The 570339-nt window shown below is 43.8% G+C and overlaps 8 protein-coding genes, 1 long non-coding RNA gene and 1 other non-coding gene across 33 annotated transcripts; 6 read left to right on the top strand and 4 right to left on the bottom strand.

The window, feature by feature from the left end:
- The first annotated feature begins 25159 nt into the window (after positions 1 to 25159).
- On the top strand, positions 25160 to 72909 carry TLR5 (toll like receptor 5). Of its 4 annotated transcripts, XM_050948487.1 has the most exons (4): positions 25160 to 25251; positions 65072 to 65153; positions 69297 to 72309; positions 72340 to 72909. In XM_050948487.1, the coding sequence occupies exon 3, from the start codon at positions 69304 to 69306 to the stop codon at positions 71881 to 71883; it is 2580 nt and encodes an 859-aa protein (XP_050804444.1). In that variant the 5' UTR covers positions 25160 to 25251; positions 65072 to 65153; positions 69297 to 69303; the 3' UTR covers positions 71884 to 72309; positions 72340 to 72909. The 4 variants fall into 4 exon arrangements, with proteins under 4 accessions (XP_050804444.1, XP_050804443.1, XP_050804442.1 ...); XM_050948486.1 differs by lacking the exon at positions 65072 to 65153 and having other exon boundaries at positions 25168 to 25251; XM_050948485.1 differs by lacking the exon at positions 25160 to 25251 and having other exon boundaries at positions 65071 to 65157.
- A 61065-nt stretch (positions 72910 to 133974) lies between these two features.
- DISP1 (dispatched RND transporter family member 1) lies at positions 133975 to 315487 on the bottom strand. 10 transcript variants are annotated; one of them, XM_050948412.1, is made up of 12 exons: positions 315380 to 315434; positions 308908 to 308976; positions 308087 to 308483; positions 306677 to 306854; positions 296559 to 296681; positions 191063 to 191602; positions 154468 to 154497; positions 148245 to 148368; positions 146675 to 146802; positions 146111 to 146208; positions 142902 to 142999; positions 133975 to 137592 (listed from the first exon to the last, which is right to left on the bottom strand). In XM_050948412.1, exons 6-12 carry the CDS (start codon positions 191569 to 191571, stop codon positions 133984 to 133986), a joined length of 4596 nt encoding a protein of 1531 aa, XP_050804369.1. In that variant the 5' UTR covers positions 191572 to 191602; positions 296559 to 296681; positions 306677 to 306854; positions 308087 to 308483; positions 308908 to 308976; positions 315380 to 315434; the 3' UTR covers positions 133975 to 133983. The 10 variants fall into 10 exon arrangements, with proteins under 10 accessions (XP_050804369.1, XP_050804366.1, XP_050804376.1 ...); XM_050948409.1 differs by lacking the exon at positions 315380 to 315434 and adding an exon at positions 315126 to 315332; XM_050948419.1 differs by lacking the exons at positions 191063 to 191602; positions 315380 to 315434 and adding an exon at positions 315126 to 315332.
- On the top strand, positions 195132 to 196682 carry LOC127048768 (uncharacterized). The gene is made up of 4 exons (XR_007773765.1): positions 195132 to 195298; positions 195896 to 195999; positions 196265 to 196368; positions 196532 to 196682. It is a non-coding gene; the product is annotated as an uncharacterized LOC127048768 (long non-coding RNA).
- LOC127050389 (U1 spliceosomal RNA) lies at positions 221947 to 222109 on the top strand. Its single transcript, XR_007774206.1, has one exon. It is a non-coding gene; the product is annotated as a U1 spliceosomal RNA (small nuclear RNA).
- A 22596-nt stretch (positions 315488 to 338083) lies between the features above and the next one.
- On the bottom strand, positions 338084 to 353725 carry FAM177B (family with sequence similarity 177 member B). The gene is made up of 5 exons (XM_050948645.1): positions 353530 to 353725; positions 351819 to 351977; positions 349770 to 349836; positions 343118 to 343215; positions 338084 to 339045 (listed from the first exon to the last, which is right to left on the bottom strand). Exons 1-5 carry the CDS (start codon positions 353554 to 353556, stop codon positions 338827 to 338829), a joined length of 570 nt encoding a protein of 189 aa, XP_050804602.1. The 5' UTR covers positions 353557 to 353725; the 3' UTR covers positions 338084 to 338826.
- Positions 353726 to 358635: 4910 nt separating this feature from the next.
- BROX (BRO1 domain and CAAX motif containing) lies at positions 358636 to 383609 on the bottom strand. 3 transcript variants are annotated; one of them, XM_050948596.1, is made up of 13 exons: positions 383469 to 383609; positions 378087 to 378226; positions 376799 to 376905; positions 374733 to 374829; positions 373424 to 373519; positions 372345 to 372417; positions 371812 to 371917; positions 371202 to 371291; positions 370214 to 370299; positions 368936 to 369017; positions 363641 to 363791; positions 362132 to 362291; positions 358636 to 360856 (listed from the first exon to the last, which is right to left on the bottom strand). In XM_050948596.1, the coding sequence occupies exons 2-13, from the start codon at positions 378185 to 378187 to the stop codon at positions 360770 to 360772; spliced, it is 1236 nt and encodes a 411-aa protein (XP_050804553.1). In that variant the 5' UTR covers positions 378188 to 378226; positions 383469 to 383609; the 3' UTR covers positions 358636 to 360769. The 3 variants fall into 3 exon arrangements, with proteins under 3 accessions (XP_050804553.1, XP_050804556.1, XP_050804555.1); XM_050948599.1 differs by lacking the exon at positions 383469 to 383609 and adding an exon at positions 381380 to 381591; XM_050948598.1 differs by lacking the exon at positions 383469 to 383609 and adding an exon at positions 381409 to 381591.
- Positions 383610 to 383771: 162 nt separating this feature from the next.
- AIDA (axin interactor, dorsalization associated) lies at positions 383772 to 434931 on the top strand. Of its 3 annotated transcripts, none has more exons than XM_050948613.1 (11): positions 383772 to 384032; positions 397206 to 397275; positions 404237 to 404290; positions 408569 to 408623; positions 411682 to 411777; positions 420822 to 420885; positions 421383 to 421489; positions 427214 to 427336; positions 429986 to 430108; positions 430683 to 430800; positions 432206 to 434931. In XM_050948613.1, exons 1-11 carry the CDS (start codon positions 383923 to 383925, stop codon positions 432300 to 432302), a joined length of 1017 nt encoding a protein of 338 aa, XP_050804570.1. In that variant the 5' UTR covers positions 383772 to 383922; the 3' UTR covers positions 432303 to 434931. The 3 variants fall into 3 exon arrangements, with proteins under 3 accessions (XP_050804570.1, XP_050804572.1, XP_050804571.1); XM_050948614.1 differs by lacking the exon at positions 383772 to 384032 and adding an exon at positions 390977 to 391155; XM_050948615.1 differs by lacking the exon at positions 411682 to 411777 and having other exon boundaries at positions 383778 to 384032.
- A 1509-nt stretch (positions 434932 to 436440) lies between these two features.
- MIA3 (MIA SH3 domain ER export factor 3) lies at positions 436441 to 475907 on the bottom strand. Of its 4 annotated transcripts, none has more exons than XM_050948399.1 (29): positions 475737 to 475907; positions 474018 to 474151; positions 467007 to 467096; positions 463064 to 466046; positions 461472 to 461762; positions 457698 to 457831; positions 454986 to 455117; positions 453664 to 453685; positions 452240 to 452328; positions 451920 to 451997; positions 451723 to 451833; positions 450342 to 450413; positions 447880 to 447984; positions 446656 to 446778; positions 446425 to 446542; positions 445467 to 445522; positions 445287 to 445377; positions 445039 to 445177; positions 442130 to 442231; positions 441986 to 442046; positions 441781 to 441816; positions 441531 to 441598; positions 441132 to 441229; positions 440874 to 441005; positions 439634 to 439693; positions 439427 to 439503; positions 439207 to 439278; positions 437860 to 437989; positions 436441 to 437335 (listed from the first exon to the last, which is right to left on the bottom strand). In XM_050948399.1, the coding sequence occupies exons 1-29, from the start codon at positions 475882 to 475884 to the stop codon at positions 437031 to 437033; spliced, it is 6057 nt and encodes a 2018-aa protein (XP_050804356.1). In that variant the 5' UTR covers positions 475885 to 475907; the 3' UTR covers positions 436441 to 437030. The 4 variants fall into 4 exon arrangements, with proteins under 4 accessions (XP_050804356.1, XP_050804357.1, XP_050804358.1 ...); XM_050948400.1 differs by having other exon boundaries at positions 451723 to 451821; XM_050948401.1 differs by lacking the exon at positions 439207 to 439278.
- A 13238-nt stretch (positions 475908 to 489145) lies between these two features.
- On the top strand, positions 489146 to 520539 carry TAF1A (TATA-box binding protein associated factor, RNA polymerase I subunit A). Of its 4 annotated transcripts, XM_050948575.1 has the most exons (11): positions 489149 to 489512; positions 490054 to 490231; positions 497552 to 497721; positions 501097 to 501210; positions 505266 to 505464; positions 506441 to 506565; positions 508023 to 508181; positions 513479 to 513545; positions 516105 to 516228; positions 517722 to 517882; positions 520200 to 520539. In XM_050948575.1, exons 2-11 carry the CDS (start codon positions 490084 to 490086, stop codon positions 520340 to 520342), a joined length of 1410 nt encoding a protein of 469 aa, XP_050804532.1. In that variant the 5' UTR covers positions 489149 to 489512; positions 490054 to 490083; the 3' UTR covers positions 520343 to 520539. The 4 variants fall into 4 exon arrangements, with proteins under 4 accessions (XP_050804533.1, XP_050804535.1, XP_050804532.1 ...); XM_050948576.1 differs by lacking the exon at positions 516105 to 516228 and having other exon boundaries at positions 489146 to 489512; positions 520200 to 520397; XM_050948577.1 differs by lacking the exon at positions 489149 to 489512 and having other exon boundaries at positions 490134 to 490231; positions 497617 to 497721.
- A 27322-nt stretch (positions 520540 to 547861) lies between these two features.
- HHIPL2 (HHIP like 2) lies at positions 547862 to 568653 on the top strand. 2 transcript variants are annotated; one of them, XM_050948517.1, is made up of 9 exons: positions 547866 to 548415; positions 552867 to 553519; positions 556492 to 556635; positions 557930 to 558261; positions 559382 to 559508; positions 559911 to 560056; positions 561766 to 561847; positions 565554 to 565636; positions 567634 to 568653. In XM_050948517.1, the coding sequence occupies exons 1-9, from the start codon at positions 548038 to 548040 to the stop codon at positions 568014 to 568016; spliced, it is 2328 nt and encodes a 775-aa protein (XP_050804474.1). In that variant the 5' UTR covers positions 547866 to 548037; the 3' UTR covers positions 568017 to 568653. The 2 variants fall into 2 exon arrangements, with proteins under 2 accessions (XP_050804475.1, XP_050804474.1); XM_050948518.1 differs by lacking the exon at positions 565554 to 565636 and having other exon boundaries at positions 547862 to 548415; positions 567634 to 567712.
- The last annotated feature ends 1686 nt before the right edge of the window (positions 568654 to 570339 follow it).

The raw sequence follows: 570339 nt of genomic DNA, 5'->3' as shown, positions 1-570339 counted from the left end.
AGAGAGGGTCAGTTAATTGCCAGACTGGTGCTAGAGACAACACTAGTTGTAGCTAATACAGTGGCCCGCCTGCTCTCCATGATCGTAATACTGAGGTGGGCTTCTTGGCAATGCTTTTCTGGGTTGCCCAAAGAACTGCAGAACACTTCCAATTTGAAAGGCCCAAACTCTTTGCGGAGAAGACAGATTCTTCTCTCCACATCCTGAGGGATTCCTGGGGTACATTACACTCCCTAGGAATCTGCACTGAGACAGAAGAGAAGATGTGCCTCTCAGCCACTGCACAGGTCACAACCTCCTCAATATTCAACATCTCAGTGCTGTTAGGAGCTGCAGCGTAAGAGGACCAGGGCTCAAAAACAGAATCAGTTCGCACCCCAATCCATGATTTCTCAACCTGCCTCCTTAAGCACTTTTGATGGGCTGGTCGAGCGCCCAAACAGTTATACCTTGCAACATCAGCTGCCACCTACACACATGTCACGCCGCTTCAGAAATTGCCTGGCCCTTTTTCACAGCAGTTAGGAGAATATCACCTCTGACAGATGGGTCCTGGAGCGTATTTGGAAGAGTTACACCATTCAATTCATGTTGTTCCTCTTCCCCCCCATTCCAACCCTCCTTCCCTGTCCCACTTCAGGGTCCCTTCTCACAAGAGCCTACTTAATCAGGAAATATATCATTTGTTATGCCTAGGGGCCACAGAACCAGTCTCTGTGGAACTCAGGAGCAAGGGGTTTTACTCCCGTTATTTCCTGATTCCCCAAGGCAAAGGGAGGTTGGAGGTCCATTCTAGTTCTAAGGGCATTAAACAAATATGGGAAGGCGCAGATGTTCAAGATGGTCATGCTAGCAGCCATTACTCCAGCTCTAGAGCAAGGATGGAGATTGATTTCCGGCCCTAGACCTACAAGATATCTACTTCCATATCTCAACACAGCCATCGTACAGGAGATTTCGTACAGTACACCTGCTCTGCCTGGAACTGCTCCCTTGACGCGGGAGACATTAGTTCCTTGCTGGGTTGTGGACTTGGGCGTAGTCCCAATGGAAGTGATGCAAGTGATAGGGATGTCTCTGTTGATGTGAACCACTCTCCGTGGGTGCACTACGTTGTATTTCAGGCTCCAGTTGAGCTTCTTGCGCTGGTTTAGCTGCTGCTGCTGCAGGTGCAGGCTCTGTGTCACCCTTTGGTACTGGCCCCCCTGACTCTGGTGGGGTGGCAAACACGGGCCTGGTGCTGACTGCTCCCCCAGTTCCAGTCCTTGAGCTGGTTCTGGCTAGGTCCCAGGAACTGGATCTACAGGTGTTGCCATAAACTCTGGTCTGGGGTCTGGTTCCACACCACTCACTGGGTCCCCATGGGACATAGACTGGGTCCTTGTAGGAGGCTCAGGAATGTTTAGCTTGTTTAGCCTGGCTGCGGGTGACCATCTCCATCCTTCTTGTTAGCCTCACATAGTTGGCTAAGTCTTCTCTCAGTAGCATAGGAATGGGATAATCATCAGAGACTGCAAAAGTGCATATTCCTGACCAGACCTTGTACTGGACAGGCAGCTTGGCTGTAGGCAAGTTAAGAGTTGGCCTTAAAGGGTTGCATTGTCACTTGAGCCTCTGGGTCGATGAATTTGGGGTCCATCAGGGATTGGTGGCTAGCTGACACCCATGCTCCAGTGTCTCTCCATGCAGTAATTTTCCTCCTACCCACACTCTGTTTCCCTTTGCTCTGGGGGTATTTGCGAGGCATCTGGGTGTGACAGCTCTCGGTGGGATCCCGGCGTGATGAGTTGCAGTTAGCTGGTGCTCTTGGGGCAGCTGGCCTTCACATGCCCCAGCTCATTACATTTAAAGCATTGCCCAGCTGACTGTGGTCTGGGGCGAGGTGTGTGGTTGGACAGTAGGGTGGTGGGACGAGCGGACATCTGGGGTCTTCCTGACCGTGTGGAGGGCTCCTCCTTGTGAGGTGGGGCCTTGGGCTGACTCCAGTGGTGGATGTCTTTTCAGGTTGCCCCTTCTGGTATCCCCATCAACTGCAACTAGCTTTCTACTTCTCCGCCACCTCCACCCATTTGGCTCCAATTTCCCCCACTTTGATTACAGTTTTGGGTTTCCCATCTATGATATACCTTTCTGTTTCCTCAGGAACACTCTCTAAGAATTGCTCCACTTGTATTAGGAGAGACAGATCTTCCAGGGACCTAACATTTGCTCCTGATATCCAGGTGTCCCAATTTTTTACTCTGTGGTAGGTGTGTCAGGAAAATGCCATGTCTGATTTCTACCTTAGGGCTCTGAACTGCCGACGGACATGCTCTGGTGTTAGCCCCATCCTAATTCTGGCCTCTTGTTTAAAAAGTTCATACTCGTTCATATGTTCTCTAGGCATTTCAGCTACCACCTCTGCTAAGGGTCCATTGAGTTGTGGCCTCAGCTCCACCATATCTTGGTCTGTAGGGATGTTGTACCCAAGGCAGGCCCTTTCAAAATTTTCTAAGAAGGCTTCTGTATCACTGCCTACCTTGTATTGGGGGAATTTCTTGGAATGGGGAGTGATACCTGGAGGAGGACTGATAGGGCTACCTGGCTGACCCAGCTTAGCCCTTTCCAGTTCTAAGTGTTTCCGCTCTGTCTCCGCTTCTAAGTGCTTCACCTCCATTTTTGCCTCCAAGCGCTTCATCTGTAGGAAGAAATTCCTGTCTTCCACAGTTAGAACTCGGTCTGGTTTAAGGGCATCCCTCCATCTGGGCACCTGGATCTCGGGTTAGGGATGGCTGACCATTCCCTCTAGGGAAATCTTCGGTCCTCCATCCCCTCCGTGCATTTCTGTCATGGAGCTGGATGTCTGGGCTTGATCTGGGTCAGTCTTCTCGGTAGCGTGTGAATTTGGGAACACCGGTTGCTCTAGGGTTTAGGTGTCTGACTGCAACCTCATGCACCAGGCTGCCCTACTCTAGCCTAGCTATTTTGTTGCCACAAAACTAGAAAAAAAAATAAACTGCTTGTTGGACTCCCTGGCTTTGCAGGCTGAACCTTTTGTGTGCCTGTTCCCCCTCAGGCAGAAAAGAAAAGAAACTCCCTGGCTTTGCAGGCTGCCAAAAGGAAAAATGTGTCCTTTTAAAATCCTGAGGTCTGTGCCTCTCGTTCAAAGTGATCTCATCACTGCCATAGGCGCCAACTTTCCCCAGCACCGGTGCGTGCTCGCGACCCTCCGTCTCTGGCCGCATCCCGTCCCCATTCCAACCCCTTACCCAAAGTCCCAGCCCCAACTCCGCCCCCTCCCTCCCCTTATTGGACCCCTTCCCTAAATCCCCATCCTGGCCCCGCCTCTTCCCCGAGCATGGCGCAAGCACTGGGAGCTAGGGAGGGAAAGTGGGCACGGGCACACTCGGGAGGAGGCAGAGCAGAGGCAGGGGTGGGGTGGGGAGCTGCCAGTGGGTGCTGATCACCCACCAATTTTTCCTCATGGGTGCTCCAGCCCCGGAGCACCCACGGAGTCAGCGCCTATGACTATTGCCACCATGTCAAGGTTAATTCCCTACTCTGGCACTTCAAGTGCAGAAGGTGGGGGCTCGCGAGGATTTTTAAAATTAATTCTGGCCACTCCAGGCTGGTATTAAACTCCCAAGGTTACAGCTTCTCTCTGACCTTGGATTGGTAGATGCTGCCACCACTCAAGTGCCCAATCCTCTCTGCTTCCTAATGCAGCAGTTAGCACAGCATGGCACATTAAAAGTCAAACCTGGACCTAGGAGGGGAGAGCAGCTTTGAGAGACCAGGAAGGCACACTTGGGAATTCCTTCCTGTGGGGTACCCTTAAGCCCTTTCACTCCTCGCCTCTGGGGAAGAGCTGAGAAGGGGGATGGGGAATCAACTGTTGCTAATAGGGCTCACTGTATTAATTTTTGTAAAGGCACCCACTATCTTCCTCTGTGAATCAGTTCTAGCTGGGTAATGTGGTTGCTAGGATGACCACAACGTAGTACCTGCTGGTGCATTGCATACAAGAAGCTGCTGCAGCCCCTAAGTGACACTGAAAATTGTGCAACCTACAAAAAATAAAAAGAATATTTTAACTACCCTGGCCTTTGGACACATTGAGGTTCCCAGAGGCTTTGGGGCAGAGATGCACTATAAAAAAGTATCTATTGTTTTGGTACAGGTGAGGGAATTTTGCAAACTCAATTTTATAGTCACCTTTAAAGAAATAACATCAATGTTGAAATCTAGCCAGTTTCAAAAACTGGTTAAAAGTAGTTCCAGCAGCTACATCTCCTGTGCAGTCCCTCTGCCAGCTTCCCTGGTTTGATAATGTCCTATTTTGAAAAAAAAAAAAAAAGTTTCTCTCCTGTGTCAACATGTGAAAGACCCACCTAGTGAGAGGAGGAATGCTGGTGCAGACGGCACACACAGTGCTGCCAAATGTAGACTGAAAAAACAGAAACATGCTCCTGTCATGTCCAGTATGAGATGTTCTCATTAACCATTTGGAGACAGAAGTGTAGTTGCTTATAGCAGACAAACCTCTCTTTAAGGATATTGCAGCATATATTGGTACTGAAGTGTTAACTAAGATGTCAGCCGTTAACATAGAAGTATGAACAGGAGATCCAACAAGTTTGGTCAGAAGACTATAGACAGAGGTGTTCTGAGGCCTCATTCTGAACCAGTGAGCATCTGTATCTCTGCGGACATCATATCTGCCCCTGAAAAAAAATGCTCAAAAATAAGCGTCAGGCAAATTTGACTGGCCAACTCTCAGACCTTTCCAGAAGTGTCACAGATGCACTGGCTCAAAGGATTTAGGAGAAATAACTGGGCTTAGCCCAGATCTTATCATTTCAGCCTGTTTTCAGAGTTATTTGTATAGTCATGTATCCTGTACATTGTCTTCTGCATGTTCGCCGTCCCTTTGGTGTTTGCACAGATTCCAGCCAGAGCTGTTCTCCAGTCCAGCAGTGGAAGTACTCCATATACTTGGGCTCCACTCAGAGCCTCTTGAGTGTAATCTGAGCCCCACTGCTGCCAATGGGAGCTTTGCCATTGTCTTCTATGACTTTCACCCTGTATCAAATCGGAGATTGTGTTCATCTGCTCTTCACTTCTAGCTTTGGCTGTTCAGTGGGTGCAGGGCTCTTTACTGGAAACTCCCTGTGCACTTTGCGAGGTCATTCAACCTCCGCATTTAGCTGAAGACAATAGTTTCTGAGTGCAGAGCTACAGAGAAGGCAGTAATTTTATTACTGACATGGTCAGATTGTCAGGTTCATGCAGAATATTCCTCCCCTCAGCATTGTTCTGATTCCACAAAAGGAATTTCATAAGGCTGCCCAATCCTCTCTGCTTCCTAATGCAGCAGTTAGCACAGCATGGCACATTAAAAGTCAAACCTGGACCTAGGAGGGGAGAGCAGCACACCTGTGGCTTTCTACACGTGGAACTCCTGTCTTTTGGTCTCTCTTGGATTTTGGTCTCTCTTGGAGCAGACAGATACAAGGAGGAACCAGAGAGCAGCTTCTCTGGTTCTCCAAGGGCACATCTGCTCCAAAACTAATACTGGTTGAACCAGTAACAAATCCCACTGTGCAGCTGTAACACCCACCCCTCCCAGGCTGCTTCTGAGGGAGTTACGCTGCCATAGCAGAGAGACAGGGGCTGTGCTTTGCCCTGTCCTGTTTCGGGTCATTTTATGCATGCTCCTTCCCTCTGCAGGTAACGTGAGGGAGCCATCCTAGAGGAGCAGCCAAACCCTGCCGCTCTCCTGTCTGTGCCCCAGAATAATTGGTAGACAGCTCTTCAGTAGGAACTCATGTAGCGTCCTTCATGCTCGTTAGGATTTTACCCATACGGAAGCAATGTGGCCCAGACTTTCCAGACACACCTTTTCCATGAGCGGAGGAGCCAATATTTAACAATGACAGAAAGTGTGTGTGTGTGTGTGTGTGTGTGTGTGTCCCCTGCATGTTAACACAGCTGAGACTCAAACTAGCCACCTTGTGATCTGATGGTGGCAGCTTTCCTTGGCGAGTCAGAAAGAAATCCTCTTCTGGATAAGGCAGAAGGATCTGGGCTAAGATCCATTCAGTCATTATTTGATAACTAAAGGAACATGAGATCCATACAATAACATAATTGAAGCAGAAGCCTGCAGAATAGATGGGTTAAAAGCAATGAAAGCCAGTGGAAACACCCTCACAGGCGCTATGGGAAGGCCTTGGAACTGATTCAAAATGAAATAAAGGCACAAAGAGAGAGATTCCACAAGAATATGCTTCAGGTACCTTGGGCTGATTCTGTTCTTCACTCTTGCCTCTGCACTTCATGGTGCCTGAATTAGCTCTGCTTGTCTCTTGTCTGCCATAGATAAGACTTTCTTTGTGCTCAGATGAATTTCCTCAATCTTTCTATATTTGCTTTTTACTTCCCCTCTGCTTTTTCCTTCTTCTTAGTCTTTCCTCTTTGTTTTCTCTATCCACTCTTCACACTGTTACTTGTCTCTCTCAGACAAGATGTTTGGATGTGAAATGAGTGGTGATATCAATCCATTTCCCCAGCTCCCCGGCTGGAGCTGGGTCACGCTGCCACTGCTGCCACCATACAGCTCAGAGCACTGGGTCAGGCCAGGCTCTGCAGCTTCACTGTCCCGGGAGCCAACAGCCCTGCCACCCAGAGCACTACACTGGTGGCGGAGCGAGCGAGCTGAGGCTGCGGAGAAGGGGGGACGGCAGGGGAGGGACCTGGGGCAAGCCTCACTGGCCAGGAGCTCAGGGGCTGGGCAGGACAGGCCTGCGGGCCGTAGTTTGCCCACCTCTGATATAATTGCTGCCTCTCAACAAGGTGCTTGGGACAAAAGGTCTTCCTAAGAACATTGGGATGGTGGCTATTAAGAGTCAGGAATTTCAGAGTTAGCAAAACCATCAGTGAAATGTATTTGTAATAGAAACTGCCCACCATCTATGAGTCTATGATTCCAAGAGGTGGGCAGTTTCTATTACAAATACATTTCACTGATGGTTTGTGGTATGGGAGTCTCTCTCTTTTATGGGATGGGGAAAGAATTGCCAAGCAAAGCTGTGCTGTTCTGCATCCTCACCACTATGACACACGGTGCATCTTCATGCAATACATTTCTTTCTTATGTAGATCTGATAATACCTGCAATTTTAAATCCAGTTTTTATAGGAAACAATCAGAACTGTTACAGTCTGTGGTTCCACTAGGAGGAAACCAAACAGGCCTGAGCCTATAAGGGGCTGAGGGCCATTCACCACTGACCATGTGCTGCTCTGTACTGTGCCACTAACACTGCTTGTTTAATAAATGGAGTGTTACAATCCCCAGTGAAATTGTTTGTTTACATTATAGTTTATGGATGAATTGGCCTCCCCATTCTATGATTCCTAATGGATCCTTTTTCCTAAGCTGCCCATTTAAATCTTGCATCAGAAGTGCACTGCACCCTCGTCAACAAATACGCTGAATGGATTCTTCAGGCCAGTCTGACAAGGTGCTGAATGCCTTCAACTCCCATTGACTTCTCAGCACCTCTCAGGAGGGCCCTGAACTGGTTACTTGGTTAAAATAACCAAACTGCACATTAGACATTGAGATTGAACCTGATCTTATTACCCTTCTTTTTCATTTTGTTTTTTAATTTTAAATTTAAAAATTAATATAAAAACAGTTAAGTAGCTAAGGAAGCCCACTTTAAAGCAGATCAGACTCATGGTCAAAATTAGAGCCCAGAAAGAAAGAGTCACTGGTTAAGAAGAGTTAGTACTAGCCCTTAACTGTACTGAAATCTCAAAGCTTAATGCAAGCTGTATCCCTGCGTTAATTGCTAGTGTTTATAAGTGCTTTTGCTGGAAAGATACAACTTCTGCAATGCAGTTACATATTTATACTCTGTACAATAGATCTGTACACCTACAAAGGTGGGCCTGTGTCTTTGGCCACCAGTCAGAAGGGAACTGTGTGTAATATTCACAAGTGCAGTACAAATAAAACACATTTGTCAACTTTGACATTTGGTGAAATTTTTTTTCTTTTACAGAATGAATAGAATTACTTAGAGCTTCAAGGAAAATGAGTCAAGAGATTAGTAGTTTCGGGAGGTGGGGGAAAATAAAAGCAACTGTGCGGAGGGTGATAAGTATGTTTTGAAGGATGGTAAAGGGGCTCTGTCAACTTGGATTTTTTTTAACTACCTAATTTTAGAAGTCAGGTTTCTGATAGAGAACACTTTAAGCAGCTTGTTTAGTTTCTTTAAAATATTACTGTACTTGAGTCATCTGCACCCCTGCAGATCACTATCACTTACAACAATCTTTGTTACACTGGTATTAGAGTTGCTGCCATACAACCATGCCTTCTGTTCCCTATATCGTTCTGGAACAGGGGACTTCTAAATCCCAAACCAAACATTTGCAAACAAGCTAAGGTCTCCCCACATATTCCGAAAAGAATATTTAGTTCCATAAGAACATAAGAATGGCCATATTGGGTCAGACCAATGGTCCATCTAGCCCAGTATCCTGTCTGACAGTGGCCAATGCCAGGTGCTTCAGAGGAAATGAACAGAACAGATAATCCTCAAGTGATCCATCCTCTGTCTCCCATTCCCAACTTCTGGCAAACAGAGGCTAGGGATACCATCTCTGCCCATTCTGGCTAATGGCCATTGATGGACCTATCCTCCATGAACTTACCCAGTTCTTTTTTGAACCCTGTTATAGTCTTGGTCTTCACAACATCCTCTGGCAAGGAGTTCCACAGGCTGACTGTGAGTTGAGTGAAGAAATACTTCCTTTTGTTTGTTTTAAACCTGCTGCCTATTAATTTCATTTGTGACGCTTAGTTTTTGTGTTATGAGGAGTAAATTGTTTCCTTGTTTACCTTCTCCACACCAGTCCTGATTTTATAGACCTCTTATTCCTCCATAGTTGTCTCTTTTCCAAGCTGAAAAGTCCCAGTCTTATTAATCTTTTGCACTGGTTTTACACTATTGCAGTTCACATGCACTGGGGGTTGCATTGTGTAGCAACATCAGTGCAAAAATCTCAGAGACAGACCCTATAAGGCTCTTTTGCCAGTAGAGAAAAACAGGTGGTCCTGAGAGTAACACCACCAAATGTGTTTGCCCTACTCCCACCTTCCCTTCTGTGCACTCCTCTGGCTACAGCCTCTTCTGTTTCAGCTTTGCTGCTGCAGTTAACTGCAACCCACCCTTGTACAGAGTAGTTGCATGAGGCAGGGAGGGCAACCGAGCATCAACACTGCAATGAAAGTGACTATACTCAAAAACTCTCAAATGCACAAAATAAAGAAACTAAATTATCGATCTGGGCGGCTACTTGTAATAGCAGGCACATAATTTTCAGGCAAATATGATTTCCAATTTGATTCTGACTTTTAAAATAATAGTAGGTATCTGTCCAGTGGAACTTGGGCTCCATGGTCTCTCTCATGACCCCAGTCAAGCCCAGGGCTGCCGGGGGGTGGGGGGGCAATTTGCCCCAGCCCTAGGCCCCGTAGGGGCCCCCACAAGAATATAGTATTCTATAGTATTGCAACTTTTTTTTTTTATGGAAGGGGCCCCTGAAATTGCTTTGCCCCAGGCCCCCTGAATCCTCTGGGCGGCCCTGGTTAAGCCTTCACAGGGCAACAGGAGGAAATGGAACAGATGTGAGCAGTGTTTGTGGGGCTTAGACCAATTGTCCAAAGGGTATGTCTATACTGCAATAAATCACCTGCGGCTGATCCATGTCGGCCTCGGGCTGCGGGGCCATAAAATTGTAACGTAGACAATCCGGGTTTGGGCTGAAGCCTGGACTTTGGGACCCTCTTCCCATCACAGGACATTACACTACAATTTTATAGCCCTGCAGCACAAGTCAACTGACATGGACCTGCCATGGGTGTTTTATTACAGTGTAGATGTACCCAAAATCTGCAGAGACTGGCAGCAAGCCCCGGACGAGTCGACCTCACTCTATAGTGTAGGGGCAGTTTCCAAAGCATGCTCCAGTCTGGCTCCTTAGAAGTCATCACCTGGGGGCAAAGTTTACAACAGCTTCCTGGCTATTCTAAACTCAGATGTAAGACTGACTCCAGGATCAGGGAAACGACCTCCTTGATGCCCCAGCCCCCACTCCATGTGGTGTTCCCTGCAGCGATCTGGACCACCATCTTCATTTTACAGCCTCATGAGCTCTTGCTCTAAGTATACCTGATCAGTGATCACTTACCAAAATATGAGAACCTCTGGAAGGGAGCAGGTTGGTGTTTGCAAAGGTAGTGCTTAGGGGAGGGGTCAAATGGACACTGGATGAGATGGAAGGAAGTGAAACCCTGGAAGGGAGAGGGCTGAATGCAAAGGCCCACAAAGGCAGACATGAGGCAGTGCTGTCCTTCCTGCTGAATTTTGCATGCAAATCCCACTTGCTTATGGATGGAAATGTGGTTTAGCAGCTACACAAGGGGAGTAGGGGACTGGCAGCCAGGATTCCAAGCCTCTATTCTGAACTTTGCCAGTATGATCCTTGGCAAGTCCCTGTGCCTCAGTTTCCTCAGCTCTAAAACTGGGATTATGTCATTGCAGGGTTATGCGCTCATTAATTAGAATTGATAAAACCCTAGATAAAAAAAGAGGAATTGACGTGCCAAATGTGACCATCTCTGCAATTTTTATGCTTTGCCATTTCATACGTGTACAAAATGTTACTACTTCTGCTACAGTACAGCATCTCTTCCACTATTTCCACACTTGAGGAAGTTGTCAGAGTGAAGCAATACAGCCATACCAGTGGGCTGTTTTTCATAATTACAGCTCTCCTCAGTGACTTGTGAGGCACAAGGCTGTCTTGAAGGTGCTGAGTTTAAGCCACAGTTGCACTGGAGTTAAGCGTGTGCCAGTGTGTGCAATTTATAATTTGTTTCACAGGGCATTTCTTTTGGTATTACTAGTGGCTTGGCTTTGATCTTCATCCCTGCTTTTGTTCACACGCTGCCGATATCACTAGCTGGCTTATTGACACTGCATAGAATGGGAGATTCAGGGGGATGCAATGGGTAGGGACCAACAGGTCAGTCCGCGTATGTTTATGTGCAAACTTCTAGACACACCAATATGATGAAAGCTGTTCAGGTAGATTTAACAGGGTTCATCAAGCTTGTATGTTGTTTAGACTAGTTTAAAAATAGAGAGCGGTCTGAGTGTCCAACTTTTAATCATATGAGTAATTCCACTGAGACCATTTTAAATTGGGACTATTGGGCCCTCGAACATTAACCCTTATCATTTCCCTCCCTCTTGGCCATAGTCTCTAAAGCACGATGTCTAAATTCTGAGCCATTTTACCAGGATCTGATAGTAACTCAAGTAGCTGAAACTTTGGCCAACCAGATGCTGCTTCAGTTGTCCATAATCATAATGTAGGTATTTGCAAGTCAAAATAAAACATGCTAGGAGCCCCATGTCTGAAGGAATGTTCTATGTTTTGATCAGTGAGATTATTTGGTTTAATCAGACTGCACTGTCCGACTGTCATTACTTTTCTGTTCCTTTGTTCATATTTCCATTGAGCCAGATCAATCCCCAGTGTAACTTCTTTGTGCTGTGGTTGCAAGATTTTTGACCACATGAGAATGAAAAAATACTCTTTGCAGTTTCAGAGTTGACTCAGAACAAAGCACACAGAAACCCATGGCTGAATCCAAGCCATGTGAAATTGGAAGGTGTTGGCTTGGAGGATCTTCTTTGGGCTCACCTCTACTTTCTAAGGGAAGAAAAGATGTCCAAGCACATACTGTAATTTTTTTTGTGTCTCCATAATTTTGGTGAACAAACTGTTGGCTGTGTAGCTTTAATAAAAGCTTTCCAAAAAGCCTGGAGAATATCCTGGAGTCACCTTCCATTCCCCTCCCAGCCTGTGTACACATCTGGGCTCTTCAGAATTTGTGAGTTTATTGAAAAATGAACAGATTTGTCTATACGTCCTGTGAAAATCAGCTGGAAAAATTCAAATACTTGGTATTTTAAAACCTTTTCCAGGCTGATCTTTTAAATGCTGAGACACAAGAAATAACAGGAACTGTGCCTTATTATTACTGGAGCATATCCAAATGAACACAGTTCTTTATTATGGTGCAGGCCTAGAGAGGACACCAGAAGCAATGGCTTTGATTTTACATGGTTGGGGACCCATTATAGATGAGACCATTGTGTCCCCCAAGAAGATTTAACCTGCCTGTTGTACAATATGCAAGAGGCCAAAGGTGCAATCAGAAATACATTTAGTCAGTGCAATACATGAAATAAATTGTCAATTAATTTATGAATCACCAAAGTGCAATTAGGGGACTTCACTTAGAAAGTATTGGTCGTTACCTTAGATCTCATCCATGGCTATTCACATTTCGTGGGTTCGGTTAAGTTCATTTTGACCTGATCCTGAGCTGAGGACAAATCCTTTTTGCAGTATAAATCCAGCGCTAGTCCTAGTTAATTTTTTTTTTCATGCGTGCAAGAAAATGTCTGGTTTTGGTCATCTTTCAGTAACTATTCTGGTCACACTTTATATGAAGATTCCATTTATAAGTGGCTTAGCAAGGCTTTGTATGTTATTGGTACATGTTATAATCATGTTACAGACCTGAGCGGTATCAATGGTCAGCGTTATAAGCCATGGTGATAAACAACCTATTGTCCTGTTGGAGACTATAACAATATATATAAACAACAGGTTAACCAGTCATTAATCATCTATTAACCCTTTATAAATGTACAACCAATACCCTTGATGTGGTTTTCCCCCTAAATTACAAATAATTATGTGTCTTACTGTTCCACCTCAATGCTTTAATTGATCAATGCTTTGATCGGGGGGACACAGGCAAAATAAAGGAAACTCCACAAATAGGCTTCCTCTTTAAGCTTTTCAGTGTTTTTCGCTGGGGTGGGGGAAGTACCCCTGGTATTTCCACTGTAGTCGCAGTGGAAACCGCAATATGGCATTTAGAAGTGACAAATTTGTGGTCACAAAAATGTGCCTGCAACTGCATGTGAAAAGCAGGGAGTTGCATGCAAAAACAGCCAGCGAGGGGTTTAACTCACTGTGTGTGTGTGATAATACTTGAGATAACAGCTTGAGATAAATGTAGCAACTGAAACAACACAGTGGTTACCCAGTCCCTGCCACAAAGGCAGCTTCTGGTTTAGCTGCCACATCCATTTGTGTCCTTGGAGAATGACAAATTAATACAGCAAAGTGATTTTTCTTGGTTTGTCAAATACAGCAGCTGCAATATAGCCTGAGGTGTTGATGGAGGTGTTAGTTTGGTCATCAGGGTATATCTTCTCCTACAGTAATCTGGCACTAATCACCCTGGATTTATCTTGAGAGAAGCATAAGCTTTCTATTGAAGTATCTCATATTCATAACCTGACATCATCCCAAAATAATTATCATGTTAGAAGCATCTCCTTTAAAAAATGCTCAGATGCAAACTAGGATGGTGTCAACTCTGTTTATACAAGGGCCGTAATTCGAGGTGAATTCAGAATAGGGTCAGAAACCCCAGTGATATTCAAGGAGTATGTCCCAGTCTGGCTTGTAAACAGCATCCACACAGCAGATAAGGAAAAGAGAGTGGACTAATATTCAGAACTGCTGAGTACCTTCAACTCCCATTGGCTTCAGTCCCACATCAATTTCAGTAGTGGTTGTGAGTGCTCAGAATTCGTAGGTGAAACGCAAATCCATTTATCAAACACCTTTCATGTAAGTATTTTAAAATACTTCACAAAGAGGCAAGGAGAGGTCAAGTAACTTGTTCAAAGGCATAGACCAAGTCTGTGGCAAAGCCCTGGATAGAAACCAGGTGTGCCAATTCACGGTCCCCAATTACTGCAACTAGCTCACGCTGCCTCTCCTATGCAGTGTAGCAGTAAGTAGTTTCTCCTTTGTAGCATGTTTATACAATCATATTGTTAGGATGAGATGCTTCTATTATACCTTGATATGCTGGTACCCATGTACTGAAAGCACGGTTATGTTTGTATTTTAAAGATGGAGCTGCTTAATAATTAACTATAAAGTTTTTATTCAGCAGAGGCTTTTCAGCTGTAATAATAGTTTGTGTGGCTGCTGAATATCTTCTGTTTATTGTTCAGTGACAACCTGATATCTTTGATTTATATATGGCAGGTTTACACACACACACAACCCCCAAAAGCTTCAGGTTGAATGTGCTGTCATAATCTGGCAACGGCTTTTATAAAAAATCACTCTGTAAATTAGAGTTCCTTTGTTAGGCATTGGAAACTGATTATGCAACTAGAGACTCATGCTCTTCTTTCCTTTGTGAGCCAGAACTCTGTGTACTGTACAGGATGTTGCTTAACGCTGTCTTGTAAGAGGACAGGAAAAAAGTCCAGCTATAGCGGATATTTCCAGCAGCACTTGATGCACAAGGCTGTACTCAAAGGCAAACAGTGACATTTTAAAAATCTCTCCTCTTGCAATGACAAATTAGCTCTCGCCATCGCTGAGGTTCTCATCACCAGGTGATTTATGATCAGAAACATGCTGGCCTGCAACAAGTAAGCCATGTCTGTTGTTAACCTGCAACAAGTAAATAGCAGTAATAATGTACATGTATTATAGCACTTTCTATCTCTGGGTCTAAAAAAAAAAATACAAAGATTGATTATTTGGAAGCGATTGTTGGCCAGAACCTTAAGCTAATGTAAATCGATGTAGCTTCATTGACATTAAAGTGCAAAAGTGCACCATGGTGCCTGAACAAATATGAAAACACAGCAGTGGACAACCACCCCCTAGCATGGCCTGCACTGTCCAGAGTTGCTTCACAACCTTGTTGTGCTAGCTGTTCTGCCTGGTGCTAGCACAGCAGCCTCATGGTTAGGAGAGTAGCCAGGAGGCTAGGACCGAGGTTGGCCAATCCACTCAGTTTTGCTGTAGCTGTATGCACTTGACACTTCCTGACCCTACAGCTGAACTTCCCATGCAAGGACAGGACTCCAGTGCAGCATCAGCACTATTAGTTTGAATCCCACTGTGTGTTCATATGGAGCTCTCCCACCATCGTACATTGATAGGGCCCTACCAAATTCATAGTCCATTTTGATCAATTTCAAGGTCATAAGTTTTTTAAATAGTCAGTTTCAGAGGTTTACATCTGAAATTTCACAGTGTTGTAATCATGGGGGTTCTGTATAAGGGGAACTGCACGCTCCCACCACCCTCAGTTCCTTCTTGCCGCCAGTGAAGGTGCGTCGGAACTGCTCAGCTCCAGCCCTGCTGCAGCTTGTCCCCAGAACTGTTTGTTCAGTAGTACCTGTAGTCAGTTAGTTTTCAGTGAAGTTTAGTTACTTAGTGAGCCCAGGCCGGGGAATGCCCCATGCCCCGGGATTTAAGTTGTGCGGCTCCTGTAGACGTTCTATGCCAAGGAGTGACCCACACACAGACTGTCTGCGCTGCTTGGGAGAAACCCACATCAGCGAAAGGTGTGAGATCTGCAAGTCGGTCAAGCCCCAGACTGAAAAAAATAAAAGAGACATTAGACTCCAGGCCATCCTGATTGAGTCAGAGCTGGCTCCGACCCTGGCAGCGCCAGTGCACGGAGACCCTGAGGTACCCTCGACTAGTCGGCACCGCTCCCCTTCCACAGGACATGTCAGGAGGACTGGAAAGACTCCCTCTTTGCAACAGCACTGAGGGAAGTCTGGGACAGAGGCTGGACCCATGTCGGGTAGTCCTTGGTCCCCTACAGGCGACTAAGGGCGTCATGTCCATGCTAGTGCCAGGTGCGCTGCCGATGTCGGCCCCACACTCCAGAGGCAAGCCGCTGCTGGGATCACCGCAGTCACCGCTGGCCCAGTATTGGTCTCGGTTGACCTAGTGACCATTCAGGGCTCAGTCCATGTGGATCACCCTCAACACTGGCCAGACTGTCTGGGTGGGTGCCATCCAATCGGGACTCCAGGCACCGCTCGTCTTCAGGGAGTGAACCCAGACGGGACTGTGGCGGATGTCGCCAACGGTCCTTGACTCAAAAGGGTTATCACAGTCAGTCACGGCGTGACCATCGACACCGTTCCCACTAGGAATCCTGCTTGAAATCTCCGCCAAGGCACTGTAGTTCCGGGCGTCAATCGCCGGCTCCCCACCGTCGTGGGTCTGCCCATAGAGATCACTCATGGAGCAGCTACTACTGTCGGTACCATTCTCCTGCTTCGAGGTTGCGGTCCCATGGTGGACGTAGATCCCGGCACTGCCGCCACTCCTGGTCCAGAGGCAGCAGCATGTTGTATGCCAGCCTGACCTCCGCTCACAGTCGCCCATCTACAGGCCAGGCTAGCCAGTCTGATCGGAAGGCCTCACTGGTGCCTCAGCAAGTGCAATCGCACCATGCATTGTGGGTGGCCCAGTGATACCAGTGGGCACTGTGGCCTCCAGCGCAGCCCCTGGTGGGGGCTCACTCAGTGGCCGGGGCATTGGAAGCACCATCAGCCTCCATTCCTAGACTGCCAGGAAAGGAGTTGATGGGCCCTGCTTCCTTGGGTCCGTGCCTGGAATCCGACCATGTGGTAGATCCTCCGGTGCCAGCCGACACCCGAAGTACTGCACCAGCCTCCTCACTCCGTCCAGAGGAGCAGATTGTGACCCCGCCCCCCTCTGTCCCACAGGAGGACTACCGGGCCCATCAAGACTTACTAAAAAGGATGGCAGTGAGCCTCCATCTCCAGGCTGAGGAAATGGAAGAGCCCTCAGACTCCCTGTTCAATGTGCTATCCCCCTTGGCACTTGGCAGTGTGGCCGTACCACTCCATGAAGGAGTGGCGAAAATGTCAAATGCCTTGTGGCAAACACCAGCCTCGTTGGCTCCCATCTCTAAGAAGGTGGAGTGCAAGTACTTTGTACCCACTAAGAGGTATGAGTATCTGTATTCCCACCCAGTACCCAGCTCCTTGGTGGTTAAGTCGGTCAACCACAGGGAGCAACAGGGCAGCCAGCCCCGACCCCAAAGAACAAAGACTCTTGGAGGCTGGATGCTTCCAGGAGAAAAATGTATTCATCGTCAAGCTTCCAGCTGAGGGTAGCAAACCATCAGGCTCTCCTGGGTTGCTACAAGTTTAATTTCTGGGGATCCCTTCCCAAGTTCGAGGACTCCCTCCGGGAGCGCGATAGAAAGGAGTTTAAGGCACTGATGGAGGAAGGGGCAGCTGCTGCAAGGGCATCTCTGCAGGCTGCTTTGGATGCAGTGGACACAGCCACATGGTTCATCGACTCAATCGTAAGGTTCCCGGTGACAACAGCCAGGTCCTGCCTGCAGCTGCTAGGTCACATGTCGGTGTGCACGTACATGATCTGCCACGCCAGGCTCAGGATGAGGCCCCTACAACTCTGGCTAGCTTCGCAGTTCTCCCAAGCCATGGACAGGCTGGACAAGGTCCTCACGGTGCCGGACTCAGTGACCGCCTCCGTACGGTGGTGGTCCACACTGAGCAACGTGTTCCAAGGGGTCCCGTTCGTGGAGCTGGTGTCTGATGCATCGGACCTGGGCTGGGGAGCCCATGTGGGGAATTTTCAGACCCAAGTTCTATGGTCTCTGCGAGACCTGACCCTTCACATAAACGTCAAGGAACTCAGGGCAGTGCGACTGGCGTGTACAGCCTTCCAATCGTACCTGAAGGGCAAGGTAGTCAGGGTTCTCATGGACAACACGGCCTCGATGTTCCATATCAACAGGTTGGGTGGGACCTGATCCTCCACCCTCCGCCATGAAGCCCTCAACTTATGGGACTTCTGTATAGCCCATGACATCCACCTAAAAGCTTTTCACCTACCAGGCACCTGGAACGTGAGGGCAGATCGCTTGATCAGGACTTTTCCTCTCAGCACGAGTGGTCGCTACAGTCAGAAGTTGCCCTCCAGCTTTTCCGGAGGTGAGGAACTCCCCAGGTGGACCTGTTTGTGACCTGACAGAACTGACGATGCCCCCAGTTCTGCTCCAGGTGGGGTCTGGGGAGGGGTGCTATCTCCGATGCCTTTATCCTGCCCTGGTCAGGCCAGCTTCTATATGCCTTTCCCCCATTCCTGTTGATCAGCAGGGTCCTAGAGAAAATAAAAACAGACAAGGCCAGAGTCCTCCTCATTGCCGTGGTGTGGCCCAGGCAGCACTGGTACGGGACCCTCTTGGGCCTGGCGGTGGCTACGCTGTGGCCATTGTCGCTCTGCCCGAACCTGCTTTCTCAGGACAGGGGCCATTTCCTCCACCCCAACCTGGCAGCTCTTCACCTCACAGCATGGCTGCTCAGTGGCTAGGTGGTAAAGAGAGGAGAGCTCTGGTTCAGCACATCCTCCTTGAGAGTAGACGGCCCTCCACTCGCTGCTCCTACATGGTGAAGTGGTCTCGTTTTGCTAGGTGGGCGATGGACCAAGGTGCATCCCCAGTGGTTGCCCCGATCCAGCTTATCCTCAATTACCTCCTCAGTCTGAGGGCCCAGGGCCTGGTGCCCTCATCCGTCAGGGTACATCTGGCAGCCATATCAGCTTTCCATCCCCCGGTGCAAGGACACATGGTGTTCTCCCATGCTATGACCGACCGGTTCCTTAAGGGGTTGGACCAGGTTTACCCATATTCTAAGCCTCTGGTCCCACAGTGGAACCTGAATCTGGTGCTGGCTCAGCTCACGAGGCCCCCGTTTGAGCTGCTGACCACGTGCTCCTGGTCTCACTGGCCTTCCTGGTGGCTATCATGTCAGCCAGGAGGGTCTCGGAGCTCAGGGTCCTGACCTCCGAGTCACCGTATACTGTGTCCCATAAGGACAAGGTCCAGCTCCGCCCATACCCTGCGTTCCTCCAGAAGGTGGTCTCCGCTTACCACATGGGTCAGGACATTTTTCTACCCGTCCTTTGCCCCAAACTTCATGCGACTACTGAAGAACACTGCCTCCACACGCTCGATGTGAGGTGGGCTCTGACTTTCTAGCTCGAGCAAACCAAGCCGTTCAGAACGTCTTCGCAGCTGTTTGTCACCTCGGCTGAGCGCGTGAGAGGCCAGCCAATTTCCACTCAGCTGCTGTCCAACTGGATCACTTCGTGCATCGGCTGCTGTTATGAACTGATGGGTGTTCCCCTGCCACCTATTGTTAGGACACACTTGACACGGGCACAGGCCTCGTCAGCTGCCTTGTGGCCCATGTCCCCATTCAGGACATTTGTAGGGCTGCCACGTGGTCTTCGATTCACACGTTCACCTTGCACCATGCAATAGTCTCCCAAACCAGGGATGATGCCGGGTTCAGCAGGGCAGTACTCCATCCTGAGAACTCGTGAATTCCTACTGACCTCCAGCAAATACATCTTGGAATCACCTACTGTGGAACGCACATGAGCAATCACTGGAAGAACAGACAGTTACCTTTTCTGTAACTGGTGTTCTTCGAGATGTGTTGCTCATGTCCATTCCACATCCCGCCCTCCTTCCCCTCTGCCGACGTCTGGCAAGAAGGAACTGAAGGTGGGGGGAGTGCGCAGCGCCCCTTATACCGTGCCAGGCAGGTGCCACTCCAGGGGTTGCGGGGGGCATTCCCCCCCTACGAGTACTGCTAGGGGAAAAACTTCCAGCACCAGTGCACGTGGCGAGCATGCACACCTACTGTGGAACGGACATGAGCAACACATCTCAAAGAACACCAGTTACGGAAAAGGTAACTGTCTTGTCAGTGCTCACATGAGGTGGGGACAGGGTGTAAAGTGCAAGCCAGCCCTGCACAAAGATGTTATTTGGCTTGCCCAAGGTCATCCACAATGAGCTACTGGCAGTGTCAGGTAGAGAACATGGCAGCCCTCAATTTCAAGCCCTGGTTTTAGCCCCCAGACCACACTATCTCCAGACCACATGACTTGTTCTCTTGGAGTTGTCTGGCTCCAGCCCAGCTCTTGAAGCACATCAGTTTTATTGCTGAACACTCAGGTCAGTGTGGACCTATGTTTAAACCAAGTCAGGGATGCAATTGTGAACTAAAAACCTTACACCTCCCGGCCAAAGATGATAACTGGAAGTCAGCACAGTCTTAAACATAACTGTTACAGCCTAGAGAGTAGGAATGTATGCTGCTGGACTACATCTGATGAAAGGTATCAATTCTTGAGCTACCCACTGGGGCGAAGAACAGAGATCAAAGCTAGCAGCTGGCTTGACAAGCGACAGCCCTGGGAAGAACTAGTTCTCTCCCTCTAGTTCAGGACTAGCTGTCAAAATATAAGCATTCAAGCAGTATTTGTAAGAAAGATGCACTGCAAGCAGAATCCTACTTGAACTATATAGTCTCCTACATGGCTTTCTTAAGACCCTCTCAGTCCACATTTTGATCTCCATAATTCTACCTGGAAGTAGTTTGCTAATGTGTGTAATTTGGGATTTTAAAAAAAGAAGTTTCCAACAGCTGGATGGAAATCAGCCTTCTAGACCAGCGGTTCTCAAACTTCATTGCACCATGAGCCCCCCTTCTAACAACAAATATTACTACACAACCCCAGCAAGGGGGCCTGAAGGCCGAGCCCACTCCAGCCTGTGGGGGCCAAAGCTGAAGCCCAAGGGCTTCAGCCCTGAGTGGCGTGGCTCGGGCTGTGGCTTCGGCCCTCGGCCCCAGCAAGTCTAACACTAGCCTTGGTGACCACATTAAAATGGGGTCCTGAGAACCCCTGTTCTAGACTCTGCCAAGAACCAGGCAATGGACACCTGTAGCACAAATGGAGTATGTTATATTGTTGATAAAGAGGGATTTTTCTCATCTATAGAGCTCCTCACCAGCGGTGATCTAGTGGTTGAGGCATGGGACTGGGAACGAGTACTGAGTTTAAATCTCTGCTCTGACGCTTGACTACACACATGGCCAGGGGCATGTTTGCTAATGTTTGTTGTTTCTTCCCTATCTGTAAAATGATGATTATAATAATGACGTTCTCCTGTTCATCCTCAGGGGACGGACAGAGGATGAACTGGAGAATGATTGCAGAGTACTTTGAATATGACACATGCTGGGGATAATTATTACAGTTTTATAAGGAGAGGAAGCCAATCATCCCTTAGGTTAGGCCACCTACCCTTGTAGCCACTGGCCCTGTTATTGGCTGTTCATTTGTCACTCTGTTAAACAGTGCTGTTGTAAATTGCTTGTAAAGGGCTGGGCCCTGCCAGAGCCTGAATTTTAGTTTCTTTTCTCTAGCTGTTGTCGTTCACCCTCTTAATTTGTGAGCGGTTAAGTACAGTAACCAATTACAATTTAGCAGTGGTGGCTCCTGCAAAATTACCTTTGCCAACTCTCAGATCCTTCTGCCTATTTCAGGGGACTGACTTTTTGTTCCTCCTGTTCTTGAAAGGTTCTGTCTAATCTTGTGTGCTCTTCATTTTTATTCCCCACATTCACATTTTGATTAAAAGACTAAGGTCCATTCTCTGCCCTTTCCAGCTTTCCCCTAACATTTCACACCCAACAATTATCTCATTCTTGCCTTCATCTTCTTTTTGCCCTTTCACCTTGCATAACACCGGTCTTCTCTTACTATAAGTCTCTTGAGGTGGAAATGCATTCCTGTACGACTTAAACCCCATAGCCTGGCTTGCCAGGGGCTTTAAGGAGATATAGTCTGTTTCAAAAACACATTTCTGTCTACAGATGTTTTACCCTCTATTGTTACAATTAACACCTAAAATGACTATAAGATTGCAGGGGAAAAGTCTTTGCTTTCATTTTATTCACTGTGCGTTAGGTCACAAGGCCCAGATCTCACAAAGGTATTTAGACTCCTAACTTCCATCAACTTTTGTGGAGCGGGGCCAAAGTGTTGTCAAGTCACTTCAGTTGTTTCACCTGCACAGTTAAATTGTCCCTTGTAGATTTTACAGAAACAAGGGAGGAGATGAGAAAAAGCAGTTGTAACATTCAGGGCCAGGTGCAGTGTTTGGAATTACTTTCACTTTATATATATGAAACAGGACTAGTTTTCAAGGCAATGATAGCCCTTTAAATTGTGGAGAGGGCCTTAAGTTTGCCTTTTGCACTGCTAGGCCATCACTCAGATTTAAATGCTTTCATGATGGTTGAAATGGCAAAAGCTACAGTAGTGTGGATGGGACATCAGTGCCTTTTGCTAGCACTACGCTCACTGTAACTGGGGCTGCCAAACAGGCTTTGTGACTGACGCTGGAGAATTCAAATGTTTCTGCTCAACTTCAGTTGCTTTTCCTGACCCTGCATGTTGCTTTACCTCATTACTTGTTCTTCCCCCCGGTTTCTTGTCCCTGCACTAGTTCCAATAATAAATGGTCCCTGAGCAAAATCTCATTCAGAGGAGGAGATAGTGGGTATCTATCACCTTTATGAGGCAAAGAGACCTTGCAGCTTCTGCTGCCACCTCTGAAGTCTTGCACTTTGAAGCAGTGGGAAAGGCAACAGCAAATATCTTTCCTAGCTCTGTCACACTCAGAATTAATCCATTCGATGACTGACATTCATTCTTTCAATCCAGGCCTGGTTCTGACCTACTGTGAAACCTCCAACAGCAGAGAGCCTTTACATGAAAGGGGCTCCCACAGTGTGCACCTCGCTCCTCCTCCAGCCCAATAGCTGGGCTGCATACTGCCTTGTGGAAATACTGTTGTGAAGGTCAAGACTATAACAAGATTCCAAAAAGAATTAGTTAAGTTCATGAGGATAAGTGCATCAAAGGCTATTAGCCAAGATGGGCAAGGAGGCAAAACTATGCTCTGAAGTATCCCTAGCCTCTGTTTGCCAGAAGCTGGGAATGGGTGACAGGGAGTGGATCACTTGATGATTACCAGTTCTGTTCATTCCTTCTGGGGCACCTGGCATTGGCCACTGTCGGAAGACAGGATACTGGGCCAGATGGACCATTGGTCTGACCCAATATGGCCGTTCTTATGTTCCTAATGCATGAGATGATTCCAGGCCTAATAAGACAGCCAGAACTTTTGAAGCCAATATATCTAGCCACGCAGCTAAGATTTTCATAGCACAACACACTCCCTAGTTGGTGGTCTGGCCTGGATTTAAAATCACCACCTGTTTACAACCCTGGTGAGAGACTGAGGGCAGGGAAGTTGGGGATATTTGATGTGTGCTGGGAAGTGGGGTGAGGGGGGAGGCGGTGGCTGGCCATCACTCCTATCTTGCCTTTCTGCCTGCTACCTCTGACTTGGATACATCTCCAAGGCATCCTAAGGGCTGTCACTGGCTTTCCCACCTCCGCCTGTGGATCAGTGGGACCTCCCTTAGTCTCTGCTGCTGCCTACTCTCCTCTGGTTGGGACTGCATATCCTTCCCTGAATGTGTGTGCATGCATGCATGCGTGTGAGGCCAGGTCTACACTACAAACCACTGACAGCATAGGTATGTTAGGGATGTAATTCCCTGACTGACATACCTGAGCCAGCAAAAGTCCCTAATGTAGACACACCAGTTTATACTGGCAAAACTGTGCTTTTAGCAGTATAGCTGAAGTTTTGCCTGTATAAACTGCATCAACACTAGCATCACTTTGATGGTATAAACTTGTCTGAGTGTGTAAATGTAAGTAATTTAGTGATTATGAGAGGGTCAAGAGTGGGCCATGGATGAATCTAAACTGGTCCTGTTCCCATCCAATCTTATCTACAATTTTCTTAGCCTGGGAATAAATCTTGCAGGAGCAGAGACCATATTCCATCTGCTAATCCTAATGATTTATTAATTAATCAGTAACTAATCTAAATCATGCCAGTGCTCTGAAATAGCACAGGCTGCAAACTGAACCAAACCCACATTTTTTTGTTACATATGTGCTGCTAGTTTTTGCTATTTCTGATCTGAAATAATTTGTGTTCACATAGACTAGTTTATCTGGCCTCATATTCCTCTAGTGTGAAACTACACTGAAGTGAGGGGGGGTGGGGAAGCAGGATCAAAAATGAAAGTAGCAGAAGTGATCAAAGAGAAGCCTCCAATGAAAAGAGGACACTGCCAGATTCATTGAAGATACTTTTCTACTGAACATTTACACTGAACAATCTGGAGTGTTTTCAACAAACCAGCTGGTATGGTAGTGTGAGGAGATGGGTGAGGTAATATTGTTTATTGGCCCAGCTTTTGTAGGTGGAAGAAAGGAGCTTTCAAACTATGCAGAGCTCTTCCCTGGGATTGGTCCAATAAAAGATATTACTGCTCGGTCCACACACCCACCTTGTCTCCTTTTAATATCCTGGGCCCAACAACACTGCAAACAGGCACTATGGTATCTCCTTGTGTACATTGACAGGGCTGAGTCACCAAACCTTTGGCTTGTAACCAAGACTGAAATAGCTATAAAGTGGCCAAACTTTTCCAAAGTGGCCACTAATATTGTGTGCCCTCGTTCAAATGGCCAGATGGCCCCATTTTGGGGGTCTTTTTCTTAGATAGGCTCCTATTACCCCCCACCCCCTCCCCATTTTTCACATTTGCTGTCTGGTCACTCTACTGACACCTCCACCCCCCCCTCCCCCCGCAAAAAGGAGACACCTAAAATGCAGGGCCCCTGGAAAGGCAGGGGTTAAACGGCAGGGGTTAAGGGGGATGCAAGGGCGTCGTAGGCCTGTCAGCCCCAGGATATTAGCCAGCCAAGGTCGGTGAGGCACTACCCTGTAGCGGCCCAGCTTCCGCTGGGGAGCGAGACAGCTTTGGAGCCACACGGAGCCTCTTGCTCGCTGGAAGCGTGTCTCGCACCCGCCGCCGCCGGGCCCGTACAGGCTTGTCTCGCTCCTAGCACTGGGTTAAGGGCGCGCGGGCTGGGGCCGGGCTGGGGCTGCCCTGAGCTTCGCTTGATGGACGTGACTTCGTAACTGGGTTTTGTTTGGTACCGGCCCAGCCCCCGCCCCCCCGCGGGCTGATGGCCGCGGTGCTTTCCCGCCGCAGGCAGCAGCGAGGCAGGTGGCACAGGGCTCAGGCCGGGCTAGGCGAGCCCGGCGGAATGTGCCCCCCTCCCTCCCCCCGTGCCAGTCGGGGCGGAGCAGGCCCGGGGAGGCGCGGGGAACCCGGGCACGGAGGTTCCAGGCGGGGTCGGGGGTGGAGCCATGGCCGGGGGTGGGGGCGGCACGGAGCTGCGGGGACATGCCGCCGCCTGCAGCGCAGCCCTTTTGCAGGGGCTGCATTGGCTGAGCTGCCCGCGGAGCAGGACCCGGGCGGAGGTAAGAGGCGCTGGCAGGGGGCAGGCTGGGCTCGGGGATGCCTGGGCTCTGTGCCAGCCCTGCCACGGACCCCCCGCCGGCAGGCAAGCGGCTCCACCCACGCGAATGGGGGTGGGACGGGGCGGCTCTGCGCCCACACGGGAGCTGGGGGCTCCCCGCGCTCTTGCAGCACCGCTGCTCCCCTGCCAGGTGTTGGCCCCGCGGGGGGACACTACACCGCGCCTGGCAGGCGGGCAGCGGGAGCCGCATGCGTTGGTCTGGGCGCCAGCTCTGCTCGCTTGGCAGGGAAAAGTGCAGCTTGGCTCTGGCTGAAGGTGACAGGTCCTGGGAAGTCAGCGGAACGTATTTTGGCACATTCCAGCCACAGCACCTTTAAAAGAGGCAGCCTGGGGTTTTCAAACATGCTCTGTCTGGACAGATTGTTCACCTGATCTCAAGGGTCAGCCCCATTCCTTGCCAGGGGAGCAGAGGGACTCTAACACTACTTGCTTTTGGAAATCCCAGCAGAATTATTTAGTCCTTACAATACCCCTGTGAAATAGTTTAGTCCCATGTTATAAATGGAAAAACTGAGGCACACAAGGCTCATTGGAGGCGGGGGACTTAAAGTGATTTGCCAAGGTCACACAGCCAGTCATGAATAGAGCCTAGGATTCCCGAGTCTACGTTGTAATTAAAAACTCCGACCTGTGCCAGCTGACACAGGGCTTGGGCGAACAGGCTGTTTAATTGCACTGTAAACCTTCTAAAAGTCTATCCCACGAGTAAACAACCACATAGCCGGAGCTCCGTGTGTCCAAGTCAGCTGGCATAGCCCAGCTGCAGGCGTCTAATTGCAGTGTAGACATATCCCCAGTTTCTTCTCTCACACCATTCACACTGCACAACACTCCAAGCAACTATAACATTTGTAAACTTCGAATTCAAGCTGTGAGCTGTGTTGTTCATAATATATGGATTTAGCACTGATTTTAGCTGCAAATTGTCACATGGTGATTAATAGATATTAGATGGCATGAGAGTCCATAAAAACCCACTGAGGTAGCTGTTCACATTGCACAAAGCAATTGTTTTAGAATGACATTGTCTAAGATTTCTGGACATTGGCCTGCCTGGCACAAAATCAATCAAAGCAAATATGGAGTGAGTGATTTTGAGTTGTTTTAAGACCCTGCTGCAGGGGAGATAACAGAGATCCCATGTCACTACTGTCCTATCTCAGTTCAGCAACAAGCAGTGATTAAGACCTGTGTGCTGAGCACCATAGTGGATACAGAGGGACATCAGCAGCCTGAATTTCAAAGAGGTGGAGCGTTGACCTTGGGGAAGTGAGGATGTTCAGCCCTTCTAAAAACCAGGCCAAATCAGTGCTGTAACGAGGGCGAGGGAAGTGAGGCACTTGCATCGGGCACAGAAAGCTGAGGGGCACAGAAAAAAGCCTTCCCTGCCAGAAGGAAAGCTGCGGCTCTCCCAGCTGCTGCCTCTATGGCAACAAGAGACACTGGCCGGCAGAGGGCTGAGGGTGAGCAGCCAGCTGCACCATGTTGGGGGGGGGGCACACACGTGCTTTGCAGCCCTCCCGTCCCCCATCACCCACCTGGAGGAGACGCTATGGGGGCTTCTGGTGGGAAACAGGATCATCAGCAGTGGGCCTCACTCACCTGAGCGGCTGCTGGGGCTTCCAGTGAGTGTTTATCCTGTGATCCACTCCTCCCCCCACCACTCCTGCAAACTGGGCAAGGGGCAGCCCCATCCCCCACTCCCAGTGAAGTTATGGCAAGGGGCAGCAGGGGAGGAAGGAAGCCACATGTGATGGCAGTCCCCTCCCCCCCTAACATCCACCACCATCTCTCTGGCCCCCAAACTCTGTCCCAGAGCCTGCACCCAGCCCTCCACACTCCCTCCCAGAGCCTGCACCCCTCCACCCATCCTGCACCCCACCCTGTGCCCGCAGGGCTGGTGCAAAGACGTTGTACCCTAGGCAAAAGTTCCACCTTGCACTTCCCACCCCCACCCCTCCCCCTGAAGCATCGCTTATTATGAACTTTCAAAAATGAATACTGCATAATATGGCATTGTACATTAGAATTAATTCATGTTCGTCTTGAAGATTTATTAATTTCATTATTTAGGCTACATATTTAATGAAAATAAATGAATAACCTGACAGGGTGTGGGACTGGCTGGCTTCGGGCAGGAGGTTGCGGCAGAGGCTAGCTGGAGACAGGGGGCGTGGGGCTGGCTTCAGGCAGGGATGTGTGGCAGGGTTGGCTGGAGACGGGGTGTGGGGCTGGCCGGAGGCAGGGCAGGGGAGGGTGCGGCAGGGGTTGGCTGGTGGCAGGTTAGAAGGTACGGGGCTGGCTGGAGGCAGGGCAGGGGGTGCAGCAGGGGCTGGCTGGAGATGGGGTCTGGGGCTGGCTGGAGGCAGGAGAGGGGGTGCAGGCGTGCAGCAGGGGCTGGCTGAAGACAGGGGAGTGTGGGGCTAGCTGGCTTTGGGCAGGGGGGTGCGACAAGTGTTGGCTGGAGACAGGGGTGTGGGGCTGGCTGGAGGCAGGGCAGGGGGTGTGGGGCTGGCTGGAGGCAGGGCCGGGGCTGTGGCAGGGGCTGGCTGGAGATGGGGTGTGGGGCTGACTGGAGGCGAGGCAGGGCAGGGGAGGGAGGAGGTGAAAGGAGGCAAGTGGTGGGTGGGGGACTGACTAGGAGGGGTGCAGCAAGCCAGCAGGGGGTTGGGGTGAAGAGGGGTGTGATGGTGGGGCTGAGTGGAGAGAGGGTGGGTCCTATTTTATTGCTGTGATCTGGTCACCCTATGTGTGCCGTTTCTCCCCCCCCACCTTCCTATTTGGCCCACATGTTTTGGGGGGGTGGCCCTGGGGAAGGAGGGTTTGTTTCTGTGGGGCAGGCAGCACTGGGGGTGGGGGATAATTTCCATGGGGCCAGGCGGGTATGTGTGTGTTTCAGGGGGACTGGGGAGGGGGCACAATTTTCTCTTCTTGTCTCAGGCGCAAAAATAGCTAGTTACGGCTCTGGGCCAAATATCTGAGAGCTTTTCTCTTTTCTGTGTATAGCTCAGCAAAGGAAGGTTACCCCTTCTTAATCTACACCCAAACTGATAAGAGAAAAGAAGCGCTGACATCTGGCATGATGGATTTGATTTAAATCATGATTTAAATCGCTAGTCAGGAAGACTCAATTTACTCATGGTTTTTCTCCATAAAAGTGCATTCTTGTTGGTTGTTATAACCTTAATACATATTCTTCACAACTCAGAGATAGATGTAGGTTTCATTTTTAGAAGGTACACACTATACATTTTTAAACCTGATTTATTTTGAAAACTTTTCAGATTAGTTTTACAGCTATATCAGAAAATGAATGCTTGTTTGGTTATTTCATTTACCAAAGGTAATTGAAGCAGATATTTATGAAGTCATTGAGAGGTGAACTAGCTCCAATTCAACAGGTTAATTATTAATATTTGGAGGATTTTCTTATCATGCTGTATTAGGAGGTGATCATCACCAGACAGACATTTAAATTGTTTTATTTAACTAAACCAACAACGTTAAGTATTCTGGATTTTTTTTCTTCAACAGCAAACATATCATATTTTAACAAAATAAGTGCATGTCCCTCATTTCTCACATTTATCTCCAAACTTCTTCTCCTTGTCCAGATTTATTCTGCCCCCAAAAATCTTCTGTTCATTAAACTTTTTGAAACTTTATACTTTTAGAGAGAGGTAAGGGATTGACTCTGTGTACACAAATTTGCAGAGGGACAATAGAGTTGAGGTCTGTTATTTCTCTCTTCTATATATTTATTTATTTATTTAAAAACATTTTTGCTGTTAACAAGCATGTTACCTCTGGAGAACAATCCACAGTTTGAGACCTGCAAAACTAAGCAGCTCTGACAGTATCTTCTAGACTGAGCACTGAGTTCTTTGGGTAGATAGAAAGATTAACCTAAATAATCTATACAGAAGCCTGTGGAACCCCATAAGATTGGGCCCCTAATCCATGAACTATTGGAACTCACTTACAAAAGTTTTCTTAAACATTACATGAATATGTTGTCTCATACTGTAGAATTACAATTTATAATCCCTATTCCATGATGAGATATCTTTGAGCTATAATGTATCTTAATTAAAACTATCGTTAGATAATTTTTTCCTCAAAAAGCATTTTTTTAAATGATTTTTATCCATCCTGGCATCTGGACATGTAAGAATTCTGGACACTCTGCTAGCTCTTTACTAAATAATGCTCATACGTTGCTTTGAAAAATGTAATCACTCCTTCCACCACCATTGTAAGTATTATTATTCCCCTTTTACAGAGGGGCAAACCAAAACCCAGAGTGCCAGTGCTGGAAATCAAACCCAGGTGTTCCTATGTCTTCGTCTTGCTCTTAGTCTACCACTATGTCTTTTTAACTTTTTGTTTGTTTATCCCATTTTTAATCTAGTAAATAAAGCCAATTAGACTATATGGTTTAGCTAAGAAAGGCATGGCAAACAGTTATTCACATTATAAACACTTAGGGAAGCATTCTTAAAAGCACTCAGCATTGATCAGCTCCTGCTTCCACTGACACTAATGCTAAATCTCTCATTATTTTAATGGGAGCAGTCAAGCCATCACTTCATGCTTTCAGAAATTCCACTCTTAATTTACTTTTTCTTTATTTACAGACTGGGAACAGTTAGGTGAACCTTCCTCCTCTCTGCCCCTACTCCCGGGAATGCTGGGGCATTATGTAAAATGGGGTCTGGTTTGGAACCAGCTCATGTATGAGCATTATAGAGAGGGGTCCAAACTAAAATCATTCAGCCATTGGTTAACCTTTAATTGGATTAAAGATTATATCTATTTGGCTCCTTTTCGTATGCAAAGCTGACTTTCATCCTGGTTATTCAACTATCATCTACAGCAGCTGCCTGCTATAGTAAAAGCAAGTAAGTTACATGTACGTAAACAATTGATACTATAAATTCTGTAGATAATTGGGAGTGGGAAGATTTTAAATCTAGACAAAAGCCTCATTGTTTTAGTACATTGATTATGATGTTTATTGGAAGCTAGAAAGTATAATGAATACAGAATGAAACATGCAGATAAGCTTGAGAAGCTTGTCCATCAACTCACTGGGGAGATAATTCAGGGGAATGCATACTTTTAATTCTAGGAGCTTAATTTTCAGTTATATATTAATTACAGCCTCTAACTGCACCTTTTTATTTGATGAAGAAACTATAATAAACTTATTTTTATAGACAGTCATTTTCCAAGCCATCATTGCTGAGGTGTAAGTGGAGGATTTGTTGTAAAAAAGATGTATTGATCCAAAGTCATCTTCAGGGTACATTGGCTATCTCTGAGGCAGAAGATGTTGAACCTGAGTTTTCTGTATGCAGTCTTATTCAAGGGCTGAGAAGAGAGTTAGGGAGGTTATCTGGTGCTGGCTTTTTGCTCTAAAGCAGGGGTTCTCAAACTGGGGGTCGGGACCCCTCAGGGAGTCACGAGATTATTATGTGGGGGGTTGCAGGCTTTCAGTCTCCACCTCAAACCCCACTTTGCCTCCAGCATTTATAGTGGTGTTAAATATGTAAAGAAGTGTTTTTAATTTAAAAGGGCGGTTGCACACAGAGGCGTGCTGTGTGAATGGGTGACCAGTATAATCTTTTGAAAACCACAGCTTTAGAGAGCAACTACATGAGGGACAGGCTCAAGTGGTCATAAGTGGATGATAAACAATAACAGTCTATCTCCAGTGAATGAAGGCATGGCCTGTAAAAAGGAACTTAATGTCAACATCAGTAAGTGTTCAGGCAATATTGCTCTGAAAGAGAATTAGTTGGTTTTGACGATAGGCTCAGTTACACAATTGGTATATCCCTAAATAAGATTATGAGTTAGAATGGCCTTGCAGGTGTAGTCCTGGTTCTCAGTGAACTCAGGTTAAAGCAGGAACATGCATGTGAGTCTGGGCATGCCCTGTGTTGTGGCAGGTGAAGAGTGCCAGATAGCTTCCAGCTGCTGGAGTGAGTACTGGGGAGCCTCCTGTGGCCACCACCACCTCCCCAGACTCAAAACATTTCGTCTTGGTCGGGGGCAGCAGTTTTGACAGAGGCTTAAGGTTTGGCCAGGGTTTTCTGTGTATTGACTGGAACCTAGTGGCCCTATTTGTAATTTGGTGCGAGACTTTGGAACCTATAGAAAATTGGCTACTCCCCAAGCCTATTGCGCTCCTTCATTTCTTTTGTTTTTATCTTCCTTATATTGGCTAGTTGACTTTCTTGCAGTGAGTCTATACTGCCACAGATATCTTTTTATACCATGTGAGTTGACTTCTCTTTGCATAGGGTGAGTAGATACATGTTTATCTGTCTCTATAGTTAAGATTTATAAACTGTGATTGGCTTAAAAATCATGAAATTTTTTAAAATAATACCTTTGGGGTCTTTTTATTTGAATTGTAGAGTTGAACCTTTGGGTGGGGGGAAGTCCCAGTTCTTTGAGTGCTGGTCCCTATGTGTATCCCACACGTGGCTGTGCATGCTTATCATGCGCCCGAGTCTGGAAATTCTTCAGAGCAGTGTCCGTTGACCTGCACATGTGCAGTAGCTTCCCTTGTGCTCTTGACCAGGGGCATACACAAAGCAGTGCAGGTCAGCGCCTCTCCAGTTCCTTCTTACTGCTGCATAGCCTGAGTCGGAATCGTGTCCTGTGCATAACCTGCAAACACAACTCCTTGTAAATAGCTTTATATCTAGTTTAGTAGTTATAGTTAGTTAGTATAGGATAAGTCCTCCTTTCCCCTCAAATCGGGGACTGTGCCCAGAGTCCCAGGATTCAAGAATTGTGTCTCCTGCTCTTGCTTCTTCTCCATCAGTGATGGGCATCAAGATTCAACAGTGCCTGTACTGCCTGGGTAGGGCATATATATCTGCAAACTGCTGTATCTGCTAATCTTTTCCACCCAGAACTAGCGAGGCATGAGAGCTCTGTATTAGGAAGTTTCTAATGGGGGAGGCTAAAAGGCCTCGCTCCAACCTGGGCCTGTGAGACATCCCTGTACGGCAGCCTCAACTGACTAACAGCACGCCTCCAAGCATGGGCCTTAGAGCAAAGCCCAAAGATGACTCTTACTGGCCTTTGCATGAAAGGTGCATTCTCATGGGCACAAGGATAGATCCCCACAGAGGACTGTCCATAAGAAATGCATTTCCTCCCCAAGTCAGTCTAGGTCAGGTGAGATTTCGTAGATGGATCCCATGGAACCCGCTCCACCAAAGATCCTCCCAGGTTGGAAAGTGAGGCGTGAAAGAAAAGGGATCCAGGTAGTTCAGGTAATGACAGCAGGACCGAAGCGAAAAGACAGATACTTGCCAGTTCATCAATGAATGTAAATCAAGACCTATCATCAGTGCAGAGCCATTTATCCAAAGACTGAACAATAGCAACAGATGAGCCAGGTTCTTCAAGCATCCCAGCTGGAACTCCCTGGACTCTGGGCCCTACAGAGACCTTCGTAACCCCGAAGAAAATATATGTGTGTTATCCACAGTCTCCACTCTTCGTGGGCCCTGCCCTCCTGAAAGAAATCCTTTAGCCAGGTGGAGGAATCGTTACTGATGTCTCAAGAGCAGTTACATCCCCCGGGCAGGAGCGCTGCAGTACCAACAGTGCCACCGCTACCAATGGAATTGGAATCTAAAGAGCTAGAGGAGATGGAGGCGCCAGTATCTCCGAGAAAGCACAGGAGTCCTGACAGGCATTCAAGAGGCTACCTACTAGCACTCTGGATGCAAACCTCTAAAGAGACTCGGTACAGATTGGGACTACCAAGGCTGATGGACCCCTCTTTCTTACCTTATTGGGGTCTTGGGACCTTATGGCAGACACCCAGACCCCTCTCACATGTCATACCACTCTTCTTCCTCTCGGCAGCTGGCTCCATTGGTGTATGAAGAAGAAGAGCTGGAACTGGTTCCGACAGTACCAACAGTTCCAATGGGGACTTCCTTATCATCCCTGGATGATGCTGTCACTCCTTTGTTGTCCTCTCTGCTGGATAACCATGAGCAATACCAGGAGCTGTTGCAAAGGGTAGCTAATGATCTATAGATCCCATTGGAAGACTCAACACTGGCTCTTGGACATTTTACAACCACAAGGCCTGACCAGAATAGCTCTTCCAATTAATGAGCCGATATTAGATCTGGCCAGCACAGTTTGGCGCATACTTGCATCTTGTGCCTCATGCCAAAAAGACGCTACTTTGTTCCTGCCAAGGGAACTGACTTTATATTTTCCCATCCTACCCCTAACTTGCTGTTGGTACAGGTGGATGTGGAAAGAACTAGGTCACAGAAATCCATTCTGGCAGAGCAGGGCCCAAAGACACTGGACCTCCTAGTAGGAAGGTCTTCTCTGCAGATCTGCAATTTCTTATAGCTAATTACCAAGCCTTATTAGCAAAATATGGTTTCAACACCTACATCTGACCTGCAGATTTCAGAGACAAACTCCCAGTGGAAGACTGAGCCCAATTCCAGTCTTTTCTGGATGAATGAAAACTAGTGACAAACTTGGCTCTCCAAGTTGTGGTGTATGCTGCAAATACTGTGGAGATTATATGAGCATTTCCCAATTGTTACCCCCAAGTTCCTAGTTTAAAGCTCTTTTAATCAGTTGTGCCAACCTCCATCTCAGAAGTCTATTTCCCTCCCTCCACAGGTGGTGTCCATCCCATGAGAACAGTCCTCTGCCTATGAATGTCTCCCAATGGTCAAACATCCCAAAACCCTCCTTATAGCACTGATCATCATAATCTTGTCTTGCCCTCATTCTCCTCCCCTAGGGACAGACAGAATCCCACTGAAGATCACCAGAGCCTCCATTTCCTTAAGCGTCTTCCCCAGTCTGGCATAGCTTCCCATGATGTATTTCGGCAAGAATCTAGCTGTGTCATTTGTTCTCACATGAAGGACAATCATTGGATTCTTGCCTGCTCCCCTTAGGATCCTCTTCAGTCTCAGGGTATGTCTACAGTACGAGATTATTCCGATTTTACATAAATCGATTTTGTAAAACAGATTATATAAAGTCGAGTGCATGCGGCCACACTAAGCATATTAATTCGGTGGTGTACGTCCTTGTACCGAGGCTAGCGTTGATTTCCGGAGCGTTGCACTGTGGGTAGCTATTCCGTAGCTATCCCATAGTTCCCGCAGTCTCCTCCGCCCTTTGGAATTCTGGGTTGAGATCCCAGTGCCTGATGGGGCAAAAAACACTGTCGTGGGTGGTTCTGGGTACAGCCTCACCTCACCCTCTGTGAAAGCAGCAGACAACCGTTTTGCACCTTTTTTCCTGGGTGAACTGTGCAAACGCCATAGCACAGCAAGCATGGACCCTGCTCAGATCAAGACCGCAATCGTGGATGTTGTAAACACCTTGCGCATTCTCGTGCAATTTATGCTGAACCAGGACCTGCAAAGCCAGGTGAGGAGGAGGCGGCTACGGCAGAGTGGCAACGAGAGTGATGAGGACATGGACACAGAATTCTCTCAAACCGTGGGCCCCTGCACTTTGGAGATCCTACTGGTAATGGGGCAGGTTCTAGCCATTGAACGCCGATTTTGGGCCCGGGAAACAAGCACAGACTGGTGGGACCGCATAGTTTTGCAGGTTTGGGACGATTTGCAGTGGCTGCGAAACTTTCACATGCGTAAGGGCACTTTCATGGAACTTTGTGACTTGCTTTCCCCTGCCCTTAACCACAAGAATACCAAGATGAGAGCAGCCCTCACAGTTGAGAAGCGAGTGGCAATAGCCCTCTGGAAGCTTGCAACGCCAGACAGCTACCGGTCAGTCAGGAATCAAATTGGAGTGGGAAAATCTACTGTGGGGGCTGCTATGATGCAAGTAGCCAAAGCAATCATTAAGCTGCTGCTACGAAAGGTTGTGACTCTGGGAAACGTGCAGGTCATAGTGGATGGTTTTGCTGCAATGGGATTCCCTAACTGGAGGGGCGATAGATGGAACCCATATCCCTATCTTGGCACCGGAGCACCAGGGCACCCAGTACATAAACCGCAAGGGGTACTTTTCAATGGTGCTGCAAGCACTGGTGGATCACAAGGGACGTTTCACCAACATCCACGTGGGATGGCCGGGAAGGGTTCATGACACTCATGTCTTCAGGAACACTACTCTGTTTAAACGGCTGCAGCAAGGGAATTACTTCCCAGACCAGAAAATAACAGTTAGGGATGTTGAAATGCCTGTAGTTATCCTGGGGGACCCAGCCTACCCCTTGATGCCATGGCTCATGAAGCCATACACAGGCAGCCTGGACAGTAGTCAGGAGCTGTTCAACTACAGGCTGAGCAAGTGCAGAATGGTGGTAGAATGTGCATTTGGCCATTTAAAGGCGCGCTGGCGCACATTACTGACTCACTCAGACCTCAGCCAAACCAATGTCCCCATTGTTATTGCTGCTTGTTGTGTGCTCCACAATCTTTGTGAGAGTAAGGGGGAGACCTTTATGGCAGGGTGGGAGGCTGAGGCGCAGCCAGACACCAGGGCGATTAGAAGAGCACACCACAAAGCGGTACGCATCAGAGAAGCTTTGAAAACGAGTTTCATCACGGGCCAGGCTACAGTGTGACTGTTGTCTTTGTTTCCCCTTGATGAACCCCCCCCCTTGATTGACTCATTCCCTGTAAGCAACCCAACCTCCCCCTTCGATTACAGCTTGCTTAAGGAAATAAAGTCACTATCGTTTAAAAATCATGTATTCTTTATTAAAAAGTCATTATAAAAAGAGGGAGAGAACTGACAAGGTATCCCGGGTGTGGTTTGGGAGGAGGATAGGAGGGAAGGAAAAGGCCACTAAAAATATTTCAAAGTAATGACAGCCTTTTGGTTGGGCTGTCCATGGGGGTGGAGTGGGTGGGTGCACGAAGCCTTCCCCCGTGCGTTCTTACACATCTGGGTGAGGAAGATATGGAACATGGTGAGTGGTGAGGGTGGTTACACAGGGGCTGCAGCGGCACTCTGTGACCCTGCTGCTCTCCCTGAAGCTCCACCAGACATCGGAGGATGTCAGTTTGATCACGCAGCAGCCCCAGTGTTGCATCCCACCGCCGCTGATCTTCCTGCCTACACCTCTGATCTTCCTGCTTCCACCTCTCATCTCGAGCATCTGTGCTCTCCTCACGTTGGTCCCTCCTGTCCTCACGGTCACTGGCATCTTTCCTGTAATTTGATACCACGTCCTTCCACTCATTCAGATGAGCTCTTTCATTGCAGGTTACTTTCATGATTTCCGAGAATGTTTTGTCTCGCATCTTTTTTTTCCTCCGCCTTATCTGAGATAGCCTTCGGGATGGAGTAGGGAGGCTTGAAAAATTTGCAGCTGCATGAGGGAAGTAAAAAAGGTAGGGAACTATTTAAAAAGATACATTTTACAGAACAATAATTATACTCTTTCACAGTGAACAACACTATTCACCTTACATAGCACATGTGATTTCACTACAAGGTCGCATTTTGCATCTTAATATTGAGTACCTGCGGCTCTGGTGTTAGAGATCTCACAGACGCAGGTCCGGGCATCAGAATTCAGCTTGCATGCGGCCATGGTAAGCCATTGTCTTTTGGCTTCTGCAGCCTTCATATGCACAGTGCCCTCCTTTCCCAAATACCAAGCAAATCCCATTCAGTGCTGCTTCTTTCCTGTTAACATGCAGCAGCAGAAACCACCCCCCATCCAATTCTCTGGGATGATCGCTTTACCCCTCCCCCCACCACATGGCTGGTATCATGGAAGATCATGCTAATCACCCCCCTTTCCCCCCCCCACCGCGTGGCTGGTAGCAGGGAAGATCCCTGCTAGCCAGACGCGAAAAAGCTCAGCGCCATTACCCCCTCTCCACTCCCCCTGCTTGGCTACCTTCAAGGAAGGATTTCTTTTAAGCAACAGGCAAACAGCCCAGTGGGAATGGCCATCTCTGTCCCCTTAATTAAATTCCTGAATTTCAACCAGGTTACCATGAACGATATCACTCTCCTGAGGATAACACAGTGAGATAAAGAACGGATGTTGCTTGAATGCCAGCAATCACCGGGACCATACGCAGCTAGGCTTTGTCATGCAGTGATACCAGATTACTTGCTACATGCACGGCGTGGTCAAGTGTCCTACCATGGTGGACAGAATAAGGCTGCCTTGCCCAGAAACCTTCTGCAAAGGCTTTTGGAGTACCTCCAGGAGAGCTTCATGGAGATGTCCCTGGAGGATTTCCGCTCCATCCCCAGGCATGTTAACAAACTTTTCCAATAACTGTACTGGCTGCGAATGCATCCCAAGTCCTCAGGGCAAATCAATCTTTAAAAAAAGCTTGCTTTTAAACCATGTTTTATATTTACAAAGGTACACTCACCAGAGGTTGCTTCCATGGCTTCTTTGTCTGGGCTACTGGCTTGGGAGGGCTGGGAGGGTAATTCCATCTGGGTGAGAAAAAGCTCCTGGCTGTTGGGGATAACGGAGTGCTGTGTGCTCTCTGCAAGCTCGTCCTCCTCTTCCTCCTCCTCATCTTCCCCGTCCGCAGAATCCTCAGCAATGGCTGAGATTACCACCCCCACCTCAGAATCCACGGGCAGGGCTGGGGTAGTGGTGGCGGACCCCTCCTAGAATTGCATGCAGCTCAGCGTAGAAGCGGCATGTTTTCAGTCCTGCCCCTGACCTTCCGTTTGCTTCTTTGGTTTTCTGGTAGGCTTGTCTGAGCTCCTTAACTTTCACTCTGTACTGCACTGAGTCCCTGGTGTGGCCTTTCTCCATCATAGCCTTGGAAATTTTTTCAAATTTTTTTCATTTTGTCTTTTGGAACAGAGTTCTGTTAGCACAGAATCCTCACCCCATATAGCGATCAGATCCAGTACCTCCTGTGCGGTCCATGCTGGAGCTCTTTTTCGATTCTCAGGAGACTGCATTGTTACCTGTGCTGATGAGCTCTGTGTGGTCACCTGTGCTGGTGAGCTCTCAACTCTGGCCAGACAGGAAACGAAATTCAAAAGTTCACGGGCCTTTTTCTGTCTACCTGGCCAGTGCATCCGAGTTCAGATTGCTGTCCAGAGCAGTCACAGTGCTGCACTGTGGGATACCGCCCGGAGGCCAATACCATCGATTTGCGGCCACACTAACCCTCATCCGATATGGTAATACCGATTTCAGCGCTACTCCTCTCGTCGGGAAGGAGTACAGAAACCGGTTTAAAGAGCCCTTTATATCGATATAAAGGGCGTCGTTGTGTGGACGGGTGCAGCGTTAAATCGGTTTAACTCTGCTAAAATTGGTATAAACGCGTTGTGTAGACCAGGCCTCAGGTCCACATCCCCTATCTTAGCTCCTGTCAGACAGCACATTCTTCTGTTCTCCAGATCAGCTCTGGTGACTGGCCTGTCTGTTCTTCTTAGTAGGAAGTCACCAATCATGTAGACCTACCTCTTCCTGGTGCATTTCTACAGGTTTCCTCCTGTTCTTTCTGACTGCAAGTCCTCTTGTCTTTCATTCTCATTTTCAATCTCTGCAAGTCATCCTGCATCCCTCTGGGGCTCCGAACTTTCCCCATCTTTGACTCTTTGCCCTCTTCTTATAAGACTAGACATTCTTCTCTTCTTCCCTGTCCTCCCACCTTCTGTTACGGCCTGCTGTGCCCCTTCTTCATTTTCCAGCTCCGCAAACCTGTTCCTGAGCTCTATTTCTCCTTCCGTAGCTGGTCTTTTCCTTGACCTGGTTCTTATAGTCATATGCTTCCACTGGCCACTTCCTCACCCAGTAGTCTGTCTCCGTGTAGAGTTCTTCAGTCCAGCTTGCATCTGCAAGTCTTGATTTTTCCCTTCAGTCTCCTCTCGCCTTCCCTCCATCATCTGTTCAAATCCCCTTTGAAACTCAACCAGAATTTCCACCTGCATCTCCAGACCTTGGATCTTCTCTTCCATCAGCTCTATCAGGCACTTCATACAAACGAAGCTATCACAAGGCAAAAATACAACTAGTTTTATCAGTGAAGACCAGACACTGCTTTGAAGAATTTCCACACTTGGGCACGTGGTATGCATGTGTACCACGTGTGGAATACAGATAGGGATCACACATCTTGAAGAATCTTCAGTTACACTAAGTCACCTCTCATTTCAAGTTTTTCTCTGTAAGCATAAGAGAGCAAAATTTAGTGTGGTGGGGTTTTCCCCCTTATACTCACATGAATTCAGGCTTTAAGAAAAAGAACACTTATTGCAAGGGGTGACCACACTATCGCTTAATGTATAGCAAGACACAAAAGCACTGCTTTTCCCCCAATGGGTGAAGTGATTCTTAGCTTCTGAGATCTCATCTTTAGTTGCCCCCTCTGCGTGTCCCAAGCTCTACCACTTGGTGAATCTTATCTCTCCTTCTGACAAGTAACTCCTTCCATTTTCTCGTGCCTAGAACAGCCTTCCTTGCCCAGTACATCCTGTACCTCCGTATAGCTCCTCAGAACTCACCAATCAGCTTTCTGTGGTCACTGCTTCTTCACCCCCCTTTGGACAGTGCACCTAACTGTTACTCCGTTTTTTTAAATTCAGAGGAACTAATGAGATGCTCTACACAATAATAGACCTCTCTCATGAGCTTTCTCACTCCCTCTACTCCTGCTTTTCACCCTATATTCCTTATGTTTCAACAGAAAGTTCTGTAGTGCAACAACATGAACAGAAAGTTCTGTATTGCAACAACATGTCACTTGTAGGTGTCTGTACAATTCCAGTCCCATTTATGATGCTGTATGAACAAGATACAGCAAGTTTCAAGTGTGTTCTGTCCTAGGACTTACTTCAGAAGAAAGCTAAGCCAGTGTCTCTCAAAATCTGACTTTTCTGTATCTTCGTTCCAGGAGAAAATGGAGCTATGCACATGGCTTTGCCACAGACACTTCTTTTGTAAGTTGTAAATTGTAAGTGTCATAAACAGATAAGTAAGAGTTAATAGAACAGAAGTGCTTCTTATCTCTTTGCCTGGAAAGGGTTAACAAGAACAGTGAGCCTGGCTGTCACCTGACCCAAGGACCAATCAGAGGACAGGATTCTTTCAAATCTTGAGGGAGGGGAAGCCTGGGAGAGGCAACGGTAGGGAAAAGAGTTTACTTTCCTTGTGTTAAGATCCAGAGGGTCTGGGTCTTGGGGGTCCCCAGGCCAGGTTTTGAGGGGACCAGAGTGTACCAGGCACTGGAATTCCTGGTTGGTGGCAGCACTACAGGTTCTAAGCAGGTAATTAAGCTTAGAGGAATTCATGCTGGTACTCCATCTTTTGGACGCTAAGGTTCAGATTGGGGATTATGCCATGACATGGTGTGCAGCGTGTGGGATAGATAGATAAGATAGAATCCAAAAGCCAGTGAGGTTTTTATTTCTCTCCCTGCTAGCTATCTGCAGGCAGACTGAGAGGTTTGGGTTTAGAAGCAAAAGCCAGTAGGATTTTTTCTTTCTCTTTTCCTGCTAGCTGTGTGTAAAGCAGACTAGAGGAGATTGTTTTTAAAAGCAAAAATCTGCACTTTTTTTTCGTCTCTCCCTTTTGAGTACTCTGAAGGCATAGGCATTAAGTTTAAAAAGGGTCTTTTGTTAAACAAAGGGACTCCAGTTGTGAGTCACCATACACCAGCAAAACACATTTGCAAATGAATGGTTTTTTTTCTTTCTAACTCTGTCGGGAATAGCTAGGTAGAAGGAGTTAAAAAAAAAGACTCTGTAGCTAAGCAACCTGAAGAAGGCAACAGAAAAGCAGCATTTCAAGCAGTAAACAGCAGAGGGCGTCCCAGCACAAGGAAGCTGGAAGTATGAGTTCCAAGGAACTGGAGGCAGAGGAACAAATCAAAGACGCAGACCACAGGCGAGACATGAAAAAAAACTACAAGAGATGGAGCTGAGAGAAAGAGAAAGAGAGGCTGCCCACAGGAGAGAGTTGGAACTCCTGAGGGAGGCCCACCGGCAGGCCCTGGAATTAGAACAGGCTAAGCAGAAGAACGCAGCCGATCCTAGCAACCCTTCGCCAGTTATTGTTCCACATCCCAAGAAATTTCCCACCTACAAGGCAGGTGATGACACTGAAGCCTTCTTAGAGAATTTTGAAAGAGCCTGCCTTGGGTACAACATCCCTGAAGACCAGTACATGATAGAACTGAGGCCACAGCTCAGTGGACCCTTAGCAGAGGTGGCGGCTGAAATGCCTAAGGAGAACATGAACGATTATAAACTTTTTCAAACCAAGGCCAGATACAGAATGGGGATAACACCTGAACAGGCCTGTCGGCGGTTCAGAGCCCTAAAATGGAAACCAGATGTGTCATTTCCCCGACATGCCTAACACATTGCAAAGAATTATAATGCCTGGATATCAGGAGCCAATGTTAAATCTCTGGACGACATGCACCTCCTAATACAATTGGAGCAGTTCTTAGAGGGTGTTCCGGAGGAAATCGAAAGGTACATCCTAGATGGAAAGCCCAAAACTGTAACTGAGGCGGGGGAGATTGGAGCCAGATGGGTGGAAGTGGCAGAAAAGAAAAGAGCTACTATCAAGGGGAGCGAATATCACAGAGGTCACCCCGACAATAAAGCCTATACCCAAGGGCAAACCAAGACCCCACCTACAACCCAAGAAAAGCTGTTGACTCCCTATTCTCTCACCTCACCAATCTCCAGTAACCCACCTTGGCCCAGTGACCAGTCAGCTGGGCGATGCTTCAAGTGTAATGAACTGGGACATATAAAGGCCAGCTGCCCCAAGAAGCCCAACCGAGTGCAGTTCATTTTATCTCCATCACTCCAAAGATCCCCAGACCCAGATGCCTCTCAAATACCCTCGGAGCGAAGGGAAATTTTGAGAGTGGGCGGAAAGAAGGTTATCGCGTGCAGAGACACGGGGCACAAGTGTCAGCTATCCACCAATCCTTAGTGGACCCCAAATTCATCAACTCAAAGGCCCAAGTGACAACTTACCCCTTCATGGCACAAGCTGTAAACTTGCCTACAGCTAAACTGCCTGTCCAGTACAAAGGCTGGTCAGGAATATGGACTTTTGCAGCCTATAACAATTATCACATCCCCATGCTACTGGGGGAAGACTTGGCCAACCAGGTAAAGTGGGCCAAGACGGTGGGAATGGTTACACGCAGCCAAACCAGGCAAGCCTCCAGATCCATCCCTGTTCCTGAACCATCCACAGAGGCCCTGTCTGTGTTGGCAGAGACCCAGACAAAGATAGTGGACCCGGATTCGCTGCCAACGACTGCAACAGCCACAGTACTTCCAGTCCCAGACCCACACCTGGAAACGCAACCAGCGCCAGAATTATTGCCAGCACTGACGCCAGCGCTTGCAAACACATCTTCAACCCCAACGCCAGAGGGCGCCAGCGAGCCTGAACTGGCAGAAGCAGCAACCAACCAGACCCAAGAGGCTCAGCTAGAGCCTGAAATATCACCTGGTGCACCAGCGGAGAGCGGTTCACCAGCCACGAAAACAATCCCATCACCTACATCGCTTCCTGAAGGACCAAGCCGAAGTCCACAGTCTGAGGAGGAACTGGTGTCTCCAACCTCCAGGAAACCATTCCAGACTGAGAAGGAAGCAGATGACAGCCTTCAGAAAGCTTGGGCGGCGACATGGAGCACCTCACCGCCTCTCAATTCTTCTAACAGATCTCGGTTTGTTATAGAACAAGGACTTTTAGATAGGGAGACTCTTTCTGGTGGACACCTGGAAGACTGGCATCCACAAAAACAGTTGGTGGTTCCAACTAAGTACCGGGGGAAGCTCTTAAGCTTAGCCCATGATCATCCCAGTGGCCATGCTGGGGTGAACAGAACTAAAGACAGGTTGGGGAAGTCCTTCCACTGGGAGGGGATGGGCAAGGATGTTGCCAAGTATGTCCAGTCTTGTGAGGTATACCAAAGAGTGGGAAAGCCCCAAGACCAGGTCAAGGCCCCTCTCCAGCCACTCCCCATAATAGAGGTCCCATTTCAGCAAGTAGCTGTGAATATTCTGGGTGCTTTCCCAAAAAAGACCCCCAGAGGAAAGCAGTACATATTAACTTTCGTGGACTTTGCTACCCGATGGCCGGAAGCAGTAGCTGTAGGCAACATTAGGGCTAAAACTGTGTGCCAGGCTCTAATAGACATTTTTGCCAGAGTAGGTTGGCCCTATCATAACCTAGTCCCAGATTTGGACCTTAGCGTCCAAAATATGAGAGTTAGCATGAAAACCTCCACGCTTAGTTACCAGCTTGGACCTGGTAAAGCTGCCACCACCCAAAAAATTAGAGTGTTTTGGGGCACTCTGGTCCCCCCAAAAACCTTCCCTGGGGACCCCAAGACCCAAATCCCTTGAGTCTCACAACAAAGGGAAATAAACCTTTTCCCTTCCCCCCTCCAGGTGTTCCTGGAGAGATACACAGAAGCAAACTCCGTGAATCTAAACAGAGGGAGTCCACCCTCTCTATTTCCAGTCCTGGAAACACAAGCACTTCCTCCTTCACCCAGAGGGAATGCAATGTCAGGCTAGTAAATCTAACACACACAGATTTCCCCCTGACTTCTTCCTCCCACCAGTTCCCTGGTGAGCTGCAGACTCAATTCCCTGGAGTTCCCCACTAAAGAAAAACTCCAACAGGTCTTAAAAGAAAGCTTTATATAAAAAGAAAGAAAAATACATAAAAATGGTCTCTCTGTATTAAGGTGACAAATACAGGGTCAATTGCTTAAAAGAAATATGAATAAACAGCCTTATTCAAAAAAAATACAATTCAAAGCACTCCAGCAACTATAGACATGTAAATACAAAAAGAAAAACAATAGAAACCTTACTGCCTTACTATGTTGTACTTACAACTTGGAAACAGAAGATTAGAAAGCAGGAAACAGAAATCCTCCCATAGCCAAGAGAGAGAGATTCAAGACAAAGGACTCAGACACAAACTTCCCTCCACCCAGACCTGAAAAAGTCTGGTTTCCTGATTGGTCCTCTGGTCAGGTGCTTCAGGTTGCTTTTTTTTTTTTAGGTGAAAGAGACATTAACCCTTAGCTATCTGTTTATGACACGCCCCCCAAATTGCAGACAGTGGGGAAGCTCACTGGCAGCAATTTCCTCCTAGAACTTTAAACTAAACAGATTAATACAACGCATGCACCGTTACATATACCACTAAGTATATAACTAACAGACTTCTACAGTTTAAGAACACTTTTGAAATACTGGATTCTGGGAAACTCTCATGGGAGAGTGCATCCGCTACTTTGTTAGAAGCTGCTGAGATCTGCTCAATTTCAAAATCAAAATCTTGGAGAGCTAAACTCCAACAAAGAAGTTTCTTGTTGTTCCCCTTGGCAGTATGAAGCCACTTTAGTGCAGCATGGTCAGTTTGTAGCTGGAACCGCCGTCCCCAAACATATGGGCATAGCTTTTCCAGGGCGTACACAATGGCATAGCATTCCTTTTCACTGACTGACCAGTGACTTTCCCTCTCAGACAGTTTCTTGCTGAGAAACACGACAGGATGGAAGTTGTGATCCGTTGCTTCCTGCATGAGAACTGCTCCTATACCACGCTCAGATGCATCCGTGGTTACTAGGAATGGCTTGTCAAAATCCGGGGCCCTGAGTACAGGGTCAGACATGAGCGTCTCCTTAAGCTGGGTAAAGGCCTTTTGACACTCATCAGTCCAGTTAACTGCATTTGGCTGGGTCTTTTTGGTCAGGTTGGTCAGTGGGGCAGCGATTTGGCTGTAGTGTGGTACAAATCGCCTGTAGTACCCGGCCAAGCCTAAGAAGGATTGGACCTGTTTCTTTGACCTTGGGACAGGCCACTTTTGGATAGCATCCACCTTGGCCTGTAGGGGGTTTATGGTTCCTCGACCCACCTAGTGCCCCAGGTAAGTCACTCTGTTTTGGCCTATTTGACACTTTTTGACCTTAACAGTTAGTCCGGCCTGCCTGATGCGCTCAAAGACCTTTTCCAGGTGTAGTAGGTATTCGGACCAGGAGTCTGAAAAAATGGCCACATCATCGAGGTAGGCAACTGCATATTCTCCCAGTCCTGCTAGTAGACCATCTACCAGCCTCTGGAAGGTGGCGGGTGCATTTCGAAGGCCGAAAGGAAGGACATTAAATTCATACACCCCCGCATGAGTGACGAATGCAGACCTCTCCTTGGCAGGTTCATCTAGCGGTACTTGCCAGTACCCCTTGGTTAAGTCTATTGTAGAGATGAACTGGGCACGTCCCAACTTCTCCAATAGCTCATCGGTGCGTGGCATTGGATAGTTGTCCGGACGAGTTACCGCATTTAGCTTACGGTAGTCCACGCAAAAGCGTATTTCCCCATCTGGTTTGGGTACCAGAACCACTGGAGATGCCCATGCACTGGTAGATGAGCGGATTATACCCATCTGTAGCATGTTCTGGATCTCCTGTTCTATAGCAGCTTGGGCATGAGGAGACACCCGGTAGGGTGGGGTTCTAATGGGGTGAGCATTACCTGTGTCAATGGAGTGGTATGCCCGTTCAGTCCGTCCTGGGGTGGCTGAGAACAATGGGGCAAAGCTAGTGCACAGCTCCTTGATTTGTCGCCACTGCAGACGTTCCAGGGTGGTTGAGAGGTTCACCTCTTCCACGCCACCGTCTTTTTTCCCGTCGTAGTAGACACCGTCAGGCCACTCAGCATCATCTCCCTGGACTGTAAACTGACAAACCTGTAAGTCTGTGGAATAGAAAGGCTTGAGAGAATTAACATGGTACACTCTGGGCTTTAGTGAGGAATTAGGAAATGCTATGAGGTAGTTCACAGTTCCCAGGCGCCCTTGGACCGTGAATGGCCCTTCCCATGATGCTTCCATCTTATGGGCCTGTTGCGCCTTTAAGACCATAACCTGGTCTCCTACTTTGAAGGAATGTTCTCTGGTATGTCTGTCATACCAGGCCTTTTGCTCTTCCTGAGCATCCTTTAGGTTTTCTTTAGCAAGGGCTGAAGAGTGTCGGAGGGTGCTTTGTAGGTTGCTTACAAAGTCCAGAATGTTAGTTCCTGGAGAAGGCGTAAACCCCTCCCATTGCTGCTTCACCAACTGTAATGGCCCCTTAACCTCGTGACCATACAGAAGTTCAAACGGTGAAAACACTAAACTGGGATGTGGTACAGCCCTGTAGGCAAACAGCAACTGCTGCAACACTAGGTCCCAATTATTGGAGTGTTCGTTGACGAATTTACGTATCATGGCCCCCAAAGTTCCATTAAACCTTTCCACCAGGCCATTGGTTTGATGGTGGTACGGGGTGGCAACCAAGTGGTTCACCCCATGCGTTTCCCACAGTTTTTGCATGGTCCCTGCCAGGAAATTAGATCCTGAATCAGTAAGGATGTCGGAGGGCCAACCTACCCTGGCAAAAATGTCTGTTAGGGCCAGGCACACAGTGTTAGCCCCGTGTTGCCTAGAGCTACTGCTTCCGGCCATCGGGTAGCAAAGTCCACAAAAGTCAGTACGTACTGCTTTCCTTTGGGCGTCTTTTTTGGGAGAGGACCCAGAATATCCACAGCTACCCGCTGAAATGGGACCTCAATTATGGGGAGTGGCTGGAGAGGGGCCTTGACCTGGTGGTCTTGAGGCTTTCCCACTCTTTGACATACCTCACAAGACTGGACATACTTGGCAACGCCCTTGCCCATCCCCTCCCAGTGGAAGGACTTCCCTAACCGGTCCTTGGTTCTGTTCACCCCAGCATGGCCACTGGGATGATCATGGGCTAAGCTTAAGAGCTTCCCCCGGTACTTAGTTGGAACCACCAACTGTTTTTGTGGCTGCCATTCTTCCCGGTGTCCCCCAGAAAGCATCTCCTTGTATAAAAGTCCTTGGTCTATAACAAACTGGGATCGATTAGAAGAGCTGAGAGGTGGTGGGGTGCTCCGTGCCGCCGCCCACGCTTTCTGAAGGCTGTCATCTGCTTCCTGCTCAGTATGGAACTGTTCCCTTGAGGCTGGGGTCACCAGTTCTTCCTCAGACTGTGGACTTGGGCTTGGTCCCTCTGGAAGCGATGTAGGTGATGGGGTTGTTTCCGTTGCTGGTGAACCGCTCTCCGCTGGTGCACCTGAGGGTATTTCAGGCTCTGGCTGAGCCTTTTGGGTATGGCTGTCTGTTGCTTCTGCCAGTTCTGGCTCGCTGGCACCCTCTGTCGTTTAGTTTGAAGATGTGGTTGCACTTGCTGGTGTTGGTTGCTGTTCCAGTTCCGGGCCTGGGACTGGAGGCGCTGTGGCTGTTTCAGTGGTTGGCAGGGAATCCGGGTCCACTACCTCTGTCTGGGTCTCTGGTAACACAGACGGGGCGTCTATGGACGGCTCAGGAACAGGAATGGGTTTGGAAGCTTGCCTGGTTTGGCTACGTGTAACCATTCCCACTCTCTTGGCCCGCTTCACCTGGTTGGCCAAGATTTCCCCCAGTAGCATGGGGACAGGATAATTGTCATAGACTGCAAAAGTCCACATTCCTGACCAGCCTTTGTACTGGACAGGCAGTTCAGCTGTAGGCAAGTCTACAGCTTGTGACATGAAGGGGTAAATTGTCACTTGGGCCTTTGGGTTGATGAATTTGGGGTCTATGAAGGATTGGTGGATAGCTGACACTTGTGCCCCCGTGTCTCTCCACGCAGTAACCTTCTTTCCGCCCACTCTCAAATTTTCCCTTCGCTCCAAGGGTATTTGAGAGGCATCTGGGTCTGGGGATCTCTTGGGTGATGGTGGTGTAATGAATTGCACTCGGATGGCGTTCTTTGGACAGTTGGCCTTGATATGTCCCAGTTCATTACACTTAAAGCATCTTCCATCTGATGGGTCACTGGGTCGAGGTGAGTTACTGGAGACTGGTGAGGTGGAAGAATAGTGTGTCTGTGGCTTTACTTGGGTTGTAGGTGAGGTTTTTGGCTGCCCTCGGTTGTAGGGTTTATGGTCGGTGTGCCCTCTGGGGTATTCGTTCCCCTTGACAGTAGCTTTCTTGCTTTCTGCCACTTCCATCCATCTGGCTCCAATCTCTCCCGCCTCGATGAGATTTTTGGGTTTTCCATCTTGTATGTACCGTGTTATGTCCTCAGGAACACCATCCAAGAACTGCTCCATTTGTATGAGGAGGTGCAGTTCTTCCAAGGATTTAACATTGTGTCCTGATATCCAGGCCTCATAATTTTTCCAAATGTAGTAGGCGTGTTTGGGAAATGACACATCTGGTTTCCACTTTTGGGTTCCGAAACGCCGACGGGCATGATCCGGGGTGATCCCCATTCTGTATCTGGCCTTGGTTTGAAAAAGTTTATAGTCGTTCATGTTCTCCTTAGGCATTTCAGCTGCCACCTCTGCTAAAGGTCCACTGAGCTGTGGCCTCAATTCTACCATGTACTGGTCTTCAGGGATGCTGTACCCAAGACAGGCTCTTTCAAAATTTTCCAAGAAGGCCTCGGTGTCATCACCTGCCTTGTAGGTGGGAAATTTCCTGTGCTGTGGAACAATCATTGGCGCAGGGTTGTTAGGGTTAGCTGTGTTTTGTTTAGCCTTTTCTAATTCCAGGGCCTGCCGGTGGGCTTCCCTCTGGAGTTCCAGCTGTTTCTGGTGGTCTGTATCTTTGGCTGCTTGCTCTCTTTTGTAAGCTGCCTCTCTGTCTTCTTGTTCTCTTCTGTGGGCCGCCTCTCTTTCTCTTAGCTCCATCTCTTTTTGTTTTATTTCTAGTTCCTGTATTTTTTTTCCACATCTCGCTTGTGCTCTGCGTCTTTTATTTGTACCTCGGCTTCCCTTTTTGCCTTAGAAGTCATGGTTCCTGTTTTCTTGTGTTGGGGTGCCCTCCGGTGTTTGTTGTCTGAACTGCAGGTTCTCTGTTGCCTCCTGGGGTTTGCCTAGCAACAGTGCCTTTTTCCCTTTCTTCCTCTAGCTAATCTTTTCAATGTAAAGTAAACCAGAAAAACCACTTTATTTGCATGTGTATAGTGCTGGTATTTGCCTCCTAATGGGAGTGCTATTGTGTGACAAAAGACCCTTAATAGTCTCTTAATGGTTCCTTGCTTAATATGCAAGCCAGAAACTGCAAGAGAGAGCAGAGAAAAAAAATTTCTCTCTGGTTCCTTTTTAAAACCAAACTGTTTCTCTCTGCTTAAAAGCCCCTAGCAGAGAAAAGAAAAATATAATATTCCTACTGGCTTCTGGATTCTATCTATCCCACCGCTACCACCATATCATAACCTAGTCCCAGATTTGGACCTTAGCGTCCAAAATATGGGAGTTAGCATGAAAACCTCCAAGCTTAGTTACCAGCTTGGACCTGGTAAAACTGCCACCACCCAAAAAATTAGAGTGTTTTGGGGCACTCTGGTCCCCCCAAAAACCTTCCCTGGGGACCCCAAGACCCAAATCCCTTGAGTCTCACAACAAAGGGAAATAAACCTTTTCCCTTCCCCCCTCCAGGTGTTCCTGGAGAGATACACAGAAGCAAACTCCGTGAATCTAAACAGAGGGAGTCCACCCTCTCTATTTCCAGTCCTGGAAACACAAGCACTTCCCCCTTCACCCAGAGGGAATGCAATGTCAGGCTAGTAAATCTAACACACACAGATTTCCCCCTGACTTCTTCCTCCCACCAGTTCCCTGGTGAGCTGCAGACTCAATTCCCTGGAGTTCCCCACTAAAGAAAAACTCCAACAGGTCTTAAAAGAAAGCTTTATATAAAAAGAAAGAAAAATACATAAAAATGGTCTCTCTGTATTAAGGTGACAAATACAGGGTCAATTGCTTAAAAGAAATATGAATAAACAGCCTTATTCAAAAAAAATACAATTCAAAGCACTCCAGCAACTATAGACATGTAAATACAAAAAGAAAAACAATAGAAACCTTACTGCCTTACTATGTTGTACTTACAACTTGGAAACAGAAGATTAGAAAGCAGGAAACAGAAATCCTCCCATAGCCGAGAGAGAGAGATTCAAGACAAAGGACTCAGACACAAACTTCCCTCCACCCAGACCTGAAAAAGTCTGGTTTCCTGATTGGTCCTCTGGTCAGGTGCTTCAGGTTACTTTTTTTTTTTTTAGGTGAAAGAGACATTAACCCTTAGCTATCTGTTTATGACAGGCCCTCCGATATCCTTACGGATTCAGGGACAGATTTCCTGGCAGGGACCATGAAAGAACTGTGGGAAACTCCTGGGGTGAATCACTTAGTTGCCACGCCGTACCACCATCAAATCAATGGCCTGGTGGAAAGGTTTAATGGAACTTTGGGGGCATGATCCGTAAATTCGTGAATGAACATTCCAATGACTGGGACCTAGTGTTGCAGCAGTTGCTCTTTGCTTACAGGGCTATATCGCATCCCAGTTTAGGGTTCTCACCGTTTGAGCTTGTGTATGGCCACGAGGTTAAGGGGCCATTACAGTTGGTGAAGCAGCAATGGGAGGGGTTTATGCCTTCTCCAGGGACTAATATTCTGGACTTTGTAAGCAACCTACAAAGCACCCTCCGACACTCTTTAGCCCTTGCTAAAGAAAACCTAAAGGATGCTCAAAAAGAGCAAAAGGCCTGGTGTGATAGACATACCAGAGAGCGTTCCTTCAAGGTAGAAGAACAGGTTATGGTCTTGAAGGCGCAACAGGCCCATAAAATGGAAGCATCATGGGAAGGGCGATTCACGATCCAAGAGCGCCTGGGAGCTGTTAACTACCTCATAGCATTTCCCAATTCCCCACTAAAGCCCCAAGCGTACCACGTTAATTCTCTCAAGCCCTTTTATTACAGAGACTTACAGGTTTGTCAGTTCACAGCCCAGGGAGGAGATGATGCTGAGTGGCCTGACGGTGTCTACGACAAAGGGAAAAGTAACGGTGGCATGGGAGAGGTAACCCTCTCCACAACCCGGAAACGTCTGCAGCGGCAACAGATCAAGAAGTTGATGCACTCTCCCGTGAAAGTTTCCTAACATCAACTGGTTAAAAATTGTCCTTGCAATGTGAAGAATCTTGTAGTTTTACATAATTAGTGGCATATGTAAGGATGCATGTTTATTGATCTGTTTACTTTAAAGTTCTAGGGAGAAATCACTGTGGTTCCACACTGTCAGCGATTTGGGGGGCGTGTCATAAACAGATAAGTAAGAGTTAATAGAACAGAAGTGCTTCGTATCTCTTTGCCTGGAAAGGGTTAACAAGAACCGTGAGCCTGGCTGTCACCTGACCCAAGGACCAATCAGAGGACAGGATTCTTTCAAATCTTGAGGGAGGGGAAGCCTGGGAGAGGCAACGGTAGGGGAAAGGGTTTACTTTCCTTGTGTTAAGATCCAGAGGGTCTGGGTCTTGGGGGTCCCCGGGCCAGGTTTTGGGGGGACCAGAGTGTACCAGGCACTGGAATTCCTGGTTGGTGGCAGCGCTACAGGTTCTAAGCAGGTAATTAAGCTTAGAGGAATTCATGCTGGTACCCCATCTTTTGGATGCTAAGGTTCAGATTGGGGATTATACCATGACAGTAAGTTCCTCCACAGTTGCTCCCAAACGTAGTTCTAGCCAGAATTCCAGAGATACCATACCCCAAACACAGGTCTGTCTGCTTTTTGACCCTACCAGAGAAACAGAACCTTTTAATTTTCTGAGGTAGGAAGAGGAGCATTCTCATCTTTGGTGTTTGTGGATGGTGTAGATCCTATGACATGATTTTTTTTAATGTGAGTAAGAGATTACATCAATGGGCTGTGCCAAAATGTTCCCTCTTCTTCTTTCCTTCTTCTGTGTGCTGTGCGTCTAGGCCAAAATGTTCAAACTTGGGCATCTAAAGTTAGAGACCTAAATAAATTACCCGATTTTTCCAATAGTGGTTAACATCCAGCAACTCCCATTGGTTACATCATAAGGTTTTGTCAGCTAGATCCAAGGGCAATAGGGTCTTTGAGAAGCTAAGAAGGCATCAGAGATGGTTTGGGATTGTGAGGTAAGCATATTTAGCTGGATATTTCTTAAAACAATCAGCAGTGAAATAGTTAACAATGTTAACATTTAAATGCAGCAAAGAATCCTGTGGCACCTTATAGACTAACACACATTTTGGAGCATGAGCTTTCGTGGGTGCAAACCCACTTCGTCACATGTATCTGATGAAGTGGGTATGCACCCACGAAAGCTCATGCTCCAAAATGTGTGTTAGTCTGTAAGGTGCCACAGGATTCTTTGCTGCTTTTACAGATCCAGACTAACACGGCTATCCCTCTGATACTTAACATTTAAATGGTCATCTTTAGGTTTCAGAGTTAAAACTCCATTGATCTGTTCATAGCTCTCAAAGCTAGTGTTTCAGGCTGGCTGCAGACTCATGCAAACTTCACTGCATTGTTTTACACTCAGTTCATGTTTTTAAAGATCTCTTAACATGATATCTAGCGCCCTGGAGAGCTTTTTTCACCTTTGTTACCCTTTTCTGTACTCTCAGTATTTCTTAGCCTCACAACTGTACACCATATTCCAGGGGTCATTGTGTCAGCTTCTTGTGCTCTTTTTCTGCTAGTGATACAAACCTCTGTTCTCTTTGCACTCTTAACTCCTTCCAGACATTGAGAATATGGGGTTTTAGCATCTCTTCTCATCAGTCCCCTGCCTTTTTTTCATCAGGGTCTTGCAATCTCTTATCACCTTGAATATGTCTTTTTTGTTGTTTGTCCAGTCTTCTCCTAGTTGCTTCGCATTAAGTTGCATGAGCCTCCTCAACCCCATTTTTCCTAATTACCTGTAGAAGTAGATATCAGCTGTCACTCTTAGTTCTAGTAGGCCTGCCTATTCCTTTTGCCAGCTCCTTGATGTATAGCATAAACAAGTTAAGCATAAAGGAGTGAGTGTTGGTCCTAACATGTCACTCACCGCCTATCTGATCTGTAGCCATTCAGTGCTGGTCTTCCCTGACAAAACCATGTGTGTTTTTGTGGTAGCTAATGCACATTAGCTATCCTACTGTAAAAACACAGAGGAGACCGGTCACTTTCATTTTATTGAGGTAAACTAGGCAAGGTCATCCATGGTTCAGATGGATGACTTGTTTCCATTTAGGCTTTTACAGCAAATTAGCTGTTGCGTTTGTTAGATTGCTGTAAAACATCACTTTGTTAAGTAGTGAAGACAAAGCCTTAGCCAATGTTCTCTGCCTTCTGTTACAAAGCCAAGTTGGTTAGGGTATTTTTTTTTTTTTAGTCAACTCATTTCACCATTATACTTGTGCTTGTTAACTTTATACAAACTTTAACCTTGAAGACAGTACTCTATTGAAACTCTACTTGAAGCTCTAGAGGACATTCTGTACATTACTCACCATCTACTCTTCATTGCCATTCCCTCAAAGATTTTAATCAGTTTTGTCAACCCTGACCTCCCTTTTGTAAATAAGGGCTGTCTCTAGCCAGCCTATAACTGCCCAAGTTCTTTCCTGTTACCTTTCTGATCCTTCCAGGTCAGAGTTTTGGTCTTGGCTGCATTTCTAATTAACTTGTGAGAGTACCTAAGGATCCCTCATCTCTATTCTAAATGCTGCTTTGTTTCAGACATGGTTCAGCGTAACTATTAATCTTCTTGGTTGCTCAATGACTAGATAAGAAAACATATTTAAAAACACATAGACTCTTCCCTGTCGCACTTCCTATTCTAATCAGAGCAATTAAAATTCTTCTCATGTGGGAGTTTTCAAGGAATATTGAGAGTCAACACAGACTAAGTTTGGGTTTGTGAGGCAGGAGCAACTGAGCTCTAATCCTGGTTCTGTGGCTCTGGGAAAGTCCTTTAACATCTCTTCCTCAGTTTCTCCGGAGGTAAAATGAGGGTAATACTTGTCCCCACAGGAGTGTTGTAGAGATCAATTAGTTGTCTTAATTGTTTGTCTTAAATGCTTCAAATGAATCGCATTGATACTATTAGCCCTTTTCAAAAAGGCCAGATTCTCTCCAACTTCACTGCTGCTTTGAGAGACACTAACAACGCAAAGGGACGGAAACTGACCCATCTGGCCTGCTGAGAAATTTCCCCACTGTGGCAGAATCTTCAGCTGGAATAACCAGCAGAACCAGCTCCTTTGTCCAGTAGACGGGACATGCCAGTGAGGGGGAAGAGATGGTTTGTGGTTGGAACACTCAGACTATGTTCAAATAGTGGATAGCTCATCGGGAGCTGTAAACATTGCTTAGGGCAGTGGTTCTCAACCTTTCTGGGCTCAGGACACAAATGTTTATGACATATTGCGACCCAGTAAATAGTCAGGGGGTTGAGGCCCTGGGGTGGTTTCAAGCAGGTCCTGCCGCGCCTGGAGGGGTTGGGGCCTGCCCAGAGGTGAAAGTAAGCTGGTACATCCAGTATGGCATACCAGCAAGAGCCAGTATGCCGTTCCGGACCGTACCGGCTTCCGCGGTGGGGATTTAAAGGGCTCTGGGCTCCCCACCGCAGCAGGCAACCCAGAACCCTTTGAATCCTGCCCGCAGCTCCAGTGGCTGGGCTAGGAACGGATTTAAAGGGCTCAGAAATCCCCGCAGCGGCAGGAGCTCCAGGCCCTTTAAACCCTGGCCCCAGCCCGGCAAGGCTCGGGGCTCCCCACCACCGTGGGAGCTCTGGGCCCTTTAATTTGCCCCATAGCCCCGGGGGCTCCCAACCACCTCTGCAGCTGAGAGCCTCAGATTGATTTAAAGGCCCTGGAGCTCCCAGGCACAGCCGGTGCACCAGGGCCTTTAAATCTTGAGAGGCCCTGCCTCTTCCAGATGAGGCCCCACCTCTTCTGGATGAGGCTACGCCCCCCTCAGGACTCCGGCAGTACAGGTAAGTCCTGTAAGTTACTTTCACCCCTGGGCCTGCCCTGCACTCACCCCACAGTGGCAGCTCTGGGGCTGCCTGGGGTTGGCTCTCCACTCTCCGGGTTTCCAGCACTGCTCAAATTTGGCCTCACCCCCCCCCACCCCTCAAACTGGACCAAATTTGTGTGAGTGGAGTTGTGACCTGGCTCATGGGGTTTCAGTGCCACTCACTCAAATTTGGCCTACTTAGACTCACATCATGAAAGCTGGGCCAAACCTGAGTGGCGCTGGTACCGCAGACGTTGCAGTATCTGGAGCAGGGAGGCAAACCCAACTGGCTGCGTGGGACAGGAGCCACAGGAGCTGCCATGGAACTGTTTGAAACATTCTGGTGACCCAATTTTGGGTGATCCAACAGTTGAGAAACCCTGGTTTAGACCATCCTCCAGTCTGGGGCCAGCCTGAGAATCAGGGAGCCAGGACTTATGCCCACTGCCAGCGGAAACTGGGCACAGCAGAGCCTTAGTGCCATTGTGCCTGTGTTGGGTCGCCCCCCTTCAAGATACCACCTGATGTGCTGAGATACCACTGACCTTGCCTGTTCTGCCTGCATGGGCCCCCTTAAACCTGTCTTGCTTACCCAGGCTGTTAAGCCTCCTGTAGCACACACATAGGCAAGGTCACACCCCGCTGCAGAATGACACAGACACTGAGATCGGCTCTAGGAAGACTCAGCACTCTGGTGTCTACCTCCCTTGAAGTGCAGGCCCAAAAGTATGCTGTCTTGGGCTGTAGAGAAATCTATACAACTTAAGCTCATAAATTCTTCCACCCCCTCACTGTGGAGGAAGATACGCACAACTTCTTGCCCTCCCCCTAGTTAGAAATTACATAAACTGGGTTTAATAATAAACAAAACAAATATTAACCATAGAAGGCAGAGTTTAAGTGGTTACAGTGATAGCAAACCGTTTGCGTGTTTTGTTTTATTTGCTTAGTAATCTGTTTTGTTCTAAGTTTTATTCATTAAAGAAATTGTCTACAAATAGTAATTTCTCACTCTAAATATGGTCACAGGTAGATTACAGGAAGTCTTGAAAGGCAGCTGCAGTTGACTGCAGTTTGAGTTCAATCCTTCTCCGCTCAGTTCAGTTCTTGCTTCCAGGTGGTCTTCAGTGCCCCTTGGGTGGGGAGGCAGAGGAGAACCTTGGTGATGTCATTCCCCTGCCTTATATAGCTTTTGTATATGGCGGGAACCCTTTGTCTTCCAGTGGTAAAACACTGGCATTCCAAAGGGTGGGTCCAGTACCACGTGACTCAGATGCATATCTCTGCAGAGCTGTGGCAGCCATTACTCGTAGGCTGTCTGGACGGTCCACAGAAAGGCTAAGCTCTTTCACAGTCCATTGTCTTTGCTAATGGGGCATTAGCTCTGTCTGGCTTTTCCATTGCTGTATCTGAAGGACTAGTTGTGGGTGACATCCAGAGTAGCATATTTGAAATACAGATACATGGTCAAGATTCTTAACTTCAGATACAGAAATGATACAGGCATTCAGATTTGATCATTACATTCAGTAAATCATAACCTTTCCAATGATATATTACATGAGCCATCTAGCATAAAGTAGATCTGTTATGTCATATCCATATCATAAGCATATTTTCATACAGAATATGGAGTGAAACATCACACCTTCTCCCTGAGTTTACTGCCAAAGGGTTGTCACTGACCAGTGCGGAGGCAGTATATCTAAAATCCCATTTTTGGCTTTGGCTATGCAACCTCCAAGTGTTACCAAACATGGTAATGTTATCCATAGGCATTTTTGCAAAGTTCTGGGTATCTGTTCCCAGGGTGCCAGGAAACATTGTGGTGTATAGCATTGTGTACATAATGCAGTTATCAATATCTTTTAAAATGTAGGTGTAAAATGTAGCCATTAATGCCATGAGGTGATGTGCCTCAGTTTCCCCTTCCATCCAGCAGTCAAGATTGGTTATACTTTCTCTGCTGTTCCAGGCTCTAAGCCCATTTACAGATACTAACTGAGAAGCAATATTCTTATAGGACTTTTTTGTTACCACTCCTAGTTTGTACCAAAGCTTTTCCCAAAAATCATGCATAAAGAATATGGAGTAAAACGTCACAGTGCCCTTGTAAGTAACCCAGTAATAGAATTAGACTTTGAAAATACACTTTAAACTTTATTTCTCCTACCTGGGACCACTGCTTTATTTTAAATAGCTGTAGGAGTATAGAAAAGGGTGATGGAGAACTTTGGCTGCCTTTGAAGCATGTATGCATCTCATTATACAGAGGGCTCCAGGGAATTAGAATGGAAGGTTGTCATGAACTTTTTAAAAAGTGCTAAAAATGTAGACAGAAGAAAATAGACAACCTACCTGACTTCTTTTCACTCCAATTCATTGTGCTGTGTGTCTGCTATGTGATCTAGGTGAAGTAACTGCTCTGTGCCTCAGTTTTCCCAGGTATAGAATGCGGATCACGTTGCCTCCGTAGCTGTATAAAGTGCTTTGCGAGCTCTGCATTGCAAATGCTACAGTAGAACCTCAGAGTTATGAACACGTTAGGAAAGGAGGTTGTTCGGAACTCTGAACAAAACGTTACTGTTCCTTCAAAAGTTTACACCTGAACGTCAACTTAATACAGCTTTGAAACTTTACTACGCAGAAGAAAAATGCTGCTTTTAACTATCTTAATTTAAATGAAACAAACACAGAAACCATTTCCTTATCTTGACTGAGGTTTTTTTTTAATTTTAATGTTTTGTAGTTCACGTTTAACAAGGTACAGTACTATATTTACTTCCCCCCAACCCCAACCCCTGCCGTTGCCTGATTGTGTACTTCCAGTTCCAAATGAGGTGTGTGATTGTCCGATCAGTTCATCACTCTGGTGTTTATAAAGTTCTACTGTATATTAGCGTTAAACTCAGTATTATGAAGCCCATTTAAGGAGAGAGTAAGGAATCACATTCAGTACATAGCCCAAAACACTGTTAACGCCAATAATTTTTTTTCAGATTGTAATTACTGGGATGAAATTCAGCTCCAGAATATTCAAAGCAATTTAACAATATTAATGCACAGGTGACAGCTCAGAAGGGGGAAAAAATCTTAGCACTTTATTTTTGTTAATAAATAATTGAATCTGGTCTAATCAGAGGAGAGCAGCAATGCAATTAGTCATGAGGGCAAAGATGTCGACAACCAGGCTTTTCTTATCTGGCCAGTATAACAACCACGTAAAAGCAATTTTACTGTACATTGTACCTTATTTTCAAGAGATTTACTATGGCTTAGGTCAACATAATAAACAAGCCCCTTGTCAATAGCCTTACTAACCATTTAAAAAAGAGAGATTAGGTTGGTCTCGCATGGTCTGTTCTCTTAGAAGCGTTGCAGACTTCCTTATTACATATAATGCCTTTATCAGCTTCTGTCATCAATATTTTATCATGTTCTCTAGAATTTTATTTGGGAGTGGAGTTAGATTAATTATATTATAATTTCCTGCTTCTCCATTTTCTCTCTCTTTTCCAGTCCCACACCTAACAGCAAGACGAGGTTGACTATATAATGGTAACAGAAGGGGGAGAGCCTTTAATATTCTGGGAAATAAAGCAGACAGGATTAGGGACTGAGTCAGATTCAAGTTTTATGAGCACAGTAGTGGTGAGGATGCTATCACCACCTTCTCCCGGTACATTTGTGACATTGATTTGGAGACATTCACCATCTGGTCACTGCATCACGGAATTTGAGAACTTTATTTAATTCCCCTCAGTTTTCCCTCCCTCCAAGGTCCACTCTTGATTTGCCTCATAGCTTCTTTGATTCACTAGCCTCAGAGGTTGCATGACTTGGTCTCACCAGAGCTGTTCAGTTCTCAAAGTAACTCAACAGCTCAGCAATGAATCTGTCCCTCTGTTTTAGGTACATTTAGAGTGATCATCATGGTAGTATTAAGTAACTCAGTTTTGCATAGGGTTGTCCAGTGTGAACTCAGCTCTTCGACTCTTCTAGCTTTTGCAGCTCTGCTTCAATGTTTTTGGGTTTGTCCACTTGGACTCAATGGAGAGAGAAGAGGGAGCAGGAGTGGTTTGAGAAGTAAGCATGGGATGGGGTGGGGGCTGACAGGGAGGAAGAACAATGCAGACTGAGTTTATTTATCTTCCATCTCAGTCTCAGTTTAGGAGCTCAAAGGTGAGAATACATGGCCTAAGATGTGTATGAACTCATGCAACATATTCCTGGATCACTTCTGAGTTTGTCTGTCAGCATTCGTTGCCCGTCACAGCTTAGCAGTATGGGAATTTTTTATTTCAAAAGGGCTAACTTTAAAAATTAAGGAAATTAGTTAGGGGAGTGGATTGGACTGAAGAACTTGTGGATCTAAAGGCAAAGGAGGCCTGGAATTACTTCAAGTCAAAGTTGCAGAAACTATCAGAAGCCTGCATCCCAAGAAAGAGGAAAAAATTAATAGGCAGGAGTTGTAGACCAAGCATCTCAGAGAGGTGATTAAGAAAAAACAGAAAGCCTACAAGGAGTGGAAGATGGGAGGGATCAGCAAGAAAAGCTACCTTACTGAGGTCAGAACATGTACGGATAAAGTGAGAAAGGCCAAAAGCCATGTAGAGTTGGACCTTGCAAAGGGAATTAAAAAAGTTCTATAACCATATAAAACAAAGAAAGAAGAAGTGGGACCACTAAACACTGAGGATGGAGTGGAGGTTAAGGATAATCTAGGCATGGCCCAATATCTAAACAAATACTTTGCTTCAGTCTTTAATGAGGCTAATGAGGAGCTTAGGGATAATGGTGGAATGACCAATGGGAATGAGGATTATGTAGGTAGATATTACCACATCCAAGGTAGAAGCCAAAATCAAACAGCTTAATGGGACTAAATCAGGGGGCCCAGATACTCTTCATCCAAGAATATTAAAGGAACTGGCATATGAAATTGCAAGTCCATTAGCAAGAATTTTTAATGAATCAGTAAACTCAGAGGTTGTACTGTACGACTGGAGAATTGCTAACATAGTTCCTATTTTTTTTAAGGAAGGGAAAAAAAGTGATCTGGGTAACTAAAGACCTGTTAGTTTGACATCTGTAGTATGCGAGGTCTTGGAAAAATGTTGAAGGAGAAAGTAGTTAAGGACATTGAGATCAATGGTAATTGGGACAAAATACAACGTGGTTTTACAAAAGGTAGCTCGTGCCAAACTAACCTGATCTCCTTCTTTGAGACGGTAACAGATTTTTTAGACAAAGGAAACACAGTGGATCTAATTTACCTTGATTTCAGTAAGGCATTTGATGCGGTTCCACATGGGGAATTATTAGCTAAATTGGAAAAGATGGGACTCAATATGCAAATTGAAAGCTGGATAAGGAACTGGTTAAAGGGGAGACTACAACGGGTCATACTGAAAGGTGAACTGTCAGGCTGAAGGGAGGTTACTAGTGGAGTTCCTCAGGGATCGGTTTTGGGACCAATCTTATTTAATCTTTTTATTACTGACCTTGGCACAAGAAGAGGGAATGTGCTAATAAAATCTGCGGATGACACAAAGCAGGGAGGTATTGCCAATACAGAGAAGGCCCAGGAGATGATACAGGAAGAGCTGGATGGCCTTGTAAACTGGAGTAAAAGTAATAGGATTAAATTTAATAGTGAAAAGTGCAAAGTCATGCACTTAGGGATTAATAACAAGAATTTTTGTTATAAGCTGGGGATGCATCAGTTGGAAGTAACAGAGGAGGAGAAGGACCTTGGAGCATTGGTTGATCACAGGATGACTATGAGTCGCCAATGTGATATGGCTGTTAAAAAAGCTAATATGGTCTTGGGATGCATCAGGTGAGGTATTTCCAGTAGAGATTAGAAGGTATTAGTACCGTTATACAAGGCACTAGTGAGACCTCGTCTGGCCTACTGTGTGCAGTTCTGGTCTCCCATATTTAAGAAGGATGAATTCAAGCTGGAACAGATTCAGAGAAGGGCTACTAGGATGATCTGAGGAATGGAAAATCTGTCATATGAAAGGAGGCTCAAAGAGCTTGGCTTGTTTAGCCTAACCAAAAGAAGACTAAGGGGAGATATGATTGCTCTGTATAAATATATCACAGGGCTAAATACCAGGGAGGCAGAGGAATTATTTAATCTCAGTACCAATGTGGACACAAGAACAAATGGATATAAACTGTCCATCAGGAATTTTAGACTTGAAATTAGACAAAGTTTTCTAACCATCAGAGGAGTGAAATTCTGGAACAGCCTTCCAAGGGGAGCAGTGGAGGCAAAAGGCATATCTGGCTTCAAGACTAAACTTTGTAAGTTTATAGAGGGAATGGTATGATGTGATAGCCTAATTTTGGCAATTAATTGATCTTTGACTATTAGTGGTAAATATGCCTAGTGGCCTGTGATGGGATGTTAGATGGGAGTGGGATCTGAGTTACTACAGAGAATTCTTTCCTGGGTGAGTCTTGCGCACATGTTCAGGATTTAGCTGATAGCCATATTTGGGGTCAGGAAGGAATTTTCCTCCAGGGCAAATTGGCAGAGGCCCTGGGGGGGCGGGGTTTGACTTCCTCTCTAGGATGGGGCACGGATCACTTGCTGGAGGATTCTCTGCACCTTGAAGTCTTTAAACTATGATTTGAGGACTTCAGTAGCTCAGACATAGGCTAGGGCAGAGGTGGGCAAACTATGGCAGCCCGTGGGACTGTCCTGTCTGGTCCCTGAGCTCCTGGCCTGGGAGGCTCACCCCCAGCCCCTCCCCTGCTGTCCCCCCTCCCCCACAGCCTCAGCTTGCTCACTCTGCCACGGGCGCAATGCTCTGGGTGGTGGGGCTGTGAGCTCCTGGGGCAGTGCAGCTGCAGAGCCCAGCCTGAGCCAGTGCTCTGTGCTGCACGGTGATCGCGGCAGCGTGGCTTGGCTCCAGCCGGGCGGCGTGGCTGTAGTGCCGCCAGCCACCAGTGCTCCAGGCAGCACGGTAAGGGGGCAGCAGGCAGGAGGGTTGGAGAGAGAGCAGGAGCATTTGGGGTGGTGATCAGGGGGTAGAGGTGTAGATAGAGGTTGGGGTGGTTGGGGGGGAATAGGGGGTTGAATGGTGGCAGCGGTCCTGGGGGGTGGCAGTCAGGCAGGAGGTGGGGTTGGATGGGGTTGCAGGGCACAGTCAGGGGCAGAGGTTCTGGGGGCAGTCAGGGGACAGGGAGAAGAGGTAGTTGGATGGGGCAAGGGTCCCAGGGGGGCAGTCAGGAATGAGAGGAGAGGTTTGATGGGGCAGCGGCGGTCCAGGGGCTGTCAGAGGACAGGGAGCCAGGGGTGGTGGATGGGATAGGGGTCCCAGAGGGGCCTTCAGGGAAGGGGAGTTGGATGGGGCAGGAGTCCCGGGGGGAGGGCAGATAGGAGGTGGGGGCTGGGCCACGACCTGCTCCCCTAACCGGCCCTCCATATAATTTATGAAACTTGATGCGGCCCTCAGGCCAAAAAGTTTGCCCGCCCCTGGGTTAGAGGTTTGTTATAGGAGTGGGTGGGTGAGATTCTGTGGCCTACGTTGTACAGGTGGTCAGACTAGACGATCATAATGATCTCTTCTGACCTTAAAGTCTATAATTCTATGATTTTTAACCATTTCTAATGTACAGCACAATGCCAGTCATTGTTACTGATCTAGCACAATGCATGAATTGTTTCTTACTTCATGTGTTATTGTCCAAGTGTTGCACGTTACCACAGCCCCTGCCAGTCCGCTGCATCTGACCTTCCTTCCTTCAGCTCGTACATCCTCCTAGCAATTTTAAGTTCCTTATACCCAAGTTAGCCAAATATGTTAAAGATAAAAAAAAACACCTGAAACACCTTCCCCTGTCTTCCCCTTTACCTATAACAATCTGGGATCTTTTTCATACACATGCCCCAGTTACAGCAGCATTCATACAGCCCCAGGGCAAACTCACACTGTGTCTATCTTTGGAACTAAAGAAAAATCTTCCAAGCTTACAGTAGGGCGAGGGAATATCTTTTATTGGACCTACTGGTGTTGGTGAAGTTTTTTGATGTACACAGAGCCCTTCTTCAGGTCTGCGAAAGGTACTGAGAGTGTCGCAACTAAATACAAGATTGAACAGATAGTTTAGCATAAGTAGTTAGGGACCATTCAAGGCAAAGGGGCCCATTAACACCCCCTGCATAGGACAAAAAAGGGGGTTAGAGGGTTACAGATTGTTATAGTAAGTCAGGGGTCGGCAACCTTTCGGAAGTGGTGTGCCGAGTTTTCATTTATTCACTCTAATTAAGGTTTCGCGTGCCAGTAATACATTTTAATGTTTTTAGGTCTCTTTCTATAAGTCTATAATATATAACTAAACTATTGTTGTATGTAAAGTAAATAAGGTTTTTAAAATGTTAAAATTAAATTAAAATGCAGCGCCCCCCCCCAGACTGGTGGCCAGGACCCGGGCAATGTGAGTGCCCCTGAAAATCAGCTCGTATGCTGCCTTCGGAATGCGTGCCATAGGTTGCCTACTCCTGTAGTAAGCCATAACACCAGTGGCTTTATTAAGACCATGCTATTTAGTGTTGAGCAAAATTACAAATTTCAGCTCCCAGGCTTGTCTTCTGAAAGTGTTGTGATAAGTCTGACCTATCGGTTCTCATCCTCAGAGAAAACCTGCCCAATATGCAGAGAATAAACATTCTGATGAATGCTGAAGCTGCACAAAAGACTTGCCAGTATTTGCAGGCTCTGGGAGATATGCAAAATTTACCCTGCACTTCAGACAGCAAATGTGTTTCCCTTCCTGTCTAAAAAAGTGAGCAAACATTCTCAAGTATTGGCAGGGACAATATGAATCCAAACAGGATGACAACATCCTTCCCTGATCTAATTAGCTTTATTGGCAGCACTTGGCAAAAGCCTCAGGTCTGCACTGCTTAAAAAACAAAACAAACTGTTGAACAAATGCTTTGGTTATAAATAAGCTGTTTTTTTAAAAGAGGGGAATGGTGAGTGCTTTGCTTCAGTGGATCTAAACGGTTCTTTAGATTAGCTAGTGCTCCTCTCAGTATCCCTCCCCTTCTCCCACCAATGGGATTTCTTCATTCACCAGATGCCCTTGGGAGAACACTGAGGTTCCACAAAGGGCCCGGCCTACTGCAAAATTCACCCTAAAACTACAGTCAGCAGGAGTGCTTCCTTCCATCTACACTGGGAAATCTTCTAACCAGTTCACCTCAAAGGAGTTCTAAAAACTGCTTAGAGCTGTAGAGTAGGCCAGTTTTAGGCTAAGGAAACCTGATCTGTTTTTACTGAGACAGTTTAACCCCTGCTGAGAGGGAACTCAGAGCCTGGAACTGGTATACTGAGATAGAGTCTCAACATACACACTAACTGGTTGGTCATAGGGGCAGATGAAGCTCCACTTCTCATTATAGACATTCCCTTCCTGCTACACTGAGAGCTGTATGGTGGGAGGACCCCTCTGTTATAATTAAGCGTACATTACTCACTAGAGCAAGGCCTGGGAGTCATGTGAGCCTTCCCAATCCCAACTCCCTCGGTCACTGGTTTTTTGTTTTTGTTTTTTTTTTTTGTTTATTTTTTAATTTCCTTCTGATGCCTAGGCAGGAAAATTCTAAATCCTGCAGCCGAGAATCTGGAACTTTCAAATGCCATGGTTCTCAATAACATTTTAACCAGTTACCTAATCCCCCTTCTCAACAAGGCTGGTGTGGATACAGCCCAAGTGACTGGGTAGTGTACTTAGGATTTCTGCAAGATTATTTTGGCACAGGAACATGTTTGCCCAAAACATCTTAGGTGCTCAGCTGCTACCCTAATGCGGCAATATAAGTGCCCAAACAGATTTTTTTAGGTTAAAATGCCATCTGTTTTCATATCTCACTCTAGAGACACGATGGGTCCCTGGCTGCCTTCTCGCTCTACACGTCTGTGTACCCAGAAGAGAAATCCTGATTATATGCATTGGTCTGTCAGTAAGTTCTGCATACACTAAATCTTTGGTCAGATCACATTGCACCAGTAAAGGGCAAAGAATAGATTCTTGTTTTTGCTTCAACAACAGAAAGGGTAGCCTGGTCTACATTAGGAAGTTGAACCAGTATAACTAGCTCAGTTAAAGGTGAGATTTTTTTTTTTTACAGAAGTAGTTATACTGGTATATCCCATAGTCTGGACGCAGTCATTCTGGTATAAAGGTCCTTTACACTGGTAGAACTTATTCCCCATCCACCATGGGATATGCCAGATCAGGGTATGTCTATACTGTAAGTGCTGTAGCATAGACACTAGCTACAGCAATGGAAGGGTTTCCCATCGCTGTAGTAAATCCACTCCCTTGAAAGGCTGAAGCTAGGATAATGGACAAATTCTTTCATCAACCTAGTGGTGTCTTAGGTTGGCCTAACTGCGTCTCTCAGGATGTGAATTTTTCGCACCCCTGAACAGAATAACTCAGTTGATCTGTGTTTTAGGTGTAGATCAGGCCTTAGCATATGCACATACACGCTAGGGTGTTGTACCAATTTAACTATCACAGTATAGGTAAAGCAATCCAAGTTTTAATCTGTAGACAAGACCATTGCACACAAAGGCGTAAGTTCTCAGGAGGACACTGGCGCCACGAAAACATTGGAGGAGAAAACAGTTTATCCATTAGCCTGATGGCTACCTCCTTAAATCTGATAGCAGCCAAACACCTAACTATAAAGGGTTGGAAAATTTTTCAACAAAACGTTTTTCTGATGTAAAAATGAGATTTCTTTTTCCATCAAAAGTTGCCCCAGTTCCCCTCCATTTTCTGAGATCCTCAATCTGAACCTGTTGCAGTTCACCTAGTGCTAGGTTTATATTGCTTGCCTGCACCAAGGCCGTTATTTTACTTGGGGCTTTGTTTTGTTAGTTCTGTGATTTTGCTTAAACTTAAAAAACAAAAATGTTTGGACAAATAGCAGGCATAGAAGTGTTCATCCTGAAAGTGAAAGACGAATGTTTAATAAAATAATAGCATGTGATACTTGGAGATCATTAGAGACATTCTATTTGCAGCATCAAATATAGTGGTGAATATAAGCACCACCACTGTAATAAATAAAAGTGAAACTCACCAGTCTATTTTAGGGCCCAACCAAGTGAAGTGGAAAACAGAGTCTAAATGGTGAAATGTATAATTTTTTTTAATAATCTAAGGAGTTTTTAGTAACAAATACAGGTTTTTTAAAATATATATATTCTCTGTTGACAGTGTATCTCTTAAAAGGCAGGTTTGACCAAACCTCTGGGATAGAAAAGAGAAATAGTAAAAGAGCCCTTTGCAGATTAAATTATTGAGGATAATTCCCTATAGATTTTGTCAAAATCTCCATTAGATTTCTTTCAGAGTAGCAGCCGTGTTAGTCTATATCAGCAAAAACAACAGGACACTTGTGGCACCTTAGAGACTAACAAATGTATTTGAGCATAAGCTTTCCTGGGCTAAAACCCATTTCATCGGATGCATGCAGTGGAAAATACAGTAGGAAGCTATATACACACACACACACACACACACACACACACACACACAGAGAGAAAACATGAAAAAATGGCTGTTGCCATACCAACTGTAATGAGAGTAATCAGTTAAGGTGGGCTATTACCAGCAAGAGAAGAAATCTTTTGTAGTGATAATCAGGATGGCCCATTAGATTTCTGTTGTCCCTGCCTGCAATTTACTTTCTTTGTCCCAAATCCGGAATTCCTTACTCAAGCACACTATGCATTAATCTTAGTGGGTATTTTGCTTGAGTAAAGACAATATGTAGGGCAGGGATAGGCAACCTATGGCACAGGAGCCGAAGGCGGTACGCGAGCTGATTTTCAGTGCCACTCACACTGCCCAGGTCCTGGCCACCAGTCCGGGGGGCTCTGCATTTTAATTTAATTTTAAATGAAGCTTCTTAAACCTTTAAAAGCCTTATTTACTTTACATACAACAATAGTTTAGTTATATATTATAGATTTATAGAAAGAGACCTTCTAAAAATGTTAAAATGTATTACTGGCACGCGAAACCTTAAATTAGAGTGAATAAATGAAGATTTGGCACACCATTTCTGAAAGGTTGCCGATCCCTGGTGTAGGGTCTTCAGGATGTGGCCTCTTCTCCAGAATTGCCAACATCAGTCCTGTTCAAGAATTATTGGTGGATTATTTTTATGTGCTGTCTAGTGTTTGAGCATTTAGGGTACATATTTTCGAACTTTTCTCTGCAGCCATGACAGCTAGAAACTTTAAAATAAATAAATAGGAAAGCTGAGATTCTCATGTAATCATATGACTGGAGGAACATGGGGCTTTAACAGAAAAACTACCAAATATTGTGAGATTCACGATAAAATTGCGAGACTTGACAGTGCTGCAATATCACTGGAATCCCTATTGTCCAGTCTGTGAATTAAACTGGGTAAGTGTGTAATTTACTGTTTGCAATGTGCATTTTTTTATTTTACTGCCTCAAAAGTCTGCAAAACTTGTGAGTACTAAACAAACAGTATACATGGTTTCAATACTACAGAGCTGAGTTCAGCATAGAATCTTGAAATCATTTACTCTCACTGTGATGCTTCTGGGCAATCTGTGCCATTAGTGAAACAGTACAGTCAATCGATAATAACAATTAATGGGATTGACCTACTTGTTAATTACTGGCTCAGGGCCTATCTTTTTCTCTATGAAGTAAATTTATTTAACAACCACTATATGGCCAGCAGGGATTTGGTTTGACAAAAACTTATGCTTATTAAGTTTGAACACACTGGGGTACAAAAATTCTTGCTCTGGTTGTCAGCCAAGTAAACATTTTAGTGAATGCTTTTTAGAAAGGAGAGGTGGGTAGTTGCAATCTAGTAAATACATATTGAACAAAAGCATGCAAGTAGTCCTTTTAGTGCTGACAGCTTGCTCTGTTTTATGCAGTAGGCAACAATAAGGACAGTGATTGCTCTGAAGAGATTACAGTTTAAAAGAGAGATGTTTAGATGACAGGATGCATGAAGAAATCCAGAGTGGGGAAAACCCGGAAGTATACATCAGTTAGATGCATTCATTACATTCACGCATTGCTATGCAAAATCTAACTGTCTACCAATACATCAGATGTAACCTTTTAATAAGCAGTAGGCTGTAAACGGTATATTTGTCTCACACAATAGATCAGTGACATTAATACCATGTGCTAGATCTCTTGTGTACTGAAGAATATTTTAAGATGACTAATAGCAATAAGAATGATTACTAAGGACTATTTAATTACTATATCCTCCTCATCAACCTTTTTCCTGTGTATGCTTTTAAAGCATTGCTCTCACCCTAAAAAACAACTTCACATTACTGGAATAGTCCCAGAGATTCTGAAACTTCAAATGAGCATTTTCCTTTTAAACCTATAGCTGAGTCAAACTCTGCTTTGTTAAATTCAGAGTTACTCTGCTGATGACCAGAAATCTCATGAGTGCTCCAAGAAGAAAGCATGCCATTTTTTTAAATACTATTTTTGGAAGTGCCTTGTCTGTGAGACTATTGTGACATGTCATTGTTAGCCATTGGGATTGTCTTACCTAGTCCCACTAGCAATGAGGAGTGGGGAGGAACATGGCAGTGATTACACTGTTCAGAAGCGTAGGTGATTATCTCAATACTTGTGTTAACCTAAAGCCTCTGACCATACTATCCAAACTTTTAAAAAAGAAAGTCTGGCTAACTTTGAATAAGGAATGAGTTTGAGGGTAATGTACCAGTGTTGTCACACCAGGGGTGCAACTGTTAAATATTTGGACCAAGATTTTCAAAAGTGACCAATGATTTTTGGGTGCCCATCTTAAAATACTTTGCATGGAACTTGATATTTAGAGTGGGTTGCTCACCATTTTCTGGAGCCCATCCACTGAACATCAGGTCCCTTTAAGGTGTTTCAGATTATGTACTCAAAAACACATGCACCCAAAATCCCTCATGATTTGAAAATCTTGGCCTTGGTTTTTTATTCTGTTGCATTAAAACTTTGCTACAAAACTTTATTGGTCAGACAGCCAATTTCATATTTTGTTCTTACAACTTTTTCTCTCTTTTCATGCAGCATCACAATGTTACATCATCTAGTATTTCTCTTAGGAATGTCGCTGGTAGCCAGAGAAATATTTGCACTTACAAGCTGCTATTCCAATGGCCAAATTGCCAATTATTATTTTTGTAACCTCACTGAGGTTCCACCTGTGCCCAATAATACAGTTATACTCTGGCTAAGTTACAACAAAATCAGGCAAGTGAATGCATCCTCCTTCCCTCTGCTGGAACAGTTGCAGATTTTGGAAATTGGAACCCAGTTTGTCTTTACTGTTACCATAGGGAAAGCAGCTTTTAGGAACCTGCCAAACCTTCGAAACTTAGATTTAGGAGACAATAAGATTCTTCATCTGGATCCTGATGCTTTTGTGGAGTTGTCAAATGTACATACACTCCAGCTATATCACAACAGTCTTGAGGAGTCCATTCTGGAAGAAGACTATCTTCGAGATATGATCTCCTTAGAATATTTGGATCTTTCTGGAAACAAGATCAAACGCCTTCGCCCTCATCGCTTATTTTACCATCTAAAATCCTTGCAAATTGTGAACCTGAAAAACAACGAGATACCCATCTTATGTGAAGGAAACCTTGCTAGCTTCCAGGGAAAATTCTTCACATTGTTTATTCTCAATTCTAATAAATTATACTACCCTATTTCTATGGACTGGGCCAAGTGTGGAAATCCTTTCAAAAACATAGCCCTGGACACCCTGGATCTTGGTGGTAATGGCTGGGGTGTAGATATAATGCAACACTTCTGTACAGCTGTGAATGGGACTTCAATTATTTTTTTGAAGCTTAGCTATCACATAATGGGTCCAGGATTTGGCTTTAAGAACCTCAAAGATCCAGACCAAGATACATTTGCAGGGCTAGCAAGAAGTGGCATTCGCTTACTGGATATTTCACATGGTTCCATTTTCTCTCTCAATCCTTATGTATTTCAGAGCCTTGGTGACCTGGAATTGCTGAACCTTCACAACAACAAGATAAATCAGATCCAAAAACAAGCATTTTTTGGCTTGGGAAACCTAGGAACTCTCAACCTGTCATATAACATTCTGGGGGAGCTGTACGATTACACTTTTGAGGGGCTTCAGAATGTGATGCATATTGATTTGAAACAAAATCATATTGGAGTAATTGCTGGGAATTCGTTCAGGGATTTAAGAAGGTTAAAGTTGGTGGATCTCCGGGACAATGCCATTAAAACTCTCCCTTCTTTCCCAGCCATGATTACTCTTCATTTAAGTGACAATAAGCTAGCATCTGTAGGTAACCAGAGAATAAATGCAACATTCCTTGTCTTGGAAAGAAACAGATTGGACAATCTGGGTGATCTTTATATTCTTTTACAAGTTCCAAATGTGAAGTATATCTTGTTAAGACAAAATCGCTTATCTTATTGTGTTAAAACTGTTAATGTTATAGAAAATAACCAGTTAGTCTACTTGGATCTAGGAGAAAACATGTTAAAGCTTGTGTGGGACAGAGGTTTATGTTTGGATGTGTTCTGGGCACTTTCCAGACTAGAGGTGCTCCACCTGAATAACAACTACCTTACTACCCTTCCACAGGGTATTTTTAGTGGTCTAACATCATTAAACAGACTTAATTTAGCCTCCAACCTGTTGTCTTATCTTTCTCCTGGTGTTTTCCCTGAGAGCCTAAAGACACTTAATATGTCTGAAAACCAACTTCTTTCACCTGCCCTTGAGCTCTTCATGACTTTGAGTATCCTGGATATAACAAATAACAGGTTTTACTGTGATTGCACTTTAAACACCTGGACAGCACAGTTAAATCAAACCAATGTGACCTTAGCTGGCTCAGAAAATGACACATACTGTGTCCTCCCACCTTTTTTCACAAGGGTTCCACTCTCTTCAGTGGCACTTGATGGCTGTAATGAAGACGAACTCCAGAAACCTCTACAGTTCTCACTGTTCATCTTCACTTCAGTCACTCTGATAATGTTCCTAACAGTAGTCATCATTTTTAGTCATTTTCGAGGGACTTGTTTTGTCTGGTATAAAACCATCAAAGGTGCTCTGCTAAAAGAACGTAAGCAAGCAATAGATACAAGTACATATAAATATGATGCATATTTATGCTACAGCAGCAAAGACTTTGAGTGGGTCCAAAATTCACTGATAAAGCACCTGGACTCTCAGTATTCTGAGAAAAACAGATTTACTTTGTGCTTTGAAGAGAGAGATTTCCTGCCTGGGGAGGAACAGATCACCAACATCCGTGATGCCATTTGGAATAGCAGGAAGACCATTTGCATTGTGACAAGGCAGTTCCTCAAGGATGGTTGGTGTGTGGAAGCCTTTAATTTTGCCCAGAGCAGATACTTTTGTGACCTGAAAGATGTCCTCATTATGGTTCTTGTTGGGTCACTTTCTCAGTATCAGTTGATGAAATACAAACCGATTAGAGTCTTTGTGCAAAGAAGTCAGTACATGCAGTGGCCTGAAGACCATCAAGATGTAGACTGGTTTTTAAATAACCTTGCTCACCAAATTCTGAAAGAAAAAAAAGTGAAAAAGAAATCCAGTGTTATAGAAATGCAAACTGTAAGGACAATCTCATAATTAGGAGGGTTGCTCATGGTTCATATTATTAGTGCTATAAAACAGACTTTTGTAGTTAAATTTTTGCTTGTGGCTTGACAGTTACTTAAATATTCTAAATCCTTTTCCACCTGTGGCATGGCAGGAAAGAAACACAGGCCATGCTTCAGCTTTCCCTGACAAATGGGTAGAATATAACTTCCTTGGTTTAAGTTTTAATAAATATGGCGTCAGCTTTAAAGTCACCAGCAAATGGAATTAACAAAATTCAATCACTCTAGGAACTATGGCCCATATTTTCAAAAGAAGTCACCAAATATGAGTGTCTCAAATTTGAGTGTTCAGATTAGGACACCCTGGGTCTGATTTCCAGAGATGCTGAGTGCTCACAGGTCCCCATGACAATGAGAGGAGTGGGTACTCAGCAATTACAAAAAACAGGTGCATGTTTTTGCAAGTTAAGCACCAAATTTATAGGATACTTGAAAATGTGGGTCCATGTGCTGAAAGCCCCCACTTACCAAACCGAATGGGCACATTAACTGATGGCAGTGCCACATTAGGGTCTCGCAATGTCTGGTCCTACCACTCACCACCAGGTCTCCTACTCAGAATATTTTAGTGGTCATCATCCTTGCTTGTAATGTTGCATGATCTAGATAGCGTAGGTGTGGGGGAAGTCATGTACATGTTGCTCACACACACACACTCTCGGGTACCATTTTTCACAGAACTTCATAATTTTGTAAAGCCACACCACATAGTATTTTTTTTTTTTAAGGCGAGGATTTACCTCTTCCTTAAAGCCAGGCTTGGAAGGATCACATTTTTATCAGTAAATGTCACTAAACATCAATTTCACTGTACATGTACAAACCAACCCAACATTTCCATTAATAATAAACAACATTTAGAAATAGGCCAAGAAAGAAAAATGCTGCTTCAGAACTTAATAGAGTTTGATTTAAGGATATTTATTTTGTATATTTTGATATGTGATGTTGACAATTTGTGTTTGATCAGTTATAAAGCTTTAATTTTTTGAGATCAGTGTCTACTGTCATTAAATAATTACTGTCTGCCCCACCCTGTTGTCTGATATTCCCCCCCTCAATTTCCCACTATTGTGAAAATTTAAATGGATCAAAATAGAAAAAATGCTTAAAAATAAACATTGATATTGTCCATTGAAATTATAAAAACAAATTCTGCCAAGCCTACTTATAGCAGACACTGAACAAATAATATATATTGGTAATTAAAAGCTTAGACACTACATGAAGGTCGTAGTCTAACCTTGATCTTTGGGCACATATTCCACTGCCATCACTGGGAGAGCCTCTGTGGATTGAGGGTAGTGTGTGTAACCCTACATTTATAGCCCCACTTGGCCATGCACTCATTGAATGAACAGTTCCTGGACCTTGTGCTTTCTCAGCTCAATGACCTTTTAGCACTAATGTCAAAGAAAAGTATAAATGCTTTGAAATGTGTCACTTTTTGCCACTGTAATTGCTGTAGTGTAGTTCATGTTTACTTTTACCTGTGTGTTTGTTAAAACAACAAGCACAGTTTGCATAGGACTCTTAGATTTAGCTGGCACACATAGAGCCCTGGATTTTTACATACCTTAGACTTTCCATCCCCTAATACCTATTCCTGTAACTGCCCTAAGTTACAACTGCTGCTGTTTTAATGTGACGATTCTTCAGCGTAGCTGCATCAAGGACTGAGGTGGATAAAGAGAGATTTGAACACCCAAATCACTGAACAAACTTGAAGCCAGTCTTCTGTGCAGTCTACGGCCTGGTCTACAGTGTGGGGGGGGGGGGGGCGGGGAATTGATCTAAGATATGCAACTTAAGCTACGAGAATAGCAGAGCTGAAGTCAACGTATCTTAGATCGAATTAAAATTACTTCGCGTCCTCGCGGCGCGCCCCGGCTTCCCTGTCGACTTTGCTTCTGCCTCTCGCTGAGCTGCAGTTCAGCAGTCGACAGGAGAGCGATCGGAGAGCGATTTATTGCGTCTACACTACACGCGATAAATCGACCCCCGATAGATAGATCGTTACCTGCCAATCCGTCGGGTAGTGTAGACATACCCTACCTGACTCTGCAGGCAACTCTAAGGGAATGCCTTGCATGAGATGGAATGTGGAGCACCTTACAACACCTACTTTACTATATTTCAAACAGCAAACTACCTTGTTGACATGAGTGTTGTCAACAGGCATTCTACAGGTTTCCCTGAAGCAGGTGTTCCCAGCCTGCACCCACCTTCTGAGAAGGGGAAATAAAGATCATTTCAGTATCAGCTGAGTAACTGTCTGCACATCTTTTTCCTGATTTAGCTCTGAGGCTGCCTCTGCTCCTGTTGAAATAGCTTCACTCATAAGGGCCTGGAACTGACAGTATGCATCTAGAAAACCAAATTTTAGAAGTGATCAGTTTGCATGATATCAGCATCATAAGAATTAAGGCTGCGGTTCTCAGACGTGTCAGAGAGATTTAAGAGTTCCAAATCCTGTTCAAATTTGGGAGGGCTAGAACTGCCTTTCCCATAAGAGTCTTTGAAAAATCCCAGTCTAAGGGTACGTCTACACTACAGGATTCCGATTTTACATAAACCGGTTTTGTAAAACAGATTGTATAAAGTCGCGTGCACGCGGCCACACAAAGCACAATAATTCAGCAGTGTGTGCCCATGTACCGAGGCTAGCGTCGATTTCTGGAGCATTGCACTGTGGGTAGCTATCCCATAGCTATCCCATAATTCCTGCAGTCTCCCCCACCCATTGGAATTCTGGGTTGAGATCCCAGTGCATGATGGTGCAAAAACAGTGTCGCGGGTGATTCTGGGTAAATGTTGTCACTCATTCCTTCCTCCGTGAAAGCAACAGCAGATAATCATTTCATGCCCTTTTTCCCTTGATTGCCCTGACAGACGCCATAGCACGGCAACCATGGAGCCTGTTTAGTCTTTTGTCACTGTCACCATATGTGTACTGGATGCTGCTGACAGATGCGGTACTGCAGTGCTACACAGCAGTATTCATTTGCCTTTGCACGGTAGCAGAGATGGTTACCATCTCTATTGTACTGTCTGCCATGCCATTGTAAATTGGTGATGAGATAACAGTCATTCTGTACCGTCTGCTGCTGTCATGGGTGCGCCTGGCTGGCCTTCGCTGAGGTCGGCCGGGGGTGCAAAGACAAAAAGGGGAATGACTCCCTGGGTCATTCCCTCCTTTATGTTTTATCTAAAAATAGAGTCAATCCTGCCTAGAATATGGGGCAAGTGTACTAGAGAACCAGAGAGCACAGCCGCTCCGGGTCAGATCCCACAGAAATGATGAGCTGCATGTCATTCTAGGGGGTGCCCCGTTGCTTCCCTCCTCCCCCAACCCTCCTGGGCTACTGTTGCAGTGTCCCCCCATTTGTGTGATGAAGTAATAAAGAATGCAAGAATAAGAAACGCTGACTTTTTAGTGAGATAAAATGAGGGGGAGGCTGATAGTCCAGGCAGGACATTAAACGGTGGGGTGGAGAGGAGCCCAGCCTCCCACTGCTATGATAGTCCAGGCAGTACAGAATCTTTTCTTTAGACATGAAGGGGGGAGGGCTGATGGAGCTCAGCCCCCAGTTACTATGATGAAGACGGTTATCAGCCGTTCTGTACCATCTGCCGGGAATGACCAGGAGTCATTCCTATTTTTACCCAGGCACCCCCGGCCGACCTCACCGAGGCCAGCCAGGAGCACTCACAGGATGATGATGACAGCTATCAGTCATTTTGTACCATACCGTCTACCACCGGGGAGGGGAGGGGAGAGGATGCTGCTGTTCACTGCCGCAGCACCGTGTCTGCCAGCAGCATGCAGTAGACATACGGTGACATTGAAAAAAGTAAAGAAACAATTTTTTTTCCCTTTTCTTTCACGGGGGGGGGCAGGGGGGATAAATTGACGAGATATACCCTGAACCACCCTGGACATTGTGTTTGACCCTACAGGCATTGGGTGCTCAGCCAACAATGCAAATGCTTTTCAGAGACTGCGGGGACTGTGGGATAGCTAGAGTCCTCAGTACCCCCCTCCCTCCCTCCATGAGCATCCATTTGATTCTTTGGTTTTCCGTTATGCTTGTCACACAGCACTGTGCTGTGGCCTGTCTGTCTGTCATAGCCTGGAGCTTTTTTTCAAATCCTTTGTCATTTCGTCTTCTCTAACGGAGCTGTGATAGAACAGATTTGTCTCCCCATACAGTGATCAGATCCAGTATCTCCCACACGGTCCATGCTGGAGCTTTTTTTGGATTTGGGACTGCATCACCACCCGTGCTGATCAGAGCTGCACGCTGGGCAAACAGGAAATGAAATTCAAAAGTTTGTGGGGCTTTTCCTGTCTCCTTGGCCAGTGCATCCGAGTTCAGATTTCTTTCCAGAGCGGTCACAATGGTGCACTGTGGGATACCGCCTGGAGGTCACTACCGTCGATTTGCGGCCACACTAACCCTAATCCGACATGGCAATACCGATTTCATCGCTACGCCTCTCGTCGGGGAGAAGTACAGAAACCGGTTTAAAGAGCCCTTTATATCGATATAAAGGGCCTCGTTGTGTGGACGGGTGCAGGGTTAAATCGGTTTAATGCTGCTAAATTCGGTTTAAATGCATAGTGTAGACCAGGCCTCTAATAATTCTTATTTTTCAAAAATTATAACATTTTGCAACAAAATTTTGTGCTTAAATGAACAGCAGCTAACCCAAGGAAAATCTAATGGTACCTTTCGTCTGAACTGTTTACCAATATTTTATGTTAAAGTGAGACCAAAGCATTAAAAGGAAGCTTTGGTCTTTGTGACATGGTTATGCTTACTATCTTCTGTAGTAAATATTTCTAAGCGCTTGATTTGATCGGCCAGTCTGCAGGGTACATTACAATGGTAGTGTGACCCTGGGTGGCATTGTTATGAAAACTAAGCCTTTCTTTTGAGTGTGAAGCATTGCAAAGAGCGTGTGTATGTGTTTTTGTACATTAATTCAGTTACAATGAACAAAATGAAAAATATCAGTATGGGCTGGGGAGAAACAAACCTTCCATTATTGGGTTATGAAGAGGCAGGGGATGGACTTTGATTGGTTAGTTGGACCTCATCTGTACTCAGAAGTTGTGCCACTTGAATTACATTGCTAAAGTTAATGCAGTACAATCCCCTACTGTGGATGTGGTATAAAGGTGCTTGTTTCAGCTTACTCCTATATGGGAATCACTTTTATACCAGTATAACTGTGTACACACTAGGGGTTATACTGATATAAAAGCTTTGATTTAAAAAAAAATTAAAAAATCACACCCCTCGCTGACAGTTATACTAGAACAAAACCCGTGTATGGACCAGATGGTAGAGGATTTTTGTCAGTGAGAAAAAAGCTGGTGAAAGTAGATCGTGAATTAGGCTCATCATCCTCTAGGGGGCATGATTGGACTGGATAACATCTAGGATTCAGGTAAATTGTTCTTAGTCAAAAGCATTGCACAGTAGCTGTTTACATGTAGGTATGAAGACTTTCCATAATGAATGTGCCACATAAAAAGACTTGAAAAGGAGCTTGCTGCTCTGCCCATCCCAAAACCCTTTGTACTTTCTACAGAGCCTGTGCTTGCACTTAATTTTGTTACTTATACCGTTCTTGCAGTGTCCTAAACACATCTGACCATTTTTTTAGTGAAATATTTACAGGTGTCCCTGTGAGGTAGACGTTATGCCAAGAAACGTCTCACATCGAACTTTGACTACAGTGATCTCACACGCTCAGGCCATTCCCCTTTCTCTCCCTTATCCCACAGCTTTTCACTTCCAGCTCAAGTATTAGGAGCAAGTTTGAGTCTGTATCACCAAATTCATATCCAGATCTGGTCTGTGAACTCCCGCAGATGGTGGGTAAGTAGAAGGGTTGGATCTGGGAATTTGGATCAGCCCATTGTAGAGATATCTGAGAAATTCATATTTAGATTTCTGTTCTGACACCCTGTCAAATTTGGGGGTTGGATTTTGGTTCAAAGCTATCTCCAGTTAGGCCACTGTTACGTATTTGTAAAAAGTATTTTTCCATAAGAATATCCCAGCACTTGAGACACCTGCCCGTTGCAGCCATCTCACCATTCACTAGGTTTGTGGGTTCTACCTCTTCGCCCATCCTCTGTCTATCTTATCTGTTCTGATTAGAAGCTCTTTGGGACAGGGAGTGTCTTTGTGGTCTGTGCCATGGGGGCCTGGGCCCGATCGAGTTTTCTAGGTGCACTAGTAATACAGATAACAATTGGCAGGTGCGGACATGACATGGATGGGACCTACCAGAGCCCTTCCACCTCTTTTCTCAGCTTATCTGAAGTGCAAGATTCTTGATTGTCTCATCTCTGTGCACGTCCCGCAGGTCAGAGGTGGATACACAGCACATGGATTTACTTACCACTCTGGCTTTAGAAAGAGAAGATTTTTTACATTTCTCAGAACTGCCTGAGAAGATAAAAGCCCTTGGGGTAGATTCTGTCTCCCACTCCAGCAGCACACAGGCATCTGAAATGCATTACTAGGAGCTGGAAGAGAAGTTCTTCCACCACAGGCATAGCATAGGGCTAGCATAAGCAGCCCTACTTTGGCCACTCCTAAGCCCCAGTGCAAGGGGTGTGCTTGGGGGCGGAGAGGGTAGCTGTAGCACATGCTGCTTTGGAGATTCTGAGCTGTTCCAAACAGTGGTGCATTCCATAAGCAGCCCTGCCCTTCCCCTGGACTGTAATTCCGTGCTGCACCTCCCCAGCGTCAGTACGGGGCAGTTCTCTTTGGCCTCTGCCACCCCCTTTGAATTGTATACTATACCCCAAGCAGAAATGTTTTCCTGACAAAGTCTTTGTGGCCCTGAGTGCTTGGAGTTCCCTTTGCACCTTGAGATGTTCCAAAAATGAAGTTGCTGATGCCAGGATATTTTAAGCAATTCCTTTAAAGTTTCTCTTTTTTCACAGTCAGCCAGTCATGCTAATACTTATTTCCTCACTAGTTTGTTACGAGAAAGTTGCACGTGAGTTCTGGACTATCAGCATCGCTCCATCTGCACTGGAAGCCAACCACTCCCCTTTCCTATCCACTCAAACTACTGCAGGCTTTAGCCCCTCATGTCTCTCTATGAACAAATACATCTTCCCAGGCTGATGGATCTGCAGCCATTACAATGATAGGATTCTAAGGGAAGACCACATCAGCCTGCTCACAGGGGCCCCTGATCAACTCCTGTACACAGCCTCCTCCTCCTCCTCCCAAAGACATGGAGGATTGCCAAGAAAGAGCCATCCATGCACACTTTATATTACTCTTCTAGCAGGAACCACCAAAAACATCCTGTGCAAAAAAAGGGGAATGACTATGTTTGATGAATTAAGCCCATAAATTGAGCCGGGGCCCTGCAGCTATTGACTGGAGTCCCTTTAGGCTTGCTCAGAACATTACTGGTCTATTAGAATTTTATGGCTCTTTCGTTAAAGATACACTCATCAGTTTTACTCATGTCACTTGATGAAAGACATTAAGTCATTGGAGAGCATCCAGAGCAGGGTAGTAAAGTGTGACACAGGTTCTAAAACTGACTATTATGGCGGAAGCCACTGAATTTATCTGCAGCAGCAGTCAGAGAAGATTCAGAGGACAATGATTCACCTCCATAAACTACAAGTGGAGGCAGATAGAGACATGCTACACAAACTCAGAGCATCATCCATGCAAAGTGCTTTATAAACATTAATCCTTGCCAGGGGAAGTATTTTTCTGGTATTATAAATTGACACTGAGAGGCTAAGTCACCTGCCCAAGGTTGTTCAAGGAGTCTTTAGCAAGGCTGGGATTGGAATCCAGGAGTCCTGGCTCCAGGTCCTGTCCCAGGGCCAGGCAGAGTCTCTGAGGCCATTGAAGGAAATCAGCAAAATATATGTATAATGTACAGGTATAATATGGTGAAGCCAGGGATCCTCATCCACCAATATGCATAATGTATAGGGCAAGGTATCACAAGGCCACGTACTGCTCTCAGATGCACTGGTACCACCCCATTGAAGTCACTGGGATTGCTGAGGTGCATCAGAAAGAATTTGTCCCCCAGGTACTAGAGATGGCAAAGACCTATCGCTGTAAAGTCGTACAGTCCACAGAACTGTCCTCTACTGTATTTTCTCCCATCTCAATTTAAATGTCCCAAGTGATGGAGGTTTCTGCCACTTTCCCATGTGTGACTGTTCCACGTTTTAATAGATCCACCATTAGGAAGTACACCTCTAGCCCGATATAACGTGACCTGATATAACATGAATTCGGATATAACACGGTAAAGCAGCGCTCCAGGGGTGGCGGGGCTGCGCACTCCAGCGAATCAAAGCAAGTTCGATATAATGCGGTTTCACCTATAATGCGGTAAGATTTTTTGGCTTCCAAGGACAGTGTTATATCAGGGTAGAGGTGTATTCTCCTTGTTCAGCCTAAACCATGGTTTCTATTATTGCTACCACCAGGGGAGCTGCACTGGTGCGAGGCCACTGATAGGAAAAAATACAAGCACAGACAAGACCATAAAGAGGGACAATACCTTGCCTGCACTCTGAGACCTCTGTGTTTGCTGCCCAGACCCATATTTCCTTTTTTGCCATTGTGTCACATTGCAAACTCATCTCATTTGTTGACAACTGGGTTTCTTTCAGCATTACTGCTCTGCTGAGTCTCCCTGCCAGTGCCTGTGTTTCAGATTACATTTCCCATCATCTTTTCATGCCACTTGGATAATTTTACAGTGGCTTTAACATGCTCTCTCATTTTGGAACTGTGAATTCGTGCAGCCCAGTTTAATCATCAAAACAGGAACTGTATCTGGCAAAATACTTACCATTTTGCACAAAGAGAAAACCACAGAAGAGTGGTAAGAGATTTGCAGGAACAGGAGGGAAATGCACTGCAAGTGGGAGAGAAACAACTCCAAGGAGCAAACTCAGAAGCTGGGGGCTCACTATAAGGCAGGGAGGGTACGCATAGCTCTCGAAACACCATGTCACACTAAACGGGACTTTCTCAACAAGGAGTGGGTTCTGTGCCAAGCAAAAAGGAATGGAGACACAATACCTTCTTAGGGCCTGATCCTGCGCACACTGCCAAGCATAGTGCATTAATATGGTGAGCAACTGGACTGAGGTCAATAGGATAATGATAATTCATGGTAGTAAGCACTATGCTTGGTAGCAAGTGTTTGCAATTGTTGCCAACCCCAAGCATTCAAAAATCACGAGTCAGGCCTCTGAAAACCATGAGACTGACTTAAAAATCGTGAGGGGTTTTTTTTAATTGGTCTTGTTGTATTTACCTTCTGGTTTCTGAGCCTTTAGATTGCATTCAGGTTACATTTTTCAAGGTTTTCTATGCAACCTGAGGGCTTGAAGTTGAAACCAACTGTTTTTTAAAACAACAATGGAGATTCTCACATAATTACAGAAAGCCAGGAGCTGGGGCTTTCAGAAGCACACCAACTATCACAAGACTCACAGTGAAACACTCCCTGTGTATTGAATAAAGAGGGGGTATTTGGAGGGGGGGGGCGCTTTCAGAATGTGTTTAGACTCCTCACATTTGTTTCATACTGTTTATTTGATGTTAAGTAAAACAGCAAAGCATGGTTCCTGTATTAGAAAGAAGAAATCCGAAAGAGAAGCAACAGCGTTAAGTCTCCTTCAGCAGAGCCATTTTCAATTGACAACCTCTATCAGGTCTACTATGGCTGTTCCAGAGGGCTAGACTTGTAAATCTCAATGCCTCAGTCACCCCCTATATTCAAACACACCTCAGAGTGTGCAAAAGAGCCTGTCCGTGTGTGCACAAGAGCTTTTTGCATATGCAGTTACTAACCCTTTGCTTACCTGCACAAAAAGATGTTTTGCCCCTTGTAAGGATGCCCTGAACAGCTGGGTTTTCAAAGTTGTGTCTCTGCTGCCCCCTAGTGTGATCCTACAGGACATCTGAAGAAGTGGTTTTTTTTACCCACAAAAGTTTATGCCCAAAGAAATCTGTTAGTCTTTAAGGTGCCACCGGACTCCTTGGTGTTCTTGTGGATACAGACTAACACGGCTACCCCCGATACTAGACAGCAAGGATAAAACTCTGCTCATTCTAATCCACAAGCATGGGCCCACTGAGCTAAAACAGAATGACTTGTAGCTGTTGAGTATTAAGAAATATCAGCGGAGATATTCTGATACCTCTCAGCTGTGCGGTGATGCACAAAAACAACAGTCCATAAAGTACATTGCGTTAAATTTCGCTGGCACACCTTAGGCACCACAGTTTTAACATATAGCATAAAGTCATACTTTTACCAAAGTTAAGAGCTGGCACCAGGACATGGTCAAGCCTTTCCCTTTGTACAGAAATTGACAAAAGGGGCATTTCCCCATCTTACAATCCCTTTGTTTTTTGTATTGCACATGCCTAGTGTGTTGCATGCTAAAAATAAGTCTTTCCTGTCCCAATATGCAGAAGTCACTGCAGGTATGACATGAGTTATTTTATAGTGCAAAGTTTGACTAGCTAGTCATAGCAAAGCCCATTTGTTTTAGAGGTAGTCTTTTCCTTCCTTCCAGCTAGCCTATTGTTTGCCTTTTCCATTTGTATTAAAAATAAAATCTTTGAAAACTGCAAGTAAGAAAAAAATGTATTCCTTCTGAAACTAGCAATTCTCCAAACAGGATGGTTAGCTCTTTCCTGTTGAGACATTATGTCCAAAGAAAGGAAATTGGGATTTTAAATTGTAATAACAATTACATAAAGCAGTGGTATATAAACACTAATAAGTATCAAAGAGGGTTGCACTGTTTATTTATTGCGTGCTGAATGGTATTGCTTTGTTTCGAGCTTTGGTCTGTTGGCCAGTTCATGGGCGTTACGCACAGATGTAAATTCATGAGCAGTCATTCCTCTAGTTTGATCACCTGTATGCCTCACCCAGGCTTTCACAGTATGAGGGGGGCAATATGAGGTTGCCTCAGATCTGTGTGAATTACAGCATAGAGGGCAAATGTATGTCCTCTGCAATGGAGCCAATAGGGAATATTGTTAGAAAATGACACTGATGCGGCAGTGGCTTTCAGAACACAGAAGAATGCGTCTGGGGTTCACAAAATTTGAATGCTGGCAAAAGGCTGAGTTTTTCAGTCCACATTTGTCATCACTGTTCATAACAATGCGCTGGCAACTGAATTTTAGTACTGAGATATGGTGTGGTATTAGTCAAATATTTAGCACCAATGTGGCACTTCTCATCAATAGAAGTACATCATGATACATTTTAAAGGTGAGTGCATTTTATTATCCTCTGTTTTACAGATGGGGGAACTCAGGCACAGGGAAGGGAGGTGACCTGTCTGAGGTTACACCCAGCGAATTGCTGGCAAAGGTGGGACTAGAACTCAGCTTTCATTTCCCAGTCCACTCCCCTATTCAGAGGATCATGCTGCCTCCCTTAGACAGTGGGAAAGAGAGAGAGAGAGTCAACCACCAAGGGGAAGAAACAGAAACTCCCCTGAGATGCTAGTACTATTTATTCTATCTTGTAAGATTTTTTTCAAAGTGCATTTTGATCACCAGGGAGACCGCAGTCCTCTGCTTATCCACAGAATTAAAGCACTTCAGCAACAGAGTGAATTCTCCACACACTGCCCCACCAATTTGCCTTAGCCTGGCTTGCAAAGACAATTTTCTAGGGATGAGAAGGTAGTTAAGGCTTGGTGCTTATTAAAACTGGCACCTGGGATGCCAATAGCTTTGGCATGATGTGAGCACCCATCCACTAGGCACTTGATTGGGACTACCAGTACCAACTCACTTCATGCAGCCATTAAACACTCAAGAGCTGGTTGGGTCACTATCTGTCTGAATGAGATTTGAACCAGTGACAAATATTCACTGGGTATGGCTTCCAGCTGACACTGCCAGCTTTCCTGAGGCAATCCGGTGTGAGAAAGGGCTTTGAAGAGAGAAACTGAAAGGGGTGAAGGCCTTGCTGATGGAAGCATCTCAGAGCACCCAGCTTATAAACTGTGACAAGAATCTTCATCATTGCCTACCTCCCAGCTGATTGCAGGGTTTGGAAATGTTTCCTTGTGGATGCCTGGGACTGGGAGGTTAAGCTGCAAGGGAGTAAAAAGAGGAGTAGTGAAAATGAGGAGAAGGACCTAGGACCTAATTCAAAGCAGCAGATCCTAGGCCTGTTTGAGGCTCAATCCTGCTTGAGAGCTCCTTTTGAAGAGTTGAGGGTAGGGGAGTGTCAGTCTTATTCCCCTCCAAAGTCTCACTGGAGAGCTCAAGGATGTTAAGAATGCATCAGCAATCAAAGAGCTACTTTGAAATGAGGCCATTTTTTCCAAAACAATAAAAATACCAATCAGGGAATTAAATGAAGAGTGAGTGAGAGCGACAGCATAATGAGGAAGTCATATCAAACTACAGAAAAGAGAAAATAAGAGGACAGGCAAATATCTGGAACAAAGCTGAGCCTTCTTATAGTATCTTTTATCTCAAGGTTCATTAATTAGCTCTCACAGTGACCCTTCTGAAAGCCAAACTTTGGGGCCCGCACTGCCACAGCTGCTGTGACATACCAGGGCACAAACCAGACTAGTGAGGGGCTGTGTTACCCTTGCTGTGTGACCTTGGGTGTCTTATAGTGCTTTGCTGTAGTAGCTCCCACTTGGGCCACTCACAAACAGCCTTCCAGCACGCAAGCCACACCCTGAATGTCTGTGTGTAACCACAGTCTGCCAGCTATCAGGGGCAGCTCCAGGCACCAGCACGCCAAGCGCGTGCCTGAGGCGGCAAGCCACAGGGAGCACTCTGCTGGTCTTCGCAAGGGCAGCAGGCAGGTTGCCTTTGGTGGCATACCTGTGGAGGGTCTGCTGGTCCCGTGGCTTCAGCGGACCTCCTGCAAGCGTGCCGCCGAATCCGTGGGACTGGGGACCTCCCACAGGCAAGCCGCCGAAGGCAGCCTGCCTGCTGTGCTTGGGGCGGCAAAATACCGAGAGCCGCCCCTGCCAGCTATACTGTATCTCGCCAGCCTGGGTTATACCACAGGGTGACCCCAACAGAACTCCAGTTCCAGATCTTCCCCCAGAAATATATGACCTATACTGCCCTGCACTCTTCTGGACAGTACAAATATATTAAGTCATTTATTCCTTTAAGGGAATAATATGCCAGTTTATTGCTTTAAACGGAGTTGCCCAGACACTTCAACTTAAACACACTGGATTAGATAAAACTGTAGCACAAGTTTATTAACTGCAAAGAGAGAGATTTTAAGTGAGTATAAATAATGAGGCATAACAGTCAGAAATGGTTACAAGAAAAATAAAGATAAAACACTTACTAGTATCTACTTAAGAAACTATCTTAGTTGCAAAGCAAACTTTCTCACCACATGCTCCAGCAGATTACTGACCAAATTTTCAGGCCAGGAGCCCTCCCCCAGAGTCCAATGGCCCTTTCATTTTGTCTTCTCAAGTACAGAGAATGAGGTGGTCAGGGAGAGAGGGGGGGTGTGCCTTAGAGTGTTTGTCTCTCATTTTTATATTTTCAGTCCTCTTCTTGAAAAACATTTTCAGCTGAAACCCAGGAGACAAAGAGTCTATGTGGAAGGATGTTCTCTGCTGGGTTTTTTTCCTCCACACCTGTTTGAACTTCCTTTGTTTTCCCTCCCTCCTTGATCATAGAGTATCAGGGTTAGAAGGGACCTTGGGAGGTCATCTAGTCCACCCCCCTGCGCAAAGCAAGACCAATTCCCAGACAGATTTTTGCCCCAAATTGCCCCCTCAAGGATTGAACTCACAACCCTGGGTTTAACAGGCCAATGATCAAACCACTGAGCTATCCCTCCCCCCAATAATGATAATATCTCTCTTTACTGCTTAAATGCAAATTAAGAAAAGCATACATTCCTTCCTTTGTTTAGGACAGACCTGACTTCTGCCTGGGTAGAGCTGTGGGGTTTGGAACATGTGTTAATATCATACAGAGGAATCTGATAACATCACATACAATATTGACACTCATATTTTACCAGGACGATACTGACTGGCAAATTATGAGTGTTCAAATGATACCTTACTAGGCATACTATGTACAAAGATTATTTAAAAAGTGTATGTTGAGTGTAACTATTGAGAGGTATATTCTGTCACAGCTGCAAACTGATCTGGGGTCCTCTCCAAAATCAAGGCATCCTTGGCCATTGTTTTAAATTCGTTTTCTAGTTTGAAGGCTATAGTTGCAAGGAAAGGAGCAAGAAACTTAGGGCCCGATTTTCAGAAGTGCTGAGCACTCACAATGTCATCTGAAGTCACTGCAGGCCACGGCTACTAGCAACTTCGAAAAACAGGCCATTGCTTTTTTAAAATGAAAGAGTAGCCCTCACATTTCTAGTGGATCTGATGGCACTAGGTTACATGCGAGTTCCAGCCAGATACCTGCCCAGAGGATTCAGGGGGCCTTGGGTCTTTGGCGGCAGGGGGCCCCCACTTCAGCAGTATTTTGGCAGCGGGGGGGTCCTTCTGCTCCGGGACCCACTGCCGAAGTGCCCCGAAGACCTGCGGCGGGGACCCCCCGCCACCGAATTACCACCGAAGACCCGACACTTCAGCAGTAATTTGGAGGCAGGGGGTCCTTCTACTCCGGGGCGGAAGGACCCCCCGCTGCCAAAGACTTGGAGTGGAAGAAGCTCCGGGGGCCCGGGCCCCACGAGAGTTTTCCAGGGCCCCCGGAGCAAGTGAAGGACCCCGCTCCAGGGCCCCCGAAGAACTCTTGTGGGGGCCACTGCGGTGCCTGGGGCAAATTGCCCTACTTACCAACCCCAGGTGGCCCAATTGAGCAGAAGCCAATGGGGGAGGAGAGTGCCCAACAGTTCCAAGAAGGTGCTTGGTTCTTTGTAGGGACACATCTAGAGGGATGAGATGATTCAGATATAGATCAATACAAAGCTAACTAGAGTGACAATATTCACTAGCTTGTATCTTCAAAATTCAATTCAAGAATAATTTGGAATCTGACTTGCTGGAGAATAGACTCTAGTGAGGCACAGTAGAGCCAGTTTAGTTTAAATAAAATTGGAGTTCCTTCCTTTAAGTTCCTGAACCTTCCCCCAGGTGTCACAGTCATGAACCCAAGCTGAACTTTTTCTAACATTTGAAAAAAATCAATTAGTTTTCCTCCCTCTTCCTCCCATTGTTTCTATGTGTGTGCAGTTCTCCTGTCCCAGATTCTGACTGGGAATGGAAGTAACAAATCACATGAGAAGAACTTGCCTCCATACAGTCTCCAGTCCTGTGTTAGACTCAAGAGATTCTGAACATTTGAGATCCACCGCTCAGTTGCCAGAAGAATATCCTCAGTGTTAAAGCCTATAGTAAAAAAAAAAAAGAACAAAGTGGTAACATTAGTGATAACTGAAGCTTCATCTTCCAGTGCTGGTCCCTATGTGTACTTTACACACAGGTACCATGTGTGCCATGTGCCTGAAGCTGGAAGTTTTTCCAAGCAGTGTTCATTGACCCACACCTGGGCAGTATCTCCCCCATACTCCCAACCGAGTTTAGAAGGGGCGGTGTGGGTTGACATCTCTCCAGTTCCCTCTGCCACATAGTCTGAGTTGAAACCTGTCCTCCTTCGCTCTTTTAATCTCTAAAAGAGTTTTTGTATATATTTGCTATTTAGATATCTTTGTTGTATACATAGTCTAGTATAGTGTAAGAAAACCCTGCACCTCCAGTTGGGGGGAAACCCTCTTTACCCCAGGGACTATGCCTAGGGTCCCAGGCTTCAAGAACTGTGTCTCCTGCTCTCACTCCTTTTCCATTAGTGATGAACATCAATGGGGCCTTTACTGTCTGGGTGAGGTACACATCTCTGTGAAGTGCATCATCTGCAAGTCCTTCCCATCCAGAACCAGAGAAGCCTGAGAGCTCAGGCTGAGGGAGCACCTGATGAGGCCCAGCTCTGATCCTGGTCAGGAAGACCCTTTGTACATAGGCCTCAGCTGGCCAGCAGTGCCCCTCCAAGCATGAGCCATGGAGCGCAGCCACTGTCCCAAAGCCCAAGGACTAAGAACACAGGGCTCCCCATGACAGTAAGAAACATTCTCATGAGCATGAAGGGCAGATCCCCACAGTGGACTGCCCACAAGAAGCGCATTCCCTCCCAAGCTGTGTCAGGTTGGGTGAAATGTCATGTACGGATACCATGGAACTGGTGCCAAAGGCTCCCCCAACTGGAAGGGAAGGTGAAGAAGAGGAATCAGACAGTGACCATGGTACCAGGGTACACAGACAGGCCAATCTCATCCACAGTCCAAATCTATCACAGGTACCGCTTTGGCAATATGGAGACCAGCTAGCTATGAAAGTCGAACTGGGTTCCTTCCATGTCTCGATGGGAACCCTGCAGACTCCAGCCCGTATGGAGACTTTTCTGACACTGAAGGAGGTCTTCCTCCCCTATCCACAGTTTCCACTTCTGTCGGACCCAATGGTTCTCAGGGATGTTCCTACCCCAGAGGAGGAACCACTGCTACAGTTTCAGGAGAGACTCCCCTTATCTATCCTTCAGAGGGGGCCTCCGGGAACCAACAGCACCACCATCAGACTCAGAGAAGATAGTCCCACCAATGTCTCCAACCTGGCTCAGGAGCTCAGACAGAGCCTCAGTAACCCTCTCCACCTGGCTATGACCCCATCCCCAGGCTGGGACTCCTGGTATCACTTCCCAAGGGGAGAAATAGATCTCCCCTATGGCCATACTGGGGACCCAGAGACCCTTATAGCAGACACCCAGCAACATCGCAGGAGTCCTACTGCTCTTCCTCCTCTTGTCTGCCGGTTCTGTTGGTGTATGAGGAGGAAGATGATGAGCTGGTACCACCAGTTCTGACTGGAGCCTCCTCATCACCAGATGACACTGTCATCCCATTGCCACCCTCTCCTCCAGATGACCACCAACAATATCAAGATCTGCTCCAGTGGGTGATGACTGACTTGCAAATCCCACTGGAGTTGGTCCAGGACCTCCAGCACTGTCTCCTGGACATCTTACAGCCACAGGGACCATCCATGGTGGCCCTTCCTACAACAGGCCATACTGGAACCAGCCAGAATGGTCTGGCATGCACCAGCATCATGTGTCTCCACCCCAGAGTGAGCCAAGAGATGTTATTTTGTGCTGGCCAAAGGTCCTGATTTCCTCTTTACCCACCCTACCCCTAATTCACTGGTAGTGCACGCAGCTGTGGAAAGGGCTCGGCAGTACCTGCAGAAATCCGGTACCAGATAAAGGGTCGAAGAGGCTGGATCTCCTGGGCAGGATTGTCTCCTCCTCCTCAGACCTTCAGTTTCGTATAGCCAACTACCAGGTTGGCTAAGTATGACTTTAATACTTATACCAGGCTGGCAGAGTTCAAAGACAAACTCTCTGTGGAAGATCAAGCCCAGTTCCGGGCCATGGTGGATGAGGAGAGGCTAGTGGCAAAGGCAGCTCTCTGGGCCGCAGTGGCTGTGGCTGATACTGCATCCCAGGCCTTGGCCACAGGGCTGATCATGTGTACAGACTGTTAGCTCCAATCATTGGACTTCCCAAAGGAGGTCCAAAATACTATACAGGACCTTCCTTTTGATTAGGTCAATCTTTTCAATGAAAAGACGGATGAGTCTCTGCATTCCCTGAAGGACTCAGGATCCACCCTGAAGTCCCTGGGGACCTACATTCCAGCCTCAGGAGAAAACATCAAAACCAGCCCTTGAGACCACAGCCACCTTTCTCCTATCTCTTTGACTACCAACGTCCACCTGAATCTTTTTGCAAGCGACCGAGATCCCAGCCCCAACCACTACCACATCATCCACTTACTCCCAACCATGGGCCTGAGGCCATTTTTGACATACAGGTCAAGACCCATGCACCACCATCAATGCTGCCTACTTTGCCACCCATCATCTTTGGAGGAGATTCACCTTCACCCACATTTGGAACAAGATCACCATGGACGGTTTAGTTCTGGAGATTATCCATCATGGATACTCCACGGAGTTCCTTTCCCTCCCTCCTCACAAGCCTCCCACGTGGCTCCCCTGGAGAACCCTTCCCACCAATTGATCATTCAACACGAGGCAGACTCCTTACTCCACCAGGGAGCAATAGAGAGCAACCTGCTCCAATACCAGAGAAGAGGGTTCTTCTCCCCATATTTCCTTGACCCCAAGGAAGGTGGAGGGCAGAGACCCATCCTGGACCTTCGACAGCTCAATATTTTCATCAGGAAGCTGAAATTCAGGATGATTACACTGGCATCAATAATCCATGCCCTCCAGAAGAGGCTGTGGTTCACAGCTCTCAACATGAAGGACTCATTTCTATGTGGACATTCACCCATCACACAAGAAATTCCTATGATTCAAGATTGGACAGCAATGCCACTAGTTTTGCATCCTCCCATTTGGTCTTGTGACAGCACCAAGGGTATTAATGAAAGTGTTCTCAGTATTAGTGGCCCAGATGTGTCACCTGGGATATATGATGTTCCCACACCTAGACGACTGGCTTCTGGTGGGACATTCCCGACAAGAAATTGTCTTTGCAATAGAGACTCTTTGATGCCTCCTTGCCTCTTTAGGATCTGCATAAATGAAGACAAGTCTGTTTTGTCACCCACACAGATGTTACATATCATAGGAGCAAGGTTGGACCGGTCTTGGCACAAACTTTCCTTCCAACAGATAAATTTTATGCAATGAGCAGCCTGATTATTTGCATTATCCACAATCCCTGCACAGTGGTGCATTAGGGAGGGATAGCTCAGTGGTTTGAGCATTGGCCTGTTAAACCAAGAGTTGTGAGTTCAGTCCTTGCGGGGGGCCACTTAGGGATCTGGGGCAAAATCAGTACTTGGTCCTGCTAGTGAAGGCAGGGAGGTAGACTCAATGACCTTTCAGGGTCCCTTCCAGTTGTATGAGATAGGTATCTCTCTATATAGTAATCATTATTAATGCCTCTCCCTATTGAGCCGTATAGCTGCATGCACCTATGTGACACCTTTTGCCAGGCTTCACTTGCGGTACCCATAAGCCTGGTTCCACTCAACCTACTGGCTGACTAGGGACCTCATTGACTCCACCATTCCCTCAGGAGCTCTCACCTCTCTTGCTTGGTGGTCCAGCCTGACCAAGATCATGGTGGGGACCCCCTTCGGCCCTCCCATAACAAGGGCCACCATCATAATGGATGCCTCCCTGAGAGGATGGGATGCTTATCTGGACTGCAATGCAGCTCAAGGTAGGGGAATACCACAGGAAGCCAAGCTGCATATAAACTTGCTGGAACTCGGAACAGTCCACCTAGCCTGCAAGGCCTTCCTTCCCCGCATACATTCCCTCCATGTTCAAATCCTATCAAAAAATATCATTGCGGTGGTCTATATAAACAAACGGTGGAGCGAGATCTTATCTCCTCTGCCTGGAGGCAGTCAGGCTGTGTAGCTGGTGTGTCACAAATCAGGTTACCACATAGGCCACATACCTCCCGGGTGTTCATAACTCCCTAGCAGACAGACTAATCAGAAGTCTCTACATAGACCACAAATGGGAAACACACTACACAGTTCTGACCATCATCTTTGCATAGTGGGGTACTCCTCTCTTTGCATCCCAGACTAACAGAAAGTTTCCCATGTACTGCTCTAGGGGAGCTATAGGCAGTGACTCATAGGACAATGCTTTCCTGCTTCCCTGGATGGGTGACCTCCAATACACCTTCCCCCGTATTCCCCTCATACCACAAGTTCTCTGGAAGATTCACTGAGACGCAGCTACCATCATCCTTCTAGCATCCTATTGGCCCAGTTCTGGTTCACTAATCTAAAACTGTCCACACCCCCACCCATCAGGATCTGCCTATTGCCAGATCTCCTGACATAAGACCACGACAGGCTCAGGTACCCCAGCCCGAGCTCACTCCACCTCCCAGCCTGGTGTTTGGATAGGTGTCAGATCTAGCAAACTCATGCTCGGCCAGGAGAGCCTTAACCAAAGCAAGAAAGAGTCAACCAGAACATGCTACTGGTCTAAATGGTGCCGCTTCTCAGTTTGGGTGCGCCACCACCACCATTCCCTCTCATCATGGTGGGCATGCCAGTTATCCTCGACTATCTCCTTACCCTGAAAACATCAGGTTTAGCCTTTAGCTCGCTGTATGTACATTAGCAGTGATTAGCACTTTCCTTCCCCTGGTGGAGAGACAATCTATCTTCACGCACCCAACAACAGTATGCGTTATGAAAGGCTTGAGCTGAACCTTCCCAGCAGTCATCAAACCATGCCCCAGTGGGACCTTAACCTTGTCCTGTCAACTCTCCCAGGGCCACCCTTTGAGCCTCTGGCATCCTGTGCCATGACCCACCTCTCCATGAAAGTGGCATTCTTGGTAGTCATCACTTTGGCCAGAAGGGTCAGAGAGCTAGTGGCCATATGACAGACTCTCCTTTTTCCTCCCCAAGATTGTGTCCAAATTCCATATCAACAAATTAATTCCCTTACCTGTATTTTTTCAAAAACCTCATGCCTCTCCTGAGGACAAGAAAATGCACTACTTTAACATCAGATACACCCTGGCATTCTACCTGCAGAGAAGCAAGCCGTTACAAAGTCTCTGAGCTTCTTTGTCACCATAGCAGAAAGATCAATAGGACAATCCATATCCTCACAGAGAATTTCTATGCAAGTCTCAGGATGCATATTAGAATGCTACAGGATAGCAGACATCCCGCTGCTGGGAGTGTTCCAGCTCACTCCACAGGAGCGCAAGCAACCTCCACGGCATCCTTATCGGATATCCCATTGCAGGACATATCATAAACAGATAGCTAAGGGTTAATGTCTCTTTCACCTGAAGCACCTGACCAGAGGACCAATCAGGAAACCGGATTTTTTCAACTTTGGGTGGAGGGAATTTTGTGACTGAGGTCTTTTGTCTGCCTGCCTGCTTTCTCTGAGCTTTGGAGAAGTACTTTCTACTTTCTAGTCTTCTGTTTCTAAGTGTAAGGACAAAGAGATCAGATAGTAAGTTCTATGGTTTCTTTTCTTTGGTATTTGCATGAATATAAGTGCTGGAGTGCTTTGATTTGTCTTCTTTTTGAATAAGGCTGTTTATTCAATATTCTTTTAAGCAATTGACCCTGTGTTGTATCATCTTAATACAGAGAGCACATTTGTATGTATTTTTCTTTCTTTTTATATAAAGCTTTCTTTTAAGACCTGTTGAAGTTTTCTTTACTTCAGGGAAATTGAGTCTGTACTCACCAGGGAATTGGTGGGAGGAAGAAATCGGGGAGATCTGTGTGTTGGATTTGCTAGCCTGATTTTGCATTCCCTCTGGGGGAATAGGAAAGTACTTTTTGTTTCCAGGATTGGGAACAGAGAGGGGGGAGTCTCTGTGTAGTTTCACAGAGCTTGTGTCTGTGTATCTCTCCAGGAGCACCTGGAGGGGGGGAAGGGGAAAAGGATTATTTCCCTTTGTTGTGAGACTCAAGGGATTTGGGTCTTGGGGTCCCAGGGAAGGTTTTTCAGGGGGACCAGAGTGCCCCAAAACACTCTAATTTTTTGGGTGGTGGCAGCAGGTACCAGGTCCAAGCTGGTAACTAAGCTTGGAGGTTTTCATGCTAACCCCCATATTTTGGACGCTAAGGTCCAAATCTGGGACTAAGGTTATGATATGAGTGGCAGCTGGTGGGATATAGACAGAATCCAGAAGCCAGTAGGAATATTATATTTTTCTTTTCTCTGCTAAGGGCTTTTTAGCAGAGAGAAACAATTGGTTTTAAAAGGGAACCAGAGAGAATTTTTTTTTTCTGCTCTCTCTGGCAGTTTGTGGCTTGCATGTTAAGCGAGAAGCCATTACCAGACTGTTAAGGGTCTTTTGTCATGCAATAGCCCTCCCATTAGGAGGCAAGTACCAGCACTTATATGCATGCAAATAAAGTGGTTTTTCTGGTTTCCCTTCATTGAACATTAGCTAGAGAGAGAAAGGGAAAAAAGGCACTGTTGCTAGGCAGACTCCAGGAGGCAACAGAGAACCTGCAGTTCAGAAAATAAACACCGGAGGGCACCCCAACACAAGAAAACAGGAACCATGACTTCTAAGGCAAAAATTGAGGCCGAAGAACAAATCAAAGAAGCTGAACACAGGCGAGAGATGGAGATGAAAGAAAAGGAAGAAAGCATGAAACTGGCAGCCTTCCAAAGAGAACAGGCAGCCCAAGAGGCAGCACACAAAAGAAAACTAGAAGAAGAAGAGTTGGCCTACCGAAGGAAACAAGCAGAAGAAGAGGCGGCCCACCGCCGAGACATGGAAAAACACCAAAAAGAAATGGAAAAACACCAAAAAGAAATGGAAAAACAACAAAAAGAGAATGAAGAGAAGGAAAAACAGAGAAAACATGAACTGGAGATGGCAAAAGCTGGGTTGCATGTGCCAGCCAACCCTAACAACCCGGCGCCAATTATTGCTCCACAGCACAGGAAATTTCCCACCTACAAGGCAGGTGATGACACCGAGGCCTTCTTGGAAAATTTTGAAAGAGCCTGTCTTGGGTACAACATCCCCGAAGACCAGTACATGGTAGAATTGAGGTCACAGCTCAGTGGACCTTTAGCAGAGGTGGCAGCTGAAATGCCTAAGCTGCAAATGAATGACTATAAACTTTTTCAAACCAAGGCCAGATACCGAATGGGGATAACCCCAGATCATGCCCGTCGGCGCTTCAGAACCCAAAAGTGGAAACCCGAGGTGTCATTTCCCAAACACGCCTACTACATTGCAAAAAACTATGAGGCCTGAATAACAGGAAACAACATTCAAACCTTGAAAGAACTAAACCTCCTCATACAAATGGAGCAGTTCTTGGATGGTGTTCCTGAAGACATCACACGGTACATACAAGATGGAAATCCCAAAGATATCGCTGAGGCGGGGGAGATTGGAGCCAAATGGATGGAACTGGCAGAAAGCAAGAAAGCTACTGTCAAGGGGAACGATTACCCCAGGGGGCACACAGACCATAAACCCTACAACCGAGGACAGCCAAAGACCCCACATACCACCCAAGTAAAGCCACAGATACCCTACCCTTCAACCTCACCAGTCTCCAGTAACTCACCTCGGCCCAGTGACCCATCAGATGGAAGATGCTTTAAGTGTAATGAACTGGGACATATCAAGGTCAACTGTCCCAAGAACACCATGCGAGTGCAATTCATTACACCACCATCACACCAAAGATCCCCAGGCCCGGATGCCTCTCAAATACCCTTGGAGCGAAGGGAAAATTTGAGAGTGGGCGGAAAGAAGGTTACTGCGTGGAGAGACACGGGGGCACAAGTGTCAGCTATCCACCAATCCTTCGTTGACCCCAAATTCATCAACCCAAAGGCCAAAGTTACAATTTACCCCTTCATGTCACAAGCTGTAGACTTGCCTACAGCTCAACTGCCTGTCCAGTACAAAGGCTGGTCAGGAATGTGGACTTTTGCAGTCTATGACAATTATCCTATCCCCATGCTACTGGGGGAAGACTTGGCCAACCAGGTGAGGCGGGCCAAGAGAGTGGGAATGGTTACACGTAGCCAAACCAGGCAAGCTTCCAGACCCATTCCTGTTCCTGAGCCGTCCACAGAGGCCCCGTCTGTGTTACCAGAGACCCAGGCAGAGGTAGTGGACCCGGATTCCATGCCTACCACTGAAACAGCCCCAGCATCTCCAGTCCCAGGCCCGGAACTGGAACAGCAACCAGCACCAGCAAGTGCAACCACATCCTCAAACTCAACACCAGAGGGCGCCAGCGAGCCAGAACTGGCAGAAGCAAAAGACAGCCATACCCAAAAGGCTCAGCCAGAGCCTGAAATACCCTCAGGTGCACCAGCGGAGAGCGGTTCACCAGCAACGGAAACAACCCCATCACCTACATCGCTTCCAAAGGGACCAAGCCCAAGTCCACAGTCTGAGGAAGAACTGATGACCCCAGCCTCAAGGGAACAGTTCCAGGCTGAGCAGGAAGCGGATGACAGCCTTCAGAAAGCTTGGGCGGCGGCACGAAGCACCCCACCGCCTCTCAGCTCTTCTAATCAATCCCGGTTTGTTATAGACCAAGGACTTTTATACAAGGAAATTCTTTCTGGTGGACACCGGGAAGAATGGCAGCCGCAAAAACAGTTGGTGGTTCCAACTAAGTACCGGGGGAAGCTCTTAAGCTTAGCCCATGATCATCCCAGTGGGCATGCTGGGGTGAACAGAACCAAGGACCGGTTGGGGAAGTCCTTCCACTGGGAGGGGATGGGCAAGGACGTTGCCAAGTATGTCCGGTCTTGTAAGGTATGCCAAAGAGTGGGTAAGCCTCAAGACCAGGTCAAGGCCCCTCTCCAGCCACTCCCCATAATTGAGGTCCCATTTCAGCGAGTAGCTGTGGATATTCTGGGCCCTTTCCCAAAAAAGACGCCCAGAGAAAAGCAGTACGTACTGACTTTAGTGGACTTTGCTACCCGATGGCCGGAAGCAGTAGCTCTAGGCAACACCAGGGCTAACACTGTGTGCCTGGCCTTAACAGACATCTTTGCCAGGGTAGGTTGGCCCTCCGACATCCTTACAGATTCAGGGTCTAATTTCCTGGCAGGGACCATGGAAAAACTGTGGGAAACTCATGGGGTGAATCACTTGGTTGCCACCCCGTACCACCATCAAACCAATGGCCTGGTGGAAAGGTTCAATGGAACTTTGGGGGCCATGATACAAAAATTCATCAACGAATTCTCCAATAATTGGGACCTAGTGTTGCAGCAGTTGCTGTTTGCCTACAGGGCTGTACCACATCCCAGTTTAGGGTTTTCACCATTTGAACTTGTGTATGGTCACGAGGTTAAGGGGCCATTACAGTTGGTGAAGCAGCAATGGGAGGGGTTTACGCCTTCTCCAGGAACTAACATTCTGGACTTTGTAAGCAATCTGCAATTCAGTAGTTAAAAAGTGTTCTTAAAATGTACAAGTCTGTTAGTTATATACTTAGGAGTATATGTAAAGGTGTATCTGTTGTATTAATCTGTTTATTTTCAAGTTCTAGAAGGAAATCGCCGCCAGTGAGCTTCCCCACTGTCTGCAATTTGGGGGGCGTGTCATAAACAGATAGCTAAGGGTTAATGTCTCTTTCACCTGAAGCACCTGACCAGAGGACCAATCAGGAAACCGGATTTCTTCAACTTTAGGTGGAGGGAATTTTGTGACTGAGGTCTTTTGTCTGCCTGCCTGCTTTCTCTGAGCTTTGGAGAAGTACTTTCTACTTTCTAGTCTTCTGTTTCTAAGTGTAAGGACAAAGAGATCAGATAGTAAGTTCTATGGTTTCTTTTCTTTGGTATTTGCATGAATATAAGTGCTGGAGTGCTTTGATTTGTCTTCTTTTTGAATAAGGCTGTTTATTCAATATTCTTTTAAGCAATTGACCCTGTGTTGTATCATCTTAATACAGAGAGCACATTTGTATGTATTTTTCTTTCTTTTTATATAAAGCTTTCTTTTAAGACCTGTTGAAGTTTTCTTTACTTCAGGGAAATTGAGTCTGTACTCACCAGGGAATTGGTGGGAGGAAGAAATCGGGGAGATCTGTGTGTTGGATTTGCTAGCCTGATTTTGCATTCCCTCTGGGGGAATAGGAAAGTACTTTTTGTTTCCAGGATTGGGAACAGAGAGGGGGGAGTCTCTGTGTAGTTTCACAGAGCTTGTGTCTGTGTATCTCTCCAGGAGCACCTGGAGGGGGGGAAGGGGAAAAGGATTATTTCCCTTTGTTGTGAGACTCAAGGGATTTGGGTCTTGGGGTCCCAGGGAAGGTTTTTCAGGGGGACCAGAGTGCCCCAAAACACTCTAATTTTTTGGGTGGTGGCAGCAGGTACCAGGTCCAAGCTGGTAACTAAGCTTGGAGGTTTTCATGCTAACCCCCATATTTTGGACGCTAAGGTCCAAATCTGGGACTAAGGTTATGATAGGACATTTGCAAAGCTGCAACTTGGCGATCTTTCTACACATTTACTGCACAGTATGCCCTGACTCAAGCAACAGCTGCAGATGCAGGAATAAGAAGGGCTGTATTACAAACAGCTCTGCCACCAGCCTTCTCACACCCACCTCCACACCAATCACTGCTCACAAGTCACCCATATGTGGAATTCACATAGGCACCAGCATTCAAAGAAGAAGAGGAGATTACTTACTGAGACTGGAGGTTCTTCGAGATGTGTGGTCCCTATCTGTATTCCACCACGCGCTCTCCTTCCCCTCTGCTTCAGACTTGATTACAGTAAGAGGGAACTGGAGAGGTGTCGACCTGTACCGCCCCTTATGCCCTCAGTTGGGAGCATGAGGGGAGATACCGCACATGTACCAGTCAACGGACACTGCTTGGAGAAACTTTCGGACTCAGGCACATGGCGCACATGCGCACCCACGTGTAGAATAAAGATAGGCACGTCACAATCGTGCCAGGGCCCTGCGCCTTTTTATTTTTATTTTTTAACTCACCTGGCGGCGGTCCGCTCTGGGGGTCTTCGGCGGCATTTCGGTGGCGGAGGGTCCTTTGGTGCCATGGAAGATCCAGAGTGGACCCCCTGCCACTGAAGTGTCGCCAAAGCCCCAGATCACCGCGGAGTATTTGAATCGGGCACCGCAGTTAATAAAGCCGGCCCTGATGAGATACAAGTACTTCACTGAGAGCAGATTTCACCATCACTCAAGTTCACATTAAGAAGAACATTCACCCAAGACAAACACTACCTATTTCAGTGTTCTGCTAAAACTGGAAAATCTTTCCTATTTACCAGCAACGTAAAAAGAAAATAATACTGGTCAATAGGAAACAGCTCCCCTTGTGTTTTCCTGTCAGAGTATTTTCTCATATTTCTGTGGTCAGTTGTACTAACAGTGTCCTTTTCATCAGTGTTTGTCTCTGAAGAGGCTCATTCATAATATTCTTGTTCAAGTATATACACATGCGCCTTCTTGATACTTAAAAAAAAATCTACAACTTCATTCATACACCAACACACACACACACACATCAGAGAGCTGTTAAAAAAACAGGAATTTGCTCACAGCCATGGTCTATTTTCAGACAGACTGGGTTTGGGAATTTTACAATATTGAGAGGACTTGGCAGTATGACTGTATTTCCTCACCAGGACATGTGTGCAGCCAGAACAACATGTGGGGAAGGAACAGGCTACCCTTCAGACTAGGGGAGAGAGATCTACGTTTATTCCATGTTCAATTGGTGACCGGAAAACAGCTCCAATAAGCCACTAGATCTCCATGATGAGGTAGGCGATTAGGGGTGGAGTCAGCCATTTCAGTGTAGAAACAACAGGCCTGTCTTTCTGCCCCAACTGCATTGTACTGCATAATGAGTGAGGGCCTGGCTATACAGACATTTTTATTGTGTTAGAGGATGGGTTTGTTACTAGCTGTATGGGTGGCATGGGACCAAACTGCGTTTTGTGGATGGGGCAGCACTGTAAAGTTCATGGTTAAAACAGTTTGGTTCCTTCTCTGTATGACCAAATCATGGTAAAATAAATTCAAGAGATTATCCTGATAGACTGTGGTCCTAAAAACTGCCATGTAGGTGCCGGGGCTGCAGTTAGATTGTGTAGTAATAATAGGTTTAAGGAAGAACAACAAACCAGCCAGCAGCCAGGGTATTATAATTTTTCTACCATGCTTTAGTGTAGATCCTAATATGGCACCTGAGGAATGCACCACAATCCTTTTAACTGACACACCCTAGGGATAGCCTATTATGCTGATAAAGTGTCTGTACTGCGTAAGGTGAAGCCACTTAAAAGTTTAGAGATTTTAAACAACAAACTACTGGATTGTATAAAAACTCAAGTCTAAAAGGGACACTGGCCACATTTCCATTTTCTTTAGTCTTTATTCTTCTCTAATCAACCAGTAGGCCATAGTCTAGGGTTTCACCCATAACACTGGGTCAAACACCACTAACTACTTTGGGAAGCATTCAAGCAACGCAATGAACGCTGGCCTGATTAAGCAGCAGCCATTGCCATTCATGGATAAGCTAAATTAGTCCCCTGTAGTCTAAGTCTACAGTTTAGGTAGGGCCCTGTAACTTACCTTAGCTCTCCATGTGCTCAGGCCCTCAGGGCCGCTAGGGAAGTACCCCTCAGTGCTGCATCACAGAGGCCTTGCTGAAGCATTTGGGGCCCTTCCCTCCACCTGGATCCTTCACAGAAGAGGTATTTGGTTAGAACAGACAGCTGTGAATAGCATCTAAGGCTGCATTGAAGGTGGATTTATTTGACTCTGATTTTATTTTAATTTTTTCTGGGTGGGGCAGCACCTCCGGTGCCCCAAGGTAGGCCGTCCACAGGCCCATACTCAATATGCATTAGAGACAGTGGTGAGGAGGAGCCTTGCTGAAGACCCCTGGGTTTTATTCAGAGCCCAGCTACAGTTCTTGTGTACAAAAATTGCACTTGCTGGCCTCGTACGTGGATGTTCTTGCTCTGACATGGTTGTGGTTTGTTTTGGTTCTCAGCCAAGCTCAGAATTCACCAAGTTCTTCATTCAAGAAAATGCGACTCTCCAAACTTTGGCTTCCTCATTTTCCTCCATGATTCTGCAACAAGGAGATGGGGAGGAGTGTGGATGGAGAGCTGTGAGCTCAACTCCATGTGCTGGAGAAGCAGCTTCTCTTTCTCTGTGACCCTCCTGAGGCTCTTAGACTCCTGTTGGAGTACTCCTCCCTCCTGCTGACGGTCTGTCACTGGCATGACAAGGTAGCATGTCTTGTTTGAACCCAGGAACCTTTGGCTGGGTCCCTCACCTTTCAAGCTCCAGGATATATAAACTAATGGGGCCTGATGACCATGTCTGATTGGCCAACACACTAAAATTGGGCTTCTCTTTGGAAAAAAGATGCTAGGGCATAGAGTCTTGCATCTAACTCCTAGCTCTGCTGTAAGCTTTGCTCTGCCACAGGAATATCAGTCACAGTGAAGACAGCAGACTGCATGCAGCACAACCTGTGAACAGCAACACTTGGTTTTATTCTGGCTTAAAATAAAGGCTGGAGATGTGCCCCCAGTCTCAGTATTTACACTGGGAGTTTGAACCATCACAAACCTTGGGAGTTTTTGCACCTGTGTGCTTGATTCAGGCTTCTCTGCAATAGAGACTCAATAGCTGTCTAGATCAATTTCTTCAATCTTTGCAGGGTAGTGACCTTTTATTCTAAGTCAAAAACATTTTGTGACACCCCCCTTTCATTTACTGTAAAAGAGTTAAAAAATACATCAATGATAACAATAAGCCTAGATAATGTATTTGTGTGGGTTTCTTGAGATGCTGACAGAAGCTAATTGACCTTGAAGGACAAGGGTGTGTGGGGAGTGGGGGAGCAAGGTCATCTTTGCTTTAGATTGTAATAACATTTTCAATGCCTCAGACCAATTGAGAAACACTGGTCTAGATGGCTGCCAAACAGCCTGCAATGCAGCCAGTGCCTTAGTGGAGAATGGAAAGAATGATCTCCCATTTAAAATCATTTCTTTCCCCTCTAATAATACACATGCTAGAAACAAATCCACTCGACAAGGTAGTGTCTGGTGAGTTAAAAACTTTGATTCCCAAGTATTTCGGCTTTGCCTCTGCTTAGATGCCAGAGAACAGAAAGTGCAATACTCCTTTCCTTATCAGAACATTTCTGATTCATCTGTTTGGTATCTTTAATTTCCCTTCTCATGAAGTCTCCAGAAAGTAAGTCTGTCAGCAATTCATGACTGCTTCCCTTCTCACCGCCTAGCCCCTGACCACCAGAAATAAATTAGTGCGATTTATGATTCAGGCCTTGCCTTGCCAGAACAATATGCAATCTGATTACATCTGGAGACTCTGAAGAAGTGGTGGGCGTTAATGCATTGACTTGTAATTCATGCTCAGTCCAGAGATCCCACCCCAACAAAACCCTATGGTGAAGTGCTACTACAAGTCCCCAGATGGATTTCCAGAATGCGCTCTCCCTTGAAACCATTGCCACCTTCTTCTAGTCACTGCAGAGAAGCAATGGATGTTTCCTATTTACTAGCAAGCTCTATTAGGCTATGATTTGTCTGCTCACCAAGAAAGTTAGAGCCTACATCTAAAAAGAGGCATATGAGGGCTGTGATGTACAAGTGGTGAAGGGGACACCTCAAAAGAGGGACCTTGAAGAATAATGTTTCATGGTTGAATAATATTTCACTGTGTTACACCTCTATTTAAAGAAATCCAGGCTGCTATTACAGGAGGGGAGCTGTTCTTCAGAACAGAAAGGAAAAAACAAAGAGAGAGATACTGAAGTTAGGAGAAACAGCCCAGATTCCTCCATTTATAGTGGTAACCATCTGTTGGATAGGAAAAAACTGTGTGTTTTGCCTGCCATTCTAGTAACCGTCAGTGAAACAGACACTTTTCACCCAAAGATCTCCATGTTTCACAACAGTAAGCAAATATCCCTATTGTTAGGAAAATTGAGGTACTGGCAAATTATGTTGCTGTCCTAAGGTCACAAAAGCAAGACAGTGGTAGCACTGGGAATAATACCTGGATCTCCCCTGCTTTCATCCCCTTGGGCTATTCTGCCAAAGGGAAGAAGATGCTGCATTCCACACACACCCCCATGCTGCAGTTTCACTAAGTACATTCACTCCCAGAAGGCCATGCTCCCAGACAAGATCTAGCCCAGCACAGTGTTTGGTAGGGTTGCCAACTTTCTACTTGCAAAAAACCAAACACCCCTGCCCTACCCCGCCCCTCCTCCAAGACCCCGCCCCTGATCCGAGGCCCTGCCCTACTCACTCCATCCCCTCCTCCCTGGCTCTGTTGCTCACTCTCCCCACCATCACTCACTCATTTTCAGTGGGCTTGCTCAGGGGGTTGGGGTATGGGAGCTGGTGATGCTCTGGCTAGGGCTGCAGACTCTGGGGTGGGGCCAGAAATTAAATGTTCAGAGTGTGGAGGGGGATCCAGGCTGAGGCAGAGGGTTGGGATGCGAGATAGGGAGAGGGCTCTGGTGTGGGGCCAGGGATGAGGGATTTGGGGTACAGGGGTTCAGAGTGTGGAGGGTACTCTGGGCTGGGGCAGGGGGTTGTGGTGCAGGAGGGTGTGAGGGCTCTGGCTGGGAGGTCAAGGGCTCTGGCTGGGGGTGCAGACTCTAGGGTGGGGCTGGGGATAAGGGGTTTGGGGTGCAGGAGGGTGCTCTGGGCTGGGACCGAGAGGTTTAGAGGGTGGGAGGAGGATCAGGGCTGGGTGCAGGCTCCAGGCGGCGCTTACCTCAAGCAGCTCCTGGAAGCAGCGGCATGTCCCCCATCCAGCTCCTACATGGAGGTGCAGCCAGGCTGCTCTGTGCATTGCCCCATCTGTAGGCGCCACCACTGCAGCTCCCATTGGCCACAGTTCCCAGCCAATGGGAGCTGCGTGGGTGGTGCTTGAGGTGGGGGCAGTGTGCAGAGCCCCTAGCTGCCCCTACACACCGGAGCCGGAGGGGGCACATGCTGGCTGCTTCCTAGGAGCCGCGCGGCGTGGAGGCTAACAGGGAGCCTGCCAGCACCACTGCGCAGCACTGCCAACCGGACAGTCAATGGTGCTGACCAGAGCTGCCAGGTTGGGAAGTTTCCTAAGAGACCTGTGGAAATGGTTCCTTTGTGACTGTGGGTAGTGCCAATGGTTCAATTAGTACAGTGCTGGGAAAATGAAAAGCAATATAGAGGGTCTATTTAGGTTGTTTGTAGAACTCCTGCAAGAGATCAGTGTGACCACAGAACTGACCCCTTGCAGTGCTAAACGCAAAACTCATTTCTCTGACTTAGATTCATCTCCATTTCTTCACACAGCCACACACACTCTCTCACACATACAGATCCTACAAACTAACTGTGCCTATTTCTCTTACAGGCTGGGAAAGGAGAGAGATGCTTATTGTGATATCTGTTTTCCAGTACTTGGGAGGTGCACAGATATTGTAGTGATGAGGGCTACAGAAATACCTAAATGGGTAGGAAGCAGAGAGAGCTGCCAGGAGATTGTTTGAGAGACAGACTGGCACATGTTGTGTTGAGAGAGAAGAGAATCAGGCACAAGGGACTAACAGCTTTTTTTAAACAATAATCTGAATGGGATCTGACCCAACTCCTACTGAAATCAATGGAAAGATTAACCAAGAGTTCAGCCAGGCCCTCAGTCAAACAAATCCACTCTCATTTCATTCTGAGCAGTTCCATTTTACAGCAAAAGTACAAACTTTGTTTTCCAAACTCTTAACGCTTCTTGAAAAGTTCTGTGTTATGCTAGCTCCTAGTGGGGTGGACCAGGTGGGCCTCAGTCCTTGACATCTCAGGCTGGTAGACTTTGCCCCACAGTATAAAGGATGACCACAATGGCTTCTTCTGCAGATGTGGTTTTAGGTGCAAAGTAAGTTAGGCAGCTGCCTAGGACACCACATCCAACGGAGGATTCTGTTGGAAAAGCACTGGGACCACTCGGGTGACTCACCAGTCTTAAATCTCCCTTCTCTGGCTGCAGCATTTCGGCCTGTCTGGTGTCCCCACCCCTTCCCCAGAGAGCATCTGTTTCGGCTGAGTTATGGTTTTCCTGATGTGCTCCAGAATCCTGCCCTTGCAGCACCATGTTTATAGCACGAGAGTGTCCAACAGCACAGATGATTGGGTGGAGCACGTGGGAAATAGAGTGCCTGGTGCACATGGCTGCAGGGGCAGCAAAGCCTGCCCAAAAGTGGGGGGGCTGGGACCCAGGGCAGGTGGAGGGACCCAGGCTCCCCACAGCTGCCTGCACAGTGGCTCTTACCCCAACCGCCCGTGGCAAGAACCACGCAGGCAGCTGTAAGGAGCCACGGCGCGGACCTTCCACTTGCCTGAGCGGAGGACCCATGGGGCAGGGACACAGGCTGGGAGGTGCTCTCAGCGCCCCCTGCACCACACGCAGGTGGAGGGTCCACAACTGTCGGGGCTCCCCCTGCCAGGCTCTACCAGCTGATGGCCTGGATGGGGAGTGGGGCCGGGAGGGGGGAAAGAAGGGCAGAGTCCACCCTGGCAAAAAGTGGGAGGGCCTTGGCCTCCCATTCCGGCACCACTGCATGGCTGACTAGCACATGGCATGTACTTCTGGAAAGGGGCCTTTCGTATGGATTTGGTTCCATAGCTGGATGGGAGGGATGGAGGAGGGCAGAGAAATCATCACTTTGCCTAGTGTACTAAAGCAGCCGGGACTGGCGCAGATAGGCTGCACTCTCTGGGTTTTCCTTACAACAGCCATGCATGCACTTCCACGATAGCAGCAGGAAATGCTGTTCCTAAAAGCAGCTCATCTGCATTTATTTTAAATCACTTCCATCATTCTAATGCCTTCAGAAATCTCACCCTCAGGGACATTAGGAAATGTGCATTTCCCACTATCAGCGCATCACACGCAGTTCAGGAAAACTAGCTGCTCAGAAAATATTTTGCCCACAAGATGCTAGTAACACCTGGCCTGGTAAACCAGCTTCTCTGCTAGGCTTCTGAAATTAGATACAACTCTAGGGGAAGAGGAAGGTGCAGATACGTTGTCAGCAGCATGACACATAAATGGCATTTTAATAACACACTTGACAGTAATGAAACAGAAACAGCCATTTATCCTAATTGGAGGGACAGTGATTATATAGGAAAGTGCTGGACCCATGGACGGCACAGTGCAAATGGCATATATTCCAACTTAATGATTAAGTGAACTCTCCTAACAGATTTTGTCCATGTGCATCTTCGGTGCATTCCCCCAAACAGAAAAATCAGCCTGTTGGAAGCTGGTATCAGCGAACATTTGAAAATGGAGGGTTAATTCTGGTTGCTGAAGATATGTGGCTTGAATAAATGAGAGAGGCCTATAGACAAGGGATGGACCCCATATAGAAATCCTCCCTTAGAAAGGACTGAAAACACCTGAGGTGCATCTGGAATACAAGAAGGGAAACATCCAGTCTGGCAGTTACCTCTGATTGTTATAGGAAACGTGAAGAACTTGCAGGCTTCCTCCCTGTGAAGGTAGGTGAATTGAAGTCATGAATGGCTTGCAATAAAGCCTTTGCTGATACTTATTACCTCTGTGTAAGCTTGAAAGCTTGTCCCTTTCACCAACAGAAGTTGGTCTGATAAAAGATATTACCTCACCCACCTTGTCTCTCTAATATCCTGGGACCTATAGGGCTACAACAACTTCATACTTTTCACCTCTGATAGTCACCTCTTTCATTCTGGTAAATCTCATGCTGGAATTTCTTTGTCTTATCTCTAAATAGTTCCCACTGACAAGGCTCTGTACTGTCTTTTGGCGGACGAGACTCCTTCCCAGTATTCTCCCAAACCACCAGACTGGAGTTTTGCAGAAGGAATGCAGGCAGTTCCTCATGTGATGTGAGTGCCTCATATCATTCTGCACAGCAGCAGCTTCTGAGGCCAGTGAAGAAGCATCTGTGCCAGACTTTGAATGCAGCCCCATTCAGGAAAGTGGTTGTGACACAAGGTCGTGAGGGTTTGGAAGGGTGTAAAACAGGGGACAAATAAAGGGAGCCAGAGGGACCCATAATGGACTCCAGCAACACACTGGAATAGGAGATTTCCAAGGTTGGAGGGAGGCAAGCACAGACCCTTGGCCTCAGCTATCACATGAATAAATTACCAGTTTGTACAAACATGCAACAGGCTTTTAAGTTTCTGTTAATTGACCGGATTCTTGAGCCCTACGGAAAAAGAATAAAAACTTTGCCACCTATTAAAAAAATACAATAGGAAAGACAGTGAATTAACAAAACATCCTCTGCCAGCAAAGGAAGCCATCAAAATTTGCTCCTGAGCAACGTGTGACATTAGAATCAGAAAACATTTACACTAAAGCCACATTAGTCAGAGCATTAAGATATTAGCAGAATTGGCTGCATGGAAGCCGTGCTAACACAGTGCTAGTTTTATGTGCTGAAGATTCTGGATAAATACACAAGTACTGACCAAACAAGTACAGTGCTGGCAGCTTTGCTAAAAAAACCCATCAGAGAAGCTGTAAAACACCAAGCACAATGTGCTCCCACATAAAAACCGAAACAACCCCCCAACAACCTGGGATAAAAAGACATTCATGGCCTCTGAATACTTAGCAAGATTAGACATAAAAGCCTCTTAGGCTTATTCTGAATTATACTTTCCTAATGTCAAAGGGTTCCCTTGCCTCAGAGAGATGTTTATATCCTCATGTGGGAAGCCAGAGGCTTTCAGATAAGATAGTGTCTTTGGAAGAGCAGATCTTTAAAGGCTCAGGAAGATAGCAATTATCATCAGTCAACTCTCTGTTCAGGATGGAGGGATTCCTGTTTGAGTTGGCTGCAGTCTCATGCCTCAAGTCTCTGCCCAGGCCATTAAAATAGAACATCGCCCTGCAGCTGAAAAAGGGCAAAGAGCGGAACGTGTAAATAGCAATTTAAAAAAAATCTTGTTAATTAAAAAGATACTCTGTGCTCTCCTCCCTGTAGGTGAGTTCTGCAGCCTGAACAGTCAAACCTGCCACATGAAATATAGTGAGAGTTAAAGGCAACTTTTCCAGAATTACTTTCTGACTGGGGATGACAACATGGTCACTGCTGCTATCTCTGCTTTTATTTTTGTATTAAAGGCAGTGTTTCCTAATGGAGAGAGCTGGGACTCAGGCGACCAGAGTTTTATTCCCAGATCTGCCACTGACCAACTGAGTGACCTTGGGAAGTTACTGTGCCACTCTTGTCTCAGTTTCGCCATCTGTAAGATGGGGATAATATTACTGACCGCTTTGTAAAGTGCTTTGAGAACTACTGAGGAAAAATACTACACTAAGAGCTAGATATTATAATGTATTGTCATCTTTGTCAGTAACCGCTCCACCTGGGATGATGGACTAGAAATGGGGCAGGCAAACTTTTTGGCTGGAGGGCCTGTAAGGGGAGGTTGTGCTGCCCCAAACAGTCAGGCATGGGCCAGCTAATGCCCCCTTTCTGACTTCCCTCCCCCCGCTTCTCACCCCCTGGCAGCCCCCCCCCCCAGGACTCATGCCCCATCCAACCCTCCCTGTCCCCTGATGGTCCCCCTGGGATTCTTGCCCCATCCATTTCCCCCACCTCCCTGTCCCCTGACTGCCCCCCACTGCTCCATCCAACCTCTCCTCTCATTCCTGACTGCCCCCTGCCACCCCATCCAATCACCCCCTCCTTCCTGACTGCTGCCCCAGGACCCCGCCCCCATGTTCCCCACCCTCTGACTGCCCCGACCCCTATCCTCCCCAACCACACTAAACTCCCTTGCCCTCTATCCAATCCCTCCTGCTCCCTGCCCCCTTACTGCACTGCCTGGAGCACCAGTGGCTGGCAGCGCTACAACCGTGCCACCCAGAGCACCTGGACAGGCAGCCACACCACCACGCAGCACAGAGCACTGGGTCAGGCCAGGCTCTGCAGCTGTGCTTCCCCAGGAGCTTGCAGCCTCACTACCCAGAGCATTGTGCTGGCAGAGGGAGCGAGCTGAAGCTGCAGGGGAGGGACTGGGGGCGAGCCTCCCGGGTCAGGAGCCAGGCAGGAGGGCCTCGCGGCTGGATTTGGCCTGCGGGCCGTAGTTTGCTCACCTCTGGACTAGATGGAGAAGGATGATAGCCAAGGGAATTGAACGTGGGTGGGTTTGGGAGCCAAGAATCACAGTTTCAGGGTTAACTGTACCTTTGAACTCCCCTCTGCCTTGCTCTTCCTTGAGGGCACCCACATAAGGTTTCAGGCTCCCAGCTGTCACCTCTCTTAGCTGGAGACATGCATCCCCCTCCCTCCAGACCATGGTTTTAGGCTTGCAGTTCCTTTGTATCTCACTGTGATTGCTCCAGCAGGCTGACCAGTGTCCAACACATGCAGTTAACTCTTTCTCCAGGGTACATCAGTTCCAACCAGCCTGGTACATTTATTCTAAGGGCAAGTGTATTACAGAGAAAATAAAGGAACTTACATACATGCTAAAAGCTTAGCAGAGGTCACTCCCTTGACTCCAAACAGGGCTCTGGGCAGTGTCAGTCTTTCAATCCTCTCAGCTGGGTTTGCTCTCCATGTTACCAATTCATGGCAGGTTTCAGATCAAGAACCAGAACCACTTTGGGACAGTCCAAATGTTTAACACGGTTTGGGCCTTAGATCTTTGGACTCCTGTGACAGGTAATCACCAGCCAATGGCCCTCTCTTCCGGGCGAAGCTTTAAAAGGCTGAGTTCTTGCCTAACAGGTGTGAAGGAATTTGCATTAATCAGCCCCTAGTGATTCCAGATTCTGCAGGAAACCCCACCATACACAGCACCTATATTGATACAAAGGGCTACGAATATTCCACAGCTCATACTGTTGGCCCAGCCAATATAATGGCTTTTCATGCTTTCAATTAAAATACCACATGGTTCCCAAAGATACTTCATGGGGTTGCAATATTTGTCACTTCAAGAACTGCAGAGTTCCTTTCCTGACTGCCACTGACTCGCTGTATGATCTCAGGAAAGTCACTTAGGGACAGGGTTTTTTTTAAAGGTATTTAGGTGCCTAAAGATGCAAAAGTGGGATTTTGATATCAATGGGAATTAGGCACTCAAAGGCTTTTGAAAATCTCACCAGGTGCCTAGCTACATCTTTAGGTATTTCAATGCCTTTCAAAATCTGGCCCTTGATGCCCAAGTTTGAAAGGAGCTGAGCGCCCCCAGCTCCTATTTACTTCACTGGGTGTCCCAGGCCCTTAATGTCCCTGGGCCACCCTTTTCTACTCTGTTAAATGCTTATAAATCAGCCCCTATTGCTGTTTCATATAGGGTGACCAGACGTCCCACTTTTAAAGGGACAGTCCCATATTTAAGCCCTCCTGCAGGCATCCCGACTTTTTCTTAAAAACGAGAAAATTGTCCGGTATTTTCTGTCTCACTCCCCATGGGTACTGGTGGGTCCTGCTGCTGGCTGGATTCCTGCTCACCAGCTGCCTGCCCACCAGCAGTGAGTGTGGGGGGTCCAGTCGCCAGCGATGGGGGTGGGTGTATAAGGCTGGTGGAGGGGCAAAGATGCAGTGCGTGGGGCCTGCTGCTCCCCCTGCTGGTCCATCAGCACAGCCCCCACTGCGTGCTGGCTCTCAGCCAGCAGGGCCCACCTCCCGCCCTGTTTCCGGCCGGTGCTGGCTATGCGCTGTGGTGGCTGGTGGGTGCAGGCAGGTGCCAGGCAGCGGTCAGTTACATGTTGCCTCAGCTGTCCACACAGTGGCCCTTTACGTGCTCCCCCTCTCACTGTCCCCTCCCTGCTTTGCCCCTTCATCCTCCCCCCCCCAGCTCTGCTGCTCTTCCATACCCCCCCCAGCGGGGCATATCTCACTCCCAGCCCATAGTTGGAGCACTCAGCTCACCGACAGCCTGGTTGGCAGGCTGGCTTCTTCCTTCCCCCCAACCTCTGGCTGGGCCAGCGCGCCAGGAAAGCCCCTGAGATGCTGACCAGGAGGAGCTCAGCCCTGCACGTGTCAAAGCCCCGCACAACTCTCCACCCCTCAGCTAAGCTCTGGAGTGGGAGCAATTTCCAGCCTGTTCCTGCCCCAACCCTGCAGGCTCCACAGCAGCCCCTCCAGCAGGGGCTTAGCACCCTCTTCACCTGTCCCTCCCCTGCCCCACCCTGGGTCCTGTCCCCATGTAGTGTAGGGCTGCTCTGTCCCCTAGGTACTCTCCCCTGCTAAGCCACCTCTCTGGACCAGTTCATTGGGCCCTGGTGCATAATACATCCTGAGGGCTTAACCCCTTCCTGTCTGTGCTGTAGTCGGAGGTGGCTTATGCCGGTGACCGGCAGCGGCCTGCAGGTGTTAGCTGCCTTTCAGTACTGTGTGGGTGGGAAGGAACAAGCTGCTTCCAGCCACACTGGTGGGGGAGGGAGAAGCAATAAACTCTGCAAAGACATGGGCCAGGTCATTCCTTCCCTCCCCATTCTCCCTTGCGGCTGGAAGCAGCTCCTGGCTCTTCCCTCCCATGTAGTGCCAAAAGGCTGCTGCTGGCCACATTCTGGCGTGAACCCTGGCAGAAATTGGGGGGTGGGGTGTGACCCTGTGTGCCCTTCCCCCCACCCACATGTTGCCTTGGGAAGACATGGCACCAGGTACCAGGAGAGGCGGGTCCATCCCAGGGGCCCAGCCCAGCATGGAGGGCAGAGAGTGCCAGACAGGGAGGGAGGGTCAGGTCGGTTGGTCGGTCACCCCCCCACATGAGATTGTTGTATGGAAGCGTGTGTGTTACCTCTCCCCATGCGGGGAGGTAGGGGTGTGTGTCACCTCTCCCTGTGTGAACCCTAAAGCCTTAAAGATAAGAAAGTAAATAAAAAGAAATACTGTGTAGCTGAATTCTTTTAACAGGGGCTCAGTCAACTTGATGTTAATTTGAATGTTTGTACTGCATAGTTCTGACTGATTGCTGTTGAATTCACTTCAATATAAGTAATTTTACCAGGTGTTCTGTATTCAGCATAGGAAAATATGGTCACCCTACTCTCACATGGCGTGGATCAACACAAAGTGCTTTGAGATGATCTGGTGATGGGTGCTCTCCGAATGCACAATAATGTGATTCCATCTTTGAGAGAAAAAGCACAGGAGTACTTGTGGCACCTTAGAGACTAACAAATATATTTGAGCATAAGCTTTCGTTTGAGAGGAATCTGTAACATCACAGACAGAAAAGCTGTTTTCAGAACACAGGAGATGGGGGATTCGGGGGGGAAGAGTTTAAAGGTGAAATTTTTCTCATTCCGAGTGCCATATTCTGCCTTTGATCACATGCTCATGACTTCCGCTGACTTCAACAGCAACTGCACCCAACTAACATAGAACAAAACTGTCCTCAACAGCTAATTACACATGCAACTAACCCCAGGTAAAATGGACTCCAATGGGGGTTATGTGCACATATCTAGAGGTAGAATTAGGCTCTAGGAGAGTTCTCAGCATCTTTCCTCTCTATTCAGACAGCATTAGAATGGTCTGGAAAGGGCCAGACCCCAGCACACAGGTTCCTATCTTCAGTGCTTAGGCAAACCCTGACACCCAGGACGCTCTTTGAACTAGGTGAGCTCGTGTCTGCCAATTTTTAAAAATAGAACAATTTTGAATAAGGAGCTCAGAGAAAGTGTGAGCAGCTACTGTCTATGGTAAATGAAAGGGCCACGTACTGCAGCATACCGAGTAACAAAGAGATTGGGGAATTGATGTAGAGAAATCCTTAATACTCCCAGGCACACACCTGTTGGTTAAGGCGGCCAACAGGACGTTGGGTTGAGTTTGTGCCCAAACAGAAGATAAATAAAGAGTATTTCATATTGTAAAAGACATTGGCTAGCTGCCTCCTGAGCCCAGCTTCCTCTGGAACCAGAGCCCTGAAGGATAAAGGCGGGGGGCGCAGTCTGGTTTAAATTTGTTCATCTCCCTTCCTTCATGACCCCTGCCCCATCTACCCTAGGAAGGGAAGAGATTTGTGTGTGTTTGTTTGGGATGCCTTTGGAATGCTGGGTACATCAGCTGAGTAGATGCAGGTTTAACATGTATGGCTGGAATAACACAGCAATTTATGCCTATGCAGTACTTTACAAACATGGATTGATTCCTTGCAGTTGGGTATTGTCAATCCTATTGCACAGCTGTAGAAGCTGAGGCACAAGTGTATAAGTGCCTTGCCTTAAATCACACGGTAAGTCAGTGCCTGAGCCAGGATTGGAACTTTAAAGGTACGTCTACACAGCGAATGGCAGTGAATCTCAGAGCCCAGGTCAACAGACACAGACTTGCTGGGTTTAGGCTACTGTGCTAAAAATGGCTTGGGCTGGAGCTCAGGCTCTGAAGCCCATGAAGTGGGCCTGAGCTCCAGCCTAAACCACAACTTCTACATGGCTGTTTTTAGCAGGTAGCCTGAGCCCCGCAGTCCCAAGTCTGTTGACCCAGGCTCTGGGACTCACTGCAACGGGCTGCCGCATGCTGTGGAGGTGTACCCTTAGTTTCCTGCTCAAACCACTAGACACCACTCTCTGGACATCCAAATAAAAAGCATCTTATAAGTGAGTAAATGAATATCCTGATTTGCCTGGGACAGTAATAGGGTTTGTTGGCCAAGTTCTGAGCGAACTCACTGAAGGCACAAACATCTCCACTGGGAAGGCAGGTTCCTTTCCACTGTGTGGTCCTGTTGGCAGGCCTCAATTCAGATCCCACAGGCCTTGCCTCCCTAAGGAGAGGAGGGATTTGTTTAGCCAAGGAAGGTCAGTGCGTTGTCCTGATATGTTTATAAATCCATCTAGTTTCCAAAGTGTTCACTGCCAAAGCAAAATGTCCTTAACTAAAGAGCTCTTTGTGCAAAAGGTGGAAATGAGCAAAACAGCAGAACTAGATGCTGTTTGGGTTAGACTAATTCATGAATGGAATAGAAGGATGCTGCAGACCAGGACTGAGGTGTATTGCAAAGAAAGCTGGTAAATCACCCAATGTACAACTTCCATGAGAGAAAAGTGCACCTCAAGTAACCCCATGGGAACTGCAGATTGATCTCGGCTTCCCTACTGAGCATTCATTTGACTGGCAGGCTGTAGAGTGCCAGCAATCTTAAAAAAAAAAAGAAAAAAAAGAGAGAGCACCCTTCTTTCATGAAGAGGAAAGAAGGAAATGAGATTAAGGGATTGTAGAGATGTTGCAGGTATCTCCAAATACAGTGAAGCTCACTGACTGATATTTGGGTAGGGTGGACCTTTTGGGTGAAATCCTGGCTCCATTGAAGTCAATGGGTGTTATGCCATTGACTTCAGCGGAGCCAGCAGTTCACCCATGGTTTCTGTTTATGTCCCTGTGATGAAACGTCATTCATAGAATGACCACTGCCTGCAGAAAGCAGGGCTAACAAATATGGGCCCATTAAGTTAGCTGGATGAGAGTCAATGCATGATTTGATCCCCTTTACTTTGAAGTGATGGAGACAAACCAGATACTTTTCGACACTGTCACACAGAGACAACTTAATTTCAGTGCATGTCACACTGCGGTGAAGGCTATGCAGACAATTCGCCAGATGGATGCCTGACATTCTTCCCAAATTGGAGTGAAGAAACAGACTGTAGTTTATGTGAAGAGAAGCCAAAGATGAGCAGAGGCCAGAGATAGGAGAACCTCAGAAGAATCATGGGGCTCTATAAAACTAATTGAAATTACTTGAGCATTTTTCAAAAGTAGAAATTTTAACTTTCCCCCCATTTTTTCCTGAGTTGTTGTCTTTTAATTTTTTTTAATGAATCCCCAAACTACAGCATTTTCAGTGTTCATTTCTTGGGTTTTCCTCCATGTTTTTCCTCTCCTCCTGCTCCCTTTAAAGTGGCAAAATGTGGGGGTGGAAAAAAAAAGAAACAATGGGAAAGAATGGCGGTTAGGGTGAAGGTGGGGGGAAAGTGAAAGGAAGAGAAAGAGGAGTAACTTGAAAATCCAACACCCACCCCATGAAAAACTGGATGTTTTCCATATGAATTTTGGCAAAATGTTTTCAACAAACAAAATCATCATTCTGTAGAATGAAAAGGTTTTAAAAGTTTTTATGAGCATTCTTGACCTTTTTTGTACTATAATTAGTTTGATTTGTCATTTTACAACCACTAAAAAAATGCTCCAGAGGGTTTACAAAACACTTGTGACATTTCAAGAGTTTTCAAGCTAAAACTAAATGCAAAAAACCTTGCCTCTTTGAGTCTACAGATTCAAATATGATTCTTAGTCTCAGCTGTAACGAAAAGTGGGTGACTTTGCATGGTAATGTGCCTGTTCTGTTTTTTCAGATGATCTTTTTAAGATGAACATTGACAAGCCTTGTATAGTCCTCTTCACAAAATCCTGTACTGAGCAGAACTTCGTACTAGCTTGGCATTTGCAAGTACAACTCTGGGGCTGAGTACTCTTGCAAGGTGCCAACAAAGAATAATTTCTAGAATGGGTTTTCCAGTGAAAATGTGATAAAATTAAAACATTTTTACTTTAATTGAAAGCTTTTGTCAGATTCTTAGAATTTGCTTAAAATCCCAAACCTGGAAATTTGGGAGGTTTCAGCAACTAGAGTGCAATGCAGGACTTTGATTCTACCAATTGCCCCTAGGTTGGAGGGAAGAGAAGGTGGGATGGGGAGAGCTGGGAAGTAGTACTTATTTTAGTCTTCGTTGTGGCTACTGTCTGAAAAGAACATCACAGTAAGGTCCTAAAGGTTCCATAAGGATTCTGGTTTATTCCATGATTTGCTTTCTTAGACAAGATGTTTCCTTGGTAGTATTTAGAACAAATTCCTAAACCACAATGGTTTGGGGACGGTTTTGACTTCCTACCTCACTTGAACTGGAATTGTTTGATATATATTATGGGTGAACACTGCTTTTATTTATTTTGGGGGGGGGGGGGAGCAACACATAATTTCCTCAAGCTGTGTCAATATTTTGCAGTTTTAAAGCCCTAATTTCTCATAACACTAATTATTGTTACATGCACATAAAACATTAAGGGATTATTCCAAATCCTCATTAACTTACCAGCCAAAGGAACAGGAAACTGCAGCAGGAAAAGCCTGTAATTACCACTGTGCATTCCCCGTAACATCAGTCACACAGCATCAGGACACTGTCTGGCTTGTTCTCAGTTTCTCTTCAGCTCAAATATCCTTTGTGCAGAGCCAGCTCAGAGAACACAAAGATGGATTAGACATTTGTCTGAATAAGAATAGCATCTGATGTTACGTTAGCTAGGTAAAAATTAAAAGGGCATATCAACTGTCATGCTTCAAGGGGATAAGCTGATCGCCAGCTGGGGTCAGGAAAAAACACACCTCCCCACCCCTCCAGAACAGGATAAAACAAAGACAATAGGTGCAGGATGAAGTTTTAAACCTTCCTTTGAAACTAGAGGCATTGGGAAGCAGGATCCCTGATCAGACATTTCATTTTTCTGGAAAATTCCTATGATGCTACCAAAAGTCTGGGCAAGATACAACTTGTCATGTTGGGCCAGATAAGGGTAATATACAAGGATTTTGTCCCCTCCCTTCCCAATGTCCCTTTTCTGGCAGGTTTTATAAGACGAAGCATGTGGATCTGTTTTCTGCAATTTGCACGTACAAATGAGAGCTGCACCATTCTGTAAAGATGGTAAAAACACTGCTTAGCATTTTATCTGCCTTGCTCACGTTTTCTCCAGGACCAAAATGATAGCTGCGAGCGTTTTCTGAACAGGTTTTTAAAATTATTTATGACGTTTGTCCCTACTTGCAAGAGCCAGCTCCTTTCTTACGCCTGGTTTTCTAACTCAGTTCTAAAGCATTGCTGTGTCCATATACAACCCTATTCACAGTGCCAGTAACGACGTGCTGAGTTGAATTCTGCTGTCAGAACTCAGGCAACTTGACTTCAGAGAAAGGCATGTGTAGGAGAGAGCAAAACCTGACCCCCTGCTCTTACGTCCCTTCTAGAACTTATTCCGTGTTGTATCAGCTTCTCTCTTCAGAGTGGCTGAGCTTTGAAATGACACTGCAGGGAGCTACGCTTCCTCGCTTTCCCAGTCAATGTTGCAGGCCCCACTTGGGATCTCAAAATCAAGCCAGAGTCTTTCTGCATTTCACATCATTTCTACTAAGAAAAATCCTTTAACTGACATTGGGAGCCAGCAGCAGGATGGTAGCACAGGGGCCTGATGTGCTCCTAGCAGCCTGAGCCACAGAGAATGCAGGTAGCCATGCTCTGTAACAGATGGAGGATGTGCATCATCTTCAGGTATGACATGGTACAGCAATCCAGGCTGGAAATGACCCATGCCTGGCTCACTGGGGCCAGGACCTCCCCCAGGGGAAGGGATGAAGTTCCCTGACAAGCAGGAAGTGGAAGAAAAAAGAGTTATCAACCTTTTGTAACTGTTGTTCTGTGAGATGTGTTGCTCATGTCCATTCCATTCTTGGTCTGTGCATGTGGGCATGCACACGCCTAGAATGGAATCGACATGAGCAAGCACTCAAAGAAGAAACCATTTCTGGAAACAGATACAAACGTGAACTTTAGTCAGTAAAATGAGCCAGTGTGACTCAGAGACCCATAGGGAGCAGACTCATTGAATAAGAACAGGATGGTTTTAACAGTGTCACTTTTATGACAATAACAAACCTTTAAAAGCAGATGTTGCTGTCTCAGCTATACTGCTGGAGCTAGCTGTGTTTCAGTGAAAAATGGATCCCCTGAGAACCACACTCACTCTCTCCTCCTTGTTACAAGAAGGGTCTGTACAGGGCACACAGATGAATTATTAAAAACCTGAACCAGATCCTCCAGGATGTACATAATTTTCAGTTGCACAGCTGTGAGCACAGCAACCTTCCTGTCCAGCTCTACTCTGGAGGAGTGAGAAGCCATCATTCGCACGGCCTTAGCCTCTAGATTTTCATGCTGGCAAACTCTGAATTGAAGCTCCAGCTTTTAACTTGGAGAAAAGATGCAAAAATGAAGCCTCTGACTAATACAATTGCAGGACACAAAGGAAATAAGACCAATGGTACTGGCTGAGTTTCGCGCTGATGCCACAGTCCTTACTCAGTCCTGAGCAACTTTTCCTGTTAAGAGCCACACAAACAAACAAACAGCAGATTAGTCAATTGAATTAAGGCTTTTCAGGCCTGTGTGTAGCAGCTGGAAGAGCTCTGAGCCCAGAAGATAAGCTGGCTTTAAAGCAGCAGCAGCAACAGCAGGGAAGACAGGAGCCAGGCTCAGGGCCAGGGGCCTGATCAAAATGCTGATGGATGCATCTTGAAACAGGCTACCAGCTCGTCCTGGGAAATGAGGATTGTTATTAAAGAACCTTACAGAAGAAGAATGCTAGAGTCTGAGGCTAGGTATACGCGTGTGAGTCCGTAGTATAGAACTACATTGCTCAGGGGTGTGAAAAATTCTCCCCGATGTAGCTACCGCCTCATGGGGAGCTGCATTAAGTACGCCGACGGGAGAAGCACAGTAGCATCTTCACTAATGATCTTCGCACCGTAGCATCTTCGCACCGTAGCTCTGTATATGAAGACGAGCCCTGGTAGGACAGAATGGGAGTCTCTGTGACCCTCTGGTGCCAATAAAGTCTGCACAGAGACTGTATCTTAAAGAATTGAGCTCACCTACTACATTGAATCCCATTGAAAAGCTGTTTTAGAGCTCCCCTTCTTGCACATACACACTGATTGCATAGAGAGGAAGGAGGGTTTTGTGCTTAAGGCGCTGGGCTGGGATTCGGGAGATCTGGATTCAGTCACGGTTCTGCTCCAGACTTAATGGGTGACCTTGGGCAAGTCACTGAATTTCTCAGTGCCCCATCTGTAAAATGGGGCTAATACAACTTCTGCTCTGCCTCCTCTGCTAGGACAGGGGTTACATCTATACAAACACAGAGCAAGAGCCTAGCACAATGGGGCCCCAGTCTCAGCTGGAGCCCCCGTTATTGTAATACAAACCATAGTTTATTATAGGGTATAAATAGATAGTAATCCCAGGGCCTGAGAGCAGTTCATTGCAATATGAACGAGGTACTGAACTGAGTGCTCAGAGCACCCGAAGCTCAGTCCTATCATGACGATTTCCTCATGCTTGCTAGGAGGGGACGCTGCTGGGATGAAGGGAGTGTGGCCCTGCCGTCTTTCCGACCCCAGGCCCCTTATGGTAGCTGCACCTGTGGCTCAGAAGAGCAGATGCTTTCCCATCCTCAGAGGCCATCAGCTTCTCTCTCTGCGCTGGGCACTACATACACATTGCTCCTGCAGTACTCCCAAGCTTGCTAGTTCAAAGAGAAAGGGAGGCAAGGTGAGCTGTCCATGTGCTAGTCCCGCTCTCCCATCTTAGTATGGGAGGTTAGGACTATACTGGCTTCATAGCCACCAAAACACTTCCGCCCCTGGAAAAACAGAGTGCCAGGCCCACAATTCACAGCTCCTTCTTGTCCAGCTTGTCCCTCAGGTCACTCTCTGCAATGTCAACTGAGGAGCTGCAGGGGACCTAGGATGCATTGCCACCTCCTGCTCCCTGGGTCCAGCCCTGGCAGCACTCAGCTGCGTGCCACGGCACCTACTACGCACTGACTCCATGACTGCAGATTGAGGCCTGGAACTCAGAGAGCCACTTCATCCCTCCAGATGTTCAAAAGAGTCCAGCTTGAAGTAGATGCTTTATATGCAGACACGACATCAGGAGGATTTATCTGCTTCCCTTAGTGACTGTCACTGAGATGCACCAGAACAGCTGCTGCCTTGCAGAACTGAGGGACAAGAGACTGAGAACAAGACTCTCGAGCCAATCCAAACCCATCTTTCCCATGTCCCTCACTCTCTAGAAAAGGGCACACATCCAAGAGTCTAGTTCATACTAGCCTACTAGTTTCCACTTCAAGGTCCTTTAAAGCAAAACATGCCAATCTGAGGGCTGTGGTAGCTTGGAGGAAATTGCTAAGATACATCCCAAAGTAGTAAACATGAAGAGGCTGCGGCTTCCTTGCTGTCTGGGTTTCCTAAGGAAGGGCGGACTCCTCTGCAGAGAGAAGGGCAAAGGGAGGGGGTGCAGGGTTGGGGAGGAAAGCGCTAACATCAACAACGTGATAAAAATCTCTGTTCTCTTAATCCTAAATCACAGCAGCGTGAAACCAGAGCAAGTGTGAGAGCTGAGGACTCCAGCTGGTTTTCACATCAGTGCCTCTTCTTTAATGTTACAGAGTATTAAAGAACTGGGCGCCGGGGATGAGGGGTGGAGGAGGAAGCAAGTGTGAGTTTGGTCATTAGATGCCAGGGCTGTTTCCAACCCCACGCATAATCAGACTAGCAACTATGCAGACACACAGTCCATCTCTGAAGTGCACACTGCCCATTCTCTGCTCCATCCATGGCAGACCACGCCAACATTAATACAGACCAGGGCTATGTTCGGGGGCGGGAGGGGACACTATTACAAATGTGAAAGCAACCAGCTCTCCTGTGCGCTGACAAATGGGCCATGCATGAGCAGTTTGGGATGCAAACCAGGGGGCTGGCTTGATGGACAGGAGCAACTGGTGGTGAACTGGAGGCTTGAGGGTGGTACTGGCACAGAAAGGGTCGTTTTTGTAATGAGTCACTGTGATGATTGATGCAGCCTATCAGTATCTGAAGAGAACAAGCACTCAGGAGGGAAAGGTCTTGCAAAGGGGAAGAACAACTAGCAAAGTAATGGGGCAACAATGAGCAAAAGGAAAATTTTATAACGAATCTCAGGCAGATAAATTGCTTAGAGTTCCATTAGACTGAAGAAGAATCCTCCAAGAGGTTACTTGGCCCACTACTCCCCAGTGTGTGGGGTGTCACACCTGCTCAACTACATGAGATCAAGCACCGGCCAGTGGCTAGGCGACTGCAGTGGCCAAACTAACACTAGGACTCGATTACCTAATGGGCCTTTTCCAGGATGTCTCTGGGGAGTGGGAGGATAAAAGCAGGGCATACAAAGCCCATAACTGCAATATTAGGGGTCCCCCAAAACTGATTTGAATCCATTCAGTGGGATCTCCAGCCATGTCCCCTTAGGCCATTCAGGCAGCAAAGCAAACAGGAGTTGAGGCTGAGCGAGAGAAGGGAGGACGTGGAAGAGGGAGAGATGGAGGCAGATCATGGAGGGAAGGTTGTTTGAAGGACAAGATGGCGGTGTGAAATGTGGAAAGAAGGAGCACTGGCAGTGGAGTGTAGTTAGGCCTATGTTTAACTATGATGCACCAAAAAAAATTTCCCACTTGTTTCCAACCAGTTTTACAGCCAACTGAAAACTGGCTTGAAGGGATAAACACAGTCAGGCAAGTGGCTGAAGCCCAGCATTTAGATTTTGTTTTTAAAAAGGCATTTTACAAAACAGTGTAACGAGAACCAATAACAAAACACTGAAAACAAAGTCACTGTGCCACTCTAATGCTAGGCCCCTGGGAGAAATACTGGAGTAATGGTTAAAAATTTAAAAGGAGCTGACAGTAATAGGAATACAGTGTTTGGGGCTGTTACTGTAGGATGTATAGAAGGACAAATTAAAAACACAACAAAATTGTATTTCATCAAGACATCCAGAAAATGAAACTGACCAGTTCACTGCCCCTGTTTAGGCTTAGCGAGGTGCAAAATTGAACAGCTAGCTCATATGGCAACAAGTAACTTTTTGGATGAAATAACCCAAGTATTTAGCCAGAGCAGGTAAATAATTTTAAGCAATGGAGCCAGACATCTATTGCCCATATCAGACTCCCACAGAAAGGTTCCTGTTGCCTTTTGAACTTTCAGATTGCCTTGGCTGGGCAAAGTCAGCTGAGTTTTTTGTTAAGGGGCAGGGAGCAGTAACCGACTTGAGACTCTCCCATTGCCCAGCCGGTCACAGTCAGGAAAAACAGGAACAAGATTCCTTACTTCCTGTCCCAAGGGTGACCTCAACTCTGACCCACCCATTCTAGAAACGAGAGGCAGTTCAATCTCTAGCTGAAGTCCCAAGTAGTGACAGCCAAATGTGCTGGATTGTGCCTGGTGTGGACTCTGTCTGCTCAGTACCCTGCTCTCTACAGGTTGATATTGTTCTTTTAAATGTGTCATATTTAAATACTGGTAAATGTTAAGCACTTGGAACGTTGACGTCCCTACATAAACTATAGTGCTCTTTTCCATGGCCCTGGGCTTGCTAACACTTGTTACCATTGCGTACAGTTCTTACTGCTCTGAGGAGTCCCATACAAACCAACCCCCAAACCTCATGCAAGTTCTCATTATAGTTGTCCTTTTCCCAACTCAGAGATCTTAAACATTGTGGTTCACAGACGCTTCCCAAGCCAGTGGAAAAGTTAGCATATTTTAAACATTAAACTCCATCTGTATCCTGTTCAAGTGTTCAATATAAATATAGCTTTGGGGTACTGCTTTTTTTTTTACTGGACTAATTGAGGGCTATAGAGCTAAATTGTCCAGCGCACCCACTGAGCTGTCTCAAATTCTTGCTTAGGGGCTTAAGTATCTCACAGTTAAAATACTTCAGTTCAAGTTCCATATTGATTTTCAGCTGCAAATGATGAAAGTGCCAGGATAGAGTAACACTTGAGTGATGGTCTTCATTAAGACACCTTCTTTTGGTAAGGTATCATCTTTCCTTAGTGCTGTTCAAATTATGTAATTTATTCAAACTTCTTTAGGAAGTGATACCATCTAAAGATGCCTGCAGACAACTTACTGAATTTTCATTCTGTAATAGAGAATGATATGCTTTTCGCCTGGGACGTATTCATTTTTCTAGATAATTCAAAAGTCTTTTTAGAACCTAGTAAGTACCAAGTGCCCCACCTGGCAAATCATCTTAATCCTAATATTGTTTCCATTTTCTTTGGCTTACTATTTCCTGTTTTAAAAAAACCCATTCTTTCTTTGCTAGTTATTTAACACACACTATATACAACGCTACACAAACATACATACCATTTACATATGATACAAGGAGGGCTATTTAGATCATAAACTCTTCAGAATAGGGACTTTGCTTATGTCTTTGTGAAACTTATTTTATACAGTATCCGAAGAATACAATTCCAACTCATGTAATTACAGGCTGGTGCAAATCTTCAATGTAATGTTAGCCTATGCTTTACTTTCTGCCCTATGCTGTGGTGGAATGTTGCTGTAAATTATGAAAGTTTCATCCCAGAAGTGGTTGAAATCAGTCCTGTGCAAAGTTTTGAGATCCATTTGTTAAATGCTCTGAGATCCATCAAAAAGAAAAGGCTTGAGATTCTTCAAGAAGAAAAAGAGTTATCTCAACTGTGCGTGACTCTATCAAGAGACAAGCAAAGAGAAATCAAGAAACTCCAGATTGTGAACAGTTTTATCTGAAAAGGAAAGTGCCCCCAAATAATGTTATCTCCCAGCAATAAATTAGATTTTGACAGCTACAGTCAGGTGGGAGAAAAGCCACAGGATGCATAATTATTAACTGAACAGTCCCATAAAGTCCCCTGCCTCGTATGAAAATAGATGTAGGTAAATGAATCAAGGGGTTGACCTGCCATCTGACCAGGAATATTGCAGGAGTAAAAATATTTACTATGGAGGAATATTAACCTGCAGAGTATTACAGAGCAAGCTGCTTGGGGCAGGGACCATCTTTTTGTTCTTTCTTTGTACGGCACCTAGCACATGGTCCTGGTCCATGGATCGGGCTCTTATTCATTACTGCAATAACCATTGGTAACCACCACCAACAGTGACCAATCGAAGCAGCAGAATGAAGAGCTCTAAGACCCTACAGAATGAAGGCAAGAAGAAAGATGCTAGAGATGAATGGAAGTATGAGCTCTAGAAAGGCTACGGTACTCAAATTTCAGTGGTAGCTGTGTTAGTCTGTATCAGCAAAAAAATCGAGAGGTCCTTGTGGCACCTTAGAGACTAACCAATTTATTTGGACATAAGCTTTCGTGTACTAGAACCCACTTCATCAAATGTAAGAAGTGAAAAATACAGGAGCAGGTATAAATACATGAAAGGATGGGTGTTGCTTTACCAAGTGTGAGGTCAGTCTAATGAGATAAACCAATTAACAACAGGATACTAAGGGAGGAAAAATAACTTTTGAAGTGATAAGACAGTGGCCCATTACAGACAGTTGACAAGAAGGTGTGAGTAACAGTAGGGAGAAATTAGTGTTGGGGAAATTAAGTTTAGGTTTTGTAATGACTCAACCACTCCCAGTCTTTATTCAGGCCTAATCTGATGGTGTCCAGTTTGCAAACTAATTCCAGTTCTGCAGCTTCACGCTGGAGTCTGTTTCTGAAGTTTTTTTTGTTGAAAAATTGCCACTTTGCAGTCTGTTATTGAGTGACCAGAGAGATTGAAGTGTTCTCCTACTGGTTTTTGAATGCTATGACTCCTGATGTCAGATTTGTGTCCATTTATTCTTTTGTGCAGAGACTGTCCGGTTTGGCCAGTGTACATGGCAGAGGTGCATTGCTGGCACATGATGGTATATATCACATTGGTAGATGTGTAGGTGAACGAGCCCCGGATGGTACTCAAGACATTTTTCAATAACTCAAGGGGGCAAAGAAAGCAACAGAATGGTCTTTAAGCAATGACAAGTGTAATGTATGGATAAATGAAGTACATGGAAGATTAAATAGCCAGCCTCAGCATTCAGAGTAATGGAGAGAGGTCAAAATGAGATACATTTGCCAAAGGAGACAGACTTAAAGGATTCAGGATCATGCCAGAACAGACAAGTCAGGCAGTTAGGACATCGGAAAACTGACAACATTCCAAGGCCAGATGAGATGCATCCCAGAATTGAAAGGAATGCAGCATGGGAGAATGGATCTTGGCAGTTTCTGCTCTGGAAAGGACTTAAATAGCAGTTTCACATCAGGATTGAGGAGCTGGGTAGACAGAAAAATGTGTACTGAAGACAAGGATTGGCACTGGTCAGCACCATGATTCTTTCCAACTTGAGAACACTAATGTCTCCATCATTTGGAAAGGGTTCCCGCAATTCTACAAATTCCTTAAAAATTGAGGAATTTTATTGTAGCCAAAATGAGAGTGGGAATGTACCTAGCTCTGCACATATTGCAATCTGCAGAAAGGCACCCGCCTTTCCTAAATCTACTCTGAAAGTATAATGCAGCCCTTAAGTACTCATGCCACATGCCGTGGTTTACTAGGAACATCCTGTTCTGCTCATTGTAGCACTCTGGACTCCTTGGTCATTGATGGGTTGTGGCTTTACACATATAATCTCCCTTTGCAAATGGGTTTAAGGCCAAGCCTTAAAGTGAAACAGGAATTTTTATGACAACCAAAAAGAAAAGGGCTGTGTTTCTCCTCTCGAAACACCACGGTAAGTCCGTTCATTTTAACAAAGTTACTCCTTACTTACACCATTGTGAGAGGGGAATCAGATCTCTGGAATGACATTTGTATAAGACTATCCTATAACCAAATGTGCGTGTGATTAACCTATATTGAAGTCTGTGTTTGCATGTATATAAGTATATGAAGCGTATGTCTGCATGTGTGATATGAGATATTGAAGAGTGTTTGTGTGTACACACACACATACTTCATTGTAAGTTAATCACATATATCTACTATGTGTCCAGAAATAAATCAGTGCATCATTCATCTAAGTCTTAAACCGTAATTTGTCACTTCATTGAAAACTCTTTGAAATAGTTATCAGAAGAAGATATTAAGGGCAGATGTCAGATTCCTGAGTGTCATTTTTAGGTTTTAATTCAAATATACCTAAAGGGTTGGGATATCAAAATGTGGCTCTAATGTGATTATAATTAAGAGTCAGCTAAAAATTTGATCCCTTTTTAAATAGAGAAGTTTCCCAGAAGTGGCACCGAGAAGACTATGGACATATTTTGGTAAACACTCTTTTCTAGTGTTTAAGAAGGTTGGTTTAGACCCCAAAGGAAAAAAACATCCATCTGCTCTTAAGAGTCCTGGTGGGAGAATTGGAGCTCTAACAGAACAATCATTGTGGCTAGCCTGAAGCGAGAGAACAAATGTTAGTCCTGCTGCTTGTAAGACGACAAATCAGCACCAGCTTTAATTAACTTTAATAGTTTGGAAACTAGACCAGACAAACTTGTTTAACTAGCAGAATTTAAATACAAGCAAGAACCAGTGGCTGCCCTGTTTCTTCCCTGGAATGTTTATCCATTCACAGGTAAAGTGACATTTATATCATTTATGCCTTTTTATACTTCTTTGCCATTTTAAACATTGTGCAGGATACATTTGTCAAAACCTCTCTGGAATCCACAAAAAATGAGCTGTTTCTACAAAGTACCTGGGTCTATGGATCTTTGTAAACTGGAGAGGATAGCACAGGATGTACCCTGTGCAAACAACTCCCCTCCCCCCAACACAGGAAATGAGCAAAGCCAGAGCTCTCAGTTTAAAGTTGCTTATTAATTAATAGTTGTATTACAATAGCAGCTAGAGACTCCAGTCGAGATTGAGGATCTCTCGTGCTACACACTGTCCATCTCCACACCAGGACGCTACCCTCACCCTAAAGAGCTTACACTCTAACAGCACAGCTCCAGTGCAGCTGGAGCTAGAATTTCCAGCTCAGGCAGACATACATGTGCTAGCTTAGTTGAGCTAGTGAACTGAAAATAGCAGTATTGCCATGGTAACACTGGCAGCAGCTCGGGCTAGCTGCCAGAGTCCAGTCCCATCAGAGATCCTAGATGTGTACTCGGGCGGCTAGCCCAAGCTGCCACCAGCAAACATCAAGGCTACCGTGCTATTTTTAGCATGCTAGCGTGATCAGAGCTCGCGCATGTACATCTACCTGAACAGGAAATTACACTCCCAGTGGCAGAGCAGATGTTTGCTGAGAAGACAGTACAGACGAAGTGTGGGAGGGGAAAGAGAGGCACAGAGAGGTGAAGTAATTGGTTCAATGTCACAGAGCACGTCAGTGGCAGAGCCAGCAAGAGAAATGAGGTCTCATGAGGGCAACCCGGTGGCCCTATCCACTAGACTAGACCATGCTGCCTCCTTCCTATCTGACATAAGGACTTCTTAGGGGGACAGCAGCTCCTCCCATACTTTAAGCAAGAGCCATACCCCTGGGCCAGCAAGCAGCTTGAAATGAATGTTTTCAGTGAATGAGCAGACTAGGCAGAGTCCTTCCTGGCACTGCTGGTTTCTCAGTGCATATCGTCTTTTCTTCAATTTTCAAGGATCTCAAAGAACCACCGCCACCATAGTACAGCAGCCAAATATATATGCTGCTGAAAGCCTGAGCAGAAAGCATTGTCACTTTCTATATTACTATCCTTGAAAAGAATAATTAGCCCTTTTCATCTTGGAAGCACTTTTCAAACATTAGCTCTCACAATATCCATGTGAGGTAATGTAGGTGTTATCCCCATTTTACAAATGGGAAAACTGAGGCCTGGGTAAAGTAATTAACTTGCCTGAGGTGAAACACAGAGTCTGTCGGAACTGGGATTGGAATGTAGGAGTTCCTGTTCCTCCGTCCTATGCATCTTACCACAAGTGTATTTCCTTACTAAACTATCAGACAAGGTTTATGCTCACTCTTTGCCACTGCCAGAGCAGTGTCTTAGAAGATAAAGGGCTTACTTCTGATCTTATTTATATCAGTGTAAATCAGGGCTAACTCCACTGAAGTCAATGGAATTTGTAAGAATGCTGTGGGAGGAGAGTCGGGCCCATATTGTATGGAAGCACGTTTTCAGGACTCTTTGTTTTTATTATTAATCATGGTTAACTGTCTGCTTAGCTTACTTTGCTGAGGAGCATTTGAATGTTACACCATGCCTGCACTAGAAACTTTTGCTAGTACAGCAATGTCAGTTAGGGAGTTGGTTTTGGGGGCAAAAAAGCCTCTAGTGTAAATACAATTATTGTGGCATATAAGTGCTTTTGATGATATAGTTTATTTTGCTCACTGAACTGTACATAAGCTATACAGCAAAAGCCCGTTTGTGCTGGTACAAGCTGCATCTACTCTAGTAGCTTGTTGGCAATAGCAATACTAGCAAACTTTTAAAGGCAGACAAGGCCTTAAACTTGTAAAGTTAAAAATACATTTTAAAAATAAAAAGGAAAAATTATGTACAAATACAGTATCTTAGGAATCAGCAAGTGAAGGGTAATGAAATAAAAAAGCACAGAGAGGAAGGATGGTCTTGTGATTAAGGCACTGGATTGGAATTCAGGAGAGCTGGATTCAATTCTGGTGCTTCCTGAATGACCTTGACTAAGTCCGTTTCCTTTGCTTTGCCTATACAGAGTGTGAACTCCTTAATGCAGTCATGGTCTCCCGATGAGTCTTGTCTTTACTGTGCCTAGCACAATGGTGCCCCGTTCTTGCTACTGTATTTCAAATACTATTACTGATACTTTACATGCTGTACTACAAATGAAGTTTAATATCGTTTGCCAGCTTTTGGCAAAAATATAAAGGTCAATTTCAATTAAACCAATGGGAGTGTTATCTGAGTAAGCACTGAGCAGAAGCATCCCTCAATTTTTTGAAACCATCCGCTACTTACATGAAGTAGTGTAAGATTTTCTATTAAAATAAAATGCATTTGCATTTCATCACTTTGGACATTTCTTACAGAGTTAAAATCTTGCGACAGGTTAAACTATGTAAGTTTCGATTTCTCTTGGATTGACTGCCCAGCTCCCATTTGGCAAAACCAGAGGTCTTCCAAATCCAAGGAACTTTCAAGGGAGTACTCTCATCTTGCCAAAATACAGAACCAGTTACAGCTGATGCCAGATGATCACTAAAGGAGTGTGTTTTCATTTGCAGGAATACAAGCTAAGAAAGCCTTAAAAATGTGGCTCATTTTCTTGTATTTTATGAGACTACTGGCTGCTCCTCCCAACCATGCAGGAGTTGTGCTAAATGTACAGTGCTTGCATACTGGGTGTGGCAAGATATTTTAAAGGGTTTAGCATAACCTTCCTAGTATATTGTTTTTGTTAAATACATTATTTTTATTAGAATGATGTTACTTACCATCCAGTACAAGCACATGGGAAGACACTGTCTATCTCAAAGATCATACAATCTAAATAGACACGACAGACAACACATGAAAGCAAAATGTCATCTATATGTTAGAACTTGGTTTGTTGGCGTTTTTTCCTTCCTCCCCACCTCTGGATCATCTTTTCCTACTATCCTTCCCCCTTGTACTGGTAGTCCAACCAACCTGCTCTGTTATGGCTGCCCCAATATACCCTCCCCTTCTACCATACCAAGCGAACACACCACACTTGGTTGGTGTGTTACATATAGATTCAGGCGTAGAAGAGACAGCCAGAGAGACTCTGCCCATGGTCAAAGTTTGCTGCAGTCTCTTTTGGGCAGGTGCTTCACTTACCTCCATGCAGTCACTGACAATTCTTGCTCTCTACATGCTATGTATGTTTGGGGCTGGTGCAGTATCGCGGGGTGAGGAAAGATCCCATTTTCTCATTTGCTCTTAGCAGTCACTGGCAGCTTCCCCGAGGGGGGTGGATTACAGTTATTCGATTATTCCTTGGGGAGGATGCCTGGGGGAAGAGTCCCACGTGGTCTCACCTGCCTCCAGCACTCACTGAGAGCTCATAGACTCTAGGACTGGAAGGGACCTCGAGAGGTCATCGAGTCCAGTCCCCTGCCCTCATGGCAGGACCAAATACTGTCTAGACCATCCCTAATAGACATTTATCTAACCTACTCTTAAATATCTCCAGAGATGGAGATTCCACAACTTCCCTAGGCAATCTATTCCAGTGTTTAACTACCCTGACAGTTAGAAACTTTTTCCTAATGTCCAACCTAAATCTCCCTTGCTGCAGTTTAAGCCCATTGCTTCTTATTCTATCATTGGAGGCTAAGGTGAACAAGTTTTCTCCCTCCTCCTGATGACACCCTTTTAGATACCTGAAAACTGCTATCATGTCCCCTCTCAGTCTTCTCTTTTCCAAACTAAAAAAACCCAATTCCTTCAGCCTTCCTTCATAGGTCATGTTCTCAAGACCTTTAATCATTCTTGTTGCTCTTCTCTGGACCCTCTCCAATTTCTCCACATCTTTCTTGAAATGCGGTGCCCAGAACTGGACACAATACTCCAGTTGAGGCCTAACCAGCACAGAGTAAAGCAGAAGAATGACTTCTCGTGTCTTGTTTACAACACACCTGTTAATGCATCCCAGAATCACGTTTGCTTTTTTTGCAACAGTATCACACTGTTCACTCATATTAAGCTTGTGGTCTACTATGACCCCTAGATCTCTTTCTGCCATACTCCTTCCTAGACAGTCTCTTCCCATTCTCTGTGTATGAAACTGATTGTTCCTTCCTAGGTGGAGCACTTTGCATTTATCTTTATTGAACTTCATCCTGTTTACCTCAGACCATTTCTCCAATTTGTCCAGAACATTTTGAATTTTGACCCTGTCCTCCAAAGCAGTTGCAATCCCTCCCAGTTTGGTATCGTCCGCAAACTTAATAAGCGTACTTTCTATGCCAACATCTAAATCGTTGATGAAGATATTGAACAGAACCGGTCCCAAAACAGACCCCTGCGGAACCCCACTTGTTATACCTTTCCAGCAGGATTGGGAGCCATTAACAACTACTCTCTGAGTACGGTTATCCAGCCAGTTATGCACCCACCTTATAGTAGCCCCATCTAAATTGTACTTTCCTAGTTTATCTATAAGAATATCATGCGAGACTGTATCAAATGCCTTACTAAAGTCTAGGTATATCACATCCACCGCTTCTCCCTTATCCACAAGGCTCGTTATCCTATCAAAGAACGCTATCAGATTAGTTTGACACGATTTGTTCTTTACAAATCCATGCTGGCTATTCCCTATCACCTTACCACCTTCCAAGTGTTTGCAGATGATTTCTTTGATTACCTGCTCCATTATCTTCCCTGGCACAGAAGTTAAACTAACTGGTCTGTAGTTTCTTGGGTTGTTTTTATTTCCCTTTTTATAGATGGGCACTATATTTGCCCCCTTCCAGTCTTCTGGAATCTCCCCCGTCTCCCATGATTTCCCAAAGATAATAGCTAGAGGCTCAGATACATCTTCTATTAACTCCTTGAGTATTCTAGGATGCATTTCATCAGGCCCTGGTGACTTCCAGGCATCTAACTTTTCTAAGTGATTTTTTACTTGCTCTTTTTTTATTTTCTCTTCTAAACCTACCCTCTTCCCGTAAGCATTCACTATACTAGACATTCCTTCAGACTTCTCAGTGAAGACTGAAACAAAGAAGTCATTAAGCATCTCTGCCATTTCCAAGTCTCCCGTGCCAACAGGTGTGGCGAAAGCAGCACAAGCATTACACTGTACTTTGGTAGACTAGAGTGAAGGCAGCCTAAACTAGCATCTACATCTTTCTCCTTTTATTTCACACCTTATTGTCTCATAGCTCTAATGGGCCTTACATAGCAACTCCACCACTGCAGGTGCTCTAGGAAGCATTATGGAGAAACCTTCCACTGTAAGAAAGCACATCTACTGGGCCCCTGCCTTTAAGAAAGGGCAGTGAAGCCTCCCTTCCATGACTGGTCAGCTCTGTTAGTCGATGCCACTTGGGCTATCTCACCTCCCCCATTCCCTTCGAGAGTTGCTAGCACTGCTAACCTCCCCCAGTTATTTACTGGGTGGGTTGGAGCTGGAATGTCTGCCTTGTGTGGATATGCACTGTACTGTATACATGTGCATTTACACAAATGAAACACACATGCACACATCTGTTATAAAGAAACGCCGTCTACGCAAACAATGAACTCATTCTTCTTTAGATATTTCTGATTGCTACTTGTCCAGCTAAGTTTGACTTGGCAGGAATAAAGATGTCAGCAGGGGTGTAATCAGAGTACAAAGTCACAAATGGTAAATGCTATTGTTCATCAGCCAAGTACCTAAGCTCATTTTAATCTTTTGTAAGTACACATTACTTCACAACTCCTTATCTACCCAGATAGTTTTGCTATATCAGCTCTTCTTATGAACATACACATTGCTATTTTAAAATATTGGGTTGCTCCTTTATTGCTTACCACCCCTATTATAAAAACATTTACTAATAACCTGTAGGACAGGGTTTCCTTAGGCAAAGAGCCTTCATGAAAATGTTATTTAGTAACTAGCTGCCAAACATACCAATACATCTCTGTAGAGTGCCCCAGCACTACAGTTGTCTGGACGACGGACTTCCAAACGGTCCATGGATTTCAGTGGCATGAAGATGGATGACAACAGGTGTGGCGAAAGCAGCACAAGCATTACACTGTACTTTAGTAGACTAGAGTGAAGGCAGCCTAAACTAGCATCTACATCTTTCTCCTTTTATTTCACACCTTATTGTCTCATAGCTCTAATGGGCCTTACATAGCAACTCCACCACTGCAGGTGCTCTAGGAAGCATTATGGAGAAACCTTCCACTGTAAGAAAGCACATCTACTGGGTCCCTGCCTTTAAGAAAGGGCAGTGAAGCCTCCCTTCCATGACTGGTCAGCTCTGTTAGTCGATGCCACTTGGGCTATCTCACCTCCCCCATTCCCTTCGAGAGTTGCTAGCACTGCTAACCTCTCCCAGTTATTTACTGAGCCAGAAAATGTGTCCAATGTCTAGCCCATTTGGTGGGGAGATTCTTTGGGTGGTCCTCCCCTTTATGCTTCTGCATAAGGGGGTGGGCATGGTTTGGCCAGGAATTTAGTGAAGATTTGTAAGCCAGAGAAATCTGAGTTTTATTTGTAGACCTAGGGAAGTCAATTACACTACTCTAGTCTATTCTATAATCTTCAGGTTCTTATGCTGACCCCATCTTTGTGGTATCTGAGCATGCTGGGGCTCCCAGGTAAAAGAGAAGTGGTTTGTCACCTGACACTGATTTGTCACGTCCCTTGGACATGAAAAATAGAAAAATTTACTCTCCTCTTTCACTGATTCATAGTGTGCTTAATATTGGACAACACCCATTCCATTAAATGAGTCTTTTACAGTTATATTATCTTTTTAAAAAATCAGCATAATGTTTGCTGTAACAGCTCAATTACTGGGCGCAAGATTAAACACTAACAAATATTCAGTTAAGATACTCTATAAAATTTCATTTCTGAAATCTGCTTTGGCAAACCACTGATACCTGCAGCTCTATATAAGACAAATCTATATCTGACATCTGAGAAAACTCTGCAGTTATGTGAATACAAAATGCTTGTAATCCGATTTCTTGGTCATGTGGCTTGGACCAATATTTGTAATTAGGTCACTCCTTTGGGTAAGCAAACCTCAATGTGAAATTAAGACCTAATTGTTTAAAGCCTTTTTGACTTGACCTCCTCCAGCCTATCATCAACAAGATTATAGCATAGTTATCAACCGTGCTTCATCTGCAGGGGTTTCACTTCCAACTTGTACAGAACTCAGTGAAAAAAATACTATATTGGAAGGCCTTTCACTCCTGATTTTAATATTAAATTACATATACGATTTCTCTGCTATTGTCATTAAAAAGTAGGCATTTTCCAGTTACCATCTGAATTAAGGTTACCACTGTTAACCTATGTCCTTAAGAGGTCTCTACATAGTAACTGTCACTAATGGCCAGTTTTAAATGGGTTCTACCGTACAGCATGTATATCTAGTAATGACATCCAGTGCATCTCTCTCTCTGTTGACCTCCAAAGGGGCTGCTTTTCTTATTTTATTAGAATATCACATTAACAATTAAACATACTCCCAACTGAACACACTGAGAACACGGACTACAGGAGATCTTGATTCAAAACAACCACGGCAACTCCTGCTCTTTCAGGTGCCAGCATTGTGTTCAGCAGAAGGGCTGATTAGATTTGAATCATTCATAGCTCCTGTAAGCCTCCTAAGAGAGCAAAGGAATAGAGTAGGGAGTATACTTGAACAATATGGCAGCATCCCCTTTCCTCAAAATGTTACCAAATCTCCTAAATCGTGGTCTGATAAAGGAGACAGTCTCTTTGGAATGCTTTATTTTTCAGCATGGTGGGAAAAGGAGAACTCAGACTCAAATATCTGGGACAAACTAATTTAAGTGTAAGCCTCTTACTACTTACAGAAAGTCATTCTCAACATCAGGTTTCATTACACAGAAATGTGTTTTTTAACTAATTTTAACAAGTGTTCATTGTTCTGTAAAATATATTTTCCATTTCAAAATGGTGCTATAATAAAAATTTGTTTTATCCATAGTGTTGTTTTTAAATTAAATTAATTTTAAAAGAGACACATAGGATTGCCAAATGTAAGATTTATTATAGCGTTTTTATTAACAAACTTTCATTGGAAAGTTCTGGATGCGTTAACAGAGCAGGCACATTGGCTTCAATGTTTGGCATGTGACCGTCAACAGAATTGCACTTCACTGTTATAGTTCTGTTACAATATTGTGTATTTTCAGGGCAAGACTCATACTCATCCTCTCTCACTGCACTGTTCAGTATGTGTTTCTGATCATTTTGGTCAGCCTTCAAAAGTTGGCCGGTTTGCGATGGATTCGGATCTATCTTGATTTCAGTTATCTTCTTCTGCTTTGATACTGAAGTTCTCTTGTCTTCATTCCCACTTACTTCTGTACCCCTTAAATCACACTTGTCTTTGATTTTACAGAGTCCCTTTTGGTTACTTGATACATTATTCTCAGCTTCAGAACAAGGTTTTATAAGAGAACCAGCACTTCTGCAGATAAATGGTGAGGAGCTTGTCACCTTTGGAAGAGTTCTTATGCTCTCCTCTGTATTCTGAAGACTAGGTGGATCTCTCCTGTTTATTCTTTCATGTGTTTGAAACTGTTGTACTGAATGCAGAAAAAAATTTCTAGGCAGAGAGTTCTGCATCATGGGTCTTTTCAGTCTCCCCTGAAGACAACTGCAATGGAGCACATGTTGGATTGGGGGAACATAGCTTTCAACAGGTTGTTGTAAAACATTTACAGGAGGCACAGAGTTTTGGATCTGCACAACATTACCAGATGATGGAGCACAATGGTAGCACAGAGTGTCACTTAACTGCCTACATGCATCTGGACAGCTGCACTGCCTGTTCTGAGAGGAGAGTGGGCACACAGGATGCTGGTCAATGCACGGCTGTACTATGGTTGAGCCAGGTTCATTTTTGTTGCTTTTATTCAATTCACTGTTATATGCTGAATGCACAGGCATGCATGAATTTGGTGGTCTGCCATTGAAAAGTTCTGAGCAGATGTGGGTTTCTTCATAACTTACTTTCTCCGATAAATTACAATTACTGGTATGTGATGCCAGAGGCTCTAACTCATAATGCTCCTGCTCCATTTCTGGTTTTTGCCCTCCGGAATCCAACTGAAATGTGTTGACAGGATGTGCTTTGTTTTGTCCTTGGTCTCCTTGGCTTCCTGACAAAGCTTGGGAGAAAACGTTGCATTGCAATTTTTTTGGCAGAGGAATCTGACCACAAGTGCCTTGAGGTCCAAGGCAACGGCACATGCATTGGAAAAAGAAGGTTGCAAAAGCCCAACTAATGCACATTATAAGCATCATGAAAGTGCCAAGTTGGGTATATGCTAAAACCGTGGAAGGCATCATCATTGCTCCAGCCACAAATGTGGTCAACGCAGCCATTGCAATTGCAGAGCCCATGCGGCTTAGAGAGAAGATGACTTTTCCTTCTCGGTCTGGATCAGGAGCTAAGCGATAAGCAACTCCGTAGTGAACAGCGAAGTCCACAGATAAGCCAACAGCTACAGAAATAGTGACAGACTCTAACACATTTAGCTCCCATCCGAGAAGAACCAGAGAGCCAACAGTGACAAATATAGTTCCAGCTATAGAAACTATTGCATAAAGGCTTATAATTATATTCCAAGTTGTAAGCAGCATTACGCTAAATGCAACAGCAACTGAAAGACCCATGGCAATCAGAGTACCATCAGAAAGACTGTCCTGCAGGTCATAGAACTCTAAATTACTCACAAACCATCCATTGCCAAGACCCTCAGGAGCAGAACTAAGCTCATTAGAAATCCATGAATCGACCTCTCTGTAAAACTGATGCATTTTCTCATAAGCCAGTGTGAAGAGATAGGTGCTTTGGAATTCCAGTACCACAGCCCTGATGGTATCGTTTATGTCAAAGCGAGGCCCTGGGGTTTTGCTGTACAAATGGTACCCAGTGCTTCTTTCTAACTCCATGATGGCCCTCTTGATGCACAACTCAAAAACTTCTTGTTTGTATGGAAATCTCCAATGGCTACAGCAGGGATAAAGAGCTGGCTCATCACAGTCCTGATTTTCCATCCACTGCTTAAATGTCTCAATAAAGCAGCTAGCGAAGTCTTGTTCTTCAGTTTGGTAATAAAACGTTTGATTTCTTAACTTCTGGCAAAAATGTAAAATCCAGACCTGTGAAGCTGGGCTTGCAATATTAAAACTGCTGTCTAGTTTCAGCTTTCCTTTACTTTTAGGATTTAGAGGATCTCCATTATCTTCAGGAGAGACACCCCAGATTACTGTAATTGGCATGTGGAGTTCCTCTCCATGATGGACACGTTCAAACATAAAAAGCTTTTTGTACTCTGCATCATAGCGTTCAAAAGGGTGAGAAGACCTAAACACCTGAAACTCGGAGAGCTCCAGTGATGGTAATTTCATTTTTGGATTAACACATACAATATATGCTCCACCTACAGTTAAAGCGAGGAACCAGAACAGCCAAATATATCGAAACTTGATAACGATGCATGGCAAGACTTTTTCAAAAAATATCCTGGATGCTTCTGAGACTGCGAAAATAATCTTGTGGCACACTTGGCACAACACTGTGCAGCAGCCTTTGTTGCTATACACCCTTTGCTGAGGTTTTTGGAAACAACTGAATATATTGAGAAGATATCGTTCATGTAACACAACTACTGCTGGTAACCATGTTACCATTAAAACATAATTCACCAATATGGCAGTGCCAGCGTAAACACCAAAACATCGGATTGCTGTAATATTGCTGACATAATTAGCATAGAAGGCAGCCGCGGTGGTAAAACTGGTTACGAACATGGAAAGAGCAGCATGTTGCAAGGTGATGCTGACCGTCTCAGAAGTATCAGCATGAGATTTATCAAATTTTGTGTAGTTCCAAACATCACACAGGACAAAAGCATCATCTGCACCAATTCCAACAAGAATAATTAATGCAGTGAGGTTCATAAAAGGGAAAAACTCAAAATTAAATACTACCCGATAAAGAAAGTAAGATACAATCAAGGAACTAATTATTGCAAACATGGTCATCAGCGTGATAAACATGGACTTTGTGTACACACACATGACTAAGAGAACAATGACAATGGCTATGGCAGGATACACAGTATCCATTAATAGGTAATCTTGAAATAAACTATGTTTTATTCCAAACTCAATCCCTGTGATAGTCGTTATACCATCAGAAGAGTTCCAGTTCTCAAAATTATCCAGGTAAATGTTCATCATGCTTTCTCCTTTTTCTGTTGGAGAGAAGAGCATGCTGTACTTTAAAGCTGGCAAGACATAGTCGGCAGTCTTTGGGCTTAGAAAATCTTTGTCCACTAGATAGTGCAGAATCTGGTAAACAGCATTGTACTTTATACATTTACGAGGCACGTTTGTACATTTGAGCTGGTCCTTCCTTTTGGCTGCCACATCCCAGCAATCTGGCCCCAGGGTTCCGTTGTAGTAGTATTTGGCACATGTACGAAGCAGCTTTAGGGTGTGAGAAACATCTCGTTCTACAATTTTTTGACATGATGATCTGTTGTTTAGAATGGCAATATAGTTGCCCAGTGTCCAGCTGGGACAGCATGAAGCAGCAGTGGTCCTCTGGCAGAGATCACCAAACTGGGAATGAGATCTTATCTGTGAAGAGACAGACACAGAGTTATAACATTAGGGCAAGAGCCATTTGAATGGGGCACTTTGCATTTAATTTTTAAATTTCAAATAATTCACAGACAGGTTCATCGAGGAGGGATGAAAGTGACACTCATGGAATTCTGTGCCAATATTTGTAATTCTTAAGCACACATACACACAGGCCCTGATCCTCCTCTCAAATACATCAAGGTAAATCAGGAGACCCTCCATAGAAATTCATAGAGTCCTAACAGTGTAAAAACTAGTATAAGTGATAGGACAATCAGGCCCACATGCTCAGAAATTTTAAGAATATTGTACATTAACAACTATAGTCAGTACATAAGAACACAGGACTGGAAGGAACCTTCTGGTTATTGAGTCCAGTCTCCTGCTATCACAGGCAACCCTGTCATATAATCCCATTCATAAATTCATTAAGCTCCATCTTAAAACCAATTAGGTTGCCCCCACTATTCCTACTGGAAGGCTGTTCCAGAACCGCACTCCTCTTATGATTAGAAGCCTTCTTCTACTTCTGCTTGAAGATGCAGCAACTGAGGTGCACTCTTTCCTTCTAATGCTCCCCAATATTTATTTTTCTAAACTAATCAGTTGCCCAGAGGGTTGGTTGTGATTTGTTCCTCATCCCTCCTGAGACCACACAAAGATGATCCTAGAAGCTGTAGGGACTTCTCCCGGCAGCTCTAGCACAAGCGGATGGGATAGCTCAGGACAAGGCGCTATGTAACCTAAGCTCCCTTTTACAGCTCACTTTGTACATGAGACATTTTTGTCTTTCTGCATTTGGCTGACTTTCCTCTGACTGACTCTAAAGCCTTGTCTACGTATGAAAATTATATCCATTTAACTCCTTAGACTGAGAAACTGATTTAATTAAATCAGTTAAATTAGCTCCATCGGTGTAGAAACTCTTATTTCAGCATAAACAGTGCCTAATACTGATTTAACTTAAATGGGTAAGGAACTGACTTAAGCTAAATCAATATGAAGCACTAAAAAGTAAGAGTGTCCAAAAAGAGGGCTGTACTGATTTAACTATATCAGTTTCTTACCCAATATAGTTACATCAGTAACATTTTCTCAAGTAGACAAAGCCTAAAGGCTAAATAAGGGCTTGAAGAATTTAAGACCCCCAGATTCCATACACACACTGCGAGTCCAAACTCTTGGCTTGGAAAGAACAATGAATTGGAACCAATCTTGCAAACACTCCAGAATGGGCATAACTTCACTCACTTTAATGTGAAGTTACACATGTGCCTAAGTGTTTACAGGAATGAGCCCTGAAACCTTTATCCATGCAGATTTCACATCAGCTAAATAATTGACATACTACTTCTTATTTATACTGAAATTACACTGGGTTATCATCAGTGATCACTTGTAACACAAACAAAACTCACAATTTGGGGACTGTCATGATGGTTATAAAGCTTTAATATGGACTTAATTTTGTCAAACAATTCCTGAACAAGAATGACCTGACATTCCATAAAAACAGGATAATTCACATTTGATTGTTTCCAGATAAATACACTCACACATGCAAACTCAGGAAAAAATGAACAACCTAATAAATAAAAGGAAGCACTGGAATAGCATATCTGTATTTTTCATGGCACATCTCCAGAATTATCCTATGAGGATATAATATGCAAGTTCTGGGTCAGCCAAGCGAACTGGCAGGAAAGGATTGCATTGTTCTCTCTACATAGTCAAGTTCAAGATAGGACAATGAGGCTTATATGTTATTCTTCAGTACTCGCTGCAAGCTATAAACATTTGCTGGTAAAGTAACTGTTGCCAAAGATCAAGTAACATAAGATGGCAGCTGAAACTTGGAAAGAAAAAACAAAATTTAGTCTGGAATACCTTTTTAAAGCATTATGTAAAAACATTATTTACAAAACATTAGCATTGCAGGATTAGGCCCTACTTTGTTGACTGATCAAAAGATATTGCCAAGGTTAGCTAGAGGGCCAGCTCAGCAAGCAGGTGCTTGGGGTGGCCAAGGGAAAAGGGCGGCATGTCGGGCTCTTTGGTGCCAAGTCCCTTGGTCCCTCTCGGAGGGAAGGATCTGCTGCCGAAGAAGAAAGCAGCGCGGTGAAGCTGCTGCCGATTGCAATCGTGATCGCTTTTTTTTTCCCCTCTCTCTCTCTCTGCTTGAGGTGGCAAAAACCTTGGAGCCAGCCCTGGTTAGCTGGTACTTGCCAGGTCAGCTGTGCCACTGGCAACATATCCATTTGTTACTGGGATATCTAAAGACGTGAAGGTGTGCATTCTGCATGTATGCTACCTACAAGGGCACACCAGGTTGGTAAATGGATCTGCCTGGTGATGTTGGCTTGTGCTCCTATATTTGGAATCTTTGAAGTTTATGAAAAATAAAAAGCATACGGATAGTAAGGAAAGCTTCCTGTAATTGATTTGGGAAGGAAAGGACTTCTCTAATTCTAGTAATTTAAAAATTAGGGTCCTGATCCTGTAGCCAGTCTGCATGTGGAATTTCCATTGAAGATTATGGGAATGCCATGTGCTGAGCAGCTGCAGGACGGCGCCCTAAGTATTAGTAAACCAGATGGTTAAAGTTGTTATAATATACCCAAGATAATTATTGTGTTTAAATGTTAAGCAGCTTAAAATAAGATTTTAAAGATCCCTTCTTCTATTGATGTGCAGGAGATTTATACAGATAGCTCATATTATTGCAAATAATAGTTTGGAATAGAGATCCTACATATCAAGAGTAAAATATATGAAACCTTAAGTTTGCACTTCAACTTAACTTGCAAAATTCCAGAAAATGTACTGCCTAGTTTTGCTATCATTGAATTTAACAAAAGTTTTGCCATTGATTTCAATGAAAACAGAACTGGGGCCCTTAATCAGGCGTGAATTTAATAAGTGAACTGTAGCCAACAGAAGAGAGAGTCTAACAAAAACTAAAGGTCAAAAAACACACCCATTTCTTGAGACTAGTTAGAGTGGACACTGACCTATGCAGTAAGAGGTCAAATACCAGCAAAAGAACATAGCAATTGAAAGCAAGGCACATCTAAGCACCTCATGAGATCCAGGAGGTGCTTGAAAAGCAATTACATTTATATATGGTTTAAGCAATAGCACGAGCCATTTAGAAGCAATATTTTTATGAAAACAAGTTTTCGTCCAAAATGTCTAAGCAACTGGCATCTAGTTTAACTATTTTTTAATTAAAAGTACTGTGCATATAGACAGGTAATAATTACAACATCCATTCTTATCAAGTTACAAATCCAACTAACTAGCTAGCCACACCACTACCTTGATACATGCAATTGTTCTTTCCAACTCACTGCTTGATGATTAAATGCTTAACTACAAATCGAGGTTACAAGAAAAAGATCTCTTGTCCAAAATGTTTGATCTGCTACAAATATCCTATATAAAATATCTACACACACTGCTAAACTTCCATGATCCTAGTACTTAAGTGGTAGTTTGTTTGTTTTTTAAGGGAGAGACGTTTTCATGGCTTACTATATGGTGCTTTTTCTTAAAGTAGCTGCCTCTTATCCTTCCTTGAAAAGGGTGGACTACTTTTTGGCAATCAGGACTTTTAAATAAGTAGTACTGAGATAATAAATTCTAGAAGTTCAAGGTATATTTAGAATAAAAGGGTAAATTTTTCAGTAACATTACAAGCTCCACAAAATTATCCTTGAGACGTAGCAAGCTGTCTTCATTTAGCTATCCAAAAATATATTTCCTTTTTATTTATGACACATATATGCTGTGCCCTGGACTGATCAATGATGAGTGGCATTTATTTGAAACAGCAGTCTATGTGGACATTCACAGACTAGCACTTCTTAGATAGCATTTAGAATTAGTCCTTTATATTTAAGTGTCACATACAAATAAAATATAACTTGATATCTTAACTTCAAAATCACTGCCATGACTCCAGAAATCCTACAAAAAATTGGGAGTGATTATAGAAAACCACTGTTGTCTTGATTTTGTTAATCTAAATTTCAGCAAGATTAATTTCTCGGCACCACTGGCTGTAACATATTTCACTGCTTATATTGGGAAACTCAGAATCCTAGGCAAGCAAATACCAGCTAAAAAAACTAGGGAGGAAATTGGCTGTCTTATGGTGACTGCCTGACGACACTGATAAAAAAACTCTTGATCAAATAACACAATCTAAAAAAACATGTCTGGTTAAATGCCTATGTCTTGTTTGTTAGGTTAACCGGTGATGGGAATTTTGATGGGTGAAGGGGAAAGATAATGGGCCTCCACCCAGGAAATTAATTGATCATTTCTAAGGTCATATATTTTTCATTTTATCTAAGTTAATTTCTACACTAGGTCTCTGAGTTTACAAAAAATTACAGTTGCATTGCAATTTAAAGCATTGTGTTTTCAGCGAGTGAGAAGCTTATACTTTTCAGATGTCTTATTCAAATACATTATGCCTTTTAGTTCAGAATGCACTTTGTAACTGTCAGTTAACGTCCATTATTAGTTGAAACCAGACCTCAATCTCAACGATGTGCACAGTTAACTTCTAACACATGCAAGACCAACTATTAAATTCCCTAAGGCTGGGTGTTGCCTTTATCATTTTGACTCTTTACGGAATGAGAGCAAGGCCCTATTGACACTGACCATAGAAAAAATATCTACTAGTCTGGGTTGACAGGGACAAAGTGTCTTCCTTCATTCTTTCATGTTCTAAGGTAGAAGTAAATGTTTAATTCAGAACTATGCAATCTGGACTGGATTACTTTTGCTGTTTGCCTAGAAACTGTATTTATGTCCCTTTGATGTCTTTGATGCCAAGCTATTCTCTTTTGAGTTCATAGGGCTAAGTGACCCACTGACAGCAAGAGAGGTATACAGAACAGAACAAAGATGCTGACAGACTGTTTTAAGGGAAATAAAAGTACGGGGCAAAAATGAAATCCTTGTCTTCTTTGGGAAACAAAATGGTTGGTGTATTATTATGAAAGGAAATACACTGCAAAAGAATAACATGTACCCTTTAGTTCAGAAAGTGCTGGAGCAGGGAAATAGGCTTTATCTTTAGTGAAGATCACTTGAGGTGCAAAAACAGAAATTCTGATCTGTAGTCTGGCAAAAATTGTTTTTGAACTAGTGCCGGCCCGTGGATTGCTTACTTTGCAGCAAGAAAACAACTTGAAATGCTTTCATCTAGCGGTTAGCTATAACGGACTGGGAGTTTCAAATATATATTACTCTGCTTAATCCAGATGAAAAAGGTTTTCTTTACTTACCCTCAAATTATCTACACTGCACATTGATTTAATTGCATGCAAGTTCCACAAGTTCTCTCCTTCTGTGGAAGTAAACACCACTCGTGAGTATCGATCACCTGGAAATATAGTAAGAGGGTTTATGAATTTCACAGGTATGTCTGATATAAGAGACTAAAACAGATTCCCATCATTCAAAAAGTAGATAATTACTTTAACTGTAAGTCTTCAGAACATTTGTCTGAAGGTGGGAAACTACCTTTTTTCCAAGGAAGGAGATGGTCTCTTTATGCGAAAGACTTGATTCCTATAAGAGCTTCAATCTCCCTCAACATCTTAAAGCTGAAAGAATTCTCTAAACTTCAGTCTCCTATCTTAGTCAATTTTATACAGTTCAGAAATCCTAATAAATTTCTAGCCACGCTCATTGTCTGTCCTCTGAAATCTGACAAGAAAGAGGGAAAGGTCTCAGCAGCAAACTATTATAGGCCTACCTTAATTTGCAACATATTGGTAGTGGATACATGATATAATCCGAGGCTGCCTTGGTGAAACAATACACTTGGGGATAACATTAATAATTACAAGGACATTTATAAAATGATTTCTTTCCTTTAGGGGCTGGTGACTTCAGTTGAAGTTTCTGGGAAATCCTTGGGGCCTTTTTAAAAAAAATAAATAAATCTATATTCTGGAAGTTAGATAGGTCGAATGCACACAAATTCCACCGTAAAAGCAGTTTAATTTATTAGTTAAAAATATTAAGTTACTTTTATCTGAAACAGCTTTCAGCAACAGGGAATAATGTCTTAGTGCCTACCAGAACTTAATACTTAGCTAACCAGGAATGCATATTACACACACACAAATCTTAAGTACCTTGGAGTACAATATGGTACTTTGGGCTTCATATTGCCTGATTTTGTGCAATTTGGGGACAGACATAGAAGACGTCCAATAATTCACAATAATGCACTGTAAGTACAACAGGTAGCACAGATGAAGATACTAAAGCCAGAACAGCGAAAGCCATGCCTTTGTAACTCTAAAGCAGATCTCAAGAAACAAAAGTCTTGTCTTCCAAACTAAAATTTGAATATTTAACATCTTTGTAAAGTCAGTCTTACTATATGGCGCTGAAACTTGTAGACTTAGTAAGGTCTTAATAACTAACCTCCAAGTTTTTCATAAACAACTGCTTTGGACAAATCCTCAGTATCAGATGGCCAACCCTCCTCCCTCTCCCAAAAAACCCAACCTCCTCCCCCCACACACATCACAAATGAACTCTGGAGGAGGATGCAACAGAAACCTACAGGACAGAAAATTATAGAATGAAAATGGAGATGACTAGAACATACATGGAGGAAAGACTCGAACAACACGACAAAGCTGGTACTGGACTGGAACCCCCAGGGCAGGAAGCGATGAGGGAGGCCAAGGATAACATGGCAATGCACAACATAAGCAGAACTGAACGCTATCTAAATGACATGGGAAGAAGTTAAGAGCAAGAGATCATCAAAGATGGGAGGCAATGGTGAAGGCCCTATGTTCCGCTTAGTTTTGTAGCTGAACTTTAAAACATGCACTATTATGAAAAATTATTTCAATAGTCATCAGATTAAAAATCTTATTTTAACAAAAGAAAACAGCCAGATCTTCCCCAACTGTCAATGAGCAGAGGAGACAAAAAAAAAAAACAAAAACAAAAAACCAGCATGAGGTACACCATACAGAATTGCCACGGAAGATGGAACAGGCTTTTTTAAGGCCTGGTCTACACGGGGTGAGGGGTGAGGAAGCGATCTAAGTTACGTAACTTCAGCTACATGAATAATGTAGCTGAAGTCAACATACTTAGATCAACTTACTATGGTGTCTTCACTGTGGTGAGTCGACTGCTGCCGCTCCCCCGTCGACTCTGCTTGTGCCTCTCGCCAAGCTGGAGTACAGAAGTCGATGGGAGAGCGCTCGGGGGTCGATTTATCTCATCTAGACTAGACACAATAAATTGTCCCCCGCTGGATCGATTACTGCCCGCCGATCCAGCGGGTAGTGAAGACATAGCCTAAGTGTTTTAGGAGTAGTGAGCCGTAACCTCCCAAATCCTGGTGATCCTGAAGACACACAGGGAGAGAACTCAAGGAACAAAGAAGGCAAAGGGGTCCAAGATGAGAGAGCTACCTTGTTGCCATTGCCTGAGTCCCCTGGGATGGGGTAAATGCTATCATGGATGGGACTATAGGAGTTAATGCTGCTTGAAGCAGCATTAACTCACAAGTGGATTTCAAGATAGATCCTCCCACATTTGCCCTTGCTCAGGAGTAATCTGCTTGGTCTCAATTATCTCCACTCATGGAAAAGGAAAGGATGATCTGGGCCAAATTTTCTTACCTTTGTTAGAAGACAGACCTTATATTATTAAAAAAAGAGAATTTTATAAAATCTACTTTGGTATTTACTTTGCCTCTCTCTCATTCTGACAATAGAAACAAATTAGTCACTTTCTAGTCAATTCACATTCATGTTCTCATGCAGTGTTATTAACATTTATACTGCAGTAGGCCCCAGAGGCAACAGATCAAGACTGGGGCCCATGGGTAAGTACTGTGTGCACACATACCAAGACATGGTTCCTGTCCAAAAAGTGCTTACTGTCACAAAGCTGAAATATGTGGCTGGTTAAATATGAAGAGGAATGTTTATTTGTTTTAAATAGCCTTCCCCTTGGGTATTTTAAATTTCATGGAAACGTTTCCATTGGTCTTAGGTTTTATAAAGGCTTGATTTTATAAAACCTAAATTTTGAGCCAGACTTGACCTCACAGATGTCCTTTAAAAATAGTGTTGCAAGAAGAATATATAAGGAAAAGTGAATTTCTGTGTTTAGATTTAAGGTAAAGTACGGATAATGCATTACTAATGTCTTAATTTATATTAAGTGCTACTTCTGTACTAATGTATTTTAAGGTACTAACATTTAGGATTGTCAACTAAAACCAAAACCTTTTCAAGAAATGCTCTATAAGAAAAGATGAGGAGTAGTGCTCAGTGGGAACTGTTGGAGTTTAAAATGTGATTTAGTCTAAATTTCTCAGAGCCTTATGCAAAGAGGAAGAAGGTGCATATCAAATATAGGGAGCAAGACCTCTTTTTTCTAATAGTGAGACATTTCCTGTGAATATTCCCACAGTATTCAGATTTACTATTAACACCATTCCACTCACTTGGAATATCGCAGAAAAAGCTGTCTTTGTGGAAATTCCAATCTGCTTGCCTTTTCTCTCTCTCATAGTGATCATCTGACCATCTGTCATCCTGATGACTAAAATAGAGGAAACATTTTTATCTTATTTGAACACAGAATATAAGATTCTTAAAAGGAGTTTCCTAACAACTTACACATTTTACTAGCTTTGGCCAGAGAAAATAGATACAAGTGCTCATATGACTTCAACATTCAATAACTCAAATATTCATGACGCTTTTATTCTACTAGGGACCTTAAAGCATATTATCTTTATTTTAACACTGAAAAATTCTTGTAGTTCAAAGTGAAAAACACAAGACATTTTCAATTGTTACACTATATCATAGGGTAAGTTTTATCAAACCCTCTCTTCAGTCTAGTTCCATACATGAGGCCTAAGGAATATTTGGGGGGAGGAAGAGGGTTTGTCTGATCCAATGTCCCTTCAAGTCCATGGGAGTGTACTCATTGACTTCTGGGGGCGTTGGAGCAGGCTCTATTGCAGAAAGCTGAGACAATAAGATGATTAAAAAATTCTTACCTTTTAGCCTGTTCATCTGCATATTTAAAAGGATAATTTGCCAATGTTGCTTTGTACCCTGTGTTTTTCACCATATTATTCCATGTGACTAATCTCTGGCCTATTGCAGTCCCTCTTGGCTCGAAACCCTAAGGCAGAACATTACAGAATTTTATTAGTACATTTCATTCCGTTGCTTTAAAAGAAGAATGGAAAACATGAACATCAAAGTGACGGACAACTATAATTAGAAAGTTCAGTTACTCCAGACATCTAGTTTAGAGGTGAATTGCTTTATAACAGGATGTTTTGACATAATAATGACCAATTGCATACGTCTTACAGAGTGGTTATAAATTCTGATTTATGTTACACACTGTCAGTCAGAAATAGTGATTGTCTATACTGCCTAACCAATCAGTAAACTGGCTCTTGATATTTTCAGCGGATAAACGGATTGAGCTAACTTATCTCAATTACAGAATATTTTGTAGTTTGAGTAATTATCTCTGTTGTTATCTCTGCATGTCACTTGTCTTTTTTCCATTCCCAGAAGAATAACTCAAAGCCTAAGAACCATTTAAAAGAAAAAAAAGTCTTGACTAATGCAATTTAAAGGACTGCTAACTGTTTCAAGAAATACGAGTTTACTGAATTCCATTTTTTTTTGTACAGTGGAATGGTATTATAGTATCAATATAACAGTAACTTTGTAGTACGTTAGGGTAGTCAAGTAAAACTCTTTCCATGACAGTTCTAAATACATGGTTGAGCTGGTTCAGAACAAATAAGAACTGATGGCAGTCTTTATCAGAATCAGATAAAGATTCCTTTCAGACCTTCAATATGGATAGGAGTCCATCACTCAAAGGTTCTTAGGTTCCCTCTTCCTTTAATAGATCCTGGCACCCTACTCTGAAACCTAATTTAGAATGTATGATCTCCAGGATGGAGAACCTGTCGTCTGTGATTATGTTCTAATGCATTGAGTAAATTCGCAACAATATTAAATGCATAGAAATTCATTTGTGGAACATGTATAAGTTTTGGATAGTTGTCTGCTGGATACTGGAATTCAAATCTAGTGCATAACAGACGCTGATGTGCAACCACCTCTTTGTATCCCTCTTAACTCTTTTGGTGTCTTGATCTAATAGGACATTTGCATTAGAAGAAATACCAGGAACTCTATGATCTACTACTCTCTTCCATAGGATTCATTAGATAAGTCTCACAACATCTGTTAGCCTTGCTAATACAAGAACATCTCTCTTAAAATATACTCAGAACAACCCAAATAGATTTATGGTGACAGAAAAATATCATTTTTACGAACAAAATCTGAAAAATTCAGCAGCTCCTCAGCCCTTGTGAAAATATAGCTGGGTCTGGACTGCAAAGTTCATACCCAAATACCCTAAAAGCTCCGGTGTGCTCAGAATTGGGGTTTTGGTTTGGGCACATCTGTATTGGAAAGCAATGTAACAAGTTCTCTAAATACTACTTAGGTTACCTGTTTACTATTATTGTTGGGGGAAATAGTACAGCAGAGAAAATTATCTGACAGTACAGGAAACAGCTGCTAGCTTACCAGCAAAGGATCAGAGAAGTCTGGAAGATCTGGAACTAATATGCCAACCAATGCACACACCACTATTAACACAGTACACATGCCTAGAACCACCACAGGCCAGTCGGCTATCAGGGCTGCATAACTATAAGGAAAGAAAAAAAAATCTTAGCAAGGAAAGAGGAATTTGAAAACAAAAGAAGGCAAAAACAGAATTATCACACACCTCTCTCCTTATGGAATAAGACTCATCTAAAGCATGGTACTATTTTTTATTATACCTAAATGGAGGCTTCAGACCTTTGCCAGGTATCTATGTGAGATCCAGTTTAATCTCATTTTCATTTTTTTTTAATTGAAGTGAGAAACAGACCAAAAAAGATGATGTTAATCTCCAGCAAATCCCTCTCCTCTTGAAACTTCATTTGGGTTCTTGTTGGAAGAAGTCTTTTTCACCAGTCCATTGGTATTTCTTTCAAGATTGTTATAAAAATATAGATTTCAGTTTAGCATTTTTTGTGTGCTGCTACTGCCTCTAAGATGATTATTTCTGACTTACTCAAAAATAGATTTCTTTGGTTTACAGGTCAGGTAATGATAATTGCTACTTTTACTCAATCTATTCTGACAACTATGGATAAAGCACAATTAACATCATTTTAAGTCCAATTGCTTCATAAGACCAAGTATGCATTACTGATTTTATACTACTTCCTCAACTTTATAGTTCTGGTTTGGTCAGAATGTTTTCTCTGATCCATACTACACAAGAAAATAAGTGATTTGCATAAGCCAGATGAACCATTTGCTTTGTAACTTAAATCTACAATTTTAAAAAAGTTACTCAGAGCCTATTATGATAGTCCACAGAATTTGCTGCAAGTTCAAGGGTGAAAATAAATTGCAATACCCACACATATACTCAGATTCTTGGAGCAAAGAAGCCTTTACACATGCTTAATTAAATATTTATCTCAATAAGAGGTTCTTGTTAAATTCACAAAAATTGTGCAAGAAAAAAAGCAAGAAAATGAAACCCAGAAGTACAAAGTTGACTATAATTAGTCTTAAATCAGTCACTTGAAATCAAGGTCCTGGAGTTCCAAGGACAACTTTACAGAAAGGTTATGCTGTCTAATCTTCAGAACAGAGGGGACAAAGTCCGGTGAGGTTTGTGATGCATTTTGAAAAAACATTTGAGTATGAATCATAGCATATTGATAGTAGTTGTACACATGTAAATATTGATCAGGACAATTTATATTCTACTTCTTCCTCAATCTCCATGCAGACTAAAAGAAAGGTTAGTTTATATTACAGTTCTCTCTATACCTACTTTCACTACCCCAAGAGACTGTCGTTCTTTTGAAAATCAGACCAGCACAACATCTGTATATTCTTACCTGGATCCAGCTACACTCTGTCCAGAGATTTTCTGTCCTATTGCTAAAACAAGATCTAATTCCCCTTTTTATCCAAAGGCAACAGGACAGCCACTCTGGCAGCAGTTTACCATTTCTCTATAATAAATCCAACAGTATCCAACAATGCTGTTACTGACTGGTTTTGGGGTCCTCTGCAGTGTGCCTCAGCCTGAAAAATCTTCACTCCAGCAATGAGAAAGGGGTATGTTCTATAGGGTTCAGCACAGATTTGGGAAGATTCAAGTGCTATTGTGGCTTTGCCTCAGTTTCTCCATACATAAATGTGGAATAATTTTTACCAATCTCACACAGGAATTCTCAAGCTTATTTAGTGAAACTTTCTAAATCTGTTTGAAGTGCAATTTGTTATTAAAAAAACATAAATGTACAATTTTCCCAAGTGTCCAACTGCACAAAATTTAAGGGAGAGGGAGTAGATGACTTAATAACATTTTTCTATTTACAGGATTCAATATTTCTATACACACCGGATTCTACCTTGACTAGTTAAATGTTTGTCGAGAGCTCTGAAGACTTGAAAAGTTATTTTTCACCATTGTGTTGGTGAAATTTGTGTTGCTACTGCAAGAATGATCCCTTTACCCTGTTGTGCGTGTGGTTCCATTCTCTGCTGAGCAGCTTGCTCTCATCTCAGTTGAGCAGAACTCTACAATCTATAACTAACAATAAAGAAAGTTGTGGTCTATGTGACCTGTTTGAGGACTTTAATAAACCTTATATAGGAAACATTACCAGATCTTTACTCTTGTAAATTGTCCTATTTTTTTTATGTCAGTGTAGTGGGAAGATCTGATGACCAGCAAGCCTAGTGGATAGGTCTTGGCCTTACGGTTTCTGCTGGCCTAGTCATCCCAGAGTGAGCCCCAGTTGTGGTCTCAATCACTCCCTTGTGCTCTGACTGGTCCCCCACTTAAGGAGCAGGAGAAAGGGTGCAAAGTAGGGAATCCAGGCCCACCTACTTCACCGGGTCCCAAACCAGGGCCCTAGAGGTTATCAAAGTGTCCAGCCCAGTTACTGAACTACCCCAAATTATGTGTTCTCTGAGCTTGCTTCCTAACATCTGGAGCTCCTTTGTTTGGGGCATGATCACAGACTAGGCAGACTTTCCTCAGTCTCTTACTGTCCTGTTCAGTTAGTTAATATCTGTTAGAGCTTTCAACTCCCAAAGAAAGGGGGTGAATCCAAGTCCCTGCTGCAAGAGCAGCCTTCACAAAGCTGTTGCTACTCTTGACACAACTCTCAGCATCAGCCTGGCTTCCTGGTGTCACATGCACAGCCGCCAAGAGGATTCAAGGGGCCTGGGGCAAAGCAATTTCGGGGGCCCCTTGCATAAAAAAAAGTAAAGCAGCAAAGAATCCTGTGGCACCTTATAGACTAACAGGATTCTTTGCTGCTTTTACAGATCCAGACTAACACGGCTACCCCTCTGATACATAAAAAAAGTTGCAATGCTATGGAATACTATATTCTCATGGGGGGCTTGCCCCACTTGCCCCCTCTCCCCCCAGGTGGCCCTGGTCACATGCGCTCATTTCCCCCTTCTCCTAGCAGTAGTGTCCTTTAAAAACTGTTCCTGGACTGAGAACGTGCTATGGAAGTTGCACTTGATAAGGGGCGGGGGGCCTCCCTAGCCCAGCATTGCTCCACTCCCCACCTTGGTTCAGTGTTGGTCTCATCACAGTCATACACTGGATATTTGTATCAGCAATGATCACTGCAGCCAGAATAGCAAAAGCATCCATTTGAACTATGTGACAACATTTGTTTCTATATGTAAGCAGAGTCAGGATGACCTCTACCCTGACATCTGGTGGTGAATTATGGGGAGTGTGGAAAGAATTTCAGGGAGTGTGGAAAAGAATTTCAGGTGTTTGCATTGCCCACGGCAGCCTGGGATGGTTATTTTGACAGCTCTGGGATCCTCCATTTCTTTGTTATTAGGGCAGGAGGAATAAAGTGTTGTCACCCTGATTATGTGAATGAGGAACTATGAGACTGCTTTATGACAGAGTCTCACCATCAATTAAGTAGCACTTGCTAGACAACGGACATGGGTGCCAAAACCCAATGAATTGGGAGAGGTTGGGGACTGGTGTGTGTACCTGATGGTATGGGCCCCTTTTGAGGGCCTGGAACACCAATTGCACCTCTGCCTCTCTCCACTGTTCAAGAGCAGAGTTAATTTTGATTCCATTAGGAGTCCATCTAGAGGCTGCTGAGCTGAATTCACTTTGGCCCAATGGTGCACCAGCACTGGGGGTCCCCTACTACAAGCTGAAATCACTAAGAGCTGAAATCACTAAAAGAGCTAAACTTACTCAGCTGAGATCACTGAGTTCTGTGTTAACTAGTGGGGGAGCCTGAAGATCTATCGCTAAGCGGCTGGCAGAGTGGAGAAATTTGCAGCATGTTGGAGCAGCCCAGGGAACAGAGAGCAGAGCAGAGCGGAGTGGAGTGGTTTGCGGTGACGGCTGGAGCGGGTCAGCTGGAGGAGTGGCACAGAGTGAGTGGAGTGGAGCCGGTCGTGGTGAAGACTGCAGCAGAACTCCACGGAGAGGCGGAGCAGTCGGTCCCGGCCCACGTAAGGTGCCCCTTAACACCCTGTGTGGCCGCCCCCCATTTCCACCCAGGCTGGGGAGGTAAAACTCTGCAGATAAACTTTTGAACTCTGGGGCGGCGCTGACCAGGGACAGAGACTTTTGGGTTGTTGGACTTTGGGGTGATTGGACTTAAGACCCTAAGGGGAAAAGGACATTGCCATAACTTACTTGGTGGGTCTTTTGCTCAAGGTTTACGTTATGAATCCTGTTTGTGGTGTTTCCCCAACATGATGCCACATTGTTTCCCTTCTTTATTAAAAGAATTTTGCTACACTCAGACTCTGTGCTTGCGAGAGGGGAAGTACTGCCTCCTAGAGGCGCCCGGAAGGTGGTGGTATGTAGTTGTCCCAGATCACTGGGTGGGGACTCGAGCCAGTTTTGCATTGCGTTATTGAAACGGAACCCCTGGATACTGAACCCAGCCCCTGTTGCTGCCAACTCAGAGGGGCAGAAGGGTTACATATATAATTTGCAATCCTTGTTGGTTTTCAACACTCTGATGCATTTTGTTAATTAGCCTGTTATGTGCTTTTTAGTATTTTGAGCATGCAAACTGAAAATGCAAAAAAATGGCATGAGTATGTGTATCAAGTAGATTCACAATAATTTTAAGCAGCCTCTGACAAACCTGGAAATATCATTACCTTTCCAGCCAGTACACATTTTTGAGACACAGTAACTAATTCTCTTTTCTCAACTTCAGATTTTCAGATTTTGTTTGTCTGAGCTTCATTTGGTACTACTAATGACACTGGCGTAAAGCAAGAAGTCTCTCCAAGTGATTTGTCCACAAACAACCGAGATCCTAAGTTGTTATCCAAAAGGAAAAGTTGGTCTCTCCACTTCTATTTATTTCGTAGCCATTGTGTTGGAGGTGGGAGTTTTAAAATTAAACTGTAGTACTTCCCCTAAAAGGCAAGGTGTGGATTTGACCTGAATTTTAAAAATGTGGGTGCATTGACCTGAAGATGAAAGTGACTAGCCTCAGACTTCTGCCCCCAATTCAGAAAAGCAATTAAGCATCTGCGTAAATCCACCCCTATTCAAGAAAGAACTCAAATTTTAAAACGGCATGCTTAAAGTTAAAGATGTGTTTAAGAGCTTTCCTGAATCAAGGGCTCAGTTTCCTGCTTTATATCAGCTGATCAAACCCACCAATACATTGGTGCAACTGGTTGAGAAGAGTCAGAGGACTGGTAAGCAAGTCATTTCTTCGGCCATTCAGTAGTCCGAATCAACTGGAAGTTCCCACTAGCCACAAAATTCATAGCTGCCTGAAATTTATTTTATGCCAAAACATCTGCTGCATTCAGTCTAGTCTGTAGTACATTAACGTTTCCTACACTTCTTTGTGATATGGTGCTATATTTTCCTAATCTACCCAATCTATATATTTGTGATTCTTTACTTGCCTCACTGCACTTCTAATGAGCTGGGAAATTATGTCTGCATACTAAGCAATAAAATAATGCTTAGGAGTTCCCCTCTGTGAATCTGTATCTCCGTGTATAATAAGAAAAACCTGGTTCATCATAATCTGGTTGCACACAAAAAGATATATACAACTTTTCAAAACGTCTAGTTGTTGTATATTTAAGAGGTTTTCAATCGTTTCATGTACAGTGGAAATGTATTTGATTGGATTTATATGCAGTATATTAACTGAACAGATCTATTATTTACTGAGGGAAATTCCTGCACGTGGGTTATTCCTTTAACATGTGTTCATTTGAAATGGTATCTAATATTTCAGGTGCAAGCACAATTTTGGGTAAGCCATTCTACTTTCTTCCATTAAATGTACAGAGCCTGTAACCATGCTGAATTTGTGTTTAAGGATAGGAAAGATTATTGCAATGCCCTCTCCTGAGCTTTTTAAACTGAAGTGTTTTATAATTATTGGTGTTGGACCAGGGAGTTTCTGGGGGTACACTCAGGAGCAGGACCGTGGTCAGCTTTGTGTGTGTGCGCCCGCACACACACACTATTTGTAAAGAAAATAAAATTAAAAAAGAATCAAAAGACAACACGGGATATTTGTCCAATTAGTATTATTCTTTCATCTGTTTCCAGAAGGAAACCTAGTTATATGCACAACAGCTAATTTTACAATACACTAACACCTGTGTACGAGACATGGTTTTCTTAACACATGAAAGAACATGCACAAGATTTGTAAGTTCTTATATGGTACCTTACCTTTTTGGTAATTTGAATGGTCTGGCAGGTCTGGAAAAAAAAAAAGAATTGTTGAACACAGACAAAATGCACTAACACCTGTGCACTAATATTTTTTCCCTGTGCAGTTCCAGGGAAGAAAATATTTTAAATTGGCATATTCTAGCCTGGCATTATCCAGAAAAATGGAACCCCCAAAGGTACCCAAATAAAACCTATTTCAACTGCTAATGTTGTTGCTTCTTTACTAGAAATCTAACTCTACCAAAGTTATTCTGAATAGTAAGAGAGAACAGGCACAAATGTATTGTTGCTAATACTTGCTCTTCTTCAAAACTGATCTTATTTCATGGAGTAATAATCTTCAGTATACACTTCATATTTTAAAAAATTGTAATTAAGATGACCAAAAAGCGGTCTCTGGGGGGAAAACCATAAATCTACTTAAAGATTCAATATCTATGGATATGATAAACTGATGTTCCGAAGATGTAACTAAAACCACAGTTTCAGGTAAAGCATGAACTTGGTTTACTTTCAATAGTCATCTTTAATACTGTTTCTATATTCTGTAGATAGAAGACACTAACTAAGAGACCATTTTTCACAAAAAATTCTCAGTTCTCTGAAAGAGTACAGATTTGCTAATTCCCACACCATTGCATTAATGGCTCAAAATTTATGAGGGCTTCTGAGATTGTTCCAGAAACAACTAAAAACAAATCAATTTGTCTAAAAATAAGATACATTGTCCCTGCAAAAGATACGGAGTAAAATCCTGGCTCAGGGGAATGAACTGTACCATTATAAGCATCTTTGTACAGGTAAAACTGTGTCCACACTAGGGTGTTGTACTGCTTTAACTACATATGTTACTAAACCAAAATAGTTATGGTGACAAAAAACAAAGAAACAAAAACCACCCATGTATAAAACAGCCCCTAAAAAGTTACGACTCTTAGGCAAAGCAGAAAGCACCATCTTATGTAGAATAACTTTACATATCACTTTACACATATGCTGACCAGCACAGTTGTGATAAGAAAGGAATAATCAAAAATATGTTTTTCAAGCAATACTCTAATTCAAAGCATCAAATAAGCTACACATTAGCATACCTATTACTGAGCATCATCAGTGACACACTCCTTACATCAGCTGTGAAGATGAAAGAACAGATAAGGCTAGACAAACTAAACCTAGTTTCTAATCCATCTTTTAAGCATCATGGCTAAGTGCTTGTGGTCTGTGTCAAATGATACAGAGAATAACTACAACTCTTAACTACTTAATTCCTGATAAATAGATAAAGATAAATTAAAATGACATAGCATTTTTAATGTAACTGTACTTTAGAAATACAAAGGAATCACAAGAAAACAAACATTTTCAGTTTATAACTAAAATAGGATGAAAAGGCATAAGTCCGTAAAAAGCAAAAACAAAACTAAACCTAGTAGACAGTTATGTTTTACTGTAGGTTGCCCTCAGCTTTTAGAATATTAAATAAAGCATTTATTTTCCTACTGTTATGCTATAGAAACTGATATTTTGATTAAACCCAAACTGATGACTTCAAGAAGTTGAACACATATTTGTAAATAATCATGGAACTCATCACTATTGATGGAGCAGGTGCTCGTAATTCCCAGAATTTATAGGGAAAACGGAAAGTCTCATTGCATTTGGTGCTGAACAAACTGGGAAACTTGAGGTAATGGAGGACTTGAAAAATCCATCTGCCACTGGAGAGTAAGCAGCTTTTCCTGACGCATAGAAGAACCTATGCCAAATTCTGCAGAATTTTAGTTTTCCTTTGACTTAATTAAACGAAGAGTTTCTATCCCTTGTTCTTGCGAAGGTTAAATGCATTTCACATTTGGAAGGTTAACAATGCAGTGTTGTCTTGCCGGGTCTGGAGAGAGATAGAGGACTGTAATACCCCTCTGCTGCTGCTGGTCCTGCTCCTCAGAGTTCTCCTATGATTTAACAGAGTGAAAACAGACTTGATAGTTAGTTTTTACTGCTCCTATTCTGAAAACTGAGGGCAACCATAAACTGACATCCCATCAATTGTACTACTGCTTGAGAAAGCTATGAGCAGCAGTGGAAACAGAAATCAGAGCTATTAACTGGGATATAAATGGGAGGAATATAGATTAGCAAACATTGCTTTGTGTTAGCAGCCAGGAAGCTGCAGGGAAGTGGTAGAATGGCAGAATGCCCAGTGCCCAGCTACAACAGCCAGGAAGCTGAGGAGGCATTGTGGAGCCCCTTACCTATGCAGAAGATAGGAGGCTTTGGGATGGGAAGAAGAGAGAGAATGCACCTTCCCTTCAACAGCCAAAGGGGGCTGGTAACTGGCACATTTGAAACCTTCCTTTTAGCTGGAGGGTGATATGAAAGATGGAATCTCTTAAGTGGGATTTAGGAATCCATATGCAAGATCTAGTAGGAATTGACCCTTCCCCATTTCTAGGAGTAGAGGGACTGGACTTCTCACCATGGTACTACCTCTGGACAGTGGGGCCTTCCCATCTTTCACAATGGACTCTGGAAAGTAGATTAAGTTCTCTGGCAAATAGGTGCTTGCAAAAAAATTTTAAGCCTTGATGTAATAACCTTGATCTAAGATTCAAAACTCCTAGCCTATATGGTAAACTCTATCAGGCAATCACTTGTCCTTTATTGTCTCTGAAAAGCATGACACGCTTATAAATCTCTATATAAATGTTAGAAGAAAAAAAAATCTCCACGGAAGAAATTAAGATAGGGTATCATTTTCCCACCTACATTAGAGACCTACTTAGAACATCAATTTTACATACAGGTTTCTCTGTCGCGTTCATCATTGTAGCATGTAAGCATCACACAAACAGTAAACCTGCACTTATTCTCACATCATCCATAGGGAAGGATTATAATTCCCTATTTACAGATCAGAAACTCAAACAGAGATTAAGGTCAAAATTATCACATGGTCCACTAACTTTGGGTGTCCAGTGTGAGAAACTTAAAACAGAGATGCTGAAAAGTCTCAACTTCAGATGAGGTCAATGCAGTTACCTCTGAAAAAATAATCAAATTAGAAAGCCAAAATTTGTAGCATCCAAAACTAGTGGACTCTCTCAAAATGTTATGCCTAAGTGACTTGCCCAAGATCACAAAGGAATTCTGTTGCAGAGTTAGGAACAGATCCCAGATCTACTCATTCCCAATATAAGACCATCCTTCCTCTTTCACCCCAGTTGGCAGATACCTGGTTTTTAGAAGTCAGGGTGGCTGAGTGCTCTGAATGTGGTAAGGACAAAGTTCTGCAGACCACTCTCAAGGTATCACCAATATATGGTGAGGTTTCTACCCAAAATTATTTGAATCAGCGTTGAGTAGCAATAAGACCATGTATGAAAAGAAATGTTCACATACACCAACAAGCTTTTGGATTACCTCAAAGCCAAAAGGCTTATAAACAAGAATAAACAAAGGACAAATTAGCTAGAAAGCTATAATTAAGTGCTCAAGAATTTTTCAGAATGACAGCCACTCTCAATTTAAGGTATCATTCATATAACTATACAAATTATGAACCTCAACCTTCATTCACGTAATAAAAAAGGTCAAAGCTCTGGTGGCACGATCAACTCTTTTGAGTAGAGGGCTGAGGGAAGAAAACAAAGGAAAGACTTTTGAAATCTGACTGTACACTCAGGTTGAAGTACAAGAGAGAGGTGGATATCTACACTCTTAGTTTTAGTACATTGACCCAATGAACAACCGATTTCTAGTCTTTAGAAATAAAAGATTTGCATTCCAATGCATGTTCTTTCACCTGTGAAAATGAATTTCATTCTCCAATCTGGACATTACTACAAATAACTGAACTGCCACATTATTTGGCACATGTGGCAGCATACAACCCAGAGAGATCAGTCTGGTACTGGAATGGTATGGGCTATTGCAAGCAGATTTGTGATGTGTTGGCAGGGTTATGTAGAGAAGTTTGCCAAGCACATGCCTGACTCGCATCAATTCCAATAGCCTTCACTTTAATCAGTAGATAATTAAACCATAAAAAAGAAAGATTAAGTAAGTGGCCGCTGTATAGAGACAAATACTCTCCTCTCCACAAAACTGGCTTTCCACTGAGGTGCTCCAGAGACCAGAACACTCCTCTTTCCCCAACCACTCCATTCACCTCAGGCTGCAGAGCCGCTGCAGTAGCTTCCATGGCAGCTATCCCCTCTCCTCAACTCTTAACTGGTTCATCTGGGTATCACGGCCACACCTGTACTCCTGTCCCCAAAATACCCCCAGAAGGTGGTCTGGCTGGAACAATGTATTTCTGAAGTATGCTGTGACACCTTCCCAGCAAAACTGCAACACCATCTGCTGCCTGTTCAGTCAGACAAGGTTGGATAGGGAACTCTGTTCAATTTGCAAAATTAGGGCTCACTGAACATTTCCATTTAAAGTCTGTAATGAGCAGTCTTTGTATAAAATGTTTTTCCTAGGCAAAAACCTCATTTTCTTTTATACGGAAAAAAACAAAAACAAACAAACACACTCCCCAACTTCAATATCTTTGTGAAAACAAACCCCCTCAAACCCACATTTCCCTTCTGGTTCCTCTCTGCACAAAGTATATTCAGTGCTGAACAAATGAGGATGATTAAGTTCTTCAAGTCTGGGAAGGTTAAAGGTCACACCTGCTATCAAATTTTTTTTCAAAAGGCACGCATAAAAAAAATTCTGTGTACACCAGAATGAATTCCAACAGTGTAACCAATACCTTGCAGCTGTTACAATATCTTTATTACACTGGTCAGTAGGAAAAGTTATCCCCACAAACTTCACTAACAAATTCTTTCGTTATGCCCTAAAATACAGAAATGCATAGCAAAATGGCTCTTTCCTTCTTAATTAATTAATCCTGTGTGTGGTTTTTAAAACACTGGACAGTGTTTACATAACTCTATTAAACTCTAAAGAAAGTTTTGGTGAAGAAAAAGATTGTTCATCAATCTTTATGAGAAAGGAACTGCAGGTTTTGCAATAACTTCACTGAACACACTAACAATGTACGTAAGTTACTCATATAAGAAACCTAGCTGGAGAGGATTCAAATTCAACTCAAAGCTAAAATACCTCTGTGCTTAGCACAACAGGGGTAATGCAGAAAAGTGATATGGCAAGGATTTAAGATGGGACAATGCAGGATTGAATTGCTGCATCACAGCACTAGTACAATTTCAGTAAATGCTACGGAAAAGACTGAAGAGGGGACCTTGTAGTGGATCTGAACTCATCCACAATTTACTATGAGCCCTCCACCACGGTAGTTGCAGCCCTCATACCCCATTCCAGCCTTCCCTAATGGTTCATGCAGAGGCACAGACGACCATACACAGAGCTGTTTTAGGCTGTGCGCAGACTCAGCAAAAGCACAATGCATCAGTTCGCATTAGAAAGATTCCCTCTGCAACCTCGACTAGCAATTTAGTTTTAAACAGCAGGGAGCACAGTGTTCTGCCATATTCTGTCTCCAATGCTCTACATTGGAGCCCAAGTCTGTTCTTAGTAACACCCAGGTATTCCCATAGACATCAATAGAGTTGCATGGATGTAACAGAGGTGACAGTTTGGCCCCAAAGTCTTATCCTTTTGCTATAACAAAATATTATTAATTCACATCAGGTTTCTAACTTTCAACTGGACGTTTCCTTGCATAAAGCAATGTTAAGTTAGCATGTGCTTCACTACAGAATCATAAAAATGTAGGGCTGGCAGTGACCTCAGAAGGTCATCTAGTCCACCCCCTGTGCTGAGGCAGTATCAAGTATATCTAGACTATCCCTCACTGGTGCTGGTCAAAACTATTCTTAAAAATCTCCAAATGGTGGAGATTCTCCATCTGGACCCAGGAAGGACCCTACTAGCTATGCCCTCCCAGTTTTGCAGTAAACCATTGATAACTGCTCTGAGTACTGTCAGACAGTTATGCACCCACCTCATAGTAATTTCATCTAGACCACATTTGCCTAATTTGTTCATAAGAATGTCATTTGGGACTGTGTCAAAAACCGCACTAAAAGCAAGCTGCATCAATATGGAACTGTGCTAATTGAATTTAATGCTCATCAATAAAAGTTATGCATGGTCTGGTGCTTTTAGCAATCTCTTTGGTTCTTTGACCTAAAGTGCGTTAGAGGAAAACAATTTGCAAGAAACCCAAAAATGTTTAAGGACAAGTGGTGCTCTTTAGAATTACATAGAGCTTTTTTCTCAGCCTTCCCATTGCACTTCTAGGTTGGGAGGAAAAAACAGTTACTCACCTTCTTGTAACTGTTGTTCTTCGAGATGTGTTGCTCATATCTATTCCAGTTAGGTGTGTGCATGCGCTGCGTGATGGATGTTGGAAACTTTTACCCTAGCAGCTACCCGTCGGGCCGGCTGGGGAGCCCCTTGGAGTGGCGCCAAAATGGCGATCTATATAAGCCCCTGCTGGCCCGACTCCCCTTCAGTTCCTTCATGCCGGCTACTACGACAGAGGGGAAGGTGGGAGGTGAATGGAATAGATATGAGCAACACATCTTGAAGAACAGTTACAAGAAGGTGAGTAACCGTTTTTTCTTCTTTGAGAGATTGCTCATATCAATTCCAGTTAGGTGACTCCCAAGCCTTACCTTGGAGGTGGGGTTGGAGTCAGTGAACCACACATTGAAGGACCGCCCTGCCAAAGGCTGCATCATCCCTAGAAGGCGAAACAATGGCATAATGGGATGTGAAGGTATGAACAGAGGACCACCTGGCAGCTCTGCAGATTTCCTGGAGAGGAGTGTGCGCCAGGAAGGCGGCTGACGATGCCCAAGCTCTCGTGGAGTGAACTGTGACAACAGGCGGAGGGACGTTTGCCAGATTGTAGAAAGCACGAATACACCTGATGATCCACGACGATATTGGTTGAGAGGAGACCGGAGCGCCTTTCATCTGCTCCGCAATGGTGACAAACAGCTGGGTTGTTTTACGAAAGGGCTTTGTCCGGTCTATGTAAAAGGCAAGTGCCCTTCTGACGGCGAGAGAATGGAGATGCTGTTCACGTAGGTCAGAGTGCAATTTCAGATAGAAAACCGGCAAAAAGATATCCTGGCTCACGTGGAAGCAGGACACCACTTTTAGTAAGAAGGCAGGGTGGGGTCTTAGTTACACTTTGTCTTTGTGAAAAATGGTATATGGCGGATCACAGGTGAGAGCCCTTAGTTCAGAGACCCGGTGTGCAGAAGTGATAGCCACCAGGAAGACGACCTTCCAGGAGAGGCAGAGAAGAGAGCAGGTGGCCAGCGGTTCGAAGGGGGGACCAAGTTGCGGTCCCACGCAGGCACAGGTGGCTTCACTGGAGGGTGGATTTTCTCTAGATCTTTGAGGAAGTGACACATGACCGGATGGGAGAACATGGAGCACCGCGTCATTCCTGGGTGGAACGCAGAAATGGCTGCAAGGTGAACCTTAAGGGATCTGAAGGTTAGGCGCTGGTCTTTTAGGGACCTCAGATAGTAGCAAATGCAGGAAATGGAAGCTCAGAGTGGGTGCACCTGCCGCTGAGCGTACCAGATGGAAACCTCTTTGATTTCGCCTCGTAGGTACGCCTGGTCGATGGCTTGCGGCTTTCTAGAAGGACCTGCCATACCAAGGCAGAACAGGCTCATTCAGTCCGGTTCAGCCACGGATCCTCCAGGCTGTGAGATGGAGCAAGTGGAGAAGTCGACTGTGGTTCTGGGATATGAGGTCGGGATCGAGAGGCAGGCGTATGGGAGCCTGGATGCACAAGTCCAGGAGAGTCGGGAACCAACACTGTTGTGGTCAGGCTGGGGCTACCAGTATCACATCCCCCTTGTCCCGTCGGATCTTAAGTATTACCTTGTGACCCAGCGGGAATGGTGGGAATGCATACAGCAATTGGCCTGACCACGTGATCTGGAAGGCGTCCACTAATGAGCCCGGGCTGTGATTCCGGAAGGAGCAGAAGGCTGGACACTTTCTGTTGGTCCGCGAAGCGAACAGGTCAATTTGGGGAAAGCCCCAGGTGCGGAAGACAGAATGGATTAAATCTGGACGAATGGACCATTGGTGAGTCAGAAAATACCTGCTCAAAGTGTCCGCCAGGATGTTCTGGGCACCCAGAAGGTATGAGGCCTGAAGGTTGATGGAGTGGGCTAAGCAGAAGTCCCACAGAGAGAGGGCTTCTTGGCAAAGTAGCAACGACCGGGCTGCGCCTTGTCTGTTCAGGTAGAACGTGGCCATGGTGTTGTCCGTTAGGATTGCTACGCAGTGATCGCGTAGGTGAGGAAGAAAAGCTTGGCAGGCAAGACGGATTGCCCTGAGCTCTCTGATGTTGATGCGCAATGACAGCTCACTCTCGAGCCATAAGCCCTGCATCGTCAGGCCTCCCATCCCAATGCAGACGCATCTGTAACTAGAGTTAGAGTGGGCTGGGGAGATGAAAGGGGATCCTGGCTCCCACCACCTGAGGGTCCAGCCACCACTGGAGGGATTTGAGTATGCGCTTTGGGATCATGATGCCCATGTCTAGACTGTTGTGTCCTGGTCAGTAGGTTGACACCAGCCACGGCTGAAGAGGCCTGAGTCTGAGCCTGGTGAGTTGTACAACGTATGCGCAAGATGCCATGTGGCCCAGCAGTCTGAGACACTGCCTTGCCGAAGTGATTGGAAACCTGCTGAGGTTGGTAATTACGTCCACTATGGCCAGACGCCGTGCCTCCGGAAGGAAGGATCTGTCCCGGTCTGTGTCCAGGACCGCTCCTATAAATTCTATTACTTGAGTAGAGGCGAGGATGGACTTGCTGAGGTTTACCAGGATGCCTAAGTGAATGAATGTGTCCAGTAGTAGGCACACATGCGACTGTACTTGGTGGCAAGATCGGCCCTGTATAAGCCAATCGTTCAGGTATGGGAAGATGTGTACGTGATAGCGGCGGAGGAAAGCAGCCATGACCGTCATGCACTTGGTAAAGACGCAGGGGGCTGTGCACAAGCCGAATGGAAGGGCTGTGAATTGATAGTGCGTCTTGCCCACTACAAAGTGGAGGAACTGTCTGTGGGGTGGGACAATGGCAATGTGGAAATATGTGTCTTTCATATCGAAGGCGGCATACCAGTCTCCAGGGTCCAGTGAGGGAATGATGGTGGCTAGTGAGACTATGCGGAACCCGAGGTTGACGATGTACTTGTTGAGTCCCGAGATCTAGACTAGGTCTTAGGCCTCCCTTTGCCTTGGGCACAAGGAAGTAGTGGGAGTAGAACCCCTTTCCCCTGAGCTCCTGAGGGATTTCTTCCACTGCCCCTAGGATGAGGAGGGATTGAACTTCCTGCATTAGGAGTTGCTCGTGAGAAGGGTCCCTGAAGAGGGACGGAGGGGGAAGGGGGATGGAATGGAACTGGATAGAATATCCCATTTTCACCGTGCGGAGGACCCAACAGTCCAAGGTAATATGGAACCAGGCATGGTAGAAACATGAAAACCGGTCCAGAAGAGGACGATTCTCCTGGGTGAGAACTGGTAGTCCGTCTTCCGGCGCACCTTCAAAACGGGCACTTAGGGCCCGGGGGCGGCTCAGACTGTCCTTGACCTTGACCAGAGGGAGTTTGAGATGACCTATGTCGGGAATATCTGTTTCTCTGACAAGAGGGATCCTGTTGCGGCCTCGGTTGAAAAGGGTGTTGCTGATTGGTCTGAGGTCTAAAGGGCTTCCTCTGGGTGGCCGGAGTATGCATACCTAGGGACTTAATAGTGTTTCTGGTGTTCTTTAAGGTATGTAGATGGGAGTCAGTCTGATCTGCAAACAAGCCCTGGCCAGGCGCTCTGCCACATGGCGACTCCCGAAGTCAGGGTGCGCGCAGCTGCGTGTGCCACGTCGAGAGCGCCCAGGAGGGAGATCCTAGCAATGAGTTTACCCACCTCAGCAATGGCGCCCAGTTCCGTATGAACCTCTGTTGGTAGAACATCTTGGAACTTTAGGACTGCAGACCAAGAATTAAAATTGTACCTGCTGAGGATCGCCAACTGGTTAGAGATCTACAGCGAGAGACCCCCGGTGGAATAAACTTCTCCCCCAAAAAGGTCCATTTGCTTCGCTTCTTTTGACTTGGGAGTGGGCCCCTGCTGGCCTTGCCTCTCCTTGACATTTACTGCATCTACTACAGGGAATGTGGGGCAGGGTGGGTAAACAGGTATTTGCGACCCTTGGTAGGGACGAAGTATTTTCGCTCCACTCCCTTAGCCATGGGGGGAATGGAGGCCGGAGTTTGCCAGAGGGCTTTTGCGTTGTTTTGAATAGTTTTTTGTTCATGGGAAGGGCCAAACTGGAGGGCCCTTCTGGGCCTAGACTGTCCACCATTGGGTCCTCATCGTCCACGACCTCCTCAACTTGTAGGTTCATATCGAGGGCCACACACCTCAACAGCTCCTGGAGGACCCTAAAGTCCATCGGGAGGGGGTCCAGAGGAGGAGGTGCCAGCCACAGCCTCGTCAGGTGAGAATGAAGATGACTCCACAAGCAGGATGGGAGGAGGTGGAACATCATGATCAGAGGTGGCTGGTTCCTCCTGGGGAGCCAAAGTAGCCTGCAGAGCAGGTGCTGGATCAACAGTCTGGTCCATGTCCTGGGGAGGGCGACTAAGTGCAGCCTCAGGAAGTCTGCTGGTAGGAAGAGACGGCGGCCGGACAAGTGGGGGAGTGCCCTGGGCTTGATGGTATGCCCAGGGCATCCAAAATTGCCATTGGGGTTGCCAGTAGGTTGCTGGGGGAACTTGAGCCAGGCTTCCTGGAGCAGAGTGTGGAATGTCCAAGACCCCAGATGCCATCTCTGACCTGCCCGAAGAAGATCTAGAATGCGACGGCCATGGGGGGGTCGGTGCAGGAATGGGCTACAGCATGCATCGAGTCACTTGGCTGGTACGGGTCACGGTGCCCAGTTGGAGAATGGTGCCCAGCTGGAAAACAGTGCCGGTGTGGGGAGTGGTGCTGGGATGTGGAGCGGTGCCGAGCTGGGGATCGGTGCCACTGTGGTGATCGCTGACCCGGAGATCGGGAATCTGCAGCACGTTGGGCGAGGTCACAGATCGAGATCTGGATCTTGAGTGGGACCAGGAGTGGGCAGTCAAAAACAACCCTGAGCATGACTGGCTCCGAGGTTTGAGGCTGCTGGACCAGCGCCGCGAGTCATACCAGTTCCATGAGTCAGACCAAGACCTGTAGTGGTGCCAGGACTCAGAAGGGTGCCGGGACTCCGAGCAGGGCTGAGGTGCCGGACCTGGGGCTGGCGGCCAAAACATCGCTAGCTTACCCTTAGACGGGACCGGGAGTTAAGGCTCGTGCCGGTGTCGGAGGTACGGGGGCTGTCATCTCAATGAGACCCCTTGCCACCTCGAAGATATCCAGTGTAGAAAGGAGGATGATCTCTTCCAGCTGTGTCATCTCATGAGGAGGAGTGGACGTATTAGGAATTAGTCCATGGTCCTGCACCGTCGGGCCTGTGACCTCTGTCTCGAGTCTACGAGATGGCCCCGCCAGAGACTGCCTCTTGGCAGCAACTGGGGAATGGGATCAGTGCTGAGGTGGATGTTTTTGCAGCCGGGGAGAGCATTGATCCTGAGAAGAGCGTGGGATCTTCCGTGGCGCCGGGGCTGGTACCGCCCGGGGAGCACTCTGCACCGAGTCACTCGGGCTCACATCCTGAGACGGCTGCAAAGCCAACTCCATAAGAAGTTGAAGGCGAAACTTCCTCTCCTTGCACGTTCGGGGTTTGAACGCCTTACAAATCCTGCACCTATCAGCTTGATGTCCCTCACCAAGACACCTGAGACAGGAATTGTGGGGGTCGCCTGTGAGCATGGGCTTGCCACAGGACTTGCAAGGTTTGAAGCCCTGGGTCGACATGCCCCAGGGCTCCACAGGGATGGCTGTTGACAAGACTGACCTCTAACAACTAACTACACTTAACACTATAAGAGAACAATTAACACTTACTAACTACTAACTATTTACAACAAGAGATAACACTAGGGATAAGTGGAACACTTGAAAAAACAAGAGACCACTGTTCCAACAACTGTCACAGGCGGTAAGAAAGAACTTAAGGGGGGTCGGGCCAGCAGGGGCTTATATAGATCGCCATTTCCGTGCCACTCCAGGGGGCTCCCCAGCCGGCCCGAAGGGTAGCTGCTAGGATAAAAGTTTCCAATATCCGTGCACATGGCGTGCCACACACCTAACTGGAATTGATATGAGCAATCACTCGAAGAAGAACTCTTTTTACTCCACAGATAGGAACTGTCACACTGGATCATTACTAGATGCTCCAGGAGGTGCTAGAAACGCTATCGAAGGCTGGTATGGATTAACCAACACAAAAGGCCATGGGAAAACAAGCAAAATAAGCTGTGGTTTGAAACATGTTTAACCAACAAATTTTCACTTTAAAAAGGATTTTCCACAGCGTAGACAGTGCAAATTATGTTAAAAAATGTGTTAGCTGGGTTGACAAATGACCGGTTAGCATTTTTTTTTTTTTTTACAGCATGACTTGCCTTTTGTACGCTAATGTTTAAAAACTGTAAGCTAAACACATTTCAAAACACAACCTACTATAGGCATAGCCAGTTCCTTCCAAAACTTTTTTTAAAAAATTCTATAACTATAGATATTCTTGTTTCTCACATAAGTGTTCAAACCTTCTTCAAATCCTGCTAAATTCCTGACCTTTTCAAATGTTACCTTGTGATAATTTAATTGAATGTCCCCTCATTAATGTATTATTAGAAAGAGTGAACAGAAGTTCCTGACCCACATTCTCTATACCATTCATTAATTTGTATGCTTTTCTCAGATTCTCTCTCAACTGTCTACTCTTCAAGATAAACAGTTCCAGTTTATTCTATTTCTCTTCAAGAGAATTTTTCCATGACTAACTATTCTTGTCACTCGTTTCTGAACCTCCTCTATTTCTGCTATATCCTTTTTGAGATGGGATGACAAGAAATGAACCCAGGATTCCAAAAGGGGAGATATTGATTTATAACACATTTTATTTTAGCACTATTCTTAATCATATTCCTTATACTGCCTAACATTCTGTTCCCCCCCCTGCCCCCCTCTTTTTTTTTTGGTTAACGCCTGCCCCACAACCACCCAAGGAGTTCATTAAGCTCTTCACTGTGATGGTCAGGTCCTTTTGTCCAAGTTGTTACAGCTAACTTGGAACTCAGTAAGGTACATGAGTAATTCAAATTATTCCTTTATATGTGCATTGCTTTGCATTTGTCAGCATTTACTTTAACTACAGTCATGTTTTTCATTTAGCTAGCATGGCTGGATCTCTCTTAAGGTCCCCCAGTCTTGACTACTCTAAACAGCTGTACGTCATCTGCTAATTTTGACACTTAATTCTTCAGCCCTTTCCTGTGATCACTAAACACCAGCCTTAGCATGAAATCTTGTGGCACCCCACCCTTATCCTTTCACCAGGAGAACTGACCATTTAAGCTTGTTTTCTCTCTCTCTTAGCCAGTTTATGATTCAGTCCATTATTTTGCCTCCCACTCTTAGTTTCCTACAATGATGCTTCGAAAAGGTGCTAAAACAATACTACGTTATACTTTTGCCATAGAAGTCACACACATATAGAGAACTGGCATCTGGTTATTCCTGGCAGATATTATAGATGGTAGGACAAGAATATGGGTCTGTTATATTTGTGTACAGTCTCTTAGTACAATAGGGGTCTGTCCCATGATTAGGACTCCTGTGTACTACTGCACAAAATATAAACAAACAACAATTAAAGGAATTTACATACCCAAAAAAGCTTAGTATACAAAATTAGCCTCAAAGTAATTTTAGCTACTAACAAAGAAATGTCAAGAGCCCCTCTGTTTCCAAATCACGTAACTAAGGTAAAACAAATGTTTAAACTTTTGTTCAAGCTGCGGTGAGCACATATCTGTCTATCTAGGATCTCATATGCCCCCCTATCATTGAAATAGCATCTCCCAAATATTTAAGGATTTCTCCTTAACATATTTGTTAAACCAGAAAGTGTTAGTTCTATTTTACCAATGGGGAACTCAGACAGAGACAAGTAAAGTGATTCACCGAAGTTCATATAAGATGACTATTGGAGAGTAAGGAATGAAATCCCTTTTCCTTCCTAACATGAAACTCAAATAAATCTTTATCTATGCAGGCCTAATAGTAATAATTGGATCCTAAGCACCTCATCACTTGAGACACTTAAAATAAATCTAGACAAAACACTAGATATCATATTGAACGGGACAATCCTGTACTGGCAGGATAATGGCTAGACCAATCACTACCAATCTGTAGTTCGCAGAGTTGCCTGCTCAAAGTGCTGGCTGTTCTCCTTGGTTTCAGCTACTAAGTTACGCTAAAAGTTGAAAATACGTTAAATATTTTCCATATAAACAACTGCTGCAATTGCAACAAGGATATTAAGTTATCATCAGTGAGATGGTCCACCTGATAACAAATAGAAAGTGGTCCATGAGAATCACTCTAATGAGATGTAGTCCACTGTTAGTGACAGTTTAAGAATCCAGAAGTTAGACAATTTAATAGGTCTTCTCCAGCTCCAATTTCTGTGATTAAGGTCAAAGACCATTTCTACTTTACTGAACAAGTCCCTCACCTCCATCTTCCTACTGCAACAACTTGCATCATTGCATTTCACTTTGCTCTGAAGTTCACTCTTAAGAGAGAGTCATAATATTAAGTTACAAAGAGCTATACTTACTGAAAGACTTATCAATAGAAAGACTCCTCTGTTCAAGGATTATGAAGTAGTTAACAGTGGCATTTTATTTTGCCCAAGGGAAGTTCTCCCCTTTGTCGGTAGATCTGGTTACAAATAGTGATAAAACATAGCTTTTTATCACCTACTACACTGAGGGATAAGCTAAAACCCTGCAAGACAGAACTAGATCTGCATCACATTGTTCATCTTCCATCAGAACTTACAACAGAAGCTAAATCTCTATCAGGAAAATAACTCTGCTTTCATCATACTGTTCACCATCAGAACTACTTCAATCATTTTTACATTTTTTTTTGTAATTCAACTGGAAACAACATTTGATAATTTAAACTATCAGTTTAAGAGGCTGAGCAACAACTCAACCAACAAATCCAGATGATTAGATCAAGTTACCCTAAAACGTTTAACAAACCCTACTGATTTAATTTTCTGTTATGTTGTATGACACCTTTCCAGTGTCAGACCGGCTCCTGAAACAGTTTAACCACATGGTGTTTGCACCTTGATTTGTGCTTAGCTTTGCTTATTGAGATCTAGAAAACTGGAAGTCTTAGACAACACACAGCAGAACATTGCACCAATGTTGTACAAGTTCTGAAGATGCTGAATTCTTCATTTGATAACTCCTTTTGTTTTCCCCTTAGCAAAAAGCAGTAAGAAAGATGCAGAGAAACTTCTGATCAACTTAAATGTACATTTACAAGCAGTAATTCAGAATGCTTTTGTTTCTCTCTTTCTCATGTTGTTAGGATGATATGGGTCCTAAAATAATACTAACTAAAGGTTCATCATATCACAGTCTAAGGCGGTGATCTTGCAAAGACTTACACATGTGCTAACCCTTATGCATATGAATTACTACTTCAATGAGATAGTTCACATGCATTAATTGATGCATGGATGCAAGTCTTCGCAGTACAGAGGCCAAAAATCAAATTTCATTACAAAGCTGACTAAAATATACATAGCATGTATGTCATATTTTTACAACTGAGACAGCCAGACTTAAGGGGTCTCATGTTTTGCTTGTATTCTATCTCGCTTCTCATGTTATTTGGCACATCTTGCCCTACACTCACAGTAAATGTGAGCAACTAAAATTGCCTGTTTCTGCAAGGGAAGGAAGTGGAATTAAGAGAATCAACAAAAAAGCTACACTCTCTAAATGCTGCTTGTTACCACTGATGACTTTGCCAAGGAAACTTCTGCTCTGGTGAGTTAGTGTAGCAAATGTATTGGGAGAAATCCTGGCCCTATTGAAGTCCATGGCAAAACTCCACAAATGTCTTTCTGATAGTAAACCTACATTAAATCCATTTGGCAGTTAACTGATCCACTTTTGAAAAAGCAAAACCACTTTAGACATCTACTGATCATGAGCTTTCAGCTGATGGCATGACATGCAGATCAGTTCAGCAGGAAAATGGGTTCTGATGGGCAACAGAAGTGTGAAGAGTTTTGTACATACTTAATTTGAGTTGGATATTTTTATTTTGATATTTAATGTCAGAGTATAATTATATACTATTTTAAAAATTAAAGCTTTTATAATGTTCAGAAATATATACCCCATAGATAACTTTGAAATCTAATTTTCACAAAAATGCTCCAAACTCTCTTTCATGCTGCCCCATATGGAAAGAACATCCTTCCTGAATTTATTTGTAAGGCCTCCGACTCTGTATTTAAGCTCCTCCAGGAGACTCATTTTTGCCAATATGCCATCTGATTTATACTGTGATTCCAAAACACATTAACCTTTCCACACTTCCCCTCCACGTTCCCTAAGAATAGACCAAGTATCACCTCATCCATTCTGTTTGCTGGTTGTGCCCCTTCCCCTAGTTTCTAGTCTGTTTGCCTGCCTTTAGATGGTGAGCGTATTGGGACAGAAACCATGTCTTCTCTGTCTGGAGGCCACCCAGCACATTATGGGTGCTAATACACAAAACTCTACACACTAAGGATTTTATTTTCCCTCTATCTCCCTTTCACTATAGTACCTAGCTCTCTCAAATTATATTCTGAGATAATAATATATCACATTAAATGTACTCCAAACAGCTGCTCTCCAAACAGGGCAACCACTTTTAAGGACAATTCTTACATACACAACAAACAAGGATATTGCCAACAACACCCTTAAAAGGTCTCATCACAGTTAACCATATCTGTAGTAATATTCTCAATGACAGAATTTATAAATTTAGCACAAAGTAATTTCTTCTTCCTGAGACCTAAATGAAGTTTATATATTCTTTCCAAATGGCACTAAAAGCAAAGCTACACAATGCTTTGCAAGTTAAACAAAGGTTTTGAACTATTCAGGAAGACAATAAAAAGGCTTTTTATAATACCACCATAAATCACTATTTGAAAACTAGCCAATAACTAATTTGGAGCAGACCAAAATTATTTCAAGATCCTTCATAAGTCAGAAGACATTTGTCTTATTGCCTTTCTTTATAATTATAGTGAAATTAACAGATCTAGTCTGGGACTTAAATGATTACTGGAGTAGTTTTCAGCAGCTTTTTTGGCACAAAGCTACTTCCTTACAAAATGTTATTTATGTAAATACACATATTAAAAAACTAAGCTGTTATTATACTTCCCAGTTTAATGCAGTAATGCAAGGTCATGGTTCCATCTTGTAGGTGTCTGATGGACAGGAAATGAACATGACGTAACAAAACACGATATATGTATGTGCACAAAAAAAATATAAAAATCATCAAATGACACCAAGGAGGACAAAACGGATGTATGTGAGCACATATTTTAATACATGTATTTCTAAACAGAAGGTTTTGCACTATTTTATTACAAGCCAAACTAACTCAAATGAAGTATGTACACCTTTGACTCTGGAATCAGGAGGCTACAGATTTTCCATGTATTAGCACTTCAGCTGGTACATGCTTCAGTCTTCCTTCCTGTGCAGATGCAAGGACTTGTGAATGTAAGTTGCCAAAGGGTCCACTTCTACTTATTGCACAGTCCTGCGGGTGTGGTAAACTTTGATCCAAATCTTTTTGAAGATAAGCAACAATCTATTACAGTTACTTCCAAAGTGCTAAATTATGGGGATGGGAAACATTACTTTTTACCTTTCTGTATTATTAAATCTTCTTTAAAAACACTCTGGCTTTACTTCAACAATTTTGTCCCCAGTTCAACGAAGTGCTCTGCTTAATAAGAATGGACTTAAGCATGTGCTTTAATGTTTTGCCAAATCAGGACCTTTAAGGTCACATTCTCACATAAATACACAAGCATAGCTCCCACTGAAGTCTATCGTATTTACATGCGAATATTTGAGGGGAAAATTTGACCGTATGGACTTTATAACCCTATGTATATGTCTACTCATGAGACTATGCACTGAAGGCAAACTCATACCAGTCTGCCCAGGAAGCCATCTTGCACTCAAAGTCACTCACATGAGCAATATTAGCTACAATGCAAATGTAACCCACCCTTTGTGCTAGATCCAGAGGATGATAGTCAATTAGAGCCCAACTACAGAGCCTAGATATTTATCCCAAGCTGTTGAAACTTGTGCTTTTTAAGCACAAAAGTTCTCTGGTTCAATCCCTACTGTCAGTCAAAATGGTGGTTATGAACATTTGCATGAGTATTTACATATAAATTCACATCCATTTAATGAAAATAAATCTTTGAAAGCCATTTTGGATTCTCCACAATATAAAACAAGTTTGAGATATAGTCATGTAACCGTTAATATGTAAATATGCATACAGACAAATCTGTACAGGAAGTCAATAATTCAGTGGACAGTTTAACCTAACTAAACTGCATTTCTACTTAGGATTTTCCACAGTCATACCACAGAGCTATTCTGATATTAGAATTTTTAGTGCCACAATTACATCAATTTTTTTAAAATAGCAGCATACAACAATGCATATTCAACCGCAGTACTAAAACATTAAAATGACTTAATATACCCATTATTTTATTTTATTTAATAAAAAAAGAGGCTTCTCTAATCCATTGTTGACTTTGAGTATGGCTACACTGGAGAGTTGCACCGCTGGTGGTGGGTTTACAGCGCTGCAACTTACCGTCCACACTTGCAAGGCACATACAGCGCTGCATCTCCCTGGCTGCAGCGCTGGCTGTATTCCTGCTCTGCCTCGGGAATAACGATTGCAGCGCTGGTGATGCAGCACTGCTCCGCCAGTGTGGCCACCAAAAGGGCTGTAATTGGCCTCCAGAGTATTCGGAGGTATCCCAGAATGCCTGTTCAGCCACTCTGCTCATCAGTTCAAATTCTACCGCCCTGGCCCCACTTGACCCGCCCTTTAAATGCCCTGGGAATTTTAAAAATCCCCTTCCTGTTTGCTCAGCCAGGTGTGGAGTGCAATCAGAATCTTTCCGAGTGACCATGCCTCCACGCGCCAAACGAGCCCCAGCATGGAGCAATGGGAGTTGCTGGACCTCATCAGTGTTTGGGGTGAGGAAGCTGTGCAGTCCCAGCTGCGCTCCAGCCGTAGGACTTACGATACCTATGGGCAGATCTCAAGGGCCATGCTGGAAAGGGGCCATGACCGGGACGCGGTGCAGTGCAGGGTTAAAGTGAAGGAGCTGCGGAGTGCCTATTGCAAAGCCCGCGAGGGAAACTGCCGCTCCGGTGCTGCCCCTACGACCTGCTGTTTTTACAAGGAGCTGGACGTGATACTTGGGGGTGACCCCACTGCCAATCCGACAACCACGATGGACACTTCAGAGCGAGGGGAGAGGAGGAAGACGAGGGAGAGGGGGAGGGGGAGGAAACTGAGAGTGAGGGTACTGGGGTGGAGGGAGACACCCCAGAGTCCCAGGAGGCATGCAGCCAGGAGCTCTTCTCAAGCCAGGAGGAAGGTAGCCAGTCGCAGCAGCCGGTACTTGGTGAAGGACAAGCAGAGGAGTGGGTTCCCGGTAAGCGGCTTTTATTTTCAGGATGGAAATGTTTCGGGAGAGGAGGGAGGGTTAGGGCTGCATGCATGCATACCTAGATGTGGAATAGCCCACTGATGTGGTCTATCACGTCACAGTAATCAGCCTCGGTAATCTCTTCAAAAGTTTCAGCCAGAGCGTGGGCAATGCGCTTGCGCAAGTTTATAGGGAGAGCCACTGTGGTCCTTGTCCCAGTCAGGCTAACGCGTCCACGCCACTGTGCCGCGAGGGGTGAGGGGACCATTGCTGCACACAGGCAAGCTGCATAGGAGCCAGGGTGGAATCCGCATTGCTGTAGAAGACCCTCTCGCTCTTCCCAGGTGACCCGCAGCAGCGAGATAGCTTCCAGGATTAACTCCTGTGGACAATGTTGGGATACTGCTCAGTGTAGATGCCCCCTGCAGCAGTTTGCTTTCCCCAACGCACAGAAACCCCTGCACATCCCTGAAGCAATCAGTCCCCCTTACTTACCATTTCGTGGCTCCTGTGGGTTGTGTGTGCTCTGTTTGGTATGGGAAAAGTATGCAAAAGTGAAGACTGCAAACTCCTTCACTGTGTGGGAATCACTGTCTGGGTGATATTATAAATAATGAAGCCTCTGTTAACTGTTGCCATTTGAAAAGTGTCCTTGACTACTAGACTGCCCGTATCATCCACTGCTCAGAGGCTACAAAACCTCAGGAAGAAGCCGCAAAAAAGCAAAGCAGACATGCTGAAAGCAGTTATGGATCACTCTGCCAGAGAAAGTAAAAAACTGCAGGACTGGAGGGAAAGGGAAAGCAGGCTCCGCCAGAGAAACGCAGTGGCTAAGAAAAGCACAAAACAGCTGATAAGCATGCTGGCGCACCAAGCGGACTCTATCCAGTCACTCGTAGCCATGCAGGCAGAGCACTACCGTGCCGGCCCCCCCCCTCCACATCCCAAAGCTCTTTCCCTTGTGCCCCAATGTCAGCTCAAAACCCACTTCCCCAGCATCCAGGTTCTTACCACCACCAGCTGCCCCCAACACCTGTACGTTCACCAACCAGCCCAGAGAACTACGACCCTTACCCTCTGCAGTCAGCCCCCATCAGGATGAAAATACTGCATGGTGAAGTGCAGCAGTCATTGCACAGCACACCAGACAGGACATATTCAAACCTTTGACTGTACAGTTCACCACCCCACCCCCCTGCTCTTTTAGGTTCCCAAAATGTTGTGTGTTTGTCAAGAAAGTTATTTTCTTTTCAATAAATGAATTCCTGGCTTTGAAAACAGTCATTATTATTGCAGAAAGTCAAAGATACCTTAGCCCAGGAAAGAAACAGGCACTGCAAATGATTTCAGGAAAAACAGATTCCTACTAACATTGTAACCACTACACTTCACTCCCGTGCAAGGCACCAAACATTACTGCTGGTTTTCAGCCTCAAATTCCTCCCTCAAGGCATCTCTAATCCTTGTAGCCCTGTGCTGGGCCTCTCTAGTAGCCCTGCTCTCTGGCTGTGCAAATTCAGCTTCCAGGCGTTGAACCTCGGAGGTCCATTCCTGACTGAATGTTTCACCCTTCCCTTCACAAATATTATGGAGGGTACAGCACGCGGATATAACCATAAGGATGCTGCTTTCCCCCAAGTCTAGCTTCCCATACAGAGATCTCCAGCGCCCTTTTAAACAGCCAAAAGCTCACTCCACAGTCATTCGGCACCGGCTCAGCCTGTAGTTGAACCGGTCCTTGCTCCTGTCAAGCTTCCCTGTATACGGTTTCATGAGCGAAGACATTAACGGGTAAGCGGGGTCTCCAAGGATCACAATGGGCATTTTGACGTCCCCTACTGTGATCTTCCGGCCTGGGAAAAAAGTCCTGCCCTGCAGCTTCCTGAACAGGCCACTGTTCCGAAAGATGCGTGCATCATGCACCTTTCCAGGCCAGCCTGTGTTAATGTCAATGAAAAGCCCACGGTGATCCACAAGCACGTGGAGAACCAGAGAAATACCCCTTCCGATTAATGTACTCGGATGCTAGGTGGGGTGGTGCCAGAATAGGAATACGCGTCCCATCTATCGCCCCTCCACAGTTAGGGAAACCCATTTGTGCAAACCCATCCAGAATGTCCTGCACGTTCCTCAGAGTCATGGTTCTTCTTAGCAGGATGCGATTAATGGCCCTGCAAACTTGCATCAACACGATTCCAACGGTTGACTTTCCCACTCCAAACTGGTTCCCAACCGATCGGTAGCTGTCTGGAGTTGCCAGCTTCCAGACTGCAATAGCCACCCGCTTCTCCACTGGCAGGGCAGCTCTCAATCTCGTATCCTTGCGCCGCAGGGTGGGGGCGAGCTCAGCACACAGTCCCATGAAAGTGGCTTTTCTCATCCGAAAGTTCTGCAGCCACTGCTTGTCATCCCAGACTTCCATGACGATGCGATCCCACCACTCAGTGCTTGTTTCCCGAGCCCAAAAGCGGCGTTCCACGGTGCTGAGCATTTCCGTGAATGCCATAAGCAATTTAGTGTCATACACGTCAGGCGACTCGATATCATCGTCAGACTCCTCACTGTCACTTTGGAGCTGAAGGAATAGCTCAAACTGCCAAAAGTGATGTGCTGGCGACACTCATCAGCAAAGTCCTCAGCAGCTCGGGCTCCATTTCCCACAGAAATCGCGCTGCACAGAAACCGTTGGGAGACTCTCAATGGTGCCAAACATGGACGGAAAAACAGTGACTGCTGGGATGTGAAGCGATGCATCACGGGGTGTTGGGACAGGAAGCGGAATGACCCTCACCCTTCCGTCCCCTTCCCACAACCCACAGCGCCAAAATGGGATGAGGTGCTCTGTGGGATAGCTGCCCATAATGCACCACTCCCAACAGCGCTGCAAATGCTGCAAATGTGGCCACATTGCAGTGCTGGTAGCTGCCAGTGTGGCCACACTGCAGCTCTTTCCCTACACAGCTGTACGAAGACAGCTGTAACTCCCAGCTCTAAGTGTAGCCATATCCTAAGCCTATTAAATTCACTCATCTTGTTCAGACATCATCTACTTTATTTCCTGAGAATAAATTCATTATTTGAATCTGGTTTACTTATTAAGAAGCAAGTGAGAAAAAATTCAGGACTTGGTAAAAATGTCAGTGGTTCAGTATTTTATTTATGGAAAAGAATAAAAAGAGTACTAGATTACTGGATAAATTAAAGAAAGAAGGATTAATGTAATTGGTGTTTGTCAGCATAAAAAAATTATGAGAAGAATAAAAAGTCAGCATAAAACCATCCATCAGTGGAATCAACTAGATATACAATGAACTTTTAAATATTAGCATAAGAAGAATTCTGCAGAAGTATTTTCTTATAGAATATGACAGTGAATACTGGAAATGTGAGGAAAAAAATAATTTGATCATTGTATCTAATGATCCTTTTCTGAACATTCATGAAATTTTTGCAGTTTGCTTAAAAGGCAAACAGAAGCCTGCAGACTCCAATCACACAACTCAAATTAGATTCCATGGTCTAGTCACCAAAATTTTGTTTTCCAGTCTGCAAAATTCCATAATGCTGCTAAGAGTTGGCATTCACTAAATCACTATTCTGTGGTCTGCTAGTTAGTACATGGGACTGGGAGTAGGGAAAAACCAGGTTCTGTTCACAGCTCTGCTACTGATTTTCCATGTAAAATTGGGGAATTAATTCAGGACAGATCATGATATCCTTACTCATAGTGAATAGTACCTTAGACTAGGAGTAGTAGTCTCTGGAATCAATAGGAATACTTGAGAAGGTACTAAACATGAGTAGAGGTTTCACAATCTAGCCCTCAGTCTCGGATTTCCAAAGGTATTTAGGCTCTTAGCTTCCACTGAAATCAATGAAGTTTGCAGCCTAAACACCTTTCAGGATCTGGGTCTTAGTGCCTCAAGTTTACTTATCTTAATGTTTACAGGTAGATAATTACCTACACAGGTGGGCTGTAAGGTGTAAATGATTTGTAAAGAACTCTGAGGTGCTACAGTAAAAGAAACTACAGATTTTTATTATTGTCTCTCAAACTTGCCAGTTTGCGATCGTTTTATAGTTCTGTTAATAACTACCATTTTCCCAGGGCAAAAATAGGTCTTAAAATTGTTTGCATATTTTTCATTTTTCTTTAATCATAGATGCCTGAGACAAAGAATTGCTTGTATGATATCTGTGAGGAAGGCAGACAAACTGTGCAATAAAACAGGCACCACAGTGGAAAAAACTACAGATTAAAAGAATTCTATATTTTCAGATTTTCCAAGGTTTTCACACTGAAAGAACCAAAGATTGAAAAACTGCTTCCATGAGGAATAATCAACATTCTTCCTTTAGCCAATACAAGGATGAAAAGCGTGACCATCCATAGTATAAGCGACCAGATAGCTATGTCTCAAATTAATGTCAAATCTTTTGTCATCTCACTTAGTTGTCGTAATGAGCAACTTATTAGAATTCCCATATAATGCCTACAATTTGTTAACACACATTGCACCTCTGAATTAGAAACAAAATAAAGTTCAGTTTCCAGTATATTCATATTTGTAAATACTCAGCTAAGTAAATCATGTCATGCGTGCTCTCAAAAAAATGTTTCAACCACTCAGTATATAGTACATGCTTTTATATAACGGTACAGTCACCTCCTGTCATTTATACAAGAGAAATGGCAATACTATATCAAAACTAGTTTTATTTCTGTAGAGCAGTGGTTCCCAAAGTTGTTCTGCTGCTTGTGTAGGGAAAGCCCCTGGCAGTCCAGGCCGATTTGTGTAACTGCCACATCTGCAGGTTCGACCGACTGCAGTTTCCACTGACTGTGGGTTCGCTGATGGGAGCTGATGGCCTGGAGCACTGAACCGCGGCCAGTGGGAGATGTGATCAGCTGAACCTGCGGACGCGGCAAGTACAAAAATTGGCCTGGACCGCCAGGGGCTTTCCCTGCACAAGCGGCGGAACAAGTTTGGAAACCACTGCTGTAGAGTATGTTTAAATACATTCCATAATGTCAATGAATGATTACTAAGATTCCAGTAAACCCAGGATTACTACATGTAAAAAACATGTACATTGTTCCACTAGTGCAACTGGACAACTTGTAGAATGAACATCAATGCAATATTGATAAAGATTTATTTATTTAGCAAGGGTGGTGGGGAGAAATCTCATACTGCTGTTATTGTTGTAACAAAATGAATGTCAATTACACTCAGGAGGCTCACAATTTGGTCTGGGTCTACACCTTAAATCTGGGTTGCCATAGCAATGTTGTACAGTATATGAAAAATCCACATTCTTGATCAATTTAGCTATGCCAACCTAACGTCAGTGTAGCAGCAACTAGGTTAACAGAAGAATGCTTCCCTCGACCTAGCTACCATTGCTCGTGGAGATGGAGTTCCTATACTGACGGAAAAACCTTTCCATCCATACAGGCTGCATTGTGCACTGTGGTGGCACAGCTACAGTGCTGTAGCTATGCTGGTAATATCTCTGTAGTGTAGAAATGGTCATGCTGTTTTCTCACACACATTTATTCTCCCTTCTCTGTTCAAGTACTTTTGCTTCACTGAGAAATGTGTGCATCAACTATTGGATTACTTGCTGCTAGATGAAGATGGAATTATGAAATGCTGTCACAGGGGAGAAAGGACAGATTGTTGGAAGGGGCTATATATAGAGAATTGTGGTTATTTACAAGCTGCTTTTTGAAGTCCATCTTCTTCATCCCCCAAACAGAAAAAAGCCTCGGAATACTAGGAATATACCCAGCCCTACATACAGCATCTCCATGAGAATACTGAAAAGCAGAGAGACAGCCTTGTTGAGTCCAGTTTCTCCCTCCATCCCCAAAATGTCTAGTGTTGTCTTGTTCTGAAACTGAAGCTTGTTATTAGCCTACTATAAAATGTCTGGAGAATGAAAACAGACAGTATATTTGGCCAAAAAAACCAAACCAAAACAAAAACTAAAAAGAAGTGTGGTGGGTTTTTTTTAACTGCCTGTTTTCTTGCTCTGCATGTACTTTCACAAACAAGCTTTATGTAATTTATGCAAATTTTAAAAGTTGTCCCAACCACAAAACCAGACCATCCTCTTAAAGGGGAGCACAGTTGATGCTATTTTTCCAGCCAATTTAGTAAACAAGGAAGGACTTGTTATGTTGTTTGCCACTCCTCTTATATTATCTGTTAATTTCTCTCTTCTGAAGACTACAGTTCAAAGGCCTAGCAGATCACTAGTTAAGTACTAACTATTCTGTTGTTCACAGAAAGGTGAGGGATCCAGGGCATGGGAAATTCATTTTCAAACACACTTGGTCTCTGCCACTTACAAGCACCAGGTTCTAAAGGTCAAAAGACTGTAAGACTCTGGTACTCTGCAGCACACAGACCAAAGCAGGAATTTTAGAAGTTTTTTTTGCTATTGCATAGACACTTAGCTCAAAGCAATCTGAAGTCTAGACAGATAGCAGTGCTTACTTAGTATGATTAAAAAGCCTGAAAAAGTCATTAGATTGCTTAATGAATAAGTTGTTTAAGACCATTTAGTTTTGACCTGCACAGACTATTTTAATTTTGTCAAGCATTTCATTATGAACTGCCTTTTTTTTTTTGCACTATGGTTTCTGCATGTTATCCCATTGCCTGAAGCTCTGTGTAAGTGTCTAAAGAAAAATACAGAATATTGTTTTCATAAGCAACTTATGTACAATAGTCATCATCATGGGAACTAAGAATACCTATTAAGCCAGAACAAGCCCAATAAATTAAGACTGAGTATGACTAATTTATAAAAGGGAAGTCGGACTGAAGACTAAAAACCTAGGCTGACAAACTGACACTTGAAGATCAGTCAGTTTGGGGAAAGAAAACAGAGCCAACCCGAAATGTCAGTCAGAGGGACAATTCTTTCCCTTTACTTGCACAAGAGGATAGAACCCAGATTTGGCAAACCTGGCTGGTATCACAAAAGGGATGTACCAGTTGGCTTCACTAACCCTTCCCTTCCCTGGCCCATGGAAGTCCTCATTATAGGTATCCCATGGAGCAACGTGTTTCATGGGTAGGGAAAGGAGCTGGCTAAATTGGGGCCCCTGCTCTCCCAAGCATTGTACTTCCAGCCGCCATGGGAACTCAGAGTAAAATAATTCCACAAGACTGTGTGAAGCAGACCTTCGCGCCCCGCTCTCCCCCCATGAGAATAAAGAGATGGACAGGATTGGGAATGCTTTATTGTCACCATGTAGATTACTACCACGCAGCAACTGCTGGCACATACTGTGAATTTTTAGTGCATTTATGGGTGGACATCAATCCACTATGTACTAGAAGCAAAGTAAGTGAACAACAGAAACTGCCATTTAGCTGTTTGAATGTTGATTAAACAGATCAGAACCATCCCCTCAGGGGTGATCTGAATAAATGATTACTTTTGGAAACGTGTATTATTTTAGTTTTATAACAAGGTTTATTGAGATAAATCTCTGTCTTACAGATGTTTATTATGGTTTATGCACATACACTGTACACAAAAAGTAATTTATACCTCAACATAAAAATTAAAACAAAGGAGCCTTTAAATTTAACCTTTAAATGTGTGAAACACATTGTAAACTAAATATGTTTATATTGAAAAGTGTTTGAAAGTATGCAAAATATTTTTAAATGAGATTCAGCATAGAAGTATTTTTAGAACAGTTTTTAAATATTGCTGAAGTGAGAAATAACCTCCTAAAACATTAAAGTCAGTAATTTCTTCTTAAATATAATATATAGCAGCTCTGCAAGCACTTGAGGAATGTACTAGATAACAAATATCCTTTTCCTGGAATTGAGGAGGGAGCTGTTTCATAACAAAGTCATGTTATTATGACTTGGTATTTGGCAAACCTTTCCACTCATTTTTAAAAGCCTTTTTAAAAACAAGAGCTTTTTATTTCTTTCTGGTTCTCAGCTGTCTGCCAAGTAACTAGCAGCAAACTGTAAAATGGATAGGAGGCAGCTAAAAAAAATTCCATCCCCAGTTCACAACTTTTCAGCCACACAATTTTATAAAACACTTTTTTCTTTTTAAGGCTCTCATTAAAAGGACAACTGTATTAAAGCATTTGGAAAATGCAATTTAGACAAGTGTGTGACACCAAACTCTGAGATATAGCAGACTCTAGAATCCCAGAACTCAAGACATAAATTACTGACCTCACAATAGTTTTTTTTAAAAGTGGACTTAAATTGACTGAAAGTTACATTTGCAACAGAAGATGAATGATAGGTCTGAAAACATGAGCGCTTTCTTAGCACTTTACGTATCTATGTAAAGTAGCGTATTTTAGTCTTACGTAAAATGTGGACAGTTTTGCCACTGATGCGCTACGTCTGCACTGTTGCTGAATTCTGCAGTTTTATCTCCTCTCATAAAATGTGATGTTCTTACTGAAGCTTCAGCTCCTGGAATCATGTGATAAGATGAGAAGCTCAGCTTTCATTTAAAAAGTAAATTTTTAGCACTCATGGTTGCTGAGAAAAAGATGTAAAGCTAAAGCCTAAAAAAACAAGGAAAAAAAAGGCAAATTTGTTATTTTTAGAAGTATCAATTTTAAGTTAATATAAAGATTTTTTGTGTGGTTTGACTCATTTTGGAATGCTTCAGGTTGACAACACTGTAGTGTGACCTTAGAGCAGTGGTGGGCAACCTGCGGCCCATTAGGGTAATCTGCTGGTGGGTCGCGAGACAGTGTTTTACATTGACTATCCAAAGGCATGGCCGCCCGCAGCTTCCAGTGGCCACAGTTTGCCATTCTCGGCCAATGGGCGCTGTGGGAAGTGGCACAGGCTGTAGGGACATGCTGGCCGCTGCTTTCCGCAGCTCCCATTTGCCAGGAACAGTGAACCTCAGCCACTGGGAGCTGCGGGGGGTCATGCCCGCAGACAGTCAATGTAAACACGGTCTCGCAGCTGGCCAGCGGATTACCCTGACGGGCCTCAGGTTGCCCACCACTGCCTTAGAGAAACCACCACCTACTTGTGTCAGTTTACCAATCTGTAAAATGGGGATACCACCTTCTATTCTTTGCAGAGAGTTGTAAGGCTCAATTGTTTGTATAGTATTTTGTATATGTGAAACACCATGAATTAGTATTGTACTTTTAATTTTCTTTAATGCAGTGTTTTGTTCCATTTGAAAAATTCATCACATTGACTTTTGTTCTTTCTCTCTCCCCCTATATGCTGGGCTGCATAGTGTCCATCTTCCCTGGCAGCTCCAGTCCCACCAGTACTTCTGGTTGTGAAGATGGGTCATACTACCTCTCCTCCTCCTTTTGGAGGACAGGAGACTCTAATAACGGTTTTCCTGATTCCTCCCCCCTTATCTCCATCTGCTTCTTTGTGGTGAGTACCCTGGTTGGCTATAGAAGTAGCTGAAAACAAAGGTACAGCAAGAATAAGATCAATGTGACTTGCCAGCGTTCCAAACACTACAGTTTGAGAATTGCTGATGTGCCCAAGCTCCGCCTCTCTCGGCCTCAGTGAGGGTCACTGGGATGTGGGAGCATTTGAAAAGGGGGAGGAGGTAGAAAGTCCTCCAAAAACTGACTAAAAGTAAACCACAACCCTCCCTATGAAAAATAAAATTCAGAAAACATTGGTTTGAAAGCAAAATTTAATGTCTGGGTAATTTAATTCTATAGTTTGGGCAGGCAGCTGGGATTTCAGAGATAATAAACCATTTTACAATGAGATATTTTGCTCATGGCAAGAGAATTAATTCAAATGTTTTCTTAACCATGTCCCAAGTGTTAAGTTAATTCAGGACATGTGCCATCTTTTACCCAAGATTTTCAAATCTCAGAGGTTTGATTTGTTAAAAGGACATTGCCAGTGTTATTAGGCCCAACATTTGATCTATTTTATCTACTTCTATATGCATGGGCTTTGCAAATAATTCTTCTATGTACTATACCCACCATCACAAAATTCAGCCCACTCCTAACATGTTCAACGTTTCCCCCATCCCCATTGTAAAATAAAATAGCAACAGCTCAGGTTCCCCCTGAGCAACCTTTCATACACAGGTAACTAGTTCTTCCCACGTAACCACAAATATTTAGTGAATGAAAGAGATTTAAGTTTTAAAGCTGTAAAAGGTTATAAAAACTGAGTAAAATGAGATTTTAAAAGATATTCAAAAATATATTAATTTGATGGTATTCATCTGAACAGTTCTTGTTAGATGTAGAAATTTTATTGCAAATGTAGTCAAACTACAAAATTTCAAGTTGAACACATTATAAACCCTGCAATCCAGCTCAGTTTAAAAGACAAGCACAAATGTGCATTACTTCAGTCTCTCTTCTTTATACTCTTTAATCCACAGGGATATACCAGCCCTTAATTCTTTTAAGATTAGGTCACTGACAAATATTATGCTTTAGGCTTGAAAAACTTGACAAAACCAGCCATGCTGAATAATTGGTTACCTTCCTATAAGCTTTACATTTTAGTGAAAAGATTTGTGCAGTTTCTTTCCATATAATGTACCTTCTTCTCCAACTCCACATTTGTAACCAATACCTGAATACATATTTATACAATTGAAGGATAGCAATGAGAGCTAGCTTGATTATACACTAAATTTAACTAAACTTAGGAAAACTTACATTTAAAAATACTTTTGTCAATACACACAAATGATTTCCAAATTAGTGTATGTATGAAGAAACATCTCTTTAAACCTCAAAAATTAGACTGATTAGTTTCCTGTTCAAGTATGGTTATGTTTGAGTAAAAATGGCACTAACTCAACAGATCCATTCCTTTTGTGTATTCAGTGCTCTGATCTATTTAGCAACAAAAATATGGTTTTACTGTTTTATACTTTTTTAAACACTGCAAAGCCCACAAACAGTAAACTGAAGAACTGTCCTCCCCTTCAAGTGCCTTTACAAGCAAGGTCACAGGGATCAATCCCCACTCTTTTAATAGCTATGAGACCATTTGTAGTGGAGGTAGTGAAACACCAGTTCTCTTGCCAAAAGCATAATTGAGGACGCTCAATTTTTTCTGTGACTGCAACTATCCCCACCACGCCACAATATATACAAGAGATCAACAACTAGATCAGGGATCAGCAACCTTTGGCACTCGGTCCGTCAGGGTAAGCCCCTGGTGGGTCAGGCCAGTTTGTTTGCTGCAGTGTCCGCAGGTTCGGCCGATCGCAGCTTCCACCGGCCGCGGTTCCCCGCTCCAGGCCAATGGGGGCTGCAGGAAGCGGCGTGGGCTGAGGGATGTGCTGGCCGCCCTTTCCGCAGCCCCCACTGGTCTGAAACTGCAAACCGCAGCCAGTGGAGCTGCAACTGGCCGAACCTGCGGACGTTGCAGGTAAACAAACCGGCCGGGCCCACCAAGGGCTTTCCCTGATGGGCCGGGTGCCAAAAGTTGTCAAGCCCTGAGTCTGACCTAAATGTACAGCAGCTAGCTCGACCAAAATGACCCTGATCAGAAAGGGGTGGGGGGGACGTTGCACTTCCAATTATGATGAGAGCATACTCTCCTCACATATAAGGTATCTCCCCTCAGTTCTCAGCATGGCACCCAGCCTCAGATTCCCGGTCACCTCATTAAACCTAAATGAGGTGAAGATTATCAAAGACATCTGGGTAGGGGAATGAGCTGTCGGAAGAAGCGAGACAAATTCAGAGTCTGACCACCTATTAGCAGTGCTGCGAAATCTCTCCTGAGAAAACATGCTCACTATAAAAGGAATGATACGTGGGGGGAAGAATGTCCCAAACATTTTCGTATAATGATGGATAGAGAACCCCAACACTGATAGTTAATAGTAGCAGAGCCTACATAAAGTTCTAATTGCAGGGTCAAATTCTGTCCTTATTTGCAGCAACGCAACCCTATTCCTGACACAGGGATTACACAGGTGTAGCAATTTACCCCAGATAACTTTTATTACTGGTGATGAGGTGCAGTGAGGAAAAAATGCAGCCTGCCTCAAGATCCCTGATGTAGCTGTCATAAACAGATAGTTAAGGGTTAATAGAACAGGAGTACTTCATGTCTCTTTTGCCTGTAAAGGGTTAACAAGTTCAGTGAGCCTAGCTGTCACCTGACCATAGGACCAATCAGGGGACAGGATACTTTCAAATCTTGAGGGAGGGAAGTTTGTGTGTGTGCTGTTAGAATTTAATGGTTGTTCTCTCTGGGTTCTGAGAGTGACCAGACGTGCAACCAGGTTTCTCTCCAATCTCCCTGATACAGGTACTTATAGATTCAAAATAGTAAGTACTGGGTGATAAGGCAAGTTAGGCTTATGTTTGTTTTCTTTATTTGCAAATGTGTATTTGGCTGGGAGGAGTTCAGATGTGTATTTGGCTGGAAGGAGTTCAAATTTGTATTTTGCTGAAAGGATTTTAATTTGTACTTGAATACTTAGGCTGGGAGGGTGTTCCCAGTGTCTATAGCTGAAAGACCCTGTGATATACTCCATCTTAAATTTACAAAGATAATTTTTACTGTTTTTCTTTCTTTAATTAAAAGCTTTTCTTGTTTAAGAACCTGATTGTTTTTTTTATTCTGGTGAGACCCCAGGGAACTGGGTCTGGATCCACCGGGGAATTGGTGGGGAGAAAGGAGGGAAGGGGGAGAGAAAGGTTAATTTCTCTCTGTGTTAGGATTACTTTCTCTCTCTCAGGGAGAGTCTGGGAGGGGGAGAGAGAAGGAGGTGGGAAGGTGGATTTTCCTCTCTGTTTAAGATTCAAGGAGTTTGAATCACAGTGATCTTCCAGGGTAACCCAGGGAGGGGAAGCCTGGGAGAGGCAGCGGTGAGGGAAAGGGTTTACTTTCCTTGTGTTAAGATCCAGAAGGTCTGGGTCTTGGGGGTCCCCGGGCAAGGTTTTTGGGGGACCAGAGTGTACCAGGCACTGGAATTCCTGGTTGGTGGCAGCGCTACAAGTACTAAGCTGGTAATTGAGCTTAGAGGAATTCATGCAGGTACCCCATCTTTTGGACGCTAAGGTTCAGAGTGGGGAATTATACCATGACAGTAGCCATTAGAAAAAACATCTTTTTATTTTTAAATTGAGCAAATTTGACTTGAAAATCAATGCATCACAATATATATGGAAACTCATGACGCCCATTTCAGACAGTAAGTTGTCTTCAGCAGCATTCAACTGCCTGATCAACAAGATCATCTTTTCTCTTCCTGCAGATCCCTCCCTTGTTATTCTACAGACAACAGCCTCCTTCACTACACAAACCTGATTCATTCCCTGAACAGTATCCATCCTGTGCACTAAGACTGCATCATACAAACACATAAAGAGCACAAATCAAGGTTGAATAAGCTACCTTAATTTTGGTTGAATTTGAACCTTAACATTAAAATAATGTAGGTTTTTTGTATGTGATTTTGTAAGCTTAAAAAAAAACAAAAAAAACCTGAAAACAAATTCATTAGGTGGAATTATACTGGCTGTCACTTGGGTCATTATCAAATTTGGGCCCACTGACTTCTACCAGTTGAGCTAACAGAATTAAGTGGTAAAGCAGGTGAAAATCTCGTTATGTTACGCATGAAAATTTGAAAAAAACATGTTTTTTTTCCTCTTGGAAATTTATCACAAAATTGATGAAAAACCATAGCAACTTGGGTTTTGAAAATAATTTTTTATTTTAAAAAGTTTATGTTCAAAACCCCAAAACATTTTCACTAAAAATGAATATTTTTACTGCCAAAATTTTGGTTCCTGGTTTTTCATTTAGATTAAACATAAATTTTCCACCAAAATGTTTATTTTGATTGAAAAACTAATTACATTTATTTTGACAAACATTTTGAACAGCTTTACTAATTAGGAGTATCAATGGGCTGTTATTCTTTTATATTGATCAGCCATCGGGGGGGCAGAGGCAGGGACTACCCATACACTCTGCCAGCGCATAACTGTTTGCTAGACAGTAGAGTACTATTGAGACTCAGAAATCCTGGGTTCTCTTCTAGAGAGGGAATGTTCTGCCCTGGTCTCCACACCCCTTCTACTCCACCAGAAACTTCCTCCAGACTTCTACATCTGGGCTCCAACAAGGGCTAGCACTGAGAGCACAAGAAAGATGGTCTCCTCGCTGTCAGTTTTGTTGCCCAGTGACAGTGGACCCCAGCAACCGGAAAGAGCAATTGCAAGGAAAATCCTTTATAGCCATGCAACAAGATCACTCACAATCCAGATGGAATCCTCTAAAAATCTAGCTGCCAGAGTCTAACAAGCCTCTACTGAGCAGAGACACATGGTAATTTCCCCGTCCCCCGCCCCCGAGGATTAGAGCTGAGCCAAACTGAATGGCTTTTCACAGGGACAAGAAAAGCCACCTCTCTGACCCTAGGGTGAACCCATCTGGTAAATTGCAAGTGCCAGCTCTAAAGCATGGAGATGCTTGTCAAATAGTTGTAAGAATTTAATGTTGGTGAAACATTTTTTTTCCCCCAAACCTCACTGGCAGAAATGGCCGAACTATTTTTGTTGAAACGTTTCAAAACAAAAACAAACAAAAAAATTCAGCTGAGGCAGACACCAAACATTGAAAATTTCAAGCTGAGTAGTCTGACAATGTTATTAAAAAAACTGAAAATAGGGTCTTATAATGGAAACTTTTAGGTAACTTTAACTATTGGAGTCTTTGCCAGGTCTGCCTATAATAAATGTAATAAATTTCATTGCTGGAGCTATTTATATTCACAAAGTTTTCTTCACATCCAGGTAGGCTGGATAGTTTTTCACTACCCCAAGAAAACAGTTTTTAATCAAGGTTGGGAACCACTGATGTACAGTGAGATTCAGGAAATTAAAGTGCTAAACTGGGTTCCCTAAATCCTGTAGTCTTCACCCAACGCAGCAATCCTTCATCTGTGTCTGTGGCGCTCTATAGCTATGAAGGAACGAATACAATTTGTTCCATAATGTGTGATTCTACTATAAAAACAGGCTTCTATCCTTCACTCTACAAAGTTCCTCTGTGATGATTTGCTAGTAACTTCACCTGTGAAAAGTTTGGCTTTTCCTCATTTTCAGGGTGCTCAATTTGAGAGGCGGAGCCTGATTCACAAAACTGCTGATTACTGACAGTTGTAACTGACAGCAGCAGGAGCTGTGCTTTGAAGAAAAAGAGTCCTGAAGAGACTGCTGTAATTTTAATAACCACTATCTAGATAAAAGTATCAGAGGGGAGCTGTGTTAGTCTGGATCTGTAAAAGCAGCAAAGAGTCCTGTGCTACCTTATAGACTAACAGATGTTTTGGAGCATGAGCTTTGGTGGGTGAATATGTGACATGCATCCGACGAAGTAGGTATTCATCTACGAAATCTCATACTCCAAAACGTCTGTTAGTCTACAAGGTGCCACAGGACTCTTTGCTGCTTATCTAGATAAAGTGTAACAAACCTCGAATTGATTGAATTGGGAGGCTTAGGGCTTGTCTATACTGGCAAGTTTTGTTGCCAAAAAACTGCCTTTTGGCGACAAAACAGTAAGAGTGTACACATCACAATGGGACTTTTGTTGCAAAAAACACCCAGTTTTGGCGACAAAAAACTTCCACACCTATGAGAAATGTTTGTCTTTTCCCTTCCCTTTTTTGTCCACAAAGAGTCAGTGTAGACACTGCTGATTGTTTTGTCGACAGAACTGGCTTCCACCAGTATCCCACAATGGCTGCTCTGATTGCTCTGCTCAGTGTTTTGATCTCTGCTGCCCTGCAGGCATGCGCCCCTCATCCCCGCCTTCAAAGCTCCGGGAAAATATCTGTGTGCTGCTCCGTTTGGGGAACAAAGAGCAAATCACTGGAATGCTCCTGTTCTACCCTGCACTAGGAACACAGCAGCAGGCAGACTGCTGCTGCAGGGGGAGGGGGCTAGACTGCTTTGCCATTCCTCAACACGGAGAGCTCATGGAGCTACTCTTGATGCTGCTCTCCGCAGCTATGGGGGCTGTGGGAGAACTCAGCGAGAATCCCAAGATACACAGAGATCAGCTCTTCCTTCCCACTATAAGATACATACCCACAGTGCATTGCTCATCCTGTCGATGATGGTGTCCTCAATGTGGACATGATCTGTCGACAGAGGGAGCAAGTGTGAACACCCTTTGGCAATTTTTGTTTTGTCGACTTTTGGGTGTTGACATAAGTTTTGTCTGCACAACTTGGTAGTGTAGACAAGCCCTAAGCGTCTGATAGATGAATGAGTCTCACTTTCAGATCCAAAAGATCAGATAACAACAGAAATACTGAATGAAAGATTGCAGCCCATTTGCTATCTGTGATCTTCTCAACTGGTTGCATAATTCTAACAATTCAGCTAAAATGATCACTATTTGCTCTCCTAGAAGCCCAAGAGCTGACTAGCAATGAGAAGTAGCTGTAGGTGATATCACCTGAAAGCTGTAGGTGATAACTGATTAACAGAAAGAACTGCATGACTTCCAGATGACCCAACCAACTCCAAGGAGGGTATGTCTTTCCTACACTACATAAACGTTCTTGACATGAATTAGTTCCCCCTGAACACTAAACCCTCAAATTCAAATAGTGAAATTATTAAGATAAAGTATATCATCCACACAGTTTGCATGCATTTAAGTGGGGTGTGCCTCAGATTTTATTGTCTGCAAAACAGTATGTATAAAAGGTTTAACTCAATCTTCTTTTTGACCTTTTCTTATATTTGTAAAAAGTAAAATGGAATATATGGAGAATTAGTTGCGTATTGAACACCATTGAAAATTCATTCCACTCACCTTACACTGGCTACATGTTGTTGAACAGACTGATGTTGAAAATGGTCAGGCCATTGATGATGAAGGCAGAATGATGGGGAGTGTTGAAGGCAGCAGGTGGCCTGATACATAGGCGTATGTTTTTGGCAGATAGATGTTGAATATTCAGTATGTGGCTGCAGGCAGCAGGAAGTCATAGGAGATGGTGCTGTGCTCCCAGCCAGTGAATGACATTCTTGCTGCTTATTATGGCTACTTATAGGATGATGGTATGGGCAAGGGTGGCAGCAGTGTGTCAACATCTGTTGAGTTCTTTGGTTGTCTAAAGGCAGAAAGGATGGTTTGATTGTACCATTAAGTTGCAGGCATCCATTTGGACTCACTTTTGCTCTTGGTGCTTCCTTAGAGGGGAGATGTTGGGCTGCAATGCCTCCATCAGTAGCTGAAAGGATGCTGGGACTGGTAGCACTGGAGAGGATGCTGCCATTACTCAGGACCACAAAATCACTATTGCCATTGTTCATAGCCATACTCCGATTGCTAGATGGATCTGCAGTATTTCTAGAGAAAATTAAATAAATCAAATTTAGCAGGCGGCATAATTTTTTTCCAGTGTTCAAAAATTTGAAACAAACAGTTTACATCGAAAACAGTAAGACCCTAGTCCTAAAACTAGATCTCCATATACCCCCCAATTCATACAACTAGATCCAAGGTAGGTGGACCCTTACCTACATTAAACAGCATGGACTTTCTGCAGGCATAAGGGCCTGCCAGTAGATCTAACTGTATTGTTGAGGCTTAAAGCCCGGATTTAGCAAAGTACTTCAGTACATGCTTTTGTTTCTCCATGTAGAGTACATCATTGCTGTACATTTCTTCAGTGGAAAAATAAGCATCTCTCCAGAATTAAGGACAACCTCTCCGAAAAGGAGATCTTATATTTTAAAAAAACTGATTATTACATCAGTGGAAATGATTAAGTTGGATAACAGAATAAATGAGACCAAAAGTTAAAGCCTGATAATAAGTTTGCAATAAATATCACATAAGAGATGGGTGGTTTTTTTTAACAGTAATGATTAAAAATGCATCAGATTTTAAAAAGCTAAAGTGTGACATAATCACCTTTTGGGAGCTTAGTCAATAGGATAGTTGAGTTCTAAAGTTGATTTTATCCAACTTCCACTCTTGACTAAATAAGAAAACAACGGTCTTCAAAGTGGTATGTAGAAGCCACAGGCACAAAGCCTCAGGCAATTCAGCAGGAAACAGCTCAAATCATCAGCCTCTTAGCTGGGAGCCACTAGGTTAAAGTTCTCTAAAGCAAAAGGTGACGATTGAATACTTTTTGCAAGTGGGCTCTTAGGGATGTCGCGGGCTCTACAGCTGGCTTCATGGAAGGCCACGTTCTGTGGATCTGTGCAGTCTTCTTACTGCCAGCCCCAACATGCCTTCAAATATCCCTGCTGATGAGTGCAAAGATAGCCCTTCAAGAACTGGGCTCCCCAAATCCTGCCTCCCATTCAGGGAGCTACATTGCACACAGAAAAGAGGCAGAGAGCAGGATGAGCTCTCTCTAAAAAAAAAAAAAAGGACATCAGCAGGAATGGAATGAGCCATAGGCAGCTGTGTCTCCGTTTCAAAGGCCTTTTACTTGTTCAACTAAAACCTGAAGTTAAAAGTGATACCAGACCAAAATACATAATTAAAATGAACACACTCTGTTGGCTGTCTCTGGTTTACAGCCAGCTAGCTTGTGGTTGAGAAGCAGTAGTGCACCCTAGAGCTGGCTGGAAAAAGTTCACTTCGGTCAGTATAAAGACTAACTGAAAAAGTACTATTTATAAAAACAGACTTCAATGTAAACTAAAAGTAACCATCAAAACCGTCCACTGCAGTTTGCCGACACCTTTTTAACAGTTAGTGAGAGAGACAGGGCTGCACAGCAGCCAGCATTTAGCAGTAGTCAACGTGGTGGTTACAGTTTCTGCCCTCCCCTCACATCAACCACTAGCCATTGAAAACCAAGCTTATAAATATTTTGAAGAGATTCTTTTTAAAGGCTATTTTAAGAAATCAAAACACTTTAGTTTGCCATCTAGAAGTCTCTGTAGATGTTTGAGATAATGCATAATAGCAGCACAAACCATACGGTTAGACTAGGAATATCTAGCACAACCAACATGCTTTCCAAAACTTAAATTTAAAAAAAATTAAAGTATGACAAAATCCCAGGCTCAAGTTATTTTCCACTGAGCCAGTTGAGGAACTCACCCTTCTTACTAGCAGCAATCCTGAAGACAATTAGGATGTGCACTGTGGTGGAAGCATTAGCTTAAACAGTGAAGAAAGGTATTAAAGACAAAGTTTTTCTTACAGATGATTTTGTTCTGTGTACACACTGTAAATAGGTCACAGTTACGTACATTGGAGCAGCGATTGAGAGAGAGTGGCTGAAAGCCAATGAGAATTTAAGGTGCCAGCAACAGCTAATCTGCCTCTCTTTTTAACTATAATTTTGTTTTACGATTTGAAAGAAGGCATGAGAAGATTTGGATAATTTTAAAAAATAAAACAAAAAGGTCTTCAAATACCACACCTAGTCAGGATAGGAATTTGTTTCACAAGTACCTTTGTAGATTATTTTGGGGGCAGGGGGGAAGAAGGGTGAGAATAAGATACTGTTAAAAATAATTCCCTCATACTTTTAAAAATAAGATAAATCAGGTCATTAAAACCACTTTACCCATCTTAATTGATTAAATACAACATTAAAATTTAGGATTAATAGTCTGACAGGTGTTAAGTGCGAGTGGTAACTTACTGGTCTGAGGCCATGTCTACACTACCACTATGTCAACAAAATTTATGTCACTTGGGTTGTGAAAAAAACATCTCCCCGAGTGACGCAAGTTTCACCAGCATAAGTGATAGAGTGAACAGCACCATGTCAGTGGGAGAGTGTCTCCCACTGACACAGCTACCACTGCTTGTTGGAGATGGTATAATTCTGTTGACAAGCATGGGAGGCCGATGAACTGGCCGTTGGGGGAGGCTAGTCCCCAGCCCCTCTCCTTCTGCCTGAGGCCAGGTCCCTCTCCTTCCTCTTCTATCTTCCTCCCTCACAGGAGCCCAGAGCACCCCACTGTGACCCCTAGTCCCAGCCCTGGATGGCGTGGCCACAGGACCCCCAGGGGCTGGTGGTGCTGTCCAAGCCACTCTGAGTCCCAGCAGCAGGCAGACCAACCCACCCCAGCCCCAGCCAGCCTGGGCCATGGAAGAGCACTGGGAACTGCAGGAGGGCGTTTGGGGGTAGAGCATTGGCAGGGTCATGCCAGCTGTTTGGGGAGGCACAGCCTCCCCAAGCCTATGATACCTGCCGCCCATGTTGATGGGAGAGCTGTTTCCCATTGGCACAGAGTGACTACGTGAGAGGTGCAGCTGCATGGTACAGCTGTGCTGCTCTAAGGTCTCTAGTGTAGACATAGCCTTAGACGTTGCAGGAAGACACAAGCACACAGATAAAGAATGAAAGATAAGCAAGAAAGTTTAACTCGTTTTCTTCTCCTATACTGCCACTGAGCATTTAGAGGGCTAAGAATGTTCAGCCAGCTGAGCTATTCAATTGGTTGAACAACTAATATCAAGCAGAAAGTGCTTTTGCCCAGGGGAATGCTCCCCATGGCAAACCTGGTCCTGCGTCTCAGGGCTTGTCTACATCACAAAGTTGCAGCGCTGGTGAGGGGGTTACAGCGCTGCAACTTAGGAGGTGTACACATCTGCAGGGCATCACCAGCGCTGCAACTCCCTGTTTGCAGCGCTGGCCGTACTCCCGTTTTGTCTCGGGTGTAGAGGATCCAGCGCTGGTGATCCAGCGCTGGTAATCAAGTGTAGACACTTACCAGCGCTTTTCTTGACCTCCGTGGAATAAGCAGGTATCCCAGCATACCTAAGGAAGCCTCTCTGGTAATCAAGCAGGTCTCCTTCCCCGGTTTGCTCTCGCGTTCCCCGAACCCCCGAGCAAGCAGGTCTCCTTCCCTGCGGTTTGCAGGGGGGTTCAGGGAACGCAAGAGCAAACCGCGGGGAAGCTGGTCTCCTTCCCCGGTTTGCTCTCGCGTTCCTCGAACCCCCGAGCAAGCAGGTCTCCTTCCCTGCGGTTTGCAGGGGGGTTCGGGGAACGCAAGAGCAAACCGCGGGGAAGCTGGTCTCCTTCCCCGGTTTGCTCTCGCGTTCCCCGAACCCCCGTGCAAGCAGGTCTCCTTCCCTGCGGTTTGCTCTCGCGTTCCCTGAACCCCCGAGCAAGCAGGTCTCCTTCCCTGCGGTTTGCTCTCGCGTTCCCCGAACCCCCGTTCAAGCAGGTCTCCTTCCCTGCGGTTTGCTCTCGCGTTCCCCGAACCCCCGTGCAAGCAGGTCTCCTTCCCCGGTTTGCTCTCGCGTTCCCCGAACCCCCGTGCAAGCAGGTCTCCTTCCCTGCGGTTTGCAGGGGGGTTCGGGGAACGCGAGAGCAAACCGCGGGGAAGCTGGTCTCCTTCCCCGGTTTGCTCTCGCGTTCCCCGAACCCCCGTGTAAGCAGGTCTCCTTCCCTGCGGTTTGCAGGGGGGTTCAGGGAACGCAAGAGCAAACCGCGGGGAAGCTGGTCTCCTTCCCCGGTTTGCTCCCGCGTTCCTCGAACCCCCGAGCAAGCAGGTCTCCTTCCCTGCGGTTTGCAGGGGGGTTCGGGGAACGCAAGAGCAAACCGCGGGGAAGCTGGTCTCCTTCCCCGGTTTGCTCTCGCGTTCCCCGAACCCCCGTGCAAGCAGGTCTCCTTCCCTGCGGTTTGCTCTCGCGTTCCCTGAACCCCCGAGCAAGCAGGTCTCCTTCCCTGCGGTTTGCTCTCGCGTTCCCCGAACCCCCGTGCAAGCAGGTCTCCTTCCCTGCGGTTTGCTCTCGCGTTCCCCGAACCCCCGTGCAAGCAGGTCTCCTTCCCCGGTTTGCTCTCGCGTTCCCCGAACCCCCGTGCAAGCAGGTCTCCTTCCCCGGTTTGCTCTCGCGTTCCCCGAACCCCCGTGCAAGCAGGTCTCCTTCCCTGCGGTTTGCAGGGGGGTTCGGGGAACGCGAGAGCAAACCGCGGGGAAGCTGGTCTCCTTCCCCGGTTTGCTCTCGCGTTCCCCGAACCCCCGTGCAAGCAGGTCTCCTTCCCTGCGGTTTGCTCTCGCGTTCCCTGAACCCCCGAGCAAGCAGGTCTCCTTCCCTGCGGTTTGCTCTCGCGTTCCCCGAACCCCCGTGCAAGCAGGTCTCCTTCCCTGCGGTTTGCTCTCGCGTTCCCCGAACCCCCGTGCAAGCAGGTCTCCGTCCCCGGTTTGCTCTCGCGTTCCCCGAACCCCCGTGCAAGCAGGTCTCCTTCCCTGCGGTTTGCAGGGGGGTTCGGGGAACGCGAGAGCAAACCGCGGGGAAGCTGGTCTCCTTCCCCGGTTTGCTCTCGCGTTCCCCGAACCCCCGTGTAAGCAGGTCTCCTTCCCTGCGGTTTGCAGGGGGGTTCGGGGAACGCGAGAGCAAACCGCGGGGAAGCTGGTCTCCTTCCCCGGTTTGCTCTCGCGTTCCCCGAACCCCCCTTGAAGCCGCCCAACAGCGCTGCAGTGTGGCCACATCTAACACCACTTGCAGCACTGGCTGCTGTAAGTGTGGCCACTCTGCAGTGCTGGCCCTATACAGCTGTACTAATACAGCTGTAACAACCAGCGCTGCAAAATTGTAGATGTAGACATACCCTCAGATGTTATCCTTCCCAATCCTCAACTTCTAAAACGAAAGGAAAATGTAACCTCTGATAATGCACCCTATGCTATTTGTTATGGATCATATGCAGAGCCCGATTCTTTATGAAGTTAACTCTAAATAGTAACTAGTCAGAATATGACAACCGACACATTTGCTAAACAGTATTTTCTCAACAGTCCAATTCCTCAAATTCTTTCTCAATATTCCCTCCCCTGCTCTGAACAAGTCAAACCTTTTAAGAAACTTTTCACCAAGCACAGAAGAGTAAATTCAAGTGGCTGCTAAAGCTTGTCTCAGTGTGAAAAGACATTAGTTATATGAAACACTGTTGTGTTTGAACAGCCTAGTTTTCTCCTCAGCTGCATGGTAGCTTCAAAAAGAGGCTGCTACAGGGGACATAGCTCAACATCCAGAAAAAGAAAACTCTTATTGAGTTGTCTGGCTGCGTTTTAGGAATTTCTGTCTGCTTATATTTGCTCATTCATGGATAGGATTGATATGCTGCAGGATGACATTGATAATTAGTTCTGAACAGGAAATTACAGTGCATCTGTATCATTGCTTGAGGAAATTGTACCTTTGATTGGCTTACAGGAGTTCTAAAGTATTTACCAGTGCTATCAATAATACAACAAGGTGTGCAAGAATACCAGATGCCTAGACACTTCAGCAGGATGAAAGTGGTTGATTTTTGGTTTTAAAGTGCAACACATTTGTAGCATATATCAACGAATGTAACAACACTTCTTGGAGAACTGTGATTTTATGTGGTACGTTTTGTAGCAGTTAAGTACCACTATATCTATAATCATACTGGATAACCAGTTAATGTAGAATTTTTGTCAGCATCATGGTCATTTTAAACAAAGTCTGAAAAGATGAAGAAATAAGTCTTTATTTGATGTCACTAATAACTATACCAGATGAATGGCTATGAAAATACATTCAAAGTGGGTTGGAAGTTGGTCTCTATAGGAAATATTGCATTAATGGTGGCTCTATATTATTAAGGAAGTATCACATTGTGTAAAAGCATGTAAATCCCATGGATTCAGTACAGAACTGGAATTCAAGAGGCCTAAGCTAATTTCTTCTATTGATTCACTGTGCACCCTTGGGCAAGCCATTTGAGCTTTGTGACTTAGTTTCCCTATTTGTAGAAAAATTGGGATGATGTTTACTTGATTGTAAAGCAATTTGAAATATACAGATAAAACGCACCATGGAAGTGCTTAAATATTTGCTAAAATTATGCTATTTTAATAAATCATATTTCAAAATGTTTTAAGAAGAAACTGTTAAATGTATATACACAATGCTTATTGGTAAATGGAGTGACTACTGTATATACAGTAGTCCATACATGGTCTTGGAAATTAGGTCCTCTGTTAAGGGAAAGCCAGCTTTGGACATCACATTTATCCACTACTCCTACTACTGGGCAATGCCCAGGGAATCTTCAGCCTCCACTAAAAACACGCAAAGGGGTATCAGTTTAACATCTTCTGTGAAGACCAGATGAAATTGTATTCTAAAAGAGATGCTGCCTCTGCTTGAATGTTAGAAATCTCTTCATGTGGAAATTCGGAGACAATCTTCAGAAAGAGTTGTTTAGAAGCTGTTTGATTTGGCTCAGGTCAGATCACATTACAGACTGCCATCTTCCACAAGGTCGTATATAAGATTTGATGCAGCTCAGTATTTGTTCAAGCACCTCTCTTGGTGACCAGACTACTTGTGAACTATTTCAAGAGATGAGGATTCTGCAGATGAAGCTGATGCATTCTTTCCTTTAAAGTACCAGAAACTTTAGTTTTGTCAGTTTTCATGGAGCCTTCCAGCAATGCGGTTAAGCACCTGTTTCTCTTGAAGGATATTAGCCTCATTCAGGTAAATGGGACCAACTACCTCACAAGCCTAAGTGCTTTGCTGGATCAGAACTGGAGAGAGGTTAATGTAGTATAAGGGTCATAAAGCAAAATAAGAGTTTGGTTTGTTTCTATTCATTAGGTTTGATGAGCTATCTTGTGCTTTTATATAAACTAAAAAGCACTTGTCAAAAGAGTACCAACAAGAAATTTTAATTTTGTTTCAATTAGCTCATTCTACAGAGTCTAACTGAAAATTTCACTGAACTATTCTGTTCTTTATTCAAAGTTCATTGGGTTTTTAAAAGTACAGGAAGTTACACAGCAAGTAGAAGGTAAGAATAATGCATTACAGTATCCAATTCCTTTGTGTCAGACTCTAGTGCATACACAGATTGATATTAAAAGGCAATGAGTCAAATTCTTTTCAAGATTCTGGTATCATACAGGCTTAAAAAATGAAAAATTGAAAATTATGGTTAAGACTAAAAATAAGATTCAGTAAAATCTTTCAGAATATTCAACAGTTAACGACTCATTTCACTGCTGTATATCACCAGAATTTAGTTTTATTCAGATTTACAAATGAAAGCTTCGAAGTGATGGATGGAAACTCTAGACAGATATTGAGGCTATGGCTACTGCAGGTCACATATACCCAGCTCTAGTTACTCTTAAAGAGTAACTTTAGTCTTATCTGAATATTTAATATAGTACACACATAAATGCACCCACTGGTCTGGCTGGCTGAATGGCCAGCATTTTGAAGGTTAACGTCCATCTAGAAACGATGCCAGTTGGATTACCACCAAAAGGAAGGTGGAATTGCCTTTAACTATTGTATACTTGACGATGGAAATCGCTGAAAGAAGGTACTTCAATGATACAGTCAAGGCCAATAGTTTGGAGCATCATCATATCTGGAAGCTACTGCACCATATAAAGGCAATGTTATATAACAACAGTTTTATGAGTGATCCCTCTATTATTTGGAGAGTTAACACTGAACTCTGCTTACCCAGCAGACCTCTCTGCCACCTAGGCTGCAAAGCCTTCAGAAAGTACCCAATACCTAAAGATGTTAAAAACGTAGGATTTGGTGTTCCTTAACTTCTATGTTCTTTTAAAACTCAGATTAAGTTCACCTGTTACTTTGGCTGAAACTGAAAGAATTTTCATGGCTTTAATGTTTGTTAAAAAAATGCATCGGGCTTAAAAAAAACATTAGTTCAAGAAATACCATCTGGACTAATAATGCTTGCAGCTGAGAATGACAGAAGTGCAAATTCAAATATGAATGATGTAGTGGAAATTTGGTAGAAGCAGCTATATAGCACAGATAATTTATGGATCTTTAAAAGAAGTTCGGAACATAAGAACAGCCATATTGGGCCAGACCAATGGTCCATCTAACCCAGTATCCTTTCTTCTGACAGTGGCTGGGGCCAGATTCTTCAGAGGGAATGAACAGAACAGGACAAGTATCAAGTGACCCATCCCCTAGTCCCAGCTTCTGGCAGTCAGGATTTTAGGGACATCCAGAGCATGGGGTTGCATCCCTATCTTGGCTAATAGCCATTGATGGACCTATCCTACGTGAATTTAATTCTTTTTTGAACTGAACCCAGTCATACTTTTGGCCTTCATAACGTTCCCTGACAACAAGTTTCAAGAGCTGACTGTGTGAAGAAGTACTTCCTTATGTTTGTTTTAAACCTACTGCCTATTAATTTCATTGGGTGACCCCAGGTTCTTCTGTTATGGGAAGGTGTAACTTCCTTATTCACTTTCTCCACACCACTTATGATTTTATAGACTTCTATCAGATTCCCCTTTAGTCACCTCTCTTCTAAAATGAACAATCCCAGTCTTTTTAATCTCTCCTCACCGGGAAACTGTTCCATATTCCTAATCATTTTTATTGCCCTTCTCTGTACCCTGTTCCAATTCCAGTGCATCTTTTTTGAGATGAGGCAACTAGAACTGCACATGGTATTCAAGGTTTGGGTGTACCATGGATTTATATAGTGGCACTGTGATATTTTCCGTCTTCTTATCTATCCCTTTCCTAATGGTTCCTAACACTGTTTGCTCAATGTGCCGCAGCAGTCAAAAAAGCTGATGTTTTCAGAGAACTATCCACAATGACTCCAAGATCTCTTTCTTGAGTGGTAACAGCTAATTTAGAACCCATCATATTGATGTATAGTTGGGATTATGTTTTCCAACATTCATTACTTTGCACTTAATACTGAATCTACTGTTTTGTTGCCCCGTCACTCAGTTTTGAGAGATCCCTTTACAACTCTTCTCAGGTAGCTTTGGACTTAACTGTTTTGAGTGATATTGGATCGTCTGCAAACTTTGCTATCTCACTGTTTACCTCTTTTCCCAGATGATTTATGAATATATTGAACAGCACTAGTCCCAGGACAGATTCTTGGGGGACTCTGCTATTTACCTGGTACTGAAGTTAGGCTTACTGGCCTGTAATTGCCAGGATTGCCTCTGGAGCCTTTTTAAAAAATTGGCATTACATTAGCTATCCTCCAGTCATGTGGTACAGAGACTGATCTACGTGATAGTTAGGAAACAACTAATTAGTTTATTAAACCATTTAAGAAAATGTATCTCTCAAATCTCTGTCTTGCACCAAAATATAACCCCCAAACTGGTTTATAATAGTTCGCTTCTTTTAAATTTAGGGTAGGATACAGCTCAGACTGCATTTTAAAGTATCTAAAACATTCCAGATCAGGAGCTGCAGACATCCTCCAGACAAACAGTCTATTAAAACTGTTTTTTTGTTTGTTTTGTTTTTTTAAGAGAACGATAGTCCTGATAATAAGCATGATACTTGATGTGATGAAAATTTCTCTCCATGCCAAAAGTTTGTCTGAAACAATTTAATCCTAAATGTTGCAAGAAGTGACACATTCTTAAACTGAGCAATATTTAACAATCTTAGCTATCTATTAGTCTCCTTCCAGAAGAAACAGTATAATGGATTCAAGTCCCATCACACTACAGATTTGTTAGTACATAAGTGTGTACCCTTGTTCTCAGTTCTATAAACTCAGATAAATTCTTCCAAGACTCCATTTACTATACCATTAATTCAATGCACAACCATTCTGAAGAGGCCTTTCTCCCCTTTCACTTCACCAAAATTATTTTTGCCATTGCTTCCTCCTCCCCCCTCAAAGTTCACAAAAGTAACAAGTGGCGCCTAGTCTTTGATATTGTCTTTCATAGGACAGCCTAATTCTCTATCAAAGCAGTATTTGTTCAGAAGAAACTTTTAAATGCTTTATGATTGTTGATCTGTTTTTGGCTCTCAGATGGACATTCCTAAAATTCTCTAGCATTTAATTTTTTTGTGTTCACAATATGTGGGAGTTGGTTTCTCTCAATTTCCTGATTCTTGCTTTTTATTTTGGTTGTAAACCGCTAGTTCGTCCTTGAAAACCTTTCATTATTTAGTTACGGAAAACTATCACAAAATAACAAAAAGCAAAGGTCCGTCCTCTCCACATATAGAACACTTTTCATTTACTTAGTTTATGTCTACTTTAAAATTTATCATCTGTGTAAGAAGAGACATCTTTTCAGTTTCTATTCAGTAGCAATTGTTTATAAGAAATTCTTAGCAATTTTTAAAACACTTTCAAACATATTACAGTCTTTTTAACATGTTGAGTATACCAGTGTTAAACATTTATGAATGCTACAGCTTCATTTTGGATGTTTGATGGTACTGAACTTATATACTTCCTATTTGTCTGGGATTTTTGCATTTTTTTTCACTGTACAGCAACTAAGTGGACCATAATCATAATAATCTCACTTTTGAATATATTCATGCCTTTCTTTGCTGATAAATAGCTTTTCAGTAATCTAAATATTTGTGACAAAGTAATGGTTAGGGTACAAACATAATAAAGCTACCTACCCAAGCCATATAAAAGAAGAAGAAAGCATCAAATTTACAGAATAAAAAATTCTTCTCTTGCCACATTCAGTATCTATATTAAGCTGTTTTTCCTCCATCCCCTTCAACGGCTTGATATGCTAACAAGCTGGCCTGTCTTAAACCTGGGACACTATGATTTCATTTCCTGCATTGCAGGCTAGGTCAGGAATTGCAATTCCTGTGACAGGGAGTTTCCAGATGTCACCAAGCCAGGATTGTAGATCATGCTGCAAATGGGCACCTAGTGAATTGATTTCATTCAGCTGGCACACTAAGTAACCCATCAACAGCTAGGAGGTGAAGGAGTGGGGATTGTGGAAAAGAACCAAGGGTGGGGAAGACAATATTTTTAAGACCTTCATAAATATCTTATTAACCAGAAGTTAACTTAACTTGTTTAGCACAAGCTATGAAAAACAGATTATTATTGGAACCGTCTGTGGTGCTTTGACAAGCCCTTTTTTCTGAAGAGAAAAAGAGAGAGTGTGGAGGTGTGTGTGTAAGTAAAAGATAGTTTAATACTTTTGTTTGCTCATACAAAAACTACCTGAAGAGGATTTACCAGTGTATTGCAGTTTGTTTTTAATACCATCACATTTGTGGTTCAACAAAAAACTAAATGCACAGGGAAGAAAAAAAGGAATTATAATAGGTCACTGCAAAAATTACTGTTTTGGAAAAAGGCATATAGCTAGAGACAAGTGTGATCACTACAAAATGTTTTCTTTATATCTATTTATCTCAGTGTATTAGCAGAAATAGCTCAGCAAAATGTAAGAGCATGGAAAGCAGTAAAAACTCATTGCCTGCAATGGAAGTACTGTCCTTACACTTAATCTTATTCTTAGTTTAGTGACTTTCTATTACCATATAAAGGGTACTTAAGTTTTCATAATCACTAATACTCTTATCCAAAATAACCCTACTCCATGTACACTCAAAAATCAGAATCACTCTTTTTTTGGGTGTGTAAAAGGAGTTACTTGTACTAAAAGATTCAAAGGGATTTAGTAAATTGTATAATGGGGTTACCATATAAATATACCTGCAGAACGTCACCAGAAAGAAACCCCTTGCTATGGTACAATTACTGCTATAACAAACCACTACAATGCCAATTTGAAAGATATGTTATGTAACAGGTTAAAAACCTGTATATTTTACAGATTCATTACACAGGAGTGTATTGCACTAACGAAACTCTCTGTACCTAAAAAAATTCTGTTTCTCTCTTGATTATACTATGCCCACTGATTTGTAATTATGATATAAACTGGTAAATTTTATGCTGAAATTTTTTAGTACACATCCAAATTTCAAAATAAAATTATATTTGGAGATCCTTAAAAATTCCATTACTAATGATTTTCTCTTAAAATGAGAAAAATGATGTGTATTAAATATGCAACCAAAGTGATAAATATGCATGTCAATACACATCAAGCAGAGATATTATAACCACTACATCAGTTTACTTGCTAATAAAAATAAAATGCATTATCCATAAGTAGTAGCAGATACTTTACTAAAGCCATTATATGTGCAAAAACAGATTAAAAAGAACATTCATTACACTTCAGCAATATTTTTCTTAAGCTAGACATCCTAATAATAATTTTTTGCAATACACTTTTCAATGTACTTCATCCCTGCATTAAAATTAAAAAACAGCTATTTAATCTCACATTAGTTAATTTAGACTCTGAAAAACAAGTGAGAAACTACATACAATAATGCTATAACAAAAGATCAAACCTACCTACTATAGTAACAATGGATATTTGTATTAGCCCTGTTCTGTTCCAGGCACTCAAATGTTTCTGAACAGCTGTAACCTTTTACAAGAAAGGAGTCTGCTTGTTACAGTCAGCGTAACATTTTAGTGCAAATAAAGTGAATATACATCAAAGCCTTAAATCTACATTTGTAATAATTTCTAAAACATCAAATAGTTTAATCTCTAGCCAAAAATTTATTACAGAAAAAATGGTTGGATTTTAAATACATTTCCATGTAAAATACTTTCCATTCTTCCTAAACACAAATAAAACAAATTAGCAGTTATAGAAAGAAATGCTACCTTGAAATTGACTAACAGTATCTCCAAGGTACGACAATCATCTTTTATGAAATCATCTGGAAGCAGAGCGTGATTTGTGAACTACTCAAACAGCAGCAACACAACAGAAAAACAAGCTGGTTGGAGCTGCCCTACAATACTGCAGAGACAAGCCTGAATGACAAGCATACACAGATTGCCTTGAATTGGGCATGTTAGGGGCTGGAACTTTCAGTGTTTGCTCTCCTATAGACAGCTGAGTTTCTTTCCTACTTAACCCTTGGGGGCAAGATCTTAATAGTTACAGCTGGTATGGTGAGGGCTTGATCTCAACACAAGGTCAGGAAGCCAGGATATGAAGGTGACATGTAATTTCTAGCTTTTTCCTGCCTCTACAGGAGTATTCCACCAAATGCTGCTGTTAGTTATAACTTTCTTTGATCTTTTTGATTTAGGTTAGTAGATTAAAGCCTGTTGGATGGTGTTATTTGATGCTTAGACTTATTTTAAGTTTTAGGGATTCAGCTTTCTAGCACATCAGTTTTATCACTTAAGTTTATATGATCAGTATTAAATCTGTGTATATTTCTATGGATTTTGCAGACCAAACTCTCTCTTACCTTTACATTCTAAGGGGGAAAATATAAATGGATGCAACTTGCTCCAAAAACAAGTTATTTATTTTTGACATGAGAATAAATTTATGGAAAATGGGATACCAAAGACAGAACTGGTTACAATATGCTCCTTTCAAATTCACTCCGGTCCTTTCCTATCTCCTATACCACAACTCTCAAAAAGCCCAACAAATCTGACAAACCATGCAGAACAAGTGTGTTGTTTACAGATGACACAGGAAACTACCGTACCTCACCTGTCCTAAACAAGTAAAATCTAAAAACTCCAACCCCTTAAAAAGCAAAAAGAAAAACTGGTCGACTAATAATTAAAAAATGTTGTCTCTAAAACTAAAGCAATTGTGGGTGGGGCAGATAGAGATTCTCATGCATATAAGCCATATCAGTGCTTTGCCTTGTGCTGCTTTTTACATTTGTGAATTTTTTTTTTGTTACATGACTATTAAAAAACAAGGATGCTCAACAAGCTAAGTTATCAGACTTGGTACTACTATAGTTTTCAGAACTCCACAGGTCTTATTCATAAGTATTTTAGCAAAACAACAGCCAGAAGAGCTTTTGTCTTTAGTGTTGGCTTCCCATTAGGCTACAACATAGCTAGCTAACATGACTTCATCATCATTAGACTCTTATCAGACCCGGTCTACACCTAAAACTTAGGTCAACCAAGCTACAATGTTCAGTGCTGTGAAAAATTTCACACCCTGCGTCATGTAGTTTGGTTGACCTAACCTCAACTATTGAAGCATCTAGGTTGATGTAAGAATTCTTTCATCAACCTAGCTACCCCCTCTGAAAGGTGGGTTACCTGCATCAACAGAAAAAAACCCGTTGCCGTTGTAGCCTAGACATACCCTCATCATGCCTGCTTCCATTCCATCTTTGATGCTTAGGAAAAGACTTCCTCAACCAGCAGGCTGAACTGCCATCAACTCTTAAAATGCCTTAACACATTTCTTCCTCAGTCTTTCAACAACAAATAAATAGGCACATTCTAATGATAGGTTATTAGACCACTTTGAGATCAGAACTTCTGATCATCTTCGTCACCTAGTGTTCAGTGTCAGAATTATGATCTGTCCAACGCAGACAAATCTCTTTTGGGGCATGAGCTGTGTCTTCTGTAATTTGGACCATGCTCTGAATGATGACAGTGCTCAATAACTTTGTTTATTTTTACTATTTTGTTTATTTCTTCAAACTTCTTTAAAGCACCTTTCCCAACAGTTCTAGGCACTTTTATCGATATTTAAAATATAAGAGAAGGCATACTACTTGCTAATGTAAAATAGTAAAGACAAATTGATATCTTCCCTCATCTATTATGAATTAATGAGCTGTTGTCTCAGCACTACCAGCTAAAGCAGCACTGCAGTGCCAATTTTTCATTTTAGGAACACAAACAGAAAATTATTTTATTCAGTACTGTTTCTTTTGGGGGAAACTCTCCGAAACACTTAAAACATTGCCAGAGTACAAAGACTGCACATATAGATTGAAACACTTGTTAGAAGCTACAGCATACCTGATAACCATACAAAATTATCTTTTTAAAAGACTACATAAAAACCACACATCCATTCCTGATGTATTAGATTTCAAAATGTACAATCTTGAAATGTTTAAGCCAAGGTGGATCTGAGTACTACTAATTATGACTTGGAAGAGTCTTTTTTCACTGAAAACACAAATCTCTGCTTGTGTCCTGGAGCTTCCACACCTTCTTAAGAAAAGCATGGAGTGTGCTGGGCTCCTATCTCACAGGGATTTAAGAGTTGTGAAGATAGCATGCTCTTTCAATGAGAGTAATCACCTTCACCCAAGCACTTGAGATACTGGATATGTTGGTCCAAAAATGAACTATCTGGGAGGCAAAATCCATTTTCTACTAAATGCTAGAAAACGTACATGCCGTCCAAAATCCCCAAACTCACATTAATAACTAAATTATGAATAAAAATCTAAGTTAATTTACTTAACTTTCTAAAAAAAACAAAACAAAAAACAACAACAACAACAACAACAACAACAACAAAGAGAGCCCAGTTGCTTAGACACATTCCCCTCAGCATCAACCTGGCTACAGGAGCGCTGGTTTCCATGCTACACCCTTCAGAGCCAGATTGTGGCAGTAAGGAAGTGAACACTGGTTTAGCAAAGGAATTTTTTAGCCATAAACACAAACTCTTCAAAAACCAAAACACAAACAAAATACCCCACACAGCATCAGAGAGTTACAGATCTTAGGAAACAATTAACTCCTGAAACCAACACCTCCTTCCTACTATGACCTCCCCAACTGTATAAATCCTTGGTTTAGTCTAAGTCCTTAGACCAGGCAGCTCTTCTGCTGGTGGAAATGAAATGACCTCTTTCATAGAGAAGCACTAAGCACCACCTTTTAAAAACACAGCTTCACACCTTTCTTGCCCATGCACTTCTGCTGGGGAATTTCAAGGCCTCCCACAGCTGCCAGGTAGAGTTGCTCAAAATCAACGGCCCTGCGAGTAGAAAACCCATTGTTCCACCAGACTGGAGCCATGCAGTGTTGATGGCCTTTAGCTGCTCTATCCTAGCTTCCTGGACATAGTCGCTCCACTAGGGCAAGGACTACACTACAGTTTAAGTCGACAAGTTATGTCGCTCAGTGGTGTGAATCAGCCAACCTCCTGAGCGACAAAACTTATGCTGACTTAAGCGCAGATGTGGACAGTGCTATTTTGATAGAAAAACATCTCCCACCAACATAGCTACCACCGCTCGCAGGGGCTGGAGTAACTAAGCCAGTGGGAGAGCTCTGTAAGCCGTCGGCTTAGAGAGGCTCCACTAGAGACCGTGCAGCTGCACTGCAGTAAACTCTCTAATGTAGCCATAGCTTAGGTGTCAAGTCCCAACTACAAAATGGATGCTCTAACTCACACTAATGATTACATTCAAAATGGAGTTAAACATAACAACATTCACAAAAGACAATGGAATGCATAATTTGACACAGATACATTCCCCAAATCGCCACAAGCAGAATGTAAGAAAGCTAATCTCAGTCACAGAAAGTTAATTCACCAGATATTTTAGCAAAAGCTACCTAACTTATAAAATACCATCTCTGTTTGTGGTCATTAAAGATCATAAACACCGCTACCTTGAAATAACGCTGTCCTCAGGAGCCAAAAAAACTTACTGCATTATAGGTGAAACTGCATTATAGAATCATAGACTTTAAGGTCAGAAGGGACCATTATGATCATCTAGTCTGACCTCCTGCACAATGCAGGCCACAGAATCTCACCCACCCACTCCTGTATCAAATCTGTGTCTGAGCCATTGAAGTCCTCGAATCATGGTTTAAAGACTTCAAGGTGCAGAGAATCTTTCAGCAAGTGACCCGTGCCCCACACTACAGAGGAAGGCGAAAAACCCCCAGGGCTTCTGCCAATCTGCCCTGGAGGAAAATTCCTTCCTGACCCCAGATATGGCAATCAGCTAAACCCTGAGCATGTGGACAAGACTCACCAGCCAGACACCCAGGAAAGAATTCTCTGTAGTAACTCAGATCCTACCCCATCTGACATCCCATCACAAGACACTGGTATATTGAACTTGCTTTAATCCACCAGAGTGCGCAGCCCTGCCCTGCACCCCCCCGGAGCACTGCTTTACCATGTTATATTCAAATGTGTGTTATATTGGGTTGCATTATATCAGGGTAGAGGTGTACCGCTTTTATAAAGTCAAGATGTTAGCCACAATGTTCTGGCTAACAACATAATGCCAACTGCATAAAACCAGTTCTTCAGATATTTACAGTTTCATCTGGATTCAATGTTATTCTACACTTCCTGTCTTAAACTGTTGTAAACGTTACTGTACACTTCCATACAGATACTGTATTTCACCTCTGGGGTGGGTCAAGTGATTCACTTCCATACATATTTGTTAACTATCTCCTGGAGTGAAGAGAGGCTTAATATTTGTAAAGCACTTTGATATCTTAGAGGAAAAGCACTACAAAAATCCAGAGTATGACAATCTATTAAAATGCTCCAACACTACATGCACTGTTCAAACCAATGTTACTATGGCTACGTCTTCACTACCTGCCGTATCGATGGGTAGCAATCGATTGCGCAGGGATCGATATATCACGTCTCATCTAGACGCGATATATCGATCCCCGAACGCGCTTATATCTATTCCGGAACTCCACCAACCCGAACGGAGTTGCGGAGTTGACATGGGGAGCCGTGGACATCGATCCCGTGCCATTAGGACGGTGAGTAATTTGATCTTAGCTACTTCGACTTCAGCTACGTTATTCACGTAGCTGAAGTTGCGTATCTGAGATCGATTTTCCCCCGTAGTGTAGACTAGCCCTATATCTTGGCTCATGTACAAACGATAGCCAGATTGTTTCCTAGGATGATATTAAAATAAAAGTATAACACATTCATGGATTATGATTAATAAGCTTTCTATATACATTAGTTTTAAACATTATATCATAAATTTGAATTAAAAATTTTCCAAGTCAGTAACTGCGTGAGTATTACTCAGCAGCATCAGTGGTAGCCCAAAGGTGCAGGGCAAGGGGCCTCGCCAAGCCCCCTCCCAACAGAAAGAGGACCGCACTTTTGCAGCCCAGGAGGCACAAGTACATCAGCAGCTCCAGCCAGTACTGCCAACTCCGAGCATTTTTTAAAACATCATGGGATCATCTTAAAAATGATATTTTTTTTCAAAACCCGGGGGTTCATTTATTTGCTTTCTGACATGTAAGCCTTTAGAATACACTCAAGTCAAGTTTTCAAGTTTTTCTTCTATGAATGAGGGCTAGAAACTTACTTTAAAAAAAGTAAAGCAGACTTTCATCAAATCACATGCTTCCAGCACCTGGAGCTTTAAGAAGAGTACCAACTTTTGCAAGAATTGCAATAATAAAATTGAGAGAGTTGGCAACACTAAGAATCTAAGCTATTATTTAGGATTGGTGGACTGGCTGTTGGGAGGGATAAAGTATGGTAACAGGCCCCTCTCTGCAGGAGTGAAAGTAAAGTGGTACGGGCCAGTACGGCACACCGGTAAAAAGTGGCCGCCAGTACTGGCCTGTACCCAGCTGACTTTAAAGTGCTGCCGTGGCAGTGCTTTAAGGACCCTGCTTAAACTGCTGCTGCAGCAGCGCTTTATGTCATTGCCTCTTTAGGCCCCCTCCACCCCCCGGACACCAATGGGGGGAGGGCAAAAGGAGCGGTTGCCCCAGGCCCTTTAAATCACCACAGGAGCCCTGGGTGGTGCAGGCCAGGCAGCATGGAAGAGCTGGCTGGGGGACGCTGATCCCTAGCCCAGCCCCTCCCACCTGAGGCCCTGCCTCTTCCGGGGCCAGAGCTGGTAAGTCTTTGGCTTTTCCTTCACCCCCCACCTCTCTGGCATCTTCACACCATTGGACTACTGAAAAAAATCAGACTATATGCTTTACAAGTGATCAGTTACTCTGTCCTCTTACGCTTGCAGGGACCAATCCCCTGAACTGCGCAGAGAGAATCGCCTAGCAGACTAATACCTAAGTGAGTCAAGCATTGTGGGGGATCTCCCTTCCCCCCAGGAAATAATAAATTGCTAGGTCCAAGGGAAGTTGTGAATAGCCTCAATGGATGGGAGGCAGGGAAAACGTACAATAGGCAGAAAGCCTAATGTCTCTTTTTCTGGTATACTGGAAGATGGGGTAAAAGTTTTAATGGAAATAGAGACTCACAGTTGGACAGGGAACTTGTAAAGTGAAAAATTAAAAACTGAAAATGTTGCAAATTATCATCAAGTTCAACACATTGTTAGCCTACATAAACCACACTATGTAATTTTGGTAACCTCATCTTTCTGTTCTATTTGTTACTCTGGTCGCATCTTCTACTAGTTTGACCAAAAAAAATCTATAGGACAGAGATCATGTGTACCTGTGCTTGTAAAGTGCCTACCACAATGAGGTCCCAACCTGACCAGAGCCTTACCAAGAGACTTGAGTAATAAATTACTAATCCGTTATAACAACCTATTAAATACTGTTTTTTGGTCACATGAAACTGAAAAATCTCTTGGAAGGTACAAAGAATCTACAAAATTTAACTTATTAGTCTTATTTTGGCAGTGTTTCAACACATGTAAGATAAACATACTGCAGCTGAATAGCTCCATTGCTAAGCATCTCATTATGATCAGTCAAGTGCCACTGTGCTCAGGGCTGTACAAACACAAATAAAGACTGTCCCAAAATAACTTAATATTTTCTTATAAATTAAGTGAGGTTAAAAGAATTAGAATGAGAACAATTCAGATACAGAATTATTTGTTAGTCTAGTTGCTTTGTAGAGCAATGAAATCTCCAGCAAAATATGAAACCTACATCAACCAATTGTTGAACTGGGGATTAAAATGTATACTTGTTAAGTATGGTGAGTGTTAAACTGAGATCAAGAAAATAATGAAATATTCATGGAAACTGCAGTTCATATACTCCAAAAATTATGGCACTGAGTACAGTTCCAGAAACTTGTTTCAAATATTTAAGTAAAACCCCTATATCTCTGTGATGTTCTTGAAAGGCAAAGAATAAGGTTATAATTGGGTTTAAAATCCTGAGAAATTTAGGAGCAAGAGAGCTGGAAATGTGAATTTGAGTTTTAAAAACAAAAAAACAAAAACTATGGAAAATATTGCACCATAAGGAAGTTTAAAATTGTAATATTTGCTATAAAATGTTTGTTTCTATTTCTTCAGTGTGGACTGTATTTGATAGCAATTTAATATTGCTAATGTAGCATTAACTTTAACAAATTTGATCTAAAATTTTTAAAATTATTTAAATTTAAAAATTTAAAAATTATTTTCAATTATTTTCCTAAGAGAACTCATCTGTGTATAACACATACAAAAGCACAAATGTAGTAGCTACAGGAAGGAGGTGGTTGATAAACAGATGCTGTTTGATGTTCCTTTGCTTCACTAACATGTTGAAAAACCCTCAGAAGTCTGGAGAGAAAACTATCATGATTTTAATAATTTACGGTGAGATTTTCAAAGCTCTTTGCATTTGCCTAACTGTGCTCTCATTGGCTTGAATGAAAGCAGAGTAAGGTCAAAAGCTAAGCGCTTTTGAAAGTTCCAACCACTGGGCCACCTGAACAACTGCTATAATTTATTAATATCTCTTAGCCCTGGTCTGCACTACACGGTTAGGTCAAATTTAGCTGTGTTAGGTCGTTTTTAAAATGAATGCGTCTACACAACCAACCCTGTTCCATCAACCTAAAAGGCTCTTAAAATCGACTTCTGTACTCCTCCCCTTGCTGGATCGAATTTGGGGTAGTGCAGATGCAATTCGACGACACTGGCCTCCGGGAGCTATCCCAGAGTGCTCCAATGTGACCACTCTGGCCAGCACTTTGAACTCTGATGCACTAGCCAGGCACACAGGAAAAGCCTCGGGAAATTTTGAATTTCATTTCCTGTTTGGTCAGTGTGGCGAGCTCAGCAGCACAGGAGACCATGCTGTCCTCCCAGAATCGCAAACCAGCTCTAGCATGGACTGAAAGGGAGACACTGGATCTGACTGCTGCATGGGGAGAAGAAATTGTACAGGCTGAACTCCAATCAAAGAGAAGAACTGCTAATATATATGCCAAAAATTGCACAGGGCATGGTGGATAGAGGCTACAACAGGGGGACACAGCAGTGCCACGTGAAAGTTAAGTAGCTCAGGCAAGCCTACCAAAAGACAAAGGAGGCAAATGGTCGCTCCGGATCAGAACCCCATACACGTCACTTCTATAATCAGCTGCATGGCATTCTAAAGGGGGACTCTACCACTACCCCACCACTGTCCGTGGACACCTGCCAGGGTAGTTTCACGCAACAGGGAGGAGGATTTTATGAATGAGGAGGAGAAGAATGCACAGCAGGCAAGCGGTGAATCCGTTCTCCCTGGCAGCCAGGACCTTTTCATCACCCTGGAGCCAGTACCCTCCCAAGGAGGGATCCCCAACCCAGAAGCTGGAGAAGGCACCTCTGGTGAGTGCACATTTGTAACTACAGTACAGGGTTTAAAAGCAGTTGTGTTTAATGTCTGATTTGCCCTGAAGAATTGCGATGCATTCGTGGCCAGTATAGCTACTGGAAAAGTCTGTTAATGTGTCTGGAGATGGAGCGGGAATCCTCCAGGGACATCTCCATGAAGCTCTCCTGGAGGTTCTCTGAAAGCCTTTGCAAAAGGTTTATGGGCAGGGCTACCTTATTTCATCCTCCACGGTAGGACACTTTACCATGCCAAGCCAGTAGCAAGTAGTCTGGAGTCACTGCAGTACAAAACATGGCACTGAATGGTCCTGGGTGTTGGTCGCATTCAAGCAACATTCAGTTTATATCTTTCTGTGTTAGCCTCAGGAGTGATATCGTACATGGTCACCTGGTTGAAATAGGGGAATTTTAGTAAGGGAACAGTAAAAGGACCCAGTTCATGCTGGGCTGTTTGGCTTGGCTAAAAGGGATCATCCAGGAGGTAGCCACATAATTGGAGGAGGGGTGAAGGGCTCATCCCAGAGAATAGCCATATGGTGAGGTGGGGGGAAGGTGTGTGCTGCACATCCATCCGAAAACCGCATCCCCTCCTTTTAAATGGCAAACCCAACTACATTGCTTGCTATGGGAAATGAGGGTGTTGCAGTTTGAAACCATTCCCACATGTTACGAAGGCATAAGAAGTAAACCCCATGTACCCTTTGGCTTACCATGGCCACCTGGAAACCGAATTCTGTTGCCCAGCCATACATGATGTGTCACCAATATGGCAGGTGCTCAATATAAAAGGCAAAATGTGACCTTGTACCTAAAGTACATGTGCTGTCTGCTGTGAATTGCTTGATTCACTGTGAAAGAGTCTCCCTTTTCTTCTCAGAAATGTATCATTTTAAATTTTACTCTCCTCTTTTATTCCCCCATAGGTGCAAATGTTTCTATGACCCCCTATCATCTCTGCCCCGATGTTATCGCAGATTAGAAGGCGAAAAAACACACACTCATGATATGTTTTCTGAGCTCATGCAGTCCTCCCACACTGATAGGGTACAGCTTAATAAATGGAGGCATTCAGTGGCAGAGGCCAGGAAAGCATTAGGTGAGCACAATGAGCAGAGGCAGGAGACGATGCTGAGGCTAATGAGGGAGCAAACAGACATGATGAGGTGTCTGGTGGAGCTGCAGGAAAGTCAACAATTGCACAGACCCACCCTGCATCCACTGTATGACCACCTGCTCTCCTCCCCAAGTTCCATATCTTCTTCACCCAGATACCCAAGAATGCGAGGGGGAAGGCTCTGAGCACCCAGCCACTTCACTCCAAAGGATGGCAGAAGTAACAAAAGGCTGTCATTCAAACAATTTTGATTTGTACTGTGGCTACAATAAGCAATGTGGCCTTGTCCTTCCCTCCTCCCCCACCCCACCTGGGCTACCTGGTCAGTTCTCACTATTTTTTTTTTTAATTCATAAAGAAAGAATGGATGGTTTCAAAACAATAGTTACTTTATTTCCTTTGCCAGCTGTGATCAAAGGGGGGGGGAAGGTGGTTGGCTTACAGGGAATTAAAATCAACAAGGGAGGGGGGGTTGCATCAAGGAGAAACACACACAACTATCACACCGTAGCCTGGCCAGACATGAAACTGGTTTTCAAAGCCTCTCTGATGTGCAGTGCTCCTAGCTGTGCTCTTCTAATTGCCCCAGTGTCTGGCTGCTCAAAATTGGCCACTAGGTAATTTGCCTTAACCTTCCACCCTACCATAAATGTCTCCCCCTTACTGTCACAGATATTACGGAGCACACAGCAAGCAGCAATAACAATGGGAATGTTGGTTACACTAAGGTCTAGCCCCGTCAGCAAACAGTGCCAGCAAGCTTTTAAGAGTCCAAAGGCACATTCTACCACCATTCTGCACTTGCTCAGCCTATAGTTGAACTGCTCCTTACTACTGTCCAGGCTGCCTGTGTATGGCTTCATGAGCCATGGGAGCAAGGGGTAGGCTGGGTCCCAAAGGATAACTATTGGCATTTCAACATCCCCAACAGTAATTTTCTGGTCTGGGAAGCAAGTCCCTTCCTGCAGCTGCTCGAACAGCCCGGAGTTCCTAAAACCTTTCCTGGCCATCCCATGTTGATGAAAGGTCCCTTGTGATCCACCAGTGCTTGCAGCACCATTGACAAGTATCCCTTGTGGTTTACGTACTGGTTGGCAAGGTGGTCAGGTGTCAAGATAGGGATATGCGTTCCATTTATCGCCCCACCACAGTTAGGGAACCTCACTGCACCAAAGCCATCCAGTATCACCTGCGTATTTCCCAGAGTCACTACCCTTGATAACAGATCAGTGATTGCACTGGCTTCTTGGATCACAGCAGTCTCCATAGTAGATTTGCCCACTCCAAACTGATTCCTGACTGACCGGTAGCAGTCAGGCATTGCAAGCTTCCACAGGGCTATCGCCACTCGCTTCTCAACTGTCAGGGCAGCTCTCATCTTGGTATTCCTGTGCTTCAGGGCGGAGGAAAGCAAGTCATAAAGTTCAAGGAAAGTGGTATTACGTATGCAAAAGTTTCAGAGCCACTGTGAATCATCCCATACCTACAACACTATGCAGTCCCACCAGTCTGTGCTTGTTTGCTGGGCCCAGAATTGGCATTCCACTGTATCAACCAGCCCCACTGCCACCATGATGTCCCAACTGCCACAGCCCGTGCTTTCAGGAATGTCTGTGTTCATGTCCTCATCACAATTGTCCTTTTGCTGACATCTCTTAGCCAGGTTCTGCACATACTGCAGGACAATGTGTGAGGTGTTTACAATGCTCACAATAGCAGCGGTGAGCTGAGTGGGCTCCATGCTTGCTGTGCTATGGCGTCTGCATGGGTAACCCAGGAAAAAAGGCACGAAACAACTGTCTGACATTGCTTTCATGGAGGGAGGGGAGACTGACATGTACCCAAAAACACCCACGACAATGTTTTTGCCCATCAGGCATTGGGAGCATAACCCAGGATTCCAATGGGCAGCGGAGTCTGCAGGAACTGTGGGATAGCTACCCATGAGTCGATGCTAGCCACAGTATTGAGGATGCACTCTGCTGACTTAATGCACTTAGTGAGGGCGTACACAATTGACTGTATAAAATCGATTTCTAAAGACTGATTTCTACAAAATCAACCTAATTTTGTAGTGTAGACATACCCTTAGTCACTTACCAAACAACCAATTTTTCACCTTCTCCATATTACTTCCACATCTACCACCTACACCACACATGCTTCCTCTCTCCACTTTCAACATCAAACTCAGAGCAAGTACAGTAGTTAGAAATGGATGTCTAAGCTTTCAGACCATTGAAGCAGATAGCTAGTATGAATGGTATACACTTAGGTTGATAGCTATACTTAAATGTGCTACATTTGAAACGGTTACTCTTTCACTGGTAACCAAGGGTAGGTCAGAATGTAGTGAAGAAGTTTAGGGAAATAGCAACAGGGTCTGGGAGCTGGAGCAGATACTGTTTGTAAATTATGAGGGTCCCTGAGCTGGAACCTGGAGTACAGTGGGAGCCTGGGTTCCCGTACCAGCCACTGGGGAAGGGTACAATCTGGTCAATAGAAAGAAAGACTTCCTGAGACAGATAGTTTTGAGGGACTTTGATACCTCAGAATGGAAAAACTATAATGACCTAGTGAAACCAGACATAGGGGGAGCACCCTGAGTTACGGAGAGGGATCAGTCGAGTCCAAATAGAGAGAAGGAGAGACATAGTGTGAGGAACTAAAGGAAGGGGCATCAGACTGGTCAAAAGCTAATCCCCAGCCACATGGAGGCGTCACAGCAGTGAGTAGTAAACTCAATGACAGGGTCACTTCCAGGATACTGGTCACAGGTGAGGCATTGACCAGACCATGTGACTGATACCTTTCCAACATGGCAGCAGCTCCTGCCTACACCTTCTTCGCTGGCTGCCTCCTCACCCTTCTCTATGCCTAGTACACCTATGGGAGAAGCATTACAGATACCCTTTGACACGGCAATGTCTTCTGAAGGAAGAAAGCTATTCACAAAAAGGGAGCTGAAGGACTTTGCTTGTACTAGATGCTAAGAGGAAAGCTAAGGGTCTTTGTGGGAGCTCTGCACACTTCTATAGCCCTTCAGGTTTACTCTGCAGCCAGAGAGGAGTTCAGGTGCTTTGGAAATTCTGTGGGAAGGAGACAGGGTGTGTGACATAATATTTTTTTACTGGACCAACTTCTGTTGGTGAGAGAGACAAGCTTTTGAGCTTACACAGAGCTCTTCTTTGGGGGAAGGTGGGGGCTAAAGGGCTTTACAGGACACTGCAGGAATGCTGTCAGGATGTTACAAGAGGCTGAAGGACTGGGGAGAAATAAGAGCGGTGGATTAGAGAGAAGAGATTTATAGAGAAAAGAGGAAAAAAGTTAATCAGAGGTTAAAATGGCCAAGATAGACTTGTTCCATATGAGACAGACAATACTATGCAAGTATTTTAAACGTCTTTACTTTTTTGTTTTAAATAATTCCTATCTCTCTGCTAGAGTTTACTCATGGTATTTTTCTTGGGTAGAATATGCTTATTGCAATTTTGATGCCAATATAAAATACAGAGTCAGCAATGAAGCTAACCTTATTTACAAGAAAAGGGACGGGACAAAAGAAAACGCAAAATTTGGCTGTGAACAGTGTTCCCTCTAAGTTTTTCCCATGTACGGAATAAATTTTGTTACATGCACCAATATGGAAGTGCATATCATATCATCACTTCCATATTGGTGCACGTAACAAAATTAATGTGGCAGGGGTGGGGCCGAGGGGTTTGGAGTGTGGGACGGGGCTCAGGGCTGGAGCAGGGGGTGAGGGCTCTGGCTGGGGGTGTGGGCTTTGGGGTGGGGCCAGGGATGAGGGGCTCAGGGCTGGAGCCAGGGGTAAGGGCTCCGGCTGGGAGTGCGAGTTCCAGGCTGGGGCCAGAAGTTAGGGGTTCAGGGTACGGGAGGCGGCTCCAGGCTGGGGCAGAGGGTTGAGGTTAAGGTGGGGGTGGTGAGAGCTCCAGCTAGGGATGCGGACTCTGCGATGGGGCTAGGGATGAGGGCTTTGGGGTACAGGCTGCCCTGGGTCTACGGCAGGGAGAGAGAACTCCCCCCAGCTCTCTCTCCCCGTAGCAGCACCTGGGCTGGGGGGGGAGAGGCGCTCTCACTGCCATGGCAGCTCCAGGGCACCTCTCCCGCGGCAGGGATGGGCTGGGGGAGGGGCGCCTCTCCCGTGGCAGGTCCGGGGCAACCGTGAGTTTAGAGACAACTTAGGCTATGACTCCAATCAAGATCCATGTATATTAGTTATCTGTTAAATGGAAAAGGTGCCAGATTCAAAAAGCAAAGGCATTCCATTTCTGTTGGGTGGGGAATGATGGATTGTTCATTTTCACTGACATGTTATATGCCACTAAGTACTCTTGGCTGCTTATCCAATTCCTTTGGGTCAAGAACAGAGTAGAAACTGAGGCTCTCTGAAAAAAATAAAACAGAAGAGGGTAATAGTACCCGGGACATTAGATATGACAAGAAGCAGGTAAACCATCTTACGTATCTTTTCATTTCAATTGTTTATGGTATAAAATAGATAGATTAATCAGATCCAAGCCCTTTATTTCAAAAGTCACAAGTCATTGCAGTCACAAACATGGTTTCAAAGGAGCCACAAAGGCTGCTGCTAAGGACACTCTACTCCTGTACAATCACCTGAGATGAAATCCTAGCCCCACTGAAATTAATGGGTGGGTTTTGCCATGAACTTCAATGGGATCAGGATTTCACTCCTGGTCTTAGGCAGGAAAGTCCAAGGTTTTGGTGGATTCAGGCTCCAGTTAGGCTTTATCCATTGCATATACTATGTAGTAGACTGAAACTTTTAGCACAGCATGGTGTTAAACTGCATAAATAAGCAAACAACATACTAAAACATGAAGTGGAGTGGTTTGGTGCTTTATCCAGGATGTGATTAGACGAGGCCACAATACATGGACGGGACTGAAAGAAAAGGCTGAAGTGGTGGGAATGGTAGGTCCTTTAGTCACCAATCCTGCAAACACATATACACATGTAGTTTTACTCAGGTGAATAGTTACATGTTTTCAGTATGTAAGCCTTAGAAGTTAAACTATAGATAAAGTTTTGACTTGCTTCAACTGCTTAATATTTACTGTGTTTTATGTGAATTTAATTTTCCTCATCTCAGGGATGCAACAATCCAGAGGGCAAGGATTCCTTTAGTTCATGTCTCACTAAGGAAGGTGTGCTTACCCAACAATCTCTCATCATTTAAGCTACCACTTATGTGGCAGCTGTACAAAAGGACTATTCAAAGCCTGATGAAGACTGTATCATCCCATGGCAAGGGGGTAAGAATAAATACAAGTAAAGCATGTACCTTTGTACTATCTAGACTTTTAGAAGCTGGGGGAAAATTTAATTAAATACAAATTGTGAAAACTATTTTCTTGTATATTAGAGGAAACACTGATGGCGCAGTAGCCACTTATGTTTTCCCTTTATATAAAAAAAATAAAAGCACAAACTGAGCAACTCAAGCTGCCTTCTCCTAAGGGATTGGAATGGGAGAAGGAAAACAAAACTACAAAGGTACTGAAGAATGTACATATGTACTTCTATGTAAATAAATGTGTGTTTTTGTCATATTTGTGGATTAGGGGAAAGAGCTAAGAGGTATGGTAGGAGAGAAGGGAATGGATGGAAAGGATCCAAGATATTTAAAACGGTTGCTGCTTTATACTGGCATTCATCTAAATATCCTCTCTCTTCAGCAAAGTTTACACAAACACAGGTCTAACAAGACCGCTAGATACATATGCAAATCACTCCCAACATAGGGAATCATCATATACCTAGAAATTAAGTACTGAGCCTTTCAGCTTTAGGCTGCCAGTCTGAAATCTCCTCAGTTTAGTGATGGCCAAAAATTACTGCTATCTGATAGATCCTCAGTAGATACGATGTAAATTGGTTGTCCCAATCCAGTTCCCACTCAATAGGCCTTTATCACAAAATTTTCCACAACAGGCACCCTAAAGAAATTGAGTTTGAGAAGAATGAATGGAGTGTAGAGAATGCCCTACCACTTAAGGCCCAAGAAGCAGTCCTTCCAGCTCCAGGCAGAAATGCATTGTAGAGAGTGGAGTAGGAAGGGAAAACGTTAAGGGTCGATACCGCCCATGCTGTAACTTCGTCAATGGATAAACAGATGCTTTCAGGCTCTTAATCTAGGACATTTTGGAAGCAGGAAATCCACCAAACACTAAGACTATTAAACAGAACTAGACACCTTTGATGATTTGTTTGTTTAAACCCAGTGAAAAGGAAATATTTGAAGTTGCATCATCTTAAGTGATACTGAAGGCTAAGTAGTGCAGACTGAAGGTGTCTAGTTCAAAGAGTGTTGTAACAAAATAAGAGTTGAACTTCTTAGGGCAAGACGGTGTTACTCGTCTATGCAGTGCCCAGTACAATGCGGTTCCAATGCTGACTGGAGTAGACACTCAAATCACTATGGGCATGGCTACACTTGCACATGTAGAGCGCTTTGAGTTAAACCAGCCTTCATAGAGCGCAGTAGGGAAAGTGCTGCAATCTGTCCCACTTTGACAGCTGCAAGTGCACTGGCGTGGCCACATTAGCAGCTCTTGCAACGACCATAGAGAGCAGTTCATTGTGGTAAGTATCCCAGCATGCAAGTGGCTGCAACGTGCTTTTCAAATGAGGGGAATGGGGTGGAGCGTGACAGGGAGTGTGTTGTGTGTATGCAGGGGGAGAGAGAGTGGGTTTTTGGGGGGCTGATCGCATGTCAGCATGCTGTCTTGTAAGTTCAGACAGCAGCAAACCCCTTTTCCCTCTCCCCACCCTGCCTCTAGCTCTCTCTCACATACAGCATTCCACAGTAATAGTTGCTTTGTCTCGGAGCAGATAACCATGCCAGCTGTCAGAAACTGAGCTTTCAAAGGGTGTATCGGCATGCCTGCCGTGATTCCAAAACAATGACAAGAGTAGCCACTTAAGGGGATTATGGGAAGTTTCCGGAGGCTGATCAGAGTGCAGTAACGCAACACCTCGTTCACACTGATGCTTGGGTGTTCCAGCCAACGCACACCAAGTGTTAATCTTCTCGCTGAGGTGGAGTACCAGGAGTGCTCTAGCCTGGAGTCAGAGTGCTCTACATGCTTTGTCAGTGTGGACGGGTAGTGAGTTAGGGCGCTCGGGGCTGCTTTAATGCACTCTAACTCGCAAGTGTAGGCAAGCCCTTAGGTTCTGCAAACAAATACAGTAGTGTAGAAATAGTGGTTACTTATTTATTAAATATTTTAAGCCATTCCAAGTATGACAATCATGTTTTCCTAGTCTTTATATAAAATAGTAACAAGCCATTCTCTCCAGCAGGGATTCTCGGACTTGAGTATTTGAGAAGAACTTGGCTGTACCATACATCCCAGCTGTGCCTATAGTGGCATCTTACTACATAGGTATTGGCAAGGGAGATACCACGATCATGAAAGTGGTTCTCCCAGGCTGAGGCTCATCCATTCCACTGCAGGTGTGCTGACCCCTGCGATTTCCCCAAATGCGGGAAACTCGACTGCATAATTTGTGGTAGTGGGGGATTGCATTTGCACTTTCCCCTGGCACTTGGTCAAAGACACAAAAATAAACAGATAGGTATTGTATCCTACTGCTCAATTTGTTACGCACTGCCTACTTATAGATGATTAGAAAAACTACAGTATCAGTTAACTTCGATGTAGATCAAATGGAGATAAACGTTTTACTGACAATGTCCTTGCATTAATATTGACATTAATTGGAAGTAGCCCTACATTGCACCACAAAAACTACAGAGTGCTACCTCCCACAGAATTATGCACCACTAACAAACTAACACTTTCCTCCTCACCCCCATACATGGGCTTGGGAGCCAGTAGCTAAACTTTTAAAATAAAAACAAAAATCCAAGTAATTTATTAAGCAGAAAGTATCACAAGCAGCAAATTCAGACTGAATATATTCTTGTACAAATAATGTGGACTATGCAATAATGCCTTCATAAATAAGGCAAAGCATGTAGGTTAAGACACAAGGTGTTAATATCTTATGTAATTTTCAAGTGATGATATGAGCACCTCTTGTTCAAAGCAAAGCCTATTTGAAGACGAAAATTGATTGGTTTCATTGGCTACCTGCTAGTAATGGTACCTAATTTTTCAAAGAAAAGTTTAATAGTTCCGTAATTAACCAAAATGCATTGCATGATTCTGTAAACAGAGAACAAGTTACATTAAAGTGCAGCTGTAAAAACATATTTACACACCCTTACATACCACAAATGTACGTTTTCCACTATGAACTGGAACTTATAAGAATCTTACTTAAATATGCACGCACAGAATATCAAACTAGGGTGTTTTATAAATTACCATGGAGGGAAAGCTATAAAGGAGTGCTTTATCTATATACCCCAAAAAACAAATGACGCATAGTGATATGTAATAAGCCATTCTTTGTACAATATTAATATTCTAACCACTTAATAGCATTATCTTGATGCTATAGTAAAACTGCTTGCACTTAGGATTTTACAGCAAATATCACGTATATTTCTGACTAGTGCAATTAATCATGCAAACAACACGAAAGTGTGCTCTCTCCTAGCATTTGGAAAAATTTAGGCAACAACAGTAGTACAAAAAAAAATGCAACTGCCACTATACCAAGTTAATGTAACCACAGGAATTTTTTGTCCAAATTCACATTCCTATTTCAGATAATAAAAATGCCTACCCTGTTGTATTAATTCAGGTATTAAGCATACTGATTTTTAAAAGGTACAGAACATTTGTAGTCTTTAAGCATCAAAAGCACTAAACTAGAATCAGAATTTACTATGACCACAAAAATATTAATAATGCAGATAATACATACCCTGTGGAGTTCAGAATTATTCTTTTTTGTTATTCTCCTTCATGGATGAAGGCAAAACGTTGGAAGTGTTCAATTAAGAGAAAATTAGGCAACTTTGTAGCTCTCAAACATTTCTTCTACTGAATGAAGAGTTCAGACTTCAACCTGGGAGGTTACTGCTTAGTCAAAAAAAACCTGCTATGCCAAGCACTCTAATCACTTGTTTTTTCAAGGAATTTCCAAAAAGCAATGTCCAAAACTTCAAAGAATGCACGAGCTGCTCCCCCACCCCACATTTTGTTCAGCAGCAACAGTTTATCCACACCTTTCTTGATTAGGGAAATGAAATAAGCACCAGACGACTTTTCTTCTTCACAAAAAAGCTCCAAGTGGTTTGAGTAAATGGACACTGCTACAGCTCATACAGAAGGTTTTATTTGATTTTAGCTTTGCTGACACACTAATGAAGGCCCAAGCAGACAAAGCAACAGAAAAATGTTATTTGAGCACAAATTTAATGTTTATTCACTAGCCTGCTTGTCTTTGAGAGAGGGTTGCCCAAACATAACTCTTGCAATGCAGAGTCAATCTTTTCTAGTTGTCTCTTAGCAAACATATGGGAGCCTGGGAATTTCTCATGCATTCAGATAAATCAAGAACCAGACCTTTCAGACCACTAACATTTAGAACCTTTAGAAGGAGATGTCAGATTTCTCTGGGACTTTACATTGTTCAGATTACACCAAAGCCACCTCTTTTAAAAATCAAAACAAAATTATTTCATATTCAATGGGGACTTCTTCCTTTCAAAGACAGTTCTCTAAAACAAATCTGAGACAAACATGTTTTTACTTTTACTATTGTAGGTCTCAAACCTTATAACAAACAAACCTAAACTATTAAATATATGCCTCATATCTGGCTCTTAAAATGTAAAGCAGCTTCTCTATTTGTCTGCATAATTTTTCAAATGCCACATCTATCCTTTTTCGATCACGATTCTTACACATATTCAGAAGTCATGCCTTAAAAAACTGGGTCCAATGTTTTCAGCAAAGCAGCCGTGCTCATCAATTACCTGAAGCAAAACCACTTTGGGTTATATCCTTGTTGGATCTCCTGAACTATGCATGACTAGTCATTACTCTGATAGGAGTCTCAAAAGTCCTAGGAAAAAACACCGGTGCTGCAGGAAGTTGTATTGCAATATAGCCAAACACTTTAAACTCCCACCAAATTATTTTAAAAATCATACACACTTTTTTCTTGGGACCAGTTCAACACACTCCACATATTATCCAGAAAGTTAGGTCTTTCCAGAATGGCCACTTGTCCACATTTTAAGGCTTGCCAAGGACTTGGTATGTTTAATGGGACATCTGGCTAAGAAAAAAAGTTCAGAGTCAGGCTGAACTCTGACTATTTTGGCTATAATTTTTCAGTTAAAAACAAATCTCTGCTTGTACAATTACTAGGTAGACAAACAAGGCTACCTGTTTCGAGCTATACTTATCTGTATGAGCTATATCTATTTTTAGGTGACAGTTAATTTAATATTACATTTCCATTTACCACTGGAGAAATTTCTTTTTAAATAGATAAGATGTAACAACTCAATTCTCTTAATACTTCCCAAACAGGAATTAAACCATCTGAAAGGGATCTAAACCTCAAACAGTTTAACTATAGAAAAAGAACTGTACTTAAGAGAAAACTTTCTTTAAATATCCTCCTCTTCCTGCACTCCCTCCCTCCCTCCCCTCCGCCCCTCCCCCCCCCCCCCCCCCGGCAGGCCTTGGGAACCCTGAAAGCACCAAAACAGTTGCAGTTCTCCTGTGTAAGAAGAGAGGATTTAGGAAGGCTGAACAGGGGTTTATAGCACCCTGCACATCAGAGAGCACAGCCCTGTGGGGGATCATTGTACTCCAGCACAGAAGGGAGCTTGGGCATGGACCAGTGGATCCACCCAGTACAGATTCAGTGACAAAATACCATTCTCACCCTGGACAAAACATTAGGTGAGAAGTACACAGCAGCTTCAGAGATTATTGTAGCCCTAAGGGCTTGGCTACACTTGCAAGAGTGCGTTAAAGCAGCTCCAGGTGCCCTAACTCACAACCCATCCACAACGGCAAGGCACTTAGAGCACTCTGACTCCGTGGCTAGAGCACTCCTAGTAATTCACCTCGGGGAGAAGCATAACGCTTGCTGTGCCTTGGGTGAAACGCCTGGTTCTTGATTTATCTGAATGCATGCTCTCAGCCCCCCAAAAACCCACTCTCTCCCCCCCACATACACACAACACACTCCCTGTCACACTCCTCCCCCCATTTGAAAAACACATTGCAGCCACTTGCGTGCTGGGATAGCTACCACAATGAACTGCTCTCTGTGGCCGCTGCAAGTGCCGCAAATGTGGCCATGCCAGTGTGCTTGCATCTGTCAGTGTGGACAGACTGCAGCGCTTTCCCTACTGCGCTCTACAAAGGCTAGTTTAACTCAAAGTGCTCTACGTTTGTAAGTGTAGCCATGCCCTAAGACAGCAGCAGCTGCAGAGCAGTTCCACAGCCTGAAGAAAAAAAAACCTGTTCTTCTCTTAACAACTCCCCCTTCAGCCCACTTAGTTGGGCTATGTACTGCCTTCAGAATTTGGGCATTAGTAATCTTAGGCCTGGTCTACACCTCAAATGTAGGTCGAACAGGTTGTGTTGCTCAGGGATGTGAAATGTCTCCCCATGAGAGAGACAGTTAAGTCGATCTAACCCCACTATAGACAGTGCTAGGGGTTGACAAAAGAATTCTTCTGTCAGCAGAGCTACTGCCTCTCAGAAATGTGGATTTACTACAGTGACAGAAGAACCCCTTCTGTCACTACGATAAGTGTCCACACTATAGTACTACACTAGTGCAGTTGCAGCTGTGCTGCTGTAATATTGTAGTTAAGCTGACTTACGCCCTCCTGTAGACAGTGCTAGGTCAACAGAAGAATTTACTCCTGGAGGGATTCTGTGCCACTGCGCGTGCGCAGAATTTATGTTCCCCACAAATTTCTTTACTTCCCCACAGAAAAATGACTTCCTGACAGGGAAGCAAAGGGAAGCCACAAGAGCAGTCATGCAACCCTCTCCAGCAGTATGTTTTGGGTGCCCAGAGCAGCCGGCAGAGAGGTAAATCACTGTGGGGCAGGAGGCGGGACTGGTGAAGACCCAGCTGGTGGCTCCTACCCTGTGCTGGGCTCAGCTAGTAGTCACAGCTTGGCTGAGGAGGATGGGACTTCCTCTTCTCCTGCACAGCATCTGGGGTCAGGTCAGACCCACCCCTAGATTTCTCTCCTGGCTACAGGAAGCTCTGCAAACTCCTCCCCGTACTCCGCCCCTGCTTCCTGCACCCATTGCTCCTCAGCTGCAGGGGGAGGGATCCCAGTACAGGGAGCTGCTCCTCCATCTATCCAACCCCATGCATCCAGACCGTCCCGCCAAGCCTCACTCCCCCACACTCCGAACTCCCCCGATGAGTCCCACTGCCCCTGCACCTGGACCAGCGCAACAAACCACCCGCACCTGGATTCTCACCGTACCAAGCCCCAACTAGCTGCTCCTGGATCCCCACCCCACCGAGCCCCACTCCCCCAGCATCTGGACCCCCCACTAAGCACCTCACACCCAGATCCCCCTGCCAAGCTCTATCATCCCACATCCAGACACCCCCTGCGCTGAGCCCCAACCACCTTCTCCTTGACTCCCCTGCAGTCTCCCATTACTGTTGCACTCAGAACCCCCCAACAAGCCCCTGTGCATCCAGATCCCCCCACACCTGGATCCCCCACTGAGCTGCCCACACCCAGATTGCCCCACATAGAACCTTCTCAACCCACAGCTGGTTCCCCCCACATTAAGCCCCTCCACACTTGGATCCTGCCTTGCTGACCCTGTCTGCCCACACAGAGGTGCAGGGCCCTGGGATGTTTCTGGGCCTGGCCCGATCCTTACGCTGTGTCAGGGTTGGGTGCAGCCTCACCGTTGAGTCCATGTCCCGGAGTGGAGCTGCACAATGATCTCCCACCTCTGTGCAGCTAGTGGCCTGTGCTCCCCAATGCCATGCTGGAGCCTCCACATTTATTTGATGAATAAAATTTGCAGAATTTTAAAATATTGTATGCAGAATTTTTAATTTTTTGGCATGGAATTTAATTTTTTTGGTGCAGAATGCCCTCACGAGTAAGAATTCTTCAGCGGACCTAACTACTGCTTCTGGAGAGGATATATTTACTACAGCAAGGGAAAAAGTCTTCTGTCACTATAGCAAGTATCTACACTACAGTACTGCAGCTGTGTCACTCTAGCATTTGTAATGTAGACATACCCTTAATAAAGCTAAGTAGCAGCAAGCTGTTGAATAAAAAGCAGTGTTCTAATATTAAAACTTGAAAACTTTTTTTATATTAAATCTTACTTAATAGAACAGTCATGTGTAGTCTACAGTATTCAACATGCTTCAGCCAGATATTACTACACTGTACCTGTCACCACAGTAATATTGACCCTTTCCAGCAGCAATACAATTCTCAAATATTTATTTGGTACAAAAGTCACTTGACTAGTAAAAGGAGCCACAACTCTGGATTTTATACAATTTACTAAGAAGCCCATTCATAGATTTACAGTATCGGGAACTTCTGCATGCTGGAAAATTACATACTCCTTAGTTCTGTTAACTAATGTACACACAGTAAATTTCTATTCAGATTACAAGAGCTGGGTCTCTGTGTGTTATTTCACCCCCCCACGCCCCCCCCAAAATCCCTACAATATTTAAAAAAAAATGTATTACACAGTGTTCTTCAAATTTTAAGTTCAAAACATTCCAGTCAAAAGGAACATTTCATGATTAATTTTCTTGGGTAGACATTTTGCTCAGTCTCAGTCCTTTACCCGTTCGTATTTTTCTTACAGTAAACAAAAGGGTTATTGCAGTGAGTATCAAATTTTTTTTACTGGCAACCCCTTTCAGATTGCAACCCTCTGAGTGTGACCCCCTAATAAATTCAAAACACTGTTTAATATATTTAACACCATTACAAATGCTGGAGGCAAGCGGGGTTTCGGGTGGAGGTTGACAGCTCATGACCCCCCATATAATGACCTCGCGACCCTCTGGGAGGTCCCGACCCCCAGTTTGAGAACCCCTGAGTTATTGTATGTTTCTAGTCACAACATTTCTTTATAAACCCCCCCAAAAAGTTTTGAATTATAAAAAGCATACTGTGATGATGAGCTTTATTTAGTTTATGGTTATTTAGAAAGACTGACAGATTTCTTCAAAGTTTTAAACTGGTATGGGGCTGGATGACTCAGAACATCAGTGATTAAATTCAAAGTTTTTCACCTCCACTAATTCGAAGCTGACCCAAGTTGGCCAAAATTGGTAGATTACTACAAGTTAGTCTGTCTAGTTCCTAGTCTTTGCTTGTACTCCTCCCCGGATTCACCATAAGTTGCATTCTGCTGAACTGAGCAACCCTCCTATCACTAGAATTGGTCTCTGCAGGTCAGAATTAAGACATTGGTGGGATGCCTGCACTTCTTCTGTTGAGGACACACTCACTATGAATAACTAAAGGACTTCCATTTCCAGAACTGAATCTAAATTTCTATTTTTCATTTTTACCCAAATTACTGTACTCTTCTTTCAGCATAGACATTTGTAACTGTTCAACCAGAGAGCCTAATTATCTTTATCATGTATACAGTAGCCTTCATAACATTAGTAAGTTTTTCGGTTTCTGTGAACAATGGTCAGAAAGTAAATGTCCATACTTTCAGAAGAATACACGATCATAAATAAAATGGCTGGGCTTCTCATTAAAGAGCCTGTTTTAAGACTACAGAGTGTCATGAGTTAGCTTGCAAACCACCAGAATAAGAGGAACAAATGACAGTCAAAAAAAGTTGTACTGCTGACTATTTATAGATTCATAGACTCTAGGACTGGAAGGGACCTCGAGAGGTCATCAAGTCCAGTCCCCTGCCCTCATGGCAGGACCAAATACTGTCTAGTCCATCCCTGATACACATTTATATAACCTACTCTTAAATATCTCCATGGAGATTCCACAACCTCCCTGGGCAATTTATTCCAGTGTTTAACTACCCTGACAGTTAGGAACTTTTTCCTAATGTCCAACCTAAATCTCCCTTGCTGCAGTTTAAGCCCATTGCTTCTTGTTCTATCATTAGAGGCTAAAGTGAACAAGTTTTCTCCCTCCTCCTGATGACACACTTTTACATACCTGAAAACTGCTATCATGTCCCCTCTCAGTCTTCTCTTTTCCAAACTAAATAAACCCAATTCTTTCAGCCTTCCTTCATAGGTCATGTTCTCAAGACCTTTAATCATTCTTGTTGCTCTTCTCTGGACCCTCTCCAATTTCTCCACATCTTTCTTGAAATGCGGTACCCAGAACTGGACACAATATTCCAGTTGAGGCCTAACCAGCGCAGAGTAGAGCGGAAGAAGGACTTCTCATGTCTTGTTTACAACACACCTGTTAATGTATCCCAGAATCACGTTTGCCTTTTTTGCAACAGTATCACACTGTTGACTCATATTTAGCTTGTGGTCCACTATGACCCCTAGATCTTTCTGCCATACTCCTTCCTAGACAGTCTCTTCCCATTCTGTATGTGTGAAAATGATTGTTCCTTCCTAAGTGGAGCACTTTGCATTTGTCTTTATTGAACTTCATCCGGTTTACCTCAGACCATTTCTCCAATTTGTCCAGATCATTTTGAATTTTGACCCTGTCCTCCAAAGCAGTTGCAATCCCTCCCAGTTTGGTATCGTCTGCAAACTTAATAAGCGTACTTTCTATGCCAACATCTAAGTCGTTGATGAAGATATTGAACAGAGCCGGTCCCAAAACAGACCCCTGCGGAACTTGTTATACCTTTCCAGCAGGATTGGGAGCCATTAATAACTACTCTCTGAGTACGGTTATCCAGTCAGTTATGCACCCACCTTATAGTAGCCCCATCTAAATTGTATTTGCCTAGTTTATCGATAAGGATATCATGCGAGACCGTATCAAATGACTTACTAAAGTCTAGGTATACCACATCCACCGCTTCTCCCTTATCCACAAGACTCGTTATCCTATCAGAGAACACTATCAGATTGGTTTGACACGATTTGTTCTTTAATGTTGTTTTTTAAACATGTCATCTTATTAGAGTTCTGATGGAAGAATATTTCAAGAAAAACTGATTTACCCTGTATATTGTTGAGGTTTGTACAGGGCTTAGAGAAAGTCCCTATATCTTCTCAAAATACAAGAGCAGGTAACTCCAGTTAAATTTACTACACATACCCCCATATATTTCAACTAGGAAAAATTCTTCCCCAAGGGAATGTCTCAATTTCTGGATTAAACTCAGTATTATCAGCTGCAGAATGAAATTATTAGTGACAGGTTCATTGAATTACTTCTTACAGGCGGTCACTAGAGCTTCCTCTAAACCTAAAACTGCCACTGTAAATTTAACTAATGACAAATGATTTTTAAACTTTAAAATTAGAGGTAAACACCACATTAATGGACCTCAGTTTCAGCATTCCAGTCATCTCACTCAAAATCACTTTAATATGAGACTGCCCAGTGATGAAAGCACATTTTAATGCAAGATTTAGCATAACCCCAAATAGAGCATGATGAAATGAAAAGATATACAAGACTCAGAGAGCATCAATGAAGTGTTTTGCATTTTTCTAGATAAATTAATTGTAGCCTTTTACTGTGCATGACAGTCACAACATACAAAAGAGAAACTGTCACTTTGAGTTTAAATACATGCATATCATTAAAAGCAGAGTCATTTTCCTCTATCAATCCACAAACCGAAAAAATCCAACTAGAGGAGAGGATTTACAGGCACTGAATTATTGGTCACAGTAGAAACGGAACTTAAAAAAAGGGGCACTGTAAAGTTATATAAAACTTAATTTGAACAATATTTTTCACCCACTTCATTGCCAAGCCTACAATTTCAGTAGATATTCTCCCTCTGTCTTCCTTCATCTGTACACAAGCACTTAAATACTTTTTAAAAATATTTTTAGTTTATTAGTGATGACAGATGCAGATAGTCCTGCCTGGAAACATGCATTTTCCTTTTGTCAACATAAACAGGTACAGTATGGGTAACAGTAGTACCAACCTTCCTCTCTACTTCAGTGACTTGCCAGCATGCCTTTCCTGACCAGAACAGCGACAGAAAATAAACCTAGTTCAGACTTGGCCTCTTCACTTCATACTAACAAGGAGCGCAACCATGATGCCTTTGATGTAGATACCTGGTAATGACAGGCCCCCTGATGTTAATCCTTTTGGATAATGGATGATTTTTGTTCTTAGGCTTAATCACCAAATTAATACTGCAGCTAAAAGTGCATTCTGCCATGAGTAGCAGAAAAAGGCCTGACCTCAAAACCTCATAGTTTCTTTCTGTGGTAGGTGTAGACCAGTGGCTCTCAAACTTTCCAGACTACTGTACCCCTTTCAGTACCCTGTGGTGCCCCTCTTCTGCCTCTCCTCCCAGCCCAGGTGCTCCTGCGGAGAGAACTGGGGTGAGTCCTCTCTCCCCACCGTAGCCCTGGAACACCCTCCAGCACCCCCAAACCCCACATCCCCAGCCAAAGCCATCCCCTCCACCCTAAAACTATGCTCCATCCCTGAGCCCCTCATCCATGGCTCCACCCCACCCCCAGCTGGAGCCCTCATATCCCTGCACCCCAACCCTCTGCCCCAGCCCTGAGCTCCCTCCCACACTCCAAACCCCTCAGTCCTACACCCACCATATGAATTTTGTTATAAACACCAATATGAAGGTGATGTGTCACACATCACCTCCATACTGGTGCACATAACAAAATTCATTCCACACATGGGTGGGAAAAATTAGAGGGATCACTGCTAAGAGACACTTTCCAGCAAATCAATTAGTGAGTTTCCCCTCTCACGGAGGTTACAATTTCCATTGCACCGTATTTCTTTCCTCTCATGCCACAGTCACCATCCAACTAGAATCTCTTCCATGGTTGTTTCAAACTGGTGGGAAAAGTCAGTCAATCCACTGCCCCCAAATATCCTGTATTTTTATAGACATCTGTTAAGACAAGTACAGTAATTGATAAAGGAATATAAAAAAAAATCAGTGAATATAAAGCCCTCTTCATAAGACAGGCTATAATCCATCAGTAACACACAACAGAGTGTGTTACTGGCTCATGAGTGCATTCCAGTGTGCATTGTGCAGCCTTTAGTTTTTACTTGGAAAAAACTAGAGATGGGGGAAGGAAGAAGGTAGTAGCTAAATTCTGTTTTTCAGCCAGCCGATGATACAAGTGTCACAAGCCATACTTTTAGCAAAACCAGAAGAGAAGTTTTATAGGTGTGGCTCTGTGTACCAAAACCATTTCACACAGCACTGCTTGTCTACCAACAGCCGTCTCTCCCCACCCTCCAAAACATAGCACTATCTCCCTCACTCTTTCCTTCTGCTTTTCTTTCCCTTATCCCTGATCACTTATTTCCATTCCTCCTTACTTTCCCTAGTGCCTTTGGACCATGCCACTTTCTGAGTCAGACTGGCAGTTCAAAAGGTGTATTTCATGTGGTGGGCAGGTTTCTAGAAACAGCAGTTTCTTGCATTGTCTTTCAAAATAAGGGAGGAGAAATCCCTGTATCCGTCCTCACAGGCAGGCTCAGTATACAGTAAATCTGGCAGGATAAACACTATTTATCATTTCATAATGTTTAGAATCAGGAGACAGTTCTAACAAATCACTAAAATATTTCCATATGCATGCTGATTCCACATAACCATAACACCATCCCATTCACCAGTTTCACATTCTAATCATTACAGTGAGCTTCACTGCACTTGTATTCGAACCAACACTGAAATGTCAGCCACCATACAGCTCGTTTATGAGATATATGTCAAGTTCTCCATGTTTAGGCTATAATAGTCATAAAGCAATTTAAGATCATGGCTACACTACCCCTTATGTCAGCAAAACTTATGTCACTCAGGGGTGTGGAAAAAACCATACCCCTGGGCAACATACATTTAGCTGTGCATAAGCACTCATGGGCACAGCGCTGTGTTGGTAGGAGATACACTCTCCCACCGACAAAGCTACCTCTGCTCATTTAGGTGGTTTTATTACGGCAACGGGAGAGCTCTCTCCCATCAGCATAGAGGGGCTACACAAGCAATCTTACATTGGTACAGCTTTGACGCTGTAAGCTTGCTAGCGTAGACATGGCCTAAACTGATAAGAAGGAGAAACAGAAAATGAGAATTTTGCTGTGCCTTAAATTAGTGATCGCACCACCCTTTATGTCTGTAGTACTTTACACCCTCCCTCCTGCCACAGAAGTACATATACCAATAAAAAAAAATATCAACATGCAACTCTCACTAAACATTAAAAACAGTAAGGTATTGATTCAAAACAGATCCATTTAAATATATAGTAAGTGAGAGATGCTTAGTGGCATCACACTGTTGTTACTAGTGTGATAGATGCACCTGTTTTCTGGAGCAGAGCAATTTCACAAATTCCACAAATGAGCCAATGATCCATTGAAATAAGAGTAAAAGAACTATGATTGTGGTCAATGCTTACAATTAAATGTGCATACCGTGTCATAGCAAACGGATTAATGTACAGATGGCAACACCTTTTCGTAATACTATGCAAGCTTAATAGAAACCCATAATGCACAGCGCCAGCTAGAGTCAAATGCATAGTGCCATCTGAGGACCTGATATGTCTGGAGGAATCGGCTTTGCTCCAAAATGTCTGTTAAAGGCGTCACAGGACTCTGTTGCTTTTTACAAGTTTGCTTGTTATTCATTGTGGTGGGTAAAGTGTGTGCATTTTCCTCCCCTAAAGCATCTCACGCCCTTCACCGAATACATTCCGCACCCCTCAGTTTGAGAATCTCTGCTTTAAATGACTATCAGTGACAAACTAACTTTTAAAGGAGGCAAACGGGTGTCCATTGTTTTACAAATGTGACCATCTTGAAAATATGTTAGTCAGATCTTTCAAAATGTGGGGTGGTAGATTACAGCTAAGTGGGTGTGGTCAGAGGGTTTTTCCTCCAATATTGAAGCTGGTTTTCTTGGGGTATCTGAGTGGCTTGTTCTATGATGTGATCTACTTTCCTGGTGGAGTGTCCTTGTTTGGTAAAGGTGATTTTAAGTGTGGTGAGGTGTGTATCCCAGCCTTTCTCCTTGAACCATATTCTATGGTATCTGAGTGCCTGGTTGTAGATAACAGATTTCTTGGTGTGTTTGGACTAATTACTCTATTTGTGAGGGTAGGTGTGGTGATCCGTGGGCTTCCCATACCTAGTTGTCTATATGGTCACATTGTTGAAACTGACTGTGGTGTCCAGGAAGTTGATGCTGGTGCAGGAGAGTTCTAGAGAGAGTTTGATGGATGGGTAGTGGTTGTTGAAGTTGTAGTGGAAATTATGAGGGAGTTTAGGTTGTCTGTCCAGAGGAGGAAAATAATAATATCCATGCATCTCACGTATATAATTGGTTTTTGTAGTGTATTTGTCCACAAATTCTTCCTTGAGGTGGACCAGGAAGAGCTTGGCATATCGAGGAGCCATCTCAGTACCCATGTCTGTTCTCATGGTCTGGACAAAACTATTGTTGAATGTAAAACTGCTATGGTTGAGGATGAAATGGATGAGTTTGGTGATACGTTTCTGGTGAATTTATGAGCATTGTCCATTGTCTTGTAGATATTTGAGACAGGCATTGATGCCATCATTTTGAGGAATGTTAGTGTATAGGGAAATGACACCCATGGTGGCAAGGATAGTGTTCTGAGGGAGGTGATTAATGTTGGGGGTCTTTCTGAAGGTCAGTTGTGCCCTGGAGGAAGGTGGTCCTTTGTATAGTGAGTGATTTGAGGATGGTTTCTGAGTCCTGATATTCCTTCAGTAAGAGTTCCGTGAAGAGACATGAATGGTCTCTCTGGGTTCCCTTGTTTGTATATCTTGGGAAGCATATAGAACATCTCTGGGGTGGGTTAATGGAAGATGAGGTTGTAGACTCTCTCTTGGAGCTGTTTGGGAAAGGATTGGAGGATATTCTTAAATTCCTGGGTGAACTGTGGTGTGGGATCTTTGAGTTCTTTATAGTGGGTGGTGTCAAAGTTGTAATCATCACAGTTCAGAACTACAATGGGACTCCCCTTTATCTGCTGGTTTGACCACTATCTGGTGGTTGGATTTCAGAGGCCTTCGCTACACTGGAGAGTTGCAGCGCTGGTAGTGGCTTTACAGCGCTGCAACTCACTCACCATCCACACTTGCAAGGCACATACAGTACTGTATCTCCCTGGCTACATCGCTGGCTGTACTCCACCTCGGCCTGGGGAATAACGACTGCAGCACTGGTGATGCAGCGCTGCTCTGCCAGTGTGGCCACCAAAAGCGCTATTATTGCCCTCCAGAGGTATTCAGAGGTATCCCAGAATGCCTGTTCAGCCACTCTGCTCATCAGTTCAAATTCTACTGACCTGGCCTCAGGTGACCCGCCCTTTAAATGCCCTGGGAATTTAAAAAATCCCCCTCCTGTTTGCTTAGCCAGGTGTAGAGTGCAATCAGTGAATCTTTCCAGGTGACCATGCGTCCACGTGCCAAACGATCCCCAGCATGGAGCAATGGCAAGTTGCTGGACCTCATCAGTGTTTGGGGGGAGGAAGCTGTGCAGTCACAGCTGTGCTCCAGCCGTAGGAATTACGATACCTATGGGCAGATATCAAGGACTATGCTGGAAAGGGGCCATGACCGGGATGCGTTGCAGTGCAGGGTTAAAGTGAAGGAGCTGCGGCATGCCTATTGCAAAGCACGCGAGGGAAACCGCCACTCTGGTGCTGCCCCCACGACCTGCTGTTTCTACAAAGAGCTGGATGTGATACTTGGGGGTGACTCCACCACCACTCCGACGACCACGATGGACACTTCAGAGCGGGGGAGAGGAGGAAACGGAGAGTAAGAGTACTGGGGTGGAGGGAGACACCCTGTAGTTCCATGAGGCACGCAGTCAGGAGTTCTTCTCAAGACAGGAGGAAGATAGCCAGTCGCAGTACTACTTGGTGGAGGACAAACAGAGGAGCGGGTTCCTGATAAGTGGCTTTTATTTTCAGGATGGAAATATTTCAGGAGAGGAGGGAGGGTTACGGCTGCATGCATGCATGCCTAGATGTGGAATAGTCCATTGATGTGGTCTATCACATGGCGGTAATTGGCCTCGGTAATCTCTTCAAAAGTTTCAGCCAGAGCGTGGGCAATGCACTTGCGCAAGTTTATTGGGAGAGCCACCGTGGTCCTTGTCCCAGTCAGGCTAACGCGTCCGCACCACTGTGCTGCGAGGGGTGGGGGGACCATTGCTGCACACAGGCAAGCTGCATAGGGGACAGGGCGGAATCCGCATTGCTGTAGAAGACCGTCCCGCTCTTCCCAGGTCACCCGCAGCAGCGAGACATCTTCCAGGATCAAGTCTTGTGAAAAATGTTGGGAGAGTGTTCAGTGTAGATGCCCCTTGCAGCTGTTTGCTTTCCCCAATGCACAGAAACCCCGAGGACAGTACAGCCCTGAAGCAATCAGTCCCCCTTACTCACTATTTCGGGGCTCCCATAGGTTAGGTGCGCTCTCTTTGGGATGGGAAAATTATGCTATTGTGAAGACTGTAAACTCCTTCACGGTGTGGGAATAACTGTCTGATATAAACAATGCTGCCTCTGTTAAGTGTTGCATTTTTTGCCTTTTTACAAAGAACCTTGAGATCTCGGCTGCCCGTGTTATCGACAGCTCAAAGACTACAAAACCTCCGGAAGAAGCCGAGAAAAAGCAAAGAAGACATGCTGCAAGCAGTTATGGATCACTCTGTCACAGAGAATCAAAAAGTGTAGGACTGGAGGGAAAGGGCAAGCAGGATCCATCAGAAAAATGCAGCGGCCAGGAAGAAAAGCAAAAAGCAGCTGATAAGCATCCTGGCGTGCCAAGCAGACTCTATCCAGGCGCTCGTAGCCATGCAGGCAGAGCACTACCGCGCCAGCCCTCCCTCCCCCTTCCCAAAGCTCCTTCCCTTGTGCCCCAATGTCAGCTCAAAACCCCCTTACCCAGCATCCAGGTTCTTACCACCACCAGCTGCCTCCAACACCTGTACGTTCACCAACCAGTACTGAGAACTACGACCCTTACCCTCTGCACTCAACTCCCATCACCGTGCAGTATAGGCATCCTGAATTGCAGCAGTCATTGCACAGAACTCCAACAGGACACATTCAAACCTCTGACTGTGCAGTTCCCCACCCTACCCCCCTGCCCTTTTAGGTTCCCAAAATGATGTGTGTCTGTCAAGAAAGTTATTTTCTTTTCAATAAATGAATTCCTGGCTTTGAAAACAGTCTTTATTATTGCAGAAAGTCAAAGATACCTTAGCCCAGGAAAGAAACAGGCACTGCAAATCAACTTAGGAAACAAACAGATTCCTACTAACATTGTAACCACTGCACTTCACTCCCGTGCAAGGCACCAAATATTACTGTTGGTTTTCAGCCTCAAATTCCTCCCTCAAGGCATCCCTAATCCTTGCAACCCTGTGCTGGGCCTCTCTAGTAGCCCTGCTCTCTGGCTGTGCAAATTTAGTCCGTAAGCGTTGAACTTCAGAGGTCCATGCCTGACTGAATCTTTCACCCTTCCCTTCACAAATATTATGGAGGGTACAGCACGTGGATATAACCATGGGGATGCTGCTTTCCCCCAAGTCTAGCTTCCCATACAGAGATCGCCAGTGCCCTTTTAAACGGCCAAAAGCACACTCCATCGGCTCAGCCTGTAATTGAACCAGTCTTTGCTCCTGTCAAGCTTCCCTGTATACTGTTTCATGAGCCAAGGCATTAACAGGTAAGCGGGATCTCTAAGGATCACAGTGGGCATTTCGACGTCCCCTACTGTGATCTTCCGGTCTGGGAAAAAAGTTCCTGTCTACAGCTTCCTGAACAGGCCACTGTTCCGAAAGATGCGTGCATCATGCACCTTTCCAGGCCAGCCTGTGTTAATGTCAATGAAAAGCCCACGGTGATCCACAAGCGCCTGGAGAACCATAGAGAAATACCCCTTCTGATTAATGTACTCGGATGCTAGGTGGGGTGGTGCCAGAATAGGAATATGCGTCCCATCTATCGCCCCTCCACAGGTAGGGAAACCCATTTGTGTAAAGCCATCCACTCTGTCCTGCACATTCCCCACAGTCACAGTTCTTCTTAGCAGGATGCAATTAATGGCTGTGCAAACTTGCATAACACGATTCCAACGGTCGACTTTCCCACTCCAAACTGTTCCCAACTGATAGGTAGCTGTCTGGAGTTGCCAGCTTCCAGACTGCAATAGCCACTCGCTTCTCCACCGGCAGGACAGCTCTCAATCTTGTGTCCTTGCGCTGGAGGGTGGGGGCGAGCTCCTCACACAGTCCCATGAAAGTGGCTTTTCTCATCCGAAAGTTCTGCAGCCACTGCTCATCATCCCAGACTTCCATGACAATGTGAACCCACCACTCAGTGCTTGTTTCCCGAGCCCAAAAGCGGCGTTCCATGGTGCTGAGCATTTCCGTGAATGCCAGAAGAAATTTAGTGTCATACGTGTCAGGCGACTCACTATCATCATCAGACTCCTCATCAGTTTGGATCTTAAGGAATAGCTTAACTGCCAAACGTGATGTGCTGGCGAGACTCTTCAGCATATTTCTCAGCAGTTCGGGCTCCATTTCCCACAGAAATCACGCTGCACAGAGATTGTTGAAAGAGGCAAGATGGCGCCAAATGTGGACAGAAAAACAGGGATTGCTGGGATGTGAAGCGATGCATCACAGGGCATTGGGACAGGAAGCAGAATGACCCTCTCCCCACAACTCATGGCGCCAAAATGGGACAAGGTGCTCTGTAGGATAGCTGCCCATAATGCACCACTCCCAACAGCGCTGCAAATGCTGCAAATGTGGCCACACTGCAGCGCTGGTAGCTGTCAATGTGGCCACACTCCAGCGCTTTCCCTACAGAGCTGTACGACGACAGCTGTAACTCCCAGCGCTGCACACATGCAAGTGTAGCCAAACCCAGAGACTGTATAGCTGTTCTTGTGGCAGTGGAGAGATTGTGGTAGATGTGATTAAGCATTTCAAAGTCAATTTTTTCCCTTGAAGCAATTAACGTAATGATCAAATGTGTGATTTTGCCTAGTGTGGGGTGTCTAGTCAGATGATTTTTTTTTCTTACAATTATTGGTGGGGAGGTGTCATCATTGTTGTGAAAGAATTCTTCTAGTTCTCCACAATTTAGTACAGTATCAGGTTCCGTGGTAGGGTCCTTTGGAAAGAGCACATAATTCAGCACCAGTGAAAGATAGTTTTGATAAATTGATGATGTTGGCGTGTCTGGAAGTGGGTCTTGGAGCCATGGTTTCTCCCTGAGGTAGTGTTCGCTGGGTTGCAGAGTTTGTTCCACTTTTTGTTTTTGTGCTGGATAACTGTCATCAAGTTTTTTTGATAGTAGTTTGGGTTTCATGTATGATTTCCAGGTATGTTTCCTGGGTTTTTTTTTTCTTCTTTCCAGTGAGCAAGAGCATATGATGATTTCTTGTCTGAGGTGATCCCTTCTAATAATATGCCAGATATTTTCATCCTCTGGACAGACAACTTAAACTCCTTCATAGATTTCCACCACAACTTCAACCCCCAACACCCACCCATCAAACTCTCTCTAGAACATTCCCGTATCAGCATCAACTTCATGGACACCACAATTAGCTTCAACAATGGAACCCTACAAACAACTGCATACAAGAAACTCATGAATCACTCTTACCTTCACAGATCCAGAAACCACCCCAACAAACCAAGAAATCTGTTATCTTCAGCTAGACACCACAGAACATGCTCCAAGGAGAATATCCGGGGTAGATACCTCACTATAATTAAAATCGCCTTTACCAAACAATAACATTCCACCAGGGAAGACGATTGCATCATGGAACAGGGCACACTAATACCCTGAGAGAACGAGCTTCAATGTGGGGACTGCATACTCCAAGCTGTCACCTAGCATCCCATACTAGAACCCATACGGGGTATCAAACAATTACAACTCATACTCAGTGGGGACAGCATCTTGAAAAAAACCTTTCCTGAACCCGCTCATTTGGCCTTCAAAAAAACCCCAACAGAACAACCCAACTTTGCCAAGCTCATCATCAGAAGCAAGCTCCTGTCATAAACAGATAGCTAAGGGTTAATGTCTCTTTCACCTGGAAAGGGGTAACAAACAACACCTGACCAGAGGACCAATCAGGAAACAAGACTTTTTCAAATCTGGGTGGAGGGAAGTTTTGGGTGTGAGTTCTTTGTCTTGGTTCGGTGACCCTCTCGGCTCCGAGAGTGATTTTTCTATCTCCAGGCTTTCTAATCTTCTGTTTCCAAGTTGTAAGTACAAGGATAGTAAGACAATAGGTTTATATTGTTTTTTGTATTTACATGTGTGTAGTTGCTGGAATGTTTTAAATTGTATTCTTTTTGGATAAGGCTGTTTATTCATTTTTTTCCTTTAAGCAATTGACCCTGTATATTGTCACCTTAATACAAAGACCATTTTATGTCCTTTTCCTTTCTTTTTATATAAAGCTTTCTTTTTAAGATTTGTTTGAGTGTTTTTCACTGGTTAAGGCTAAGAAACGAAGGGAGGGGGAAAGTCTCTTTGTGTTAGATTTACTAAGCCTGACTTTGCATACCCTCTGGGTGAGGGGGGAGAGAGGTTAGATCTCTCAGTACTTGTGTTTCAAGGACTGGAAGCAGGGAATCTCTTAGGGTCGTCCAGGGAGGGGAGCCTGGGAGGAAGTAACAAGGAAACAAGGGGAGGGGGTTATTTCCCTTTGTTGTAAGACTCAAGGCATCTGAGTCTGGGGGTCCCCCAGGGAAGGTTTTGGGGAGACCACAGTGAGCTAGGCACTGTATAATTCCTGGCTGGTGGCAGCGATACCAGGTCCAAGCTGGTAACTAAGCTTGGAGATTTTCATGCTAACACCCATATTCTGGACGCTAAGGTCCAGATCTGGGAAGAAATGTTATGACATGGTGTGCAGCGTTATGGGAAAGATAGAATCCAGAAGCCAGTAGGAATATTCTATTTTTCTTTTCTAGGGGCTTTTAAGCAGAGAGGGTTTGGTTTTAAAAGGAACCAGTGAGAAATTTTTTTTTCTGTTCTCTCCTGGCAGTAGCTTGCATATTAAGCAAGGAACTATCAAGCTGTGACAAAGGGTCTTTTGTAAACACTAGCACTCCGATTGTGAGTCAAATACCCAGCAAAACACACATGCAAATAAAGTGGTATTTCTGGTTTAATTTACATTTAAAAGATTAGCTAGAGCAAGAAAAAAAGGCACTGTTGCTAGGCAAACCCCAGGGGACAACAGAGAGCCTGCAGTTCAGACAATAAACACCAGAGGGCACCCCAACACAAGAAAACAGGAACCATGCCTTTCAAGACAAAACGGGATACAGAGGAACAAATCAAAGACGCAGACCACAGGCGACAAATGGAAAAAAGAGAAAAAGAGGTGGAGCTGAAAGAAAGAGAAGAACAGATCAAAGAGGCAGCCCATAAAAGAGAACAAGAAGCCAAAAATGCAGCCCACCACAGAAACTAGAAGAAGAAGAGGTGGCCCACCGCCGAGAAATGGAAAAACAACAAAAAGAAAGTGAAGAGAGGGAAAAACAGAGAAAACATGAACTGGAGTTAGCACAGGCTGGGCAGCATGCTCCAGCCAATCCTAACAACCCTTCGTCAATTATGGTTCCACATCCCAAGAAATTTCCCACCTACAAGGCAGGTGATGACACTGAGGCCTTCTTAGAAAATTTTGAAAGAGCCTGTCTTGGGTACAGCATCTCTGAAGACCAGTACATGGTAGAATTGAGGCCACAGCTCAGTTTTAGCAGAGGTGGCAGCTGAAATGCCAAAGGACCGAATGAACGATTATAAACTGTTTCAAAACAAGGCCAGATTAAGAATGGGGATAACCCCAGATCATGCCCGTCGGCGTTTCAGAACCCAAAAGTGGAAACCAGAGGTGTCATTTCCCAAACACGCCTACTATGTTGGAAAGAATTATGAGGCCTGGATATCAGGAACCAATGTTAAATCCATAGACGAGCTGCACCTCCTCATACAAATGGAACAGTTCTTGGATGGTGTTCCTGAGGACATAACACGGTACATACAAGATGGAAAACCCAAAAATCTCACCGAGGCGGGGGAGATTGGAGCCAGATGGATGGAAGTGGCAGAAAGCAAGAAAGCTACTGTCAAGGGGAACGAATACCCCAGAGGGCACACCGACAATAAACCCTACAACCGAGGGCAGCCAAAGACCCCACCTACAACCCAAGGAAAGCCACAGACACCCTATTCTTCCACCTCACCAGTCTCCAGTAACTCACCTCGACCCAGTGACCAGTCAGCTGGAAGATGCTTTAAGTGTAATGAACTGGGACATATAAAGGCCAACTGCCCAAAGAATGCCAACCGAGTGCAGTTCATTACACCACCATCACACCAAAGATCCCCAGGCCCAGATGCCTCTCAAATACCCTTGGACCGAAGGGAAAATTTGAGAGTGGGCAGAAAGAAGGTTACCGCGTGGAGAGACACGGGGGCACAAGTGTCAGCTGTCCACCAATCCTTCGTCGACCCCAAATTCATCAACCCAAAGGACCAAGTGACAATTTACTCCTTCATGTCACAAGCTGTAGACTTGCCTACAGCTAAACTGCCTGTCCAGTACAAAGGCTGGTTAGGAATGTGGACTTTTGCAGTCTATGACAATTATTCCATCCCCATGCTACTGGGGGAAGACTTGGCCAACCAGGTGAAGCGGGCCAAGAGAGTGGGAATGGTTACACGTAGCCAAACCAGGCAAGCTTCCAGACCCATTCCTGTTCCTGAGCCGTCCACAGGAAACACATCTGTGCTACCAGAGACCCAGACAGAGGTAGTGGATCCGGATTCCATGCCAACCACTGAAACGGCCACAGCACCTCCAGTCCCAGGCCCGGAACTGGAACAGCAACCAGCACCAGCAATTGCAACCACATCTTCAAACTCAACGCCAGAGGGCGCCAGCGAGCCAGAACTGGCAGAAGCAACGGACAGCCATACCCAAAAGGCTCAGCCAGAGCCTGAAATACCCTCAGGTGCACCAGCGGAGAGTGGTTCACCAGCAACGGAAACAACCCCATCACCTACATCGCTTCCAGAGGGACCAAGCCCAAGTCCACAGTCTGAGGAAGAACTGGTGACCCCAGCCTCAAGGGAACAGTTCCAGACTGAGCAGGAAGCAGATGACAGCCTTCAGAAAGCTTGGGCGGCGGCACGGAGCACCCCACCGCCTCTCAGCTCTTCTAATCGATCCCGGTTTGTTATAGACCAAGGACTTTTATACAAGGAGATTCTTTCTGGTGGACACCGGGAAGAATGGCAGCCGCAAAAACAGTTGGTGGTTCCAACTAAGTACCGGGGGAAGCTCTTAAGCTTAGCCCATGATCATCCCAGTGGCCATGCTGGGGTGAACAGAACCAAAGACAGATTGGGGAAGTCCTTCCACTGGGAGGGGATGGGCAAGGACGTTGCCAAGTATGTCCGGTCTTGTGAGGTATGCCAAAGAGTGGGAAAACCCCAAGACCAGATCAAGGCCCCTCTCCAGCCACTCCCCATAATTGAGGTCCCATTTCAGCGAGTAGCTGTGGATATTCTGGGTCCTTTCCCAAAAAAGACGCCCAGAGGAAAGCAGTACGTATTGACTTTCGTGGACTTTGCTACGCGATGGCCGGAAGCAGTAGCTCTAGGCAACACCAGGGCTAACGCTGTGTGTCAGGCCCTAACAGACATTTTTGCCAGGGTAGGTTGGCCCTCTGACATCCTTACAGATTCAGGATCTAATTTCCTGGCAGGGACCATGCAAAACTGTGGGAAACTCATGGGGTGAACCACTTGGTTGCCACCCCGTACCACCATCAAACCAATGGCCTGGTGGAAAGGTTTAATGGAACTTTGGGGGCCATGATACGTAAATTCGTCAACGAACACTCCAATAATTGGGACCTAGTGTTGCAGCAGTTGCTGTTTGCCTACAGGGCTGTACCACATCCCAGTTCAGGGTTTTCACCATTTGAACTTGTGTATGGCCACGAGGTTAAGGGGCCATTACAGTTGGTGAAGCAGCAATGGGAGGGGTTTACGCCTTCTCCAGGAACTAACATTCTGGACTTTGTAACTCCAAGCGCCACGCAGACCCTGCCAGAACAGACATATCTCCACTGATATGATGATCAACAACCCCCACAACACACCTTTCAAGATCCATGGGTTCTACATATGCCTATGACAACATGTGGGTGTACCTCATCCAGTGCATTAACTGCACGAACAACAACTATGCGGGTGAAACCAAACGATCACTACACTCTTGAATGAACTCAAAGAAAAATGATTTAAACCCCCCCCCCCAACCATATCACCTATGGGTGAACGCTTTCCACAAACAATTGCTCTGTATCTGACCTCTCAGTCCTTATCCTCAAAAGAAATTTGCACAACACCTTCAAACGATGAAGGTGGGAGCACAAGTTTGCTAGACACTAAAAATCATGCTCTTAATAAAGATACTTGATTTAAAGCTTATTACAACAATCTATAACCTGATAACCCCCCTTTTTTGTCCTATGACTGCAAAGGTGTTAACAGGCCACTTCACTTTGAATGGTCTCTTACAATAAGCGTTAACTACTTGTACTAAACAATCTGGTCTACCTTGCATTTGGCTGAGACACTCTTGAGTACCTTTTACAGACCTGAAGAGCCCTGTGCAGCTTGTTTCTTTCAGAAATTGGTCCAATAAAAGATATTACCTCACTCATCTTGTCTCACTAATATCCTGGGAGCAACATGGCTACAACAATGCCAACAATACGGAATAGAAATGTTTACAGCCCTAAATCAGTTTCAAACCAGACCAGTTAATTACACAAAACTGTTAACTGAGTAAACCTCATCTGTTAATTATCAAAGCCCCAGCCTTAGTTGAAACGCCTGAAATAGGTTTCTAATATTTAAGCCCTTTTCATACAGAAGTTTAAAAATATTAAGACAGGTGGGGTGAGGTTCTTTAGTTGCTACGGAACTATTTCAGAAGCTCATTTTTCTTGTTTAAAGCACTTCTCTTTAGTACTAGATAAAGCTTTAAAAAAAGTTACAGGGTCAATTTGATGTTCTTACTGTTAGTCACTAAAATTCGAAAGTGTTTAAAAAAAAAAAGCTTAGAAGTCTTTCCTATTTTCCATCACAAACGGTTCCTACAGTAACCAACTTGTTTCACTTCAGCTATTTCATCTTCCTTGGTCTCAGATGCATGAAACTTATTAGCTTTTTTAAAAGAGCAGACAAATTTGAAGACTTGGGCAGTTTTACTGCTTTGCTTTCAATTTTACCTACATTCCTTAAGGACCCCTAAAGACACATCATTTCCCCTCATTTAAATGCCACCCTCAGTGTCTTTATCCCAGTTACCCTGAGTGTTCAGAGTATTAGCCACAAGGATGGTATGTCTACATTGCAATTAAAACCCCATGGCTGGCCCATGCTAGCTGGTTCAGGCTCATGGGGCTATTTAATTGTGGTGTAGACATTCAGGCTGGAGATGGAGCCTGGATTCTAAGACCCTGGAAGGTGGGAAGGTACAAGATCTCGTTCTGCAACCTGAGCCCCAATGAACTCCTGAACCACAGTTAAACAGCCGGAGCCCTCCAAGCCCAAGTCAACTGGCATGGGACAGCCATGGGTTTTTAATTTTACTGTAGATATATTCTTCAATTAACATAAAGATATTCTCTTGCTGCTGCCCCAGAGTTGAGCCCATTGATCTGCAGGACTCCCAATCTCTGTGCATGCACCCAGATACATTAAAAAAATATTTATAGTTTGTAAATGCTACAGAATTTAGTGATTGACAGCCTAAAATACTTTAGATAAGAAACTGCAATTACCAAAACTGCAATTTTCTAGGAATTGCTTTGCAATAAAGCTAAACCAAAATGTGCCATATGCCATTTAACTTCCATTGGCCTTCTGTATAATCTGAAAATACTTCACTTGCGAGTGAAACCATGGTCTCCAATAATAGTTTGGAAACTAGAAAAGCTAGAGAACCCATGCTCCACAGGAATGGTCACAATATGGTCATTAGTTTACACCACATTCCATGATAGAGACAGAAAACAGAATATATAGTACACCAGATATTTATAAACATCCTACAGAAAAGGCAACATTGGCAGACATATATGTATGAGAAAATACCTACTCTATTAATAGAGCCTTGCAAATCCGCGGGTACCTACTTTATATCCGTGGACCGTATTTGCGGATCACAGCTCAAATGCAGATTCAAATTTTATAACCACACAGGGCTCTGCAACACAGACTCACCAGAATAGAGCAGCTATCATGCAGCCCACGGGCTCCAGCTCGGCTCTCTGAATCACGCAGCAGCAGGGATAGCCTGCTGGGCATTCTGGAGTTGTAGTCCTCAGCTTGCTTGGATGGAGCTAAACTACAACTCCCAGAAGGGAGTAAGCCAAGCGCCATTTTGAAAGAGTTGTGGTTGTAATTTAAACTAGTGTGTGGCAAGGGTGCATGCTATGAAGCAAGTAGTTGTCACCACTGTCTGTACGGGCCGGGTCTGCATGCATGACAACCACTGCAGCTACACAGGGGTGTCTGAGCTGCCCGCTCCTCCCCCCAGAAGGGTGGTGCTGCACACGAGGGCCCAGGATTGTAGCCCTCCTCCTGGGAGTGGGGAAGGAGGTATGGCAAAGGTGGAGCAGGTGGTGGGGCAGGGGGTCTCTGGGGAGAAGTGAGGGGCAGTTGGGAGTCGGGGGCTTGGCACAGCCCTGCATCAATGCTGCGTGGTGACCTGTGGAGCTGTTTAGAACCCTGCAAATCCGCAGACAATTTTTGCAGATTGTGGATCGGATGCGGATACACATTTTTTTAATCAATGCAGGGCTCTATGAACCCTACTGGAATACAGCCATGGTAGAAACTTGAGCTGTATCTCACTTGTGTTAAGACTAGAACAGACTTATTGCCAGCATTTTAATCACTACGTTGTCAGTCCGGCTCAGAGGAGGTCTAGACCAACTCCAGCGGTTATAGCCAGATTCTAGTGGTTCTTCTGTGGAGCTGCTCCACCAATAGTACTACGGAATGCAATTTAAAGAAAAATGCTCACGTATACAAGGCCCTAGAGAACATCTTTTATCCAAGGATCTGAAAGTGCCTTACAAACATGAGTAAGTAACCTCATTTTACAGACAGCAAAACTGGGGAACCAAAAGCTGAACACTGCCAAAGTCCACACTGCGTGTAGCTGAGTAAGTAATAGGCCTCCTGCCTCCCACTCCCTCTAAGCAACACTGTTTGCCTTGCAGAAAAAGATCCTCAAAATTTGGAAAGATGATGTTAAGGTTGTCTTTCAGCCAGGGCCGGCTCCAGGCACCAGTTTATCAATCAGGTGCTTGGGGCGGCAACTCGGGAGCGGGGCGGCACTTTCAGGTATTCGGCGGCAATTCAGCAGAGGGTCCCTCACTCTCGCTTGGAGTGAAGGACCTCCAGCTGAATTGCGGCAGATCTCAATTGCGTATTTTTTTTTTGTTTTGGGGGGGGGAGGGGCTTGGCTGCTTGGGGCGGCAAAACCCCTGGAGCCGGCCTTGCTTTCAGCTCATGAAAAAGCAGAAAGTAGCTGAAGACAAGTTACTAGACAAACAAAGCTTGACCATTAATTTCTTCTAGTTTAAGAACCATATCTGTGCTACCCTCTCTTGTCAAAACTACTTGCCGATAACAATTATGCTTTTTTTATTAAGATGTTTAGAATTTGTGACCTTTCTAAAGTAATAAATAATCTTTAAAATCTACAGCTCATTGTGTATTCATTCTATTATAACTTTCCAAGGTTGTGCAGTGCCTCAGGTGCTGGTGAGATTTTACAATGGAGGCTGATCAAAGGGAAAGGTTTCCAAAATTAAAATTTTACCACACTACTATTATCTTCTTGTTTGATGTATTTGCTAACACAGCTGTTGGCTTGGAATGGAACTTCAAAACTAGTGAGTAAAACAAAACAAAGAAGCTAAAGAAAATATATCAAAGTTAACTTTCAATTATATTTTAAATGCAGGAATCAAAGGCTCAAACACAATTGAAGTCTGAATCAGTCTTCTTAGAAACCTTTGTTTTACCAAATAAGTCACAAGCTTTCTCATTCATCTTATTGAAGGGCTACACTGCTGAAAGATGGGCTTTGTCCTAGACAGACTGAGGCCATGTCTACATCTAAAATTTTGCAGCGCTGTTTGTTACAGCTGTATTAGTACAGCTGTATAGGGCGAGCGCTGCAGAGTGGCCACACTTACAGCAACCAGCGCTGCAAGTGGTGTTAGATGTGGCCACACTGCAGCGCTGTTGGGCGGCTTCAAGGGGGGTTCGGGGAACGCGAGAGCAAACCGGGAAAGGAGACCAGCTTCGCCGCGGTTTGCTCTCGCGTTCCCCGAACCCCCCTGCAAACCGCAGGGAAGGAGACCTGCTTGCTCGGGGGTTCGGGGAACGCGAGAGCAAACCGGGGAAGGAGACCAGCTTCGCCGCGGTTTGCTCTCGCGTTCCCCGAACCACCCTGCAAACCGCAGGGAAGGAGACCTGCTTGCTCGGGGGTTCGGGGAACGCGAGAGCAAACCGGGAAAGGAGACCAGCTTCGCCGCGGTTTGCTCTCGCGTTCCCCGAACCACCCTGCAAACCGCAGGGAAGGAGACCTGCTTGCTCGGGGGTTCGGGGAACGAGAGAGCAAACCGGGAAAGGAGACCAGCTTGATTACCAGAGGCTTCCTCAGGTATGCTGGGATACCTGCTTATTCCACGGAGGTCAAGAAAAGCGCTGGTAAGTGTCTATACTTGATTACCAGCGCTGGATCACCAGCGCTGGATCCTCTACATCCGAGACAAAACGGGAGTACGGCCAGCGCTGCAAACAGGGAGTTGCAGCGCTGGTGATGCCCTGCAGATGTGTACACCTCCTAAGTTGCAGCGCTGTAACTCCCTCACCAGCGCTGCAACTTTCTGATGTAGACAAGCCCTAAAAGTCTGACTGAGACCCTAACACTGTACAGGGAACATCCTTATTCCTTAGCAGCTAACAGATATGGAAGACTAAAGCCATATCCACATTAGGCGATGAAGTGAGCTAAAGAAACATGGTTAAGCAAGTCTGCAATACAGAATAGCAAGTCAGAGCTTGCCTACTTAAGTTAAAAACAGTAGTTTAAAAAGCCACAGAACAGCTCATCCACACGGACTGGTCAAATTGCATTAGAAATTAGTTTAAACTAGAATGTGTTTAAACAAATATTAGCCTTGTATATACTATAAAAAAAATCAAGTTAAGGGACCTGGCCACATGAGAACATATATATATGTGCTTCTATCATGCTCTCCATATCTTTATGCTGTGGTGCTTCATGGCACTTCAGGGAATTTTGTCCAGTCCTGCTCAGTTGGTATGATGTTAATTGCAAGATAGGACTGAGGCAACAGGGAGTAAGAGAATGAGGTAAAAGAAGACCCTAGTGGGTATAAGGAAAATAAGTAAAATGGTTCCAAAAAGGATGCCACCACATTGAAGGCTGCTATATAAACTTAGATCCATACTTTCTTTAATTCTTCTCTCTCTAAGAAATATTCTTTTTTTTTTAATTGTTATTGAGGAAAATTTTAAAAACAAGAGAGGCACAAAAATAGAGTAATTGCAAGCCAACTTACACACGCTACAGTTCCCAAGAAAAGAAAGTTTAAAAACTCTAGACAACATGGCTTATCTTTTTGCAGCTTGTCTTTTACATTCGTCACCACAGATTAGACTATGAGGGATCTGAATTTCAGACATTTTGTGAAGATTATGGATGTACCTGTGGGGGGAAGGATAGCTCAGTGGTTTGAGCATTGGCCTGCTAAACCCAGGGTTGTGAGTTCAATCCCACTTGGGGATCTAGGGCAAAAAACAGTAGTTGGTCCTGCTAGTGAAGGCAGGGGGGCTGGACTTGATGACCTTTCAGGGTCCCTTCCAGTTCTATGAGATAGGTAAATCTCCATAAATTATAATGCCTAGAAAAGCTGACATTATGGCTATGTCTACACTAGCACTTTTGTCCGTAAAACTTTTGTTGGTCACGGCTGTGAAAAAACACCCCTGACAAAAGTTTCTCCAACAAAAACACAGTGTGGAGAACGCTATCTCCCACTAGGGTAACCAGACAAGTGTGAAAAATCGGGACAGGGGTTGGTAGGTAATAGGAGCCTATATAAGAAAAAGACCCAAAAATCAGGACTGTTTCTATAAAATTGGGACATCTGGTCACCCTAGTGACATAGTTACTGCCGCTCACTGGGAGTGATTTAATTATGCCAGCAGGAGAGCTCTCTCCTACCAGCATAAAGCAGCTACACAGGAGACTTTACAGCGGTACAGCCTAGTTCAGCAAATAGCTAAGGAAATGGCCAAACAGGAAAGAAACTGACAACACAAGTAAACCATGGTTGTTCACTTGTCAGACAGCTTTGTCAAGCAATTTTATCTGAGTAAAAAATAAAATATTCCCCCAATCCTGTCTGACTTAACTGATAGCGTGACTGATGAGAAACAACTAACTTCAGAACAGCATACCAAACAGGGTTCCAGAAACAGGGACACATTGAATTAGGGTCTAAAGAAAGAGTTATTGCCAGCTTTAACTGCATAAAAAGAAAAACAAGAACACATTTCCTGGGAGTTTTTTCAAGCACTATTGTTACTAATGGCTGCTCCAAGCTGTAAAAATTGCAGCCTCTGAGGGCAAAGGGCAAAGCAATCTCACTGATTGCTCACACCATTAAGATCATTTGGGAACAAGCCTTAAGGTTATCAGAAATTTCTAGTCACTTGCCCATAATACATTTTGCAGCATTTCTGCATCTTAATGATCAGCAGCAGTGAAGCAGAAATCCTTTAACCTAATAGGTTGCATTGGAAGGTAATTTGGATAACTATGTATTTCACATCTCCAAGTGCAAAATCAGAGAAATGAATTGGACAATAATTTAGAAACTTGTTCATTGTAAAACTTGAGGTCAGTGATCTTAAAATGTTTCTATAGAAATTTGTTAATCACAAAAATAGTTTCTGTGCTAGTACTTGCATGTAATACTACAATGAGAAAAATACACACAAACATACATATAGAAGTTAAACATTGTCTTAAAATGACATGTCTTTTTAGAGAGACAAAGTGAGTAAGTTTCGAAGACCTGAAGAGCTCTGTGTAAGCTCAAAAGCTTGTGTCTCTCATAAATTACCTCACCCACCTTGTCTCTCTAATATCCCAGGACCAACCTGGCTACAACAACATTGATATCTTTTTGATTATTTACAGAAAATAAAGTTTCATGCAGGCAGAGATAATTCAAACTGAACGAACAAACTATGTAAGCTTAATTACATTAGAAGTTGCTGCTTTGACTAATTCTTGGGAAATTCTGCACCACTGCACGCACGCAGAATTCATGTCCCACACAGATTTCTTAGCTTCCCCACCAAAAAAGTGGCTTTCTGGTGGAAAAGCAAAGGGAAGCCACAAAAGCGATCACATGCCCCTCCCCAAAAATGCAGGCACATCATTTCATGAGCTCAGAGCCACGGGAGGAAAGATAAATCACTGCAGGAGGAGGGAGTGGGGCTCAAGAGCCCTCAGCCAGTGGCTCCCACCCTGGGCTGGGCTGGGGAGAATGAGACTTGCTCTTTGTCTGCAAGGAATGGATTGGGGCCAGGTCAGAGCCACCCTCAGAAATCTCCCCCGGCTGCAAGCTCTTCGTTCCCCCCTCACCCCTGCATCCAGACCACCACTCACTGAGCCTCTCACACTCAAACTCCCCACCCCAATGAGCCCCACCCACCCTGCACCTGGACCACTCAGAGAAGCCGCCCACACCGGACCCAGTCCCCACTGAGCCCCAACCAGCTGCACCCGGACCTCCAGCCCACGAAGCCCCACTCCCACCAGCATCCAGACCCCCATGCTGAGCTCCTCACATGCAGACCCCCCATGCCAAGCCCCATCCTCTCACACTCAGACCCCCCGCTAAGTCCCAACCATGGTCACCAGGACCCCCCTATAGAGTCTCACTGCCCCTCCACCTGGACCCCCCCCCATCAAGTTCCTGTGCATCCAGATCCCCCCGCACTCTCCACCAAGCTGCCCACACCTGGCTTGCCCAACACAGAACCCTTTCATCCCACACCTGGATCCCCCCCACACTTGGATCCTGCCAGGCTGAGCTTGCCTGCCCACATCTGGTGCTCTTGGCATGGAGGGACTGGACCTCAGGTGTTTGTGGGGGCAGGCCTGGCTCATGCGCTGTGTGAGGGTTGAGTGCAGTCTCACTGCCAAGTCCTTGTCCCAAGAGGGAAAGGGGGCTGCAGGGCGATCTCCCACTTCCGTGCAGCCAGTGGCCTGTGCTCCCCACCTGGAGCCTCCACATTTATTTATTGACAAATCAAATTAGCAGAATTTTAAAATATTGTACATAGAATTTTTATTTTTTTGGCACTGAATTCCCTTGGGAGTATCTGACAAGGGCAGGAAGTGCTGCAAAAGTCTTCAGGAAGGAGGGGCAGGAGACAACCTTATTTTGCTAAACAACAACTGCCAATTAAGGAATCATACTGAGGACCACCTAAGCGTATACCTTCACTGCATAGTTAACCTGGGCTCTTACCTGGGGCTCCCCCTACTGTACATATATATAAAAACTTTTACCTTGGTTAATATGTGCTTTAAGCCCAGACTTGCTTAATAGCAGTGGGTATAGGTTAAAGTGAAACTCAGGCCCTAAAGTAGCCTCAAACCTGCCTGATCTGCAGCATGGACACAGGCTAAATTGCAAGTTAGAAAACTCAGGCTCCAATAGTCCTCCAATACCTTCCCACAATTCTAAGGACTCTACTTTGCTGCCCTTCTACCTACTCACTGCTTTTGAACCAAAAGTCACTTGCCAGTTTACATACACTTAGTTGACATCTGAGTGCTCCATATGCGCTCAGCACTCAGACACTTGGGAGACCGTCGTCCCAGTGGGAGGCTAGCTGGCAGAGGCTCACACCAGTGTTCTAGTGGACTACTGATATGAGGTCTGTAGGGTCCACAATTTGGAGTGATGTACCTTACTGGTCTGGCTGATCCCCCAAACCTCACAGTGCCTGAAATCACCACCTGTATGATAACATCACCAACAGCCTGTCAAAGAAAGAGATTAAGCTGATGGTGATTCAGTAGAGGGAGAGAGAAAACTTGAAATCCACATACTACAAGGCAAAAGACATCAACAGCAAGTCCGGAAACTCACTGTCAACCTGCTCCCGCTACAAGGAGTAGAACCAAGTGCTCAGCACCACCCCAACCACACAACTCACTGTTGTGCCTGACAGGCTTTGGAGACTGAAGATGTCCATTTTTGGACTGCAGCCAGAGACCCTTGGCAGCAGATGGGCATCCTGTGCCTGGAATCCACAGACCTGGTTTGCGGAAGGGGCCAGGGAACAGACCAGCAAAGAAGCAGCAGCATAGCCACAGCTGGGTAAGAGGCTACTACATCTTTGCTATTGTTTGGGGAAAAGTACAGCACATGTGGGAAGGTTTTGCTGTGCTATGACCAATGCAATTATTGTTATGGAAGATATTATGTGCTACAGGACACCCTTTACTTCAACTGAGCACTTGGTTTGGACCCAGGCACCCACTCAGGCCTCTTGAGAGAGGACCCTCAACCAGTAGAGGAAAAGAAAAAGGATCAGGGACAATCAACTGCAGGACATGCAGAAGGATGCTGACTGCAAGTTGGACCAGCACTTAGAGATCCAGAGGCAAATGATGGAACACAGGAAGAGGGAGGCGATAATGGTGGCAGAGTACTTCAAGCACAACAGGGTGTTGCAGGAGCGGAACTGACAGCAGCAGAGGGAACTAAGCAGCTCTGTCTGTTAGCCAGAAGGCGACAGAACCCCAGCACCTGAACGTATGGACTCTCCTCTATGCTACCATGTTTTGCCGCCAGCACAGTCAATGGAAAATTCTGGAGGAGATGTATGGAATGAGCCAATTGATGCATCAGTGGAATGGAAGTGTACCTGGGCAGATGTACCCTGTTCACTCTACCTGACATGCAACCGCAGAGGAAAGAGAATGGCTACACTGGAGTTTGCAATTCTATTACCAGTGACACTGCACCAACTGGTTACTGTTGGTTTAATTGGCATGCTGTGCTCTTCATTTTTATTAACATTTACACTACGTAGTGGCAGCTGAGATGCTTGTGTTTTTAATTATTTATTTGCACAACTAATCAGTGTGTGAGTGCTTGGGAAACAAGAAAAGAGACAGGAAATATCCTTTCAATGAAGTCTCAAATAACTGATATGTATAGCGAATCACTTTGCTCCACATTTCCCCATGGAAAGCCAGGAGGTGGTCACACAGCTAACCCTTGCTCTTCTAGACCCAGGCCAATTACCAGAAGTGCACTTTCTGGTTGCCTGTACCATACTTGTAAACCAGCACTGTCTTCCACCCAGTCCTGATAAAAGTTCTCCCTCTTACTTACACATACACTGTGCAGTGCACTGCACACCCCAACATGAATGGTACTGGACACACTGATATCCAAACAGATCTTCCGGCAATACCTTCCTGTCCAAACAGGTGATTACCTGATCTTCTGAGCACTCTAGCGTCATACATTCTGTAAGTGCATCCCCTTTTGGGGTTCATGAACCTCCCTCAATGGTTGTCCATAATGAGTGAGTAGCATCTTTTCTGGATGACATATTCATGTGTACTTGTGGGGTGAAGTGATGGGGACACAGACAATGGCCACATGTCATTAATGGCCCCAGCACAGTTCAGGAACCCCATCTCCCAAAGTCAGCTATTATTTTGGGGGCATTAGCAATTGTCATCACACATGGGTAGGGCCCTATCAAATTCACGGCCATGAAAAATGTGCCACGGACCGTGAAATCTGGTCTCCCCCCATGGTATCTGATCTTTTGTGTGCTTTTACCCTATACAGTACAGATATGACGGGGGAGACCAGCATTTCTCGAACTGGGGGTCCTTATCCAAAGGGGAATTGCAGGGATGGGGGTCACAAGGTTATTTTAGGAGGGTTATTTTGTCATCCTTACTTCTGTGCTGCTGCCTTCAGAGCTGGACAGACGAAGAGCAGTGGCTGTTGGCCAGGCGCCCAGCTCTGAAGGCGGGTGCCCCACCAGCAGCACCCCAGAAGTAAGAGTGGCACTACCATACCATGCCACCCTTACTTCTGCACTGCTGCTGGCAGAGGCTCTGCCTTCAGAGTTGGGCTCCTAGCCAGCAGCCATCACTCTCCAGCTGCCCAGCTCTGAAGGCAGAACTGCCATCTGCTGCAGTGCATAAGTAAGGGTAGCAGTACCATAACCCACCCATACAATAACCTTGTGCAGTGGTGAATTTAGAGTTAGTGAGGCCCTGCACACAGCTTCATTTTCGGGAGACCCCCTCCACAGGACCCAGCCAAGAAAAAGAACATTCTCTCTTATCTACCACCTGTTTTTCATTTTTTTTTTTAATCCTCCTCCTATAAGTAAAAGGAAGTAAATGAAAATAAAATGAGGTACCTTGATTGAGGCAGGGAGTTAGGGTGCAGGAGAGTGTGCGGCGGTCAGGCTCTGGGAGGAAGTTTGGATGCGGGCTCTGAGCTGGAGGGGGGTGTGAGAGGGGTCAGGGGGGTGGCACATACCTTGGGCGGTGCAGCTCCCAAAGCGACCGGCACACCTCTCTGGCCACAGCTCCTAGGCAAGGAGTGGGGCAGGGTTTTCTGTGCACCACTGCCCGCAGGTGCCACCCCCACAGCTCCCATTGGCTGCAGTTCCCAGCCAATGGGAGCTGCGGAGTCAGTGCTCAGGGCAGGGGCAATGCGCAGACACACATACCCCAGGGGCTGCAGGGACATGCTGGCCACTTCCGGGAGCGGCATGGCGCAGAGGGAGGGAGGCAGCACAGGCAGGGAGCTGCCTTAGCCCTGCTGTGCTGCTACTGGCATGTCTCTGTGCACCCCTTGGTGGGAGGGGGGCAGCAGATCTCTGTTTACTGTCTGGGGCAGGGGCAACGCATGGAGCCACCTTCCGCCACCAGGGACACACAGAGACATGCCAGACGCTTCCAGGAGCAGCGTGGGGCCCCTGGCCATGCAATGCAGGCAATCTGCCTGCCTCAACCCTACTGCGACACCGGCCGAGACTCAGGGGCAGGTTGTCAGATTAGGTTTGTCTTGCATTTTGGGGGTCCTCTGTCAGTGGGGGCCCCGTGCCACCACACTGTCTCATGGTAAATCTGCCTTTGACCTTGTGACCACCCCACAACTTCTTTTTGAATCTGGATCCCTACAATTACAACACTGTGAAATTTCAGATTTAAAAACAGCTTAAATCATTAAATTTACAATTTTACAATTTACAATTTAAAAATCCCATGACTGTGAAATTGACCAAAATGGACTGTGAATTTGGTAGGGCCCTGCATATGGGTAAACCACAACAGCTGCCTCCCAAACCTCAACCATCACAGCACCTACAGCTGACTTGACAACACTGAACTGGTTAGTCACTGACTGAGAGCAGTCTGGGGTAGCAAGCTTCCAGATGGCAACAGGAGCCCACTTCTGGACTGGCATGGCCTCCCTCATCAGTGTGTCCTGGTGCTGGAAGATCAGGGCAAGCCCCTCACATAAGACCCTGAAGCTCTCCTTCCTCATGCAGTAGTTCTGGAGCCAGTGCTGGTCATCCCAGGGCTGCAGGATGATGCAATCACACTACTCTGTGCTCATGGCCCTGCTCCAGGTCAGCAAAGAAGAGATTCCGCAGCTATTACAACCTGAATCAACTATCTACACTCCATCACATTTTCATGCAGCCCTCCTCATCAAGCACATCACCCTCAGAAGTGGTGACAAGATGCTGCCAAAATGTCATCTATTGTGTCTCAAACACTCTGCTTCTACTTGTAGAAATGGGCATTGCATTAACTACGCCAAAAGTCCTGAGCTGGATCCATGCCTGGGCACCATCTAGAATGGAGGTTGCAGGCAGAAATGAGAAGTGTGCCAAGCCAGAAGTGCAGTAGTTAACGGTGCTGATAAGCTAAGATCATTTCAGTACAAGGACCCAGGAAGAACAGACAATACTGTGAAACAATTCACAGAGCAGTATAGCTTACTGCGGTGCTCAGAATCATGGAACATGCCCCCTGAAACCCTAGCACCTAACCCAGGTTACTGCAGTAGCAGTGTGGATGCTGCTCCATGGGTATGACTTGAGCGTAGCTTTGCAGCACACATACTAGCAGCTGGGCTTGGTTAGCTCTGGTTCCCAGGGCAGCCAGTTATATGCAGGGCTGGCTCCAGGCACCAGCTTGGGGCAGCAGATTCTACAGGGGTGGCATTCCGCCGAATCCCAGGGCTGCATGGACTTTTTTTTTTTATTTGCCGATTCGGCCGCCCTGTAGGGGGCGGCGGTGTGAAGGAGGGGAGCGCCCTGCTGGGAGTGCGCTGAGTGCTCCATCTGCCCCAGCCCGGCAGCCCACGTTCTTCCCTCCCCGCCGACCGGAACGGCGCAAAGCCCGCCCGGCAGGCAGCGTGGCGGTCGGGGCCACGTGGTGAGCGCCCCGCTGAAGCCCTGGCCGCCCCCCTTCTCTCTCTCCTCCCCGTTCCCTCCCCCATCCCCCGCTAGCCGGGGCACGTCTGCAGCGCAGGGGTCCCCCTGCACCCTGGCTCTGGCCACCCTGCAGGTTTGTTTTTCCCCCTCTGCTTTGCTGCTTCGGTCGCGCTGCAGGTTTCCTCCCCTCCTTCTCCCCGCTTTGCCGCTCCAGCCGCACCGCAGGGGGTTTTTTCCCCTGCTTTGCCGCTCCGGCCGCACTGCAGGTTTTTTGGGTTTTTTTTTGCTTGGGGCAGCAAAAAAGCCAGAGCTGGCCCTGGTTATATGGGCCCATGGTGCCTGTGAGCCAGCAAATTCAGGGCCTGAGGGCCCGGCTCCACCGATGTTCAGGGCCGGTCTCTACCTCAGCCCTGCCTGCTGCCACTGCGTGCCTGCCCCAGAGCGTTCCTGCCTGCCCTGGGCAGCGGGCAGAGAGTCACCACATGCGGAGGGAGGTGGTACACACGTGATGGCAGGCCCCTGGTACCAGGGACTTCCTGGACCTGAAAGCAGCCCGGCCTGTAAAAGCACATGCAGTGACTGTGCCAGGTGAGTGTGGTGCCGGAGGGAGGGGGAAGGGAGAGGAAGAGTGGGGCCCCTCTCCTGGAGCTCATTGCTGCCGATGGGGAGAGGTTTGGGGGTGGGGACTGTGGAGTCCTCCTCTCTGGTCCCAGCACTGGGGCAGCCTGTCTGCGCCCCAAACTCCTCATCACAGCCCTACCCCACCCGAAAGCCTGCACCCCCATCCAGTCTTCACCCCCCCCACTCCAACACTCTGCCTAGCCCTGAGCCCCTCCCACACACCAAACTTCTCATCCCCAGCCAGCCAGAGCCCTTACCCCCCAGCCCACATTGTGCAATATAGGGAAACTGTGAAACACTTACTGTTTCCAGTCCATTTTTACATTATTTTAAAATATATATATCAGCTTACAAGGCAGGGGCGGGGGGGAGACTTGGACCTGTTCTGGACACCACCAAAAATTATCCAAACCTGCCGCCCCTGCAGGTTCCCACACCCCGGTAAATTCTGCAGTTAAGATATATCCTAAATAAATCAGACCCACCATCCTTCCAGCTGATAGATTGAGTGTGATGAAGATTCTCAAAGTGTTAGATGCGTGAAGTAGAGGAAAATACAATATGATGGTGACCAGGAATATTTGGGAAACAAAACAAAATGACTGAAAAAAAGATAACTACCACAGAATCCCCTTTAGAGGCACAGTAGCTACACAAGCCATGAAAGCTCATAAAAGGTGCATTAGTGGAGCCACTCTCCTTAAACCTATTATTAATAGAGACTGCTACTCATACAAGGACTAAGTTTTCTCCTCAACTACTAGGACAAAACTAATCCATTAAAAAAAGGTTTAATTAGGAATTAACTTCTCTCTCTGCCAGTTAATGTGACCTGACCTGTGTTGGACATGTGACTAGATTTAACAGCATCAGTCTTTTACAGGTGATGTTTTGGCACAAAGAAAGTTTTTGTCTGAGCTGCCTCCATGCCTTGGTGATCCATCCTATTCAATAATTTTTTTCTTTCTCACTGTAGATTAATTGCAAATGAGAACCAAAATATATTTAAGACATTACTGCCCCCAAAATGTAGATTTTGTAAAAAGGTTTTACAAAGCACAATATTAAAATAAATGCTATTAGGCTTTTAAAAATTCCATTGAATATAGTTGGTTTGGATTTATTCATGCCTCTGCAGCATTTACAACCCAAAAAAGTGCAGCATTTCTAGAGCATAAGAACCAGAAAATGAAGGTGGCCAGTCTGTTTACTTCTTTTTTGCCTACATTATTTTGCTTAGTTCAGGCACTAACAAAGAGCAAAACCAGCCAGAAGTGAAATGAAAAACACTTATAATCTCAGGAGTTGTAAATGAGACCGGCGAGGATTTTTTTTTTTTATCCTGACCGTTCTTTTTAACTGAATATAAACATTGAGAACAAGTAAGATACCAGACCACTAATTTCAATTCCTTGCACGCTGAATAGTCCAGAAAATAACTAAGTAGTACAGGGATTAGCAATGGGATATAAAGTTTTTTTTTAGCTCTAAATGACTAGTTTATGTCTAGCACAGGTCAATAAGGATCAAAAATAATCAAACCATTTTTTAGTTGCTTATGTAAAATGAATCTGTGATCTCCATTTACAGTACAATTGTTAGTCTTTGCAAAGGGTTGAATGAATTCTTGGGCAACCATCAAGCTTTTTCCTCACTACTGGTAAAGGTTAGGGCCATGGCTGTTTAAAAATAAATAAAATAAATAAATATAATCTCATCTCTCCAAAGCAAAAAGATTTCTTCTTCTTAGAGGAATGCCTGAGAAAACAGATAAATCTTGCTTGGGCAGAGTACCCTGAAGACTGAACTTGAGCTCCACCGGACTCAGGGTGGATGTGGAACATGCAGATTTTAGAATCAAGGACACTCTGAGGAGCATACCCTGCATTAAGCACCTAGATGTACAATTCTGTGGTCTGTTAAATCCATTGCCCTGCTAATCTCATCTACCATATGAACAGAAAAATCTCCCAGCCATCCTCAAAAATGTAACTAAATTTGTTATCTTAAACAATAAAAGAAGATTCAAGTATATTAATGTGTTTTAGTGGCAGACCTCTAGTATTCTTAAAAACTGATTCATGTCAGGAATATAATTTTAAATCTACAGATTCTTTACTCAAAGTGGTGAATATAATTCAGCTGTAAGCACATTTTTGCTTGTTACCCAAGACCACACCTTTTTTGCACAGAACATTTTATGAAGCTCCCTCTAGACAAAAGTTTTTAATTAGAAGCATGTTAGAAAACTCTGCCTCAAGCTGTCTGAAATTTTGGAGCATTACTCTTTGGATCTCAAGGCACAAACTGTTCCTTGAAATTTGGAAAAAGAACATTAAAAGAAGTACTTGTACCTGGATTAGTAATGACAGACAGAAACACAGCCTGCAACTATGAGTTTCATTGGTCAGGAAGGAATCTCAGTCCAGAAATTTCTAGCTGGAGCTGTTTTCTGGGAGTTTTCAACAATTAAACATTGTCCAACTACAAAGTATGGGACGTCTGTGCTGATCACTGCAACATAGTATTCAGGAGGGGAAAAGTTGTATCAGTTCTGCAAACGGAGTATTTGAATAAAATATGGATTTTTTTAAAAACGTGTGGGGTATAAACACTCTAGTATTAGATGCGTGAAGTAGAGGAAAATACAATAGGATGGTGATCAGGAATATTTGGGAAACAAAACAAAATGACTGAAAAAAAGATAACTACCACAGAATCCCCTTTAGAGGCACAGTAGCTACACATGCCGAGAGAGCTTATAAAAGGTGCATTAGTCGATCCACTCTCCTTAAATGTATTATTAGTAGAGACTGCTACTCATACAAGGACTAAAAACTCTAGTACCAAAGACTATGCGAAAGTAGTTGGGAGTGTCCTGATTTTAATTCATGAAACTTAATTTTCAAGCTGTAAATCTCAAATCTCTGAAAACAGCATGTCTTTACAAATTAAACAACTTTATTACTATATGGAAATATTTCCTCACTAATTTAAGTCTGTTTTTAAAATTTAGCTCTCATAACCTAGGCAGCTGTCTGCTTTTTTTTAAACTGCAACAGATAAACTAATACAGGACAGGAATATGAAAAGAAACGCTGATTTGGTGATTAGGTGAGTAGCAAAGCCCTTTTACTGTAGCCATCTCAAGATATATGCATAACAGAGTATTTCCAGCAAATATTTTTCCTGTTTTACTTCTGAGCATGAAAGTAAAAAATGCTACTGTGAAATAATCTATTGTTTCACTTTACAGAAACTATGAACTACTTCTCTTCAGACCTTGCACTTAAAAGATCAAAGCAAGGCAGTTAATGGCAAGGAACAATACAAATTCAAGTCAAAGCACTAACAAATATGATCTAAAAATTTCTACAAATATTGAAAGACATACATTTACTAACAATGCAATGATCACTGCTCATAAAACTTGTAAACATTACTTCTGATTCAGAATGTTTTGTTTGGAGTTTGTGACCATTTAACTGTAAGGTTGCATTCATATTCAGGTGTCTAAACAGGTTGGATAATTAGTTTACCCTGGAGACTACTCTCCCATTAACAAGCTAAGCATTTATAGGCATAACTCTTGTCAGCATTATATGCAGTTAAAACCCACACACATTGATGGGACAACAGACTCCTTTGTCTACACAGGTCTCTATCTGCCATAGAAATACATCAGAGGTGCTGCAAAGGCCTAGATTTTCTACACACATATCCAGTGCAATTCCTTGTAAATACGCCACTTGATGCAAACGTAACTAAAAATGTTACCATAAAAAATATCGTGCTAAATTCCTGCAACACGGTAATAAGGCCAATGAGCTGATTTTCTGATTAAACAAAAACTACAGTTAAAGTGAAAAATAAAGAAATAAAATACAGGTAAAGTGATGCAACTGTATATTTGGGTCGTCCCCCCCCCGCCCAGGTTAAAAGTCTTCTTTAAAATTTGAATTCTAGTTTTATGTAAAATAATATAATTTCTCAAGGCCATGTCAACACTAGCACTTATGTCAGCGAAACTTTTGTCACTTAGGAGTGTGAAAAGCAAAAAAACCACCCCTGAGCAATGCAAGTTTTGCCGCCTTTAGCGCTGGTGTGCACAACACTATGTCGGCAGGAGACGTTTGTTGAGCTGGTTTTATGTTGTTGATGGGAAAGCTCTCTCTCATCGGCATAAAAGCTACAAGAGTGCTCTTAAAGCGGCACAGCTAGATCGGCACACCTGTGCTACTCTAAGCTTATAAGAATAGACATGGTCTGACATGTCTTGTAAACACAAGAGGAAGGTGGCTCTAGAAGTTCATCTCTGCCAGTGCTGACTGAACGGTGCCAGCAGTTTTGGTGGTGGAGCCACATGGCTAGTTAAAATCTTTGCCTGAAAAGGTGTTATAAATAGTGCTGGGGTAAAATTGGCCAATGGTGCAACATAATCAACAAGCTGTCCAGATAAGATGGCAGCCAGCCACTTATTTTAGTGACTGTGAATTTGTTGGTATTAACTTTATTATGAAAACTGGATTTTTCGTGGGGGAAGAGATGGGAAGAGAGGGGTGGAAATCCATATTATAAGGCCTAACTCTAAAAACAGAGTCCCTAGAACTCTACATTTATAACAACTATCAGAGGAATGTGGAAACAGTACAACATTTTGCAGCCTGGCAATTCACTTTACTTCTCTGCACCTCAGTTTACCCAAGGCCAAATGCAAGTCAGAGGCAGGGCTGGAACTAGAAACCAGGGGTCCTCACAGGTTTTACTATGCCTATTGCTTACCTGCAGAGGGACAGCACAGCCTGCACAGGCTGGGAGGGGAATGCTTATGTTGCTCATGGCTGGTGGAGTTGAGGAGCATTAAACTAGTGTAAATGTTAAATGTTGTTATTTATATTAATACCTAAATCCTGATTTGAATCTTAAATTCTCTGCCTCAGTACTACTCTTGTGGCAGTCAGTTCCGCAGCTTAGTTGTGTACTGTGTAAAAAAGCATGTCAATTTTTAAAGAAATGCTATCAGTTTGAAATCTAATATCTTTTAGAAAATGAGTTTAAAAGTATTTTCAGTTATAAATGGAGACCCGCTACAGTGGAACTCTGCAAGTACAGAGCCTCGGGGTGTATTCCAATAGAACCCAATGCAGGACTGGAGACTAAGGGCCAGGTTTTTAAAAGGTATTTAGGTGCTAAATGATTATATAGGGGGAGAGCAATGAAAGCATCTCTCTGTATATAGTTAATTAAATATACAAAGTAAAAAAAAGTGAAGAGAAAAAATAAAACGAGTTTTTAGGTATTATAATCTTGGATATTACTTGGATAGAACAGTGATTAAGATGATGTTCCTTGAAATGTGTTTTCTTTTAATTTAATTGTGTGCCTTCTTGATAACACTGATATTTCTGCAGACTTACCATTTTGTTGCAATTCCTACACATTGTATTTGTCAAGACTAAAGACAAGCAGTTATTTCTGATTAAAAAAAAAAACCACACAGGATTAAGGGCTGTGAAATGCAGCCAGACATCTGATTCCTATATAGTCTGCACCTGTGACATGATCATGATTAAATGGTTGAAATTAAGCAGCACCATGACAGGGACACACAGTGCTGAAGCAATACATACTTTTCTACACTTCCCTGCTTTACCATCATGTGAAAAATGCTAGTTACTGGACACTTGAGAAGGCTCAAGTTACTTGTGAACTTGTGATGCAAAAAAACTCACCGAGCTTCCTCAACCAAAACCACGCTGAGATGCAACAGACTAACATACTAACAGATGTAACAAATTACATTAAGATTTCAAAGATAAGCTCTCAAAGCTAGGAAATGAAGAATTGAGGTTGTCCATGCAACCTTAATTTGAGCCTCCTTTGCATGTGCATTATGATCCAGTCTTTAGTTAAATGATCACTAGCATGTTTTCCACAGGACCCTTGCCTCATTCATTTCACAAGATGGACAGTATTCGATGAATGGGTTGCTATCTAATATTTATTTTTATCTTTATCATTCAATGTGCGCCCTCGTCATATTTACTGCACTCTCTTCAGACACAACTCTAAACACTGAATTGCTAATTTCCTCATGGGCTTATTTATGGTGTTCACCATAGGATCTGAGTGTTTCACAAACACTAATGAATTTAGCTTCACAATTCCCCCATGAGGTACTGTGGTATTAATATCCCCATTTTAAGGATGGGTAACTGAGGCAGAGAGAGACTAAGATAAAAAATGAGCTTTAATTTTGGGTGTCTGACGTGAGTGTCCAGTTGCTGGAACGCATCTACCAATCAGACTTATGCCCTGAGTCTTCATGATATTTAGCAGTTGGCACTTTTTAGGTTCAGAGCACAGATTCCATTGACTTCAGTTACCCTTATGAGTGTTCAGCACTTCTGTAAACCGGCCCCAAGCATCTGAAGGTGGGCACCCAGATAGAGAGAAACAGGTAATTAGTAGCCACCTGTAAAAAAAAGTTTGGTTTCAGCGACTTTCCTAGAATCATACACAACCCTGATTCATTCCCTGAGCACTATCCATCCTGTGTACTGAATAAGTTAGAGCGTCAGGGGTGTGGGGGAGGGAGCATATATCACACTGCATATGCACAAGGGGGTGAACCTTAATTAATCCCCTTATGCATATGCATAAGGGGATGCAGTCTTAATTCTAGCACTTCCTGGTTTGAGTTCTTGATTTTGCAATAGTAACGTTCTTTGAACATCCTGATCCCCATGTCAGTCATCAGCCCAGTTGGAACCTTTAGATCAGGGGTCAGCAACCTTTCAGAAGTGGTGTGCTGAGTCTTCATTTATTCACTCTAATTTAAGGTTTTGCATGCCAGCAATACATTTTAACGTTTTTAGAAGGTCTCTTTATATGTCTATAATATATAACTAACCTAGTGTTGTATGTAAAGTAAATAAGGTTTTTAAAATGTTTAAGAAGCTTCATTTAAAATTAAATTAAAATGCAGATCCCCCCCCAGACCGGTGGCCAGGACCCAGTCATTGAAAATCAGCTCGTGTGCCACCTTCGGCACTCGTGCCATAGGTTGCCTACCTCTGCTTTAGATCTATATCACAGATCTCTGCCTCTTGTGCCAACAGAGCAACTGATGGCAGCAGGTTCCCATCTTGTATGTGGGATGGGGGCCACCCACTAAAGCGAGATCACATTTTGCTGGGGAGTTTCACAGCTATTTCCTGACAGCTAGGGACTGTTGAGAATGTAAAAGGAAAAATACCCTACTAAATAAAAAAAAATGGAGCATATTGCAGAGGAAAGATTAAGGATTATCAAGTATACATTTGTTAAAATCTTTTACTATTTGGCAAGCTTTATTCAATTAAACTAGTTGTGAACAGTCAGACAAGTATATGGACCCAGCCTTCCTCTGTTCAAGGAGAGGTTACCGCAGTACAGTTCTTAAGAAGGAGCTGATGTAAATCAAAGTGCTCTGTTGGCAAAAACAAGCACTTTCTTCTATGAAGAAGTGCAATGAGTGCCACAGGCTATCAAATTAATTTAGTTTTCTACTTAAGAATTTCTCCTCATTTGGTGAAAGTAGGAATCTACGATAGAAGTTTTCTTTGAGTGCTTCATGAGGCAAATTTTATCTTTTTTCTGCAGTCCCATTTCTGTAGGTCTCACTACACTTAGAATGCCTTTGAAGGAAAGCGCTATTCAAGCTAGGTCCAGAGCAAAAATACCCATATTCTTGGCATGCCTATGGATTAAGATCCCTAGCAGACCATATTTATTGAAAGTTTTACTGCTGTGCTCCTGGACTTGAAAGATATTTAGGTATGTATCATTTACAACCTACATAATTTATACAAAGCACTTATGAGTAAACCCAGCAGAAGGCCAAATCCCAGTCAACCTAAGAGTTGTCCTATTTTACTAAAATGACTATGAGAAGTGTTCAGGAGAAGAGATTAGAGAACAGAGACTATAAAAGTAAAAGTTTATTTTCCATATGATCCCGATAACCAAGGCAAAAGAAAGGACCTTGAAGGAGTGATATAGGTCTTTCTGAACTAAAGAATCCACTGCAACATGTGCTTTTTGCACATATCCTATATTAAGAGTGTGTTTTCTAGAACCACACATCAGGAGATTTTAAGGATGATGAGGTGGGAGGGAAATCAGAGAATTCTCTTGTTTTACAATTACTCCATGTGCTATTTGTCAAAACTGTTTCAATGCAACTCTCATGACTGCATGCTTTGGCTGTTTTTACTATTATGCCACAAATGCTCATTATTAGCTCTTATTCTTAGTTTTCTGATCTAATTTATTATCTGCTGGGATAGTCTGTTTTCTGATCAAATAGGTAGACATCCATTTTAGCATCTAGGCCAACTGGCAAGCGTGCTTTACAACAAAATGTATCTGATTATGCTTTTTGGACTTAAGTACCATCTCCACACCAATTACACACAAATCTACCTGTCCACTCCTGACCTGTATCCTTCCAAGCCCACATTGCAACCTGACTTCAAGGCCAGATTAAGAAAGTTTGGGATCCTAGACACACTATTACACTGCGGTCCCTTCCGTCCACCCCCCCGTCCAATGGCCCTGCTCTTTGCTTGATATCATAGTAACAAGGGGTCCCCTTCCTTTCCAAAGGGGCAAGGAGCAGCAGAATGGTGCCCTCTTCTCTTTCTCATGAGAGGCAAAGGCTCTCCGCCCTGCCGGAGAAGCAGAAAGGCAGAAGTGGCAGCAGGGGAGCCCCCAGCAGGTCAGTGTCAGAGCCAGGAATAGAGCCCAGGTTTTCTGAGCGACAGCCCACTGTTCTCAGTTCCCCATCCAGAGGGTAAGGGCTTCTCCAAATGCTAGCTCACAAGGGGGCCACAAGAAGGGAGAAGAGCTCTGACCCCACCCTCCCCAGGACAAACCCCCCTCCTCCCCACCAGATCTCATGGGAGGGGCAGGGAAATCAGAAACCCCCAGAACAGTAACCCTTCCCCAGATCCTGGTTCCCACATAGGGTGGAACAGAGACGGGGCAGACCACCCAAGCATAGGGCCTCCCAACCCCACTCACATGAGGGGGACAGGGAGAAGGACTCACACACCTCCAGGGCCTCCCCTCCCCCAGATCCCAGTACACTTATGGGAGGGGAGAATGTGGGGTTGACAGGTGGCCGCCGTTCCAATCCCTCCCACTGATCCTGACACCCCCGTCCCCCCGTCAACCCCTAGTGCACCTCTGTTCCCTCTCCCTTAATCCTCACCACCTCTGACAAGCTAACCCCTGACCCCAGACTTCCCCACTAACACCCTTTTATTCCCCCCCCCGCTGCTGCCCAAATTCTTCTCTCCTTATTCCCTGATTCCTCTGCTCCCTAATTCCCACTCCCCTCCCAGTAACAAGCATGTGTATTTTTTCCCTTTTCCAAAAAGAAGTGGAGCGCCTTCTGAACTTTCTGCTATACTCAGATTATATTTCCCCAAAGTAAAACAAAACACCCTACAATAGAGGCAGATTGTAGCAAGATGCCTCCCTTTTTTACTTCAGATTTCTACCATGGGTTGGATTTGAATTCTCAGTGCCTAGGTGGTGCAAAGATTTGATGACTATAGCATTCCCTTAGAGCAAGGTAAAGTCCTGCGACTCTCAGAATCATACAATATCAGGGTTGGAAGGGACCTCAGGAGCTCATCTAGTCCAACCCTCTACTCAGAGCAGGACCAATCCCCAGACAGATTTTTGCCCCAAATCCCTAAACTCTCAAGCCTTTCTATTCCAGAGACTTACAGGTTTGTCAGTTTACAGTCCAGGGAGAGGATGCTGAGTGGCCTGACGGTGTCTACTACGACGGGAAAAAAGACGGTGGCGTGGAAGAGGTGAACCTCTCAACCACCCTGGAACGTCTGCAGCGGCAACAAATCAAGGAGCTGTGCACTAGCTTCGCCCCATTGTTCTCAGCCACCCCAGGACGGACTGAACGGGCATACCACTCCATTGATACAGGTAATGCTCACCCAATCAGAACCCCACCTTACCGAGTGTCTCCTCATGCCCAAGCTGCTATAGAACGGGAGATCCAGAACATGCTACAGATGGGTATAATCCGCCCATCTACCAGTGCATGGGCATCTCCAGTGGTTCTGGTACCCAAACTAGATGGGGAAATACGCTTTTGCGTGGACTACCGTAAGCTAAATGCTGTAACTCGTCCGGACAACTATCCAATGCCACGTACCGATGAGCTATTGGAAAAGTTGGGACGTGCCCAGTTCATCTCTACAATAGACTTAACCAAGGGGTACTGGCAAGTACCGCTAGATGAACCTGCCAAGGAGAGGTCAGCATTCGTCACCCATGCGGGGGTGTATGAATTCAATGTCCTTCCTTTCGGCCTTCGTAATGCACCCGCCACCTTCCAAAGGCTGGTAGATGGTCTACTAGCTGGACTGGGAGAATTTGCAGTTGCCTACCTCGATGATGTGGCCATTTTTTCAGACTCCTGGCCCGAACACCTACTACACCTGGAAAAGGTCTTTGAGCGCATCAGGCAGGCAGGACTAACTGTTAAGGCCAAAAAGTGTCAAATAGGTCAAAACAGAGTGACTTACCTGGGGCACCAGGTGGGTCGAGGAACCATAAACCCCCTACAGGCCAAGGTGGATGCTATCCAAAAGTGGCCTGTCCCAAGGTCAAAGAAACAGGTCCAATCCTTCTTAGGCTTGGCCGGATACTACAGGCGATTTGTACCACACTACAGCCAAATCGCTGCCCCACTGACCGACCTGACCAAAAAGACCCAGCCAAATGCAGTTAAGTGGACTGATGAGTGTCAAAAGGCCTTTACCCAACTTAAGGCAATGCTCATGTCGGACCCTGTGCTCAGGGCCCCGGATTTTGACAAGCCATTCCTAGTAACCACAGATGCATCTGAGCGTGGTATAGGAGCAGTGCTCATGCAGGAAGCAACAGATCACAACTTCCATCCTGTCGTGTTTCTCAGCAAGAAACTGTCTGAGAGGGAAAGTCACTGGTCAGTCAGTGAAAAGGAATGCTATGCCATTGTGTACGCCCTGGAAAAGCTACGCCCATATGTTTGGGGACGGCGGTTCCAACTACAAACTGACCATGCTGCACTAAAGTGGCTTCATACTGCCAAGGGGAACAACAAGAAACTTCTTCGTTGGAGTTTAGCTCTCCAAGATTTTGATTTTGAAATTCAACACATCACAGGAGCTTCTAATAAAGTTGCTGATGCACTCTCCCGTGAGAGTTTCCCAGAATTCAGTAGTTAAAAAGTGTTCTTAAAATGTAGAAGTCTGTTAGTTATATACTTAGGAGTATATGTAAAGGTGTATGTGTTGTATTAATCTGTTTATTTTCAAGTTCTAGAAGGAAATCGCCGCCAGTGAGCTTCCCCACTGTCTGCAATTTGGGGGGCGTGTCATAAACAGATAGCTAAGGGTTAATGTCTCTTTCACCTGAAGCACCTGACCAGAGGACCAATCAGGAAACCGGATTTTTTCAACTTTGGGTGGAGGGATTTGAGTGTCTGAGTCTTTGTTTTCTGGCTGCCTGCTTTCTCTGAGCTTTGGAGAAGTAGTTTCTATTTTCTAGTCTTCTGTTTCCAAGTGTAAGGACAAAGAGATCAGATAGTAAGTTATATGGTTTCTTTTCTTTGGTATTTGCATGAATATAAGTGCTGGAGTGCTTTGATTTGTATTCTTTTTGAATAAGGCTGTTTATTCAATATTCTTTTAAGCAATTGACCCTGTGTTGTATCATCTAATACAGAGAGACATTGGGATGTATTTTTCTTTCTTTTTATATAAAGCTTTCTTTTAAGACCTGTTGGAGTTTTTCTTTACTTCAGGGAAATTAAGTCTGTACTCACCAGGGAATTGGTGGGAGGAAGAAATGGGGAGATCTGTGTGTTGAATTTGCTAGCCTGATTTTGCATTCCCTCTGGGGGAATAGGAAAGTACTTTTTGTTTCCAGGATTGGGAACAGAGAGGGGGAGTCTCTCTGTGTAGTTTCACAGAGCTTGTGTCTGTGTATCTCTCCAGGAGCACCTGGAGGGGGGAAGGGAAAAAGGATTATTTCCCTTTGTTGTGAGACTCAAGGGATTTGGGTCTTGGGGTCCCCAGGGAAGGTTTTTCAGAGGGACCAGAGTGCCCCAAAACACTCTAATTTTTTGGGTGGTGGCAGCAGGTACCAGGTCCAAGCTAGTAACTAAGCTTGGAGGTTTTCATGCTAACCCCCATATCTTGGACGCTAAGGTCCAAATCTGGGACTAAGGTTATTACAGCCCCCTCCAGGGTTGAACTCACAACTCTAGGTTTAGAAAGCCAATGCTCAAACCAGCACTGAGGGTGTGAGTAGAGAGCCCAAGGGTGATGAAAGACACTTATGTTGGCTTCTAAGCATTAGATCAGGGGTCGGCAACCCATGGCACGCGAGCCGATTTTTAATGGCACGCTGGAGCCTGCTGGGACTCCAGTGTGCCATTAAAAATCCTGCCGACGCGGCAAGCTGCAGAGTCCGCGCTGCCTGGCCTGAGCGTCCGGCCCAGCGCAGCAAGCCGCAGGCCCCTCGCCCCCTTCCCCTGGAGTCCTGCCGCCGCGCGCACAGCACTCTGAGGGCCGGGGCTGCGCGCTCCTGCGGGGCAAAGTTTGGCTCCGTGGGGAGGGAAAACTGTTCCCCGCTCATTCGGAGCAACGCCACGGCGTACACAGTGCTCTGAGGGGCGGAGCTGTATGCGCGTGGCAGCGACAAAACTCCGGATGAGCAGGGAGCCTCATGGTAAGGGGTCCGGGTCTGGGGGTGGGCGTGGGTTGGATAAGGGGTGGGGGCAGTCAGGGGACAGGGAGCAGGGTGGGTTGGATGGGAGGGTGGGATCCCAGGGGGGTGGTTAGGGGCGGGGGGTCTCTGGAGGGGGCAGTCAGGAAGCAGCGGAGGTGCATGGGGCATGGGAGTCCCGGAGTCTGTTAGGGGGTGAGGGGTGGATAAGGGTCAGGGCAGTGAGGGGACAGTGAGCAAGGAGGGTCCGGGGGCGGGGGTCTCTGGTGTGGCTGGTCAGGGGACAAGGAGCTGTGCGGGGCTGGATGAGTCGGGAGTTCTGGGGGGGGGGCTATCAGGAGGTAGGGGTGTGGAGAGGGGTTGGGGCAGGCAGTGAGCGGGGGGGGTTGTATGGGTCCAGAGTTCTGGGGGTCCTGTCAGGCGGGGAACGATTAGATAGGCATGGGAGTCCAGGGGGTCTGTCTGGGTGTGGGGGTGTGGATAAGGGTTGGGGCAGTCAGGGGACAAGTAGGCGGTAGAGTCCTAGGGGGCCAGTCAAGGGACAAGGGGCAGGGAGGCTTAGATAGGGGGTGGGGTCCCAGGAGGGGGTAGTCGAGACAAGGAGCGGGGGGGGGGAGGTTTGGGGCTTCTGGGAGCAGGGCAGTCATCCAGCCCTCTGCCCTAACCCTCCCCCCCACACACACACACACAGCCCTCTGCCCTGAGCCCTGCACCCCCCCACACACCCCAGGCCTCTGCCCTGAGCCCTGTACCACCCAGCCCTCTGACTCCTTCACCCCCATCATGACCCCAGCCCTGACTCTGGCACCCCCACACATACCCAGCCCCCCTACCCTGACACATGCACTCCCTTCACTTGCCCCCAGCCCTCTGCCCTGACTCTTGCACCGCGCACATCCTCAGCCCCCCCCCACATCCCATGCACCCTGCACATCCCCACCCCCACCCTGAGGACCAAACGGGAGCTCCTGCACCCCCACTCACATTCCCACCTGCACCCCTCACACCAAATGGGAGCTGATCAGGTAAGTGCCCCCACACACAAACCTCCTTCCCCAACCCTGAGCCCCCTCCCTCATTCTAGCTCCTGGCCAGACCCTCCACCCCCAGCCCTGTGCTCGATCCACTCCCACCCTCAGCTCAGTGCAGAGAGAGGAAGAGAATGGGCCAGAACCAGGGAGAAGGTAGGTACCCACTGTATGTGGGGAGGGCCAGGATCCCAGACTGGCAGCGGGCTGAGCGGATCTGGCAGCCGGGATGCGGGCTGGCAGGAGCTGGCAGGTGGAACCCTGAGTGACAGTGGGCTGAGCCGCTCAGCCCACTGTTGGTCTGGGGTCCCGGCTGCAGGCCCCGCACAGCCCGCTACCGGTCTGGAGTTCTGGCCGCAGGCCCCACTCAGCCCACTGCCGGCCTAGGTGAACAGAACCCCAGACCAGCAGCAGGCTGGCGGCGTAAGATCAACATTTTAATTTAATTTTAAATGAAGCTTCTTAAATATTTTGAAAACCTTGTTTATTTTACAATACAACACTAGTTTAGTTATATAATATATAGACTTGTAGAGAGAGACCTTCTAAAAAACATTAAAATGTATCACCGGCACGCGAAACCTTAAATTAGAGTGAATAAATGAAGACTCGGCACATCACTTCTGAAAGGTTGCCAACCCCTGCATTAGGTTATGTATGAAGCTACACTCTCTTTTGAATGTCATTTTCAGTTTTGCTCAAGTCACTCCAAATTCAGATTGCTAACCCTACACTGCATCTCCTTGAGGCACAGCAAATTTCAAAAATCAATCCCAATGACTACCTGGGAACTTGGAGCATTTAGAAGAATCTACCTTTAAACAAAAAGCTGTTCTTACCCTCCGCTATATACTGTGCCAACTATTTAGGCCAATGTATGGAATAAGTGGAACTCTGGCTCCTAGCCCTGTGTGCATTCTTCTAGATCACATGACCTCTAGGCGAACACTATCTCCACTTTATGTATTTTCATTAGGCCATGTCTACACTAACGAGCTTACAATGGCATAGCTGTACCGATGCAGCTGTGCCACTGTAAGATTGCTCATGTAGCCACTATGCCAACAGGAGAGAGCTCTCCCGTCAACATCATAAAACCGCTTCCACAAACAGCAGTAGCTATGTCGGTTTGAGAAGCTCTCCCGCCGACCATGTGCTGTGCACACCGGCACATCTGTCAGTGTAATTTATGTCACTCGGGGGGTGTTTTTTCACACCCGAGCAAACTAAGTTATACTGACAAAAGTTGTAATCTAGACATGGCCTTAGTCTGTACCCACGTGAGAGCTGACTGAACCGCCATAATGCACATCTCGGTGCCATGTACAAGGTGGGCACTTTGTATACCACAGCAGTTCCAAGAGCTTTCTAAGGCATGCAAAGCAGCTGCTTTGCATGTGGAGACCCTCAGCTGTGCACAATACCATCGTACATTTCTGGACTCTCACATCCAGCTAGTGCTGATTTCTTAAGATAGCATGTGACACTAAGAATTTCACAGGGGTCATAACATACACAAGTTGGTTTAACATCCAAATTCCAACAGGAAAATATTCAAAAGTAGTCAAGGATACCAATCTTCTCCAAGATAGATTAAAACAAACAGAGGTTTTCAAGGCCAACCTGCTTGGGAGCTACAATAAATCAAAACACATTAAACAATTAAAATTATCTCCCAAATGCGGTCAGGGTTGCCTCAAAGTCTCCAGAAAAATTCTACTAAGGTTTAAAAAGAAGTTTGGTGTTTTAGGCAGACTAGTTTAGCTTTGGCAAAACTAGAGCATCTAAAAATCAGATTTATACTTATAATGGAAAACATTTTTCTCCAACTAGACACAGAGGATAAGAGATGTTCTACATTTACAAAAGGTAAATTGTAAATACTGTTCTAGAGTGAAGAAAGCTTGTAGTGGGGAAGGAACTCAAGATCAAAATATTTTATGCTTGTGCAATTCAAAGCAAGCTTACAAATGTGTAGAGAAAAGCAACTAGAAATAAATTGTACATTTTAAATTATTAACCAATTAAGATCATTTGTCTCAGATCATTTGCAATTCCTGACAAATCTGGGTTTGCTGACAACATCAGACTATGAATCATATATCTCACAAGGCTGGGGTGAAGGAAAGCCAAAGACCTATTATGGCAATGAGATATGTAACCTACAAGGTTAGAGCTGCTTGTTAGGAAATTGTTTACAGCCCTTTGAATTGTGATCACTGAAGGTATTTCCTCAATTCACAGGATTTCTTAGATGAAACAATCCCTTTGTATAAAACGTGGCTTCATGTATACTAAAAGGAGAGATTCAGCACCATTGTGGAGGATTTGAAGGGTACCAGAATTACGTTAAGTTCTGTTAGTCAAAGAAATAGACCTGTTTCAATGGCATAGTATGCTAGTTCAGAGACCACATCTTAGTTAAGACAGAGTTTTTCCTTATTTGGTCCAAGCTGTTCCCTTTTTAATTCCAGATGCAAGTTCCTACTGGGTCAAGCCCCAGGCAACATTCACTCTTGAAGTTTAAATCAAAGAGCAAATCAATTTAAGGAAGAAACCAACCATTACAGTAATAAACAAATAATCCATGGCCTGTGTACATTTCCCAAAACACTATAGCCTCTAATGGAAAGTCTACACTGCCATTAAAACCTTGCGGCAGGCCAGCTGACTTGCGCTCACAGTGCTTGGGTTAAGAGACTATTTAACTGCGGCCTAGACGTTCAAGCTCAGATCCAGAGTTCATGCTGCAGCATAAGCCTCAATGTCTACCCCGCTATTAAACTGTCCGGGCCAGCCACAGGTGTCTAATTACAGTGTAGACATACCAGAGCCACTGCCTTCCCAGTCTGCATATCCTCTCCATCCTTGCTCTTTAAGCAGGGCAAACACCAACTAGCCAGCAGTGGAGAAAAAGAGCCACACCGATTAAAATTTCACCACTATGGATGGCTTTGTCTACACTATCACTTCTGTAGATCGGGGGGCAGGGGGGAGGTGGAGTGTTTTTCCGCATACAACTTAAGTTTCACTGACTAAAGTGCTCGTGTGGACAGTACTATGTCAGGAGGAGAGGCTCTCCTGCCAACATAGCTAACATTGCTCAGAGGGGGTGGTTTAATTATATATTATAAAGAGCGGCTACACAGGAGAGGTTACAGTGGTACAGCTGTGCCACTGTAAGGTCTGTAGTGTAGATATAGCCTAGGTCATGCCTTCAGTAGTCTGCTCTGTACTTAATTAGATGGTTGTCAGTCATCATTATCTCAGTCACACTCACCCTCACCCAAGTAGTTTGTACCCTATCAGCTGCCTGACTGATTAAGATCAGGTTCAATAGGCAACAATCAACTGATTCTCTCTGCTAAAATGATTATTTATCATATTTAATCTGGCCCAACTTTTTTTGCTTAGTTGTTTGAGCAGCTCTTAATCAACTGATTGCCTTGCTAATTAACCAAATTACTTGCCATTACACTGACTTTGCTGCTTGATTTGTTTCCTCTCTGCATTTTTAGCTTTTGAGCCTGTTCTCCCCACCACTATCCCTCTGTGCTTGCACAGGAAGAGGGAAGCCCTTACACCAGGCATCCTCACTTCCCTCCTCAGAACGTATTTCTTTCACCCTGTCTTCCACTATTAACTTCCATTCCCGTGCTGTCAACTCCTCCACTCTTCCCCTACCTCTGAGGGCTGGTCCACAGTAGGGGGGGAAAATCGATCTTAGATACGCAACTTCAGCTACGTGAATAACGTAGCTGAAGTTGAATATCTAAGATCGGATTACTCACCCGTCCACATGGCGCGGGATCGATGTTCGCGGCTCTCCGTGTCGATTCCGGAACTCCGTTGGGGTTGATGGAGTTCCGGAATCGATATAAGCGCGCTCGGGGATCGATATATCGCGTGATATATCGATCCCCGAGCAATCGATTTTAACCCACCAATACGGCGGGTAGTCTGGACATGGCCAGACTCTACGTAAACTATCAGAAGGTTTAATATTCTTTTCCTACAGTAAAGAACTCAATCTTGTTTTAGTATTTCTTTCCTTTACTAAACCCCTTTAGCTTCAGGCCCTATGGTGATCTAATTTTGACTGTAAGCTTCTTGGGGCAGTAACGATGTCTTTTTAGAATATCTTTGTTAAGTGCCATGCAAAATGATGGTGCTACAAAAAAGCAATACTTACATTTCTTCAGCTGTTCAATTCTACAGCCATACAAAGTTTGACTTTCTTTTACAAAGAGACTGCTATCTAGCAAAAACTGCTGAATGTTCAACTAGGGTTAAACAGGACAAATCACTGAAATCTAGCTGAACTTTTTTCAAACAGCATATTAGAAGCACACATTCTAATATACCAGAAAAGTTTAAAGATCATGATCCAGAGGTGAATTTTTGCACTGAACTACTTTCTGTTTGACACAGTGCTCTAATGTTCTACTGACTGTGGGAACACCACATACATGGTATTAATATAAAACCTTCAGTAAAGGAAGAGTACCTTCATTTGGACACTGTAGTTAGTTGACCTGTGTGAAATTGAGGGTAAAAAAAATTAGAATAAAAACCATCCCAACTATATTTAACTTTACAACATAAATGAAGAGTGATTATATTTTCAGCTAGAAGGTAAATACTAAAATAACTATGTATTTTAATCTAATTCTTCCAAATTAAGGATGTGAAGGCATTAGTATGCAGTATTTGTCAGTTCATACATTCAATAGGGGATATTGACTTTTTTCACAGTTCATAGATTCTATGGCCAAAAGGGACCATTCTGATCATCTACTCTGACCTCCTGTACAACACGGGCCATAAAACTTCCCTAAAATAATTCCTAGACCATATCTTTTAGAAAAACATCCAATCTTGATTTAAAAATTGTCAGTGATGGAAAACCATCAGTGCCTTTGGTAAATTATTTCAGTGGTTAATTACTCGCACTGTTAAAAATTTACACCTTATTTCTAGAGTGAATTTGTCACTAGCTTCAACTTCCAGTCACTGGATTATGTTATACCTTTTTCTGCTAGATTGAAAAGCCCATTATTAAACGTTTGTTCCCTGTGTAGATTCTTATATACTGTAATTAAGTCACCCCTTAACCTTCTCTTTGTTACTAAACAGAATGAGCTTCTTGAGCTTAATCCATGTTGATTGCAGAATTTTGATGCACTCTCCACAGGCTTTATGAGACGTTATAAAATCAGTTCACAATAACCAGTGATAACACACACAACCATTTTGCCAAGGGAGAGCAAGTTTGGATTCTCCTGGGACTAGATTAGTTTTGGATTATTTCGCATTCTTAGGAACCCTTAATTCAAATATTTAAAGAAATAAGAACACTTTTCTTATATGCAGAAAACCACTTTGAACTATATGAATGAATACCACATTTCTATATTTTTCTGTTCATAACTGCATATTCCCCTTAAAGAGAGAGAAAGTTACACAGCCTTTACAAACTGGGTATAGGAGAAACAAAGAGTACAGTACAATTCAAGACACCAGGAAAAGAAATGATGGTTCAACCATGTATAAAGGTTGCAAAACGGTCATGCAGTATAACTTAGGGCTTGTCAAACCTAAAATGCTATAGTGGCATAGCTGCGTTGCTGCACCGCTGCACTGCACCTATACCGATGGGAGGGATTCTCCTGTCAGTATAGGTAATTCATCTCCCCAAGAGGCCGTAGCTATGTTGACAGAAGAATTCCTCTGTTGACCTAGTGCGGCCTACTCTACACCAGCGTGTAGCTACAACAGCAAGCAGCGTGTGGATTTTTCATGCTCTTGAGAGATGTAGCTATATCAGTGTAGACCAGGCCCGACTGTAGATCAGTTTGGCAGCAGCCATCCTCATATAACAAGGTATGATGAACATTTAAAAAATCAAGTCTAATCATATAAATTGTGAATGCGCCATGAAGATTTATTTCTTGAGCTATCCAGACCTTCAACTATACTAATGTTACTATTACTTAGTCATACCATATGGGTTTCTGCAAGAGCTTTTTTTGTGTTTAGTCAGAAGCGGGGTTACATCATTTTATCAGTTTCATCACTTTATAGCTCAATACATTCACAAGTCCACTTATAATCCAAATAAATGACAATATAGTATTTAGTAATTCCATGTAGATAAGGGAAAACTGTTATGTTTCATTTTAATACCTTAGGGTTACATTTTCCTTTACAATGCATATTGCTGGCTATTCCGCTCCCCCAGCTTGTGTCAAAATCCCTCAGTGAGTTCATCAAGAGTTTCAACAACACAGGAAGAGTCGTACAGATACCAGGAAAAGCACTGCATGCATTAGAGAAAGAATTTAGCCCTTAGATTGCTAAGGAGGAAGTCTGGATGGTTCACATTAAGAGAATGTGGAGCTTTTTGACTCCAGAACAATCAGTACCCAGTCCCAATCTGTAGTGACTCATAGTTACTACCTTCTTAATGGCCTCTAAGAAGCTAGTTCACTCCAGTTTTTAGTGGACCTATATCCATATTAGAACACACACACAAAAGCCATAAACCTCACATCATTACCCTAATAAGTTCCCTTTGTAACAATTTCAGCACAGAAACCAAGGATTGAGAAAGCATAAAACTGAACTAACTTCTGCCACCTGCACTATAGGTCAGGGCTGCCCAGTTGGGGCAGTCATGCTTCTACTACTGTACCTGCATAAAACCTATGGCTATCAATCCAAAATCTGTCTGAAATCTGACAATCATGATTTTCAAAATGGTTTCTACAAATACAGAGATACCAGACAGTAACGTGTAACAGTGAACGCTGGTCCTGTCTCAGGACTTGTCTACACTTAAAACGCTACAGTGGCTCACCTGTACCACAGTAGCGTTTCAGCATAGACACCACCTATGCCAGTGGGAGGATTTCTCACATTGGCATAGGTAATCTACCTCCCTGAAAGGCGACCTAGCATTGTCTACACGGGGACTTAGATTGGCTTAATAATGCCACTAGGGGTATGGATTTTTCACATCCCTGACAGACATAGTTAAACCAACCTAATTTTCCAGCGTAGACTGGGTCACACACTCCACTACCATTTTACTGCTTTTCCCAGCAGCAGACTCGTCTGCAGTGCTAACAGTTTTGGATGAAATGCTTCTCAGCATTTGAGAATGAATAAGAAAGAGCTGAAGCTTCACCTACTTTAAGTTAAGTTCTAGAAAGATTTGCAGAGAAAATAGATACTGTTCATGTTATGCCCTATTAAAATAGAATTTGCCCTACAACAGCTTTGAAAAATCTCCTGCTTCTCTTGTGCATATTCAGCAGCTGAATATTTCCTTAGTCATAGAGAAAATATAACTCCCTGGCTCATTAGCCATTTTTATTTTATTCATTTTTTTCCAAATCCATTTACATTTTTCATAATATAAATAATAAATATTAAAATAAAGTAGCTTGTCTTCTTTATAAGCAAGTTCAGCAAATCCTATCTTTTATCAGCTTCATTTGTTAAGTCTTAAAATGCTTTCCAATTTTGGGGCAGCTTAAAGTTTTGGGAGCCATTATACAACTATCCAAAAACCACCTCATAAGAAGTGTAATGTCCCTTTAAAAGACTTATTTGTATTACAGCATGATTATGTCACAGTCTGTTTTGTGGATAATTTATTATTTCACTTTATAAATGCAAGTGTTATTGTAATTGTTGTCCTCTGTTCCTTCCCTCCCAAATCTCCACATATCATAACACTACACAATGGAATCTTTTGCACTTTACAAATCCAACATCTTGCTTGGAAACAGCTTTGAAAAGTTGGCATCTAGCCGACTTGCAAATGATACTACAGTTTAAATACCTTCCCAGCAAAGTTGCACATTAACTTCAAAATACTCTGGGATCAGCCATTAAAATGTTTTTGTTTCAGTTACAACACTAATGAAAACCAAATGTCTGAATATATTTTAAGCTGGTCTAATGCACTAGGGATTTCACTTAAAAGAGAAAGGTCTGAATCAACTTCCATTTACCCAAATGAACACAGATTAGTCAGTACTACACTATGCAGATGTATGGCCAACACTTGGAGTAAGATTAAATAATTATAAAGAACATTTCAACCACAGATTAAATGAAGAAAGTCGGAGTAATTGGCTGAATTTGATTCTTCTCCTAAATCTTTTAGTTACAGCCCGCTAAAGCTATGAAGCTGCAAGCTTACAAAATCCCATTTACAGGTGGATTCAGGACCCTAAACCTCTGCTTTGTTAATGTCTAAGCCAGTGGTTCCCAAACTTATTCTGCCGCTTGTGCAGGGAAAGCCCCGGGCGGGCCGGGCCAGTTTGTTTACCTGCTGTGTCCGCAGATTCAGCCAATCGCGGCTCCCAGTGGCAGCAGTTCGCTGCTCCAGGCCAATGGGAGCTGCTGGAAGCAGTGGTCAGTACATCCCTCGGCCCGCGCCACTTACAGCAGTTCCCATTGGCTTGGAGCAGCAAACCACGGCCACATCTGTGGACACGACAGGTAAACAAAATAGCTCGGCCCACCAGGGGCTTTCCCTGCACAAGTGGTGGACAAGGTTCGGGAACCACTGATCTAAGCCATTGCAAAATAGATTTTCACCTATCCATGGTAAGGCACATCAACTCATCTTGCTCTGTAAGTTTAAGCAAACCCTAAATATTTGCTTGCACAACAAAGACCTTTGAAGGAACCTATACATTCTAGCAGAAAAATGAGTTTGTCTAAGCTAACCCTTTATGGGAATGATTTCAAAAACTGCATTTTAAGAGGTCAGACAGCGAGGACAACCAGAAAAATAGGCTATACCCCTAAAAGAGTGATTTTATGTACTGGATTGTGAACCAGTAAAAGAAAAAGAAACAATTTTAACTTTAGGATTCTGGACTTGTGAGTTTCTACCAGAACTTCGTCAAAATAATTATTTTGACAAGTTCCTATTAAGTGTTCAAAGGGTAGAGGGTAGTCTTGTGGTTAAGGCATAGGACTGGACTTAGGAGATTCATTTCCTTGCTTTGCCAGTGACTTCCTGATGACCTTAGCATATCACTTTATATCTAAAACTCAGTACTCTGTTAATTCTTCCCTACTTCAGAAGGGTTTTATGAGGATTAATGTTTAAGAATCTCAGATATCATGGTGAAGAGGGTTTCATAAACAGATTACCCAATTTACTTAAGGCCATATCCGTATTTCTGAATATCAGTTCTCTCAGGCTACAGCAGAATTTCTCATTGTTGTCCAAATTACTTCCAATCTAATTCTACCTTTGAATTTTCACTTTAAATTAATGTATTTGTTGCATTCATTTCTTCAAGGTCATTCCCCGCAGCCAAAAGAGAACTGCTAAAAAAGCTAATGCGGTTTCAGGATGCATCAGGCAAGGTATTTCCAGCAAAGATAAGGAGGTGTTAGTACCGTTATATAAGGCACTGGTGAGACCCCACCTGGAATACTGTGTGCAGTTCTGGTCTCCCATGTTTAAGAAGAATGAATTCAAACTGGAACAGGTTCAGAGACGGGCTACTAGGATGATCCGAGGAATGGAAAACCTGTCATATGAAAGGAGACTCAAAGAGCTTGGCTTGTTTAGTCTAGCCAAAAGAAGGCTGAGGGGGGATATGCTTGCTCTTTATAAATACATCAGAGGGATTAATATTAGGGAGGGAGAGAAATTATTTAAGCTTAGTACCAATGTAGACACAAGAACAAATGGGTATAAACTGGACACTAGGAAGTTTAGACTTGAAATTACACAAAGGTTTCTAACCATCAGAGGAGTGAAGTTCTGGAACAGCCTTCCAAGGGGAGTAGTGGGGGCAAAAGACATATCTGGCTTTAAGACTAAGCTTGATAAGTTTATGGAAGGGATGGTATGATGGGATAGCTAAATTTTGGCAATTTATCTTTGATTATCAGCAGATAAGTATGCCCAGTGGTCGGTGATGGGATGTTGGATGGGATGGGATCTGAGTTACTGCAGAGAATTCTTTTCTGAGTGCTGGCTGGTGAGTCTTGCCCACATGCTCAGGGTTTAGCTGATCGCCATATTTGGAGTCGGGAAGGAATTTTCCTCCGGGGCAGATTGGTAGAGGCCCTGGAGGTTTTTCGCCTTCCTCTGCAGCGTGGGGCATGGGTCACCTGCTGGTGGATTCTCTGCAGCTTGATGTCTTCAAACCACAATTTGAAGACTTCAATAACTCGGACATAGGTTAGGGGTTTGTTATAGAAGTGGATGAGTAGGGTTCTCTGGCCTGCTTTGTGCAGGGGGTCAGACTAGATGATCACATTGGTCCCTTCTGACCCTAGAGTCTATGAGTCTATGTTTAATCCCCCCAAAAAGAACTGTTTAATTGTCCAGTGATTGTTATTATTGCAGTCTTGTGGTTAATTAAAGAGAGCATTAGTCTGAGAATACAGAGAGTTAGCTTCTAGCATGATCATCATATTTTGATGTGCCACACCTTTATCGAAGCCTCAGGAATTACCAGGTGTGAAGAGACATTTTAAATAACAATTAAATTAAACATAAGCTTTAGGAATAAAGAAAAAAAATTCAGTCCTGATTAACACTACAGTAGGTCACACGCATAAAAGAATTATTTCTTTCTACAGCAAAATTAACCGCTCTGTTGTTGAAAATAATTAAAAACCCCAGACCTTTAAAAAGTCAACTAATTGATGAAAAACTACATTTCCATTAACTTTTTAAAAAAATTAATAGTCAAGGAATTTAAAAAAGAAGAGTACTTCTCACCACTGTATCAATGCTTCTCCAAAAGTCAACCTAAAAATTGCATTCCGTAAACAATGAATACTTTGTGTAGGAGACACAGCGTAAACTATGAAATGCAAGTTACAAAATAGCTTTTTAAGCCAAGAATCAAGACAACCTGTTGACAATTTATTTCTTTAACAATTAAATTAGAAATGTAACCTATTTCAATGAAAGCTGTAATGATAATTGGATATGAATCATAAAGTAAAAATTTTCCCTGAAGAAATACATTGTAGAAAACCCTGCAGGTACCTTTCCATAGCAAATACTGTACATTTCTCTGAAAGAACCAAAAACTCAGCACAAGCTATCCCAGAACTTATACCAACATCTAATTTTTCATGACATGCTCTGACAACTTTGTTGACTATGGTCCATTTTTCAAAAGTTTAGAATATAGGCCACCTGTTTCCGACTAGCATTCAAACTGTTTCTATTGTACAATCAACAACAGCTGCTGAAGGGTCTAAAATATCAAGGATTAGAAACAGACAATTATTAATGGCTATATTATACTAAGACAGGTCAAAAACTTCCTGCTAAAGATGTATATATTTCATATGTACATTTCACACTGCTTTCTTCTTAAGACCATTTACTGTAATTCAAACTTTAGGGTTGTTTTACCTGCAAGAACAGCAAATAGTTGTGCCACTCTGATTGTGCTAGGGACAGCAGAGGAGGTGAGCTGTGCAGAACCCTGCATGTAAGCTTCCAGATCACTGCATGGTTAAGAAGTTCTTAACAGGGGATTTTCAAATTCTCGTGTGTGTAAATTAATACTTGTTATTCATCCAAGAGGCTGTACAATATCTTACTGTTAGAACATTTTTGTGGACAGATTAAAAAGTCTGCAGCGACAACAGGAACTGTCTCACCCAAGCAGAGATGCTAAGCATGCACATTCCAAGCCAAGAAGGAAACCAAAGATGCAGGCAAGTGAAAGTTGACAATTTAATCAAGTAAAATCTGAAAAGTAGCATCTGGCAAGAATTAAAGCAAGAATTTTGATGTCATTTATCAAGTGGTTAATTGTTTAAAAAGAAAGTTTAAGACCCAACTAGTGCTTTGCTTAAAACAAAAAGCATATTTATAAACTGATATATTCCCATCAGACCTTCAGAAGTGTGATAAACCATAAGGGCTTGTCTCCAGGTCAAATTTGTTGTGGATCAACTTGAAATGTTTCTCATTAAAACATCTTACAGCCATACACAAAGTGTTTTGTTACAAATCTTGCTCTTTAATGGATGTTATAAAACCCACTTTGGAGGTGGGTTTACTTAGATGCAGGAAAAGCTTATCCACAGCAAAATATATTTGGATACATCTGCATCCTGTACCATGTGTTGCACATCTATCAAGTCTTCTCACCAGTACCCCATACTGCTTTGCTGTCTACCTTAGTCTCCTATATACCTCATTTTGCTCTGGAGTCACTCTGACCGGGTGTAACCTCACTGTTTAAAAGGTCATCCTCAGCCAGGTGCCGTCCTTTGTGATTCCATCATGAGGAGTTCACACATAGCAGTGTTATACTTGTGATAACTCTCTAGTAATGCCTCATACTGCTGTTTTGTGATCCCTATGATTCTGGCATTTTAGACCTCTTGGGATAAGAGCTTTATCTAGCCTGGCTGGCTGGCAGTAAACCGATATGCAAGTATCATGGCAATTGTTCAGTAAGGGGCACAACCTGAACACTTTCCAGTGCTGCAGTATAACAGAGGAGCTCCAGCTGAGACTATGGACATTCAAAGTACAATTTGTCCGAATAGAGAAGTAGCACAGTCTGATCTTACTATGTGGACTTTGACTGTTCATTGCTCCATGTGTCACCATTGTACCAGTGTTTGTAGTCAACAGTCTGACTGATCCACAATGACCTAGGTGAACCCTGTGCCACTCAGTCATGAGGGTCCCACCACCTCTATTCAGAGCAGACGGATGAGTCTGAACCACAAACAGAGACCCATACTGTGGATAGCATCAATTCCTGGAAGTATTAAAATGATACCTCAAAATACAACACAACAAGAGGGCAGGCTACATATGTTGGGTACTGTAAGGATGCCTCTATGTTGGCAGAACTTCTTACTGATTCATGGGCTTTTAAACTCCACTCCCAATGCTTAATGCAAAGGTGGCACTGGAGACTGCACAAACTCATTTATAGTAATAAAATACCCACAGAAACACTGTGTAACCTTCCTATGTCCTGTCCCATACCCTCATTGCAGTACTTATTAGTCTTTCCCCCTCCACACAATCACCTCCTCTTCCTTCACAAAAACAGTGGAATTGCATAGCTTAACAAGAAAAAAGATTCTTACCGAAAATGATCTTTTTTATTCTTTTTTTTCCAGCATGTCAGCAGGATCAGAAAGAAAAGAAAAAGAAAGAAGCACATTGGATTATGGAGAGGCAGGCTACATTCCTAGAGCAGATGGCCTACTAACTTTGCACAGCAGTGTAGCAGCTCAATAAAATTTTAAAATGCTTATAAAGTTCATCTTTATTTATTATTTGTATTGTTTACAAAAATAATTTTGAAAGTGTGTTTTCATTCATGTTTGAATCTTAGACCTTCCTTTCTATTGCAAAGCATCCAGTTAAAACCACCTTACTGGTACAATAATTCCATCAAAAGTAGAACTATATTAAAAGCATAGCTTTACAAACTATACATACAATGCATTAAGAATAAAGAAATATATGTAGTAATGTTATCATATGCCTTATACAACATACGCGTTTTTCATGAGTAGGAGCACAACATATCCATCACAATTATTCTACACATAGGCCTCCTCCCTCGCTCTTCAAAATGTTCACCACGTGTGCACATCCCACTCCCATCACGTGCAATGCTCTCCCTTGCTCTCACAAAGGTTGTACAAAACACAGCAACCAGATATAATCAGAAGATGTCCCTCATCAGCATCCAGACCTGACATCAGGATCCTCCATCTACCTTTCAGTCTTCCAAATGCACATTCCACAGTCTTTCTGTAACTACTCAGGGTATAACTAACCAGTTCCTTTTGCCTCTCCAGTGACAGGCTTCCTGGGCCAGGAGAGCAGAGAGTAAACTCTCTCTTAGAATGACTGGAGGAATGGCAATGTCATTAATGTTCATATAGACCATCAGCGCAAAAGTTCCATTTGTCATTACATGAAAGTGTCCAAACCTTCTAAAAATCATGGTGTCATAGACCTTTCCAGATCACTCCACATAAATATCAGTGAAAGTTACACACTGATCAACCAAGCCATGCAGCACCACAGAGAAATAATCCTTTCTGTTGATGAACCCTGAAGCCTGATGTGGGAGCCAAAGAATGGGCACATGGGCCCCATCAACATCCCCTATAAATTAAGAAACCCCAATCATGCAAAGCCATTAATAGCTCCCTGCACATTGACTAGAATTATGACCTAGAAGGAGAGCACCTTCTTGACTGTGGTGCACGCCTCCATTGCAACAGCCTGATGTTTGATCTACCAACACCGAACTGGCTACGAACTGATCAGTAGCAGTCAGGGGTGAAAAGCTTCCAGATGGCACTAGCCACATGCTTCTCCATGCTGAGGGAAGCTCTCACGTACCTGGTCTACCACTACAGCTCCAGGGGCAAGCTCTGCACAAAGTTCTAGGAAAGTGGCTTTTGACATCTTGAAGTTATGCCACCACTGCTGGTCATCTCAGGTCTGCACCACTATCCTGTCCCACCAGTCAGTATATTGCAAAGCCAAAAAGCAGTATTCTGAGTGAGTCTGCTCCAGTAAAAGCCGAGGAAGTGTGATTGTTTTCAGACTCTTCCTTCTCAGGTTCCCGTATTATTCTGGTTGTACAGCCATTGCACAACTTGAGATATTATACCAGCAGTCTTTACATGTATGTCAACAAAGATTGCAGTGCTCAACAACACTTCCTTCGTGCTGTTTGACAGTGCTTTAAATGTGGCACTGGATCACAGAAACAAGGAGGCTGATGGGGTGAAACAAGATGAAACATAAAAGTTATTCTGTTTGACCACAAACCCCAGAATTCCATTGCTTTCTGGCACAAAAAACTCAAAATGCAGAGCACAAAAAAAAAAAAAAAATCCCAGAAGGCATGCAGCAGCATGGCAGAACAACGATGCTATGTCTGACCAAAATGCTGAGTGCTCGTTGCAAAACAGTGCTGTAATGGATGGCTACAAAGATATGAAGCAACATTAACTATTTACTCCTGGGGAGATTCTGTGCCAAAAAGTTAAAAATTCTGCCAAATTCTGCATATTTTGTCAAAATAACACTATATAATCATGCCAGTTTCAATTACTTTGGTAATTTTTTTCAAAATACCTGTCAACAAGTATGTCTGTAACAAAACAGACACACACAAAACCTCCCCCAGAAGTAGTGCATTAAAGAAACCCCTATGACAACCCAGTACCTATTTCTCTGCCCCCTGTCCCCCATCCTCCCCAGAGCCCAGCTGTGCCACCCCCAGCCCAGACACCTGCACCCCTCCTCCCCCAGAGCGCATCTGCGGGCTCCCCCCCAGCCCAGACACCTACACCCCTCCCCCCTAGAGCCCAGCCATGGGGCACCCTCCCAGCCCAGACACTCTCATCCCTCTTCCACAGAGTCCAGGGATCAAAAGGGAGAAACAGCCTGATACTAGGCTTGCGTGGAGTTTCCTGCATGCTGCTTTTCTTCCTTTCAGGGCAAGCCAGGAACTGCAGCTGCCAGGAACCCTCCAGCTCCCTCTACCTTCCCGAGGCAGCATCTTTGATTTGCAAGCTGGACTCTGCAGAGTCCAGTGGCCCCTAGTGGCAGCCAGCAGCTCTGCAGCCTATTTCAGGGGGAGGGAGGAAGGGAATTCCGCATGCACATTAATTTCTGTGCAAATTCTGCATGTGCAGTGGCGCAGAATTCCCCCAAGAGTAATTTAACTTGATTGCAGGATAACAATGTAGGGTGTAGAAATTAATTGTGCAACAGTTGTTGCGCATCACTTAACATGGATAGACAAAACCTGCACCAAGTTCAAAATGTAGACATACTCTCAGTTGCTTTCTCTCTTCTATAGCACTCCTGCATTCTAAACATAGTTGGAAACTGCAACAGTCATAACAAAAGGCCATTTTTGTTTTTTTCAGAAGGTTACAGGTCACATTTACTAAAAAACTAGACGTTATCTTTGCACTTACTGCTAACAGTTGTCAATGTCCTCACAACAAATCCAATCAATTTAATTTGTTTGTATAGTTTAGCTTTTCTCCTCCATCAAAGCCAGAAGATAGAATTTCAATATTGAACTTAACGTAAAAACATTTAGCAGCTGTTTTCTCTCTCAAAGGGAGCAAAAGGAGAAAGACAGCGAACAGGAGAAACTCTCTAGTGTTGGTACATGTGAACACCTTGTCACATCTTACAAAGAAGAACTCGCGCTGCAAGAACATTGAAAACCTTTTACAGTGTCAGACACATTAAGAAGTTGAGCCTGAGTCATTGTGACCTTTTAGCTAGATGCCAACCATCTCTACTCTCACTACAGACACCAGCTAAAGGAACTCTCTACTTCAAACTTCTAGCTAAATTTCTACCAATAGAATGCAGCAAATGTCATTAAGAAGCTAAGCTGGTTGCAGCATGAGATTAGTACTCATCCATCCCAAACATGTCACCTCTAAAATACACTTGCTGTCCGCCACTCTAGGGAAAGGAAGACCCAATAAATTTATTAACTGTGTGATAAGTTTGAACACTAACTGTACAAGACAATAAAAGCCACAAAGACTCAATGTACTGTAGTATGATTCTACAACTACTCCACCTCCACCCTCCCCACAAAAAAAGATTTTGGGCACCCAAAACCATTACAAAGTCACTTCTAAGTTCCAATTCTCTGAAAACCTGAAGACATACTTACAAAACACTCAGTTTTAACTAGACAAAAGGTCCTTGATTAATGATCCCACTCCACTGGATGAATGTCTTCAATTTCCATTAAGGAAGTTTAACTGCGCTTCATATGCCAACACTTAACATTTAGAATGGGACTAGGAAAATACTTATGCTGTGCATTCCCTGTAGGATGCCAATACAAAGCATTCTGGATTAAATGAGTACGCTTCCCAAAGGTCAGTTTAGTTAAATAGGCCACTGCACTGACTCAGGGAAGGGGGGGCGGGGAAGAAAAACAGCACTAAGAACAGCCATACTGGGTCAGACCAATGGTCCATCTAGCCCAGTATCCTGTCTTCCAACAGTTGCCAGTGCCAAATGCTTCAGAGAGAATGAACAATACAGGGCAACTTTCAAGTGATCCATCCCCTGTTGTCCAGTACCAGCTTCTTGCAGTTAGATATCCCTAAGCCTCTAAGGACAAGAGGTTGCATTCCCAGACTATCCTGACTATTAGCCACTTATGGACCTATACTCCATTAACATTTCTAATTCTTTTTTGAAACAAGCCCAGGCATACTTTTAGCATTCACAGAAACCCTGGCAATGAGTTCCACAGGTTGGCTGTGCGTTGTGTGAAGAAGTATTTCCTTATGTTTGTTTTAAACGTGCTCCCTATTAATGTCACAGGGTAACCCCTGGTTCTTTTGTTGTGTGAAAGGGTAAATAAAACTTCCTTATTAACTTTCTCCACACCAGTCAACATTTTATAGACCTCTGTCATATTCCCCTTAGTGGTCTCTTTTCTAAGCTTAAACAGTCACAGTCTCTCTCTCTCCCCTCATAGGGAAGCTGTTCCATACCCTTATTCATTTTTGTTGCCCTTCTCTATACCTGTTTCAATTCTAACATATATTTTTTGAGATACGGCAACCAGAAATGAACACAGTATTTAAGGTGTGGGCGTACCGTGGATTTATATAGTGGCACTGTGATATTTTCTGTCTTCTTATCTATCCCTTTCCTAACGGTTCCTAACATTCGGTTGGCTTTTTTGACTGCCGCAGTAGTTTGAACAGATGATTTCACAGAACTATCCTTAATGATTCCAAGATCTCTTTCTTGAGTGGTAACAGCTAATTTAGATCATCATTTTGTATGTATAGCTCGGATGATGTTTTCCAATGTTCATTACTTTGAATTATCAACAATGAATTTCATCTGCCCTTTTGTTGCCTAAGTCACCCAGTTCTCCGAGATCCCTTTGTAATTCTTCTTAGGCAGCTTTAGACTTAACTGTCTTGAATAATTTTGTATCATCTGCAAACCTTGCCACCTTACTACTCACCCCACTTTCCAGATCGTTTATGAGAATGTTAAACGGCATTGGTCCCAGGACAGATCCTTGGGAGACCCTGCTATTTACCCCTCTCCACTGTGAGAACTGACCATTTATTCCTACCCCTTGTTTCCTACCTTTTAACCAGTTACTGAGCCACGAAAGGACCTTCCCTCTTATCCCACGACTGTCTACTTTGCTTAAGAGCCTTTGGTGGAGGACCCTGTCAAACGCTTTCTGAAAGTCCAAGTGCACTATATCAATGGGAACCCCCTTGTCCACAAGCTTGACGACACCCTCAAAGAATTCTAATAGATTGGTGAGGTATGGATTTCCCTTTACAAAAGCCATGTTGACTCTTCCCCAATCTAGAGTGTTCATCTATGTATCTTGTTAAAAATATAGTGAACAACAGAATTATCAAACTGCCAGGTATTGAAGTTAGGCTTATCAGATTGTAATTGCCACATCACCTCTGCAGCAGTTTTTAAAAATTGGGCTTATATTAGTTATCCTCTGAGAGTCCTCAGGTACAAGAGGCTGATTTAAGGGATAGGTTACATACCACAATTAATAGATCTGCAATTTCATATTTGAATTCATTCACAACTCTTGGCTGAATACCGTCTGGTCCTGGTGACTTATTACAGTTTAATATATCAAGCTGTTTCAAAACCTCCTCTACTGACACCACAATCTGGGACAGTTCCTCAGATCTGTCACTTTAAAATGGTTCAGGTGTGAGAATCTCCCTCACATCCTCTGCAGTGAAAACTGATATATAGGATTTGTTTAGCTTTTCCACAGTGGTCCTGTCTTCCTTGAGCACTCTTTTAGCACTTCTTCATCCAGTGATCCCCATTAATTGTTTGGCAGGCTTTCTGCTTTTGATAGAATTAAAACATTTTGCTGTTAAGTTTCAGTTTTTTGCTAGTTGCTCTTCACATTTTTTTTGGCCTGCCTAATTATATTTTTATACTTGACTTGCCAGAGTTTATGCTCCTTTCCACTTTCCTCAGTAGGATCTGACTACTAGTTTTTAAAGGATGTCTTTTTGCCTGTAACTGCCTCTTTTACTTTGTTGGTTAGCCATGGTGGCTTTTTTTTTTTTTTTAAATTGGTATATACATTTAGCTTGAAGGCAATTCATTCTTCTGACTGTTCCTTTTAATTTATGTTTAACTAGCATCATTTTTGTGTAATTTGCCTTTCTGAAGTTAAATGCTATTGTGGTGGGTTTCACTGGCATTTTCCCCCTACAAGGGGGAATTTAATTATGTGATGGTTGCTTTTAATAAGCAGTTCAGCTACAGTCACCTCTTGGACCAGATCCTGTGCTGCACGTAGGACTCTCCCCTTGTGGGTTCCAGGAGTGACGGCTCTAAGAAGCAGTAATTAACGATGTCTAGAAATTTTATTTAGTGTCCTTCTATCTTGCATCTCTTCCTCAGGTGACATATATCCAGTCAATATGGGGATAGTTGAAATCCCGCATTACTGTTGGGGTTTCTGTTTCTGTAGCCTGTCTAATCTCCCTGAGCATTTCACAATCATCATACCGGTCAGGTGGTCAGTAGTATATTCCTACTGCTATATTCTAATTATTTAAGTATGGAATTTCTATCCACAGAGATTCAATGATATGGTTTGATTAATTTAAGATTTTTACTATGTTTGACTCTATGATTCCTTTCAAAGAGGCCACTTCCGCCCCCACATGATCTATTCTGTCATTCCCACATATTTTGCACCCTGGAATCATCGTGTCCCATTGACTATCATAATTTTACCAAGTTTCTGTGATGCCTAGTATATCAATATTCTCATTCACAACCAGGCACTCAAGTTTACCTATCTTAGTATTTAGACTTCTAGCATTTGTGAATAACCACTTATAAACTTTGTCAATATTTAGTTGTCTGCCTTCATGTGATGTAATTGAGGGAGATTCTTTCGTTTGACTGTTTCGCTTCATTTCCCATCTGTACTTTATCAGTTTCTATTCTTTCTTCTTTACTAGGATCTGGAGTATTCCCTTTAATAAATCCTCCCTTAAGGGACATCTTTGTCCAAACAGTGTGCTCCTCCACACCTGCTTTCCCCCAGCCCTTAGTTTAAAAAATGCTCTACAAACTTTTTAATTTTACATGCCAGCAACCTGATTCCATTTTGGTTTAGGTGGAGCCAACCCCTCCTGCACAGGTGCCTCCTTTCCCAAAAGGTTCCCCAGTGCCTGATAAACTTAAATCCCTCTTCTGAATACCACTGTCTTATCCACACATTGAGACCTTGCAGTTGTGTCTGTCTGTATGACTGGTACTGCAGGTTGAACTGGGAGCATTGCAGAAAACACTACAATGGAGGTCCTGGATTTTAATCTCTTACCTAGAAGACTAAATTTGGCCTCCAGCACCTCTTTCCTACTTTTCCCTATGTCACTGGTACCTACATGTACCACAACCACTGGCTTCTCTCCAGCATTGCCCATAAGCATATATAGATGTCTCAAGAGGTCTGCACCCGCTAGACAGTTCACCATGTGGCTCTCCTCATCATCACAAACCCAACTATCTATATTTCTAATAATTTAATCCCCCATGATTATTAACTGTCTCTTCCTAATAACTGGGGTTCCTTCCCCTAGATGGGTATCCTCAGTGCAAGAGGATATCCTGACATTTGGAAGGAGGGTCCCAACTATGCGATCATTTCCTTCCACTCCAGATTCATGTTCTCCTTCCCTAACACTGTCATCCTCAACTGTGTCCCTGAAAGTTTCATCTATGTACCCCTGTCTCCCTTAGCTTCTCCAGCTTAGCTACTCTGATCTCAAGAGCCTGTACTCAGTCTCTGAGGTCCATAAGCTGATTGCACCAAAGGTACATCTGCCCACAGGCAGGTAATCGATCATAAATGCTGCATTCAATGCAACAAACTGGATAGCCCCCAGTCTGCTGCTGGACTTCTGCCTGCGTTTTTACTCTTGCAGGGGTTTTTGTTTCTTTGTGCTATGATTTTTTGTTTGTTTTGGGGGGGCATCACTGGCCTAAGTTTAGAGTATGTTTGTTAGGTTTATCTGGCTCTCACATGCCTTCTCTAAACTCCCCTGTTTCCTAGCTCCTCTGGTTGCTTAGAAGCTGGTTTTTTAAACCCCTGTTCTCCCGGAGTTAGCCCAGCCCCCTCGTCAAGGGATCCTAAAGAGGTTAGGAATCCAAGGATAGCAGGCTACAGCCTCATTAGGAAGCTTTCAGCCTAGCCTAGCAGGAATCTAGGCTCAGCACACAGCCCTCAAGAGAGACCATACTATAAAATTGAATCCAGCAGGCACATGGCAAGCAGACACATGACAAAATACTAAGACAACAAACTCACTCCAAGGATCACATAGTTGCTCCTCTTTCACCTGGAGCACTTCTTCACAAAATTCCCATTTGCTGCTCCTGTTTGCTAGCTAACTGTCATGTACTGCTTCTAGCCCAATCAGGTAGTGCATGGGTGTAGATCCTGAATTTTCCTCAGCTGAAAGTATGAAGACATCTGCAGCCAACTACATTATTCCAAATACTCAAATAGAGGCTTATTCCTTTCATACAAAAGGTGCCCCTGAAAAAAGGGAGGCAGCTACAGAAAAGTCAGATTAATAATACAAATTAAAAATGCCTCCAAAATATTGGATCTGTGCCCTAGCTGGCTACTGAAGTAGTTTATCTGGTTTACTGGCTTAGATAAGGAGTCACCATGGGAACTATAAAAAGAAGAGGGACTAAAAGGGGGAAATGAAATGTATAAAGCAACAGTGAAATTCTCTTCAGCGTAACAGACTGATCTTTGAATTTTTTTCATTTCTATAACAGCTCTGTCACTTTAACAATCTGATAGATCCATAGGAATTGTGTTACAGGAACCCCAAGAGCCCCCGCACAACCATTTTCCTATTAACAGTTGCTCCAAGCAGGGTTTGTTCAATTAACTAACAACACTATGGGGTAGGGGGAAGCAGATTTGAATGCAAGCCAGAGTGGAAGTCTATATTTAAAAACATCTGGACAAAGAAAGCTACATAGACAGTAACAGGCACGCTTGAATTTGAAAACGAGAACTTCCTGCTCCTTTCAGGACCCTGCATTCTACCCATGGAAGTTCAGCACTAAGACCTTGGTAAAACTTTTCCAGGTAGACAGTTATATTGGTAAAACCACCACCCCATCCCACCCCAGACACTCTTATTACAGTATATGAGTGACTTTTTAAAAAAATTTAGCTTAAGTCCCTACCCAAACAACATGAGCTAAACCGAAAAAAGCAACTATTACACAGGGGTTATACCAGTACAACTATATCAGCTTAAACACACATCATAGCTTATACTGGTATGAATCTCCCATGTAGACAAGCCCTAAATGTGACAGTAACTGTAGCTCTTCAAATATTCTGTTGCAAGCTTTGCATAGATTTTTTTATATATTGCCATAGTCAGCCAACTGAAAATATGCACTGCATTCTGCAGAAGTTTTCAAAGTAACAAGGGAAATAATCCTGGAGCAATTTTTTTGTATCATCATTTAAAAAAAACAAAAACAGGTAAAGATAATTAAAAAACTTGTGCCATCATGGTAAATGTTATAACTGTAGTGGGTTTTAGCTAGCAAAATCTTAACTATGGGTACGCACTCTCTGCAGCTAAAAAGCCAAAGAAGGAAGTCTCAAATATGCTTAGTCAGTCTCAAGTCAAGGGCTCTGGTCTTCACTATGTTAGATAGTAATTCATTTTTTCTGCATAAAAAGGTTTGTTGGGGGACTTCCAATCTTTAAAGAGCTGGACAAAATTAATTCTCACAGCACCCATCTGAGGCATTAGCCACATTCTATAGGAGGAGAAGAGAAGTAGATTAGATTTCAGGGGGTTCTGTCTCCTAGGCCTAGTCTCCCTCAAGTGATCCATACTCTCCCTTATTTTTGCATCTTTTACTTTTAATTGTTAGTTCAAGAGAAAAAGACCAGCATTTGAAATTAAGAGATTGAGATATGGAATATAACAACTCCAACTAGAGCAATAAGTAAATCAGACTGAAACCTTGAAATTTGACATATTGTACCCAACATAATTTGATAAGAGATGTGATTTTTCAGCTCTGGGGGTAAACTTGCTCTGGGGGGCTGCAGTACAGCAGCAATGTGTACCTCACCGATTGACCCAAAGATCTCATTTGTTTGTATAAAGCAGCACTGTAGCAACAGTTTCAGTAGAAGGTTCTTGTCCTGTCCTCCTAGCTGGAGGAAAGATGCAGTAGTTCTCTCTGAGAAGGAGGGAGTAGGAACACCAGATATATAATAAAGATGTGACACTAACTAAGATACCCAAGGCCCAACAGCATCACAAGAAGAGAAAATGCATGATGAGGACCTGAGATTAACAACCACCATTGTATCCTTTTTATTTATATTTGTTGCATTGAGCCGTATTCTGATTCTATGCACAGTGAAATAGAAGAAAAGGCCTTGCACTCAAAGAGTGCATCATAAAGTGCTCACTGAAATTCAGATATAGTGAACCTTGATTTAGAAAGAAGTTGGCTGGGGAAAAAAGAAAAGTGATTTCAAGACAAAAGAGTCACTGAAACTTAAAGATGTCTATTAAATACCTGTTTTATTGCATAATGAATTCCAGTCTACAATATTTAAACCAGAACAAGATTAAAACTTGAATTTTCTGAAGAATGGAACTTTCAGAATTCTGCATGACCTACCTTTAGATCAATGTCACAGCTCCGATCTCAGCTGAAATTGCTATTTCCCAACGTCGTAAAACTCACCCTCTAAGACAGTTAAGAGTATAAAGCCAAGATCCTGTGCCAATTGCTTGTAGATACCTAAAAGGGAAAACAGTATACGTTTAGTCATACGATTGTACACAAGAGGCCCTTGATTGTTATTACTTATAGTACTAAAGAATTATATCTGAAGTTTTTTTTCCCTCCAAAGTACGCACAAAACCAGTCAGAATCTACAGGTATACAGTGACTCAAGTTATGTGGGAAATGATTTTGCCATCCTGGGAAATTTTTTAATATTGCAAAAAGTTTTCCCTTTCCAAATTGGGACAAGATCAAAATCTTGAAAAATTTCAAACTGAAACTAAAAAAAACCCAATTTGTTCAAACATTATTTCATTTAAATACTTTTGAAATGTTTTGTTTGGCTTTTATTTAAATTTCACTACAAATTAAATTTCAAAACAAAAGGTATTTCAAACCAAAAGATGGAACTTCTGCTCTGAAAGTGCCAAAACAGGACATAATACCAAAAATTAAAAAACTTTTGACATGGAAATATTTAGTTGAAGAATTCTAAGCCAGCTCTGCTTATGACAATTGTTGATCTGGTCATCTGCATCATAATAAACTAAGTGCTCAACAGCATGCAGTCTTCATATGCGACCAATCAGCCTACTTTGGTACAAGGAACTTGTTAAATAAAGCTGCTAAAAATATTTGGCCTTGCCTGAATACTGTAATAGTACATTTCTGTTCTACAAACTCATACTAACTAAAGGACTGAGTTTAGGTTACGTCACTAAACTGAACAGCATTGGTATCAGTTTCTAAATAAGTACTGGCATCCTGGGCAGGAGGAAGCATGTGCAGTCAGACTATAACATGGAAACATTATTATTATTATTAATCAATAAATAAAAAATAATAATAGCTAAAATTACTTGATTTAACTGACTGAAGATTTATGAATTAATAATCAATACAGATTCAAATACACAAAGAGGGTGAGGGGATGAGAAGTGGAAGAGTTAAAACTACAAAAAGGGAAAAAATTGCTGCATAATTTTTCTATTGAGTGAAACAGTGCAAGCAATACTGATACGTGTTAATCTTTTCCCATGTGTGTTAATTAAACATGAAACTAAAGCTCTTTCCTCCCACTCCCCAACTGGGTCAATCTCAAATAAGGCAACTTCAAAGTAATTAGTGCCCAGTAAGAAACAGCTACCTTTAGTTTCACAACTGAGATTACATTGTAACACAACACAACACTGTTTTCTTTTGCATAATTTTATTATTGATACAACACTCGTCATACGAGTCCACAATAATAAAAGAAAGAAAATTTGTCACATAAGCATGAAATAAAGGAAGACCTACACACAATCAGCCTTGGTGTTAACTCTAGTTGGGGACCTTAGCAAAACCACATAACCTTCTTGGTGACATAGTTCAGCCTTAGAAGAACTAGTCAACGTTAGCACCATTATCAGTTAATATTGTGAACTACTGAGGCAGCTCTTCACATAACCCTGCTTACAAAAAAAGAAAGAACACTGCACGACAGAGTGGACAGGCAGGAACTTTGTTGGCCAAGCTTATATACTGTTAAACATCACTGGACTCCCAGAGCAGAGAGATGTCTTAGGTCTTTCAACACTTTAAATGCTACAGCAGCACAGCTGCACCACTACAGTTGCTATGTTTCAGTTGTAGACACCGCTTACACTGACAAGAGGGTTCTCCCGTTGGTATAGGTAATCCACGTCCCTGAGAGGCAGTAGCTAGGTCAACGGAAGAATTCTTCCATTTACTCAGCTCTGTCTACATGGGGATTTAGCTTAACAATGCCACTCGGAGGTGTGGATTTTTCATGTCACTGACCAACATCGTTAAACTGACCTAATTTTCCAGTGCTTTCTAGACCAGGCTTTAGTCTTGTCATCCCATCATCATAGCTTTAGCCTGGGCTTCTTACAGCACAAGAAGTCAAAGTCACAACTGCACCAGGAAGCTCTAGACAAACAATACAGCCAGACCATCTCTCTTTAGGGCTAGCGGGGAAGAACATCAAGATAATTCCAAAGAGAAACACTGAGATCACAAGCTCACGAATGCTATGTTACTTGCACATACTTAAACGATAGCTAAATACCAGACCCACTGTTGAATTTTTCTGAAACTCAACCTATTATCTTTGTTGGATGTACTGTTGTTAAGTGCGCTTATCGGAAAAGTCAATATAAAAAGCATTATGGAAATTTCTGCATTTCTGGTTTTTAAAAGATAAAACAGCTGAGAAAATACCAACAACTTGCTTTTCATTTTACTGACCACTCACACACGCCCCACTATAAGCAAAAGAACGCTTTAAAACAGCTGCTTAATTTCCTGGACAAGATATTTGGTTTGTAGAACTTGAAGATATTCAAGACAAAGATAAAACACAATCACATCATCCCCTTATGGAAAGACCATGGAAAAGTCTATGTTCGGATGTACGTTGGCTGGACAAATGAACGTACTTAATCATTATTCACCACCACCACTCACAAAGCAAGTACCAGTAATTGTTTCCTCAAATTGTTTCCACAGTCTCTATTGCTTTTAACAGAAAACAAAATTACCAAGGTACCAAATTTAACCTGAAACTGGCAATGTCCACTACTAACAGTAAATTAAAGCAAAAATCTATGTTAATGCAACAGTTAAGTATCTACATCAGAAAATGTCTAGCTAAAGTTGTATGTTCAGCCTTAATACAACTTCCTTGTGCACATGCGTGACGATAACCTAATTACATGATATACTATTTCTCAAGTACAATATGTATTATTTTCTAGACTCTTAGATACAATTGTAGTATCTTGTAATTTTTTCTTCATTCTTGTATGCTTACATTGGCCCATATGGAGCTCCTTGTAAGATCAGGGTCTCAGTCTTCTTATATGATCAGGAACATTTCTAAACTAGGTATTTTAATAACTTTATCAGACTACCACAGAAACACAATGAGCTGTACTAAAAATGTTAGTAACTAAAAATAAAAAAGTAATAAAATTAATAAAATACAATAAAATAAAACATTTATGATTTTTGTTTTAGCATGTCACTTGTGTAAAATGGTCATGATGTATATACATCATGTACCCTAGTTTCAAAGGGTCTTAATAAAATTAAAATATTGCATTATCCTAGTGTTTGATCCATTGACTTTATTGCTGCTAGTTTCTATAATAAGTGAGAATGTGTGTATAGGGTTAGAATGAAATCTGTTCTGAATGGCAGAAATTCTCCTGGTACTTATTCACAGTGGTTTAGCATACTGTGCATAACAGAGATAGTTATTTTAGTTCACATGCAAAGTTATCTGTAATTTTCCAAGTAAATCATAACAGTAGCAGCCTTAACTGAATTGCCTTACTTCTATTTGTCTCAAAACCTATACAAAAAGATAGATAAATAAAAAAATTGGTCCCTGAGTGCTCCCATTATAAGTACCTATATGCTAAGTAGGTCCAGTGGTTAGGGTTCTTTGGGAAACCTGGGTTCAAGTCCCTGCTCTGCACAAATTTCCTGTGGGAGTTTAACTAAGGCCTAGCCTACACTAGAAGCGCTGTAGTGCACCTCATGAAGATGTTCTATGCCGACTCCATAATAACTCCACCTGTGCGAGAGGTGGTAGCAGCTCGCCCACAGACATAGCCCTGTCCATACCAATGCTTAGGTCAGTGTAATTTATGTTGCTCGGAGGGGTGGCTTATTCACACCTCTGAGCAACACAAGTTATACCAAAATTAAATGGTAGCGTAGACCTAGCCTTAGTCTCTATGCCCTGGTTCCCCATCTGTAAAACAGGGATGATACTTCTGTACCTCACAGGTGTCTTTTAAAGATAAATACACTGAAGATTGTGAGGTGCTCAAATATTATCATAATGAAAGCCACATAAGTATCTTAGATTTAAAAAAAAAATCTGTATTAGGTATATTTTTAAATTTGAGACAAAAAAATCTATCCAGAAGTTTATTTCAAGTCTAGAAACTTCTTCACTCACTGAAACCGGAGGTGTCAGAGAACTCACCATGCCTATTACAGTTGACAGTAATTTATGGCTGTGAAAGTAATAAAAGACTTGAAGGGGGATTTTTAAAATCACATCTTCAATTTCAGTTCTGCCCTTCAGCACAGTTGTAATTTGAGATATACTATACCCTTCACATTCCAGGTGAATTGAAGTTTTATGTGAACAGTTCCCATACTTTATCTGCTTTGTCTAGTCTCACTGTTGATATTCCATCCCCTAACTAGAAATTTAATCAGGTACAAACATTTAACTATCAAACGATTTAAAGATACAGACAAATGCAGACTTTCCACATTTTCCAGTCCAGAAAAAATATTTTATGGCAAAAATAAATTAAAGTTTTTGATACAGTAAAGAAATGCAAAGTTAAATGTGACATTACCATGGAAGCCCTAAAGAAGTTTTTAAGAGTGAAAAGGATCTTTTAATTATGTTGGTGTTATGAGATTCTATGTACCTTGGATTTATAGCTTGAGTACACACAATTCTAAATGCAAAGAGGCTCAAATAGCTACATGTCCATCTTTCTGAAAGTATTGTTTTTTTCAAGTCCACTTATTGCTGGGACAAGTATGAGTAATAGGAAGATGATGGTACTGTGGGTACAGTTAGATGCTCTTGATCTTAGACAAGACACTTAACCAATATTCTAGTCAAACTCATCTGAGTGGTGAGCTTCCTACTTTGGGAATAGGGAGTGACAAGCATAACACTAAGTGTGGCACCAGGTACTTTAGAAATATGCCCCATACTACAGCCAATAAGAGTGCATCCGTCTACTCTCGAGGTGCCAATGGCATAGAGGACTATTATGAGAAGTCCACATTAGAAATGTGTTTGCAACCCCCTTGCCAATCTTAGATCAAGAATAAAAGCACTGGAGATCTATATTGATTCTTGGCAATCCAGGAGCAGCAATGATCTTGATTTCATAAATGTCATTTATGGCTAAAGATAAGAAAGCTCCCTTTGCCTTGAATGCATGCTTAGCTAGGAATATAAATATTTTCTGATGCAAGCAAGTAGAACTCAAGTCTCATTCCACTGGGGCCAAAACTTCCTTTCCTACCATTTCACCTGAACATGGTGACCACTGACAAAAGTTATGAGAATAGAGGCGAGATGCATCCAGGTACTAACAATTACAGCAAAGATTGGCGAGTATTCTGATTAATTGGTGCTCTACAAAATATTCAAGTCATCTTTGTGTATTGTATATGCTGATTCTGTGTAAGACAATTATGATCAAACTGTTTTCACTATTGTGTTGAGTTAGTCTGTTTTTATGGAAAACAATTTCCATCAATATTCTTTAGAGCAGCAGATCATGAGTAAGCAGTTCTTATTTAGGCATGAAAGACAGAGAAAGACACACAGCTATACCTGGGTATCTTTGTGTGTATTAGAAACATTTCACTTTCTAGATGTGCCTATGTTTTCTAACCACGCAAGATTATAGGATATCTGACGTGCGGCAAGACCTGTGCCCAGCTTGTAAACTTAGTTGAGCGGAGGGCTGATTTACTTCCATTTTCAGCCTCAGGATGAACATGCCAGTCTACTATTGCATTCAGCATTTTTAAATTTAGATTAGTCACTTTTCCAGCAGACAGTAACCTAGTGGATCAATATTTCTATTAGCCTGGGCACATTGTGCTCATGACGGGCTCCTTCCATCCCTCCATTCCCCTCTTGGGCACAGTGTGCTCAGGCTACCACTGCTCTCCATTCTGCTCCCACCCCGGAGGACAATCTGTGTGGCTCCTCCATTTCCCTCTTCCCATCTCTCTTACTCCTCCTCCCCCGGCCGCATATCAGGGTCACTGTGTACCACCCATTTTCATCTCATTTGACCCACCACTGATTCCATGCCATTCCTGGGACCCTGATTTTCTCTATCCATCTCCACTTCCCACCCCCTTCATCTGCACCTCCCCCAACTCCAGCTCTCCACTGCCATGTCTGCATACCCATCCACCCCAGGGGTGCCCACTTTCTTCATCATCACTATTCCCAATGCTCCCACGCTTTCGCAGGTTCCAGCTCTGCCCCCGTTGGGATCCTGCTTCCACTGACAACACCTGCCTCCTCCGGATCCCTGCTCATGTTACTCTCCCCCCCAGTAAGGCTCTCCTATTTCTGTGAAGAGTCTAGGCTATGGACAATATCTCCACACAGGAAGTTAAACTGCTGCCTCTGGTATGTGTAGGCAGCAGAAAGATTCCTCTGCTTGCAGCACAAGGCAGCCTGTCAATCAGGCTTTTCTGTGTTCGGATTTGCACGAAAAATCAATAAGGTTATGCCCACTGATGCCTAGAAATATCCCTGACATTTCTGAATTGGTCGGACGCAGCATGACAGGCAAACCAGGCAAACAGGAGTCAGCGAGTTGAGTGTTAGACCACGCGTCACTTGGCCAGTAATTAAACTTCACTTGCCCAGGTCAGATTTCCGTAACCTAGGGCTGCGTGGAAAAAATGATTTTTCCTAGCTTGACCCTATCTCGTGGCTAATAAAAACTTACTCTTCTCACATGGAATGTTTATCATTACCATCTACATTTCTGATGACAATCACCATAGTTTTGGCTACTTAGTCATTCATTTTACCTACACATAAGATCAAAACAGACATCTCACTGGCCAAGCTTGCAAAGGCCTAATATTCAATTCAATGGCATTTCAGTGTTTGTCTGCCAGTAATGCCACATCTTTTGAACACCGCAGCCAATCAGTTCCCAAATTTCAGGTAACGTTATAGGCATCAATGAGCAGAACTCTATTGATTTGGGGGGAAATGGGAGACACATGGAGTCCTTGACATCGGATTAGTAGTCAAGGCCTCAAGCACCTCTGCAGCTGTCTACAGAATAAACAACTGGTTGATGACCCCCATGACTTCCCTCATAATAATATTCCTATATCATCTCACTCTGCGTAGTTTCCCAAAGTGGACACCCTGAATGATTTCTCCCCCGGACAGAAAATATAATAATGGGGTGGAGGAATGCACACAGCTTCTAGTATGGTGGAGAATAGGGGACCCTGCTATGGTGCGGGGGGGAGAGGATAATGGGGAGCACATAAACCATGGGAGGAGGAAAGCATGAAGGGAAAAGGGGAGAATATGGGTGCACAAAGACCCCCTGGCATGTAGGGGGAGAATGGGGAATCCGGGAATGGATGTGGGGGGAATGGGGGACACTCAGAACACTGATGGAGGGGAGACTGGAGGAACCTGGTAGAGGGGATATGAGACACATCACTTGCCCTGGGAAGAAGGCGGTGGCATAGGGGTGCTAGTATGGGGGAGAGTTGTGGACCTCTGTATGGGAGGAAAGGGTAATGGGGGGGAGACACAGAGCCACAGACAGAGGTGAGATTGAGGGTAGTTGCAGGGAGTCCCTAGAAAAAGGGCAGAGGGGGAATGAGAGATTGGCTGACAGGGAGTTTGTGGGGTAGAACGGAAGAATACGAAGAGCCCATCCTATGTGTAATAAGATCAGTCTACTCAACTCATGAAGCACTCAAACCTGTGACCCTAACAGCACCCATGAAGCATGCACACCTGTGACCCTAAGAGCACTCCAGTGCCAATTGGTACACTGTTGTCATGATATGTACCCAAAAGTTCACATGTAATAAATCACTGCTGGAAAACTAATAATTCACTGATTATTAATATTCTTGCATGACGTCTGAACAGTAAACTCACAAAGGGTGTTATAGAGATGTGCTGCAAATAGGTTATTAAAACATATTTACCAAGCTGTGCCTACCCCTGTTCTAAACAAAAGAATGTGGTTCTGCCTGCTTGAATGCATCTCGGATGTAAATTAAGCAAGATGTGACCAAAGAGAAAGAAAAGCGTATTTACATGCAAGATAAATAAAGTCATCAAGAAAGCAAGTGGGGAAAAATGACAATCTTGATGGGGGAGGGAGACTGCATCTTCTGGAAGCCTTCCTGCCTCTTGAAGTAGGGCCATTGAACTTTGGGAAGATATAAAGAGAGAGAAAAAGCCATTTTGGCATCCATCACTTGAGGGACTAATGGGGCCAGAGCTCTTCAAGTCACAGAACGATTGATCCTTCAACTAAGGGGACTGAATATAGGTGAGAAACCTGTTTAGGCAAAGATTGTAACGAACTGAAATTCAGTTTTAGTGTTAAATGCAAATTTTCGCTTTTGTTTGTAACCTTTTCTATCCTTATTCCTTATACTTGGTGTCACTTAAACCTAAAACATTTTGTTTAATAAACTTGTTTTACTTTTACTGTCAGACAGTTCAGTACTTCGATGAAATAAGAGCGTTTGACAAACCCCAGCTAAATTAATGAGTTGCTGTTTACTATCTCTTTAAAGGAGCAGCAAATTTAACTTCTAGGAGTGTTCCAGGAGAGAGCTGGACACAACAGGGCAGATAGTTTTGGGGAAACTCCAGACCGGGGGATGGGGTCATGCTGCAAAAAGTAACTGGATGGTGGATGCCAGGATGTGACCTACATGCTTGTAAGGCTGATGGTTGTTGTCCAGGCTGTGAGCCACAGCAGCATAGCATTTAAGGTATCCAGAATTGCAGGGCACGTGTTGAAAACCCTTTAATGGTCTGGGCTGAACCCCAAAGCATCACAGACCCTCTCTCTAAATTTGAATAGAGGCTGTTAATCTTGGGGGTTTTAGCATATGGTTATCGAATTAATACTTTCTCTAGTCTCAAGAAAGATTGAGGGCTTTCCCTGTTGCCCTTCTATAGGACAGATGGGAAGGGTTAAACAGTAAGGTGTGAAGTAGCACTTAATATATTACGAGCTGTTCAGGATTTTATCCCATGCACATCTTATCCAAGTAGCCTCTTTCCCTAAGAGTGAAATTTACTATATGTCATCAATGACTAAAGTGTAACTCAGATATTTTTCAGATCTTCATTATTATAAAAGCTATTTCACTTTAATCAGTTTGACTAAAATCTAAGAGATATTTTGTAGAAATAATAAAGTTAACTCACTCCTCAGATATTTAACCGTTCATTTTGCATAATTCCATGTCATTTCTAAGCTGTGTCAGAGATAGCATACTAAAATAAAAATAGTATTAACTGTCTTCCCAACTAGCATCTACAGTCATACACCCTTTTCAGGTTACTATAACCACAAAATTCAGAATGTGCATCCATAAAATTCAGTTCCAACTCTAGCCAAGAGACAATGTTAAAATGTAAGCGACAAAGGAATTATTAATTTACAGACTTCACAAGAAAGATCATTTAAGAGGGCAAACTATTAGAATCGAGAAGCCTCAAAAGCTAAAAAATAAGTTATAAAATATTTTACTTACTGCTGAAGAGGGATTCTGTCACACAACTTTTTGACAATAAGCACTTAACATCTTCAAAGTGTTACACATGCCGTAATAATTAATGCTTAGTTCTGAAATGCTTACAAAATTATCATCTTGTTGGAAATAGCCTTCTTATTCTACTCTTATGGTACAAACTGAAAATTATCTGTTTATATAGGACTTAGCCAAAAAAGTGCTTTGACTCCCGCTTATAGGTGCAGCAAAAGTTAAACACTATTACCAAAGAACAGCTGACATTATAAAAACTGGTCACAGGCAAGCAAGTAACACTAGATGTTAGAAATCCCATATAGTTACTGAACTAGAGAATAATAAATAGCAGTTGCTAAACCAAATGAATGCTATTGATCAATTCGAAGAGAGATCTCTGTACTTCGTTATTTTTGCATTTTATTGAAATGACCACTATATTTAATGTTCAACAATATTAACAACTCAGATGTCTGATTAACTCTACAACCTTATCACATTTTTAAGGGCTTGGCGGAAAAGGAAAGCATACTACTAAGACTTACAGTTAACATATGAGAAACATTACTGAGAGTCATTCAGCAGCCTCCTCACGGGAAAGGGTAACATTATGAGAACTTTAAGTGTTTGCATATGTTGTTTTACCTTTGTTCTTTTATTGTCTTATTTCTCACCTCTTACATGTTAAGACTTTTGGGAGTTACTAATTTGACTGCCTTCTCTTTCTTCCTGGGGCCCTCTGGGATCACTTCCTTCATTTCACTCTCTTTTGTTCCTGCTACAGTGACCCTCCCACCAGCCAAGGAGAGTTAGACATGCCATTCTCTGGGGACATTGGTGGCTACCAAAGAGCTGGTCATGGCAGGGGTGTGGAAAGGACAAGGTGAAAGAAGAGGAAGAGAGGGCAATGAAAACAGATACATAGTTCAATTTCTCTCCATTTCCCTCTCCACATCAACAGGCTCCCAACTCATACTCAATCATCCAGGGAGCAGAAGCATAACCTTGATATTGAACTCGCATTTTTTTGTATTACATAGAGCTGGCCACAATTTAGGGGGTTTTATTCGCAGTAGATTTTGCTACTTACAAATTTGCTTTCCTTCTGATTTAGAATGAAAGCAAATTTACCAAAATTTCCCATCAAAACTAAAGAGTCCCAAAAATTTTATTTTAGAAACACTGAAATATGGTGTTCTTGAAACAAAACATGAAATTCATTTCTTGTCAATTTCACAGCTGCTTTTCAGGCTCCAGGGGCTGCTTGCTGGAGTGAGGGGAGTCTGCCAGCACCCAGAGTCCCAGCTCTAGACAGGGCTCCAGGAGTTGGCAAGTTTTCTGCCATAGCTGCAGACCCTGAAACCTGCCTTTGTTTCAGCAAAAGTTTAGTCAAATCTGAAGACTTCAATAACTCGGACATAGGTTAGGGGTTTGTTATAGAAGTGGATGGGTAGGGTTCTGTGGCCTGCTTTGTGCAGGTTAGACTAGATGATCATATTGGTCCCTTCTGACCCTAAAGTCTATGAGTCTATAGTAGATTCATCAAAACATTTCTCTACAATGAATTGGCATTTTCTGAATAAATGTTTTGCTGGAAAACTCCTGATCAGCTCTAGTATTAAGAGAGCTGAAAAGAGAGACCCACTCACCCTTTTTACATAAGTAATAACTGCTGCTATGCTAGAACAAAAACTTGAGCATTTAAGGTAGAAATTAACAGCTAGGGGAGGAGAGGCATACATTCAAATACAATCACAGCTCATACAGTCTTTTCATTATTACACTGCAAAATGCAAAACCAAACTTAACTCTGCTCCCATAGCCACATTCAGTCTCAAAACTACAGATAAGAAACCCTGGCATCTTATTCTCCATATAGAAACAATATTTTCATCCCATCTATCAGAAAGTAGAAAAATTTCATAGCATTCTCTTCATATACTCTCAAAGTCTCATTATATGATCCATATTTCGCACCCTTATTGTAGCTCAGTGGTTTGAGCATCAGCCTGCTAAACCCAGGGTTGTGAGTTCAATCCTTGAGGGGGCTATTTAGGGAACTGGGGATTTTTATAGGATCTCACTTTCCACTTGTCCATCCAGCTCCTAGTCACCCATCTCAGGATATCATCATCCAGAGTCAGGACAACCTAAAGGGGATGGAGAGATGATTATCCATTTCACCCTCCATAAGCACAGCAAAGCCAGACCAGGAACATAATTTCCAAATCCATCCCTGCCCCAGCCACACAGTATATGAAGCACAGACACCACCACTTATCCAGTCTTGGGGAATCTTCGGGATGGAAGAATCTCAAGGAGCTAAAGGCAGAAATGCATGTAAAAAAAAGTTGTCAGAGCCACCCTAGACTAGGAATAATAGCTGCTTTTTTTTTTTTTTTTTAAATACCCGCACAGCAATGACACCTGCATGGGACAGACTCAACGACAGGGCCCTTAACAGCAGAATGGCAGGCAAACCTGAGGGGGAGAAAGCTTATGATAAAATGTTTGTGGCATCAATACAGAGGCCCCCCCAAAAAAGCCCAAAATGCAGAGAGTTGGAAGCAGTATCTGAGGACGGAGAGATTGATGCAGTGGCAAAGGACAGTATGGCCATTGCCAGGGAAAGCACTGCCATGTCCAAAAACAGCATAGGAAGAGGTTTCAGAGTAGCAAGAGGGAGACGCAGAGGCAACTCCTGGGGGCAATACAAAGCCAAAATGCCCTACTGCAGTGCTCCCAGCCATTCCCCTCTCAGACCTAAGCTGAGGGCACTGAAAACAATGGCAATTGGGATCCCAGTTCATTTGAGCCCTCTATTGCCCATTGTAACTTCAAACCTCAGCATGCCACACCAGAAGGCCCACAAACCAGACGAGGTTGAGCAAAGACATATACTCACCTGTAAATTTAACCTTGCCCCTTTGTGTTGTGCCTGCATTGCACTGTTGCACTTGACTGTTTTGTTTCACTGGTAATATAAAGAAAGAGTTCTCTGTAGTTAGATAATAGATTGCTGTTTAATATAGTGTGTCATAATTTAAAGCTGTTTTTCAGCTTTGTTTCAGTTGAATGTTCACTTCTGCTTGTTACATAATAGATTAATAAAAACCTTCATATGGAGTTGATGACAGTTCATTTTACACAGAAAATTATGTTGGCATTAATTGACAGGGCTTTATAAACAAATGTAGGCAAAGACAGTAGGCGCAATAGGGGCTGCTGGCTCTGTTGCACTTCCACTACCCATAAGCTGCACTGAACTGAACAAAAGACTTCAAACCCCCTCCTCTCCAGGAATTAGTAGCTGGATGTACCGCTGCACAATCCAGGCCCGAGCCGTCAAATAAGAGCAACAGGCATCCCTGATAATACCGTCCCGGCTGTTTGCATTTTGTATTGGATGCTTTGCTGGTTGCTCAAATCATTGAGCAAGTCTCTGCACCTCAGCCTCCCACCCGTCACACTAAGGCTTTCTCCTTTATTCTCACAAATACTGTACAAAATACAACATGATGCTATAATCACTGATGTGTTTTTCTGTTGCTTCCAACCTATTCAACAAATAGCACCAACTCCCTTTGAAACAATGTAAAACTTTAGAGCCTACAAGTCCACTCACTTCTACTTCTTGTTATGCCACTCAGGCAAACACATTTGTTTACATTTCCAGAATATAGAACAGGGGTCGGCAACCTATGGCACGTGTGCCAAAGACGGCACACAAGCCAATTTTTAATGGCACGCTGGAGCCCGCTAGGACTCCAGCATGCCATTAAAAATCCTGCCCAGCCCGGCCCACTCTCCTCTGCCCTCTGCTCCCCCTGCAGGGGCAGGGAGCAGAAGCATAGCCATGCACACAGGGTGGGCAAATGGCCCCACTCTCCTGGCACAGCAAGCCGCGGGGTCCGCGCTTCCGGGCCGGAGCGCCAGGCCAAGCGCAGCAAGCTGCCGGGCACTCTCCTGCCTTCTCCTCTCCCCTGGAGCCCTGCTGCCACGTGCAGCACTCTGGGGGTTGGAGCTGCGCGCTCCCGCTGGGCAGCGTTTGGCTCCGCGGGGAGGCAGACACGCTTCCTGCTCAACTGGAGCTCTTCCGCCACCACACGCAGCGCTCTGAGGGCCAGGGCTGTGCTCTCCCGCGGGGCAGCGTGTCTGGCTCTGCGTGGAGCCTCACGGTAAAGGGCCCAGGGCTGGGGGGGCTGGATAAGGGGTGGGATCCCGGGGGGGTGGCTAGGGGCAGGAGCCTCTGGAGGGGACAGTAAGGGAGCAGGGGGGGTTGGATGGGGCATGGGAGTCCTAGGGTTTGTGATGGTGCAGGGGGTGGACAGGGGTCAGGGCAGTCAGGGGACTGGGAGCAAGGAGGGTCCTGGGGGGGGCAATTAGGGTGGGAGATCTCTGGAGAGGGTGGACAGGGGACAAGGAGTTGGGGGAGCTGTATGAGTTGGGAGTTCTGGGGGTCCTGTCAGGAGGCAGGGGTGTTGAGAGGGGTTGAGGCAGGCAGGGAGTGGGGGGGGGGTTGGATGGGTTGGGAGTTCTGGGGGTCCTGTCGGGGGCGGAGAGCGGTTGGATTGGGCATGGGAGTCCTAGGGGTCTGTTTGAGGATAGGGGTGTGGATAAGGGTCGGGGTAGTCAGGGGACAGGTAGGGGGTAGGGTCCAGTCCGGGGACAAGGAACAGGGAGGTTTAGATAGGGGGTGGGGTCCTGGGGGGCAGTTGGGGGCAGAGGTCCCAGGAGGGGGTAGTCAGGGGACAAGGAGTAGCGGGGTTGGGAGTTCTTAAGGGGCAGTCACCCAGCTCTCTCCCCCGAGCCCTGACCCCCCACACACACACACCACGTCCTCTGCCCTGAGCCCTGCACACACCCCAGGCCCCTGCCCTGAGCCCTGTACCTCCCTCATACACACCCAGTTCTCTGCTTGACTCCTTCATCCCTCCGCCCCCCACAACCCTAGCCCTGACTCTGGCACCCCCACCCATACCTAGCCCCCACTCTGCCCTGACTCCAGCCCGCCCCCAGCCCTCTGGGTCCTGGCTGCTGGCCCCGCACAGCCCGCTACTGGTCTGGGGTCCTGGCTGACAGACCCTTGCCAGCCGGGGTCCTGGTCGCAGGCCTCGCTCAGCCCGCTGCCGGCCTAGGCAAACAGAACCCCAGGCCAGCAGCAGGCTGAGCAGCCCAGCAGCATAAGATCAACATTTTAATTTCATTTTAAATGAAGCTTCTTAAACATTTTGAAAACCTTGTTTATCTTACAATACAACACTAGTTTAGTTATATAATATATAGACTTATAGAGAGAGACCTTCTAAAAAACATTAAAATGTATTACTGGCACGCGAAACCTTAAATTAGAGTGAATAAATGAAGACTCGGCACACTGCTTCTGAAAGGTTGCCAATCCCTGATATAGAATCATAGGGTTGGAAGGGACCTCATCTAGTTCAACCCCCTGCTCAAAGCAGGATCAATCCCCAGACAGATTTTTACCCTAATTCCCTAAATAGCCCCCTCAAGGACTGAACTCACAACCTTGGGTTTAGCAGGCCAATGCTCAAACCACTGAGCTATACCTCCCAACATAATGCTGCCTGCTTCTTGTTTACAATGTCACCCGAAAGTGAGAACAGGCATTCGCATGGCACTGTTGTAGCCGGCGTCACAAGATATTTACATGCCAGATATGCTACAGATTCATATGTCCCTTGATGTTTCAACCACCATTCCAGAGGACGTGTCCATGCTGATGAAGGGTTCTGCTCGATAACAATCCAAAGCAGTGTGGACCAATGCATGCTCATTTTCATCATCGGAGTCAGAGGCCATCAGCAGAAGGTTGATTTTCTTTTTATTGGTGGCTTGGGTTCTGTAGTTTCCACATCAGAGTGTTGCTCTTTTAAGACTTCTGAAAGCATGCTCCACACCTCATCCCTCTCAGATTTTGGAAGGCACTTCAGATTCTTAAATCTTGGGTTGAGTGCTGTAGCTATCTTTAAAAATTTCACACTGGTATCTTCTTTGCATTTTGTCAAATTTGCAGTGAAAATGTTCTTAGAACTAACAACATGCTGGGTCATCACCCGAGACTGCTATAACACGAAATATATGCCAACAATTCTCCCCCAAGGAGTTCAGTCACAAATTTAATTAACACATTTTTTAACAAGTGTCATCAGCATGAAAGCATGTTCTCTGGAATGATGACCGAAGCATGGAGAGGCATCTGGCACACAAATATCTTGCAACACCAGCTATAACAATGCTATGTGAATGTCTGTTCTCACTTTCAGGTGCATTGTAATTAAGAAGTGGGCAGCATTAACTCCCATAAATATAAACAAGCTTGTTTCTCTTAGTGATTGGCTGAACAAGAAGTAGGACTGAGTGGATTTGTAGACTAAAGTTTTACACTGTTTTGTTTTTGAGTGGAGTTACATAATTAAAAAACCCCTACATTTGTAAGTTGCGCTTTCATGATAAAGACATTGCACTACAGTACTTCTATAAGGTGAATTGAAAAATACTATTTCTTTTGTTTACAAATATTTGAACTGTAAAAATGATAAAAAATAACACAAGTGAGACCTGTACACTTTGTATTCTGTGTTGTAACTGAAATCGATTATATTTGAAAATGTAGAAAAACATGCCAAAATATTTAATAAATTTCAATTGGTATTCTATTGTTTAACATTGTGATCAATTGCAATTTTTTTTAGTTGTGATTAATTTTTTGAGTTAATCGAGTGAGTTAACTGTGATTAATTGACAGCCCTAATTTAAAGTGATGCATGTGTGAGAGTACTGTAGTCCCATTGACAGCCCAGGTGCTTAGCCTGTTGGCATTTGCTGGTCTAGTGCTTGTAGCAGTATTTTTGACATAACTAAAGATGTTAACCTGCTTTACAACTTGTATCTAGAACAGCAGTGCAGTGTTTCAGAGAAAAATTACTTATATACCTAATGGCTAATATAAGATTCCCCTCTGTCCCCGCCAAGAGTCTAGGAACAATAGGAATCCCAGCACCCTTTCCCTTCCTCTTCTCAGCAGAGGAAGGGCAGGAGAACAGGTTGTTATTTTCTTCAGGACATCATCCTTTAACAGTGCCCCTACTCCATCTTTCATGTTTGCCCCTGACTAGCAGGTGCCTGAAGTTTTTAAGCCCTGCTTTTACACATGAGAAGGATGTCATGAGAAACTATTACACAAGAGATATTACACAAGAGAAGTTTCTAAATGAAGCAGCCTGCCAAATTATATACAGTTTCTAATTCCTTCATGCAGCCTCAGAATCACATCATGTCCTAGAATACAAACTGGGGAAAAGGATCAGGAGGTAGCCATGTTAGTCTATACCCACAACTTGTTTGGGGGGGAAAGGAGAATAACTTTTCAAAATATAACCAGCATCCAAGAGCATGTTCAAGTCTCATCAGATTTCAGTACTATCCATGTTAATATGAATGCTGAAAACTAAATTCTTAATGTACACACATATTTAGGAATGAATGCAAAGATCAAGTCATTTCTTATGCATGGCTTTTTAGATAAGGGACAGAAGAATGAACCAAGGCTATTCATTTAGCACTGCTTTAAATATAGTAACATTTGCTGTGTCCTATCTCAGGCCCAGGTGGTTTTCAGGTAAGTCCCCCCCGACCCCACCCCCATTGCCTGACAAGCACTAAGTATTCAGTACTTTGCAAATACACTAGAGGTCTCCATCACTCCTATCAGTGACTAACTTGATGCTAGAATCACTGCAAAGACAGAAATACTACTTTTCCTACAATGAGTTTTCCTACAGCAGTGACAGCCCCAGTTAAAGAATCAGTATCAGACAGCAAATATGAAAAATCAGGAGAGGGGATAGAAGGTAATAGGAGCCTATATGAGAAAAAGACCCAAAAAATCAGGACTGTTCTTATAAAATCGGGACATCTGATCACCCTAAGTATCAGAGGCATTGCTAATGTCTTCCCAAGCTAGAATTTCAACCTATTTGGGAAGAAGGTTACAAAAGGACGAGGAGACTAGACAAAAGATTGGAAAATCTTATCAATAGGACACTATCCACGGAAAATCTCTCTCACAAGTACTTCTAAATCCATGACAAACCCAAGTACCCTAGTGTTATTACCGGTACTGAGATGGGGGACAAAGGGAGAAGAGATCTGATAAGCCCGAGGCCATCCCTATTGCCACCCCAAGTCTAGAGGCACTTGCACCTACACATGAAACAGATACTCCAACACACACAATGAAGGAGCCATGAAGCCAACAAAACACCACATAAGCAGCAACGAATCCTGTGGCACTTTATAGACTAACACGTTTTGGAGCATGAGCTTTCATGGGTGAATACTGACAAAGTGGGTATTCACCCACAAAAGTTCATGCTCCAATACGTCTGTTAGTCTATAAGGTGCCACAGGACTCTTTGCTGCTTTTACAGATCCAGACTAACACGGCTACCCCTCTGATACTTGAAACCACCACGTGCCGGTTTCGAGACACGTCCCCACACGTTGCTTACACAGCTGCCTACACGCCGTTGCTACAAGAAACACCCGGGGTTGTGTCCGGGTTCCTGGCCCGGGAACAGGGCGGGGGGACGCTCTCAAGCTCAGCTCGGAGCCGAACTCGCTGTCACGGGGCGGGGTGACCAGTCACGGCACAGCCACCTCCCTCCCCTCGGCCCGGCTGCCCCCACGCAGGGACCGGAGCGGGGCACATCCCACACCGGGCAGCGAGTCACGCGCGGCGGAATAACCCCCCCACACCCCCGTGCCCACGAAACAGGAGCCGGGGGAACTGGGCAGCTCGGCCAGGCCTACGCCAGGCAGGGCTCAGGGCCAGCCCGCCCCCGACCCGCCGCAGCGGGGCAGCCGGCTCGGACAGCCCTGGCCCCACCACAGCGAGGCGGCGAGGGCAGCCCGGCGAGACCCACCCCCGAGAAGAGCCCCCGGGGAGCGAGTGCGAGTGGTGATTCCCTCCCTGCGGGCAACGCAGCCGAGGGGGCGGGGTCGGTCTCACAGCCCCCCCGGGCGGGGGCGGGGTGCACCCGGCTTCTGCCCGGTGCGGGGCCCTCCGGGGGGGGCGGGGCCCGCCTTTCTCTCTCTTACCCCCGCCCCACGCCGCGGTTGTCTCTGGGCGGCAGGAAGCGGGTGAGCGGCCCCGGTAGCGTCCCCAGCGCGGCGCAGTTACCATGGGACGGGCGCTCTCTCTCCGGAAGTCACTGCCGGGAACGGGGAGGGAGGGATGCGCGGCGAGCCGCCATCTTGAGTGTGGCGCGGCGGGGTCTCTCGCCCATGGGCTCTGGCGGGGCCGGCCCGCCGCGCACGGGGTGTGATGCCGCAGCCCGCCCGCCGGTCCTGACCTGTGCTCAGGAAGGTGCCGCGGAGCAGCCCCGAGGGCCCAGCAGACTAGGGGTGTTCGGGCTGTGAGCTACAGCAGCGGCGCCTCCCTGGCTCCCGGGGTTCCAGGCAGTAACACAACCCACAGCGTGACTGTACATAGCCCTGCACCTAGAGTCCCCCGGCCCAAGAGCGTTTTGTCAGAGTATTTTAATTGTTAGCTTCCCCCAGCGCACTTCCTTGTTTGGGGCTAGAGGAGAAGGGCATTAGGATTAGCTGAAGGACAGCAGGGTAGTCCGCTGGTTAGAAAAGAAAAGGAATCAGGACTCTTGCGTTCATTTACTGTGATCGTAGGGAAGTCAAATAAACTCTTTATGCTTCTGTTTCACAAACAGTCAAGTAAGGCCTCAAAGAAATCCTGCGAGGATTAATATATTCAACAAGCAGGTTTGCCAGGCTCTTTGAGATCCTTCAATGAAGGGTGCTACATAGAGTATTGGTGATCAGGCCCACTGCCTCCTAACCATCCTCTCCTGGCCTGGGGTCATCCTACAGCCAGCCTGCCTCATTTCCCTCACCTTCCCCCAAAGGGCTTCTTAATTTCCATACCCTCTTGTCCACTCACAACATCCTTTCTGGAGGTCTGGGTTTATTCAGATAAAATATACTCAAATAAAATTCAAACTGCTGAAACACAATCCATTCATTTTAGCTTCTTATCAGATCACTCCCCAGCCTTTCCCTCCTGTAGCCTCAACCTCCCACACCTCAGGACTCTATGCTGGAAACTGATCACTTCTAACAGTCTCTGATCATTGTGCTCCCAGGCCTTCCCTGCTTTAGTAAGCTACTCCCAGAGCCTACCTGGCTGAGTTCAGCTTCCTAGCCCAAACCTAGTCAGGGTTTCCCACTGGAGTCTAGTACTCACTAGGTTCTAGCTTCAAAACTCCACTGACGTCAGGATCCTTGCTATAGTAGCCTTTCTCTTTCTTTGTAATTTTCTGCTGATTTAAAAAGGTCCAACCCAGGTGTGCCTTTTGACTGAGTAATCAGTACTTCCAGCCTTTAAGAGTCAAGCTACCCTGTTGTTCAATGGTATTGTTGGCTTTGCTGATGGTGTTTCTTATCTTTGCTTACTGACATACTACTGATCAGTTATTTCAAGACTGCATGTGCCTGAGATATTTCAGTTTGGTTAACAAGTTTTTCATAGTACTCACACTTACTGTAAAGATAGCAAATAGCACTGAATGTATGTTGCCATGTCAGATTACAAACAGCAGTTGACTTTGAGGGGTTTTAGACATTTCAAGTGCAAACAGTGAAATGGGAAGAGGAGTGTGGGGCTCTGTTCCTTAATGGCTTTTGGAGGCTGTTCATTGAGTTGCTCTTCAAGAGAGTCTCTTTAGTTAAACAGCATCCCAGCAACACTAGGAATGAAAGCAACATTTACAGAAGTAATAATACTAGTTTCTAAACCAAGATTGGGCCTTAACCTACAGATAGTGTAAGTAGGATACCTAGGAATACACTTTTTTAGACTTGTTTCATTGATCTAAACTGGTGATTTATGGGCTTAAATGGGTGAATAAACCAGAAGAAACCATCGCTATAATTTTCTGCAATAGGCACTCAAGTGCAGTGCAGTCCAAACTACATCTTTCAAAAAGTAAGGCATGCAGGACATGACTTGTATGTTGATAATGTAATTGACATTTTCTGTCATTTAATCTTAGGAGCAATTGCTGTAACCAGATGCCACAGTTCAGTCACTTATTGGTTAGATTCATGTAATTGTGTGACAGCTATACAAACAAAGATCTGGAAGAAGGTTTGTTTCTTTAGCTTCTGGACTGTGAGTCTGAAACAAGAGCTGAATTTTCCTTGGCCAAGAGGCCGGTGTAAATCCAAAAATATTGTCAATTTATATTTTGAGATGCTGGAAAAAGAGATGGTGCAATTATGCAGCCCGTAGAATACACAGAAGTGGATACTGTTTTCTTTAACTCTATAAATTACACTGGTCTACAATTTTTGAGAAGTTGTCTGCTTCAGAGATAAAATGTGATATTTATTATGTATTTTGATGTGCTGAATTCAAATATGACAATTAAAACAACTGATTGGCTACTGTTTCTAAGATATTTAAGTTTTTACATTTTATGTCTATGTATATTGTATAGATAGTAGAGTTTTAATCATAAATTGTAAACCTAGGTCTTTTCATGTGTTTATGATTGCTTTACATGATAATATTTCACCTGTCCTGTTTATGAAACACTTTAAAAATCAGCAAAAGGGTTATATAAATACAATTTATTAGGAAACAAAAGGCAAAAAACTATTATGTACATAGTTTAATCCTATTCAGTGTCTACTCGGCGCTTCTTGGCTTATCTCTTGTATTCATTAAATGGAGCGTCTCTTGTCACTGTCCAGCAATAGTCTGCAAGCATTGATGGGCTCCATTTGCCCTGATAGCCTGCCAGGAGATTCCACTGCTGTAGTCTGGAGCCCAAGAGCTCTGTCTTACTCTTGGGTAGTTCCAAATCCCTGACTAGGTCATTCAGTTCACCTTGTGTTATGAGGTGTGGTTCAGAGGAGGAGGATGGGAGAAAATGTGGGTCCTGTGACATAGATGGTTCAGGACCAGAAGTTTCATCCTCTTCCTCTTCCTCATCTGACTCAAGTGAGAATGATTCTCGTGCATCAGGAACCGGCAGCCCTTCTCCATGGGGTACTGGCCATATAGCTGATGGAATGTTTGGATAATGCACAGTCCACTTTTTCATCTTTGACACACCTTTCCCAACTGGAGGCACCATGCAGAAGTAACAATTGCTGGTATGATCTGTTGGCTCTCTCCAAATCATTGGTACTGCAAAAAGCATAGATTTCCTTTTCCTGTTCAACCACTGGCGAAGATTTGTTGCACAAGTGTTGCAGCATTTGTGTGGGGCCCACCTCTTGTCCTGATCTCCAATTTTGCAGCCAAAATAAAGGTGATAGGCCTTCTTAACCATAGTGGTTATACTGTGCTTTTGTGATGCAAAAGTCACTTCACCACAAACATAGCAGAAGTTATCTGCACTGTTCACACAAGTACGAGGCATCTCTGCTCACTTTGGCTAAACAGAAATGTGTCCCTTTGCAAAATCAAACACTGACAAATAAGAGAGCACTACACTGTATGATTTCTAGAGCTGATATAGGGCAATTTGTTCAGTAGAGTGATGTAAGCTTCATTATGATTGCATCATCCATGACTTCTAGGAATAACATGATGCAATTCATATCATGTATGATGCAATACCAGCTTCAGATTGCATCATTCATTGTTTTGCCTAAAAAGCAAGTACTGTCCAAACCCAGTCATAGATTTATTCATAGATCCAGTCAAAGATGTATTTTAGTCATTTCTGGTTTAAATTGAGATCCCTTCCCTTTATAACTCACTTATCCTCCGCCATTCCCAAGTCAAGGGTCGTATATACTGACCCAATAGCATATCTTGAAAACTAGAGCCAATCAACAATTTTAAGCATCGTTTTCATTCTCAGTGACCCAGAATTAGTAAAGTTGGACTACATTTATTTCAGAAGCATTTTGGCTGTAGAGCAGTGTTACAAGTATTTCTGAGATACATGTTAGAGATAAACAGACATTTATAGCAATGTGTGGAATTAACGAGGGGAATTAGAGTCACATAAACAGAAGTTATACCACATCTGGTATTAAAATTACTGTTTTCAATTTAAAGATATTTGTAAAGTACAGCTATGTTTTCAAAAGAAAATATCTTGGGGGTGGGGAGGAGGCTCTGCCCTGGGAACGGTAGGGAGCTGTTAGAGGAGTTGTTGCAAGTGTGGTGGTAGGGGGAGAGAAATAGGCTGGGCTCCCCATAACCACTCCACCAGCAACCACGCTGGAATGGTTCATGACCCCAATGGTCTAACCACATGAGGCAGGAACTACTTCATCCTAGGGGGCTGAGGAAACAGCAGGAAGAGAGAGAACCATACTGGGCTCCCTCAAGTCACCCCTCTTGACCATTGTACGTGGCTCCAGCAGTCAATCCCTCCGACTGGGGCACCACATGGGGTAGATACCCCACCCTCCTGGAACGGGGGAGAAAGAGAGACAGGTCAGTCTCCGCCATCCACCTCTGGACCCAGTACACAGTCTCTGGGCTAACAGCCTTCTCTTGCTGCCTGCTAATGTGAGTTCTGAAGCTAAACTTGTTCTGCAATACTGAAGATTCAGTGTGCATTATGTGGGGGTTGTTTCATTGCACAGAATAGAAGTTGTTTTAAAACTTTTTCCTTTTTTTAAATAAAAAATACATAAACTACACTACATAAAAAACTACACTAGAAGAACATGACTTAGACTGCAAAGTCAAACACTACAAATGTTAAGCAATGCCAGATTTGCAGTTGTCCATGCAATCTTAGTTTAGCCTCCTTGTACATATGCCTTATGACAAAGTCTTTAATTACATGGTTAGATACTGTTTTTTCCGTAGGACCCCTCCTTCATTCAGTGCACACAATGGTCACACAAGAGGGCAGAGCTTAGATTGCACTGACCTCTATAAATCAAACTACGTTTCCCAGACCTGAAGAAGAGCTCAGTGTAAGCTCAAAAGCTTGTCTCTCACTCACCAACAGAAATTGGTCCAATAAAAGGTATTGCCTCACTCACCTTGTCTCTCTAATATCCATAAATCTGGCGTTTCCAAATTAAGTGCTTGACTTTATAACTTAAAGTTCTTTTGACATATTTTTGTATGTTATATATTAATAGACGGTATGCAGTGTTGTAGCCATGTTGGTCCCAGGATATTAGAGAGACAAGGTCGGTGAGGTAATATCTTTTATTGGGCCAGCTTCTGTCAGTGAGAGAGACAAGCTTTCGAGCTACACAGAACTCTTCTTCAGGTCTGGGAAAGGTACTAAGGCCATGTCTACACTAGCGAGCTTACAGTGGCACAGCTGCTGTAAGATCACTGTGCAGCTGCTGTGTTGATATAGTGCTATGCACACTACCACTTATGCCGGCAAAACTTTGTGTTTTTCATACCCTGGAGTGACATAAATTTTGCCAACATAAGTGGTAGTGTAGACATAATCCAAGAGTGGCATGCTAAACTATCTGTTCCATCTTGTATTTAGCTGTAAGTAGTTAGCATATATTCTAAGGGACCATTCAAGGTGAAGTGGCCTGTTAACATATGACTACAGGGGGTTTAATGGGCCACTTCACCTTGAATGATCCCTTAGAATATACACTCTCTGTTTCATCTTGTGTTTTAGCAGCGGGCATGGCTATACTAGAGAGTTTACAGTATCATGCTGCTGCGCCGCTGTAAGCTCTCTGTAATGGTTCTAAGCCAATGTGAGAGAGCTCTCCCATTGGCTTAATTAATCCACCCCCAACGAGAGGCAGTAGCTATGTCAGCGGGAGAAGCTCTCCCACCACTATGGTGCTGTCCACACCGGGGCTTAGCTTGGTGTAACATATGTCATTCAGGTTAGTTTATTCACACCCCTAAGCGATATAAGTTATGCCGACATAAGCTGTAGTGTAGACATAACATCAGTATCTTTCCCAGATCTGAAGAATTACTCTGTGTAGCTCAAAAGCTTGTCTCTCTCACCAACAGAAGCTGGTCCAATAAAATATATTAACTCACCTATCTTGTCTCATATTTTCATAGAGTTTAAGGCCAGAAGGGACCACCAGATCATCTAGCCTGACCTTCTGTATATAATAGGCTGTTAAATTTCACCCTGTTGCACCTGTTGTTGAGCCCAGTAACTTGTGTTTGACATACTAGTCATTAAGTTAAGCAAATAAAACTTTGAATACCTTTGGGAAGTAGAATTGCTGCAGAAGAAAGTTACGTTTTAATGTAGTCACTTTTTGGGGTGGAGCTACACTTGAAGAGTGTGGAGGTAAATTAGAAAAAGCAAGTGAATTTAGAAAGCCATAATTCAATTAATTTGAGGTGAATAAGGAGAATTCCAGTTTTGTCTGGTTCTACAGAAACTTTGCCCACCAAAGCTTCTCAGAAGGATAACCAGTTACATCATGAGTACAATGTTTCATTCGCTAATTACAGCCAGAGGATGGGATGGTGTTACTCTCAGATCTTCCTAGATGCCTCCAGCTTTTCCTACAGATTGGAGTCTGTTTCCCCCTACCTATCACAATCATTTTAATAGATTATGTAATTCTCATTGCCTTTTCACTAAACTCAGTTAAGTGTATCTAGTGACTATAACTTGGGCTTCAGTGTCTTTCTGTTGCTAACTCTTTGTGGCAGAACACGTCACATTTTTGGAAATTTAAAAGGGTCTGTTAAGAAATATCTATCTCCTATCAGACAGTGCCATCTAGTGACTAGATGTAGAAACGGATATAAGTATATTGTAACTAATGAAGCTTCTTGTCAGATAAATAAGTAGTTTCAGGATAAATAAGTAACATTTTGGAAATTAATGAGTTTTAAAAATTGAGTTTATCATTGTAAGTTAATAGCATTTTGGCAGACACAAAAATGTTATGCTTGTGCATACAATATGTTGCTCATATGGGGATCATCAATGGGTAGTAACATTTACTTATTTAGATTTTTATGGCACTAATTTCTGACACTGACACTGCAATATTTGAAACCCATTCTAGTAATTTATCAAATGTGTATATAAATAATTTCCTTCTGGCTCCACCATTATCAGCAGGGCCAGTGCAACCATTTAGGCAGACTAGGCGGTTGCCTAGGGCGCCAAGATTTGAGGGCGCCAAAAAGCGCCCTCAAATTTTTTTTTAAATGGTTGAGCAGCCGTTGCTGCTGGGACAGAGAGGGAGTCTGAGCTGCCGCAGTCATGCCTGCACAACCGCCCGCAGGCACCACTTATCACTGTTTGAAATGTTCAGTGTCCCCCTTAGAAATGCTAACAAGCTTATTCAGCGAAGTTTTGATGTACTTGATAAATGATATTAGATCGTCAATTAGGCATCAACGAGATAATTTAAGAGTAAATGTCTTTTTGTTTGAAGTACCACTGAACACTAATCTGTCCATTGTCCCCTCCCTCCTGTGTTACTGCTTGAAGCAGAATCCTGGGTAACAGTAATGGGGATGCTGGATAAACCTTTTAAAATATTTCCCCTTTATAATGCCACATTTTTAATACAATTTTAAAATTAGATCCCATAATTTCAAGGCATCAATTTCCCCGTTTAGACAATTAAATTGCAATTGTCGGCATGAACATCATTTTAAAGCTGGGTTTTGAAAATCTAATTTAACTTCAAAAATTAATGACCAAAAGATAGGCACGTGAAGTAAGGTAAAAGTAATTAACCGAGGGTCTAGCATTCACTCCCAACACCGCAAAAGAGCTGAGGGATTTCCAAAGAACTCCGACACCACTACAGTGTATCATTCAAACGTGAGAACATAGTTACTACAGATAATAAATAATAAGTTACCTGGGTTGGAAATAGATCTTTGTGGAAGGGAAAGCAGGAAACTTGTCTTTTTGATTACAGAATTATTTTGCTTCTGGATCCATTAAAATCATAACCGATTTTTTGGGGGAGGGGATGTGGGGAAGAAACTCTTTTCTCTACTAGGTTTGTTTATAGGCAGCTGAAAAGAAAAGTTAACCGGCTTTGCACAGAACTGAAACCTAAAGGTCTCTCCTCCCTCCTTCTCTACTCTGACCCCTCTGGGCTATTCCAAGTTAATTGTCATCTAATTGCCCAGTAAAGAAAGAGATAGTGGCAGCAATTAGGCATAGCCCCCACCAGTTCAGGAGTCATTAACACAGTACAAAGATATGCTGCATGCTTTCCGTGCACCCAGGCCTAATGAGGGACTGGGGGCAAGAGGAGCAGGGCGGGGTGAGCCCGTAGGGAGTGAGCTGCAGAGAGCAAATGCCCAGGAAGCTGAGAGGGCAAGGGGCTGCAGGGGCGTCCCCACTGCTATTTAATCCCGCAGTGGTACCTCTCCATGGGACAGAGCCGGTTCCTCACAGAAGCTTCTGTCCAACAGCTCTTCCTTCTGCAGCTGCTCTTTGTGCTCCAGCTCCATCCATGGCAGCTGAACCCCCTGTCCTGACTGTAGGCAACCCCTCATCCCTCGCCCTGCCTCCAGTCAGCCCCACACCCCTTGCCCTGCCCACAGCCAGCCTCACACCCCCTGCCCTGTCTCTAGCCAGCCCCATACCCCTGTATCCAGCCAGCCCCTCACCGCCTGCCCGCAGCCAGCCCCGCACCCCCTTCCCTGCCTCAACCAGCCCCGCACCACCTGCCCTGCCCGCAGCCAGCCCCTGCTGCACCCCCTGCCCTGCCTGCAGCCAGCCCCACACCTCCTGCCCTGCCCACAGCCAGCCCCACACCTCCTGTCTCCAGCCACCCCACACCCCCTTCCCTGCCCACAGCCAGCCCCTCACTCCCTGCCCTGCATGCAGCCAGCCCCTGCTGCACTCCTGGCCCTGTCCATAGCCAGCCCCACACCACCTGTCTCCATCCAGCCCCTGCTGCAGCCCCTGCCCTGCCTGCAGCCAGCCCCACACCCCCTGCCCTGCACGCAGCCAGTCCCGCACCTCCTGTCTCCAGCCAACCCCACACCCCATCTCCAACCAGCTTCGCATCCCCTGCCCTGCCTAGAGCCAGCCAGCCCCACACCCTGTCAGGTTATTCAATTATTTTCATTAAATATGTAGGCTAAATAATGAAATTAATAAATTTTCAAGCCGAATATGTATTAATTCTAATGAACAATGCCACATTATGCAGTATTCATTTTTGAAAGTTTATAATAAGCAATACTCTGGGGGGAGGGGTGGGGGCAGAGGGCGCAAGGTGGAAGTTTCACCTAGGGCGCAAAATATCCTTGCACCGGCCCTGATTATCAGTAATTAAGCAACCTTTTCCATAGCAGAGGCAACAATCACAAAAGAAACCCACCACATCAAGCCTGTCACCAAACTTCACCCTGAAGCCCCTGAAAAGATTGGGGTTGTCAAAGGCCCAACCCAAGGCTTTATTGCACATATAGGCCCTAAACTAGTCTAGAAGAAGTTGCTTATACATGTTAATGTCCTCATAATGATCTCATTTCATCTGGCCATACTCTGCCAATCCCTCATTCTGCACTACTTCTATTGTTGTGCCGCACCCCAGGCTGCCCTTTTATGCCTGACATAAAATGCTGCCATTCTCTCTTCATTCAAATCCCTCCATAAAATACAATTCTTACTCCGTTCCCCCCCTGACCTAGCACACCTAACTTGTATGTGCTGCTACACGCACAATACCAGGGGCCTTAGTTTTCTCTATTTCTTTCCCTGCAGCAACTCCCAGCTGCTGTCCCCATCCCCAGTCCTATTTCATCCACTAAATGACCAGCAATGAAACAGGGGTCGTGAGGCTACTACATAGGGGGTTGCGAGCTGTCAGCCTCCACCCCAAACCCCGCTTTGCCTCCAGCATTTACAATGGTGTTAAATATATTAAAAAGTGTTTTTAATTTATAAGGGGGGAGGGTCACACTCAGAGTCTTGCTATGTGAAAGGGGTCACCAGTACAAAAGTTTGAGAACCACTGCACAATACTTTCTATTTTCTAGTTAAACCACTCTGATAAAATTCCACTGGTGAGCCAAGGGACTGTATCCAATTGTATTGTTCTGCTTCTCCATTTAGATTCTGATCTCCATAGGTAGAGGCCATGTCTTCCTGCGGCTTTTATGGCACCACACATAGAATAAGAATTTAACAAATAATAATATGTATTTAAAAGCAACAATAAAAGGATATTATTTATCCTGTACCTTATGGTTGCATTCAGCATTAATCAATGGGAAAAGATGCTCCCCTTTCAGCCCAAAGCTATTTCTGCTCTTTTCCCCCTTTTTTCTTCCCCACGTTCCTTTCTTGTTTCTCTCTGCACCTTAGCTGAGGTTATGTCTACACTACCACCTATGTCATTCAGGGATATGAACAAGCCACCCCCTGAAGGCTATAAGTTACACTGACCTAAGCGCCAGTGTGGGCAGCGCTATGTCCGTGGGAGAGCTTCTTCCGCGGACATAACTACTGCCGCTCATTGGGGGTGATTAAGTTGACGGAAGAGAGCTCGCCCATCAGCTTAGAGTGGCTACACTTGAGAACTTGCAGTGGCACTACTGCATCAGTGCAGCCATTGTGCTGCTGTGGTGCTTCAGTATAGCCACTCACTGCAGAGATGGGAGAGATCCTCCCATTGTTCTAGTTAATCCACCTCCCCACAAATTAGTAGCTAGGTTGACAGAAGAATTATCCCGATGACCTAGTGCTGTCTACACCGGGGGGGTGGGGGTGGTGGTGGAGGTTAGATCAGCTTAACTACATCGCTCAGGGGTGTAGTTTTGTCACGCTCCTAAGCGACGTAGATGGGTATACTTAACTTTTTATTGTAGTCCCCTGGCCTTAGTTTTCTCTATTTCTTTCCCTGCAGCAACTCCCAGCTGCTGTCCCCATCCCCAGTCCTATTTCATCCACTAAATGACCAGCAATGAAACAGTTCATGCTTACATGAAAGTGTCCTTGTTGGACCTTAGCATTAACACTTCATCGAGATTACTTGGTGGGAGAATCTGAAGATGTTCATACCTCCAAGCCTCATTGTTTCAAGCTGGCTGCAGACTCAGGAAGACAACACTACTTTGTTTACCCTTGGTTATATTTAGAAAGAAGGTTCTCTCTCTGACCATAAGGCCTAGTAACTTCTTTTTTATTTAAATTTTAAATTCCAAACATTATATGGGTCCCACGTAGCCTGCACACCAAGCGTTGACACCACTGACACAAAGGGAGAGTCCCTACCCTGAAGAGTTGATTAAGATATTAAACATGAATGTATTAAATAAATGAAGAGAGAGGATGAAGGTAAAAATGAAAGGAACACTTGGCTCCATCAGTAGCTTTGTCAATAATTAGATCATCTCAATGCAAAAAAAAATTAATGATAAGAAATAAAAACCAAAATAGATTTCACTAATGGCTGCTGGCCCCCGGCCTAGCCATGGAAGAAAAAGTCATTATCATTTGAGTTACTCTGGTTACAAAAAATAGACTACAAGGTGCACAGCTACTCTGATTCCAGTGGGAATTTAATTTAATTAGTGTCTAATTTCAGATCACACTTCTGGCAGCTGTGTTTATTGCACATTCTTTAAAGCCAGAAATTAGCATGCATTGAAGTTACTATCAAAGCTCATTTATCCATATGTCTACATCCTGCCGGCTTATAGCAATCTGGGCTTGTGTGTTTATTTAGCACTTTATTCAAGTTACAGTAAATAAGATTTAGTAGATATTCTGGGTTTGTCACAGTATTTAGTATGGACTTGTTACACTGTCATGTTACAGCCTTCGCTGGAAGTTTGATCAGAGAAATGCTGTTCACTATAGTAGATGGTATATTAATATGGTGGCATATTGGCAACAAGAATATGTTCCGATCTTGGTAACAGCATGCTGTCTCTCACACACACCCCTCTCCTGCACTCTTATTAACAATAAAAGCTCCAGTTGACCTTTCAGTCCTAAAGCTACTGAAAACTTTATGAAACTGTAAGTTGATCACATTGTTGGTCTTTTTAACTTTTTATAGGTTTAGGAGAGAGATGTGCTCTGTAGTGAACTCAGCAGTCCCTGTCATAGCTGCTTGGTCTACATGCCAGCACTTGCAAAGGCACTGTCTGATGAAACAAGGCAGCGTGATAGACAAGGAATTTATATATATTAATTTATGAATATTGATATGGAATAACGGTTTGAATATTGTAAATGACCTAGCCAGTCAGATAAAATTATTGTATAACTATGTTGGGTTATTAGAATTACCTGTATGGATCTAACTTAATAGGGGGTAGTGGGAAAAGCAAACAAGAAAGCAACGCAATATACCTAGATAAGAACACACCAGCACACATTTTAAACTCTGCGACAAACTATCATATCCAAGGATGCTGTCTCCATCAAGTTGCAAGCCTTTTTTTGCCAAAGCTAGGAGCCTTGAAATGAAATAAACACTAAAGAGTTTTAAAGCACTTCTCAAGGGAAGAAAGGACATGTCAGCAGCTGTTCAGGAAGACAGATAGAGAGAGAAAGATGCTGCAGAAGGAGCCTAAGGAAGTTTCCTTTCCCAGATCCAGGGAATGGTAAGACTTAGGGAAAAGTCAGAAATGCTTTCAGTATATTTGTTGTTTAAAGACCCATTTTCTCTTAAATGCTTTTGTTCAGAATAAATAATGCTTTGCTCTAAGGAGGCTGTACACTCCCAGTCCAGTCACTGCTGTCATTGTTCGTGGAGAGAACAAAACTGCAGAGTCTGAGCTTAACTTGCTGTGGTCCGGTTAGTGCCTGGGCACTGCAGCCAAGGCCCAGTCTCGGAGTGGGAGAATTGCATGACTCCACTCAAAGCCAGGTGTCAAGGTTCCTTCCCCACTCTGAACTTTAGGGTACAGATGTGGGGACCTGCATGAGAAGCTCTAAGCTCAATTAACAGCTTAGATCTGGTCTGGCTGCCACCACCCCCAAGCACTCCCTTCCTTGGGCAGCCTTGAGAGACTTCACCAATTTCCTGGTGAACACAAATCCAAACCCCTTGGGTCTTAAAACAAGGATAAATTAGCCATACCCCCCTCCTTTCTCCCACCAACTCCTGGTTGATCCAGATCCAACCCCCTTGGATCTAAAAACAAGGAAAAATCAATCAGGTTAGTTTAAAAAAAGGCTTTTAATTAAAGAAAAGAAAGGTAAAAGAAAACCCTCTGGGAGAGATTAGCATACCAGCTACTCTCACAGACAACAGATTCAAAACACAGAGGATGTTCCCCTGGGCAAAAACTTAATTACACCAATGGAAATACCCAAATACTCAATTTGACTCTTCCTCTAATTGCACAAGACAGGTTACAAAGAAAAAAACATAAACCTATTTATTCCTTTCTAAAACTTACTACTCTGATAAGAGGCTGGTTCCTTGATCTTTTTCACTCTGTCTGAAACTGAAAACTCTGACTAAACAAAGGAAACTTCCCTCCTTCCTTTTGAATCATCTTGTTCCCCCATTGGTTCCTCTGGTCAGGTGTCAGCTAGGCTAGGTGAACTTCTTAACCCTTTACAGGTAAAAGAGGCATTAACCCTTATGTCATAAACAGATAAGTAAGAGTTAATAGAACAAAAGTACTTCATATAATGGCAGAGAGAAAGGAGGGTCAGGGCAAAACTGGGAGGCAAGATCAAACCAGTATCTTAGATGCCTATATACAAATGCGAGAAGTATGGGTAATAAGCAGGAAGAACTGGAAGTGCTAATAAATAAGTACAACTATGACATTGTTGGCATCACTGAAACTTGGTGGGATAATACACATGATTGGAATGTTGGTGCAGATGGGTATAGTTTGCTCAGCAAGGATAGACCGGGGAAAAAGGGAGGAGGTGTTGCCTTATATATTAAAAATGTACACACTTGGACTGAGGTGGAGATGGACATAGGAGACAGAAGTGTTGAGAGTCTCTGGGTTAGGATAAAAGGGGTAAAAAACAAGGGTGATGTCGTGCTAGGAGTCTACTACAGGCCACCTAACCAGGTGGAAGAGGTGGATGAGGCTTTTTTTAAACAACTAACAAAATCATCCAAAGCCCAAGATTTGGTGGTGATGGGGGACTTCAAGTATCCAGATATATGTTGGGAAAATAACACCGCGGGGCACAGACTATCCAATAAGTTCCTCGACTGCATTGCAGACAACATTTTATTTCAGAAGGTTGAGAAAGCTACTAGGGGGGAAGCTGTTCTAGACCTGATTTTAACAAATAGGGAGGAACTCGTTGAGAATTTGAAAGTAGAAGGAAGCTTGGGTGAAAGTGATCATGAAATTATAGAGTTTGCATTTCTAAGGAAGGGTAGAAGGGAGTACAGCAAAATAGAGACAATGGATTTCAGGAAGGTGGATTTTGGTAAGTTCAGAGAGCTGATAGGTAAGGTCCCATGGGAATCAACAGTGAGGGGAAAAACAACTGAGGAGAGTTGGCAGTTTTTCAAAGGGATGCTATTAAGTGCCCAAAAGCTAGCTATTCTGATGGGTAGGAAAGATAGAAAATGTGGCAAAAGACCACCTTGGCTTAACTATGAGATCTTGCATAAATAAAAAGGAGTCATATAAAAAATGGAAACTAGGGCAGATTACAAAGGATGAAAATAGGCAAACAACACAGGAATGCAGGGGCAAGATTAGAAAGGCAAAGGCACAAAATGAGCTCAAACTAGCTATGGGAATAAAGGGAAACAAGAAGACTTTTTATCAATACATTAGAAGCAAGAGGAAGACCAAGGACAGGGTAGGCCCACTGCTCAGTGAGGAGGGAGAAACAGTAACAGGAAACTTGGAAATGGCAGAGATGCTTAATGACTTCTTTGTTTCGGTCTTCACTGAGAAGTCTGAAGGAATGTCTAACATAGTGAATGCTTATGGGAAGGGGGTAAGTTTAGAAGATAAAATAAAAAAAGAGCAAGTTAAAAATCACTTAGAAAAGTTAGATGCCTGCAAGTCACCAGGGCCTGATGAAATGCATCCTCGAATACTCAAGGACTTAATAGAGGAGGTATCTGAGCCTCTAGCTATTATCTTTGGAAAGTCATGGGAGACAGGAGAGATTCCAGAAGACTGGAAAAGGGCAAATATAGTGCCCATCTATAAAAAGGGAAATAAAAACAACCCAGGAAACTACAGACCAATTAGTTTAACTTCTGTGCCAGGTAAGATAATGGAGCAAGTAATTAAATTAAAGAAATCATCTGCAAACACTTGGAAGGTGGTAAGGTGATAGGGAATAGCCAGCATGGAATTGTAAAGAACAAAGCGTGTCAAACCAATCTGATAGCTTTCTTTGATAGGATAATGAGTCTTGTGGATAAGGGAGAAGCGGTGGATGTGGTATACCTAGATTTTAGTAAGTCATTTGATACGGTCTCGCATGATATCCTTATCGATAAACTAGGCATATACAATTTAGATGGGGCTACTATAAGGTGGGTGCATAACTGGCTGGATAACCGTACTCAGAGAGTAGTTATTAATGGCTCCCAATCCTGCTGGAAAGGTATAACAAGTGGGGTTCTGCAGGGGTCTGTTTTGGGACCGGCTCTGTTCAATATCTTCATCAATGACTTAGATGTTGGCATAGAAAGTACGCTTATTAAGTTTGCAGATGATACCAAACTGGGAGGGATTGCAACTGCTTTGGAGGACAGGGTCAAAATTCAAAATGATCTGGACAAATTGGAGAAATGGTCTGAGGTAAACCGGATGAAGTTTAATAAAGACAAATGCAAAGTGCTCCACTTAGGAAGGAACAATCATTTTCACACATACAGAATGGGAAGAGACTGTCTAGGAAAGAATATGGCAGAAAGAGATCTAGGAGTCATAGTGGACCACAAGCTAAATATGAGTGAACAGTGTGATACTGTTGCAAAAAAAGCAAACGTGATTCTGGGATGCATTAACAGGTATGTTGTAAACAAGACACGAGAAGTCATACTTCCGCTCCACTCTGCGCTGGTTAGGCCTCAACTGGAGTATTGTGTTCAGTTCTGGGCACCACATTTCAAGAAAGATGTGGAGAAATTGGAGAGGGTCCAGAGAAGAGCAACAAGAATGATTAAAGGTCTTGAGAACATGACCTATGAAGGAAGGCTGAAAGAATTGGGTTTGTTTAGTTTGGAAAAGAGAAGACTGAAAGGGGACATGATAGCAGTTTTCAGGTATCTAAAAGGGTGTCATCAGGAGGAGGGAGAAAGTTTGTTCACCTTAGCCTCTAATGATAGAACAAGAGGCAATGGGCTTAAACTGCAGCAAGGGAGATTTAGGTTGGACATTAGGAAAAAGTTCCTAACTGTCAGGGTGGTTGAACACTGGAATAAATTGCCTAGGGAGGTTGTGGAATCTCCGTGGAGATATTTAAGAGTAGGTTAGATAAATATCTATCAGGGATGGTCTAGACGATATTTGGTCCTGCCATGAGGGCAAGGGACTGGACTCGATGACCTCTCAAGGTCCCTTCCAGTCCTAGAGTCTATGAATCTATATCTCTTTTGCCTGTAAAGGGTTAACAAGATCAGTGAGCCTGGCTGTCACCTGACAGAGGACCAATCAGGGGACAGGATACTTTCAAATCTTGAGGGAGGAAAGTTTTTGTGTGTGCTGTTAGATTTTGGTTGTTGTTCTCTCTGGGTTCTGAGAGTGACCAGATGTGCAACCAGGTTACTTTCCAATCTCCCTGATACAGGTTCTTATAGATTCAAAATAGTAAGTACTAGGTGATAAAGCGAGTTAGGCTTACGTTTGTTTTTCTTTATTTGCAAATGTGTATTTGACTGGAAGGAGTTCAAATTTGTATTTTGCTGAAAGGATTTTAATTTGTACTTGTATACTTAGGCTGGGAGGGTATTCCCAGTGTCTATAGCTGAAAGACCCTGTAACATATTCCATCTTAAATTTACAAAGATAATTTTTACTGTTTTTTCTTTTCTTGTTTAAGAACCTGATTTTTTTTTTATTCTGGTGTGAGATCCCAGGGGACGGGGTCTGGATTCACCAGGGAATTGGTGGGGAGAAAGGAGGGAAGGGGGAGAGAGAGGTTAATTTCTCTCTGTGTTAGGATTACTTTCTCTCTCAGGGAGAGTCTGGGAGGGGGAGAGAGAAGGAGGGGGGAAGGTGCATTGTCCTCTCTGTTTAAGATTCAAGAAGTTTGAATTACAGTGATCTTCCAGGGTAACCCAGGGAAGGGAAGCCTGGGAGAGGCAACGGTTAGGGAAAGGGTTTACTTTCCTTGTGTTAAGATCCCGAGGGTCTGGGTCTTGGGGGTCCCCGGGCAAGGTTTTGGGGGGACCAGAGTGTACCAGGCACTGGAATTCCTGGTTGGTGGCAGCGCTACAAGTACTAAGCTGGTAATTGAGCTTAGAGGAATTCATGCTGGTACCCCATCTTTTGGACGCTAAGGTTCAGAGTGGGGGTTTATACCATGACACCTTAACTATCTGTTTATGACACCAGGTGACAGCCAGAGGCCTAAAAGCATGAAGGGGATGCACTCGACAAGACCAGAGGTCAGGGGTGCAGTTTGCCTGGGAACTGTGACAGACAGCATAAGCTGTATTAGGCTAGCATGGTTAGGGAGAAATACAGCTTTCTGTCTGCTGTATACAGTAATCTTCACTGAGGTAGTAAATAACTCCTCATCGCTTCATTACAGCTGAGCCTTGTCTCTTCTTTTACACAGGAGATGCTCCAGGCCCAAACAGAAACACCAAATCCAGTTCTCCTTGAATCTTGAGAAAGTCCCAGCTTGGGTCTACATCTGAAAATAACTGTTCTAGCCAGGAATGGAGCTAATGGAGGAACATGTGGGTGTCCAGCAACCCAGTCCCAAATATGTATCTGTAGCGGGATGTGACAAGGAGGCATCACACCTTCCACATTATAAAGTTTGTTGGCACATCAGTGATTGTGTTGGTACACAAAGAAATCCTCCAGAGGGAAACAAAATCAGTTACCAGTATTGTGCGTTCCAGATTTATATTTGTTGTATTGTCCAGAACCACTGTTCTACAAACAAGGCTCAGGACCTGGTATTTATTTGTGGCCTGCTCCTCTCCACATGGTAGGCCCCTGTTGACACACAAACTTTCCAGTGGAAAGAAGGGAGGGGGGGGGAAATGAAGATGTTCTGTGTTATCAAGAGTCTTATAAAGGGGATGAGTGGAGAAGAGGAAATCAGAACTTTTACAGATGAAGTCTGCATAACCCACTAACCTCCTGCCTCACCACACTCAGCATCTTGTTTAACTTGCAATCCTGGATTAAGCTCATACTCTCTGTAACACACTGCTGGGGATACGCAGAACTGTGAGTCACTGTGTTACCTCTCTGCCTCAGCAAGAATGAGTTTTGCTGGCAACCAGTGTGTCAGCTCCCTGCCACACCAGCCTGTGTTCCCAAGTAGCGAACTCCTCAAGGTTCTCCTAGCCCAGACCTTGCCTAGCAAGTAATGATCAGTGAACTCCAGCCCCACAAGCTCCTCAAAGATGTTTCTCTGCAATGCACAGCCCCTGCCACTGTTCCTTCACAGAAGAGATTGTTTGCTGTTCTGTTAAAGAGTCAGTACATCACAGCTAATTAATTTAACTGAGGTAAATACTCCCTTCCCTTCAAACACAGCACTGAATTGGTTTATAGTAAAAGTGAAAAGTTTATTAACAGAAGAGCATGGATTAAGTGATATCAAGTAAAAGAGATAACGGTAGAAATGGTTACAAGTAAATAAAAGTGAAAAAACGCATCTAAAAGTAAAAAACTTAATCTAGCAAGATACAGTCTTTGTTCAAGATAGTTTATCTTACCCCCAGTCTCCTTTCCAGCTTTTTTACTGGCTGGCCTAGCCAGGACCCATCACAGAGATCAAATCGCTTGGTTTCATTGTCTCCTTAAGGTGCAGGATCAAGATGGAGAGTCTCTGTGTTCTTTCTGTTCCCAAACGGACATCTTCATTTTACAGGTCAGAAAGGTGTCCTGGGGACTCAGTCACCTGTGTCCCTCTGGGGTGCAAGAGCCAGGTTAATTTTCTCTTTCAAGTTCAGGCTCAAGATTAGCCCCACTGCTTTATCTTAATAGTTTTGTTTATAGTTAATATGTAAAAACTGAGATAAACCCAACATTCATTTGTCACCTTTACCTAGGCTAACCTGTCTTTGTCTTCAACTACTAGTAACATTATACTGATGGAATTCTAACTTCGCACAAAGTTAACACACTCATTTTACAATGAAATTGATAACCAGTGTGGCTTTAGCTTTCAGATGAGATCTCACAAGGCATATTTTGTTCAAATATTATTGTAGTAGTGTGTAGGGTGAATACAGGGTGCCTTTGCTTACACTCTCCATTGCTGAACTCCCTTGTCTGATATCACATTGTCTCTGGTATTGCTCACTTGCTCTTTCTTTCTCCTCTAACCATCCAATCCTTCTGTGATTTCTAGTCCATCAGTGTCCATGACTTCTCCTCTGCTCTTCCCTCCTTCCTGCACTATTGCCAGTTCTCACATTTTATCACGAATCTGGCAATATTTGGTGTTTTTCTTAAAACTTCAGCTTCTGGAGTCAGGTGATTAGTACCTCAGCTTTCTAGCATTCATGGTTGTGGGAAAAAAATCTGAAAGCTTAAAGGCTCAAAAACCAGAAGGCAAATAAAAACAAGATTTTATTTTTTTACCATTTCAAGATTTTAATGCATAGGATTGGTAATAGAGCTGGCTACTCTTCTCCATTGTCTGTCATTGACACTCTCTCCCATGGCAAGGTCTTCCACATCCCCAGCTCACCCCCCTCTATCCCTTGCTTATTTACATGAACATGAATGTTTCACTGGTACCGTGTGTCACAGTTCAGGGCAACTGCACCTATGTTTCTCCTCAGTGATCTAGCACAACACCAACTCTTGGCTTTCAGCTCCCCAGCTGTTGTCTCTCTTGGGTGTAGACCTGTGTCTTTTTCCCCTTCTGACCAGCAGATTTCCATACTACACAATTCCTTGCCTTCAGAGGTTGCCCAAGGACATCTGCTTGCTTTCTCTTTAGAGACCATTAATAGGTGTAATTGCTAGTTACAGGTACCACACCATTCTTTCTATGTAAGCCTACTTTATATCTTGGGTTTCGTAAGGTAAAAAGCACTACAGAGAAAACATATTAAAAATAATAAAGAATTTACATGCATGCTATTAAGTCTACCAAAATTAACCCCATCCCTAATATGGATTCTGGCTGGCCCAGTCCTTCCAACCATACTCTAAGGCTTAGGGCCCTCTATGGATCAGGGGTCCTGTCTACTTGCTGGATCAGAAAGAAGGCCTCGAGACAGTTTAAAACCAGGCTATTTATCCAAAAACCTTTTCTTTGTCTGTTGGTCCTTGGACTAATAAATGTGCCACCTATCTAGGGGGGTAGTTTCTCTGGAGATGTTACAACCTGAGTGAATTTGCCTAATCAACCCCTGCTGTTCTCCTACTTACCCTTCCCAGGGAAATACATACAGTTCCAAAACAACACATACACAATTCATTTTTAATACAATGAACTCCAGAGAAGTTAAAATTAATTCAATAGGTTTAACATAATTTAGTAAAGTTTTATTCAGGATATAATTGTCAATCTGTCACACCTTGTCCTCCGCCTCTTCATTTGTTTGCTGTGTGAACTTGTTTTTCATCATATGCTAAGATGTAAACTCTTTGGAGCAGGGATTGCCTTTTTAAATGACATGTGTAACAGTATCTAGCAAAACTGGGGCATTATTCTTCAGAAAGGTCCCAATAATTCAGCCTGGAGTAAGTCTGACATAATTAGATTCAGTTCTCATGAGTCTTCAGGTCAAATTCAGCAGTGACAGAAGTGGTGCCTTTAGCACTAAATGGAGGCTTAAAGATGAGGTGTAGGATAAAACCACTGTTTACATCACTGTTTGCTCTACACAGGATAGAATCCTGTGCATACCAGGAAGAAGTATCTTGTAAGGGCAGCAGAGCCTCTCTGCAGGGAGACAGATCTAATCACAGCCACAGCAGACTTTCCTTTTTGCTTCCTTGCAAGTCTCCAGGGAGGAATGTAGGAAGCCCCCCAGTACTAATAAAACACCTACTGCTAGAGGGCTGAATGGTGTGGAAAATAAGCTGCTTTGTGTAAAAGAGTTCTGCACTCCTGTTGAGGTTTCCTGTTCAATCTACTACTCCTCCAATTCTCTACCCACAGACAAAGCAATGCCAAAGCCATTCTGTGTTCTGCTATTCCCATCTTTCATTCATTCCCAGTGAAGCCAAGACCCACCCTTTCTGCGGACGTGGCATTGGAGCATGGGTCTCACAGAGCAGGGGGAAGAAGAGCTGAAATAATGTAATTATACACGTTTGTATCTTGGCAAGTGATACCCAACTCACAGTGCGAAATTAGAGACTGGTCCATTCCCTGGAATTCTGATCCAATTGGGAGGTGTTCATACCTGGTTCAGTCCCATGTCTCCACACGAACATTAACTCTATAGATACTAGGACAGGCACCAAAATAAGGCCATGACAAGATACCACACAAATGAAATCAATCGACTAGGCTTTTGGTTTTACTAGGGCTGTCAAGTGATTAAAAAACTTAATCACGACTAATTGCGCTGTTAAACTATAAAAAAATACCATTTATTTAAATATTTTGGATGTTTTCTATATTTTCAAATATATTGATTTCAATTACAATAGAGAATACAAAATGTACAGTGCTCGCTTTATGTTTATTTTTATTAAAAATATTTGCACTGTAAAAGAAAAGAAATAGTATTTTTCAATTCATCTAGTACAAGTACTGTAGTGCAATCTCTTTAGCATGAAAGTTGAACTTACAAATGTAAAGTTATGTTCAAAAATACTGGCATTCAAAAATAAAACAATGTAAAACTGTAGAGCCTACAAGTCCACTCAGTCCTACTTCTTGTTCAGCCAATTGCTCAGACAAACAAGTTTGTTTACATTTGCACCTGAAAGTGAGAATAGACATTTGCATGGCACTGTTGTAGCTGGCGTCGCAAGATACTTACATGCCAGATGCGCTGAAGATTCATATGTCCCTTATTGCTTTGGCCACCATTCCAGGGAACGTGCGTCCATGCTGATGACGGGTTCTGCTCGATAATGATCCAAAGCAGTGTGGATCGACACATGTTCATTTTCATTATTTGAGTCAGATGCAACCAGCAGAAGGTTGATTTTCTCTTTTGGTGATTTGGGTTCTGCAGTTTCTGCATCAGAGTGTTGCTCTTTTAAGACTTCTCAAAGCATGTTCCACACCTCATCCCTCTCAGATTTTGGACGGCACTTCAGATTCTTAAATCTTGCGTCAAGTGCGGTAGCTATCTTTAGAAATTTCACATGGGTATCTTCTTTGCATTTTGTCAAATTTTCAGTGACTGTGTTCTTAAAATGAACAACATGTGCTGGGTCATCATCTGAGATTGATATACCATGCAATATATGGCAGAATGTGGGTAAAACAGAGCAGGAGACATACAATTGTTCCCGAAGGAATTCAGTCACAAATTTAATTAACGCATTATTTTTTTATGAGCGTCATCAGCATGGAAGCATGTACTCTGGAATGATGGCCGAAGCTTGAAGAGGCATATGAATCTTTAGCACATCTGGCACAAATATCTTGTGACGCCAGCTACAACAGTGCCAAGCGAATGCCTGTTCTTACTTTGAGATGACATTGTAAGTGAGTGGCATTATTTCCCATAAGTGTAAACAAACTTGTTTCTCCTAGCGATTGGCTGAACAAGAAGTAGGACTGAGTGGACTTGTAGCCTCTGAAGTTTTACATTGTTTTGTTTTTGAGTGCAGTTATGTAACCAAAAAAAATCTACATTTTTAAGTTGCACTTTCACGATAAAGAGATTGCATTATGGCACTTGTATGAGCTGAATTGAAAAATACTATTTCTTTTGTTTATCATTTTTACTGTGCAAATATTTGTAATAAAAATAATATAATGTGAGCACTGTACACTTTGTATTCTGTGTTGTAATTGAAATTGATATAGTTGAAAATGTAGAAAAAATCCAAAATATTTAATAAATTCCAGTTGGTATTCTATTGTTTAACAGTGCGATTAATCATGATTAATTTTTTTGAGTTAATCGCATGAGGTAACTGCGAGTAATCAACAGCCCTAGTTTTTACACAAAAGGACCCATTCCTTTAGCAACATATGGTCTAGGAATAGAACAGTGAAAACTAAAAATACAAGAACATGGGAATCCATAAAGTGACTATTAGTTTTCTTAGTGGTCACTCATTCACTTAAAACAAAAAGGCAAGTTTTACATCATTCTTATTTTGATTAGGAAGCATCTGTAGCTACCCAGAATAGACTATGATTCAGCAGGCTGCTTTAGATATCCTAGCATACCAAATTCCATTGCATAGTTCCAATCGGATGTTTTCCACTTTCAAAAGTAACCATCTAATGTCAAGTCCATGATTCACACATCAGAATGTAAAGGCTCCAGTTCAATGCTCATAAACACAGGGAACCAGGTGACAGATGCTCCATTAACCTTCTTAGCTCAAATAGTAAAGAGTCAGATGTTACAGAAGGCAGCATTAAACCTTCACCGTCTCCTTTCTACCTTTTTCCGTCACAGAGCTATTTTGGCTCTATCAAGCTGGCTATTGGACATTTGAATAACACGTCTGGACAAAGGAATGTGATGTGTTAGGCCCAGATCATGCTAATGATATATTCATGTCCTATTATAGAGTTATTCAGTATCAGAAGAGACCACACTGACAATGTTGCCATCATTTCTTAACAGCTGAGATAGAGTTTGGACTTTGTAGGTCATGTTTTGAAGCCTCATTAATATTTGTAAAAGCGCTTCTTTGAGAAAACTCCACAGCATCCTTGAGTCTAATGGATCCGTATTCTACACTTTGTACCTCAAGGTGGTGTTTTTCATTCAGAGATTCTGCCTCATTTGTCTCAGAGATCTTTTCACCATCTTCATCATCTTCACTTTCCTGCAATGAAGACAAGACAATAAGAAAAATTCACTGGACAAAATGAAACCTATTCTGATAGCAACTATAAGGAGACACCGACACTGATAGCAATGTGAGTTTTCTGTTACCTTGGGCTGAGTAGCTCCATTACATAAGGTTGGGTTGCTGTCTAACTGGCTGTAACCGTTATACACAGAAGTAACAGGAACTCTGAGAAAGGCCAGCACTATAGCTTGGAACTTGTTTTAAGTTTCTGAAGTAGGGATCTGTTCTGGAATTAAAAATGCTACAAGCCATGAAACATACTTAAAGTCTACCCTGAAAAGTAACTATGTAAAATCACCACCCTCTTACCGCTCTGCTCCATGAGTTTATTCAGAAATAAAGTTACCAGATAGCAACTGTGAAAAAACAGGAGAGGGAGTGGGGGGTAATAGGCACTTATACAAGAAAAAGTCCCCAAAAAACGGGACTGTCCCTTTAAAAATGGGACATCTGGTCATCCTATTCAGAAAGAGATCTATTTGCTTCAGTGAAAAAAAGTAATTTTTACTACTTTTTTCTAAGCTGTGCTAGTTCTGCAGAACATATAGCTCTGGCAAGGTAAGCTGGATTTTTTGGAGGGTTTAGGGGGGCACCCTGGTGGGTCAGAATTGTTATATTCCAGTTGCAAAGCCTCCTACGCAATCCTATTGTCCTCAACTTATGCCCTCAGTTTCCCTTATCAAACCCACTATGAGGAATTAAATAGGTCTGCAGAGATTACCTGAGGGCTTAAATTTGAGGACAAATGGGGTTGCACAGATGGAAAGCACAGTGTTTGACTAGTGAAGAGCCAGAAAGAACCAACTTGAGTGGAAGATCTCAAGCTGAATTTGCAGAGCTGGAGATGAGATTTTTATATTTTTAAACACCTGTAAAAACATATTTAATATGGAAATTATTGGTCTACAAACTGAAAATCCACAATGCCATTTTCACACAAAGTAGGAGTGTAGCCCATAGGGATAGATATTTGCTAGGTAAGGCACAGACATAAGTTAAGGCAGTAAAGCAAGGAGTTTATGGGCCACAGCCTATAAGACAATAGCTTAGCTAAACACAGGGCCGGTGCAACCATTTAGGCGGACTAGGCGGTTGCCTAGGGCGCCGAGATTTGGGAGCGCCAAAAAGCGCCCCCCAACTTATTTTTAAATGGTTGAGCAGCCGCTGCTGCTGGGACAGAGAGGGAGTCTGAGCTGCTGGCGGCAGCCGGCAGCCCAGGGTGTCCCCTGGGTCAGGGCGCCACTGCGGCAGCCCGCAGTCCAGGGTGTCCCCTGGGTCAGGATGCCTCCGTGGCAGCCCGCAGTCCAGGGTGTCCCCTGGGTCAGGATGCCTCCGTGGCAGCCCGCAGTCCAGGGTGTCCCCTTGGTCAGGGAGCCTCCGCGGCAGCCCGCAGTCCAGGGTGTCCCCTTGGTCAGGGAGCCTCCGCGGCAGCCCACAGCCCAGGGTGTCCCCTTGGTCAGAGAGCCTCCGCGGCAGCCCGCAGCCCAGGGTGTCCCCTGGGTCAGGGCGCTACTGCGGCAGCCCGCAGTCCAGGGTGTCCCCTGGGTCAGGGCGCCGCCGCGGCAGCCCGCAGTCCAGGGTGTCCCCTGGGTCTTGGCGCCACCGCGGCAGCCTGCAGTCCAGGGTGTCCCCTGGGTCAGGGCGCTGCCGCCGGAGGGTGCGGCAGGCAGCTCCGGTGGAGCTGCCGCAGTGGTGCCTGTGGGCGGTCCGGTGGTCCGCGGCTCGGGTGGAGCTGCCGCAGTCACGCGGACAGTCGGCTGCTCATGCAGCTCCGGTGGACCACCCGCAGGCACCACTGCGGCAGCTCCACCAGAGCCGCGGGACCAGCGCGCGGGGCGGCGAAATTGCCAGCCGCCTAGGGCACTCAAAACCCTAGCGCCAGTCCTGGCTAAACAAGGAATAAGGCACCAAAGCCTCGGCCTATGCAGTTAACCAGGAGTAACCCTAGATCATAAGAAAATGCTGTAATGACTAAACTGCTAACAGGTAACCATAAGATTCTAGTTTATATTGGTTTGGGATATTTTAAATTAGGAACATTCGAAGATGGCTGATCACAAGAGTGCCATGGTAACCAAATTGACATATATTCTAATTAAGCTTGAGGTAAAAGGCCTACTGACTTGTGGGACAAAGGCACCCCAACATTAGTAGGGTGAGGAAATACAAATAAGGACAAGGAAAGAAATCCCTACTGAATATATGTTAGGCATAGCAGTGTCAGCGCAACACATTATAAAAGTTGTCTCCCAGCCTGTGCGCTTAGGAGGGGAGAGATGTAGCTCTTGGGCAGTGCCAGGATGATGAGCACTGGAACTGGTGATGAGGAAGGAGATGATGGTGAGGCAGATAATGACTAACATTTCAGGTCGTTCTGCAACGGATGGTGTGAGTATATGGATGCTCAGATGCAAATTCTGTATTATCTCTATCTATCTTGCTGGGTTGGAATGTTTGTGACTTTTCTTACTGTATTAATAAAACTATCACATATACAGAAGGTTTTCCGTAAGTGTTGCAACCGCATACATCAGGGTTCCCAACTGAATAGTAATTCTAATACTACTGGCCTTGATCTTGAGACAAGAACCTATCCAAGCTTGGGGTGCTAACTGGGAATTCTTAAGTAATCAAATTAATACACAATCCATAGATCAGGCACAAGACCATCTTTTAAAGAATAAAGCTGACCCCAAGCAAGTATTTCAGATTTTGGGGGGTCTGTGGTGGGTTTAGAATAAAAAAAAATTGTGACTAGTCCTTCTCTCTAAAAGGACCAAACTCAAATTCTATATAAGGAAATCTCTGAAATTTGGGGGAGATTCAAAATACAGACCCAGGTCAAAATTTGCAGGTTGGGCTCATCTCTGTTTACAAGCAGCCTTCAACCACGCAAAATTGTCTGAAAATGTGGTGGTGTCATTACACATCCATTTTCACCATAATTCAAAAAGTTGTTTCTTGTAAAACTTTGTTGCCAGAACTCATCCAATTTCTGTGTCCTTAGCTGAATATAACATTTCATCTGCATGCTCATTTGTGCACAGCAGTTTCCTCAAGAAACAGACATGCCTTTGATCAACTTAACCTACAACAAAACAGCCATATATCACAGTGATCAGTAACCAGTTTCTCAACATAGCAGGGCAGGGAAGGTCCTTTTGTTCCAAGTTTTGGAAGGAATGAGTAAGAGGACAATTGGAATTACACTACATTTTCCAGTTGAAACAGTCTTCTGGACCATGAGCCAGCAAGGCTAAGATAAATATTTCAGTAGAGCAGACCCCTAGTGCCTTGTAAATAGCTGGCGACAGAAAAAATAATACTAAAAATAGGAAGTTTTTTTTAAGGAGTTTATGTTGTTCACACCCCAAGGCTTCTCCACGGTTTTGCTGAGTCCTCATGGACTTTTCATTTACTTCTCTATTCTAGGACCACCATTCAAACGTCTTCTGTTTAGGTGTTGCCAATACAGCACCTTGACTCAGTCCAGACAGGTGTGGCAACATTTTTCTCCAACCCCCATCCCAACAGTGGTTTCTGAATCTGCTAACATGGAGTGATGTTAGAATGAATGACCAAACTTTCCCTCACTACCAGGAAACATATCCAGATTGTCTTCGCAATGGAGCTCAACCTTGTCAACTCGCAGAGTAAGACTCCAAAAGTCACTTTGGAAGAGAACTAATACACAATACAAAGATTTAAAATCAAAACCCTGTAGCCTGAAAGTTAAATCACAGCCACTTCAATGTATATAGTCCATTCTGATGCCAGCACATCTCAAAGCTTTTCATAGGACCTGTACAGATCCAGTAAAGTTTCGAGGATCCCACAAGTGATCCACTGAAAATTACATATAGAGAGAGAGAGAAAAAGAGAAAGAACACACATGCACACAGGTTGGCTTAGATTGTAAATTCTTTGGGGGAGAGAATCTTGTTTGGAAGGAAGACTGTTGGTTCTTAATAATAAAACATGATAAATTAAGTGCCATATTTGTTGTTCTCCACTTGTTAAAAAACTATGTATGCATTTCATTTACCTTCTTCTGTGCCCTGTTGTATTCATCTATTGCATATTGATATTTAGGTTCATTGAGTCCAAAGAGCATGGCAAGCTTCTCACCGAGGAATTCGCAAGCTGAAAAGATAGGGAAGAGAAAGAATAACAGCACTTCTATCCCCTAGATAAGTAAGAAGCTTGCATAGAGAGCCACTTTATGTGGTGGGAGAAAAGAAATGGTTTTACACACTGACGTATATATGAACAAAAGGACAAGGACTGTCTTCATCAGCTCAGGAAATACAAGTCCACTTTCAGTATGTCTAATCCTCACTCCAGAAAATTACTTAATTTCAATCTTTTTACCAAAGAGTTGGCCAGCATTCCTGGAAATGATGTATTATATGTCACTTATACCAGTTGCAGTCTGAGGCAGTTTCTTCCATACTGTATTTCAGCTACACTTTGTGTAAACAAATTCAGCCTGGGTTGTTTTACATGTCAATTCACTCTCAAACAGTAACGAGGTCGTAGACAAGTCTTCTTTCCTTTCAGGATCTTCTTTCGATTAACGAAAGTCTCCCTTCCTCTTTATCAGAGAGAAGAGATGGACTTTATATCTCTTGTGTTTAGGAGGCTATTGATTTTTGAAGGGGAAAAAAAAGTCATTGTGACTGCTTTCAGGTGCAACTTTTTCAGACTTAGCACTGGCTGCCTGGAGTACCACAATTTATCAAAATTGTATGTAATAATGTCAGTTGGCAGAGCTAGATTGTCCTAATCCATCTTTCTGCAGTATTATGCTTGTCAACCTGTCTTCACTCTGACCCATTTCTTTTCTTTATGGCTTCAGTTTCTTGTCCTTCTGCCAATTTCTAATCTGATTCAGTAGTTCTACCTTTATTTGTGCCCTGATTTTCAGTTGGCTATATTAGTCTAATCTGGGACACTGAAGTATTTTTCTAAAGCCCCCACGTAGATTTTGCCCACCCATTGTTTTACCTCCTGCCTACCAATTACAGTAACTCCTCACTTAAAGTCATCCCAGTTAACAGTTTCGTTGTTATGTTGCTGATCAATTATGGAACATGCTCCTTTAAAGTTGTGCAATGCTCCCTTCTAACGTCATTTGGCAGCCACTTGTTTTGCCCACTGCTTGCAGGAAAAGCAGCCTGTTGCAGCTAGCTGGTGGGGGCTTGGAACCAGGGTGGACCGGCCACCCCCCTATCAGCTCCACCATTAGCTCCCAGCTCCCCTAAAGTTCCCTGTGCAGCAGCTGCCCAGCAGGCTATCAATTGCCGGCAGTTTAGCTGTCCCTCCCCCCGCTGCCATGTGCTGCTCTTGCCCTCTGCCTTGGAGCTGCTCCCCGAGACTCCTGCTTGCTGTGCGGGGGGAGCAGGAGCGGAACCAGAGTTTTTGGTGCCCTAGGAGGGGGTCCTTCCGCGCCCCTGGTCGTTGGCGGCAATACTGCGGCAGGGGGTCCTTCCGCGCTCCTGGTCTTCGGGGTACTTCAGCGGCAGGTCCCGGAGCGAGTGAAGGACCCGCCGCAGAATTGCCGCCGAAGACCCGGAGCATGGAAAGACCCCCCACCGCCGAATTGCCGCCGAGGATGGCAAAATGCCGCCCTCCCAAATCCTGGCACCCTAGGTGACGACCTAGGTCACCTAAATGGAAGCGCCGGCCCTGGGGGCGAAGGGGGAAGAAAGAGGGGGGCTGTCAGTGTGTCCACCTCCTACTTGCTCCTGCACCCCACTTACCCCATCTTCCATAGAGCATGGGGGACACATGACAGAGCTCAGGACAGAGGGAGCTTGCTGGCAGTAGCTGCAGTCTCAGCAAGCTGATCTAATTAACAAGGCAGTGTACTTAAGAGTAGGGTCAGCTACTTAAAGGGGAAATGCACATCTCTCTCTCACACATGGTGTGTGTCTCTGTCTGTGATGCTGTCTCCCCTCCCTCCATTCCTGCTGCCTTGAAGAGTGTGAGAGTTAACCCTTGAGGGCTCAACCAATTGCTAGTTCATCATTTAGCAGTAAGGCATTCCCTGGGAAATATCCCACCGTCGGATTCCTCAACCAAGCTTGACAATCATCATCACTGTCAGGGGCGGCTGTAGGCATTTTGCCGGCCCGAGCACGGCAGGCAGGCAGGCTGCCTTCGGCGGCTTGCCTGCGGAGGGTCCGCTGGTCCCACGGGACCAGCGGACCCTCCGCAGGGAAGCCGCTGAAAGCAGCCTGCCTGCCGCCCTCACGGCAACAGGCAGAGCGCCCTCAGTGGCTTGCTGCTCCAAGCACGCGCTTGGCATGCTGGGGCCTGGAGCCACCCCGATCACTATGTACCAGTATTAAATTGTTTGTTTAAAACTTATACCGTGTGTGTGTGTGTGTGTGTATATATATATATATATATATAATATAGTCTTTTGTCCGGTGAAAAAAAAATCTCCCCTGGAACCTAACCCCCTCATTTACATTAATTCTTATGGGAAAATTGGCTTCGCTTAACATCATTTCACTTAAAGTTGCATTTTTCAGGAACATAACTACAACGTTAAGTGAAGAGTTAGTGTAATGCCATTTATTATAGGCGGGGCAAGTAGTGACGACTATAGTTAAAGTTGCCTAACACTTCCCATTATAAAGATCCTGTTTTCAGCTGCTTATGACTTTGCCAAACTTAAACTGCTGGAGCTGAAATTTTCCATGCCTGGTGTCTGTCTCAAGCTGAAATTTTTGCAGAAGTTTCAACTAACATTATTGTCATTTCCAAGAACGAGGTTAGGGAAAAAATGGTTACAGCTGGTTCGTTGAGGAAGCTGTGGAACATCCATGATTTAGAGCAGGGACTTGAGATTTGGCTTTGCCCTGGTGTCAGGATGTACCTTCTGCCATCCCTATGAAAATTTGCCCAGATTATAAGCCATAGTATAAGAACATAAGAATGGCCATACTGAGTCAGACCAATGGTCCATCTAGCCCACTATCCTGTCTTTTGACATCTATCAATGCCATATGCTTCAAAGGGAATGAACAGAACAGGGCAATCATCAAGTAATCCATTCCATCGTCCAGTCTCACCATCTGGCAGTCAAAGGCCTAGAGACACCCAGAGCATGGGGTTGCACCCCTGATCATCTTGGCTAATAGTCATTGATGAACCTATTCTCCATGAACTTATGTAATTCTCCTTTGAATCCAGTTCCAGTTTTGGTCTTTACAACATCCCTGAAAAAAATCTGTTAGCATGTGCACAGTAGAGATTTGTTAAAAGCTGGAAGCCGAGTTCTCAGAAGATTCCATCTGCACTGAGCATGCTCCATCCCTCACAGCTCTTATGTGTTGACCAGACTGTGCATGCACCATCCCCAAAGAGCGTCTGAGCATACATCATCCCTAAGTGAGTAGCTCTTTCCCTTCCACTGTTTTGCCCAGTTCCCAGGAGCCACTGTAACTGAGACCAGGGAGACTGCATCTCCTGCACCCTCAATGGTCCCCTTGCTGGTACCCAGAAAGCACAGAGGAGCAAGCAGCCTGACTAGAATGTAGAGGTATGAGCAGGAGAGACAGGGAAGAAAAATGCAGGGCAGGGCAACTGGAGCAGAGAATGTGATGGACAGGAGCAGAAGGGGACAGGGCCAGTGGTTATAAACCACTAAAGCACCCTTTCCTCCAGAACCTGGAACTGAACCCATGATTCCCAAGTCTCACTATTCCTTTGCTGTATAGCAAATAGCTGTGAAACCCATGGCCAAAGTTTGCATCTTATCTTTTATGTTGACCTGCCACTAGAAGGGGTAACAACATTCTGCTGCTCCTTTTAACTCAAGTGGCAGAGAAGTCAACTGTGCTGTGTATCTAAATATCCAAACCCTGGTGATGACCCCTGTATGTGTGTGTGGGTCAATATAGTCTCACAAGATAGTTTTTTTTTTTTTTAATGTAATTTCCTGAAAAAACAAAGTTAAAAGAACATTAAGGTGCCAAAGATGCCAGAATTAAGATTGCCTTGCATTGTGGTAGTCTTTAATTTTCTCTTTTTTCCACAGGACCTCTGCCTCATTCAGGACACAGGACAGACTGTGAATGGATCCTGGGAATGGATCGTGATTGTGTAGTGAAGGAGATTGTTGTCTGCAGGATCCCTTCCTCATTTGTTGCACAATTTGGAAAGTGTGCAGTGAATGAGGCAGGGATTGCAGGAACAGAAAGGACGGTGTCATGATTAAGATAGTCGAATGCTGTCTCGGAGAAAAGGATTCGATCCCAGCCTCTACTGAAAAGTTCCTATATGGTGTCAGGCAATAAAAGTTTTCACAGGTGGCCATTGTGTGCACGCATCTCATTTTCTGAGTCCCAGATTGACACACATGAGATCTGAACTGTAGAAATGCTGACCTCACAGCTGCAATAGAAGTTAACAGGAGCTTTGCTTCGAGCATTAAGCACCTTAATATGCTATGTACTTACAAAAAACACATCTCAAATAGGGCACCCAAAATTAGTTGACACTTGACAATTTTGGCTCTAATTTCTGTGCATCAATTCCCAGTGTGTAAAAGGGAGGTAATATCTCCATACCATAGAACAGTGTTGTGAAAATAACTCCATTGTGTTTGTGAACCACTCCAATGACAGCACTATGACGACAGCATCATAGAGACGCTCAGGAGGAAATTAATAATTCTAGGGTTTTGATGGTGTGCAGTAAACAACACATGGGGCACACATGGAATGAAGAGGATAAAATCAGATACTGAATAGCTAACTATTCACTGAGCACCATCCCTTGTGTGTACTGAATAAGGCAAGGGTTTTGTGGGGGAAAGTACATCTCTACCCCAATATAATGCAGCCCTCGGGAGCCAAAAATGTTTACCATGTTATAGGTGAAACCACATTATATTGATCTTGCTTTGGCCTTCAATTGATGGACACTGATCTCCAGCTCTCTAGTCCCCAGCTAGTTTTCAGCACCCTTACAACCCCTACTCTAGGCCGAGGGGTCAGCATGGCAGCAGCTGTGACCACAGCAGGTCTGAGTTACACAGCGGCTACCCCCAGGCTGTTTGCTGCAATCTTGCTCTAGGCAGGGAACAGGGAAGTCCTGTTTTCCCACCCCAGTCTCTGTCCTCTCTCCCTTCCCTGCTGGGTGAGGTGGCTCCTCGGTCCTGTCTCTCTGCTGAGGGCCATGCCGGCTGGCCACGGCCTTTGCTATGTGGGCAGCAGGGATTGTGCGGCCTGACTCCTCAATGGGGAGCTGGGCCCTGTGGGGTGGAGTGGGGCAAGCCTCGGGCAGGGTGCTGTGCCGTGGCTCCCATGTCTCTCCCGCTGTGTACCGCCACTGCTGCCCTAGATCACTGGTAGATGCGGGAGCCAGGTGAGGTTGGGCTGGTGGGTGGCCGCTCCGGAAGTGTGTCCACTGTAGTGGAAAAATAACGAGCTCTGTTCGGGTAGAGATGAGTCCACTCATGTGTGCTGATGCCTTGCCATGAGGGGCTGACGGGCTGTTACCTAGAAGACTCCACTCCTGCCTGTCTCAGGCTGGCTGGTGAGTCCTGTACCTACCTGTACCTCTGATCACTCACTTGGGGGGGTGGGGCGGGGCGGGTGGGGGAGGAGTTTGTTGGTTTGTGCACTGGGAGTTGTTACCAGAACTGTGCTGCCAAGCAGCGCCGTTGTCTTTCTCTTAGCCAACAGTGGCACAGCCCACCCCCCAGAGTGCTGCTTTACCACATTATATCCAAATTCATGTTATATCGGGTTGCATTATATCAGGGTAGACATGTATGTGATCACGTAACTAAGAAGATTATATCATAATTCCTATGCATAAGGGGGCTACATTAAAATTGCTCAGGCACTCTTAATTCTGGCATTTCCTAGCTTTTGAGTGCTTGACTCTGAAACTTTAATGCTCTTTTAAAAGGTAGTTATTCTGGATGCAGTATTTGATATACTGTCACACTAGAAATGAAAAGGATACCTAGCATCTGCCAACTAAAAAGACATATACAGATGCTAGTGTTGGTTAAAACCATCACTGTGACAATGAAAAGCTGACTTCGTATTAGAGGGCTGAATGAAAGTAAGACCAGCTTCATGGCAGCAGACCCACGGGAAATCATCTGCTGTGGAGGTTATTTCCAGTGAAACCTGCTCTTCTTCAGTAGCAGCAGCATGGCACATTGTGCTAGACATGTGGGTAGTAGAAAAGTCAGAGTCCCCAAGGCTGCCTAGCCAGATCATGACCTACTGGTACAGCCATCAGGCTCCTGCCACTGAATTCAGGTTGCTCTCTTGAGCATGCTGAGGCAGTCCCCACAGTGGTGGGAGCTTCTTTCTTCTTGCTGTAAGAAACTGATTTTTTAAAATGAAAATGGCCTGATCCCAAATAATCTAACCTAAAGTATTTCGTATTTAATAGTGTTACCTGGATGTCTATTTCCTTGAAAGAAAATAGAGAGAGAGAGAGAGAGAGAGAGAGAGAGAGAGAGAGAGAGAGAGAGAGAGAGAGAGAGAGAGAGAGAGAGAGAGAGAGATTTTATGGAATAGCAACACTCAGTTTTGAGAGAATACATGAAAGATGAAGGAAAACATTCTGGTGGTGGTCATATATTTTAATAATATTTAATGGTAATTATATTCAACTCATCTAAAATAACTCTCCCACTGATGCCAAAAAAATATACCTACTAAATATTGAAGTTGTTGCGATTCGAACTGCCCACAGTCGCAGATAGAGCCCCCAGGAGAGTTTGGACTACAAAACAAGAACAAAAGGAAAACCTTCATTTTAGACATACAAAGCAGAACTAGTCCATGGGGTTGTACCAGAGATTAATTTGGCCCATAATATTTGCCATATGCAAGGGCTCTCTCATTGTGTAGGGGAGAAAGCTAATTGTTTTCTTCAGTCTCTACAAAGGGTGCTGTTCAAGCTAGCTAGTCTCAGCTGATTTACAGCAAGTCTCTGTCTAGGGATACCAGTCTCATTTACCAAGCCAACAAGAATCATCAGTACAATGAACATATATACAATGGACCCTTTGTGTTCTAATCTTGCAAAATACATAAACCTCTGAGGAACTTTGAACTCAATGAGACTTCCTCATGTGAATAAAGTTGTTCACAGGTTAAGTATTTGCAGAATCAGACCAAAATACTAAAAATATTTGGAGATTTGACAGAAATAGACACATGTAAATGTCAATACTTAGCCTAAATATAATACATTACATTTTCAGAGATATTTACAAACCTTACTTATCCACACTGTATCCCTGAGAGGTCAGTAACTTAAGGCTTGTCTACATGGGGATGAATTAACACAAATTAACTAAGGCCTTGTGTACATTCAGAAATTAGGCCCGTATAGCTTCATTGGGTTGAAGTGTGAAAAATCCAGAGCTCCAGTGGGGATTTTAAAGGGCCTGGGGCTCCCCACAGTGGCAGGAGCACCAGGCCGTTTAAATCCCTGCCCAAGCCCAGCCGCCGGAGCTCCAGTGCCACTTTAAAGGGCCTGGGACTCCCTGCAGCAGCTGGAGCCCTGGGCCCTTTAAATCACTGCCACGGAAGCTGGTCCAGTCTGACACGGCGTACTGGATCTTGCCAGAATGCCGTACTGGATCGTACCGGCTTACTTTCACCTCTGCCCTCAGTCTTGTTCTCATTTTGGAGATGAGGAAACGGATGTATGGCATTTAGGAATGGGTCACTGAACGCCAGGAGACATGCTCCTGCATGTTTTTGCTTGGGGACATGAATTTCTTTTGGGTAGGTTTCTTCTCATCTCCTTGCTGCATCGTCACCACAAGATGCAGCTATCATTAGGTAGGGGTACAGAATAAAAGCCATGAATTTTTCCTCCTGTTTTGATCTGCTTAACCACTACTCTCACCTCAGCAGTCAGTCCCGTGGGCATCAGGAATAAAGCATATTAGCAGGATGATAGGGACCCCCCCCCTTGACCCGACCTTACCCAAGGCCCCAGGCTTTTTGCTGAGAATAGAGTAAGAGTAGGCCCAAAATCCTTTAGCTAGAGCAAGAGTTTTAACTTTTGCTATACTTGTTTTTCTGTACAAAGGGCATGCTGAGGCAGAAAGATGTGGTCAGGGCCCCAAAAAGAGGAACTAGAATTGGATAAAGGGGAACCAGAATATCTGTTAAGTTACAACAGCCGAGCCTGCTGTCAGGACTACAGAAAAGGTGCTAGAATGGTCAAACCGCAGACTTGACTGGCAAAGACAATAACAGGAAAAGCCATAGATGGAGAATTAATTGGTCAGCTTGCTTATCATCAACATTATATTCCAAATAAGGCAAATAACATGTATAACCAGCATGCTATGTTTTGCGGTTTTAATCTTTATAAGCTTGGTAAAATTTGTAATATGTAGAGCAGCCAGCCTCTTGCGTGGAGTCTATGCTGTCTCTCCCTGCATATATGCTTGTATGAAATAAAAAGAGCCTTGGGCTGTCTGATCTAAATTCAACGGTGTGGTCAATTTTCCACAACAAGGAGAACTTGGAGAAGTTTGTACTATTGCTATCTAAATCTGTTCTGTGACTGGTTAGAGAAGTCACAATATTTAGAGAAAAAAAAAAAAGAGACACGTGATTATCTACAGAGCTAGCTATTATGGCTGTGAAGGGTGCAGTGTTCTCTAACGTGCATAGAACAGAAACACTCCTCCCCTCCTCCAGTCTCCCCAGAGTTTCCTAAAAGCTAATAACGGGGCTCACTGTGTCAAGTGGCTGCTGCTGCTGCTCCTCCTCCTCCTCCTCTTCCGTACTATACTCTTCCATGGTTTCACCATTTGCAAAGTAAATGATCCTCCTTGGAGACTTTGTTTCTCTCCTGTCTTTATCCTCCATCTCATTGTGCTGGAAGCCATCCTCCTCCTGCTCATCAGAAAACACCAACCAGGAGTGCCCTCTTAGTACACTGAATGGACAATGGACTGCATAGTGTTTAGCTTCACCTTAACTCTTAGGCTAAGGAATGTCAGGACTGGGTTTGAGAATCTTATTTAAGCCCTCAAAAAGGTATAAAGAATCCTGCATATTTCAGTTTGGGAAAGAAGAAAGAGGCCCAGGGCATAGCCGGAGCTACAGAAACCTGGCCTGTGTCATGATTGTGCATCCAGCTCTTACAAGAACAGGTACAATTGTTGGTGTCTCAAACAGCTCTTCTATGGGTCTTCAAATGTCTGTATATGTTTTCTGCCATTGTATACTACTACGATCTAATATGAGACACACTTCACGACAGCAAAACAAAAAGTGTCAGAAGGGCCAAATCATGCAACATGAATGGCGCTCAGCACCTTGCAACATCACAGCCTAAATCAGAGGTGGACAAACTACAGCCAGCGGGACTGTCTTGCCTGATCCTTGCGCTCCTGGCCAGGGAGGCTAGCCCCTGGCCCCTCCCCCGCAGCCTCAGCTTGCTGTGCTGCCAGTGTGCTGGGCAGCGCGGCTCCGAGAGCCTGGGTGTAGTGTATTAAATTGCTCCCCGTAGGAATGTGCCACTTACAGAGCACCAGACCCTCAGCCATAAGTAGCATATTCCTACAGGGAGCAATTTAATACACTACACTTGCCCTCCATACATTTTGGAACCTCAATATGGCCCTCAGGCCAAAAACTTTGCCCACCTCTGGCCTAAATGAACAATTTGCAGCTTTCCACTGTGCAATTGAACAACAAGGCAATACTATTTATATAGCACCAAAATGTGCACTGAGGGCTTCGCAATAGGGATGACAGGTCCCTGAGCATCACAGATCCAATGGGGGAGAATCATGATTTCCTTTTTCCATAATTCCTATTATTTTTTTCTTTCCTTTCCCCTTCTGCCCAATTTTAACATTTGCCTTTTAAAGTGCATGACTTGGGCCCATTTGGGTTTTGTCTGGGTAAGGACTACAGCAAAACGGACAATGCATACATCTTTTTAAAGTTTATCCTTTCATAATGTCAAATTTCAACAACAGCTATATAAAATATAATCTAGAGTTAAGGCAGCAAATAGGTATGAAGCAGCTATGGAGAAATCCTTAAGATAATAAATTTCTTAAACTACTTATACTCTTAGCCCAATGGCATACCATAATTTTATTTTTAATTTCTTTCGTATTATCCCTTCCAATATATAGCATTCTTCATTAGCATTCAAAATAAATATCTTACTTCAAGTCAGACAGGAAAAGTTAGTTATATATGCTACCTGCTACTATGTTTTCCCCATTCCACTCCACTAATCAATTTTGAATCAGTCACAAGCAACAAGACAATAGATCATTCCTTTAACGTTCCAAAGACAGAATAAATACTAGTTTACAGTGTTCTCCTTATGCTTGAAGGAGAACACCGGTGGGATCAAATAAATACATTGCTGAAATATATAACTGTGTGAAATCTCCAGCCAACAACAGATCAAAAGCAAATTCACCTGTAGAATCTCTCTGGTATCTTCCATCACTTGAAGTTGTAGTGTAAAAGCTGATTAAGTTGTTTCCAAGACAAGTAAGGGAAAAAACCTAGAACCATGACACTTAGTGATCATGTACGTAATTTGTGCATGGGAAAAAACCCTGCTCTGTAGCATTGGGAGCAGCTCAGGTCTGGAGGCAAGTCAAAGAAGGTAAACTCAGTGCTCCAGGATGCAACTCTCTGAAAGGACTGGGCTGTGTTTGAATTGTGGGCAGGACCTTTTTATTTGCATGTTCAGCAGAGTTAAGATGACTGGTTGCAGTGGAAAAAGGAATGTGGGCAAGGACATGGACATTTGCACGTAAATAGCTTGGGGGGATGAGGGGGGAGAGGGCAGTGTTGAAAACCCTGCAAGCTGGGTGTTTTTAAAGCAGATCACATTTCTTGAGGACATTTTCAGCATTGTGCTTCCCTTGGGTTTTGCTTAATTTATGAAGTGAACTTTGACTTTACTAAGGCTAAGTCACAGGTGTAATATTTACTTTTTCCAGCAAAGTGAAGGAACCAAGCACGCACCAGGCAAACACAGATATTTCTTGCAACTGGTATGACACCTATTGGCAGTTTGGAGGAATAGGCCCATACATCAGCAACTGCTAAACAACTTCTTAGCAGAACTAGCCAATCATCAAAGGAAATCTAATAAAATAGATCAATGCAACCTATCTGGCATCTTTGGTATTGGAACAACAGAGGAGGCTGCAAATGTGGGTGAAACCAGGCCTACTACTAGTTAGGAAGTACAATTTCTTCCCCTGCTCCAGGTACCTACTGACGTAACCTGCCCAGTAGCAATAGCAAAGAACCAAATCACCTTATCAGTTAGGCGTATGCACATGGCATTCTTTATCTTCTCACTGTGTTAAGAATGTTCTGTATGTTTTCAATTTAGTGCAAATGCAATAACAATACTCATTTTAATTTATTCAAAGAGAAATATTCCCTACTACTGTAATTAACATTTGAAATGCAAAGCCAAAAAAAGGGACAAGTCTTAGATGGACAAAAGTTTGAATAAAAATAATAAACCACTCTATGCTCTAAAGTGTGCAGTCACAATTTTCAGACCAAATGTGTGCTTTTTTTTATTAATTAATTATTATTATTATTATTAAGTGAGGTACCCCACTCTTTCCTCAATTTACTCTATTCAGAGCTCAACCAGCGAGTCTCACCTCAAATATTAGACCATAGCCCCTGAAGATACTAATATCAAGCAGGGGAGAGATTGTGCATATGAAAGACCACAGTCCTGGGTCCCTCAGATGCCCAGTGGAATCCGCAGATATTCTCAAGAGCACGATTGGCGCAGAGAGGGACTATGTGAAATCAGAATACACCCTAGAGGCTATTGTGAGCTACTTATACCAAAAATAGAAAATGGCATGAATAATCTCAAGATGAGTACTGAAAGATAGGGACTTTGCACAGCACTTGTAGGCTAAGTCATCTTGAATTTATGTTCCATAAAAGTTTCTCATCCTATTCTCTCAATGCCAAAAACACCTCATGTTGGCATTTTCCTCCAGCAACGCATATCATTAGGGATAGAGTAGAAATGCAAGGAATAAGCATTAGCAGGACCTATGTTAACTCTTCAGCTTCAGAGACTTTAGATTCCTTCTATTCCCGTGTTTGGTATCACCACAAATATCCTCCAGCCTAGAGGAGCAGAATAAGTCTTTCTCCAGATCCACCCTGAGCCGCATTAAGATAGGTCAGGAGTAGCAGGTAATAATGTTAAAAGCATATGAACCTCTGCTCTCTCCCCCTCTCCCAACTCAATTGAAAAGGGAAAACAGGACAAGAAAATGTGGGAAGTAACAGAACTGGGTCTTTGTGATCTTGTGAGAAGGCTCTAAATATGAGCCCATCAAGAGCATAGACTCCATTTGGACGCAGACCAGGACCTGGGTGAGATTACATCTTCAAAGAACCTGGCTAGAATGGTTCCCAACAACCTACTATGTAAAGCAGGGGTGGGCAAACTTTTTGGCCTGAGGGCCACATCAGGTTTCGGAAATTGTATGGAGGGCCAGTTAGGGGAGGCTGTGCCTCCTCAAATAGCCAGACATGGCCCGGCCCCCGACCCCTTCTGACTTCTTGCCCCCTGATGGCTCCCCGGACTCCTGCCCCATCCAAACCCGTTCCCTGACAGCACCATGGGACCCCTGCCCCTGACTGCCCCCTGCCGCCCCATCCAACCCCCTCTCCTTCCTGACTGTCCCCAGTCAACCCCTGTGGTCCCCGCCCTCTGATCACTCTGACCCCTATCCACCCTCCCACCCCGACCACAACCCCAAACTCCTCTGCCCTCTCTTCAACCTCCCTTACCGCACTGCCTGGAGCAACAGTGGCTGGTGGCGCTACAGCCACGCCGCCCAGAGCACCTTGACAGGCAGCCACGCCACTGCGCAGCACAGAGCACTGGGTCAGGCCGGGCGCTGCAGCTGTGCTGCCCGGCAAGAGCTCGCAGCCCCGGCACCTAGAGCATTGTGCCAGCAGCGGAGCGAGCTGAGGCTGCAGGGGAGGGGGAGCAGCAGGGGAAGTGCCAGGGGCGAGCCTCCCAGGGCAGGAGCTGGCCAGGAGGGTCCTGTGGGCCGGATGTGGCCTGCTGGCTGTAGTTTGCCCACCTCTGGTGTAAAGAATCAGAACAGTCCATTTTTGTCATGGACATTAGTGCCATGATTAATAAAAGGCAACCTGGAACCTTGTCTGCTTCTAAGAGACACTTGGTTATCAGTTCTATGTAAAAACCTCAGAGCCTAATCAGGAACTTTAACATCCTAGTCCAAATACTAAGTTAGAGCCTTACAACTTTTCTGCTTTCACCACTGCTGGCACCAGAAGTGGAGAAAAAAATTAAGTGTGAAATCTGGAAAGCATGCAATGTACATTTATGCCTGTTAAGAAATGAAGCAGCATATCAAGAATTGCATTAACAGTTTATTTTATACATACAGAGGACAATACATTTTAAATTTTAACGTTTTCCCATGAAATCTCACTAGTATCAGACTGCAGCAATCAGTACAACAGAAACAAAAATAAAGGAGTATTTACAAGCACATTGTACAGTACTAAAAATGAATTAGAGTTTCTAAAGTGCAAAGTTGGCTATACAATACTGTACATAAACAAGTGTCTGCTTTCTTTCTTAGACTATGCACAGGTATTGCATTGTCATGGTATATCAGCCAATTAGTCATAGTAAATACATAAACGGACCAAATCCTGCACTTGGATGCACATACAAGACTCCAATAGAAGCCCGTGAGAGATGAGCATGCACATTCAAGGACCTGATTTAGTCCTTTGGATGTACAGAGTGTTACGTGCTAAATGATTACATTTCATATTAACCTAGTAACATGGACCACGGAGTGAGACACACATCGTAAGTGTATTAATTGCATTTAGAACTATTTTCCTATAAAGGATATGTTTTGCTTTAATTATTAAGCTACTATGAGCCCTCGTGTTAAATATTTTAAAAGGACAAAAAACACCAAGAGTCTGATGTTTAGCTAGTACTCTAGTGTCTGACTTCACAGTGGAGGCAAAATTTCAAGCCACAGAGAAGTGCGAGCACAAGTATCAAGTCTGACATCAACGTTTACATCAACTTTTTTTTTCCTGGGTGTAAGTAAATGTAAAATTGCACCCACAGACGGAGACCATCACTAAAACCACGTCCTCATTGTAAGAAAGGAGAGGCCTACTAATTCTGATGTTAATATTAAAAAGTCACCTTATGAAATACATTATCTTTTAAAAAATTAAAAGGAAATCTTAGCAGAAGGAAATGTATTATATATATTTATATGTGCAGACCGACTGAAGCCCCTCCATTAGGCTAATTGCTTAAGCAAATGGAATAATTAATTAACTCAAAGAATGGAGTGTCTGTATTTAGATACCTTAACAAAATCTTCCTGCTTCGTAAGAACTCAAAAGGGAATCACCCATTACAGATTAACATCCTCTACTTCTTTTCAGACTAAAATGTCTATATTCCTTGCCAAGGTGGGTGAGCTAATATCTTTTATTGGACCAACTTCTGTTGGTGAGAGAGACACAAGCTTTCAAGGTACACAGAGCTCTTCAGGCTGGGGGAAAGAAAGGTACTACGAGTGTCACAGTATTTAGCTTGATGCTCTTAATTTCTGAAGAAGAGCTCTGTGTAAGCTCAAAAGGTTTGTCTCTCACCAATGGTTGTTGGTCCAATAAACGATATTACCTCACCCACCTTGTCTCATTATCCCAGGACCGACATGGCTATAACAATATTCCTTGCCCACAAGCAAGACTACTCGTATTTTAAAGCCTGTGGTATGTAGTGAGTAAACAAAAGTAAGTCTTGAGAAGCAACAAAGTTTAAGAGAACAGACTCATTCTTTTAATCAGTTTTTAAAGCTACTATCTTGTGGTCACTGAAAACTGCTACAGCCTGGGACCAGCACAAGGTTACAGCCTGGCTTAGTAATGCCATTATCTAACACTTGAGTTGTACACAGTCAGCAAACATTTACAGTGAATTTAAATCAAACAAGCCACTTAGTTCCAGAATGTAGGCGATAATACAATGCCACGGTCTAAATCCCAGTAAATATGCAAGTTAATAAAATAAACTTTTGGAAGGAAGATCTGGTCAATGGTTACAAAAAAATATAGATTTGGATTTTAGGAAGAAATTTATATGCTACAGCACACACATGGTGAAATGCACCAATGCAGGTGCATGAACATACATGTGCAAGACAATAAAAACAGGCGAATCTGTGCAATAGTCAGCAGCAGGGATTAAGAGAAAACTGTGTTTTATTAAAGCATAACTTTAATTAGAGGAGATAAAATTGTCAGTCAGTAGAAAAATGCCTCAGTACAGGTTATTAAGAGTAACAGAGTACATACTGCAAATTTAGGACTGGGAGCATGGAGCTACTCACAGCTTCTTATCCTTTAGTAAAATGAAAGCCACGTAACTGCAAGGATAGAATATACTTGAAAAGAACAGGATTTTGTGGCAACAATACACATTTGTCCTACTTCCTACCTCCATTCTCCACTACCAGTGTGGGAGATCCTAAAATGGCCCCTATAATTATTCAGGGGACTGGAAGTTTCTCATCAGTAAATCAACACGTGTGAAACCTTGGCCAAACATACTCAGCTACCTTCCTTCAAAACTTGGGATGCAACAAGAAAAAAAATAGAGAAGTTGTGAGAGAGAAATATCTATCCAGGTACTCATAGCCCTGCCCCCCCCCCCAAACATCTAAATACCTCAAATAGTTAAAAATATAAATTATCTTGTCCTTTACAACCTGTAAGAGAAATAGTTTGATTAATTTATAGGGAATGCATGTATAGAACTGATTAGGAGAAAGGAAAATTGAAGAAATGAGTTTTGCATCTGATCTGTCCATAGTGGTTAGCACCACAATCATTCCTATCTCTTGTAGCAATGAGTTGCCTGGTCCAGTTCAGTTTCTGTGAAAGTTCGATTTCCCAACTTCATAAATTACCTCTTATTGGCCAACAGCTTCTTTGTTCCAGCTGTTGTGGAAAGTCCCGGTCTGCCAGGAAGCTACATCCAGTCCCACAGAAGATTTTGAATATCAAGACAGTCATTGAACTGATCTCTGTACTGAATGGAGACAGCAGAGCACTGGAGCATACTTTCCTTGTAACCCGCGATGCTAAACACATGGGTTGCTGTGCTTATTATCAGCAGATGCTTCTTCAAGGTGCAGAGCTTTATTCCTAAGTGTAATGACTTGCAAAGCTCAAGCCTGGAAGGAACGCACACACACGAACACACCACTGTGACTAGTTGTGTGCCAGACAATCTTCTGACCAGTTACAAATGAAAATAGATGTTTCTGTTGTCACAGTTCTATTGAACTCACTACTGCTGAATGCCCATAGGATACCAAGGCTGCAAACTAACTTGTCTAAGTCCTCAATAGTGGGGAAAGTTAAAGAAACAATAAGTTCTTCAGAGCACTTCCTTCTTCCAATCAGCCTCAGTCTTGCCTGGGGTCATTTTTTCCACAGCTGCTCTTTATCAAGGTGCTCTTTTCAGCTAGCAATTAAGGAAGCTGGGAGAAGATGCCATTTATGTTTGAGGTAAAGGAGATCTAGAGCTGGATCTCCTTTGTGCTGAAACGCTAGCAATACTCATTGTCTTAGTTCTAGGAAGCCATTGACAGAGCAGATATTACTCAATTGAAAATACAGCACATTAATTGCAGTCAAACGCATTAATCTGAGTTCTATGAAGTCACTGAATTTTAAGTACCCACAATTCACTCATTCTGGACCCTGCACAGTATTAAACTCCAAAAAAGTCAGGAAGTCTGACACCATGATATATTCATTTTAAGATTTTTTCCACTTACTTGCTGCCTCATACTCTCATGCGACCACCAGACTCCCAGATTGAGATGAAAAGGCTTCAAAGTAAGCAGTTGGATAAAATAAACAAGCTACAGAGGAAGCAGGTTACTATGAACTTGGGTATAGGGAAACCTGATTTAAAGTGAAGTAGTATAATTGTTTCCAGTTGTTTCAATTGAGTATAAACTGCATTCTGATTATGGAGAAATTCTGCTTCTGAAGAAGTATAGTGAAGTGACTTCACTATAGAAGTTTCCACATGGATAAATCCCAGCTGAGAATTCCTTTTCTCATTTATCAGAAACAGAATGGGAATGAGACAGGGTTTTAAGCCTTTGTGATGAACATGACTAAAAGATTGCTTCTGGAAAACTTCCATTTGTATCTTTTTTGTTCTGGGCACTTCACACTATTAGTAGTATGTAAAGAATTAAACCTCATGGAAAGAAACCATATATTTAACTTTACCACCCTTTCCTATGGTGGGAAATACTAACTTCAGTATGCTATTCTCGGTATAGAAGCTAACCTGAGAACCACCACCTAAACTTAAAACACTTTCTATAAACATGGACATTTCAGAGCATTCTGAGGTCCCATTTAAAACAACAAAAAGCCTGGCTATAAATAATTTCACTTATAAATCCAGCCACATTCTCAATGAAGAGACTTCTACTAAAGATAAATCAGTAAATTAATCTTTAGGATTAAGAAGAATTAGAAAAAGGGATCTGAAATGAAAGCCCCAGAGTTCATTAAATACAACTTGTAGAAGGAATTCAAAGCACTTATGGTGTTTAAGAGATCTGGCATCCACTGTCTTTTTGAGGCTTTATATCTGGCTCTTTCAGAGGTTTCACTTCTTCCTCTGGTTTTGGCTTAGCCTGCAGACAAGAAAAGAGTTTGAAAAAGATGAATTAAAAGAATCATGGGTTCCACACAATGTTCATATTATAGGTTTCAGCAGCGAGGCCATGCAGAGTTTAGATACACTTGTCCGCTAGTCTTCTCCATTCTCCCAGCTCAGGGCTTTCTCGTTTCTCTAACACAAAAAAGTTAGATCTGCTGTATTTCATGGTGGCTTAAAATGGACAGCAGAGAATGGACTAAACGAAGTTCATCCAATTTACTGCACCTACTTTAGAAGTACAGCTGCATTGAGTTTGAAGGCCATTGCATTCTTAACAACATGACCCTTAAATTCTATCTTAAGAAATGCAGACAGGCTGACTAACACTACCACCACCTAACTCCTATATAGCACTTTTCATTCAGAGACATCAAAGTGCTTTACAAAGAAGGTCAATGTCATTATATGAGCCAAAGACAACTAGGAAACAATGTAGCTTCTAGGCTCTGGACTAACAGAAGTTGTTCAATGAGGAGAGAAGGTGGCTGGGAGCTTGGATTGTTGACCTATGACTGACTCACGGTGTGCCTTTTTTGAAGTGGAAATTCCACCATCTACCTCACAGGGGTGTGGCAAGGCTCAAATGAAGAGTGCTATAAAAACATAAAATAGTAAGGACTGGTGGAAGGGTATGTTAGATAGTTGGTATCATCCTGTCCGATGATGTTCTTTAGCAATACCTCAAGCTACTAAAAGCAGATGCTTTAACATTCTGTGCCCATGTAGACAATTTGTATGTATTTAATTACATTCGGAGCTAATTATCAGATGGATAGACGTGTTAGTCTGGATCTGTAAAAGCAGCAAAGAATCCTGTGGCACCTTATAGACTAACAGACCTTTTGGAGCATGAGCTTTCGTGGGTGAATACCCACTTCGTCAGATGCATTAGGAGCTAATGCCATGGAACAGTCTAAAGTACCTCAGTACCTCACCAATTTCACTGAATTTAACCTCAACACTCCTCAGGTGTCCCAGCATTCCTCCAGATTTACAGATGGGGATGCTATGGCACAGAGAGGTTCAGTGATTTGCCTAGTCACATAGTAGAATCAGGAACAGAACCCAGGTTTCCCAATTCCCCTGCATAGAGCCTACACCTCAAGACCGTCCTTCCTCTGTGTTTGCTCTATTGAGCAGGATATGGCAGAAGGCACCAGTGGAAAAGCAGAGTGCCAACTCTCTACTACGCATGGGATAAAACCGATGGGAGGGAGAGGAGGAAAAACATTAAGTGAAATATTCTTACACTGTCATCCTTTGGCCTCTTGGTGAGATCAAATGCAACAAGTGTTTCAGGGGTCCAGTGTGCATGCAAGGCAGGAAATTCAAAAACGATGGGTTCTACCAGGCCATAGTTTGCCTTCAGCTCCAGCTGAGGAGCCTCGGGTGGCACTTTCTGAAAATAACTAAGACAGAATTTAATATTTTAAATACACTGTAAACAAATATTTGCAGTTAGTTTATTTTTCTTCACTTTTGGGAGTAATCTGGCCACTCCCAAAGGCACCACACTATTACTGCTGAAGTAGTCCCATTTTATTTAAGGGTCTTAATGCTGGTATTACGAAAAGGTGTTCAGGGCAGCAAGTTTCCGTGATGGTTCATAAGAACAGACTATTTCCTATTTGTGCTTCCTCCTCCTCATTGGCTACCTTAGTCATTTCCATCTGATAACAGATTGGTTTTCTCCCCTTTGTTTTGGCAGAAGCAGAGATAAATGCTGTTGTTTCAATTTACATATACTTAAAATAAAAATCCAGATTACGGTTAGCAATGCTTTAGGAGAAAAGTGAAGAGGCAGATGCAACAATTTTCCTCAATCTCCCTGAAGTCAGATGCTTGGCATATCAGCATGCACTGATGCTGGCAACACTGCAACCACCAGAGAGCCCTGCTAGATCACAGAACCTGAAACAGTATTTTTTTATTATATACATCTTTTGCGAAGTCACACCACGCAATAAAAACTGCCACTTACCTTATGCTCAACACATATCGTGTTTATGCTTGAGCAGAGTTCTGTGACTATTTCTCTGTCATCAGTATAGCATTAACAACATCTCAGGGAACAGGCCCTGAGCATGTGAATTTGGGTTTTGTTGTTTTTTTAAAGGGACATGCCATCAGACGTCTATGAATCTTTTTATATACTACTGTTACAAGTCAGAAATACAATCCATGTAACTGAAGAAGATAAGCAAAAAAAAAAAAAAAAAAAACCACCACCTCTCTATTTTTAGTTTACTGTGTTATTTGACAGCACTTGTGTTCTATGATTGGCAAGGGGATTCAGGGGCTGGTGTAGTTCTTGTAACTATTCTGAACTCACTAGATTCAAAGTTGATGTCCCTTCAAGAGTAAGTTTCTAAATCAGTTAACTGAATGACCTATTTACCATAATTACTTGGGACACTTGGCAATTAACAAGGCCACAGAGCTCAGGCAATATTACTGATTAACTTTAGAAAAGCCAGCAAAGGAAGTACAAATATAGGTTTTTATGTAGGTCCTACAAAAACAATGGCAAAGTTTAAGAAAGTCACAAGCAAAGATTCAAAGTTTACTTATATTACAGATACATGAAGAAAGTAGACACTCTTCCAGTTTCTTTAACACACTGAAGCAAATTATAAAGGGAAAAAATGTTCTTTGTAAAGTTTACAATCTAACCTTAAAAGTAGTAATAAATGAAGGATTTTTTTTTTTTTTTTAAATCTGTGCAGAGTAGCGTACCACGTAGGGAATATATACTTACATGAATCCATTTTCTCTCTGGCATTTTTCTAGGGTATTCTTAACCAGACTTCCCAGTTTCCTAAAGAAGAGGTGGCCAGAGGGTTTGGCAGTAGTCCCAGGTCCTTTGGTTTCACCATATTCTTTGCATAATGCTTCAGCCTTGACAAAAACTTCACAAGAAAGCAATGTGAAAAAGTTAGAATTGGCATAAAACTGCACTTATCTCTTACTTCAATTGTAACAGATGCAGTAATCCCTCCAGGATTCTGATTAGATAAAGCAGACGCAGCTGGTTTCAGGGTGACTCTTCCAACCATAGCCAAAACATTGGTATAGTCAGTAAAAAGGTAGGACAGAGAAGAATTCTTATTTGCAGAGACAAGCAGAAGTGGGACTGTAAAACAAGAACTGGAACTACATAGCCACTGAACACAGTCCTGAAAGAATTCAGGGACACTAAGGGGAACACCACTGTGGGTGTCTGGTATGAGAATAAGCCAAGCACATTAAAGAAGCCTGAAATGTACAGCTGTGCCCTGAGGGACCAAGGGAAAATGCCAAGAAGGATCCTTTTCTATGACTCTTGTCTGCTTAGCCTGTCAGAGGGGAAGAAAGTGCTCTCTAGAAATGCAAGACTTACTTTATTAAAGCTAACCCAAAGTGAAATAATTGCTCTTTCCAGTCTTGGGAGCTTAGATAATGCCTTCATTCATATGACTGAGTATTAACTCAAATGTTTATAATATTACCATTAGTCCCTTGATACAGAAATGTAGTGCTGGAAGGGACCTTGGGAAGTCATCAAATCCAGCCCCCTACGCCGTGGAAGGACTTAGTAAACCTAGACCATCCCTGCAAGGTACTTGTCCAACCTGTTGTTAAAAACATCCAGTGATGGGGATACCACAACCTCCCTTGGAAGCTATTTCAGAGCTGAACTACCCTTATAGTTAGAATTTTTTTCCTAAAATCTAACCTAAGTCTCTCTTGATACAAATTAAGCCTATTACAATTCTCGTCCTAGTTTCTGTGGACATGGAGAACAATTGCTCACAGTCCTCTTTATAATGGTCAACATATTTGAAGACCATTATCAGGTCCCCCCCGCCCTCAGTCTTCCTTTCTGAAGACTAAATCAGTTTAACCCTTCCTAAACCTTTTAGCATTTTTGTTCCTTTCCTCTAGAGTCTCTCCAATTTTTTCCCATCTTTCCTTAAGTGTGGTGCCCAGAACTGGATATAGTACTCCAGCTGAGGCTGCACCAGTGCTGAGTAGAGCAGGATAATTACCTCCTGTGTCTTACAAAAGACACCCCCGTTAATTCACCCAAGAATGATATTAGCCTTTTTCACAGCTGCATCACACTGAGGAGTCATATTCAATTTGTGATCCACTATGCCACCCCTCCCAAACAACCCTTTTCAACAGTACCAGTTACTTCCTGTGGTGTAACTGCGCATTTCCTTCCTAAGTGAAGTACTTTGCAATTGTCTTAGTTAATTTTCATCTTGTTGATTTCAGACCAATTCTCTACTTTGTCAAGGTCATTTCAAATTCTAATTCCGTCCACCAAAATTCTAACTCCTCCTCCCAGTTTGATGTCATCTTCAAATTTTATACGTGGATTCTCCTCTCTATTGTCCAAGTCATTAATGAAAATATCAAATAGTACTAAACCCAGGCCTCTCCCCTGCAGGACCCCCCTGGATACAGCCTCCCAGCCTGACAGCAAACCATTGATAAGTACACTTTTGAGTATGGTCTTTCAGCCAGCTGTGCGCCCTCCTCATAGTAATGTCATCTAGACCACATTTCCCTACTTTCCTTATGAGATTGTCATGTGGGACTGTGTCAGAAGTCTTACTAAAAAAAAAATCAAGATATATCATGTTACTGCCTCCCCTATCTGCTAGGCCAGTAAGCCTGCCAAAGGAGAAAATTAGGTTGGCTTGAAATGATTTGTTCTTTACAAATCTATGCTGGATATTTCTTATAATCTTATTATCCTTCAGCTGCTTACAAACTGATTGCTTAATAATTTGTTCCAGTATCTTTCCAGATATCCAGGTTAGGCTGACTGGTCTATAATTCCCTGGATCCTCTTTGTTCCTTTTTAAAGATAGGTATTATGTGTGCTCTCCTCCAGTCCTCTGGGACCTCAACTGTTGTCCATTCTGAGATTGCTTCAGCCAGTTCTTTAATGACTCTAAGATGAATTTTATCAGGCCCTGACAGCTTGAATACATCTAACTCAGTGGTTCTCAACCTGTGGCCCATGGGCTGCTTGCAGCCCAATCAGCACACAGCTGCAGCCCATATAGGTAGTATTGGATGCAGCCCACAATGGCAAATAGGTTGAGAACCACTGATCTAACTTATCTAAATATTCTTTAACTTTGTCTTCCCCATTTTGCTTTGAGTTCCCTCTCCCTTGTTCTTAATATTAACTGTGTGAGAATCAGGTCACCATTAACCTTTTTATGGAAGACTAAAGCAAAATAGGCATTAAACACCTCAGCCTTCTTGATGTCATCACTTATTGGCTTTTTTTCCCCACCAAGTAGAGGACCTATACAATAACTCCTCACTTTAAGTCATCCCAGTTAACGTTTCTTCATTGTTACGTTGTTGATCAATTAGCAAATATGCTCATTTAAAGTTGTGCAATGCTTCACTCTTACGTTGTTTGGCTGCCTGCTTTCTCCAGAGCTGGCAGCCTACCTACGCTCCCAAGCACCCCCTGCTCCCTGGCAGACCCCGTGGATCAGCGCCTTCTCTCTTCCCCTCAGCAGCAATCAGTTGGCTTGAGACATTTCGGGGGCAGGAGGGAGGAGCAGCAGCAGCAGCTTCCCCTACTCTGCAAGCACCAGGGAAGGGGCGGGGGGGTCAACCCTCAGCCAGCCCGCTCCCCCCTACCCCCAAATCCCCAAACTTGATCTGCCTCTTCTCCCCACCTCCCTCCTCCTTTATTTTCCATGCTGCATCCTTGCTCCTCCCTCCCCTCCCTTCTAAATGATGCAAGCCAGCTCACTGCCCTGGGCAAGAGGGAGGGGGAAGGAGCGATGACTCTGACTGTAGGCTCCTCCTCCCTCCCCTGCCTCCTGCCAGAGCCAATCAGGTGGTTTGCAGTGTTTAGAAGGGAGGGGGGAGGAGCGAGGACGCAGCATGGGAAGTAAAGGGGGAGGAGGTCGAGGGGGAGAAGAGGCAGGTCAAGGATGGGGGTTGGGGGAAGGAGGGAGTGGGCTGGCTGAGGGTTGAGCCCCCCCACCCTTCCCTGGTGCTTGCAGAGTAGGGGAACCTGCCGCTGCCGCACAATGTGCTTCTCCTAGCCTACACCACCTTCAGCCTCCTTGCCTGCCTCATCTCCAGTACCAGTGGGCTGTGCCTGTGAAGGGTAAGGCAGGGGCACCTCGTAACTATAGTACTGTACTGTATGTACAGTATGTTTGTAAACACACAGCACATGCACACTACTCCCCCCAGTGGAGTATTAAATTGCTTGTTTAAAATGTATATAATGCCTTTTGTCTGGCAAAAAAAATTCCCTGGACCCTAACCCCCCCATTTACATTAATTCTTATGGGAAATTGAATTTGCTTTACATCGTTTCACTTAAAGTCGCATTTTTCAGGAACATAACTACAACATTAAGTGAGGAGTTACTGTACTTTCCTTCATCTTTCTCTTGCTCCTAATATATTTAAAGAACCTCTTCTTAATGCCTTTTATGTTCCTTGCTAGGTGTAACTCATCTTGTTCTTTCGCCTTTCTGATTTTATCCCTACATGCTTGTGCTATTCTTTTGTTTCTCTTCCTTAGCAATTAATCCATGCGTCCACCTTTTGTGGGATTCCCTTATGATTTTCAGATAATTAAAGAACTCCTGATGGTGTCATCTTAAAGACACACTTTTTTACAGCCTGCCAAAAGCTTCAATTTATCTGGTATTTTTAGGCTAATGGGATAAAGGACATTATAAGAAAACAGAATATTGCATTACCAGATGTAACAAGGAGTTGAATACTGCCTCTGTTTCCCTTTCTTGAGCTTTCCAATAACTGCACCCAGACTGTCATGCAAGTCAAACAACATCCCTTTTTGGGGTCAGATTTATTAAAAGATCGGAGTACAAATGTCAACTTAAAAACAAGTCTTCCCAACACCAAAGTTCTTCAGACCTTTAATGGGTTCATAGTTTGTTTCAAACCCAGGTCCTCCTGACTGGCATTTCCTCAAGTCTCTTCCCTCTTAAGGCTTCTGCCCCCCAATGCAGGTTGCTCCATCCAGGCCTTTTTACCTGGCTAGCATGGACAGTTCATTCCACAGTCCTCTGTGATCCTGGTCCTCTAAAGATCACTTTCCTCTCTGGATCCTCTGATGGAGTCTTCCTGCAGATCCCTCTCCTTCCCCAAACTGACAGAACTCCCTCTCACAAGAACTCCAGTCTTTAACTGCATCTTATTAAGACATTCAATACCACCTTGCACACTCAATCTCCCCAGGCCAAAATGAGGGTGCAGAACCTGTAATATGAGGTAAGACTGAACTAAAGAAAGTTTTCTACACCCAGAGTTTTGAGTCAGAAATTCTAATACAAGTGTACTATACCAACAAGAAGAGTGCCACTGGTTCACAGAAGACAACATTAAAAGTAAGACCAAACAAGTGCAAAGAAATACATTTAAACTGCTCTTGAACTCACTAGTATCCAAGTACTGTACTTTTCAATATGGGTATTCATATCTCTACTTTATCCTTTATCCATGCAAGTAACTCATGTAATATTAAGTAGACCCATTCGTTCTATCACCGGACCATAGCAGTTGGAAATGGAAGAGTTTTAGAATTTGGAAAACAGACTGTCTTCAGCCTCACTAAGCAACATCTAGCAGCCCTGCACTTGTAATGCCTACAAGTTTAGTAAGAACGTGCCTAATTCTGCTTTCCTATGATGCGCAGCCAATCCATCAGGAACATGACTTAATACAGGGTTTATATCCTCCTCCCAAAATAGGGGTGTAGCAAATTAAGTGGACATTGGTCTCCTTGTTGTGTATTTTCTTTGTATCACACATTTGTGGATTCTGGACACACAAAGGACTCTAAAGGTCTTCAGTGATTTTAGACAGCTAGTATGCATTGATTGCCTACTCGGATACAACCTTGATAATGTGTTTATTTGGCTTTAACACAAATATCTGGATATTTTGTGAGCTACTCTGAAGTATGAAAACTAAAGATTTTTTAAAATCCTCTAAATAGTACAACAGCAGATGTTCCATGAGGGATTTGAGAATGTGGCAACCATACTTACATTTTTCTGATTCCTGCAGAGATCTGATTGCTTCTCCACATTTATCGCTGGCCAGCAGAGTTTGACCATGGTAGCAGTATGACTGGTGAGAGAGAACGATATAGGTGCAGGCATCAATCGCACATTTCCTGTCAACATATCAGTTCTGCTATATTTCCTTCTCACTGGATGGGGATTATGTACAGCTGAACACAAGCCAAAATGGTAAGATCTGCATCTCTCTGAGGCTGCTGTCAGTTGCACAGTCAACCAGCAGGGGGGTCCAGGGAAGTAATATGAAGCAGCACTTACTGGTGCCTAAGCACAAGTCCCTTCAACAGGAAGAAACCCAGTTGTTTTCATGGCGAGAATCAGGTACCGTGAGTGTTTAGGGTTTTTAAATATATGAAAAAACTTCACTCAATTCAGAAAGTCAACAAACATTCCAGCTTTTCTGAATTGTTATGGCAAGGTCTAAGTGGGACTTCACCACAGTCCCATTTTCTCGCTTTCATAAGACTATTTTGGGCTCTTATGCTCAAATAGTGGTCCTACTGTTGTGCAGTATCAAATGCTCCCTTTCATTTGTAAAAGCCCACTCCATTTAAATTAGGCCCAATATAAATATTCTCAAGATGCAACATATATATTTCCTGCTGTACTGTGAAACCAAATCTGACAGCATTACCTTATTCCATCATTGTCCATATTACAAGAATTACACACAGATGGTCTTAACAAATAGCACAAATCAAACCCAGCCCAGCCTTAATTTTCTCACCCATTCACAAGATAAACAGCCTCTGGCTACAGACCCAAACTAAGAGAAAGTCAAAGTATTTTTCTTTTTAAAACCAAAATATAGTCTGACTAATTACAGAGCTGCTGATCCTTGATGGAGAATGTTATGCCAGATCAACCAGGCTCTAGCAGAACACACATCCTACAAGAAGGCTTGAGGGTGGCAACTGATATTATCAGGTCCTATCTCATCCATAAATTCAGAGATGTGATGAACTCTGAATTACACCTGGAAGCAGACTGGGAATCAGTGCAGAGAATACAGCACAAGTATTAAATGCTCAAACTGACCTGCCCCATTGTGGAGGTAACTAACTACACTAAATTCTACAGGACACAAATTGCATCTTATTCTAGAACAGCGTATTTTTAAGTACTACAGGGACTGCAATCTCTCATTTTATGATGTGGTGACAAGGACAAATGATAACTGACTCCCACTCCCCATCTAACTCCTAGATAACCTTTAGAAACCCAGATTGGTTACAGAGTACTCACATATGCCATATAGAAACATGCCTTCAATTGTAAATACTTTCTCCATTTAATAGTGTACGCTGGATCCAAACTGGATAGCATTTGATCTAGAATTACATAAACAATTTTTTTTTCTAAATCATTAAAAAAAACATTCAAAGCAGCACTGTGGTCTTGTTAAGTGTATCTATAGATCATAAGTATGAAATAGCTATAACCTCAATGAAGTGCACCAATTATACCTGCAGCTGCAAGGAGACTTACGCTCCATGAAAGTATCAAGTTCAAAAACAATTAAAAAACCCAATTTTTAAAAACAATCTGGGAATTCCCTTTCGTTTGCTAAACAAACATAATTTCGTTGCTAAACAAAGTCTAGGAATTCCCACATACAAAAGTTTCAGTTTCTGTTTGAGGTAGCCGAGGCAAAAGAATACAGCTTTAGGTTGAAGCTTTTCTCTATTTCCTTTAATTAAAATTAAACAGATCATATTACTGCAAAACTATTATAAAAAACTTCTAAATATTTTTTAGTCACTTTCATTAGTATATTCTAATAATAATTTTATTTTTTCCAGTTTAAACCACTATTTACCAGTGCCTTATCAGAAACTAGTTTTTCCTAGGAAATACCAGCCCTGCCCTGAGGAGCTGCTGTTGAACAACTCAAGACAATCCTTTAAACTCCATCCACCCCCTTGTCTACTAACTTATTATCCTAGCGAGCTGAAGAACAGAACCAGAACAAAATCACCTACAGAGCTAGTAGGACACTACCTCTAGACTCACCCACTATAAGTCTGTTATATTAAGAATTGACACTTGATGACTGTCCGTTAGAACATGATTTCAAATTACTGACTGGAAGCACAGAGATGCTGTTAACGCTGTCCACAAAGAAACTCCAGCAGAGTTACTGCTCTTGATTGCAATGTTAGTGGTTTGTTTGGTTTTCTGCAAGACATACAAACTATATCACTGAGGACTCAAATGACGTAATTTGACTTACCAGCTTTTTGGTAGAAATTGGCTGTTTCATAGGCTAGAGCAGCTATCAGACCAGGATTGTGTTTCAGCTCAATAGCTCGGGCAATTGTCACTAAAACCATTAATAAAATGTAATTGCAGACAGTCACATCAAACCTACTTAGGGATTTAGCAGTTTGAATACTTGAGTTCTATTAGCATAGAAATAACTGTGTGCTCTGACACTTGACGCAAGCTTTATAGACAAAATTAAGGCATAAGTACAGTCTGAATAGAATAGCTCGAAATGATTACAAAAGAAAACTTGACAAAATGGGCAGTGGTACACTGCAGTGAGATTAGTTTTCAATTTTTTTATTTCAAAATATTTGGACCTTTAGTTAATTAGACATTTTCATATTGTATTAAGCAAGGGTGCCAACAAGAATCTCCTAGAGAACTTCTCTAAAATTGATCAACAAATATTTGTAAGGTTTTATTGCCATTTGTTTAACAAAAGTGAAGAGTTTGATTCTGGCTACACAATCAACCCCAAACCACAGTACTTTGGGAGAACGCTGGCTGTCACTATCCAGAAGGCATTATGAACCACAAAAGAAATCCACAGATAAATACCCCCATTATTTTTTTACCTTCTTGAGCTTCAGCTTGGCACTGGATGATGTAGGAGTCTATAAGCCGAGTTTCTAAATCCCTCCCCTTTTCTACAGGTGTAATCAGTTTGGGGATATGGCTGTCCTAAGTGGTAGAGAGACAGTCAGTTTCAAGGTTAGTTCAAATCTAAGACACTACTACTAAATGTCCGTGTTTTTTCCAGATACATTTTCTATTACTAAATGGGTATAAATTACAAGTGAAGGAATCAAGGTGATCACCGGCCATGTCCTTATAATACACCATTGCCCTTGCCTTTCTACTTTGATTAACAGTCAGCCATAGCAACTGACTAGTAGCGTGACTCATTGATGGTATGTTATTTTCCGCAGCATTCAAAAGCTCCACTATCACTGTATAAATCCTCTGCACATGAACCATAAAAGGCTCTTAAAAGTCTTTTGTAATGCACTGACAATTCACTGAGTCTTGTACAGGACAAGGAGTAGACAAAGTCTCTGTACAGAGAAACTTACAACTTAAGAAACAGGAATAAAGGTATGTTTTCTACCTTCAAATGTTTAAAAATCCCAGCTGCTATCTTCAAGCTTCTGTGAACATCTTTTGCTTCATCTTCTGTTATACTGAAAGGTTGTTAATGAAATATGTAATTCTGTAATTCAAGTTAATATTACACAGCTGAGTTATTTACCAGCTCATAATGTTACAAAACTGACTACTCATACATTGGTTAATCGCCTTATATCTAAAAGCCCAAAGACCTGGGATTTTGTCTATACATTACTCTTGTAGAGTAGTTCTACTTGTTCACTATTCTTAGTTTTATTGCCTGACCTTTATCAGCATTGCTTGGCTGTACTTTTTCCTCAGCACAATGCTACTTATAAGGACACTGTAATGGCTGTGTTTATATGTGAATTTAAACCAGGATTACAATCCCTCTATTTCACACTTAATTTTCAAAACTAAATCCAGTCATTAAACATGCTCATTGTAGGAGAACAGAATTTTCTACAATTTTCAGTCCAATATTTAATAGTTTGCATAGAAAACACTAAGATTTCCCTTCACATTAACATTTTTCAGGCTTCTCCAAGTGAACATCCACAGTGACTAGAAACTTCCCACACACATTCATTTAGAGAATGTCTCAGCGAGGCTACTTTTCAATCTTCAGTTGCAAAAAGTTATTTCCTTTGTTTGTCATAACTTATTTTACTTCTGTAAAGAAAAGCCAACAAATTCTCAAGTTCTGCCAGTTATTTCTGTTCATTGAGGTGTTGGAGGAGCTACGCGAACATGGGGGAAACTAGCCTTCATTCCAATGTGACACTTTTCCATGCAGAAATAAAATATTCTAGATTTCAGTGGAGAATAGGTTAATAAAAATATATTAGATCTAGGTATGGCTGAAGTTTAAATTGCGCATCTGAGTGTGATGTAGAGAAATTTGGTGTGTGCATTGTGGCTGGTTACATGTTTCAAGTGCAAGGAAGTTTCTTGGGGAGGCAAGGAGCCAGAGTGCATCTAAATGTTAAAGCATGTGAACGAAGTCTGCTTTAACTGAGGATTTCCTTTTTATTGGGACATTATTGCAATAGAGTTGCTAAAGGAGGAAAAAACACTTACTCTTCTTTCCCAGCCAGTCTCGATGCATATTTTGTGTACCAGAGAGCCACATTAAATCCCATGGAAACCAGTTCGAACACAGCATCCTGCTGGGCACTAAAAATAAACAAATACATAAAAAAATAAAGCAAAACAAGCAATTTCATACTTTCCAATTTGTTTAGACAAGTTCTCTAATTTGTACTTCGGCAACATAACAAACTGCAGCTACCTGCATAAAGTAGGTTTGGTTTTCATTTAAAATGTCAGAAACTTCCAATTTATAGCTTTTCTGTTTCTTGGATTTTCTAACAATGATTTAATCTTTTGCTTATCCCCCAAGAAGTCAGGTAAACAAATCCCACAGGGTGTTCAGAAAAAATCCATGTGAAAGGCACATATTTGGGGTTGGGAAGAGAGTTTAGCAGAATTTTTATGTTAACAGGGTGACATACTTTATTGAGCTTTCAGTGAGGTTAACATTTCTCTTTCATTTATTTTTAAAATGCTTGTTTTGTGGAAAACCTAGGTCAGCGATAACTAGTTTAAACAAACAAAAAGATGTAGCCTCAGACCTGTTAACTTGGCAGCTATTTTGAAGTGCTTTCTACAGCATGCAATTACTAACTACAAATAAGAGAATAGAATGTAAGAACAGAAAGTTGCATAGATGTTAAAATGCTCTTATGATAAGTTCATCCCACTTAAAGGGTAACTTATTCAGCTTGGTTTAAGGACGCGGCAATCGGAAAACATAGAAAAAACATCTCCCTATTAAAATTTCTGTTTACAGCTTATCTACAGTACCCAAAAGAGTGCTATATGCTTCAGAAGAGAGGGAGAGAGAGGGACCCTGACCAGAACAGTTTGTCTACATTTCAGGTGAGACACGATAGGGGAGGGAGGATATCACCAGAAAGTATAAAGGTAAGACTTAGTTTCAGATTTCCAGCACCAGAAACAACAACAATTATATACATTCTAATTCTTATTTTATACTATTAATTGTGTATGGTTATTTCTCATTTTGCACTATAATAGTCAGTCTGTTTTCGGTTGTAAATAGAGGTTGCAGAAAGCCCCGACAGACTGTTTGGTTAAGTAGTGTCTTAACCTCAAATAAATGAAAGAGAGGCACTTTGGCATCTCCAGAACAACACTGTAATAGATATAAAGCAGAAGAGCAAGGCAACTATTAAAACACTAATGTAATCAGCCTCTTGGAAACTACTTATTGATCGGCACTGTGCAACATTTACTGTAGTGGCATATCTATACTATAATCTAAAGAACCTGGCCACAGACATTGCAGACTCCATAGAACATATACCTTGGAACTTGTCCTTGTAATGTGTCTGTCCACTTAAAATTCTGAATATATCGCAACTTGCAGTCTTGGGAAGAGTTATCCAGTGAGACTATAAAGCCTGTCCAAATAATAAAAAAAAAGCCACACCAACAGGCAATTTAAACATTAGAAGGCAGCAATATAAAGATGCAAGTAGAGATGTAGGCAGGTGGAACAGTAAAAAGAGTCTCTCGGGCAATTCATGTTACTCCTTAAAGCTTTTATTCTTCAGAATGTTCAGAGAACAAGATTTAAAACAGACAAGACCAACTGGTCTTAATAGACACTCCCTGCTCAGACAAGCTATTGCCTCAGCCCTGTGAGCCTCTGCTGAAGATTTCACTGTTGCTAAGCATGATTCAGACCCAGCTCCTGGTGTAAATGGACTGTTGGTAGTCTAAACACCTTGTCATCTAACTATACTCAGGAAAGGTCTAATCAACACGGTGCTTGAAAGAGTCATCATCTACAGTAGGGTTCCTAATACTAGTAGGAAATATTTGAAAAATTTGACACAGAAAAGGTTTTAGGCCTCATCTTCACTGCAGTGTCAGCTCAATTTGTAATTTGAATTTTGCCCCTAACCTGATTTTTGTCCACACCCACAAATCTCTTAGGTGGTGCTTTAAGCTTGAGTTAGTTGGTCTGTCAGGGGAGAGGTTAAAGCTTCAGTACCGCCAGCACTTGTTCACATTAGTAATGTAACGGGGAAGCAACACCTCAGATGCTAATCCGATCACTCTAGGTATCTTGAGTGTCATTTTCACGCTCACTCAGGGTAGGCTAACTTGAGTGGAATAAACCAAGTGAACTAACTCAAACTAACTGTGAATACAAGTCCCAGTGACTGGGTATGGATTCCTTTTTATTGAAGGCACCCTCCTCCTGTCTTCTCTGCAGCAGCTTGGACAGTACCCTCTCCTCTATCTGGGGAACCTGATTCGTCTGCAGTTTCAAGACCCTTGTGTGACACAGAGGAATATTTACTATAGATTATTATATCTTTTAAAAACGGGGATTAAACATACGGGGGGGGGGGGTGAGTTAAGGCTGATAGAATAAGCAATCGTCATTTAAGCCAAAGTTAACTTGATTTGAAAGATTCACATGTCAGGCTGGGACACAGAAGGCTATAAGCATACTAATGAACCATCAGGACAGACAGCAAATCATTGTTTGTGGAAAAGGCAAGCTATTATATATGTAATTTCAAAACTGTTTCAAATTAATGTAGGAAAGAACTGAATGGAGGTGGACGAGGAAGCAGAGGTTCATATAATATGGAATAAACTTATAAGGTACAGTAGAGCTGGAAGGGGGGGAAGATTTCAAATGAAGACAGCTGCAAAAAAAGGGTAATTGTCCGGAGGCCAATATAGCCTAGAAATCCGTAACTAACATGTTTAATTTAAGCTCAGCTCTGCCCATTGCACAGAATTCAAGGATGTTACTTGACTGGCCTGTAGAGCAATTTGGACACACAGGGAAAATGCTGAGTCAGAGTGGGTCACTAAGAACTTGGCATGCTGAGGGGCGAGAAAGATCCTGAGGAAGCATTGCAGACATCTGAGCCATAAAATGTAAGTGAATATCTACTGAAAACTAAGATACCAAAGTGATGAAGGCCATATCAGCACCTAGCTAAACTACTACCTAATGTTAGACCTGAGATTATTTTACACTTTTGATTTGGTATCCTCTCCATTCTGAGAGAAGTCATAGACCTGTTTTTAGGAGTAATGCAGTCTATTCTCAGAGACAAGGAAAATCAACTTCTCTCCTCCTCAGAAAGCAGAAGGTGGCTGATACCCCTAACCTGGAACACTTGGTTAAAAGGCAGAGAGTAAAGGACTGTCCATGCTCCTAGTATTGCCAGGATGCTGACTGAGGCTTTTAAAGCTATAATGGGTGACAGGAACAGGACACACCGTTTTTCCTGGTGACCAGATAGTGCCCCTACATAAATTGGTATAACAAATGATTATGAGTTTCATTAAACCTAAGATTATTATACAAAATCTTTTGTTTGCAGCTTGCAAACTTCTTACCTTGCAAGAGTGAAAAGTACAAATCAGTTGCATTCTTCATCATTTCTGGATTACAACTCAAATCAGTAAACAGCTCCAAGAGTCGTACCCTGGATGATCTTAAGTCACTGTGTTTTAAAAAAAAAAAAAAAAAAAAGTTATACAAAAAGGCGATCCTTTTAATACACCTCCACACTGTTTCTTATCCTTCTAGCTAGGTGCAGTATCAATTTAATATCTGAGATAGCCACTGGAAAAAAGACAAACACACTTCTCAGGGAGGGATCAAATAAGCATTTTAACCTCTTATAGGACTCAATGTTCACTTCAGCATAAGTATTTTCAGTTTAAAGTATGACTCGTTTTGGACATATATGTAGTAGTTATCAATTTCAGTAAGTGAACAATTTTAACTGCTTTTTAATCCAAATTTTAACCCAACTAACAAATATTTGTTATCCACCCAAAACTTCAGAGGTAGATCACTGTATCAGTAGTGTACTAGAGTACATTATAATTAGAAGAAAATCTATAATAGCGTGTTCCAATAGTACCTCTTTATAACTGTGTTTATGCAATGATCTCAAATTACATCACTGACATGAATTAAGCCTCACAATACACATGAAATAGAACAGTGTTGTACTCATTTCAGATCCATAAACAGAGGCAAAGAAGGTAAGTAACTTCCCAAGGCCACACAGCAAGAGTGTGACAGAAGGATAAAACCCAGGAGCCCTGACTTAAAGTTTCTTAATCAAAGATATATGCACACACTGTGTAATTGATTCTCATGCTTTTGTACATGAAGCCATGTGTTTGTATACTAGAATGCATAGGAACTGCTGTTCATCCTTTCCAGAGAAGTTAACATGGCAGGGGCAATATCAGCATTTGGATTTTACACTACGTGAATAGATGGAATTGTAATCATGTTTCAGTATTTATAAGATTGACTTAAATGCTTTTTCAGAGCCACTCTTATCTCTACAATAGAACACTTTTGGTATATTAATTTATGTACATTACTTACACTAATCCTTCTGCAATAGGATACACATACAGAACAAAAAAGCGACAGAACGTCTAGTCCTTCTAGCCTATGTTTTGTTACAATAGGTTTTGCTATGTAGCATCAGATTTGTAAGATTACATTAATCATTCTCTAGAACTGGACACTGAGAATGCCTCCAGCTTCATTGTCTCGCAGCCTACAAATCTCTAGTCTCTTCAAACAACACTAAAAAGATGTCCATGGTACACTCTGAACACTGGAAAAGAAGTTAGTGTTAGTTTGAAACACACTTACTTGCAAATCTTTGTTGCAGCAGGACTGCTGGCTACCCCATAGAAATTGAATGTGACAGGAGCTGTAGCCTTTAAAGGGTTGCGATGAAACCAGTGGGTCATTTCTCTAAAGTACTGTTTGCGATTCTATTTATTGGAAACCTAAAGATTGGAGGAAAACAGTTACATGAGGGTAACTGGGGTGCTCCTCTTTCTCTAGTGCATTTGATGCGCCACTTGGGCCTATGAAGTGCATGTGAGACACATTTTTCTTTTATGAAATGAATTTGCAAAGCTCTATAAGTAATTTTAAGGAGCTGAGGGCAGGGGAGACTTGCTGGAGATCCTAGACCTGTTACAGATATATTGATGTGTATTTACACACTTTTTAAAACTCTGAACTCACCACTGTAGGGCACTATTCTACAGCTCCTTTACAGGTTTAGCTCACACTGAAGAAATGGGAGATTGCACAGGAAGGCCCACAACAGCAAGCCCTTACTACAGTACAAGAGAAACTGTTTAAGGTGGTAGGCCATAAAGTTTTACTTGCCTTTCCTCTCATGTTTCCTCAGCACCAAGAAATCTTCCACTCTTCACAATGACTTTCCCTTTAACAGAAGGCTGGATGCTCAACCACAAACAAGGCAGTTTCCAATCTGATTGGTGTTTCCATACAGCAAAATTCTTTCAGGAGACACCAGTAGTAAGAAGTGCCTTTTTTTCCACCTATATCTGATAAGGTAATAGTTTGTCTGATGTGGCCTGTGGCACAATTATCCATGCCTTTTTAATATCCATACTTGATTATTCCAATGCCTGCTACTTAAACCTACATTTGGAGACTGGAAGACTGCCTTCCTATAGCATCAGCAGAAGAGATTCTTCTGAAGAGTGTCCGGACTTCTGGGTAGGGTGCATCACTGATTTAGAAAGCTCTTTTATGGAGAGGATCCGGACTACACGAGAGACCTTCTTTTCATTTTTCTATGTGTACAGTCCCTAGCACAGTAGCTCTGGTCCATGACTAGGGCTCCTAAGCAATTCAGTAATACAAACAATAATAATCATACTAACAGTCCTCAGAGCGAACTCTCCGGGGTCTAATAGTACAGAATATGCAGCAGAGGCCCCTTGACATCAGAATTTGTTTCCTCCAGACAGTTCTAAAGTCAATTACCGTTTAGAGCCATAGTGTGTGGCTATTTTATTTTTCCAGATCTGTCTGGAGTAGAGGTGGAGAGAGGCAAAAGAATAGATTGTTGGCCTAAATAATTAGTCAACTTTTTCCTGGCGTGTGGAAGAGAGGAGAATCTTTCTGTGGACAACAAATGCCTCATTGTATTTTTCCCCCAAACCATAATGCACCTAGTAACATTCGAAAGAGGGAAGATTTTAGAGGATTCAAAATAAGATGAAATAGAGCAGTGGTCCCTAACCTTTCTGTGGCCAGTAGCACATTCGTGTTTTCAGAAGAGTGGGGCGGGTGACAACAATTTTTCAAGGCTTATTTTGTATTTGTACATTAAATAATATAAAAATCATATTTAATATTACATAATATATGAATCCATAAGATAAAAAGGGTAATTTTACATGTAAAAGGTATTAATTAAATTATTTGGCAATTTCTCTTTCACTTCACCATGTGAATTTGCTCTTTTTTTATCTACCTGTAAGAAAAATTAAGGCGTTTTGACAAAATAAATATCAAACAGTTTTCATTTTATTTATTTTAAAAAACTAAAACATTGTTGAACTGCTGGTCCAAATATATTTATTATTCTTACTTTAACATAGAATGAAACCTGCAAACCCGGAGTTCTCTGTCCCTGGCAGGCGCAGGGCCGCAGCTTCTCTCCAGTTTCGAAGCTAGAGAGAAGCCATGGCCCGCTGCCTGCCAGGGACAAAGAACACCGGCGCCCGCAGCCTGCAGCCCTGGAGAAGCCGCAGACCTGTGCCTGCCAGGGACAGAGAACGCCGGCACCTGCAGCCCCGGAGTTCTCTGTCCCCAGCAGGCGTGAGGCCCTGGGTTCTCTCTCCTGCTAGGCACTAGGCGGGTCCCGCGCCTGCCGGGGACAGAGAACACCGGCGCCCGCAGCCTGCAGCCCCAGAGTTCTCGGCCCCCGGCAGGCACAGGGCCGTGGCTTCTCTCCAGTTTAAACCGTGACCCCGCGCCTGCCAAGGACCAAGAACACCGGCACCCGCAGCCTGCAGCCCCAGAGTTCTCTGTCCCCAGCAGGTGCGGGTCTGCGGCTTCTCTCCGGCTTCAAAGCTGGAGAGAAGCCGCAGCCCCGGCTCTGCCAGGGACAGAGAACTGGGCTCGCAGTCTGCAGCCCTGGAGACACCAGAGAGAAGCTGCAGCCCTGTTACCTGCCAGGGACAGGGAACACCAGCGCCCGCAGCCTGCGGGCCCTGGAGTTCTCTGTCCCCGGCAGGCACAGGACCAAGGCTTCTCTCCCCTGCTGGGCACTAGGCGGGTGCACATAAATGCCCCGGCGGGCACCATGGCGCCCGCAGGCACCGCGTTGGGGACCATTGAAGTAGAGGAAGGTATCAGACTATATCTAGAGAGCTCTCTTTCCTGTTCTGAACCCTGTCCTCAAAATGCCAGCACATTGACAACCCCGGTGGTCAAGTGTCTGAACAAACTGTCACTTTAACAACTTTGGATAAAGCAATCTCTTGTTTTGGCATTACAAGGAAGCAGTTGGCCAAAGAAAGTGCTCAGAGCAATTACGAATAACTATGTCTTTTTACAAGTATGTACAATCCCTGTACAATAATTCCTGTATTAGACTACTCTGCTATGCGGGGACCAAGAATATTTAAAGAACTGAGACTAGTAACCTGGCCAGTTTTAAAGCTCTCGTAAATCTGCCAAGTCAAAAGCTGGGTGAGTCTGTCCTGCACCTGGTAGCATCACTATCACGTTTAATGCTGTATTGCATATAACGTACACACGAGCGTGGAGAGCTACTGGGAGAGTTTGAGCGCCTCCCGCTCGAGCATCACCTGCTGCTTGGGGAACACGAGGGGCTGCCGGCCCGCCTGCCACAGCTATAACAGTGGGGCGCAGTTTTGTCTAGACCCCGGAGACCCCCTCTCATCGCGCCCCCGGCCCTGTCCCCCAGCGTGGGAGGCAGGATTTAGGCCACCCAGCGAGCCAAGGCAGGAGGGCCGCGCTCCACAGCGCCCTCAAAGGCCAAGAAACCCAGCGCGACCGTCAGGCAGAACGGAGTCCCGCCCCGCCCCGCCCCGCCGGCCAGGCTCACTCACTAGTGGACAGGCCCGCGCCACCCAGCGCTCTCTTACACTATGGGCGGGCGGGGGCTGCTGTTTACCTCCGCGGACGAGCCTGCTTCTGATGCGGAAACCGCCCCTCTGCCCGCTGGCGGAGCAGCCTCAGCTCACAGCGCGACCGCTTCCGCCCTCACTGTTCCCAGATTCCCCCTCCGAGCAGCCCTAATTCCGCCCGCATCGCCTGCGCCGGCGCAGTACGGAGCCCACACCAGTCTGTGCGCAAAATGGCCGCTGGCACGCAGGCACGGGTAGAGGATAGCCGATCTCATTGAGAGCCCGCTGGCTGCGGATGGCCGGGTGCATCGATCCGGGCCAGCGTCCTAGAGAACTGGTTTCCCCAAATCTCTGGCCACTAAGCGTGCAGACCTGCTTCTCCCGCACCCCAAGGAAGGTGGTGGCGTGGAGGCTGCTGTTGCCCCTCCCCCACTCGGGCTCTAGATCTCTGAATGAGCAGATCCACAGAGAGGTGGCGAGTGTCTGTCTGAAATATCCAGCCAGAACCACCCTTCCCGAGGCAGCGTGTATCACACTCTGCCCGCAGCCAACCCGTCCCTATCTCTCTCTCACACACAAAATCTCAGCACCTTTGAAAAGGCAAGTTGTGTCTTTCCTCCGCTACCCCACCTGCAGCGAGTGGCATATGGAGCCAGCTCTATGCTGCAGGCGATGCAGAGGTTACAGACTGGTCCCTCCACTCGAGCCCCAGAGGATGCTGCTAGGAGACTGACTTGATGACAAGTTGAAGTCCTGAGTTGAGCCTCCCATTACGGCTAATGCACAGCCAGTCCAAATGAAAAAAGAGTAGATCTCATTGGTTCCCAAAGCTGCTACTCCCTTTAAACAGGTTATACGTTATTAACGTAACCCGCATCAAATTCAGAAATCCTGCATCCACCCACATCCTTAACATCTATCCAAGCACAATGTTCCGAGTTAGTCCCCGTGTAGGTGATAGTTATACTCGCTTAGTACTCTCACCAGGTGTATGCGCCTGGAATGCTCCTCCTCCACACAGATGGCCTCCTATTATCATTACAATTCCACTAGCTCCAAGCAAGACTTGACAATTACAACACCTTCACCCAGACCAGATAGTCTGAACTGTTCCCTCTCTAGCACTACAGATAGGACGCGCATAAAACACGGCTGGACTGGTTCAACCAGTCAGTCCCACCCTTCAGGGCCCACTTAAGGGAAGAATCCTCAGCGGTGTCTGACACCATCAGGTGGTCCAGAGACATTTATACTGAACATATCACCGGACACCACCAATACCACACCGAGTAATGGAGACAGCTGACCAGGAAAATAACCCACTTCCTTCCCTGGCGGACCAAGGGATGGACCCCACCCATGTACTTATCCGCTCCACCGATACTGACTTGGACTCCTTATTCATTCCATGGGTGGTGTACCCGAGCCCACTTATCCACTGACACTTTAAAAACCCTTGCACCCCGAACTGGGTCTATGCCGGTTATGCGATATATATGTATCTTTTCATCCTTGCAAAGGATATCTGTAACTCCCCATAACCCAAGCCTGACCCCAGATGTACAGTACCTTCTCAACCTGTAGATATTTCATTTCAAATATTTACTTTAATAAAATTTTTAAGTTTGCGCCTCATGACATCATGGGGGGGTGGGGCAACTGTATCAGCCTATGGGGCCGTCTGCTTGAAACCTTTAACTACTAAAATACACATAGCTCTGGGAAAGCCTGGTGGGCCTCCGAAATACAGGCAGGAAAACACACTTGTCTCAAGAGAGGAGACTAAACACAGCCTGCAGACAGACCCCTAGAGAGGAAAGGGGAGTGTGTGAAGCGAGGGTTATTAAATACATTCCCCTGTAGCCGAGGAAACAAAGGAGGAGGAAAGGGAGCAGCTGACAGCGAGGAGACTGATTTTCCCACTGCAAGGAAACCCGCCATCTAATAGCAACGAAGAGCCCCCTACTCACATACACAGGACACTTCCCCCCACACCACCCCAACGCAACCCTTGCTCTGAGCGGCACTAGGAGCTGGGGCGGCTCGTTACTGCCTACAGGCGCAGGCCTGCCCCGGCGAGCGCTGCGGGAAGGCACCGGCCGCTCACCTGGCACTGCGCAGTTCCCGCACAGGAACAGCTGGAGCAGCACCACTCGAGGAACGCGGGGAGCCCCCAGCCAGGAGCAGGACGCTGCTACCAGCAACCAGGCACTAAACTTCAGGCCCGGCCAGGACGCTGCCTGCTGACCCCGTGACCCCCTGTCCCATGACACGCACCGAGGCGGAAGGTGTCTGCGCCGTCTTCCTGGAGCCGCGGGCCAGGGCGAGGCTGCTCCGACAGCAACTGCACGCGGCGCGTCCCCGCCCCTTGGGGCCGAGGGTGTGGCTGGCGCAGACTAACTCGCTGGGAGGGGGCGGGGCTGAGTGGAGGCGGCCGCCAGGTTCGGTTGTAGCGGCAAATGGGCTTGGTCGGCGGCTGGTGCTGCTGCTGGGCTGGAGGGAGCGGCGCGCCCGAGTGATGGCCGGCCCCGGGCTGAGCATGCTGCCCTAGCGCGGGGGCCATGTCGGAGGCGGCTCGGAGCCTCCTGCAGCGCTGGGGCGCCAGCTTCAGGAAGGGAACGGACTTCGACTCGTGGGGGCAGCTGGTGGAGGCGATAGACGAGTATCAGATGTGAGTGCGGGGCGGCGCCGGGACGCGGGCGGGGGGCCAGGAGCGGAGCCGGGCAGGGATGGAAGGGGAGCGGGGGTTGGGATACTGGCTGGGGGTTGGGAACGGGGAGGGGCCGGGCTGGGACACCGGCTGGGAGTGGGGTGGCGGGACGTTGGCTGAGGGAGGGGCCGGCATGGGCTGGGGGCGGGAAGGGGCCTTGGGAGCGGGCACTGGGGCTAGAGAAGGGACACTGGTTCAGTAGTGTCTGGCCCCGGCGTGCCAGGCGCTGTACACCCCAAGCAAGGTCTTGTCCCTCACAGTCCAGGAAGTCGAGTCCCCTGTGAGGGACGGCGGCAGAGAGACCGCGCCCACCTGAGCAGCGCCCTTCCTGCCCAGGCAGAGGATAAGGTACCCACCTGATGCAGCTGTGTTGACCCTGATGCCTCTGGGGCTGGCACTTGCGGCTAGTCTCTCCCAGGTGTGGTGGCAGAGGTGGGGCTGTGGTCAGGCCGGTTGGCTGATGGGGACAGCGATTAGATCAGTGGTTCTCAAACTTTTGTACTGGTGATCCCTTTTTTTATTATATATTTCACATCTTTATAAATGGTGGAGGCTGACAGCTCATGACCCCCCCCCATGTAATAACCTAGTGACCCCCTGAGAGGTTCTGACCTCCAGTTTGAGAACCCGGGGATTAGAGTATGAGTGGTGTGTGGGATTTCTTTTTTGGGGGGAGGGGAGGGTTAAGGGTCTGCCTTCTGGAGTTGGGGCTCAAGGGAGATCTGGGGAAGTTAGGGAGGCTGTCAACTTGCTTTGGATGTTAGTCTGTGGATATGGTGGAGTCTGTGGATATGGTGGAGTCTGTGGGTAGCTGAAGGTGACACCTGAGCATGGGACTTGGGGATGTCCCAAGCTGTTGGAAGCAATAGTTGAGTATGAGATGTGGGTACCAGGTCTGGGAGGAAGCAGATTTTATATATGGAGATGTACCTATTTCATAGAACTGGAAGGGACCCTGAAAGGTCATTGAGTCCATCCCTCTGCCTTCACTAGCAGGACCAAGTACTGATTTTGCCCCAGATCCCTAACTGGCCCCCTCAAGGATTGAATTTACAACCCTGGGTTTAGTAGGCCAATGCTCAAACCACTGAGCTATCCCGCCCCTCAGATGGGACATCTCTGGGCATAGTCCATACTTACTTAAGAGAAAAGGCTGTCCCATCCTGCTCTTTGGCAGATATGAGCTGCTGTTGACTTGGCAGGGAACAGAGCCCAATCTGCATGGGCAAAGGACTTACTGCCCAATTTGCATCATAGAGGCTCCCCCATGAAAGAAGTGGAACTACCCTTGGGGTGTGGGGGCAGATACTGGCTGCAGTTGTTAATGCCTCTCTTGAGAGGGCAAGCTGCCAAGCTCACACACAAGCACTGGTTAGACCTTTGATCATCCTTGGTGTGTGTGTGTCAAACAAACAAAAAAACCAAACCCAAAACAATAACCTTTGCCAAATACTGCCCTGTCTCTGACTTCCTTTTGAGGGATGGATAGGAAGGTTATCAAGGTAATTATGAGACAATTCCAGCTATATTCTGAGTCTGTAGATTTCCTTGATCTCTTTTTTTGGGTATAGAACAGATTGCAGTGACATCAGTTGTTGACTCCTACTGACTGAAAAAACTCAACTGGTTGTTAATATTGGTTCCATCACCAACTTTTTGATGCACCATTGATCTAATGGTGGTGACTACCTGTGGAATCCTGCAGAGGTGGACAACAGTGACTCTTCAGTGAATTAATTCCTTAAACTTGGAGAGGTCTCAGTGCTGGGCAAGTTCATCCTGCCACTAAAAGGCCCCCTCTCTTTTGCTCTATACTTTAAATCACTCCATACAGTAACAGTATCTGGATAGTTGATTAGTTGGGCTGCACCACAGTTTGGCTGTTAGGAAATTGCCTACCAAAAGAGAAAAATCTTGCACTGTGATTTGAAGGTTGGAGACTTTGGGCTCAGTTTGATCACTGGATGGTGAATTTCCTAAGAGGCCGCTTGCTTGGAAAATCCTTCAGGTTCACACTTGTGCTCCATCATTTATTGTATTCTCAGAGAATGATGGCAAAAGAGATGGTTTCTGAGATAGCCAGATCAAAATCCTAAATGAGTTAGGAAGACAAGGGCCAAGACTCTGAATCTGAAATTAGGCTTGTAAATCAGAATAAATTTTATAAAACACTGATGTTTTGTGCTGTCATCGCCTCTCTCCACTTAGCAAATGGGGTGACACAAGTTGAACTATTTGGTTTGCTGTTGGCCTTCTGAATTACAAGGTATTGTAATAATCAAACCTTGGGATGGGAAGGAAAATAAGGAGCTCTGTTGCTAGTGTAGTATTTGAAAAGGGGCAGAGTTCCTTCATCTGGTGAAAGTAAAAGAAGGTGTTTCTAATAGTTACGGATATGTGGATATCCATAAGCGAAAAAAAAAGTCAACCATAACTTGAAAGTTTGAAATCATCTTGGCAATCTGAGAACAGAAAATCTCAGTAGAGGATGGTATCACACTTCCTATCAGTTTCCCTAAGTGAAGGTTTGTCCAGACTTTTTCACTCTGAGGTCACTTTATGATGGTGCAGGGTCAGAATACCTATCTTCCTACTGCTTGATTTGTAAAATAATTAATTCTGCAGACCAATCCAGTTTGAGAACTTCAGCTCTAATTACTACTCCCTTCTCACCAGCTTCACTTCTTTTTGATCAGGACTGAGCTGAAGCAGGTGTCTTCCACATGCACTCTTATTTCTTTCTGATGTGTAACAGGAGACTCCTTTTCTAACACAAGTATACAAACATATAGCTGAGTGTCATCAACATGTTGGTGACAGTGCAGTCCACATCTGCTGATGATCTCTCAGTGGTTTTATGTGCTGAATAAGAGAAGTGACAGGCATGAGCCTTGAAGAACCCCAAAGAGGGAACCTTTCATGAGAAGGAAAATGGTCCCATTGCAATCCTCTGATCTTTCATAGGAAAGATCAAAGCCAGTTTAACAAGACTCTTCGCCTCTTCTAGGCACTACGGGCAGGTTAGTAGCATCTCTTGATCAGTCCCATGCAGGCTGCTAATAAATAATGGATGGATATTTGGACCTGTTTTTAGCTTAAGGAGATACATCAGCATGGTTTAATGCTGCTGCATGTCAGGCCCTAGTCTGAAGCCAGATTAGAAGGGGTCTGTCTAAGTTGTCACAGTTGACTGAAGTTGACTAGCTCCAATGGTATCAATTTACTCAGGAAGTGGAGGTTGAAGATGGGGTGGTCACTGGCAAGCTTGCTGGCATTGCATAATGGCTTCCTGAGTACAAGCTGGCTCATAGCATGGTTTTAGTGCTGTTGATGGGTTCAGAAAAGAACTAGAGAAGTTCATGGACTTGTTAATGACTATTAACCAAGATGGTCAGGGACACAGCCCTATGCTCAGGGTGTCTCTAAACCTCCAACTGCTAGAAGTTGGGAGTGGACAACAGGGGATGGGTCCCTTGAAATTGCCCTGTTCTGTTCATTCCCTCTGAAGCATTTGGCACTGGTTGCTATTGGAAGAGAGGATACTGGGTTAGGTCGTCCATTGGTCTGATCCAGTATGGCCATTCTTATGGGACAAAACAACTGTTTGCCTCCTGCAAGTGTCTGTGAACATGTGGTCAGGTCTTTGCATGGACTTTCTGCTCTTCCAAAAGCAATTCAGAGTGTTGGTAGAGCCTTGAATGGGCAAGGACAGGCTGTCTGAGTGACCGTCTCTTGAACCATCCCCGCAGTTCAGATTGGCTGGAAGTCCTGTGCATTGTCATCAGGGCATTCTCAATTCCCTTATCCTTGGAATCCTCTTCCCTGGGCAGTTCAAATAGAGCAAACTTTAGTGTACGATGCAAGATGCTTTTACTTATTTTCTTTCTTAAATTTCTGACAAATGGAAAGATGGTTGTGCTTATACTTCTATAATCAAAAGCAGTGGTTCTGCAATGCTGCCTATTGTGGGTGGCTTAGTGTCTAGCTGATATGGGGATAAATTCTTTATAAATCATTACAATTAGTACTACTGTGCATACAGTGCATCTTCACACTGGTTAAAGCACAGCATGGGGGCAGTAGATCTGGGCTATATTTCTGCCATGTGGGACCTTGAATAAGTCACATAACTTCTCTTTGCCTCCATTTCCTTGCCTATAAAAGGGGGATTAAAACCACTGTGGTGTATGGCTGCGCTATTTTTCCCTCCTCTGGTTGGAAGGTGCTATAAGAACTTAATAACTACTCCAACTCCACATGTCCTCTTGCTGGGTTTTTGATTTGTAGGATCTTGAGCCCAAGAGACAGAACTGGGAGTAGAGACTTCCAGTGGCAAGTTACCTAATCTCTCTGTGCCTTTGTTTCTGCCTCTGTAGAATGGCATAATATGTATCTCACAAGTGCTGTAAAGCTGGATTCATTCAATAGTGTAAGTTATGGGGAAATCCCAGATGGAAGGAGCTGGAAAAATGTTGAGTACTGTTGTTTTGGTGCCCTTTTATTTATAGGGAATCACAACAATTGACACCGAGGCTCCATTTGTTTAGTTTTTTCCTTTTCACTGGAAGGAATTTGCAGCTCTTCCCATGGATTCTCTTCAAAATGCCCTTTAGTTTCCTTTCACTTTCTTGGACTATTTGCTTACTGTAACTTTCCAATCCACTCTTGAATTACAGTGCAGAGCAAACCAGCACATTCTCAGTTCCAGACTTGCCTCTTGTACTGCCTGACCCTCTCCTGGACAACACAAGCTCATATAAAGTCCGTCATTTTATTAATAGAAAATTATATGCACAAATCCCGTTATCTCAAATGGAGTTTCCCAAACATTTCAATCCAAGCACATTGGTTTAGATAAACAAAGTTTAGCCACAGAAAGATAGATTTTAAGTGATTTCAAATTAATGAGGCATAAAAGTCACAATTGGTTACAAAAAAATTAAAGGTAAATTAATATCTCACTTAACAAGCTAGAAAGCAAAAGATCTCTTTCACTACATGCTTCAGTAGTCCTACTGGCAGAATTCCTTTCAGACAGGATCCCTCCATTAGTCCGAAGCTGTTACTTTTCCCCTCAGGTGTTGTGGCTGCTGTGGATTGAGAAAGGGAGAACATTTTGAGGCATCTGTTCCCCATTCTTATACCTCTTCCTCTTCTTTGAGAACCATTTACAGCTGGGGTTCAGGGGAGACAGTCTGTGGGAATGGGAAAGATGTAAATTTTTTGCTCACCTCCTTTTTCCTGCCAAAGAATGGCCACTTAACTAGGTGATGGTCCATTTGATTTCATTGAGATCTGGCTGAGGTGTCAGTTTGCTTTTTGTCTCTGAGGAACTGATTTGTGACTGCTTTCCCAGATTTGGAATATGTCTTAGGGCTCGTCTACACTTGCCAGTTCTGTCGCCAAAAACTGGCTTTTGGTGACACAATAGCATACACACTGCAAGGTCACTTTTTCGAACCCCCCGCCCCCGTTTTACTTTTGGTGACCAAAACTTCCACCCCTGCAAGAGACTTTTGTCTTTTCCCCTCCCTTTATTGTAGACAAACAGCCAGTATAGACAGGTGTTTTTTTAATTTTATTGGCCTCCAGAAAGTATCCCACAATTCCCATGCTGCCGCTCTGGTCAGTGGTTTGGATTCCACTGTCCTGCAGCCAACCTGCCCCTCTCCCTTGCAAGCCCCAGGAATTTTAAATCTCATTTCCTACTTGCTGGCTTCCCAGAGGAGCTTCCCAGCTGAGCATGGCTGGCTATCACACCAATGTGCTCCTGCTTGGACCGCCGCTGAATTGTTGGATCTGATCAGTATGTGGGAAGAGGAGTCTGTTCAGTAGCAGCTGCGACTGACCCATAGGAATTGGGACACATGGGCAGATTTCTCGAGGCTTGTGTGAAAAGGGCTATAATCGGGACATGCAGCAGTGCAAAGCGAAGATAAAGGAGCTGAGGCAGGCGTACCATAAGGCGCGGGAAGCGAACCACCGCTCCAGTGGTGCACCTAAGACCTGCCACTTCTATAAGGAGCTGAATGCCATCGTTGCTGATGAACCCACCTCCATCGCGGATTGCCCTGTGGATACTTCAGATGCAGCTGAAAGAGGGGATAACCCGGAGGCTGAAATTGTGGATGAAGAAGTCTAGCTAGAAGAGGATGTGCTCCCAGTGGGGTTGCCGGGTGGGGCAGGCAGCCAGGAGCTTTTCTCCACTCCAGAAGTGCTCAGTGGGGAGCTCGACACAGATGAGACTCTGGGTAAGTTGCTGTGGCTTGTGTAGGGAATCGAAAAGTGGGAGGCAGGTAATGTTTTATGTCAGCTGGACATTGCCCTTTGTAGCTAATCTGCATCATGAAGCAGGGTATTGATGGACATCAAGACCTGCAGGAATCCTCTAGAGAGAGGCTCTGGAAAGCTTCCAAGAGGTATTTCTTAATCCTCTGCCGCAGATTCCAAGGGACTACAGCCTTGTTAATTTCCACATTATAGGAAATTATACTATGCCATTTAGCAATCACTGGAGCTGGGATCAACGCGGTGCACAGCTGAGCTGCATATAGACCAGGGTGAAAACCGCAACCATTTAGCAGCTGAGTCCTGGTTTCTCTGGTCACCCTCAGCAGGGAGATGTCAGCCAGCAGGTTGGCTGCTTGTGAAAAAGTGTGGGATAATTTTAGGATGAGTTCCCTGCAGAGCTGCCCTGCAAGCTGTGACCTTTTCATCCATACACACGACCACCTTACCACCTTCCCCCCATTCCCGAACTCACCATGATTGGGGTGCTCGCGGAGCTGTTTGCCTGCCTAGAGTCTCAGAGAGAAAGTGATTTCTACTAGCAAAATGCCATTGTTACTAAAATGTTTCAGTCATTTGCCTGAATGTAACAATCCCTCTTCTGTTCAGCACAGACCTTGAAGAACACCTCATGCACCCCCGCGAACTGGCTGCGGCAGATAAGAAAAAAACTTAGGCTCAGCAAAGAACACATGTTCCTTGAGGTTCTACAGTGCGATGAGAGACAGACGAGGGAATGGAAAGGGTACTGGGAAGCCGAAAGGCAGGACAGAGAAGAGAGTGCTGCTTTTGCTAGGCAAGTGACAGAGTGGATGATAAAAGTTATGGCGGTTCAGACAGAGATGCTCAAGTCATTGATAAAGCTGCAGACTGAGCAGATCTGTGTTTGAGCACCACTGCAGCAGATGCACAATTCTTTCCCACCCCCCTCTATGTCCACACATTCCTTTTCACTTCACAATACTCCTGAGTTTCCCCATCACTCCACCCCCTCACAGCTTGCACAATGATAGCCAGAGCTACACACAGTTGTGAGGTTTTATCCTTTTTAACAATAAATAAAGGCTAAGGTATTTAATGGTACAGCGTTTTTATTCTGTGTTCTACAAAAGCATATCGCAGTCAATTCACTCTTGGGAACAGGCTTCTAAAGCATTGTGTTGCATGGATCTTGGGCCCCAAAATCGTACATGGATGCAACAGGGAGGCAACTCCAAAGCAGATGTGTTACTGCCCCTCATTGTCAACGTGGTTCCTCAAAGCCTCTCTGATGTTAATAGCAGCCCTCTGGGCTCCTCTGACAGCCCTAGCATCTGTCTGTTCAAACTGTGCAGCCAAGCGCTCTGCCTCAGTGCACCATACCTGAGCAAACATTTCACCCTTAGATTCACACAGATATGCAAAGTGCAGCACGTGGCTATGACCATGGGAATATTATCCTCAGTAAGGTCTAGCCTGCCATTTAAATCTCCAGCAAGCTTTCAAATGGCCAAAGGCCCATTCGACTACCATGCGGCACCTGCTCATGTTGTTAAAACATGCCTTGCTGCTGTCCAGGTGCCCTGTGTAAGGTTTCATGAGCCAGGGCTGTAAAGGATAAGTCAGGTCTTCCAGTATTACTGTGGGCATTTCCCCATCCCCAATTATAAACTTGTGGTCTGGAAAGCAAGTCCCCATCTACAGCTTTCTGTGCAGGCCATTGTTCCTGAAGATGCATGTGTCATGCTCCTTTCTAGACCAGCCTGCATTGATGTTCGTGTAATGCCCCCGGTGATCCACCAAGTGCCTGCAACACTGTGGAGAAATATCCCTTCCTATTGATGTATTCAGAAGCAAGGTGGTCTGGTGCTAAAATTGGAGTGTGTTGATTTGCAACTGACTGGTAGCAGTTTGGATTCGCAAGCTTCCACACAGTGATTGCAACACGCTTTTCTACTGGAAGGGCAACTCTCAATCTGATGTCCTTGTGCTGCAGGTCTGGGGAGAGCTCAGCACATAACTCCATAAAGACTGCTTTACGCACCCTAAAGTTCTGTACCCACTGGTCGTCATCCCACACCTGCATGGCAATGCGATCCCACCAATCAATGTTTGTTTCCCTAGCCCAAAAGCGATGGTCTACCATATGCAGCTGCTCTGTGAATGCACAAAGTACTGATAAGTTGCTGCCATCCATATCGCACTCGGGTGTCTGCAATTCATCCTCTGCTAACTTTGTGAATAACTCTGTGAGTAACTGTGCTGCCACGTGCGATGTCCTCACGACAGCTAACAGCACACAGGAGAGAAGTGCGGGATCCATCCTCTCTCATTGCAAATGCTGGCACGCACTACAAAAGAATGACAGTTGGAAAAACGGCACGAAAGGAAGCCGGAGACCTTTGGAGGGGTGGGATATAAAGCGGTGCATGATGGTACATTTTGCATATCCCAGGATGCGCCGCAGTCCGTTTCCACATTCCCGCAACAGCTAGCGACGGATGGTGTCGTCAGGCACTGTGGAATACATACTCACAGTCCATTGCTCTCGCTGTCGACAAAGGTGCCCCAAATACGGACACAATGTGTCGACAGAGGGAGCAAATGTGGACACGCTTGGGCGACTTTGCTTTTGTCAATTTTCCTTGGTGACATTAGTTTCATCGAAAAAACTTGCAAGTGTAGACAAGCCCTTAGAAACATCATACAGTAGACATCTTAACTTTACATACAATGTTGCCACACATGTTTTACCAGGACAACAAAGATTAGCAAATCATGAGTTTTCAGATTATTTTACAAGGCACAGAATTCATTGTACAAAATTTATCATAGCCTTGAAAAAGGAGTGGATGTAGGGGTAGAAACTGTTATGGGTACACATTTTGAACCACTTTAGTCTGGGTGATTGAAACAATGAACTCAAGGGCCACAAGGGTGTGTTGCAGGCCAGTGCCCCGTAGCAAGATCCGAAGGTGCTTTGTAACAGTGCAATCTTGAGGAGTTGTACCTTAATCCTAAACGTTCCTCCTGAGCTGAAATGTGATGTAGAATCACTGAACAAATAGTTTTTTTCCATCTCTATCTTCTATCAGTCCATCTCCCGATGCAGAATCATTCCCTAGAGCACACCTTCAAATGCTTTGTCAAATTTCCATGATCTAATTGTCAGGACTCCTTTCCTCCTGCTATGCAACAAGGGAAAACATGTAGTGTTCCTCCCTAAAATGTCGTCCCACTACTTTTAGTTATACCCCAAGTAGTATCCTTAAATAAATACTCTGCCTCTGTAACATTTACATCCCTCACATATTTGTGGAATCCTTATTTCCTCCTTTGTTTTTATTTTGCCAATGAGCAGTGTAAATTAAATTATTTTCTCACTGCTGGAAAATGACCCCTTGTGGGTGACCTGGGCTTGGGAAAATCCATGTTTCCACGGTACATGTTATCAGTCAGACACCTTACATGAGCACTACATTAAAATCTAAAAACAAAAATTGGGGTGGTAAGAAAATGCCCACTTTTTTCTACTGGAATGCTCTTGCTGTCATCAAATGCTGAAGTCTGGCATATGACCATTGCATTATTTTTCATTTATAGAGGTCCACTGGGGAACTCAATGCTACACAGAGGACATCAGTCCCCACCTCAAGAAGCTCATACTCTAAATTAAATACCATCCATCCAATCTCTCTCTCAAATCTTATGTTCTTGATTCAGGAAAGTAGAGGCTGAATGGGGGAAAAGGACAATGTGTCTTATAGACCGATTTCTTTCTTTTTGGCAATTTAAAATTTTCAAGGTAATCCAAGAATAACTAACAAACCACATTTGCAGTGTTCAGGTACGTTCCGTGTGTGTTAGTGTTTGGACTAACAGCCCAAGTCTCTCTATTCCTAGAACAGGACCAATACACGTTCCTAGAACAGGACCACACATTCTCCTGTCAATGTATCTCAACCCTGTTCTGAAAGGACCATGTCTAGGAGTGAGAGGATCCAGGGCCCATTCAGTCCTTGGATATTTTTTTACTGAGACTGCCAACAAGAGTGTCTTGGTATAAATTGCAGGGTGTTTTGTGTTAAACAGATTCACTGGGAATCTGACTGAGATGATCAGACTCTCTTTGCTGAACAGCTATCTAATGCTAGCAATTTTTGGTCACAAATGATCCAAGCTGAGGTTGGAAGGACAATGAAAGTCACTATATCCCAATTCTAATCTCCTGAGTCATCCATTCCACCCCTCTTCCCAAATAGTTTTTTAAATTGGAACTTGTAGAGGGATTGGTGTTTACTATTAAAAACTAGGTTTTACCTTTTCAATATTATGTTTCTTACTGAGGAAGAGACACTTTACAAAAATATTATATATATGGAGATAGAGTTGGAAGGGACCCTGAAAGGTCAAGTCCAGCCCCCTGCCTTCACTAGCTGGACCAAGTACTGATTTTTGCCCCAGATCCCTAAGTGGCTCCCTCAAGGATTGAATTCACAACCCTGGGTTTTGGAATCTGGTACCAGTGAAGTCTTTCTTACTAGCAAGTACAGTATGCATGTGAGAGATGAATCAAGAATGAGCTTTTGAATTTTCTCTAGGTTTTTCTGCTCCAAAAACTTTCCTAAATGACCTTTCAGAATGATAAGCAGTTGTGGGGAGAGAGTCCTTTCCCTTTCGTATACCCAATTCTGTAATTCTACTGCTACAGAAACTTCAGAAGTGCTGATATATTGGAGTTTTTAAAAGAAAGTTTGTGATTCTATTTCAAGTTCACATGGAATGCAATCCCAATAAATCCTTATCAGTAACTTATTGCAGACTTGTAATGAGTTTTTGTTCTCCCATAGATCTTTGACAAAACTGCCCCTAAAAGCTTTTTCATGCATCTTGTTTTCAAATTTAAATTAGAAACCTGTGCTCTAATATCTCTTACCTCATTAGAATGGAAGGATGTCAGTTGCTGTGTTAGAACAGGATTAAAAATTTAACCTCTGAAAAGATTTTGGAAAGTAACAGTTCATCCATATAAAAATAATACTTTGCTCTTACAGGGTTTTCATCCATAGATTTCAGTGTTTTATAAAGGAGGGTAGGTATCATTGTCCCCATTTCACATATGAGAAAACTGAGCTGCAGAGAGAGTAAGGGTCTTGTTAATATGTGACATCTGTAAAAACAGCCACATTAGAAAAGCATGAAGTTAAACAAAAACACCATTAGGATTAATTTTGGCACCCTCTCTCCAATAGTAAATGAATAGAGCTGTGCAAATAATAGATTTTTAAGTTTGCTGGCTGAACTGGAAAAAAGAATCATTTCAGATTGACCCAAAACAAAAATATTTTGATTTTTTTCCTAGCAAAGAGAAATGCTCCCCCCTCCCCCCCCCCAACCACCTTGTTTTGGGTCAAATAGAATGTTTTGTTCTCACTTTGGGTATCTAACTTTTTTTTTTTTAATTAACAGCAAAGGAAATTTAGAAATGCCACTCACAAAGCTGGAGCGGGAACAAGTTCAAAATGTGCTCCCTAGTTCAAAGAATCAAGTCCTCCTGTGTATGGTATTGTCAGGGCTATACCCTAGACTCCTACAAGTTCTCTTATATAGAAGTAACAATGCTTTTTTCTTCCTTGGCTTAATTAAATTCCATGACTCTCATGCTTTATGATAGCAGATAGATCTGTTAATGCTTTCTTTCCCGTTAGCAGATGGCATTGGCTTTTATGAGCCTTACTCTGTCAGTTTTATCAAGAAAATTAGCATTTTAAACAATATCCAATTTGTTAAAATATGATATCAAATAAATGCATATTTTGCACTTGGTGCTTTCCAACCAAGGGTCAAAGTGCTTTACAGAGACTGGTAATTACCGCCCTTGCTTGATAAATGGGGAAATTGAGGTCCAGAGAAGTTAAATGACTTACCCAATGTGTGTCAGTGAGTCAGTGGTCAATTCAAGAGAAGAACTCTGGTCTCCTAATTTCTGCATTCTGAAGGGATACACGATTGTATCTGCACGGAAGTGTGACAGTCTTTTGTTTTAATACTTGATATTTAAAGTACAATGAAACCTATCCAAGTGACCACCTTCATTGGAGGGCTCTCAAGGCAGGAGGTTGTCTAAAGTATCCCCAAATATAACAAGTCCAGTTCTGCTCCAGCTTCATGAGAAGACCATTTCTGTTAAGCAAGTGATTTTGCCAGTCCCTTCTACTATGACATGCACAAATCCTCATTTTGCTCCTTTATGATATATAGAAGGCCTGAAAGGTGCTTCTGAAAAGTGTTTGCTTGTTTTACTTTAGACCTCCCAGGTATGTAAAATCTGCTTTTTCTGGAAGACCTCTTGTGTCTTGATAATCAGTCATCTTATCTGGGGGAGTTGGCATATTGAATCTTCAACAGACATCTCTTCTCTAGAATGTCTGTCATTAGAGTTAAATAGATGTTAAAAAGTTAGACAAAAAATTGTTACTTTGACTCTCGTGATGATTTAGTTTCAGGAGTTTTCTAGTCATTACAGAATTATCCAGGGTAAACAAGACGTGTATTTCTAAATAAATGTTGTGCTTGTTTTTCATATTAGAAAGTTTTAGGTGGTCCTTATACATCATAAAAAGATGCAGTCCCACTCTTACCTTTTGTAGATCTCCTGTATGTCTTCTTTAACTGTCTGATGTTATCATGCGTTTGTCAATACAATGTCCACAGTCTAAGGGTTTTTAATATTAGGAATATGCAAGCACAATAGTCTACAAAACTTCTAGCTAACTTGTTTCTGACGACAGCACCATGGGATTCAGTGTTTTGTTCCCAATCTACAGGAAAATATTTAATACTCTTCCCCCCTCTTTCCCCATCCAGATTAGCAAGACATCTACAGAAAGAGGCCCAGTCTCAACACAACAACTCAGAGTTCACAGAAGATCAAAAGGTACGTTACTGTTCATTCGGTCCATGGGTGCTTGATCATTCAAGGTCCTGGTTGCTGGAGTCCTCTTGAAGGCTCTCAGAGGACTGAGCCCTCTGTTTTTCTTCTCCCTTGAAGGAGAAGGTACTGTGAAAACAGAAAATAGCATGGCTGAAATGTTTATCATTAGATGTGACAGATATTCTGATGTGCAGTATTCATGTCTTACAGTCTGGCCAGAATCCTTCATAACCAGAGTTTTTCTTTTTGGGTGACCTTTTAATAACTTATAGAACTTTGGCAAGGAATTAATTTAATTTTGTAAAGTCCGAATGTAAAATGTCTTGAACTGCAGATGTGTCTAGTGCGTGGGGGAGGATGTTAAATTAACATGTAACACTTGATGGGAAGTGAGACTGCCAAAGTCTTCTAGAGCAGGGGTTCTCAAACCTTTTCTTTCTGAGGCCCTCCCAACATGCTATAAAAACTTCACGGTCCATGTGTGCCACAACAACTGTTTTTCTGCCCATAAAAGCCAGGATGAGCTTTAAGGGGTAGCAAGCAGGACAACTGCCCGGGGCTCCATACCACAGGGGGCCCCATGAAGCTAAGTTGCTCAGGCTTATCCCTGGGTGACAAGGCTTGCGGCCCTGGGCTTCAACCCCATGTGGCAAGTCAATGCCGGCCCTGCTTAGTGGACCTCCTGAAACCTACTTGTGGCCCCCCAGGGGGGCCCCGGACTCCTGGTTGAGCACCACTGATCTAGAGTCTTCACTCTTTGCAGTCTTTCGACTGAACAAGGTTGTAGTGTGTGTTCTGTTATATTTTGTCAGCATCATGTTAGTGTAATTCTGGAAGGGGGTTTGTTAAAAAGGAAAACTCCAACAGATTTTCTCAGCACTGAAAACCAATTTTAGTGAGGTGTATTCAGTCTAATAAACCTCCCCAATCTTGCTGTTAATACACGGGACTTTGCTACCCTTGTGATATTTTGTGAAGGGACAGGGTTTTATTAGGAGTGATGGCCATTTAGAGAAGACTTGTGATTACAGGTATTGTTTATGGGAGCAATAGCTTATTTAGGAATGGAATTTTCCAGTACACAACTCATTTCAGTATACAAATTACAGAATTATGTGTGGATTAGAGAAAAAGAACCTAGTAAGAGATGCTTTATGATCTGCTGTGGACTGAGTTGGAAGGTGTGGTTGGTTAGCAGGTGGTGTTAATCTCACTTATGGCAGGCTGTGATTAACAGCATGCTGTCCTTTATGCTGTGTATCAGTATGAACTTCACTGTTTCAAGATGATTGCAAAACTGGGTTCTTTGAACTTTGTGGATAATTTCTTGCCCCAGATAAGAGTGTGTGTGTGTCATAGGGAGGGGAAGGCTGCTCCCTGTGGAACAGATCTCTTGGAGGGCCTGGTAGGGTTGCCAGGTGTCTGGTTTTCGACTGGAACAATCAGTTGAAAAGGGACCCTGGTGGCTTCAGTCATCACTGCTGACTAGGCTGTTAAAAATCTGGTCGGCAGTGCTACGGGGTTAAGGCAAGCTAGTCCCTACCTATCCTGGTACCACGTTGCACCCCAGAAGTGGCCAGCAGGTCCGGCTCCTAGGCAGGGGAGCCATGGGGCTCCACGCACTGCCCCTGCCCTGTGTACTGGCTCCGCACTCCCATTGGCCAGGAACCAAATTAATAGGCAGCAGGTTTAAAACAAACAGAAGGAAGTATTTTTCACATAACGCACAGTCAGTCTGTGGAACTCCTTGTCAGAGGATGTTGTGAAGGCCAAGACTATAATAGGGTTAAAAAAAGAACTAGATAAATTCATAAAGGATCGGTCCATCAATGGCTATTTTCCAGGGTGGGCAGCGATAATGTCCCTAGCCTCTGGTTCCCAGAAGCTGAGAATGGGCGACAAGGAATGGAAAACTTGATGATTACCTGTTCTGTTCATTCCCTGTGGGGCACTTGGCATTGGCCACTGTCAGAAGACAGGATACTGGGCTAGATGGTTCTTTAGTCTGACCCAGTATGGCCGTTCTTATTACATTACTTGATCTCTTTAGTTTTGGCCATGTCTGTTAGCCTGCCCTTCTGGGTGAAAACAACTAACACCCTGTGCAGATCTCCACACAATGCATGTGACCTTTCAAGTTTCTGACTAAAAAATGCTTGCATGAGCCTTTTAGAAAATTATTCTTGGCTTTATGCAGTGTTGAAAAATCTTATTTTTTGTGTGCTGATAACTTGCTGAAACACTTGCACAGCTGTTTAATCTTAGCATGCCTCATTAAACTACTGGTCTGCTAACAACTTGGACCTTTCTTGAAAACCAAACTTCGCTTAAGCTCTCTATTTGTGCAAACATCTCAAACTGCATTACAGTTAGCACAGTCATTACTCACACAACAGTACAGACGAAGCCTTGACTACTAGATCAACTGACTTTTTCCCTTCTAAACACTAGTTTACATTGAAACTGGATCTTTAACAGCTCTAACTAGCAGAGTTCATTACAGCTTCAGTACTGCTAATAAGATATTAAGTGTTTTCATTGCTGTAAAAGGAGCCCCTGCATGGGATAGTTGCAGCTGAAAACGATAGTGTTTAGCTGCATTTTGTACTTTTGGGTTGGGTGTGGTCCCTTAAAAATAGTTATGAATAATGGCTGCTGGTATCTTGCCATAATTCAATAGATTCCATATAAAACCTGTTCTTTTCTATTTTAAACTCCAAATCTCTCCAAATTTAATCTGTTCCTAGTGCTGTGTTATCATTCATCAACTCCCAAGAGCCTAATGACACACACTTTGCAGTTTCATCTGCCCCACTACAAGGAGTTAGCTGGTTAGACCAGGCAGCTGTAAGAATCTAACTTCAGGATGGGATCTGCTAAGCATAGGGGTGGGGTGGTGGTGGTGAATTAATACTGTGTGTGAGAGACTGAGGAAGAGCAGAAGTTAAATTATGTTTACATGTCTTGCCCACATCACACAGTGCTGGAGATTCTTAGTGTACCAATCCTCTTGCTAATTGAGAGAGCAATTGCTCATTGCTCTCAGTCTCTAGAAGCATAATTGGGGGATCTGTTCTATCTGTTGCATTTTCTTAACACTCACTTGGCATGCTCACTGCTCCTTTGCACTGATATTAGAATTACATTTTATATGTAGAGATTCTGCCTCCCTAGGGGAGCTCTATCCTCTCTTTCTCCATCACTTCAGACCTCCTCATCCTGGAGGTCCTTCATTTGTGGACAACCTCTTTCCAGTCGTTTTCAGCAACAAAGAACTCCCAGTGCTGTTGCTTAACTGACTAGAGAGAATACCAGACATTCTCTTCTGGGGGTTGAGCATGCTGCATCGGTAGCGCTACTGTCTTTGATTCCCGTCCCATACCCAACCCTGACCGTGGGACTAGGCTATGCATTAAACTGAATGTGTGGAACATGGGTACTCAATCTTCTTAACTCTAAGGTATTCGAATGTACTCCAGAGCAGGAGGTACATGATTTCTAATATGTATTGATTGAGGGCAGAGAAGCAGAGTTTTCCCTCTAACATGAGGCAGATGTCATTCAAGCACAAAAGAGACAGAGCTTTCTCAGGGGCCAGCCCAAGACTGGAGTGGACTCCCATAAGAACTAAGGACCATAACAAATCTCACCAGCTTCCAGTGGAAGTGCAGGGCACTCTTCTTTGCCTTTTCTAATGTAAACACATAGCAATGTGTTTTGTGTATATGTTGTAAACTAAAAAAAATCCCAAACCTAACACTTCACTGCACACACTTCTCTGCCAGGGAGAGAAGAGAACAAACACGTGACAGATGTTAGGCCAGAGGGTCCCAAACTGTAGGGTGTGCCCCAGGAATGTTCGGGGGGGCAGGGATCAGGGAGGGAGCGCTCCCAGTCATGGTCCTGGCCCAGTGCCTGGTCCTACCTCCAGGTTTGGCGTGGCTCCACACCTGGCCGCTGGCCCGGCTGCCAGCATCCACCACAGCCTGGCTACGGCTCCGCTCCCACCCCTAGGCTTGACCCCATGCCACATCTCTGTCCCTGCTCCCAGCCCTACCCCCAGCTTCGGCCCCCTTACCCTATTCTCCCCACCCCTGACTCCTTCCCCCCAGAGTCGCGGGCCCACTCCTGGCTCTGGGGTTGGGGAGGGGCATGACCCTCAAAAGTTTGGGAACCACTGTGTTAGGCACATTGTTTAGTGCACTGCTGGAAGGTGCTCAGATACTGCAGTACTTAGCATGGTATGAGAACCTGTGTAGCCTAGAGTAGAGCATAGTACAGTAACTCCTCACTTAACGTTGTAGTTATATTCCTGAAAAATATGACTTTAAGTGAAACAATGTTAAACAAATACAATTTCCCCATAAGAATTAATGTAAATTGGGCGGGGGGGTAGGTTCCAGGGCAACTTTTTTCACCAAACTATATATATATATAAAAACACACACAGCATAAGTTTTAAACAATCAATTTAATACTGCATGTAGCAATGGTGATTGTGAATCTTGGTTGAGGTGGTGAAGTCAGATGGTGGGATATTTCCCAGGGAATGCCTTACTGCTAAATGATGAACTAGCAATCGGCTGAGCCCTCAAGGGTTAACACGTTGTTAATGTAGCCTCACACTCTACAGGGCAGCACAAATGGAGGGATGGGAGACAGCATGGCAGACAGAGACACACACCCTGTGTGTGGGGGGGGGAGAGAGAGATGCTCATTGCCCCTTTTAAGTACGCTGACACCGCTCTAAGTACATTGATTTCTTTTAAGTAGATCAAGAAGTTGAGACGACAGCTGCAGCCAGCAAGCTCTCTCCTACTGACCCCTGTCATGTCCCCGCCTTGCTCTATATGGAGAAGGGGTAAGCGGGGGGCAGGAGAAGGGGGGAGGGGGAGACCCTGACATTAGCCCCCTACTTTCCCTCCCCTCCCCCTGCACAGCAAGCAGGAGGCTCCTGGGAGCAGCTCCAAGGCAGAGGGCAGGAGCAGCACATGGCAGTGGGGGGAGGGACAGCTGAACTGCCTGGCAATTGATAGCCTCTCGGGCAGCTGCTGGACAGGGAGCTCAGGGGAGCGGGGTGCTGATAGGGTGGCCGCTGGTCCACCCTGGTTCCAGGCCCCCACCAGCTAGCTGCAATGGGCAGCTCTTCCAGCAAAAAGTGGAGAAAGCAGAAGGCTGCCAAATGTTATAAGGGAGCATTGCGCCACTTTAAACGAGCATGTTCCCTAACTGATCAGCAATGTAGCAAGGGAACAATATTAACCAGGACAACTTTAAGTGAGGAGTTACTGTATAAACTACAAGGAATCTATGCCTAGATCAGCACCATCTCATGAGGTGATGTTTAAAACCAAGAAGGCAGGATCACTGTGCAGTAGGTATTGGCTTTTGACTGACATGCATGGCTTGGGAATTGACCTAAATACTGTTGGAATCAGCAGTAGATCAGTCCATTACCTCTTTTCTATTTTTAGGTAGTAAAATTGCTACATGAGGAACCCAAACTCTTTTTTTTTTTTTCTTTTTTTTTTTTCTTTTTAAGACTAGGCAATAACAGATGCATTTATTGGACTTTCACCTGAGAAGCTTTATCACCCATTATATTGAACTTGCTTTTCTCTATAGCTTTATCATAGTCACCATTTTTGTCTTATTGACCATATTATATTTCTCTGTTTCTCTTTGTTAACCTATTGCTAGTTGCTTTGTTTCCATCATTACCAAGATTCTCTTCTAGGTGCTGAATAATCTTGTGACTTTCAAAACTGTAGCCCTTGCACTGAAATACTTTTAATGGGTAGTCTTGACCATTAGTGCCTAGCTGATTGGAAGCTTCGTTCTTCCTGAAAGCTTTTATACTGGTGGCACTGAAGATTATCTGCATCATTGCTTGTAAGCCTTCTACCATTGTCTGTTTCTCTAGCTGGCCACTTTGAGAGATGTAATATATTGAAAGACTCCTCTTCGCTGATGGTGTCTTGTCTAGGGCTCTGGCTCTGGCTCTTTCCTCCACAACTAGATGAACTGAGGCCTTCTAAGGATTCCACCTGTGGTAATCTCACCACAGCATGTCGCGCATTACTTCTGTATATGAAGGGAGAAATTGCAACCTATCCTTGATCAATGGCAATCTTACATGGCTAACAAGCTTTAACTGAAGAGGTCTCTCCTATTTGGGTGAAATTGTTAACCCATTTGAAATTGTTAGCAGTGTTTAAGTACCCTAAAAAGTTTTACAAGACTTGCTTCAAATTCATATGGACTGCTATTCCTAGAATGTTAGCTGTTGCAATTATATGGACCAGTAAGTTGTTGGTTTTCTGTTGTTCAAGGGAGTTCTCTTCTATTCTTCCCCACAACACACAGAGCAAAACACAGACAAACCTATGCTTAAGGTACAATAGGACCTGCTTCTGAGAGATTCTGAGCATCCACAACTTCCACTGAAGGGTGATCAGTATATTTCTCTGGATCAGGTCCTCGTTTAGTTTTGTAATCGGGGGGTGGGGTGGGGAGGCGGGATCTACAAATCTTTCCTGGAAGGGCAAATGGGAACAAGTAATTTCACATTTTCAAAGTCATTGATCTTATTCTCAGACATGTCCCCCATCACTCCCAGAATAATCATAAGGTTTATAAGCAATTTATGGTGTGGGAGGCAGTGCCCCGGTCTGCAGTTCGTTCCCTGACACATTTGTACCGATGAGCTATGTGGAAGGAGTTCAATTGCCAATGGTTATGTAATATTGTCCATTGCACTTTCAGTCTTTGACTTGTATATATTGTTTCTAGATGCCAATATTAAAATAATGTTTGATATTAATATTGCTGTGCAATCAAATTTTTGGGGGTGTGAAAAAGTGTTTGTAAGCTTGTTTTAAAGAAGGGGGCTGTTTTCTTGAATGTAGTTGTATGCAGCTTTAATTGGCAAACAAATGACGTAATTTCCTTCTCTTCCTTACAGAAAACCATAGCTAAAATTGCAACATGCCTAGAATTGCGGAGTGCAGCTTTGCAGGTATAGTAACTTAAAGTATTCTCCTGCCATATCCTGTTCTACTCTTTTTCTTTTGAGTTTTTATGAGTGTCAACCAAAAACATGGGAAGACAATTCTCTATGGAAATCTGATTTGTGCAGTCAGGGAAGTAACTTTGCTTCTTAGTTAAATGTTTCTATTCCTCTCTCTGTTAAGTTTCAGTGGAATGAAGTGGGGAAGTAGGTAGTGTGTAAGGTTTTCCAGATGTAGGCATGATTTCTGGTTGACAAAGTTAGCAATCTCTTTGAATGCTGGGACTTCTACCACCAGGTAGTTGCCTGAAAGTCTCTGAATGCTTACGGGCATTTGTGTGCAATGGGTTTAAATGGGCATGAAACTGCAGGCTTCCTGTTCCTTGTCACTTCATATTCCTTCCATAGAAAATGACAGTCATGGTGGTTTCCACAGGGGCTATACAAACAGGAGCAGAAATAGCACTGGAGTGAACTTTACACAAGCCTAGCTGTTTTCATGCTGTCCCAGCTAGACCTCAAGGAAGCACTTCAGCATTTTTCACTCTGCATAGATTCATGTCCTCACTACTACTCCACCAGAGGAAGTTGTGCAGATACAAATGTGGGGGGCGAAGGGAAGAGAGTTAACTTTAAAAAGGAGGTGAGGGGGACTTCTAACAATGGGAGACGGGGTGACAGAAAATGAATTTAGGCGCTGAACTGCAGTGTAGGTTTTATTTCTTCCATTATTCATCTAAATAAGGTCTTGTAGGAAGTCAATTTAAGATGTTTCTTCCTGCATTTTGACCTTGGATTTTATTCCTTATACCTTTTTACCCCTTTCAGTAGCTAATGAACAAGTTATTTAAAATCCCCTTGTGTTATCCTGGCTGCTTGTGAAACAATAATAGTTACAGTCACAGAAAATGCAGGTAGGGGTTGTACTGCGTGATGGTTTATGGACTGTGTGTGTTAAATATGATTTGATTTATAAGAAATTCCTCAAACTCAGTCTTGCCAGGAAAGAAGCTCTGGCCTTTGTCAAAATTACAGCAGAAAAATCTTGCTTTAAAAATTGTAAAATATAAGCTCTGTTTGCTTTTTGTGACTTTAAACATAATCTAGTGTCCAATATGTGTTAAGACTACAAGGTTTTGATTTAATTTCTGCCTGTGTTAATGCCACATACTTTTTAAGATGGCTGAAGATCTGGGAAGTCTCTTATCTACCTAATCAACAGTGAAGGCTAGCTATATTGATATCCAAAAGAGAGCGCATCCCCACCAATTGAAGAGGAGGCAGGCTCCATGGTATACTTGACAGCACAAGACTGGGAGTCAAGAGTCCTGGGTTTTGTTCCCAGCTCTCCGTTGATTTTCTGTGTTACCTTAACCTCTCTGTTCCTCAGTTTACCAGTCTGTAAACTGAGGGTAATACATACTCACCACTCAAGTCCTTTTGACATCTGTTGATGAAAAGTCCTAAGTATTTTCTTCATCCTCCATTGGCTGAAGAGCCAAGTGGAAGCAGAGCTGACATTTTTATTTTTCCATAGCTGCAGGGAGCTGAAGGTGAAGTGGAATCAGAAACCACTCCCACCCTCTAACCTTCTAGTGGATAAGCTCAAAGAGTGCAGGTCCTTTCTCCCAGCAGCCATTGCGGTAGGACAAAGAGTGAATTCAGAAGCTGCATGCCTGACCCTGAACTGTAGCCGGCCAAAGAGCTGAGTGAGGAGCACACAGCACAGACTGCAACCAGCCTTTTCTCCCTGGGTGCAGCTTCCTTACATGGGGAAGGGAAATAGCAAGGAGCATCCCAAAGCTGCATGATCTGATGTATGCTTTCATCTTAGAATGGGGTTTGTAATGGTGTTGGCGGCTATTTATAATCTGCAACATTAGCTGGTTCATGTTACTCTGCAACTTACCACAGTTCCAATGTGTCTTCCTTGTAACTACTTATAGGGGTGGTAAAGGGAGATCTTCAAACGCTAGTCAGAGCCAGATGCAGCACGGGCAGGGACTGAGCTCTTTGGGGTAGTTAGCAGTATTCAGGTACTTGGGTCTTGGTTGGCTCATCTTTATTTTTTAACCTGGTCACAGGCCTTTGAACAGAAACTGTCACTTGTCCCAAATCATGTGATCACCAGCCAACCCACTCGTTTGTGACCCATACCAGGTTAAATGTAGAGTGAGACCTGATTGACAAGTGCCTGAACCCACTCTGCGGCCAAACTCAGAACATAACTAGTCTAGCGAGAGAACTGATAATCCCTACTGGCTTTAGCTCTGTAGCCTTAGTTCAGAGGGTTATAACCTCATCATTAAAATCTGCACCAACATGAAATTTGAAGCCCCTTTGAACAAATACAAATTATTTTAGTAGTTTTGTGACGCTGTCCTCCAGTCTCCAAACACTGGTGTTTCCTGGCTCATCCTTTCCCAAGCTATGGCTTATGCTAAGCAAGCCACACTTCTCTAGGCAGTAACTCGGGGATTTTATACTGTTTTAGGTTAGGGTCATGGGATTTTTCAATCCACCGTCTCATTTTGGGAAGCCATACACACACTACAGTTACATTATGGCATCCTGTCTGGGACCAAAGTGTCTGATTAGCCTGATCAGCCCCTCCCTTCTGGTGGCATGGTATATAACCCCACTACACTAGCCTCTCTCCTGTGACATGCCCAGCTGCTGCTAACACTTGCGCAGCAACAAGTGGATCCTTAAACTTGGGCCCTATTTGGCCTTATGGAAGCTTTAAGAACAGTGGGTGACCTGGCATTCTGTGGGCGCTCTCATGCAAGGTTGTCATGGTATAATTCCCCACTCTGAACCTTAGCGTCCAAAAGATGGGGTACCAGCATGAATTCCTCTAAGCTCAATTACCAGCTTAGTACTTGTAGTGCTGCCACCAACCAGGAATTCCAGTGCCTGGTACACTCTGGTCCCCCCAAAACCTTGTCCGGGGACCCCCAAGACCCAGTCCCTCTGGATCTTAACACAAGGAAAGTAAACCCTTTCCCTAACCGTTGCCTCTCCCAGGCTTCCCTTCCCTGGGTTACCCTGGAAGATCACTGTGATTCAAACTCCTTGAATCTTAAACAGAGAGGAAAATGCACCTTCCCCCCTCCCAGACTCTCTCTGAGAGAGAAAGTAATCCTAACACAGAGAGAAATTAACCTTTCTCTCCCCCTTCCCTCCTTTCTCCCCACCAGTTCCCTGGTGGATCCAGACCCAGTCCCCTGGGGTCTCACACCAGAATAAAAAAACAATCAGGTTCTTAAACAAGAAAAGCTTTTAATTAAAGAGAGAAAAACAGTAAAAACTATCTTTGTAAATTTAAAATGGAATAGGTACAGGGTCTTTCAGCTATAAACACTGGGAATACCCTCCCAGCCTAAGTATACAAGTACAAATTAAAATCTTTTCAGCAAAATACCAATTTGAACTCCTTTCAGCCAAATACACATTTGAACTCCTTCCAACCAAATACACATTTGCAAATAAAGAAAACAAACATAAGTCTAACTCGCTTTATCTACCCAGTACTCACTATTCTGAACTTATAAGAGCCTGTATCAGAGAGATTGGAGAGAAACCTGGTTGCACGTCTGGTCCCTCTGAGCCCCCAGAGTGAACAACCACCAAAAACTAACAGCACACACAAACTTCCCTCCCTCAAGATTTGAAAGTATCCTGTCCCCTGTTTGGTTCTCTGGTCAGGTTACAGCCAGGCTCACTGTTCTTGTTAACCCTTTCCAGGCAAAAGAGATATGAAGTACTTCTGTTCCATTAACTCTTAACTATCCATTTATGACAAAGGTGTTGAGTATTTTCCGTTCCCTGACTGTAAGTGGAATTTAAGGTACATGCAGGGAGCACTCCATACTGTGCAGGACCAAACCCCATCTGAACCACAGTTCCTAACCCTAGAGCTGATCCTGGGCTTCAGAACACCAAGAGTTTGGAGGGTTTAAGACAGACCTCCCTTGTTATCTTAGCACTCATGTCTGAAAGTGTAAATGAGTTGAATTAGGCTGTTTTGAAATGTTCTCATTTCCAGGCTCACAATATGGAATAAACTTGTTCGCTTCAGGATCATTAAAATGACATTGATATAATAGGGACAAAATTAATGAAAGGTTTGTACTAAAAACCCTCTCGCATAGAGACCCCATAGAGAAAACAGCTCAGAACAGATGGACAAAAGCTGGAACAACCCTGCATGCCCATTCTGAAATAGCAATAGCAACAGACGGTGCATAATGAAACCTAATACTATCTTTCTTTGCAACCTCCTAGTCCACGCAGTCGCAGGAGGAATTTAAGCTGGAGGATCTGAAGAAGCTAGAACCAAGTAAGTAGTATCTGACATTTTAAGTGGGTGATTTTTATAATTACAGTGGAAAGTCTGAAAGTCGCAGTAATGCTGACTAGCCTAAATGTGGGTAGAAAGCAATGCTGTTAAGGTTATTCCTCCAAATGTTTGCTACCACATACATTCTTTAATAACCAGGCTTTAGTGTAGTGCTGGAAGATTTAAATATGGATGTCCTTATACTTCAGTAGTCTAGGAATTTGTCTGGACAGTGCTCTTTAAGGTCACTAATAGTATTATATAGCACAGCAGAATCCATCCAGTGGTTTTCAAACTTTTTTTTCTGGTGACCCAGTTGAAGAAAATTGTTGATGCCCATGACTCAGTGGAGCTGGAGATAAGGGTTGTGGGTGGAGGGGAGGGGGCTCTGGGCTGGGGCAAGGGTGTGAGAGGGGGTCAGAGCTCTGGGTTGGGGGTGCAGACTTTGAGATGAGGGATTTGGGGTGCAGGAGGGGGCTCTGGGTTTTGGGGGGCTCAGAGCTGGGGGATTGGGGCGCAGGCTTACCTCGGGTGGCTCCGTGTCAGTGGTGCAGTGGGAGTACTAAGGCAGGCTTCCTGCCTGTCCTGGCACCGCAAACCACGCTGCGTCCCGGAAGCGGCCAGCAGCAGGTCTGGCTCTTGTCTGCAGGCATTGCCCTCCTCAGCTCCCATTGGCTTCCCTGCCAATGGGAGTGCAGAGCCAGTGCTCAGGGCGGGGGCAGGGCACGGCCTACGAGTCAGATCTGTTGCTGGCCACTTCCGGGGCGCAGTACAGTGTCAGAACTGGTAGGAACTAGCCTGCCTTAGCTGGGGAGCACCGCTGATGGGACTTTTAATGGCCCGGTCAGTGGTGTTGACCAGTGCCGTGGCGACCCAGTTCCTTACTTTCTGTGGCCCAGTACTGGGTCACAACCCACAGTTTGAAAACCACTGCAGTATAGAATACAAATATTTTAAAAATTCTACACTGCTTAGTTGAATCTACAATCTGCATGTATCTTTTTGAACATTGAATTGTAAGCTCAATGGGGTAGGAAACAGGTCTTTCTCTGTACTGTGCCAAGTACATCGGGCCTCAGCAAATGATTCAGAATATACCCTGATACCAAATCAACTATTACCCAACACACTGATGGTATTGTTGTAATGATGTCAAATCCTGCTGAGAAAAATAGAAGGAAGATCAACTCTGGCAAGTCAAGTGTAAAAGTGTAGTTAGGCAAGCCAAAATATATATATATATATATATTTTGGTCTTCTGCTAGTTGCTGTTCAAATTCTAACAGTAAACTTTTTTTAAACTCATCAGAAGCAGGAAGCCTGCCAAACAATCAGTGGGGCCACTGGACGATCGAGGTGCTAAAGGAGCACTCAAGGAAAACAAGACTGTTGTAGAGAAGCTAAATGAATTCTTTAGATTGGTCTTCTCTGTAGAGGATGTGAGGGACATTCCCACACCTGGGACATTCTTTTTAGGTGGCAAATCTGAGGAACTGTCCTAGATTGAAGTGTCAGTTGAGGAGGTTTTGGAATTAATTTATCAATTTAACAGTAATAAAACACCAGGACTTGATGATATTCAACCAAGGATTCTGAAGAACCTCAGATATGAAATTGCAGAACTATCAATTAAATCAGCCTCTGTACTAGTTGACTAGTGGTTAGCTAATGCTCCAGAGGTGATCCTGGTAAGTACAGGTCAGGAAAACTAACTTCTTTACGATAGTTACAGTTTACCTGGTAATAAACAGGATTATCAGACACCTAAATGAACACTGTGTTGGGGAAGAGTCAACACAACTTTTGTAAAGGGAAAATATGTCTCACTAATCTATTAGAATTCTTTGAAGGGGTCGTCAAACATGCACAAGCATGATCTTGTTGTTATAGTGTACTTGGACTTTCAAAAAGCCTTTGAGAAGGTCCCTCACCAAAGGCTCTTAAGCAAAGTGGGCCATCATAGAGTAAGAGGGAAGGTCCTCTCATTGATCAGGAATTGGTTAAAATATAGGAAACAAAGGGTAGGAATAAATGGTCAGTTTTCAGAAGGAAGAGAGGTAAATAGTGGGATCCCTCAAAGATCTATACAGGTACCAGTGGTGTTCAATGTATTTGTAAATATTCTGAAAAGAAGGGATAAACAATGAGGAGACTAAGTTTGCAGATATTACAAAATTACTCAAGACAGTTAAGTCCGAAGCTGAATGTGAAGATTTACAGAGAGATCTCAAAAAATGGGTGATTGCCTCTTTCATTTTGTTGACCAATGTTGATAAATGCAAAGTAATGCAGTTTGAAAAACATAATTCCAACAATATATACATACCAAATGATGGGGTCTAAATTAGCTGTTACCACTCAAGACAGAGATCTTGGAATCATTGTGTATAGTTCTCTGAAAACATCCATTCAATGTGCAATGACAGTCAAAAAAGCGAATTTTAGGAAACATTAGGAAAGGGGTAGATAATAAAACAGAAAATATGATAATGCTACCATATAAATCCATTGTACACTTACCCCTTGAATACAGCATGCAGTTCTGGTTAGCCCATCTCAAAAAAGATATATAAAAATTGGAAAAAGTACAGAAAAGGGGTATGGAAAAGCTTCCATATGTGGAGAGATTAAAAAGACTGAGACTGTTCAACTTAGATGACTAAGCAGGGATATGTAGAGGTCTATAAAATCATGAATAGTGTGGAGAAGGTGAATAAGGAAGTTTTATTTAGCTCGTCACATAACACAAGAAACAGAGGTCACCCAATGAAATTAAGTCAGCAGGTTTAAAACAAACATAAGGAAGTATTTCTTTACACAATGCACAGACCGCTTGTGGAAATCATTGCCAGGTGGCAGTGTGAAGGCCAAAAGTGTAAATGAGTCCCAAAAATAATTAAATAAGTTAATGGAGGATAGGTCCATCAGTGGTTGTTAGCCAAAATGAGATGTAACCACATGCCCTAGTGTCCTTAAATCTCTTGACCATTAGGTTTGGACTGGATGGTAGGATGTATCCACTTGATAAACTGCCCTGTTCTGTTCTTTCCCTCTGAAGCATCTGGCACGGGCCAAAGTCAGAAGACAGGATACTGTGCTAGATGGACCATTGGTCTGACCCAGTATGGCTATGCCTATGTTCTTATGCTGTCAGGTAAATCTCAAACCCTTATGTCCTTAGTCTAATTCAGTAATGACCTGGACCAAATGTTGATATCTCTCAATTCAGAAGTCATTTTTCCATTTTAGAAATAAGCCAAATTTGTGTGCTCCATTCTCCCTTTGGTAATATTAGCCATGACTTAACACCATATATGGTGACTTTGAAGTCACAGGATCTGCAGCCGTGCAAAGTACCATGAATGTCTACAAGACTGTCAACTTCTAATACTTCCTTCATAAACAAATACGTTTTTCCTTTTCCCTAAAAGAGTGAAAACTAGCAAAACCAGACCACTTACTCTAACATGCCTCGCAGTCATATCTCCTACTGGACCGATCTGATATTTCATTGTCATCATGTGATGTCATTGGCATGAGACTAAGCAGAGGTGGTACATTGTCACGTGGCTGTCTGACATTCCGCTCGGATGTCAGACTGCGCCTCACTTGAATTATTGCTTTGGCTAGCCAAAGAGCCTTTTCATATTTTTGCTGACGAAAATATGGAGTCCGGATATTTCAGGGTGTTTCCTTGGAACCAAGAAGGGTATAAAAGCATGTTTTCCTGCTGAGGAGAAACAGCAGTTTCTCTCTATTATATGACTCCCATTCCTATAGTGTGTGAGCACCTCAGAATCTTTAATGTATTTGTCCTTGCAACACCACTGTGAGATAGGGAAATATATTTGGGTGTTGTCCTGCTCAGCGTTAAAGTGCCAAAGTGACATAGGTGCCTAAGTCTAAGTAACTTGCCCAAAGCCTTGTATGAAGTCTGTGGCAGAGCAGGGAATTGAACCCTGGTCGCAAGTCCTGGACCTAACCACTGGGCCATCTTGCCTTCATCTCTGTGGGCACAATTTGCAGCAGTCACAATGCATTTGAAGTCCCTGTGCTTTGGTGGAGGTAGGTTAAGACCTTAATTGAGAAAAGCATCCTTACTGAAGAAAGTACTTAAGCGTGTGCTTACAGTTATGTTTTAAAGAGCTTTCCTGAATTGGGGCCTAAATGCTATTCTTAGAAATGGAAGGCCATATTTTGATCTCTGATACTCCACCTCCCCTGTCTGGCATCCACAACAGTAGATTTGGGATTAGACTATGGTCTGAACTATATATTTCTCCCAGCTATTTACAAAAATAATAAATGTTTCATCAACTACTGATTATAACCTCCATTGTACTTTCAGTGTTTAAGTCTGTAGCAGGCTGTAGTTCTTCAGGCAGCTTCTCTGAGCTGGCCTCTTTAAATTGCCTTCAGCTGGTTCCACCCAGGCAGCTACAAAGTCTTTCAAAGAAACAAACTGAACACAAACAAACCTTCATAGCAAAAGTCCTTTCCTCCCAGGCATCTCTGGGTGCAGTCTTCCAGCTTTGCTCTGCCACTTGGAGGCCAGGTCACACCACTTCAGTCCCTTCTCCTGTGGGTGGGAAAGGTCAGCAGGCAGACAGTCCTTCCCTGAGAGTGTCTCTGTGTAAGGAAAGAGGCACGTTCTATGTTGACCTCTTTTTCAGAATTTATCCTGGGTGGCTGAGAGAGGGGAGCTTTGTCTGACCCTATGCTACAAGCCTCCTCATCCTGAGCCTGTAAAGAACAATAGCCTGGGTTTTCCCAGACATTATCACTCCAGGACCACATCCTCTCTTCTGTCACCTTCCTCTGCCATTTCCTAGGCCCTCCTCTGCTTCAGAATTCCTGGAACAGGGTAACCTGGCCTCTCAGACTTCCCCCTCTGGCCTTAAAGGAAAAGTATTCTCCCTTCAAGTCTTTTGTTGTCAGTATGATCATTTGTGGAGTTAGTGTATTAATATTTTGTTTAGCTTTCTGCTCAGCATATTCTATAAACGAGAACTTCTCAAAGTGAGGGATGGGCCCTGAGGGGAGGGGAGCACGAAATGTATTTTGGGAAGAATACATGAGGCGCTTCAGGGGATGGGAAGGGAACGTACTGCCCACATTTTACCTGCAGCAATGAATAATGAGCAAAGCTGATTCCTCCAGACATCTCAGGCCCTCAGATGGCGCTGTGCATTTGACTCTAGAAGACACTATGCATTTTGATGGATTTCTGTTAAGCTTGCATAGCATTGTACATAGTTGTTGCCATATGTACGTTAATCCGTTTCCTATGATGCAATCTGCACATTTAATTCTAAGCATGGATCAGTAGTGAAGTTTTCAAACGCATTCAACGTTGGCAAGTAGTTAGGCCAATGCTGAATGTCTCTGAAAATCCCCACCTCAGCATTCTACAATGGTCCAAAAGAATGCTGCATAAAAGATTTATAGTGGAATTTTCAAAATTACCTGTTAAAGTTAGGAAAATAAATCCATTGACTTTCAATGGGCTTTGTGTTCCTAACTTCCTTGGATGCTTTCAAAAGTCCCACCATTAGTGGATGTTTGACACAGTTTTTTCAGCTGATGTAAACCAGTATAGCTCAAATCAATGGGGAAACATTAGGTAAGAATCTCACCTGAAATGTAGAACAGAAGTCACTTAGTAATTTAATTTAAAGACGGACAATATTGTGGTATCTTGTTAAAAAGGCTCTATCATGAGAAACATGTTTAAGATATTAAATTACACATTTTGCCTGTGAAGACATATGCTGTTTCTAACTTTAATTCAGTTATTTTACTTACTTTTTACTCATATAGCATAATACTTCACAATATCTGAAATTGTGATCCTGTCAGAGCTATAAGTTTTTCTATTTACAACTGATAACTGTTGTCTGTCCTCCAGTGGCAGCAGAGGTGAATTACTGAATAATTCTTTCGGAGTGTTGTGTATTCATAGTAAAAAGTCTGTTTCTCTCCAAGAACAGAGAAGAATCTAATGCTGCTTATACTTGAAAAATGAAGTGTAAACACTTTTTTTTTTTTCTGATACTGGGTTAATATAAAAGTCTGATCTAGTTTCTTTCTGTCTTTTAGGCTGTGTTCCCTCTTGCAGTTCACTAAGCTTGGATGGTTTCACTTTCAGTGTCTCATACACATTACTGCTTAGCTGTGTTTTCCAGCACTGTAGGGGAATTTTGAAATTCATAAAAACTTCTTCTATTCCTCACCCAAACTGTTGGTAGTGTTTGTGTGCTATTAAAAACTGCTTTCCTCCCAAGAAGCAATAGCTATATCTCCCTTATTGACCTTTCAGGGATTAAGGCACTGGGATGAGGCTCCAGAGATCTAGGTACACTTCTCAGCCTGCCATAGATTCCCTGTGGGACTGTGGGCAAATCTCTTAATCTCACTGTGCCTCAGTTCCTTATCTGAAAAATGGTGATACCCACTTTACTTACAAAGATGAGTGAGTTAGGATGAATTCATTAGTGTTTGAGGTACTCAGTTATTGTGATGATGGCGGGTTATCCTCACTTAGGCAGATAATATCTGTAAAATGATAAGAGTCTCAGATTAAATGTACAGAATCCAAATTATTCTGTCCAGTGAACATTTAAGAGTATTAAACAATTATCAGGTTTTGCAAAGATTTTATACTACAAAACTTAGGTCTGGGCCTAAGCTTAGGTGTACAATGTTTTTAAAGCGCTCTATGCTGTTAGTATTGAAAGCAAAATGTTTGGGCGGTTTAATAGTTTAGTACCAGACCTCCTAAAAAAGGCTGGAACATTACAGAAGAACCTCACTCACTCACCTCAGTGACTGGGAAACTGGTTGTAAATGGTTGGTTGAATTTTCAAATTGGCGAATAAGTCAGCAGACTTCAAAAAGAGAGGCTAATGTGTCATAGAAGGTACTTTTGGTCACTTACAGTAACACTCATTGGATACTTTATAAAATACTTACTAATAAAGTGTTCTGTAGTACATTTGGTAAAAAATAATTAAGTCTTTGTAATACAAGCCCGCCCTACATTCCTCTGTTATGTAAATCTAAGCTGAGAAGTGGAGACTCTCTCTCTTTCTATATTATAAGTCATATCGATTACTGAGGTTTTTTTCTGTAGCAAAAATTGTAAGGGAAAGATTTTTATATGCTATGCTCTGTAACATACATATATTTGAGAGGATATACCCTCAGATGCTTTCAGGTGTCATATGGCAGAGTTAATGACTAAAAGATGTACTTGCAATGGACTGGGAGACTGACTCCTCTGTGCTAAACAGCCATCATCAGGCTTTTGTCTTTGAAAAGGAAGGTTAACACATCCATTGCTAATTGAGATGCATTCTGGGTGATAGAGGAATTTTGCACACACTGCTTTAATGATGATCCTAGCCAACAAAAGTTAATAAATAATTGCAGGTGGTGATGTCTATAGTTAAGGGAGCCTAATGGTTTGCCATCATTAGACTTTTTCTGTTTCTTTATAATTTTGTCAAACTTAAACCATTAGGGCTGAAATTCTCCATGCTATGTGTCTACCACAGGTTGGTTGATCTATTTATTTATTTATTTTTAAGGAAATGTCAGCTAAAACAGTTAAGGTTATCAGCAACATTGGCTACTGGGAGCACATCAAACTTGTTCTATCTTAAGGTTTTATACTGCCGCTCACTACCATAGTATCTGAGACCGACCCACGTAAAATCAATAGAAAGAATAAAGTCTCTAGTGGACTTCATGGAGCAGGGCCGCCCGGGGGGGGGCAAGTGGGGCAATTTGCCCCAGGCCTCGCAGGGGCCCCCACGAGAGTTTTTCGGGGCCCCTGGAGTAGGGTCCTTCACTCGCTTCGGGGACCCCAGGAAACTCTCGCAGGTCCCGGGCCCCTGGAGCTTCTTCTGCTCCGGGTGTTCGGCAGCGGGGGGTCCTTCCGCTCCAGGGTGGAAGGACCCCTCGCCGCCGAAGCAGCGGCCCCCTGCCGCTGAAGACGCCAGGCCCCCTGAATCCTCTGGGGCAGTCCTGTCATGGAGTTTCTGGGGTAGAACTTTTTGGTGGGGGCAAAGGGTCAGTTGGGAAGTTTGTAGGGGTTTGAAAATAAAAGGGGTATTCAAAGTGAGTATCACGTATGGTCAGTGCTTAATTTGTAATGAAAGAGGTGCTGGGGCTCAAGCAATTTCTTTACATTCATAACTGATGCAGTGCTAGAGGTGCTGGGGCAATGAACTGTCAAGCCCAGAGGTGCTGGGGCCCAGCCCTAGCAAGCCCTGCCACAAATTAAGCCCTGCATATGGTGGAAAGGCTTTCTCAAAAAAGAAGGCTTTGCACCACTTTCTAAAGAGGGTCAGACTTGGGATTCACTGGGTCTCCTCTGGAAGTTTGTCCCAGAGCTGGGTCCCCTTCATAGAGAATGCTTGTCTGAACTCTCATGATTCATCCTGGTCTTTGTAATCTGAATGGTCCCGGAGGAGCACAGCTGTTATGCGGGTTCACAGATCAAAGTTTGGTCATTGATGTAGCTGGGACTTGATCCATTCATTGGCTTGAAAATTAGGACCAAGGCCCTAAACTGACATTGGATGCCAACTGGGAGCCAGGGGAAGGAGTTTAGCCCAAGCATGATGTGCTTACGGAAGCCTGAGTCATGGAGAATGGGGACAGCTACATTCTGTTCCAGATGGATGCTGTGAGTCAGTTTCACATTCAGCTTCAGATAAAATAATTTACAGTAATCCAGCTTGAACCAGCTGCTCTTCAGCCAAGAGTTAATTTCCTGTAGGCAATCTGACAGGATCAATGCCAGAGAATGTCAAATCAAGTTCAAGGTTTCAGTCCTTATCTTCAAGGCCTTAGTGGCCTGGGCCCAGGCCACTGCCTAAAATATCACCTAAAGATCCAGGATACAGACTCTGGTCATCAGCTCTGATCTTTGAGTACAGTGGAACTTCCTCCCATAAGAATTAAACTCACTTCCAGGAGATGGAGCTTTCCTGGGGGATGGAGACAGTGGCATGAACTCCAAGAGCTAAGGTCCATGACACACCTGACCACCTTCCACTTAAAGTGAAAGGTGCACTTTGATCTAGTCTTCTCTAATAAATCTATAGCAATATGTGCATTTAAAAAATATTCCCCAAATCAAAATGCTCCCCCACAGCCACACTTTTCTTCCTGGGAGGAGGATGAGAGAATGCATGAACAACACACACGACAGATGTTAATTATGTTGCTGAAGGCCTTAATATACTGTGGTGAATAGGTTCTTCTACTGTGATTATGTAGGCTCGTGTAGGTTTGAGAAAAATGTTATGCCAGAGTAAAATTCTTACAGCTGTTTAGTTGAGACGCTCTGTTACTTCCATTCTTTGGTTGGTGAAGGGATGTTACCCTGGTGTCAGAGATGTGCCCTCTGTGGTTCCCATGACAATTTATCCAAATTTGGGCAAGTTCTGAGCTTCTGAAATCTTGGAGTTGGCACATGCTTATTAGATTTATTGGAATTTGGCAGCTAAGTTCTCTGAAGATTTGGTCTGTACTCTGGGCCTTCTCCATCCTTTCACCATTCATATCTGTGACCAGACTCCACATGTGCCATCCACTCAGAAGGACCAAGCAGGACATTCCTGGCAATTTTCTCCCCACATCCACAGGCTGATGTGGTATCAGGCAAAGGAGCTGAGAGCAGAAGCATCCTGCCTGTGCTCCCTCCTACCAGTACCCAGGCAGCGTGGAGGAGGAAGCTGCCTGACCCTGATCAAATGATATGTGGTGGATGAAGGGCACAGGAACTCAGCAGGGTCAGCAGCTGGGGAGTGGGTGTGGAGGAAGGGAACTGGGGATGTTGTAAGGGGTTTTCTGGGTATCTATCTTGAGATACCTGGGTCTGATTTGCAGACATGCTGAGTAGTGACAGCTGCAACTGAGGTCAGTGGGAGCTGTGCTCTGGATATAAGAAGTGTGTTAAAATGCCAAATGCTCTTAAAAATCAAGCCCTAGGCTTCTCAAATTGGTTTTAAGTTCTGTGCTTCGGTCGCCCAAGTGTAAAATTGGTATAATAAATACCACCTCACAGGGGTGTTGTGAAGATTAAATCATTGATATTTATGAAGAACAAAGATGTGACAAAAACATCATAGAAAACCCCATGAGTAATTAATTGTTCTTTATTTACTGTAGGGTTTGGATGGTGTGCGCAGTGACAGATAGGGATAAAAAATATTGACTAGCTACCCATTCCATGAGCACCATCCATTCGGTGCACAGAATGAGGCAGGGGTGCTGTGGAAGGAAATAGTATGTGGCCGTGTAAGTAAAGATTGTATCATAATGTATACTGTCACAAGGCAGGGCTTCTCCCCAGCTTCTGAAGGATTCACTGCCACCCCTACAGTCTGAGTTTTTTTCATACTTTTAACCAGTCTACCAGAAAACAATTCCTCAGCTCATCCTTCACATCTCTGGTCTTGCTGCCTTCTCTCCTGGGGGACTCTGGCAGTCCTGCTGCTCCTGCTCTGTAACTCTCAGCCAGTTCTGTTCTCACAGCCAGTCCTCCCTCACTGGAATTCCCTTGGTAGTCCCAGGTGCTGCCTCACCCTCTTAAGTGACCAAATGCTCTAACACCCGAGAGGTGGACCTACTTCAGTTACAGGGGCCGGCAGGGCCAGCTTTTGGAAGTGTGAGGCCCAATTTGAACAGTTTCGATGGGGCCTGGCAGGGATGACTTTAAAAAAAACAAACAAAAAACACAAAACACGTTGGGCTTGTATTCACTGAGCGGTGCTCTGAGTCTTCGGCGGCGGGTCCTCCACTCACTCCAGGTCTTTGGCTGCACTGAAGGACCTGCCACCGAAGACCGAAGTACCCACCGTTGAAGTGCTACCGAAGACCCGGAGCGCTGCCAGGTGAGTAAAAATTAAAAAGGTGCCTCTAGCCAGAGAAGGGATTCTCACTGGGCGCGGGGCCCGTTTCAGGGGAATTGGTGGAATAGGCCTAAAGCCGGCCCTACGGGCCGGTTACTCTGTGACCTATACAGTCAAGCGGACCAAACTAAGGCTGCATATGCAACCATAACTCTGGCCTTCCTAATTTTTGAGTGCTTGACTTTAGAACCTTGACACAGTTTTTTGGCTGGAATTTAGATTTAGGAGGAGAATTTCAGAAGCACAAAGAGCAGTTAGGCACCCAAGACCCATGGGGAGTCATTAGCTGTTAGGCACCTAACTGCCATTTGTGCCTTTGAAACTGACTTGGCTGGCTCTTGAACTGGACCCCTGCCATTCAAACTGACAGATTTAAATTGGGGAGTTTCAGCTGGGTTTTCTGTTGATAATATCAGAGGGTGGAGTTTTCAAAAGTGCTGAAGGGAGGTAGGTCCCCAGCTGAGGTGCTTCTGAAAATCCCACTCTCAGTTTTTGAATCCACTAGTTTAAAAAAAAAAATGCATGTGTGAGAGAGAGTAAGACCCCATAATTGAAATAGGTAAGTTTCCTGTACTAAGCGCAGAGCTGCAAATTTGCTGCTGCTTTCCTGGGAGCAACTACTACCTTCAGTATCCACTGGTTTGCTAAGGATCTCATGTTAATCTTTGTTGTGCTTTGAATTTTCCTGGCTCTTCATGTTAGCCTGCCTCGTATGCCTACGTGGGTTAGCAAGTCTCAGCCATATTACACTTCAACAGCAGCACAGTAGGACCTTAATAGTATCTGTTCTAGATGTACTTAATTTGTATTTGCTATAAATGTACTGTAGGTGTTTAAGAAATGTCAGTTCTGGGGAATTGCCAACTGGTTGGAGCTGATACCTGTAATGCTAACATTCCTTTTGAGAACTCCTGCCATGTATTGCCAGTACCAAAGTTATTGTCCTTGGATTGCTCCCACTACATTAAGGCCCATTGTTTCTCTTCATATTCCTTTTGTTATGAACATTGCTTCGCTGACAAAGTACATGTGGCTAAACCCTCGCCTTTCTGGGTAGCTGCATCATTTTGAGCTAAGCTATTATGCGGAAGTGACCATTATTGTGATGTAATTCTAGTTCTACTGTCACTGGCTCTTTGGTGCATTTTGATGCATCTGTCACGAGTGCACCATGATAATGGACACAGCACTATTAAGTTGTGCAGGGTGGTTTGGGTTTTTTGAGTAAACTTGGTTTTCTTAGCAAATGAAGCCTGCTTTTTTTTCTTTATAGTCTTAAAGAATATCCTCACCTATAATAAAGAATTCCCCTTTGATGTTCAGCCTGTCCCACTCAGGTAAGGAAAATTGTGGATTTGTACATGTAAAAACCGAATTGGTATGAAAGGCAGCATGGTCTAGTAGTTAGAGGGGAAAAAAGTAGGCGACATCAACTCCTTGGATCACATACTTGCCATGCTGCCTTGGTAAGACAATTTTTTGAAAGCAGCCTCTAATTTTGGGGTGCCTAAACTTTGATGCTCATAGCCTTTTTTCATGCCTCAGATCTGCTAAAACATTCAATGTCACTTGAAATTAGTGGAAAAATCAGGTCCTTGGTATCCAAATTTAGAGTCCACTGAAATTTGGCCCATAATCTCTCTGTGTCTAATTTGATTGCTAGCTTTGCAGGCTCAATTTGGTTAGTGCATATAGCATTCAGATGATCAAAAGTACTAAGTGTGTGTGTTGGGATAATGTGTTGCTTCTGTGCTAAACCTGGGGATGGTGACTTTTTTTCTATTGATAAACTTTATTTTAAGACAAGTCACTAGGGTTTGTGTGTTTCTTACAGGAAGATTTTAGCACCTGGAGAAGAGGAGAACTTAGAATTTGAGGAAGATGATGAGGAAGGTGGAGCTGGAGCAGGGTCTCCAGATTCTTTTCCTGCTAGAGTTCCAGGTAGGGTGACCAGCTTCATCATCTGAAATATTTCATACACCAAGGAAGGGACATGAGACTTGTTTAGAAGCTGTTATAAGGGGAAGCCATTTCCAGTCACTCCTGAATCACCTTCAACAGTACTTCTCGAATGGTTAGACACCAAAGCAATAAATATCACATAGGAATCTTGGACTGGCGGCTGAACCAGATGGAGTTAATCAGTGAGAGCAATATTTCTCCCTTCAGTGAGGAGATGGAAATTATAGCTGGGTATTTTCTGTCTTGCTTTCATGGTGCATCGTTTGTGTGAGAGACTAGTTTGAATTAAACCATTATGGGGATGTTGCTTTGGTTTTGCTATCCAAAGGATAAATCACTATCCATATGAAAGCAGTTGATACATCTACAGGTCCTAGTGAGGACACAGCTTGTCAATTACATTTTTGTCCCCTGAAGAGTCTAATTTTCCACTCTTATCCCCATGAATCAGAGGGATTTTGTTATCCTTATTGTTTCTCATTTCTTCAGAGCAAATTACCAAATTTAAGTTCTGGGAAGGGGGAAAAATTTTGGTACTAGAATTGTAGGCAGCATAATTGGGGCAGGGACTCTCCATCTGTGCAGACACAGTGCCGAGCATGATAGGTCCCCGATATTGATTTATTTGGGCCTCTGGATGCCACTATAACATAAATGATTCATGTATGCAACTGCTGATTTTAGTATAAGTATGAAAGCTTAATGCCAGTGTGCAGACTACACACGACTAACTTTCTGGTACAGTATATAACTGCAATTTCTGAATGCTGTTGTCTTGCTGTACCTCTGTTATCATAAGAAACTGTATATATGAGTTCTGTCAGTTTCAAACAAGCATGTCCCAGGGTATTGCTTTTGTCTTCCCCTCTGTGTGGCTGTATGTCTGTGTTGTCTTTGTTGTTTGTCACCTCTGATGTTCTATTGATGAGAAGTAACTTGAAAAATTGTAGTTGAAGATATCCTCAGTGAATCTAAGGATTAAATCCTACACATAGTAAGGGAACTTCTTTTGTAGCCAAATGATCTTACCTTAGTAAGAAGCAAAATGGCCACGGTGGTTTGGGGTAGAGGGAGATGCTTAAATAAAACAGAGTGCCTAACATTTAACACACTGGTTACTTAGAATGCTTAAAGTAGGTAAAGAGCTGGAAGGGGAAATGTGAAACTATTGTATTTAGGTCGCCCGTTTTGTGTCCTGCCGATATTGGCAGCAATTGAAAGATACCACCATTTAGTGGGTGATGCCACTAAGAATTGGGCGAAGGCCTGCAGTTCAATTCACAGGTGTTTCCAGTGCAAAACTACCACAATTAAAAATACACCGATGCCAATTTTGGACACCAAGAATGAACCACAGAGTCTGAATTAACATTTCATTCCAGGAGGTGGCATCTTCATTTTAGAGTTGGTGAAGGTACAATGGCAGAGCAGTGTGGAGAAGCTTATACTGGCCTCCCAGTGACGCACCTGTTCTGAGGGTAAATAGACAGAGCTCTGAACCCACCACCTCTCTAGCTCTCTGAACCCACCACCTCTTAAAGAAGTATTCAGTTCACATTAACAGAACACAGCTCTGTTCTGAAAAGTAATGAGGTACAAATGGAACCTTCTTACTTAGCAGATGTGTTCCCGGGGTGTAGTCACATCTGCTGATGGTTACAGAAATGTGTTTACTGCTTTTAGTCCTCCATGTACATCATAAACAGCACTGTTACTAAGCTGCAATCCAATACACCTTTGCAACCCCACTGAAGGCAATGAAACTGTGCAGGTGCCACTAATTAGGAACCTGTACAACCTTTAATACAAGTGATGTCAAGAAGGGAAGAACCTAGCTTGACATTGAAGCCAAATTGGGTTTGCAGGGTTGACTGTTAGAAAAGACAAATATTTATTGGTAAACCTAGCACGCTAGAGATATTATCAGAGTGAGATAATACAAATTAGGCCCCACAGAGCCATTTGTACCAAATCACTTTTCAGGATAGGACCACACTTGAAGAGTAGGTAAGGGCACCCTATAAACTTAGTATTAACACATTTCGTTTGTTGCCCAACTTGCATCATGAAATGCACACCCTGCTTTCACTTAGTTTGAAGTTGCCTTCAAAAAGGAAGTCAGCCTTAATGCAAACAATCTAACAGCCTTGAATTGTCTTGCCACTTGGTACAATCTGGGGTTCTTTTGCCTTTTGTACGGGAGTATTTGTGTGGCACAATGTTTGACAATTTGGTGACCTAATTACTTAACCTTGGATGTTGGCTTGTCGCTTTTCTGTGGACAATAAGACTCAATCTAAAATAAATTATTCACAGAACCTCCTGATCTGAGACTTATAAATCTAAGCAACAGACTGTCCCAGTTGATTCAATAGGTTACATTGTACTTTCCTCACTTATAAACTTTGCTTCTGTATGCTTTTAATTCACATTAGATTACTGTATTGTCTAATTGTCCATGGTTTTGTCTTCTGCATGCATGGCTTCATCATGCTAAACCATTCTAACATCTGCTAACTCAGGAGTCATTGAAGGTATGGTAACATTTTAATGTGTATAGTCATTGCTGTGGCGTCTTTCATTTATATCTTAATTCCAAGTGTCAAAGTATAATTATTTTCATGATGAAAGAATTGGGGGCTTCTCTGTGTATAAGTAACCAGTAAGCTGACTTGCAGCTACAGAGAAAAGAAGGATCATATTTTAGTGTAGCACCATAGATGGAGCAGAGAGTCCTGTGACACCTTATAGACTGACAGACATATTGGAGCATGAGCTTTCGTGGGTGAATACTCTTTGCTGCTTTTACAGATCCAGACTAACACAGCTACCCCTCTGATACTTGACACCTTAAATGGCTCTAGAAACTTGCTTGTCTTGATTTCTCTTGCTCTCTGTCTTGCAGCATTGCTGGTTGCATGTATAGCTGGGTTTCTTTCAATGGGGTACACGCCTAACTGGTTTTGCATTGCTAACCGGAAATGCTTTGTGACAGAAGTTGGGCTACAGAGTGATCTAGCAAATACACTCTTTCTTTCTTGTATGTTACCCCAATTTGTTCTATGTCCTGCATGGAGATAAGCAGGGCTCCCTGTTGCTTAGGCTAAAATAACTGAAGTTTATCTCCTGGGTAGTTTCTCACACTGTTAAAACTAGCAGGCCCATGGAGGGAGGGACTGGCATTCTGATGTCTAGTCTTCTCCACTAGACTGCAGGGTTCAAAGGTTGCTACCAACTGATTGGTGCCTGTGTGAGATGGATCCAGTAGTCTCGATCCAAATCCTGACTGCCATACGTGGTGGCTTGTGTGACATGGACATACATAACTGCCACATTCTTAAGCAGTCTTGGAGGTGCTAGGGATTAAAATGGTAAGGAGGCCTGGGCTGCCTTAGAGATCCAGGAGGAGGAGAGGACCATTTGATGGAAGCTTGAATTGCTACTCCTTACCTACCCGATAGGCAAATAAGGGACTTCACACAGTCAATCCGGCACCCTCCAGGAGCAGTAAGTTAACATGGGGAAAAAATAAAATTCTTAAAACCCAAGAAAAAGGCCCAAGTGTGCCCCCTTCCTAAAGTGCTTTTTTTTTTACTTATTAAATATCCCACTGAAAACAAAAACCCACAAGCAATAGCTGGCAAAGACTTGAAATCACAGGTTTTATATTATGCCCCTGGCCGGATTCCCTGCTCTTTGGAGATGGCTTTGGCGTGCCTCCTTCACTTTTGTGCTTTGATGCAGGATAGGCAGGGTGCATCTACAAGCCCGTAGGGAGCACAGGAAAGGGCTAGTTCAGGTACAAACCCTCATTTTAAGCACATGTCTAATAAACATGGCAGGAAAACCCATGGCAAACCACAGTGCCAGAGAAATGGCTCCATGTTGAAGCGGGAGGTGTCAGCAATTTTCCCCAACACGAAAAATGCCCGTTTTCATTGGTATTATGGACTATCCAATTCATTTGTTCCCAACTCTACAGTTAGCAGTCTTTGTCCCATCAGCATTAAATGCTGAGGGCCAAATCCTGTCTTTAGGTATCTGAGTGCAGCTATGACCCACTCTGCTGTGAGATGTGGTCCCCTGTGGTGCTGGTGCATAGTGGCTATGAGTCTATTACAGCTGTCAGCTAAGGCCATAGAGACTCATGCTTCTGTTACTGAAGGTTCTGGGTTCCAGTCTCGTTAACGACCCCAGTGAGGTGGTGGGAATAGTCATACAACCCCCACTGAAGTCCTGGTTGCTGGGGGTGCAGTTCTATGGGCAGAATATTTGGTCCTTTATTTTGAAGCCTGTCTCTCTGCCATAATGTAGTAAAGAAAACTTAAACCTGTGGAGGGGATGACTGACTCCATTTGCCAAGGGAAATTACTTATTTTCACTTCTGGAGTCATAAAACTTGCAGTCAAAACCAAGGCTTTACATCAGACTTGCTCATGAGTTTACTGTCCCTTACACTGTTTGTGAATCTAGCATCACTAACACCAGATTCTGTCTTAAAACCTCCTAGCTTTCTCTAAAATCAGCCTGGAGGAAATATCCTATAGTTGACTTCAAGGGTATTTGACTTATTAGACAACAGGGGATGGATCACTCGATAATTGTCCTGTTCTGTTCCTTCCCCCGAAGCACCTGGCATTGGCCATTGTCAGAAGACAGGATACTGGGCTAGATGGACCATTGGTCTGATCCATATTGCCATTTGTATGTTTCTTACATGCTACTGATATCTCAAACTTCCTACAAACTGCCAGCTGTGCTGTAGTGTACCTCAATGTTCCGGGGATTCTCCTACATTAACATCAGTCTGAGCACAAGAACATCTTTGATTTTCTTGATGTTTAGTTGGAAAGGACTTGGCATCCCTCATATTCTCTCAGGTCTAGCAAATGCTTTTTTATTTTTTTATACTGCTACCTTTTGATGTCTAATGCCAATAGATGCTAAACACTATAGACCAGTGTGTCAACCTTTTTGATACCAGGAACCGGCTTGCTGCCTTCCTAAGCTGTCAGGGAGATCTCAGAGACCAGCACTGGTCCCCAGATTGGTCATTGAGAAACACTGCTCTAGAAGAACCTTGCTGATCTGGTATTTCTCTTACCTCACTAGGAGTAGGGTTCGTACCAATGCAACATTCCCTTCTCTATTGCTCCCATCTCTTTTACTAGTTGTAAATGATCAGCATGAAGCTGGTGAATGGATGCCTAGACTCCCTGCAACCACAAGTTCTAATCCTAGCAGGGTGATCTCAGCCCTTAAGAGCTATAGAAATGGAATTCTATCGCAATTTACAATGTGTGCATATCCGAGACCTGAAAACCAAAGGTCCTGTCTGCTCTGCTTGACGTTAAAGATCCCACAGCACTTCCTGTAAAAAGAAGCTTATCCCTGTGTCTCTCAATGTTGTTCGATATGTTATGCACTGACTTGCCACTCTTCACTCCAGAGCTGATGACTGCATTTCTTTGCATCTATAAATGTGTAAACCACTTTGAGATTTGTTGGTGTTAGATGACTATATGTGTCGTCAGGCTGCAAATCCTTGACCTTAGGACTAATCCCTATCCCTTCTCATTATCCACTATAGTTTGTGGTGAACAAAGGCTTCCGTGAGCAATGACAATGGGGGGAGGACTGAAGTAGAGCCCTAGCTGTAAGAGTCCCAAAGGGTTAATGTTTTGGTTTGCTCTCTGTTGCCAGGTACTTTATTACCCAGGTTGCCGTCAGAACCCGGGATGACGTTACTCACTATCAAAATAGAGAAAATTGGTCTGAAAGATGCTGGGCAGTGCATTGATCCTTATATCACAGTTAGTGTAAAGGGTAAGTATTGCTGTTTCTACTGTGTTCTGACTTCTGCTCTCTGTGAAGGGACGTGTGTGTGTTAGGGAAATAGGATCCTTCTTCCTCATACAGGGAAGCACTCTTGTTGGCACTCAGAGCCTCTCTCTCTGTACAATCATTTTGTGGCTTTACGGGGTGCTATCTTAGTCAAGGAAGAGAAGATTCTGATTGTGCTTCTGGGTAGGGTCCTGCATCTCCTCCACTTTCCATCAGTCAAAACAAGTGGATATGAAGCTTCCTCCACTCTCTTGATTCCTGTGAATATATTCAACATTCAGACCCCTGCTTCTCTGGATATGTCTACTGTACAATTGGACACCTGTGGCTGGCGCTTGCCAGCTGACTCAGCCTTGCGGGGCTGTTTAATTGCAATGTCGATGTTCAAACTCAGGCTGGGGTCCAGGCTCTAGGACCCTGCAAGGTAGGAGGGTTCCAAAGCTTGGGTTCCAGCCTGAGCTTGAATGACTACACCACAATTAAACAGCCCCTTAGCCTGAGCCTGAGTCAGTTGGCATGGCCAGCCGCGGGTTTTTAAGTGTGATGTTAGATGTACCCTGTGTCTCTGAGCTTGTGTACATGAACATTTAGTTTGTGAAAGCTGGGGTGTGAATCTACCCTACGAGCTTGCTGCACTTGCTGTGCGTGTCTGTGTGGACCCTGCCGACTTGTGTTAAAGATTTGTTAAGAGTATTTTGATCTAGTCTTGCCTCAAAGAGAGCACTAGACCAAAGTACATTAACAAACTGCTAGAGCATGTAAGCGGGGCGCACATGGACGCTAGGTCCACTTCAGTCTAGTGCGGAGCAGATTCACACCCCAGCTTGCAGCAAACTCATTGTTTGTATAGAGAAGCTCTCAGTCTGAAGCCTCTTCCCTCTGATGGAAAACTGTGGAGCCTGACTCCTGCTCTTTTGTGACATACATATTCATCCTGCATTTCTCTCAGTGAGATACTGAAGATGCAAAAGGTTTGTTTTTTATGTTGCTGTGGTTCCTCAGGATTATTTTTAGACTCTTCAATTACACTTCATTCCTCGCATCCCTCCCAAGTATTCCTTGTCAGTAATTTGGGGTTTTTTTGTTCTGTTCTTTTGCCCCCCAGCTGGCTTAGAGATCTAGATTTGTGGGACCAGGGTTTACATTTATTGTTGGAGTCCAACATCGAATCTGGGTCAAGTCAAGCATGAAGGAATGAATTTCATTTTTGGCTATTAGTAAAGTACCAATTTTTAACACCATTCTAATATTAGGTACTGAAATTTCAGAGTTCAAAAGCAAATCTCCTATAAACTGCTATGCTGTTCTGTTTGAAATGTGTTAAGTTTCCCCTTTGCTAGTTATATATTGTAAGAACACAAATGCTAGTAGCTGCAGGCAGGAGAGTGTGTGCCAGTGCTATGCAAGCTTTCCCCATACAACCCTGCCCCTCAGTCCTGACCTACAGTACATGTGATATTCTTCCAAGAAGCAGAAGTTACCAAGCAATGCTGTTATTAAATTGTATGATAGTCTGACTCCGCTTTCCACATACCTATTAAACTCTTAACTCCCCAGTGGGAGACTGCAAAACCTGTTTGAAATGAGAAGGAATGTACTTTAATTCCCCTCCCGAGTTTAAGTGAGTCTAGTCAGAAAAGTAACTGTTTAATTTTTTTTAAAAAGGCATTGTGAGACCGTATTCGTTGTATCAGTGACTCCGTACACCCTTGTGGGATTTTTTTTTTCTTCTTTTAAACTTACTATCCTTAAAATCTGTCTGGAATCTGAAAGTTGGTGCCTAACTCTTCAACCATAATAGTCTGCCACTGACTATTTAACACATTCCAGCAGCCCCCAGATGCCTTCATCGGGGCCCAAATGCTTGGCACTGCCAGACACATGCCCACACAATAAAAAAGACAGCGTCTGCCCCAAAAAGCTCATGCTCTTACCGTATGCTGAGGCACAACAGATGGATGAAACGAACTGGTGAGGGGAGGAGGGTGGAAGTGGGAGAGGACAAAGTATCAGTCAAACAACCGTAAGTAAAATAAACAGCAGTTTTGCTTGTTCTGGCTTATGCTGGAGCAACGCATTTGTTAATCTGTGCTTGCGTAACTGAATCCAGTTCCCTCCCCCATACCTGTGCTGGCTCTAAAGTGCAAATAGGAGTGAAAAATAGTGAGCACCGTTTCTAGCCAGGAAAGCAAGCATATCTGCATCTGGACATTCAGAGGTAATGGGTTACGACTGTGTTTTTCCAGAGACTTTTCTCAGAATAGACCTTTAAGCTCTATGTGAAAACTTTCCTCAAAAGGGAATTTGATACTTCACTGGCAAGCATAAAAATCACCCTTTTTGAAAATAAAATTGACTAGTTCTGGCCTGTTGCCAATAGGAAGATGACAGAACAGTGACTCTGACATTTCAAGGGGTTCTCTTTGGAGTAGAAAGAAGATGCAGATTTTAGATACAGTGCTGGTTTTGGTATTTGAACCCAATGAACTGATGATGGGATGTTATAAATAATAATAATATATAAATATGGATAAGATTTGTTAATAAGTGCATGTATGCTAATGATAAAATGACAAGTTTTTTTTAAAAGATGTTTAACCTTAAAAGGAGCTAATTTTTTATTTCCTCCAGATGTGAATGGGGTAGACCTGACCCCTGTGCAGGATACTCCGGTGGCTTCAAGGAAAGAGGACACCTATGTTCATTTTAATGTGGACATTGAGATCCAGAAACATGTTGAAAAACTAACAAAAGGTGGGTAATTTTAGACTTCTGAAATGGGGTTCATGAATCTTCAGGGCAGTAGTCTTGACACTGCTCCTACTCTGAGGAGCAGCCAGGCCCAAGCTTGGGCCTGGCTGCTTCTCAGAGTAGGAGCAGTGTCAGGACTATTGCCCTGAAGATTCATGGGGCTCAAGACCCCAGGGTTGTCGACATGGCAGGCTACTGCCAGGGTGTGTGTCTACAGTGCAGAGGCAGCTTCTTTGTGGACACTGCTACAGCTCAGTGCAAGTCCTAGAGTAGTGGCTTGGCATATTTTGCTTTCAAGTAGTACACGCTCTGTTAGTTGTTTGGACCAATCACACTGTCCTACTGTGGTTCTGTCATTCATGAGTAATAGAGTGGGGGTACAAGCACAGGGGAGTAATTCTAACATTTCAAGAACCATGATTTTTCTTATCGATTCAGAAGATTTTGAGAAATAGTAGAAGCCATTGTCTCTGATATATGTAGAACAGGTTATGATGACCAGTCATATTTCCATGCCAAGGAATCTGTTTTAGGCAACATTTGACTAGTTTTTCTCTGATAACTTTTCCCCCTTTAGGTGCAGCTATTTTCTTTGAATTCAAACACTATAAGCCCAAGAAGAGATTTACCAGCACGAAGTGCTTTGCTTTCATGGAGATGGATGAAATTAAACCTGGGACAATTGTTATAGAACTGTAAGTGACCTACCATATAATCTGATATGTAGATGATATATAAATATACACGGTAGATTCCAGCGACATGATACAAAGGAACTAATCTAGAGCTTAGTTTGTCTGCTGATGCTTTGCTGTATTAGATATAGGAAACTGTTTACTGTCAAACTTAACACTTTGTCTCCTCCTGGTTTTCTTGCTACTTTATTCCTATGATCCTGAAAATACAATTACAAACCCTAGCATTTGGTTCGGAAGGAACTTTGAACAAACCAGCATAAAGGTATTGGGTTATATAGGAGTTCTGCATTTTGATCCTTAAGTAAAGTAATCAGATCTGCTACTAAAAAACCCAAACATCTTCCTGACTACCAAGCAGGCCGCCTTTCAGAATGAAACCCCTGTGGCTTGCCACACACACAAGGGACACGATCAGGTCAAAAATAGCTTTCAGAAACAAATGACCTACTACAGTAAGTTGGAATATTAAAACTGAAAATGTTAAACCCCTTCACAGTTATAGGCTCACTACTTGTACTGTCTTCTGATTGGAAAATGAAAGTAAACTGTTCTGGTTTGTCTTTCTTTAATCGGTATAGATTTCTGACTCTCTTGGTGCTGTAATATGAGTTGCAAACATTGAGAGGCATGACAATGTCTCATCTCCCTAACTTTATTTTCTTTCTTATTGCTGTTTATCAGCTGGAAGAGAAGGGCTGGGAGTTGAGCTGTCAGTTGCAAAATGGCCATTTTAGGGCTGCAGTTATTTGACTCTCCCAAATTTAAAGGGCCAGGTCCCAGAAAGGCATGCAGGTCAAAGTAGTTCTGTTAAGAGCAGTCATGCAGTTAGGGGAGAGGTGGGATGGAGAAGGTCCTGCTTTGATAGTCCCAACTACTGTGTCACATGGGGACATATTTTAATCCAAAGTAACTGTAGTGGGAAACATCTAATGAAAAAGGCTCCTGATAATAACGATTTTGATCTGGTGGTGTGTGTGGTTTTGTTTTGTTTTTTTTACAAATCTAAATGTTGTCAGAATTACCAGATAGTTTTTCTAATAGAATTAAACCTGCAGTAACAGGTTGCAGCTGTGTGTGAGGCAAAGCAAGATAACCCAAATGTCTTGCAACCGAATTCTCTGCTACTCAGGCTGGTATGCGTTTGAAAGTTTAACTTGCTATGCCTTGAAAATAATATTCCAAAGAAAAGAAAATGAAGAAACTCAGTTCAGTTTTTCCTGTGTAACCTACTTTTCATTATTATTCCCTTGTACGAATCCTAAATTCATACCTGAAGCACTCTCACAGGTAGTGTGAATGGGGTCTGGGTACTGTTGGAACACAAACATTTGAGCCTGGGTTTATTCAGATGCATTTAGTCATTATTAGCATTCACCTTCAATTTTATTTCTTGTGGTTACAGATACAAAAAACCCACTGACTTTAAAAGGAAGAAACTGCAATTGTTGACCAAGAAACCACTTTATCTTCACCTCCATCAAATGTTGCACAAGGAATGACCCTTTTGTGAGACTTGTGAACTAAACCACTTGTCACAAATCATGGTAGCTGCGTGTGTAGCACCCCCATCCTTCAACAGGCAGGAAAATGGCTGTACTCATGCCAGTAGGTCAGATGAGACCATCACACACTGCACAGCAATACCACAGGGTCAGAGGTTAAGCCTACCATTCAGGTGCAAGTTTCTTCCAGTACCTTTTGGATACTAGTTTTATCACAAGCGTGCTGACGTATTTTGTGACAATTTCTCTTCATAATTGAGCTGTTTGTAAAATTTCAATTTTGTAATTTACCTCTTGTTTTTACCCTTGCTTCAGAAACCTTGCTAGAGGGTGGGAAGTGCCCCATTCACCAAGCCTGAAACAGCAAAATGTCATGGCAGGTTTGCCAGCTTGTCTACTCTTGCTATGCTTGCTATTGCAGTCCCTCACGTTTTAGAGTCCTTCGCTCTGTCTTGTTGGGAGGGTGGGGGAAGGTGATAGAAAAGGGATTTTACAGAAAGAAAGAGTCTGCGAGTGGTTAAAGAAGCAGTAGGAGGATGGTGGTTAGAGAAAGAGTCAATCCAAAGCTGAAATGCTGCTCTAGAACATCTTGTCAGCCTGCTCTTTTGTCTTACCTAGCTAAGTGGCAGAGGAAAGGAGGGAGGAGTATTGAGGGTAAAAGGGAAGGTGCTGGTGAGACAGCCAAACTGTCAACTGTTTATCTCAATCCCATTCAAATAGTTTCCAGACTTTCAGCATCCAGTGTATCATGTGATTTCAGGTAGAACTTGTCTATTATTACAAGTGTTGGAATCCCTTAAAAATCATGCTTACTTACTTAAGGGAACAACCTTCTTACATTCTTTTTTCTATACTTTGTATTTCCTACCCACTTTCCCAGACAGTGGTGTACAAAGGGGCATGTGTGGGAGAGCTTTGGGGGCCCATCCTACTGCCTTTGCTGTCAGTGGGAGTTTTACCATTGATTTCATAGGTGGTGGGATTGGGCCCTTACTGTTCAGTGTTTTTGGTGGGGGCTTTATGCTAACAGTTTGGAAGTGCTGTGGCTATCTCAGTCTGTCAACTGAAGACAGGCTCGCCTTCCCATGAGAAACTGTTTTCATAAAACCTGATTGTGGATCTTTGCATACCTCCATTTGTATGCAAGTCTGGAAACTTAGTCTAAAATAACCTGGTTTTTATGTAGGTAGATAGGATTATCATTTATTTTCTATATTATTGAGATGCATAGTGTGTAATAAGCTGCAGGGCATTGGCTTATTATAACATGAATATTTGCATCCACCTTTTGACTTAATAAAGGGACCGAAGTAGAACCCATTCAAACTTTTCATATATTCAATGAGTGGAATATTTAATACAGTTCTTCAAGGTCTGATGTGCTTCATGTGTATCTTAAATAGTGCCTACATGCACACTGCTATGCTAACAAGGACCAACTCCAGGAGAATGCAGTGTCAAGTGTTAACTCTTCTAATAGCTTGGATGTAAATGTACCATTAATGCCTTTCTTTCTGCACCATGTAATACTAACTCACACCAGAACACAGTTTAAAAAAGTATGGGAAAATTATTTTTTCACTTTTCACGGCAGTCTGTTTACGGAGTGTGTTGGGGTATTCCTTTCTACCTCTAGTACAGTGATTTGAAAGGAACTGTAATGGGGATAAAACAAGGCCTTTTGGAAGTTGGAAGCTGAATTTAATCTTGTCTTCTCCCCTTCTTTCCTCTCCTCTGGCTTAATTGTGGATGAGTTCACCTCAGTGAGCAATTTGGCTAATGGCTGAAGAACTGTGTATTTTCCTGTTAAGAGTTCTTTAAGGGACCCAATCACATTATAACCTTTTACAACAATGTCATGCCTGAAACAAACACTAAATATCTTGATTTAGTTGTTACATTTATTTTAAATATAATCTGCCATAGTGTTCCTCCATTGTGTTTGCTGGTGTTGTACAAAGGAAGGAAACATTTTATTAAATAAACTGACTATATTATAGGTGCAAAACCACAGTCTTTCACCCCTGCAAAAGGTGTAGTGTATGACTTTGATCATCTAAAGCACTTGCTTAATTGCAATTATTTGCATGCTTAGTGTCAGTGGGTCTCTCTGCATGCACCAGTGCTTTGCTGAGTAAGGTTCCAGGCCTCATGTAGCCTTTTTAAAGTCCATTGTAAGAGGCTTCCACCTTTTCTGATGTGTACATTTGTCCTACTAAACAAACAAATATTTTGTGGTTATGTACTTGTCTACACACCAAGTATTCAAATACATCTCCATATAAACTGTCCTGTTAAGTGATCATCAGTCAGTAATGGGGGAAAAGTTAAAACATACTCTCACCCTCTCTGTTACAGTGATTGCTGGGGATAATCCTTTCAAAGTTAAGAACTATTTAAAATGTTAATTGAGGGAAGTTAAATGAAGTGGAATAAACTTGCTTGCGGGGGAGTATAATAGGTTAAATTTTAACTTGAGGGATCTGATTTTCAAAGATGGGTGTCCTTAAAATGCATATGTAATAGATGTATACAATTAACCAGTTACATGTCTACTGGTGAATGGTTAATGAGCCAATGTGTACACTAGTGCCTACAAATTAAACATGTTTTCATGTGAAACAGAGCCAAATTGTCACCCTTGATGTCCTTCCTCACCTCTTGAAGTCCCTATTAACTGCAATTGTATGGAATGTCAGGTGCAGTACAGTTTGAAACCTTGTTTGTTTCAATATACAAGTAGAGCTTTGTATTTAACTAATTGGACTTTCTACAAACGTTCATCTACATTCTCTCTACATTTTTTTCATCCTTCATGATGTAGCGATCCCTGAAAGACTTTCCCAAAAGTGAAACATAGGGTGCTGCTTGTATAGCTATGCACAGTGGTGATCTACAATTCTGCTGTATCAGCTGGAGCTTGAGTTTAGCTGAAAGGTCATTTCTTGTTATGGTATTTGAATAACCTACCTACAGTTACGAGGCAAATAAATGGCTGCTTGTATGTGGAAGTAAAGATGTAGTTTCTGAAATTGGCCCTGCACTAGATTTTTTTGCTATCCCTCTCCCCCAAAGAGAAACTATTCAAAGCTTTGTATGGCAGAGGATTCAGCTTTGCTCCCTGGAATGGATCTAGCTTCCCACTACAATAGAATCTCAGAATTATGAACACTTCAGGAATGGAGGTTGTTTGTAACTCTGAACATTGACCTAATACAACTTTGAAACTTTACAGAAGAAACATGCTGCTTTATTTTTTAGTAGTTTAAGACAATACGGTGCTTTTGGCTCTAGTGCTGCCTGATTTGTTTACTTCTAGTTCCAAATGAGGTGTGGGGTTGACTAGTCAGTTTGTAATTGAGGTTCTATTAATCATACCTCTTAAAATAGAGGTATGAGGATTTCCCTTGTAGCTGTTTAGCCACCTCACCCAAAGCCCAGTAGAGGCTACTGATGCTTGCGGACTAGCACCACTTCAGCCTACAGAAAATATTTTTTCCCTCCTAAACCATTTGCCAGGGGGATATCCTGTATGCTTAAAATATAAATCTACTTTCCCTGAAGTTTGATTTTTTTATAGTTCCATTTGTTTAAACAATTTGCTAAACTCCACAATTACATAGGATAGATGTAGGTGCTTTGTAAAGGACACTTTACTTACTATTCATAATCTGAATTTAGCCCACTAGTTGAAGTTCTAGCTTTTATTATATTTTGAAACTCGCAGGTAGAACTGTGATGCAACAATGAAGAGCTCAAACTACATTGGCCCTAAACTTTTCTGTACTGCAGTTAAGTAAATGGACCATAGGCTAGTCTGGTTTTCACTGCCATGTGTGTCAGTTCAAGGCTGCCTACATGGGCAGAAGTGATGTAAGATCTGATTACAGTTCCATAAAACCCAAGTGACTTAAATCTCTTAAGATCAGGGGTTTGCTTGAGCCTCCTCTTAAAAGGGTTGTACAACTGCTAGTGTGAGTGGCTCAGGTTTTACACAAGGAGTGTAGAGCATTTACCGTTACTGTTAACTTTTCACAAGTGGCTTACGTTCACCCCAATCACAATGACTAAGTGTCATTCTAGAGAACCAACTGGCTCAAGTTGCTTCCATGACAGATTCACTTGCATGCTCAAATAAGATCTAGCAAATTTATTTTGCTCTTTATTAATAGAATTTTCCTTCGAGTACAGGGTAGCTTGTGTTTGATCTTTTTAACCAGACATCTTAAAAAGGTAAATATTTGTACAGTCCCTGTAGACCCTTGGTCTATGATAACTGCAGGTTATGTGAGGGAGAAGACAAGTTGGGTAGCATTTTACTTACAAAAATATTTCCACAGGAAATGTTTTGATTACATTTTTCATGAAATTTTAAGTAATTCAACAACTGGTTATATAGGCTACATTAATTAAAACCACCCACACAGGTACTTTTGTATTGCACATTTAAAGAGCTGCAGGTGGCCCACAGCTGTAAGAAGCAGGCTTCAAGTCCATCATAGCATATGATTTTTGCATCCCCAGAGGGTGTGTGTTCTTTAAGGTGATCTCAAATGCACATAGCTAGGGAAATTTGAGGGAAATATAATTCTGCAAGAACTAATATACTGAAACCAAATATAAGAATAAAATTAAAAGATGGTTGTCTTTTGAAGCCATTTAAAGTCCTAACTGCATGAAACGTGCTAGCGTCCAGTCCACAGAGCTGTCATCCAACAGTTGAAGTTACGGTTTTTGTTCTGGAGGATGTGTGTAGTCCCTGGGGCCTGCTGGTGATGGTGGACAAGGAGGGGCTGGTGGGTAGTCTCTAGATCCTGGTGGAGGCAAGTCTCTACTTGGAGGAGGGGGATAGTCCCTTAAACCTTGTGAGGGTAGCCGTGGGCCAGGAGGGCCTCCAGGTCGAAAAGGAGGAGGGAAACGTACATATCCTCTTGGATCAGGAGGCGGTAATGGGCCAGGAGGCAGGTCTCTCATTCCTAATGGTAGGCCAGGTAAATAGTCTCTTGCAGCTGGAGGTGGTGGACCACGAACTGAAAGGAAAGAGGGAAAAGACTGATGATAGAAGTGCCACCTACATTGAAGTAGCGATTACACCTATTTAAGGAAAATGATACAGAAGTTTAGTTTCCTAATGTCAGCCTGTTCACATCCTGGCCCAAAGCAGTTTAGCTACAGAAAGATATGCACCGGTCAGAAAGAGATGTCCATAGAAACTGCAACCACAAATGCCTGCTGGGGAGATTTTTGGCAGCTAGTGTTTTTTTTTCTCCCACACTATTACTAGTGTACAATAAAGCTCAGCAAAGTGATACAGGAACTCACAGGGTATGTCTACACAGCAAACACAGGACTGGGCTGCAAAATTCAAGTACAGACATTGAGGGCTGGGCTCAGGGACCCTCCCCCATTACATTTAATTGCAGTGTAGATGTGCCCACGAAGTGTTTAAAGGATAAACTCTCACTGCTTCAATAGGATATGGAGGAGCTACTGGAAGTAAAAAAAATTTTCAGCCTTGCTTCTTAAGTTAAACTCAAGCATAAGGTAATCATACCTAAGGGTAGAGGAAGGGGCCGAGACCCATAGTGCCCACGCAGTGGAGGTGGCAGTGCTCCAAATCGAACTGGAGGTGGTGTTATGGGTGTCCCAGGAAAAGATGGGGGACCTTTAGGACCTAGGTTCACCTGTTCAAGACAGTTTGAAACTTTATTAAAAAGAATATGATTTGTGAAAATAGGCAAATATACTGATGCTGAAACACCAGAACTAACCCAAATGCCAAGAGTAAGAAAACACAAGTAAGGGCAAACAGCCAAAGAGCAGCAAGTTGTCAAACCTCCCTCCAGCCCTTTGCAGAGAATGAAGTAAGTGTGCTGCCTTTTGAAGAATCTGGTTTAGGCCACTCAACCGCATACAAATTAAACATACCTTTGGGATGACCGCTCCTACCGCTCCTATGGTACAGCACAGTCATGACCAGGGCCAGTGCAAGGATGTTTTGCACCTTAGGCAAAACTTCCACCTTGCACGCCCCCCACTCCCTGCACTCCTGCTGAGGCACCCTCTTGCTGCAGCTCCCCACCCCCCACTCTCTGCCCCAGCTCACCCCTGCTCCGTGCATGAGCACCCCGAGCACGCCATCACTGCTTCACTTCTCCCAGTGCCTAAGCTGATTGGCGCCGCAAGCCTGGGAGGCGGAGAAGTGAAGCAGCCACCGTGTGCTTGGGGAGGAGGTGGCAGGGCAGGGTGAGCTAGGGCAGGGAGTTCCCCTCTGTGCAACCCCCCGCACTTACTTGCTGCAGGCAGCCCTCCCCATGCTCCCTTGCCTCAGCTCCCTCTGCCTAAATGCCGGCAGCAACGGGGACAGCTGAAGATCCTGCCATCACGGTCGCTGCCGAAGAAAATGGCACCCCCCAAATCCTAGTGCCCTAGGCGATCGCCTAGGTCGCCTAAATGGTTGCACCGGCCCTGGTCATGACTAACCCCAGCTCCTAGCTGCTTACCCCTTTAAAATGCCAGTAGGCCCATACAACATTGCTGGATGTTAAATGCTAAAAAACAACTCTTTTCCTCCTGTAGTATAGGCTGAGAGATAATCTCAATCCTTCTGTAACAAATATCACATTTCAGTGGATTACTCTTACAAGTTCTCCTCAAAGATAAATGTTTGCATGCAGTCCTTGACAAAAGCAATAGGGTTTTCATCATATTGCAGTAAAAATCAGACATAGTTACACTAACTGAGCTATCAACAGGAGTAAAGAAACCTTTAAAAACAGAGCACCCATGGTTAGTTTTGCAGAGCATTTAGCTATTCAGCAAGTTAAAACACCATGCCCTTGATTCCTCACCATCAAAGCAAAGAGTGCACCAGTACCATATCCAGCTGCCAAATACTCACTGCTGCTGCTTCAGAAGATGGAGGCGGAACAGTAGATATACTGGGGGCTTCAGAGTCTTTGGGAGGGTTTTGCTTTTGTTTTTGGAAGTAAATGACGGACAGGGGATACAGACAAGATAGAACATGGTACACAATTAAGAAGAGAAGCAGCAGGTACAGTGGGTCACAAGAAATGCTGCCTAAAGTGTTCTTATGGCAGAGGAAAAAGTTTTCATCTTACCACTCCGTCCATGGATGTGGAAGGGGAGGAAGTTCTTGGCCCACTATTGACCAGAGCTGCTATAGCAGGGCCAAGATCTGTAAGAAAAGCAGAAGTTTCATATGACTTTACTCTGCTTTGGAAGAGGAACCCAGGCCTTCAGTTACATGTTTCTGGTCAATAAACAGCTAACCGAAGGGGTTGGAGGCTGCAGCTCACATTACTCACCTGGGACAGATGATCTTCCAGACAGCTCAGGTGGCCTCCTTGGAGTTGAAGGGCCATCCACTACCGTACATTATAAGAAATATAAAATACAGAGCTCAGACACAGACTTGTTAATTCAGCTAGCTACTTCTATAACAAATCCATATCTTCTGTACACTAGCCCTTACACATCACTAATTGCATACAGGTTCACTGGCACCACTTGGGGTAGAGAGAGAAAACTAAAGTTTGGGAGCAGTTTCCTTTTGAACCCCTTGATAGAGACAGACTATCCCCCTATGAGCCAGCAGTGGAAGTGCAGGAAACCCTTCCTTAGGCAAGGGGTTGACACTTCAGCACTTCCAGAAATAAAACAGCATAGGTTTCTAAGAATTTTCACAAGGTGTAGCATTTTGGATTACCTGAGTAAGAAATTGATTTTATTTTTTTAAACAAGTGAACCCTTACAGGGAAGGTAAGCTCATTACTTAATCTAATGTGGACAGATGCAGTCTCTCCAACCACTCTTTTGCATGTGAAAAACTCAGAGGTGTAAATACATCTATGTACAAGAATAACTGATGGAATCCCTAGCTGAAACCATGCTGATTAAAAACAAAAAAGTCAAATGCTGCTACCAGGCCCCCCCTTTGATCTCAGTAATACTAAGACTTTCAGACTGCAGTTTCTTTTTAACAAAATTTGCATTTGGACTAACCCATACATTAAACGATAAGCTTCAAAGCTAAAATGAAAATTAACATGAACCCGTAAACTTGTGCTGAATGAGTTCTCTGGCCCTTGCTGGTTTGCCAGGGACATCCCAGAATGCACTGTTCTGCAACAACACAGATACGAATAACCCTATCCGGAGAATTTCACAAGACAAAAAAAATAATTTCAAGAACGAGAGTCACACAATCCCTTTTTGTGCTGACTGCCCCTCTCAATGTGGTTAAAGTGAGGGCACTCAATGTATATGCCAACTTTACTCAAGTTCTCTCTTGCAGTTCACTGATAACACTGTCTAGGGACTATAAGCACTAGTAAAAGGCAATATTTAGCATTTGAGTATTTCTCCAAGAGCTCCACCAACAATAATACATTCTCAACACCTCTCTCAAATAAGGGTAGACAGGCACAGAAGTCAATTGACTTGTTCAAGGCCACAAGTGGGAACACAGATTAGACCTCGGAATTCTTTTGTTCATGGCTTCCTCCCATAAACGTCTATGGCTTCAGGAGAAGTTTCCCTCCTTACCAAATTCACTTCTTGAACCTTCCCTTCGTGTGGCAGAGAGGGGCTGACCAGGAGCATCCATCATCAGTGGTGGGGAAGGACCTCCTCCACTCACAGGTGATGGCCCAAAAGAGCCATCACGGCTCAGTGGACCTGTGTAAAGGGTGCAGCAATACTTCATTCATCCAGCACAGTTATTTCACTCTATAAATATTTAGGGCAGGACTTCACAGTCTTTAGAAGAAGGGTGCAGGCGAAGGAGGGAAGAGCAGTATTTACCTCTCCGTGCTGGGACTTGACGGTCAGGTCTGCCTGCAGTCGGCTTTACAATTAATGGTCTTTGAAGCATTGCAAGTTTTTGGTTCACTTCTATTAATCTAAAAAAAAAAAAAATAAGCACACGTTCAAAAATAATTACTTTGAGTATGCTTGGTCTGTTATTCAGGCCACCTGCATTGTAAAAGTTTACTAATGTCTTTCAGCACGAAGATATATTTAATAGTCAAGTGAATTTTTAAAAGGTGCATCATTGATTCAAATAAATGGTATGGCTGACCTGCTTGTTTAATCTAGGAAGTGTAAGTTACTTGGGACAGGACTGCGACTTCCTTTCATTTGTGCCCAAATAGTGCTATGCACACTAGACTGAGCTCCACGAATAGCTTGTCACATGCTTACTTTTGCCTCAGGTTGGCAGCTTCTCTCTTTTCCTCAGCCAAAGCTCTCTCCGCAGAGCGGGCAATGAGCTGTTCAGGGAAAAGAGCAAAACAGGTACTGTGGAAACTGAATGCACTTGGGACCAAAAAAATTAGCCACCAAAGTTTCATACGGCTCCACTCAGGAAGCTAAATGCAAATTAAATAAATCTAACATTGCAGACCCTTTAGGAACTGTAGAACAAGGGTCAGAAAAAGGAACACGCTCTTACCCAATTGTCATGGGCCTTCTTCTCATGACCAGCAATCTTAGATTTAAGAAAAAGAAAAAAAAGTGGTTTTAGCTTGGTTTATCCAATATTTACTCTATCTCACTCATCATCATATCTCAAAATACATAATAAATACATAATAAAAAGATGTAATAATACAATATAAAAAAGCCAACTATGACCAATGAGCAGGAATATCTTTTACCTGGTTTTTATAAGATCTCTCTGTTTTTTTCAGTTCTTCCTCCATTTCCAGAATTCTTTGCCTGTAAAATATGAAAGGTTAAAAAAAAAATTCTCCCCAATATCCAAAGTTAGAACACTGTGAACCTCTAGTAACTGAAATTACTTGTAAACTTTCACTTCCTCGACAGCCAACACTGCTTTTTCATCTGCAGCAGACAATTTCTGCTCCTTCTCTTGACGCTCGTACTCCTCCTGGGTCAGCTTCCTGGACGGAAGAGAGAAAGTTACTTCACTATACCACACACCTAAGATCTTACAGTGAAAACTAGAAACCCGCCTTGCTGTATCTCATGCCTTCTACCTACAAGAAGAAAGGAGACACTAGAGCAGTGGTGGGCAACCTGCGGCCCATCGGGGTACTCTGCCGGTGGGCCGTGAGACCGTTTGTTTACATTTGCACAGCTGCCCGCAGCTCCCATTGGCCAGGAACGGCAAACCACGGCCACTGCGAGCTGCGGGTGGCTGTGCACATGTAAACAAACTGCCTGGCAGCCCACCAGCAGATGACCCTGACAGTTGCCCACCACTGCACTAGAGAAACGTGTATAAAAGTGGAGAAAAATGTTCCGGACCCAGAATATTCACAGCCTTCTGAGCCAGACAAGCAAACCAAATCTATATCCTGAGAACTCAAAATCTCAGGTGCAGAGAGCTGACCAGGAGTGAGAGAGCCTCAGAAGTCTGTTCTACTAGTAGGCAGCTCAGCTCTACAACTCCCAATTTCTCTGTCTGTGGGAGAGTTTTCCCTATCTAGAGCTGTGCAGATGACAGGTGTTAATTCAACTCTATAGACAGACACTGATAAGGAGATGGACAGATTCTACACTTGACATCCAAATGGCTCAAGAAGTACAATAGTGTGTGTAAGAACAAGTAAACAGGGATTTGGCGGGTCTGGGAACAGAGCAGAGAGAAAACATCCTCTCTCTGCAACAGTTATTTAAGGGAACTGAAGCCTCTGGTAAACAGTCTCTCTGCCAATTACTATTATGTGACCAGTTACCAGTGCCCCTTGTTCATCTGGTGTTTAGTTCTCACCCGCCTTCTTTCTGACTCCTTTGCAATCAGTCTTAAGTATCCAAGTTACAGGCAACTCTAAAAGTAACTCAAAAAAGTATTAGCATTTAAACTGGTAGTAACTCTAAACCTAATTACTACTAGCAGCTGCTTTCAAGTGAGTGATTTCCTTATTAGTAAGGCTCAGATGTTATCACAGAGGTCATGGAAATCACAGATTCAGAGACCTCTGTGACATTTTCGCTTCAGCCCCAGGGCAGCGGGACTGGAGCTGTCAGCCAGCAGGGCCCGCCCCCTTGCAACTCCCAGCTGCTGCAGGCAGCAGGCCCCTCCCGCATTCCCGAGGGGGGATGTCGCCCCCAGCAGCAGCAGGAGGCCCGCACAGCTCCCAGCCAGCGTGGGCAACTTCCTGCAGCTCCTAGCCATCACAGGCAGATCCCACAGCTCCAAGCTGCTGCTGCTGGTGGGGGGAGCCTGTGCTCTGAGCCACTGTAGATTGGGGGAACCTTTCAGCCCCCAGCAGCAGTGGGTGCTGGACCCTCCTCCCTTCCCATTTTGTCATAGTTATTTTTAATAAGGGACAAGTCACAAGCTTCCGTGAATTTTTGGTTATTGCCTGTGACCTGTCGTGACTTTTACTAAAAATAACCATGATAAAATCTTTGCCTTACTTATTAGCTATATTTGGAAAGACTTCCCAGAGGATGAGTGTTGTCCACTGGAAGGGTTTCATTCAAATCAGTTTTACAAAAAGAGTATTAGATGGATGAGAGGATTATCCTGATTTAACAATAAATTAATTTTAAAAAAATCAGTTTTGGAAAGGATCTGAATCCTCATGCTTCAGGGCACGAGCCAACCTTGAACCACTGGGGGCTAGAAGGAAACTTTCCCTGGGGGCAAGTTGTCCCATAACTGCCTCCTGCAGGGTTTCCAACACCCTCCTCTGAAAGAATTGATGTTGGCCACTGTCAGTTACAGGACTCCGGCTCAGGGTCCATCTCCTCCAATGAGGTAAGGCAATCTCTTTGGTACTATGTCCTGTTTGTGATGGCCTTTTAGTACCTTAAGCTTCCATCCCTTACTGATTTTCTTCCACATAAACAACAGGTTTAAACATTTGTCTCTTCCAGAACCGCGTTATTCTTAGTTACATTTGCCCTTTAGCTGAAAGTGTGACTCAGAGTCCAGCTCATGTCCCCCTACCAAAGAAGCAGGTTTGTACTTTTAATAACATTTCTGCAACTTTAAAAAAATCCAAACGTTAACAAATGGGAAACGAACAGTTAAGGGATCTAACTAACTTCCCAGTGCTGCTTAAGGGCATATCTACACTGTAGCACTTCAGCGAAGAGGCTACTACACTGACAGGAGAGCTTCTCCTTTTGGAGTAGTTAATCCATCTCTGCAATACGTGGAAGCTATGTCACTGGGAGACCCTCCCATTGACAAAGCGCTGTCTACACCGGGGGGCTAGGTTGGAATAACATCCCTCGGTGACGTAGTAATACCAATGTACGTTTACAGTGTAGACCTGGCGTAATCCTTCACCACTCACTCTACCAGGCATTCCCTACCCATCTTAACTTTCCTCCTAGAACTGCAAAAATAGATGCAAGAGGCAAAATGCAATGCTGAAAAGTTATTGGAAAAACTGATCCCCTGTTCCTGAAAAGGAACTTCTCAGTAAGAACACCATCACAAATAAGAACTTCCCCCCAAAAGCTTCTACTCTAGGAGCAGATGTGTGAAAATTTCAAGAAAGTCAAGTTTCTGGGGAAGCTGTGGTCATATACTGGGCTTAAGGTTGAAGCTAGCTTCTGGTTGTATCTAAGCAGTGTCTATCACCACTCCATAAGAGTTTTGTATATAAAAATTTAATCAAGCAACTCAAAGTGAGGATAGAACAGAGAAGAAACAGTAAGATGGTGCATCTTATATAGGCGGATGGGAAAGAGTTACTACTCCACCTTTAGGAAAGGAAACAAAGCTTACTTTTGAAGTGCCATCTCCTTCTGCTGATAGAGCTCATTGAGAATTTCCACCTTCTGTTGCAGAGTTTTACATTCATTTTCAAATCGAACTTTGGCTGTCTGTAGAGAACAGGAATCATGTTCCAGCTTTTTTATTTGCTCTGCAGGAGACAAAGAGGCACATAAGGCAGTGACAGGAACTGCTATCAAGCAAATTTATAAACTACACAAAGAGTATTTCACACTAAGTGGGTCTTTTGCAGAACTCACCTTCTAGCTCATGCCTTGCTGCTATTTCATCACTCAGTTTGGACTGCAAAAGATCTCTTTCTTCTTCAACTATAGATAATGTTGTTTTTACCTGTAAAGAGGGAAACGAGTATTTTATAAACTTAGATAGAATTAAAAGTTATGTGGGAACTATTTGTTAAACAACATAATAGGGTATACCCTTGAGACATCCATCATCTGCTTAATCTGATTCTTCATCTTCTCACTCCGGTTATCTAGAAGAGAAAAGTAATTGTTTTTCTTGCTTCGTATTCTCTTCTCTCTAATATTGTTTAGAAAATACAGAGTTTTAAAAAAAATCTGACAAATATTTTAATACTGAAACAAGAACAGAATCAAGACTTTAAATCTCTCATATCACTGTTCCAGGACCATCATTTGGGACAAGTTTATTAGTCCTTAAAGACATTTTACTGATCCAAAGAGTGAGTTCTGATTACAATACCCCTCACCCCCAACACTCTTTAGTTCTAACATGAAGTTGGTAGCTGTTCTTGTGGACAGTCTTTTTCCTAGCACCTAAAAACCTGGTATTCCAGCCTCCAAATTGCATAGGATGCCACAGTTAAGATCTCAATGACACACTGAGGATTTGGAAACTAGTGGAGCATCCAAATCCCCAGTGCCGCTTTGAACAATCTCAGTCTAAATCTCTAAATTGAAGCTGCAAGATCTCAGCTGCTAAACAGTTGGAAGTGAGCAGATTAAAATAACTCATTTCGATTTACATCTTGATTTTTTTAAAAAGGTCTACTATCTTGAAGCACTCACATTAGAAATGAATGCAGCATACTGTTGCAAAGCTGAGATCTTAGTTTTCTGAAAGTTATTAATTGCTAGTCTTGCTACACTAGCCTTTAAACATGCCCCTCACTCAGGCAACTCCTCTTAATGAATATAACAAATCCTATACTTTGACCAGTGACCATTTTAGTCCTGAAATTAGGAGAGATCTAATCCTCAAAGCAGAACATAAAACAGATGCTCATAACTCATTATCTATTACCTAAATATATTCCGTACCTCTCTCCGATATAGATTTGAGAGCACTACCTCATCATCTATATATGTTTAATTACTGCATGCACAAGCTAGCCGTTATTTAAGATTTCTATACCTGGCAGTTCTCCATTGGCCAGATCGTCTCCTGTGTCCCATTCATTTCCTTCTCCATCCTTCTTGCCCTCAGAATCTGTATCAAGTTGCTTTAGCTGCATAATGCAGTTAGTCAAAACCTAATGAAGAAATCAAAGGAACAATAAATAGAAGCCACTCTACTTTTGCAGAGTAGTTCAGCCATTTTAACATATGGAATATTTAAGATGGGTGCTCTTCAGAAAGAACATACTTCGATTTCATTTTCCTTGTAGGCGAGTGCTTCTTCTATGTCCTTCTGAGACTTCTGATACAGTTTGATCTGTTCACTGAGCTCAGTGTGTCTCTCACTCCAGCCTTCTGCTTCTTGTAGCAGCTAAAAAAGCAACAAGTCAACATGATTTTTGGCTTTATTTTTTAGTATTATGTATGTAGAGTGTATTGCCAACTTTGAAATAGTAACTGATCACCAGTGACTATGGAGAGTGTGTGCTTAAATTAACCTGACATTTAACTTGAGAGGATAGATCATCCTCAGACTACTTGAAAATCTGGGTGCTCGAAAATTTTTTGCAACTTGTATTGTTACATAGTTCTACGAATGTTAGTTTTCTTCACACATCTAATATTCAATACTAGAGTCAAAGTGCTCATTTGCTTCTAAATAGTAGAAATTAACTGAAGGTTACCAGCATCCCAGCCACACCCCTAACATAGTAATCAGTCTAAAGAGGGGAAGAAGAAAAAGAGACACACAACACAAGAGGTAGCTTTTGCTACAAAGATGGGTCACTGTACAAGATGGGTCATGTTTCAGGACCAAGGAAAAGACAGCTTCAGAATGACTTCTTGCATTTCAATATCGAGCAAGAGTAGCAATTCTTCACAACGGCTTCACTCAGCCCTGTCCATAAGTGGTAACATTAGCATCTGAAATTTTACTTCTGATGAGACACTGGCCATCACGTCAGCAATTTCATAGAAGGGTTAGCGGCTGGCTCACTGGAACTGGTGAAGCTTTCACAACATACAAATGGGAATCAACCTGTCTGCTTTGTAAGACATCTGTCAATCAGGGCTAACTCTGAAATAGCGGACTTGAGTTTTATCATACCTCTGACTCATACCAAGATGATCCAATCAACATAAGATACTAATATTAGGATGATAGGAAAGAATGTGCTAAGACCACAAAGTGTGGAAAGGCTTGGTGTATCAGTGTATAAATACTTGACAAGCAACAGTTTAAGATCTGCATGTGCTGTGGAAACCACCTTAAAAATCCCAAAGGTTTATTTATTCTAGTATTTGACAACAAGAATTAATCGCAAGAGAAATAGTTGTGGGACAATGATTTTTTTTTAAACAACAAAATACTCAAGTTTTCCAACAGACCTAGTGCACAGTGTAAAATATTACAGAATTCAAGGAAGAAACAAAGGTAACATCAAAAGACTAGTGAGCCTGAAATGCTTACTTGCTCCTTTCTCTTTTTGAGTCTAGCATTCTCTTCCTGTACATGACGAAGCTCAGACTTCACTTTTTCTTCACTTAGTTTAGCTTTATTGAGGACTATTTGAACCTAAAAAATTTCAACATGTCATTTAAGAATTGTATGTTATGAATTATAGTATTTAAAAAAAGTGTTAAAAGCAACCCGTCCCCCACTCCAAAAAATCTGGTAGGTTAAGATTTGCTCTCAGATATTTGTGACAGTCTAGGGGTGCAATCAAGACTGGTGAGGGGTCGTGTCACTGCTTGCCCTGCAGCCCTGGGTGCCTCACAATGCTTTGCTGTTGTAGTTCCCAACCTGGGATGCTTACAACCAAACTACAAGCATTCAGTTTGAAGTGTCCGTGTGATAGACAGCCCTGGTTCAGCAGCTCTGACCCCAGGAGCCTGTCTAGGGTCCCACTCCGGCTTCCACCCACTTTTTTTTTTTTTAAATAACCAGCAAGGTGACACCAACACAATATTCTGAATTTTCCCAAAACCATTTGCTCTGTAATGTCCAGTCACTTCAGAGAAATAGTAAAGGTTTGTTTGTTCCTCTAAAGACACAAAGCACACCACACTTAACTGGGATAAATACACCCTTCCATTTCAACACAGCACTGAGTTGGTTTATAGTAAGAATAAAACACATTTATTAGCATTAGAACATAGTTTAAGTGATGCCATGTAAAAGAATAAAGTTAGAAAGGGTTACAAGTAAAGCAAAAGTGAAGACATGCATCTAAAGCTTAATCTAGCAAGGTACAATCTTTGCCTACGCAAGTTTCTCACCTATATTCAGTTCCCAGAGATGTCAAACACAGGCCCCTTTGAAGGATTAAAGGACTCCTTTTTCTCAGCTTGCAAGAGCTGTATTCCCTTATGTCTGTCTAGTGATAGATGCCAAAGATGGCTCCTCTCCTTACTTATATCTTCCAAAGTTCAATTACTTTGTTTGAAGAGGAATGGTAACCTCATGCAGTTCTTCCCTTCCTGTGGGCTTCCCATCCCCCTGCATGTAAATTGAGTATCTACTGTTTTGTTTCCACTATGCTTAATTTACACAGAAGACAGGTAAATAGCTGCCTTCTCTCTGATCTAGTAGGGAACCCGTTTCGCCACATTCTTTAAAACATCAAGTCTCCATATTTCCTCATATATAGTGTTAATATATATATTGCACAATTCTATCACCCACCAGTGTGTCATTAGCATCTAGAAAAGACCTCACTCGATGCACTTTGTATACAATATTACTGTATTATAAATCAATTGATTTAATTGTTTATCACTTGCGGTTCAACCCCAACCTTTATACCCCAGAAAAAACTTTGAAATGAATTCTTTTGAGGGTTACTCTTCAAAGTAAAGTTTATTCAAGCTGTGAGAAAGATGACATGGAGTCTGGTGATAAAAGAAGCTCCATACTCTTTCTTCCCTACTTGTTAGCTTAATACGTAAAAATGGACCTTTGTTGTCTTTACCTGAAGACTGGGCTGGTCAGAAAATCAAATACACATTTCTTTGTCTGATGTTGACTTGTTTACTATCTCTCCCTGACTGGCCTGGTTTAAACATACTTTAATCATAATTCCAGTATATATCCTTAACTCTTAATAACCACTGTGTACATATATCACATCAGAACATTAACCATCAGTGAGTTACCAGATTTGAAGATGATACTTCAGAAAGCATATTTTGTACAAAGATTATTAAAACAATGTGTAAGGTGCAGTGTTCCCTCTAATCTTCCCCACCCATGTGAGGAATGAATTTTGATACGTGCACTGATATGGAGGTGATGTGTGACACATCTCCATATTAGTGCACATAACAAAATTATTGGGGTGGGGTGGGGCGGGGCAGGGCAGAGGGGTTCAGATTGTGGGAGGGGGCTCAGGGCTGGGGCAGAGGGTTGGAGTGCAGGGGGGTGGGGTAAAGGCTCCGGAATGAGGGGCTCATGGCTGAGGCAGAGGATTGGGGTGTGTTGGGGGGGGGTGACGGCTCCAGTTTGGGATGCAGGCTCTGGGGTGGAGATGAGGGGCTTAGGGTGCAGTGGGGCTCCCCGGGGCTACGGTGGGGAAAGAGGATTCCCCCACAGCGCTCTCTCTTAGCAGCAGCACCTAGGCTGGGAAGGAGAGGCACCTCTCCCCCGGTTGCGGCAGGTCCAGGCTGAACTGGGTCAGGGTGCCTGCCCCCGGCAGGTCCCAGGCCGGGGTGCCGGGGTCCCCCGGTCGCAGCAGGTCCAAGGCTTGGGGAAGGGCCTCTCTCCCCACCACAACCCTGAGCGATGCTTATTAGGCAGCTGCGCAGCTTAGAGAGAACTTAGGTAAGGTGTGAATACAGGAGTGCTTAAGGTCACAATCTTAATACATGAAGATAGCTGATACAAAAACCAGCTTCTGTGAATGACTCTGAAGGAAGATCTAGAAAGTGCTTTACCTCCGAAAGCTCTACAGAATGCAGCATGATAACTTCTTGGAGTTTCTCCAAAGACTTCTTCATTTCAAATATCTGCATAAGATAGAATTAAAGGCGACTCCATTTTAGCTTCACAATTTAAATTTAATTTCAGTTACCATTAAAGAATATATTATCGAGGTATTTGAACACACCTGAAACTCTAACTAAACTAGATTTTCAGAGCCAGCTCTCAGACTAATTGGAGCACAACACGTTGTCACACCAGGGGCAGGGGAATTTAAAAAGAAAGTATTAGTTTGGGACCAACCTACACCTCTTGCTTTCTAGGCTAATAGTGTTTCAGGATCAGTTTCTCCAGCCTGAAGTGAAAGGTGCAGTTTGCTGCTGCCACCTAGCAACAACTTTTGACCAAATGAAAAAGTAACACTGGAACTCAATGGAATCTGAGTTTAGCCATCTTGGGGTATGTCAACATTGCAGCTGGGAGCATGCCTCCCAGGACACACAGAGACACACTTGCTCTGCTCAAGCTAGCAGGCTAAAAATAGCGATGCGGATATTGAGAAACAGGCTAGCTGCTGAGTACATGCCCATCCTGCTCCTAGGGTCTGTACTCAGGTGGGTAGCTCATGCTGCCACATCCAGGCTGCTGCTTTGAATATGCTAGTTCAGGGGTTCTCAAATGTCATTGCACTGCAACTCCCTTCTGACAACAAAAATTACTACACAACCCCAGAGGGAGGGGGGATTGACGCCTGAGCCTGCCTGAGGCCAACCGCCCTGGGAAGGGGCTGGAAAGCTGGGTGGAGGGCAAAGCCAAGCTTGAGACCCCAGGTGGTGGGGCTCAGGCTTTAGCCCCAGCCAGTCTAATGCCAGCCCTGGAAACCCCATTAAAATGGAGTCACAACCCACTTTGGGTTCCCAACCCACAGTCTGAGAACCACTGCGCTTGACCAGAGCTAGGGCACGTCTGTCTCCCCAGGCATGGAGACATATCCTTTGTGTCAGGAGGATCAACATGAAAAGACTTGGATAAGGGCAAGGGAGACCTTAGAAAATTTCATCCTTGTAACAAAACTGAGGTTCCTAGGGAGGTGGTGAAATTTCAGATCAGTTAGGATAACAATTGGAAGATAGTCTGAAACCAATATTGCCCGGAAATCCCAGAAAGCAGTCTTTTTCCTTGGATTTCAGTGTTTCTGCTTTTGGTTGAGACACGGAAGTGCAGAATCACGTGACTAAAAAGTCAGCCAAAACTCTACTTTGAATTTTGGGAGACGGTTTACCTCAGTTCTTTTTCTGAACTAGTTCGCTCAGCCCTCCTCACCTTGACAATTCAGGCACAGCGACCCCAAGCTAAACCCCTTTAGGGCACCACTGGTTATAACTGATATCTTACTTGGTCCTCTTTCTTCACATTCTGCTGTCTCTCTGTTTCTAGAATTGTGTGCAGGTTTCTCAATCTGTCATCTAGGAGATGGTTTGTTTCTTCAAGCCCCTTGATAACATCCTGTAATAGAAACAATTTCCAACCAACTAAAGAACGGTATTTGTATATTTTCACGCACATCATAGAAAGCATGAGCTGCTCCTTACCTTAAGTCCTGCAGCTTCATCTGAGAGACTAGTGTTCTGTTTCTGGGCCACCTTCACAGATTCCTTGGCTTCCTTAATCTAGGTGCACCGAAAGAATAAGATAATTACACAGAAGGTACAAAAAACAAATTGTAATACAGTACAAGTTTTCTGCATGTTATTTACAAACTGTGTCCCAAATGCCAAACAGAGAAACATGACAGAAGACAATATGCCATGTAGGTTACAGAAATAATGCTAAGACATTAGCTGTTTATTCATCGTACAGTAAACCAACAACAGAAAATTAAGAGGCATGAAGTAGGCAAATAGTGCAATACCTTTTGGTCATATTCTGACAGCTTCTCTAAGATTTCTGTTTTTTCCTGTAGGAGATTTTTAATCTTTTCAGCAAGTTGCTTTTCAGTCACTAAGGGAAAAAGAATAAATCTAATAATTGTACTCCACGTCCTGAGAGAAAACTCAAAGCAGCTATCACCACTTTGTAGACTGTTTTCAAGTGAGGACTATATCACAAAACAGGGTCTTGTGCAAGCCACCTTTCCATGGCACTCACGCCTTCCTGCACGACTGTGCTATAGAACTTAAGCTTTCATTTACATAAAAAGATTGGAAAGCAACTGGATACAGAGTTAAGAATTCCCGTGCCATGGGGAAACTTCAGCTGGTGCACAGCTGTGTACCTGGCTCCTGGGCATCCTTCCTCACAGAGCCCAGGAAGCCTGTCAGAGCAGGACACATTCTGCTTATGCCCAGACAGCACATTTCCTTGGGAACCACTGCAACCTCAGATAGCTCTAACTTATGTGGGGGTTGAGGTGGGGGCATAGATCTGCCCTGAGACTCAGGGAACTCTACATGGCTCCTTGATAGCTGGCGCTCTCTCCTGCACCAAAACTAAAATCTGTGCAGCAGAGAATCTAGGCCAAGGTTTCTACCTCTCATGGCTGTGAAGGAAACATTGAGAACATGAGCAGATCCTAAACTGGTGAGCGGTGCTGATGAGCTTGATGAAGCTATGTTTAGTCCTCATAGGGAGTATTTCTCTGATGAAACAACAGCCTGGAGAGGTGTGAACTTGCTCCTCCATCTAAACAGCTTGCTAAAATTATCGTCTTTAGGTTTCAGTGTCAATATTATTTTGATGTTAATCTTTTTCATAGAAACATCCAGCTAATATGCTTATGCAAGTCTCAAATTGCCTCCCACATCTCCCTAGGTGTCATAAGCACCAATTCTCCCGTTTCCAGTTTTCAAAACCTCCAGCTTCCTCCATGACAATTTCTGCAAGGACGTTATGCATCCTACCCCTCCATGGCATATGAGGCACCAGTTACTACTCCAGTAACCCATAAATTGCAGTGCAACTGCTGCCCCTCTCCTCTCCACTACACATGGGGTTTTGACACCCAACCTCCGCCCTACTGAAGGTGGCATTTGAAGTGTTGCTTGTGGTTGCCACTTCATCCTTAACTTGGAGGTGTGGGCTATAGCGATGAGAAGCCCTAGTATCCAATGTTTCATGTTAATCCAGGCAGCCAATCTGTGCGGCACCTTAATATTAAAAGATAAGCACTGCCACAGCACAGTACACATGGTTCATGCTGGCTTCCCCTAGCATATACAATAATCTTAGCTATATGTTCTCTTGGAAAGGAAAAGTCGACTAATACTTAGCCCTCATAACATGTGTTCAAAGTGTTTAAATGACAGTAAGAACACTGAAAAGCACAAAGCATCTTACCTTGATACATTCTACTCTTTACCTACAGGACAAAACAAGAACAAGATGAATTGGTCACAAAAAGAGTTATTCAAAGGCTTCTATGAATCCCTCTCCAAAGGGGGGAAAATAATTGAGAGGGAGATAGTTAACCTTAAGTATATGTGGCCTGAATTAGCGTATTGAAAGATCTACATATATATATATATATATATATCTCTGCAAATTAAAATGTCAAGTAACATTGAATAAACAAGCTTAGCTAATAAAAGCTTCTAGGCTAATGTCCTATTTCAGAGCCTAGGTAAAGGATTGTTTATTCAACTATTAGGAAGGCACAAATAACCCAAATTAGAATAAATTAATAAAAAATTAACCAACTGTATAGCAAATGATCATCTCAAATTTGCAGATGTTAAGGGGGGGACACACACAAACCTAGCTGCAATCAACTAGTTAAAATGAACTACATTTGTTCAGAAATTACTATTTTCCAAGAAAATACTACTAACAAAAACACACAAAAAATTCTCCTTCTTATGCCCTTATAAATTAACAAGACTTTGTGTGAGATCCAGAATCAGTGTATTAAGCAACAAAGCTAGAGTGATGAAAAATCAATGCTGTCCCAAAACATGTTTGTTTTCCATATTATTCTACTTTACACAGTAAGAGGTGTTGCCAAATGTGTAGAATTTTTAAGTGCTTATTCTCATTTAATTTAAAGGTTGAAAAATACATTGTCACTTTAGCAATCTAAATTTAAATATTAATTCCCAAATGGATGACACTGGAAAAGAAAGTATATTTGAAGGCTGGTCAGGGATAAATACATTGCCCAGGGATTTGTTTGTGGAAAAGGGAAATGTGAAACATTCTGTGTGGAGTGGGCAAGAAGTGGGTTATGGAGGGGCTCTGCAGCTGCAATGAAGACTAGATCTCCTACCAGAGAACTGGAAATGGTCAGGTGAGTGGTCAAATGCTTTTTATGTAGGTAGCTGGGGACTGGATCAGGCACTTAGGAGGCATAATCTGCATAGACAATTTTACTCTTCCTCAGCATTCTAAGGTTTCCATAACAACTCTGCAATCTTGGAACTATACATTAACTGTTACTGAAATTTTCACTGTGATAGTTTGATAGACTCACTCCACAAATTAAAGAATACTTGTTTCAGTTTTAAAAGAAACTGTTAAACACTAAATTAATGTTAATGATCTAGACGGGAAAGGAAAGAAAAATATTGCTTTGATACTTGTAGCATTACAAGTATTCAGCCATAAGGGCCCAACATCACAAAGTACTAAACATCAGTATGCTCATAAACTTAAAGTGTACTCACTGAAAGGCAGGTTCTCCAGAACAGTATACCTAGAGTAGCAATTCCCACCAATGCAGTGATAATGATGGGCTCCCATGGAAGTCCATGGAAGTCAGGCCCAGGCCGAATGTCCTCAGGCAATGTGGCAACCAACTAAAACAACAGGGTTGACAACCATGAACAAAAAAGACATTTTAATAAAATACACAGAAAGAGCAAAAGAAGGAAAACTCAATCTTCTACTCATAAAACTAGAGAGGACTATCCAAAACTTTCTAGGGTAGTCATAACTGTCTCAAATTACTTAAAAAGAGCTCAGTGCTAGAACATGCCAAGGAAATGAAATTAGCCTAAAGAAGCATCTCTGGAGCCATGAAAAAGCTTGATGCTTTGGTTTGGCAACACAGATGCAAGCAATCCGATCACATTTCTACTTGAAAAAAAATGTCTGAATATCTGAAGAGCCGGAAAGTAATGGGCTTCTATACAATTTAACCATCAAACACTCCCTAGAAGCCACTGGCTTCTTTTTAAAAACAAGGCCAAGTGGATCACATTTATAGTTATAGATAACTAATCAATTAGCTCTTCAGCACATGAAGTCATTCCTTTTTACATTTCCTGTCATTAGCACTATACTGAACCCTAAGAAAATATAATGAAGCTTGATAGTCTGAACGTTTTCTCAGTCCCCTAGCTTCATCCTTGCCAAATGGTCTCGTCCCATCCCTGATATAAAAGTTAGGCTGGATACGTCAATTTTATTTTAAACACATTTAGCCACTGAATCCTCTTTTTAGCCACACAACTAAAACATGCAATCTTCCATAACCTTTGAAAAATTAAATGTTAAAGGCCAAGATCCAGCTCATCCAGAGATCTGTCTTGTTTCAACAGTCTTTTTGAATATACAATGCACTTAGGTGCAAAGGAATCATAATACCAACTCACAAGCCCAAATGAAAGACAACACACCCTCAAATAGTCCATCTGATGTTACAGTGACAAAAACCTCTACCTACTTTGTTTCTCATACCTGCAAGCTTTAGGTAGAAGTGATTAGTGAAATTCTGGGAGAATGGGACTGACGTGACAGAAAGCTGAGATTCATGACAGCATTATAATGGGATATATGTAGCCAACAGTGATAACACAAACCACAGTAAAATGGAAAGAACAAGTAATCACAAGAGAATTTATTCCCTGGCTGGGAAGTCACTGAACATTGAGGAAACGAAGAGTCTCTTGCTACCCCAACGCACCCAAGGCCTACCTCTCAATAACCAGCCATCTTCTCCTTCCCACCCCCCAGGGACAACTGGCCCACCTCCTCCACGCGAGGAGGGGCCAGCCCCGCTCCAGGCCTGGTTTCCGCGCTGGCTCGCTGCCCGACGGGTCAGGGGAACAGGCCGGCGGGGGTTGCGGTGACTACGGCCCAAGCTCACAGCTCTCCCTACCCCGGCGGCCCTCGCCCCCGCTGCCACCCGCGGCTGGGGGCTGTCGCGCAAAGGGCGGGGGGGGGGGTCCGGGCCCCGGCTCGGGATCCCGGGGCGCGTGCAGGGGAATCCACGCGAGCCGCCCGGGGGCTCCCGCCAGGGCTGCCTGCAAGCCCGCGCCCACCTGCAGCAGCCGCCCCATGAGGGCGGCGTATCCGCGGGACACGGGCGCCAGCAGGAGCGCGGCGGGGCCCGCGGCGGTGGCGGCTGCCCCGGGGGGGCTGGAGGGGGCCGCGGTCTCCATGGGGAGGAGGGGGCCGCAGCCGGCGGCGCTGAGCGAACTTCGCTTCCTTCGCTCGCCTACTAACACGTCACCTCACGGTGACCCCGGCGCCGGCCTCTCGCGTCATCACCCGGCGCCGGCGGGGAGGCGCAGGAACCCGGAAGCGGCTCCGAATCGCCTGCCTGAGCCACGTGGGGAGGGAGGACACACCTCTTACCCCCCTCTTTCCCACCTCCGCCGGCCGGGCGGAGCTGGGCAGTGCGGGAGCCGTTGTGCTCCGCGAGCAGCCGATCCTGGGGCCGCAATTCCCCAGCCGGCGCCCGGGCCCGTCAGAGGCTGCGCCGGAGGCCAGACGGCTCCGTGTCCTGAGCTGCCGGGCGTGTCTGCAATCACAGTCCGCTCCCCCTGCCTCGCTTACGCGGGTGCGAGAGAGCCTGCAACCTAGAGAGCCTCGGCCCGCTCTCCGACCGGGCTGACCTGTCCCGCTATCCTTGGCTACACCCAGCGGGCACCGAGCAATAAGGGGGATGATTTGGTATCATTTTAATTACCCAGTATAACTTGCTTGTGGGCACATGTCAAGTTTAGCTTGTGCCTGTAGATATACAAATACAAGCTAAATAGAGACAGTTTTCAAGCGATGTGAGCCCATACCCGAAAGTAGTTGGCATAACTAAACCCATTCAAGCTAAAGTGGTGCACCATCTCTCTTTATACCAGCCCTCAGAACTCTCACACCGAATTTAATTTCATGTATTCCTACAATACAATCATCTTTATAAACAATTTTCAATTTGGATTGGGTTATTTTAATGCTGCAGATATCTGCTTTTCTGAAGTCAGTCTATAGTCCCTTGCTCCCTAAACAGCTTTCTTTGCAAACAACCCAATTTTTATGCATTTTTATACGTTTCACAAAATTGTTTTGGAGATACCTCAGGAAGCCAACTATGAATGCTCAATTTTAAAAAAATCGACATAAAATTAAATAATTTTAAAAAGTATTGTACTTACAATATCTGTGAATGGTCGCATGTTTTCTTTAGCTAAAACAGCCACATCATTGAGAGTTATATGCCGTACTGCAGGATCTGCTTCTAAGTGAGGACTTTCAATCTTCGCAGTATCATCCGCAGTAGTAACTATACCTTAGTTAAAAGGAGGAAAATGTTAATTTCAGAAATATTTTAAGTAAACATACAGTATTACCTACAGTACACTTTAGTATTTATTCCTAGGCCCTTTCTACAATATGGAAAATTTTCTAAAATTAGTGTTCATGTGGTTGAGATACCAAGGATTGAACCTCAGAAATACCTGTCTCATAGACTTCTGATCTAACAATGCTTCACCATGGAATTGTTGCTGTGACAAGAGATGCATGTGTAAATTCTTTGTCCATCATTCCCGGAATTCCTACTAATAGCACTTGAAAAGTGATGCTTGACCACTCCTGTTCTAAAATTAGGTTATCATGCATATATACTCACATTCAGCTCTATCTCAGCCAAAAACTCGGGCTGATTTTTTGGGAGTGGTTGTCTTATATCAAAGTCAGATTGGAAAGAGCAGATGATAGAAATTAACTCTGCAGAAGTTGAGTGGCAGAGGTACAGAATCCATGAACTCCACATGCTCCCTAGTGGCTCATCTCTTGCCTGTCTAAGACTATGTCTACACTTCCATGGTAAGTTGACCTAAGGTACGCAACTCCAGCTACGTGAATAATGTAGTTGGAGTGGATGTATCTTAGGTCAACTTACTGCGCGGTCCACACTATGCTGGGTTGACAGGAGACATTCTCCTGTCGACTTATCTTACTCTTCTTTGGGGTAGAGTACCGGGTCGACTGGATAGCGATCTGCAGTTGATTTGGCGGGTCTTCACTAGACCTGCTAAATCGAGCCGAGTGCATCGATCCCCTGAGGGTGGATGAGGAGGTAGTGTAAACAGAGGCCTAAGGGTTGGTGATCTCAGGCAGGACTTGCTGCCAGCGCTGTTGGTTTCCTACTACTGTATAAACTCATTTCTAAGCTTACTTCACTTACAAGCAAATAAATGATTTTTAATTTAATTTTACATGGAAGAGAGTTGAGGAGGAATCTCTGCTAAGTTCTTTCAGAAAATGGTGATACTTCTGTTCTGTAGGTGAAAAAGCAGGATTCCAAGGGATTTAGTGTTCTTAGAAGGCAATGTTAATATACACCTCTACCTTGTTATAATGCAACCCGATATAACACGAATTCGGATATAACGTAGTAAAGCAGCGCTCGGGGGGGGCAGGGCTGTGCACTCTGGTGGATCAAAGCAAGTTCGATATAAGTTTTGGCTCCCAAGGACAGCGTTATATCGAGGTAGAGGTGTACTAAATTTAGATGAGTCTGGCCTGAATCTGCTTTAGTTTTAGGACCTTTTACTCTGGATCCAAACTTAACAATTCTGACCCATCTCATAGAAATCTAGGAATTTTCAGACTGGCAATCTGGTCCATCTAGTCCAGTACCAGAGGCTTCAGAGGAAGGTGCAAGAAACCCATATAGAGGACAACTGTAGAATCAGCAGGCCAGTAGTGCAGTTTTTTCCTAACCCCTTTAAATTAAGGTTTATGCCCTAAAGCACGAGCATTTATATTTTTCTCTCCAACATACCTCTGGCTGATCTTTAACTACAATACCTAACATGTTTTTTTTACTCTTACTGTCATTACATCATAGATATCATAAGGCCCTAAGCAAAATAAGCAGTCATGAGATAAGAGGAAAGGTCCTCTCATGGATCAGTAACTGGTTAAAAGATAGGAAACAAAGAGTAGGAATAAATGGTCAGATTTCACAATGGAGAGAGGTAAATAGAGGGGTTCCCCAGAAATCTGCACTAGGAATGTGCTGTTCAACATATTCAGAAATGATCTGGAAAAGGGAGTGAACATGAGGTAGCAAAATTTGCAGAATCACTTAACAAAGTTAAGACCAAAGCTGAATGCAAAGAGTTACAAAGAGATTTCACAGAACAGTGTGACTGGGAAACAAAAAAAAAAATGGCAGATGAAATTCAATACTGATAAGTGCAAAGTAATGCACACTGGAAAACACATAATCCCAACAATACATACAAAGTGATGGGGTCTAAATTAGCCATTACCACTCAAGAAACAGATCTCTTGAGTCATTGTGCATAGTTCGCTGAAATTTCTGGCCCAACAGACTGAAGTCCTCTGTCAAGCCACAAATAAGATAAAGGTACAGATGGTACCATTGCAATTTACAGTGCTCAGCCATTGTGACTCAGTTCTAACCTGGACTCACTTGTAGGAGTAAAAGGACAGCTCCGGACCCATTCAAGCTTTAGCCTCTCCACTGAGACTGCAAACAACAGGCTTGGGAATGTGGACATTTTGTCCACTGAGAATTGAATAGCTGCCGCCACATTTCACATATGCCAAACAGTCATCAGATAGTCCTGTGATCCCGAGGTTAATTCAGAAAAGGACAGGCTCCATTCCCTAAAGTGAAAATCTTATTGCCTGCAGCACTGGGTAGATTTTTACAGCGCTATCTACATTTTTTTAAAACAAACAGCGACCCATCCTCTGAGTCATATCATTCCCGTTGCCTCTTTTTTGTTAGCTTGTGACTATTTTAAATTTGAAATTCATATAGTGTGTTGATATATCATAGAAGTTTTATACTGGGTAACTGGAGATTAATGTGAATCATTTTCTCTCAATCATGTGTAATAGTAAAGGATGGTCTAGTGCAGGGGTGGGCAAACTCTGGCCCAGGGGCCACATCCGTCCCTCCAGACATTTTAATATGGCCCTTGAGCTCCTGCCGGGGAGCAGGGTCCAGGGCTTGCCCTGCTCTGGCGCTCCAGCTGGGGAGCAGGGTCGGGGGCTTGTCCCAATCCGTGCGGCTCCTGGAAGCAGCAGCATGTCCCCCCATCCGACTCCTACATGTAGGGGCAGCCAGGGGGCCCTGCACGCTGCCCCCATCCCAAGCACCGCCACTGCAGATCCCATTGGCCAGGAACTGTGGCCAATGGGAGCTACAGGGGTAGCACCTGCGGACGAGGCAGCACGCAGAGCTGCCTGGCCGCACCTCCACATAGGAGCCTGGGAGGACACGACATGCTGCTGCTTCTGGGAGCTGATTGAGGTAAGCACCGCCTGGAGCCTGCATCCCTGACCACCTCCCGTGCCCCAACCCCCTGCCTCAGCTCTGATCCCCCTCCCACCCTCTGAACCCCTTGGTCCGAGCCCGGAGCACTCTCCTATGCCCCCAACCCCCATCACCAGCCCCACCCCAAGGTGGAGACCTCACGTCTTCCCGCACCCCAACCCTCAATTTCATGAGCATTCATGGCCTGCCATACAATTTCCATACCCAGATGTGGCCCTTGGGCCAAAAAGTTTGCCCACCCCTGGTCTAGTGGTTAGAGAGCTAGCCTAGGGAAACTCTCACGGGGTATTGTGAGGATAAATACATTAAAGATTGGGAGGTACTCTCAATTACATGGTAATGGGAGCCATATAGGTACCTAAGATAGAAAGTTAGATTGTCCATCAGATTCAGCACACCAGTCTGAATATTAATATTAGAAATTGCATTCGTGCTATTTTTGTAGTGCACAAACACAGCAGAAGACTCTTTCTGATGACTTCAACAGGAGCTGAATTGTGCAATTATCAGTATCATTGAAAGATTCAGGCAGGATTTGCCAGCCATAACATATTAATGTCACTTCAACCATACACCTCTTAAAAAAAATTTAAAACATCAAGAAAATTACCTGCAGCCAAATCTTCTCTGGCACTTTGAATTGGCCCAAGGGACGTATCCTCCAGTGGCAATCCCTTCTCATTATCAAGGATTTCCTGGGTTTCCTTTTTATCCAAGAGCCCCACCTGTTCCAAAATATTCATATCTGGATCAGGCTCCCACAGTTTAAGAGCCTCCTGCTCCTCTTCAGTATGCTGTACTAGCCTCTCATCTTCAACTTGTGGGAACTTCTGACCAATTTCTTCAGCTGAACTTGGGCTTCCCACAAGATGGCTGTCATATTCAGTTTCTTTTACAGTATCTATAGTAGAGAGAAAAGCATGGATGTGGCATAGTTGGCTTGTCTTTCTCACTGGCAGCTGTACTGAGCGAAAGTTATTTGAAGACTGTGACTGAAAAAGCCTTCCCGATATCCTCCACTAAATATATTCTTCCAGATGGCTATTTTTTTTTGTTCTAGCATATTTTTAGGCAAATTTCAGTGACATCCAATTAAATATTTGCATGGAAATTATGCAAGGTAAAAACACTGACCAGATGGAATAATTTAGTTTTACTGAATCTCAGTAACAAGAATGTGTCAGAAAATACATGGCAAACTATTTGCTTCTGTTAAAAGGGCCCTATTTATACTAGGATTTTGTACTGCCCTTCATCTTTGTCCCCTTCACTATTATCTGACTAATCAGTCTCTGGTGGACTTCATGATGGGCTGGTCTACACTGGGGGGGGGAAATCGATCTAAAATACGCAACTTTGTAGCTGAAGTCGAAGTATCTTAGATCGAGTTACCTACTGTCCTCACGGCATGGGATCGACGTCCGCAGCTCCCTCGTTGACTCCGCTACCGCCATTCGCATTGGAGGAGTTCCGGAGTCGACAGGAGCTCGTTCGGGGATCGATATATCGCGTCTAGATGAGACGCGATATATCGATCCCTGAGAAATCAATTGCTACCCGCCGACACAGCCGGTAGTGAAGACGTACCCAAAGCCTATGGCTCATCTTCCTTGCCAAGGTTGGCATGCTCAGTATTTCCTCCATTCATTCCCTGGGTTTTGATGATATTGTGGTGATGGGATTCTTATCTAGATAATTTTTCAGTGTCTAAGTTTAATATAAAATCATTGCACACATCAGATAATGGCACACTAGTTACAGGCAGGTGCTGTGGAAGGTCAGCACCTACTACATATTTCTAAAAATTCACTGCATGCCTGTAATTTTTTTTTGCCCTGTGTGAATGGGTCTTTCCTGCCACATCCATTCACTTCAGTCTCATATGCAGGAGGCCTGTTCATCAGAATGAAGCAGATGGTTGAGGCTCAGTAGCTGTCATCTCTCTCTCTCACGGTTTATACGGCCAACCATCAGCACAGTATCTGAGCCCTTCCACATAAAAATAGATTACCAATAGTGGAGTCCCAAATGGAGTCTGGGTTTCTTTCCTCCCGACCCCAACCCTACCCCACCCCACCCACTTATGCTATAAAAACTCTACTCAGAGTAGGGTTATCTGTTTGGAGTGGGGGGAGGTCCTCCACAGGCAAGCAAAAAAATCCCTCAACTTCCCCTGAGCAATTGTCAAATATAAGAGCCTACCTGTACCATGCATGCTATAATCCTTCTCATGTTCTGGAATGGACACAAGAGGTTCACTCTCACTAACAGATGAGTATTTGTGCCTTAATGAATATATTAATTCCTGAACATCATCCATCAGTGCACCTTCTTCATCCCACAAATCTATTTCTTTCACCATCTCTTCTTTATTTTCTGCTTGCCTTGCATCTAAAACATGTTCCACAATATCCATTATCCGAGATTCTGAAAATGTAAGGATCTGGTCCAAAGCTTGTTCAATATCCTCATAATCATGATTACCCTTTTGAGCAAGATCCAGCTTCAACTTCATGTTGTGAAACATGGCTTCTACCCTGACAATGTGCTGGGGCCCAAGATACTTTTGTAAACGTGCCACTCGCTTTTCATCAAGAAATTCTTTTATTATAGTGAGCTGCTTCACAGCCTCTCCGTATTCTGGTTCCACAGCTTCATTTGTGGTTACAGAAGTATCAGCAGGCCCTGTCTGCTCTATTATGGTCTGAATATCTTTCAGGTCTTTCTGCATAAGATCCTCTAGGAGAGGATCTTCTGTTTGATTAAAGTCATTTTTGCTGTCCACTGTTTCAAGAGACTTGTCATTTGGAAAAGTCGTTTCATCCTCTTCTTCCACTTCAGGTGCTACTAATGTTTCTTCTGTTTCTGGAGACTCCTCATCTTCTTCCATCTCATTCAGTTTAGCTCCACTGAATTGTATATCGTCCTCTTCATTCTTGGTCTCACTCAAATCTTGCATGCTGTTCTTTCTGGCATGCTTAAATGTTGTGTTTGCTTCCTCTCCTGTTTCATCGATCTCATAAACAGGATTAGCAGTTCCTGAAATAGCTCCATCTGGTATTTCCAATTCTGGGTTTGTACTTTCTCCATCTAATTTATTACCCTGTCTATTTGCAAGCCTCTCTTTTGACAATTTTGCACTTGCAGCATTGTCATCTTCTAATAGTTCTTCCTCTGCTTGACTTAGGAGGTCATCATCTTCTTCAGCTTCCAACTCTGCAGACTGAAGTTCTGGTTTTATTGTTTTTTCTCCATCTATATCGGTTCCAAGAGCTTTGTCTTTATTTTCATCCCCACTATGAGCAGTGTCTTGTTGGGTCATCCTCTCTGTGTCAACATCCTGTGTAGTGTCTGTGGATATTTCTTCAGTTGCTATTTCACCAATACTTTTTTCTAGTGTCTTCTTGCCTGTGTTCCTGGAAAGCTCTTGTTCTGCATCTTCCTCCAAATACCTGGTCTTGTTTTCTTGTTGCTTAGATTGCTCAACAGCTGTTTTACTTGGATGCTGATTGTTCAGGTCTTCTTCCTTTTTTCCCCTTAGTATTTCAGTATCTTCCTTAATAGCAACATTTGTTTGATTCTCATTCTCAGGCACCCTTGTTTGTTCAGAATCCTCTCCATCTTGTTGAATATCTTGTTTCTTTGTAGCAGATGTTTCATGCTCTCTTTTGCCTTCTAAGAGGTCAATATCCCCTAGGTCACTTTGGGATGCACTTTTTTGCTCCTCCAGTGGTTCTGGTAGGAAATTAATGGATTGCTGGTCTCCAGATGCTTTCTTTCCCTTTATTTTCTTCCATAATGTTTTGGGGTTTGTATCATTTTCCAAGCTGTCCTCCAAAATCTCCTCCTCTGCCTTTTCTTCATCGTTCAATATTTTATGAAGAGTAATTCCTTCTGGGTCATCTTTGATGTTGCCTACAAGTGGTTTTAAAGTTTCTTGCTTTTCTTCAATGGATAGTTTAGACTCCAGGCTAGGAATAGCACTAGGATCACGCACAGGTGTGCTGTGCAGTTCTTCAGTAAATGATTCTGTCTTTTCACCCAATAACTCTTCCTCATACTGTTTAGTTTTGTTTGTTTTTTCCTTTGAATCTTGGCCATCTACAACATGTTTTTCCTTTTTGAGAAGGTCTTCTTCTATTAGATCTTCAGGCTGAACTGTTGCTGCTGTTTCATCCTCCTTACTAACTGGGATTGCCTCATCCTCTTCCTCCTTTTCTTCCAATGAATCAGACTTGCCCACATCTGTGTCATCATTTGTTCTTGCACCCCCTCTGTGAGTTGGAAAGATAGTGTCCTCTACAGTTGTTAATAAACCCAAATATTCTTTTTTCTCATTATTTCTTTGGGTAATTAACTCTGCGGCATCCTCAATTGTTTCATAGGGTTTATTCTTTTCTGACTCATGGTCAGCATATTTATCAGCTGAATGCTTTTCAGCTTCTGAGTCCACGGGAGTTTCTTCTTTTGTAAATGACAGCAAAGGAATTTCTTCAGATTGCTCCTTAAGATCTTCCAGCAACTCTGTGTAATGAGAATCAGTATTCAAATCTTCATTAAAATCATCCTCCAGTGATGTCACAAGGCTAGTCATCTCATCATCAGACACAAGGGCATCTGCAGTTGAGCCAAATTTTGTTTTCAAGTCCATAGATAGTTCTCTGTTTAAAAGTGTATAGGCATCAATCTCTTCACTCTCTTTATCTGATTCTTTGGCTGTACCCTGAGGATTATTAGAATATTTGGCATTTTCACTTTCTAGCACTTTTAATTTTTCTTGTAGCATTCCTTCTGAGTGAGGATGTGCAATTTGTTCTCCCTGAGACTTTTTTTCATGGCTATGTGTGTTGAGGTCATCCCGCTCAGATTTGAAGAGTCCCTGTACATTCTCAGTGTTTTCAGAAAGAAAACTGCCTTTTTCTTCTGTTTTGGTGAGGACTTGCTTGTCTTCTTCTGGACCTGGCTCAGGAACATCAGTCTCAGAAACATCAAGGGGCTTTACAATATCAGACCTTTCTGTCTCCTCCTCCTCCTCTTTGGTTTCTTCAACAACTTCTGTCCCTGGAGCATTTAATTCAGCTTTTCCCGTGTTCACCACAGTTTCTTCTGAAGATTTTAAAAGCTCATCCACATTATAGTTATCAAAATCATCTTTTCCTCCATCAAAACAAACAAAATCAGTTTCCTGCAACAAAGGGAAAAAGCATTGTCAGTTGTCAGAAATTTTTTTCTATTACACTGATGTACAAGATTCAAACAATTTTCTTTACCATTACATGTATCTACACTTTTCCATTAACTGGAGACTAAATCATGAAGTCCATAATCAAAACTTCCATTGATTCAATGGGAGTTTTCTTGAGTAAGGACTGAGTAGAAAAACCAAGTAAGGACCTTAGGATTACAAGCAGTGGGCTAAATCCTAAGAAGTCATGAACAGACAGGAAGTCAATGGCAGAGTTGGTTATATTTTAAATAATCTATCATGTGCATCTTTGAAATTGGAACTATTGTCAGTAAAATGGCAAGGACAAGTTCTTCTTTATCAAATGGTTAGCATATAGTGGGGTGCCACCATAAATAAATAATGATACAAACTAAAGGTTTGTACTTACACGATACATATGGGCCAAAATTTAGCCTGATCCTGCAACCTTACTCACATATGTATTTCCAGTAATTACAATGGCGTTACCCATGTGAGTAAGAGTTGCTGAATCAGACTGATAATCTATATGCTAATAGAGTTAAGCAAACAAAGAGGCTTTCACAGTTCCAAAGTTTTTCTCTAAGTTCCAAAAGTTCTGGGAAACAAACCTATTAATTCAGAGTTTGTATGAAACAGCCTCCATACAACCCAGCCAATAACATTTCTTTGGGGATTCTGAGACCATTCTATGTATAGTTATTTAGTCACTTTTTGTCAGAAGAAAGAATGCTTCATTTAAGACAAGTCCAGTGTTCAAATTATGGTGGATATAGACATATATATACACAATATTAGTTGACTTATTGAAAAGTAATTAGTTTTTTCCTTCTAGGGTTCTTGAGGTCCCAGTTAGCTCTCTCCCTGATTTCACTCACAGTTCAGGAATGAGCCTGAAGTGTAATAAAGCCAGTCAAAAAAGTCACAATCAAAACTTACATCTGTTGGTAGTTCTAGCTCATCACTGGTGGTATAAGTATAATTTATTTCAAGTAAATCCTTTGGAAAATACCCAAATTCACTGCCAACCTGCCAGAAAAAACAACAAAACAAAAAGAAGTTTCAATGTAAAGCTTGTAAAGCCACATATTGAAAAAAGTAACTTTAAAAATTACAATTAGTAGTTAGATATCAAACTTAAATATTTCTAGACATACAGGTTGTTACCACAATAAATTGGAGAAACAGAACAGTAAAACATTACACTTGAATGGTTTAATTTGAGATTCTAAACCAGGGATTGGCAACCTTTGGCAAGCGGCTCGCCAGGGTAAGCCTCCTGGTGGGCCGGGCCGGTTTGTTTACCTGCCGCATCCGCAGGTTCGTCCGATCGCGGCTCCAACTGGCCGCGGTTCGCCGCTCCAGACCAATGGGGGCGGCGGGAAGCAGCAGCCAGCATATCTCTTGGCCTGCGCTGCTTCCCGCCACCCCCATTGGCCTGGAGCGGTGAACCACGGTCAGTGGGAGTGGACATGACACGTAAACAAACTGGCCCAGCTGGCCAGGGGGCTTACCCTGATGAGCCATGGGCCAAAGGTTGCCGATCCCTGTTCTAAACATTAATTAAGCCTCACAACACCTTTGTGAAGTAGGGAAGTACGTCTACTCCCCTTTCAAAGACAGGGCCAACTAAGGCATAGGGCCACATAGCAAGTTATGGGAAGAGTTTGGAATGAAACCCAGGAGTCACGGCTCATAGCACAATCTCACTGACTTCACAAATGCTCCGACCACTTTCTTGTGCACAACTAGCAAAAATATCTTTTCGTGATAAGGCCTACCTGTCTGCAAAAATGTCACATTTTTAACGCAGACAACCAACCTCCTCCATAACTTTATACTTCTCCCCTCACATTTTGAAAAGATTTCTTAAAGCCAGCTTTTAGAAAACACAAAATTGCACCTGAGGTATTATAAATTGCTGAACACTAGCCTTTTTTCACACTAGTATTATCTACCTTAGTATCAGTGTGTAAAATGTGACCCTCTTTGCAAACACACTTGTTCTTCAGTAGCTACTGTTTCCAGGTGAGCAATACCTGCAGGTGGTTAGTAAAGAGTAAGGTGATGTGGCAATCAAATGCAAACAGTAGGAGACAAAAGCTCTCTTATCACTTACTAGTTAAAGATCCACAGAATAATGCTCTCGCTTGGGAGCTCTGATAGCTGCTGTCAGGAAGCCAATATGAATAGCACAGTATTGCTTCAAAGATTAGATAGCCAAAGCAATGAGAAACTGGCAGACATCCTATTAAGAGTAGAGTCCCTAGAAAGCCAAAATATACTCAAGAATAAAACACTGCTCATTTCCTTAATATCTTGATATTTTTATTGTAGGAGCAAGAAGGCATTTGCCAATATTCTTGGAGAATATGAGTGAAGATCATTCAATTAAGGATCAAAATAAAAAAAGAACAAAGTTCACGCTATCAAAATAATAGATGGGACACATTCTGATATCAATTACACTGGTTTATAAATCCAGAGTAGATTCAAACAGTTCAGTGAAGCTCTCTGGATTTGCCAAATCTAGGTGTGTAATACATAGATATTGTAATACACACATCAGTGAATAAAATACTGAAGAGATATTTGTTAAATATTTACCATTCAAATCCTAAATTAAATAGCTGTGGAAACTAGTTACATAACAGTAATGTTTACAGAACTGATATCAATTTTTTGTATATGCTACAGGGAGAAGTAACTGCTACTATATTAAAAAAATCCTGTGTATTATATTTGAGATAGGAGCAAGCCAAGTAACAGGGAGTGTGCAATTAGCCTAGAAAAGCTAGTTATAAATCCCTTCCCCTTTATTCCCATAGAATAATACTATCTTTTTCTTCATCAGTTAATATTCCATTTTTCAAAGACTCTTTCAACTGCAAAAGCCGAAGCCTCAAAGTAGCTTCCTGATAGACTAATCTTAATGACAACAATTAGGCATCACAATTTCACACTACTTTACTATAATCCAAGCTTCCAAGCATACAAGTCCCTTGCCATGACCCAGTTTGCAATTTAACATGGCCTATGACAGAAAAACGTACTCCTATATATTGCCAAGCATGCAAAGACAAATATTCTTTATTCTATTCAGTAGTGATTGAGGCTTGAAAGGAAAATAGAAGGTCACGGTAGAGAATGGAGGGGGAAAAAAATGCATCCTGCAGCCTGTTTGGGAGATGCTCCCAATTAATTGGCAGCCGAACTGATCTGCAAATGAGACATGGGTTTAAGCATATTTGCATCTAGAATTAAAGAATGGGCAGTCTCCGAAGTCTGTATGTGTCTGAGGTAAATGTGCTTGTAGTGTTTCCTTATGACAGCAACCTCCAGTAACTGATTCACAAAATGATACTGACATCTTGATGCCACAGAAAGCAATCACTTTACACCACCTGCTGAATACTACAATGACAGAAGCCAGAAAGAGAAAATATTATCCTTCTATGTCTGAGTTACAAGGTTCAGCTATTATTTAAAAAAAAAAATCCACAAAAGCACAAACATCACGAATATTCTCACTTACAAGGATCCAATACAGCAGGAGAGTTGGTGCAAAGAGAGGGTTAGTTTGCTCTACCTTTTTGTGTAGCCTTTGTATATAATTCAAAAAGATTAGAACCAAATGTTAAGAGCAATTCCTGAACTCCATGTGGATCTTCCAGAAATCAATTCTCTCCCACACACTTTGTTTTGAAAGTAACTCCATCCACAACCATGATTCCAGAGAAAGGTGGCCACAAGTCAAATCCTTTTTCGGGGTGTGAGGAAAGGAAACAGAAGGAATCATCTGGTGCATGACTAAATAATGTTCCATCCTGCATCACAGAGTACCATATATACTCAATCATAAGCCGGTTAGTTTATAAGCTGCCCCCCTGCCCAGATGAATAAGTAAAAAATGGAAACTTTTTATAACCTGTTCATAAGCTGACCCTATAATTCAGGGTTCAGCAAACTTTGGCTCCTGGGGGTTTGTTTACCTCGAGCATCCGCAGGCATGCAGGTAAACCTAAGTAAACAAAGTGTCCTGGTGCGCCAGCTGCTTACCATGATGGGCCGGAACAGCAACAGGTGGGGAAATTTTTTGGCAGGGAGAAGCTGGGAGTCGAGGAGTAACCCCTGTGACCACCCCCCACGTGACACCACCTCTAGCCCGGGAACCCCACACTCTCCCCAGCCCATCCCTTCCCACCTTATCTGAGGAGGGCCAGGAGAGGAAGTCTCTGGCCTGACTGGAGCTGCTCCGCCAGATTGGACAATGTGGCCGCAGCCTGCTCCGGCAAGCCAGATCGGGTGGCGCGGCCAAAGCATGGTCCAGCAGGCTGGGTCGGGCAGCACAGCTGCAGCATGCTCTGGCAGGCTGGGCAGCATGGCCACAGCCTGCTCTGGGGGGCAAAGCTGAGCGGCATGGCTGCAGCCTGCCAGCCCTGGAGCTGCAGCTGCTTCGGAGGCTGGAGGGAGAGCAGCGTGGCCAGAAGCAGAGAGACTCTGGCCTCGCCTCTTTCCTTCTGTCTCTGCTGGCTGTGCTGCTTCTTCTTGCTCCCTCTGTTTGAGGAAGGGGCTGTGTTCCACCTCTCCCTCTCTATACCCGTTCATAAGCCGACCCCTTTCTCTGATGCTTCCCTTTTTTACTAAAAAAATTTGACTTATGAACGAGTATATACGGTAATATATATTTTTGAGGGGTAGAAATAAGTCTAACACTGAAAAACTGCTACTTTAAAAAGTGGCAGCTGTTTGAAGCTGCTCAGAGATTTGGGATATTAGAGATTCTGATAAAAAATGTGGGTATGATAATAAATGTGGGGTATTTTTTATGTTGGTGATATGGACTGTTCACGAGGGAGTGGGAGTGGAGGAGGATACCTTACAGAGACAGTAATATATAGAGTTTAAAAAGTATAACGTATGAAGTATGACATGGCCCTCGACTCTTCGTGCTTTGAGGAAAACCTGGCAGCAATATTTTCTCTGAACTGATGTTTCAATGGAATTAAAAACAGAATTATTCTTTAGCACTCTGAGCATCTTCCATTGTACTAACAACAGCGTAGATCCTGCAAACCCTCCACATGTAGAATTCCCCTTGACTTCAATGAGAAATCTGCGTACAGAGGGCATCCAAGAATGAACTCCAGACTAAGATTCTATTCTTGCAACAGCATGAAGGATTTTTGCAATCAACAACAGCTTGAATAGAAGGAGGAGTTAATAGACAAGTAAAGGAGCATGTAAAGCACTGAACAACTGCTTTAGATTTTCCAATCTGCATTAACCCTTGCTCATCTGATCATGGTCCTGCAAGTCACCCATATTTATTATGGCCCTGATCTTACAAATGACTCCACTTGGGCACAGTCACTTGCAGGATGGGGACTATATATAAAAATTTTGTTTTGGAAAGAGACCAGTTCTTTAGTAATTCCGATCCTTAAATACAGTTTCATCTGGTGGCCCAAAACAAGGACAGAATAACTACAAGTGGGTTAGAAATAGCTATAAATTCTTCAAACAAATCAAATTCCCCACATTTAAGAGACAATAAAATTAAAGTTTATGGTGGAAATGTGTAGTAATACATTTCAGATGATAAACTGTTTATGCAGGTTGCAATATAATCAGCTTAACTCCTTGTATGATAAATAAGTACAGTATCCCTATAGTTACTTCTTGGTTTTATAACTCCCTCTGATCACTACATAAAAGGGCACTGAAATCAAATTTGTCCCAAAATAGGCACATTTACAAAGCCCTAATATCAACAGAAAAGGTTCTATTTACATACATTAATTGACATTTTAAAAACATATATAAATAAGTATCCCTCTGAAAAGCTTGCAACCTAGTTATTGCAGCATTGTGTTATCAGGAGAAGCTGAAAGTGAAACTGACTAGAAACTAAAAATACAAAAATTAAACTGATTAGTCTTTTTTCATTGTTGGCTAGACATGCAGAAAGCTGCCTAAATAGCAAAGAATAAATTGGATTTTTAAAATTCTTTCCAATCTAATAATGTAAAGTATTAACATAAATTAGGACTTTTGATTTGGGTTTTTTTAAGTATATTACCTTAAGCTTGACAATGTGCCTTTAAGCTACTGGTGCTAGCTCTGTTAATGAATATGGTTAAAATATTGATTCTGCAATTTCTTGTTTGTTGAATAATCTGTGGGCCTGATCTTGCAGCCCTTGCTAGCTTGTGAGTAGGAACTGCAGGATCGGGCCCATGTGTTAGCTTTTTGTGTTTGTGGAGAGCTGGCAGCCCTGGAAACTGGTGCCATCTAATTATTCAGGTTATTTATGGCACAGTATGTGTCATAAGGGAAGTGCCAGCATGATATAATTATAAATTCTGCTTCTTTCACCACATGGCACAGCTTTCTACTTTCTTCTATGCCATTTTAATTGGATCCTACTCTTACTATGAGGCTGCCTGTCCCCACCCTAAGCAACACCTCCTGCCAGTGCATGAAGCCAGTAGTCACACAATAACAGCAGGCATGGCTTTGTGAAGGTCCAGTCCCGCTCGCTGAGGCACAGGACTTAGTTGTCAACAGCAGCATTTATCTTTGGGAGCAAAACAGTAAAGACATGGAGAAGAGCAGGGGAAAGACAGGAATAAAGAATTTAAGGGCATGACCCCGCAAGATGCTGATTATCATTAACTGCCAGAAATACTAGTGACATCTGAGGCTGATCAGCACCTTGTAAGGTTAGACTTGTATTTTTTAATAATCTTCTTTCCTCTTCCCTGTGAGTGCCTCCATTCCGCAGATCTCATGAAAGAAAAACTTCTTCCCACTGAAGTCAACAAGAGTTTGCCATGTAATGACTTCAGGATCAGGGTCTGAGAGGGTTTGCTGAAGGGGTCTTCTTTTCCTGCTCAAGTGACTTAGGCCTGGTCTACACTGGGGTGGGGGGTGTCGATGTAAGATACACAACTTCAGCTACAGGAATACCGTAGCTGAAGTCGAAGTATCTTATTCCGACTTACCTCCCGTCCTCACATGCGGGATCGACGTCCGCGGCTCCCCCGTCGACTCCGCTACCGCCGCTCGCTCCGGTGGAGTTCCGGAGTCGACGGGGAGCGTGTTCAGGGATTGCTATATTGCGTCTAGATGAGACGTGATATAGCGATCCCCGATAAATCGATCGCTACCCTCCATTAAGGCGGGTAGTCTGGACGTACCCCTATCATCTTTAAACAGAATACAATAAGATGACAGCCTTGTCTAAAGGTCTGTCACAGTTTGATTATGAAAAAATTATTATCATGAGTAGTCCCCCAGAGAACCCTAAGTTTTACAAATACTTCCCTATTAAAACTGAAATAATTTTCAAAGTCCAATTTACTTTTCACTCTTTATGCTTCCCCCTTCCTTTACTTAATTTGGGCAACAACAACACCTAGTCAATTGAACAATAAAATGATGAGTACATAAAAAGCCATAAGCCACCGTTCTGCAAAGACTTATTCACTTGCTTAAGTTTATGCAGTGTGTGTTGTGTCACTGAAGCCAATGAGACCATACACAGCATGCACAGTTAAACAGATGCTTTGCAGGACTGGGACCTTAGTTTCTTCTAGTCACTTTCAGGTTCTTCTGTACTAGCACAATGTTCGGTCCGCAAATACTGCAGGAGAATTTTTTAAAAAATGGAAAAATATTTCTCTTGCTTTATTTAATATATGAAAAGTTAATTTTTACAAAACCTAATGTATGATCCAAATATGACCCAATAGCATCCCTTAAAAATAAGTGTGTTAAAATCTTGTCTCAAATGAAAATTACATCTGCTACATTATCTCTGCTATGTCAAAAAGTGAAGTGTTTTCAGATTTTTGAAAAGGAGCAAAAGAAATAAAGATGATTGAAATGTACAGTGCTAAAATGGCCAATACAACTGAAATAAAATAAGTGTTTTGCAGTACTTACACTTCCAGCCCAAAGCTCAGTTGATTTTCCTATTAATTTGTAATACACATACACTGCTTCTCCTTCTTTCAAATTTATAAAGCGACAGTCTGGACCTTTAAAATCCTGCTTTGCTTTCCCTCGATACATCAACACTATACAAAGAAAACAAAAACAAAATATAGCATTCTAAATAAAGCACAGTTCCCTGAACAGTATCTGTATTAATTAGCAGGAAAGAAGGCCTTGTTGTATGCAGAATATGGGCATCTGGTCAAGGGATAAGAATATATGACTGATATAAGAGACAAAAACTTATATGGTAAGATTGTTTCATGATGTGACGTTAAAAGTTACAACCTTTATAAAGAACTTTTGAAAATGTTAAAAGCACAATAAGAAAGAGGTATTATTATTAATAATAATTTTAAATTAGATGGATCCAAAGATGTCATGTGCTTCATGACTAATCAGCTTTCATGTTATTCAGTGCAGAAATTATACCTGTAGAGGATGGAGGTTTGTTTTTTTTTGAAGAGGGTTTTTGCAGGAGGAAGAGAGCTGGGGAAGCTAAAAAAAACTGGTCAAGATCATCAATTTATGAAATGCAAGTTCATCAAGGCAAGTCTTTAGCCAGCCTATGCAGCAAGACAAAGACTTTGTTATACAATTATTTAAAATTGTATGATTATTTTTTGTATAAAAGTAAAAAAAAATCAGATTCATGCAGCTCATGCCACAACAATTCATTTTCTAAGTATTCTGGAATGCTCATTCTTGCAAATCTGTGTCAAAGATGATGGAATATTATTTCTGCTGAACTGTCAATATGCCAAATGTCAGGTACCTTTTCAGACTGAACTCTGGAGCATAGCATTCCCTGTCAGACAAAAGAAATACAGTAAGTCCCCTAGGGAGACAGGAAATGCCTGAATATTTGTATATTTCCAAGAACTCAGGTTGCTCCCGTTTAAGAAAAAGAATTGGATCCTCTCTGCCTGGAAGACACGGTTTTGTCTACATGGAAGGGGAATTCAAACATTTCATGTTTACTAAAAATCTAAAACACAAACAATGTAATACACCAGGAAGCTGGGAGGGGGACTTGGCCACCCTCAGACCAACAAGGTTAGCAAGACACTAGAAAGGGTAATAACCCGAACGTAGGAGCTTTCTACCAGCACCGAGCTCCGCTTTGACACCGGGCCTCCAGAAACCGGAGTAGTTTTTAAACACATTTCGTCCAATAAGATAAGGCAAAAGCTTAGACAGAAAACAAGAGAATGTCTCCCTCCCTAGCCAGATCCCCCAATAACCAGCCCGGGTCCTTGTCCCTCTCCTTTTACACGACACACCAGACGGGGAAGGCAGGCGCCGTACTTGCAAACAACTATTTGTAATAAACTAAGCAACAAGTTTCCAGGCAATCTCTCGGAAGCTGTGGGCAGAGGGAAGGGCACCAGGCATCCCTCCCTCCCCCCAAGAGAGAGGCAGCACTGGGAGAGAGGTAACCTCAGCATCTCCCTCCCCACAAGAGGGCGCCTGCGGTGGAGCAGTGGTGTGGGGGCGCAGGGTGGTAAACCCAGCATCTCCCCCTCCCAGCAGCAGGGGTGACCCCAGCAGGCCCCCAATCACTGGGAGGGGCCCCTGGAGATGCCAACAGGTCCTGGCCGCCGCCGAGCAGAGTCACCGGGACTGGCCCCCCCCTCGCGGGGACCCCAGCGCCCCGCACCCACTTACTGCTGCACTCCGGGTCGGCGCAGCGCTTGCGCTCGGCGAAGCGCCGGTCCAGGTGCTTAGCGGCCGAGCAGAGGGGCCGCTGCGCGGGCAGGAGCAGGGCGACTAGGGCGAGAAGCAGGAGAGAGAAGCGCGGCCGCGCTGCAGCCATGTTAGCAGGGCTGGCGGCGGGGGGAGGAGGAGGGAGCCGGGCCGACACGTCAGCAGAGCCGGGATGGAGGAGGATGTGGAGGGAGGAGGGACCCGAGTGGGAGGGGGAAGAGGAAGAAATCCACCGCCTGTCCCAGAGTAGAGACGAGAACCCCCTACCATCCCAGCCCCAGAGGACAAGGACCCCTCCCCTGTCACCCTAGCCCCAGAGGAATTTAGGGACCCCCTGGTGCCCCATCCAAGAGACCGGCTGCTTTCACGAGACTCCTACTACCACGTCCATCTAACCTCAGCCACGTCCCACTCCATTTCCCCTCCCTCCTTCCTACTGAGAGCCTCCTGCCATGACGCCTGACCCCTACATAGCTCCTACATGCAGATTTTAATAAGAAGGGAGCAGAGATATCCTAGATACTGCATGGCAGAAGAGCTCATTGCAGAACTTTTTTCACTTTTGAAAGAGGTGGCAAGTCGTTGCTTTTGTTCAGAGCCCGGGAGTTGGGGTGCGGTGATTATTTTTTCCCTTTAAGGTCTGAATCTTTTCCACTGATGCAAAAAGTGAAGTCTTGGGGGTGGAGAACTTGTATACAGAAGTACAGAGTCCTGCTCGATTCCGAAGGGAAATTTGGTTGAAAGTACATGTAGTCTAATGCATTCCAAAAGCAAAATGTTTTCTGTTCATAAGTAGTATTGAGCCAAAGTCACTGTCTGGAGCTAGGCTGGGTTAACAGGATAAGAGGCCTGGAATGAACTCTTTCAGAAGTAGAGAGGTCTGCTTTAACTTTTCCCCTCCTTTTCAGTTCACTGTAAGGTGTAATCCTGCCTCCCTTGGCCAGGGGGACTAGATAACTTAACAGGTACTCTCCCTCTTTGAGTGTAAAGGTGATGCTCCAAATGAGGCAAGAAGTCAAGCAATAATAATGGTAACTCTTTATATTATCTTTAAGTACATTGTATCTATATACAAGATGGGTGTACCTATATAACTGTCACAAGAACACATCAACATTGTGAATATGGTACAGTAAGGAAATGTAATTCTGAAAGGTTAACAGTAGCAATGAGGCTGAACCAAACACTGGATCTTAATACTCTCCCCATCAATCCTTGCAGAAGTTCAGATCTAGATCTGAGCTTCATGACTCCATCATTGGAAAAAAAGCAGTATCATGCATTCTGTCCTCACCCAACTCTGGCTGATTAGGCTCCAATCTCACAAATGCTTAGGCACATAAATGTATGTGAGTAGTCCCATTGAACTAAATGCAACTACTCATGGTAGAAGTTACTCAGGTAAGTGCTGGCAGGATTGGGCCCTGAAAGTGCTTATTATAACTGTTTTGTAAATTTGCATTTGCTGCTACATATTAACGTAAATTACATTAGGGCTGTTTTGTAAATCAAATACATGCTCCTTACATTGGTACCTGTACCTTGTATGCATTCTTACATTACATTATAGTTATTTAACAGTCTAGGGAAAGAGGGCTGCAAAGAAAGCCACAGGGAATTGTCTGAAGGGTAAAGGTGGCTACATGGAATGTCTTTTCCTCCTTCCATATACTTAGCTTATCTGTAAACAGTCAACCTGGCTCCTAGGCTGCATTCAGGGGGAATAGATGATGGACAATAGACGTTTGTTGCTGATTCTATTGAAGTCAATGGCAAAACTTCCCTTAGCTTGAGTGGGAACAAATGGAGGGCAAATTCTGAACTGGATCCTGAAATGAGAGGGGCTACTGACCAAGTGAGGGGAAATAGTAGATGTGATATCATTTCATTTTAGTAAAGCTTCTGAGTTTCACATGACATTTTCATAAGCAAACTAGGGAAATGGGGTCTAGATGAAATTACTATAAGGTGAGTGTACAACTGATTGAAAGACTACATGCAGAGTAGTTCTGAATGGTTTGTTGTCAAACTGGGAGGGTGTATCTAGTGGTGTACTGCAGGGGTCAGTTCTGAGTCCAATATTTTCATTAATGACTTGGATAATGGAATGGAAAGTATGCTTATAAAATTTGCCAATGACAAGTTGGGAGGGATTGCAAATACTGTGGCGGACATGATCAGAATTCAAAATGACCTTGACAAATTGGAGAATTGGTCTGAATACAAAAAGATGAAATTCAGTATAGATAAGTGCAAAGCAACTTATTCAGGAAGAAAAAAAATCAAATGCACAACTACAAATTGGAAAATAAGTGGCTGGCAATACTGCAGAAAAGGATATGGGGGTTACAGTGGAACACAAATTGAGTAAGTCAACCATGTGATGCAGCTGTGAAAAAGGCTAATATAATTCTGGGATGTATTAACTGGAGTGTCATATGTGAGACATGGGAGGTAATTGTCCTACTATACTTGGCACCAGTTAAGCCTTAGCTGCAGTAATGCGTCCTGTTCTGGGCACCACACTTTAGGAAAGATGGGGACAAATTGGAGAGAGTTCAGAGGAGAGCAACAAAAATGATAAAAACTTTAGAAAACCTGACCTATGAGGAAAGGTTAAAAAAATGGGCATGTTTAGTCTTGAGAAAAGAAGACTGAGGGGGGACTTGATAACAGTATTTAAATATATTAAGGGCTGCTCTAAAGAGGATGGTGATCAATTGTTCTCTATGGCTACCACAATTAAGACAAGAAGTAATGGACTTAATGTGTAGTAAGGGATATTTATATTTAGGTTAGATAGTATGAAAAACTATAAGGGTAGCTAAGCTCTGGAATTAGCTCCCAAGGGAGATTATGGAATCCCCATAATTGGAAATCTTTAAAAACAGGTTAGCCAAATACTTGTTAGGGATGGTCAAGTTTTACCTGGTCCTGCCACAACACAGATGTCTAGACTTGAGGACTTTTTGAAGTTCCCTCCAGCCCTACATTTCTATGAATGGGAGGATGCCTAGTGTCTGATGATCAAGGTGAAAGAGTTTTGTTTCTTTGTACACGTGGGAAAATGGAGTTGGCAAGCTGTGATTTAGAATCCTTTTAAACTAATTAACATTTGCAAAACACTTTGAGATCATCGCTGAAGCACAAAGGATTATTAATAATTAAATGCTCAGGGGGTTACTCCGTGACCAAAGAAAGTGCAGTCCTTCGTGCTCTTCCATTTATTATCAGCTCTTATCTCAAACTATTAGCAATCATCACCAGTACTAATCACATTAGAATTACTGTTCATATGCTCATGGTTATTGATTTTTACTTTATATATCCATTTCTACATTCCCTTAGAACTGACAGCCCAAAAGATGTAGCAAAGTTAATACTACAAATCCTTGGGAAAATATCAATCCTATATTTTACCCCACCCAAAAAAAATTAGTTTGTTATCTTGCTGTTGTCCGGGGGTATGACAAGAGAGTTTACATTATATGTAAACTGACAATGCTAACAAGTCTCTGATGACAAGTTTGGGCACAGGTATCTTTGAGCATCCTGTTAGTTTTCTGTACTTAGCTGGGAGATGATCAAAAAACACTCAGCTGCTGCAGGATTTATCAGTAGCTGAGGCCCTTCTCTCTAAGTCAGTACTTCCCTAGCATAATGCCTGGACCGTACACCACAGTGCTGCTGATGGTGGCATGCAGTGTAAGTATCTCTGGAAATCAGTTCATTAACCTCTCTACTTCAGGTCCCTCATCTGTAGACTGCGGATACTGATACCATCATAAAGTGCTCAGAGTTCTATGGATGAAAAGCCCTAATAGGTTCTAAGTAGTATGAAGTTTACAAATGGATTTAGCCACACAACAGTTCTGATATTCAGCCTGAATTTAAATTGTTATAGTCTGAAATTCTCTTTTGAAATATATCAGAGTAGCTGTGTTGTTTTTGTGGATACAGACTAACAAGGAGTCCGGTGGCACCTTAAAGACTAAGGGATTTATTTGGGCATAAGCTTTCCGTAGGTAAAAAACCTCACTTCTTCAGATATACAGAGTGAAAGTTTGAAATATAGCTTTCCAAGATTTATGTTTAAGTGACTGAAGACCCTGCCAAGAGTGAGTTAGCCATAAAATTAGATTTTATGGAAGAGCAAACAATATACATGTGAACACTCTAAAATTAGAAGACAAATACATACGTATAAAATATTTTATTAATATGCTGCAATGTACATGGAGTTCACAAGTTCTATAACGTCAAAACAAAAGAATGAAGTTTAGTTGACTTTAGTTTGATGTCATAATTTCTTGTATCATAATTCCCATTCTGATTTTTAGCTGCTCGTTTCTGAAGACATAGCTGTTTGATAATGACCTCTCACTACTGGCTTCTGAAACATACATACCACTAGAAAATCTGTAAACTATTCTTCAGGAAAAAAAAAAATGCAAACATTGCAAGCAACACTGGATCAAGCCCAATACTTCTGAAAGTGGTTTAGTGAAACAAGTTCCTTGATAGCTTATATCAGGGGTGCGCAAACTACGGCCTGGGGGCTGCATCTGGCTCTTGAGCTTGTCTTACTCCAGCTGGGGAGCAGTGTCAAGGGCTTGCCCTGCTTTGCGCGGCTTTCACAAGCAAAAATATGCCCCTCCCCCCTCCAGCTCCTATGTGTAGGGGCAGCCAAGGGACTCCACACACTGCCCCTGCCCCAAGAGCCACCCCCGCAGCTCCCATTGTCCAGGAACTGCAATCAATGGGAACTGCAGGGGCAGCACCTGCAGATAAGGCAGTGTGCAGAGCTGCCTGGCTGTGGCTCTGTGTAGAAGCTGGAAGGGAGACATGCTGCTGCTTGAGGAAAGCACTGCCTGAAGCCTGCACCTGACTCCCCCTATGCCCCTGCCCTGATCCCCCTTCTGCCCTCCAAACCCCTCGGTCCCAGCCCAGAGCACCCTCCTGCATTCCCAACCCCTCATGCTCAGTCCCACCCCCGAGCCCAGACCCCCAGCCAGAGCACTCACCCCCTCCCACACCCAATTTCGTGAGCGTTCATGGCCCGCCATACAATTTCTATACCCCGTTGTGGCCCTCAGTCCAAAAAGTTTGCCCATCTCTGGTTTATGTACTCCTCATTGTTGCTTGTTGTGTTCAGACCTCAAGAAACTGGCTATTGCTGCTATGGAATACTGTAGAGTATATGCAGTTCTTTACTGCCAGCTCAGATAAACAGATTTTATATCAATCCAGGCTACTCGTTCAGATATCTCATGGTCAGCTGGAACCTACCTGGTGTGTTCCTAGTTGTGATGTAGTTTTCTATTCTCTGGTCAGCAAAAAGTTGCTGCTTCAGAAGTTTTTCACTGAAATCTACAAGTAAACTGCACCTCTAACGCAGAAGTCCTTTCTCTTCTCTGTGCCTCTCTTTTTTCATGGCTTTAGGTTTACCATAAAGCGTATATAACTGAGATCCAGGTATTTAAACTTGTGCGTTATGGATACAAATATCCAGAGTCACTACTAAAACAAAAAATCAGAAGGAATATATAACCACATAACAGGTTTTAAGACAATCTCTAACTATTATGAGGTTAGGGAGATACTCTTTTGGGAGGTAGATTCTTATTGTGGCATTTCTTACACCTTCCTCTGAAGCATGTGATGCTGGCCACTGTCAGAGATGGGATTCTGGATTAGATGAACCAAGTGTCTGATTCAGTATGGAATTTGCTATGTGTCCAGAGCTTCAAATTTTTATCAGAGATGTTTTGTATTTTATCTGATTTTGCTGTTAGTTCCTTCAACTTGTTTGGGTTTCTCTGGAAGTAGTCTTTGGTATTTGAAAAGCCATTATGACTTATTCCTCCAGCTTCTTCACCATGGTGGCATGCATCCAGAAGTCTGATTTTGCCAGCCTCTTTCCTTTTGGCATTTTTGTACATAAGCACATTTCCCAGTGTCAAATATTTCTGGGATAAAAAATGTTTCAGCATTTGGACACACAGCCCAGCAGAGCTGTTTAGCAAATGGATTATAGTAGCTTTCCAGCACTGATTTCTGTTTCAATTCTCATACCTCCCCCACTATTTCAAGTAAACTCAAATCAACAAGTATGAAAACAAGACTTAGTAACCAGACTAAGTACATCATCCATTTTATGAGATCCTAGTCAACTTTTCTTTTACTTGAAAAAACCGTCTACAAAAAATACAACAGTCATCTTCACATGGCCACAAGAAACACATAACTATCAATCAATTGGTTAAGTTAATCAGACAATAAACCAAACATACAGATAGCAGCAAAGATGTCCAGCTCTAAGAGCCCAAGTTCATTGTGGTACATCATTTTGTTATGAGCTAGTCAAATTGTACTATAATTTCACAATAAAAAGATCAGCACCATTTCAAAATAAAAATTATTAGTTTTTCAAAAGGTGGGGATTAACACCTGACTGTATCCTCCACATCCTGTGTGCCTGTTCACAGGGTGCCCAGGACTGTGAGTCACCTTGTTACCCTCCTGTCTCCAGTGAGAGGGAGACTTGCATGTGCTTAACTGGGTGTCATGTCAGCACCTTGACACTACCAGCCTATTATAACACCCAAACAATCTCTGGGCTTTGCCAGCCCTTACGTTGCCTTGTAGGTTAACAACAGGTGCATCCCAGTCCCTGAGCCCTTTGATGCATTCCCCTGTAGCATTCAGCTCCTCATACACTGAACACTCAGTAATACCAAGTATGCTGCCCCAAGGGAATAGTATATACATTAGCTTGAATAACTGAGCTCCAGTTTAGCTCCTTGTACTATACCACAGCACTTAGGTATATTTTTAGTGAAAACAAGAATAGGTTTATTAACAAAGAACAGAGATTCAAAGATTCAAGTGAGCAGTGACTAAGGACAATGGAAACAGAAGGGTTACATACACAACAAAATCAATACATGCTTTCTAGGGACCACACCTTAATAGGCTAACCTCCTGTCTAGAGCAGCCTTATCTCACACACAACCCTTTTTGCAATGCTTCCAACCAAGACTGCCTGGAGTCCTGTTTTTGTAAAGGTAAACATACTGTCCATTTACTTCCTAGGTGCAGGATTACAATGCACTTTCCTTGTCCCCCAGGTATAGTCCAGTAAATCTTTGAGGTGAACCCTCCGATTATGCTCTTTTCTCCCATCTGTTCTTCTTTCTGTTAAATTTAACAATTCTTCATCTGCATTTAGCTCAAACTGCTCATCATGAATGAGACATTACTCAATTTTCATTTTATCTGCTAGATAAACATCTCTGGTCTGGCAGGAAGCCAGTTTTTCACCTCTGCTGGGAATTAACACCTTGATACAAACTGTAAGAACATTTTCAGTACATACACATCACTCCTTACAAAGTAGCAATACATATTTTACAACAAAATTTATAACCAGCGTGATACTGGTTTTCCTTTGATTCCTTACACAATATTCTTTGGTGAACCAGAATGTACATACCAGAATCATGATATTCTTGTAACCCCCTTTACCGGTTGTCATTCAGGAGTTCTTAGGGTCACAATCCCTTACCTCCAAACTCTGTTTCCCTGCCTGTCCCCATATGTGGACATCTGTTCCTAAAACCAAAGGCCCTCTGTTTCCAACTCTCAGCTGCATTACTAATCCCTACAAATCCATGGACTCACTTCACCCAACCCTCTTTCCTTAAACTGTGCACAGACCTATCCCTGACTTCAACATCCTTTGCTGCATCTCTGCACAGACTATCTTCCCCCCTGCCTCTTCCCTACCGATCCATATTTCAGAGAGCTCCCCCATTTCCAGTCTGCTACACTCCTGTTATACTCCCTACATATATCCAGAAACTGTTCTTTCCCCTACCTGCATCCCCCTATGCACTACCCCCACCCCATTCCAACCATACACAGTCTTCCCCCTCCCCAATCATTTCAGTCCTCCACAGCATTCACACAAAAGCCCACCAAACCTTTCACTCTCATTCTTATCCACTTCTGCTTCCTTGTCTGTCCCCTACACTGCATCTTCCCCATCTTCACCTCCAAACAAGGCCAAAAACACATTTAATCTACAGTAGCAGGCACTAACAAAACTGTCTAGCAAGCAGCCCCACTCACTTCCTGTGGGATGGACAATGAAGTTCTGAAAGTTTTTAGTGTTGTACTCTGTAGTAATAGAACTAACCTTTAAACCTGCTCACCTCTACTTTTTTTTTTTTTAAACTACTACTCCTGTCTTTAAAAAGGACTATTGGATTCCTCAAAATAATGTTATATTTGTAGAATTTGCTTTTTAGTGAAATCTGATAGACACTTTTAAAAGGAAGCCCATTCCAGCTACACACTTGTATCATCCCATTAAAATCCTGACCTGTCCCCTCATTTCAGCACTGTCCAATGCTCTAAAATAAAGCATTTTTTGTTAAAATCTTTAATCTAATCTTCTCTCAAGAGTCTGTAATCCCAATTTTGTCAACCATTCTGTTTATCATATAATACACTTGCAGAAACTTATCCATGTGTAATACTAGATCGGGGTGGGCAAACTACAGCCCAGGGGCCACATCTGGTGCTCCAGACATTTTAATCTGGCCCTCAAGCTCCCACTGAGGACCAGGGTCCGGGACTTGCCCTGCTCCGGTACTCCAGCCAGGGAACGTAGTTGGGGGCTTGCCCCACTCCACACAGCTCCTGGAAGCAGCGGCATGTCCCCCCTCCGGCTCCTATGTGTAGGGGCAGTCAGGGGGCTCCACATGTTGCCCTCACCCTAAGCGCCACACCTACAGATCCCATTGGCTGGCAGTCATGAGCTGGTAACAGAAGATGATAAGAAGGCAGAGCTGCCTGACCATACCTCCGCATAGGAACTGGATGGGGGACATGCTGTTGCTTCTGGGAACTGCTTGAGATAAGTACCACCTGGAGCCTGCACCCATGACCCCCTCCCGGACCCCGACCCCCTACCCCAATCTCCCTCTTGCCATCGAACTCCTCAGTCCCAGCCCATAGCATCCTCCTGCATCCGCAATCCCTCATCTCCAGCCCTGTCCCAGAGCCCACACCCCCAGCTGGAGCCCTCACCCCCTCCCACACCCCAACCCCCAATTATGTGAGCATTCATGGCCCGCTATAGAATTTCCACAGCCAGAGGTGGCCCTTGGGCCAAAAAGTCTGCCCACCCCTGTACTAGATACTCTATATCAAGCTATTCCAACACAGTGGAAAGGTAAGAAGAACCATAGGAGGTCAACGTGGTTGCATGAGGAGCTTTTCAGCGATCTAAAATACAAAAGTGACACATATAGGAAATGGAAGGAGGGGCACATCACCAAGGAAGTATATATGGGGATAGTGCGAGTGTGTAGGGACAAAAAAATAAAATACAAACTAAAAATAAAAAATCAGGAAAGTCAAGGTAAAGAATGAGTTACAGCTGACAAGAAACGTTAGAGACAACAAGAGGTTCTTCAAATATGTCAGACAAAAAAGAAAGATCAGGGACAGGGTGGGTCCGTTCCTCAATGGAGAACGTGAGCTGGTAACAGAAGATGATAGGAAGGCAGAGCTGCTGAATGCTTACTTTGCTTCAGGCTTCTCACAAAAAATAAAATGACTGGACGACTAGTGAAGATATCAGAGACAATGAAGGGGAAGGGATGCAGATCGGGGTAAGTAAAGAACACATCAGATCTTTTGACCAAGTTGAAACAATTCAAATCAGCAGGGCCTGATGCTATTCACCCAAGCGTACTAACAGAATTGGCTGAATTAATCTTGGAATCACTGGCGATAATTACAAACTCATGGATGACAGGAGAGGTCGCAGAAGACTGGAGAAGGGCCCACTGTAGTGCCTATCTTTTAAAAGAGGAGCTGGGGAACCTAAAGTCAGTCTGACTTCAACACCTGGGAAGCTACTAGAGCACTGTATAAAATATTAAATTGGCAAATACCTGGAGAGTGAAGGGGTAATAACTAGCAGCCAGCACGGATTTACAAAGTACAAATCATGCCAAACCATTTTGATTTCCTTCTTGACAAGGTAACTGGTTTGGTGGATGAGGGAATACAGTGGACATAATATACGTGGACTTTGTCAAGGCTTTTGACACAGTCCTATATCACATTCTCATAAGTAAGCTGAAGAAATGTGGGCTCGGCAGAACTACCATTAAGCAGATACATCATTGGTTAAATAACTGCAAACAAAGAGTAACTATTAATGGAATGATGTTAGATTGGAAGGAGGTCTCAGATGGTGTTCCAAAAGGATCTCTTCTGTGTCCGGTGTTGTTTAACATCTTTATTAATTACCTGGATGTAGGAAGACAGCGTATACTGATCAAATTTGCAGATGACACAAAGCTGGTGGAAGGGGCTGCCAACACTTTGGAGGATACAGCTAAAATTCAGAGGGATCTTGATAAATTGGAGAACAAAATGAAATTCAACAAAGACAAATATAAGGTGCAACAGTTAGGCAAAAAAAACAATGCACAAATACAGAATGGGGGAAACTGGCATGGCAGCGGCACCGCTGAGAAGGATCTGGGAGTTGTGGTGTATTACAACCTCAACATGAATCAGCAATGTGATGCTGTTGCAAAAAAAGCAAATGCAATTTTAAGTTGCATTAACAGAGGCATAGCATGCAAGTCAGGGGAGGGAACAGTACCACTCTGCTTGGCACTGATTAGACCTCAGCTGGAGTACTGCGTCCAATTTTGGTCACCAATGTATAGAAAGGATATTAAGAAACTGGGAAGGATCCCGAGGCGTGTAACAAAGATGGGCAAAGGGATAGAATGCAAGCCATAGGAGCAAAGCTGAAGGAACTGGGTATATTTAGTTTGGAAAAGAGGAGATGACGGGTCGGGGGACATAACAGTGTTCAGTACATGAAAGGCTGCCATAAAAAAAGATGGAGAAAAGTTGTTATCTCTTGCCACGGAGGGCAGGACAAGAAGCAATAGGTCCAAACTACAGCATACAGCAGATTTAGACTAACTCTCAGAAAAAACTTCCTAACTGTAAGAGCAGAAGAACAATGGAACAGTCTACCTAGAGAGACTGTGGAGGCTCCTTATACGGAGGTTTTTCAAAAGGTGGCCAAACAGCCATTTGTCTTGGATGGTTTAGATGAGGGGCTCTCAACCGTCTTTGCATGACAACCGCCTTCTGACAACAAAAATTATTACATGACCCCAGGAGGGGGAAACTGAAGCCCGAGCCTGCCCGAGCCCTGCTGCCCCAAGCAGTGGGGCCAGGGTCAAAGCCCCACTGCTCTTGGCAGTGGGAAAGCCAAATCCCAAGGGTTTCAGCCCCAGCTGGGAAGCCTGTAAGTTGAGCCTCCCCCACTCCCTACACTCAGTGCTGAAGTCCTTGGGCTTTGGCCCCAGCAAGACTAATGCCAGCCACATTAAAATGGAGTCCTTACCCAGAGTTTGAGAACTGCTGGTTTATACACAACAAATCTTGCATCTAGGAAGGGGGTTAGACTAGATCAGTTGTTCTCAAACTTTTATACTGGTGACCCTTTTCAAATAGCAAGCTTCTGAGTGTAAACCCTCCCCCCCCCTTATAAATTAAAAACATTTTTGTATATTTAACACCATTATAAAAGCTGCAAGCAAAGCAAGATTTGGGGTAGAGGCTGACAGCTCACAAACCCCATATAATAAGCTTGCAACCCCCTGAGAGGTCCTGATCCCCAGTTTGAGAACCTCTGGATTATATGACCTTTGCAGTCCCTTTTAACTCTATGATTCTATACTGAATGCATCTATTTCCACAGTTAATGAAATTATTCACATCTGTCAAGTTAAGTGCATGTACATTTTCAGTATTGTGGCCTCACTTAGGCCATGTTTATACTAGCATTTATGTCAGCAGAACTTTTGTCGCTCAGGGGTGTGAAAAAAACACCCTCACCACAAGCAACACAAGTTTTGCCAGCATAAGCACAACTCCACAGCACTATGTTGCTGGGAGACGCTCTCCCGCCAACAAAGCTACTGCTGCTCATTGAGTTGTTTTTACTATGTCCATGGGAGAGATCTCTCCCATCGACATAGTCTCAGGTAAGTCTACACTTTGGACTTGTCCACACTTAAAATGCCACAGCAGCACAGCTGCAGTGCTTCAGTATAGACACTACCCACAACACCAACAGGAGAATCTGCGTAGGTAATCCACCTTCCTGAGAGGCAGCAGCTAGGCTGAAGAATGAATTCTTCAGTTGACCTAGTACTGGCTACACAAGGTTAAGTCAGCTTAGCTATACTTCACAGGGGTATGGACCTCTGATATATTGGCATAGCTAAGTCCAAGTTCTCAATGTAGACTAGCCCTTACCCTGTACTGTACACACTCCAGTTTAACTACATGCTGCTACTGTATTTTGGCTTTTTACCATTTAATTTGGTTTTATATTATTTATTATCATACTTACAGAACAATCACTTATCTACGTGATCTGAGTAATCCTACTTTGCAAATCCAAGCCACTAGGTTCCAGAATAGCTCCCTGCTAATAAAGGATGTTTATATCTGTTTTTAAAGAAATTACAGGGTTATATCACAGCTCATGAAAACAGTTGCCTAACCTGAAGAAGAGCTCTGTGTAGCTTGAAAGCTTGTCTCTCATCAACAGCAGTAGGCCCAATAAAAGCTATAACCTCACCCACCTTGCCTCTCTCATATCCTGGGATGGACATGGCTACAAACAACGCCACACACAACCTTGGGGTAACCCTTGTTCCCTCTCCCCCAGTGTCAGCACTGGCATTAGCCACCCTTTCTCGTAGCCTCTCCATAACGCGAAGTGGGGCTTCTGCCTTATCTCACAAACCAGACCCGGACCCTAGCTCCGTACGAGGCAATAGATCCAGGCTCAGCTAGGAGTCCAGGGCTGGCTCTGTGTTACCAGTGCGAGCGGCTGCGGTAACAGGAGGCTCCGCAACACACCGCCTCGCACAGCGGAGCCGCAGGGGCGGGTTGTTCGGCGCCAGCCACAGGAGCCCCGTTCCGCGTCCCCTCGGGAGAGGGCGGCGCCCGCAGGGCAGCGCCTGATACACACACGGCAGCGAGGACCGGCCCGGCCCCGCCCCGCGGGCTGAGCCCAGCTTCACCCTGCTCGGGCAGCCGGCGCCTCTCCTCCTGCAGCGAACACGCAGCCTGGCTCTCGTGGCGGGGGCTCCTTGGGCCCCACGCGCGGCGCCGAGGTCGGACTGGCCCCTCCCAGGTCCACTGAGGGAGCGGGTCCCGGCAGCAGGAAGGGCCATCACGAACCGCACCCGCCGCTCCTCTCAGCGCGCGAACACACAGGCGCACGCGCCGCACCGTCCGTCAATCACAGGTAGCTTCATCGCTCCTGACTCAGCGGTCCGACCCAACAATGCGCATGCGCATCAACTCGGCTGGTCCGCCCTGTGGGTCAAAGGTCACGCCTGAGCAAGCGCTCAGACCATCCTCTCGGAACCGATTTTAAACCGCGATTCAGCCGAGACTGCGCAAGGTCATGTGACTTACCCCCGGATAGGCTCGGTTGCCCAAACAACATAAGGCCACTTCCCTGAAGCCGTTCGGAAACGTCCGTTGGGAGCGTACCAACTTCCGGCACGTGCCGTGTGTTTAGGAGCTGGGTTCTTCCACACCCGGCGGGGTCTGGCCCACGTGATTGGTGGGCGGGGGGGGGGAGGGCTTCAGGAGCGGCGCATGCAGGTGAGGAGGGCTCGGGTTGGTTAGGGAGCGGGGAGTCCTAGCGTCAGGGCTCGGGCTGGGCGCAGCGCGGGCTGGGCTAGTTCTGCAGGGCTCGTGGGGGTCGCTACCCTGGGAGGGCGATGGGCTCTTCGTGCCCTTTGCCCTGCGAGACCAGAGGTGAAAGAGCCGGGCTTGGGCGGATCCCTGGCTCCGGTTTAGTGGGCTCAGCGGCGGTGGCTCCGCACATCCCCAGGTTGAAAAAGGAGAATCCCATGACTTCCGGAGCTGGGGAGTTAAGACCAGTGAAAAAACCATGAGTTGGCAACACTGGGATGGCCTTGGGTATTAGGCTCTGGCCTGGGACTCAGGAGATATGGATTTGGCTGCTGGCTCTGACATGGACCTCCTGTGAGATTAGAGTAAGGCAGTATCTGTGCCTCCGTTTCCTATCTGTAAAATGGTGCCACTGTAATAAAACTACTCTGCCTCCCCATGCTCTCTCCTATAGGACTTTAAAGAAACAGTACACATCTTCATTTCATGTGTGTTAATTTTTTTTCAGGTGTAAAAGTTTTCCTCTCACTTTAAAGACATGGACAGTTTTGTTGAACAACTGAAAAGGGGGACAGAGGAAGAGTTTACAGAAGAGTCTGTGTGGGATGGGTCTGCAGTAAACACCACAAGCAGTTCACTTCCAGCTATCTATTTACCTTTACTCCCACGGAACCTTCGGCATCCAAGTAATTGTGATTCTCTGTTGACTGCTTATCCTTACTAGCACATGCTGGTAACTAACATAGTAGTATTAGAGATGTCGCTGCTACTGAACTCACTGGGAGTTGAGGGCTCTTCTACAGTACAGGATGAAAGGGAGTGCCATAAAGATGCTATCACTGCTTTCTGTGTCTTGACACAGACCTGACTGTATGCAATTTAAAAACAAAACAAAACACCACACTGCAAACTTGTAACATCTCTAATGCTACTATGTTAATGTAAATCTGTATATACAGTACCTGGCTCTATTGGGCCCCAATCGTGGTTGAGGGTTCCATTAGCTCCTAATACAAATGCTTAGTAAAAATAGACAATGGGTCAAAACCAAAACTTTAGTACAGAAATCCTCTATATTTTGAGAGAGTCTGGATCTGAATTTTGCAGCATGAACCCATCTCAAGGGCAGTAGTGTACAGTGAATAACCTTTGTATAATGCCCAAATTTCCCTAACTCTGTAAAAGCAGCAAAAAATCCTGTGGCACCTTATAGACTAACAGACGTTTTGGAGCATGAGCTTTCGTGGTGAATACCCACTTCCTCAGATGCATGTAATGGAAATTTCCAGGGGCAGGTATATATATGCTAGCAAGCAAGCTAGAGATAACGAGGTCAGGGAGGATGAAGCCCTGTTCTAGCAGTTGAGGTGTGAAAACCAAGAGAGGAGAAACTGGTTCTGTAATTGGCAAGCCATTCACAGTCTTTGTTCAATCCTGAGCTGATGGTGTCAAATTTGCAGATGAACTGAAGCTCAGCAGTTTCTCTTTGAAGTCTGGTCCTGAAGTTTTTTTGCTGCAGGATGGCCACCTTAACGTCTGCTATAGTGTGGCCAGGGAGGTTGAAGTGCTCTCCTACAGGTTTTTGTATATTGCCATTCCTAATGTCTGATTTGTGTCCATTTATCCTTTTCCGTAGAGACTGTCCAGTTTGGCCGATGTACATAGCAGAGGGGCATTGCTGGCATATGATGGCGTATATTACATTGGTGGATGTGCAGGTGAATGAACCAGTACTACCCAAGATCCACAAACCCGGAAATCCTGGACGCCCCATCATCTCGGGCATTGGCACTCTCACTGAAGGACTGTCTGGATATATGGACTCTCTACTCAGACCCTATGCCACCAGCACTCCCAGCTATCTCCGTGACACCACTGATTTCCTGAGGAAACTACAATGCATTGGTGACCTCCCAGAAAACACCATCCTAGCCACCATGGATATAGAGGCTCTCTACACAAACATCCCACACACAGATGGAATACAAGCTGTCAGGAACACTATCCCTGATGATGCCACAGCACAGCTGGCTGCTGAGCTCTGTGCCTTTATACTTACACACAACTATTTCAAATTTGATGACAATATATATCTCCAGATCAGTGGCACTGCTATGGGCACCCTCATGGCCCCACAATATGCCAATATCTTTATGGCCGACCTGGAACAACGCTTCCTCAGCTCTCGTCCACTCACGCCCCTTCTCTACCTACGCTACATTGATGACATCTTCATCATCTGGACCCATGGGAAGGAGACTCGGGAAAAATTCCACCACGATTTCAACAGCTTCCACCCCACCATCAACCTCAGCCTGGACCAATCTACACGGGAGGTCCACTTTCTTGACACCACGGTGCAAATAAGAGATGGTCACATTAACACCACCCTATATCGAAAACCTACCGACTGCTATGCCTACCTTCATGCCTCCAGCTTCCATCCCGGGCACATCACACGATCCATTGTCTACAGCCAAGCACTGAGGTACAACCGCATCTGCTCTGACCCCTCAGACAGAGACCAACACCTACAAAATCTCCACCAAGCATTCTCAAAACTACAATACCCGCACGAGGAAATAAGGAAACAGATCAACAGAGCCAGACGTACCCAGAAGCCTCCTACTGCAAGACAAACCCAAGAAAGAAACCAACAGGACTCCACTGGCCATCCCATACAGCCCCCAGCTAAAACCCTCCAACGCATCATCAAGGATCTACAACCCATCCTAGACAATGATCCCACACTTTCACAGGCCTTGGGTGGCAGGCCAGACCTTGCCCACAGACAACCTGCCAACCTGAAACATATTCTCACCAGTAACTGCACACCGCACCATAATAACTCTAGCTCAGGAACCAATCTATGCAACAAACCTCGATGCCAACTCTGCCCACATATCTACACCAGCGACACCATCACAGGACCTAACCAGATCAGCCACACCATCACTGGTTCATTCACCTGCACATCCACCAATTTAATATATGCCAGCAATGCCCCTCTGCTATGTACATCGGCCAAACTGGACAGTCTCTACGGAAAAGGATAAATGGACACAAATCAGACATTAGGAATGGCAATATACAAAAACCTGTAGGAGAGCACTTCAACCTCCCTGGCCACACTATAGCAGACGTTAAGGTGGCCATCCTGCAGCAAAAAAACTTCAGGACCAGACTTCAAAGAGAAACTGCTGAGCTTCAGTTCATCTGCAAATTTGACACCATCAGCTCAGGATTGAACAAAGACTGTGAATGGCTTGCCAATTACAGAACCAGTTTCTCCTCTCTTGGTTTTCACACCTCAACTGCTAGAACAGGGCCTCATCCTCCCTGACCTCGTTATCTCTAGCTTGCTTGCTAGCATATATATACCTGCCCCTGGAAATTTCCATTACATGCATCTGAGGAAGTGGGTATTCACCCACGAAAGCTCATGCTCCAAAACGTCTGTTAGTCTATAAAGTGCCACAGGATTCTTTGCTGCTTTTACAGATCCAGACTAACATGGCTACCCCTCTGATACTTCCCTAACTCTAATTGCCCCACAGGTAATAGTGCCGTTTGACTTTGCATTTATAGCCCTTGCTATGGTCTTTTGCTCCTCTGCTATTTTTCAGACAATATGTTTCTCTGGGTAACTTCAGATCCACACAGGTGAAGATCACTTTCTATAGCTTCCAAGACAGGTATAGTTTGTTAAGACCAAAACATAAGAGTGGCCATACTGGGTCAGACCAATGGTTCATTCAACCCAGTAGCCTCTCTTCTGACAGCGGCTGGTACAAGATAATTCAGAGGGAGTGAACAGAACAGCTGAATCCTGTTAAATTGAGTGATTCATCCAGTCAAAGGTATCAGAACACCCAGATCATGGGGTTCAGTTCCTGATCATCTTGGCTGATAGCCACTGATGGACCTATCCTCCATGAACTTCTGTTTTTGAACCCAGTTATGCTTCTGACCTTCACAGTGCTCCCTGGCAATGAGTTCCACAGGTTTATTGTGCATTGTGGGAAGAAGTACTTCCCTGTTTTTGTCTTAAACCTGCTGCATGTTGATTTCAGTTGGTATCTGTTCATTCTTGTGTTATGGGCAGGGGTAAATAACACTTCCCTATTTACTTTCTCCACTCCTTTCATGATTTTACAGACCTCTACTATATCCCCCTTTAGTCATTTCTTTTCTAAGATGAATAGCGCCAGTCTTTTTAGTCTCTCTTGACATGGAAGCTATTCCATACCCCTAGTCATTTTTTGTTGCTCTTCTCTGCACTTTTTCCAATTCTAATAAATCTTTTTTGAGATAGGTTAACCAGACCTGAATGCAGTATTCCAGGTGTGGATAACTGACAGATTTTTGTAGTTGCACTGTAATATTTTCTGCCTTATCTATCCCTTTCCTAATGATTCCTAACATTGTTTGCTTTTTAAACTGCTACTGCATATTGAGCAGATGTTTTCAGAGAACTATCTACGATGCCTCCAAGATCTCTTTCTTGAGTGGGAACAGCTAATTTAGATCACTTCATTTTGTGTGTGTGGTTGGGATTATATTTTCCAATGTGCATTACTTTGCACTTATCAACATTGAATTTTATCTGCCATTTTGTTCCCCGGTCATCCAGTTTTGTGAGATCCCTGTTGTAACACTTCACAGTCAGCTTTGGACTTTAATTATCTTTAGTAATTTTGAATCATTGGGAAATTTGCCACCTCACTGTTTACCCCCTTATCCAGATAAATTATCAGTATGTTGAACAGCACTGGTCACAGTACAGATCTTTGGGGACCCTGCTGTTTACCTCTCTCCATTGTTAAAACTAACAATTTATTCCTACCTTTTGTTTCCTGCATTTTAACTAGTTTGCTGATCCATGAGAGATCTTTCATCTTATCCCATGGCTGCTTACTTTGCTTATGAGCCTTTGGTGTGAGACCTTGTCAAAGGCTTTCTGAAAGTCCAAGTACACTGGCTTAACATGTTTGTTGACCCACTGAAAGCATTCTAATAGATTGGTGAGGCATGATTTCCCTTACAAAAGCTGTATTGACTCTTCCCCAGCATTCTGAGTTAATCTGTGTGTCTGATAATTCTGTTCTTTATCATACTTTTAACAAATTTATATGGTACTAAAGCTAGGCTTGCTGACTGTAATTTCCAGGATTGCCTCTAGAGCCTTTTAAAAATCAGCATTACATTAGCTCACCACCAGGCAGCAGGTACAGTGACTTATTTAAGCCATATGTTACATATTACAGTTAGTAGTTCTTAAATTTCATATTTGAGTTCCTTTGGAATGCTTGGGTGAATACCATCTGGTCCTGGTAAATTAAACTGTAATAAGTCATCAATTTGTTTCCAAACCTCCTTTACTATTGCCTCAATCTAGATCAATTCCTCAGATTCGTCACCTAAAAAGAATGGCTCAGGTGTGGGAATCTCCCTTGCATCCTCTGTAGTGAAGACCAATGCAAAGAATTTGTTTAGCTTCTTTACAACAGCCTTGTTTTCCTTGAGTGCTCCCTTAGCACCTTGATCATCCAGTGGCCCTACTGACTGGCAGGATTTCTGCTTCTGATGGACTTAAAACAAATATTGCTGTTAGTTTTTGTCTTTTCCTAGTTGCTCTTCAAATGTCTATTTTTGTTTGTTTTTTTGGCCTGCCTATTCTATTTTTATACTTCACTTGCCAGCATTTATGCTCCTTTCTGTTTTCTTCAGTAGGACTTGACTTCCAGTTTTTAAAGGATGTCTTTTTGCCTCTAACTGCCTCTTTTATTTTGTTGTTTAGCCATGGTGACTCTTTTTTTGAGACATACATTTCGTTTGAGCTTCTGTTATGGTGTTTTTAAATAGTTTCCATGCAGCTTGCAGGCATGTCATTCTTGTGACCATTCCTTTTAATTTCCGTTTAACTAGCTTAACTGGCTTCCTTATTTTTGTGTCATTTTCCTTTTTGAAGTTACTTGGTACTGTGATGGGTTTCTTTGGTATTTTCCCCTCTACAACCATATAAATCTAACTTCATTTTCGTCGCTATTATTGATCGGTTCAGTACCAGATCCTGTGATCCACTTAGGACTTTCTCCTTGTGGGTACCAAAACTAACTGCACCAAGAAGCAGTCATTAACGATGTCTAGAAATTGGATCTCACATCTTTTTATCTTGCATCCCATCCTGAGGTGACATATATCCAGTCAGTAGGGGATAGTTGAAATCCCCCATTGCTATTCATTTTTCTGATTTTTGTAGCCTCTCTAATCTCCCTGAGCATTTCACAATGTTCAATGACGATTAAATGGTTAGTAGTATATTTCTACTGTATTCTTATTATTTAAGCATTGAATTGTTATCCACAGAGATTCTATGATACTGTTTGATTCATTTAAGCTTTTTACTGTATTTGAGTCTATGCTTTATTTCATAGATAATGCCACTCCCACACCAGTATGATCTACTATGTCATTCCCATATGTTTTGTACCTTGGTATTACAATGTCCCATTGATTATCATCATTCCACCAAGTTTCTTTGATGCCTTATATCAATATCCTTCTTTACAACCAGGCATTCAGTTTCATCCAGCCTACTGTTTAGACTTCTAGCATTTGTATACAAGCACTTATAAAATTTGTCAATATTTAGTTGTCTGCCTTCAAGTGACATAATTGAAGGGGACGCTGTTTTTGACTGTTTCTCTTCATTTCCCACCTATACTTTATCAACTTATATCTCTCCTCTTTATTAGGATATAGAGCATCCCCTTTAATAAATCCTCTCCTAAGGTGTGTCTCTATCCAAACCGGGTGCTCCACACCTCCGCACCTGTTGGTTTTCCCTCAGCCCTTAGTTTAAAAACTCCTTCATAACCTTTTTAATTTTACATGCCAGCAATCTGGTTCCATTTTAGTTTAGATGGAGCCCATCCTTCCTGTATAGGTTCCTCCTTTCCCAAGAGGTTCCCCTGTTCCTAATAAACCTAAATCCCTTCTCTGAACACCATTATCTCATCCATGTATTGAGACCCTGCAGTTCTGTGTGCCTAACTGGCCCTGCATGTGGAACTGGAAGCATTTCAGAGAATGTTACCTTGAAGGTCTTGGACTTCAATCTCTTACCTAGCAGACTAAATTTGGCCTCTAGGACCTCTCTCCTACCTTTTCTTTCTGTCAGTGGTACCTACATGTACAGTGACCACTGGCTTCTCCCCAGCGCTGCTCAGATATCTATCTAAAGGTCTCCAGAGGTCCACAACCTACACCCCTGTAAGGCATTTCACCATGCAGTTCTTCTGGTGCATCACAAAACCATCTATGTTTCTAATAATTGAATCCCCCATGACTGTTACCTGCCTCTCCTTATAACTGGGGTTCCCTGCCCTTGAAGGGGTATCCTCAGTGTGAGAGGATAACATTACATCATCTGGAAGGAGGATCCAAACTATAGGCTCTTTTCTCTCTGCTCCAGCTTGATGTTCTCCTTCCTCAAGACTTTCATCCTCAGCACAGAGGCTGTCAGACTAGGAGTGGGACTGCTTTATTAGATCCCTGAAATTCTCAGCTGTGTATCTCCCTGTCTCCCTCAGCTCCTTCCGTTCAGCCACGCTAGTATCAAGTGCCCGTACTCAAATCTCTGAGGACCATAAGCGGCTTGCTCTGAATGCACTATATGCCACCAGTCCATAAGGCAGGTAATCATACATGCTGCATTTAGTGCAGTATAGTAGATAGCCCCCACTGTGCTGCTGGACTTCTGTTTGCATTATTTCTACTCTTGCAGGGTTTTTGTTCTGTGTGTCTGTGTTTAGGAGCGGTTTTTTTTTAAACCCCTGTTCTCCCTGAGTTCGTCCTACCCCCTTGTCAAGGGATCCTAAAGGGATGGAAAACTAGAGCCTTGTTATTGGCAAAGATATAGATACCAAAGTAAGAGCTGTAGTTTTGTTTTGTTTTTTAAGAAGATCACAGTCAGTAGTTATCCACTAACCTTATTTTTTCAGCAACCAGAGGTCGAAAGGCAACAGAATTTCAAGAGACTAAGAAAGCTTGTTTAAATTACATTCAGGATGCCCTGCTACAACACCAGTGGCAGAGGGCTGCAGAGTTCATGACTAACTATTTGGAGACATTAGAGAATACTTCTGCTGAAAAACGGATGGCTGCCCCAGAGGTAAGTAGTAAGGAAAAATCCGTACTTTCTCCCTCAGTTGATGGAAATAATTTAAAGGGGCATCTGAGATAATTCAGGACCCATACTTATGCTTTGTTTATATAAAATATAAATCCCTAAAACTTCATAAATCTAATTTTCAGGGATGTTTTCATAATTTTCAGGTGTTGCCTCTCATCTGTTTGCACAACAGATAAGAATGTGGCCCAAATATGAATAAATGCCACAAATCACACCAGTAGCATGTTCCACTTAAAATATAGGTTTTCATAATTTCATTTTGAAACAGAGAAATAAGCACATTTTTCCACTGGTTCCAGGGCTGCCCAGAGAGGGGGGCAAATGGGGCAATTTGCCCCAGGCCCTGGGCTCCGCAGGAACCCCCAAGAGAATGGCTCAAGCTCCTGCCCCAGCCCGATCCGACCCCGTGTCCACCCCTTTCCTGGAGCCTCAGTGCGTCCAGCGCTGTCCCTGAACAGCTGCAGCCTGACTCCGGCAGGGCCTGAGCTCCACCCCGCTGAGAACCGCATGGTAAGGGGGCAGGGCTGCGAGCTCCGGGCTGAGTGGAGGAAGCTCACAGCCCCGCCCCCTTTACCCCAGTGCTCTGAGTGGGGAGGAGCTCACAGCCATGCCCCCTTACCACGCAGCTCTGAGCGGGGCGGAGCTCAGGCCCTGCTGGAGCCACGCTGCTCTGCTGTTCAGGGACGGCCCTGGATGCGATGCACTGAGGCTCCGGGTGAGGGGGGAGCCGGGGGCAAGAAGCTGGGGCTGGGGTGGTTGCTAAGGAGTAGGGAGTCTCGGGGACAGTCAGGGCACAGGAAGGGGACAGAGTTTGGGGGGGCGGTCAGGGGACAGGGAACGAGAGGGTTGGATTGTGGGCGTTCCGGGGGTCTGTCAGGACTCAGCGGGGGGGTGGGGGGTGGATAGGGGTTGGGACAGTCAAGGGACAGGGAGGAGGGATGGGGTCCCGGGGTGGTGGTGTCTCTGGGGGATGGATCGGGGATTGTGAGTGGGGGTTGGATAGGGGACAGGGCCAGGCTGTTTGAGAGGCACAGCCTTCCCTACCCTGAAGCTCATTCAGCAGTTTGAGGCTTGCAGAAGAGCCAAGCTGCTAGCTTTTCCATTAGGGCTACCATCCCTTTCACTTCTCAAATGCCAAATTATAGTTTATATTTAATTTCAGTGCCATAGGGAGATTAACGTCAGGGGAGGGTAGCTTCATTTAAAATTTAGCCACTGGGGGAGGGATCACATGAGAAGAGCAATACCCCTCCTAACCCTACAAAGGGAGAGCCCTCCCCTCCAGTCCCTGAGGCTCTAGAGGGGTTAATTCAATGGTTCTCAAACTTTCGTCCTGGTGACCCCTTTCACATAGCAAACCTCTGAGTGCGACCCCCCCACCAACCCCTTATAAATTGAAAACACTTTTTTATATATTTAACACTATTATAAATGGTGGAGGCAAAGCGGGGTTTGAGGTGGAGCCTGACAGCTCTCGACACCCAGTAATAACCTCTTGACTCCCAGTTTGAGAACCCCTGGGTTAATTTAATTTTAGCACCCTGTTTCCATTCACATGCATGTGCTATTTTGAGCATTTCAGTTTTCACAACATAAGCTCATCCCAGATTCTGGACCAAGCTCAAATGCTCAGTTTGTGGAGTATGTATATAAGCTGTACCGAAGACAAACCCACAGTAACCGTCTCCAGTTTGTGAAGGACCCCATGGAGCCAGTCTCTAGGAAACAGCTAAATGCATGGAGGTTAAGTCCATTAATGGCTATTAGCCAGGATGGGTAAGGAATGGTGTCCCTAGCCTCTCAGAGGGTGGGGACGGATGGCAGGAGAGAGATGACTTGACCATTACCTGTTAGGTTCACTCCCTCTGGGGCACTTGGCATTGGCCATTGTCGGTAGACAGGATTGTGGGCTGGATGGACTTTTGGTTTGACCCAATATGGCTGTTCTTATGTTCTAAGCTAAATGAACGCAAAGTTATGGAGACAGATATGAGTCAAGGAAGCCAGCAGAGTACCAGAAACCTGGAAAAATCTCTGACTGGATGGGCTCAGGCATTTGGGCACAAGCTAAGGTGATTCAGAAGTTTTGGATTTTTTTAAGCAGAATTTTTTTTATTGTTTCTTTAAACAATCAGACACAGCAAACAGCAAATATTTGGCCACACATTTCTGAAACCCCAAACCATATTCAGGTTTTGACAGACTAATTTCAGCTTTTCAATTTAAAAAAAAAACACAACAAATTTTGAAAGAAAGCGACATTGTCCATGATTTTTTTTCTGCTTTTTAAAAACTCTAGTTTTCAAACCAAAAAAAGTTTTGATGGAAAATATTTGTCCAACCCTTTTAATGAGCTTTAGTGCCTTTTAGCACTAGCTGATGCTGAGAACCAGTGATATCTTGTAAAGAAGTTTTCTCAAAACTAGGTTTGTGCTGAGATGCAGAAGGTTTATTTTTCCCAGGGCTGCCCGTGAGGGGGAGCAAGTGGGGCAATTTGCCCTGGGCCCCGCAGGGGCCCCCTTGAGAATACAGTATTGCAATTTTTTTTATGGAAGGGGCCCCTGAAATTGCTTTGCCCCAGGCCCCCTGAATCCTCTGAGCAGCCCTGACTGGTTCCCCTACATGTTGGTGTCCATTTGAAAACTGCATCTTTGTTTTTAGTTCTCCACCATCTTTGTCCAGTACTGCATGAACCTTCTTGCTAGTCCCTTCCCTGCTTCCTCTATGCATTTCAACAGATGGAAAGGGTAGTAAACTGCATTGACAAAGAGCTGTTTAAAAAAATAAATTCAGTGCAGAGAACATTGGCTATCGCCAGTTTGTTGGAATTGCTGATCTAACTGTGTAGACAAATCTTGATCACAAAGATATTTGGGGGTAGGGTAGGATGTGTCCGGACAGAAGGTATGTATTTCAGTTTGCAATTTCATCTAATTATCCTTACCTTTGTTGTATTAAGGTAACGTGAGCTACGTATACCTACATTTTAGTGGGGTAACATGAAAAGAAAATTTCTTGTTTGCTTGAGTTGTTACCAGTCCACAGCAGGCACCTACTGCTTTCTATATATGGTTTTGGTGTGTTTTGTTGAAGTATGGGATTTTGATGACCACTTGTGAAGTTTCCATTGCATTTAAGCTTTATTTTCACTTAAAGTACATGCTGGTATATTTTACTATAGCAGCAAATAATACACAATAGTTTTCTGTTGCAATTTAAACCACACATAATATGGTTAAATATAACAGCCATAGTACAGTGATGGGAGACTAATGATGTTCTGGCTGCTGTGCGCAGAGTGTTTTCACTTCTGAAATTTTAATTCTTTTGGAATTTTTTTTTCTCCATTGGCAGGTGATTTGGAGAATAGGATCTGAAATTTTGTGCCATCATTCCAAGAGCAGTATTGAAGAGTTCAACTATTTTGCTGAGCAGATGAAAAATCTAGGAGTAAAAAGGTATTTAAAGGTGAGGATAGCCTTAAAGGGACACTTCAAAAAGAAGTATGATTTAAGTCTGTAAATTTTACCTACTGGTGTTACAAGCAACATTTAAGAAATTCTTAAGAATATTATCTCTGATAGTTAGTATCACTAATTATAGAATCAAGAGACTGCACCTTAGACTTATGTGATGGCATCATTATTTTTCCATCTCATTCCCTATATAGCCTAGTATCAGAGGGTAGCCGTGTTAGTCTGGATCTGTAAAAGCAGCAAAGAATCCTGTGGCACCTTATAGACTAACAGACGTCTTGGAGCATGAGCTTTCGTGGGTGAATACCCACTTCCTCAGATGCATGTCCTATATAGCCTATCGTCTTTTACTTTTTTGACTGTAGCTGCACATTCTGCTGAAGTCTTCATTGAGCTGTCCCCAGGTTCCTTTCCTAAATTGTTAGTTAATTTAGAACTATGTCATGTATATGGATAGCCTAATTTTTGTTTTTTGTTTTCCCTTCCAATGTGCATTGCTTTACAGTTATTAATATTGGGCTTCCGTTACTATCATGTTACCTGTTCACCTGGCTTGGTCAGGTCTCGTTTTAGCTCCTCAGTCTGCTGTGATCCTGGTTAATGTACATAACTTTGTCAGCTACAAATTTTGCTGCCTAACTCCTTTCTCCCCTTTCCAAATTCAAAATACGTATACAAAACACTAGCCTAGTCAGGAATTTTGAGGTACTCTTCTGTAAATATTTTGGCATGGTTACATTTTTCCATTTAATCCTACTCTTGCTTTCTGTCTCTTTGCCAATTTTTGATTCATGACATTATTTTTTATTATTTGTATTGCCATACCACTGAGGAGTCCTAGTCACGGAACAGGACCCAATTATGTTAAGTGCTGTATAAACACAGAACTTCAAGAGAATCCCTGCCCCCAAAGGTTTACTTTGACTTCCATCCCATTTATAATTAGTTTCTTTACTAGACTTTTGTTAAGGACCTTTTCAAAGGCCTTTTAAAAGTCTAAGCAAACTAGCATCTGATTCACCTCTATATACTACTTTATCAACCTGTTAAAAGAATTGTAATAGATTAGTGAGACGTGATTTTCCTTTCTTGAATCTGTGCTGGTTAGACCGCCGCCATATTGTGATCTTACAGATGTTTTCTTGTTCTAGTTTATCGTTTTAAACCAGTTTGCCAGTTACAGATGCAAGGTTTACTTGTACAATTTACCAGATCGCCACCATTTCCTTTTAAAAAAACAAAACAAAAACAACCTAATTTTTTTTAATTACAGCACTTGCAATCTCCTGTGTTTTCAGGTTTTTATTTTGTTTAACATTTCCCAGGATTTTATCAGTTTATTACAGAAATTAAAAAGTGAGTGAAAATCAGTACAAAAATTAACCTCAGTTTTCTAGTGAAATATCAGGGTTAATATTGGCATGGGAGGACTGAAAAAAATCAACCAATATAGAAACATCAGAATACTGTAAGTAAAAGGAGTTTAATTCTGTGGCTTATTTTGTGAACTGGCCGTAAACACATGCATGCACATGTGTGTGTCTCTGTATCTTCCCCAACATTGCCGTACTTTAACAGACAGCTTCTCGTTTACACTTAGACAAATTTATTAACAAAAACACATCAACCTAATGTAATGTATTGGATTTGCTTAACATAATCAGTATTTTCATGTATTTGGTCAAAATTTAGGTGAAAAGCAGTTTTAAAAAAAATAGCATTTATAAAATCTGGGAAATTTTTGGTAAAAATCAGTGAACTGAAAATGAAGGGCCTTATATACTTGCTATCTTCTAATTCTTTGGAATATTGGCTGTTTTTAGTGAGGGATTGCCTATTTTTGCAAGCAGCTCAGCCAGTTCATATTTAAGCGCCTTCAGAAGTGTTGGATGTATACCATCTGGCTTGTGACTTATTGCTTTATAAACTGCTTATACTAGCACTACTTCTTTTGACACCTCCATCACTGATAGTACCTCATATTTATTACCACAGAAGAGCAGGTCTGGGATATGTATCTTCCCCAGCATCATCTATGGTGAAGACCGATGCAAAAAATCATTTAGCTTCTCAGCAATGTCCACACTTACCTATATCCTTCCTTTTTTCCTTTCTCCTTTTCCTAATATTGTATTTATCTCCAACGCTTTCTGCAGATACATCATTTGAATGAAATAACTAGGGCTGTCAATTGCAGTTAACTCACATGATTAACTCAAAAAAAATCTTGTATCCGACAAAGTGAGTATTCACCCACGAAAGCTCATGCTCCAATACGTCTGTTAGTCTATAAGGTGCCACAGGACTCTTTGCTGCTCTTTCAAAAAAATTAATCACAACTTAATCGCGATTAATTTTTTAATCCCACTTATAACAGTAGAATACAAATTGAAATTTACTAAATATATTTGGATGTTTTTCTACATTTTCAATATTGATTTCAATTACAACACAGAATACAAAGTGCACAGTGCTCGCTTTTAGTTTTACAAATATTTGCACTGTAAGAATGATAAACAAAAGAAATAGTATTTTTCAATTCATCTCATACAAGTACTGTAGTGCAATCTCTTTATGGTGAAATTGTAATTTACAAATGCAGATCTTTTTGGGGGGAGAGGGAGGTTACATAACTGCACTCAAAAACAAAACAGTGTAAATCTTTAGAGCGTACAAGTCCACTCAGTCCTATGTCGTATTCTGCCAATTAAGACAAACAAGTTTGTTTACATTGATAGGCAATACTGCTGCCTGCTTCTTATTTACAATGTCTCCTGAAAATTAGCATGGCACTTTTGTAGCCGGCGTTGCAAGGTATTTACATGCCAGATATGCTGAACATTTCGGCCACCATTCCAGAGGATATGCTTCCATGCTGATGATGCTCCTTTAAACAAAAAAAAAAAAATCAATTAAATTTGTGACTGTGCTCCTTGGGAGAGAATTGTATGTCTCCTGCTCTGTTTTACCCGCGTTCTACATATATTTCATGTTATAGCAGTCTCAGATGATGACTCAGCACGTTTGTTTTAAGAACACTTTCACAGCAGATTTGACGAGACGCAAAGATGGTACTGATGTGAGATTTCTAAAAATAGCTATAGCACTAAATCCAAGGTTTAAGAATCTGAAGTGCTGTCTAAAATCTGAGAGGGATGAGGTGTGGAGCATACTTTTAGAAGTCTTAAAATAGCAACACTCTGATGCGGAAACTACAGAACCCAAACTACTAAAAAAGAAAATGAACGTTTGCTAGTGGCATCTGACTCATGATGATGAAAATGAATATGCGTCAGTGTGCACTGCTTTGGATTGTTATCAGACAGAACCCATCAGCATGGAAGCATGTCCTCTGGAATGGTGGTTGAAGCATGAAGGGACATATGAATCTTTAGCGTATCTAGCACGTAAATATCTTGCAACGTTGGCTACAACAGTGCCATGCAAACGCTTGTTCTCACTTTCAGGTGACATTGTGAACAAGCAGGCAGCATTATCTCCTGCAAATTGTAACTAACCTTGTTTGTCTGAGTGATTGGCAGACCAAGTAAGACTGAGTGGACTTTGTTTTATTTTTAATGCAGTCTTTTTGTACATAATTCTACATTTGTAAGTTCGTCTTTCGTAATAAAGAGATTGCACTACAGTATTTGAGGTGAATTGAAAAATACAATGTTTTTTGTTTTTACAGTGCAAATATTTGTAACAAAAATAAATATATTGTGTTGTAATTGAAAATATATTTGAAAATGTAGTAAACATCCAAAAATATTTAAAATAAATGGTATTCTATTATTGTTTAACAGTGCGATTAATTGCAATTAATTTTTTTAATCGCTTGACAGCCCTAAAAATAACCTCTAATTAAAATATTCCAATTCTGTGACAGTTCTAATTAAAATGTATTTAGACTGTGTTGTATTGATGCCAATAATATGGCTCTTTTTTGCAGGTGTATGGTAGGAGGTAAAATTGCAATGTGCTGTCAGGACAGTCTGATCTGTATGACATAAAATTCAATATTATAAATTGTGTAAATTGTTGTAGGTCTGTTTAGAGCATGTCTTTCACCTCCTGTGTAATGGACTAATAGATGAGGCATACCAAAACCTGTCCCTGGCAGAAGGCTGGAGGTATGGAGAACAAACAACTGCTCAGGATAAAGAATTGAAACTCATTCAAGCTTACAAGGGGCTGCTGGATTACTATAACTGGACCAAAAAAAGAAAAGCCATGTTAGAGCTTGGTGAGTACCAGTGCTGCCTTCTTTAGATAAAAGGAGCTGTTCAGCTCAGTCATTCTCATAAGTCACCATGGCTTGCAGATGATTCTTGAAGGAGGAGACATGGACATAGGTTAGAACATTGGTGGTGAAAGCTGCATTCAATCTGATTACTTGCAGCACAGAGAGCTTCTAAAATTCTGATGCATGCTTTTAATTTAAAAAAAAAAAAGAAAAAGCGTTCATCCATTGGATCTGCAAGGTCTCCCCCAAAAGAACTGTTCTGAGTGGAGAGTTTCAAAGATTTTTGGTTCCTAATGGAGAATGCTTAATCAAAGGAGTTCCATCAGAAAACTTTTTTTTTGTTTTTAGGTAGTCTTTTCTGCATGTCAGTTGCCTGCCATATATGCATATTTAGAAGCTGGCTTTCATATTTAATTGATAATTCTTTAGTTTACCTTTGTAGAGTTGACGGGATTAAATATATTATTTGAATAAAATGGATATTTATTTATCTATTTTGCTGCAACAGATAGTGAAGCCTCAGATAATTTAGTCAGAATGTGATGTCTATAAGGCAAGATCCGTAAGATTCAGATATAATTTGATAATTTAACTTAATTGCCAGAAAACCCACACCACAAAACTGGTTACCTCCACAGTTCATTTAACTGTTGGTGGGTGAGGGGAGGTGAAACAGGAAGATGGTTACTAGTATTTTTCAGCTAAGATCTAATCCTCCCACACCTGCTCCTTAAATCTCTATTCAGTATAAAAATATTTCTTACTTTCTGCACTTGTTTTATTCATATACTAACTCTTTCTTTGTCCTTCTCATTTTTAGCTCTCACTGAGCTCCATTCTCTTGGGTTAAGGTGCTTTTTGAAATTGGATTCAAGGTGTCAACTTTTTTTTGTAAAGCCCACCATCGCTTGGGTCCTGACTTTTTGTGAGACTATCACTCATGTAAATTTAAAAAAAACCTTTTATCTTTTGGCAGATGGTAATTTTGCAGACTCTGTTGAACAGGAAATGCACAGTTTCTTTCGGCAGGCAGCAGTGAATCTCAAGGAGATAATTAAAATACCTGGAGTTTGGGATCCTTTTGTGAAGAGCTATGTGGAAGTAAGAGCCCTTTTTTGCACATATTACTTAAACGCTCCTTTGTCTAATCTTAGACAAAGTGGTTAGATGAAAGTGAAATGTTTTCTGATGTTTGACCACTTGCAATTAAGTTATAGTTAGGAAAGGGAGACTGTGAAAATGCTACCTTTTAAAACAATATATGTAGTGTCTTCATGTGGCATCTGCTTACATTACTTATGAAAGCAGGTTTTTATTCCTGGTGGCACTGCAACACCAACATAACTATGAGAATACAAGCAAGAGTCTACTAGTAAAATCACTGGGTACACTGATTGCAGACTTTTTTGTTACTGGTGATGGTGCCAAAATTAGAGCATGGCTTGATTTTTTTCAGATCACAGGTTTTGCTGCACAAACGGGTCAATCCTCTTTTAAATACCAGCTGATTGTAGTTGGATCCTGAAGTCACAGAACAAATATGAAATCCCACAGTCTGATTTTCTGATTATAACTGCTAAATCAACTAACTTTTAAAATTGAATTAAACTTAAAATAGCTTTGAAACAGTTTGATTTTTCTAGAGTTGCTAATGGCACTTGATTGTCTTTGGTGCTTGCCTGCCTCACATGACTCTACCTCCTCCTGGGGTCTGCTGTGCTGTCTCATTAAGTTGAACACTCTCATGGAGAGACAGCAGTCCTGTTCACTGAAAAGAAGTACTGAAACAGTGATCACAATTATTTAATATATAAATATTTAGCTGTTTAATGTATTTGCAGTGCTTTTAATGACTTCTAGTTATGAATATTTACATATATGTTGTGGAAAGTGAATTGCATGTAAGAGCAGCATTTTTAAGAGACATTAGATTTAAATGGAAATCTTTTAGCATTGTTAAGTACTAGTCCAGAAGCATCTAGTGTTGCTGGGCTTACTGTATTGTGCACTGTAAAATCAAAAATTTGGTGCCTCACACAGTTACAGAAAAGCGTCACCACATTTTTCCTTAATTTTCGCTAGTCTCAGTCCAGTTCCTGTTTAAATCTAAGGGAGTATTTCCTTTGCCTGCAGTAGGATTTGAATCGGAGATTTTATTTTCAGAGGTGCAAAGACGTCAAGGATAGAATTAGTCATTGGGAGAATTAACTTCATGCTTAGAGAGGATCTCTCTAGGTTAAAGTTGGGATGCATTAGGGGTTGTGTGGGCCAAGTGTTATGGGGATGCTTGCAGAGGAGTTACTTCTGTCTGACCTGTAGAGGACTTAATTCTTCAGGGTTGTAAAACAAGGACCTTTCAGAAACACTAACATGGATTTAAGAGTAACATTTTGAACTACTTTGTGTAACAATAGCAAAAGGCTTCTTTCCATCCTAATGATGTTACTTACAGGATTGTCTATCAGTACAGTTTGTAACAATCGAAAACTAGTGGATATTTCTGATAGTTTATTACGCTGTCAGGCACCACAACGTGCTCACATTTTTTTTTTCCATAGCTATTGGAATTCTATGAGGATTATGATGAAGTCCGGCAAGTATTAAGCGAGTACGCTTACAATTCGAAGTTTCCTCCCAATCCCAATGCTCATGTTTATTACTATCAGTTCCTAAAGAGACAGGGTGAATCAAAGAAGACACTGATGTCTGTGCTCAAGGTACAAGTTTTGGACTGTTTTAATGTTTTTGTAACAATTTTTAATTGAATTAATTTATGTTCTGTAAATATAGTTTTTTCAAAAGTCTATCTCAGCTTTATGCTTGATGACTTCAGCTATTACAGATTTTGTCCAAAACTTTTAACACACTTGGACGGAAGGGAAACCAAATTCTAACCTCAAAATATTGCGAGCCTCCTACCACAACATAGCAAATGGTGAGAAAGTTTAAAATAAACCCTTAAATCCCCCCCCCCCCCACACACACGTGTTTGGTATCACCTTCTACAGTCCTGTAAATTTTATATTTGTGTTTAAGTGAAATGTTAGGAAATTTCTGGATCAACCTGTTCCAGGGAAGGAGATGCTGATGTTTCATTTAATATATGTCACAGTTATGGTCTGCTTTGTTAGTTTTAAAAAGCACACAGTCAATTACTTAGGCAGCATGCTGGATTAAGAATTTGTCTCACGGTAGTTCTCCTTTTAGATTATTGTTGCATGGTAAATACAAATAACAGAGGTATTCCCTTGAGATTAAACATACAAATTATTTCTGAAGAGCAGAGTACCTGCCGTTTTTAAACACAGAGTTGTTGGGGAAAGAAACTCTACATCCCTAGCACTAACATTGATCTGCCTGTGACTTGACTTAAAGGTTGTAAGAAAAAGGGGGAGGGTGCATTGTGTCTGTGTTTGCAAGGCATTTGAGGGTGAAAGATAGGTATCTGTCTGCAGACAGAAGAGAAGGGTTGATGGGACATACTTGCATGCAATACGTTCAACACGTACACATTCTTTTTCCCTTTGTTAATACTCTTACAGATTCTCTCACAGTGGAGATGTGGACACTGCAGCTGATGGTGTAATTTTCATCTCTGGTAGATGTATGTACTCTAGCTTTGATCGAGTTAGTGTGCTAAAAATAGCAGTGTAGCTGTGGCAGTGTGGCTGGCAGCTCAGGCGAACTGCCCAAGTACGTATCTGGGATCCTGGATGTGATTTATACTCAGGCAGCTAGCCTCCACCGCTGTTTGTGCCAGGGCAGCTATGCTGCAATTTTTAGTGTGCTAGCCCAAGCTAGAAATTACACCTCCAGCTGCAATATAGACATGCCCACATTGACCCTGATGCAGTAAAACACTCAAGCATGTGCTTAACTTTACATATATGCTTAAGGGCTTTGCAGGATCACAATCTTAGTGTCTGGAAAATTTATTCTTTTTCTTTTGGTTTTTACAGTCCAGAGCATCATCTAGTTCTGTTCTTTCCCTCGACTGTTTCACTCCATTATCTTCAACCGATCACACAGTTAACTCAATAAGTTTCCTATTGTATAGCCTGCAGCACATGAGAACTCTTGGCTATCTTGTTTTATTTCTTTGTATAGTGTGCTCATGCTGTTGTTGCAAAGTAGAACTTAACCAATCATTTTGGTAAGTCGTATTTTGCCGTCTGCACTGATCATAAAGGAAATGGGATGCCTAGGTGAGATTGACAGGACACCAAAATGCAGACTCAAACTTGGAATTGATAGAGTGCAGAGTAAATAACGTCTTCTGCTGTCTTACTTTCACACAACATGTCTGAATTCAAATCTGTGTGTTTAGTTTTGATCAGTTGTGGGACTGATTCTCCATTTTATGTGTTAACTGTTTCCAGTTAGTTCAGAAAAGGTGTTGGTATAGCTTTCTGGAGCCATGTAAGTAGGCTTGCATACAACATACATTGCTGCTGTTCTAGTTTTATCTTTACATTTAATTTACAGAAGAAAACAATTTGGTGTTTGCTGTGTTTCTGCACACTGATTTCAGTCATCCTGCCTAGCAGTTGGTTTCTCTGACATTTTCAGTGAACTGTGAAACTAAGATAAACTTCCTAAACAGTAAAACTTCCTATTACTGCTGTCCACTGGTAGTTGTGCCCTCTCTATGCTAAGCTAATTTTGTTCCCTTTGGGTAATTATGAACTGATTTGCCTTTGCTCCCCAGACTTCAGTAAATTTTTTTTTGCTTACCATGTTTATAACATTTTTAACCACTTGATGGCACCAAAACACTTTCATTAGTGTTCAGAGTGGTAGCTGTGTTAGTCTGTATCAGCAAGACCGAGGAGTCCTTGTGGCACCTTAGAGACTAACACATTTATTTGGGCATAAACTTTTTTGGGCTAGAACCCACTTCATCAGGTGCATGACATGAAAAATACAGGAGCAGATATAAATACATGGAAGGATGGGGGTTGCTTTACCAAGTGTGAGGTCAGTCTAACTAGATAAACCGATTAACAGCAGGATACCAAGGGAGGAAAAATCTCTTTTGAAGTGGTAAGAGAGTGGCCCATTACAGACAGTTGACAAGAAGGTGTGAGTAACAGTAGGGAGAAATTAGTATTGGGGAAATTACGTTTAGGTTTTGTAATGACCCAGCCATTCCCAGTCTTTATTCAGACCTAATCTGATGATGTCCACTTAAGACCATTAAAACTATTAACTCGGTGGACTGTGTCCACAGTACCAAGGCTAGTGTTGACTTCCGGAGCATTGCATTGTGGGTAGCTATCTCTCAGTTCCTGCAGTCTCTGCCACCCATTGGAATTCTGGGTTGAGATTCCAATGCCTAATGGGTCAAAAATATTGTCGCTGGTGGTTCTGGGTACATGTCACACCACACACACCCCACCCCACCCCATGAAAGCAACAGCAAACAATCATGTCTCACCTTTTTTTCCTGGGTTACCCGTGCAGGTATCATACCACGGCAAGCATGGAGCCCGCTCAGCTCACCATCACCTTATGTCTCCTGGGTGCTGGCAGACACGATACTGCATTGCTACATAGCAGCAGTTCATTGCCTTTTTGCAGCAGACAGTGCATTATGATTGGTAGCCATCATCGTCTCCTGGGTACTCTTTTAGTCGATCTCAGTGAGGTCGGTCCGGGGCGCCTGGGCAGACATGGGTGCTCCTGGCAGACCTCTGTGAGATCTGTGAGGGGTGCCTGGACATAAATGGGAGTGATTCCAAGTCATTTTCTTTAAGTTTCGTCTCCTGGAGATTCAGCCCTGCCTGCAATCGTATTGTACCATCTTCTGGCGAGCAGCCAGGAGATGACGATGGCTAGCAGTCATACTGCACCGTCTGCTGCCAGCCTAAGATGTATAAGAGAGATGGAGTGGATCAAAACAAGAAAGTGACCAGATTTGTTTTGTATTCATTTGCTTCCCCCTCTGTCCCTCCATGAAATTAATGGCCAACAATCGTTTTGGTGAGGTCTGTCGGGGCACCTTGAAAAGTTTAATGGAGATTCAGTCCTTCCTGGAATAGTGGGGGGAGGGATAGCTTGGTGGTTTGAGCATTGGTCTGCTAACCCCAGGGTTTTGAGTTCAATCCTTGAGGTGGCCATTCTGTGTGACAGTTGTGTGTGTTTCTCCTTGATGCAAAGCTACCTCCTTTGTTGATTTTTAATTCCTTGTAAGCCATGTCATCTGTCGACCCTCCCTCAGCACTACTGCAGGTCCCTGTTATAGCCTCTGTCCTTCATGCCCTTGGAGATTTTTTTCAAATGTTTGGGCATTTCATCTTTTGGAGTTCTGATAGCACGGATTTGTCTCCTCATACAGCAATCAGATCCCATACCTCCTGTTTGGTCCATGCTGGAGATCTTTTGCGATTCTGGGCCTCCGTCATGGTCACCTCTGCTGATGAGATCTGCACTCACCTGCAGATTGCCATGCTGGCCAAACAGGAAATGCTATTCAAAAGTTTGCGGGCCTTTTCCTGTCTACCCAGCCAGTACATCTGAGTTGAGAATGTTGTCCAGAATGGTCACAATGGAGCACTCTGAGATAGCTCCCGGAGGCCAATACCGTCTAATTGCGACCACACTACCCCAAATTCGACTCAGCAAGGTCAATTTCAGCACTACTCCCCTCGTTGGGGGAGGAGTACAGAAATCCATTTTAAGAGCCCTTTAAGTTGAAAAAAAGTCTTTGTCGTGTGGACGGGTGCAGGGTTAAATCAATGTAATGCTGCTAAATCAACCTAAACTCGTAGTGTAGATCAGGGCTAAAAGGCAATGTGGTCTAGAAATCACAATGCCCCTTTGAGGGCAATGGTTTATATACTTTTATAGCTAGGAGAGATGAAACTCAGTAAGATGAAGTTACTTGCCCAGAATTCTGCAGTTAGTCAATGGCCATTCTTGGTCTGTTATGCATTTTGAAATTTATTTCTGTTCACCATGTGTTTGAGATACTATGGTACCGAGGGCCATACAAGTACCTAATGAAGGGAATGCTGTTTACCACTGTACCTGAAGTCTTTGATTTAGACTATTTCCATATACTATTCTTTCTACTAACTAATGCATTTTTTCTGTAGTCGAATTATAAAATATCAGATAAGTACAAGATATACCTCTTAAAGCTCACCATCTGGATAAACGTTTAATGAATCTAGTTCTCTCCGGCTGTCGGATGATGTCTTTTCTGGTACTAGTAGATTTCTTTACTCCAGTCATTAAAATAAATGCATTTTGCCTTTCTCTCCATTCCTTTCTGATTGCCGATTGGTTGCACTCCTTATGCTATTGGAGGTGGGAGGGTGGGGTCATTGTCACCGGTTAATAATGGATCTTGTGGAACATCTGACTGGGTCAGTCATAATGGAGAAGACTGTGCAGAGCTAGTGTACTAAGGAAACCCTGGGGGAAGAGTGAAATTAATGCAAAAGGGGGAAGTAATGAACACTATGAGCTAGGTTGTGCTGAGTCCTATGTGGGTGCGTAAAAGGGAGAGCGGCAGGCACAAGGAACACACCTTGCCCCTCTGCAGCAAATTCTCAGGCTGTGTGCTTCTGCTATGCAAGGACTGTGGACTAGCACCAACTCTTGCATTAGAAACTCCAGAGAGAATGGGTGTGGGAGAAAATGGGACCATGGCCCAGCACTGGTGCACAGCCAGCCAGTGGAATTGGGTCTGTCCAAGAGGAGCGCACACAGCATTTTGCTAAAGGATGTATTGGATGCTTCCTCAGGTGGCTCCTGATAAATGTTGTGCTTGCATTGGGCACAACGCCTCTGTGAACTGCCTGCCACCAAGATACTGCGCCTCCCCATCATAGGAAGTATCTTAAAACTGCAATCTAGCCCTAAGTGTTATTTGTTGAAGTTGTTCTGTATGACCAAATTAATGGACCAAAATGTTTATTTTAATAAAAAACAGATATCATGGTGAAGCAGAAGTATGGACTCTGCAAATCTTTTTGAAGATTCTATAACAGAAACTTTTTTTTTCCAGATTTTGCACGAGATTGTTCCCTCTCATGAATTAATGTTAGAATATAATGCCATGCTTCAAAAATCAAGTAAGTCTTTAGATGCCCGTGTTCTTTTCCTTAAAGTTATTCTAAGTACAAGTTTCCTAGAATGGCTGTTGGCTTTTCCCTGTTTAAAGTAGTTTTAGTAAATTTAAAAGAAAAAGTAAGGTGCAAGGAGGACAGGAGTCTAGAAGACAGATGCATTGACAGATAGTTACAAACCTTTGTAAACAAATCCTTGTCTAAATAAAAATGTGCAGACACTAATTGTCAGAGTATGTAGGCAACACAACCAAGATCTCAATAATGACTAATGATTTGGGGTACCTCAGTGTCAGGTGCCCAAAGTGATACTTTAATGAGCCTTTGACTTTCAGAAAGGATTGATGTGCCGCACTCTGCCTGAATTTAGTATGTATTATTCATTAGATTCAAGAACAAAACCCACATTTTCTCCAAATGAATCTTATCTTTGTCTATCTGAAAATAATCTCCAGAATTGACATAGCCCCCATCTCGATGTGCTAGTCACTTACGATGTAAGTCAGACTCTTCTCTTGAATTGATCCTCTGAAATGTAGTATATTGTAGCATGTAGGCAGTGTGGTGATGGTTCTTTAATTCCAAGTTTTTTTCTTCCCTTTCCCCCTGCCTCACTTGTCTTCCTGAAAAAGTTTCCTTTTCGGCTGAAGTGTCTCTTGTGTTATCAGCACACGCGATATTTTTGAAAAATCCATTTAGCTGTTTTTGAATTATCAGAGTTTGGCAGGGGACATCTCATATATTAGGATAATTTTTCAGATCTTTTTTTCTGCTCTGATAACTCAGATAGTCTTGTTTAAAAATCCAAATTTGTCCAGTATGATGTTTTCAATGAGGAATGCCTGCTTTATTAAGTCTGGGAACAAAATAAATTCATTCTTCTTTTCCAATCCAAGTGAGCATTAAGGACTTGATCCTGTGTAGTTCTAAGCATCCTCAACCCTAGCCTGGTTGCTCCCAGGGTGGCCTCTGTAGTGATTGGGAGGAGGGGGGGTTGAACTGTCTGTGGACAGCCAGGAAATCCCTGGGGGAAGGGGTGTGTGTGTTTTTTGCACCTGCCCTGCCCCAACTGCTGCCTCCTTCTCTGGTCCAGGGACCTTCCCCCTCCCTGGCCCCTATCACGCTGCCCCCCACTCCCCAGGGCTCCCTGCGGCCCCTGTGTTTGTGTGTTGGACAGTCACATCCAATCCCTTCACACTGCCCCCCTTTCCCTTCCCCGGCTTAGTTCATAGCCTCAGAAAATCCCTTCAAACTGTCCCCCTTTTCCCCTCCCCTTATTTCATGGGGGGGATGACAGACCAAGTGGGCAGGGAGCGCTGGGGGTGTGTGTGTTTTGGTGGCACTTCGGGGAGGGGAGGGTTCGGCCTTCAGCTGTTTTCTTTGGAGTAATATGGCCCTCCCCGCTTTACGAGTTGTGCAGGCCTGCTATAAAGTGAACTCCTGGTTCTACTGAAGTTCAATATCCAAAACTGTCATTGGCTTTTGGGACCAGGATTTGGGCTCAATGTTTGTCAGAGCAGAAAGGTTGGTGCTTTTAAATTAGTGTGCTACCTAGCCTCCATGTGTGCTAAGATTTATTGTTCGTTATTGTATTTTACCATGTGTAATGGTGAGTCATTTCTAATGAGGAACAAACATTGCTTCCTTGATCATTTTACTCTGACATGCTGCAAGTGAAATTTTAAGAACTATGTTCATAGCATGGGTCTCACTATAAGAGAAAAGTATCCTATCTCGTAAACAGTAGTAAATGTTGTCTTGTTGGACTAGCCTGGAGGTCTGTATGTTAACACTCGGTTGTTGTGGGGATTTGTGATTGAGTCAGTTTTTTCTCTGTGGGCTTGTGGGAACTTGGAATAAACCGGAAGCAGTGTGTTCAGTCCCCTCGGGAAGGGCAGATGATCTTTGCTAACAACCACTACTGACCAGTCAGGAGCATCATTATTGAGCTCTAGGGATCTGCTGACCAGAGGCAGCAGCCAGGGCCAGCTCCAGGTTTTCTGCCACCCCAAGCAGCAAAAAAACAAAACAAAAAAAAAGCCGTGGCAGTGCAATCACGCTGCTCCACTCTTCAGCGGCAATTCGGCGGCAGGTCCTTCGTTCCAACAGGGACTGAGGGAGCCGCCGCCGAAGACCTGAACGTTCCGCTGCAGTAGGGGCAGGAATGCCGTCCCTTGATATTGGCTGCCCCAAGCACCTGCTTCCTTAGCTGGTGCCTGGAGCCGGCCCTGGCAGCAGCCACACTGTAAGACAGTCAGTCTAGGATGAGTGAGTGAACTTGATTCTGCTGGATGGTTGCTCTTGGAGCCTCTTCAATCAGCAGTCATTAAGCAGGATTAAAAGGACAGAGAGCAGCTCCAATATAAGCTATGTTCCAAAAACTAAGCAGCTGTTGAGTACAGATATACCTTGCCAGGTTTCCAGTAGGAGGAGGAAGAACCAGGTCTGGAATTGTGAAGAGGGCCTCACCACAGCCAGCAGAATGAAGACGAACTAGATCTTGTTGCTGCTTGTCTTATGAATGAATGCAGGATTGTTCATTAACTTGACTGATTCTAATTCCAGGGAAAAGAAAAAACCATAGACTGGGGCTGGAGATTATTTTCACGCTCCTAGATTTTGCTGGGTGGAAGGAGCATGTAAAAGCTTGGAGCTGTTTAGCAAAACAGATTAAACAGATCCTGGAGAAGTAAGTATAGTATATCTAGTATTGCCATACTAAGGGAATTAAACATTACAGTGGGTCAGTCCATGTGGAAACTAAGATATATGCACTTTGGTAGCAAGAACATTGTCCGTCCTCTTATCCTCTCAGAGACTTGCCGTGTTACTGAACAGAAGAGTAAACTGCCAAGTCCTGTAGTAGTTCAGGGTGCTCTTTTAATACAATGTCCTATAGCACTCTGCATTCCCAAACACTGCATCTTTCAGTGACGATACTACAGTGTTTGGTCTGCTGCTGTTAGAATATTGCAAGAATTTTTTTTTTAAAGGTGATCATTGTGTGAATAATGAGTTTCTGAGCCAGTGCTGAGTGACATAAACTACAAATCCAAAGGAAGCCATCTCCAAGCAGCCCACCCTGGTTAGAAGTTTACTATGATGAGTAGAATTCAGAGGAGTGGTGAATAAAGGTGTTCAAAGGGGTGATCCTGGAGGCTTCTCTACTCCCTCAAAGGCAAACTGTTCACCTGAACCATTCATAATACTGGCTGAGTGTGTCAGTGGTGCCCTTTAACATAGTATGCACGTTTTGTGTGTAAAAGGTGCTCCAGGTTGTTTCTAGCTCTACCTTTTAAAAACGCTTCTCAAATAGTAAGCTCTATGAGACCAGGCTTATATCTTTTTTTTGTAAAATACCCTGTAAATGTCATACTTTTTTACAAATAGATCTGGTGTTGAGTAAAAATAGTGTTGAAAAGCATGTAGGCCTATGTTCAGTGATTTTATTTAAAGATCAACCAATGTTGCTAGTCTCGTGGATGGACAGTTAAGATATTTTCACTTTTAGCCTATTAAACCAGAAGTGTCTTGGTGGTATTTCTGTTTAGTGAAATTTGTTTAAAAAAAATCAGCCTTATCTGCAATCTCCCAGCCCGTGAGCCAACCCCAAAGTATAACCAAATGACCTGGGAACAATTCTTGTATTTATTGAAAAATTTACCTTCATAAAACAGCCAGTTTGTCAGTCCCTTAAGTGGCAACTGGGACAAATTCATCCCTGGCGTCACTTCAAATTTACACATCCCTTTAAACTGAAACAACTTTGCTATCAGACTTCTTGCAAATCTAGTTATTAAATTTTGCTTACTACTATTGTACTAAACTGGCACACAAGCTAAAAGGTCACTCCATTTTCTGTATAAAATTTAGTTTATTTTTCATTTCAAACCCTAATTAGTACCAACATGCAGACTTTAAATGAGATGGTGCTGCATTCTGTAGTGTAACTCTTTCTTTTCAGCTGGCAGTGCTGCACAGCCCTGCGGTGGCCACTGCCACTTTTTTCTATCAAATGTGTGATGGATTGAATACCACATGCATTCCAGGTCTCTGTAAGCAACATGTGAAATGTGCAGCACTCAGAGCAATGCTTTGGTAACTTCCACTTTATTTAAAAAAGAAAAAAAAGATTCCTCCCGCCCAACTCAAGTTTAGCTGTAACCTATTAACTCTCTCCAGCTCGGGCAAGCATCTTGACTGGGTCACGGAGGAGTGGAACTCTAGAAAGGACTGGTGGCCAGCTTTCCACTTTAGCCACTACTTGGCGAAAAGAAATTGGCAGGAAAATGAAAATCTTGCTTGTGAAAAAGCATTGGTGGCTGGAATCTTGCTGGGAAGAGGTAATTTTATATCTTCTTCTTTACTCCGTGGAATAGAAATATTGGCTAGTTCAAGCTTTAATGGCAGGGGATGTGTCTGATTTGTGTTCTGGAAGAATTTTCAGCCTTGTGATTTCAAGGAAGGAGGCTGGCTTGATCCTGCAAGGGTGAATACAAGAGAGGTTCTAAAATGCTTGGTATTTGCCATTGAGGTGTAGTTCACGTCTCACAGGTCTTGCTACAGCCATGGTTCCCTTGAAATGACACTGAGCTACATTCATCCTGCTTTGAATGATTGATTTGATTTTATCTGCCCCTTGTTGAGTCATTGACAGTCAAAATAAGAATGAGCTAATAAACAATAAAATTAGAAGATTAGGAACACCAGAAGAAATATTAGCAGGTGATGCATTAGTGGTAGTAGCCCTGAAGCCGTCATTCCAGAAATACTATGAGGAAACAACTTCCTGAGTGTTGTCTATTATTAGTCACCTCAGCTGCTAGAACAGGGCCTCATCCTCCCTGATTGAACTACCTCATTATCTCTACCTTGCCTGCATATATATACATATACATATACATATACATGTATGCATACATATACACCTGCCCCTGGAAATTTCCACTACATGCATCTGACGAAGTGGGTATTCACCCACGAAAGCTCATGCTCCAAAACGTCTGTTAGTCTATAAGGTGCCACAGGACTCTTTGCTGCTTTTACAGATCCAGACTAACACGGCTGCCCCTCTGATACTTTGTCTATTATTAGAGTGTCTGGAGAGCTACTCAGTACTTAAGAACTATATTCTTATCTCAATAGGACCCTAAGGAAGCTAGGTGTGGTTTGGGTTGGGTGTGGTTTGCCTGGAAACTGTTTTTAGGGGCATGGTTGTTTAGTTGGGTGGCTGACTCTCAGGACAGAACAGATCTGTAGTGACCACTAGGATATCGGTCAGGTCTCCAGTATAGAAAGATGTGTATGCTTGAGAGATACCATCATGTCATTATTCAAACAAGCTTCCTAGTACTTGAATATAAGCTGTGCATGTAGTGCTTTCCTTCTTAATGTTGTATGCCCAAATTTGCATACAAGGAGAATGATTTGATTTATAAGCCTTGACGCTGGAGTATAGCAGTCCTCTGTCTATTGAGCTGAGGCAAGCAGAGCTATGTGAGGTGGGTAGTTTGATGGCAGTTCATGGAGCACACGTGGGACAAGGGGAATTGAAACAGGGAAGATGGAGAAGTGGAATGGAGTGGAGCTGTGTTTGGGTGAATCACTTGGGACTTATCAGAGCACAGCTCTGATTTGCTTCGCTAGCCCTAGGTTCTTCCACTTCAAGTCCCACTTCTCCTCATCTTCCCGACAAATATGCCTGTATTCAAGAGGCACAGTGTCCTCATGGCTGTGAGGAGCTGCAGACAGTATAAGCTTGTAATCAGACTTGCAGGTAAAAATCCATGCTGTCAGGATGGGGGATGACTGTAGTGTAAATGGCTGGTCCCTTGCTCCCACAGAGCACTCTGACTCTGGAACTCTGGCAGAGGACCTTCTGTGGATTCGCAAGGAGGACTGCACAATGCCATGGAGGCAGCACTGCACCTTCTTCCTTGCCCCCGAGAGTGAGACCTGTCTGAGTAAGGTCCCTTCTGCCCATAGTAGTAGAGTAGATGGTTGAGGCATTAGTCTGAAGTTTGTGAAGTAGCTCGGATTTTCCAGCGAAAGGCAACCTTCAATGGGCTGGCTTTTCCATTACTAACACCTTCCAGACTTATTTTTGATATCGGGAACCCACTTTTACTTCCAACAAACGGCCACTGAACATTTGGCTGTTACCAGTAAGTGGGCAGTTAACTAATTTAGTTCCAGATGTAGAATGACTTTTTTGAAGCCCATTAAGCAAAGGAAGCAATGTGCACATGTTGAAGAGCGAATAGGGCACATTAGTTTTACTAAATATTTAGACTTATGTGTGTATATAAACTTTTTTTGCACTCTTAAGTCCTAATATATCTGAAGGGCATTACAAAATTAGACTTGCCAGAGAAGCCCAATGAAATGTACAGTTACCTACACCTAACTTATCACTGTCTTTGAGGATATGTGGGAGACTTTCTTGGTCTAAATACTATAACTGCTTATTTGGTAGTGGTGATATAAGATGTGCATGCACAAGGTATGCCAGTGACTTCTATTATAGAAACTTTTCTTTTAAGGGAACATTTGTGCTCAGGGAAATGCCTGATTGCAAATGCAAATGCAAATTGAAAGCATTTTATGTTCTTCAGTTTGTATCACAGTGTGGTTTATAACGTCATTTCATTTTTGTTTTAGATTGCAAATACTTCAAATATGTTTCACACCAAGGCTGCATAGCCAAGAAGGAAAAATTTCAAACAGTGAAGAAATTTGTGAAGAAACACAGCTCTGCCCATTTGAGAGCATCTGGTGTTTTGGATTCCTGCACGCACCTTTGATGTTTACAAGATGTCTTTAAGGTCCTCTTATTAAAAATACTAAATTATTTTCCCAGCTTTTCTGTGGGGCTTTTCTTGACAGGTTCTCACTACAAAGAACTTTGAGAGTGGATTGCTAGCTCAGTACTAGACTCAGCATATTGCTGGCCATATTCTTGGTTTGTATTCTTATTTATAATAAAAGGGGAGTAAATCCATTGGTAAGAGAATCTGTTTTCTTTAATATTTTAGTCCATATTTGTTTATGTGAGATTTAATACGCAGAGCTGATGCCTCAAGAACATATTTGAAAGGTATTTAGTTGTGGAAAGGTAATTGTGGAGCAATGTACCTGTGGCTTGCTGACATTGAGACTGATCCTGCTCCCATTTAAGTCAAAACGAGTTTTGAAATTGCCTTTAATGGGAGTGGAGCAAGGCCATGTTTCAAATCTAGTCAAATTGACAGTGACATAAAATAGTTAATGTCTGGCTGTAGCAGGAGTTTTCCAAGTCATGTGTTCCCATAGGGGAACTTCCCACCCTCTCACTTGTTATGCTACAAGAAATGCAGTCTGAGAAATACTTAAACAAGTAAGCAAGACATGTTGCTGGTTGACACCATCTAGAGATTATCTTCTATGCTGAGAAATCTGTGGAATCAATTACTAGGAAAAAAGTGTGTGGAGTACATAGGCTTAATTAATAGTGGCTTATGGTTAGGCTTGGCAGAATTGGTGGTTTGGTTGTTTTTTTTTTTTAATAATGTCCCGGCTAATATCTATTTTGAAGCATTTTTTCTATTTTTTATTGATTTAAATTTTCACAGTTGCAGGAAATTGGTGGGAGCAGGGTTGAACAATAGATTCATAAACTCTAGGACTGGAAGGGACCATGAGAGGTCATCAACTCCAGTCCCCTGCCCTCATGGCAGGACCAACTATTGTCTAGACAATCCCGAATAGACATTTATCTAATCTACTCTTAAATATCGCCAGAGACGGCGATTCCACAGCCTCCCTAGGCAACTTATTCCAGTGTTTAACCGCCCTGACAGTTTCTAATGTCCAACCTAAACCTCCCTTGCTGCAGTTTAAACCCATTGCTTCTTGCTCTATCCTTACAGGGTAAGATGAACAAGTTTTTCTCCCTCCTCCTTATGACACCCTTTTAGATACCTGAAAACTGCTATCATGTTCCCTCTCAGTCTTCTCTTTTCCAAACTAAACAAACCCAATTCTTTCAGCCTTCGTTCATAGGTCATGTTCTCAAGACCTTTAATCATTCTTGTTGCTCTTCTCTGGACCTTCTCCAATTTCTCCACATCTTTCTTGAAATGTAGTGCCCAGAACTGGACACACTACTCCAGTTGAGACCTAACCAGTGCCGAGTAGAGGAGAAGAATGACTAGGAGGCAGGTCAGACAATTATGTAATAGCTAGACACAGATTAAAAAAGTTAGTTTGATAACAATGAATATACAAAATAAATAACCATAAATCAAATTCTAATAGGTTTTCCAGCAGTATTTTTCTTAGCTTTGCACATCTGTAAGTTTACGTTATCATTAAGGCTAAGATTTTGTCAGTTATTTTTAGCAAAAGTAATGGACAGGTCATGAGGAATAAACAAAAATTCACAGAGCCCGTGACCTGTCTGTGACTTTACTAAAAATAACTGGGGGAGGGGGGGACTGACAGGCTGAGCCGCCCACCATGGCAGGGACACAGCCCCAGCTCCAGTGGGTGGTGCAGCCATGGGGGATGCACGTCCCCTTGTTCCAGAACTGACCGCAGTTGCGGGATAGGTGCATGGCCCCATCTGCAGCCCGTGCCAAGCCCTAGCCACAGCCTTGGGAAGCCTCACGAGGAGCACATGGCCCCTGCTGCAGCCACTGGGCAGGGGTGCACGGTCCCTGCTGCAGCCCCCAGCTGAGTCATGGGGCTGGGGCGCAGCTGCGGGCTGCAGCTGCAAGGTGGGTGCGTGGTCCTTGCTGTAGCCCCTGCCAAACCCTAGGTGGAGCCAGGATGTGTGAGCAGAGTCCCAGCTGCTGGACAGGGGCATGCAGTCATCTCCCTCCAACCGCAGGGCAGGGGCTGCAGGGTCCTGGTTCCAGCCATCTAAGCCCAGTTGCAGGGCAGGAGCCCTCATTCCCACCTCCAGCCCTAGCTTCAGTTGGTGACAGCTGAAGTGGAAGAAGTCACCAGAGGTCCAGTAAAGTCACGGAATCTGTGACTGCAGTGACCTCTGTGACTAAATCGTAGCCTTTGTTATCATCTATGGAAATATTTTTTCATCGGTTTGTGTGTATGACTTACAGATGTTTACGATAAAAACCAGGTCCCTCCAAATCTACTTACAGTACATCACAGAACACACTCATCCAGCCAAAGATCTATGAAGGTGTGGCTTGGTAGCAGATTATGTGAAGCTTTTAGAAAATTGAATCAGAGTCAGGAACATGGAAAATCAATAGCTGTTTGCCATTATGGATCATGTGTTGAACTGTAGCATAGTTGAACGGGGAAGGGATAGCTCTGGTTTGAGCATTGCCCTGCTAAACCCAGGGTTGTGGGCTCAATGCTTGAGAGGGCCATTTAGGGATCAAAGGCAAAAATCTGTCTGGGGATTGGCCCTGTTCTGAGCAGGGGGTTTTAGTAGATGACCTCCTGAGTGCCCTTCCAACTCTGATATTCTATATCAGAATCTGGTCACACTGAACATGATTGCTATATCTTTAATCTAAAAACCACTAATACAGTTCAGCCTCTCCAAACATCATTTTCCCAGCACATCTGTATGTATGTATGTTGACTCGTCCACACCCACCATGCTACACTGCATGGTTGCATAAATAGACTGGGAAAGTCTTTCCATATTGCTTCAGTGGCTGGTGCTATAGACAGAGGTTTGCGGATGTTTTTTCATGTGATGCTGTGCTCTTTAAGACATCATATTTGGAGATACAAAGGTAGTAGGATTGTGTAAGATTTTTCCACTCTGCAGAAGAAACCTTATAGAACTTGTTTGCAGTCCTGTTCATGGGCAAGACTGAACATGGAACACCCTGTGACATACTATACCTTGGGGGAGTGTCTTATAAAAGACAGTTACCTTTTCCCTAACTGATGTTCTTTGAGATATGTTGCTCATGTCCATTCAATATTAGGTGTGTGTGCTCACCACATGCACCAGTGCCAGAAGATTTTCCCTTAGCAGTATCCATAGGGGACCATCCCTGGTGCCCTCTAGAGTGGCGCCTGCCTGGCGCGGTGTAAGGGGCACCGCCAGTTCCCCCCACCCCTCAGTTCCTTCTTGCCAGAAACTGACAGTGGGGAAGAAGGGCAGGTTGTGGAAGGGACATGAGCAACACACCTTGAAGAACACCAGTTACAGAAAAGATAACTGTCCTTGGAGTGCTTGTTCATGTCCATTCCATATTAGGTGACTCCAAAGCTGTGCCCCTGGAGGTGGGTAGGATATCACGGATGTGTAGATTGCAACACAGCTCTGCCAAACCCAGTGTCGTCTCTGGCCTGCTGAGTGATGGCAATGAGAGGTAAACGTGTGAACAGAGAACCACGTTGTGGCTCGGATGTGCGCCCGGAGAGGTGCCTACGCTCTCGCCAAGTCAGTGGCGGCGGAACCCCTACCAGGTTGTAACAGATCCTTATACACGAGGTGATTCAATTGGAAATCCTCTGCGAGGACTCCAGATGACACTTCATCCTATCTGCTGTAGCGATGAAGAGCTGAGTCAATTTTTGGAAAGGCTTGGTACATTCTAAGTAGAAAGCCAAGGTCCTCTGGACGTTCAGCGTGCGAAGATGCCTCTCCTCACTGGTCTTGTGTGGTTTGGGACAGAACATTGGCATGAAGATGTCCTGGTTCATATGGACAGGGCCGGCTCCAGGCACCAGCTTATCAAGCAGGTGCCTGGGGCAGCAATGCCGGAGCGGGGCGGCATTTTCAGCTATTTGGTGGCAATTTGGTGGAGGGCCTCTTACTTCTGCTCGGGGTGGGGGGAAGGCCAAACCCTTGGAGCTGGCTCTGCATATGGAAGGTGGAGACCACCTTTGGCAGGAAGACCAGGTGGGGCCATAACTGAACCTTATCTTTGTAGAAGACCATGTATGGAGGTCCTGAGGTCAAGGCTTTAATTTCAGAGACCCATCTTGCCGATGTCATGGCCACCAGGAACACGACACCTTTCATGACAGGTGGGAAAGGGAGCAGGAACCTAGCGGCTCAAAGGGCGGACTGGTGAGCCTAGAAAGGACCAAGTTAAGATCCCACTGCAGGACAGAAGTCCATACTTGTGGGAAGAGTCAAACATCTCAAGAATCTGACCGTCATGTCATGAAAAAACACCATCTGGCCCTGGATCGCTGAGTGGAAAGCGGAGAGGGCCAGGAGATGCACTCTGATGAAAGAGTGTGCCAGGCTCTGGTTCCTCAGATGAAGCAGATAGTTTAAGATAGACTGTATAGAGGAGCCACACTCGGATGCCCAGCGGGAAAACCTCGTCCACTTGGCCAAGTAAGTCAGTCTGGTTGAAGGCTTCTTGCTTCCCAGGAGGAGCTGTTGGACCTTATTCAAGCAGGTTTGCTCCTCTAGGTTCAGCCACGCAGCTTCCATGCCAAGAGATGGAGGGACATGAGGTTGGGGTGCAGGAGCTGACCATGGTCCTGTTATAGCAGGTCCGGTTGGCTGGGCAGGGGCCAGGGAGGGGCCACTGCCAGGATCATGAGCGTGCCAAACCAGTGCTGGCAAGGCCATGCTGGGGCCATCATAAGAACCTAATGCCTTGTCTCTCTTGATCTTTGCCTGGACCCTGTTGATGAGTGGAATCGGAGGCAACGCATCCATCAGGTTCCCTGACCACAACAGGAGGAAGGCATCAGAGTCCTTGCTGTGAACAAAACTGGCGGCATTTCCTGTTTAGCCTGGTGGTGAACAGGTCCACTTGGGGAGTTCCCTACCTCTGGAAGGTCATGCAGGTTACCTCTTGGTGGAGCGACCACTTTTGGTGAGAGGAGAAGTCCCTGCTGAGGTGATCCGCTAGCATGTTCTTGACACCAGGGAAATGACAAGCTTCCAGATGGATTTCATGGCTCATGCAGAAGTCCCAAAGACATAGTGCCTCTTGGCAGAGAGTCGATGAACGTGCTCCCTGTTGCCTGTTGATATAGAACATCAAGGCCATGTTGACTGTCAGGACTCTCACCACCTTGTCCGACAGGTGAGGTAGGAAGACTCTGCATACCAAGCGGACAGCCCTGAGCTCTTTGACGTTTATGTGTAAGTCATTTCTGGGGACCACATACCCTGGGCCTGGAGGTCGCCAATGTGCGTGCCCCAGCCGAAGTCCAAGGCATCCGATACCAACTCGATGGAGTGATGGGGGTGTTGAACGAAAGTCCCCCTAGGACAGTCATGCAATTGGTCAGCCATCTCAGTGAGGCAAGTACCATCGGGGGAATGGTAACGAGCTTGTCCAGGTGATCTCTGGACTGGAAATAGACTGTCACCAGCCATTGCTGCAGGGGCCACATCCAGAGCCTAGCATGGCAGATAATGTATGTGCATGCTGCCATGTGACCCAGCAGACCCAGGCAAACCCCAGTCGTAGTTAGGGGGAATGCGGAGACCTCCGCAATGAGGTCTGTCAGCGTCTGGAACCTTTCTAGTGGCAGGAACGCTCTGGTGCAGGTCAAGTCAAGCACTGCTCCAATGCACTCTGTCCTTTTTGCACTGGAACCAGTAGGCCCATGGGGCATGTGGCTTGCAGCACCGCAACATCCTCTTGGACCTGAGACCTGGAGTTGTCCTCAACTAGCCAGTTGTCAAGGTACAGATAGATCTGGTTACCCCTACGCCTGAGGTAAGCAGCCACCACCGACATGCACTTGGTAAACACTCTGGGTGCTGTCACCAGGCCGAATGGGAGGGCTGCAAACTGGTAGTGGTGGGGCCCCACCGTAAACTGGAAGAAGCATCTGTGATCTTGAAAGATCGCTTTGTGGAAGTATGTGTCCTTCAAATTGAGGGCAACATACCGGTCTCCGAGATCCAGGGAGGGATGATAGAAGACAAGGAGACCATGCAGAACTTTAGCTTCTTTAGAAACTTGTTGAGGTCCCTCAGGTCCAGAATGGGCTGCAGACCACCCGTGGCCTTTGAGATTAAGAAGTACTGGGAACAGAACCCTTGTTTCTGTATGCAAGAGGAACTTCTTCCACCGCACCCAATTGCAGAAATCCCTTTACCCTGCACAAGGAGACTCTCGTGAGAAGGGTCCCCGAAGAGGGATGGGGAAGGGGAGGGTGTAGAAGTAAACTGTGAGGTATAACCTTCCCCTGACAGTATTGAGGACCCAGCAGTCTGAAGTTATCGCTTTCCGTGCGGGGAGGAAAAAAGAGAGGCAGTTGGAGAACAGTGGGACAGATGGATCAGGGGTAAAGTCTGGTAGTTTGCCCTTGAGCACACTCTCAAAACACTCGTTTGCCCCCCTGCTTATTGTGGGTTGAGCCCGACTGGGCAAAGGGAGGAGGTGGGTGGCCCAGGCGGAGCTTGTAGCCCCTACTCTTCTTATGGGGGAGCTCTTGATGGGGTTGACTCCCTTGGCCCTGAGATTGCTGTAGTTTGAACTGCTTACGGGCTAGACCTGGAACATACAGCCCCAGAGTTTTCAGGGTAGTGCGGAAGTCCTTAAGGCCATGCAGTTTACTGGCCATCTGTTCTGCAAACAGGGCCTGGCCGTCGAAGGGGAGGTCCTGCATCAATTGCTGAGCCTCCATTGACAGACCCGAGAGGACAGCCAGGATGCCCTTCGCATGGAGATGGCCGAGGCCATGGTGCGAGCCGCAGAGTCTGCTTCCTCCAAGGCTGCTCAGGGGGTCGCGCTCGCTGCAGCCGTACCCTCTTCGAGGATTGCCTGGAATTCTTTTTTAGATCCTTCAGGCAGTGAGACCTTGAATCTGGCCATAGACTGCCATGTATTGTAGTCATAGCGGCCAAGGAGGGCTTGGTGGTTGCCATTCAGCTGAAGGCTGGAAGACGCATACATTTTTCGCCCAAACAGATCCAGTCTCTTCAAGTCTTTATTCGTGGGTGTAGCCCTTGGTTGACCCAGCCTCTTGCTCTGGTTAAAGGCCTCAGCTATGAGGGAGTTTGGGGCTGGGTGAGTATAGAGATGCTTATGGCCTTTAGCTGGCACAAAATATTTGCGCTCAGCCCTTTTTGAAAGAGGTGGCAGGGAGGAGGGGGTTTGTCATAGGGCATTAATTATTTTCAATACACCTGTGTAGGGGTAAAGCCACTCTAATGGGTGCCTTGGAGCAAAGAATGTCAAACAGTGAGTCTGACGGATTCTCAAGTTCCTCTGCTTGGAGCCCCAGGTTAGAGGTGACCCTCTTCAAAAGCTCCTGATGACTCTTGGCATCGTCTTGTGGAACTGGGTGAGGGGGACCCATAATCGCTTTGTCTGGCAATGATGAGGGCGAAGCCAGCACCGAGGGATCCACCACATCCCCTGGTGGTCCAACTGGCTGCTCCACTAGGTCCTCATGGGCCTGGGGGGATGTCTTCCCCTGTGAGGCCTCCACCTCCGGCGGAGGGTGGGATGCTGTAGCCGATGGCCTGTCTGAGGCCCCCGCCACTGATCGGGCAGCCTGGGAAGGCTGGGTGAACCCGCATGGATTCCAGGAGTACCGTGCTGCTGGCCATTGGCCTGGAGGCCATGCGGTCAGTTGCAGTGCCGATGAGGTCTGGTGCCAGGGCCTATCCTGCTACCAGGGACTTCTGATCAGCACCGGAGTAGTAAGCAGAATGGATGCTGCGGAGTGACCATGACCAGTTGGCCAGGCACCCCTCCTCACTGTGGTGCTGGCTGCTGTGCTTTGATGCCAACCTGTCTAACCTGACGAGTTTGTCCCTCGGAACCCCTGGCGATCTACGCCTCATGCTGCTTGACCTGTACCGGGATCTAGAGTGGGACTGGGATCTGGAGTTGTCTATAGAATCTCCCCGATTGAGGGGATTCGTGTCTTGGTGACTGGTGATGGGCGGGTGACCGGTGACCCCGTTCTGTCAATCGCAAGACCAGTGCCGAGATGTTGGAGACCTGATGGGTCTGTCTCGACACTCATGCCAGGGGCATTATGCCAGGGGCAACATGCCTCTGCAGGTCTGTGCCAGGTTACTGGTGAGCCACACCTCGGTGTCCCAGGGTCCAGAGTCCGAAGAGGGCATCTCTGAACCTACCTCCCAAAGTCTGAGGCATGACAGCTCCGTGCAGGTGAATGCTGGTGGGATGTCCCCTGCAATGGGGAGCAGCACTGCTGAGGCGGAGACACTCAGAATGGTCCCAAGGCAGATTTACCCCTGGGCTTGGGTATCCCTGGAGCCAGTGTGGGTGGCACCGGTAGCATCAGGATCTCCTGCACTGCCTGCAGGGCCTTGGGCATCGATGGGACTTCGAGTTAACAGAGGCCCTCATCACTGTCCAGTGTGGCAGGCATAGTACGGGAGGGGTCGACCCCTCGACATGAGCTGGTACCTGACTCCCTGAGAGAGGTGTTAAGCCACCCAGTATCAGCCTTGGCTCTCCTCTGGCCCTCTCCTTTCTCTTACGGGAAGTGGGCTTCCTGGCCAGGGAGGGGGATCAGTGCTGGCTTGTAGACAGCACAGGCGGGGTGCTCCGTACCAACACTGCGGTGCTTCCCAGTGCCGGGGTCAGTGCTGACTCCATCAGAAGTGCCCTAAGATGGATGTCTTTCTCCTTTTCCATTTTGGATTTGAATGGCTTGTGCATCCGATACTTGTCACTTATATGTCCTCCTAGACATTTTTAACTGCCACATGTTACTGGTGGCAAGAAGGAACTGAGGGTGGGGGGAGCTGATGGTGCCCCTTATACCACAGCATTTGCGCGCCACTCCAGAGCTGGTCCCCTACAGATACTGCTAAGGGAAATTCTTCTGGCACTGGTACGTGTGGCGAGCGCACACACACACCTAATATGGAGTGGACATGAGCAAGCACTTGAAGAAGAACTCCCATATTCCTCATTTTTATATAATCTTGATCTTACCTTACGAGGCATGCTTTATATGCATCAGGGGAAAGGTTATGTTCTACTGAAAGTCATTTCTCTATCCATATATGTATATCATTAATGCATATGAAGTTATGAGAATTGTATTGTATGGTTGTCTCTAAAACATGCTGTAAGTTGGGGAATCAGCCAGATATTAACTCCCCAGAGGCAACAGCAAGGAAAGTAACCAACACCCAGTGAGGTGTCAAACAGCCTATCAATAACCATTGTCCAGCAAGGAGCTACAATTCAATGACTCCCCTGCATAAGGTCACACCAGGGGAATTGTTCAATCTTGCCTGGAGACTCAGAAATGCCCCCAGACTTGTGCTCCCCAAGCTCATAGGACTGAGGGTGTAAAACAGACACAGTGGCCACATGCTAGGCCTTTCTCCTTCACCCACCTATGCTGCAACCAACAAGGACACTCTGAAGACTCCAACTGAAGGGACTTGTCCAAATTTCAAGGGTGAAATCTGTGTTCTATGAACGGCAATATCCAGTGGGGTGAAAAAATTGCTTAATCTAGTTGTTGCCCAGTCTAATAGAGTTGAGAATTTTTAGACTGCGTTCTTATATTTTATTTCTTTTGGTAACTAACTATGACTCTGCCTATCACTTAAAATCTATCTTTTGTACTCAATACATTTTTAACTTTATCTTTACCAGTGAGTTTGTATGAAGTGTGTGGCAAATCTGTTCAGGTTTTGCACAGGCTGGTGTATATCCACTTTCCAGTGATGAAGTGGCGAACCTATTAATAAATCTGCATTGCTAGTCTTGATCAGTGCAAGATAGTATATTCCTGAGGTGCAAGTCTGGGAGCTGGGGGGATTTGGCTGGTGCCTTTCTCTGTGTGATTCATGAATGGCTTTGGGAGCATTCATTCAATCTAGCTGGGTGTGGGGCTCCACATGCAGTTGTGCTGAGTGATAACAGCACCTGGAGGGGTTTGCTGCTGGTCACTAGCAAGGCATTGTGAGAGACAACCCAAGCTGGGGAAAGTTCAGGGGGCACCATGGTCCCACGGTCCCAGGCTGCACCTTGGGGATTCCTTCACACACCCGTCTTCTTAGGACCCAAGTGGTAATATCATATGGTCATGAACTATATTTGAAATCAGCCATGATACAACCTGGCTGCAACTTGGTAAAGGTGTTAGATTCACATATTGTTTATATTAAAATAAAACTCATACAATTACCTTTCACACAGTAGTTACCTAGAACTGTTATTGCTAACAACCAGTTCTTACAACTTACAGGTGTATAAGGTCTTTCCTCTATATTATAACCTGTAAAGCATTTTTTGGTGAATTGCCTCCCCCACTCCTGGGGTGAAAGGAAAAAGTTCTTTAACAATGCAATAGCAAGTGAATAATGATAGAACAGCACGTCCAACTGAAACTGCATGTTGAGTGTAGATAGGCAGAATGTAATTATCCAAGTGGGAACTTGGCCAGGAGTAATATTGGCTCGTGGGAAATGTGCTAGCTGATCTTTAATAACATCAAATGGTCAGGATCTTAGCTTTACATTTCAACTAAAAGACATTTCATCCCTGCCAAATCCAGCACTAAAGTGGACATTAATTCAGTTATGACTTAGTAGTAAGAATGCTAACACATTTACAATACCTGGGTTTTTGTTTTTTTGGCAGTCTCCAAATCAAGATTTGATCAGGCCTTATTTGTGAAATGTGACAAGATTACAGGTCAAAGTTTTATATGCATTGCTAGCATTAGACTTTCATCAGAAGAGCAGAACTTCTGAGAGACAAAGTTTAGGTTTATTCTGCATATCCTAGCTGGGATGAACTTCTTAGTGTATAAGATTCATAGAAGTTATGCTTGATTTTTCTTTAGAAATCACAGATAACAGTAGTCAAGCTCGATAGACTTGAAGAGAGGGTTTGCAAAATTCCGTGGAGTTAGGCTCCATTTCTCCCCCAGGATCTCATCAGCATTGTCTTTCAGGGTTAGCATGCTTCTGGAATGGTCCACACAAAGGTACTTGCTTCCCTTTAAAGCTAGTTTGTCAGCCTGCTCTTTTTCTGGTCTGTGCTTTCTTCTGGGGTCTTGCACATCAGGATGGCTCTATCTTTCTTTGGCTCAACAAGAATTGAGAGGTGCATATCACCCATGGAAGAGGCTGGGTTTCCTATAATCCTTCTGACTAGTAATTGTCTCCTGAAATGAAAAGTATTAATCGGGGAAGTGGGAGGAGGAGGGTTTAAAGAGCTGAGACTTTAAACAACTGAAGCCCAGTAACTTCCAAAGAACAGGAAAAATGGCATTTGATTATAGGCTAATCTAAAAAAAAAAAATGGCTAAATCTTTCTAGAATATTTTTTTTAAAAGTCTCTTGTAGACCCTGCTGTCTGACCTGTTTGACGAGTGATGGAGTTCTTAACTAACAACCACAAACCCTTCCGAGCTCTAGTGTCAGCCACCTGGGGGAAAATATGTGCACTACATGGTCTACTAATCTAGGAAAAAGAAACATGAAACAAAGCATCGAGGAGTGGGGTGGAGGTGAAGGAAATAAGAGGGTAGAGAACAGCTTGATGGCTTTCAAGTATTTCTGCACTAAAGTCATTAGTTACACCAGTATGAAACTAGGCTAATTGAGAGGAGAATTTGGCCCTACATCTGTCTTCATTATTTAGGTCTGATTTTCATCTCAATTACAATTCACATCCAGAGTAACTCAAGAATGGCCATAGTGGATCAGACCAATGGTCCATTTAGTCCAACATCTTGTCTTCGGACAGTGGCCAATGCCAGATGCTTCAGAAGGAGTGAGCAGAACAGGGCAATTATCGAGTGATCCATCCCAGCATCTGGCAGTCAGAGGCTTAGCCGTTTTGGCTAATAGCCACTGATGGACTTATCCTCCATGAACTTACCTGCTTCTCTTTTTGAACCCAACTACACTCTTGGCATCCACAACATCTGCTGGCAACAAGCGCCACAGGTTGACTCTGCGTCGTGTGAAGTACTTTCTTTTGTTTGTGTTAAACCTGCTGCCTATTAAGTTAATCAGGTGACCCTTGGTTCTTGTGTTACAGGAAAAGGTAAATAATACCTTTTTCTCCACACCATTCGTGATTTTATAGACCTTAATCATAATCTCCCCTTCCCCCCCCCTTGTCTCTTTTCCAAGCTGAACAGTCCAAGTCGTTTTAATCTTTCCTCGTATGGAAGCTGTTCCATATCCCTGATCACTTTTTTGTTGCCTTTCTCTATAGCTTTTCCAATCCTCATATATCTCTTTTTTTGAAATGGGGCGTGCAATGGATTTATATAGTGGCATTGTGATACTTACTGTATTCTTGTCTGTCATTTTCCTAACAGTTCCTAACATTGTTAGCTTTTTTGTCTGCCTCTGCACATTGAACAGATGTTTTCAAGGAATTATCCATAATGACTCAAGATCTTTCTTGAGTGGTAACAGCTAATTTAGACTCCTTCATTTTGTATGTATAGTTGGGATTACGTTTTTCAATGTACATTACTTTGCATTTATCAACATGGAATTGCATCTGCCGTTTTGGTGCCCAGTTTTGTGAGATCTTTGTAACTCTTTACAACCACCTTTGGACTTACAAAATTACTCAAGATAGTTATCATCTGCAAACGTTAGCACCTCACTTTTTACCCATTTTTCTAGATCATTTCTGAATATGTTGAACAGCACAGGTACCTGTGCAGATCTTTGGGGGACCTCACTATTTGCCTCTGCCACTCTGAAAACTGACCATGTATTCCTACACTTCATTTCCTGTCTTTTAAGCAGGTATTGATAAATGAGAAGACCTTTCCTCTTATCCCGTGAGTGCTTATTTTGCTTAAGTGCCTTTGGTGAGGGATTGTCAAAGGCATTCTAAAAGTCCAAGTACAATTTACTTCAGTGAATATACCTTACGTAAATGAAATCAGAATTCATCCTTTTTGCTTTCGGTAATAACTCTGTTGCAACAGCCACCCTTGTATCTGCCTGTTCTCAGATTTTCTAAGGTGTTTAGAGTAATGTTTTTTCCTAATAAAAGCTTTTCTAATCACTAGCTGCTCCTAGCTCAAGTTTTGGAAAGATTGCATTTTTGAGGGGTGGGAGAGAGGGCAGAATTTCTTTTAGAAGGAAAGCTTGCTGTTTTTGAACGTTTCGGTAGAAAGAGAGCCTGAACCATGGGCCTGGTGCAAGACATAAGGTCTGAACCAACATTAGTTAGCAAAAGTTATTCTATGAGCAAGAGTTAGGCCTTGTCATAAAACAGATGCTTGCCTGCAAGTTGACTGTCCGGTACATGAACTTGGCACTGGTATTGCTAACATTGCTAAAACACACTGAATGTGTAAACACATTCCAGCAAGCTAGGACAAGAACACCCCAACCTAGCAGATGATCAGATGGTTTGATAGAAGTGATGAATAGTGATGTTTTGCCTGAAACAGCAGGAGTAAAAGTACATAGACAGACAGGTGCTGAAAGGGAATGGTTACTCTGAAGCATCAGGAGAGAGAGAGTTACAAGGGGAGGTAACAAGTATATCATGGAACACGGAAGATGATACATAAATTGTTTATCTCAATCCATAAATGGTGGGATGCCTCACCTTAAGCCTTCGTCCGGCCTGGGGAGGATCGGAAACTCCTGCCACTTACTGAGCTGAGTCCATTGTCACGGGCATACATGTATTAAGTGTACCTGTAGCACTTATAGGGCACTAATACTGTGCCTCGTCAGTAATAAACCAGGCCGAGCACCTTCGCCGCAACTGAACTGGACCTGTGGTTGTGTGGCGCAGTTTGATTGCGGTTTGCTGCCTCAGCTATCTGCACAGAGCTGGTTCAGTTCACAGTGAGAACACACATTCAGCCAACAACTGACACGTGCTGTGAAGAAATCTCCACGTCCTCAGAAGAAAATATGGTGAGATATCTTCCTTGCATCATGTTTTATCTGGCCTTTTCTTCTAGGAATCTTATACCATTGTCAAAATATCATAATTAGAATAATTACAGATAAGACCATACTGCTAATTTCAGATCTGGAGCAGACCTTGCCATATGATGGGGGTGTTCAGATCAATGATACACTGAATAAATCGTGAATCTGAACACTATGTTGAAGAACACAGGGGAAGCGTTGAAAATTTGCAACCTGGACCTGTAATGGGTTCCCCCTGGGATGCCATCTGGAACGCTGGGTGCCACTGAGCCCCCCTGACCCCCCAACCTGGGATCCTTTCTACACTGTACTGCTGTGATGAGCTGCCCAGCCCACATACAGATAGGGACACACCCAGCTGCAGTTACACACAGATGCTGTGACCAGCCCTGCATGGGAAAGTTCGAGCTAGGGAACTTCCTAGCTACTCAGGCATGCATCTACTCTGGAGTATAAACCCAAAATTATGCTGTCTTGCACTGCGCAGGGAACTGTACAGCATAAGCTTGTGAAATTTGCCCCCTCCCTTAATGTGGAGAGGAATACACAACAGCTTTCTGCCCCAAATTATGACTCCCACACACTGGTTTTAAACAAAGCAAAAACAAGTTTATAAACTACAAAAGAGGGATTTCATGTGATTATAAGGGATAGTAAACAGATCAAAGCAGATTACCTATCAAATAAACGAAAAGACAATCTAAGCTTAATATCCTAAAGAGATTGGATATGAACAGCAGATCCTCACCCTAAGAGATGATACAAGCAGACTACAGATTCTTAAGGGGCTAGCTACACTTGCTTACTGCTTAGAATCCGCCCAAGTGTTCCATTCACAGGCTAAAAATCCCTTTAGCCTGGGTCCAGCACTTCCGCCAGTTCAGTCTTTGTTTCCAGGAGTCCCTTTAGGTGAGGAGTCAGTGAAGAACCATGATGATGTCACTCCTCTGCCTTATATAACTTTTGCATATGGCAGGAACCCTTTGTTTCCAAGCTTGGTTCCCACGCCAGCCAGTGGAAAAATACTGATATCCCAAGGTGGAGTACAGCACCAGGGGACCTGGTCACATGTCCCTGTAGTGTCATAGCAGCCATTTCTTGGAGGTTGTCTGCAGAGTTCTCAGGAAGGCTCCCTAGGGGGAAATAAGCTTCTTCTAAGGCCTATTGTTCTCCCTAATGGTTCATTAACTTGAGTGGGCCCTTCCTAGCCAGCCATCTAGACTGAGAGCCTTTTGCCTAGTGGGCATTCCCCATTTGTAAACACATTTGTAATACAGATACATAGTCAATATTCCTAACTTCAGATACAAAAATGATACATGCAGACAAACAGGATAATCATATTCAGTAAATCATAACTTTTCCAATTATATCTCATATTACCTATAAAATACATCAGAATTATATCATAATCATAATATCTCTATGAAGAATATGGGGTGCAGTGTCACAGGACCTATCCACTTTTATTTCTGTATGATAATACATCTATGAAGTGTTCCTGCCAAGGTACTTCCAGTGTTGCAAAATGAGCTAAAATGAAATGACAGTAAAATAGATCCTACAAAACTCAGTTGCTCTGAAGAAGCCCTTCCTTCACAAATAAGCCATATAATAGAAAAACCAACTCAGCCAGGAAATCCCCATCCTCTGAACAACTCCTTTGCAGCCAGAGATACAGTCTGTGTCAACAATATTCCATTTTCCTTCCCATATTTTTAAAATGGTAATCTGATAAACTTGATCACTATCTAGGTAGAGATTTACATTTGTGACGTTTAGCTGCAGTCTCTGCATTTTTCTGCTCTGCATGCATTTACAGCTTTTACAGTTCAGTCGCCACGCAATTCTCCGATGACAGGGCAGCTCTCATTTTCATGTCCTTGCACTGCAGGGCTCGGGGGGAGCTCATCACACAGTCCCATGAATGTGCAGACTCCAGACTGCTACCAATCAGTCACTAACCAGTTCGGAGTGGGAAAGATGACCGTTGAACTTGCATTGATGGAAGTGTGCAGGGCCATTAATGGCATCCTACTTCAAAAGACCATCCCTATGTATCAAGCCACTGCCCTCACTTCTGAGTCCCTCTTAAAAATCCATCTCCTCTTCTACAAAGCTTCTACTTGAAGTGGTGCACTCTGGGCAGCTATCCCACAGAGCACCTCTTTCTCTTTTGCCGCTAAGAGTTGTGGGAAGGCGGAAGGGGTCACGGGGCCTCTTGGGTCCAGTCCCAATGCCCTGTGATGCATTGCTTTGCATCCCAGCAATCCCTGTGCTTCCATCCACATTTGGCGCCATCTTTCAATGGTTTGTGTACTGCACACCCTGCCTCTTTCAGGCTGCAGGATTGGATCCTGAACTGCTGACCAGAATGCTGCTCACTCTGACCAACATGTCACTAGTGGCAATGGAGTTATTCCTTAAACTACAAAGTCAAGAGTAGTGTGACATTTATCTCGCCACATGTAGTAGCTACGACATGAGATTGCTTGTGGCTTTCACGGAGGTGCTGACCACAGTGGAATGCCACTTTTGGCCTCTGGAAACAAGCACTGAGTGGTGGGATCACATTGTGATGCACATCTGGGATGATGAGCAGTGGCTGCAGAACTTTCGCACAAGGAAAGCCACATTCATGGGACTGTGTGATGAGCTCCCCCCAAGCCCTGCAGTGCAAGGACATGAAAATGAGAGCTGCCCTGTCATCGGAGAAGTGCGTGGCGACTGAACTGTAAAAGCTGGCTACTCCAGACTGCTACCAATCAGTCACTAACCAGTTTGGAGTGGGAAAGATGACCATTGAACTTGCATCGATGGAAGTGTGCAGGGCCATTAATGGCATCCTACTTCAAAAGACCATGACTCTGGGCAACATGCATGCTATTGTGGATGGCTCTGCACAGATGGGCTTCCCTAACTGTGGAGGGACAATAGATGGCACGCACATTCCAATTCTGGCACCAGACCACCTAGCCACCAAGTACATTAATCACAAGAGGTATTTTTCAACGGTTCTCCAGGTGCTTGTGGATCACCGTGGATGTTTCACAGACATTTACGCAGGCTGCTCCGGAAAGGTGCGTGACGCACGCATCTTTTAGAACACTGGCCTCTTCAAGAAGCTGCGAGCAGGGACTTTCTTCCCGGACCAGAAGATTACTGTAGGGGAAGTCAAAATGCCCATTGTGATCCTGGGAGACCCCGCCTACCCTTTAATGCCGTGGCTTATGAATCCATACACGGAACAACTTGACAACAGCAAGGAACGGTTCAACAACAGGCTGAGCAAGTGCAGAATGACTGTTGAGTGTGTATATGGCCTTTTAAAAGCCCGCTGATGATGCCTGTATGGGAAGCTGGATATGGCTGATGACAATATTCCTATGCTTATAGCCGCGTGCTGTACGCTCCATAATATTTGTGAAAGGAAGGGTGAAAGATTTACTCTGGGCTGGACCACAGAGGCTCAGCGCCTGGAGGCTGAGTTTGAACAGTCAGAGATCAGGGCTATTAGAGGAGCACTGGGCCATAAGGATCAAGGATGCCTCGAGGCAGCAATTTGAGGCTGAAAGCCATGAATATTTGTTGCTATGTTTGGGATTGCAGTTCTTGTAATGCTAGGAGGTGATTGGTTCACATGATGCAAGAAGAGGGCCTTAACATAATTGTATGTTGCTTTACTGTGCTCTTTTTGCTTTCACTTAATAGAATATAGATTGCTTTCAAACCAACACAATTCTTTTATTAAAAGACAACAACCGGAGGAGAGAGTCAAATGACAAAAACACATTAGCAGGGAGGGGGATGGGGGAAGGGAAGGTCTCCAGAGAAGGAGGGGTCCCAGGATGGCTACAGATTTGTGTATGTCCAGGAACCATATCCAACCTTCTCCTTTGGGGTACAATGCAGTGAGTGATGTACTTCAGCAGGGCCAAACTGCAGAGGGATGGGTGTTGAGTGCAGTGAATAGTGGGAGTCCACAGTGCTGGACTGTGAGGAGGGAGGAGTGGAATGCTGCAGGTATAGACTGGAGCCAGAAGGTTGATAAGAGTGTGTTTGTGGTGTGTGTGTGTGTGCAGGGGCGCATGGACAAGAGTTTTGTGACAGTGGCTGCAGGGAAGGGCGGGTGTGAAGCCTCTCGGTTTGAAGAGCTAGTATCACCCGGAGTGTGTCCACTTGGCGCTCCATAACGTTTAAGAGCCGCTCTGTGGCTTTATTTTGGCGTGCCGCATTCTCCTTTCAGTTCCTCTTGTTGCAGTCTCTCCGCTCCTTCAACTCCTGTTTCTCGGTGGCGGAGTGCATCCATAACCTCACGCATAAAGTCCTTCTTAGTTCTTCCTGGACGCTTTCTAATTCTGCTCAGCCATTCTGCCACCAATAAGGGAGGCTGGGCTCCCAAGGTCATCTCTGTGAAGTTTAAATGCAATGTTTTACAGAAGCAGTATTGTTTGCAACACAGACAACACTGATTCAGTGCTTTAAAACACAGCCAGTACTCACACACCTGTCACTAAGTGGCTGACCCCAGACAAGCACACATGAGCCACAAGACCCCCAAAATGATGACTAGCTGCAGGAGCAGGATGAATCACTGTTCCTGGACCCTGCTGTACACTGGGCATGTGGCTCTTGTGGAGAGTCAGCACTGTAGGGCAGGGAGGGGAGGCTGATAATCCTGTCCCCATACTTTCCACAGGATGTGGTATAATTATGGAAGAGATATTGCTGCTGATGGTGAGCAGGAAATCAAAGGAGGGTCTTCTCCAAGCCTGCAGCTTCTGCCGTGGCCCCTATGCGGCATGCCTGTGTGCAGCAATTGTCCTCCTCCTCCTCCTGACAGCACAGTGACATGTGAAAGTTACTGTTAATGGGGCAAGAAATAAAGCAGCTTTGCTGAGGAACCTGTGACAGCAGATTGCCCAGTATCTCCATGAGAGTTTCCTGGAGATCTCTGAGGGAGATTCCTGTGAAGTGAGGGAGTCTATCAACATCCTGTTCCGCCACTCAGAACAGGCATGCGATGGGAGACAAACCTGCTTTCTGCAACTCTTCTGCTCCCAACAAATCACTTCAGCAATTCGCAAAATCAGATCCACTTACCAGCGGCCTCCTCTCCTGTTTGTGCTTCATCAAGATCTGACTGTTGTGACTGGCTAGGCTCCTATGGGGTAGAAAAGAGCTTCTGACTGTATGCATCTCTGACCTCTGAGTTGTCCTCTGCCCCTGGGTCCACCTCCCCCTCTGTGTCCAAGATTGCCTCCTCCTGGCTCGGTCCACTCTTGACTGGCACGTGTGCCAACAAAGTATCCACAGGGGCCTTCACAGTGGAGGTGGAGTCACCACTGAGTATCGCGTCCAGCTCGTGGGCGCAGCATTGGAATGGCAGTTTGCCCCTTGTGCCCTGTGATAGGCTTTCTGCAGCTCCTTCACTTTGACCCTGTACTGCAATGTGTCCTGGTCATGGTCCCTTTCTATCATGTATCATGAAATCTGTCCATAGGTGGTATAATTCCTAAGGCTGGAGCACAGCTAGGACTGCACAGCTTCCTCTCCCCAAATGCTGATGAGGTCCAGCAGCTCAATATCGCTTCAAGCGGGGGATTGCCTGGTGTGTGGAGCAGTCATGGCCACCTGGAAAGATGTGCTAAGACCACTGCATGCAGCAGCGAGCCATCGGGAAGGGGACTTTCAAATTTGCAAAGGAATGTACAGGGTGGGGATGATGGTTGGTCACCTGAGGACAGGGCAATAGAGTTCAAACTGATGACCAGAGAGGTGAGAACAGGCATTTTGGGACACCTCCAGGAAGCCAATCAAAGCGCTGTAGTCACCACGGTGTCTACACTGGCACCACAGCTCTGTAGCCCCAGCTCAGAAAGCTATGCACCTCTCGAGGTGGTTGTTTTAGAGCACTACAACTGCGCAGTTTCTACGCACTCAGTGGCTTGGCAGTGTGTACGCCTTGAGAGTTACAGCGCAGAAAGCTGCTTTACTGCACAGAAACTTGCCAGTGTAGACGAGGCCTCAGTGTAGCCATCTTCTGAGGGTATGTCTACACTATGGGATTATTCCGATTTTATAGAAACCAGTATTTGGAAACAGATTGTATAAAACTGAGTGCACGCGGCCACACTAAGCACATTAATTCAGCGGCGTGCAACCGAGGCTAGCATCGATTTCCAGAGCGTTGCACTGTGGGTAGCTATCCCCTAGTTCCTGCAGTTCCCCCGCCCATTGGAATTCTGGGTTGAGATCACAATGCATGATGGGGCAAAACAGTGTCGCAGGTGATTCTGGGTAAATGTCGTCAGTCAATCCTCCCTCTGTGAAAGCAACGGCAGACAGTCATTTCGTGCCCTTTTCCCTGGATTGCCCTGGCAGACGCCATAGCATGGCAACCATGGAGCCCATTTAACCTTTTTTCACTGTCACCATATGTCTACTGGATGCTGCTGATAGATGCGGTACTGCAGTGCTACACAGCAGCATTCACTTGCATTTGCAAGTTAGCAGAGACAGTTACCAGTCATATTGTACCGTCTGCTGCTTTGCAAGTTGGCAATGTCAGTTACCAGTCATAGTGTACCGTCTGCTGCTGTCATGAGTGCTCTTGGCTGGCCTCGGTGAAGTCGGCCAGGAGTGCATGGACAAAAATGGGAATGACTCCCCAGATCATTCCCTTCTTTAAGTTTTGTCTAAAGGTAGAGTCAGTCCTGCCTAGAATATCAGGCAAGTCTACTAAAGAACCAGAGAGGCAAACAGCCGCTCCGGGTCAGAGCCCCAGACATCCTGCAGAAATGATGAGCTGCATGCCATTCTAGGGGTGCCCATGCAACAACCCCACCCATTGCTTCCCTCCTCCCCCACCCCTCCTTGGCTACCATGGAAGTTATCCCCCCATTTGTGTGATGAAGTAATAAAGAATGCATGAATAAGAAACTGACTTTATTGCATCTGCAATCAGAGATAAAAAGCGGGGGGAGGCAGCCTCCAGCTGCTATGATATTCCAGGCAGGACTGAATCTCCATTAGACAAAGCTTAAAGAAGGGAATGACCGAGAGTCATTCCCATTTTTGCCCAGGTGCCCCCAGCCAACCTCACTGAGGCCAGCCAGGAGCACTCACGGGATGATGACGACAGATACCAGTCATATTGCACCATCTGCCATCAGGAAGGGAAGGGGAAGGGATGCTGCTGTGTAGCGCTGCAGCATCGCATCTGCCAACAGCATCCAGTAGACATACGGTGACACTGAAAAAAGGAGAGAAACGATTTTTTTCCCTTTTCTTTCACGGGGACATATACCCTGAACCACCCGTGACAATGTTTTTGACCCTTCAGTCTTTGGGAGCTCAGCCAGTAATGCAAATGGTTTTCGGAGAGTGCGGGAACTGTGGGACAGCTAGAGTCCTCAGTCCCCCCTCCCTCCCTCCGTGAGCGTCCATTTGATTCTTTGGCTTTGCATTATGCTTGTCTCAGCTCCTTCTCACAGCACTGTGTTGAGTCCCTATTGTGGCCTCTGTCTGTCATAGCCTTGGAGATTTTTTCAAATGCTTTGGCATTTTGTCTTTTGGAACGGAGTTCTGATAGAAGAGATTCATCTCCCCATACAGAGTCCATGCTGGAACTCTTTTTTGTTTCTGGGTCTGCATGGTCACCTGGGCTGATCGGTGCTCCACGCTGGGCAAACAGGAAATGAAATTCAAAAGTTCGTGGGGCTTTTCCTGTCTACCTGGCCAGTGCATCCTAGTTCAGATTGCTGTCCAGAGCGGCCACAATGGCGCACTATGGGATAGCGCCTGGAGGCCAATACCGTTGAATTGCTGCCACACTAACCCTAATCCAAAATGGCAATACTGATTTCAGCACTACTCCCCTCGTTGGGGAGGAGTACAGATATTGGTATTAAGATCCCTTTATATCGATATAAAGGGCTTCGTTGTGTGGACGAGTGCAGGGTTAATGCGATTTAACGCTGCTAAATTCGATATAAACTCGTAGACCACGCCTGAGTGTCTGTCTTTCATGCTGTAAATGGTCTGGGGCAGAGCTTGTCTTTATTTTTGACATCTGCTGCAGCCCTCAGCACATTGTGAGCACTAAACAAATAACGATACTCAATAAATCTGAAGAGATCCCAGCTAAGTACTTCTGATCTGATTCCACAGTTGCGATTTTCCTTTTAATGCTTTTCATTTCCAGAGCCTCATTTTCATAATATAAACAGCTGGTGCATTTACTTTTGGTCCTGTTTTGTTGCCTTCAGACAACATTTGCTTTTTTTTTGGTTAAGAAAAAAAGCCTTGTTTAAAAAGTCTTTGGTGGCAGTATTCTCTGTGGTGTATTATGCAGTGTCTGAGCACCCAAGATTCTCATTCTCTCAGCCCAAACTTGCATAAAGGCACACTAGCTTTTCCCTGCTCAAAGGAGAGACAGGGAAGGCTCTTGTCTACAAATAGAGATATCAAGTAACTCTGTAGTTGCAATTTTCTACGCGGCTGACTCTGTAGCATTTGAATTTGTGAGGCTGGAGGCAGCACTTCTTGCACAAGGGCAGAGATGGGCTTGAATTGAAATGCTCTTGCCACTTAGAAAAAGGAGAGTGCATCAGCAGGAAGGATATCACACATAGAAGAACCCAGTAGCACTAAAAGAACAAAAGCCACAGAAAACCCCTTGTAGGGCCTGATTGTCAGAGACAGCCTGTGTTTGCACCTGCAAATTGAGTAATTAGGTGTCTATTAATATTTATACCTGCAATTCACTGTGGATGCAAAAATGAGGGTGCAATTATTTATAGATGCAAAAGCAACAACGAGATGTTGCAGTGACTAGTGCTATGCAAAGATAACCAATATGTTAGTGAAGGCAGGCCAGGGTGAGGCCTGGCTGAAAACTGGGCCCTGAGTATTTAAATCTGTTCAAGGTACTTTAGTCCATGCTAGTATTGTATCTTCTGGTTGTGCTGTATTTGCAATGTGTTGGCCGTCTAACCAAAGCTGGTAGATTGTGAGTACTGAGCAGTTGGTTGATGCGGTCAAAACTCTCCCATCGCTGACACCATGTCAAGGTTTTTCCCCACTTTGAACTTTAGGGTACAAAAAGTGGGGACCTGCATGAACACTTTTAAGCTTAATTACTAGCTTAAATCTGGTATGCTGCCACCAGCCAGAATTTAGTGTCTGGCACACTTTCTGTTCCCCCAAAACCTTCCCTGGGGAACCCAGACCCAAACCCCTTGGGTCTTAAAACAAAGAGAAATTAACCATCCCCTTCCTTTCCCCCCAGACTTTCCCCTCCCTGGGTTGCCTTGAGAGGCTTCACGCCGATCCAAACTCCTTGGATCTTAAAACAAGGAGGAATTAACCATCTGCCCTCCTTTCCCCCCACCAATCCCTGGTGAGTTTAGACTCAATCCCTTGGATTTTAAAACAAGGAAAAATCAATTAGGTTCTTAAAAAGAAAGCTTTTAATTAAAGAAAGAAAAAGTAAAAATTATCTCTGTAAAATCAGGATGGAAAATGCTTTACAGGGTACTCAGATTCATATAGACTAGAGGGACCCCCCCGCCTAGCCTTAGATTCAAAGTTACAGCAAACAGAGGTAAAAATCCTTCCAGCAAAAAGACACATTTACAAGTTAAGAAAACAAACATAAGACTAATCCGCCTTGCCTGGCTATTACTTACAATTTTGAAACATGAAAGACTGATTCAGAAAGATAGGGAAAGCCTGGGTGTACGTCTGGTCCCTCTTAGCTCCAAGAGCGAACAACGAACAACACAAAAAGCAAAAACAAAGACTTCCCTCCACTAAGATTTGAAAGTATCTTGTCCCCCTATTGGTCCTCTGGTCAGGTGTCAGCCAGGTTTACTGAGCTTCTTAACCCTTTACAGGTAAAAGAGACATTAACCCTTAACCATCTGTTTATGACAAATGTGTTGGCAGTCTAACCAAAGCTGGTAGATTGTGGGTACTGAGCAGTCGGTTGATGCAGTCAAAACTCTCCAAACTGTGGCAGCAACAAAAGTTTGTCACTATTTAACATCTCTGAGTGAATAGTTTCCTAGTATGGATTATGGTCTCAGTGACCCTCATAGTGCAGCTGTGCATTGTTTCATCTGGTACTTAAAATTTGTCACTTTGCAGAGGTACTGTGCAGAGAAAGAACTTTGGCTGTAGGGCCAGAGTTTCAATATTCTCAGGGTGAGACACACAAAAATAGCTTGTGGAAGCAGATAGTAAATGGGATTTTCTAAAGGGAGGAGGTTGAAGATATCCCAAGGGCAGGGACCAAGAACTCTTCCTTCATAGAGAGGCAGAGGTCAGTGGGGGCTCAGGGTGAATCACAGCAAATTGTGGGAGAGCTTCAGTGGGTCGGGGCAGCACAGAACCAAAAACCTTAACACAGGAAGCTGTGGTGGATTCCTTAAGATCGGTGGGGGTCTGAACTCCTGCCTATTCTGCAGGGTGTAAATTGCCTCCCAAAAAATGATCTGTCGGAAACACACTTCTCAGGGGAACTTTGTCATGGGATAAAAGGGAAGGTCCTTTCATGGACTGAGAACTGGTTAAAAGACAGGGAACAAAGGGTAGGAATTAATGGTAAATTCTCAGAATGGAGAGAGGTAACTAGTAGTGTTCCCCAAGGGTCAGTCCTAGGGCCAATCCTATTCAATTTATTCATAAATGATCTGGAGAAAGGGGTAAACAGTGAGATGGCAAAGTTTGCAGATGATACTAAACTATTCAAGATAGTTAAGACCAAAGCAGATAGTGAAGAACTTCAAAAAGATCTCACAAAACTAAGTGATTGGGCAACAAAATCGCAAATGAAATTTCATGTGGATACATGTAAAGTAATGCACATTGGAAAAAATAACCTCAACTATACATACAATATAATGGGGGCTGATTTAGCTACAACGAGTCAGGAAAAAAATCTTGGGGTCATCGTGGATAGTTCTCTGAAGATGTCCATGCAGTGTGCAAAGGTGGTCAAAAAAGCAAACAGGATGTTAGGAGTCATTAAAAAGGGGATAGAGAATAAGACTGAGAATATATTATTGTCCTTATATAAATCCATGGTACACCCACATCTTGAATACTGTGTACAGATTTGGTCTCCTCACCTCAAAAAAGATCTTCTAGCACTAGAAAAGGTTCAGAAAACAGCAACTAAAATGATTAGGGGTTTGGAAAGGGTTCCATATGAGGAAAGATTAAAGAGGCTAGGACTCTTCAGCTTGGAAAAGAGGAGACTAAGGAGGGATATGATAGAGGTATATAAAATCATGAGTGATGTTGAGAAAGTGGATAAGGAAAAGTTATTTACTTATTCCCATAATACAAGAACTAGGGGTCACCAAATGAAATTAATAGGCAGCAGGTTTAAAACAAATAAAAGGAAGTTCTTCACGCAGTGCACAATCAAGTTGTGGAACTCCTCACCTGAGGAGGTTGTGAAGGCTAGGATTATAACAGTTTTTAAAAGAAAACTGGATAAATTCATGGTGGTTAAGTCCATAAATGTCTATTAGCCAGGATGGGTAAAGAATGGTGTCTCTAGCCTCTGTTTGTCAGAGGATGAAAATGGATGGCAGGAGAATGATCACTTGATCATTGCCTGCTAGGTTCACTCCCTCTGGGGCACCTGGCATTGGCCACTGTTGGTATACAGATACTGGGCTAGATGGACCTTTGGTCTGACCCGGTACGGCCGTTCTTATGTTATGTTATGTGGAGTTTCCTGTCCCCTGCACAAGTTTTTCTATGTAGAAGACCAACTGAGACCATGAATTCTGACTACAAGAGATTTTCACTTGAGTTGGTTGTTGCCAATGGACTTGAGGGAGTTAACCCCTTTGTAAAAGCTAATCTGGCACTTCCCAAACATTTGTTCCGGGATATAGATATGTGAGGGTTTACCCAAAGAATCAGTTCAATTTTTCATTTCGATTTGAAATTTAATTTTTAATTTTGAAGAAAAATCAAAGCATCTCAAACTATATGAAAATCTTCTACAGGACATTAGCATTTTAAAAGCCATTTTTCATTTAAAAAAAAATTCTGATGACAAAAATTTTGACCTGCTCTGGTGATTATACTCTGTCCTCCATCAGCATCTTCTACCCAAGAAGCTCAAAGGGCTTTACCAATTTCAATGGACTCTTTGGAAGGGAGGACTCATTTCAGCTGGTGTCATTTCTAAAAAAACTGTCCCAGGCTGAGATAGGGGGACTCTCCTGCTCCCTACTAACACTTCCCCATGTTATGTGATAGGATATGGAAACAACTTTAAACATTTTCCACAAATGTTTATTTTTTTCAACCAGCTTTGCATTGTAATGAACTGGTGGGTAGATGTGAACATACATGTGCACACTGCTGTCTGGTGTGGAATCAGAACTACTCAGCCCTGTGTCATTGGCCCTGCACTGCTAATAGGTTAACAGAGATTCTCCTTTACCTCAAGTGATAGAGGCCTGTAGTTTGAAACAGCAAGTTTGCATGGTGTTGGTCTGATGTTCTGAGTGGCCTGTGGCATGTAGCATAATGGCAATTGTCAAGTTCTGAGTGGCCATGGATTTGTTAGCGTAAGAAACCAGATGTGCTGCATGAATATTACTGTACCATTTTCTGACTGGCAGCAAATGAGCAAGGAAAACTCTGCAGGAGAAGCTGTGACAAAGCTGGTTGAGGTAGCCTTGATCTGCTTGCCATGTTTGCTCATGCATTGGAGTCTGGGACAAATGACTTGAGTCATCAGCAGTGAGCACAGTACACACAGAACCTAGAACATCCTCAGGGGTTATGAGAACTAGTTTGCTAAGAAGTAGAGTCTCAAAAGGCCACCGTCTAGCCGTGCACACTGGGAAGGAGAAATGCAAAAATCTAATAGGTCTTTAAAAAACAATTTAAACTAGTCTGAGCTCACACATTAGTCCTAAAAGTGTGGCTGTTGCATGGCATCATTACAGGGTAGAGTTAAAGTTGTTTGTGTGCCTTAATTTGCATTTCCTACCTTCACATGTTTGGATTTCTTTTAAATTTAACTCTAGCTCTGAATTTGTAGAATAACTCGTTTGGTGATAGCATCCCTGTAAAGATTTTTATCCTCACATGCACTCAACATTTATTTAAGATGGGATTATTAAGTGAATCTTAAACAGGGTGGAAGACCATGGGCTTCCATCGCTGTAGAATCTGATCCAAGTTCAACCCAGCTCTTGAAAATGAAATAGAGGGTAGGTACTGATTGAAAGTGATTCATTCATTTTCCTTTCCTGGTATTTTCACAGCTGCAGCATGCTTTGCATTGTAAATAGCGAGAGCAGATCAGGTTGGATATATTTGGATCACACATTGTACTGTTTACCTGTTATACATATTCAATGAATGATTTTGGAACCTGTTTAAAGTAAGTTGTAGGGACTAGATCTGTGAGTGCTCTTGGGGGCATGAGAAATGTGCAGAGGGGAGAGGGAGGCTTCTTGCAATGTGACGTGTGAAATACCAAAGAAGCAGCCTGCAGGGTTTCTCCCCAGCCCACAAATAGTAAACTTCAGAGGGAGAGGGAGAGAGCGAGCTCGGGAGAGCGCCAGCGAGCAAGCAAACCTGAGCAAACATTGAGTTCTGCAGCTGGCAATTTGTAAAGCTCAGAGGATGAATGGGCCTTATCTTAAAGATGGCCAGGATTCCTATACATCTAACCTCAGGAAACCTCCAGTGAAGCAGGTTAATGTTTGGCCGCACAGAAGCAGGTTTGGAGTTACCAACTTGTCCCCAAAATTTTTCTTTTGCCTCTCTGTTGCCTTGCTGTGCCAAGCAGGCATGCTCTGGGGGCACCCCCAGTGCCTGGACTACGGACCCCCTTTCCAGCCCCCTTTCCACCTGGAGTTCTGCTCTGCCTATGAAACCTTTGGCTGCTGTGACCAGGATAAGGACAACAGCATTGCAGCTAAATACTGGGAGATCATGGATTACATTGATCTCCAGGGCCACGAGCTGTGTGGAGAGTATATCAAGGATATCTTGTGTCAGGTAGGGCAGAGGGTTTCAACCTGTAGTTTACACTATGTGCATTTGTTTGTGCGCACGCTCATGTGCTATAGATTTCATTAAAAGGTGATTTCTCCCTGTCATCCCTTTTTACATTTGTGATGCTGTGGGGATGTGCGGATTTGCGGGAGGGGGGCCAGTGGGGGTAATGCTACTGGATAATGGTTATTGCATAGTTTGCATTGGAATCAAAGTGTGGCCAGGTATCACAGGGATAGATGTCCTATAAATGCATGTAACAGCATCAGTAACATTAGTTGATAGCTGTAAGTGCTGATGAAATGAAGGCGTGTATCCTGCTGTTAGGAGGGGGACAATACTCGCCCCTTTGAAACTAAGGGAGGATTAAAAAGATCAATATTTATTTTTCAGTCTGCTCGTAAATACAGGGCGACTTGGATGGCAGATTATACAGGACATGAAGCACAGTGTTTGCAGTCCCAGGTCTCATGACGAATGTGTTTAGATTGTGCTCCGGCCTAGTACACTGCAAGCGCTGTGGTTATTAAAGTAGAACAACATTAAGAAGCAGCCAGAAGAATCATGCAGCTGAACGATCCCGAAGCTTCAGCTGTTGCGTTCCCCTGTGCTTTCTTCCCATTGCTCATGCAAGCAGACAGTTCAGTAGTAAAAGCTCTTCTTGGGTTCCTGCCTGCACAATGATTTGTGGGCAGAAAGGACCTGACTTTTTAGCGGGTACTGAATGCTAATTATGCTGGTCATGATTTACTGTATGCCAACACAAAGCAGCCCCAAACCATATTTTTGCTTATCAGATAGGTATAAAATTCTTCCAGCTAATCCTTCTTAGCTCTCAAATATTATCCATGTTTACTAAACACTTCCACTTCTATAGTCTCATTGGTAAGAGTCTGGAGTCACCTTGGAGAAACCAACTTTCAGAAAAACAACATCAACATTTTATCAGTCACTTACAGCCAATAAACTAAGACAAAAATTAATGTGGCCATGGCAGAACATAATTCACACTAATGTTTAATGATTGAGCGGCCTATGGAGGAGTTCCTATATTTGATGGCTAGAAAATAAGCACATACATTAATAATAACAGTTAAGACTGTTGCATCTTTATACTTTGATCATAAGTCCTGATACGTGTAGCTTAGCTTGAATTCATTGTAATCATATTTCATAGCATATTATAAAAATACTGGTGTATATTTTTAAAAATAATTGTCTTAGTAACCTGAGATTCTATAATAATGACTCATCTATTAACTCTTTGATGAGAAGTGGTTAGTGACTGCTAGTTTTTAATGACTTGCTTCTTCTCCTATTGATGTTAATGTCAACACACTGGGAACAGGCTAGGTTACTTTGAGATTCAATTGTTTATTGGATTAGCACAGTCAGCAAGGTTCTACTGCATAATGCTTTTTCCCCTCAAGTGAAGTCAGCCGTAGCTCTTTGATTCAATAAGTAGTAAGGACAGATCATCATTCCACCAAATCAAGGACATATTAATAATTAGTAATGATTGTTAAATGTTGACACGTGATGAGTGCTTCACATGATACAAAACAGACTATGAGAAGCTTACAATGTCAGGATCCAATCTTGCACACAGCTAAGTCAATGGAAGATGGCTTCTGCCTCCCCAAGGTGAAGTTTCTACATTGATAGAAAAAACATTTGCATCACTATAGTGTGCATCTACACCAGGGTTTCTCAAACAGGGGTCACCGCTTCTGTAGAGAAAGCCCCTGGCAGGCCAGACTGGTGTGCTTATCTGCCCCGTCCACAGATCCGGCTGATCACGGCTGCCACTGGCTGCGGATCGCTGCTCTGGGCCAATGGGAGTTTCTGGAAGCGGCCTGGGCTGAGGGACTTACTGCCGCACAGTTATAGCACCCTAGCTATGCCACTGTATCACTTATAGTAGAGACATGGCCAAAGCCCTTTCAGGCATGTGCATGGAAGGCAATGCATCCATTCTATGCTAGAAATAGTGGAGAACTTCTTGGTATGGTAGCAAGTTGGTGTTAAGAACTGATGTAATGCGCTGCAAAGAGGAAGCTATTTGTAGTGCACAACAACTTTTATTAGTCCTACAAAACCCAGGAGACATGCTACACATTCCTGAGTGCCATCTCCTGGCACCTTATCAATATCTATTTACATATATACAGACAGAGAGCACTCTTGTAACGAGTGGCTTAGAAAGTATTTTTAACAGCTTTGCCTCTGTCACAGCCTAGATCTCCTGCATTTCTCTTTATGATTTTAGCTGAAGTGAAAGCAAAAGATCAGCTCATCAGCTTGCGTAAAGTGACATAACTCCATTTACATCAGTGGAGCTGCTCTGATTTACGCCTGCTGACAGTCTGGGCCATATTTACTAATTATTCGATTGACTGATTGAAAACATTTAGGGCTAGAAAGGCCATATCCTCAGAGGATGTAAAAGGGTAGCTAGTCTGAGATATGCCAGTTGAGGATCTGGTCCATACAGTCCAGGTGAAGCCTTGCTCAAGACCTGCCCTTGATGTCCTTAAGAAAGAGCACTGATAGCAGCTGATGCCCCAGGAGGCAATCCCTGGTAGCACCCACTAGAATGGCAGCTTCACCAGCCTTTGAGAGGATGTTATGTAAGGTTTCCCTGTTCAGCTGGTTGGTGCAGGGGGAAGGTGAATAAAACTTTGTTTAGACTAGGATTGAAAGGTGTGATATTAGCATGTACTAGCTAACGTCGCGATTGGCATGTTTTAAGACTCTGGTATAGATCAGGCACACTGCCTGTAACTTGGCATGTGCTAAGGAGAATCCTAAAGGCTCAAAACCCAGAATACAAATAAAAAGAACACAATATTTATTCTTTTTGTGACCACCCTCCCCCAACCCTAAAGCCAATATCATGACTGAGGTGGGGGCTGACTCATGATTTCTAAACGAGTAGGGTTAGCTAATACTGTGAATGAGTGTCACAGGGCCTGTATGTTAATAGTTAATGGAGATACTCCTTTAGCCTCTGCTTTTTGAAGCTGACGCGTTAGAGTTCTACCCCCACTGTCTCCAGGAAGGTCTGTCTGACATGAGTGAGACAACTGTGACATACTAAAAGGCCCCAGATTTGTCACAATTAATTTAATTGTGTTATGCTCACAATTGCAATTTGTTACACTTAGTGAGAAATCGGTCATTTGTCTTAATGACAGACAAGTGACATCTGGATCTGACGATCTTCTTATTTCTTCAGCTCTATTCATTAGTAGAAATAATAATCCATTCCTTTTCCTTATCCCGCACTGTCCCCTTCCTCCATAGAGGAGGGAAATTAACAGCGATTAGTGTGAGATTGCTTAATCCTGGTGGTTTTACATAGACCATAAGGAATGCCTTCACCTCAGACATTTAGCCAAAACAATGGCGGTTGTCTGCATTCTTTGCAACACAGACAATGAGTTGGAAATGTGAATAGTTTAGAAACAGCAAAGGCTACTAAGTGAATGGCTGGAAAAGAATGTCCCCTGCTTAGAGGGTACGCTTTGTTCAATACCTTAAACTGTAGAAGATCTAGCACCACAATGATAAGGAGTAGAGGCTAAAGGGAGTTCATTAAGTTTAGAGTTGCTGAGGTTGCTTCTTGCTCCAATGAGAAATGCATATCTCCCTCACATGCAAGCACATTTGGATACTGTAGCAGTTGCCATAGTCTTTAGCCTCCTGAATACTTCACACAGGTACAGCAGAGAGAACTCCTGAAGTCAATGGAATGACACCAGTGCAAAACCAGGATGAGAGGAGCATCAGGATTTAACTGATTGAGTTTTCGTTTCAATAGAGCTTGCACCAACAAATATACAGGTCATGTATTAATAGAAACATTTATTTTCTGACGGATCCAAGACAGAAACCCAGCTGGGTGAAAGGCTAGTGGAATTTTGCAAAACTGGGTAGGTAAGTGTTAATACCCGCATTATACAGATGGGGAAACTGAAGCACAGAGCTGTGGGCACCCAAATGTTCAAACTTGGGTGCCTAATGTTAGGCACTTAACCTAAATCTTGCACATCTAAAAATCTGATTAAGGTGCAGAACTTTAGGCACACAAGTGTGAAAATGTTGACCTCAGTGATTTGTCCAAGATCACATAGAGAGTCAGTGGGGGATCCAGAAATGCAACCCAAGAGTTTTAAATCTCAGTCCAAGCTAAGTTTGATCATAATTCAAGGTTATGCATTGACTTCAATGGGACTTCACACATGCTTAAAGCTAGGTATGTGCTTAAATGCTTTGTTGAATCAAGACCTTAAATATATCAGTGGCAATGTTATTCCAAAATTGTTTAATTGGGGCTATTAGTCTTACTAATTATTTTCATGTTACTGACCAATTTAATTGGATGAAGGCTACTCAGTGCATCAGGGATCTATATACACAGACATGTAATTAGTTTGTATTTATTTTCATAGGAGTGTTCCCCATACGCTGCACATCTCTACGATGCAGAAAACCCCCAGACACCTCTTAGGAACCTCCCAGGACTTTGCTTTGACTACTGCTCTGAGTTCCATTTCAATTGCCGCTCTGCTATTACACTGCTGACTAATGATAAACACATTCAAGAATGCTGTGAGAGGAACAAAACCCGCTTCTGTAACCTCCTTAACATACAGGACCAAGACTATTGCTACCCTAATGTGCTGAAGAACACAGACCTCAATAGCAACCTGGGGTCAGTAGTGGAGGACCCCAAGGGCTGCCTTCAGCTGTGTCTGAAGGAGGTTGCTAATGGGCTGAGGAATCCAGTACTGATGCTCCATGCTAATGACAACACCCACCGCGTGTTTGTAGCTGAACAGGTGGGGATCATCTGGGTCTACTTGCCTGATGGGAGCAGATTGGAGGAGCCCTTTCTAGATATTAAGAAAATAGTGCTGGCTAGCCCATGGATAGGGGATGAGAGGGGTTTCCTAGGAATGGCATTTCACCCCAAGCACAAACACAACAGAAAATTTTACATCTATTATTCATACATGGACAAGAAGAAAGCGGAGAAGATCCGGATCAGTGAATTCAAAGTTTTAGCATCTGATGTCAACAAAGCTGATCCACGCTCAGAAAGGTAAAACTAATTCAGAGCCATTTTGAATGTATCAATTTCTCATATGACCACACAGAAACCTGCCCAACTGCAATATCTGGATCTGAATGCTGAGCTCATGACCATTCAAAGTTGCGCAAATCCAGGTGTTTGGATGGGCCCATTAAGGAGATTGCTAAACAGAGACAGAAAGAGATGTGAGTGCTCGTTCAAGGTTACATGGTGAGCCCAAAGCAGGATGGAAAATAGCACCAAATTCTCCTTCTCTAACCATTAGACACACTGCCTCCTGTCCCTGCCCTGTGAAATGTAGCAGTACAGTGGCAGCCTCAAACACACCAACTTTTCAAACTGTGAACCCTCTAGAGAATTAACTCCTGCTCTGAAATTGCTTTATAGACAAGAATGTTAAATAGGCTCTGTGCTTTTATTGCTCACTGCAAAGGTATTTTACTGCAATGATAATATAAAAATCACACACACATCACAGGGCTAAAGGCACTACAGAAGTTCTTAGTGGCACCAGCTTGGTCTCACCTCTACTAAAAGTTAAACTGCTCAGAACGAGAACATCTTTTCTGGGGAGGCTGATTCTGCCCCTTTCACTCATAGAAAAGGATTTAGTAATATTTTTGTTGCTTGTGAGCTTCACAGTCATGTTGAAATACGTATTTAGACCAAATCCCAGTGCCCATTTCTCACAGTGAATGTTTAAAAGGCAAGAAACAGTTTTCACCCAGAATAAACTTTGAAATGTGTTGGAAGATTCATGTTTTTGAATGAGCACTCGTATTTTATTTCTGTGCCAATGGTTGGTGGTCAGGGGTGCAATTAAGGGAGAGCTGGGGGGACCTAGGGCCTGACCAGAGCTGGAAATTTGGCCCAGCCACTTTGGGATGGCCGGGCCAAATCTGAGTAGCATTGTGCCTGCTTGGGTCCCCCACCTCTGCAGTTCTTCAGCTCCTAAGGGGAAGTAGAGCAGGGAGACTGGGAACCCCCCGTTCCCAAGAGGGTGGAAGGACTGGATCTGGGCATTTTTTGGTGCTTCTTGGGGAAGCAGAGATGCAGGAGGAGGGGATTAGCCTGTCTCCTGTTGGAGATGTTACTCTTCAGCTTGATCACCTCTCTGGGTAAGAGCTTGGGATTGAGTGTAGGGTGTGGAGACCATGAAGCTGAGTTTGGGGTGGGGAGCTCTGAGCTGGGTGCAGAGGCAGTGTGGATGTGTTGGACTGGGTACAAGAGGAAAGTGTGGGGCAGAGAGCTTGGGCTGAGTGCAGGGGAGGGAAAGCTCTAGGCTCCCTCCTTAGCAAAATTCTGGTTGCGCCCCCGTTGGTGGTGGATTCTGTGCCACAAGGGGCACAGATGACATCACATTTTTAAGCCCCAACCAGTAACAGGTTAAAAAAGGCTAATGGTGTTAGGTCACCTGACTGAAACCATTCCATCTGGTAGTGGATGAAATGAGTAGTGGCTGATAGCTGCAGAGCAGCCCAAGAGAAATAAAGCTGATGGGTCTCATTCCTATTCCCAGTGGCAAGTGTCCGTGTTACAAAACCCCCCAGCATGATGGGCACTCTGCTACTAATACATAATACTAATGACATTTTTGCATTTCCGTAATGCCTTTCCTAGAGGGAATCTAAAGTGATTTCCAAAGGAAATAAGCTTCTGAAGAACCCTCTGAAGGAAGTACTATTGTCCACATTTTACAGATGGGAAAATTGAAGCACTCGTTAGTATCCTTGTTGGTAGTCTGAGCAGAGCGGTCAAGGACTGAATGGACACTGGGGACTGAAGTGCCCTTTCACTTCTAGAGGTGGCTCTTCTATGTTAAGATGAAAGTACAATGGTGGGGTAGTGTGGGTGGAGCTTGCACTGTCACAGTCATGCTATACATGTTCTGTGGATCAACAGAGAACTTCAGCCCCAAGGCCTTGATGTCTGGCCCATTTCCCTGGGCACTAACAAACCTCTGACACCTTCATCATCAACTGCTAGAAAATGCACCCAACAAAATTAGATTTTAAAAATCCAATTGGAAATAGAGATAGATACGTGTTGAACACATTTCACAGTTTATTATGGCTGAAAAGTGCCGCTGGACTGTCAAACTTTCTGGGAGCTCTGCCTTTACAGTAAGAAAATAAGAAGATCCACTGAGCTATTTGATTTTACCATTTGCTAAAAGGGCAAGATGAAATGAATGGTAACAATCAGTGCCCACCTGCTAGTTATACACTTATTATTACCAGGCTGCCATGTGCCTTGCGCTTAAAGTATGTCTCTACATTTGAACTGGGAGATGTAATTTCCAGCTCATGTAGATGTACCTGCATTAGCTCCGCTCAAGCTAGCATCTAAAAATCAGGGCCGGCTCCAGGCACCAGCCCAGCAAGCAGGTGGTTGGGGCGACCAACGGTGAGGGGTAGCATGTCTGGGTCTTTGGTGGCAAATCGGCCGCGGGTCCCTTGGTCCCTCTCTGAGTGAAGGACCAGCTGTGGAATTGCCACCAAAGACTAGAGCGGCGGCAGTAGAGCTGCAGACCACAATCACTTTTTTTTTTTCCTGCTTGGGGTGGCAAAAGCTCTGGAGCCGGCCCTGCAAAAATAGCAATGTGTCCCCTGCAGCACAGGCAGCAGCTTGGGTTAGCCACATACCAAGGTCAGGCAGGATTGTACTTAAGATGGCTAGCCCGAGAGGCCATCTGTGCTGCCACAGAGACAATGCTACTTGTACGTCCACGCAAGGTGGGAATCACACCTCCCAGCTCAAATGTAGACATACCCATAAATGGAGGGATGTGATTAGCAAAGGACATGAAAAGTCCTTGCTTAGCCTGGAAACAGTAAGATATCTTGGAAAAATACGTTATGCAGATAAGCAGTTCTACTTATTGTGTGGACTGAATAGTAACACATTTCTCTAACCCAACAAGACACTGAATCTTGTCCAGGGGCTACATCCATGGTTATTTCTCTTTTCTTTCTTTTTAGGAGTCTTTTGGAGCTTGAAGAACCAGCTGCAAATCATAATGGGGGGCAGCTCCTCTTTGGCCTGGATGGCTGTCTGTATCTGTTCATTGGGGATGGAGGGAAAGCTGGAGACCCTTTTGGAAAATTTGGGAATGCTCAGAACAAGTAAGCTGGAGGACAGGTTTATGCATCTCTCATGCTAGTGCAATGCCTTGACTTAGTGCATGATGAGACAGAATTTGGACTTTTAGCAAAACAAGAGAAGGGACTGATACAACAAAAATGCTACTTGACTAGTCATTGCAAACCAGGATTACCCCCAATTTACAGTACATCAGGCAGTATCCTCAGTGTACTTTTAGGATGAGATTTTCAAAGCCTGAAAATTCAAAAGCCTAGGAGATTCAGATGTCCAAATCCTGTTAGGAATTGGAATCCGAATCCCCTAAGTGGTTTTGAAGATCTTAGCCTTAATATCTTGGAAGAACTGCATACTAGTACTGGCTACAAGGGAAATGAAGAGCAATTTTACATGACAGTTGAAAATCAGTTAAATTTATGTTGTTTCCTATTCAGCGACTGCAGACAGCATCTTGTTTTCCATGCCAAACCGCATGAGTGAGTCATTTACACTGGATATCTATATTAGTCCAGTCCTTCTGTCCTTACAAGGGACACTTTGTGAATCCAGTTTTAGTGTAAGCTATTTTTGCAGCTGAATATACCTATATAAATAACACATTGCTTTTGACAAAAACTTGAAAGTGAAGTTAGTGCCCATGGTACAGATTGATGTTTCCTGAGAATGAAGTTTTCTGCACACACCTAGAACCAGTATAGCTCATGGAGCAGCGATGCAGACTTCCCCTTCGCTGCCCCATGCCTCAGCTCTGACCTGGTGGAACCACCTCTAAAGGCTGGTTTTGCTATCATGGTCCATCCATTCTTTTGCCCCTCTACTGAGACAAGGGTGCTAATGAGTATGATTTGTGATGGTAGTTTTTGTGTTGATTGAAGAATATTGTAATGGGGCTTAATGGCTGTTGCACTGTGGCCATGTGGAACTTCATGGGGAAAGCAGAGAGAGAGACCTGATATCTCCCTTCTCCAGAAAAACACAGATCCTATGTGAGCTAAAGGAGAAACTCTATTAGCTGTGTGCAGCAGAGGGCCTATTGCACACAGCCAAGCAGTTCTGATTCCCTTCAGGAGAACACAGTGGTGCCTGTGTACTCCCTCCACCTCCCCCACCCACCCAATCCAGTTCATTACAATATTTCTGAGAGCTGGTTGAAATTTTTTTTAATTTTAAATATTTTTTGATGAAAAAAGGGGAAATTTTTCATGAAAATTTTCACAATGTTCCTATTTTCCCACCAACTCTGAGATTAACATTTATGAGCTTTGATTTACCCGGCAGTCTCATTAACCTATTGCTTATGCCTTGCCTTACTTTTAGGAGTACGTTACTAGGAAAAGTTTTACGGATAGATGTGAATGGAAAAAGCCCAGGTGGAAAGCCATATCGCATCCCACCAGATAACCCCTTTGTCTCGGACCCCAAGGCTCTCCCTGAGGTCTATGCCTACGGGGTCAGGAATATGTGGCGCTGTGCTGTTGACAGAGGGGACCCAGTCACTCACAAGGGACGAGGGAGAATATTCTGTGGTGATGTTGGACAGAACAGGTTTGAAGAAGTTGACATCATTGTTAAAGGAGGGAACTACGGCTGGAGAGCTAAGGAGGGATTTGAATGTTATGACATAAAGCTTTGCTATAATTCCTCTTTAGGTAAGCCAATAGCTTCTTGTGGGAGCTTTGCTTGAAAGAGCACACACCATGCAGTATGTACTTAGTTAACTATACTGCTGCTTTTCCAGTGAACCTCTGTAATCTGAAGTCATGGCTGACTTTGTCTTTGATAAGTCATTTCACCTTTCTTTGCCTCAGTTTCCCCATCTGTAAAATGGGGCTAACGATACCGCTCATCTTTGTAAAGTGCTTTGATATTGACTGATGAAAAGCACAATATAAGAGCTGGGTGTAATTATGTTCCTTAAGGAGTTTGCTGACAAACACCCCTCTTAAGATAATAAAATAATATGTGCTGGTGATTGCCATATGGTGCCTTTACTGCTGAATATGCCAGTAATTTTTAACAAGGTCCAGCACTGTGGCCTAAGGGCCAGAAAGTTTACCATGTGCCTGTGTTAGGCTTGACTGCTAGGCTTTAAATTTTAACTCATTACATTTTTCTATCTGTGCTGTTCAGCATAAAAACAAAATCTCAGTCATACTGAAGAAGCGAGGACAGGACTGAACATTTTCAGGAGCAGATGTCAGCCCCTCCCCAAAAGGGCTGGAACCACAATTCATGGTTCCAGGCAGAAAGGGTGGCAGTAACTTACATTTCTGGTAATATTTGTGATCCAGCAGAATGATTTTCAGTTGCCGTCCATGGTTAGCATTTACTGTACTGGGAGCAGTTGCAATGTATAAATCTGTTGAGCTGAGCTGCAACTTCCAGCTTCCATATTTTGTCTTTTCAGTAGAAAACAACAGAATTTTTAATGTTAATTTTTGTTAAAATGCTTGCTATGCTTGGTCACATGTAACGTTTCATGAACTCTCTCTCTGCAGCATTTACCTGATGTAAAGAATATTGGTCCAGCATGATAATGAAGTTCACTGGCTGAGTCTTGTTAAGCCATGTAGGAAGCGCTTTAAAGCCTCAGGGCCAAATTCTCTGCTGGTGTAAATGGATGAAACCCCATTGAAATGAACCATCCTACTCCCATGTGCACTAGCCCTTTTGGCCTCTATTGCATACATCAATATTGTTGACCAGTTGCTCTTTGATCAGCAAGTCAGTGAAAGTTATTCTGTTTTTGTGTGTGTGTGTGTTTAACAGATGACATTCTTCCAATATTTGCCTATGGCCACAGTGTGGGGAAGTCAGTCACTGGAGGATACGTGTACCGGGGATGTGAATCCCCAAACCTGAATGGCCTCTACATTTTTGGTGATTTCATGAGTGGGTGAGAGAGACAACAGTTTCCATGCTTTTCTATTTCTTTTATATTTATATGGCTTCCATATCTGAGCATTCTGAAACCCTCTGGCCCACAGTCAGTGAAAGTCCTAGACAGTCAGTGAAAGTCCCAGATATTCAGCGTATTTAGATCAATGGTTTGGCTTGGTCCATTACGGAGACAGCACCTGTACAATTCTGATCTGGATCCGAACTTCACTCAGGTTAGAGCTTTCAGGATTGGGGTTTTTATTCAGGCCCACCTTACACAAAAGAAAATTAAACCCAGTTTAAGGATCAGAGGGTTCCAACTAAACTTTTACTTCCAATGATGCATGATTTTTGTAGGAATTAACCCTGAGAATGGAAAAATGGAATCCTACAACATAAGGTTTTATTTTTCATCCAGTCGACTTATGGCTTTGCAGGAAGATGAGAGGGAAAATAAATGGAAGAAACAAGATATTTGTATTGGTAGCACTAAAGCCTGTGCTTTCCCTGGGCTGATCAGCTCTTATAACAAATTCATCATCTCCTTTGCTGAAGACGAGGCAGGTAATGCATCTCCTTAACCACATTTTGTATAGAAAACTGGATTCTGTGTTTCAGGGTGAATATATGGGGTTTGGCTGCCCTTGGGAAATGTTAGTGAAGATTGACTGACTGCGCAGGGGTTATGAAATATCTCAGCATTGCAGCTGGGGTTGACAGATGGTTCAGACAGTTCAGAAATATGCCCAGTCATGAGACCTTGTGAGTTTTTCCCACCTACTCCGGACACACATGATGCAGAACTCAAGACAGCTCATGATAGACCTCACTACCCGCTTGAAATTTGAATCTGGATCTGAACTCACTCAAAGTTGGGTAGGGTGGTTGAATTCATGTTTTGATTCATGCCCATATATATTGTTTGTTCCCTTGTTTAAATTTAAAAATGTAAAAGTATGGGTCACTGCAATGGATCCTCTTCACCCCAGTTCTTGCAGTCAGCTGAATCTCTACTCCATCAAGGCACCATTCTCATTCACAATGGCAACACTAAGTCTGGTCTGAAGAGACCTTGGTTTGAAGAGAGAGAGGAAAAACAATTCCTTTTTCTGTATCTGGCAGGAATGTCTCAAAGCTTGGTCAAGGATTTAAAATGTCATCATGGCTATAACAAAAGTGAAATTACTAACAGATCCATTGGTCATGCCTTTGGGGCTTCCTGAGTACAAAGAGCTCTCCAATGCATAATACAAAATTGATCTCAAAGCTTTGGATAGCAGCCAGCTGTGCTCTGGCAGAGTTTGGAAGAAGAGGAAGCCCTCTGATAATATCTTACGGTTCAGCAGAATATGGATATCATCCTGTGTTTGTAATGGAAAAGATCCTGGAAGATCTCAGACCGGGGAATAGTAGTTTCTTACACGTTTAGCTACCATTTCCAGAAAATGAAAAATAAGGCAGAAGACATACAGAGACCTGGGGAATACAGAAATGTTGCTTTAGTGTAAAAGACTGACAGGCTTTAGCCTCTGTTCTAGTAATAAGTGGCAGGGATGAATGTTAAACTCCAGTAAACTTCCTCTAAAAATTGTCAGTGCTGTAATGTAATTTGAACTACAACAATAGTTTGTCCTGGTATTTGCTCAAACTACAATAACCTCCCTAGATATTATACTGATGGCTAATGAAAAGAGATGTATTCTAGGGATGGTAGTCAATTTCTCCAAATATGAACCTGAGCAGCCCAGTATCAAGAGACTTTTGTACTAAATGATTAGCCATTCTAGAGCCTGATTGATTTTTTTGGTAGTTTATAAGTCAGCTAAATATTTTGTTTTTCTGTGTGTGTTTCCTCTGTTTATAATTGCTGGCTGCTTTACTAGATAAAAACAAGCCTTTTGGAAAGTACATTTATAAGATATACTCAATAAAATAATCTTTTGGAGTGTCCCCCACAGGGGAACACAATAGCCCCGATGCTGCATTGTGATTGGCACAGGACTGCTATGCCTGCATGAAGCCCCACTGAAATCAGTGGGTCTGTGTGTGGGCATTGCAGTCTGCCCACATGGATCACGCTGTGAGACCATGGCCCAAGGTGTGAAGAAGGATTTTGAATGAAACAAATAGGATTGTGTCTTCCTTTCCAATTATGTGATATAATGGAGGGGCAAGGGAAGGGGGAAATGGCAGTGCACCAAATCTGCAATAATTCTCTGCATTTGCATCCGAAACAGCTTATTTTCTATTTTTCTCTCTCTCTGTTTGTTTAGGGGAGCTTTATTTTATGGCTACTTCTTATCCCAGTGCCTATGCACCCCATGGATCTATCTACAAATTTGTTGATCCTGCAAGGTTAGCATTAAGATCTGGTTTTCTCTTGCATGCTGCTTTTTAATCAACACAAATTATCTAGTTGGCTCAATAGATGTGGAATGTATATCAGTAACCTACCCATCTAAATTTTGATCTCAGTTACCCTACTGTAAATCTTGAGCAACTCCACTGGCTTGAGTGAAGTTAATTCTAGAATTAGACCGACATTTATATTTATTTATATTACTTCAGACTTAGTCTGATACAACTGAGAATAGAATCAGGCCCAAAATCTGTTAAAAGGTTGGGGACAATAAGGTTAAAAACTGTTCACTTTTTTACAAGTCAAAGATACAACACAAACTTACTTTAATAGTACAAAGTAATAATCAGTACCCTTCAGGTTCACGACAGAGACAGCCTTTTTCTGTCTATACGTCAGCCAAGGACCCTGTAAAATAGACAACATTAATTTTGTAATGCCAAAAAGGCCGTTCACCAAAATTTTTCTTTCTTACTCAACATCACTTTAACCTGGCTGCCATGTTCTTCTCATCACAATCCCCAGGTTAGTGATGTAAAAGTTACCCCTACAAAGGGGTTAGTGACCTATAAAGTATTAAAACCTGGTAAATGGCTGATGATACATGACACGAGGGGGATTAGATGGGGATTGGTAATGGGTTACAGTGCTTTTACCTCTAGGCCACTACTTCAAATCCAACCTGCATAAGGCTACTCATGGAGTTACTGTCTCACTAGAGGCTTATGTGAAATTAATTAGTGTTCTCCAAGAAATTCCTCAGGGCCCTAGTTTTTGTTCACATCACAGCTGATGCAGACTGGCCCCTTTGTTGTCTGTCAGCCTCAGCAAACAGGCTAAGAACTGAATGGGCCACGCACACAAAAATACCCTTTCACCATGCAAGGTGGTCTTTCCAGAATACAGCTGAGGCATATTGTGTGGGGAGTTTGCATCGCCACGCCTCCTGCTGCATCAATTCTGTGCCTAAAGGATTTGAGTGTTTAACATCGTCTTGCCAACATTGTTCACTATTTCATAATGTCCTGGAGCCTGGGTGGTGGGTAAACGCCCGCTTTGGGGAGGCTAGCCCTGCCCCTTCTGCCCAAGGCCCTGCCTCCCACAACCTGGAGCCCGTGAGTGCTGGGCCAGCCCCAGCGCTGGGCCGAACTGCCGGCCCCCCACCCCCTGAAGGTCCTCGCTTGCCTCAGCTGCTGGCCCCAACCACCAGCACCAGGCCATTGGCTCCCTGAGCACCAGGCTGATCCAGCGCTGGGTTATCCCCCTTGAGCACCAGCCCCTCCCACCCTGATGGCCCTCCCCAGGATGAGCCGCTGGCTGCCAGTGCTGAGCCACTGGCCCCCCTGGGCTCCAGCCCCTCCCTGCCCCGAAAGCCCCACCAGTCCCAGAGCACCTGGCCAAGCGTCCTCACTCTGCCGGCCCCTAGGAGGAGGGATGCAGCGAGCAGCAGGGACCTGGTGGAGGTGGGGGTGGAGTGGAGGAGGCAATGAGGGTCTCGGGGAAGGGGCGGGGCCACCGCAGCCCAGGTGTCTGGTGGCTGATCAGTGGCAGCACCAGGGAAGGCTAAGCCTATTATACCCACCAGAAGGGACCATTTAGATCATCTAGTCTGGAGGTGCTCCAACTCTTTTTACTGGAATCCCGTTTGAAAATATTTCAGGCTGTAACGACCCCCTCTCAAAAAAGTGACAACCAGCGCCTCATAGCATACCACTCTTACTTCTGCGCTGCTGCTGGCGGTGGCGCTGCCTTCAGAGCAGGGCTCTTAGGCCGCAACTCCCCTGCAATAGCCTTGTGACCTCCTTTTGGGTTGGGACCCTCAGTCTGACCCCCTGCATATCACAGGCAATTAAATTTCACCCAAATTCCCCTATGTTGAGCCCAACTATTTCAGTTAAACTAAAACATGTTAGTCATGAGGAGACTGAACTGTTGTGTGCCACAGGCAGAGAACAGGAAAGACCCAGATGCCACCAGTGCCTGACTGATGAGGTGAACTATGTCCAGGCAAATCATGCCCCATATTGCAGAGAAAGGTGAAAAAAACCAATTAAACTAATTTAAATTGAAAACAGATTAAAAATGCTTTGTAATCTTTGTTCTCCCATGAATTCCAGTATTATGAACTGAGCTTAATAGGGTTTAGCAGGGTCAGCTATGAATCAGTTCTCCAGGGTGGGTCTATTAGGCTACATTTTGATAATCTTAGGAGGCTGTTCAAAAGCAGTGATATGCTGGCACTTTCCTGAATTGTTGCCATCTATGACTTGGCAAATATTCTGTAGGAATTTCTTCTGGATTTGCACACAAAGAAAGCTGGCTTGCAGGACTCCACTGCATGTGTTCTGAGGTGTTCGTAACTCTGAGGTTCTACTGTATAAATGGAGAAACCCAGTTTACATTTTCCAAGAAGCCTTAAGAGAGTTTCCAAATGGCCAGCTTCCTGCAAGGAGGCAGCTCACTAATGAATAGCATTACTCCACAGGAGGGCTTGCTCTGCAAGTTTTCCTGAAATGAACCAAATTTCTTTGAGTTTCAGAAGCTTCTCCCCTCACCCCATCACCTGCCTTCTAGAGCATGACTATATGTTTAATCTTTCCCTTGGTTCTTTGCATGGGCGGTGAACCGCTGGCTGGGGGAGGCTAGCCCTCAGCCCCGTTCCTTCCACCTGAGGCCCCACCCCTTCCGCACATACACCCTGCCGGAGCCCAGAGCCCATCCCCCCACTGCAGCTGCCGGCCCCAAGCCTGAAGCTAGCTCCCCAGAGCGCTGGGAGGGCGGGGGGTGGCATGGGCCCAGCCTCCCCAGCCCCAGAGCACCGGGAGGGTGGCAGGTGGCACGTCCTGAGCTGGGACCACCCCACAGGGAGACTGGAGCTGAGGCTAGTGGGAAGCAGGGGGAGGGGAGTCTGGGGGCAGAGTGTGGGCAGGGCCACACCTGGCTCTTTGGGGTGGCACAGCCTCCCCTAGCCTATGATACCCGCCGCCTATGATACCCGCCGCCTATGGTCCTTTAGAGATTTTTTTTTTCTTTCTGCACCTCATCTGGGTTACCTGATAACTAGGTCTCATTGCTCATCTGTTCAGCCTTGGTCTTGTCTGTTTGATTAAGCATCTAACTTTAGTAAGGGCCTGCTTTTCAGGAGTGCTCAGAATCCACAATTCTAGTGAGAGCTGAGATTGCTCAGCACCTCAGAAAATCAGGGCCTTAGGGCTTCACACACTCTGGCATCTCAACAGAGAGTGAGTTGGGTAGCAGTCTAGCTCTCTCAGTTGTGTCACAATCACAGCTCTTCCATCCTGATTTTTCTTTCATTGCAATTTAACGGAGTTTTGTTTTATTCTACTTTTCTCTGTTGAAGGTGGCCAGAGGTGAAGAGCTTGGCACATTGGTGATATTATAGAGCAAGGTAGCTAGCAAATAGCAGAGAATTTTATGTAGCACCTTTCATAATCGTATCACCAAAATATTCTTCCACAATAATAAAACTTGGGTATTTTTCAGTGAGAAAAGGCACACTTTTTTGTGAAAAGCATTCCTAATTTTTGACCCTCTCTGACTGCAAACGGCCTGGTTTCTCCTGAGGGCACATGACCTAACAGGGTGGATTGATGTGTGACCTCTGTCTGTCTGAAAAAGTAAACTTCCTTATCATTTCCTAGATAGTCACCTGCCTTTTTATCTTTTAAATCTGGTTTCAAGGAGAGCTCCACCTGGGAAATGTAAACACAAGCCTATTCCAGTGAAAACAAAGAGTAAGCGTATCCCATTTGCTCCTCTAGCAAGTAAGTCCTTAGGTTTTCATTTTATTGTGTGGCACAACTGTATACAATCTCAAAGGTTGACATTTGAGCATTCGTTAAAGCCAAAGTACTATGCAACAACTGTTAATGTCGTAAAATAAATATGTTAACTCAAGTTTCTGTTGCATATTAAATACAGGCAGGTCTCATCTTACGCGGGGGTTCCGTTCCGCGGTTAGCACGTAAAGCGAAAACTGCGTATAGTGAAACACTCATGGAGTTGAATGGCGGGCGGAATCGCCCGTATTACAGATGCAGTTTTTATATTGTTATTTTTCTTTTATTTCCCTGTTTTTGCCGACCGCGCAAAGCTGAATTCGTGCATGTTAAATGCACCTAAGATGCGACTTGCCTATATGCTGCTTCTGCTTAGTCTCCTCAGAGGACTTTGGAAGTGGCGAAAGTTAGTTTTTTGTCTTCACAACAGCAACAGAATGAGTAGAAAACATGCGAGGACAGATGGTGGTGTGGTTAAGGCACTAGATTGGGACTATCTGGGGACCTGAGTGCAATTCTGGGCTGTGTCACAGACTCCCCATGTAGCCATAGTCACTGTGGACTACATTCACAAAGCTATTTAGGCGCTTACCCCCCAGACTTAGGTACCTATGTAAAGTTTTTTGGCACCACTGTGATTCACAAGACTCATGCTTGGCTGCTGCCAAACCCAGTAGGTGCCTAAACTCACTCGGTGGCTAGGTTTTTGTTGAAAAGTTTCCTGAGCGCCTCAGTTTCTGCCTCTGAGCATGCACATTGCTGACTCCCTCTAGGCATCCAAATGTCTATGTCCCATCTAGGCCCCCGAGTGATTCATGAGCTGGGGAAGACAGGCGCTCCTACACCTAAATTGCTTCAGGTTCCTAATCTGGTAGACATGCTCATGGGCCACCTAATTCCACAGAAAACACCCAGGGAAGGGGAGAGGAGGAGGTCTACTTCCCTCATAATTTTTAGCCCACTGGTTAGGGCACTGACCTTTAATGTGTGACACACCTGGTTCACCTCTCATGTGAGTGGCCTAACCACTGGGCTGTGGGAGACTGTGGGTCTCCCTTAGTCTCTCCTGTTGAAGCTTTTCCACAGTGGAATCCCTTTTCCACCTCATGTGGAGGGGGGGACTTGAACTGGGGGTCTCCCACATCCCAGGCAATTACCCTAACCACTGGACTAAAACTTATGCACTCACTGGTCTAAAAAAAGAATAGGAGTACTTGTGGCACCTTAGAGACTAACAAATTTATAAATTCGTTAGTCTCTAAGGTGCCACAAGTACTTCTGTTCTTTTTGCGGATACAGACTAACACAGCTGCTACTCTGAAAACTGGACTAAAAGTTATGCATTCACAACACCTAACTCTCTTTGTGACTCTAACCCTTAATCTCTCAGCACTTCAGTTTCCCTATCTGTAAAACTGGGATAATAATACTTCAGTTCCCCTGCCCTTTGTCTGTCGTGCATATTTAGACTGTAATGTCTATGACTCAGGGATTGCCTCCCATTATCTAGGCTGAACAGTACCCAGCACCATGACGCCCCACTGGGGCTTGTAGATGCTACTGTAATATAAATAATTAATACTAATGATAATAACGTAAACAAACTGGAGCTGCCAAAGAGAAACTTTATCTACCCTTTCATTAAAATCTGCTTGCAAATTCCATCTTACACTTCATGCATTTTGGCCTTTTTCTAAACAAATGTTCCATCATCATTTTTTATTCTAAGAGAAAACAAACTTATTCTTAGCAACCCTACAAGAAGCAGCCAGGGTTCATATTTAATGGAAGAAGCGGATTCAAAATGAGAAAAGTGAGGCAGTGTTCAAGCATCACAGTTTTTAATCTCTTTTGAAAGGCAAATATGTTTCTTGTCTGCCTGCCTGCCTGTCAGTCTGTTAAGGCTCTTTCTCAGGGATATGTCTGAGTTAGTCTTTTGCCTTAAACCAGGAATGCTGAAGCATTTTAATTATTTTTCACAGAGACTGTCCTTGAACTGCTTAATGAGCCCACAACAACCAAGCCTCCTAACACATCCTCCATCTCCACAGGAGCCACCCCAACAACTTCTTCCAAAAAAGCCAAGAAGCCAGCTTCCCCAAAAAGCTCCACCAAGCTGTCAGCAGTGAAGCCAACTGTGCCTGGCAAGAAGAGGCAGGCCAAAGGATCCAAGACTAAACTGGATCCAGCAGAAGAGAAGACAAAGGCTCCAAAGGTATCCAAAACATCACGTGTGACATCTTTGCCAGACAGGAAAGGTTCCCAGCTAACCAGAGCCAAGAAGAAACTTCTCCCCAAGAAAACAGCAGCAGCTAAGGGGAAAAAACTGAAGAAAAAAGGAGTCAGATCAAGGAGCTCCCTCTGAACACAAGAGAACTCCCAATGGGCCAAAAAGAAAGCAAGCGATTGAGAAAAAGATGACCAGTTTGCGTTGTGGATTGGAGTTTTCCAACACAGACCTTATTAGAAGAATCAGACCTGTGTGCAGTTTTTATGCCCATAATATGTTCATAAGATTATGTGGGGGAAAATTCAGTGTTGGTGAATGTGTACTACTTCATGAGTTTAGCATGAGTGGACTATATGTCCTATTATAACTTTAACTGCAGCAAGGTTTTCCCCAGCTCATAAGTTTCACATTCTTTGCAGATCTTGCTTTGAAGGCCATTTCCTGACATTAGCAGTTATACAAAGCCTCCACTGACTTCAGTGACAGTCCCACAGGTGCAATGAGGGTAGGATTTGGTTTTCAGGCATTTGGATTTTTAACCTTCAAGGGGTGCTGCCTGAATAAGGATTGCAAGATTAGGCAGCAGGTATCTATCGGTGGGCTTAACTGGTTATGAGGGGGTTCATATTTTAATCACAGTAGATGGAATAAATACATAGAAGTTGGCTAATTATTTTGGTCAGTATTTTATCATCCTTTGCCACTGAATTTCTTATCTGTCAAAATATAATTTTTAAAAGAATCACCTTCTATTAAACACTCCAAAAGAAAATCCGAATGTGTATTTATTTTAGACAGCTGTTTTAAATCACCAGAGGAGCAGTCTACTTCACATATTTGTTATTATGTGCCTAATTTTCCAAGTTGCTGAGTACCTGCAGCTCCCATTGATTTCAAGGGAGGCTGGAATTGCTCAGCACATCTGAAAGTCAGGGCAGTTGTGGCTTTGAACAGAAATTCAAGCTGACCCAAACCACCCTATTGAATCAAACTGAACCCGAAACACTGTGAAAAGAGTTTGGTAAACATCTGTGTCATGGCAATTTACACTCCCCCTTTTCACCAGATGCAGGATACAGATGCAGCAGAATTGGTTCAGTTCTAATGCATAGGATTTAGGCAGCAGAAGCAGGGGTCTGGACCACCCGTGCATAATGGACCCATGCTCTGGTGCACATGGGGATTAGGTGGTAAACCAAGGGTGCAGTGGAAACAGGCTCAGTTGATCTGTGAGTGAGAGGAGACGAAGCATTCATGGCAGTCCTTGAGGCTGTAGTAATGACAACAGAGGGACAATACTGCTCCTCTATGGCCAGTGAGAGGGATTCCCTCCCTCCACTGTCAGTTTGTTCCCTAGATCTCCTCTGCATATAGTTTGGTTACTGCTGGTAATCTGAGGTTGGATATTGTTCCTTATGCAAAATGTCATGCAATGAGATAATTGAAAGCTGGGTGCTGTAGAAGCAGCAGCTGTTTTCTATAAACAGAAAGAACCATGAAAAATCTCATAAAAACGTAGACTCATTAAAAATGCCATGAACAAAAGTATCCAGCTGAATTCATGAAGTGGGCCTAGGGTTTGGTAATCTGAAGATAGTTACTGACTTCACTGTGGTGGTGGCAGGGCCAGTGCAACCATTTAGGCAAACTAGGTGGGTGCCTAGTTGTTGGGGGCGCCTAAAAGCTTGCTGAGGTGAGGAGATGGAGTGGAGGTGAGCTGGGGTAGGGGAAGCACGGGGAGGGCCGCCCACAGTAATGGGAGAGTGGGGCACACAGGGGAACCTCTCCCTGCCCCACTTCACCTCCACTCTGCCTCCTCTGCTGAGCACGCAGCCCCTGCTCTAAGTCTCCTCCGATTGGTGCCGCAGGCCCGGGAGGGGAGGAGAATTAGAGCGGCGCCGGCATGCTCAGCGGAGGAGTCAGAGCTGAGGTGAGCTAGGGTGGGCTCCCCGGACGGGGTTAGCTGCTGCGGGGGAGGGAGTAGTCTCCCCAGGTAGGGTTAGCTGTCACGGAGCGGGGGCTCCCCGGGCAGGGTTAGCCTCCCCAGGCAGGGTTAGCTGCTGGGTGGGGGGTGGCGGCTCCCCAGGTGGGGTTAGCTGCCATGGAGGTGGGCTCCCCGGGTGGGGTTAGCTGCCAGGTGCGGGGAGTGGCTCCCCAGGTGGGGTTAGCTGCCATGGAGGTGGGCTCCCCAGGTGGGTTAGCTGCCGCAGGGGGGCTCCCCAGGTGGGGTTAGCTGCCATGGAGGTGGGCTCCCCAGGTGGGGTTAGCTGCCGCAGGGGGGCTCCCCAGGTGGGGTTAGCTGCCATGGAGGTGAGCTCCCCGGGTGGGGTTAGCAGCCAGGTGCGGGGAGTGGTCCCCAGGTGGGGTTAGCTGCCATGGAGGTGGGCTCCCCGGGTGGGGTTAGCTGCCGCAGGGGGGCTCCCCAGGTGGGGTTAGCTGCCATGGAGGTGGGCTCCCC

The sequence above is a fragment of the Gopherus flavomarginatus genome, chromosome 4, assembly GCF_025201925.1.
Source record: "Gopherus flavomarginatus isolate rGopFla2 chromosome 4, rGopFla2.mat.asm, whole genome shotgun sequence".
Taxonomy (NCBI): domain Eukaryota; kingdom Metazoa; phylum Chordata; order Testudines; family Testudinidae; genus Gopherus; species Gopherus flavomarginatus.
Note: the sequence above shows the minus strand (reverse complement) of the source record. Positions and strands in the feature narration are given on the sequence as shown.

Coding starts and splice junctions, on each gene's coding strand:
- TLR5 (XM_050948484.1), top strand. CDS start 69,139: ATGTACTCAAAAACACATGCACCCAAAATCCCTCATGATTTGAAAATC.
- DISP1 (XM_050948414.1), bottom strand. CDS start 191,571: ATGGCTATGAACAATGGCAATAGTGATTTTGTGGTCCTGAGTAATGGC. Junction 148,369..154,467: donor CCATTCAAATTACCAAAAAG/GTAAGGTACCAT, acceptor CTTTCCTTATAG/TTATGCAGCCCTGATAGCCG. Junction 137,593..142,901: donor GCAGTGTAGATAATTTGAGG/GTAAGTAAAGAA, acceptor GTCTCTTCACAG/ATAAGATCTCATTCCCAGTT.
- FAM177B (XM_050948645.1), bottom strand. CDS start 353,556: ATGGAAGATACCAGAGAGATTCTACAG. Junction 349,837..351,818: donor AGCAGCAGCCACTTGACACA/GTGAGCCCCGTT, acceptor CTTGTTTTGTAG/TCCAAACTCTCCTGGGGGCT. Junction 339,046..343,117: donor ACAACAGGGCACAGAAGAAG/GTAAATGAAATG, acceptor TCTTCATTGCAG/GAAAGTGAAGATGATGAAGA.
- BROX (XM_050948596.1), bottom strand. CDS start 378,187: ATGACCCACTGGTTTCATCGCAACCCTTTAAAGGCTACAGCTCCTGTC. Junction 373,520..374,732: donor TTACAAGGACAAGTTCCAAG/GTATATGTTCTA, acceptor GTTTATTTTTAG/TGCCCAGCAGGATGCTGTGT. Junction 363,792..368,935: donor TCTGCAGGAATCAGAAAAAT/GTAAGTATGGTT, acceptor TTTCTTGTGAAG/TTTTTGTCAAGGCTGAAGCA.
- AIDA (XM_050948613.1), top strand. CDS start 383,923: ATGTCGGAGGCGGCTCGGAGCCTCCTGCAGCGCTGGGGCGCCAGCTTC. Junction 384,033..397,205: donor GCGATAGACGAGTATCAGAT/GTGAGTGCGGGG, acceptor TTCCCCATCCAG/ATTAGCAAGACATCTACAGA. Junction 420,886..421,382: donor GTTCAGCCTGTCCCACTCAG/GTAAGGAAAATT, acceptor TGTTTCTTACAG/GAAGATTTTAGCACCTGGAG.
- MIA3 (XM_050948399.1), bottom strand. CDS start 475,884: ATGGCTGCAGCGCGGCCGCGCTTCTCTCTCCTGCTTCTCGCCCTAGTC. Junction 445,523..446,424: donor GGCCAATGGAGAACTGCCAG/GTATAGAAATCT, acceptor TTTCTCTTCTAG/ATAACCGGAGTGAGAAGATG. Junction 441,006..441,131: donor TCAAGTCCCAGCACGGAGAG/GTAAATACTGCT, acceptor CCCTTTACACAG/GTCCACTGAGCCGTGATGGC.
- TAF1A (XM_050948575.1), top strand. CDS start 490,084: ATGGACAGTTTTGTTGAACAACTGAAAAGGGGGACAGAGGAAGAGTTT. Junction 506,566..508,022: donor TTGTGAAGAGCTATGTGGAA/GTAAGAGCCCTT, acceptor TTTTTTCCATAG/CTATTGGAATTCTATGAGGA. Junction 508,182..513,478: donor CACTGATGTCTGTGCTCAAG/GTACAAGTTTTG, acceptor TTTTTTTTCCAG/ATTTTGCACGAGATTGTTCC.
- HHIPL2 (XM_050948517.1), top strand. CDS start 548,038: ATGAATGGGCCTTATCTTAAAGATGGCCAGGATTCCTATACATCTAAC. Junction 548,416..552,866: donor TCAAGGATATCTTGTGTCAG/GTAGGGCAGAGG, acceptor TTATTTTCATAG/GAGTGTTCCCCATACGCTGC. Junction 560,057..561,765: donor CTTTGCTGAAGACGAGGCAG/GTAATGCATCTC, acceptor CTGTTTGTTTAG/GGGAGCTTTATTTTATGGCT.